Raw genomic sequence first — 489,993 nt, 5'->3', positions numbered from 1 at the left:
CCCCATCGCAACTTCAATATTCATATTCATATCAATATGCATATTTTTATTTTTTTTTAGAAAACCCCATTTGCAAACGTAACGTGGTCATAGATTGAATGATTGTGGCTCTTTTTTGGGGATGTAGATCCTTTTATATTTTCTTCATGTCAACAATGATGCCAAAAATGTATTTAGAGCAAACTGCATGAAAACACATGTTGATTTATTTTGTCCTTCAGAATTTTACTTAAGATAAGATGTACCCTCATATGCGTCGCACAATGGGGAAATTTGGCCATTACAGCAGCAAAGTGGACAGAATAATACAGAAAGAAATTTAAATCAGCAATAAGTATGTACAAAATATAAAAAGATAAATACTATGTAGAGAGCAGTAGCAAAAGTTACACACAAGTTTGATTCAAGAAGTCTTCAAGTGTCAACAAGTGCGATGCACATACAAGATATCTCTATTTTGAGCCCCAAATGAAATGTGCCTATCTTATCTTTTTTCCTCAGTTTGTGTCAAAGATACTGCAGGGGGTTCGTGTCATCCTCTGCCTGATCGATTAGGGTTTATTTTTTTGCTTGATTTGTAATAACCAAAATTAAATTGCTGGATATTGATTCATTTTAGTGAGTTTCCCTGTGATCAGAACAAGTGCACTTAGGATTCATTCTGTAGAAGTGATGGTGATGCTGATGCTGATGGTGAGTGCATATTCCGACAGCAGGATGGGGAAGAAAACAACTAACTTTATGTCACAGCCAGAATGTCTCTCCTTTAGAAGTTGCCTTTCAAAAATATCATGTAATATAGGCCTGCAAAGTTTCCTCGGATGTAACTTTCTCTTAAGAGCCATCTACAGCATCAATCTGATATTACCAGGACTAAACAACATTAAATAAGACAAAATGAAGGTGGATGAACACAGTTTACTGCTCAGAATCTCAGATAGGCAGAACGTAGAGGGGAAGGGAAAATGCCATTGGCAGCACAGGAGACATGCACCCCTATAAGGGCTTTAGGCTGTGTGTCTTTCATACTTGTCTGACGGTTAAAGATTTGGTTTCTAGAAAGACAAAACAATTATGGTCAAAACTGGCAGGTATACATTTGGGGTTTTTCAGCCCATTTATTTTGTCTCCCTTCTGCCACAGTGTAGTTCTTAACACTCCCACTAAATGGCGCCAAAGTAAGACAAATCGAAGTCTTGCACAATGGCTTCAAACAAGTTGTTTTTGTATAACCTTTGCAATTGGAAATGCTGGATCCAACCTCTGCCTCATACTTGTATGTGCATGAAAATGTTTATCTGTGGGTCCCACTACTTTGATCTGATATATTTTTACAAATCTGGTGTATTGTTCAAGGCGGGCCCTTCTAATTGATTAAAAAACAATTTGGGACACACGCCTTCTGTGTATAATGTGCAGACCTGACTGGAGACTGGGATGTGATACGCCTAATGCTTAACACTTTACACACAGATCCCTCCTCCTTGTATGCAGAAGTCCTCAAGTGAGCAGAACTGTGGGTCCAGCAGGTGGTTGGGTTTCAGTGTGATCATCATGTTTCGGATGTTGCTGGCAGGGCACGCAAGTGTGTCTGTATAGCAGAGGATTGGGACCACATGATAACTGAGAATAAACCTTTAGTCATTTTCATTCGGAACCATTTGGACCATGGTATTTTGGGATGCTATAATATGTGAATACTATACTCTTCCAATTACTCTTCTATATGTCCTCCTTTCTTTTTAATGTGCTATAACAACAGTGTAGGATGAGCAGCCACATCATTCTTAATAAATTGTGCACTGGATAAATTGAGGAGATAATGGGGATTTATCTTGTCAAATCAATTATATATTAGGATGTTGCCATTGTGTCAGGAATTCTAATCAATTTTAGATAAAGGAATTATTTTAATACCTAATTTAAAAGAGTTATTATGATTACGTTTATGATTATGATTATGATTATTAGTAATAATAGTACTGAACTGGTCACATGGAAACAAATGTGGTTACAATTAACCCAGGGTCACGTTCATTTAATTATAAACGGTGGTGCACTGAACACCCTGATGTGATACGCATGCGCACTGCCTTTTTAATACTAAACGTCTGCTGATTACCCCCCCCCCCCCCTTGAGTGAGCGAAGACCCGCCCCTACACTACTTCTAATTGGGTTACCCGAAAATTCTTACCATGACACTAACCAATCACCATTCATCAATAATATTTGTTGTCTTTTTTTGGTAGCTTTTATTTAGCTAGAACATGAACATTACGTACAGAAGTGTCTGGCAGGCATACACAGCAACACCAAAAATACCCACAAAAAAAAGCTGTGGAAATAATCGATAGTTACAATTCTAAAAAATAAAGTATCTTTATTGGTCTGTTAAAAAAAATATCAAACATGATTGGTTAGAAGAGTTTTCTTATTCTTAACGTGATACCAGATCTATGTACCAACCAGAAACAGCAGAAGTAACGTCCGTTCCATATTATAATTCGTGTAATCAATAAACCGTTTGCCATAGATTCGCAGTATAACGATCTCACATAATTAACCCAGTAGTTATTGTATGTGAGTGGTTTATTATGTGTGTACAAACATTACACACGCTTTCTAACAAGCTGTATTTGTTCATTCAAAAAGTACATCGTTTTCGCCCTATGTTTCTCGTCGGACATTTGAAGGGACGGAAACCAAACAGCCACGTAGTAAAAGGCGAAGCTCGCATAAAGGTGAGGATTTACTGTCTTTTGCATCATTTGCCGTCATTGTCATTTTTACAATTTACACGTGGGGGCTCAACGAACGAAGGCGACAGAGGGTGGTGCGTTGAATTATTTAAAAATATTTGAGAAAATCACTCCCTGCGCCGACACGGGCGATTCTGGCTAGCGAATTAGCAAATGTAGCTTGGCAGGTCCCGTCGTAAACACACCTAGCTAGCTGCCTCGCTAGCATCGCGAGCTCTATTTATTCACCCACCATACAAACGGTCATCCGTGTCCTTAGTTGGTGGCGTTTAAGTGAACACAGTCAGCACATAATGGTGATATAACAGCCCTAATAGTAACGATCGACAGTGACAGCCTCGTTCCCCTGAAGTGGCGAGTCCAGCGAGACGACGTTAAACGGTGCTGATCGGAAGGTAGCAAAGTATTGAGCTAATTAGCTTAGCGGGTAACTTAGCAACATTGCCGTGGAGTCAAAAGTAACAATTAAAAGCCTAAGAGACATAGGAGAATATTATAACTTGATTGTGCATCTGCAGTTGCATGGCTCCCTCTCAATGCCAGAGGAGCAATTGCCTGTTGACAGATGTGCAACATTTGTAAATATGGCTCACATTTAACAGAATTGTCAGAAACATTCTATCATCTCATCAAAAGCAAAAGGCTGATCTTCTCAACCACGATGTTCCACACAGTCTTCACCAAAGATTGATAGATAAGAGATTTACATTGAATGCCTGTTTGCTGATGGCTAAGGCCTGTGTCTGACTTATCAGCAAATTCTACAGATCCCCTCAAAGATTTTATTTAAAAGAAAACAGACTGAGCCTAAGCCAGGTTGTCAGTTTCGGTTTTTATATTTGTTGAGACAGTTTGTCTCATTTGTTTCTCTGTGTTAAAGGAAAGAAATTCAACGTCCTTTGCTAGATAATCTAAATTTAACACGACACAATCTACTTAACTACCAGCCAGCTTGTTAGCCCTTGACTCAAGCTTATATTTAAATTAAAGCACGTCGTGTGGTTACATAACCTTATTACTGTGTAAGCCAGATCCCTTGTGAGGAGCCACACTTTCATCTCTGATGTATATATTTATCTTTATTATGTGTCGTATTCTCCGTCAGTTGTTAGACTGAATGATTTCTCTCTTTTTAGTGCTGCCCATGTTGGATGTGCTCCCAGCTGGCCTGCCTCTGAAGATGGTTTTGTGAGACGTTCTTTCCGAAGGCGCACCAGCGGCACTGTGACTGTTCAGCTTCTCAATGGAAATGGAAACAAACCAATCAGGAGCAGTTCAAATGGAGGCCAGTGTTAATCACGAAGACCAAGTTATAAAAGCCAAAGAAGCTGAATCCTATGCAATAGGAGGAGAAACGCAATTGGGTCAACAAGAACAGGATAACAAGCTAAACACAAAAGGGAATATTTGTAATGGTGAGTCCTAAAGCTGTGTCGATGGGTTTCAATTAAGATTCAATACATTAGTGTTGTTTACTGACATTATATCTCAATGTGACACCACCCACTTCACTACCACTGAGTGGCAAATCCAACCAAAAGGTGTCAGGTCGCTGATTAATATCTTTTTTTTTAAAAAGGCTTGAATATGCAGTGTAATAATGAAATATGATTTGAGTTTATTACATGCTTTTTTTAAATTTCAAATGATAATAATAGCTCAATAATTTGAGTGAAAGGTTTAATCTCTGAAAAGTGTACCCACATTTCAGAATTTCTTAGTAGTAGATATACTATACAAAAAATATTTGGTTTATAGAGAACATGCACTTGTTCTCATGTTATCCCGGCATATCTTTCCAAAAACTTATTGTGAGGTGTCAGACTGCAAAGGCAATTGTCATCGATTGCCACCATAAAAAGTCCAATGGGGTTGGGGTCTAATGGGTGAGGAGAAAAGTCCATGACAGCCAGGACCACTTGGTCTGCAAGTAGTTCTTGCAAAGCTTTGGGTCTTTATCTTGCTGCAGTATGAATCCTGATGCACAAAGATGCAAACCAGAGCGTACCTGTGAAGAATGGAGCAGTACTTGGGGCGGCTGTTGCTCAGGAGGTAGAGTCAGTCGTCCTCTAACCCGTAGTTTGGCGGTTTCAATTACAGCGGTAAGATCCCAGCAGTAACTGCTACTCATCCTCTGAGGCCACTGCAAGACAACCTTCCTTTCAATTGTACGCTTGTTGGTTGATGTCTTGACTTCTTAATTTGGCAGATTCTGTGATGAAGTTGCCTCTCTATTTGTCAGATAACTGAACTTGTTGTATCGATCTCCTGGTGCTACGGTCACTTTTGGTCTGCCTGATTGTGCTTTGGATGCAATCGATCCAGTATTCTAATTGTCAACCGCTGACACTTTCACTTAGTTCTGATGCTGTTTTCCCACTGTTGTAATGCTACTGCAAGCCTCTAAGGAGTAGATTAAATCCACCCAGGTGCCACGTGGAAGCAGTGTTTTCAGTGTTTGTTTTTTCTCTGTGAATGCAAGACAGGTGCCGACCATCGGACGCCTGGCAAAGCGACTGCAGTGACCTCCACATAGACAGCCTTGCTGTGCATAGCCTAGATAAAGTATTATGGGCCTATTTTTAGAAGATATACTATATCCTATTGGAAAATAATATGTCTTAAATAAACTTGTCCTTGTGCTGTGCTGTACTAGTTTTCAACTCTGCTCCCCAATCTACATAGTTTTTCCCCTGAAGGCATACTACCTGGATCTCTTTTATCTAACACCATGCATGAACTGTTTTGTTGGCCACTGCAAAGGCCCGAGGCCCCTCAACTGCTCCATGTAACACGGCTCCTTGCACTAATGTGTGAAGTAGCTGAAGTGAATTCTAATGAATCATCATCAGAGGGTAATTGTGCTCAAGGTCTACAACAGCGAGAGGCCTTAAGAGAAAACGATCAAACTGAAAATGTATTTTTGAGCTTTAAATTCTTCAGTAAAGTTTGGGTGTCGCACAAGAGAAGAGTGAAGAAAAAGTGGTGAAAATCAGTGATGGAAATCCTGATGAGTGAAATAACTCAAGTTTGACAAAGCCACAAACAGAACTACAGAGACATGCTCAACAGTACTCCTCATTTTCGCAACCCCCTAAAGAGGGTTGCTTTGAAAGATTAGCCTGATGCTCCTTGATAAGAATTGGTGCAGCTCAATAGATGTGTCAGTAGCCACTTTTCTAGTACAACAAGCAAAGTTGTCCAGCCAGTTTGCCAAGAGCATCACATCCACCCAGTCTACTTCTCGATACCTTATCGCGACGTATTGTCACATTCCTCGCCTTCCTTCTGTTTCAGGTCCTGTGAGGTCAGAGGTGCTGCCAAACGGAGACGGACTGGCCGAGGGCTTTGGTGCTGCTAGGGACACCCGTTGGAATGGGTCCCTACCTCCGACAGCACCTCCGCAGAGCACCAGCTCCCCTGTCAACTCCCAAACCCAAGACCCCTCCCCAGGTGCTGCTGCTTATCCACCCATGATGCTAGAGAAGTCTGATGGGGCTAGTGCCGAGGTCACGGTACACACGGGTGATGCATTGCAGTCGCTCAGACTCAGTATGCCTATGCAGGAGACTGAATTGTGTAAGCATAAAAATAAGTGGAGTGTACCCCCCCCCCCCCCCCCCCCCCCCCCCCTTTATTTAATCCTCACTTTTCTGTGGGATGTTTTGCTTTTTTGGGGGGCTCATGTAGACATTTTAACTCCCTTGTGTGTTTTAGTTGTTTGAGTCTGCCTCCCTTCTGCATCTCCCACAGGCCTTCAATTGCTTCATTAGAATTCGGTGTGGGTGCTTCAATTGGAATGGCGTTTGAACTAATCTCTGCAATTTAGAACTAATCCCTCTGTTATGATATATTTTTGGTGCCATGTTAGAGGCATTGTTGCTATGTTAACAGTATGAAATGTAATATTTCTTCAGCTTCGCGCCATCTTGCTGTCATGACCCAGGTCAAGTTTTTTTTGTGCATAAACAGACCAACCAATACTGCCGTAGACAGTGATACTGTCTAGTTCACCCTTTACACATATGGGTGAAACATGAACTTAAACACACATACTGTGGCCTGCTCTTAAAATCTTCTATGGCTTTCCGGTTTATTGTTGAATCTGACAAGGGCAGTTTTTGTCTTACTAGTTAGTGTGTTCAAAGCAGCTTCATTCTTCACCATAAACAGCCAACATCATACAAGCATTTATATTGTAGCTATGCCTGACCAATGATGAGGCTCATTGTCAGGATTCCCCATTTACAATTATAGAAAAACATAACTTGTATTTTATATTATTTGCTGTGGTGTGCTTTGTAGTATGTGATGAACATGATTTTTTTGTTGGCCTACCACTAGCTCTAGCCAACCAGAAGCCGTCACTGGAGATGGAAAATGAGGAGAAGATTCGCCTGGAGGCTCGCCGGCGCCTGGAGGAGCAGCTCAAACAGTACAGAGTGCAGAGACATAAGGAGAGGGTGAGTTGCTCAAGTCGCTGTTAAGTTAAAAACAGAAATAATATTCATCTTTACTGTCAATGTAATTGGTAAATGTGAACCAGACCAGAAGATGGACAGTTTTTTAATGTTTTGAGAGACCACCGCTCCTCTGGAGAAATATTCTGCGTTGATGCAGCATTGGCTTCAATTTGTCACCATTGCATTTTGACTTCTTTTCTTTCTGCTTGCTAGTCTCACCGCACCACCACTAAGAACCGGCCATTCAGCACCCTGGATCCAGAGCTCATGCTGCATCCTGAGGCCCTGCCCCGGGCCAACACTGTCTCCATGACGACGGAGTATTCCTTCCTCAGGACCAGTGTCCCTCGTGGCCCCAAACTGGGTAGCCTGGGAATTCCCCCTTCCAAGGAGAGGAAGTCCAGGTCTCCCCGTCCCAGCAAGATCCACTCCTTGGCAGACTACAAGTCTCCTGAGAATGATGGTGGAGGAGGAGGAGTAAGGACAGCAGATAACACAATGAGCTCCCTCCAGTCCACCATTAGCTCAGTGTCCACACTGTCTGAGGTCAGTGTGATGTCAGAGGGCAGTACCTGTGAGACATACGCCCAGCCCAGTGCTCCATTCCAAGTCGGGGACAATGTCTCAGAAATTGACGGCAGCGAATCGGGAACAAGGCCAGGGAATGATGGCAACGACAGCGACAGCTCGTCCTACAGCAGTGTGTCAACCAGGGGCACATACGGCATGCTCTCTGCGGCAGTGGACAGGCAGCAGGGGGCTTACACAGTGGAGGGGAGGGAGATTGCCCCTGAGGCCATGGGTCAGTTCCCCTCCCTGCAGGAGGTGCTGCAGGCGGCCAGTGAAGAGCAGCACCTGCTGGAGTTGGAGCAGCAGAGAGAAGAGACAGCGGAGCCTCGGAGTCGCAGGGACAGTTTCTCCAGCAGGTATTTGTCGACTTCAGACTGGGATAGAATCAATTTAGCCGATTTCTTGCATTATTTGGTTGATGGAAAAACTTACAATGTCTGCTTAAATCGATTTTGTTATTTTGTCAACCAATGGATTAAGCATTTTAGCATTGACTTTTATATACATTTAAATTTGTTTCAGTGTTTCTCTGGAGAGTTCAGTGATGGGCCATGATGACATGCTCCAAGTGCTCAAAGAGAAAATGAGGCTTGAGGGCCAGCTGGAGTCCTTGTCATCTGAGGCCAATCAGGTTACGTAACTTACTGATTTGTATAATGGTGGTTTCCCATTTCCTCTGGACAAAGCAACTATTCATTTTTGGTTAAGTGCTAATTAGCCAATATTAGCATGCTAACACAAACTAAGATGTTGAACATCAATATGTCAGGGTTGTCATTTTGTGCATGTTGCCATGTTGGAACATGCGCAGGTTAGTAAAACCTCTCCGTACAAGTGGCATGGTTGATGACTCTTTTTGTCTCCCACTTTAGTTTGCCAAAAGGGCTGTCTATGTTTGAATAAATACAACGTGTATTCTATTAGTAACAATCATTTAACACCATAATAAATGTCTGTACTGCTAATGAATACCAGGTCATTTATCACAGTATCCAAAAAGATTACATTTAGCTTAGCGGCTGTTGACTTACCTGCGCAGGCCATCCAGCTACTAAAAACACTGATAATGAGATTTTGAAAGTGCTGACCATGTGTTTTCTGTCCTCCAGGCTCTCAAAGAGAAGACAGAGCTTCAGGCCCAGCTGGCTACAGTGAATGCTCAGCTGCGGGCTGAGAAGGAGGAGGCTCAGGTGAGCCAGGAGAAAAAGAGTGCCCTCACCACAGAGGTTGGCACACTGCGGAAGAACTGTGGCCAGCTGGAGAAGGCTATGGTGGAGCTTCAGGGAAGTCTGGAAAGCAAGAATGCCGGTCTCGCTTCCCTAAGCAATGACCTGAAGGTGGCCGAAGATCAATACAACAGGCTGATGGGGAAGGTGGAGGAGATGCAAATCACTGTGACCTCAAGAGATAATACAGGTGAGTGATGGCGACTCAAGAGAGCTGAGTGTAAGAAGATGTTGTCACCTTCCCCCTCTGTTGTTTAATTATATGTTTGGGTCTCGCACTCTTGCAGTTCAGGAGTTGCGTCAGCAGATGGGTGGTCTTCAGAACCAGCTTCAACAGGTGCAGCTGGAGCGCAGCACGCTGCAGAGCCGACTGAAGACCTCACAGGCTGAGATTGACTCACTCCAGCAGGTCAGACAGTGGTACCAGCAGCAGCTGGCTCTGGCCCAGGAGGCAAGAGTACGACTGCAGAGCGAAATGGCCAACATGCAGGTGAGGGGTTGATGCTGATGCCTTTGGTTTTGTAATCATGTCTTACAATGAACATGTCATGTCAAAGAAAAGACTTCCTCTGTGACCTGTTTCGTCTTGGGCTTGGTTATTTTTTCCTAGGCCGGACAGATGACTCAGATTGGTGTTATGGAACATCTGAAGCTGGAGAATGTGACGCTGTCTCACCAGCTGAATGAGACACAACATCGGTCCATAAAAGAAAAAGAGCGTATTGCTGTTCAGTTGCAGAGCATTGAGGTATGTTCTCCAACATCTATTTCTGACCTTTAGCCATTATCATTTTGTAAAGTTTATATTTCCACTAATGAAACAACCCGCACATATGTAATCAGGCTTTTCTAAAGGGACAGGAGTAGTTTTAATACTTCGCTCATAACTTTCTATAGTAAATATGTATTCATTTACCATATTATTGAATACCTTTTTACGCTCTGTGATGTAGGCTGACATGATGACCCAGGAATCGGCTTACAAGCAGATCCAGGATGCAAAGACCATGGTGGAAGATGACCTGCAGCACAAACTGGATGAGTTTGAGGAAGAGCGTGAGCACTTAATAAAACTGGCCAACACAGCCAGCACACTGGAAAGGGAACTAGAGCAGGTAATCATGCCAAATGGTACCTAAACTTGTTTCCCACCTTGTATCGTTGGTAAAATTCTTACTGTATTTGTCTCTAAACTGCCTGTAAAATCCTGTCTCTCTTAGGTGAGGTTGAGCCTTTCCCAGAAGGATGTGCAGCTGCAGTCACTCCAGAAAGAACATCTGGAGCTCATGCGCCAGCTGACAACCACTCAGGAGAACCTGCACACCAAAGAGCTGTCCATCAACCAGCTGGAGGCCCGCTACCTGGAGCTGGAGGCCCAGCTGGCCGAGCTGCAGACTGAGAGCAATGCCAAGGACGACAACATCCAGTACCTCCAGAACGAGAAGATTGTCCTGGAGGTGGCGCTGCAAGCAGCTCGGGCTGACAAGAGTCAACTTGACGAAGGCGCCGAGCGGCTCGGAGAGGATGTTCTGGTGGCCTCGGATGTCTTGGATCAGCTCAGACAGGAAGTCCAGGTCAAAGCCAGTCAGGTATGAGATTGGGAGGTGGAAAAATGAACGAAATACTACATTTCCATGAATGGAGAAATGATCTCACTCATGATCAAACCATTAGCAAATATTGACATACCCTTGTGGGCTTGGACATTGTTTTATTCGTTATTTATTCATTTTATATTGTCAGACATGGTGAGCAGTAGGGATCGACCGATATGGATTTTTTAGGGCCGATGCCGATACCGTTTTTTTTTTTTCATCAGCCTTAGCCGATGACCGATACGGACTGCCAATTTTCTTGAGCCGATATTTGGAGCCGATACTACTTTTGCTCCCTCAATTTACATCATAAAAATTACACAATGATGATAACAAATGTTACGAGTCTCAATTTAAAAAAAGGAACATTTATTGAACTTAAAAAAACAATATTTAACAAATAGTAAAAACAGGTGAGGTAGAACAAGGACACCTGTCTGTAAATAATGCCGGGAAAAACTATCGGCGAACGTAGCAGCCGCGTATCGGCATTGCGCAAACATCGGCCGATATTATCGGCTGGCCGATATATCAGTCGATCACTAGTGAGCAGAAATTGTTTTCGTAACAAAACGTTGTAGAAAATGATGATTTGCCAGTGACTTGGTCAGAATTTGACTTTTACTTTTCAGGCTTATTAATGTACACATGGACAAATGTGTTTCCCACGTTCCACAGTTCAGTTTTCACTGAAATTCAGTACATTTTTCTTTTTTGCATTTGATTTTTTCCCATTAAGGATTAAGTCTCCACCCCCATGTAGTGAATAATAGAGGGCTTTTCTTTGTTAAAGATTGAAACTCTCCAACAAGAAAACAGTGCTGTGAAGAAACAAGCTCAGAAGTTTAAGGAGCAGTTCCAACAACAGAAGGTAAGACATCTCTATTGTTCCTTACGTGAGAACATGTACATCTTGTTCTTATATATGTGCACTGTTAGTACACATAAACAGAAAGAAGTGTTGACTTGTGTATGCTTTACATACATTTCTAAAACACTTGTCAGAAATCTCCCAGCTGGCTGTCGTTTCTGAACAATGCCCTAAGTGCTGGTCGACACGCCTCAGTGGATTGAAGAATGGAAGAGCCTGCTCATTTTGCACTGAAGGCTTTTCTGAAGTGGGCGAAGTTAATTGACAGAATGACAGAAATGTCGTTCTTGAGTTTTCCTAGACCATGCATGAACACAATTCAGACTGAAATCTGAAATCTATTAAAAGTGAATCGCTGTACCTTTGGTGCTAAAGAAAAAAAAAGTCAATTTAATACATTTTCCTTTTTGTTTTGTGCAGCTGTACCTACATTCAATTGAATCCATTTTATCCATATATTAAATAGGTCTGAATTAACAAACAAGAACCATCACAACTTGCCTTTGGTGGTTTCCTGTAATATTTTGTAAAATGACTTTCGGCTTAAAAATACACCTGTAGATAGATAAAGTACTTGGTTTTTGGTTTAATGGTCAGACAATTTGATCTGGTTTTCATCCAAGTCAAGGCAAACACATTAATCTAATTAAACACAAACAATTCAAATTTTTTTGGTATGTTTGCAGTCATTAAACATGCATAGTGCCTTTGGAAAAAGTAAATAGATTTAATTACCTGATCAAACCTCCTTTGGCAGCAATAACTTCAAACATGCCCTTTTTGTGTCGCTGTGGATCACACCTTAAAAACATTCAAGAGGATGTTAGGAAAATTTCTCCACCATATTCTGAGGATATTTGGTGTGAACAGCTCTCTGAGGCCATTCCACAGAATCTCTGTTGGGATAAGGTCTGAACTTTGCCTGGGCCATGCCAAAAGGCAGATTTCATTAGTTTTGATTCATTAGATTTTACTTTGATGTTCAGGGTCATTGTGTTGCTGCATCAGCCAACTTCTACTGAGCTTCAGATGGCAGAAAGAAACCCCCGAAATTATCCTCTAAGATGCGTCCCCCCCGTCTGATGATGAAGATGGAGAGCTGTCCATCCCCAGAGACAGCAACGCAGCCCCAAATCATGATGCTCCCTCCACCCTACTTCCCCGCTGTAATGATGTTGTCATGTTTATATACACTGTACAGTCACAGTGCCCTTGTTGTGTCACGTGTAGTTGCATTCAATGCAATGTTTCATCAGCCCACAAAACATTGTTTCCCTGGAGTGTTGTAGTCGTGTCAAAGTGCTCTTGTTCTTGGGCACAGTGCTCCATGCAAACATGATGATTTGCATCTGTTAGACTCATGAATACAGACTTAAACCAGCTCCAATAATTCCTTTATATCATTTATTTGTTTCCCTGGTTGTTGTTGTTCTTTTTCCTTTTCTATTTTTTCCTCACTTAATATTCTGCTTTTGGAGAATGCATTGGGGGCCCACTTTCAGAGATATCAGCCACGGTGCTATATTGTCTCCATTAATTCCGATCTGGCCAAAAGATTGTGTGATGATCTTTTGAGAAAGAATCACAATCCCCGATCCGAATCACGATTTTTCGAACCCCCAAGTTATTATTATTACTTAGATAAAGACTACCAACACCTAAATGCAGGTAATACCCGAGGCTTCACTTTCTTCAGTGAAACATATCTCACTCAAGCCCAGAGATGAAGCAGTGTGTGATTCAAATCCTGCCACAGCACTCTCTCCTCCAGTATGCTGGGAAATTGCCTACTGCCTCAGTTGAGACCTACATGAGTGAGCCTACTCACACTGTGTGTGTTGTTTACGTGAACCCTTCATGAGACTCAGAACGGCGTTGACTTCACAGGTGATGGTGGAAGCTTACCGCCGGGACGCCAGCTCCAAAGACCAGTTGATCAGTGAGCTCAAGTCCACCAAAAAGCGTCTGTTGGCGGAGGTGAAGGACCTGAGGCAGGAGCTGCTGGGCGTCCAAGGGGAGAAGCAGAAGGCAGAGCTGGAACAGGTCCGGCTGCAGAAGGAGGTGGTGAGAGTCCAGGAGCAGCTGAGTAACATGGAAGCTCATCTGCAAACCATTCAGAAGGAAAGGGATCATCTGGAAAACCACATCCAGGTAGTGTCATTTTAAATCCCCCCACAAAATATGTTAAAAATAAAGTTATTTTTATACTGTAACGTTTAGTTTTCTGTTCTTCTCTCAACGTAGTCTCTGCAGTTTGATCAGAGCCAGCTTGCAGCAGTGACACAAGAGAACGAAAGCCTTAGGAAACAGGTGGAGCAAATGGAGGGTGAAGCCAAAAAGTGAGTCATCTGCTCTTACAGATTTGTGGAGCTTGAATGATTCCTACAGTAATGGATCATGATGCATATCTCTGTTGTCAAGTGCTATTTATACACAAATATGGGATTTGGATTACACAATTCATGACACACGTGAGTCAGTACACGTGGTTTGAAAAGTACACCACCCATCCACATAATTTTAAACTCTTTTTGTGTCATCTATATCTGAATATAGTAGATAGTATAGAGGTACAGTCATCACACCTACACCCTGAGTTCATATATGTAAGTGTGGTATGCTGCGAACCTAATTTCTGCATGGATGAATTTAAAGACCCCCTCCAGTCATGTTTTAAAGTATATAAAAATAATCTGCTATGCCTAATATTTTGTTTAACATCTTGACCCAAAAAAACAGTTAAAAAAAACCCCTCTGAAATGGGGCTGGAAACCATCCACTGTCTCTCCTTCGTTTAGGAATTCTGAGACTTTGAATATTCATGATATGCAAATAACACAGGCCGCGTGCCACGCTCACCACGGCTACTCGCGCTAGATTGAACGGTGGAAGAAGGTGCGCAACAAGATGGCTAGCAGCAACATCGGCGAGGTTCAGGCATAAAACTTTCAAGAACTGCTAATGCTAATGTTAACTGTCTGCTGACACACCTGCCGGATGCGCTTCCTCTGCTGCACTGGAAGTTTCCGGCTTCTTCGCCAGCATTTGCATATTCAACAGCGATTGGTTTTCTGTATTTGTGACGTACCAAATCTAGCTTGAACAGGATTTCTCTGCAATATGGATGAATTCCATATTGCAGAGAAGTGCACAGAAATCTTCTACTCCAGGAGAGGAATGTGAAAACACCTTTACAGTGACAACATGTGCTCAGATACAAGTCCCTATAGTCAGTGATAAGTTGCTCTTTAATGTCTTTTCATGGTGGTTGTCAAATATATTGTCTGTTGAATATTAGCTAAAACAGCTATAATCCGTGACCGTCCAAGAACATTATAACTAAGTAAAAGTATGTTAGTATTTTTAGCATTTTACAGACGGGGTTAACTGCTTGCTACTATGTTGTTATTCAAATGGGTGGCTTAATTTTTTATATGTATCAAATAGGGCAATCTCAGAGCAGAAGGTGCGCATGAAGCGGCTGGGGACAGATTTGACCAGTGCTCAGAAGGAGGTGAAGGCCAAACACAAGGCCTATGAGAACGCTGTGGGCATCCTGAGCAGGAGGCTGCAAGAGGCCCTGACTGACAAGGAGGCGACCGAGGCAGAGCTGGTCAAACTCAAGGCCCAGGTGTCGGACGGGGGAAACAGCCAGGCCTTGCAGGTACTGTATAAACCGACCAGACTTTTAGAGTTCCTTGAAAAAATGCATTGCTCCAACACAAGTATATCGGTTGTGATCAAATCAGGCATGTAATCTTTGACCTCTGGAACCGTTTTCTAACATGGACACTTTATCATGAGGATATTTGTAATTTCATTGTGAATAATCCTGAATAATTGTGCCCGTTTAGTTTCTGAAGCATAATGAAATACACTGGTTTTATTTTTTCAACCAGGTGAAGATTAAGGCTCTGCAAGAGGAGCTGCAGGCTGTATCCAAGAGCAAGACTATGCTGGAGAAGGAGCTGCAGGAGGTGATCAACCTTACCTCCACAGAGCTGGAGGAATACCAGGAGAAGGTCATGGAGCTGGAGGATGAGGTAACTTTGATAATTTTATCAATTTATATTACACTCTTCATATTTTTTGAACACAATTCTGCTCACTATGGCTAATGGGGAAAATATCATTTCATATGTCATGATACCGATCACAACCCTGTGCAAAGCTATATGTTGACACTTCTAGAATCGATCCATTCATTTACATTATTTTTGTATTAATGACATGAAATTGATTTCACAGCTTCAAGAGGCGCGGTGCTTCAAAAAGCGGATCAGAAAGTTAGAAGACGCCAACAAGAAGCTAGCACTTGAGCTGGAGCATGAAAAAGGGAAACTGGCTGGATTGGCACAGTCTCACAATTCACTGCGGGAGCATTCCAACATTTTGGAGTCTGCCCTTGCCAAGAGAGAAGCAGATCTTGTCCAACTCAACTTACAGGTGAAAATTTGTTCTGTTTGTATTTTTATACTGTTGTTATATTTATTTAACTGTAGAATTGATAAACACAAAAATAGAAAGTTTTAAAATTATAAACATTGTTTTTTTACATCATCTTTTATTAGGTTCAAGCTGTTCTAAAGCGTAAAGAGGAGGAGGACCAGCAAATGAAGCAGGTGGTACAGACTCTACAACTTGCCTTGGAAAAAGAGAAAACCAAAGTCAAGGACCTGAAGGAACAGGTAGGAGCTCTATGATATACATGTAGTGTTTTCTTGTCCTCTCTGAGTTGAAATGCCAACTGCACATCATTTTGCCTGTCAATTGATTCAAAAGAGGTCTATAATGTAAATATATTCAAATATTTGTTTTGAGGTAATTTTCTTTGCACAAGGCACAGTAAGAAGCTTCAATAACTTCTAAATACTAGAAAGCTCCATTGTTGTGTATAGGAAGTCGATAGTTTTTGTACCTCCGGGGGTTGTAATCACGTAATGTGTCCTTTAGGTGGCAGCAGCAAAGGCTGAGGCAGCTCACAACAAACGGCACTACAGGGCGGCCATGCTGGAGCTGACGGAGATCAAGAAAGACCTGCAGGCCAAAGAGGACCTGGTCAAAGCTCTGCACCTTGAAGCACACAAACTACAGTATGTACTGTATATTTTTCTGATAAAGGAATCAGGTGACTTTTTGAATATAATTTCTTCTTTTTTCTAATGTTTATCTTACCTATCATACCCTGCAGGGCTCGGGATGAGCAGCACGCTCTGGAGGTGTCCGGGTTCCAGGAGGAGCTGACCGAGGCTCACTCACAGCTCCAAATCCTCCAGAAACAACTGGATGAGGAACTGGCCAAGCAGCCCCTCACTCACCAAGAGGTAGGGATTCTGAACCGGGGCTGGCTGGAGTATGTGGCTGATGAGGAGCTTTATTTAAATAAGAGTTATAGACCTGTCGCCTGTTGTTAATGGAGAATAACTGATGACTTTGCGTTGACTGTTGGTTCAGGTTGAAGACCTGAAGTGGGAGGTGGAGCAGAGGCAGAGGGAGATTGAAGCTCAGAAGCAGCAGGTGGAGATGATGGAGCAGTGCCAACACAGGGAGCTTGACAACCTACAGACGGCTCTACAGGCAAGTATTCACTTGATTTTGAATAAGGACAGAAATTAAGAATTGCCGTATTTACGAATTCCCATAAAGTCTAGAGGGAAACAAAGGAAGAAGTGAGCTGTGTAGTTACTTCAGTATGGTACTTTTACCAACATTTGCCCTTTTTGCTTATAAATGCTTTATTACAAATGAAATGTTCTGTCTGGCGTAGAACATCAAGGTGGAGCTGGAGTCGGTGCAGGAGGAGCTGAGCGGCACCAGGAAGGACAAGTTTATGCTGCAGGCCAAAGTGGGTGAGCTGAGGAACAGCATGAAGACAGTTCTGCTGCAGAACCAGCAATTCAAACAGGACCTCAAAGGGAGCCGCCTGAGGAAGGTAACACACTCTGTCATCTCTGGGAAAAGTTGTTGTGTCCTGTGATTGTTAAATTTATTTTTAAATTGCTCTTTAATTGTCTTTTCATGGTGGTTTTCAAATATATTGTATGTTGAATATTAGTTCAAATTCTCAGCTATCATCTGTCACTGTCCAAGAACATTATAACTAAGTAAAGTATGTTAATATTTTGAGCACTTTACAGACAGGGTTAACCACTTGCTACTATGTTGTTATTCAAATGGGTGTAGCCCCATTAATTTCTACGGTATGAGTAATGCTTGCAAAGCCAGCACACTCTTTAGAGTGATTTAGAGGCCAGTGTTGTAAGTGCAAAGCTAGAATAAGAAATGGCTGCTGAAGAAACATGACTAAATACCCTCCTGTAATAATGTTGTTGGGGCAACAGCGCATGGAGTTAAAGAGTGAGGGGAACCCATCCAACCCGATGACACCAGTTAAGATCCCAGACTGCCCAGTGCCTGCGTCTCTACTGGATGAGTTGCTGAAACCATCAGCTTCTGTCAACAAGGAGCCCCTCAACAACCTGCACAACTGTCTCCGGCAGCTCAAGTAAGCCTGCTGTTGTGATTGAATGACTGTGTTAAACATTATCAACATTCCTACATGAAGCATTTTGTTACGTTTTTTTCAAATGCCAGAATACATGTGCTGTTCTTTTTCTTTTTTTCTGTTTTTGTCCTCAGGGAGGAGATGGACAGCCTCCAAAGGCAGATGGAGGAACACACAGTAACAGTACATGAGTCAGTGAGTTCATGGACAAACGCAGAACTGGGGCTTCAAAACAACAAATCCTCAACACCACTAAACAACATGGTGGTAGAAAATAACAATGAAGCAGAAGAGCAGGAATCCTAACAGAAGAACTTTTTTCAGGCCAATAGAGGGAGAGTGGAGTTTTATCCACAAAGGCCGTTTTTAGTCCCATAATCTCTTTCTCTTATCAAGTGCTGCCAACATTTGGCATTCTCCCATTGGCACAGAAGTGCGTTTCGCAGAGTAATACTTTATATACCATAGCTTTATTCTTTCCTCTTTTTTTTCGATGGATGTTAATATTTTTGTTTTGCTTTTGTCACATTTATTTATTTAGAGTTAAAGAATTACAACTCCTTCATTTGACTGCCTGCTCTAACAGGATCCCTCATCTACAGTTTTGTTATCATAGATACAAATATGGTCGACTTGTAAACTGATCCGTTTAGCCAGTTCTCCCTGTTGAAGTTTTACTCAATGAAAGGTATTTAGTCATCGTCCTTTTCATAAAATTAAAAATTGGCGGCTTTGATGCTGCTTAATTATGGCTGACATTATTTCAAATAGTGTTTTGGTGACAGAAACGACAGTTGAGTCTGCCACCAGACTGACAATAAACTGTTCTTCCATTTGTCTGTGCCTGTGTACAAGTGAAGTTGCCTATCTATGATTTAACTGACATGCTTACACTTCCACATTGTGTCTCAAGAGGCTCGTGATGAAACATCATCCCTCCTTTTAGGGAAGTTGAAAGTCATACATTTATGGTCAGTGTTTTTGTGTATGGCCTCATGTTAAAATGCAGTGTTTATCATGTTGGTTGTTACCATATCACCTTGGGTTCTTAAACTCTGAAAATACTAATCTCAGTTATCTGTGGAGATGTTTTGTCTAGCATGGACTGCAGTAATTCGCACGCAAAAAAGCCTTAAGCAACCTTTCATATGCTGTAAAGGACTAAGTCGGTTTGGATGAACGGATTTCTGCTGAGGTTGTGCGCAAGATGTAATATGCTGTATCGTTTTACGTGTTCAAATCCTTTTCTGAAGAATGGTGTTTTGTGAAATAAGTGGGTCACATCAACTGACATTGCATACAAGATGATTCCATCGTAATCTGACAGAGAGAGAAAGTCTTATGATGAAGCAGAAATGTTACTTCTATCAGCAGGTGCAATCTGATGTGTTCATTTTCTGTTGTTACATTTGGTACATACTGTATTTACAAAAAAAGTAACCCCGGAGTCACATGTTATATTTGTGTTATGGCTGTTTCTGGGGTAAGGGGATAAGTTAATTGTTTCCAGAGGTTAATATATAAATACACTTCTTTTTTTTTGTATGATTGTAACTTTATCATAATTGTTTAATAGTGTAAAGAAGATGAAATACAAAATATCAAATGAAAACCATAAAGCAAACTTCATAGTGATTATGGTACAGTTTGTAGAGGGCTCATTGGATGATATAGCATTCAGCATGCAACTGTGCGGCAGCTGCCGTGTTGGTGCACATTCCCACTCTAAATAATGAAATGCAGGAAACACCATATTATGTCTAGGAATTTCCAAAGGAACAATACATATTTTGAGAATGTTTGTTGAAGTTAATAACTGCAAAATGTTGATATATTGTGTTCTAAAAAAACAAAAAAAACAACAATTCCGAATTTCCTTTCTCTGTAATTTAAAGCAATATGTAATAACATTTGCTGGGGCACCTGAGCTGTATGCATAAACCTTTGCTGTATGTTTTTTTTTCTTTCTTTTTTTTCTTCTTTCAAATATTGGAATTGATTCATTCCTGTTTTAACATTTGTGCTGGGAGATGTGGTTGCTACGATCATAAAAATTGCACTATTCAACTGTCACCGCAGGTTGTGCTCGTTCGTTTTTCGCGTCTTTCGTGAATTCCACGTCGGGGGTCAGGCAGCTGTTTTTTTGTTCAGGCACCGCGTTGGACGACCGCGGGTCCTCGCGCTCTGCATTTTGAAACCGTCGCGGTGAGAAGACACCTAGCAACAGTAGCCGGGGCGAGTGGAGGAGGTGGGCATGGTTCTATTAAAACGAGAATGTTTTCGGTGGCCACATGTGACTTTGATACATGTTGACAGTAAGAACACAAGAGCGGTGTTCTCTACTGTACGTATTAACGCGTGCTATTGCTAACCGGTGCGCTTGAGTATTTAGCTTCCTGCCTCGCTAAGCGGCTAATGAGCGTTAGCATGCGTGTCAAACTCCGTTCCATGGAATGGGTCGTGAAGCCAATGTCATATTCATTTTCCTCTGCGTCCACCTTTTTGACAATGATCTATAAAGTGAATTGCTTGTGTAAATTTATTTATGCGCGTTATGTCTTTCTTTTGGTCTGCCTGACAAATGCCTGATCCGAGTTGTCTCGTTGGGGTAATTTTCCAATGTGGATATTCTTGAGCGCTGTGTTTATCCCAACATTACTTCTCCACAAAAATTCGTCATTTAAAAAATAAATAATAATTTTAAACTTTGAAATGTGCTGGGGAGCAGTGAAGCAAAGACAAGAGCTTGCTAGGTTCCGTGAGTTGGTCACGTCTGCTGTGGTGGAGCATGCGACATTCACACAACGGTTGAGAGTACGTTAATGATGTAGGGGAATCGAAGTGTAATCCATGCAGCTTCCCGATTTTGTTGATCCCGTACCAGCGACCAGAAAGTCGTCCTGACTGAGTGATGCTTTATAAAACGTTGTGAATGGCGAAAAATAAATGGCCACGACACTAAAAAAGCGTGCAGCGTAGCGGCAGCTCGGCGGTGGCGTTCTTCGGGTGTAGGGGCCACACGCCGATGTAATTCATCTTACGAATGATGCCGTTTTATTTCTGGTTAGTGTTTTACACAAGTGGCTTCGGTGTCCTGCGCCTGTCACCTTCGTGTCGCCCCGCGCTGATTTGTCCCACCGGTTCTGAAATGCAACGTGCGCCCTCCCTCGCGACTGCGCATGCGCAGAACACGTTGTAAACAATGAGCCCGTTCCAGACCGTCTCCAGCTTTGTGTCTGTCCGACAGTCATCTGTTCAAACTAACAGCGGCTTCGCCGTCGCGCAGTAAACAAGCATGTTCCTCGGTGAGTATAGGTCACGTCTCCGCGTTACATTTGTTGTTTTGTTTTCTAATCGGCGCCATCACCGCGAGGACGTATCGAATTTATTATCGCACCACCTCGAATGACACTAGGGCGTGACGGCGTGCGAACCAACCGACTCGTACTGTTAGGATTGATCATGATCCTATTATTTTTTCTTCCGATTGTCAATGTTCAAATCCAAACTGTCCGTAGTCCAACTTTACTCGTGTCAGTCAGATTTTCATCTGAGCAGTTTCCCACATGCTAGGACTTGTTGGTTAGCAGGCTAGCTAGCCGATGCTAGCCCCACATTAGTGCCCCCCCCCCATTAGATATTATAGATTAATATATAATATAGATATATGCGATATCGGTATGTGGAACACGAGTTACTCTTGATCACATTGGATTCATATTTGTAAATGTCGGGGCAGCTGTAGAGCAAACCCACGGTCCATGTAATGTGTTTTGTGTAGCCTCAGTGTTGTTGATGGAACCTGCTTAATATTTTTCAACGTGCAGCTGCTTGTTGCGGTTGCACGTTGCTTAAAGGAAAATAGAGGAAGGTAAAAAGAAAACACCGGAACTCACTGCATTTAATTTCGACTTTCACCAAGTTCTTGGTTAATGCAGAGATACACGTTTTTATAAATGAATAGGACGTTTGTTACTGGTGGTATTCTGTCAAAAGAAAGTATATATCTAGAACATTTTCGGACACTAATACGTATCATGATTGCTGAGGTGTGTTGTGTTGTGTTGTGTGTTGCAGGGAGCTGAAGCATGGAGGAGGTTCTGAGCAGGCTGAGGGGGCTAAGTGCCGATGAACTGCGCGAGGAGTTCGCCCGGGCGGACGTCAAGTGCGGCCCCATCACCGCCAGCACTCGAGCCACCTTCGAGAGGAAGTTAGCGCGGGTCCTGACCGGGTCAGAGAGCGGTGTCACTGAATCTGACAATGGCTCTTCTGCCGGCGTCACCTCCGCAGTTGCGCCCACCAATGCTGCAACGAGCAGCAGCAGCAGCAGCAGCCGCTCCGAGGCTGCCCGGGAAGAGTTGGACTTTGGCTATGGAGTTGGTCTCAACCCTCCAGAGGAAGAGGAGATCTCGGTGAAGACGACTGCCAACAGCTCTGCTGAGGGCAGCGACTGTCAGTCCAAAACGGAAACGCCTTCAAAGCTCGCACAAGTGTCCCCAACCTTTTATTTTGGAGTATGTCCACCGTGGGAGGATGTTTTGGCTAGAAATGGTAAGTGAGACCCAGCTTGTTAGTTTGTGTTGTGTCACACAGATATGATTGTTCCACATTGAGAGTCAGAAAAAGTTACAGCAGCGCTCAGGATTACTTGCCAGGTAAAGATGAGCAGGAAAACGTTTCTGTAAGGTTGATACTTTTGGAAGTCCAACGTCATTTGACAAAAAATGATTTTGACTTTGATCAAAGGATGTTTGAGTGATATTTTCTACCACAGTTCCTGTATAATATAGACAATTTAGATGAAAACAATGGCTTCAATTCTCAATATCAATTAATTGGCAAACTTCTTTCCTGGTTTGACCACTTTTGTCTATAAAATAGCCATTATTACTTCCCAAAACCAAACGTGACTTATTCCACTTGCTCGTTTAATCCAACCAACAGATCCAAACCCATATTCAGGTTTACTATATATGACAAAGCCACACATTTAAGAAACTGGACCCATCAAATGTTTTGCATCTCGATTCATTAACCCCAAAATCATTGATTCATTTTCCTCTCAGTACACTAATTGATTGACCAGCAAATTGTGTCAGCTCTACAAAAAAAAAAAATGAAATGAAAAATGCCAGGGATGTTGCCCCTTACATTTTTTTTTAAACACAAAACAACACAGCAATATTCATGCACAAACAAATTCTCTGCACTCTGGATCCCTGCACCAAATATAGTTTTACACAACAATAATATGGTACTGAGAGTAAAGAGTTCATGTCTTTAAATGATCATCACAGCTGTGATTGTTAACATTTTCCTCCGGTCAGTAACACATTGTATTCATGATTCTTCAAACAGCAGTTTCAAATGTCGTTTTTCTCTTTTAGTTAATTTTATATGAAGGTAAATATGTTGCAAAATGCAAGCGCTTGTAGACTGGATGTGTGAACCTGTAGAAAACAATGTGAGAACTTGTAGAAAAAATCTGTATGTTGAAATTTTCAAAAAAAACATTTTGCAAATGTGTAGATTGATATTTACATGAATATCATGGCAGCTCCGAACTTGTAATCTAACATTAACCGATTATTATTTTTTAACAGCCACAACTCACTCATTACAACCTCTCGAATCTGCAACTGCAACTTCACAAGTGACGAATCTGTGCCTTGACTTTTGCAACATTTCTTGCACTCAGCGTGTTGCAAAACTGATCTGCACTTGTAGCTGAGATGCGAGAGAGCAGAGCGCGGGGGGCTTGGGTATCATATCTACCGCGGCGAATATGGTTTTAAAAGTAAGCGCTCATTCACAGCCACATAGGAACAAATGCATTTAAGAAAATATCATTCTTGTAAAGTTGCATGAAGCTGGACTCTATCTCCCCACAGCAGAAGTCCTAAAACTGAAAGTCTCCGCTTATCGTTACCTGACCGACAGCGGCACATTAAGTGGGCGTGGCTCACGGTGATAAGCGGGAGCCACGCTTCATGCGATTTTACAAGAATTATATTTTCTTAAATAAATTTGTTCCTAGGTGGCTGTGAATGAGTGCTTTTTTAAAAACCATATTCGCCGCGGTAGATATGATACCCATGATTTTTTTGTGATTTCAAATTCAGAGCACAGGTGTGTTTTCTGTGAGTGCAAATTTCAACATACAGGTTCAAATTTTTTCTACAAGTTCTCACATTGTTTTCTTCAGGTTCACAAATCCAGTCTACAAAGCGCTTGCATTTTGCAACATATTTACCTACGTAATTTTATTCTGCTTTTCAAAGATCATCCCTGTGCTCATTTGTTTACCCTTTATATGTTCTGTGCTGTCTAGTTTCTGTGTTTGTTTGGGAGAACATGTTCTTGCCGTTGTTCTAGTCTAACAGCCACATTTATCTTTAAAGTGGATGAAAGCATTTGTTCCTGTTTCTTTGGTTGTGAGCAGCGATGCAGTCGAACTGCCTAACCTCTCTGGGAAAGAATATCGATCTAAATTAATCTTGAGCTACTACAAGAATCAATTCTGTTAATGTTAATATGTCAGGAGGGCTTTCATAGCAACTGCACTACGAAGAACCTCACGACAATATGACTTCACGGGCTAAATGAATGGAAAAGAATGCAAGAAAAATTCCTTCAACCTCCTTAGAAAGCCACACCGACCACTGTAATTTAATGTATGTAGTCGTCCTATGGAAAAAAATGAAAACAGAAGACAATGTCTAATTCTGCTTTTTAAAATGTCTTCTTTTCTATCAGAGCGAGCACATGTATACACGGACAAGAAAGACGCTCTTCAGGCTATGAAGATGATGAAGGGAGCCCGCTTCAAAGGCTTTCCCCACCGCGAGGACGCTGAGAAGTTTGCCATGGGGATCTGCGACTACCTCCCCTCTCCCAGCAAATCTGCCCCCTGTGTGTCTCCCGTCAAACCAGGCCTGGTCATCAGTAAAGGTACAGTGAGAAGACGCATGAGACTTTTGAATTCATTACAAAGTTTTTGGACTCCAGAAAGTGATAAAAATATGTTTTCCTAAAAAGTAAAATTTTATTTATTTACACAAGAAATAGTGTTGAACGCTGTAGATTACATATATTTTTAATGAACGCGAAGATTTGAAAATGTTCTTTGGAATTGAACTTTGAGCTATCTAGCCATTACTTTAATAGATTCATTTTCAGGTACTGATTTTTAGGTTTTGTCGACTATTGAGGAAATAAATAATCATGTAGAGCTACTATATATGTTAGACAGGTTTGAGCTGTGTTGATTGTCGTGTGATGTATTGTGTTGATTTTGTTTTGTTGTGAGTATGAATGTTCTGTTTGTTTTTGCTGTACTTTTCATATACTGTGAGTATGAATGTTATGGATGTATGTAATCCATTTTATGTAATATTCTTAATATTCATCATAGGTTTCATCAAGGTATGATACACTAATCTTTTGGGCTAGCAATAATGTTTCTTCTTTCGTTGAATCTTTTTGATTTAAGTGCCCTCTTTGAACAACTCATTGTAATTTTCAAACTGTCAGTACAGTGGTGAGATGCATCGTTTCATCAGAGTTTATCAAAGTCGGGTTCGACTAAGTTGAGATTTGTGACAGAAAGACGAAGCGAAATCTGTCACAGTCTGACCTCGGAGAACATCAACCTGTAACAATATTTGTGTTTGTGTTTAACAGCAGTGCCCATCTTTCACTCTCTTCTTCCCTCTCCATGCCAGACAATATGGAGGTTGATGCCATCAACCGGGAGCGGGCCAACAGTTTCAAGAGCCCGCGCACGCAGGACCTGACTGCCAAACTGAGGAAAGCCGTGGAGAGGGGCGACGAGGTCGCCTTCAGCGAGCTGGTCTGGAGCAACCCACGCTATCTCATTGGCTCGGGGGATAATCCCACCATTGTGCAGGTTAGGACATCAAGTTAATCTTGCTGCCAGTTTTCCTGAAAGAAAAAAGGTCGTTGGATTGAGACGCAGCATTGTTTGAGCTTGATAAAGTTATAAAGTTGTTGTAGGGCTGCAACTGACGATTATTTTAATTATCGATTAATCTGTTGACTATTTTCTCGATTAATCGATTAGTTGTTTGGTCCATAAAATTATGAAAATGTTTTATTTTGTCCACACATCAAAGATATTTAGTTTACTGTCATAGAGGAGCAAATAAACCAGAAAATATTCACATTTAAGAAGCCGATTCTGAGAATTTTGCCCTTTTTTTTTTCATCAAAACTACTTCAAGCAGTTAATCGGTTATCGAAATAGTTGCTGATTCATTTAGTCGATTACTAATCGATTAATCGATCAACTGTTGCTGCTCTAAACTGTTGTCGATTCCCAAACTCTGCAGAACCTCTAACCCTAACCCTTTGCTATTAATATAGTAGTAAATCCTAAATGAATGTTGTCATTTGTTCAGACATAAACGTCTTTTCCACATCAGTGCCAAGCTTCCAGTTAATGCTTGTTGGCTAAGATGGAGACAGAAATATGAGCTGTGTATGTAATGAGTTCATATAAAATGCATCCTCATTTTTCGAAGTGGAAGTGCTAAGCCCCTGCAGAATTTACAATAAAAACTATATTTTTGCCGTTAAGAAATAGAAAATCTTTTAATGTGCAGAAGAGGCGGGGAAGAAGTTCAAGGTACAATATAATGCTGGCTAATGATTCAAGCCTTTTTTTTTCTTCGTGTAAGTTTTCTAATCCTTTCAATTTATTGTTCTATCTTTAACTCCATTCAACTGGAAATAAAATTGGCTTTCATTTATTAAAATCAGTTTTGAAAAGTTTATAGTGGTGCATGAAAAAATCCATAACTCCAGCAGGTGAATTCAAGGTCAGGTGCTGCTTTTTTGTGTGTCCTTTCTTTGTTGTCGGGAGATTAAAGCGGATTATGTCCTGATCCATAAAGTTTGTTCAACTGTTTTGTGTGGTCAGGAGGGCTGTCGCTACAACGTCATGCACGTGGCGGCCAAGGAGAACCAGGCGGGAATCGCCCAGCTGCTGCTGGACACCTTGGAGAACCCGGAGTTCATGCGCCTCATGTACCCAGACGACCAGGAGGCCATGCTGCAGAAACGCGTCCGCTACATTGTAGACCTTTACCTCAACACTCCTGATAAGGCCGTAAGTGAATTTAACACGCCAGCCAAACCCCGATTAGATTAGATGCTTTCCAAAAGTGGTCATTTGGCTGTGTTCACATGGTATCTTATGTTGCAGGGGTTTGAAACACCACTTCACTTTGCCTGTAAGTTCGGGTGCCCAGATGTGGTCAATGTTCTGTGCTCGCACCCTGGCGTGGATAAGAACTGTCGGAACAAGGAGGGCCAAAAGCCTTGTGATGTAAGCAGCTATATTTCTAACAATTATTTAACACAATATGCACACTGTGTGACAAAACATTCACCATAACCTGGGTTATCGTCGCTGGGGATTAATACACACAAAGTATTCACGAATGTGCTTCCATACGCGTAAGAATCGGCGGCTACTCGGGCTTCGCACGTTACTCCTGAACAATGACTTCCTGCCAGTCGTTGCGGAGGGAGATACAGTTTTGCTCGCTCAGGTTTTTAAAGCTGTGACCTTTCAGCTTGCATTTCAAATCTTTTGGCAGCGGCCAGCGAGTGGCACATTGTAAGCTAAACTTAGGATGAGAGAATTCTTTCCTCAGTTGACTACCCAACAGCTGTACATGTATCATCAACTGTTTATATTTTTCCTTTCCACAGCTGATTTGTAGCAGAAAGAATAAAACCCAGGAAGTGAAGCAGAAGATAAGTGACTATTTGGAGGGTAAGGACGTTTACTATTACGATACAACGTTCTTTTTTTCTGTTCTGTGGATTTTTTTGGCTTGAAAACATAATTGGCACATTTTTGGTGCTTTGGGTTAGTGGTAGGGATGCACCGAAATGAAAATTGTTTGCAGAAACCAAAAATAATGAAACGCACGGAATAACCGAACACGTTGTTGTGGTTGCCTTAATGTGCTTCTTACTTTTTTTGGTCTTGATTTTCAAGGAAAAAAAATAAATCACAAAAGTTCAATTTATAAATATTTTAACGCTTTTTTGACATTCCTGCAGACATTAGACCAGCAAAAGAACAATAAAACGTATATTTTGATCTGCATAAATTATCACAAAATAAAATACTTTTTTAGTTTCCAGTTTCTCGATTGACACCCGCTGGTTTGCGGTGAATGTCTCAGGAAGATCAGAAGTCATTCTCTGACATTTTCAATGCTTCCACACTGCCGACATTTTCTTGCACCACGTTCCACGCTGGCAGCTTTTTGATCGCGTCATTAAAATCATTATTCGGGGAAAAATGATTTGGTCTTTTCACATATTGTGCCAAACAATCTCGGTGGCCGAACATTGGGTGCGTCCGTAGTTCGTGGCCGGCTGTGCACACTACTGATACGTTTGTATCGCAAGGCACTTCACATTTGTAGTTGTTTGATTTTTTTTTTTTTTGGGACACTTAAAGTATCCGGAGAATGAGTCAGTGTGGGTCGAGGAAAAAAGGGCAGAAGCTGGATAAATCTGACAATGGGCTACTCGCACAACCATGTCCGGGTTCTACTTAGTAGTGCTCAACTGTTTCCAGTCCGGTTCAACAATGGCGCTGTTTTCGTCAGCTGATCGGTTACGAAGTGTCTGCTGCTGCAGACCTTCGTGTGAGAGGTGACGCAGCCGTCGTCTTCTCAGGTCGGGATGGGTCAGAAACCCACAAAGTGAAACAACAAAGTGGGACGCAGCAGCGCTCTGAGTACTAATTCATCTGTTCTGAACACTTTATCTTTACCCAATGTGCCGTGCACAGACTGACGGCACCTCATGCAGCAGACATTCGACAACACACCAAATTAGAATTTGTTTTGAAGCAGACGGCCAGCTCGAGGTTTGATTCCGTGCGGTGTGGTGCCGGGAATTAAAGTCATGTCCGTCGGACTGCGTCACCTAGAATTTAAATTGTATCTGTTGTGTCACAGATCGCTGCTATATCCCTTTGTTGAGGGCAACCGATAACACCTCTCAGCCCATTATCGGTGCCCCGTGGTCGCCAGAGACCTCAGAAAGTCTCTCGCTGATCCAGCGGCACACGAGAAGCCCCATGGATCCAGTGATGACCGTCACGGCCTTCGCCGGCCCACTGAGCCCGTCTAAAGCAAGTCCTTCACCTGAACACCCGTCTCCTTCTTGTGTTTGTCAGCAAATCGCGTCATAAAAGATGTGATGTCTAGAGATCAAAACGGGTTTCGCTTGGCTCGAAAATATAAACCCTTCTCCTGCAGGCAGATGACTTTCGCCGTTCCTGGAAGACGCCACCCAGGGACAGAGCGGACCTTTTCCACCACATCCTCAAGTCCGATCCGGACCGCGGGGCAGAGAGAGTGGGCAGGTAAATTCAACATGGTGTTCTCACTACTTATATTCGTCTGCCTCTCCTGTAGTGAGGGGTACAGATTGTAAAGATATTATGACACTACTGACAGTTGAAAGTCTGATTGCAGAAGAAAATGAATGGGAGAAATCACTTTCTGCTCCCGGATGAATATGTCTTTGGGGATTATAGGAAGTTCGGCCAGTTCAAATAATATCCGTAAACATCCATAGTTCCATGTCATCTCCTTTCGGTGACTCTTAATTCTTTGTAATTTACACTGTATGCAAGTCAACACAAAATTGAATCTCAGAGAATAGAGAAAAGAGTTCTCATTAAGAAATGTTTTAAGTCCTTGAACGCATCAAATTAATCCTAGAAATAACTCAAGCAACTAAATTAGTTGTCCGGGTGTGTCTGCAGTATTAACAGTGTTAAAACGTGTGTGTAGCATAAGCAAATATTTGATATTAAATTTGATATCTGAAAAATAGTCTTCCGCTACTGTGACGGCAAGTTATCCTCAGACATAAATGTAGTCTATACATTTGCAGGTTAATTTAACCATATGCATACTTTATACTTTTAGTAATTTTAGTCAAAGATAGGTTCATTATTAAGCAACTATGGCAAAAACAAAAAAACAAAACAAAGTAATAGATCTTTATTTAAGAAAATAAACATTTTCTTGACCTAAAATGAAAAACATAAATGCACATTTAAAGGCTCATATTAGTGGGCCAATAATATCGGTAGGGCTCTAGAGAACACCATGTATTTTTGACTAATAAAAACAGAGATGTTGCGTCTTTGCATGTGCAATAATCTAAGTGAGGAGTGGTCTTGGTCGTCTCTCTGCAGGGACCTGGCTCGCGAGATGGGTCACCCGTGGGCCGAGTACTGGGACTTCCTGGACAGTTTTGTGGACCTGTCCTCGGCCGAGGGGCTCCGAAAGCTGGAAGAGTACCTGGGCAAGAAGGACTTCAGCCCGTGGGCTCACGAGAAGACGGGGGAGAATGAGACCAGCAACAGGTTCAAAAGCCCCTCACCAGGTACACTCACCTGCTCTGAAATTTGTCTCTGGACACAGATCGTCTTTTCTGAATGCGTTACCTGGCATGGTAGCGTAAATCCTCAGCTATCTTGTTACATAGCATGTTCTTCAGTCTTGAATAATTGTATGATTAAATTGAATTCCTACTCTCGTTTTTGGGGATCCATGCTCCCCGGTCGCAGGCAAGCCTAAGAAGTTCTGCAACTCCGTCTCAGTCGGGGCCTTCCTGGACGAGGGGGAGGACATCAGCCTCGAGGAAATGAAGAACCGGCAGAACGCAGCTCTCACCAGCATCACCGCCTCCGCGTCCAAGGACGGCCTGAAGGGAGCGGTGGGCGGCCGCGAGTTCCACATCCTGCCCATTCCACTCCACCACTGTGGCGCCGCCCCCGTGATAGAGACGGCGGCCGAGCAGGACTTGCTGTGCTGCTGCGACGATGGCCTCCTGTCGCCAGGCGTCGCCTGCCAAAACGGGGCATGCTCCTCCTCCAGAGACGGGACTCACAATGGAGACAAGGTGTCCCCTCGCACCTCCCCTTCCTCCTGCCTGCTGTCGCCCATCTCCAACCTCATGGAGGTTGAGCGCATGACACTGCAGGAGCCACTGGACAGCCACACCAGCTGCAGGGAGAGGAGGAGCAGTGGCGGCAGCCAGCACAGGGACGCCCGGGACTCCTCAGCCACAGACCTGAGCTCCGGGCTGAACCGCCTGTCTCTTGGCCACAGCGGTCAGGACGACGAGGCCCTGGAAGGTCCGAGCGGGAGGACAGAGGGAGGGGGTGCGGAGGAGAGGCGCAGCAGCGGCAGCTCGGAGGAGTACTTTGAAGCCGAGGAGAGCGTGGAGGCGCTTGGCAGGACTAGGGGGTCAGTGATGGGGGGGCGCAACTTCTGCGCCCGGTCCAAGTCATGGGACCACGGGGGCAGAGACCTGAGTAGCTCAGGGTCCTCTGGGTCTTCCTACAAGTCCTTGGATAACTCCCACGAGTTCCTACCCAGGACTCCACCGCACATAAGAAGAGGACTTTTCATCAATGGGTTAGTCACACAATTTCAGAAAATGATCTCTTGTTCTAATCGAGGCACATGCACCGGAAGACCAGCTGACTATAACTACCGTCGGTTATTCGGGAAATATCACAGAAGGACTATTCTGACCTGCACGTGTCATTTAAATGTCCCCATGTTTCCACAGGGATTCACCGAGCAAGCTGGACAGGGAGGTCATGTCAGCAATAGACGGCGTAGACGTCGACCCTCAGAAGTATCCCAGCATCATCAAGTGGAAGAGCACAATGACGTCGTACTCCGCATCGGACATGCAGAGGTTACTGAACGGAAAGCTAATATATCTGTGACAAATATTAGGGATCCATGATTTTAGATTTTTTTGCAGACATGTCGATATATTACAACTCATTTGGCCGATAACTGATATTGATACCGATATAAATATATACTCTTTTTTTCCCCACGCCTAATTGCAGCGATCATCAAGTCTCTTCTGTAGTGGAACTAACATATTATTGTGCATACTCTTATCGTGTAGGCAAATTTGGCCTATTTCACAAGTGACAAAGTGACTAAACATAACTTCTGTTCACGGGGAACATTGGAAAAGTGCATTGTACAACTTTACAGCACTTAAACCCAAACAAAATAACAGCGTACTTTCACAGTCAATGCGCCCAAATAAGTGGACTCCATGTGCTTATCAGACTCCAGCTTAACTGAAAACAGAAGCGCATTATGTGACTGTGCAATCTTTAAAATCATTATCGTAAGTCCGGGCTCAATCTGCATTACATTGAGATGTGCAAACAAAATCACAAAAATATAAGCAGCTTCATTCCCTACTAGGGATGCCCGATACAGGATTTTTTTAAAGTCAAAAGCGGCCGATACCGATAACGTGCTAATATTATCATTCATACCTAATAATAAATATCTATTGCGTTGGGAAGCATTTTATGTTTCAGGGATCATTTGGTCAGAGAAATGCAGGATCCTGACACTGGACTGTGTTATTGTTGATATAAACATTCAGTATATACCAATACTTCCGCACAGTCCGAAAGATACTGGCTTGTTAAATATTTCAAACAAACTTTCAAATATTCTCTGAAATGTTAATGCACTAATGTTCGTTAAAAGCCAGACAACAGGAATGAGACATGAGGGCGGAGCGACTACCCAATATAAAAAAATTCTGGAAAAGTGTCACTTATTATTGATATGTAATACTGTAAGTGACAGAAAGGAAGGTACAGAACAGAGGTGTCTGGTGCACTATACCCATATATCGGTTTGCCAATAATATCGTCCGATATTAGGCTTTCACAGACATATCGCTATTGACCGATATGTTTAGAGCCCGACGGATATTACCCAACAGATATTAGCCTTTAAATGTGCGTTTATGTTTACATTTTAGGTCAAATAAATGTTTTGGTTTTTTTTACAATTCAAGTTATTTGGTTGTATTTGTAATTTTAAAAAATGTATAGTTGTTTATGATAAAGTTTATGGATAAACTAAAATATCAAAATATTGTCAAAAAGGTTTGATAATGACATCTTCAGGGTTTTTTGTAAAAAAGCAGTACTGTTGTAAATAATAAACTGTGTGTGTGTGTGTGTGTGTGTGTGTGTGTGTGTGTGTGTGTGTGTGTGTGTGTGTGTGTGTGTGTGTGTGTGTGTGTGTGTGTGTGTGTGTGTGTGTGTGTGTGTGTGTGTGTGTGTGTGTGTGTGTGTGTGTGTGTGTGTGTGTGTGTGTGTGTGTGTGTGTGTGTGTCGGTCGTCCAGCTGGCCCAGCCCCGCGGTGGTGAAACCACGACTCAGGATGCCCCACCAGACCCCCGGCTCCCCGGTCAGCGACCTGATGTCCCCCGGCGGTCGCTTCAGCCCCGCCCGGCACGCTGCCTCGCCGGACTTCAGCCCCAGCCGCTACAGCCCTGCCAATGCTAGCTACATCCAGCGCATCCGCCTCAAGCACTTGAACGAGCCGCCGATCTACCCCCCCTACCACTAATGGCCATACCCCCGTTAGCCCCCCCCCCCCCCCCCCCCCCCAACAAACCCAGCTGCACCGAGGCGCGGCTACCCCAGAGCTCAGAAACCACATACCTAACAGAAATATGCACAAGTGTCTGAAAGATTTGTATTAACAATGTTATGGTACTACTACCATGTAACACAGGAATAATCTCATCACGTTGGGTTGTGATGTACACGCAAGACTTTAAAAAAGGAAAGAAAAAAAAAGAGAAATCATTTATGTACTGTACGGGCGCGTACCATGTCGAACTGACGGTGATGTTATTTGTGCAAAGTGTGACGCACCTGTAGTCAACTTTTTTTTGTGTGAATTTCGTTAATTCAAGCCGCACTCCCCCGAAGTTAGTTGGTCACTCGAACGTCGGTGTGGAAGCCTCAACGTGATCCCGTCACTGAGGATGTTCTTAAAGAAAAAAAAAGGTTTAATTGTCAATATTTCTATGTTGGTCAGTAGCACAAAATTTAAATGTTTTTATTAATGGTGTTAAAACCCGACTGCCATTTTTCCTATGTTTTGTCCTCAGTTCAGGAATTGCCTTAATTTTCTGAAGCGACTGACTCGGCTCTCCGACACTCTGCGTCCGTCACAGATGATTAAGGCAACAAACAAAAAAAACGTGGGGAAAGAAAGATGAGATCTTCCATGTTTTTATTTTGTTCCTCAATAAATGCATACATTTTCTATCTGTTCTCATTGATTCCTGGACATGTCTTGACTTTTCATTCCTACCAACTGCAAGTTTTATTGACACACACCCCCCTTTTAAATTTCGTTCAATCACACGCATCTCCCACAGTGCGAGTATGAGTGACAGCACACGCCCATCACTGAGGTACGTTTTTCAAATTTGTCATGTATGGGTTCAATCGTCAGTCTCCACCTTTCAGCTGTATTGTGATTTTATTTTTTAAACCACTGCCAGACACAAACAAATCCCCAAAAACTAATTAAACAGAAAAAAACAACAACTTCCATACGACGTACCTGATCTGCACTGAGCAGTACTCAAAACCTATGTCACGTCCAAAATAACAGCCTTATAGTTTCAATGGCCAAACTTAATTGTCACGAATCTAAAAATTGGCTACAGTTTAAACTGTGCACATGACAGGTTCCTGCAGTTCTCCATGTAAAATCCAAACTGGAATGTGAGTGAGTGTAAACATCTGCTGTATCCAAATTACAGGATTTTTTAAACTTGGGGATGAATTCAGTGCTGAGGGCTTAGCAGCTACGTCGATTACAAAAAGCCGATATTTATTCATTGGGAGAAAAGTGTTCTGAATGTTAAGAAAAAAAAGAAATTGTGAACTAAATCATTTATCCGAGAGCACAAACTACTTCACGGAGAAGATTGTATCGTCACCCTCTTGCTCTCAGGTGACGTCAGGATCGACTTCTGGTCGCTGAATGTTTTTATGAATGTGGAACTTTGCAAAAATGCACCTCAACGACTTAAAACACGCTTCTTGTGCTTTTAGCATTGTGTGCTTTATTAAAAAAAACAAAAAACAATGGTGAACTCTTTCTGTATGTCTACGTCTCATTTGCTTTCAGCTAACCAATAAATCAGTCACTCCTACTTTACTGCCAATGTGTCTTGCGTGCTTCTATCGGCGAGAGAGGATGCGTGAAAGAAACTGGAGGCGTTTGTGACGGTTTCTTTTATTCACCACAGCTGCACTGTACAACACAATCCCAACTACAGCAAACTGTAATAACGTGTACATCTAACGGCACAAACTGCTTTTTTAAAATTTTTACAACAGTTATACAAATACGACTTATTTTGGTTTAAAAATCAGCCACTCGTGTAAAAACCCTCGGTTTACATTCAGGAGGAGTGTCGAACGCAGCTGTTAACCACTTCTGGCTTCCTATGGCACGGAGGGAACCGCGACCACCGACGCCAGAGTCGCTCGTAAATACGATGGCAGTTCAAATACAAAAACGACGTCACAAGTTAACTTTCAAGACACTTAAGGAGAAATCTGAACTTTGACCCTGCAGCCGATCCCGAGTCCCAGAAACGTGTGTGTCTCTGTGTGTGTGTGTGTGTGAGTATATGTATGTGGTGTGTATGTGGTGTGTGTATGTGTGTGTGTGTGTGTGTGTGTGTGTGTGTGTGTGTGTGTGTGTGTGTGTGTGTTTCATCAGGTCCGCGTTAGTTTGTCCGGGGGCATGAATCCCGAGTCTCCCAGAGTTCTGAGGGCCACCCTGCCGCTGGGTCTGATGGTGAGCCACGTGATGCTGCCGTTGTTCAGGCCGATGCGTAACCAGCCCTCCGGAGGAAACTGCAGGGCCCTGGGACACCACAACACAAATATGAGCACTTATGACTTATAAGCAACTATATATATAAAATTCAGGGGCACTTATTTCCCTTTCGAAATTCCAGACATTTTCCGGACTCAAATTTCCAGATTCCTCTGTAGACTTTGAAGTCAAGTTGGACTTTGAGATTGCTTTTAGCAATGGAAAGTGCTCTATAAATTAAATTTATTATTATTACTTCTCAGATCATATTTGACATCCAAGTACAAACAGATGTTTTAGGTAAAAAAATATATATAAATGAATAGTTGTTAAGTCATTTTATATATTAATTCAATTAAATTCAATTCAATTTTATTTGTATATCGCCATATCACAACATACATTGTCTCAAGGCACTTAAAATAGTGAGGTCAATATTACAATAATACAGGGAAAACCCAACAAATCCCACAATGAGCAAAGCACTAGCATTATTATTTAAATAAATCATTTTAAAATCCGACTGTTTACATATTCCATTCTGACTGCGTAGTTATTAAGTTGCACTTCATACACACTTCACGGTTTCTCACGAAAGTTGATTGTGATGTGCATGTACGGGTTGATATTGAAATATTGATTGGAGCTGCAACAGTTAATCGATTAATCGATTAGTAATCGACTACTAAATTAATTGCCAACTATTTTTTGATAATCAGTTCAAGTGAGACAAAAAATTACATGATTTCAGCTCCCTTAAATGGAAATTTAATGTGAATATGTTGTGGTTTCTTTGGTCCTCTATGACAGTAAACATAATATCATTTCAGGGTTTGGAAAACACAATCAACCTTTTTCACCATCTTCTGACATTTTCTGGACCAAACAATTAATCGAGAAAATAATCCACAGATTAATCAATAATTGAACTAATTGTTTAGTTGCAGCCCTAATATTAATACATCCAATTCCGACATTACTTGTTCTAGGACTGATATTACTCATTTTTTAATAGTCATATTAAAAGATTGATATTTAAACTCAGTAATTTTTGGTAAATGTGTATTTTAGCCGTCACCAAGAAGTGCACATGGTCGAATGTAGCGGTTACAATATTGACATTAAACATATGATTTTGCCTTTAAGAGCACGTGACACAATTGTAACACATACTAAATCTTAAAATCTTAAAGCCGTGGCCACCACGGCCGTGTGACGGTCACAAACCTGCAGACGAAGTAACGGATGACGTTGGCGTGGCACACGATGATCTCATAGCTGTCCTCCTTCTGCCTGGGGTCGGCCCGGTGGATGTAGCGGCGGAAGGCTGCCTCGATGCGAGCGCCGTCTTCGTGGTACTGCTGGAGGAAGACAGAGAGGTTGAGGGGGCCGCCTACGTCACGCGAGGGGGAGGTTCTCGTCGAGAACCCGTCAAGTCAGTACAGAGTCAGTGTGCGAAGAGCTACATTCAAAAAACTGAGGCCAGCCGCAGAGAGAGATCACGGCTGAATCTTGTGAGGCAATGAGCTGCTGCCGCACAGCTGCTCTGTGGGAATTCACAATGGCTGCATTCACAACAGGAGCTGCAACAGTTCATCGATTAGTAATTGACTACTAAATTAATCGCCAACTATTTTGATGATCGATTAATGGGTTCAAGTAGTTTTTAAGAAAAGAAAGTCAAAATTCTCTGATTTCAGCTTCTTAACTGTGAATATTTTCTGGATTCTTTGCTCCTGTATTACAGTAAACTAACTATCTTCGGTGTTTGGGGACAAAACTAAACATTATCCTGGTGTTTGGGGAACACAATTGACATTTTTCACCGTTTTATGGACCGAACAACTAATCGATCAATCGAGAAAATAATCGACAGATTAATCAATAATGACAATAATCGGTAGTTGCAGCCCTAATTCACATTGTAAATTTGCCTGACATTGTGGGCAAGGGGCTATTGTTTTAACATGTTTACTGATGATGTTTTGTGGGATTGTTCTATTTATCATCGTGCCAAGAGGAATGGACGGTCTAATGTCTTTCTGTCGTCGGGGTTCCTGCACATTTTCCATTTCAATATTCCAGACTCAAATTTCCTTCTTCTCTGTAGATTTTTCAGACCGTATTTTGACATCCGAGTACAAATAGGTAGATGTTTATGAAGAAAAATATTATTATAGAAATTAATCATTTTAAAATCAAACTGTTAAGATGTTACATTCTGACTGTGTCTGGTATTATGTCGCACTTCATACACTGAACAAGTCACCGTTTCTCCAGAAAGTTCATTGTGACGGATTAATATTGAAATATTGATTCTTCCAATTAGACAGATTCATCAATAATTGAACTGATCATTTAGTTGCAGCCCTAGTATTGATACTTCCAATTCCGACATTACCTGTTCTACGACTGACATTACTCATATTTTAATACTCATAATAAAAGATTGATATTTAAACTCAGTAATTTTTGGTAAATGTGTATTTTATCATCAACAGGGGAAACAGCAGTGCTAAGTAACTGTTCATCACCAAGATAATCAAAATAATTCCCAGTTTATAGGAACTACTTATCCTTCCGCCGGTCATAGTCATATGTGAACTTTGGCTCTGTAGATACAGTAGTGGCAGGTACAGAGAGTGTGTTGCTATGGCGACGGTGGGAAAATGATTCACTAGACTAGAGAGATTAAGACGGATTGTTAGTATTCTAAAACCCTTTGATTCACGTCTGTTTAGACTTCAGTCTGGAAACAGAAATATTTTTCCATACTCTCTTTTCTTTTTTTACAGACCTGGAAATTAATAAAATCTAATTCTATACTTTGCCATACTGCGTAGGACCCCCATTGTCATGGTGATTCCACGTTTGAAGAACATCTGAGATGGAAGTTTTCGCAAAATAAAAACTCTGAAAATGAAACTTCTAGAAATGATATCCTGATTATTCTGAAACACCCACAAACCTCACTTCTGTTGAAGGTCGTGGGGGTCCATAGATTACCCAGGGTACTTGGGTAATAAATAACCTATGGATCAAATAATCAGAGCAATTGATAATCTAATAATGGAAAACCATTCTAATTAAGTAAATTTGATTGAAAAAAAGATGAATCCACAGCCAGAGTCCCTTTATCGTTGGCATTTTGGAAATGAATCAAATTTTCTCCATTTCTGTGTCACTCCACTAATGTGATGGCATGTTTTCACCGCTGTAAGCCTGAACAAGCACTTCGACGGGGCGCCTGCACAGACGCGTGGGCAGCATAAATTCACATAAACAAAGAAATACGAAATACATCAATAATGTGGCCTACATCCCGCTCCAGTGGCAGAGCGGGCGCAGCTTCGCTCACCACAGCGTCGGGCTTCCAGTGAGTGACGGGCGGGACCGGCTCGATGGGTGCGCCCTCCCTCAGTAAATCGCAGCTCACCAGCTCCACTCCTGGACCCGTACGACGTTCAGGGTCAAGGGGAGAAAAAATGTTACTCGTTATTTGTGACGATAAGCATTTCTGCACCAGCTGGAACTGAACATGGGTTGCTAAAAAAAAATTCAGAGACAGCAGCCAATTCTTACAGAATCTGTGAAACGAAAATATGAGTTTACGTATGTACATGTAGATTTTTTACCGTGAAAGGGTTTTAGCCAGTGGCTTTAAATTGACACCCGCCAGTTGAATAGGTTACAAGCCAATTTGGCTGGAGATGAATGAAGCAAATAACACTGCGTCTGTTTGAATCGGCAGGCTGCAGAAACGAAGCGACGTCAGTGTTGGCGGTGTCTGTGTTCCGCCAAGACATTTGGGCGGTTTTGTGTTCGGTTGTCTTGGACACATAATCTTCATCAGGCAACACTGCTTGTAGAACTAATCCTATACATTTCCCATGAACACTATGTCGTGACATGCCATACAACCATTGGCTACGTGCCTATAGCGTGCGTGGTATCGATTAAGAGAGAACGGAGAAGATTCAGGGAACGAATACGTCACGCTTAAATGACGTATTCAGTGGCATTCATAATCTGGTTTATTTTCCCTGGGAAAAATGTGGCTAGTGTCAAAATCTGATTAGCTGGTAACTTTAAAAATCCACTAGCCACGTTGGCTGGTGGTCAAAAAAGTTAATTTTAAGCCCTTGTATTAGCGGTACACCTACAAATGATCAAATTCACTGTCAACATTCCCCCCACTGTGTGTGAGCGGTTAGTGTCCCGTCCCCTCACTACCTGCGAGGTGTTTGTTGATGATGTTTGCCGTCTCCGTGGCCCTGGACATGCTGGAGTGGATGAAGACGTCGTACTTCAGTCCCAGTGCCGCCAACCTCTGGCCCGTTAACTCAGCCTGTTCGCGACCTGGAAGTTGAGACACAGATCTCGGTAAAGTTTCGGGCGGGGCAACGGGCAACGGGGGGGGGGGGGGGGGGGGGGGGGGTTTCCTCTACCGCACAGGAGACACAGGTCCCATCCAAGTTACACAATGAGGAGGAGAAGAAACCCGACCTAATGGAGTGAGGATCCTCTCCTTGTCGCTGTTCCCACTCAGGTTGTACTGGGAGTGTCTGATGAGGAGGATGTTGCGCGTGGCCTTGGGCTTGCCGTTGTCCTGCTCGGAGCCGGGGCCCTCGGTCGCGCTCTCTTTCTTGCTCTTCCCGTTGGACAGCAGGGACGGGTCTCTCCTGGACACAGAGAAGACGCAGTTATCGGGAGATCACAAGTGGCTTTTTGTCCCGCACCGTCAACAACTTGGGGCGTGGGACAATCCGGGGTTTGCACCCGGTCCTGCAACCAACGATTGTTTTCATAATCGATTAATCTGTCGACCATTTTCTCGATTTAATCGATTAGCTGTTTGGTCTATAATATGTCTTAAATGTCGATCGAGTTTCCCAAAACTCCAAGGCGATGTTTTGTCCTCACGGCAAAGATATTCGGTTCACTGTCACAGAGGAGCAACGAAACCAGCAAATATTCACACTGAAGGAGCTGGAATCAAATAACTCGGACTTCTTTTTCTTCATCCAAACTAGTTGAACCGATTAATCGATTATCAGAAGAGCGGGCGATTAATTTAGTCGTCGATTACTAATCGATTGATTGTTGCGGCTCTAGTTTGCGCCACTACGATTTACGACAATGATCAGTGTGACACTTGAGAAACATCGAGCATTTAAGAGACCGAGAGCAAAACTGTGTCCAAATACATATATATATGTATATATGTGTATACATATATACACACACACATATATATGTATATATGTGTATACATATATACACACATATATATATATATACACACACACACACACACACACATATATATATACACACACATACATATATACATGTGTGTATATATATATATATATATACACACACACACACACACACACACACACACATATATATATATACACACACATATGTATATATATATATATATATATACATATACACGCTGCTGCCTGTGTGTATGGCTTGTCAGCAACAGCGCAGTTCGAGGAACACGGATCAGGAACGTCTCCAATCCCCCTGATAATCCTTAAGACCCTGAACGCATCCAAAGCAACTAGTACTGGTGGTAGTCAGCGGATGAAGTGAGATTTGCCGCGGCGTTCCACCCACACCCAGGTGAAAGGTGGAGAGTGGAGGGGGTGTAACTGTGTAGGTCATACACCCGCCAGCTAGGTTCAGATCGTCCGCGGAGAAAAACACCTACTTGTCCCAGTTGAAGTCCCACGCGTGTCCGGTCGGGGCCGGCGTGTGGCTGGCTGGTGTCCACGCCGGCTGCGCAGCGCGGAGAACGGCGAAGCTCGACCACCGACCGGCCGCCGGCTCGCCGCTCCTCTGCTCGCCGAAGTATCCGCGGGAGTCGGCGGCGGCCGCGGCGAACACCAGCACGGCGGAGCCGCCGGCGAAGCCGCAGAGGAGTTTGAAAGTTTTCCTGTGCGCCATCCTGCGAACCGCTGCTAGCTTAATTAGCTCGTCGGATCGAGGTGGGGGGTGGGAGTGCTGTTAACGAGGTGTGGCGCTGTCGCCCCCCCCCGCCCTCGCAGTTGCGTGGCTTTGTTTCGCTAAATGGCGCTTGGCTGAAATTAGAATCTGAAAGTGAAACTACGAGCGCCTTTTTATGGCACAGATTTATTCTGTGCGACTCCTCTTAGCTTGAAACAAAAAGACGCACCGGGGCTAATCTGGTCCGTTTCCTCCAAACATTACGGTGGCCCGCCGGAGACAAAAGCGTTTGGCTTCCGCTTTTTTCCTCACGAGTTGTGCCACACGAGGGCGCTGTGCTCCCTAATTCTACAGTAACGACTGCAGCGGAGCAGCAGTGTCCTGTTTATTCTCCCACCATTCTGATGAACGAGCAATGGAAACTGTCACGTTCTGTGCGTGTTCAGGATTCACCGCAACATACAAACAAAGGGGGGGGGGGGGGCGGGGCGGACCTCGAGCCGGCTTTATCGCTGAACCGCATATTAATACGTCAAGTTATTTCCTCTCCACACAACACACAGAGCTTCCGCTCAAACAACTTCCTGTTTCTGACCTTTCAACATAATAGTATTCTGCAATGTATTGAACGCCACCACATCGTGTTATCAACATTAACATTTTACTCTCTTTCACAAGAACTCAACATAAAACGTGTTGAGGCAATTCATTTCAGTTTTTTTCTTCAATGTTTCACAAGTCCAATCTGTCTTGCATTAAAGTGCAAATTAACACTGGACCACTTCTGTGTTTTCATTCAAGATTAAAAACCATAGAAGCATAAAGGCTAATACAGTGGATAATGGTGATAGATTTACAGAAAGTGTGCGAACGATCAAGAATTGACAATAGTATTAGAGGCGGTGCCCCCCCCCCCCCCATCAAATTCTGCTTGAGGCCCCACATAGGCTAGGGCCGGCTCTGTCTGTCGCTTATTTTTCTCGATTAATGGATAAGTTGTTTTGGTCCATAAAATGTCATAAAGTGGTGAAAAATGTCGATCCTGTATCCCAAACCCCAAGATGACGTTTTGAGTTGTCCTCACACCAAAGATATTCAGTTTACTGTCGTAGAGGAGCAAAGAAAACAGAACATATTCACATTTAAGAAGCTGAAATCAGATACATTTGACTTAAGCATTTTTTTGAACTACTTGAACAGATATATCTATCATCAAAATAGTTAGTTGGAGATTAATTAAGCAATCGATTACTAGTCGATCATTCATTTATCATTTTTTAAACACTTTCGCGAAAATGAACGCTTCCCCCTCTGTTGTCGCACAGGCTCTTTGGTGACAGGAGGCGGGGGCGAGGTGAGTACTTTCATTTGAACAACCAGCTTTTCATTCCAATACGTTCCGTACTTCTTTTACAACGACCGCCCTGAAATCAAGAATTAAAGTAGGCTTTGGATTAAAAAAAATACCTATAATGTCTGCACTGGCCATGTGTGATCGCTGGGGGGCAAGTTGGTGAAGCCACAGGAAAAAGTGCCAGATTCTAAATGGACTTCGGTGTCGTTGCCCCAATCAAGAAAAGCTGCAAATTGACATTTACCCTAAACCCATTAAACACCTTTAATATTCAACCAACGTCCCGCTGGTTTGAATCCGCCTATGCGTTTAACTCGCGCGTTCACGTGACGGTGACATTTTGCCCTGCGTACAATGATCGCAGGTCGACCGCGGCGCTCCGACATCGCCCCCCCCCATGAATGTTTTGCACTTGCGGTCTCCTCTTGCAGCAGGCGCCGAGGCTCCACCTTTTCCACGCGGTCCAGTGACCTCACCGAAGTGGGCTGGATCGCGAGGGTGGGATTTCCAGGCGGTTTTTTCTCTCCTCCACACAGCTCCCGCGTATCCGTGTGTCCCTGCCTCTCTGCCTGCGAGGATCGACGCGGCTGCGGCGGTACCGAAACACGCTCTGGGCTTTTTCTCTTTTTTTTCCTTTTTTTTTTTCCTCACCATTTCATCGCCTCAGAAAAAAAGGGCCCTTGTACATCGGACGCTGGAGCCCCCCCCCTCCCACCACCACCCCCTTTTATTTTTTCTTCTTCTTCTTCTTCTTCTTCTTCTTCCTACACGCGACTCCAATCGGAATAATTAATTGAGGAATGTGGAAATCACAGAATGCCCGACAGCGCCGGAAAGAGATTTAAACCCACCAAATACATCCCAGTGTCCACCGCCGCCGCGCTCCTTGTGGGCTCGACCACTTTGTTCTTCGTGTTCACGTAAGTTTTTTTTTTGTGTTCTTATTCTGTGCACGCCGGTGGGTTGGGTTGGGGGGGGGGGGGTCCACACGCCTTGTGCCCCCCCCCCCCCCCCGGAGTGGGTTGCAAGTTCGGAAGATTGCATGGGTGGATTCAGTCACTGAGATGGAATAAAGTTTTTTTTTTGATTTTATTATAGGAGTATATGAAATCCAGTGGGGTGGGGGGGGATAAAGCCATGCAAGTTTAAAACCGCCATGGTCGTGCAGGAGACTTGGGCCGTATAGAGTCTCACTTTCCATTGAAAGAAATGTTTATGTGCGCGTGTGCGCGTGCGCGTGTGTTTGGGATGGCCCCGGCGTCACACTCAATCATCCAGGAGTTATTCTAGGGTCCTGCAAGGGGGCCCACAACTATATAGGCTTCATCGCCTGTCCCACCTTTGAGGGTGTGTAGACCCTCATGTGGGGTTTTCCTTTGGAGGGGGAGAATGTGCTCAGATCAGCAGAGGTCTACTACAGGGACCCCCCCCCCTCCCCTGACCAAGGGACAACAGGTCCCTTACTCTCTCTCTGGAGCGAGTAAGGGGCAACAAGCTGGTGACAGTGGTCCCATCATCACTGGCAGCAATCAGGATGATTACATGAGTCCCACAGTCACAATCACTGTCAGTGAACCCCCCCCCAGCCCCAGGTAGGAAGGCTTTCATCCCATGCCCCCTCCCTCTTCTGATAGATGAGGAGGATAATGCTGTGACGCTGTAGCAAGACAGAGAGTGATGTCTCTGGTCTGAATCATCATCATCCCCACTTTCATTTTCATCTTTGTGCTTGAACCCCCCCCCCCCCCCCCCCCCCCCCCCCCCCCCCCCCCCCCAGGTGTCATGCCCATTCTAATATTATCCATAAGGGAACTTGGAAATTGACGATGATTCGCCGCAATAGCGCCGTATTTGATGTCTATCATTTCGGATTCCTTTCAATTCTTCTTTAAATGGCTCTAGTTATTAGCTTTTGTGGATCTGATATATTACCAATGATCTTTACCTTTTTTGTAAGCAAGATTCAAAAAGTGCTAGATCTGGCCCATTCTGACATATGCGTGGCCTCGGTCTCAGGTCGGCGACCGAGACCGAACGAGACATATGTTGTTTTGTGGGATGTGCCAGTAGGATCCATTATCTTTGAAAATCCCAGCACTCCTTAGCGTGTACTTGTCTTGGGCTTTTGCATAAACAAATCGCCCGATTCAAAAGTCTTGTTGTGCACTGAAATTCGGCCACGTCAAATGATTAGTGCTTCTTCTTCTGCCGGGCGCTCAGTTGCACTCTACACTTTTAGGTTCATCCCCCAGCAGATGGTTGAAGGGTGTGGATTAAGACTTTACTCTGTCGCTCCTCCATTCCCCCAGTGAAAAAAAAAAAGGCCCAGACGATTGAACTGCGAGTAATGGAACCCCCCCCGGGCAGCAGTGCACGTCCGAACTAGGCCATGCCTCCTTTTACTCAAACACACACCCATTATCTTCAACCCAGTCCGGCCTCGTCCGTGGCCAGAGCTACACGTTTAAAAATACAAGCCGCAGAGAAAGCGTTTGTGCCTTTACCTTAAAGTCTCTTAAACCAGAATAAACATGAGGTGAAGTGCAACAGCAGGAAAATGTGACATTTTTTAAAAAATGTTGCCAGCCGTGAATGGAGTCACGCAGGGGTTAAAAGTAAAGCGGCTACGCCACTTCCTCATGTGCACTCGCACACAGCGGAGAGCCGGGGACGCAAATCTTTTTTTATTCCCAGGCTGCAGTGTGTTAAAGGTCTCAGTGTTGCCAACAGGCCACTTGGTGTCATATGGACAACGGAGGATTAGACCAAGGGTCAGCACACACACACACGCACACGCACACACACGCACACACACACACACACAGGGCTTGGCTTGCTGACGCCTGACAATTTTTTGTTTTCCCATAGAGATTGAATTAGAGCACATTAGGTAAAGAATTATTTATGTCCTCACCGCACGACCATATAAATTACCGAGGATAAGCTCTTAGCCGTGATTTAGCGATCACAATGACCCAGCCACAGATGGATCGATAACCTATGACCCCTGGGTATACGTCTAAATTTGTTCCAGTTCTGTATGGCTGCGCTGAATATGCTCCATTCCACCTCTTTAGGCAGAGGCAGTGCTCAGAATGGCTTAATCACCGCCCTTGACCATATGCCAATTGAATAACCTGCTCTGGAGAGCGGAACAGGCCATTCGCGTTTGTTGCCAAGCCCTAATAGTCCACACGTCAGGGTATACGCATGGCTAGATGTGCGGATCGATCCGCCGATCATCTGGACAAGACCTGCGCTCAGCAGTTTTGGCTGTGTGCGTGTGGGGGTGGGAGGGTGGGTGAATAATGAGAGTCAGTGAGTGGTGGCATTTGACCAGGCTCAGAGCGGCGCTGCGCCTGAGAAAGCGGGCCTTACAGGAATCTAATCTTCAGCTTCCACATCTGTTTCCTCCCTTTCACTGTGGATCCATTCACTCGGACTTCATTCAGATCCTGAGGCACGCATTGTTTTGCATTTGTGCTCCACTCAGAATTGTCCAGTGCACTGGTTCGTCCCACTGAGGTTGCAGCCCACTCGCCCGTACGCAGCATCACGTTTTTTTCCGAATGCTACCGCCCGAAGGTCTAAAAGATGTAATTGAAAGTTTGCTCATTGATCCTAATCTGCGTCGTGCGCGTGATTATGCACGCTGAGCCGCTGTCGTCTTTTTGTCAAGGGGTTCGGTTAACAAGCTCGCCGTCATTAATGCGGCGCTGCTCGGTATTAGTGTCCACCGGAGGCCCCGTTTTCCTTCCTCCTGTGCGACGTTCGTGGCTTCAAGGCGTCCTGCGTAACTTGTGCTGTTTATCCTCAGGTGAGGGGGGCCAAGCCGCCCCGCCTCGACTGCCTGTTTTAAATATTGCTCACATGACACTGGCGCTGATTTGGGTTTGAGTTTGTTAAGAGCCTTTTTTTCAGGAGGAGGAGATGACTGATATGTTATAAATTAGCCCTAATACACCATTGATTGTGTGCACTCATGAACAAGCAATCTCAGAATCTCAGCCCTCCTGAAGTGATACTCTGATGTGAAGTGACCGGGACTCTCTGACATGCTTGCAAAACTTAAATCTCCACGCTTGACATAAAAATAATCCGTGATTCCCACAAGAGTGGCAGACCACAACTCACCATAATTCATCTTCTGCACCGACTGTATTTAACCATCAGAGACATTCGCTGAAATATTATTATTCCGTTCCTCACACACTTTCACCGGATTAGGTTTCAGCCCCTCAGCTGAGGTGGATAAGGAGCCGTCCTGTCCCCGTGCCATGAAGAGGCCAAAAGTGGCTGATAGATGTACAAGCTCATCGGGGGTTAAAATATCCCCTTGGCCTGTTCACAAAACCCCCCGTGGTGCCGTCTGCTGGTTTGGTAGAGATATCAGCTCGCCGAGGATTAAAACCAGCAGCGGCTAGGTGCGCCGTTCCCAGTTTTGTCAGATTAGATAACGATGTCATTTCCTCCGTTGGCCCTCGCCCGTCAGCACCTCGGAGTGAGGGTCCGGAGACTGACAAATGGCAGTGCAGGGTTGTGGCACTCCTGCTGTCAGAGGGCACTTAAAGGGGGGCAAACAATAATGGGAGCAGAAGGAACCTTATTTCACTTTGAGGTAATTCAGAAGACAAGGCCAGAATTACATGTTGACCCAAAGCTATTGGGTGGTTTATGGTTTAGCACATTACTACACCAATTCTCTGCCCCTGTGGCGTCACCGCGTCAAAGCAAATAGAGCGGCTACATCGTGTGCGGGTGGTTAACTCGGAGCGACCGGCTCTATTGACCGTGAAGTATTTATACTCACAAGTAATCCCTCCCTGCGTTGTGTGCCCCCCCCCCCCCCCCGACCGGGGTGGTTGCCCGGTCGGAGCTGGTGCAGGAGGAAGCAGTGAAGAGACGAGAAGTGGTGGCGTTATTCCGGCGGGAACTCGATGTCTCAATCTAGAATTCATCACTCGTGTATTTTTAGCTGCTGACTGTTTGACCGTAACGGTAATCGAACGTGAGCTCCTGGCAAATGTTTGATCTGATCATGACGAGTGTGGTTCTTAAGGCAACACAGTGTTTTTGGTACCTTAAAATAATGGCTTCAAAAAATAATTTTGACGGTACTAACTGCCATTGCCACAGCGCTTCATTGGCAGCCATGATAAGAGCTGTTCGGATGCTCTAAAAAGGAGCTTCAATGCATCCTCCCTTAGCATAAGGTACACTGGACTTTCCTTTACGAAAGGAAAGGAGAAATAGACGCCCCACAATTCATTGCGCCAGCGACATTTAACGTGATGCGCCATGCACAGACGTAAACGATTAAATCAAGAATAGTAGGAGTAGAAGAAGAACGTCGAGAACATCCGACGTCGCATAACGACGTAGTGTAGTGAAAGTCGAGTCGGATTCTCTGAGCAGCGCTGTCGGCTTTTCCTAAGTCCTATGAATCCTCCTTTACACCTTTCCTTGACCTCATGACGTTTCCCAATGAGGTCAAGGAACAGTAGATGGGAAAAGACGATTGGAAGGACGATCCCAATCCACCCCCGATTGGGACTTGGTGGATGGAGGAACTGAAGGAAACCATTGCCAATACATCCTGAATATGAATACACACACGCATACACACCAACCAGTCCTGTCAGCCGGAGCAGGGAACTACCATATATCATTTTGTATGTCGAGGCATGGTATGTCCAGCTGCTGGGCCCTCTCAGTGTAAAGCTGTGGCGTAGTGTTTCTCACTTGGGGGTCAGGACTCCAGGTCCTTTAAAGATTCCAATGGGAACTGCAGAAAAGTGAAGTAGTTTCATTTCATTTGTCTGTTGTCGTTCTCTCAATTCAGTCCAATTCAATTCAAATAACTTTATTTATCCGTTAGGGAACCTCGTCTGTGTAAAAGCCTGCAAACAACATTCAACATATAACTCATCCAGAGATCAGTCAGCAGTGGTGTAAAGGTAAAATAAAAAGGACAATATAAAATAGTGTTAAAATGAGCAGTGTTTCAATAATCGGATTAGCCATCGATGAGTCTGATGGATGTGGGCACAAAGCTTGACATGGCTCTCCTTAGTCCTGGCCGTGAGTGATCTGTATCTGCATCCTGAGGGAACATCCCACTAATAGAATTACGTCTGTGGTCACTTGTGGGGAGAGTCGCCTCCCCCGCCCGCAGCCTCGTCAGCCTGTAGCGTAGTCGGTGGCTGTAGAGTCTAAAGACAAACTTCTGCTGAAGTGAGAGAATACGGAGCTTGTCTTTTATACATCATGGTTCAAGTGGGTGCCTGGGCAGAGTTTGCATACAGTCTCTCACAGTATTGATGAGCAAAAGGGGCCCAGAGATAAAGACCAGGTCGTCTAATCTCATCCCGTCCCGGGACTCCTGTCACTGCTCGACAAGTAGGTTAAGATAATGCCTCCAGATCCTCTTGCGTGGAACTCTACCACGCACCGTTGAACGGGGCGACCACATTTCGCACAAGCACAAACTGATGCCGAGTCAAAATTACATTACGCTTCGGGTCGAGGCGCGTGTCTCTGACTGCGATCAAGTAAAATGTCCGTGTGTATTAGAATCAACATGTTTCCTTTTTTTTGTGGAATGATGTAAATTGTTGTCATTTCAGGCGGGCTAGAAACCCAATTTGCATAAAACCACGTCGAAAACCAACAGGGTGAGAATATTGTTTGCATTGTAACGATGGCTCGTAAATGAATTAAAGCATGAACATCCGAATCTGCAACAGTCGGTGATAAGTAATCTTAATTGGGTGTCATGTTCTCGCAGGATTTTCCAGTACATGTATAGCTTTAATGGAAATCAGTGCTTCATAAAAGTAGCCTGCTCTGAGTTTTCTGTGTATATATATATTTCTCTATAAGAACAAGGAAGAAAGTCTTATATTTGTCCAGATGATTAGTTTGTACTGTACATCTATAGAACTAAGAGAAACATTTCTGTCTTTTCGTTTCTCACTGCAACTCGTGAATGTGCTCCTTTCTCCATGTCTATTTAAAAACCTTTTGGGTTTCTCTGAAGCAGTGAACTTCTGGAGCTCCGGTGCTGGCCAAAAAAAAGAAAAAGAGGAGTAAATTGTGCCCTGTGAGGCCATAGTTGAGCTAAATGGATCCATGTGGATGGAGTGCACAGCAGTGTGTGGGCGAAAAAAGTGCGGGAAAAAGTGCAGCGAGGTGCTGTCAAGAGTTGTGCTGTGCTCCACCGACCCTCCCACCGGCCCGTGCGAGGCTGAGGGCCGCCTGGAGAGCCTCCTCTTGGGGGGAACATGTGGGATTCATTTAGACTTCGGCCTCTCCCTCGATGGGTGTCTCCACCCTGTTTCCCCCCTCGTGTTGTTTTTGTCAGAGGGAGAGGGTGACTGGTAGTAAGTAGAAACAGAGCTCTCGGGCTCGAGACCTCCCCCCCGCAGCGCCGGCCAAAGGATTCCAGTGTTTACAAGAGTGTCGCTGTGTGTCCATCCCTGGACCGCGGAGGAAGACGGGCAGATAGGCTCTGTGATTATAAAGGGCAGGCCTTCCGCACTTTTTCAAATGGTTTCGGAAGTCTGCGGAGATGAGAGGGCCCGAAGACCACGACACATTTGTCTGTGGAGTGTGTATGTGGGTTCAACCACGGAGCTACTGGAGTCCTAAGAAAATGTCGAATTTTAATACATTTCTAGTAAAAATTTGACATTCCTGTCAGAAGGGGAGCAGACTGTGTGGCATGTTTTTTTGTTTGTTGTTTTTTTGGCCCCTGGGGTAATAAAAAGTCAGAAAGCTTCTAAGTGGACATGTTTGCTTTGCTGCATAAATAAGTCACAAAATAGTCGGCATGTTTCCGGCCATATCAATTTAAAAAGGTAATAATATTCAAGTTTAGTGTTTTTAGCTCGTGTTTGTTGACCCCTCGTGGCCAAATAATCATATTTATACATCATACCACGCTAATATTCTGTGTGTGTGTGTGTGTGTGTGTGTGTGTGTGTGTGTGTGTGTGTGTGTGTGTGTGTGTGTGTGTGTGTGTGTGTGTGTGTGTGTGTGTGTGTGTGTGTGTGTGTGTGTGTGTGTGTGTGTGTGTGTGTGTGTGTGTGTGTGTGTGTGTGTGTGTGTGTGTGTGTGTGTGTGTGTGTGTGTGTATATACAGAGGGCTCCAGCCAGGCTTGTCTCTGTCGGACTTTTTCCCCCCATTCTCTTTGTACTTCATGGCAGAGGTGACCTTTATACTGTCGAGTCTGGTCCGTCACACGATATTAGGTCACACCTCTCTGGACAGTTTATGAATAGGCTTTTCCATTTTCATATTAATATTTATCGCAGCTCGACCTCCCGGGCCAAGCATTTCCATACATAGCAATGTCCTTTTTTTGCAGACCTCGCGACGCTCAACTGTTTGGTATTTTTGCTCTGACCTTTGGGGAATTGTGCTTTTTATATATCTTTTTATATAAACCCAAAGGCATGCAAAACCTATTTTTATATATATATATATATATATATATATATATATATATATATATATATATATACATACACTTAATGGTTCATTGTGTTGTGCAGCAGCAGCAGCTGTTTGCCTTCCACCCAAGCCTCACACTTAGTTCTCACCCCCGTCTCGAAGCCTCCGCTCTCACATCGTATCTGAAGTGGTGAGTGAACTCCCCTGGCACTGAGGCAAATATGAACAGAATGGGCAAATACGGCGCTGCAATTTGTGCTTTATTTATGCTGGATTCGTCAGGTAGGTTTCGTCTGTTGACCGCCCGCCAGTTTGCTAAGCCACGGCCAGAGTGCAGAGACGGAAAGCAAAGCCCAGTGAAGCTCCACCACGGAACCCGTCGGTAGGCGGGCCGCTGCGCTCCAATCGCTCACAGAGTTATCTTTGTGTCGCCCCGTCAAAGTGTCTATTTAAAATAACGGTATCATGTTTGACAGCAGAGGATATTTTACACAAGGTTTATTTCCCAATGTGCAAATGTATTATTCAACCCTCAGGCATTCACCATTCTATCTATGGATTCCAGGTCCACTCGCTGCTAATATAGTGGCCTGACTGTCATATGCAGAGAAATGATTCCCCGAGTTTGGAACTGGAAGCCAGTTTTGAAAGGTCTGTGCAGAGTTTTCATTCTGAACGTGGACTTTAATTTTTGCTTGTGTTTTAGCACTTGGATTGACTTTGATTTTAGTCCCGAGGATTGTTTTATTCATCAATCTCTGCTTTCCAAAGCAGTGAAAGAGACACTTTGACAGCTGTGCTCTTTTCATTACACAATTTGACAGACAATGACAAATGCGTTTGTCTTGATTCAAGGGGAAGGAAGTCGTTGACCACATCTGTGACAGGGGACGGGACTCTGAACTTTCTGCTGGAGGGTCGCCAGCCACCCAGCCAGCCGAGAGCTGTGGACTTCCTGCGCTGCGCTGCTTTTCTTTGGCTCCGCGTTGTGCAAAGTTCCGCACAAAAGCCTGTGTGCAGCCAAATTACATCACGGTTGCTCATCGTTACTTTGTTACAGGAAGTTTGACATGAGAATTCTTCACTCATGCATGATCTTCAGTAGGGGTGCAACTTACGATTATTTTAGATTAATTGATTAATTAATCGGTTCATAAAATGTCATAAAATGGTGAAAAATGTCGATCGTGTTTCCCAAAAACCCCGAGATGATGTTTTGTTTTGTCAACACACCAACTGTCACAGAGGGGGAAAAAAGAAACCAGAAAATATTCACATTTAAGATGCTGAAATCAGAGAATTTAGACTTTTTAAAAAAAACTACCTGAACCGATTAATTGATTATCAAAAAAGTTGACGATTAATTTAGTTATTTGATTACTCATCGATTAATCGAATAACTGTTGCAGCTCTAATCTTCAGTGACACACATGCTAAATAGAAATCATCATAGAAATCAATAACAAAGCTTTCCCCCTGTTGTATTAATGTTAACTTTGTCACACGATGATGTGACGTGGCTCAGTCAAGCACTTCCAATTGTGCTGTCTGTTGTTTTTGTTGGGCCGTGTGGCTCAGCGGCTCTCAGGACGCCTCGGCCCTCTCAGTTTGCTTTGGCTTTCACGCTGCCTTATCTCTTCCAGGGCGAGGATGTTGACGGGTTTTTTTCGCCTCTCTCAACCCGTTGATTGTCAAATCGTTGCACGGCAGTAGGCACAGGAGGTCTGTCGAGCTTTAAGAATTCTCCACAAGAACAAGCGGTGTTCATGGGGCCGTGGAAAGGGTGATAATTTACATTTGAATGAGGATGGTCTTTATTTTTTTCAAGCCTTTCCAAAAACCAGAAAGGCGGTCAAAGGTGTGTTTACCCGCTCAAATGTAAGCTCATCATTAGTACGAAACGTCTGCAGCAGACATAAAAATGAACCTTCCTTCAAATGTTACTATTACTCTTTATTGCAACAGCTTAAAACAATTAGACAGTGAATTGTGGCGTGTGCAAAGGTCCGGGCTCCCCTTCTGCTTGTAAAACACTCGGGACTTTGTTATCTCATTAGGCCTTAATTGACTAGTTAGGCCCTTTAAGGCAGGTTAAGTCCTGTCATTATGGAACTGTCAGACGACGACGATTCCAGTGCTGGTAAATTCTCCGACTCTTCAACACCTAACTGATGGCCGTAAGGCAGGGGAGGCTGTGAGAAGGTATCTAAACAACCTCCCGCTTGAAATTCCACCGTTTGAAATGTCATTAAGGAGCGGCAGTCGAGTAGAACTGTGGAGGTCGGGGCTAAATCTGGAAGGCCAGACGAAGCAGCGTGTCTGCTGGGTTGAAAGGCAAAGCTCCATGTGAGCGGCAGGAAGGTTTAGCTGACACAGGAGTGGCGGTGCACCACCCCGCTGTGCCGCGGTGGTGCACAAACGGGGTCTACATGGAAGAGACATCAGAAGGAAACCTCACCTATGACCTTAACGTAAAAGTCAACTTCTGTCTGCAGCCCATAAGCCAGAGTGGGTTTTTTTGGAAGCCAATGCTGTGGACCGATGAACTTAAAATTGAGCTCTTTGGTCACAATCAACGAAGGCGTGGAGAAAAAGAACGCCTTTCTACTGTTTTGCATGGGGGTGGAAATATCCTGGCTTTGGGTTGTGTGGCTACCTGTTGCACAGGAAACCTGAGGAAAGAGTGGGTTCAACTAAACATTAGCAAAGTCCGCATGAAAGGGTCCTTCAGTCAGTCAGGAAAGTGAAACAGAAAGAGTCCCTTTTCTCAGGCCTCATTACTTCAATTTTTTTAAGTTTAAGCTACAGTGTGTAATATTTATGAGAAGTTGTTCACAGAAATTGAATATATTGTCCATGACTATGTGTTCATATATGTAGGATCACCTGCAACATAGAACCGGTGTAAAAATAATGAGTTGGACCCATGACCTCCGTGTGAGTCGCCATGTTTGTTACGTCGTGTTGAATACGGTTGTTGCACAAAGCGGTCCAGAATACGTCGCATCCGCGTAGAATTTTCAGCGCTGATGGAAACTGGAAAAGGAATGCCACCGTAAAGTGTCGCCTGTCGGGTGCTCAGTTGGTTGCGGTTTGCAACTTTACCACCAGATGCCGCCAGAAAAGTAAAAAAAATTACGCCCTGCGGCTTTAATGAAATAAAAAAAGGTAGCAGAACATTAACATTTGAAGAAAGCTTCTGTTACTCTTACCGCAGGGGTTGTTTACTTCTTTTCCCTTTTAGAAATCAACAAAATATGGAATTTGCCAAGGGACGCCCAAACATCGGCTTTCAGTGGTACACAAAAGTGCCCCCAACCCAGCGTTACTTTCATGGCCCAGGAGCACATCATTAGTTGTTGTTTGTTGTTGTCGTTATAGCTTATGTCAAAAATAATAAGTCCTGTTCACGACTGTCACATCACAGTTTAGGCAACAGGGACTTCAGAGCCTTGCATCCTCTATAACTAGGCACAGGTAAGCAGCTTTATCGTGCCTCTCTTTCACGGTGCAGATATTTTCTTCTGGTTGTTTTTCTGGGTTGTTTTTTTTACTGTATTTTGCTCTTGGGGACACTAAGTAGAATCATCCATCTTCAGGGATGGGCTTGAAACCCACAGCTTAAAGCAGGTATCGCAAACTGAGACTTGCACATTAACCATCTGCACTTAGTCTCGTGCCTAATGTGTGAAATGCCAACAGACCCGAGGCCAAGTGGGCGGAGAACTAAAGCGGCGCCTGTGGGTGCTGCTGCCGGGAGTTTCACAGCCTCACCGGTGCCACTTTACTCCAAATTAGTCGTCTGAGCTGCTTCTTAGCTGGACGGCTGGCTCTTAATCCGACTCGCACTCGGACGCGATCTAATTCACTGACCCGGTTGCACCCGGTTAGTTCAGCAGGCCTGAAAGCGTTTGATCGGAACTGACGTGAACAGCAGACTTTGTTGTTCTCGGAGTCCGTTGCCTCCAGCCCAACCGGCCAAGCCTCATCTGATCCCTCAAATTGTATTAATTGTGTTCCCTGTTGACAGCAGGGCTTACGGACACAGGGCAGCGAATGTCTGTCCATACTGACGCGTACTGCCCCTAATTTATATTCCTACGATATGTTTTCTCACAGTTTCCTAAAATAATGGGTCAAAATGGCAGCGGTGAGTGTACATCATGATGTATCGCCCGATCCATGGTTGAGCGATACACCTTGTTGCAACCGGGCAGTGTGCTGCTCCTGCTGTGTGTTGTGTTGTGTACCGCGTCTGTGAATGTGCAGCAAAAGCCGAGTCGTCTCCTCCCGTGGAGCATGTACTCGGGCCGTTTCCCCCTCTCTCGTTTCCCCGACTGCAGCTCGACTTCACTTACACACTCTGCCCACTGAAGTTTAATAATGCAGCGGTTGTAATGTACCGCTTTGCATTATTCCCACCAGCGCACGGGCTTTTGAGCGTCGCAGAATATATGACGGGTTAACATGCAAATATCAATTAGTCCGTTTTATCGATCACCACCCAAGGCCATGCCCAGCACTGTGCTCGCTGACCCTCCCTAAATCATTTCACATTCTGATCCTGCAACCCCCACTTCCGTGTGTTTTTTGTAAAAGATTTCGACTTGCATCGATTCACAGGTTTTCTCTCCGCTAGATTCACTCCTCTGGAAGTCTTAATCTGGCCAAGTTTTTCCAAAATGAAGAGCAGTGTGCTGCAGTTCGCTTGACGAGTGCCGCACCAGACACCTAAGATAAGATATATTCATATCTGTCAAACCCAGAGCATGAGGCCAAGATCGAGTCTCTGCATTCAGTTCCTGACAGGGCAAGTTGTGGACATGCGCATTTTTGCATCATCTCACCGTGGCAGGTGAGGAGGGCCCCTCAGATAGGTGCCCTGGGGGCTTTAGCCTGCCTTGCACCATCCCTCCTCCTCTGTATTAATGAAATCACTCAGGGTTGCAACGATTATCTGTGATGGGCCCCCGCGTTCCTTGTTCCTATGAGCATATTTCTGCATATAATGCAAGTGGAGCAGCAAATTGAGGAGCTCCCCTCTGACAAATGTGCACAGAATGTTATTGGTGTGTCTCAGCAAGTCTTCCCCGGAGATCTCGTTCACATTTTACATTCAGAAACAAAGTTTTGGAAATATTTCAAGCTGTTTTCTGGTTTGTTGAAGCACTCAGAAAGTTTGATTGCAAACAGTACTGTAGTGCAGTATGTCTTGACCTATGTCTTGGATATTGCTGTACCTCTGAATATTTTAAATGTTTGTTAACAATTAATCGATGAATCTATTTGTAATCGACTACCAAATTAACCGCCAACTATTTTGATAATCTATTAATCGTTTTAAGTTGTTTTTTCTGGGGAAGAAAAGTCGAAATTCTCTGATTTCAGCTTCTTAAATGTGAATATTGTCTGGTTTCTTCGCCCCTCTATGACAGTAAACCAAATATCTTTGGTGTGTGGACAAAACAAAACATCATCTTGGGGTTTTGGGAAACACGGTCGACATTTTGAACCAAACAACTGATCGATTAATCGAGAAAATAATAATAATGTGTGCAATAGTTAAGGGGTGCAGGCCACAGTGACTGACAGCTATAATCATTTTTTGATGGCATTTGAGGAGTCTTAGTGCAGGAACTGGAGAGACACATTAACGATGTCGGGAGGCCGATTTGATGGAAATCCCAAATTAGGATTTTCCTGGAGGAGAAGGAGCAGGAATCGCAAAGAAAGTGCCGAGCAGTCAGAAGCTACACCTGGCTCCGGGGCAGCGCCAGCACCATAAGCAATTGTTCAGGATGGTGCATATAAGCAGCAGTACAGCTGTCTCGGTCCCAGAGCTAAATGAAGACCTGCAGGAGGCCGTACGCGAGCGTAGCTCAAATGTCAAATTTGTGCTCGGGCCCTAGAAGAAACGTCAGCTCAGCTCTGGCGAGGGGTTGGCGTTGTTGTGTCTGGAGCAGCCGAAGAGAAAAAGGGCCCCGCGTCTGAGCAGGGGGTGACAACAGCTGCCCCGTGGAGCCCGCTTTCATGTTGCAAGGCTTGAGGTGTGGTGGCAGGTGGGACAGGAGAGCACTGGCAGAGCCGAGGCTAAAGAGGAGAAAACCGAACAAAAGGACAAACCCGTGCACCAGCCCCGCGCTCCTACTGCGTATTTCCCACAGAGTATTTTTAGACCGTTACTGATATAAATCGGAGCATCTGTCTTGCAATTTCAGGGGCCTGTCATACTGTTAGCCATGTCGACGTTCACAAATTTGCCTGTCGCCACTGTCCGCAGAGTGAACAGTCTCGGAAAATCTAATTTGTCACGGTAACAGGCTGGAAAGAAGATTTTTCACATGGGAAAAGACGGCAAATGATGTCTTATGTAAGCCGTGTGTGTAGGTGCACACGGATGGCGAACCATGTAGTAGATTATCCATTTAAAAAGTAACCGAAAGTTTTATTTAAGCACTGTGAAACATGTGGCAACCAGATCTGGAAGAAACTGTTCGGCTATGTGTAGTGAAATAAATGCGTAAGAATGTGAATATGTATATTCCTTACTGGTATCTTCAGGTTTGGTAGGATTTTGTATTGCCTTGCTGTATAAATTATGTTTAAATTTGACGGTTTTCATTTCAGAAAACCCCCTCAGCAATAAGTGCTCTCACAATAATTGTATTCTTGGCACAGGGTGGTAAAAGCTTTCCGAAATGGCCTTCGCACCACACTACAAACATCCTCTGTTAAAAAAAAAAAAAAGGACGGCAGCACATTTACACATACTTGTACCCGAGCAAAACCAGCACAACAAAATCAATTCAGATGGATAGATTCCCAGAGACTACGGGTGAATAATTGATAAACTATGCAAGATGTCTGTGCAGAGTCTCGTTCATCCAGGTCACAGTTATCTCATCCGCAAGGAGCAACTGGACTTGGTTGTGGTTTCTCCAAAAAGGCAGAATGATAAATCCTACTTGTGTCACATCAGTCTCATCAGACTTGATTGGACAATGTCCATTTTGCAATCAACGAACGACGAACTGGCCATCTGGACGTTCTGGAGAGGTCCAGTACGGCCGTCGGCGGTCGCCCGGCTGGTATTTGGAAGGGCGATTTATTCTTCCATGCTTTGTTTTGTTGTGCGAATGTAACGTGGTCTGTCAGTCGCGTGTTTTGCTGCTCAGTGTGTAAACTTCACTCAACGACATATTAGTAGCCATGCTATCCATAATTCTCATGGTGCTACGTGGTGTCAATCTGCGCAGTTCGTGGCGGTTGGGCCTATTTGGGGGGGAAAGTCAAGGGCCGTTTTTCAGTCCAAGTCCCGTCCCTGACCACAGAGGAACGTAAGCTCAGCCCGCAGCCTAGAGTACCACGTGAATCAGGCAACTGGACGTTAAATGTGAGCAGAGAAACGGGTCTGGGCTGTTAACGGACACTCTTGGTCAAACTCTGATCCTCCCATCAGCCTCCGGGTCTGGGATGACCTCACACCTTCATATACACACACATTTAGAAAGACAAAAAACTAAAATACATGGACTTTAAAAAGAAAAAATGATAGAATAACAGTTGAAAGGACATTGAGCATGGCTGCAGGAAAAGTGCAATACGCTGTGACCCTCTACACTGCTATCCATTTCATGAGTTTCATCACTGTATGATCACATCTCCGTTAACTCGCGGCGTCAAAATTCTATGCGACTGAGCCTGTGGGTTATTTAAAAGCTGCAAGACGCGCTGCCTGTGTCTGCGGTCCTCGAGAGCACTGTTGGCCAGAAGGCAGGCCGCCGGCGCTGCCGACACATTTTTCAAGCCCTGTCACAGCGAGGCCTCGCGCTGCACTTAATGAAGCGCCCACCGAATGAGTGAGGGTATCGATCGTCCCTCTAATGAGCCAGGCATGAAGCAAGAGCTAATTATTTTTATGATATAATGGCACGGCCGCGTTCAAGTCAGTAGCACGCACACTGTGAAGTTGAAGAGTGACCTTAATTTATAGTCTCTGATTAAATATTTAAGGTCTTGCGAGGCAATCAGTGACACGGCGTACAACGGCTTTATAGGAATGAACAAATATCTTAAAGCTGCACTAATTGATATATGTTATTTAATGTTTTCTGGATTAAGTGACTATGTATAATGTGAAAGGTATGACTCATAGTGCGATAGTAGAGATTAGCAGACAAAAAGGTTCAGAGTGATATTGGACTGCTAGTCATCTATAGGCAAGGAACCTGAAACAAAATCCATATTAATGCAGTGCCATATCCGCTGGACGTGTAAATAAACAGCTGAGTGCTCACACGGTTACTCGGTGTTGTGTTTACAGCTCGTCGCACTGCTCGTAATTGGACAAAAATCCAATAGCGCAGGTTTGTCAGAAAAGTTTGTAATGATACTACATATGTCTACACAACGGCCTCTAACGGAGTGTTCACTGAGTCACCGTAGAGCTGTGTGCGGCTCGCTGTCTCTCTCTCACTCTCACACTCTCACACTGACCGTCAGCAGCACCAGGAGAAATCTGCTTCAAAAGTGAGTCATCTGGAGATACCGTCCCAAACAATGTCCCTACCTAAGTTTGACGAAAATCTGTCCATGTGTTTATGAGTTATTCTGTCCAAACACACACACACACACACAAACCCTGCTATATCAGTGCCCAGGGTAATTGTAGTACATTTCAGTGGAATGTGTATTTCTGTCATTCAATTTTCAATATTTGAAGATAAATAAGGGACAAGATGCCCCCCCCGGGCCCCCCGGGGTCAGGCGACACATCAGCCTCGGCTTTCTGCCACAAGCCAGTCGATCTATAACCAGTTTTTGATCACTTCTGGGCGCTCAGCATCTGTCAAACAGAGCGTCGTGTCCTCAGCTGCTTAGCGTGTCTCCGAGTGAAGAGCTGAAGTAAAGCTTCAGGATGGGAGTGCAACAAAAATACTTTTTTTTTGTTGTTGCAGGCTGTGATTTCAGTTAATTGGCAAACCAGTGTAGTGGCATACCCCATATGACTTGGCGCCGTTTCTTCTCACACACTTGAGAGAACACAGAGGTGCCGTTGTCGTGATCCGCCACACGTACAGGCCCTCAATACGTAAGTGTGTTTACTGCTCAATCGTTAGCAGTGTGTGCCACTGCTTTACATTCAGTGTGTCTGTGTGTGTGTGTGTGTGTGTGTGTGTGTGTGTGTGTGTGTGTGTGTGTGTGTGTGAGCCAGCGACAAGGGCTGCCATTCAACCACTTCACTGTGCTCATTTACAATCTGCTCTCCATGTTGCCAGGCTAAGTGGTGACTGAGTGAGGACTATTTTTAACTCCCTCCCCCCTGTAACTGGAGCACAGTGCTCTCTCATCAAAATGGGTAATGGGGCTACCAGGCAGGTAGTTGTCAACCAGCAGCTATAATTGAGTAGTTGCGCATTATGTCCATTACCCATCTCAGGTTTTTCCTCCTTCTCCTATTCTTTCTACAAAGACAAACAGATCCAGAATACATTTTTTTTTAATTGAAATGAACGGCACGGTGGTTCCGGGATCTGCTCTTTACAATGAATGTTGCTGCCGCTGGGAGCAATTATGAGTCGACCCTGTCTGCGAGACTCTGAGTTACTTTCCGTTACTTACTGAGCTGGTCGCCAGCCAGCCCTTATCTTCAAACCATATCCAGAGGACATTTTTTTTTATCACTCTCCCATATGTACAAATTCAAGAGCTCCCGGCGCAGCCTGGACCGTTTGCTGAGCAATCCGCTCTAATGAACCCCTTTTAATCTACTTCCACGTGAATGTTTCATCCGAATACATCATCGGGTTATTTTGGCTGATCGTAGGAAAACACACTATCCTACATTTGAGGTTTTGAAAAGTTTTTTTTCCTCGCATACGGTCTGAGCGCCTGGTGATCATCACTCTCCTCGTAATGCCTGGCTGTAGCTGTGACCTGCCTCCGCTGGGTAGGAATGGAACAGATGGGCCTGTGGCTTAAGTGGGGAAGTGACTCTGCTGATGACACCTGTGCATCGCGAGTGCGCTTCATGCTCCCGGAGACACACACACACACACACACACACACACACACACACACACACACACACACACACAGACACGCAGATCGCACAATGTAAGCCGAGGTCAGATCAGTCTCAGGCAGATGGGCATAATTAGTTGACGCGACTGCATTAGACTGCAAGATTTTTCGCTCCAAACAGGAGTCAGAGAATTTGTCTCCTGTGCATATTCATCCTCTCGGTTTTCTCTATTTTTATCAAGGTCAGTGGCAGCGTATTAGCATAGTGATTTGATTTCTGTTTTGCATGCTGCTGCTGGCCTATTCAACTTCCACATTGTGTAAATACAAATAAGGCTGACACTATCGTTATGGACAAAAACGTCAGCTGAATGAATGTGATGTCTGGCAGGCCAGCAAATCCTATAGAAAGACACTTTGTCCCGAGCCCGGCGCTTTTCTGCTGAAGAGGGAAATCTTCAAAATCAGGCCACAGATGTATGTAGTTTCATTCATCAAGGGCTCAGTCATTTCCATAAACAGCTGGGATTTTGTAAGTTGCAGTGGCTGGTTATCATGAATAAACCTGTAAACCGGTGGCGGCGGGAGAAGCCGGACACTGCTTTGCTAAGCAGGGGGGGTTGAACTGTAAAATGCAGCAGGTTGGTGTAACATTTTGTCCCGTATACTCATCCCCATGAATAAATGAATAGTACCCCAAAGGCCACACTTCGCTCCTGCTACTAGGTATAACACAACAACCCTGACGTGACACAGTTTGAATCGGTCGGAGTATCTGCAGACTTCCTCATTAGCCCGTTGTGGAGAGTCGGCCTTCTGTTCTTCCTCGTACACCTGCTGCATTTCAGCGGAGAAATGGAGTGTCTCGGCGACACCCTGGGGCTCTGCCAATCCCTTCGATGCCAAGGCCCTAATGAGGCTCGATGAGGACCAATTTGGAGTGGACGTCACAGTCACGTCACAGTTGCAGTTGCGCTGGCAGAAATACAAATGTGAGAGCCCCCCAGAAAAGGGGGAAAAAGATGTTGTGCCTTTGGATATCAGAACAGGAAATGCAAATGAAGATGCCCCCCTTTTTTTTATAAAGAAAACTAATTTGGGCCAAGACGCAATTTGAAGCTTTACATAGACATAATGGTTGGAAGCCGTTGAATAGACTGGACTGATGAAACCTCCACTGTTTATCACAAACAAAAGCCTAAATCAATGAAATAGTTAAACAAGGAGGAATTGGTAACAGCGGCAACCACACTGTTCTGCTTTTTCATAATGGTGAACACCATTGACCAACATTAGCGACCGGAGGCAGAATGTAAACAAACCAAATAGCTTATTGACAGTTATGAAATGGTAAATTGACGATATTTAATTAACGTTTTTCTGGTCTTATTGACCACTCAAAGCACTTTGCAGCACATGTCACATTCACCCATTTACACACAAATTCATACAGCACTGCTATGGATGGAGCATTTTTCTATTACACAAATTGTTAAAATGCAGTCTGGAGGAGCCGCCGACCATGTGGTTAGTGGACGGCCCGCCGTCAATCCTGAGCCACAGCCGCTCAATTTTTAGTTCAGAGTTTCTGGAAAGACCAGACGTTGTTCCCATATCGTTCACTTATTTACTTATTCACATATTTTCTGCTGGTAAAACCGAAAAGAATCGAAGATCTCCGGATGATGTTTACAGACGAAAAAGAAAAAGGGTCTGGAAGATGCTGAGGCCTATCACCGGATACTGAATCAAGAGATGAGGATCAGTTTGGTTTTTTGCTGGAGGCTTGCTTTCCAAAGATCACTGTCCAGGCTGTTGCACCTAGTGTGCCAACACGTACCTGTCCTGCTATTTGAACAGCTCTATGAGCTATGATTTCACTATTTCAGAGCTTCAAATTGGGGGTACATTAGCATCATCACCACATATCCATCGCATGAAAACATTAACCCAACGAAAGCAGTACCCCCACCGATTAATCAAAAAAAGGGTCTTTTGTGCTGTTATTTGGTGGTGTATTATTGAAAGGTTGAAAAATATTGAAATGAAAATTAAGATTCACAGAAGTTGTGCGAACGATCGAGCATTGACAATAGCATTAGTGGCGGTGGGGGGGCAAATCAAATTCTGCTTACGGGCCCCATATAGGCTAGGGACGGCTCTGCCTACACGGGCAGCAGTGGCTGGTTATCATGAATAAACCTGTAAACCGGTGGCGGCGGGAGAAACTGGACACTGCTTTGCTAAGCAGGGGGGGTTGAACTGTAAAATGCAGCAGGTTGGTGTAACATTTTGTCCCGTTTACTCATCCCCATGAATAAATGAATATTACCCCCAAAGGCAACACTTCACTCCTGCTACTAGGTATAACACAGCAGTTCAAACCCATGGTCACGCAGAGGAAACGAGTCGCACGTTGGGAGTTTGAACAAAATGCTTAAACGAACGCGAAGAGATCACCTTGTTTTCTATGTAGAAAATTAAAACTTTTACAGCAGGCATTCGGATGGAATATATCCTTTGTTGCTGCGCTAATAGATTGTATTTCCAAAGCCCAATGCACAACCCATCTGAAATAATGATATTGGATGGGTTTCAAATAATTTGATTGGGTCTGAACGGAGGACACTTGTTAATCTAATACACCTTATTTGATAATGCAGAGAATTCACACGTTTGCTTTTATGGGTATGCAAAGAATTATTGTGCATATTTGGTACTGGCCTTGGACTCTCGCTGAATGAATGGCCTTTCCTTCATCGCTTTGGCAAGCGAACCTTCTCGGCACACAACCGTTCCGTCGGCGAAAACGGCAGCACCCCCTGGTATATGGTGCAGCCTGTGTGCGGTTGTGGTTGTTTCATGAGATTGACCCCACAGGGCCAAAAGGTGAGCTGAGAGGCAGGTAGAGAAGCAGAGTCAGCGTTAAGAAGCGGCGTTTGCTTTGTGCTAAACTCCAAATATAGGCATTTTTTTTAACACAGGGATGCACTGACACGTCTCCCGCCGCCAAACCCCAGGGCTTGAATAGACAGAACAAACACACACACACAGGAGTTTAAAAGACAAGCTGTTTGCACACAATGCCGAGGTGAGCCGAGGGCAAGGTGGTCAACAAGGCTTTAGTTGGTTGTGGGCTTTTTTTGGGCTGTGCAGCTGTGTGTCCGTGTGTGTGTCCGTGTGTGTGACAGAGAGAGGCCTGTGACCTGTCACAGCTAAAGAAAGGTGTGAAGTCATAGCAAGGTGACACCGACTGCTGACTAATGCCTGCAGGATGGGACGCCCGTCTCCACATAATCGGAGCATCACCGATTACTGCCCACTGTATCAGTGAATTCTGCTGCCCGGTCTATCATTATCTGCCATTTTAATGGACGCTTTTTATCCAGAGCACAACGCGCGGACACTCTCCCGGTGCCGCAATGCGCGGGTTATCCAAAGTCCCCTCGTTAGAGAGCGTGCATATTTAGTACGGGTGGCTTCGGGATTTAATGGAACCTCTGTGGCGGCATTAAAAAGAAGATGAACACATCCAAAGTTAGTCTGCAGCACTTCAAGTCCCGAGTCCAGTTTCACCTGATGACGCGCAGTCAGGGTGTATAGAGGTGTGTGTGTGTGAGTGTGCGGGAGTGTACATAAGTTACAAAGTGAGCGTTTACTAAGTGGATATTATGCATCAGTAAAGTAAATATGTAGCCGCACACCGGCCAGTTCTCATGTAGAGATTACTGAATATGATTAAAAACACCCACTAATTGCCAGGTGTACCTGTTGCATAACCAAATGACAAAACTGGCTTGTTCTATGATCCACAAAGACTGTGAGGAGTACTGTGGAATATAGTCGACATGCCTGACCGCTATTAAATAATTACAATACAATATTCCATGAATTTATGACACCGTACAAGCACATCCTATATAACTATACGTACTAGTCCTAGAGACCACACATCTCAATGGCTGCTCATATAAATCAAAATACAAAAGACTTTGCAGTTAATGCCTCGCGTGGTTGGATCTGGAAGGAGCTCATGACGGGAGATGGAGCAGTCGCAGACAGATGAAGGTAATCGGCTTAAGGATTCCTGCCATTTCAGTTAACTTTCCAATTCTGATAGTAAGGTTGTATAATCCCAGAATTGAAATACTATATTACTTTATACTATATACTTTATTGTGCGCTTGACACCAACTGTGTTCGGAATGTCTGACTGGAGATATCACACCTCTCATCGTGGGAACGGCAGCAGTGTTGTCGCTCCAACCGCACGAGACAGCGCGGTGTCATCTGTGTCTAATTAATTTCACCGCTATTGACCTGCTCCGTGAGTCACGGCAGCGGCATCGATCAATTCTCATCTGCGAGTGTCGCTGGACGTTGAATGCGATACCATGGGCCACAGGGCCGGTGCCGTCATCCTTGAACTGTGGCTCTGGTACAGTGCGTGATTAAAGGCATTCGAAGCATCTCGTTGCCGGTGTAGTCTGAAAGGGTCACGGCGCACATGCAGGCAACTGTGGCAATTTGTGCCAGTTACATTTTGCCAAATGGCACGTTAGCAGTCGGACTTGGACGGGGGCATGTTCCTTTTGCATTTTGCAACTATGAATATTTTATAGCCTTCAATGGAAAACTCTTTCTCGTCCTCGGTCTGCACGATTGAAACAAGACCAGGCTCTCCGTTAGATCGAGCAGTGGCTGCGATGAAGGCCTTAGACTTTTGGATGGGTTTTTCAAAAAAGAACAGTATATTGTCACATAGTGACATGTTTTTTTTCTCCGTTGTATTTTGTATTTGTAGTTTGGTAGTAAAAAAGACGAGCGAGTGGGGCATCCAGAGCCTGTAATTTTGCTTCCCCACTACCGCTGAAAAGTAATTTGTTCTGCTTGGACAGGAAAGAATGGGACGGTGTAGCTATTAGTGGGAGACGGATAGCTGTTGAAGATGCCACCCATTAAATTACACGCATCAGAAATTGTGCTGCTGGTTTTCACAGGCTCAGAGTTTCCGACAGCGGCTTGCTCTTCTCGTGAAAAAATGTTTATCATCAGATTATTGCCGTGGCCCTCCAGTCAATGTCCTGTCTGACCAAAGAAGCCATTTCAGTGTGGAGGAGGGAGACGCTCGAGGTGGCGTCCTCCTTGTTTAATAAATGCTGCGCAAATGTTCACTCACCCGTTGGCGTGAGCGCTTTTGAGGAGATGAGTGGGAGAAGCGGAGGGGGAGGAAGATGAGACGGAAGGCGAGACGCGGGTGTATTTTTCCGAGAAGCTGCCAGAAATCACGGCTCCCGCTTTCACCAGAGCACCGTCGCTGTTCATCACCAGCGCTTGTAGTCCCGATGAGCACTATGTTAGTACTTTCAATTGATTCGCTGGGTTGTGACACTGGATTCATAATAAAGTGAGCGGCCTGGAGCGGACAGAAAAAGCGCTTTTACCTTGAGAGCTCAGAATGCTCCAAGAATGTTCGTGAGCAACACATAGTCTCTCACGTCTGTCGGCCATGACAAAGCAAGAATGTATGACTTGATAATCATCTAATCCGTTTGTCCCGCAACTGCACTGTTTCGGTTCAGTCTCAGTGCTCTCATAGCTTCGTTTTCATCTGTAGCCGGAAGCTTTTTTCTGTAAAAAAAAAGAGAGACTACCAGAGCCAGGTTCCTCTGGTGCGATCGGGGGGTGACGTTTCTAGGGTGTTGAAAAAATGTTCCCACGTTAGGTCTTCATTTGTGCATGAGCCCAAACGGCAATCACAGCTGAACCCTTATTAACTTTGAGCCGTGAAGTCACCCCGGTTATAACCGTCTCTTAAACATCTAGCACATACAAATGGCTGTCTGTAGAAGTGGCAGCATCGGTGGTGGGACCCCGCACCCATGCCATCCCAGGAGCCTCTTGCTACTACCTGCTGCTGAGTCGTCATACTTTCCACTGTAGGTCGAGGCAGCAGACCGTCCAGGCTCAATAGAGCCTCCATTCATTCATTGCAGCGAGGGTGGGGGAGGCGGAGGCGGAGGCTGCACCCTGCAACGGCTGTTTTTCTCTGCTCCTCATGAATAGGTGTGGATGTAAAAGGTTGTGACTCGTGAACTGTTTCGTTTTATTCATGGTTCAGGAGAGGCCGGAGCTGGTTATAAATCCAGACTCCTGGGAGGTTATGCGGAATGAAACAGAGAGGCCGCATTGTTAGGCGGAGGGAGACAGACCTTTCCCTGTCCGTGGTCGTTTCTTAATGAGATCCTTCGTTCACGCACGTGTGTTTACTGTAAACCCGTTCCCCACTAGTTAGTCTGAAACCAACTGATGCACAGGATCTACAAGAAATGTAATATTACACCAGGGGAATTAAATTTAGCTTTATTCTTCTTATCAGATTCCTAGTGTTGCAAATTGCTTTCATGCATATGTGATTTTGGCCCTGCACCCTTTGCCTGCCTCTCACTTTATGATTAATGCTTCGGTGGATGAGACGAGTGCCTGTGGCTGACAGCGGAAGAATTAATACCGCACTGTTTTCTCTGCAGACAGAATGAGCCTGAGCCCCCGTCCCACCACCGCCACCAGCACTCAGCCCCCTTTATGACTGTCAGAACACTGCTGAATGCAACAATCGAGGGGCCGGTAAACAGGAGAAATAATCCTCTAATTGAATATTTTTTGGGGGCTGGAGAAGTGGAACACAAAAGTTATTTTAACAGCGTCCTATTTATAGTCCAGCCAGGTAGCAGAAACACATCAAGGAGGATTCTGTTTCAAAGGCTCACAATCAGGTGACATTTCCTCTCTCCTTCACAGAGAGTGTGACTTGTGAGGAGCCAGTAACACACCCAACACACACAGACCACCACTAGAGAAAGAGACACATTGTTAAGCCTCTGCTCCAGTTGGCTGACTGCCACCACCACACATTGAAGGAGAATAAAAATCTCACTGTTTTGTACATATTTATTTCTTTTTGCAACGCTAAAGAGTAATTAGAACATTGCCATTGGCATCCCACGCGTTTGCAGCTCTTGCAATAGACCACTGAGATGAAGCCAAAAGCTCAGCCCTCCTTTGGGAAGCAACATTTCCCTTCAAGGTGCATCCCCTTCGCTGATTCAATCTGATTTAATATGCCGTTGGAAAATGATTTTAATTCTTGCATGTCGTGCCAGCAGCGATGTGGTTGGAGTCAGATGAACTGTTTAGCTTAACAGTTGAGCATTCAAGGCAGCGAGTTGTTCCCAAGAAGAAGGGAAAAAATGAACGACCTCAACGGGTAGAAATACAAGAGGGAGACGGAGAGGATTTCAAGTGATAGAAGGTGCCATAAGGTATTCGCTGACAAGGTTCAAGAGTGATGATATTGAGACGACGCTCTCTGCTTTTTATGAAATGGGGGGGGGGGACAAGCAGGGTTGTGTCGCTGCAGGGGAAGAGAGATCTAGTTAAGTTGTGCAAGTAGCAGAGTACAGAGAGTGCAGAGTTGAATTTATTTTCCTTATGCCTGCGAGAGTAAGAAGGGCCGTGGAAACTTTGCACTAGAGAAGGGAGAATGATTCCTCTGAAGGAGGATCAGGAAATGCACCCTGCATCAAAATGGGCTGTGTTGAAATGGCTTCACACACTCTCTACTGGTCATCGATGGCGGAGAAACCTTTCTTTTACCCCCTAATATATGCCTTGCCTCCGGGCTATAAAACCGCCGCCCTCCCACGTCCCGCTGGTTCCTCCTCAGGTGACTGCTTTGCATCAGACATTCAGCCTTCTGATGGGGTGTCATGGGACAGACTGATGGTGTCTGGCCTGATGTGGTTGTCACAATGAGTTTGCTGTGCAATCCAAGGCCTGGTGGGCAGATTTGCATGGACCTGACTCACTGCATATTTCACTGAAAAAGAAGGGCAGTGCTCAAGTTTCATGGAGTAAAGTGTTGTCCCTGCAAGGCCCCCATCAGTTGAGTCTCAGATGCTAGAAACTGTCGGCATGAAGTTGTTGTTGTATTTGTGGGTAGGACAGTTTTGGAAATACGACTAATGTATCCCAGATTAGCTGCAGCTCATCTAGTCCTTTACGGCCTTGCCCTACTGTTATTAGATTATCACAGAAGGCTGACTCAGCAAACTAATGCTCTTGGATTTAATTGCCACTTGACAGCAAAAGCATGCAAAGAGATGGGCAAAAACAGGAAAACATTATGCAAAGGCACACTTATCCCCGTGGGCAGGGTGTCATCAGTATCTAATTTCTATTACTCTCATAATTTTTACTCATCCTGACTCACTGCTATTTGCATGTTTCAACCGCCAGCAGACTTACACTTCTGGAAATGTACCAAAAATGACAGTGTTCATTTTGGATTGCGCAGCATATTCATAGATGAGATTGTGTCATGACTCACGAGTCCACAATTTCACAGTGTTGACTCGATATTTATTTCTCAGCATATCGGGAAACTTCTGTTGTCACGGCTGCTGAATGCACAATGTTCACAAAACATTTGCAGTCCACACAGCGGACTGCGAATGCTGCAAACATTTTTGTTTGAAATGTTACATTCATTTTTTTTAAATCAGCATGGTTCTTTTGTGGAGCAATTTAAACTTTTGGCAAACAAGCTTATGTGAAATAAGAGGGTGAAAAAACAGCTTATGAACCGCACCGTGACAGCTTCCGCCATTTTGGACTCCATTCCTTATAAGGTCAGCGCTGTCGAGACTGTTAACTATTGGTCGACCGAACATCGAAATTCATCTAAGTTTAACTTGACGCAGAAGATTTGAATGATCGACCGATTTAATTGCAAAATTTTGAACACTTTTGTGGTCTAGCCTGAAGAGTGAAGAGATGTTCTTACAATTTAGACCTTTGTGGCTTTGACTTCTTGATTTTAGCTGTATTTCACATCACGAGTGCCTAAAGCCTGGCTTAGCTGATGGAGTTGTCATGCTTTTTAATAGAATTATATGGTATGTTAGTTCCCGTTTGTCTTTTGATGAATATGAGCTGTGTGCCACGAATGACTGCTGATCCTAACAGGTTCTTGTTCAATGGATTGGTGTATGCCATAGACTGTAATATAAAAATGGACATAGTCACCGTGTCTGAAAAATGAAGCCCACTGCACCCCGAAGCCTGACATCTGATGAAACAATGAAGACTTGTCCTTTTTTGTAAGCAAAAAAAAAGCATATCGAATATTAGGTTAGACCAGATATCAGGAGCTTCAGCACATAAAAACAGATTTGTCCAACTTCAAACTCCCACACCATTTCAATCCTAGTCTTCACTGTGTTGTGCTTTTGGTGAACTCATCAGGTCAGCCCACAGAGAGAAAAGCAGGGCTTTTAAGAAAGCCAGGAACACTTGGACACCCCCAGCCCTTTCCTTCTTTTTGTATGTTGCTGGGCCGACACAGCCCACGCATGACACATTGTGTCCAGAACAAAAGCCAAGACTGCAGAGGGCCGTACGAAATTCATATTTAGAGAGGTCGTGATTGTGCTTGTGTGAATAGCTGACTCCCCAGACTCGCCCCAGGGGCCTGTCAACCTTATTCCTCCTTTAACAGCATAACACATTTTGGACTGCGACAGTGGAATTGATGTCGGCTTGCTCCATGGCTTTCCAACCCACTTGCAGCAATAGGAGTTGAGGGATTACTCCTTCTACATTTTTCAAGGCCAAAATCGAGACCCGCTCTGGTTCTTAAAAGAAATTGTTTTCATTACAGCTTTTCAAACAGTGCCCGAGCCCTTCTGTTAGCGTGATAGAGGGTGGTATTGAAAACAAGACAAATTGGTTTCTGGCCCGGGGGGGAATCGGGGAAATTATAATTAGCAGAGCTCAAACTCTGCTGCTTTGACGAGAGCTGGGGTTTGCCACAATGTGCTTTTGCCATGACGATGCTGCACTCAAAGAGTGCAATCAAACCATCTCGGGGCCGCTGTCAAAGCCAGACTTGCACGATTGTCCAGTCACTCAGTCGCAGCCAGGTGTCGCGCTGCTTAATGGGCCTCTCCGTTTTTTCCAAAGGTCTTGAGGTCAAAAAAGTTAACCTTGTACCTTTTCACGCCGTCCACATCTACCCCCTTCTCCTTTCCCAACCCCTCTCTGTCGCCCATGTTGCTTCAGCACTCCGCATGAACTCTTCCAAGACGTTTCCTCAGTCTTTGATCAAGGAAATCTCCCCTCTCCGCTGACTGCATTGTTAATGACTCGACTCCGCGCAGTAGGAACAGAAGTGCAGATTGTGCCGATGGAGTTGATAACAACATTTCGGAAATATTCCGACAAGAACTTCTCCTTCATTATTTGCTCCACAGGGAATGGCGGGGGACACCGACTCCAAGCTGCTTATTAACAAGGCCAGGCTTTGTATGAGAGTTAAAAATGGCTCCTAGATTCTCTGTCCTTGTCAACGTCCTGGTCATGTAGTGTGAGTTGAGAATACTGATCCTAAGGTATGAAATGTTATAGATTCAAAATGTCAAAGCCTCTGCAGAGCTAGTCCACCCACACATGATTTTTGGTCATACCTCTTCTCAGGATTATGTGGGTGTGGACAAATTGAGATTGCCTGACGCCTCCACCGGTCATCATTGTTATTGATACTTAAAATCCCTCTATTATTCCACCCATTTGCAACCTGAACAGGTGTAATCACCCATTGCAGTTTATATGATATATATTAAAATATTGACAAGTGCAGCTTTCAATCACATCGCCACTGCTCTTCAGCTATTACATACAGTATAGTCGTGTTTCAAGACACATGTACGAGCCTGACTAGTTAATATTAGTCATCATCTTTGGGTTTAATGATTAACAATATAAAAAAGATAATAACAATTGGACGACAAGGACCAATTTGCCATCATACTTGAAACTAGTGCAGTCAAACAGTGACACTCTCTTAGACGGAAGGTTGGAGAGGGGTTTCTTAAATGTTTTTTCCCCATACAGATTTCCACACTTTCTGTAGCCCGGGCCCATCCAGCAATAATCCAGGGAAAGCACAAAGACAGTAAAAATTGTGAGGGGAAAAAAAAAATCACACACAGTAGACATTGGCAGAGGAGAAAGAGGGCCCGGATTCCAGGGGGTGGATTGAAGAGGATTTGGTCCCTCTAAATAGAAGCACCTGTTCATCTGGGATTAGTCAGAAGCAGAGCTCTATTCTGGTTGAGTGGCAATGTTTGCCATCACACCCTGGGTCCTAATGGCTGCCTGGGTGTGAATCAGAATCCTAGTGATTTAATTTGGGGTGTTGTGGTGTGCGAGAACTCGCTGGCTGGCTTGAAACCAGGACATGGCTGGTGCAGATGCCCGGACTAACTGGGCGAAGCTCTTCTCGCTCGTCTGCAAATGCCAGATAAGATGCCTTTTTCGTGAAACACATGCTGATCACCGACTAACAGTCAGCTCTCCGATGCAACTGTTTACAAAACTGTGATAAGATGCTGAAGAAGCATCTAGAATCATATGAATGTGTGTTGAATTAAGAGATGTGACCAGCCTTACGGGGGGCTGCTCCTCAGGCAAGGTGCTGGGGTGATGATGGAGGCTGACGGGCTCGGCAGGTGTTCACATCTCACAACAGGTGACAATGAGGTAGAAAGAATTGTAAATAGTGGAAAAGTGGAGTACAATTGTGCTTAAAGTCACACCCGTTCAGATGGATGAAGAGTTAGATTTGAAGATCAATACCACTCTCTCATCTAAACATTAAATATTAAAATGCGGTTCAACCAGCTGACAAAAACAAAATCTGATATTAAGTACAGAGTTAGACAGATGTGTTGGATGGTTTGGCCTTGGTGGAGTCATTCTGGTTTCTGTATAATTTGCAAAACCACTCACACTCAAGACTCTTTAACCTGTTGATATTTTTCTTCTTTTTTTTTCATGACACCCATGACTTTCATACTAATGCATTTCAATGAAGTGCTATATCAATTTAAGCCAGGCGGGCTGGATGAACAAATCACTGTCAGACCAGGTACTGGCTCTTCACATACAGAGTCCCGTCTAAGGCAAGGCTAGGAAACAAAAGCATTTGAGGTTGGGATTAGTGAAGGACCAGGATTTTGGTTGTATTAAAATAAATATCTGACATTACCGCACAGGACAGGTACATTACTTTGTAACTTTTCTGTCATAAATCAGACAGATTTACTGTTACAAAAAAATTCCTGTCCATGTACATGAATCTATACATTTCGTGACAATTGCCCAAACTCCTGCGAGACCGGGTAGTTGGAAAAGATGACAGCAAGTCTAGAGAAAAACCATGTCCAGGCTTTAAAATGACATGTGGACTCAGAAATGAGCTTAGGGATTCTTCGATATTGTCAGGATAGCATTTGGATTCACGTTACGTACACATCAAACAGTATATGGACGCATACAGTATGTGGACACTACATACATGCATGTAGTGCTGTGCACCTCACATTGAGTCATTTAAATTATTCTAGAACGACACAAGTTTAAAAGCATGTATCAATCAAAATCCTGTACAACAGCAATTTAAGTTTCTTTTGAGTGTATCCAGCTCAAATAGTTTTCAGAGTGCTGGTTAGCCCCACCCAGCCTACTCAAGGTTTTTTCTTCTTTTTTTGGGGTCTGGCTTCAAACAGACTAAATCACAGATGGCTATACTCCACCTATAATTGGTTTAGCCTGTGTATTTATAGACGGAATCCGTCTTTTCAAACACACTCGACACAAAACTGCAGCTTGGCGCGCTAAACGGCCTGATTTTTGCTCCTTAAGTAAAAACCAGCTATTACCAGTTTCTCTCGTTAGTGTCCCGTGAAACAACCAGTCAGCGCATCGCCCCGAATGAAACACTCGGATATTGGAGCTCGCGTAATGAAACAGCAGGAAGGAACAAAAGGAGTGCTGCTGGAAAAACAAATCATTATCCCTCACAGTAACTGGAGTTGATACAGTGAAAGAGCCAAAAAAATACATTCGTCTTAATCAAAGCCATCAGTCTTCATTCCAGCACGTTGCCAAACTCGCTGCTCGCCATCGCGGTGTCGGGCCATTCGGCAAAAGATATGCCCAGGAATCGCCTAACAATCGCGTAATGAAATCCCACACCATGTTGTTATTGCAGAGCCCAGCAGAGCAGCCCCGGAGTCCCCCTTATTGAATCAGCGGTGACCTGACATCAGTGTTTATCCCTGCATACGGCTCCGGCTAGGCTCCCGCTGCTCTGATTCCCCCGACTCTGTCCTAATGTGGCTGCGGGGAATAAGACCTCGACGGTCCCCTAAGCGGATCAGACCTTACATATTGCTCCACAATTTCATTAAGAGTCACAATTCGCAGGGCTGTCAGGGCCATAATAAACTCCCCAAATGCAGGCGGAGCAGATGGTGCCGCCCGAGTGTTGAGGGAGTAGGCATCCAGAGGAATCCCCTCAATCGGGGAAGTAGGCCAGCGGCGGGGCGCTTTGGAAGAAAAACTCCTGCATTTTTATGTGATATCCACATGATTCTTTGGTTTGTGTAAAAAAGAAACCTTGCATAAATGAAACTGTGCCAAATGGCAAATCTTTCAAATTCCCTTGGTCAAATTGCTGTAAATCTGTTTCTCTCTGCTCTTACTGACCTCTGATCTGACAATTTTTCATCTCAATGCACATTCAAAAAATGTCTTTGGACATGTTCCTGAAATGACACTGGCTGTGTCCGAAATCACCCACTCATTCACTACCCCCTACTCACTATAAAGGGAATTTGTTGTAGTGGGCGGTATAGTGCACTCACCAGCTACGATTTCGGACACTGCTTGAGTCGCAATGATAATTACGTTTTTGTTGCAGGATTATGACGTAATTACAACGACGCCGGCCGGTGGACGATCCTATTATATTTAAAATATTTATTTTACACTTGTATTAATACTTATTAGTAAAACACACGTTGTATGGTTTATTCAAAGAAAGGAACACATATATGCCTACGTTTCTGTTGTGGTGCGCTATATATTATATTATTTTAGCGCCACAAATCACATTTCTCCTTCCTGTTAAACAAAACAAAACCAAAAAAACTACAAAACTGCTCTAGCTTGTCTCGATAAAATGCCCGCAGATATCAACTTGTCCGTGTGTGTTTTCACCCTTATTCAGTGGTTTTTGGACAAAAAATTAGGCGAAATAGAGCAAGAAGAGAGAGACGGCTGAGACGTGTTGCTGCCGCGAGACGCGCTCGCGCTGCACCGCCGTCGTCTCGTCTCTTCCCTCCGCCGTTTATCGGCGCAATGCATCATGGTATATATTGCTCGGTTAGTGACCATCGGATGTCCACTACTTTTCACGATGCATTCTGGGATACAATCAGTGCACTATATAGGGTATATACAATTTCACTAAGAATTCGAACACCACTACAAAAAGGCGAAAGACACTATATAGTGCACTATATAGTAGCTAGGGGGTGATTTCAGACACAGCCGCTGTGATCGTACACTTTATCTGCAGATATTCTCGCAACCTAGCTCTAAGCGCCTTTGAAAAACACTGGTCCAAAATTTGTATGTTTTCAGCTTACTATTTTTAATACAAGAGCCATATGGAAAAAAGTTTTAAAACAGAAAAGGCGCCTATAAGCTGATATGACTGGATAGTTGTGGAATGGTGCATCAGTTATGTCTCAGGTTAAGGTTATGGTAGGTATTAGCTAGTAACCAAACTCTTGCCAACTTAAATTAGAGCTGACGTGTTTTTTGAAGTCCGTTCCTTTCCATTCCTTGAGAAAGCCTAAATTTGTCAGGCCTGCCATGCCTAGTTATGGTTATTACTGTATGCTATGATTGGTTGTTTAGTCCTCTGTTGGGTGAAATTTGGCTAAGATCTGGCAATTTACATTTTTGCTCCTCCACCTTTGAACTCTGACTCCCCCCCCCCAAAAAAAAAATCCCCTTCAGCATATGAATGATCCATTGTGTTACAATTCGTGCCCTCCTCGTCCAATTGCATGCCACCTCTGTGCCACCATACATTGTCACGGGGCAACGTTTTTAGCCCTGAGCTCTCCCAACTGCTGTCCGTTCCCCTCTAGTATTTCAGTCAGCGGGTTTATAAATTCTCCCTCGGAGAGAATGGATGCTCGAATGAGACTGCGTTACAGGAGGAGCCCTTTTTTTTCGGGCGGTGGAGCCTGGATGCCATAACTGTCCCTGGGTTTAACGTCAGTGCCCTATATTTACATCCGTCCACTGGCAACGAGTTTGCCAAGTAAGCAAGGGTCGCTGGGCAGTGGCATGTGAACTGGCACACGATGTGTAAGAACATATTGATGGTCTCCGTTAATGCTGACACTGCTGTAACATCAATTACGCAACGTTGGTGTGTGAATGTGCCCAGTCATGTATGTGCCATCGTGTTGTGCTGTGCTGTGACTTGCTGTATGCTGGGGCCGCAGAGCTTGCATTGAAGATGGGTCAGCCCAGTTTACCGACCCTCCCACCCTCAGTCTGTCCCTCTCTTTGTTTCCGAGTTCCCACAGAACACTGGTGGGATTCTTTCCAGTGCTGCCAGCCTCTGTCGCCGAAGGGAATCATTGTCTTGTCTTGTTGCAGCGCAGTGGATCAATGGGACTCTTTGTTCCCCCTCCACCATGCAGGACGCAGGGCCTCGGCCCGTGCGGGCATAACGCGATAGCGGCCTGCTGAGCGTAGATTTCAGCATGATCACATTTGTGTCTCCTATGCTTTTATAGAGGGAAGAAGGAGCAGATAGTCACATTTCTTCCCGGTCCCTGTAGCTTCTGAAACAGAGAAGAAACAGGGAATTGTAATATCACAGAGCTGCCATATAGTTACTCCCCAGGGGCCCCCCATCCTGCTTTCCAGCCCTATGCAGTGTTGTATATGTATTTATGTGATGCTGATGCATCAACGTGTATGCTTGTGTTCATGCTTAGCCTCCCTACAGTCCTCCAGCTAGGTCACCTCCCTCGCTGGATGAAGAAGAAAAAAATCCCCTTTTGACAACAATACACAATCAAGATTTCCTGTAGATGTGAAGGGGCCGCTGATGAGTTCCTTCAGCAGGAGAGAGAATAGAGGAATGGGAGGTGCGGAAGCAGAGATGGAGGAGGAGAAACGAGAAGGTTGGAGGGAGAGGAGGCGCGGGCGGTGGGGGGGGGGTGCCTTCGGGGATGTTTAGTGAAAGCACCTGCCTCAGCTCTGGAGCTCGTGATGGATGAAGAGGAACAACTGAGAAAGGGAAGAGAGGAGGGGGGGGGGGGGGGGGGGGGGGGGGGGGGTGTCTGGTTTGAGTGAAGGACATTTTGTCCTCTAGCAAATTCTTCACTTTAGCTTGTTCAGAACGCACATCAGTGCATCCCAAACAGAAAGACATTGGGGACGGGCTTGATTCATGTTCAATCCATGCAAATTCAGGAGGGAGTTTTTTTTCTCTAAATATCCCAAGATATGAAAAGCTCCACAAATCCAAAGATGCTCTAATTTAATTCTCTCCATAGTTCTCCTGTTTAAACGTTTGAATCTCCGTTATATGACTCAATTTACATTTTCAGTGGAGAGACTTTAACGTCGCTGCCTGTATTTCCACATCAGTAAATCCTCACCACGTTCATTTCGAGATGTAGTACATTCACCGCAAAGAATTCAGCAGATTGGCAGCCTCTTCGCAGTCTTAACTGGATTTTTTTATGCCGCCTGCCAGCTGGCTGCGGAGTTCTGGGGAAAATTTTGTTTTAATAGCTCAAAATGTTCATTAATGGTACAAAACATGTGGTCTTAATGAAGTAATTTGATATTTGAGGGAACTCAGTTCCATCCAAATGTCCATTTAGGCAGGAGCCTGTTAGCAGCAGCTAAGCCTAGAATAAAGACTGACACTCACGTAAATGGGTTAGCTCGGCTCTGTTCAAGGGTAAGACAAATAATGATAAACCCACCAAACACCATTAGGACATTAGGGTTTGTTTTTTTGGGCTGAATCTGTTTGGTCCGTCAGCGCCTTAATTTAGCCCTAAAATAGTCTCTGAAAATTGGGCCGTTTAGTCCATCTGATTTGGTCCAAATTTAGCTCAAAAATAGTCGCTGAAAATTGGGCTGTGTTGGGTAGAGACGTTAACAAGACGTCTTTCCAACGACTGGAAAATGACAACTATTCACATTTCACTTTTCAACCAAATCCACGTAGACATAGTTTCGACGTAGAAAAAATTTTTGCTGGGTGGGAATAGTCCCACATAAACCCAGAGCTTTCTTTTACATTTAAAGGGATAGTTCAGTGATTTTGAAGTGGGGTTGTATGAGTTACTTATGCATAGTTAATATGTTACCTGGTGGAGATGGTGATCAGCGATGTCATTTAACGGAGTTAGGAGGAGAAGTGGAAGTAGCGTGGCGAAAAACATCTTTTTCGCCACATTTTCTTTGCCCAGGTATTACTGCGCCAACTCGCTGCGGTAGCTTTCATGGCCGAAGCACGCTTGCAAAAAAAAAAAGTGCAAACATAAACAGCTTTCTGGCGGCAAACTAAAGCAATGAAAAAGAAATACGTCCTACCGTACAATTGAACAGTTATATTCTTTTTGAGGTAACGTTTACAAATGTGGCGGAGAAGACCTTTTTTCGGCGGTCCCCTCTGCAACAGTAGGACTCTACGCTACTTGCATTTACCCTCGAAACACCGTTAAATGACATCACCATCTCCATAAGGCAACATATTAACTATGCATTAGTAACTCATACAACCCCACTTCCAAAATCACTGAACTATCACTTTAAACAAATTAGGTAAATATATCTTATACAGAGTCAGGCTAACTGTTTCATTCTATTTTTAGTCTTTAGGCTCAGCTTAGCTAAGTTAATGCTCTCCTGGCTATGGCATCATAAACCACACAGATACAAGTGTCATCATAAGTATCTTATCCAACTCTTAGCAGGGGAGTTAATGGGTGTATTGTACCACATGTGGACATTGAAGCTTCAAGCATTTAGATTTTTACTTTATACCAAAGAGCTTGCATTTAATGACAGCATACTGTATATTGGCAACAACTATCACGTCTATAATTAAATACTCACATGCACTCCTATGTGGTAAGCACCAGGTCAAGACCATGGACTGGGGATGCACATCTGGGCATTAGCGGTGGGAGAAGAGGGTCTGGTCCCAAGCTCGGCCTGTCATAATACAGTACATACAGCCATATGGGCTGCTGAGGAGCTCGCCACAACACCACAAAAACCTCCCTTCACAGTTCAAAGCCATGCACTGCACATGGGACACATGCACCATACTCTAAATGAAAAAAAGAAAAGAATCATCTGCTACACTTTTAGAACACTGTGAGACCTCAGGATTCCATCTGTACAGCAAGTCTCTATATTAAGTTGTCTGTTGTTTAATTCAAAACAATGATGGATATTTTAAGCATTCACACTGTACACTGAGACATTTTCAAAGCGTTTCTAAGGGCAAGGTAAAACTATGTGTCAATTGTAATATAAAATGTTTTGTATTATTCTGAAAAATGGTCTGTCAGTACTCTGCAGCAGGTCTGCCCCAGCCTCTACCGCAGTGCACCATGCTATTATGTACTAAAAATATATATTTAGTCTGACTGTGGATTCAATCGCTTTCCACATCTGTCAGCAGCTGTATTGAATCGGAAAGTGCAGCATTATAAACTGCATATGGACAATCACTTAGGATTAAGAATTTCATATTCCAACTCTGGCTCCGAATATCCCATAATATTGTTTTTAGGGTAAGTCCAATAATGACTTTTTACCATGATGTCAAATCTGTTAAGAGGTAAGCAGAAGGCCACATCAGTCCAAATGAAATTGCCTGAGGTGTTAAGCCTGGAGATAGGTTTTGTGCGTGTGTGCGTGTGTGTGTGAGAAATGTTCTGACTTTTCTATTAACTCCATGTGTATTTGATTTACTGTCACAGATGGATTGAAAGAGCAGGTTAATGATAGTATCACAGTTTACTGTAAGGCTGGACTTGACAGCTCTTTAACGGACCAGTGTGTAGGATTTAGTGGCATCTAGCCGGGAGGTTGCAGATTTGCAAAATACTGAGCACCCCTCCCCTCACTCCCGTGGTCCTAAAGTAGTGGAGAGTTGTGCAAACCATCATCTCCAGCTCTAACGTGTTGTAGTTTTCTAAAACACTGACTCATGACACATTACCTGTAGCAGCTGACCAATTGTCAGGGATGAAGGTTTGATGGACCACCTTTAACTCCTGAGAGACCTTAGTTTTGACTAAACTGCTGTAGACCCTTACTCTTGGGGATCTCACCGCAGTGATTGACACACCACTTAATTCTGGGTGTTTCTCTTGACCGTTAGCCTTAGGACACATACTGTACCTGGGCAGGTATGCGCAAACCTTCTGAGAAAACAGTGTTAGGAGTGGTCTAGAAAATGTGGCCTCATCTTCACAGCTTCATTGACACCTTGTCATCATTCAGACTCATCATGCATTGTGTCCAAGGTTACATGGTCATGTGGGCTTTAATACATGCTTGCGCGCAAGAGAAGATCATATGTTCCCTTACTGTTGTGTTGACAATAATAACGTATATCCTATGATATATGCTATATCGCCAAGATGGCTGCCGAGTGGCGAGACTTGCCTTCAAGCACTTTGATTACGCCAGTAGAATATGAGTGGATGGTTACAAACCGTCAGTAAATTAAAACAAAACTTCCCAGGCCTGATTATTGAAAAAGTAAATTTCAGATATTATCTCCGCTTTAACTGATTCCGTATTTAAGAAGCCTGTATGTTCCATCGTCAATGAGCGGTCGTTGATCTCAGCTAAAAAGTATTATTCCATATGTGATTATTCTTTTTATTATCTTCAGTTATCTCTTTACAGGATTTTCAAATAAAGTGTAATGATATGTGCATTATGTATAATATTTATGAATATTTGCCCTCACATTCAAGGTCACAGTACAAAGTCACACTTATAACAGTTAGGCCTTCCGGTCAAATGAAAATCTAAACAAATTAGATCATAGCTTAAACATTTATTAAATAATACAATACTCTCATATAAAACTTAATTTACGTAAAACAGTAATAATTATTGTAATATTCATGCCATAAACATTATACATCTACAGAAACATAGTGTATTGAATGTCACAATGGTAAAAAAAAATGTCATTCACTCTACACTCTTTATTATTGAGCAAAGAGGTGGTGAAAACGTCTTTTGTGTGTGTGTGTGTGTGTGTGTGTGTGTGTGTGTGTGTGTGTGTGTGTGTGTGTGTGTGTGTGTGTGTGTGTGTGTGTGTGTGTGTGTGTGTGTGTGTGTGTGTGTGTGTGTGTGTGTGTGTGTGTGTGTGTGTGTGTGTGTGTGTGTGTGTGTGTGTGTGTCCGAAGAAGCACATAGTGAACATATAGATTGACTTGTCGGTTGATGACCACAGATACAGAACGGGTCTTGTCCTGACAGATTGTCTAAAAGTAATGAATCACTTTGGACCCTGTGATTCAGGAGATATTTTCTAATGTGCCCATTATGCAGTAACTTACGTGTATTTAGTAAAGCATTTTCATCTTCTAAATAAAAACATATCTTGATAATTGTTCATTTACTTCTGTATGTACACTAGTGTACCTGGTTTCTGTGACCTCTCTGGGGTGTGCCAATTTTATTCTTAGTAATTATTCCCTTTAATAGTAAATGCATAATATAATATTTTCATCCAAAGCACACACAGATGCCCAGGTTACTCACTCGCACCTACCCATAGAGTGCAAGCACGTGCGCAAGCAACAGGATGCCGGTGTCATTAAAGGTTTTCTGAATGTTACACGCAGAACCTTTGAATGTGTTTTCACCCAGTTTCCTGAATAGAGCATTTGTGGCTGCAAGAGGTGTCTGCTACATCACCCGAATGTCCTAATAGTAGCCGATAAACATACTGTACATCATTATGCTTTGGCTCTTTTCTGACTCTTTCACAGGAACATTTGATCACACGTTGACAGCATCTGGCAGTTGTCGCCTCCCCAGTTGTGTCTGTACTCGGGCCTCTTCGGGTTGAGTCCCAGAAAACTTTATTGGCTTCTAGTATTGACGTCTCCCCCTGTCATAGTACCAGCCAAGGCTTGTGCCATCCATCTCTGCCAACTTCTGTACCAGTCAGTGTGTGTGCGCGCGTGTGTGTGTATGTGTGTGCATTAAACTGATGAACAGTTCATTAGGCTGATGGGGCTCTTCAGGGCCCGACAAGCATCCAGCAACAAGGAGTGGATTTGACAAACAACCCAGAATTTGCTGTGGCTTGACACCAGCTGAGTCTGTGGTTCGCCGTGACTCTGCAGCCATTGTCATAGCTGTTCTGCTCTGGAGAATTTGTTGTGAATGCAAAAATACATTATTATTATTGGTCACCGGAGTACGTGAGGTTGGTTTGCACAGTTACTGCCATTGTGCTTCACATCTTTGTGGAGCGTGTGTCTGTATTAAGTGGATGAGCAGGGAGGACATGCTTGAGTTGTGAATATAATGGCGTTTAGCCTAACCCGTTTGATCAGCGGTGGGTGAGTGTTGTACAGTAAATATCACCAGGACCAGAAGGCGGGCCAGCGGCCAATCCACCGGTAACTGCCAATGCGGCCAGCAGAGATGCAACGTGACTGTGCAAAGCATGATGTGACCGTGTGTGTGTTTAACCTTCATTTGTCCGTGTGTTTTCTGACAGCACTCGGATGAATGCACACCACAGATCAGTTATCATCAGCTCCAGTCCCCATACATTGGTATGAGTTATGGCCCCCATGACACATCATGCTACTGCCTCTGTTTTGTCTGTCTTAAATTGAAAAACCAGTGTGACTGCCAACGAGTCTTCCGACCTAATTATACAAGTCGGTTGTTTCTACCCTGTCATACTGTACGACTTATAGGAGGCATACCAGACTTTTGTAGGCATAGTCACAATGATAAAGGCGTAGTCGCGGTTATGGACCTGTCAAAATTTGGTAAGATCACAAAAACTACTTGGATAGGTTTGAGAAAAGAGTGTAGTTGAAATAAGTATTTTGCTAAGAGGACCTTCGTCATCACGGTTTCAATAATAAAAGCACACGTTGGTTTGAAAAGGAAACCAAACAGCAGTCTGCCGCGGGAAAATGTTGTCGACCCATCCATCCAAGTCGATCTCCGAACAATGCGGACCTTGCTGCTCCTTAAATTACATCGCCTAACTTTCTCCTTTGCTTCCGTCATTACTGCTATGGCCATCAGAGGTCGCCTGGCCACAAAAACGTAACTACGGGTCGTGAAAACACTGCTTGCTCAAACAACCTAGGGTAGAGGCTTGTGACTGTGGATGTGTGTCCGACATCTCCACATGGCGTTTGCTGCACACTGAGAGGATTGCCCCGCTTTCTGGAAAGCAGCTTGTGTGTGTGTGTGTGTGTGTGTGTGTGTGTGTGTGTGTGTGTGTGTGTGTGTGTGTGTGTGTGTGTGTGTGTGTGTGTGTGTGTGTGTGTGTGTGTGTGTGTGTGTGTGTGTGTGTGTGCTTGTGTGTGTGTGCTTGTGTGTGTGTGTGTGTGTGTGTGTGTGTGTGTGTGTGCTTGTGTGTGTGCTTGTGTGTGTGTGTGCATGCGCATGGTTCCAGTCCTAGCTCCAACTTGGCTTCCTGCAGGAAGTGAGAATAGAATTGGACTGACCTCACTGGTGTGGATGGAGAAGGTTGCAGATGGCGCCTGCGGATAAAGACACATACCTAGTGTTGGACTGGGGGGCTAGATGATGAGGGGTCATTGGACATTACCCTATGGACATCAAGGACAGCAAATCGTCTCGCTTTTTAAAAGTCTAGAAGGAATGTATGGCCACCTGACTTTTAGATTCTGCCTCGATGTGCATGTATGGTGTGAGTGGTTGTATCTGTCTGTTTAATTGTCTGTGTGTCTCTCGACCATCTGCTGCATTTCTGGACAACCTCCTCAGGTTTCAGATCAGCCTTTTTCATTTACTCCTCCCCTCCTCTTCCTAGAAACTGCTGAGTTCTTGACCAGCCGGGTGCTGGTAAAGGGACTGGCCCTACCCTCCGCTTTGGCTGGGATTGAATCTACCTTTACCAAAAGTGCAATGAACGGCAAGATGTGTTGGAAAATAAGGAAAATGACGCAAATGTTTAGCATGCCACCAAAGCGACGAATTTCTAACTGCTTTCAGACTTGCGGCGCGGCTGTATGTGAAGACGCAAATGACGGCAAATCTGTATACAAAAACACTGCCTCTAACAGCAGAGTTATTGTCACGTCCTGCCGCCGGCTGCTCTACACCAGACGGCGCAGAACGTTACGGAAACGTTCCTGATGCTGTGAACGCCTCGGACAATCTGCTGCGTCGTTCGTCACATGTGAAAGGCATATTTTCAACATTAAAAAAAAGAAAGCTTCTCTGTCACAGACGGTTGCAGAAGGTTAACTCCTGCATTATAAACATTACAAAAAAAGTATGTTAAATTATTTGAATTAGATACAACCGATTCCATGTCAGCGACACCAATGTTCAACGCCAAACTGCCTGAAAATAGGCTGCCGAGACGGACTCCGCCTGCCGCCTCTTTGAGTCATAACTCTTGAGGGTTCTTGACAGGGGCGGCGGCGCTCGGGGGGCTTAGAATAAGAGTGGCTATAGGAATGAGACACGGGGCAGGCCAACTTCTGCAGGCATTCCTTTTCCTCCCTAGATACCAGCATGGCAACTATAGGCGAAGAGAGCACCCCCAGTGGTTGTTCAATGCAGGCACATCCATGTTGGCTAAATCCACCCCCCCCCGCCCCCCCCCCCCCCCCCCCCCCCCCCCCCCCCCCCCCCCCCAAAAGGCAATATCAAGATTGGGTTTTATAGAGATGCACATTTCAAACTGGCAGAGATTAATAGGCACACGCACGCACACACACACTGAGGCAAAATTTGCACGGACAGAGGTGACTGTCCTTGCCACACGGGTCTAAATACAAGTCGTTCTATCTATGTGGCCCCCCCATTTATTCCAGCTGACCTATGGCACTTTACTGGTTACCAGTTCCCCCCCGCAGGGAGCCTGGCAGGCTGGCAGCACATGTGTCATCACCCCCTCTGGGAGATTTTTGCTACACACCGGCACGCACTACACACACACACTGTGGTTGTGTGCGCAAGCACACGGTTGCGTGTGTTGCTTCCGGTTTAGTATCATATGCAAATGCAAACTGTTTTTCATCAAGAGAAGTGGTCAACATTTGTTTTATTGTATTATAAGAGCGCACAGTGTTGGATTGGTCCAAGAGTTTGGGTACATGGGATTTGCGCTTCCATGGATTCCTCTCGGCACGGGAAATAAAAGGAGAGATTAACAAACGCTCGTGGGTATACATGCAAAATCTACACAGACGGTGAGTGGAAGGATAAATGAAAGAAAGGTGATGTGAAAGAAAGGTTGATGCAAAACTCCTCCCCTTGACACACTCACATCTGCAGGCACACACACGACCTCATTCCTCTCCCGTATGGAAGTGTTTGTTTTATCACCGCGTGAGATCCAACCCGTGATACCGTCTCCCACAGAAACGCTCACCTGCATTAAGACGGAGCTCTGCGGGGGATTTGACCGAAGTCTTAGTAAGATCACCTTATTTTTCCCTCTGATAATGGATCTCGGTGTTACAACCTTGAATCCTCAGAAATCCGACTCGGTTTCATTCGGATGACTGTGCATTGTGCATTGTGCATTTCTGAAATTTAAATTTACATCTGTATTGAAGAGTGTTGAACTCAAAGGTACGTCGGGTACATTTTAAATGTAAATATAGATTCGGAATGAAACCGTTCTATTAAACATGAGCCTCATACATACTGAGGCAGGCAGCGTTTGTAATAGTATCGCTGCTCATTCTGCTTATTTATAGTGTGATGTCATTTACTGTGGTACGCTGGTGAAGCCACATTTGTGGCCGCGGAAATGAAAATGTTTTTCCTCGCGGGACAGCGTTTACTGCGTTCCTCTTACACCAGATGATACAAAAGGAGGCGATGAATATGCGAAATACAAAGGGCGGCATGTGGGGGCAAAGTATTTTTATTTGATATCAAATTGACCTATTAATCCATGATGAAAATGCAAATGACACTGAGCCCTGAGATGAAATGCAGCTGGAATATAGCCTGCTGTGCAGCTGCGCGGGTTCATCGCTGTTCCCTTGTCTACGGGGAAATCGACCCGTTCCTCGGCGACTTCACTCCGTTTCACAGTCTCTCAAAAATGTTGAATTGATTTGCGGGTCTGTTCATGCATTATGAAGCTCTGGGTCCCCCCTCTAATCAAAAATCTATTTTACCTATTGTTACTTCACTTGGATGTTCGACCTTCCGCGAGGCTGTTTTCACAGTTCTCCTGCTGAAGGTGGGAAAGTGTCTCTGTGCTCACCTTAAATGCGTCGTTAAGATGTGTACACACAAGTTGGATTTTGCGACACCACATTTAGTTTTGCTTGTGTATTAAGGTACGTTAATGCCTTTTGGACACTTTGTACTTCGACCCCACTACATTGCAGAGGGAAATGTGCTACGCCCCTACAATATATATGACAACGACCAGTTGTCATTTAACAAATTCACTTTTTACATTTGTCGAGTTTATAAGAATGCTTAATTATTGATTAAACTACCCAACAATATATGCTGTTCACCATGGGAGCTGAAACCATTAGTTGATTAGCCGATTTGGCATTTGGCAAAAACTATGTCCAGCATCATTTCCTCCAATGAGATGCATTTGTTGCTTTTTACTTATTTCTATTACTATAGATTGAACTAAACTTTCTGAGCTAATGGTTTGGATGAAACAGGCAATGTAGAAATGTCACTTTGGGCTCTGGGAACATGTGACGGCCATCAATTTACTATTTTCTGAAATGTTCTAGACTAAAGGCTGAAGACTAAAATCTAAATGTAGATATACAACCCAGCCTAAAAGAATCTGCGTTGCAGCACAGTCCACCATCCCGGAGAGATAACTTCAGGGCTGGAGGAACTGCATTTCATGATACTCAATCACTCTCGCCCGACCTGCCTTGAACTGCACCGCTCCGCACCTCCGGCAAACATCACCGCTGTCTCCACTGACAACAGGCCTGCACGCTGTGTGTGTGGAATACTGAATGTCACGAACGTGAATGCAGAGACCTCGTGGGGGGGGGGGGGGGGGGGGGGGGGGGGGGGGTTGTTTGGAGAGCGAGTGATGTCGCCATTCATGAATCCTACAAAGAGTAGACTTAAGTTTGTCCAAAAACTTTGTGAAATGTTACTTAGATCAAGAGTGAAATCCTCTAACTGAGCCCTCGCTCTCATTACCTTTATGGAATGCTGCTCCTACTTTTCTAATGATAATTCACTTGGCTGCGAGGTAAAATGACACCCGCGACAGATTGTGGATCGCTGGATGTCAGCGGGCAGTGTGCAGGAGAACAGACCTTGTTACGCGTGTCCCACCGGGTGCACCCTAATGAACTAATCAATGCGATGGCGTTCCCGCCCTGTGCTGAATACATCCCCGTGAGTGCTCCCGGTGGACTTGACGGCGTTGTCTCTCGGGTCACAGGTGTCGCTCAGTGGCACTGCGGCCTTGACGAGGCTTGATATCCGATGGACCTAAAGACAACGTCTATAGAAACATCTTCAACCTTGCACATTGTGAATGCCAAGGACCTATTTTTTGCAGAATAGTTATTAATTAAATAATCTACAGTCTCGTTATAATGTCGACCTTCTCGTTGGACTATAAGGAAAGTGTCTGCTCTCCGGATTGACTCAGTGTTCTCTTTGATCCCCTCCCCCCGCAAGCCCCCAGAGCTAGTAAAAGAACAGATAAGGGGAAACTTCAAAGAGGCGCCTGCTGTTTCTGCTCCGATCCAAAGGCGGGCGAATAAAGAACGGGAAGATTTGAGTAGTCAAATTGCTTTGGGATGTGAATAGTGTGTCGTGACCACGTACATTGCTTTTTAATGGTAGGTGTGATTGATTATCGCGGTTCTATTTAGAGACGCAACAGTGCCCAACAGATCAATCGTGCCCCCTTAAAAAGCTTTACGTTTCAAACACCTAATTACTTCAAGTCCGCAGTGATTTTTCCTCCCTCCATAGGTCTTCCACAGCGGTGGCATTAGAGGGTGTCCCTCCCAGATTTTGCCTAATTGACGGACTCGCGTCTTGGTTATTCAAAGTGGCCGACAATCAGCTCAGATTTCAAGATAGGATTTGTGTGATTTGGGGTCATCATCACCAGGAAGCCGGCGTGTTTTCCCTAATCTTGGTACTCAACCACAAGCGTCCACACTGCACCGACAGAGAATCCCAACAGATATTCAGGGCAAAGCTTCTGTCTCTCCGTCCCTGAGCTGACGCTTGACATGTGTATTATATGAATTCACTGTGTCTCATTGGGTGCATATCAGATGCAGCGTCATTGTTGTTCACAAATGAGATGAGTAATATGATATATGAAAGTGCTGCTTTACAACCTACAGTGAGTCAACGCTTGCAGCTCAGAAGAAACTGATCCTGGTTTGTGTTGATCACAGCTGAGGGGATCTATCATTAATATTGCAAAACAGATGTTTACTGTTTGACACTGGATCATAAATGTGTTTTATTTATTTCTATTTTGTATATTCCTTTCCTATTTTTTAGGCCAGTGAAACAAGCTATAAAGACACAAATAACATCATCATCATGTAAAGTTGATGATACGTCCTGCAGACATAGATCAACATTAATATATGTTTTGACTAATGTTCCCAATGAATAGAAAACCAAATATTCTCTTGGCTCAGTTTTGGTCTCTACCAACTACCAATATCGTCAGCTGCTGAATGATGGTGTACAACTGAACCAAAGACACAATTTTAACACAAATTCAACAATTATTCAAGCAACTCCTTTCACAATGCATGTAGTAATTTGCTCCATTCTTGATGTAAAATACTGGTTTGCATACAGTTCTGATGTATTCTGTCCAATATCAAATGCTAAAGCGGACAGTACATTGGGATATTATTGGTATTTTCTCATGTTTCAGTAAGTTGTGAACCTTGAATCAAATCTTGTGCACCACCTATCAACATCCAGCTCATTTCCACAGTAACGACACTAATGTACGGAGTGGAAAGTGAAAGCTGCTGAGTGGAAAGTTTGCCCGTATTGATCTGACCAAGGTTAGTAAGCAGATGCTGTGTTGCTCTGAGGAGCAAGCGGAGGGTTGTTTCTCTTTAATCCCTCGTTTCTTACTTTATTTTCCTCTTCGTCATAGACAGCAGATGATATGTGATGTTCACATTTTGTATGTATCCTCAGCATTAATGTTCTCTTTACACCTCAGTCGTAACAGTTAACCGGGCTTGTTCAGTGGCCCCATGAGCTGGCATTTTTTTAAATGCTGCTTGGCTGGATGGGTTTGTCGACTCACCAGCTCCTTTTGCATTCAGCATTTTTGCATTTTAATTACTGGTCTATCTTCCATTTTGGCCAGCTTCAGGACTTAAACTTAGACAGAACCAAACTCATTACATTACTGCACTTTTGGCAGCAAACACCCCTTCAACTTGATGAATTTGGTCCCAATTATTTCACAAGCCAAAAGGCTTTGCTACCCAAGTTGAAGTATCATGGTTACACAAGCAGTAAAAGTGACTTGTACACAGCGTCGATAATCGGCCTTTGGTAACCAACGTCTATAGCCTTACTGTAATCAGGCCTTTTCTCTCAGTCACTTTTTTCCTCCCACGCTGTCTACTCCCGGGCTCCTTAATGAAAATGGTTATTATTTTCCCTCATCTTCCACATTGTGGACCAAAACACATGATCCTTTGACAGGCGAGTAAATTGGGATTTTGTAAGACCCTGGAGCTGCATGCAATTTTTTTTCTTTGATCAATCATGTAAGCGTTTGTGCCTCGTCTGCTTGTTGCCAAAGCTGTAATGACACAGCACGGTACCACTCACTACTCTCACTACAGTTCCGCTGAACTGTACTTTTGAGGTTGTTTTTTCTTGCGAAAGTTGATATGTGTCATGAATAAGCTGCTAAAACTGTGTCAAGAGAACATGTTGCACCAAAACATAAATTACCAATCCAATGTGTAAGTGTGAAGCAGGCTATGGTTGTGGGAAGTATGTGGTTATTCTACGTAGATGGACAAATGAACATTTTGACCTGACGATTGAAATGAAAAGTCAGTGGGTCACTACAGTTGTGACAGTTTGTCCTGAGGGGGCACATGAATGTCGCCATCAAATTTTATGCCAATCCATCTCGAGGCATTTCACTCTAAACCACAAATGTCAATGTGGTGACACTAGAGAAAAACCTATGTAGGATATTATTTGGGAACCATGTCGGTGTCAAATTTGGACTCATCCATCTTGAAGATGTCCATATTTCAAAGGATGAGTGAAAACTTAAACCTGCTGGTGGCATTTAAGTAAAGTCAAGTCATTAAGATAAACTCATCTGGGCACAATATTTGTTAAGATATTCAAGTTTGGACCAAATTGGTGGAGCCACCTTTCATTTACAGTTCCTCAAGCGTTGCTTAGCTCATTCTATCCAATAAGTTTAAAATATGCTTGTAACACATAATTTGAGTTACATTTCCAATTGATGGAAAAAAAACAACTCAACCATAACTGGCCCCAGCGTTGCCCCGGTGTGTGTTACTTCCACATCTCGGAAGAATGAATCCAGAACACTCTTGCCCTCTGCAGCCACGGCTCTGGATAATTCAACAACACAAAGGAGGGACTGGTGGAGCGGGAGAAGAGATATGGATTGAAGAGGATCTCTTCCAGGAGGTTTTTGAGAAAGCTGTAGAAGCATCCTTGAATGTGTAAGTGTAGATCTGTGAAGTGTGCAAGCGGGTGTGGCTGTATTAGTCCTCTCATTGGAACCCAGAGTCTGTGACGTGCAGGTTCTGTTCAGTATGTCCAACCGTAGCAGTTAACACATCTTCATTCCGTTGCTGTTTCATCGCAAGGGAGGCGTCACAAGCAGTCAATTTCAATGACCGCCGCCGAAGGAAACACACAGTGTCTTGACGTTTGAGTCCAGGTGACTGAGCAGAGCTGCGGGTGTGACTCGGGCCTCCCCGCAGTTGGAATATATCACAGAGTTGACTGACTGAGTTATGACTTGCAGGCAGCGGAGAAGGTCAGTCTTGATGCAAAACGTTGATCAAATTGAAAGGCGGTGACTGACCAGACATGAAACTAAAGCTTATCCATGTTTGGATTGCTAAGACAGGAAGATGCATCCAACTGATTTTGGTGATCGTGTGATCGGTGATTGAGTGCGATGTCCCATTATTAGTCAAGAAATTTTTTAATCCAGGCTCTTCTACAGATTTTTATCTATAGCTGCCAACGTCTCACTCACTTGTGTAATAGTAGCTGGTGTCATGGGCTGCAGTTTGGTGTACCGCTTCTTTCTATCGCATCTGCATCGCTTCAGGCTCGGCCTACGCGGTCAGATGGGCTGTGACCAGATGCTATCCTCTCCTTCCTTCTTACTTCGTTTCAGTTAAGCGTTATGACGCACCAAGCATATTTCTTTTTTAAGCGGGTAATTCTAAATAAGCCTTTCAGGCAAAGGATTCAGCCCCTTCACGTCTTCGAGTTAAGTGATTTCACAGGAAGTCACGGTGTCCTGGTATTTCTGCAAAGCGGCATTATTAGAAAAACCTTGATTGAAACTGACTGTTGTTTGGTTTTCCGGTGGTCATCAGTACCCATGTGTCTATCCTGCTCTGTTCGCCCGGTGTAATCGTGTTTCTTATCATGAATACTGATCTCCTTTAGTTAAGGACCGAGGCTCAAAAGAACCCAAAGAACGGAGGGGGCCAGGGAATCATGTGCTCAGAACAGAAACACACTTATGATCAAAATGTGATGATGTTTTGCAACAGTTCACTCGCCAACTATTTTGATAATCGATTAATCGGTTCGAGTTGTTTTTTTAATGGGGAAGAAAAATTCAAAATGATTTGATTTCAGCTTCTTAAATGTGAATATTTGTATGGTTTCTCTGCTCCTCTGTGACCGTAAACTAGATACATTTTGTGTTTGGACAAAACAAAACATCATGTTCGGGTCTGGGAAACAGGATCGACAATTTTCACCATTTTATGGAGAAATAAAAACAACTGATCGAGAAAATAATCCACAGATTAATCGCAGGTGAAGATAATCGTTAGTTGCAGCCCTAATGTTTGAAACGGGCGCGACACATGATAGACGGAACCAATCCTAACCCGTTGCCTTCATTTGTGTCTCTAGGTGCCCCTGGCTGACCAAGGTGATCTCTCCCGCGGTGCCCCTCTACAATGGCCTGGTCTTCCTCTTCGTCTTGGCCAACTTCAGCTTGGCGACCTTCATGGACCCCGGCGTTTACCCCAGAGGTTCGTGCGAAAGAGGCGTTCCGGTGCCTGGTGACGGCGTCAAACGCAGTCTCCAGACCTGTGTTGATTGCAGCATTTAAATGCCGTCCACAAAATCCCCTCCCTGTTGAGTCCTCGTGCAGAGGATGCGGCTTTAACCCCCATTCATCACAGCGCCACCCTCCCCGGTGTTTCACTACCCCCTTATATTTCCGTCACAGCCTGTTGAGTCCTCGTGCTCCACATGCAGGACAGTGAAGGACGTTTTAATATACAAGCCTTCATATTGTGGGGGCGCATGGCGTATCTCTCCAGCAGCTCAGCCTGTCAAACAAGCAGCATTGGCTTACTTGTACGCTCCCCGATTGCAGACTCCGTGTCTTTTTTCAGCGCTATCTAGGCTAAGTAATGATGATTGAACGTGTCCCCCGGGGACGTTTGTAATGTGCTTGTAAATGATAAGCACCTGTCTTAAGGAAGCGCTTTTCTCTGCCCATGAAGGGGGGGGGGGGGGTAATAATCATTAGGGTTGTTTAAAGCTCAGGTTTTTCTGCCTCCCCAGCGGTGACGGTCGCCTTCCGCCCGCCTCGGCCCGGCTGCACTTTAATACACTACTGAGGGGATTATTTGTTTTTTTCTTAAGCTCTTGTGGTAATATCTCTGAGGCAACAGACCCAGCGGGGAAGTTCTGATTAGAAGTAGAGAACTGCCATTGGCCAATGAAATGACATCTGCTTAGAAAATCACTGTCATTACAAAAGTGTAAATGAAAGGTTGCTGTGATTTTTTTATATATATATATATACAGTGGTATATATCATTTTCATTTTTTTGGGAAACTGCTAAATTAACGGTTAAAAAACATTTTGCGAGAGATGACAATGGAATCACTACGTGACATTTTCAGTGAGAATAGTTCCCCTGACACAGGAGGTGTTTAGACACAATCCAGGATCTTCCTCTCAGAAGAACCACCCAAATGTTTTCCAATGACTGCGCGTATTTCTTTTTCACTTTCAGCATCTGAAGTGCAGTGTGACTCGGGCTCATTCGTTTTTTGTCAGCATATTGACTAGCAACCTGTGCTGACGATGTGAGCTTCATACTCATTCTCGCATTCATATCATTTGATCCGTCTACTTGATAGACGTGTGACTAAACGCGCTTATTTTGATCCCAGATGCTGGTACAAAAAAAAAAGTGTTGACTAATGTCTTTGTTGACCAATTTTCTTTTTTAATATCAGGGACAAAATGATTATTTGTTACAACTCCGCTGTTCTGCTCCACAGAGCATTTGGCCACGTCTCACGTCATTGGTTCCACCGCCCGCAGCTTCACTTAATGCTTTTGTTCAGTCTCTCATCAACCTCGTTTTTTTTTTGTTGTTTTTTTTCAGCTTTGGCGAGCAGCTATTTTTAGCAACACCCCCCCCCCCCCCCCCCCCCCCCCAAAAAAAAATAGCTCAGGATCCTGCCCAAGTATCGTCGAGGATCCTCACTCAGTGTGTGTGTGTGTGTGTGTGTGTGTCTGAACAGTAGCAAACTCTTGCGGAATTATTGCTGCGCTGAATGTCCCCAGGATGCTTCTCCGTGCGCATCGCATATTTTAATAAAGTGACTCATTGTTCGAAAACAAAATGGAGGGAAATGGCAAGAAATTATTTTTGGACTTCTTCGTTTGATGGTTACTGGAATTAAACATGAATGGCGATGACAGAATTGAGCCTAAAGTGTATTGATGAAGGTACGCTCATGACAACGCTGTGCACGTTCTATAGGCCTGGGTACAACACGGTGTAAGCACCTCACTGTGCAGCGCAACATCATGAGCATGAAGGACATAAGTGTTGAGGAGTTTTCGTCCTGTCCTTCCTGAGAAAACTCTTAAGACGAGTCTTCTCGGGCACCAGGCCGAAACCATCATTGAGCAGCTGACGTCTCACTCGAGGTGTGAGGCGAGGACCAATCCACGGCTTGCGTATTCCTGAGTCGGCATCCGCTCCATCATTTATTCCATTTCGATAAGCGCTAAAGAAGACCGAGGATTTCACTTAAAAGAGGCGAAAAAATATACGTTTTGCTCACGGTCAATTGGTTCCAGGCGAAGTCTGACTGGAACTGAACGGGTCGCAGTGCGAATGTCCAATGCCGACAGGAATGAGCCACTGCTTTGTCCGCTGTCAGCGGGGATGCAGGCACAGCTGCTGCTTGTTTGTGTCCGTCGGGCTTGGCGGGCGGTTTACCTCTCAAAGTCTATTTGAAGAGACTCGAGAGCCGTAATAACAGAGCAATCTCTCTCCGCTGTGAGACTGTTTATTTCTCGCGCTCTACCTTTTTTTTGTTGTTGTTGTTTTCTCCCCCTCGCTCTCTCCGCGGTTGTTATTGTACCGTTGAAATTATTCTTCTCAGGTGGGGGAGCGTGTGCCGTTTGATCGGCTGCTTGACATTTCATTTTTTCCACTGCAACGCCCCCCTGAACTAAATGTTCTCAGTCGCGGCCAAGTGCCACCAAAAAGCACAAAGCTTTTTACACGATGGTGAAGCAAGGCACTAACTCTGCCGGGGTCAGCGGTTGAATTCCATTCATGCATGAGTCACAGTGTGCTTGTTAATCAGTCCGAATGTTAAAGAATGAATAGGTCCACGTCTATAGAAATGTCCATTTCTCTCTGCGGACAGCTGACAGCAGGGACGAGCTCCATTCCAGGTTGCTCCCCTGTTGCCCCCCCCCCAAATGGTCAAAATGAATCAAAGCCATTTATTTTTGACTGCGTGTGTGTACTGTACTATACCGTGTGAGACTGTACGTGTGCACCTGCGTGTCATAAATCCTGTGTTCTCGCACCGCAGCCGACGAGGACGAGGACAAGGACGACGACTTCCGGGCGCCGCTCTACAAGAACGTGGAGATCAAGGGCATCCAGGTCCGGATGAAGTGGTGCGCCACCTGTCACTTCTACAGGCCGCCACGGTGCTCGCACTGCAGCGTCTGCGACAACTGTGTGGAGGTGTGTGAGTCAAAAGATTGCACGTGGTCAAACAGGGAGGCTGCGTGTATATTCAGTACACACGCAGGCGGAAAAATCTGAATATGCATAACGGTTAGACTGTCGCTTGATTCTATTTAGAGGCTTTTCTGTCTTTCTGAGACTAACACTGAATATAAATACATCACTCTTTTGTCTAATTTTGGGTTTTTTTTGGAGGGGGGGCAAGAAAATTGTCACCATAATTACTTGCAGCTATAATCTAAGAGCTACAGTGTGTAATATTTAGAAGAATTTATTCACAGAAATTGATTATATTGTCCATAACTATGTGTTCATATATGTATAATCAATTGCAACAAAGAACCAATGTTTTTTCTTGTCAACTGTGAATGAAGTTACATTAGGTGGACCCGACCTTACCACCAGATGCCGCCAGAAAAGTACAAAGATTACAGACTGGGGCTTTAAAGTATTGTTTTTTAATATTAGCTGTCAATTTTTCATTTAGGTCTTAACAATCTGCAATAAAGGTTGTAGAGTTATACAGGTTGTATTCCTGCTTCCTGTTTTTCTTTTATGTTTTTTCTTTTTTTTAAGTATGAATGTTCAACTATTAAAAAACAATTGATTATTAGTATTTACTAGGGCTGCTGTATTTACACATCCTTATTTTGCATGCAGTATTTAACATTTGATATTGGAGTTGTAGGTTGATTATGAGATGAATTATTGTGACATTTCTCCATCCCCTCACAACCACACAATCCAATTTAACCGAGAACATTTTGTTGACATCGATCAAGAGACTAAACTAGTGCCTTATCAAAAGATAAGGCATAGGTCAAAATGTATTAATTTGAATTGACCATCAAATTTAAAGGCCAAACCCAGACCAGTCTTTGGTCACATATTTTAATACCTCATGAATACCTCGGCCTCCCCTCCCTCAGGACTTTGACCACCACTGTCCCTGGGTGAACAACTGCATTGGACGAAGGAACTACCGCTACTTCTTCCTCTTCCTCCTCTCGCTGACCATCCACATGGTGGGAGTGTTCTCCTTCGGCCTCATCTTCGTCCTCCACCACCGAGAGAGGCTGGCAACGCTGCACACCACCGTCACGTATCCTTGCACCCGCCAAACCCACTCTCCTCTTTTTATGAACGGACAATTTGGTTTGGTCTGTTGGTATATCATTTCTTTCAGTAATAAATCACATCTGGGCATGTTCCTGTGACAAGAACCACTGTTGTTGTTGTTGTTGTTGTTATTGTTGTTGTCGTCCTTGACCTTTGTGCCCAGTCTGGTGGTGATGTGTATAGCGGGGCTTTTCTTCATTCCGGTCATGGGACTCACAGGTTTCCATATGGTGCTCGTGGCTCGAGGTCGAACAACCAATGAACAGGTGAGGACCCACGCCCCCCCTCTACCCATTCACAAAGATCCAAGCGTTCACACCCGGAGCTGCCTCCGTGTTCAATCAGTGTAAACATCTAATCACCACTGTGTATTTTACGGAGACTCCCGCTGCACATGCAGTGACCTAACACTGTTCAATTAGCCAGTGTGGATGGAAATTAATTCACCGTATTAAATATAGTAAACACATTCTGTAAAAGGAATAACACAAATGGTTACAAACAGCACAACTATCACACGTGCGGCCTTGTGCTCTCTTTGCTGCCTGCACTAAATAAGGCGTTGTCCTCCTCAGGTGACGGGAAAGTTTCGTGGAGGAGTAAATCCCTTCACCAGGGGTTGCTGTGGCAACGTGGAGTATGTCTTATGTAGTCCTCTGGCACCGAGGTAAGTGTGTGTGCGTGTGCGTGTGTTTGTGTGCGTGTTAATGCATATTTGTGTGTTTATGTGCAAGTACAGTTATGGCTCATCGGGGACCATGACATCCATGCCATAGCACTAGTGCAGCATCATCCGACTGCAGGGAGACTGTCTATCCATCCTGTTTGTGTGTGTGTGTGTGTGTGTGTGTGTGTGTGTGTGTGTGTGTGTGTGTGTGTGTGTGTGTGTGTGTGTGTGTGTGTGTGTGTGTGTGTGTGTGTGTGTGTGTGTGTGTGTGTGTGTGTGTGTGTGTGTGTGTGTGTGTGTGTGTGTGTGTGTGTGTGTGTGTGTGTGTGTGTGTGTGTGGGTATATTCATGTGCTTTGAGGTGGTTGTGGAGGTGTGGATCCAGTTCTGCCTGGAAGCATCCAGCAACCCAAGGGAAAGCCAGATGCCTGAGAGAATTGATTTAGTGTGTAGAACAAGACTTAATGGGAAACAGAGCGCAGAGCTAGTCTATGTGCTTTTACACACACACACACACACACACAAACACACGCGCACGCACACACGTACACACACCATGGCTGACTCTGATAACACCAGCTTTATATCCTATTGGGACAAGTCCCATCCCGTGAAAATCAGCAGTGTGACTGTAGAGGGACGACAGCAAGTGGGAGTGAAAGGCTGTGTTACCAGCATCTGCCTTCGAGTCGTCTCACTGTCGCCGACGGAAGGCTGTTTATTTACTGAGCCAGCGACTCGAAGGATGTTGGACTTGAATGATCTGTCTGTATGCTTTTTCGAATCTTACAGCCAATCACCAGAATTAACTTTTTTTTTAATGCACGGCTTGATTACTTGAAATATGTAGACTGGGTGGAGAAAATACTACACACATGTTACTCCCCGAGTTCCCACACTAACCATTAAACATTTAAAAAAAAAAATGATTATGAAAGAACCCTGTAGGACTCACTTAAATACCGTTTTCTCACAGGAAGTTGTGTCTGAAGTAGTACTCGTGTTGAATTGTGTAACAAACCAAATGGGAGCATGCTGTTACAAAATTCATAGCTAAATTCCTTCAGTGTTGTCAAAGGACCAACACGGGAGAATGGTGTTGTACAAAAGTTCGGTAATATGAAGTAAGACAGGAGAGAAATGACAGGACTAACGTTTGCTGTTTTTATATGAACATAATACATAAAATACATGTTTAACTCTGGATGTAAACACGTAGGCATCACATTACTAGTTAATTTCATATTGTAGGGGATAAAGTGTGATATATAATCTCACAGTGTAGAAAGTAAAGATAAAAAGATCAACATAGGGCTGCGGCGTGGCTAGATTGAGACGTTTTTTTCAAAGCATAATCAAATAAAAGTGAATTTCGGTGTTAGGTTATTGACAGAGCTTTTTCACGGAGACTAAATTCAGTGTTTTACTTTAGTCAGGAGGAAAATGCTGCTGTCCCCTTATTGGATCTGTGGCGTACGACGGAGTTTTAGGGCCACATTGAGGGGAAAAAAATAATAATGCTAATTTGACGTGAATGAAGTCGTAATTTACAAGAAAAAAGTCGCAATATTACGAGAATAAAGTCGTGATTTTACTAGAAAAACGTACATTTGATTTAATATTATATTACGGGAATAAACAACAACCCAGGAAACAGGCGTGAGCCCTTGCGACAGCTTTCTCTGGTGTGGTGCCACACTGACAACAGGTACGTTAATGTCATGTTATTCATGTTCAACGTTTATTAAACGCTGGAGTATTTATTAAATTATTTGCCCGACCGAGACCGGAGCTTCACAAAGTTTCTACACGTTCCTCATTTTAACGCACGGGACTGCTCTTCTGACATTTCTCCACTTAAATAACACAGAGACCAAATTTACAACTTAATATTTAATCTCATAATATTTCGACTTTATTCTCGTTAAAATTGCGACTTTATTGTCATAATATAACGACTTTAATCTCATAACATTTTGACTTTATTCTTGTAAAATTACACCTTTATTCTTGTGAAATAACAACTTTATTCTTATAATATTATGACCTTTTCCTTGCAACATTGTGACTTTTTTTTCCTTGTAATAGTACGGCTTTATTCTCATAAATTTACGACTTTATTCTCAAAGTCTCCTCCTGGTTGCTTCCAGTGCAGCGGCGTACACTTCCGATCTGATGTGCAATGTGGACTTCAACTGAGAAAAAAACCAAACTGAAACCCGCCCGTGTGGCGTGGACACAACAAAGAAAGAATCACGTTAAAGCGTGTTGTCCATTCACACAGGTACACGCTGGACCCCAGGAAAAAGCCTCACGTCAAAATTCAGCCCCCGTTCATCCAACCTGACCTCTCGGACCGGCAAATAACCATCAAGGTCAGCGACAACGGCATGCAAGGCATCATCAGCTCCAAGGTGAGTTGTACTACAGAGCTAGGAGTTTTTGTAGATGTCTCATAGTCTGGTGTCACACTCGTGTAACGTGGTGTATCCCACCGGTCCCGTTCGCAGTTTCCCATTTTAAGACGGTGCTCATGCCCGAGGCAGCAAAATGAGAGGGTGCGGTAGCTCCCTGAGGTCAGATATATTGGAGAAAGTAGACTATTATTAGATACCTGGCATCAAAGCCAAGTGACTCGCTGTGGTTGAGAATAGATCTATTAGTCTTAGACTCCGAAGGGATGTGCTCTGTAAATATATACGGGGGATTTTAAAGGCGAACGTTAAAAGAAAACACACGCAAAAAAACAATTTTAAAAGGTAGATGATTTCGGGAGCGATAGCAGTGGTTTTGTATTTATTTTTTATTTTTTAAACCTTAATCTTCATTTGGGGCTGCACGGTGGTGTAGTGGTTAGCACCTTCGCCTCACAGCAAGAAGGTTCTGGGTTCGAATCCCGGTTCAACCAGGGCCTTTCTGTGTGGAGTTTGCATGTTCTCCCCGTGTGTGCGTGGGTTCTCTCCGGGTTCTCTGGCTTCCTCCCACAGTCCAGAGACATGCAGAATGGGGTCAGGTTCATTGGAGACTCTAAATTGACCATAGGTGTGAATGGTTGTCCGTCTCTGTATGTATGTATGTATGTGGCCCTGTGATTGGCTGGCGACCTGTCCAAGGTGTACCCCGCCTCTCGCCCAATGTTAGCTGGGATTGGCTCCAGTGACCCCCCGCGACCCTTAAATGGATAAAGCGGTAGACGATGAATGAATGAATGAATCTTTATTTGGTTTTTGTGCACATAACCAAACATTTTGTTCAATCGAGATTCTAACAGTCATACAAAAGAAAACAATAACAAACCGTCATGGCAACGGGTTTCCAACATCACAGTGCAAATCCAGTATCTTGAAATCAGTTAGGTCATAAACTATTTCCGCTGCCATAACTCGTCCATTTCTTCCATTTATGAATGTAATTTTTCCCATAGTGTAAAATCTCCTCCCATAATTTCTAACCATTTTTTCATAGTAGTGGGTTCAGTCTTGTAATTGCTTTTTTTTTTTTACTTGTAATCAATATTATCTTGGCTAAAAATCTATCATAACCCCATGACACAATCATTTATATTTACGAGGTACACGACTTTACATTCCTTAGGTACTGCATATCCCATCCTTAACCGTAACAAATGTCAATTTTCCCAAAATGTGTGTAGTTTACTACTTCTGCTTCTCTCAGGTTTGTATTTTTAAAACATAAAAATTGTAGTTGATGGCAAATGGCACGTTAATGAACATTTTACAGTATGTTTTACAATATTTTTTTGGTTTACATTTTTAAAGCAGCCACTCGTTTCAATTTATGCCTTTTAGTTTTACAATCAACTTGCGATGTTGAGAGCAAATAAACTACAACCCTGAACCATCTTTTCTGTCTCTGGCTTGTAAAATACCCTCAGCTTATCAGCCTTGGAGCCCAAAGTGGGGCTGCAGTTCAGGAAACGCATCGCATCCTTTCAAGAGTCAACCCCATAGGTCAAACTATTTTCTGACGTGGAGTTCCGGCCGGGGAATGACTTTGACTAACGTGAAATGACTCCGCTGATTTCACACACCAGGGTCTGTTTCTCTCTCCGATCTCGGGGAGGACTGGTGCACGCGTGGAAAGAAATCTGTATGAAGCCCCCATTTTTTGGAGCGTGAAGGAACTGTGAGGGAGGGGTCTGATACAAATGCTTCTACGAGATTGCAAATAAAAAAAAAATGCTGGGCTCAAAGGGAGTGAGTTCACCAGGGCTCTGCGGTCGGCTCCCTGTCTGATGATGCTCCAGCTGCTTCCAGCATGAAACAGCAGAATCTCTCTGGTTGCATTGTTGGCAATGAAGTCGCTTGGTTTTCGACGAGGAGCAATAATATGTGAAATAAAAAAATTAAAAATCTGTGGTTCTGCTCCATCGATTTTCGTTTTTTTTAAATCGGTCTCGAGTGTGACGGTCGTATATGAAGTGCAAAGCTAAATCAGTGGAGCACGCCTTTAAGTGAATAAGAAATAATAAACCAATAAAAAAAGAATCAATTCAAGCTCAAGTGGAGCGGCTGCCTGATGAAGCTTTGCCACCCTGCTCGTCTCACCACCCCCCCCCCCCCCCCCCCCATTCGCTCCAGATGAGTTTTAACACCCAGCTCTCCTCCCCGTAGTCCAAATGCAGCCTGGACGGCCTGGACGACAAAGAAACCCAGCCGCCGCTGCCGCCCAAAGCCGACCGCTACAACCAGCTGAAAGGCCCGGTGACCTCCGGTGAAGGTAGGAAAACGAAGGAACCCAGCCTCCCTGTGTTCATCAACTCCCAATCGCCTTCTCCCTCTCTCTCCTGTCAGTCATCATCAATCCCATTTCTCTTTCCCGTCAAGGCTGCGCCAAATGGCAATTTCCCCCCAAACTCTCCCTGTAGATCACCAGTGCCACTCGGCGCTAGTCCGGCCTGATAAATGTCCCGGTGGCAGCTTGATGGCCTCTTTTTTTTTTTTTCACGCCAGTCCAGAGAGCGGCCGTGATTTGTGGCGAGCAGGAAAGATTTCCAGATTTGCGGTATGATGGAGATATTTCAGAGTGAATCCTTGTGACATGAATCACCACCATGTTTTTTGTTGTTGTGTGTGTGTAGAAGCAGGGCTCTGCCAAATGGAGGGATGGGAGAGGAGCATGGGCTCGAATCAGTGCTGTTACCAACAAAATATAGAATAGAAAATGAAATTAAAAAAATGACCCTGCCTCTGGGATGCATCTCGGTGAATGGGAAACCGTGAGGGATCCTCTTATGGTGGCGGTGTGGGGTGTTGGCCAGTGCCGACGGGGCCTTCATGTCGTTGCATTCAACAGTGTGAGGTGTTAAAGTAAAGCAGCAGCAGGTTCCCTCCAGAGGATCTCCGGTGCCATGGCGCATTGTGTCAGGGAGTGAACTGCGCCCCTGCATTTCACGGCGCGGCAGTGCTGCCTGCTGGTACTCCAAAGTACTGCGGGCGGTCTAAATCGATTTGCCTCGCCTTTATAAAATAAAAAGCAGTTGAGATGACTCATTATTTTGTGGAGGTGGAGAGTTCTTCGCACGCTGAGCTCCACCACAGCACAGGAGCAGCTACTCGCTGGAGAGATGCCTTTGGGGTTTTAGCGCTTTGCTCAAGTAATTTCTGTGGACAGCTGGACTCAAATGTGTGACATAGCGTTTACAGAATGGACTCTTGTTGTCTGGCTGCCCCCCCCCCCTCAACTCCAATTCATTTTCATTCAGTAGGAATAGTGATGGTGTGGGTTTTAACTGCTCGGTCCCCCAGCCTTATTATAGAATTAAAGGTGACTTATAATGCTCATATTCAGGTTAATACTTTTAATTTGGGTGACCACTGAAAAAGGTTTACATGCACTAAAGTTCTGAAAAGGCCTCAGTGTTCTCATACTGTCCATTCCTGCAGCTCCCTGTGTCTAAAACACCTGAATTTAATTTAGCCCCTCCTCCCAATAAACCCTAGTCTGCTCTGATTGGCCAGCTGGCCCAGTCTGTTGTGATTGTTCAACCAATTTCTAAATTGTAGGAAATGTCAGAGAAGTGGAGATTCTCAGATTGCAGGTGGGGATACCCCATATTTCACCTTTAAGCTCTGAGGCCTCGATAGTGTCATTTCTATTATCTGTACATTGTTAACTCTGTTTTTTTTCTCCATGTTTGTCTTGTAGACAGCTCCCTTTCGGGCAAAACCCACCCCTCCACACCAGCCATGTACAAATACAGGCCGTCCTTTGGCACCATTCCCAAAGTCCACTACCACGCTGCCGGAGAGAAGGTAAGCCATGATGTTTGGTACTGATGTATGAAGTACGTAATTCAGATGATTACTGTGTGGAGTAGCTCGACAGCCAGGGGCTCTGGTGCAACCTGTTTAGTAGGTAGCAGCTGATAAGGAGGAGGACTTAATTTACATTGTCATTAAGATTATTTATTAAAAGTTTATTCTGCTGTTTGCTCCTCAGATCGTCATGCCAGACGATCGGAAGACATCGGCCATCTTGGAAGAAGGTGTCCGCGGACACGACTACCGTTCTGAGCCGAACCTCGATCTGCCCGAGTACACCAACACTCCCCTCCACCGCAGCTTCCAGTCGTCCCCGCTCCAGCTGGACTCGGACCCCATCAACTCCCGCTCCCTCAGCCTGAAGCAGCAGGGCCACCGCCGGCCGGAGAAGGGCCAGCTCCCGGCCCTGCAGCCCCACGCGGTCACATCCACCCCCTACAAGAGCGTCTTCTCGCCCAACACGCTCTCCAACCGCAACGGCAGCCTGTCCTACGACAGCCTGCTCAACCCCAGCATCTCCCCGGCCACTGCCAACGAATGCATGGCCCACCGTGGTATGCACGCCACGGGCTTCCACTCGCCCTACCTGCCCACCAAAATGTGCCACATCCGGGAGCCTGAAATGCAGAGGCAACAGGTTGCCACTGCCTACAGTCCAGTAATGCCACCCAGAGGGATGGGCAGGCAATCCCCTCACCCGAGGGACAGGGACCCGTCCCCGGTGCGCTATGATAACCTCTCCCAGACCATCATGGCCTCCATCCAGGAGCGGAAGGAGATTGAGGAGAGGGAGAAGCGGCAGATGCTGCAGGGGCGCTCCCAGACTCACATCTATGCCCAGGACTCTGGTGTGTTCGACGGGGGCTACGTTTTATCCCACAATGCTTGCTATCCAGATGGGCCCCGCGGCCCCGTCTCCAGGGGCCCAACGCCCCCGGCCTATGGGGGTTCCAGGGACAACCTGATGGGGGTCGGTCTGGTGAGCTATGGCCAGCGCACCCCTGTGTTGCGCCACGCCGGCTCCACGCTGGGCCGCGCCCCCAGGACTTCGTCCACCTCCCTGCACAATGATCACAGCAGCACCAACAGCAGCCAGGGCAGGGCCGCCGCCCTCGAGGGCACCTACCGCTCCCCGGCCCACCAGCCCCACTCCCCAGCCATGCCGCGCTCTCCCTCCTACTCTCATCAGAAATTCTCCTACATCAGTGCCCTTGAGAGGACAGACTCACCTCGACTCGGGGGCCCAAGGTATGAATCCTAGCGTTCCCCCTGTGGGACTGCATGCACTGTAGAGAGCCAATGGGGCCTGGTGGGGGCATTTGAACGTATTCCCACTGGAAGCCCGACTCCTTCCGCTGCTACTCACTAGTTCTAACTGAAGCAATGTGTGTTCTATATGTTATGGTATATGGCATAAGTTCAACTGTTGTCCATTTCTTCATGAGATTAGTCTGGTGTGAATTCGTACGTGTACTACTCTGATTTGTGTTTGCCTTTTGTAGTATAATATCATTTTTTTTTTTGTATTATTACACGACTCCCAGATGAATAAAGTTGTGTGACTCCTCTCACTTCTTTTTCTTTTGCATGCTTCCTCCACCACCGGTCTAACAGTTGCACGCCTGTTGTTGCTTCACTAACAAGTAAACTTTCAAGTAATCCTTCATACTGCCTTTCTCTTTTTTTAAATTTTTTTTTTAGAACATTAATTCTGCATGTTGGTTTGTGTTGTATCCGTTTTGGCTCTTTGTGTTAAATCATTTTTTCCCCCCCTCTGTTCTCCTCTTTCCATTCAGAGAGGCCATGAAGGTTAACGGGCAGACGGACTGCCACCCGAGCACCCACCAGGGTGCCACCCACAGCCCCAGTCGCCATAGTAACGTCAAAAAGGTGACGGGCGTAGGAGGCACCACATATGAGATATCGGTGTGAGCAGGGACCCCGGCTTCCACCTCCACACGACGACAGCCACCCCCGTCACGAAGAGATTCTCCTCTCTTTTTCATTTTAGTGTTTTCGATAACGGCCGGTCGGGGGCCACGCAGCACATCCCCGGTTTCTGGACATATTGTCCAATCAGAGGACCTGTCTTGCTCTTGTGCAGGTCCGTCTCGCCAGACGCCCGTGCGTGCGTGCGTGTGTGTTTGTACCCGAGCGATTGGCTGTCAGTCGATGCTGCTGCAGTCTGTACAGTATGTGTGTGAGGAGTGTCTTGTCATCGCGTTTGTCACCTCGAGTGGACCGTCCAAACGAGGTCGTCAATGTGAGAACTGTTGTCTCTCAGGCGCGGTCACGGAAGCGCTCGTTGTTCCAAATGTCACGCGAACTTTGCGCCGAGAAGCGCTGAAGGCTAGAAGGAAAAAATAAAAACACTTGACGTCCTCGCTGCGAGAGGAGACTAATGTCAGTTCACCTCGCGAAGCCGAGGGCGCTTCCCACCAACCTGTACCGTTCAAACCATCTCCGCCATATGCGGCGCACTTCTACGGCTTTTGAGGGGCGACGGAGGACAGGTCAGTTAGATTTACCAAAAGTGGAAGGCAAACTCGAGCGAGATGAGAGGGTGGGAAATGGGATGTGGAAAGGGAATTTCAATCGGATGGCAGGTCTGGCGGTTGGGCTTCCAAATTCGTTGAGAAAGGTTTGCTTTGAGTTCAAAGTCGAAAACAAAAGGTAAATTCCGTCTTTTGTGCAAGATAACACTCTCAGGAATGAATGCAAGCAGCGAAGAGGGGGGTGTGGGGGGGACGATACGACGTTGCATTGAGCGAGACGAACTCACGAAGCACGAATGTCTTTTCGCTTCGTCTCAGTCGAGTGCAGAAATGTAGGGAGCAGCTTATCCCCCTTTAGGTGCACGCGCATCGTGGTTTGTTTCGAGGGACGTCAAGTTAAGGCGAGTTACACCAGGATGATATTCGGTGGGGTATGAACGACTGAGACCACTGTGGACCCCACTGTACGTACGTTCTGAACGATCGGAATACCTCATCCCTATACGGAGTTCGGAGCGAGTCCAGCCTGGCACCACCAAAACAACTTTTATGGCAACGTTTTGTGTAAAAAAAAACAATTTAAAAAAATTAAAAAATAAGAACAACCTAGTTACTTTAGTCTGTAAATTATGTTTGTGTTATATACCATAGGGTTTGGAAGGGTGAAGAAAAACAAGCCATCGCCCCGGGTGGCAAAACGAAGAAAATTGTTCACCCATTCATTATTTTGTAGGTTTTTCTTTTTAAAAAAATTGGTTTATTTCCTTTTTATACACACAACCTATCAAAAAAAAAACTATGTTTGATACATCTTTTTTATACAGATACATACGCCTGGAATGGATGTTTTATTTTGAGTGGGGTTGCTTGTTGATAAATTATATAAATACAGTAAATAAACAAGATCATGGGTACAAATCCATAAAATAAGAAATATATCTTGTTCTAACTTGCAGTGTTAAAAACAAAAAAAACAACTATATATGATGAAATGTAATTAGCTTGATATGTGATGTTGAGGAAGTGAAACGTCAAAGTCACAATCTTCGACGAAGTCCAGGATTTGGGGGCCTTTCGGAAGAAGAAAAAACGCGGCCCCCGAGAGTTCGCTCCCAAACGTGGCGACCCACCACGGCGAGATCTCAGAGACGGCAGACGGGGGGGCGTCCTCACTTTGTGCAAGCGGCTGTCTGGTACAGCTTCAGAGTCAACGTGGAACTTTTGATAATTAAAAACAGTCTCTTAACATTAATTTCTTTTGACCATGGATCGGGGATAAAAAAACATCTAAGTGGAGGGGTTATTTTATTTATATTTTTTGCATCAGTGGAACACATTGAAACATGTAAGAGCGGTAGATTTGGTCCGGCTGTGTTTGCATTAAGAATAAACCATCATTGCCTTATGAGAGGGAAAAGCTCTTTCATATCCGGTGAAAAGTGACACTATAACATCATTGGTGTTTTTGTATTGAGCAGCAAATGGCCGCGGGTGCCATTGTGACACAACTCAAGACTGGGTAAAGGTTAAAAACTTGGGACAGGAGAAAGTTTGGGGTCAAAACGCAATCTGGCTTAATTATGAAGCTTCCTTCTTCCCATGTCTTCGTCCGTTGACGGTTGCTCTGCAGAGATCCGCGTAGAGGCCCGGTAGCTGTGGCCGAGTCTTGGCTTTCTGACAAAGGTTGGATGTGACCGAAACTCGCCGTAGTTACAACCTTTTTCGACCCGTGGTGGTGGTCCCTTCTTTCAAGGTCTCACCCAGCTGCCTTACCGTGAACACAGTAACACACAATACTCTGTTTCAAGTCATGTCTTTAGAAATGATTGATGACTGATTTTGTTTTTGTTTTTTGGGCCACATATCAAAACCCTGTCGATGTCATTCCTCTTATAAGATGACTGCCATTGGTCCAATGTTCTTCTTTTTTTTGGGGGGGGGGGGGGGGGTGGACATAACTGCAGGTCAGGGACCCTTCCCGACGTGTCAAGCAGTGAATCTGTTCTGTCAGCCACGAGCTGATGTCTTCTGAAACTCAATAGAATGTTGAATATGTATTAAAATATAGAATATACTATAAATGTACATGCGTTCCTATTTTTGTGAAGAGGAAATATTTCCCAAATGACCTAAATAAAGGTTTCCATCTCTTGAGTGAATAAGATTGATTCTTGTTAATGAAAAATTGTTTGCAACTGCACACTTTCATCAGCTGCCAGAGGACGCAAGGGATTTTCTTAGATGTAAAGGAGGATTCATAGGACTTAGGAAAAGCCAGCAGCGGTGCTCAGACACTACGTCATTAAGCGATGGCGGATGTTATTCACGTGCGTCTGCCGTGGTGAAACTACAAATATCTGAAGATGAACTAAAAAAAACGCAGCGGCTCCATCCAACATTTTTATTGTTTTACCACCATATGACATCAGATGTAAAGGAGTCATATGCAGCAGTAACTTACATGATGACGTGCGTCTCTTCTGGCTCATATTAATACTCTTCTTCAACTTAGGATTTAATCCTTTACGTTCGTGCATGACTCGCCACGTTAAATATCGCTGCCTCAATGAACTGTGGGGCGTCTCATTTCTCCTCTCCTTTCCCTATGCTTAAAGGAAATTGGAAAGGAAGCATTGAACCTCCTTTCCTGTGCATTTAGAGAATCTGAACAGGTCTTATGGCTGCCGCTGAAATACTTCCAGAGATTTAGGGTACTTCCTGAGCAAACTTGACAATTCGACCGCACCCATGGTGTTTGACAGCTTTTATTCGAAGGTGGAGGAAACATTTCAAATCATTCGAGTGCAAATGAAAAGCAACATTTCATCCATATACACATGTATTTACAGATGCACTGGCACTTAGATGCACTTCAGAGGCAAGGTTAAGAACTGAATTAGTGGAAAGAAAAAGGAGAGGGTGGTGAGCACACAGGTCTGATAGGGGCACACTGTTACATATACTCTACATGCTTTAGGCTTTGGGAATGTTAGGACCTAAACAATACAGACTATTTTCTGGCGAGGAAGTCAGAGCACGGCTGCAGCGAACTCCGATGAAAACAGTTCACTTTTCGATATAATGGTTTAAAACAAAGAGAGAAAAAAAAGAAAATAAAAATGCTTAGCTAAGTGCATCTGATCTAATTTGTCAGTCGGCGCTCAGTGGACGCGGATCCGCAGCCCCTCAACTGTCCCTGGAGGTTGATTCCTCTTCTAGTCAGTTCCCCGGCAGGACTGGTGCGGGGATGGAACTGAGAACTATTTCTACAAGGCATTTGCTGAAAAAGTCTTCACCTTACTTGCGGTTGCTAACAGTGGAAGCGGGTACAGTGGACAGGGGATAGAAGGCCCACCAAGATGACCTCTGGGATTTTTTAAGATTCATAATGCACCTCCACCACACCTGGTTCCTGACCCTCTGCTGCTGACAAGCAGGCTACATTATCCTCTCCTCTTGCATACAAACTCTGCTTCAGAATAACAAAAAAAAAATACCCCAATGTGGGAATTATCACTATCACAAGCCTCTTTTCACAGTTTGTCAATTGTAACATTGGACTGTAGATGACAAGAATGGAAGGTGTGGCATTCCACGGTGCAAACGAGGGGAGGGGAGGGAACTGGTTTCTTTTTCTCCATAAATTCTCTATCTTGTTTTTTTTTCTTCTCCCCAGTGGCGTCAAGGACTTGTGATCTCGAGGCAAAACAGAATAATAAAAAAAATAAACTAATAATAAGCAAGTGTCCAAATTCAGTTCGTTTAGAGTCTATCGTAGAAAAAGAGGAAAAACCGATAAATTGAAGATCAGCAAAGCGACTTCTTGGTTCTCAATTCTTCTCCTCCGCCTTCACCTCCTTCTTGTCTTCTTTCTTCTCGGTCTGCTTTTTGTCCTCTGCCTTCTTTTCTTCTGATGCCTTGTCTTTTACCGAGAGCTCCTCCAGCTTCTCCGCCACCTTGTTTGTGCCGTCAGTGTCACCTGTGGCAGAAAAAAAGAAAGAAAAATATATATAAATAAAGCTATAATTTGTGAACACATGTCAGCTCCAGGTCTTCAGCTCCCCTGCAAGTGGCCATTGCTTTGTCTCACTTTGCATCTCGACTTCTGTAGAATGTTTCACCTCTGGTCAGATTAGAAAACAGAATTCTACCTGTGAATTAATATGAATGGTAATGTAGCAGAACAAACTGACACGGGCCTTTCAGAGAGCCAGTGAAGTGTTAAATTCTGCATGTTCATGTAGCAGACAGAAAAAGTTCCAGGCTGGAGAGAGCAGCAAAGAACAGAGTGAGTCTGCATGTTCAGGGAACTTGTTGACATGAATAGGACGCTGTTACAACATTGAAGCAAACCGATGCACTCTTTGCTGCAGAAGTGCAGACTACTATTTGTGAAAAGGCAGGACCATGTTTTAATATGTGAACACAAGAGTGACAACATTGAATGTCTTAAGCTGCTTTCAGACGTGCACGGGAGTCCTGACATTATCCTGAAATATGTGAGAATGCAAATGTCGGAAAAAATTCCCTCCACATATTTTCCTCAACTTGTCCTGCCAGGCCCACTTTATATGTAAAAGGCAAACTCCGGAAAATGTTCTGACCCGATTTTCTGGAGTTCATGCGTAAAAATGGCTCAAGTAACGTTCAACATAAGCAGGATATGTTTAAATATCCTGACAGCATATATTTGTGACTTCACGTAACATTGACAATCCTGGATAGCCTGTGCTACGAAGCTGGACATCAACTGTCTCCGTTAACCCTGGGTTTTCCTGTCCGGTTACGAGAGCGTTCATGTGGAGGAGGCAGAGTCCTTATAACAAGCGAAACCGTCAGAACCATAATTACGGTTTGTTCAAGATACGAAAAGAAACGCACAGGTCGATTTGGTTTAAGCGATATTCTATAGAGTGAAATTAAAATAATATGATAACACTAAATAGAAAAGAACCACTCAACATGTTTTTTCTTAATTTAAAGTCAGCCTATAAATATGATGTAAATAATCACAGGAATTTATCAAGTTTACGAATATACTACTAATATTTTTGCCCTTTTGTCTGACGATGATGAACTATTATGAAGGGAAGCTGAAGTGATGTCAGGAGAGATGAACCCTAACCCTAATGTGTGATGAGGGCAATCACACTGAACTGCTTATTCATGATCATGGAATATTGATCAGTGTGTTGATCATCATTCTGATAAAAGAGATAGTATTACGTTTTTATAACTATTAATTGTCAGACTCCTCTTGTTGTTCCAAGCTGCAGTGATAGAATATCAGAGATTCTGTCAGGAATCAAATCATCTTTATTTAAATTCAAATGAAGTTCTAATATTAATGAGTCTATGTATTTATTTATTCTGATAAACTCTCCCTCTGTTTATTGGAAAAATGTAAAAACCACTGTGGACATGAAAGTCTGGAACAGCAAGACCTCAACAGCACAAGGAAGTGAATTCATATTCTGAATCAACATTTTGACTATTAGCTATAATGTTGCAACCATCCAAGGTCGACTTACAAGCTATGAGGTTGTAAAACTATGGTATATGCACCCATAGAAGCCACAAGTCTGTATGAGATCAACCTTGTTTTAAGAAAAAAATAATAATTTGCGATATATCATCGAGAAGTAATATTTCCCATAATCCTACGGTGTAACACAGACGTCTCTAATTGGTTGGAAGTCGTTGGAAAGGCATTCACAGTGATTTATGGGATGAGTAGTTCAATTTTAAAATTAAGTCTTTGTATTTTCTATTAATATGTTTTCTGTCCTGGTTTATAGGCTTGGTTCCAAGCTTAAAACTCTTTATATATGGATTTTATGAAACGTCAATGTAATGAGGGAATGTGAAATTCACTTCCGGGACTGGCGCCGTTCTCAGAGTGGGCGGTCATTGTTGAGCTCAATATCTGCTGCGCTTTATTATTTGTCACGTTACGCTAAACTCTTTTGTCCCAGTCAGGATCCTGTAGAATGAGGACTCCAGTGGTCTGATTGGTCAGTAGTTGGCCTGGTGACTGGCTTTGATCTCTTATCTCGAAACTTAACCTGCTCCGGAGCAGGTTAGCCACTCAGCATAAGTTACCATGGAGATTTACCCCATTAAGAGAACCGTCTTTGTAGGACGGAAGACCCAGGGGTAGACCTGAAGTTACTTTGATAACCGCAAATCCTGCTTTGTAGTACAGCCCTCTGGTGACCGAAGGTCATAGCAGATGATCACACTTTCATGCGTACCTCAACAATGAAATCCTCTTTCATGCCACAGAACATCGCTAGATGTTAATTACTTTTGAACTGTACCGTGCACATGTGTGGAATCATCTGACTTTGTTATTTCTCCACTCATTTTTTCAGGGTTCTCCTTTAATCTGTCACCAGTCGGTGAATTCTATTAGGGAAGTTCCCGATGTCCAAGTTTGACTTACCTGTTCCGTCGAGACTTTTTCTGACCTCTTCCTTGCACTCATCAAACTTCCCCTTGAACTTCTGGGCATCTGTGAACAGGAACAGAGAGTAAGCGTATATTCACGACACCTAGCTGTTGCCAATGAGGTCGCTCAATCATTCAGCGCTGACTTATGGTATAAAACATGAAAACTAGTTTACATGCAGAAAACAAAAAGATTCAGTAATAAGGATCAGGACAGAATTTAACTTGATCACCACTTGGGCAACTTTCCATGTGTGGCATTGGACCAGATGTTTTCATACTTACTTTCTGCGTTTAAAAAGCGTATTGCCAGGAGTTCAGGTTTGGGGCATTCGTCAGCATAGTCTGCTAGTGTGTTCCACACCCATGCCCGGTCACTGCCAGCGTTGGGCTTCAGCTCCATCGCAGGCATAACTGTAGTACACAAGATGGAAAACACATATATAGTCATATACTGTAGGGGAAGCTTTACTTTGACACTTTGATTTTTTTAAAAGTTGCCTTTTGTATAATCAACACACTTTGATTGGATTGATTTCCATTCTTACCAGATACAATAATCAATCTTTATTACACTTTATTTCTAACGAAAATCTTGTTTGTCCCGATTTTAAGTAAACTAGTGGCATAACTAAAATAGTTTGAGTATTTGGAGTACAAAATACATACGCTCACTTCAGAAAACATGCTTTTCTATGGAAAGAAGCCTAGGACACAGATGTAAACACTAACTGTTATGATTTAAATACCCTAGTATGTACGACACTGTGACACAACACAGAGTGCAGTTTGTCAGACATTCATGTTATCATAGCTAAATTGTTAATATTTCATTCTTCCTTAATAAAAGGTTGCATCGTGGCATTAAATAATTCGATTCGCAAACTTGACACTCACTGTGATGATTGGCGCAGATCTTCAAGGTCCGGTCTCTCCTCATCAGGAGGCGGATTGTGCCCTTCTCTTTGTGTTTCAGCAGCTTGACGTCACCGGTTCCCCTCTCCTTCCACTCTGGAGGCTCGTTCTCGGAGGCGAAACGATAAAGCTTGGCCCGCCTGGGGAGACAGCAGCGCACGTCACTATCCGGTACAGCAGCTTCTCAAAAGGTCACATGCGGGCCGGCTACAAGTACATCAGATATGACACGTGCGAGACAAATTGCATGCGAGTGGACAAAACACGACGGGGTGAAAGCGGCGTACATTTTGAAGAGTTCCTCCTCGTCCTCCTCTAATGTTTTCACGTCCTGCTCGGGAAGGGACACGATGGGCTCAAAGTGGGGGTCGTGGTTGGTGTCCTCCGCATTGTCGGCAGTGGCTTCGTGCTCCTCCTGGTCCTGAAAGGGGGGGGGGGGGGGGGGGGGGGGGGGGGGGGAGAAAGCGGCGATGGGTTAACTCACGAGAGAATCAAACATTCAGGAGCATTCTTTTTTTAAGAGATAAGTAATAAGGCCGTGTCACATACGGTGGATCGGAGAGTTTCTTTAAAACACTCTGGACACAAAGTGACTTCTGCCAACGGGCCACGAATGCTTCAATAGAGGGATTTAAGAGCTCACTGGTTAAGTATAGCTTTTGTAGGTGGGGGGGGGCGATCCTTTTGTGAATGGATTCTGCCGAGCTAAGCATCTCTGATGCTAGTTGGTGTAACGTATTCTCCCGCTTCTGTGCCACACTGACTCATTAATATGGCAAGATCGTGCACATCCTCCATATAAAAACCAACAACAAAGAGGGCCACGGTGCATCCTTGTGAGCAAGAAGATGAACGTACAGCTGGACCTCGAGCGAGTTCCATTTTACTTCGGCAGCGTTGCACAAACTTGTGGGTCAACTTTGTTGTCTTCCAACTCATTGTTTAGTTGCCTTGCTCGTCGACGAGGCCTCTCGTTAGCATGCTAATGCAGAGCTAATGCTTTTTAGCTTCGCTTTGTGTTTCGCTGACTCATACGTTAGAACATGTTGACAGCATATATGTGTGGGAGGTGGGGGGCACGGTTTGTTTTTATTATGGGATGAGCTGGCGGAGCTCCGTTCAACGTGTATTCAAGTTGCCCCGAGAGTACAGAGTCACTGTGTCCCGGCGCCCTGCTAGCGAAGCTAACGCAGCTAGCATTAGCCAACTTAGCAACTTGTTGTGGCAGGCGGACAAAGGCGAGGCGACCCGGCGAGGCTCGTTGTTGCTCGTTCCGGCCCGTCGGTTCGGTGCACGTCGTGTACCTGCGACCGTTAAAAAAAACGACTGACTGACTTGGGGACACATCACGGATGGCGGCGTGCGTTCCGTTGCCTTCGCTCGGCTAACGACCAGAGAGGCTAATGTTAACACGCTGACTTGGCTGCACACGCCCGAGCCCGCTCACTCGGAGGAACCGTCCGAAAGAGTGTGAAAACAGCAGATCTCGGAACGTCCCGGAGGTTTCCACTTCACCCCGCCGCTTCGAACACGCGCAGATTGGCCGCTTTTCTAGCATCGTTGTCGGCATTTCCGTCTCGCAGCTTCCTCCGTTGGCAAACTTTGACGAATTACGATACGATCGAACACAACGCCCGGACACAAAATTCCCACTTCCGAGCCGACGCGACGCATCGGACGGTCCGAAATTCGCCGCCTCACCTTCGGGTCTGCCATATCGATGTAGATGTTGGTAGATTTGTGGAAGTAGTTCGCTAGATTCAAAATCCCGAGTTGGCCGCCGTTTCCCCTCAGCTGCTCTCGCACTTCCTGCTACAGCTTTCGCGCGCCGAATTTCCTACGTATGACGTCCGCGCCCACCGTATGACAAGGGCGCGCGCACGCACCTCCCTCTTCCGACTGAAGCTGCGTCACACTGAACACATGCTGTTTCTCCTTATATCATATATAAACACACACACATATATATATATAAACATATATATATATAACTTATATTAAGTGTATTACATATATATATAAGTTTCACTTCTATCCATAAAAAAACAATATGCCAGGACACACTCATGTCACAAAGAAAAAGATGTGTGTATTATGATAATAACAATGTATTATAATTTTTAATACTGAAATGAGTCGTGGGCCTCCATCCCAGCTTCTGTGCATCATGTTCTGTGTTTATTAGTTGTTCAATATTTAATTATGTGTCTAAATTTATACATAGCATAGAAATATTTGGCATTATTAATATATAATATATTTAACACTGAATCCTGGTTCCACTTGACTTAAATCGTTTTACTCAACTTTACCTTTGATCTAATTTAGTTGACTTACTTTGGTTTAAAAGAAAAGGCGAGGAAAGACATATGGCTATATTTATTACATTTCATGTATCTTTCTCAACTTTGTGTGTTTCCCCCTGGCTGCAAGGCACGCCCATGTGGGGACACATAACAAAAGCTTTAATAAGTATTGTTGCAGAGAGATTCGATTTTGTTTAATAATGTCACTCTGTACACAAGTATCTACGGAGTAACAAAACACAACACATGACAAAGGTGCAGCTGGAAGTAAATGTGATCATTGCAGCTGTTCGATTTTAATTTCCAACATCTAGATAACCAGATATCAAGTCGTTTAATTGTGGAAAGTCGTTAAAAACCCAAACAAAAGAGTGTCTGGTTACAGATCTGACAGATCTTTTTTATTTCCACATAGCTTTTTAGAATAGAAGCACAGTTTCAGTCTGTTAGCTGGATGGTTTTATGTTTGCACCCAGCAGAGTGATGATGGCAGATGTCGGTGGCAGCCCGCCGGCGAATGCACCACCCTCAAAGGAGGAGAAGCCCAGTGACGACCTCCCCGGGGACTCCTGCAATGATGATGTAAAGTCTGATGTGAACTGAGGCTGGCTCTGACCCCAGCATGTTCCCCTACATCAAAGAGGACCTCTTCACTTCCAACAGCTACAAAATGGAAATCAGGAACCTGCCCAAGTGCTTCGGCTTTACACGATCTGAAGAAGTTCCTGGCCAAGCAGGGTGTCAACCCACACATACTGTAATCAAGCTGTTCGGCAAGCATCTGTTCGCCTTCGTCGCCTTGGAGAACAAGGGTATAAAAAACAACAGAAATAAGATGGTAAATTTTCTTAATTAACCGATTGCGACAAAATATGTCTGATGAAACTGTGGAATGCTTAATAAAAGTTGTGTATTAAAAAATTAGCTCAGGTGAAATTGTGATTATTTAGGCACTAATTAGCAGGGGGCAGTGAACCAAAATACAAATCATAATAATTTATGTTTATACATCATTAATATACTTTCTGTCGTAATTAGTTTGCTATAACAAATCTACACAATAACATAACATATTACTCAGGTCGGCAGAGGGATGTTGAAGATGACAAACCCACAATCCCATCGTATTACCACTGTAGCCGGGATCCTGTCAGCACGGTGCATCCCTGAGCAACATCAGCCACACATGATGAAGATTTACAGATTAAAGTTGTTATTCAGATAGGAACTTTAGGGATCAATTTATCAGTTGAGTCTCGTAAAACAGCAACATCAAACCGTATATTTCTACCCCCCCCTCAATCGTTATTATTCACTTTAAAATGTTCCTAGGAATTATTACAGTGGTTATTGAATCATGGAAAGTTTGTATGTGATCTAATTACTGAGAGTAGTGCTGGTTGTAAAACCTTACTGTGTGTGTGTGTGTGTGTCTGTGGTCTATGCTCAAACTTTCTTCCAAGGGTCATTCTCTATTAAACCGTTCCAATATGGAATTGTATAGGGAATAATAACAATCTATTTTTGGAATAAAAGCAAAGTAACTGTATAGTCTGCCATCCGTGTCAAAGAGTTGGCTAACAAGTAAAATAGTATTCCTGAACCAGTTTTCAAAAAAATAAAGATTTGTTTTTGTAGAGAATGTCCTTATTATGCCAAAAGTAATATCTAAAAGAGACCAAGCCAAAAGCATCTGCCCAGAAAGTCGGAGTGACAAGACATAGAACGCGAATCAGAAGTGTGCGTGACGCTCGAGCGGCGAATTGACGACTACCACTTTAAATTTCCCTTGCGGCACGTGGCCGAATCAAGATGGCGGCGCCCTGCGCGTTTCAGTGAGGAGTCGCATCCGGACGTCGAAGTGAGGAGGTAAGAGGCACATGGAGAGACCGACACGCGGTCCTCCGTTCACTGTGGCCGTGGCTGATGTTTGGTGGGACGGAGAAGTGTAACCGTGAGAGATACTGAAATAGATCCTGACCAATGCGTTCTTCCTTTAAACGAGGACGTGAAAGTAAAATCTCAGCCTGCAGCCGACATCAGGCACCTGTGTGCAGGAATCGTTGTGACATCCAGGCGAAACGCACGAGTCACGACCCTAAAAGCAACGAACGCATGTCACAATGTACATATCTGGCCGCCAGAGCCGACCCTAGCCTATATGGGGCCCTAAGCAGACATTGATTTGCCCCCCCCCCCCCCCCAATACTGTTGTCAATCCTTGATCGTTCGCACACCTTCTGTAAATCGAACTAACCCATTGTCAACGTTATTAGTAGTGCCATACCAACGTCAGACTTTATCAGCTATAGTTGTTTATCTTGAAATCAGGCAGCTCACAATAGTTGTCTAGTGTTGAATTGCACTTTAAAATTCAGAGTACTACAGTAGTGAGTGGCGTACTGAACTTGGTGTGCTGAAAAGTATCAATCTGTTGGTTTAAAAAATTGACGACTATCAACTACGAATAATACCATCGGCAGACGGACACACAGACTGTCTGGTTGTATCGTGCCTATATCGTTACATTGCGCATGCATGAGCATGAACGTGACATCTGACAGAGGCAGTGGGAATTGATTAAACCAGGAATAGCTTGCCAGCCCGTTAACATAAGATTGCATTTTTTTGTACAATTGCCATTGAAATAAAATAACATGTATATAATAAAATCAATAAATTGCATGACTCTTGTGGGCCCCCTGGTGGACACGGGGGCCCTAAGCAGCCGCTTAGTTAGCTCATGCCTCGGGCCGGCCCTGCTGGCAGCTACTCGACTTTAATTTTCAACGTTACATCTAGATTGTGTGGTTACAGATCTGACAGATCTTTTTTATTTTCATATAGCTTTTTAGAATAGAAGCACAGTTTCAGTCCGTTAACTGGATTGTTTATGTTTGCACCCAGCAGAGTGATGATGGCAGATGTCAGTGGCAGCCCGCCGGCTGACGCACCACCCTCAAAGGAGGAGAAGCCCGGTGACGACCTCCCCGGGGACTCCTGCAATGATGATGTAAAGTCTGATGTGAACGCTGAAGATGGGAGCGAGGCCGCCTCCGACCCCAGCATGTACCGCTACATCAAGGAGGACCTCTTCACGTCCGAGATCTACAAAGTGGAGATCAGGAACCTGCCCAAGTTCGTCGGCTTCAACGACCTGAAGAAGTTCCTGGCCAAGCAGGGCCTCAACCCGCACAAGATCAAGCTGTTCGGCAAGCACCTGTTCGCCTTTGTCACCTTCAAGAATGGGGAGGAGCGCGACAAGGCCATGAAGATGGTGCACGGCATGCAGTGGAAGGGCCAGGTGCTGAGCGTCCGGCTTGCCAAACCCAAAGTGGACCCCATCCTGAAGAAGAGGAAGCAGGAGGAGGAGGATGGAGAGGGCGCGGGGGGGCAGCCCCCGTCCAAGCGGGCAGAGGCGGATCAAGAAGAGGAGCCGCTCAGTGTCCAGATAGCCAACGTGGTGACGCCCCTGTGGAACGTGCCTTATGAGGAGCAGCTGAGGAGGAAGGAGCAGGAGGTGGTGGGGGTTCTGCAGAGGCTGGCCAAGTAGGTGGTGTCATCGACACAGAGTCACAAATAAGATCTTTGTCTGTGTCATGGAAAATATCCACATCATGCAGTTTACACAAACGGTAAATGCCTCACTGTTTCCTTTTCAGAGAGATCGGAGACACCAACAAAGCCATGCTGCCGTGGCTGTTTGCACAGAAAGGGAAATACAACAGAATGTGTTGCCCGCTGGAAGCTATAAAACCATCTCCTACACAGGTAGGTAACTCAACTCTCATTTTACACAGAGGCACATATCATACACACCGCACAGCTTTAGGATTTTTAAGGTTGCAGCTATGTTCACATGTGGCGTGCATATCAGCTGGTATTAGCAAATTGCTTAGTATTAAATTATGAATTTCTACAGAGAATAAAAGATAAAAGGAGATATTAGTGATGTCCACAGCAGACATTTATCTAAATGTATATTAACCTGTAATTTCGTTCAAGATAACAGTCCATAATTGTTTCCCAGAGGATTTTTAAAGAGACTAAGGTGGCAGGACTTCAGACCCTGGAGGGGGGTCCGGGGGCATCAAAGTTAAATCCATCAATCTGGTGCACTTTGATATAAATTTATGCGGCTAGATATATGAGAACATACTATACTGTACTAGTAGACAATTTTGTGCTGTAGTAAAGAAAGGATTCATAAAGTGAGTAACGAGTACCGGTGCGTACCCCCCCCCCATTTCGAGCACTGACCGTCAAAAAAAGTCAAACAGCGTTAATTTATAATGATATAACTAGAGCTGCAACTAAATTAATCGCCAACTAGTCTGATAATCGGTTCAAGTAGTGTTTATGAATTCTTTTTCAATATTCTCTGATTTCAGCTTCTTAAATGTGAATATTTTCTGGTTTCCTTGCTCCTCTGTGACAGTAAACTAAAATAATCTTTGGTGTGTGGACAAAACAAAACATAACATAATTTTTTGGTTTTGGGAAACACAATCACCATTGAGTGACATTTTATGGACCAAACAACTAATCGATTAATCAAGAAAATAATCTACAGATTAATCGATTATTGAAAATAATCGTTAGTTGCAGCCCTAGATATAACAAAGACAAAAGCAGCAAATCATCCCATTTGAGAAGCTGGAACCAGAGAACGCTAGAATTTTTTTCTAGATATCAAACTTAAATGATTAATTTGTTGCTCATTTAACCAGCAAATTGATAAATTAGCAAATGTATTCATAAAATGCACATTCTTACCTCCCACGTTGTTAAAACATGGATCCAGTAATCAAATGTCTCACAAAGTCAAAGTTTTTTAAGTTCCCTCAGTGTATTTAATGTTTCATGATACTTTATCGTAGCAAATATGTGAGTCACCTTATGCCTTTAGACCTGCGACGGTGTCTAATAGCCGCCCATACTTCTGTGTCTCGGCAGACGGATTACAGAAACAAGTGTGAGTTCCTCATCTCGGTGGGGGCCGACGGCGAGGACAAGACCGTCGGTTTCCGCCTGGGCAAGTACAAAGGAGGCTCGTGCGCGGTGGTGGGGCCGGCCGAGACGCGCCACGTCTCAGTCGAGGCCAAGAGAGTGGTCAGCGAGTTTCAGAAGTTCATCAGGTATACGTACAGTATAGTATAGTATACGTCTTCACATATTGTTTTCCCGTGGTTGAATTCAACCTCACTGTCATTTTTCGCAAACAGGACAACACCGTACTCTGTGTACAGTCCCGAGACGTATGAGGGACACTGGAAGCAGCTGACCGTTCGGACGACGAGGACCAAACAAGCCATGGCCATGGTGTTCTTCAACCCGCAGGTGATGAAATCTTCCCAGTTACTTTTTTTTTTTTTTTTTTTAAATATAAGAATTTCCCGTTAAACGCATCTTGAGATTGACCTCGTTTACTTGTTCTCAATGGCTCGCAGCAACTGGAAGAAGACAAACTGGACGCTCTGAAGAGCTCCATGACGGAGTACTTTACAGAAGGAGAGGGGAAAGCCAGCGGCGTGACCTCCCTGTACTTTGTCAGAGAGGGTCAAAGGTGAAGAGGAGGGGAAAAAAAAACCGGCATATAACGAGTGACCGTCATCAGAATAATAGAATCCATTCAGCTGAACTCCTGTGTTTTTTGGCCGTGAAGGAAATCTCCGAACCCAGAGGACCTGCCCTGTGAGCTGGTGGCAGGAGACACCTGCATTCATGAAGAGCTGCTGGGTTTAAAATTCAGAATATCCCCTCATTCCTTCTTCCAGGTAAGGAAAGAGGCTTGATTCTAAGATTTCCACAACCGGACGCTCCTTTCTCACCCTTGCAAATTCCTATATGCGAGTTTTTTTTTGGACTTAGTGTAAATGATGCGTTCAGCTATTGGCTGAACTAAGCTGTTTAAGCCTCCACATCCAAAGTGCGCAGGAGTTAAGTGTGTGTGTGTGTGTGTGTGTGTGTGTGTGTGTGTGTGTGTGTGTGTGTGTGTGTGTGTGTGTGTGTGTGTGTGTGTGTGTGTGTGTGTGTGTGTGTGTGTGTGTGTGTGTGTGTGTGTGTGTGTGTGTGTGTGTGTGTGTGTGTGTGTGTGTGTGTGTGTGTGCGCGTGCGCGCGTGCGTGTGTGACCTGGCAGGTGAACACGGGAGCTGCAGAGGTGCTGTACTCGGCCGTGGGGGAATGGGCCCAGCTGGACCAGAACAGCACAGTGCTGGACGTGTGCTGTGGGACGGGGACCATCGGCATCTCTCTGGCTAAGGTAACGTTTGTGTCCGTGTTTTTTCTTCAGCCCTGTGTTCCATCAATCATGTGTTACCTCAGCCTTATGTTACCTTAGCCCTATGTTCCCTCAGCCCCGTGTTCCCTCTGCCCCGTGTTACCTTAGCCCTATGTCCCCCCAGCCCTGTGTTCCCTCATTTCTATGAAATTTCCCCCCTCATCAAAATTAGGCCCTATGTCCGTAACCCTACGCGACACCCTAACCCTAAGGAAAATCCTTGAGGGAACATGGGGCATAATTTGATAATTAATGAAAATTTCATAGAAATGAGGGAACACAGGGATGACCCCAATGTTTGACGTCCGAATCAGTCGCCTGAGAAAATGTTGCGATAACGGAAGCAGACAGACAGACAGACAGACAGAAAGACAGGCATGCAGCCCAATCTGTGTTTATTGTTTCTACGGCACATGTTGCGAAAGACATGCTCTGAATTTGAGACACTGGCAGATGAATGAGCCTTTGAATGTTTGGGAGTGAGTATACAGACCGTCTTACTTCTGCCTCCAGAGGGTAAAGAAGGTGATCGGGATCGAGCTGTGTCAGGAAGCAGTGGAGGATGCCAAAGTTAACGCGAAGCTCAACGGTAGGACGCCGGATGTATGATCGCACTGATGTTAAACGATATTGCATTGTGGAAATTTTATTCTTTGATGCATGGATGGGGACGGGATTGAACGTATTAATAGATTAAATTATGCATTGTGATTCTTTCTTTCAAAAACATAAAAGTCGTACTCACAGTGGTCAGCTGTGTAACCATTTAAACAGAAGACCATCTCTACAAAATCCTGAGAAAAAAATATTCTATAGTTGTTGTTTTCACGCAGTTTGTTCCTCCGTTTGTATTTTAAGGCCTAAGCAATGTTGAATTTCACCGTGGAAAAGCGGAGGACGTGTTCCCCAACATCCTCGGCGCTCTCGTGTCGCCCAATGTCACGGCCATCGTGGACCCACCGAGGGCGGGCCTCCGTGAGTAAACGACCTCCACTTGGATTTCACCCCTCTTCAAGTTTGTGTCGCTCGTTAAAAACCGTCTGTTTGAACCAAACACAGATTCCAAGGTGATACTTGCCATCAGGAGAGCAGAGCACCTGAAGAGGCTGGTGTACGTGGCGTGCAATGCAAAGGCGGCCATGAACAACTTCATTGAGTGAGTCATAAGGTCTTTTTTTTCATAGCGGATTTATGAAAATGATGTACAAGAAAACCAAAGCCAAAACCACTTTGTCATGGCATCACTTGGAAAGAAAGCGACCAGTTCTTTAAAATGAAAATCTTACGTTGGAATCTTTTCTAGTCTGTGCAGAGCGCCGTCCAACAGAGTTCGCGGAGCCCCGTTCCGCCCGGTGCGAGCCATGGCCGTGGACCTGTTCCCTCAGACCATGCACGTCGAGATGCTCCTGCTGCTGGAGAGAGTGGACTACGACGCCCAGAAGCAGCAGCAGCAGCAGCAGCCGACGACGACTAGCAGCAATCAGGAAGAGACCGCTTCTTAAGAGTAGAAACAAACCTTGTACAGTTACAAAGGTAGCATGGGCTTTCAACAACTAGAAATGTATTTCTGCTCTCAGTTCTTCAACGCACCTTTATAATCCTTCAAAGCCAATTTGAAGATTAGCTTCTGTCATTTGTTGAAATTTCTGCGCAAGTCTTCTCATGTCATAATTCAGAATTAATTTGTGTTTCAGATAAACTCTGAGTTTACTGACGGAAAGATTATACCGTACTTGCTTCACGGACTGTCTCTTTACCTGATTTGTATTTTGAGAATTTTAGTTGGCCGTCTTAAAACCATTAAGTTAGTTTTGAAATTAAAGTTGTTTTTTTAACTCTGTTACAACTCTTATCCAGGACTCTGCGCAGCACGGAGCCGGTTCTGTGGAATAAACGGCTTTACCTTTAGTAACATCCTCTTCCTTTATCGTTAACCGGACGAATAAATCAAAAGCCCTTTTAGTCATTAGTCAAGGTATTTTTTTATTATTATTTTTGCATAACAAATATCACTGAAGTCATGGAGCTCATGTTGCAATACATACTTCATTTTTCTAGGCAACGTCTTGAACATGTCATTGGTACAAACTCAACAGCAACACACAAAAGCAGTATTTATTTTTCTTTCTCCCGTCTTCTCACACCGACGTACACTTTTTGCGAGACTACGCACACGCATGGATGGGGTTAAGCGCAATCTACACTATCGAAGCAGCCGTGTGTTTCGACTGATGTCCTTGTATGTTTTGTAGGGAGTGAAAAAAAGAAGCAGCACAGACTGGATATTTTTGACAGAATGCACAGCAGTTTCTATTTTTTTTGTTTACGTGTCATCCCATGTTAGAAATGCTTCTAGTGTACAGTTTGCAGCAACATCAAGTTTTCTATAAAATGCATAAAAGACTGCATGTAAGCTTTGGTATACACAGTTTTCATCAGCTTGTGTTGGACTCGACGACCCGGTCGCATTTCGTTCGCGTTAGCGCACCGACAGTGTTTTTGCAAGGCCGCCCTTTTGAGAAACGTATTTCTACTCGTGGTCAATGAGTACGATCGGCTGTCGCGACGATGGCTGACGTACACAAACTAAATGCACAAACCATTAAAATGATTCTCAAAGAAATCTGCACATGCTGGAGGCAATTTTTCCCCTAGTTTTGTTTTATAGGCTGTCGTCTTTAGAAATACTAACTGTTGAAACGATAAATGCTTTTATCAAGTAAAGGGCAGGGCTTGGTCTTTCCACTCGCTGCTGAAGGGTATTTTAGGTCCAATGCACTGTATATACTTTGAGCCCTTCATGAAATGGATTAACTAAGGCAACATGTAGCCAACTGGATTTTTTTTCTTATGAAAAGCAACTGTAACAAGTTATATTGTGTCCATGGCATTAGTACTAGAAAAAAGCTAGTGACATCTGAGAGCGTAAAGAAAATATCTTTTTTACATTTCAATACTCTGTGGCCCTTGTGCTTGGGTTTGTACTGCAGCGTTAGCCTGGGGAGCAGGAAGTCAGTCTGTTGTACTGCCAATGCAAAAGAAGAAGAAGGCAACAAATGCGAGCAGTCATCCCAAAACATTCCAAACGCAGTTATTTCTGTACCAACAGCACGATCAGTCAACGAAAAAAATATCCGACAGGACTCGAGTGCATGACAAGAACTAAGTGATCACTTCACATGTTTGTTTTTTTTTAAATCGTGCAAACCAAGACAGCAACTGTCCATATTGAGGCTAAAAAAGAAGCATTTTGTTTTTTCATCCAACATATCCACAATATTTACTGTTAAAATACCGTATAAACAAGTGACTTGTTTCCCCGATTAAATGAATGAATATAAATACACTTGTATTAGTAGTCCCTTTCAAATACTTTGAAGCTCAAACAAAAACCAGTTAGGCGCTGGAACGATGAGATTTGTCGACTGTAAAAAAAAAAAAAATCCCCAAAAAAATCAACGACACTTCAAAAAGAAAACCGACAAAGTAGTGGTTCTTGCAGTCAAAGAAGCATGCGGTTTTATTCTCGTGGTTCAATGTGTTGAACGTCTCTGCACCCCTGGGTGATTTTTTTTCTTCTCTTCCTCCTACTGCCATAGTAAGGGTGCATCTAAAGAGGTAGATGATGTTTGCTCTACGGTCTGTTAGTGCATTTAAGTCCTACCCTTACATCTACCAGCGGACCCCGATAAAAACGTGAACGGAGGACGCGAAGCGGTTCAATTGGCCCGGTCTAAGTGTAACTATATTGCCATTAGTGATGCATGATTAAGTGACGGGTGTTGGTGGTGGTGTGTAAGAAGTCGGACAGAGGGTTTCAGTGCCGTGGTTCAGTCATTTTCTGAGACTCAAACGTCCACAGTGCAGAGAGGCTCGCTCCCTGGCTGGGCAGACTCCATTATAGTCATCTTGGGCTTCTTCCTCGTTTCCTCCTGGAATAATAATAAAAAAAAAAAAAATACAACAAAATAAACAGAGAGAGGGGAGAGGGAAAAAAAAGATCAGTTATTCTGAAATGTACAAATCTGGACGTGGCGATGTTATTTTAACGAGCAGAGACTGACAGCTTCACTAGTCAGGATGTTTGTCTGTCTTTTACGCCTTGGGCAACAAGTGAAGCTGCAATAGAGAGAATCCCACTAATTGAGACCCTTATGGATTTAACGTTTGCCCAGATGACGTTATAGTTTGGATTAAAACTACCACCTCCACTTTATATGTGAAGGCCAACACTCAAAAATAGATTCAACGTTCACACTTTAATTACTATACATAAAAAAAAAAACCTGTCAATTTTTTTGTTGCACTCTACACAGCGGAGAATTCAGCTCACCCTCTGCGTAGCCAGTTTCTTCATTTCTTCTTGCAGTTTGTTCAGGATATGAAGGTTTGGCTTGTTCTTTTTGGCGAACTGCTGGAGCTCGATCACACTCTTATCGGAGTTCTCCTGTAAGAGATGAAGTGGTTTGAAAGTCTGTTATCTGTTAGAAACAAACCGCCCTTAAATTGGCGACATCTAGTAGTTTAAAAAAAGATGCAAGTAGCTTAAAGTGAGAGGGTAAATGTTGAGAAGACATCTTGACAATTTGAGCTGGCGTTCACACCATCACCATCCTCTCAGGATCCAAATAAAACCAAACCTTTCCCATGACCCCCGAGGCTTTACAGTGAGCGCTGGGGACGGTACTGACCTTCTTCACCATCTTATTGCTCTCTCTGCCGTACATGCGCAGCAGTGAGCCCCAGTTCTTCACGTGGGGATGGAGCATCTGCAAGATCTTCTGAGACGCTAGTTGTTTGCCAACCCTCTTGTTCTTGCCTTTTGGAAGAAGATTATTAGTATGAAAAACGTGTCTTTGAAAGCTACATGTATGTTAGAACCAGGGCCGGCCCAAAGCATAAGCAAAGTAAAAGGCTGCCCTGGGCACCAGGGGGGGCCCCATGCCCAATGTAATTATAGGCATGATACAGCCATAGATAGTTGATGGAAAAGGCAGTAGCGTATGAAGTTAAAGGCAATGTCACAATGGACATGCATAACTAATTTCAGTGTTTTACCATACACATTCAGCCGTCAAACAAGCCTTCGCCAAATGAAATTCTGCTTAGGGCCCCATATAAGCTAGGGCCGGCTCTGGTTAGAACTGTGAAAGACCAAGGAAATTTAAATAAAAAGGCAATATGGGCGTCATAATGATTTGCTGCTTCTAGTTTGCACTTAACCCAAATGAACAGACTTGCATTATGAAATGAATGTCAAAAGAAAAAAACTTAAATTAAAAGGTGTACATTAAGCATCGGTTTGAATCAATTTAAGCTATTTAATCACGCATTGGCAATATAATGGTAACCATTTACACACTGCACAATTCAAGAAACATTTTGATTAATCACAACGCTCAGTGTGATGTGCAAGGTTTAGTTTTCAGTAATAGCACCCCCCCCCCCCCCTCCCATGTGGTCGGACGAAGGTAAGGGTCTACAGGTACTTACACCAGCCACGCACGGTGTGTTTCCCACACGTCATCACGTATTCACTCTTCTGGTTTTTCCCTGGGATCACCTCAAATTTAATGCTTGTGTCTCCCATTCCATGGTTTCTGCAAGAAAAAAACAACAACAATTACATTTTAAGTAAAATTGTGGCACCTAATAAAGTTAGGTGGCACCAAAAAATTTAAATTAATTAAAATTGTACTTTCAAGGCTTTATGTTCTACCTCTTACCTTTTAAGGCACTCATGAAGAATCTGATATGGCGAAAGTAGCCCTGCTTTGTTGGTCAGCTCATACACCCTTGAGTCTTCTATACTGATATGATTAAAATACTGTGGGACAGAGCACGTTGGACGTTACCATTGGTGTGTACATCATAATTTTTGGAAATATTGATCAACTTTCAGGGAAAACATTCTAATCTTACCGTCAAAATATTGACAGTATGCTTACAACTCTAGCTCAATATATTCCATTTCACTAAAAAAATGACGCTGGGTTTGAACATGAATTACTATGAAAACCAGGGAGAAAAAAAAAACAGGCACCTCCAGTTCATCCCCCTCTACGGGCTTCTCCTCCGAGGTCTGCTTCACAAAGTCAGGGATGAGGATTTCCAGTGTGGCTCGAGCTGCAGGTCACATCACATTACCAGTGAGAGCAGAACGATTACATATTACAACATGAAAGTTTACAGTGTAGCCATCAAACCACAAAGATAACTGGCTGTGAGAGGAGAGGAAAAATATAATACATCACGTATGTTTGATATAGATCACGTAGCTTAGTGCTGTAAATGAAAAAATAAATAATTACCAGCTTTATTCTTGGCAAGTTTTTTACTGCTTGCGGTTCCTGTGCCGTACGTCACTCCATCTATAATGACTGACGCTCCAAAGGGTTCACTTGGGTTCTCTGAAAATTCAGTTTCATTTGTTATTGATATCTTATAAAGTTCAAGAACAAACGTGCGACTTCAATTCACGAGAGGCAACAGAAATCCTTATGGGTGTATGTCATGTGCATACTGCAAGAGGGAGGTAATGTTAATGCAGAGGAACATGAGTAGGCCTATCACGATAATTACGTTATCAACTTATCGTACTAAATTGAATATGAACTCAATCATTTTAATTGACGTCAATAACAGCCATTGTGTCAACATGTATGCTTGTCAGCAAACGTCCAGCAAGTCTCGCTGCTTCTGTCCTCTTATCTGTTCTTGTCGTATGATTGATCAATTACTGGTTTAGTCTATAAAATGCCAGGAAATAATGATTTTAGTATTTTTCAAAAGGCACCATGTCTTCAGATTGCTTGTTTTGTCTAAACTTTGGATAACATTTCTCTCAGCAGCAGCACAAATCATGTAGGACTTGCATACGCAACGACCAATAGGCCGAAACTGCAAGTTCACATGATTCAGTTTCAAAAATGATCTTTAAATTACCATAATATATAATCATTTCTCTGACAATAATATTGTGCAAAAAAAAAGGAGTTATTGTGACAGGCCTAAACACGAGTAGACGTCATGATATTAGACTTACCACATTCAAAAAAGTTGTAAACAGGTCGAACCTTGAGGACACGTTGCATATATTCATGCAAGATGCAAACTTCAGACTTCCCATTGGGGTTGATGACAAATTCTGTCAGAGAAAATGAATTGAAAATTTGAAATTCACCCAAAAAACAATAGACTTAAGACACTTTCCACCCTTCTATGAAAAAAAGATATAATAGAGAGATGAACAATTCTTTTGTTAGTCTGTCTATCATCCTAGCCATGTTCATCACAAAGACTAAATATTAGGAGTGTAACGGTTCACAACATTCACTGTTCGGTTTGATATGACACAGTGGCGTCACGGTTCGGTACGTTTTTCGGTACAGCCAAAAAGTAGAAATGCCAGAGAAATCTCCTTGATTTTAAAATTTATTTAAACTAACATAATAATGTTAAATGTTTTTTGACTTGAACAGAATGGGGTGTCTTCTTAGCAACATACAAAACAAAAGTACAAAAGAAACATCTGGTTTTTTTTATGGAAAGATGATGGAAAGATGAGAATGTCCACATTTTCTGTACACAGCACATATCCGCTTCATGTGACAATGTCACCTGCAGTGGAAAATACCCTCTCACTAGGGACAGGCATTCACAGACAAGTAACGCTGTGTGGTAAGTTGATCTGCCGTTACTGTCAGGAAGCTTTGAGTAGCCCTTGACTTGCAGCCGTCTGCGGTCAGAGCAACAGCGGGTGCTTCGGACAGTTTGCTCTATTGTTTGGGCTTTTGTTTTATTATACAAAGCAGGAATCCGCAGCTATAAATGTACCAATCATCGCCGTTATTTGTTTTTCCCTGTTTGATTTAGTTGGATGGCTGCCGGAACACTGTCGGAATAGTTTGTAGCCTGTGTGTTGCATCGCGTTTTCGTCTAGTTCCACATATTGACGTGCTGGGGTGATGTCGCTGTAAATGAGTTTACACGTCTGAAGTAGTTGCACTGATGTAACCTCTCGTGTAGCAGATGCGACATACTGGTTTTTTTTAATGACATTACCAGCCATGTTGCAACAAGCTAACTTAGCGTAGCGTGCCGCCCAGCATGCCTTACTGGAAAGCAATGTTTTGCTTTCCTAAATGTAATAGGGTGACAACAAAACATTTGGTTTGTAATATTTGCCGAACCGAAAGTTTCGTACCCCACGGCTCAAAACAAATATGTTCATCGTTACACCCCTACAAAATATGTCACGCAATATGCAGTGTGGCTCTTTTGGAGTTGACCATGGAGCTCTATGGCACAGGCTCATTAGCCACACAGATCATTTAAGTGGTTAATAGTTATTAAAAAAACATGAACTGTGTGAACATGTACAAGTATGTAACGGTTACCTTTCTTAGTGGGCGCATCTTGGACAGACAATGTGATGAGTTTCTGGTTGGCGGGCAGGATGGGCCTCTCGGACTCTGCCTGCTTCCTCTTCATGTCTCTGTTGAACTGCCGTCGCTCAGCCCAGGTGCGGAACTTCTTCACGGTGACTTGTTCAAAGTCAAAGCATTTTTCGAGGTACAGGCGAAAATCTTCAAGTTCTGTGAGGAGGTTTCATCGAGTTAGAAATCGCTTGATAGCAAAAACATAAGTGACCTTTTAAAAGTAATTCACCACCAATGTGCTATGAGAAGCTCTTACCTACTGACTCGTCCTTGCACACCTCCACCTTGGCCCTGACTTGTCCTAAGGCTCCGTGTGCAATTTCACAAGGCTGGGGCACTTTGCCCTGCAGGCTGTTGTCAGTGGTACCTGCTCCATCTGGGCCATCGTCCATCAGGATGGAGGGAGGAACGTCTTCGTGCTCCTCGGCCGTAGCGTCAGACTTGCCTGCTCCCTCCTCCTCACCATTGGCCTCCTCTCTGGGCTTGACTGGAGACACCTGTGCCTTGGGTGTCATCTCCCCGTTCAGCTCCTTTTCCTCATGTTCCTTCATTTTCTTGTAATGTAGGCAAGGGATGCTGCTTGTGGGAGGGTCATGTTTCTGTATCCCAAAAAAAGGAAAAGACAATAAAGTTGAAAGTTGTTAACAGTTTGACTACATGCCTAACTTTATCCTGGCTTTCGAGAGCTAATGCTAATGCAATGCTTCCTTGACCTTAAAGAAAATTTGATTTATCCTAGTTGTAGTTTTCTTAAGATAAGGCCGTTTATTACCAATACATTTGTGAGAAAAAAATATTTTTCTTAAGTGTTCTATCTGAACCCCATTCTTTCCCAGAAGCCCTTTGCCACTGTTTTCACACAAGAACGATCCCCTTTGAATCTAAACTTTCACCTGACTGGAGAAACATGTACTCAAAGTAATGTTGCATGTATGTTGTCATGGACCTAGAAGGATTTTTTTCACCAGTTAAGGGTGTCATTTTGGAAAGAGTTGGACGGCGTCTATGAGAGTTGAAAAAAACCCAACCATATCCGGATAATTATTTTAACATCAGTCGATATCGATCACAATATAAATAAAATCACTATTTCTGTCAAGCTTAAAGGTTAATTTTTTACTCATAAGTGGGATGTGAAGATATAATTAGGTTAATTATGGTTTTAATATTATTTATCTTCTGTCAGAAGTTAAACACGACGTACTGTAGAACATTGTACGGTCTCTCTACACAGTGTATAACTGGGGAAGTGCCGTCTGAGAAAAATGTTTACAACCAGGGAGTTGGTAACGAGGGTCAATTACTTTAATCAGACGCTTAAATCCAACATTTTTGACCGTGCTTACTGGCATCATGTCTTTTGCTTTAAGTAAGCTATTGCATTTAATTTCTGTGGTGTCTTTTTTGTCGCGGGACAAAGAGGACACTATGGTCTGATGTTGTTGCGCAGGTATCATGCTGGTTGTTTTAGGGAGACCACCAGCACTTGCTAGGGTCTAGGACTGTAAAGTCTTGCATTGTGCTCTTGACACGGCTTCAGATTGTAAAAAAGATAAGTGGATTACCTGACCTTGTGGGAACATGCTTTAGACAGTCTGAAGTTCAAGCTACTAATCCGATTCTTGTCGGAATTTAAATAGCCAAAATATCTCCACACTATTCTTTGGTAACAAGGTCCCTTGTGTTATCATTTTCTGTCCTCATTTTCTCTCTTATCTTGTTCCACTCCTGACTTTCAGATGTGCTGGCTGCTTCTCCTGCGCTGTGCTGTCAACCTAACTCTATTCAAGCCAAATTAGTGGTTCGGCCCGGCGCTAATCTAATTATCATTGGCTGTTCGTGTTGTCTGTCAAAACATGGATGGAATGAGTTCTATCGACGTCGAGGACAAAGTTATTTCGCGATAATTATTGTTGTTTTATCGCCCAGCCCTACCTACAATTACATTTAGAGAGCTAATATAGATGGGAAACCAACCAATAATATGATGAAACCCCAGCACTGTTGGTGATAGTTATTAAGACACGAAGCTCGTGCTGCTTCTTACCCTAATACTGCCCGTCCCGAGAAAGTAGGGTCTGGACCAGGTGACCACTCGGGTTTCTCTATGCAGGTAGACTGGAATGCCTGAGTTATGGAATGTCATGATCCATCCATCAGGTAGAGGCTCAGTAGGTGGACGCCCCCGACCTGGCATATGCATAAAAGTAAAGGCAGACTTATTACAACACTGTTACTTCATGTGGTTATTTGATGCTTCTGGTTGAATTAAGGGCAGTCAATAGATTACCCTCAGGCTTGGAACAAATCATTTAAATAGTTGTCATGTGTGGAAGAGTTAGGTCCAAACATACACACAAAATGTTTCTGATTATCAACCTCTGTCACCCAAGAGTTGAATATTAACACAACTAAAGAACTTGGTTTCATATACATTCACAGCACCAACAGTTTGCAGGTTAAGGATTCACAGCAACATGTATTACTACTTTTATTCTTCTCCCGGCCAGCTGGGTTAAGAAAACTACGTCATGATGCTTTAAAGTACAGTTTAGATTCTCACCTCTTAAACAAGAGGATTTTAGAAAATTTGGGTCACTCATACTGACTGGTCAAACATCTCAACTGTGATACTATTACTGAGCACTACAGCACAGAGATGAGGCTTATCCACTTTGGTTGTGCAGATCTTACCACTAGGGGTACACCGATTATCGGTGCCGATATTCACCATTTCTATGGTTATTGGCCATTTTTAAGCCGATATGATAATTTCAGCATAAAATGCGCTACTTTGGCTCTGATGCAGCCGCTGTCACTACTCTCTGGACTTTAGCAATGTCCCGTCCATGTTTGGACAACAAAGTTTTGTGTTAAGAGTTTGTATTATTAAAAATGTTGACACTTTTTTTTACTGCAGACATATATCGGTTTCAAATATCGGTTACCAGCCTCGTAGATTTGTAATATCGGTATCGGCCCTGAAAAAGCCATATCGGTCGACCACTACTTACCATCTCTGATAACCAGTTTCCCTGACGAAACTTTGTGATGTAATCTCAATTGGAAATACGCACAACTGTGTAAAGCAATACTAAAACCAAAAACACAATGTTACCCTACTTGTTGTATGAATTCACATTCAAATACACTTAAGAAACAGACGTAGCACACACTGCGAGTAGCAGACACTAATAGAAAATGTTGTTTGGTCAATAAAAAAAACACATTCAACTTTAAGTTCCTTGATAACACCCAACCCTGAAACAGACGGATCCACCACTCACTCTTCAGGACAGTCTTAATTTTGGTCATCATAGGCTGAACCCCTCCTTCACCATCCGAGTGGTGATCGCTGTCCCCGCCATATTTGTCCTCAGACGGGCGCATCTTTTTCGGGACTGGCATGCCCTCCTCCAGCAGAGCGTCGACGTCATTGTCAAACTCCTCCTGGAAGAGTCAGTGGTTAAGGCCGGGGGGGAGAGGGATTGATCACAGGCTAAAGGGAATTTTAAAATGTTTCACTTTAGAGAAACCTGAATTGATGTGATTCATAAACTGTCCAGTTGGTGGAAGAAGAAATAAAACCACACTTCAACTACGTACAGTAAGAATCATCAGTTCCACTTTGGGGCCATAAAAGGTAAATTTAGAAACACATATTGTTCACTTATGAACTACAACAATTAATAGATACATTTAGCATAATCCCTTCATAAAAAAAAAAAAAAAATCACTGTTGATTAACTTTTTTTTTAAGGGAGAAATTAAAATTGGCACTAAACTCTTCCAGAATCTCACTTTTCTTTGTCATTAATAAATAAAGAAATTAATTAAAGTTTTGCAACATTAATTTTTCTTGGTGTTTTTAATTTTTTACTGACCTTTTAAACTAAACTTACTCAAAAATATAGGCTTCTTCCAGTTCATAATTACCCTGTTTTTGCCATTTTCCACTGTGGCCAACAGTGTAAATCTAATGAAAGTTAAACCCAGTCTGTATTTGCTGTGATGTTGCACACATTTAAAAAAACAAACTTTCATACTACTTGTATGAAAAAGTCACCAAAACGCTATTTTGCACTTGACGTTTGAAAATATTTGGCAGTTGAGCTTAGGCAGAATTTTTTTTCTTGTATGTGATTAAGCACGACAGTGAAATTTGTGTCTACAGTTACCGCAATGATTCCAGAAAGAGTTGAAGCTGTTGGATTATTTTCCAAATGTGATGCAATTGATGCTTTGAAGGCCTGAAATCTAATGCCACTCAGTCGGTGGCATAAAGCAGCACAGAAGCAACTTAAAGGGGCAGTAAGCGATTTTGGAGAGTTTGTCTCTCTCCTTGTTGTTGTGATTTTACTGCTATGACCGGGCCGCGAACCCAGGTCTTCGGGTATGGGAGTCACGACGCGCAAACCACTTGGCCAAATGCGGAATTGTGGTGCCACCTGCTAGCGCGTCTCTTCGACGAGTGATGTTTACAAACTGCACTCAGTGTTGTGCGGTGCGGTCCGCACCATTTTTTTTTGTTTTCGACTTACAGAGCCTGGGCTGAGCCGAAAACCTGATTTTTTTCGACGCACACACAACCGACAGCTAGGGGGCAGTGAGGAAAAATTTGCTGATTTTTCCAAAATGTATATATTGCTTTAGAAATGCTTACTGCCTCTTTAAACTATCAAATCACTCAAAATGAGATAGTTATCACAGCAGCAATCATTTTCTCCATAAACTAAAACAATAGGGAGGTAAGGAGCAAAAACGATGCTGTCCACTTACTCATGCATTTATCCGACTGGCCCATTTGGTGTCTTGTCGGAATGCTGCCAAAATGGACCTATGTACAATTTTTGCACAAGGCAACCTTTTGTTGCTGTGTGTAATAAAGCAGTGCTGCTTGTACTGTGTGAACTATATTGGGCCTGCAAAAGTTGTTTTGACAATGAGGTTCAAATTGGGCGTATATCCCACAACGACAAGGCGTACTGCAGACACAGGAACAGACGTACCTCATAGGAGAAAGCCACGGCCTCGTCGTCCGCTTGCTCCTGCTGCGCTATGACCTCGGACTTAAAGCCGCTGTGCTCGCCGTCGTCATGATCCAGGAAGTTGTCGTAGAAGTCGTCCAGTTCATCGAGGACGGCAAACTCGACCTTGTTTTCCAGGTCTACCTCAGCCTCCTCTGACCTCCTGCCTGCGTTCCCTGCTCCAGAGCCGCCCTCAGCTACGTCTTGCTCGCTAGTCGAGTCATGCAACTCACCATTCAGGCCGTCTAGGCCGCCATCTTCACTTCCTCCCTCCTGCCCTTCACCTGTATACAGCACCTTCCTGTCTTTACTGCTGCTGCTGGTGCTGGTGCTGCTTTCAGTGAAGCTTACCCTGATCTTAACATCTCTGAGCAGCTTGAGGTCTGGTAGAAACTTGGTGACCGGGGGAGCGTGGCGGGCTGTTCGTGGGCACGGCGGGATGGGACTGGCCTCATCCGAGGGCAGGCTACAGAAAGTGACTGAGCCCTTGCAGAGGGGCTGCGGCGGCTTGGCTTCCCCCTCCCCCGGGGTGTATGTGTATCCATCACCACCAGAGCTAACGTCCATTACCTCTGCGTCACTGGACGTTTGCAGGGGAGGTGGTGGAGGTGCTCTGTCCATATCTTGGTCAAAATTGTCAGGCGGCTCCAAGGGGAGAGGGGGTAGAACATCGTCTATCTCCATTTTCCTCCGCGTTAAACAACTACAACATATACAGACTGATACTCATATACAGACTGATTTATTTAAAATAATATCTGACCTATGGAGACACTTCCTTCTTATCTAAAGCCAGACTTCATGCAGGAGGCACATCCCTGTTTAGACCACGTACCAGGAGCAGAATATGCTAAGCTGACTACATTGTTCTTTTCATTAATGTAGACAGCTGTCAGAATCACTGTCTCAATTATTGGAAATCACAATGCATTCAGCTTAATACGGGATCTAGGCACCGATCCTCCTCCACTGGGGTCTTCTGGGAGCTGGAGGGGAAAAGGAGCCGCGAGAGGAAACGTCAGTTAGTACAACTTCACGACTGATCGCACGTTGTTTGACGCACTATTAATGATGTCACACAAGTGGGTCCCTTTGCCTAGTAACATGATTGACGAAATTGACCAAATCCGAAACAACAACGACAACTTCGCGGTGGAGCGAAATGAGGAGGGTCCTCGTTTTGGCGCATCTGCGGGCCCCTGCTCGCGTTCCCATCCATGATGATGACATGCTAGCGACCAACCGCTCGACATGTACGGAATACGATAAGGTCTGCCGGGCCAAAGTGTGTCGGGTGCGGGGGTTGAAGAGATACTCACCGGTGGATATGGCGCGGCTGTCCGCCACCGGGCGTCTTCACTACCTTTTTCTAAATTATTGTATTTTCGACGGGCCGCCATACGGACTCGCTAGCTGCGCCGCCATCTTGAAGAAAAAAAAACTACAGCGGAAAAGCGACTCAGAGCCCCGCCTCCGACTACCGGCGTTTTCACGACTGACGGGTCGGCGGGCCAATCACAACGGCTCCGCGCGGCGACCACTAAAACGACTCGACCAATCAATCAAGCGTTTGACATTTCTTTTGGTCGACAGGCAACACGTGAAGAAGAACAGAATATTCCAAGATTTCAGGGGAACATTCAAGATTTAAATGTTGTTGCAATTAACAAAACATTGCATCTCTAATTGTTATCCTTAAATAAAATTGAGACCTGATAAACAAGATAAAAATCATCTAATATGGAAGGTAACGCTACGAACCTTTCTCATGTTTGTTCACCGCTTGCTTTTTCCACTTAAAGTGCCATTGTCAAGCCTTAACACATGCATGAACTAATTTCCTCACCAGCCAGGTCTGTAGATGCTACTTAAAATCTTAATCGGAGTGAATTAAGAATCTTGGTTATGTGGGTTATTTAAAAAGTGTTAAGATTATGCGTCAACATCTTTTTATAGTAAATTATTCATGTTACCGGTATAAAAGAATACACTCACCCAATGGGCATTATTGTGAACAGGACCTGTTTCATAGTTTTTTTTGTTCCTGTTACCATCAGGAGGTTTATTAAAGTTAAGCGTTGAAATTTTAGAGTGTCACATTTAAATATATTGAATATGTGGCATAAACCTGAGGTGTGGAGGGGCAGATTTACTTGAGCATCATGTGAACCACAATATCTCAACTTGCCAGTTGGGGTCACTAACAGTAAGAGGTCTGGAATAAAGCACAGCAGCAGCGCCACTTTCATTTCTCTCCACTAATAGATCAGGGATAGTGGAGATGTTTTTGTTTTTTTTCCTCTGACAATAAAAAGATAAACGGTAATATTTGTAATTTTGTATATTAATTCATTAAAAAGTGACAGGCAGTTTCTCAGCAAACATTTGGACTTATAGTAGGAAATAGCACAGGTAATATGAATAACATCAACAAGCATCCAGAAACCAGAGTGGCTTAAAGGTATTCAGCCAAAACTAACCTGTATATCTTCTTATACCAACGATGATATGCCAAAATAAGTGGAAAAAAACTTTTTCTCAGCTTTTGTGGAGGACAAAGTCTGATGAAGGCTATTCCTTCTTATATTGACCGGGGTGGACACAGAGCACTTTAAAAGCTTCAAAAAGTGACACGAGATCAGAGAACACGTGAAAAAAATGTACGCACACAAGCCATATCAACTGTGGGTTCTGCAGAGTGAAGTTAACCCAGACGACTTCTGGTTAAGTGCATCCTCACTGAAACACTCCTTTACACGCAGGACAGAGGAACTAAAATGCCTATTCAAAACTTGTTTAGTCCAGTATGTACAGAAGACTGCTTGGGCTGGATATCACATCATATTTTCACACAGCCCTCTCTTGTTTGATGTCGTCAGGCTGGTGAGCAAGACTATTCCTGTTGAATTGGTGTCCGAACACCTATATGAGGAACGTGTTTGCGCAAGAAAAACAGGCAGCAGAAGTAAAATTATTTTTGTAAAATCGAGAAACCATGTGACAGGTGGATGAGCATGTGTTGTTGCTAAAAAGGTGTGTCTGTGTATTCTCAACATCATTATTATATGGCAAGCCAAATGTGAGTGTTTGGGTGGAGTGTTTTTATTGTCAAGAAGCTGAAAAATGTAAAATTATACCATGGAAGCAGTCAGAGATCAGGCGCCTGAATATATTTGCATTTAACACTGAAATAGCTGCTGTAACCAATACAGAGACTGCAGTTGTTCAGGGTTAAAGCAAAACAAATAACCTGCGATTCTAATCTATGAATCTTACTGTGATCTCAAAACAGATTACACTTTCTCTAGCAACCCTATGAATTTTCAGAGAGAATCATATGCATTATGCACATGTACATATTTAAAATTGTTGTAGCTAAAGGATGCTACCTTATATTACCGTAGTAAGAATGTGCATTGATGGGGCAGTGAGCAATTCTACAGCGATACATGTGTTGTAAAAATCACAGAATTTTTTCCTCACCGTCCGTTAGCTGTCACTTTTGTGTGTGCGGAGTTTGTAAACTTCACTCGTAGACACCTTAAGAGACTTGCCAGCGGGTGGAGCTGCAACTCAACTCCTACGAGAACTTACTGGATCATGACGACGGCGAGCACAGCGGCTTTAAGTCCGAGGTCATAGCGCAGAAGGAGCAAGCGGACGACGAGGTCGTGGCTTTCTCCTATGAGGTACGTCTGTTCCTGTGTCTGCAGTACGCCCTGTCGTTGTGGGATATACGCCCAATTTGAACCTCATTGTCAAAACAACTTTTGCAGGCCCAATATAGTTCATACAGTACAAGCAGCACTGCTTTATTACACACAGCAACAAAAGGTTGCCTTGTGCAAAAATTGTACATAGGTCCATTTTGGCAGCATTCCGACAAGACACCAAATGGGCCAGTCGGATAAATGCATGAGTAAGTGGACAGCATCGTTTTTGCTCTTTACCTCCCTATTGTTTTAGTTTATGGAGAAAATGATTGCTGCTGTGATAACTATCTCATTATGAGTGATTTGATAGTTTAAAGAGGCAGTAAGCATTTCTAAAGCAATATATACATTTTGGAAAAATCAGCAAATTTTTCCTCACTGCCCCCTAGCTGTCGGTTCTGTGTGCGTCGAAAAAAATCAGGTTTTCGGCTCAGCCCAGGCTCTGTAAGTCAAAAACAAAAAAAAAATGCTGCGGACCGCACCACACAACACTGAGTGCAGTTTGTAAACATCACTCGTCGAAGAGACGCGCTGGGAGGTGGCACCACAATTCTGGCCTAGTGGTTTGCGCGCGGGACTCCCATACCCGAGGTCGCAGATTCGCGGCCCCGCCAGAGAAGTAAAATCACAAAAACAACAAAGAGAGAATCTTGTCAACAAGAGTTTTGGTTGCAGTTTAAAGCGATCTGTAATAGAAATCCCGCCGACTTGAGATGTATTTATTTGTCCTTTACAAAATTCTAAATGTTCTTTGGCCATCTCTTAAATTCATACACATCCTTCAAAAGATGCATTTTAACTCAAACCAATAATACGAAATACATGTCAATGATGTTAATGAGGCAGCTACTGTCGATTAGCTGAAGAAAAAGTGCAAATGAGACTTCATTTTCACATAGTCTTTTGGATTTTGAATGTTTTCAATACAGCTGGAGGGGACCTGGCAGTGATGGAGGGAAAGGTAATGCAGAAAGGCACAGAGTGGTTTTCCTCCATCATGTCTTCATCCCTCCAGCTTGAACTGGAAGGAACTGGTGCTCCACTTGCTGGTATCACAGTTGAGCATGGTGCGCTCTGTGAAGGTCACGTTCCCTTCCGCGTCGATCAGGATTACTGTGTTGGTCCTAAACGACAAGGGCACATTGGATACCAGCAAGCAAACACATAAAATATGAAATTAATAAATTGAAAATGCTTTAAAAATAAATCATAGAAACAGGCAAACGCAGGGAGTAACACTGAGGACAACTATGATCATTTGACAGTCACATTTCACATTTTTTATGGCATTTGGCCAAACGCCCTTATCAAGAATGAGCAGGCAGTAGCAGGCCGGGCCCTGCGAAATGACACTTTGATGGCTCTGGAAAAGACTGACGTGCTGACCTTTTGGCTACAGGACAGTCTCTGAAGCCACTAATCCACTGTGGTATCACAGTGCAGACAATGTCCTTTTACTTCCTTGCTGTAAAGGATTGATTACACAGCAGGGTTTTGTGTACTACTAACAGTTCTCTGCTGTCTATGACCCTGCAGCCTAACACAGCCCTGTCGTGTTAAGAGAAACTTCAGGTGAGGAGAGATATGTGTAGAGCGTATATAGAGATTCTACACTGACCTTGTGCCATAATCAGGTCCGCGAACACACACCGCCGACAGAGCCCGGATCATGGGCTTGCTGTGGCCATCACCCTGGTTCTCCTGAGCAGGATCAGGTGCGTTCCTGTTAAACAAACACGTTAGTGCATCTTTGTTTACCGTACTGTCCATGCTGCATATTTGAGTCAGCAATCACTGCACAACGCATTGCGTTCCATTACTTCATGTATTTCCAATTCCCGTGTCTCAAACTTAAAAGAACGGGGTTGTTGGAAAACTTTCTCACATTTCACTACAACCCAACTTGATATGAAGAAAAACCCCTTTAGTAGCATTATACTACTATGCAGAGGATTTATGATTTAGTTTACATGCTTTGTCTTGATGTTTGAGACTGTCAAGAGCAACAAGACATGCTGCTTTCACCTCACGCCCTCTTACGCTTTTAGGTGCATAGGTTCCTTTCTACAACCTGGGTCGCAGTTCTGGCCACCATTCCCATCAATTATGAAAAAACAGGATACTCAATATTTCTTTGGTGAGATATGTGTATATCTCTAGTGTTGCAACAGAGTGCCAGCAGAAAACATAAACATTGTCATGGTACGGTAGGACTCAGACCTCTTGTGATCTCTTGTTAAGACTCTTGTGAACTGCATTGTTACTTGGTGGGCTATATTGGTTATGATTTATTTGATTATCCTTCCTTGTGTGTGTCTACATTTATGTTAAGTTACTTTGCTGTGATTCCTTGAATTTTGTTCATCATAGTTTGGTATTTCCCGTTTTATTTTGTAATTAATTTCCTGTGAGCCTGCGTATGGTTTCCGGTTACTTTACGTTTCTTGTGTTTCCCTGTGATTGTCTGTACCTGTTCCTAATGTATCTCACCTGTGTGTCATTACCTGTGCCCTCTTGTGTGTATATAGTATAAACTTATATACTTTGTTCTTGTTGGTTTGTCTGTTAAGCTCTGTTTAGTCATGTGTAGCCACGCTTTATTTGTGTGTCAACTCTGCCCTTGGTTCCCTTGTGTTTTGTGTCCACGTTTATGATTTATAGTTTCTGGATTTTCTGAGTTTCGGATTGTGTTTATGTTCTCCTTAAAAGACTGGAAGTCTGCTCAACCAAACTCTGACATACACATGCCAGAAAAATATCAGTGATCAGACAGATTTTATATATATCCCAAATCTAACATGGCCAAAAAAATAAACAACCTGTTGTTTTTGCAAAAATTAAAATAAAAAGGGGTAGACTGTGATTTTGGGGGCTTTAATGATGTTGGTAGGCAAAGTTTTGCTGTTATTGTTGTTGTTAATCTAAGCTAAACTAAAGTAATTGGCAGTAGCTTCAATAATGGTGGTAATACTTTTCTTCTCTAACTCTCAGTAAGAGAGGGATTAACTGTACTACCAAAAGTATTCCCTTGAAATGACATTTCCTAGTGAATTTAAATATACTCAGTGTGTGATCATAAAGTCCCTAAATCAAACAAAAACTTATTGTAAACCAAAAATGACTTATGCATAAATAAAAATTAAGGTGATGTGTTGTCATTGTGTGTGAATCTATTGCAAGGGAATGGGGAGGTCGGCGGTCATCACTCACAGTTCCTCATTATTGAGGACATTGAGCAGCTCTTGCACCAGCCCATCGCAGGACAGGGACTGGTCGTTGACAATGCTGGTGAAGTGGCGCTTGCCTTGCAGCATTTTCTTCCATGGAGTGTCCAGCAGTGAATTGCTCAAGCCATAGATTCCTGCTGGGGAGCACAAGAAAGATCCAGAGAGATGTCGATAGTATTACGCTTTCTTAAGTGACCTGGTTGCACGTCATCCAATAAATCTGAGAGGAATATCAACCTTTCGAAATGTCAGGCTGACATGAATGGGCAATGGGCGAAGAGGAGAGTTAAAATGTGAAATGAACGGTTACTACAGCAACCGCATTAAAAAACACAGACCTGGTTTTAGATGAACGGGTTCAGAGCTACCTCTGTTTCCATAGTAACACACAATGTCTTGTTTGGCTCTACACGGGACACAGACAGATAGACAGAAAATTAGAGATTGCATTTAGTGATGACTAAAACCTGTTCACATCCAATTATGAAGGCAAGTGGCAAGAGTCATAATGTTTCTATGCTCTCGAGAAACCCCCCACAAATACAGTAAAGATAATGTTCAAAGGGGCATGGTGTGAAATGAGTGCTCAGGGTGTCAGAGAATATCAACAGTGCACCAGACAGTTATCTTTAATGACGGCTTTTCTTTTGCAGTACTGGAAAATAGCAATTAAGGAGGTTGTTTCATTAGCAGATGTATTTCAAATGGGAAAATACCAAACACCATAGAAGTCCTTGCTGAAGGAGCAACTGGTTAACATTATGACTTTAAAATACAAATTAGCACTGCAAACACCTTTGACTACTGCAAAACCATTTAGTTACGGCGTTTTATCTCTTTGCAAAGTCCTCAGTCAGAGGGAATTTATTCCATCTGAAATCAAGGGCAACTGTGACGGCTCTGGTACAGGAGAGAGTGAATGATAAGTTATGACCAAATCCTTTGAGTAGTATGGGAATATATATTTTTTTCAGTTTTCTGACATAGCCATACCAGTAGCATCGGTCGATCTGAAATGTGGTGCAACACCACGTAAGCGTCGAACTTGGAAAGTTTCCCAGTCGATAGTTGGCAGGACATCGAGCAGAATACGCTGCTGCTCCGCAATAAAATTTAACTGGATACTTTTAAAAGCCAAAATACAAAATCAGGCAAACGGGAGTGGTGGCTCGTGTCTACACAGCATATATCAACACAAGAAAAGGATGATGGCAGTACAACCCCTTGAACAAAGAGCTTATATGTGATGTTAGGAGCAGAAACAAGTAGTTAGATTAACTGATAAACCGATGGAAATAATAATTATCAACTTTTTGAGCCAAATATTTAATCTTTCCAAAATATGAAGATTTTCTGCATTTCTCTGCCTTATATCAATGTAGATAGAATATTAGGTACTTATGATAAGCATTTTGTACCATTTTCTGATGTTTAACAGACCGAACTGAATTTTGATGCACAAGAAATAGGCACCACTTCCTGTAATATGCACCAAGGTTCTGGTGTCATGTGTTTATTTGCTTATCAAACAAGACCTAACTGTGGATCGTACAATAAAATGATTGTCCTCAATTTCCTCAGTCAAATGTCACAAAAGCAGTGAGGAACCTTATCGTTTGATCAAACCCACTTCATAGAAAGACTGATGTAAGAGGAGGTGTGATAAATATGCTTGAATGAAGCATTTTAACATGCTGGGTGTGACTGGACTAATTAAAATCACAGGATCTCATCTGAATAGTCAGTTTATTATCTTATTGGGGACACTATTATTTCTTTTTAACCTCAGCAAACTACCAAGTATGCAGCGGATGATGTGACACAGATGGACATGAACAAACCTCACACGCATTCTCACTTTCATACCTTGCGAATGATTAGAGATAAACAGGCTTTCCAGTTGCCTCTGTGTCATTCTCAACTGTTTGCACAAGAGCTCCTCCGTCTCGTGTAAATTTCCTGGGACAGAGTCATTTCTAAAGGTAGGACAATACGTGTCCAAGCAGCTGCGGGAGAATCTTTAAAGCTGTAAATTAAAGACTTTAATATCGTTGCCAAATTGTACCCAAAGCCAGCTGAAAAGTCTGCATAAAGTACGACTGTGTCTGTGCTCTTGTGGTTACTTTGAACACAGCAGTAGCCTCCAGTGTTGACTCAGGTGATAGCAGTCAACCTTCATATTTGCATGTACACAGTAGTGCGCTCAGTGGGAACCAAATGGCGCAATAACCGAAAAGGAAATGGAGGCATCTGTGAAGCCCCTACCTGGTGTCCTTTATACTGTGGGCAAACACAATGTCTGAAATATAATATTGATATTGTGCACCGGAGAAGGTTAATCTCTAGATAAGAGATCACAATCCAACTACTGACCAGTCAGATCATTGGAAACCATAGTCATCATTCTACGGGATCCTGACTGCGACAAAAGAGTTTAGAGAATAACGTGACCAATAATAATAAAGCGAAGTAGATATTTATGAATGAGTGGACTCATGTTGCTGTTCCAGACTTTTCATGTGTTCACTCTGGTTTTAAAACGTTTTTTAGACAGACGGAGAGTTTATCACGCCAAATAAATACATACTCATTAATACAGAGCTTCATTTGAATTCGATAAGATTATTTGATTCCACAATCTCTGATAGTGTTTCACTTTCTTATTCTGTCACTACAGCTCGGAACAACATCCTTTTATCAGAACAATGATCCACACACTGATCAATATTTCTCATGGTCCTGAATGAACAGTTCAGTGTGACTGACCTCGTCACGCATTAACTTCTCTCCGTCTGACATCTCTTCAGCTTCTCTTCATCATAGTTTGATCATCATCAGACAAAAGGGCAAAAATATTCACTCAATAGTAAACTTGATAAATTCCTGTGATTATTCATATTATATTTTAGGCTGACTTTAAATCAAAGAAAAATATTTCGAGTGTTTTTTTTCTACATAGTTATTTGATCATATTATTTACATTTCACTTCATAGAATGTCGCTTAAACCAAATTGATCTGCATGTATCAGCGTTTCATTTTGTATCATATTAAAAACTTTATTTATGGTCCTGGCGATGTCGCTGGTAATTAACGACTCTGCCTCCTCCACATGAACGTACTTGTAACTGGATAGAAAAACCCAGGGTTAAGTGAGTGATAACCAGCTTCGTAGTACAGGTTATCTTGACGGACAATGTTAGGTTAAGTCAGGCCAGATCACAAGAACATATCCTGGGTACGTTGAACTCGCTTCGTAGTACAGGCCCCTGGTGTCTTCCTATGCACAATCACTAGGAGGAGGACATCCAGAGAGATAGCTCTATTTCTTCCCTTTGAAAATGGCTACAATATCGAAAATTCCCATCAGGTGTGCTTCGGGTTGAGCTGAGATGAGATGAGGGAACAGCAGGAGGGTTAAGGCCAGTAGGCAGAGAGAGAACGAGGAGGGAAGAGTAGAAAACAGGCTTTTGCAGACCTCAGTCAGAAACATAATCAGTATGCTGCCTGGGAGACGTTTCTAATGAAGAGTCCTCTATGCTGAGGCCGCGAAGCCATTTCCCCTTCACCAGCTGTGGTGTAGTTGCCTGGAGATGGCTGGATGAGCTTTCGACATTATCAACTCAGAATGTAGATGGGCATGTTGGTGGGGGGCTCCTTGGTAACGACAATATGTTCTCTCGTACCCAATCACAATGGAACACACACACACACACACACACACACACACACACACACACACACACACACACACACACACACACACACACACACACACACACACACACACACACACACACACACACACACACACACACACACACACACACACACACACACACACACACATACACAGCTCAATTTGCAGGAAATATGATCACAATCTGCCCTTCCGTTCCTGAGTTATGATCTGACAGACAGATTATGGTCTTTTTTTAGAACATTATGTGACAGTGAAGTTGATATTTGACTGTTTGGATATAAAATGTCTTCTTTAACAATTGGGTTTTTAAGTTATGGTCAAAAACATGTTTTGGGAGGTGACAGTGATCTTTAATCTTTTAGCACCAAATTGTAATCAGTTCATCCGTAAGTGAAAGTTTGTGCCTAATTTGAGGAAAAAGGTGTGCCTGCGATGTCTTGTTCAAAAAATTGGATGGACAGATGTCGATCCGGCCACGGCTGTCGCTGGCGCGGAGTCATAACTTGATTTAATCGCTATAAATTATACTGACATCAAGGTGACTTCTGATTTAATAAATAGTCAGGACCATAATGTTCTTTTAGATTTTATGATGAAATCTTATCTCATCTGACCTTGACAAATTAGCCTTTACGAGATCGGACAGAATTAAATGGCAGAATAAATGTAGTTGGCTTTGGCTCACCTCTCTGATTAAAAAGTAGGACCTCCATGCTAACAGCTAGAAAAGCTAAAAATCAACAGTACTGATTTTTGGGGGCAATTTTAGTTCATCTGGATTCACTCATTGAACATTGAAGGGTAAATTAGAGTGTCTGTGAGTGTCTACTGACAATTCTATTCAGTAAAAATCATATTTTATTCTGCAGAAAGTGCACGTTTGCCCATAGGTAATCTTACAAGTGCTTGGAAAACTTAAATACTCGTAGTGGTTCCTTTTTAACTTGTTGGAAGTTCATCCACCACGGATACTCTGAGTATCTGAGTATCTGCAGCACTGCTGTTTATCTTTTTCAGCTCAAACAAGTTTGTGACAAGAATACAGCACACGGTTTAAAGCCGGAAGACTAAACCCCCTTTTTTTTTTTCAGCCAGAGTTGTTTTTTATAAAATAGCCACTCACTCCTTGACTGAAAATGCATTAAAGGAGGCATTTCTTTGTAGGCAAACATCAGAGGAGATATTCATTAAACTTGAGAATCTCTGGGCACTGACTTTGAAGCCAGAGTAACATAAAAAGGGATCAAAAAGCGACTCTATAGAAAGAAAAATGTGGGATATGGAGCCCTGAGAGCATCAAGCAGAAAGGCGTCAGATCAAAATATCAATATATAATGATAAAATATATCAAATATTAAATAAATATATAAATATATAAATATATGGCATTAGCTCCACTGAGGGGAATGCTCAGTGCGATGTTTTGGAAATGCAGAGCTGCCAATGACCAAACCATCCACATGGTTATAGATTATTAATCAAGGTGACATTAGTTTAACAAGAATCACATTAAAGACAAGCATTACATAAATCATGGCCCGACGAAAATATTAATATATAAGTTGTGTATTAAGTGTATAGTGTCTTATAAATCATTTCAATGTGGGTGATCACACACTCAAAAACTGTGTAGAAAGCATGCTACGAAAATGACAGCACCACAGCCACATCATTAATCATCGTCTCTGGCTACAGATAAATGAGAAATCCCCCCCAGGGACATTCAGCTTTAGTCTTTTAGATGTTTTAGTATGTTGCCAACAGGTCCATATTTAAGACCTTTTTTACAGGGTTATCATTTTACAACAAGTTGGAAACACTGAGAGTTTTATTATATAGGCTCTGTCAGTATGTGTGTTTCTGCTCTGGCCATATATTGAGTGCCCGTCTTCATACCACGCTCAGCCAGCCCATCCTGACAGCACGCTCTATCCCTGAGCTTATCAAGGAACGGATCCTCTGGACTCTGAACACTTGAGCATACCAGTGGTCAGCACTGATTGCTGGGAACAACTCAGTCTGCACAACCTTCTTGTCAGCAGCGATTTTGTAATAAAGGATATTTTGCTTTTATTTGTGCCTCTCTGCCTGGTTTCTGCACATTTGAGGCCAAATTCTCCTAAAACCTCAACATAAAGGACGGCTACAGACAGTAGTTTTCAACTAAGTCATGGAACTAAGTCGACGGGTACAAAGTAAACCTGTCTGAAGTCAAGGACACGGTGCTTCAATATACTACATCATATCCATCATTTTAGAGGAATGATTTATCATCGGACATCATAGTTTAAAAAAATCTTATCAAATGTGTGAACCTAATACAACAGAAAATCAGCATGTATCTATATCCTAATCGTGACGCTAAAACGTGTCGGAGAAGGGATACACGAGCATAAGTGAAACCCTTTGGAGAGGGGATCCTGCTTGAGGGAATGGTAACAGGATACACGGATCAGGACACTAAACTACACTGTGGATACCCTGATCTCCAGCAGGGATGCTCTTTGGTAGGGGCGTGCGTTGGAGCTGCAATGCCAACCTCTTTCTGGCAGAAACTGAGATCTGCTCCGATGCCTATTGTCTACAGGGGCCTCCACCATGACAGATTATTCAGTGTGCAATGATCCCACTTTGATTTTTTTCTCTCTCCTTACCCGGTCCCCAAATTCAGTTTAGTCTGGCCGGTGATGCAGAATAGGAAAATAAAAGAAACCAACTCATTATTTTTAATGATGAAGATTTCTTGAAATATGAACAGGTTTTTCCTGTTCCCGTCTGTGGTGTGTCGACTGTAAGAAGTCACCTACTGACAACCACACAGTGCAACAAAGAACTTTTCTTATCTGACAGTCATTGGCAGCCATGTTATGTGTTTCTCCTTACTCCCTGTCATAAATTTCAACTTGTGACATGCAAACAGGTTCGGCCCTGCTTTATCAGTGAAAGAACCATTCGATGAGACGGATTTCACGACACCGTTCACTCACTTGAAGTCTGCTGTGATGAGGTTGAAGCCATTGTACAGGTGGCCCTCTGTTGACACTTTCTTCAGGTAGGAGTAACTCTCTACATCCTTGTCCATGAGATAGTTAGATACTAGAGATCCTGCAGAACAGCAACAGTGAGAAGAAACAGGTTTTAATCAATACACTCAATTAACCAGCCTCGCTGTTAATAATATATACAAGCTAGATGCATCAAAACATTAAAGTAAGGGTTGGGTACTGAACTCTTTGAATGACATCTGTACTAATGAGTACATATTTCACTAAATCAAACGGTGCCAAATTACAGTATATGAGCGCTATACTGCCAGGAAGAAGAACCCTCGGTATGTTGTCTTGCTTGATAAAACCCGCATCAAACAGGCGGTCGTACTGACGTCCCAGTTGGTGATTTTGGATATTATGATGGCGTGCTTGAATCTGAGGCATGATGCGGCATTGGTGTCCTGTGCCGCCATGCTGGCTCTGCATTTTCCACAGACATTGATTCAGCAATGTGACCATCGCCACAGCCTGCAGCATGGCGGTAGAACAATTCCATGTTTGTACCCTTTATACAGAACTGTCGAAGCAGAAGAAAAGCGCTACATAACCCACTTTGAACAAGCTTTGTGAAACGGGCTAAAAAAAGAGAGCGAGACTAACATGAATACGTCACCCGCGCAGCTCGTTTAACTCACAGTTCTCACACAACTCACAGGTCATGGCAGGCAGAAAGGGGTTGGAAGTGTGGTTGCACTTTTCAAAAGTCGACGCAGATGATGCACTGCAATGTTTGTGATGCTAAAATAATTACAGAGAGAATAAAGTACGGTACCACGACCGTATTGGTTCAAATGTGAATGGTACCCACACCAACTTGCTTATGGGTGATAAATGGTGGATGACAATAAAAGTGACAATGGGAAGAAATTACATGAGTAGACTTAATAGATTAGGAACAGTTAATGTATCAAAAATATATGTTAGTGTAAGAGACTTGAGCTGTGTGAGCTAACACTAAGCATTCGTATGCTGGCTCACCTCGTCCCTGTGCATCAGGGTTGGGATGTCCTTCCAAGTAGTTGGTGATGGCAGCCAGTTTGCCCTTCTTGTTGATCCCCAGCCATGATCCTCCTTCCTTGCCATACTCCAGGTCCAGGCCTGTGTAACACAAAAAGTGGTACAATGTTTATAAAATGCAGCCCCAATTTTCCCACGGGCCTTCATCTGGAGGATTACTGTTTGTGGCCATTCAGGAAGTAATTATATTAATGAAAATAACATCACAATATATCGAAAGAAAAAGATCCTAATATCACTCTGAGGGGTAAATGGATGTTTCCTCCATATTTGGATGCTGTACAGTACGAACACAATTCCCACAGAATGTGATACCCCTGTCAGGATCCATTCAGTAAAGTGATTCCCCACATTTTGCAGATTTTCCAGTGGTTTAAGAAACATATAGTATGTTCATCACAGGTCATTCTCTTATGAATGACACAATTTCATGTTAACTGAAAAAAACAACAACCTAGATCATTTGGTGCTAATTATAGGGAAACCAAGGCAGTGTTCAATGGGTAGACTTTTAACTGATTAACTATATTGAATTACTTGCATTTTCATTCAAAACAGCAAAAATACATAAATGTGAAACAGGCAAGTGTACAAGTCAACATATGAAAAATAAGGTATCCAATAATGAAACAATAAATGATAATTATCTAACTGGGTTAAATGGAGATTTCCTGTTACTGGAATAATTAGTGCCAAATTACATCATTCTTTACTGGAAACGTTGCGGCAAACTGTTAAAAGCATTAACCCAACACTGACCCCAATCTCATGGGTTATTTTTTTTCTCCATTTGCTTCTTCATTGCCAAGGCCGCAGTGTGGCAAAATCTCAGTCAGCTCAGCTTCTCAGCAAAGTGTCTCCCCTCCAGATACAAAAGGCAGAAAGAAAATTGAACTAGCCTACATTAAGATACACTTTATTAAAAAAAGCTTTAAAAATGATGCCATCTTCCTGGAGTGTCACTGATATCAACGCATTAGAGCAAGTAATACAAGGGATATATCATTTAATTTGCCCTTTGATTGGAGTACCATCATGTATGGCGTTGGCAGTGTAATGAAATAAAACCAATCCATCGGCAAATCGGTCGTTTTCTTTCCACATTCGTCGCCTTCACTTGACACAGAAAAGGTGGGGCGCCGCTCGTCTACTGCACTTCCTGGCGATCAATAACGACAGGTCCACTTACACTGACAGTGGCCAAGAGAGCCAAATGCTTGTATTCCTCTGGGGGTTGGGGAGAAAGCTAGCCTGATTCCACTGGGAGCTGTTGCTTACTTCCCTTCTCGTTATGCTCTGTCCATCCCACCACCACCACCCACCCACCAACCAGCCCCAGATATAAGGCAGAGCCATTTATTCCTGTCACATCGCATAAAAGCAGCCATCAATTAGGGGTCTAGTACTAGAGTCCTGACCCCTCTGTTACAGAGCGGAGAGGAGACTGATGAACAACAAGGCTATCGCTGCGCTTCCTCCTTCAGCAGGAGAAAAAAAAGGATGATTGATTTCCCCTGCCTGGCTACAATGTGTATTGGACATCAATCAATTAAATATAGTTTACTGAGGGTGGAGATGTCCTGTGACGCAGCGGAGGAGTATTGGATTCCGAAGTGGAGGAGACAGTTCCGCCCCTTGATTGTTAAAAGTTATTTAGCCTTGAATAAAGTTGTATTTGAATGCTGCTAACAACCTCATATCCGCTGCTTTTTTCACATTATCGCAGAGACAAAAAGATTCATAATAATAATAATTCATGTATACATTTAACAGAAATCAATGAGGCCAAGCCAGGTCTCCCCAGCAAAAGGGCCTTCCAAACATAACGAGAACAAACGGGTTCAATAAATGTTAAATAGATACAAAGCCTCCACTTCAAAAACACAACTAACAGATCTAACATTCTTAACATTTACTCATCTCTTGTTACAGAAGACAAATAAAGAACTTATTCCTTCAGAGCTGTTTACCTCGCTATGGCGCGATGGCCTCAAACGTACTGACTTACCACTGAGGATCTCATTGCCGGTGCCCCAGAAGTCCGCAGCCTTGGATGGCCTGTTGTAAAACTCATCTCTGTTTGCAGCCAAAATTAGCCTGAGGAGAAGGAGAGACATTCATCATGAACACATACACCCCATCTCATTAGCTGTATCTTCCCTCTAAGCTTGCCATATTCAGGTTCAAACTTTTAATTTGGGTGACCACTTGAAAAGGTTCACATGCTCTAAAGTTCAGAAAAGGCATCAGTGTTCTCATACTGTCCATTCCTGCTCCTCTTCTTTTTTTTACCCTCTCTCGAAAACACCTGGATTTCTTTTAACCCCTTTATCCCGATAAACCCCAGTCTGCTCTGATTGGCCAGCTGGCCCAGTCGGTTGTGATTGGTCAGACGATTCCTTATGTGTAGGAAATGTCACGCCCCTTCACCAGAAAAGTGGAGATTCTCAGATTTGCAGGCGGGGTTACCCCAAAAGAGTCCAACTGTGACATCACAGTGGGAGAGAAAATCTCAACCAGTGGTTCAGAGCCAGGCTGTAGGAGTTTAGCTAGCCCACAAAAAATGACAGGGTGGTCTTTTTTCACAGTTTGTGGGTTGCCAGGCTCCACAGATACACACATATATGTGCTAAACGGAGATTTTTTTATAATATGTCTCCTTTAAAAAAAAAAGAAAAGATTTATTCATGGGTCTTGACATTATTCTTTCTCTTATATCTCTGGTGGCTATGACCCATGTAGACCTTTTTAATGGTGAGCAATCAAAGAATATGAGCTGATGCATCCTCTGTTGTCAGGTAAGCCCTTGAGTGTAATTTCCGAATGCAGAATAATTGGTTGTCCGTTCTAAAACCTTCCTCCTGACAGTAGGGCCATTATTTTACTGCTCCAGATTTACACAGGTGATCATTATACAAAAGAGCCGTTGGACTGTTTTGCCTCTGCCTCTGTTTCCTGGACATCGGGTTGTAAGGTTTTCCATTTTTCATAAGAGGCCGCAGGTGCCTTCAGGAAACTTCAGAAAGAGGATTTTATCTTACAAATGGACCAAGCAGGAGACACGAAGGGGGTCAAGATTAGAAGGAGGAGGGTGATGGCCAAATGAAAGAGGATGAAAAAGAAAAAGATGGAAGTAAAATGAAAAAGAACTTCCAGATCCAAGTGACTTAGACTGTACTACAATTATATGTCAATGGAATATAGCAGCTTGGAGTAATTACATTTTTTTATTTTGATGTTTTTTTTTGTTGCACAAATATTTTGAATTACTATGACCATTTTCCATAGTTCTAAGATACAAATTCAAACTATAGACAGGGGTGAGCATTTAAGGCAAAGTTAATGATATGATTGTAAATTCAGATTTGACCCACTGAATCATATATTCTTGTTTTCAAGAACTAAACCACAAAAAGTCCTCCAAATTTTTTTTGATACAATTTTAAACCTCACTGAATTTTGGGAAAATGCATATAAAATGATGGACACCAAATGTACAATACGTCCATCTGATAAAATGAGCAGCCATAAAAATTTTCTTTAATATTTCACTCAGAGTAAACATCCAGAGCTTCAACGAAGAGACCCTAAACCTACCTAATCTGAGAAAAAACACATTTGTATGAAAGATTAAACCATCGGAAATTGTTTTCTGAAATCTGTGACAGATTTAGGAGAATAAATTTATTTACATCTTTTGCAAGGCTGACCTTGTCTGCCTCGCAGCAGGTGTTTTATCTGACTAAAGGTAAATCACCTTGAATGTGATTCTGCAGTCTGACGCAGGCTGCCTGTCAGTTAGGCACGTGCACCACAATATGACCTGGATTCTCATTCAGGGTGTCACGGAAATAACTGTGCTTTTACACTGATGTGAATATAATGCAATGCATGTCTACGTGACTTTACATGCAAGGAAATGTGACATCACTTGGTGGCTTTACATCCTCCCTCAGCATCCATTACCCACTGTTCACTCAGTCTTCATCCAGCTATTCAGGTGTTATGAAACAGAAAAACCCAACTGTTCCCTTTTCTCAGAGGAAAAGATAACCTCTCACTATTGCAACATATGAAAATAAATTCACATTTTATTGCGGACGTATGTACCCAATGGTGTGTATGCATATAAAACTGATTCCCATTCATAGAATAAGGGTTAAAGGTCATCAAGGAGTGGTTTTAAACACTGCAGAGAGACACTGAAACAGATTTGCAGTATATTCCACAGCCCAGAATAAAAAAGGGGCAAATTCAATTTATTGACCTCCACAATAGCTGTATATTTCCTCTGAGCTTGGCAATGTTCCCGCTATCAATCTTTCAGGATGGGAGCGTGGATCCTGTGTGAGAGCGAAACCGATAAACTAAACTGACCTAATAGGGGTCGACCCCTGTGCATCAAAGGCTAATGGCATCCTGTTCCCGCGGCACAGCGAGAGCCACGACTGCTCCCGAAAACAAAGCTAACACTAATGATGCAGCACAAGCCGGAGCATCTGCTTTCGCATCCTGAGGGGGGAATCATGTACGCAGCTCGGATCACAGTGACAGTCGGCCAGCTGCAGAATGTAGGAGGGACGGTAACCAGCAGAGAGGTACCAAAGCTCTTCATGAATACTGAACTCTAGTTTTTTTTCTTTTTCTCATTTAACAAACACACAGTGGCTTGCGGACTTGGCAGCAGGCACAGTAGGTTTGTTTGTTATGCATCGTTCTTTATAATGTTGGTCAACTGTTGACCTTTCGTCTCGCACCAACATCAGGTTCAATTTCCACTTGATCGTCCAGCTGTTTCGAAAACATGGTATTTTTGGAAAATTGCCACAATTCTATGAAAATATATCTTCAGATTTTTACTGTCCCCAGAGGAAAAGGCTTTGGGCGACTTTTCCTCTGGACTAACCATTTCTACATGTTGGGAAACAGCATTGCACCAAATAAGTGGCAAACTAACTGCTTTCAGTACCACAGAAAAATGTCAGGGGGGTCACCAAAGTCACCCATATGTGTCCTCTGGGGAACATGAATGTTGAAACAAAAAATTAATGACTATCCAACCAGCTGAGATAGTTCAGTCTGGACAGAGGTGGAGGACCATCACCCACTGTGGATCCGTGGGACAAGAGTAACTAAAAATATTATCTGAATGGAAGGTCGCCACGAAATATGCTGAGCACATTCCTGCTGCCAGGAGGATCAATCCTTTACAATTTGGACATTCCATGAGCTTTCCTCTTGAGCCAGCGTCGGGCCAAAATTTCAACTTGCTCACAACATATATCATTATTTAACTGGCAAGTTTACTCCGACAGGGATAGAGCTTTTTATTCCAGACACTGCAAAAGCTTTAGAAAAAAAATATATCGAAATGTTGTTTAGATCATCAGTCTTCTTGTTGTCTGTGGAGTATATCTAAATGACATTGATTGGCCTTAAGGCTATGATTACAGGTAAACTCATATTACATTAGTGGCTGGTTGATTACAGCATGGCTCTGAACAGTGCAGACTAGAAACTTGAGTTTCATAATACAGAAATCTCAGCATGTGGGTAATCGCTGAGTCATTTGTGCTGAACATGTACCCATTTAACCCCTGAAGATAAACTCGTATCTTTTGCGCTTTGGGAGTGTAATAATTGCGCTTAATGGAACTTTAAATCTTGCCTTCAGCCCCATTTTGTCCCGAGTATCCTGCACATTTCTTTTGATTTAGACATCAACCCGGCACAATAAATCTAATTCTGCAACTAGTAGTCTATATATAGCACTGATGTAACCGCATTAGGACAAAGTACGTTTCACCTTTCCCCAGGTTCAGGTCTGAGTCACGACTCACAACACACTTCTGCTGTGATATCCTCAGGCAGGGTCAGACACCCAGAGGCAAGGACAGATGGGACTATGGCCAGGTTGAGTGCTCTCTCTCGAGTTATGGAGGATTATAGCAAACTGGACTTCACATCACACTGCAAGTCACTTTGACTGCTCGTATACGTGAGCTGGTCTGTGATGCACACTGAAAGAAGTTATCCTTTACAGCTACAGGAGCACATGGAGGCTGCAAAAAGATTCATTTAGCAATTTTTTAAAAAGTGCCTTATTTTCTCTAGCCATTGTAATGTCGACAGTAGTATGTGCCAGATACGAGTGATGGAGTTTTGCACAGGTATTTATGTCATTTCATCAGACATTGATGACACTGTCCAAAACTTAACTACATCACACCTAATTGGTTAAATAAAATCATGTAAATCAATTATCTTCATCTACTGAAAAGATGGAAAACTACTTTTCATATTTCTTTCCTCTAACTCCTTTGAAGTGGCACACTTGATATTCATGGAATAAGATAAAATAGGGAACATTCATTGTTCGAGATTGAGACGTCAAGATTTGACATGACTTGATACATCAGCCATACTGCTTTTCCCCCATATTTTTTTAACCTATCTAGATTTTCTGTAGCAGCACATCAGTTACATGTTCCAACACTTCATTGAAGCTATAAGAGTGAAATATTCAAACCCAGCATTGTCAAAGCCAACCTGATATTTTGAGAATTGATTTTTTTTAATAGTCCCAGTAAATTCGTCAAGATGAAAAGTGGGTACTTCAGGATTTTAAAGTTTAACATAAACTTACTGCGGCGCTTATATCACATGTGTACAGATGTTTACGATAGTTGACACTTATCTTGGTGTCTTTCCACTTGCTGCTTGAGTTCAGTTTGGTTTTAGCAGGTTGACCAAATTGTTATATTCAGCTGCTCTAACTACTCATAAGCAAGATATCTCTGCTAGCGCCATGTGTGCAGATCTCTGTGTGACTGTGCTCTCTAATTCTGGTAAGTCATTACATTTGTCAGAAGTTTGAAGGCAGCTCCGTTGTTTGTTCAAGAACTTGTGAAGATGTGTAAATGTTTCCACCTCAGCTGTAGCTAGAGTACTACGCTGTACTACACACAATGCACAAAATCTCATACATCTCCTGGTCTTTATGGAACATGATCGATGTTGTGACATTATATTTTTCCTTGCAAGAGCTTTCTTTCGCACATCCCCCCTTCTTCGACAGCATGGCCAACCTTTTAATGTAGCACAGTTACTGTCAATATGAAAATGAGAGGATTAATTGCCCTACCTGTAGGCATTTTTGGATGCAGGCCGAGGGTCAAACTTGAAGAAAATTATACACATCGATGCACTGGGGGATTGACGACAGGGTTTTCAGTCAGTCCGCATCTGCCTTTGAATCTTACTCACATCTGACAAAGAGGAGTAATCAGAAAAAAGAAAGGAGTAAGCACATGTGTTTAACGGAGCTGTTTGTACGTGGCAGTATGGTGAGACTGTGATATTTTATGACATTAACATTCGATTTACTCCAATAACGTGGATCCACATTACTTTCACAAGTCAACAGAATGATTGTGTACTGTACGGCTGTGCTGATTGACCAAATCGTGTGCCTCGATTATAGGCTTGTTTCTTCATATTGTACAAATCAATATGAGCTGCTAGCAGATGAGGAGCTGTTGCCAAAACTGGACTGGACTTCAGCCGTGCAGTAGTGGTTCGGCTATGCACAAGTCAGGTATTTCTCAAACCAAAGTCGCCTATAAACTTTATGGGCAACTGCCGTCAATAGGCGATACGACACGTCAAAGGGAAGCATGTGAAGGGGCAGGCCGAAAGCGCAACAAACCCTACCTGTCATCTCTGTGTATCATGAGGTCCCAAAACATAAACAGTCATTACTCTCTTGACACGTTAGAGCGGTCGAAAAAGTGTGACAAGCGACGCAAACTGTGGCTAGGCCTGAGGCTGTCACAGTCTATCTAGCTCTGGACATGGAGCCCTATCGTGCTATGTTGTGTAAGTCAATGGACTGGTTCAAGTTTGGAAATTCTCCACAATACATTTCAAAATTGGGAAGACGGATCGCGAATCAGATCATGGATCGTCACTGTGTTCAAATTGTTGTGATATTCATTTTTTGAAAAGATGGCTCACTACTAATTCAGAAAAGATACTGAGGAATGTTCCATGTGTTCAGGACGCACTCATCGGAGTACAGCTGTTATTTTACTGAACAGTAATTACTTAGTGGTGAGACTTATTCTGTACGACCATCAAACGGACCATGTTGTGTGTGCGCCTGTGTCCAGAATGTTAGATGAAGTATCAGACAGCGGATTGTATTATCTCTGTCATTCTAGGAACTGTGATGAGTGCAAAGGTAGAGATTGAGTAACGGCAGGGCCATAAATCACAGACTAGTAAACATTGACAGCACATGTTAACAGTTCAAATAATAGCGCGTAGCAAGCTATTAATAGTTCCTAGCCAAACAGAACAGACACTGTCTAGTTAGGTATGATGCCGGGAGATGGACCACACATTGGTTAAGTAGCGGTACTACTGTATAGGATGTGGCTAGTTCTACCTCGACCAGAAAAAAACTTGTTTCACACACAACTTGGTGACCTCAATAACTAGCTATAACGTTAGCATTGCTACAGTCGATAACTAAACGATGACAAAGAGACAGGGAAAGAAAAGTTAAAGTACCTACCTAGACTACCTCAGTTATGCGCGCCACATTAGACTTTCAAATGAAAAGTGTTGGGCTAAACGCTCAGCTGTTTTATGCTGTGGTGTCAGCTGACTGGACTTCCTGGGTCTTTACTCTTGTTGTTGACAAAGGAAGTGCTGCTCGCACAAGGGTGGCCTCGATTTGAGCCCCCAACTCGTCTCATAAACCTCGACGGCGGGTGTGAAAGTTGCCACATTGTCTACAACCCCGCCCACCCCGGCACTCCATATATTAAAACGAGTGCACTTCCAACGGGGCTCTGAGCTTCGCTGTGATTGGCCAGTGTAGAGCGTCCGGTTAATGGTTTTCTTTCAAAATAAAAGCATCGATAAATATTCGTTTGTAAACATTTTTAACTCAGGTTTTAAGCTTGGCTTCTTGAGACAAATGGAGCAAATTTCTTTTAAGAACCTAATTGTGTGCAAGAATCGTCATCTCAGTATCCAAATCAGAATCGCTTATGATAATGTGACCTCTGCCTTGGCACTTGACAGCCATTACGGTCACGTAGAGACTGAAGCACAACATTCGGTGCTGTATGATGACTCTACCTGGATAATTAAAACATTTGCCATCTGATTTCGTCTGGACAGAGAGTTAATTTTCTGTTGCACAGGTAATTCCTATTGCACTGTATGAATCTACTCGCGCTTGTGTCGCTCTGAATACCTTTACTTTGTAAAGATACTCACCCGACGTTTCCTGTAATTGCCCGTGCTGACTTGACAATGCACAGCGCCAGAAAAATTATTATAACACGATAATAACAGACATGAGTCAAATAGGAGGACGTCAATAAAATAAAAATAATGTCTATATCAATGTAACTAATTCATACGAATGATTATCATAGCCTAGCTTTGTGGCCTTTATTGGGATTTGAATCGTTTTTAAACAATTATGGAATTGAATGCTAAACACACGTGAACAATCGAGTAACGCTTTATTGCTAATTGTCCCGGGGGGGAAAAAAGAAGAAGCAAATAACCAATCAGTCACCAGTCTCCTCTGGTACTGTGGCGAGTGGTGATGGGGCGGAGACACTTGCCGTGACACCGGCAGCATCCTGCACTGTGTTGTGGATGAGAGGGATAAAGGCTGCCCTGCCTCCCACACAGCAGCGCGTCGCAGCCGCTAATTAGTGGCCACTAACGACTAACAACTTTTTTTTTTCTTCTTTTTTAAAAAAAATAATAATTTAGTGTAGCCTGCTTCGTTTCGCGCGTGGCTGAGAGAAAAAGCAGCGCGACACGCGACCCGAGACCCGGGGAGGGAGGGAGGGAGGTTGCAGCGGTGCAGAATCCCTGCGGCAGCCAAGTTGCCCGGTCGAGGCTCGGACTACCGCTCGTCACACCGAAGGAGTCTTCTCGTCCGCGGGAACAAGGACGGATGGGGAGAAACTGAGGTAATTAAAAAACAAGACAAACAAACAAACTGACAAACGAAAAAATCAGTGCACCTCCTTCCTTGGCTTTTCTGGCGCAATTATCGCGATTATCTCGCCGAGCCAAGTTTTAGCCTGTGCCGCTACAACTCAGGTGGAGGAGGAGGAGGAGGGTGTGACAATAATGTAATAGCCGACTAAATAATGTAGTACAATTGAAATCGCGGGCTCGCAGACGAGCGAGCAGCTGCTCGCGTCAGGCGTATTGATTGGGACACACGGAGCAGGTGTGTGACAGCCCTCTGTCTTTTTCTTTTTTTCGTTTTTTAAATCCAACGCTTTTGTTTAATAGTCGGTGTTTCAATTAACGGGGCACGACGGGGGTTGCATTTAACGCTGCTCGGTGGTTTTATATGCGCCAGGTGTACGTTGATGTAGCCAAATACGTGCTACGTACGTGCGTGCGGCACTGGTGTGTTGTTGCGAGCCCTCATCGCTAATGGATGCAGTCAAAGCAAAGGCGGAAGGGGGGGGGGGGGGCTGTCAATCATCCCATCCTCTACTACTCCATTGTTTTGCGCCTCCTGTTTGTGAGTGAGTTGCCATGGAGCGTCTTCCGGTCTCGCTCGTCCCACTACCATATTTGGAGAAAGGGCGTCTGGTGTAATAAGGCTGGCAGGAGTCTGTGCCTTCTTTTAAGTCACTTAAAAAAAAAAAAAAAAAAAAAAAAATATATATATATATTCTATAGACTTGATTTTGTTTGATGTCGTCTTTTTTTATTTGCTTTTTATATCATTTTTTTAAAAAATTCAGATATGTGAGCTGACAAGCGTATTATTGGTGGAATGCTGATTTTAATTGTCTGTGATTTGTATGTTTTTGTGGAAGCACTTATAAAAGGTGCTATATAAATACAATTCTTCTTCTTCTTCTTCTTATTATTATGGTGTGTCACAGTGGCAGGGACTCACGGCGTTGCCAGCGTTCACGTCCCACGCGGCCAGGCCGCCAGGATGACTGAACGCTTCAAAAACAGCGACCTGAGCTCAGGCCGCAAACAGGGGGTTTGTAGTTTCACCACGGCAGACGCACGTCAATAACATCCGCCATCTCGTGATGACGTAGTGTAGTGAAAGTCAGGTCGGATTCTCTAAGCAGCGCTGTCGGCTTTTCCTAAGTCCTATCAGTTCTCCTTTACACCTTTCTTTGACCTCATGGCGTTTTCCACTGAGGTCAAGGAATAGTAGATAGGAATAGTAGATAGGAAGGACAATTCGACCTCACCCCAGGCCTGATAATGACGTTCTCGGTGGACTTTTGATTGGTCCTGGTCAGCACTTTAACACCTAGCTGGCACCGTAATGGTCCCAGGACATGGCTGGATGCAATTCAAGCAATTAACCACACGAGCATGTGCAATTTGTTGTATATATGTTGTTGAATGTGGCTTTTTGGTTACAGGGCGATTCACTGTATGTTTCCACTGTGGCAAATGTACTTAAAGTGATGGAGTGGCAAGTCAATGAGATAATATAGTCTTATCATCAAAATATATATTTTTAGAGACCTGCATATAAGAAACCCAATAAACCGCACGCTGGTCTTGGGTCACTGTGTATCTGGGTTGGCCCAGAGTTGTTGCAGGATGCTTTGTATGGCAAATGGTGGGCTGAAAATAAAATTGAATGGTACTTCTGTATATTCACATGTTGTCATAACACTGCCCAAGGCTGTGCCGAGGTGGAAAATGGACATGCAAATGCCAAAATGTTCAAAATATATAAACAACACGTGTCTGTCAGTGGCTTAACATGTCTGTATGTGCAAGATGCTGTCAGGCAAGTTGTGAAGTACGGAACAAAGCAGCTAAGCAGAACAAGAAAAAAGGTTGCAGTTGCAAGAAAATACAGAGATCCACACTAGTCACAGGGGGCTACGTGGTAGTGAGTACTGAGGCCAGGCACTCCAGATTGTATCCACCAATTTGATCAGGGACCGCTATGATATATATGCATGATATAATTTGGTCATTTAAAGGGGCAGTAAGCGATTGTGGAGAAAGCTTGTCTCTCCCTTTGTTGTTGTTGTGAATTCACTACTCTGGCTGGGACCCAAGTCCAAGTGTGACGCACTAACCACTAGGCCAAAATCCGGGAGTTGCAGCGTCACCCGCCAGCACGTCTCTTAAGGTGTCTGCGAGTGATGTTTACCAACGGCGCTCGCAGTGTTGTGTGCTGCGGTCCGCACCATTTTTTTGTTTTCGATTTATGGAGCCTGGGCTGTGCCGAAAACCCGGATTTTATTCAGGGGCACACAAAAAAGCAACAGCTAATGGACAGTGAGGAAAAAAAATTTCAGTTCTGTCTCAGAGATCCCAAGATTTCTGCCAAGGATTTGCACTGACCACATGTGGACCTGAGAATTTATCTCATTCATAAACTTTAGACATTGTCAAACAGAACGAGAATCACAGAGAAACAGTGAATCCATATTAGTTTAGCGTTTTAATAATGGCCTTGGATGTTTTTTTTCTTTTAATAAGCGAATAGCTGCTTAAATGTTGTAAAATGTGTTGAATGTAAAAGCTGCTGCTTTCATTAAATTGCAAAAGTACAATTTTGCCCACCCGAGAGTCCAGTTGAGTTTGCATTGTTGTCGGCACAGCCAACACTTTAGAAAACACGATATTTACAACTCAAACACAGTGCACCTGTGACTGTGCTGAAAAATGAAAAATTGGGGGTAACTGGGGGTTAACAAGAAGACTTTCCAGTAGCATGAATGTTATTGGTTTGCTGCCCAAGTTATCACATTCATTCCTGCATGCTGTGTATCGGCCTGTCACGATAACTACTTTGTTGTTGCACGATATATTGTCCCAGCAATTATTGCGTTAAACAATATTATCGTCATTTTAAGACCATTTTTTTGATACCGAATCATGTGAGCTTGCAGTTAATTCAATTACAGTTAGTCCTACACGAATTGTGTTGCTGCTGAGAAAAATGTTATCCAAAGTTTAGACTTGTGTTTAGGCCTCAGACAAAACTAGCAATTTGAAGATATAGTGCCTTTAGAAAAATACTAGGAAATCCATATTTTCTTACATTTTATAGACCAATCCAGTAATTGAATAATCGTACGACCAGAACAGATGAGAGGACAGAAATGTGCAATGTTCTGACACATATACGATATATACCCTGTTCAGATTTCCACCAGAGCTGACAAAATAGAACTTTCTTGTGAACTTCTTTTCTGTATTCCGTTTTTCTTTAGTTAAATAGTACAGACGTTGGATTGCACTGCCATACTCCTTAGTGAACAAGATAACTTACTCTAACCCTTACATGGCTCACTGTGGCAAGCACATAACTATATGTTGTTTTTTTATTCTGGAGGATTTAGGATGTCTAACTAACCTCACTGGTGTTTCTACCTGGTTAATGGATAGTAAACCACCAGCAGATTTGGCTCTGGCTTTAAAATAGAACATATTATTGTACCACCACTTAAAGAACTAAACGGTTAAAATGTAATTTTTCTTAAGGACTTGACAAGGCCTGAGGTCATCTCTAATCTCAGGAGCAGTTCATGCTCTGATGCACTAATTTAGTAGGAAGTAAAATGTCTGAAGAAGATGTAGGACTCCTCCCTGTCAGCTCAGCAGCATGTTGGATTCAAACGTAGACGGTGGTTACTGTCAGATCCAGGGTTTGTCTCAAATGTGTAGGAACTAAATATCCATGGTACTGTTTTAATAAGTCTTTGGTTTGAACATCACATTTTCACTCCATCTGTCCATTTTTTAGACGGCTTATTCAGGTCTGCAGATATTGACTGGCCTGAAGTGATCGGTGGCAGTCCAAGATGGCGGTAAAGAGGGGTGCGCACCATAAAACAAGTGTAGAAAACAACATAAAGCAGCCAGCATGGAAGCCAGTGAGACGGCGATCAACGTTACCTTATGATATTGTACTTTTGTCACTCTTTTAAAGTATATCAACTCAGCGCAGACTGAACGATGTTCGAGGGCTGACTGAACGAAGACGAATGGAATTTGTGGCTGAGATGGCAAAGAGTCGCAGAAGTTACCGACGGAGGAGATGAGCATTCATTCCCTCCGTCATCGCGCAATTTGGATGTTCACCTGGGCGTGACATTCACCTCAATGCCGATTGGAGGTGAAACCGATGATTACCCGGATCTATTGCAGAGTCATTTGACCAGGGACTGAATGCCGATTAAACGTTTTCGAACTGCAGAAAATGGCGGGTGTTAGAGGGGTTAAACTGGTTTTTTGGCCAGTGTGAAAGGGACTACATGGACATGCAAGCCAAGCAAGACAGGAACTCCACTAGAATGATATCTTACTTGATGAGGGTTAAAAAGCCCCTAGATTTTTTCCACAGTGACGTGTCTGAAGGCTGATATCAATATTCCTGCATCAAAACAGCCAGTAACCATAATTTTGTGTTATTATTTACGTCAGAAGTCTTCATGGCACTTGGAAAAAAGTAGTGTAGTAAATAAGAGGAAAAAGTGCAGGCATTAATTGGGTTTGCAACACACTGCAATATTAGATGCAAGGTATTGCAACAGGGCGTTTTTTAGACGGCAACCTCTGAGAATTTAATATATTTCCAGACGATGAGCGTTCCTCACATTATTTCAGTCTCTACAGGGCGCATGATATATTTGTAATACGAGTTGCTTCTTACCACCAGGGCTGGCTGACGCTTCAGAGGGATTAACTCTAGCTGCTAACCTACATTTCATTTAGACACATGTTGGAAACAAAGTACAGATGTAGCACATTGATGTAGTGACCCAGCTCGTTTGGTGTTTCCTCTGTTTTATTTCCTCCCACTTGACGTCAGTTGGAATATTAATCACATTAATGACATTCTTTAAGAACAGCAACAGGGGAATGCTTTCTTAGCTTCAGCTGTCTGAGGCTCATCTCTTACTACTCTTATATATTATGTCTCTGCTCTAACTTAACAACCATTTAACTGTTTTGAAAAAAATAAAGAAATTGGATGGGATATTTTTTTCCATAAGTAAGTTTTAATACCTCAACTCTATGTTCATAACCTCTTGCAGTGTGTTAGGGCACAGGGTTTCATGTAAAAATAAAAAATAAAAATCGGTACAGTAATTGTTACACTTGTCCTTTTCCTGCAACCACATGTCTCCTGTGAAAATAGATAATATCTATACATTTTTGAAAATGGATAGATATGGATGGATTCCACACACACACACACGCGCGCACACACAGACACACACACACACATGCAGGTGTTAACACTTACTCTAGCTGATAATTTGGCGTGTAGTTACATACATGTTGGAATTACACAAGGTCACCAATCTTCACAAACATGCTAACCACTGCAAACCCTCACAGACCAGTAAGAATAATAATTTAAAAAAAAAACCTGCAAGAAATACAGCAAAACTAATCAGAGGGTGAGGGCAATTTCAATCAAGGACAGTGTGTACATGACTTCACAGTGTTCATGAGGGGTCTAATCAGCACAGTGAGAGAAAATTACTGTGTGAGTCGATCATGGGCAGAGACTTCAATAGGCCCATTTCACAAAGTAGCTGAATTTAAGAAAAGTAGACTTAAGATGTTAAAGCCCATTAAAGACATTTGACATTTTTGACCCTGTGCTTTCCCCCAGTTTAAAAAAATATATTTTTATAGTTTTGAACTAACGATAAAGAAGGTATTACATAGCAGCAGTGTTATATAGAAAGGGTATCATATGTTTGTCAGGTCAGCGCTACACACTCCTGAGTGCATAATGCAAAGTGGTTAGTAGTGTTCAAAATGTACACACATTTCCAAATATTCTTATGGAAACTGAAACGATTTTGACTAGAGCTGCAACAGTTAATCAATTAGTAATCAATTACTAAATGAATCGCCAACTATTTTGATAATAGATTAATCGGTACAAGCAGTTTTTATGGAGAAAAAAAGGCAATATTCTCAGATTTCAGATTCTTAAATGTGAATATTTTCTGGTTTCTTTGCTCCTCTTTGACAGTAAACTCAATATGGATAAAACAAAACATCATCTTAGGGGTTTGGGAAACATGATCGGCATTTTATGGACCATAATCGATTAATCGATTATGAAAATAATCGTTAGTTGCAGCCCTAATTGTGACTCAGTCCTTTTGCTGTGATGGGTCGTGCCTGAGCTGTGTTTTGTGGCTGCTGTGAGCGGACCGAAGCGGTCTCCAGCCAGTCCGGACCCTGAGTGAATGGTCCTTTGTGGGACAGACACCTGCAGAGCTCTGCCTCCTGCTCCTGAAGCGATTAACATGCACCTCCAACCTCCCCGGCCTTCTCGCCGCCCACTCCCTCGGCCACCCATCCTGCCACTGCTCTGTTGCCTTGGCACCTGTTCTACATCGGCCATCCTGCACAGGCTCTGAACTCTTGTGTAAGGATTGCACAGACCGCCTCTGTCAAGGGGTTACATTTTGAAAGTTTTGTGAAAGGTAGACCTCCTAGATTCTTATGTTTTTATATTTATTGGAATATATATTATCTGTTTCTTGTGGTTTTAGGACTAAGATACAGGTTAGCTTCTCCAGCAGGCTACATCGTCACCTGCATGTTACATAATGACAACCAGGACAATCTGGTTTCTAACCAAGAGTCGGCCTTCTCTCGTGGCCTTTCTTAGTTTCACGTTTGTACCTGTTCTTGTTCATGTTAATTGTTTGAACCATGATGACAAAGGGCATGGAATCTTACAACTTACTAACTTCATAACCGTACGTATTTGAACTAAAACAGTGTTCTTCCCTTAAATCTAAGCAAGTTGTTTCTGTGCCCTAAAGCTAACCAAACCTTAACCATAGCACTGTCACATCACAAAAGGGTCCGTTATTTATTTTTCAACCGTGCTGTCGCCTCCAGCTGTAGGGGCCACTCTTTCTGGAAGTTCTCCAATAGGTTGTGTCAGAGGGTTTTGTCGAATGACTCGTGGTCTGTGGTTGTTTAGTTTGTAGGACTGCAGGACTGACCTGAACATACTTTTACTTTTGTTGAATGAAGTTGTTTTTTAAGCCAGTTTTACTCGGCTGCGAATCAAGTCCTGTTTTTCTCAACTCCAGCCTATAATGTCACGCTCTGATCTTTATTCATGCTGTCTTTTTTTTTTTCAAAATGTTTTTTATTTGAACTGAGAGCTTAAATACTTATTTTCCTGTGGAGGGAGGTTGGATGCCTTTGGGAGATTCATTAATTTTAATAATACAGATACTGAGTGTGAGAATAGATTTTTTGTAGGATTTGACTTGTAGAATGTCACAGAATATGGCTGAAGTGTTTTACTGATGTCACAGGTTACATTACGGTTCAGTGATACATTTGTCAGTTGTGAGTGTAATGACGAGTGAATGCCTCTTCTTGGCCTAATATCTCAACCTTTATCATCCCAGCATCGATTACATCACATAATGAAAGAATTAACAATTAACAATATAATAATAATTTGGATATTGTCAATTACTAAATATCAATATACTAAACTATTTGTAATAAAAAAAAACATGTTAATTGAGAATCACACTAGAATTCTTTTTGTATTTCATCCCACTTTTTCTTTAGCACCAGCAGAGATGTTCTCAGTGGACAGAGATATCATTATGAGTCATAGCACTAAATTTTATTGTTTTCTGTCTGATGCTTTACTTTGTCCTTAAATGCCGGGGTCAGCACCGGTAGCTCTCTGCTGCTACACATGATGACGCACGTGTCAAAATTGGTTTTAAATCTGATTTTCCGTGGCACCACCTCTCTCTACCCAATTGTCGGGACCTCGGGTTGGCATTGTTATTGGAACATCAGCCGGCCTGTGCTTTTGTAGCGTGTTGACTCGCTCATAATCCACTTCCCTGTCTTACGCCCTCCCATGTGTCACGGGCTCTGCATTAACATAGAGCTCTGATTGAATTCCTCCTCTTGATTGTCGCTGAAACCTGGCTCCCTCCTTCTCCAACCTCTCCTCCTCCATCAGTGGATTGAAATGGCTGTTCATTTTTATCTTCCCTCTACAAAGCGCGCGCGCACACACACACACACACACACACACACAGACACACAGACACACTCACATACACACACACATGCTGAATAGTTGTGTAATGTGTTGTTTATCTGGTGTCAGTCAGTCAGCCACCAAACAGAACTGTGTCCGCCTGTTTATCTATACTCTGTAACCTGCACGGACACCCCCCCACCCTCACCCCTCCTCCCTGCCCCAATCCCAGACTTGGGTCTCGGTGCTAGAGGAGGATTAACCGCACCCGCCACATTCTGGCCTGCCTTGATTATGTCCAGGGATAAGAGCTGCTTAATCACTGGAGCTGTCCTGAGCAGCGTAAACACAGGAGTGTGGAGCAGCTCAGGCGAACGCACTGAAACACGATATACAGCAGAACACGGTGAAGCAACATTTACCCTACCAGCTGAAAAAAAATTAATTTCTGTCTCTGCAAATGAGGCCATGTTTTCAGTCTCAACTGTCTGTTTATCGGCAAATTTACACATTTAATCAATCAGTCAGTGACCAAACAGAACTGCGTCTGTCTGTGAGGTGTAAAATAAAAACAAGGATTTTCCTTATGTTGTTATCCATTTAGGCATAACACTGTCTGTGTGACATTAAGTGTCTTAGTTGTTAAGCGTTTATTAAAACCAACGTTAGATGACAACCAAAACAGAAAATATTCTTGCAAATTGTTATTGTGACGATTCCCTTTAAATAAATTGTTTTGCAAAACCTCAATTATCACAGGAAATTTCTTCTGAACTTGCACAAATAAAAACAATGATTTATAAGAATAGGAAGAACAGATTTTATCTGTTCTCAAGTCTCCATCAGTTTTCCAAAGAAAGATCACTGTTCATATCCTGTTTTTCACATTCTTACATTTATACACATTCCTACAAACAGTGCAACCGCAGTCTCTGCAGTAGTCAAGGGTTCAGTGCCTTGCCCATGAGCACGTCGGCAGGAGCTGTAGCAAGCTGAAAGCATTTAGATTTACTGGATTCTACTGAGCCAATGTCCCCTTGTGGCATCTGCTATTTGATCAGCTGATTTCTCAGTGACCGGAAATAATCTTAAGTAATCTCTTTTGAATATATTCGCATATTTTGTAATTGCAAATCTTCAAAATGCCAATTTGCCTGCAGCCTTTCTCACTGATAATTTGTGGTTTTGTTCCTTATTTGATGTTCGCAACGGAGCTTTAAAGTGTGAAATGAAGTTGCCACATCATTAGATAGTTTGGAGGGGGCTGCACCTGAGCAATGGCTGTAATTTGTTTGCTTTAGTAGGTAATTGCTTTTTAGGAAAAGGCTGGTGGAATTGATGAGATAATAAAACACTATTTGTCGTGAGATTTTTCATAACTTGGGGTCTGCATGCCAAGGTCGCCAACCCCCCCACAAGCTGCGAGACATGACACTGAGACATAACGTACTTTGTTGATCCCAAGCTGGGAAACTCCGGTGTTACAGCAATAGTTAAATCTATTTACCTTAGGAAATATACAATTTATACAAAAAAAAAGATTTATACGCGTTGCAAGAAATGAAAAACACAAAAAGGGCAATATAGAGATTAAAAAAGTGGTTCAAATGTGGTTTAACACCTGTCATTGTAGGTCATGGATCTACACTGTGGCAATCCAACCTAGTTTTCTCCCTCTTTAAGTTTAGCTGAACCTTGTCATAATGGTTTTTGTTAGTCAAGTGGAATCTCAGCTGGTGCTGGACTTTGCTGAAGCAGCTTGTGTGGGATTTACATGGTTAAAAGCTCTAACTTCGGCTAAGGGGGTGTAAAGTGTCAATTCCGGTGACCTCAGGATTGCGTCTCTGTTTTTCTTCCTGTTGGCTTCGTTGGACCAGATTAGCAGCAAAAAACAAATCATGGGGTAGGTGGTCCATATGAAATGCAGTGTGGGAAAACCCTGTCCTGTTGAACTTTCCACCGGGTGATGGCCCGATCCTCTGGAGAGTACAGCTTAATGTCTGCTCCAGCGACAAGGACATCTTTATGCCAAAAAAAGCCTCCAAGTGGAGATTGTGTAAGTAAATTGAGGAAACTCGGGTTAAAGGGACTGAAGCAGATCAGGTGGCCATCTGGCACTTCAGTCACGTCAGAGCTGAGGTCAAATCTCAGACGACCCGTCCTTGACGCAACAACAGCATCAGAGCCAATTACTGCCCCCTCAGAATCCCCCCCCTCGAATACGCTCAACCCCATTTTGCTCTAATAATGGAAGGAAGTTACAATGGCTTGAATATGATTTGTATACTGATAATGCTCTCGTTATCATCACCCAGTTATTAAAGTTCAACATTGTGGGAAATATACTGCATTTGCTTTATTGCCCAGAACTAAAAAATAAGTTTTTGTTTGTCAGTTTCCTCAAAGCAAATTTTTTTTTTAGATTAAGACTTTTATTGTATTTTTTCACATAGTAAATAGTTGACACTGTACCTCTTAACAAGGTTGCCTTTCCTAAAAGCTGATCCCATTCAGTGCATGAGGTGGATACTGCTCCTTCTTTACATATTTTACCTTAAGTAATAACACTTGCCAGAGTCGCGGCATTATAACAGTTGGACAGATCTTTAGCGACAATATGTTACCATTTCAACAACTTAAAAACCCATTTGGACTTTTGGACTCCTCCTTTTTAACATAGGCACAATTAGCATCTATTATAGATAAAAATGTACAGAACTAGAAGAGAAGATTGATACCACTCTCATATCAGTGCAGTAAATATGAAGCAACAGTTAGCTTAGCATAGAGCAGAACAGTGAGCCTGGCTCTGTCCAGATGTTAAGAAATGTATAAAAAAAAGAATTCTCACTAATTTACATCTTATTTCCTGTTTGTTTAATTTGTATGAAATCCAAATAGTAAAAAGCTAAGTTGTGGTTTTACAAGGTTGTGCACTAACATCTTGGAGTGAATACATTTTTGCACTTTGGATTAAACAAATTATATATATTTTCTCTTGTTAATAACTAATCATTAATCATGTACATTTGAAAAGAGTCACACTAGCTGTTTCTTTTTATTTCCAAACTAATAACTAAATTAATTTTAACGATAATTGCACCAGGTGAAACTCATTAAGGCGGGGCAGACAATCACAGAGGCGGGAAACGCAATGGTAGGAGGTGGAGAGAAAGTGGAAAGTGACTACAAAGTAAAACAGGAAACACACTACGCCAAAAGTAACAAGCATGAAGGGATAACAAGAGACAGGGGAACAGGAAATAAAATGAAACAGCAACCAACAATAAGGGATCAAGAAAGTAACTTAACACAAGGAATGGTAATCAAGTCATAAATAAACAAAGTCCACAAAGAAAAACAAAGTATTTTAACAGTTCAAGAGGTGTTGAAGAGTTTAAAGGGACAAAATCATAACAGCTTTTAATCATTCAAGTAAAATCCTAGCAACTAATTTCCTGTCAGTCTCTTTCAATGCAGTTTTAATGAGAAACGTAAGGCCATCTAACTTTAACCACTAGTTACATTTAATTGAGCTGTGAAGATGAACATTATAATATGGTCATTTGTAAAATGTACATGCACACAGCTCGCTGACAGCATGGGATTCTCCAAAGTGGATTTGAAAGGACACAGAGAAGCGGCCAGATACACTTTGAATCAAGGGGCGAGAGAGAATCCTTAGGGGTGTAAATGTATGCAGCTATGCCCAACGCTCATTAGAGATTTAGATGTAGTTCTTTGCTCCAACTGCATTGATGTTTGCTCTCCTGCTGCGCTGCTTAACTATTTAGTTTTCCTGAGCATTTACACGAGGCGTAATTGACGTGTGGAAGGTGAGAGAGGATTCATAATCAATTTAACTGAAAAAATCATAGCACACATACGCTTAGCAAGCACGGCTTTAGGGAAGCAATGAGTTCACTTTCGGAATCTCATTTTGAAACAAGTAACGAGTAATGTCATAGGCATGCCATTCCATAAAGACCCTTGTTTTCTCACTGATAATCTGAATGTTCACTTAATGATACCGTTTCTTTTGAATCATGTTCATGACAATTTTCATACACAGTGAAAGAAATCATTTGACATTACTTTTCCAAGAATTAGACCCCATCTTTGCCTTAATGGAAAAACCAGTGAAACATTCTTAATGTCCATCTCCATGTTTGGACTGTGGAGGTCATGTGAGATGGCCCCATGGAGAGGCTGTCATATAAAGACGGGAAAATGTTTTCCTCCCCTACTTACGAGCTGGCAGCCTATATAAAGGGACACTGTCACAACATGAATGTGGCGCGGAGAAGATGCCAGCGTATTCATCAATACCGGGCTTTATGCGCGAGTGAGTTTTTGATGCGCAGGGCAGTCTTCTGTGGAGGGTGAAAGCCAGGAGCTCTGCCCAGCTGGGACTGCATGATGGTGGACACAAGCTCCATTTCCTGCCACCTACAGCGGAATAGTTTGTTAGGACTAGGAGAGGAATGACTATATGTGAAGTAGCTGTATGCCATCCTGTAATGAGGAATTTGGGTGATTGGAATTGGCTCGTCTTAAGTCTGTGACTTATTGGGAACCTCTCCGAAGTATTGTTTTTTGGGTGCTGGCTCATTAATGAAGCATGTTTTCCCTCTTCCTGTCTCTTCCTGCATTTCTCAGATGCAGAGCTCTGTGCACCATGGAGGAACACTGCAAATGAGAGTCTCAATGCCACCCAATGCTGCGGTTGCGATGAAATCAATTCTGACTGCTTCGGAGCTTTGCGGCAGAGCGGGCAGGGCCGCAGTGTGTGTGAAGCTCCCTCAGCCATGGAGCAATACTATATGTGCTGCACTAATGCACATGCTACACACATACAAAGTAAAAGACAAAGCCTGTGAGGGTATAGGACAAATCAGGCTTACTCAGCACTCGGATCCAGATAATTGGCCTAAATGCAATGGCTGATAGTTCTCCAAGAGGAAGAGCTCAGCTAAGCTATTTTTGGTATCCTACTTTGACAAGTGTGGTGAAATAAGTTCAACCACTTCATATGTCGTCTGTTGTTGCCGCGGCGTCTGTGCAAACTTGTCACCCTCATATTTGCGGTAAACACAGTAATCCTCTACAATTCAGTCGAGCCCTGGCCGCGTTCCTGCTGCGTCAGCCTCTACTTGTGTCGAGGTGCGAGGCTCGCGCTACCTCCGCGCTTCAGCAAGTTCGCCGAAATCATCCCGCGGCAGCGCGACCACACAGCTCATCATCACGGGAGCCCGCAGGCAGCACCACGGCACGAAAATGATGTGGATCGATCAGCGCCTGTGTGGAAATCAGAGCCCAAGCAACTGAGCTGCTCCCACAGTCAGCCTCGTCTTACAATGTCAGCAGAGCTCTTTGATAGTGCTGCAGGCCGGCGGTGGCTGCTGTTACATGGGTGATGGGTGTTCACTGTGCAACTTCAAGCCAGCTGTATACAGACTCAGCGGGAGACCTCAGCTACGATAAGTCCATAGGGATGGAGGGAGAGAGGTAAAGAGTGGGGGATACAAGATTGGAGAGGAATAGAATATTTGGCGTCACTGCAGCTCTTATTGATTTAATCGTTCAGAGCATTCATTTTTGTGTGTGTGTGTGTGTGTGTGTGTGTGTGTCCGTGTCCTAAGCTAGTTTTTGGAAATATAGCTTCACTAACAACGATGAGAGAATCGGTCAGCAGTCTCGGCCTCCGTGGTGATGAAACCTCTAACCTTGGCGTACCCAGCGTAAATGACACCTATGCATGCCATGAATTTTCAAAGTCCAATGAGCAGTACATGCAAATGCAGTTTAATATAGAATTTCGGGGGAAACAAAATAAACTCTTGTTTTTAATGAAGAAGTTGTGCAATAATTAGCCCGTTTCCATCGTTCTGTAGCAACAATCTGCAGCATGAGTCTGCGAACATCAGGACACAGCATAAGGAGTTGTTACCTCGCTGAAAAGTCGTCTGCAGCTCTTCATCTAACGGCTCACTGTGGCTACTCCTTCTTGTTCCTTTACTCCCTGTATAATTGAACTGAAAATGACTATTGTCTTATTTCGTATAGATTTGTTTTTGATGAATGACTATTAAGTGCTTAATGACAGACACACTGCATTTTCTTTGGCTATTTCATAATTAAAGTGAACTTGTGTTTGTCATCAGTTAAATGCTTTTGCTGCAGCAGGAGGTAATGTTCAGTTTGCATTGGCAGAAACAGCTTTTAATATAGAAAAACAGCTTACTCCAGGAATGTCGTCACAGACACCCTGTTTGAAATACTGCAAATATTAAAATATTTCAGCTAGGGCTGTGGTCAACCAAATAAAATCTTAGCCAACTGAAATTGTACCTTCTATTCAACCAATTGTTAAAATTGCAGGTTTTCTCTAGATCACCTGAATGAATCACAAATAAACATTAAAAGATGGTATTTGTAGCATAGCATTGTTGAAATATGTCAATTCTGATATGTTGACTCCAAGTCATTGAACAGAAAAGTTGATGGAGCATCCTAACACGGATAAGTTCGTTCAAAATTCAAAGTTGTGAAACCGGTATAGGCTGGGGCCATGTCACGAAGCAATATTGGCGTTCATTTGAAATTGTGTTTCTGGAGAAATGATCAATGCAAACAGACCAAAGCATTATGTTGCCAGCCCACTGTCTCTACAAGAAGCCACCTTGACGTTTACAGTTAGGCATGTCAAGCAAAAATACTATTTGACAATCACTGCCAACACAGAAATTGCGAGACCAGGCTTTTAAATGAATTAGTTTCACAAAACTTTTGGGTTTACCTTTGGATGTTTCTATATCTTACAGTAGCATGTGATCTCACAGCGCCTCACACATTTTGCAGCAGCCTGTTAGTAACATATTCTTCTCATTTTAGTCCTCTGTTGTTTATTGGCGGTTGGCAAACAGCTTGTAGGTGCATCACTGCCAACTTCTGGCAGTATAATGCATTACTTAGTACCAGGCAACAGTATAAGACAAGACGCTAAGATATTGATTTTTATATTTTACAGCTATTTGAAAAGTTGTTAAAATAATTACCCATCACTAATACAAAGTTATGTGATCCATTGTTAAAGCAGAGGATTGATTGGTGCAGCTTTTAAGACATGGTTGATTAAAGTTTCTTATACCTTCCACAAAATCACGGCCTCCAGAACTGAGCATCGTGAATAAAGAAAACCCATCAAAGAGATTAAATGTCCAACTAAAACAAAATATTTCAGTACATGGTGTGCCACAGCCTCAACTTCTTTTAGGCTGTATGTAATAAACCAAGCCTAATAAGGAGATCTATTCCACGGCTCTTACGTACACATCCTCTATACACTCGTATCAATATACAATGTCTGCCACAAAAATCCTCACCACCCCAGCCCCCTTTTTCATCACCGAATCCCTTCAAACAGATGCATGCGCTATGGCGGTACAGTGAGTAAAGGAAAGAGTGGAGGCAGATGGTGGGGAAGGAATGGATGGAGGGGCTGATGGGATTGAACGCTAACTGATCCCTTGGTGTTGCTGGTATGGCATTGCTGAGGATGAAGCCATCTCTCACAGGGACCCGTTTTACCCAAAGCATTTATCACGGTGAATGATGTAATGGGCTTTATTAAAGGATTGAGTGTGTTGATTTATTTCTGAATGTACAGCATATGCCCGAGCCCCTTTCCTTTAGGATGTGAGATCACATCACCGCATGTGCCGCTGCCTCTGGCTGGATTAATAAAATATCTTGCAGTACTCTCACTCTCTCCATCTCTTGGCATTGCTTATCACATCATGAGCCAGCTCTGCATATCTGGCCTATGAGAAGTAATCAAAATCTGTTCAGACCTGTCACTTAAACCAAACCATCACGAAGTGGATGATAAGAGTTGTGTGTAACCTTGGCATTTACAACCTGTAAAGATTGCATTACACAGTGATGTCATATTCACTGACTTTAATGAGATTTCCCTCTGTGTTTGCATGTTTTAAGATTCACTAAAGTGAGAGGCATCTGTGGCGTAAGGAACCCCCCAAAAAGAGGTGTCTGAAACTCATAATTGTATTTTTTGGGCTTCAAAAATATAACAAATGTGTTCAACCCAAAGAGGGCGTCTCATGTGACATTAGTCTTAATAAGCTTCAGTTAATATTGTCAATATTTCTGAATTAACAGTGGTTCAAATGTGAAAGGTGCCACTTGTATGACAAATCCAGAGAGTTATCACACCAACTCTGAGAGTCCCCTCATCTCTATCTCTCCAAGTATTTTTCTCATCTTTAATCTCAATTCATCAGTTCAACAGAAACAGACACACACTCTGAATGAATTCTAATGTTGTCTAATGTCTACCCTGACTGCTGGATGTGTAGATTGTGAAGATGTAACCTTTACATGATGAGAGAGTTTTCAGACCTAAACATTTGAATGAAGTCAGACACACATTTTTAAATGAATGCCAATATTGTTCTTCATCTGCTATGTGTACGCTTTTTGCATACACATTAACCCTATCAACTTCTTCATATTGATACTGTATATGAGCCTTAATATGAGCCATTGTAGTGGTCAAAATAAAAAAATAGAAATTGATTTAGTAAGTCACTGACAGGAGAGGTGATCTACTCAGGGGATCTGGTTTGAATTGAGGCTACGATAAGACTACTATGCCTATGGTTTCATTTATCAAAAGTAGCATCATTTATTAAGAGTTATATCTTTGAGTGATTGACAACTAGTCTGTCCATCAAACCAGCGTGTGCTTTTCGATTTGCATGACACTTTCAAATCAAAGCTCTCTGTAACAATGTAAGTCAGAACAATTCTTCCAAACTTTAGACCACTCTTTACTCTGTGTCCCTAATGGAGTTAGCTTGACTGAGATATTTATTCTTGACTTTTTCAAAACTTTGCCAAGTGCAGAGATTACAGTAAAGGCAAGAATGTTTCACTTGAATGCACCCCTGATTGACCTTGGGGACCACATTGATTCAAACTCCGACTTCACTCCAAATGTAACAAGCCTTTATCCCATATGCTGAGATCATACCAACTTTTAGCACAAACATACACTTTAACCCATAACGATTAAAGCCCCAGATGTTTCCCTGCCAGCTGTGTTTAATATGCAGAAAGAATCTGAAAAATAATTGAACTCCCCGACAAGTGATATGACCTCAATTACCTCATTCTAACTGTGTTAGCAGTGTGGACACAAGTTCTGCATTGCACTGAGAAGTTTGAGCGCAGCAAAATTCAGGATCTTTGCAGAATCACAGCATGCTTTCTCTGTTTAGGAATATGCTTCTGGGCACACAAGGTGTAAACAGTTCATCAGACTACTACTTCTTGTGGAGCACTGCTGTGCAATTCAGTTTGTCCATGTTTTATTGCCCTGCAGAGATCTCTGCAGGGCAATAAAAGATGGTGTAGATTTAGTTAATTCTCTGAAATTACAGTGCAGTTAACTGTTCAAACAAGTTTCTAAATACAGAGTAATCCCTTAGACTGTGTCTGTGTAAAAATGTTTCAGGCAAGAATGGTCACAGCTTGAAGTGGCCTCAAATAATCTCCTGGACTAAATATAATGGTATATGCTAATCTGTTGTTTCCCATCCTCTCAGTCTTTATTAAACAGCTCGTAAATAAGCAACTCGGGTTGCCCTGGAGGGATTTGACAGCACTGTGGATCAATTGAATGTCTGCAGGCAACACAGATATCCAAGTTCAGTTTGACACCAATTCCAAATGCCATTCCATCTACTTCCCCTTCGTCTCTTCTCTTTTGTAACCATTCCCGCTGGGTTTGCATCGGCATACAGCTGTTTGGGACAGGATATGAATATTCTGAGCAGGCCTTTTGCATGCAGAGCACAGCACAGCAAAGCAAACCCCTCACCCAAAAAAAGATTCTTGTTAATCGTGGCATTTCCCTAAAAGATGCGGAGAGGCAGCCAGTTGTCAGAAAGCTCACTGTGCTGGGCCCATATTGTACACCCATGTCGCATCTCCCCCCAGGGCCCGGTGCATGTATGACAGCTTTCCCATGTTGCATATCTGTGTTGAAAAAAAAGACGCCCCTGTCGTCCTCCCCGTCATCTCCTCCTCCTTCCTGTTCCATCCTAATCTGCTCTTATGGGTCTCAGCCCGTGGCGTCTTAAACCCCTCCGTCTCCAACAGCTGCTGAGGACAGGGAGGTATAGAGAGATTAAATGAGTCTTTGCAGCCCCCTGAAGGACTCCCACATGCCTGTCTGCCTCCAGCCCCTGCTAGTGTCTTTGATCCACTGTGTTTTCCAACCCAGCCGAGTTCCACCGGTTACAAAGGGGGTTCCTACACATGCCAGCCTACATACAGACCTCTTTAGACTCTGTGGTGGCTGTTGCGCTTATCGATGTTGTTTAGTTCAAGGCAGATAAAAGGCTCAGCTGCTTTAAAACTCGTTCTGCTGGAGGAAACAAGTGCACTGAGAGTGTCTTGCTTGTGCTCCAAATGTAAGTAGAGTTTTGTCTCCCTTTCACTGTGGAAGCTTTGGACCACAGATTGAATCACATAGTCTTAGTCATCCGTGCAGCTTTGGATACCAGTGCGTGAGATCCAGACTAGTCTAGAATGGACCAGACAGGATTGACCAACCTCTGGGGAATACCAGCCACTTCCCATTAGCAATGAATGGCTGCGGTGATCCTGGATGATGCACAGCCAAATAAATGAGCGTGGCTGCCTTGTGTGACCTTGTCATCGGGAAGGGAAAACGATGAAGAAAGGGATCAGCCCTCTTAATTTCTGTTGCTTCCCTTCTGCCTTTCATCCAACCACTTTGTCAAAATAATGTCACTGTCATCTACACATGAATGCATAAACATCGAAAATACCTACCTTTCCATGTGAGCATTCAAATTAACTTCAGATCCAATAATGCAGAGCTATACTACTACATATGGGTCTCTTGACAACAGGATTTTAGCTTTAGCTAGCAGTTGATATACATTTATTGCATTCAATCCTTTTTGTGCAGAATCAATATTTAAATCGCGCTAGGCAACTAATGTCTCCTGCATATGCGCAGAGCAGAGGCTCACAATTGAAATTGAAGCCGTGCACGTGAAAAATCTCAGGGCTGCTGTAACCCTGGTAACGTTCAGATGGAATTTGGAGGACGGGTGATAGATTATTCTCAGTGAGCATCCACTAAGCTAATACAGTCTATCCCTCAAGTGTGTGCAATTTTCACATTTGGTCCCCGTACAAGCCTCCTGTGGCTTTTAATTTCAGGAGTGAAAGTGTGCCTGGAAAGATTTAGCAATTCAGCTGTCAGTGTGTTGCAAACTATTGCAGGGAAGGCCCTACTCTAGCATGCTAATAAACTTCCAACGTGTTCACCTCTTTCATCTCACGAGGCTCCTGCCTCCCTGACTACGTTTAATGTGTTGGATTTTGAATCTTTAGTTTATGAATAATGTTCATGTTGTAAGCACTTTTTTCATATTTAAAACTCTGTAGTCTTTTTGGTACTGCTCTCATATAGCACATTTTTCCAAGTACCTAGATGTACCTGTGAGCTGGAAAACGGTGCTCCTCCTTGTGTTGCGTGGGTTTACATGTGTAGCCACACTCACTTTACGGTTATACTCAGGGGAACAGTAAGGTAGTTGGCAGTGCTACCCATTTATTGCATGGGAGTTGCCTCTTTATATTTTCTTAATTGTCTTAACAATCACTTGGTGCCTCATGATGGCCTAAATGATGCTTTTTCATATGCAGGCAAAGAATGCTTCTAATTCTTTTTTGTGCATGAAAACTGGTCTCACTTACAGTAAGGCAAATACCATTTATTTACAGTACACGATGACCATAATATCTCTTGTTACATCCCTTAAAAAGTATAATAGATTCAACCTGGGCAGCAGTTTAGTGACAGCTGCATTTAGAGTTAGTCTTAATGATATTACACTCTTCGATTAATACAAATTATATTTTTCCACTCACTGTGATAGAGATTGAATGTTTAAACCTTTCTAAAACATGAAAATCCTTGTTTCTCTTGGCATATATGTGATCATTGGAAGGACTTGATTTTTTGTTTTACCCGTGTCATCGGCCAACCAGTAATGGCACCATTTTCTGAATTACTAAATTCAGCTATAAGGATTTTTAATCAATGCGTGAATCGTGATTAGTACATGTTGTGGAAAGTTTGAAAATACCACATAAGGAGCATTTCTTAAAAAAAGAAATGTCTTCTCTAGCGGATTAAATGAAGGTTAAGCTTCCATTTGTCCATCTGCACTCTCTTTGACACTTTCCTGCGTCATGCAAACCCCTGACCTCGGGGTGCTTTCCATTTTCTCCCTTCTCTTCCTACGCCTGCTTTCGGACAACAGAGTCCCATTCGCTTGAGCCCATCACCACCATCATTACATTGAGTGCAAAAACACATGAGCTCTTACTAGAAGGCTCTAAGCTCACACCCATCTGCTGCTAGCAGGGGATTAATTAAATGATTCTGCCAGACCTATTAACTCGTTATTCATGTGTCATTTTTATTTGCGAGGATGGCAAAATATCAGGCTCGTATCTGAATGTCAGTGTAGGTTGCATATAGCTCATTTAGCTTGAGCCTGAACAGATAAATGAATACGAGGAGCATAGGAAACCATTCCTGAAGGATGCAGCTTGCTTTATACGGCGCAGCCATTTATTACAATTTGCTGTTATGACAGAGACCTTATAGACGTCGGTAACAATCATGTATTATATATTTAAGTACATTACAAGCTCCATGTTGGCCAAGTGTGCTCTGTGCTTTGTTTAATCTCACAGTGAGGGGATACAATCAGTCATCATTATATGCACCAGCCATGTTCTGCCGATGCTGCAAGGTTGCATTATCCCAGCACCGGTGCTTGTTTACAGCTCGCTTGATTTTATTCAGCAAGTGTAACAAGTGCTTACTCCAAGGGTCGACACAGCATCATTACAAGCAAAGCGGGGCCTGTGAAGAAAAGGTCACGTTACAAATCAAGCGAGCTAGAACTTTAGTAGAGTTTTGGTAAAGACATTTAGGTCCGGACCTATTGATCACCTTATATCATTCTTAGCAGGGAAGTGAAAAAGCCCTTTAATAATAATAAGTTGACGTATTTACTGTATTTAATCTAAATCTGACGGACTTGGAACGAGACTTTGTGTTTCCCCTCGGTGAACATAAGAAACTTTTGGCTTTCACATATATACTTCTGTCTCCCTGTGCCCATCACATTGTATGGTATCATTATTTCAATCAGGAGAGAAAAGTGAATGAGAAATTATATTTATTACAGATTTAACTGTGATGAAAAAGTATTGATAAGAGTCGTTGGCACTAAGACTACATGGGGCGATATTGTAGTAGAGGGCATCGGTCCTGAGCGGCAGCAAAGTAAATCTCCCCCATGTAGTCCAAACACTGGTGATGATGGTGGTTGCTGACTTGTTAGGTTGATGGAGAGAAGAATCCAATGAGTCTGTGCAGACTGGCCGGTGATGGGGAGGTGGAGGGTGCGGCAGAACAGCAGCATGAAAGGACTAAGACAGGGAGAGAAATCATATTTAAACAGACAGCAGCGCGATGATCGGCTAACAAGGCAGGTGTGTTGCAATGCTATTGGATAGATGAGACCAGCTGATGAGGAGCTGATTGCTGAAATGGCGGCAACATAACTGAGAGTGCGCAAGCGTGAGTGGACGAAAGGCAGGATTAATGGGATTTAGACTACAACCGTAGCAAGCTGGAGAGGAGTTTTCCTCACTGAACTGACGCTAGAGCTACATATATAATGTAACGGCATCATTATTATCATTTGGTTTGACTACATTCTCACTCAATCAAATAAAATGCTCCAAAATGTGGTAGATGTTCGGCAATCAATCCCACTTCAGATATGTGGTGGACCCTTAAATAATATAGCATGATTACACATGATTAGATAGGCCGACTGTGAGGACATCTCTTGCGTAAGCTGCTTCAAACAGTGTGTACTCAATGAAGGGCTTCAACGTTAACCAGACGTGAGGCTGGAGGGATGAGACTTGACGGCTGACAGTGATCACACAGGAGAGAGGAGAGGAGTGAATTCCAGCTCGGAGCATGTGGGGAACATGGACGATATTCAAATGACTTTTACAGTACGGTGATAAGAGAACTTAAAGGCTTTCCAATTAGCAGCCTTTCTTTTTAAATTCTTGCGATCAGATAATTGCTCTTTGGGACTGCAGTCATTTGGTCAAAATGATAATGATTTCAGAGACAAGGCCCATATTACAGTAAATTTGCTGCACTCTCTGTGATTGTGGGTGTTCTAGTAGCAAAAGGGTTGAAAAGCGGATTGGCAGCCGTCCTGTAGAGCACAATGGATTTTATTTGGAACACATCATAACCTTTTCATATTAAATGACCGAGAAAACAGTCAGACCAAAGGGAAAGCATTACTCTTCTGGGGGAATGTGCTTTGAGGAGTGCCGAGCACAATTTTACAGTGATGGAGCTCAGTATTTAGATCCACTGCATGAGAATGCAAGCGTGCAATTCTAATTTGGACTTAATTTGATTTGCATTCATTTGGAAGTCCCACTTCTCCCCAGTGACCGTGTTACTGAGCTGCCATTTAGGAATAGGATGCTCCCTGCTCCTGTAGCCCTCAGAAGAACCATTCGCCTCTCAAGGAAAGTAATTGAATTATGGGCCGGCTGTTTCATTGATTGATTTTATGTCATGTATCTTGTTTAGATTGATCCAATGTTGAGTGCATTTTCTTTATAGCTTTTCTCCTAATGAAGGCCGCCCAGCATTATAGCAATTGCACACATTAGAAAATAATCCATTAGGTTTCTGTATACACATTCCCAACCCTGTCTTCCAATGGAAGGTGAAGTGGTGTATGTGACACATATTTATATGAGCACATCAAGAAGGACAGTACAGAAGCTTGGTTTAAAATTAAATCCTTTTATTCTATAGTGTAAGTAAATGTGGTTCAATATCACTCTATGCCTATACAATATGTGTGTGTGTGTGTGTGTGTGTGTGTGTGTGTGTGTGTGTGTGTGTGTGTGTGTGTGTGTGTGTGTGTGTGTGTGTGTGTGTGTGTGTGTGTGTGTGTGTGTGTGTGTGTGTGTGTGTGTGTGTGTGTGTGTGTGTGAGAAAGAGAGAGAAACAGTGATCTGAGCATTGAGTGCTAGTCCCAGTCTGCTATAATTAGCTCTCTCTTCATTAAACCAATTAATCTGTAACACTTGCAGCACACACACACACACACACACTCACACTCACACACCCCGGCTGATAAATATTGTACATGTACATACAGAGTAATTACATAACTGATTGGGCCCTGGAAGGATGTTTTAATGCCCTGCGGACTTACAATGTTGCGGTGTCACATTGAAACCTGTAACGCCCCTTTGTTTACTGGTAAAGTATAATTATATGTGCTGAGCATAGCGTACTCTGTTTAAACTCTCCCATTTAAAAGAAATTCAATTTCTGTTAACATCATAGCTGGCAGAGAAAGTGAACATGGAACCAAGGTGCTCGGCGACTCCAGTTTACACTTATTGAAATTAGAGTAATGTATTCCGTGTGGACTTCAGTTTAGTTCTTCAGGTCGGATATTGTTTGCTGATATCGTTATACCCCCTGGATGCCGTGTTGCCATATGTGCTGCTCCTCCACAGTTGGACTTTCGTTGCTTTTCGTTTTCGTGTCAAAACTAAAGTGTATTAAGCTCCTTCTTCCAAACACTTCTAAGAGTTGCTATTGCGGTAGTTCATTAAAAAATGTGGTGTACTGGAGAAATCACTTCCGATAGAGAATAAATGTTCAAAATTTGTATGGTAGTGTAGAAATTTCAGATACAAAGAATCACTGGGAGCCAGACTTAGTGTGTGCAAATATATCGTTTTTTTTCTTTTTTTCACAATGGGACCCATCTTTCTGCGTGACCTGTGTAATCCTAAAGCTGTTTAACAATCCCCAGCATGGCTTAAAAACCGCTTCCTCTCCCGGGCCCCTTGGTGACGAAGTCATTTAACAACTCTGACTCCGGCCACAGTCCCCTGTTTCCCCCAGCAGCCGTCAATGTAGCCTGTCTGGAAATATTGAGGTCAGACTAGGCCACTGTGCAGCGGTTTTCTAGGTTACGACACATATCGGAACTGCAGTAGAGTTGAAATCTGGCTCAAACAGTGGCTTGGGGGAGCTAAGGCAGGTATGTGCCCCAAATATGGACGTTGCCAACTCCTTCCATCCCACCCACTTCATCACAAAGGGCTCACCCTGGGTTCCCTCGAACGTGCCTGTGAGTTTGACGTGCACGAGCCTGCATGCAGTTCATGTGGGTAAATGGAGAAGCAGCACCGTGTGATTTAACTTTTCAGTACTTTTTGACAGCACCTATACGAGCGCATGGAAGTAAAAGCGAGCAGCCGGACTGGACCCTCTGCAGATCCACACATGGACAAGCCGTGGAGTATTTCTGAGAATTAGCCACTCAGACTGTTCGCCGATTAAAGCTCCTTATGTCATGGCCCACTTTTTTTTATCCTACGCTAAGATTGTGATTTTTAAATATCACTAAATCAGCTTATTTTTTCATTAGCAGGAGTTCCTACTCTGTCGGCCTTTTTATAGTAACAAAAAGTGTTATGTAACGGAGTTAACTACAGGGAAAAATGGGCTTTTTCCCACCTATCATTGCCATTTTTATGAGAAAATTCAATGGTTTGAAATGTTCCTCCCAGCCAAAGGTGAAAATGGAGAACACACATTGTAGGGTCCTCCCTCCACTCTCCTCTGACAGGCCTTAAGGGACGTCAGCTCACAGGTTGTTATCACCCTGTTAAAGGTTACAAATCAATGCTTGTCATTATAGCAAAGTGATTTTTTCCCCCCAAGCACAGTTCTGCTGTAAAATGAAAATCTTTAATCCCTCCCTCCTTCACAGTATCACCATAATAACATAATAATCTGACAGGGAGTCAGGGTGATTTTTTTTCCCCCCCTCTATGTGGATTTTTGAATTTGTGATTTATAACTCCACACCGGGTACAACATTCAGGACAATGACAAAGCAGATCCGTTGAGTTAACAGTGTCCGACAGTATTCAGGTGAGTGTACACGCTGCATTAGCATTCAGCACTGCATAAGATTAAGACAACAATAATTTAAGAAACTTATTTGATAGCTTTTAATCAGTGGACACAGCCAGAACTCTGATTATTGATTTTTCTTAGAGGGTTTTCTTTTCCTCCATCTCTTTTGCCGTCCACATCATTCTTTTTATGTATGCCAATTCCCTTCAGATTGTATTGGAGCTGCAGAAAAATTGTTTTAATTATCATTAAGTCATTTTGTTGTGATTAATTCCATCATTGATTAATTAAATCTATAAAGATAACGTTAAAAATGTCCATCACTGAAGCCCCAGGTTATCTTCACACATAGTATAAAAGAAAATGCAGCAAATTGGAGAAAAAAGTTAATCTGCCATTATTTCTTGAGTATGGCTTAAAAGATGCATCAATCATTAAAATCATGCTCTTCAACAATAATGAGAAAAGCTTTTAGAGTAATATCATTTCAGAGCATCATATGCATGTATATAGCTAAGTGCTAAAGCTGCTCAAATATTTTTTTTTCATGTTAAAGGGATTACCTGTAGCGAGGGTCATTCAACATTGCCGTTCCCCCAAAATTGAATTAGTACAATACTTACTCTCATGCCTCTCATGTCCTCTCCTCATACAGACACATGGATGCAATCATATAAGACCAAACAAAATGCTTATATAACATGGCAGAAATAAATCCCCTTTATTGGTACAACAGATAGTGCCACTATTCATAAACTTCAATATTTCAAAGGAAACAATCACAAAAAGCACAAAGAGTGCTATCAACAAAAAAATTGGCACAAGTGCTGACACTAGTTTAGTAGTAGTAAGTAATCCATTTCTAAGTTTATTGTTTGCACTATGGACTGTAATAACATTGCAGCTCATTTCGATATACTTTTAAATTGCACGTTGAACAACGATGACTCTAAAATCTTCCTCATTGTTGTGATTACTAAATTCCAACTTGAGAGCCGAGAGAATGACAACCAAAATGTACCTCTCTTTAGGGCACAAAGTCATATCTGGTCTTGTATCATAAAATCATATCATCATATCTCATAGTATTGTATCTTAATATATCACAGGATATGTTATTGTATGGCTTTATGTTGTACGCAGGTCTTTGTTGGTGTAACATATTGTTTATTATTTTATTGTACTCTGAACATATATGTGTACTGTACCTCCTCTGTACTGTGGTTTTTATCATATACTCTATAAATCTGCGTCTATCTGAATCTTTTTCAATAATTTCATGTTCACTTTAGAAACTAAACCGGAAATGAGAGTAGCTGCAGACTAATCATACTTTTCACTCAATCGCAAATATGCTGAAATTGCTCTTAAACTGCGCCAAGAGTGACGCTTTCCTGCCTCCTCTGTGCCTTTTATGTCTCACTTCTCTCTCCTATCGCCTTCATCTTGCTTTACCTTGCCCCCTCTTCTCTTAACCTTGTGTTGCCATAGCCACACTATTAACTGTGGGAGAGCTTTCATGCATACAGGGAGGGTGATCCCATTTAAAATTACATATCTGAGAGGAAATCTTGCTGTACAAGGATTTTCTTCTCGACACAGAGCATGGCCTTGCTTGCCTTTACAATAGATTCCATGATTGCCTTCACATTTCCTATTCCAGGTATAATTTTGATTTGCCGGACGGTGTTACTTCCTGGCTCAGCAGGTATCTTTGAGGCGCGATGATATGTTTTGATGAAAGGATTAACACTGAGCTGAGCTGGTTGCAAAAAGTAGAAATCAGATATATCCAAAACACGGACGAGGCATTCAAAGGTTTTAAAACGTGCTTGGGATATTTTGGACATCATTTACTTTGGCCAGTAGTTTCCAGCTTCATTTAATATTTAATCTTGAACATTCTCCTAAGTACTAGCCTTTCCTGTGGAAGTCTGATGATTAAAGTGTTGCTGCTCGGCAGAGAGCCCAGGCCAAACTGACAGGTGTGGGATTGTTAGGAGAGCCTTGGCTGAGTTAATTTGGATTAACTGCCTTGGCACAGAATAGGAGGCGTTTTCACAGTGGGCTTTATCTTCAATACAGTTATTCACGCAGGATTCAGATTCAGGCTTCCCTCGTGTATCTGAGAAAACCTCAGACATGGGAATCTCCTGTCTCGGAAGCTTCTTGCACCTCTGACACAAGTTGATTCTTGATGTTGTGCAGATGAGACAGTAATCACTGATGGGAAGCAGTCACACGTATCCATGGGCTTTGTGACGGACAGGCAAACATGGAGGACTGAGACCTCCTGAACTCGTCATTATGGAGTATATATGCAGTATACATGGTGCATACTTTGTACTCACACAATATTTGAACAAATGAACTTGCTTGTCAAAAAAATCTACAAAACCCCATACTCGTGTGACTGGATATAATTGAAGGTTTTTAATTTGTGCTTTTGCTTGCGTGGGACCAGGTAAAGCCTCTGCAGCTCTTTGGCCCTGAACCTCCACCCATCCATGGCTAATGAGGCAGAGGGAGAGAGGCTTGCAGCTGCATCTGACTCACTTCACTTGTATCCAGTCCCATGAAATGCCCACAGTTACTTCCACCTGCATTCCCGTTGGCTGCGTGCCTGTTTGAATATGGTGATGCATGAAGTTGTTTATGGGCTGCTATTTTAGGATGGCCCTCCCTGAATTCATCTTAATGGATCAGTGCGGTGCTTGGCTTCATGCAGTTTAAAATACCACTTTACGATCAGTTCAACGTGCGTTTATTTTTATGTTTTCTGGCCTCTTGGAGGAATGTCGCAAAATTTAAACTATTACCACACAAACTTGTCATGGAGCCTACAATGTTACCCTGCTAAAAAAAAATAAAGGGAACACTTAATCGTCAACACAACTTCAGGGATATCAATCTGTCCATTTAGGAAGCACAAATGATCGTGAATCAATTTCACCTGCATTGGTGCAAATGAAAGTGACAACAGGTGTAATGGAGAGGCAAAAGCAAGACAACCCCCTAAAAGGGAATGATTTTGCATGTGGTGGCTACAATTGCTCTCTCGTCAGCCTGCCTGACTGATTCTTTCATTTAGTGTTCTGCTAGTGTCCTTGTCACTACTGTTTACATGAGGCGGTACCAGCAGCCCAATCAGGTTCCACTGGTAGTCCAGGTCTTCCAGGATTGCACATTCATACGTGTGGTCGCGAGAAGGTCTGCTGCGTCTCGCAGCACAGTGTCAAGACCATGGAGGACACACCAGGAGACTGGCCGTTATACGAGGAGAGCTCGACAGGGTCGTAGAAGGGCAGCAGGACCTGTATCTGCTCCTTTGTGCGAGGAGGAACAGGAGGTGCAATGCCAGAGCCCTACAAAATGACCTCCAGCAGGCTACTGGTTTGTATGTTTCTGACCTGTGCTCACAGCCCAGCACCGTGCAGCTCGATTGGTATTCGTGAGAGAACACCAGAATTGGCAGTTTCGCCATCGGCGCCCCGTTCTCTTCACAGATGAGAGCAGGTTCACACTGACCGCATGTGACAGACGCGAAAGAGTCTGGAGACACCATGGTGAATGTTATGCAGCCTGTAACATCATCCAGCATGACAGGTTTGGCGGTGGGTCAGTGACGGTCTTGGGAGGCATATCCTTGGAGGGTCGCAAAGACCCCCACCTCATAGCCAACGCTACCCTGACTGCTGTTAGGTACCGGGATGAAATCCTCAGAGCGATTGTCAGATGTGGTGACGATGCTACAGTGGGCCCTGGGTTCCTCCTAGTGCAGGACAATGCCCGGCCCCGTGTGGCCAGAGTGTGTCGGCAGTTCCTTGATGACGGAGGCATTGATGACATTGACTGGCCCTCTTGTTCCCCTCACCTAAATCCGATTGAGCACCTACGTGACGTTATACAGTATATCATGCATCCGATGGCGACAAGTATCAGGGCTCCTGAATGCGCCTGACAATTCAATGGTCTGTCAGTGTGTAGCGTTATATATTTTTCCCCCGACCAGCATACAGAGAAGAAGAATACCACCTTCTGAGCCTATCAGAGGCAGGGAATTGGCTCTGACCCTGTAATTCTTCTTTGCTGTACACAACTGCCTGTCGCAGCTGTAAGTTAACGCCATTAAACCGAAACAATGAGCTGACAGATGTAAATCCTCCAGAGAGCATGCAGAATGAGGTGATATTTCTCTGTGGGTTCAATGCTACACGCAAAACCATGTTGCACATGGTCAATTCATCCATTGTTAGTTTAAAAATATTGATAGGTGCACAATTTAAGATTACAGGCTTTCTATGGACAAGAGTTACACCAATCAATTTACAGTCAGTATCAAAATACCAGGAGTGACAAGTAGGTTTAACATCTATTCCAAAGCTGCCCTTCACTTTAACTGCTTTATTGAAATGGTCACAAGTTTGAGGCCCAGACTGAGTGATTCAATTCCTATGACTCTTTCATTATTGAATCTAAAAGACAGCTGCTGATATTTGTTCTTTAATCCTCCAATCCGCCCTGCCCACCTGCTCCTGTGTACTCTGATAACCAGCGAGGCACTGCGATCCCACTCTACATGCTCAAGACATCCGGCAGCTCATCACGTTTAAACCCATGTCCACTGTGTACTGTGTGAAGCTTAATGGCCTTATTAGAAGTGATCCCGTCATGCTTTGTCACCAATATATTTTGTGAGATGAATTTTCTCTGCTATTAAATTGGGGGCAAGATGGTCTTGCCAATCATTCACCCAGCATTAGCATTGGAAAAATCATGATCTCTGCAATCTGGAGGACATTAGTCAGTAGCAAGGATCATCAATTGCAAATATATGATAGAGCAATATTGTAGTGCAGGTACATAACAGGTGTTCACTGGTGTTTTCTTTTCAGCAGCTAAACATAGAGAGAGGCAGAGGTAAGGCAGATTTGATATACACAGATAAGGGGATGGGAGAAGGTAAATAAGAAGAAAACCAAGGGCCAGGAAAGAAATCTGTACACAAATTATATTAAGTTCCTGATATATTTAGTTTTCTGTTGAAATAATTAAAGCTGTCATTGCTGACATAAAATTACTGAAAGAGGGATGAAAGATGATGAGACGATGCAAGGACACGCATTGAAACAAATCAATCTGCCAATCGGTCTTATTTGGAAATGTGTACAGTTAGTGAACAATACTGATTGAGATATTACAATGCTATCTAAGTATGGGTTCTTATTTCTCTGTGCCATTGAACTCAATTGCAAAAAAAACCAACACATTGTTGCTCTGTTGTCCTTTCAATGAAATGAACTTGGGCACTGCAGTCTGTTTTTGCTCTATCCTACTTAACAATTTGACTTTTTGATAAAATACAATGTTACATAGCTTTCATACTTTTGAGGTGAAATGTAGACTTTGTTGGTATGGGTTTCATAAGTTATGAAATATGAAAGTGTAAAAAAACAAAACTGTGGTTTTAGTGGTCAAGAAGGGTTGAAATATTTGCAGGATGACCGCTCTGACCCCTTCAAACCAGATATTCCAACTGTTGTTATAGCCACTGGTTTTCTCTGAGGGATACACTTTCGCTGTTGAACTTGGAGCAGGCCTCTGCATATTTCTGTAAGAAAAGTACAGTAAATTAGATGTAGATCTTTTTCTTGAAGTAATGCAGTGGAGGTCACTTTGCCGAACGCTGGGTTGTGTGGATTTTGCATTAAAGATACTGGCTGTAACGTTATGTTTACATTTAAAGGATTGGCTAGTGATTGAAAAAGCAATTCCGAATATAGTGTTTTTACATATAGAAAATGCATTATCCCCCGCTGTATTCTACTCTGGATGATGGTAATAAAGACAAGGCAGCAGTAAACATGTCATCAACCACCAGTGATGCGTTCAAAGCTGTTTTTCAAGCAAATAGGAAAAATGTGGGAATCGTGTGGCAAACACAGTCATAGACCTATAAATGTTCATACAAATAAATTTCCACTAAAATTCTATGATTTAGACATTTACCCTGATAGTACCCCCCCCCCCCCTCCAGTCAGTGTTTTTTTTGGAAAGACTGAGATGGTCTGATAGTACAAAATACAAAATGAAACATAAATAATCGTTGCATGGAAAATGGGATGTTCCTGCTGCAGTGGCAACAAGATACATAACAACATAGTTATGTTATAAGCACTATAGATATATATTAACTGTGGTGTAAACGTAACGCTGTGGAAAATCTTACAGTTCTTCAGTTTTCATCCAACTGGTCTTTTCAAAGTGTAATGTGCTGTGTTAGTTTCCCCCCTCTCTGCCTTAGTGGGCCACGTTCCCATCCATGAACTTGTCACTCAGGTTGATGAGTTGTATATTGCAACAGTGTGTCGCCAAGGGCTGAGGTAACCTGTATAAATAAGAGGCACTGAGGCCAGCACCGAAACTGCAACAAAAACAATAAATCAGTGCTCACATTGTATTTTAAAACAGATTAGTTTCTCTGTTCTTCACTTCCATCACTGCCTGTGCAGTGGCCGTCAACTTCCCCTTAAAGGATAACTGAATATTCTATATTTTCCTTGTCCCATGGAGACCGAAAGCAAATATTGATTTTGTAGCATACGTCTTATAGATGTTATTCCCCTGTGCCATGCTACTTAAAAAGTTAAAAACACATCGATGAGCCAGTTCATCCTAGTTAACAGAATAACAATGTACATGATAATCAGATAATAAAGAGACAGATGAAACATTGGTGGTTGTTATTGTTGTACGGGATTCCTTACCCTTTAACACTCACAACCACTTCTGTAAAATTACTATTAGTAGTAGTTTTGAACCTATATTTTAATGTAAGTTATACATTAAGTCTAACTACCATGATGGTTACCCGGAGCTAATAGCCCAATGAGTGTGGAGGTGATGAAACAGTTCATATGAGCAATATACAGGTTTACTTTGATGTGAAATAATGAGTATTTGTAGCCAATGTGCAATTACACCTGCTGTGATGTTTTTCTGGGTGTTTGGTTCTGTATTTTGGAAACCTATACAGGAAACCAGGACGTTGAGTGTGTGTTAACATGTATATATGTGTGTGTGTGTTTGTGGGCGAGTGCATGAGAGAATTGCTGTAAGAGTGCAAGACTGACTGAGCGAGGGCTTGTGAATGAGCAAATGAGCAAGCAAGCGAGACTTGGCTGAGCGTGTGGGTGAGCGACTGAGCAAACGAGCATTTGAATGAGTGTGCGAGGGAGTGATTCATTATTATTGATATACAGTGTGTTACTTTGAGTAGTGTTTGTTTTGCTGCAATGTGTTTAATGCTGTCTGGCAGCCAAAAGGTCTACAACTCAGTACAACAGAGCCTGTTGTTGCAGTAATGGTTGTATCAGTCGGAGTGGCTGCTCTGCCCACAGCTCTTAGCCTCGCTCCACGCTGCGGTGATCTCCGTTCACTCTCCTCCTCTCGCACGAGAACTGCTCGGCTCTTCTCTGGCATCTCTGGTAGATGTTTGCCAAGGATGACGGAGCGGCCAGGGGGAACAAACCCTGTTCCATTACCTGACTCCTTCAACTCTCATGGGGGAGAGTAATGCAGCCTTTCTCACACTGACAAAGAGAATGTGCTTCATCTTTGCTGTGTTCGATTTTTTGCAAAGTGGTCAAATGAAATGCCACAGTGCAAAGATGAAATGTTAAAGCTACAGTGTGTAATATTTTGCATTAAACTTTCAGCGCTGCCAGATACAGAATTAGCAGTGCGCCACCATAATGTGTCCCTGTCGGGTGCTCAGGTGGTTGCGGTTTGCAACTTTACCACCAGATGCCGCAAGAAAAGTACAAAAATGACGCACTGGGCCTTTAAAATATTCTTTCTCTCAAAAAGGAAAAAAAAATAAATAAATAAAAAACCCCAAACATGTTCACTTTACAGCTTCTAAATCGCTCTTTTCTTTTTCTTCGTTGATCAGGTTTGGACTGTTGCTTGAGACCATATCATCTTAATTGTCATATTGCCATGTCAAAATACTCTTCCATATGTCTAAATGAAAAAAGAATGACATTCTCTTCGGAAAACCACAACTTTTGGCTTTGACATGCTAATGAATGTTTTCGTAGATGGAGAACTTCTGTATATCACATTTCACAGTGGTTATGATGATGTTATCTTGAAGGCTCCGTCTGCGTGTGCCACTATATTAAATCTATTACCTGACCTGTCCTATGTGTTTCCACCTTGTTTTTTTTGTTTTCTTTCAATGGTTTGCATCCCCGCTGCACAGGGGCAGTGAGGACGAAGCTAAGACAAACACTGCGTTTCCTTTTGCTGTGCTGAACTTGGCATGCGATAGTACAGAATTTGAAACCAGAGATCTCACATTGTCCATTAGCACATAAGCTGAGGTGCACACGCATCAGATTTCTCGCGTGCTAAGCCGGCAAAATATGTTCCACTACAGTGAGAGATCCTTGTGTTTTTTTGTTCTCCACGCTGTCCGGATCGACGTCTGACGGCTCAGCATCGTTGTAGCGGGATAAGCCGACCAATTAGTGTTAAAAACCTGTGCTCCAACAAAAGCACCTCTCTGTGTCTTCCAGCCTAAATGAAGCAGCAGAAGAAATCAGAGCTGCCTCTCTGCCAGCGTGCGGGAATATTTTCCCACCCATAGAGGGCAGCTGTGCTCTCCACAAGTTCCTCCCTGACTAACAGACACGCACACGCACACACACACGCGCACACACACACACACACACACACACACACACACACACACACACACACACACTGTGGTCAGAGGTGAGAGTGAGAGAGATATAACACAAGTTATCCAAAAGAGGTGTTGGGCATTCCTGTGTGACTGCCCTGGCACAGTTTTCTGAAAAAGTCAGTTTCTTATGTGTGTGTGCACACAGTCCCTAATGATGTCAGGCATCTGCCAGAGACAAAACGAGGGCTTGTTTTGTTGCCGAGCGCTCCTGTACTTACTTTACATCTCCCTCCGTCTCCCCCTTTTCGAATCTCTCCAACTTAAAAGCTTGTTAAAAGCCGCTATCATGACCGAGATCTACAATGCAGAGAAGAGACACCGTTGATTGCCACCGCCTCAAATGACTGGAGGTAATGGATCGTAACACAGCGCATCGCGGTCGGTTCATCACAAAGGCGTTCAAAGCAGGCTGACACGAAGAATAGAAAAAAGGGAACACAGTAGCCCCTCGCAGAGCCTGGCTACAGTTGAGCTTTTGTTCCCTGGCAAAACATTCTTTGAGCAGCGGGGTTAGAGAAGGAGCGAGGGAGAGAGCGAGTGCTGCCATAATGTCAGCTCTCTGTAGTCAGTGTCCTGGCAGAAACGGGACTATAATAAACCCAACAATATCACATTAACACCGAAGGTCCGCAATTTATGGGGCTTTATGTGCGCACACTCACACACACACAAGTTTCCACCGTCTCTCCACTGACTATTTAATTCCGCTGCTGATAATTATAACCGTTATCTGTTGCCTCTGAAAAATTATTGAGCTTGTCAGTGCCCATTAATTTACTCCGTATCATAAATGAAGTGTTGCGGGGCTGCGTTTTATTGCCCTTCTCTCTGGAGTAAATGGAGGCAGTTTTTCCACAGGCCAAGTCTGCTTCACTGCGCCGTACGTCACACGTGACAGACTTTTTGTTCTGCCTCCACAGTTGTTTAAAAGCCTGGAGAAAATGAGTCGGCGATAAATTAGCCACAGTCGAGTGTGTGCCGCTCCAAACGGGAATGAGGACGTGTCATCTGAGCTGGAGGGGTGGGGTTTACATGCAAGCAAACAATTCACTTTGTAACCATACGCATACAGTGAGTACAGAGATAACTCCGGAGACTCAATATCTGGAGGTCAGCTTTACGATCTCTGTTCTGGAAAATGTCAGTTTATCCAAGTGTTCTAGCCTCTTTTTGCCAAGCGCTCATGCAGAAACATTGTCCAAAACCTGAGCTACAGGGGGCATTCAGCAACCAATTAAATACTGCTGTTTGCAATATGTCTAGCCTTTTGCTGCAACACGATTGGTGCACGGGCAAAAAACTACCTATGTACCTCAGACCAGCCAGTGCACAGGAGCCGAACCATGTGGCCACCAGCCGGGTAGAGAAAACACGACTTATTGTCCATCATTGTGTATTGAGTATTGTGCGTCCACTTCCGTCTCCTGGAGTCGTAGTTATTCAAAAATGCTATTGCTTACTTCCTGTAAAGGCAGAATGTCTCGAGTGGGGTGGGGTGGGCATAACAGTAGTAGCCTTTCTGAACCTCAAAATTCCGCAAATGGTACATGTGTGCACTTTACAAGAGAACGATCACATTTCAGGGAGGTTGTTAATTTCACAATGTTCCACATAAGGAAAGGCAGGTTAACGTTTCCTGAGACCTGTCAGAAGAGCCAACTTATGGAACTCTTAAGAATGCAGTGTCCCACTCAAAGACACGAACATGAACAAAGTGTATGGTTGTGTTAAGTTGATAGATGCGGTCTAATTGCCCTTCTAGCTCTCACATTGCCCTTTTATTCAAAATATATTATATATTGGCAGGGTGTGATTTGTGAAAAAAGCAGAGGTGGGGGGGGGGCTCTAGCATGTGTGGCTTTGAACCCCCGACCTCTGCACGGGAGATGGGCTCTCTACCATGGGAGCTAAATGTTGCATTAGCTGCCAGCATGTCTCTTGACGTGTCTTCGAGTCAGGTCTACACACATTTCACGCACTTGAGTGGCTGGGCCACTGTTACACACAACAAAACATGCAAGAATTAAATCCCCCTTCCAAATATTCGTGCTTGGTGACGTTCTGAAAAGCCGATCAAGGCTGATGGAACCAGGATCGTTATGTAAATCATCTATTGTCTCACGACAATAGACATCGGGTGGTCCGTTCTATTGCACTACAGACAGATATTGTTCACGTTACAGCGCTTTACTAAGTTTTCCATTTTTCCATTTTAGGTATTTTGTATGATCTATTGGTGAAGTAGCAATCAATCACTTTGACAGAGGAGGTCATTATAACAAACCTTTAAAACAGTTTTCCAACCATAAAACATCCTGCTCAGTACACATCATGGAATCCAGTCAGACTCTACTGGAGACCCAAAACATACTTAATGATGGTGCATCAACAGTTTGCCTGTTTCCTTAATATTCCGTGTCCACATTTGCTGAACTTTGACACAGCTAGTCATAAATTTGGGGAGTGATGACATCACAGCTGATGCACTGTACCCTTCCCTTTATCGATCCATCCATTTATAATTCAACATATATATCTATTGATCTCACCTTGTGTCACAGGTCACATTTGTTGAGAGGTGGGTGGCAACTTGGGCAGGTTGCCCGTCTCGCTCAGGGCAGATACATAGAAGCAGACAACAATCAATGCATGCAGAGGTGATTTGGGGTCTTTACATGACCAACTCAAACAGTAGGTTCCCTTTTAAAATATCATAAAAAACATCTTGATTGTGTACCAACATGTTTAGAAGAAGAATGCCACGTACCTTTTCCCATAAATAAGCGAATGGTAATATTTATAATAAATATTTGTCTTCCTTCAAACCACAACTGATGTGCTGATTGATTAAAATAAGTAACCACCGTAAATAATTTGTGCATTCAACTCACAATAACCCATCTAGCACCATAGTTGTTGAATATTTAACAGTACAATTGATTTCTTTTGACTATGTGCCTCGTTTGGATCGTCGGTGAAAGAGCAGTCCTGCAGGATGGATCTGGATGAGTCCATCCTGCAGGACTGAACACTGATGCTGTTTGACAGCAGTGCAGACAGACTGCCACAAAACGTCCTCATGAGAAAGAGAACCTTGAGATGTCGAAGTCCACCACTGCTCTTCATCCTTCATCCTTTTTTGGTTTCCTTTTTGACCTTCTTGCTCCTTTGTCCTGCCACCGGAGTCTCTTCGTGTCGTTCTCCTTTCTTTCATTTTGGATTCCCTCTCCTGGCAGATCGCAGATGCCAGTCAAATTAGATGTAGCCTGTGCGGCTGATGTGACGCCAACAAAAAGTGAAAGACGGGATATTTATTTCTGTGCCCGCGAATAGAAAAGAGTGTCACATTCTGGCGGTGGCAGGGAGATGTGGGGCTGTTTGCGCGCTGTCGGGAAATGGAATAAATGGGTCCTCTCGTGTGTGTCTGTGTGCCAGTGTGGAGCTTTTATTCAAACTTGTGAGGCTCATTATCTGAGCAGCGCTATGATTTCTTAAAGAAATGTCTGGCAGCTATTGCGGGACATCATCTACTACACATTACGCCGCAGTTTGATCTGTTTTGCCACCTCTGCGAAGGTTCCTGCTGAAAGACTAAAAACTTTACAACTCACTTTGAGCTGCTTGGCCCACTTTCTGTCTACCTCTGCCATTTTTCTGTTCGGCTCTTTCGCTGTCTTCTCTTTGTGCCTCCATCTCAACAGCTTTTGGCCTGTCCTCCACCACAAAAATAGTAATACTATTAAAAAACACATTATTATACCATTTGATGGGCCGAGCAGCCATTGTCCATTTATCCACCTGCTGCAGCACAGACCTGATATGACTTGGGCACAATGTGGTTTGATTACCTTTATGTAATAGTTTTTGGACTATTTTTTTTTTTTTGCAGCTTCAACTTCGGAGGCTGCCTCTCTGAATACCAAGCTGTTCTGTAGTGTTGCACTGCTGCTGCCTCTGCATGGGTATTTACCGCTCCTGGATGGGTTCCAGACTGAGATATATGGCTGAGGGCTTAAATAGATGTCAGAAAGGTCTGCACTTGCACTTTCTATTGGGAGAATTTAATATAGTGTAACTTTGCTGGGCGTGAAAGGAGAGGTGAGTTAGGTCCAGCGGTCTATAAATGGACTGAAATGCACTGAATGTGCAAAATATTTGCGACCTGATATTGAGTTACAGCCCCTCGTTGTGGAATTCAAAAATCTAACATGCCTGCTTCTAATTTGTGACCAAATATGGATTTCGCATGGGAATTCAGTTGAAGATAATGGCTTTTACCTGAATTCACCTCATCTTTGTACTAATATTATGCAATTTTTAAAAAATATCTGACTCAAACTGTATAAAATCCAATCATCGGGATGACAGGGCAGTTAAATATTGAATCTTAAATATAGGAGGCCAGGCACACTGACAGCAAAAGGAGGGGTGTGTGTGTGTGAAAACTTGGGGACAAATTGTTTGCATTTCTGAGTACTACAGATAGGGTGTCAGGGCGGGGAAGAGATTCCACAGTGCATTAAGTCCATCTGAATGCGTTTTTCACTCCGCCGTTGCACGCTTTGCTCCAGTTTTTCATAACGGCATCAAATCACCATTTCCATTTCTCTAATTCTTTCCATCTTTTGTTGCAGGCAGCAGACTTGGCAACTACTATGTGACACGTTGCTTGTGCCAGAGGAAGCTGTGTGTGTGTGTGTGTGTGTGTTGGGGGGGCTGCTGCGACTGGCTAATCCATAAGCCATAATAGGAGCCTGTTGCTTTTAATGCCATATCAAGCGGAAGTGTCTTTGCACATTTCTCTCTGGCAGAATCTGTTTTCAAACTATCAGAGGTGAGAGAGGAGGTTAGACCCTGTCAGGACTTTTCAATATGTTGCTTCAAAAAAGAAAAAATGCTTTATTTGACAGATTGAAAAATCATGTATTTGGGATTTTAAATCATGTGTTGGGCTTTTTGAGGCCCAGAATAGGAAAATCAATAAAAAACCTGCTAATATAAAAACAAAGAAAAAATGTAATTAGCGCCTTGAGGATTTTCTGCAACAGCAGCAATAACCTTCTTATTAATCCACGTACCCAAGATAGATGAATATGTTATGGATAAAGATGGAGCAAGAGACAATAGGTCATAAAGTCAAACGTCAACATACTTGTATTAAAATCTGTTCCATAGTTTGAAGATTGGATCTGGAGTCTGCAGAGAGTCATTTTTACACTAAAGGGAACTACGCCAGAAGCTTATTCACTTCAGAACCACTGAATCCATGCTTTAAAGCACTTCTTCACTAGTTTCCATTATGCCGTGGTTGATTTATTTTTGACGAAAATCCATTCTGTCAAGGTGAGCTTTGGAAAAGGTGCTGCAGTATTAACATTCATAAGAATATCAATCAGACCAGGCACTCGGAGTGAGTGAAAAGATGAAGGACCAAAAGTCCTAATGGTTTTCTTTCTCCCCAAAGGAGCTTTATTTTTGGTTGTTTCTTTTCACTGAAATCCAGTAAGACACCCCCACCACCACTCCTGCGCCCCCACTAGCCCTTGATCCCATTAACAGCGAACTCATGGGACCTCTGATCAGCCACACAAGGTCACGGAGCCATTGACAAAAGACACCGGTTAAAGTATTTGATTCCTGCTGGTAAATGTCCTGTAGCCTGTAGATAAATGATTGTGTGAATTTCAGGGCCTTATTTGTAGCAAATAAACTTTAAGGAATTGTTAGTTTTTTAAATGTTTGCCAAGATTTGGATGCAAATATGTGCTAAATAGGATGCAGCTTAGCTAAAAGACTGGAAACAAAGGGAAACGCCCATAGCGCCCTGACACCACAACTTAAACTTATAATAATAAATAATAATAATACAACCTTATTTCTAAAGCAATTGACTTATTTAAGCCTCTCGTTATACTCAAATTTACTGATATTGTTTATCCTTGGGTTCAATTTGAGCCAACTAAAGTACAGCCATCTAAACCTCCATAAAACTATTATAATCAAATCTTTTACCCAAGTTTATGTTTTAGGTAGTTCATGTTTCTTTGTTGACTGTCTAAATAGCCTTTGAAATAAAAACTAACCCGTGCCCACCCTCCCCTACAACCATCCATTCCACCAGAATGCCTATTATGTAGCTATGGAAAAATGCGGATATCACCTTAAAATCTCTTTAGATCTTTAGACACATGGTGGATGGAAACATTGCCCTTCCCTTACCTATAGACTTGTACACTCCTGCCAAAATGAGCAACGCAATGCAGAGTTTCAAGCTGATCAACTGTCCCCATACACGCGCCTCCCCTCCAATTTTGGAATCTCAACTACATTCTTCTCAGTGGATGGCGTTATGAAGTCCTCAAATGCTGATTTTCTGTCTTAGACATGACTAACAGTGTATATGGAGGGGCCTGGAACCATTTTGAAGACATCAGCGGCACTAAGTCTACCCTGTCATTCAAGTGGGGAGCAGGACCATAATAACTTTTGATTGTTCGAAGGTAACATGTCTGCTGGTGGTTGAGAGAAAACAGGAAGATCAGCACTAGGGCTCACATTCTCATAAGAGGAGGAAGCCTAATAATCAGGGTCAAAATTAGCTAAACCATTGGGCATTAAAAGGCTTTCCTTTGAAAATATGACATAACCATCAATTTAAAAACACGTAAAGTGCTGATGAGGTCTAATCTTATCAGAGCATAGGGGACCTGATGGCAAAAAGCCAAGTCACCAGTCTTGACTTAGAAACTACTAGCAATAGCTGGTTATATGATCTTAGCTCTTGGCATTGGGAGTTAACAGCTCCGGAATATTTCTTGGGGCCAGACTTTGAAGGTTATTAAAATAATCTCAAAAATCAATTCTAAATTTAACTGGCATCCAATGAAGGGAGGCCAGAATTGGGGCGCTATGGGCCCTACGGTAGGTGTTGGTTCCAATTGGAGCAGCAGCACTCTGCGCTAGTAGTTGTAGCCGAGACACTGAGGATTGACCGATACATGTAATAGTGCATTGCAGAAGTACAAGCGGGAAAAGACAAAAGCATGAATAAGGTTTTCAAGGTCAGGAAAAGACAGAGCTGATTTGATGTTGGTGATACTTCTTTGGTGCAAATAAATTGAAATAAGGTTATTGACATGAGCTTCAAAATTTAGTTGTGAATCAAACGTGATACCAAAGTTTCTGGCTGTGGATTTAATACTGCTTGCCAGTGGACACAGTTGTAGTTTGCCTGCTAGATGGTCAGGGCAAAAGATTATTACTTGATTCTTTTCTGAAATTAGCTGCAGAAACCTACAAGACATCATTTCTCATACTCGTAAAATTCCTCAGATGACTTAACATTATCTGGTTTAAAAGATAAGTAAATTTGAGTATCATCTGCGTAGCAGTGATAGTTACTTACAGTAGGAATTAAACAATCAAAGCTATAACGTGTTAATTAGAAAGTACAGTAGCACTTTATTGGTGCTGGTCGACAGGTTGTGCCTGTCAAGCTGTATCCCTCTGCATGCAGCCCCAAAGCTTAGCCAAGCCGAGTGACTTCTGGTTGTAGCTTCATATTTACCCATAAAGTCATGAGATTGATATCAATGTTCTTATCCAGCTCTTGGCAAGAAATAGAGTTTTCACACACCTCTAAATGTCTAACTATAGCTTTAATTCTGTCAGATCATCATTCAAATTATATAAGTAGGCTAATGTTAGCATGTTCTTAAAATGAATGATGGAATGTATGACTTTGTACTTTGCGCTGCAAATAATTCAAAAGTTCGTCTCAGTAATTTACAACTTTGGCATGGATCGAGTCATTATTCTTCTAACATTACATGTGGGAATAGGCCTTCTGGACTAAATCACATCTGTTGACTCCCTCCCCCCTTGTCTGTGTGTGTGTGTGTGTGTGTGTGTGTGTGTGTGTGAGTGTGAGTGTGTGTGCGTGCGTGTGTGTGTGTGTGCGTGCGTGCGTGCGAGCAAGAGGCTGCTGTCATTGATAAAGAAGCCAGAACTCCCCGCAAATGACTTCCACACTACGTCATCTGTCAGTATCAATTAACCTCCAGCCACTGAGTCAGAGGAGGTCTGAGGCCAAACTCTGCTGAAGCCAAGAGCTGCAGACAGTCAAGATAAGGAGGAAGTGTTGCTGAAAGGCTAAAAAAGTATTATGTCATATCTTGTGAATCAGGAGGATTAAAATACATCACCAGTTCTGTTGAGTAGCATAATAAGTTCAAATAAATGGGGTTTTTTTTGTATTCACAGTTTAAAAATAGTGCTTATACATGATGTAGCCAGGTTCAGGTGAAAAAAAATCATTAATTTATCCACTGAGCAGTATGTTTTGAGCTGTAAACTGCCTCCATCGCCTCTGTCACTTTCTATTTGTGTTCCTATGGTAACAGAGAGTCTACTCCATGGCACTTCAAAATACTGTTTTTATCTTAGCTCTGTCTGTGATATTTCTTTGGAACCCCTGCTGATGGACCTGGGTCGTTATCCGTTTTTACAACCATAGCTGTGAAATCAACGAATACTTAAATTTCTTCTGTAAGTTTGTCAAATGGTGTTTAAAACAATCACTTGATTGTCCAAAATCTTGTACCTCATTTTGTGTAGTTACAGTGACAGTAGGAAAAACACTTTACACATTTTCCAAAATGTACTCCCAGACAACCGGCCAAACTGTACGGCCTGGGCCTATGCGGTCCCACCTGCCTTCCCCTCCTCCCATTTCATCTTCACCACAGCCTCGGTGTGCAGCAGGTGTTCGGACTCACATGCAGCATGTTCAGGTCTGTGCACTTGACATAGTGTGTACAGGAATTCGTGGTATTGCTGTACTGGTGTCTAATGATACATGTAAAAAAGAATCAATCAATCAATTTTCTCTGGACTTAATAATTGATTGTGTTGTTGGAGGTGTGTTGGACGACCATTATATTTTCAGTACACACTTATAAAAAGTGAATTGGAAGTGGTTTCTTTGAATATCAGGGCAAGCTTTTCCCAAAATATCACAAGAAAAGTTTGAACACACTGAGGTGGGAAGGTTGATGGTGATTTGATAAGTAAAATGCAACTAAGTGGGCCACTTCCATTGGAGCCGCGCACGCCTGAGCAGTAACGGAATGACCGCCGTGTTTGACAGATGAGGTGGCGGCTATGAGTCATGACCTGCTAATTTTGGTCTTGACGCTTTCCTATTAGGGTTAATCATTATTTCACAGGAATCTACCGGTTTCTATTTGAGTGCAGCCTGGCCTTTATTTTGGGGGTTTGTAGGGAGTCCTCTGTTAAGACCATTAAAGTAAAGTTAAAACTTCCAATTTTGATAAACCAACTAACTTTTTTTTAAGCCTGATTGTTATCCTCTTCACTCAATCTCCACCTCAATCTAAGTGGTAACCCTCAGTCGTTTCTGATTTGTGGGTTTTTTTAGTGCAAGAAACTGCCCTAGAACCATTTAGTAGCCAAGTGTCCAGTTACTTTTTAACACCTGCGATTTGGGCACTGTGTTTAAGGGGCTATAAAAGTCTAACACAAGGACATAAGTTTTCAACAATAAAGAAATCAAATTGTAGGGCATAGTAGCTGCTGTATAGGCAGGTGTTAGTCCAGTGCACCTTGACAAGAGTAAACTGAATCAAATTCATGCCTTGTCTAAATTTGCAATGTGCCATGTTCTGTTCCTGTTTGTCCTAACCTGCCGTCATGCCTATATTTCAGCTAAGTCTAGATTTTCTGTCAGACCATAGCGGGGGCTGCCTGGATGTTTCTGCCTGGTCGCTCTCCAAGTGCCCAGCCGACTGTGACCACGGCTCGGTCTTGGGGGTGGCGGCTGGGTGCGTGCATGTGTTTGTTGGGGGCATCGGGTCTGGCAGCTATAGATGGAGGAGCAGGTGGGGCAGGCCAGCTCCTCCGACCCCTCAAAGATCCATCTGGACCGTGCGGGGGCTGTCATTTAGGAGTGCAGGGCCCAAGCGGTGGAGCAAATTGCTTTTTAATCATCTATCATATTCCCAGTAAAAGCCACTCCCAGCAGCCGCTTGTCTACTTTCCGTTCTATTTATGGACGTGTGTGTGTGTGTGTGTGTGTGTGTGTGTGTGTGTGTGTGTGTGTGTGTGTGTGTGTGTGTGTGTGTGTGTGTGTGTGTGTGTGTGTGTGTGTGTGTGTGTGTGTGTGTGTGTGTGTGTGTGTGTGTGTGTGTGTGTGTGTGTGTGTGCGTGCGTGCGTGTGTGCGCGCGGGAGCAAGAGAGAAAAGACACGGTAGCAGTTTTGTTGATCACTTCAAGTCAGTAAAAACAAGTGAAAGCTTTCATGTGGATGTGTTTCTGCTCATTAAAATCAGAGCAAGGACCAACAACAACAAGGACCTCGTAATACTCGTGTGGTTACAGATGACATGAAGCCTGATAACAAGCTGATTTGATTGCAAACTGTTCCTTTTGTATCTCCAGCAGGCAGTGATTCCAGAGCAATGAAACGTGAGCGTCAGACAGTGCTCCGCGGACAACAAAAAAGAAACCCCCTCCCCACCCACTAAACACCACACAGCTACACACAACACGTCATGGGCTTCTACAGAAGCCCAACAATGCTGTGACGTGATCGTTTTTCCCCATCTCCGATTTCTTGCAACTATTATGAGTCCCGGTGCCCAGCGTTGAGTCTCACACCAACAGGCGCTACTGTGCGGCGGGCACCAGTAGTGAATTATGACTCAGCCCAGCGCTGCCACAGATTTTTTCAATGTATTTTCTCAGATGCCTTTGTTTTCGAACTAATCTGACCCTCGGGCTGTTGAAAAGGAAGTTTAAGTCTGTCTTTGCTTGCTCTGTAGAACACATCTTTTTTGTTCTTTTCATAAAGCATTGAATCACCCCTTTTGTAAAAACAACAACACCCAAAGAAGAAAAAAATCCCCTTCAGCTGTTATGGTGTCACATAAAAGATCCTGCAGAATGAGCAATACCGGCGAATGTGGCCGCCTCTTGCAAGCTCTCCTGTCACTTTTCCTCTGCGGGCCTCCCAGGAAATGTGAATGTCGTCACATTCTCAGCGAGGCAAGGTTTCTTCCTTTTTGCCGAAAATGTGTTTTTGGGTGTGCTCTCCTTTCTCTGCGGTGCACCGGAAAATGCAGGGGTGTTTAATATGAAGTTGCAAAGACAGAACATGAATTAGTTAGAAAATCGCTGTCGTAATTGTTTGGAACCCCATCTGTTTCTTTAAAAGGTGACTCAGCGGCAAAACACAACCACGTGAAGAAAACATCTTCACCAAAGGAAAGATATACACGGATATAATTGAGTCAATGCAAGCCAAACAAGAGATGCAGTGTAATCAGGGTGTCTGCATGTGGTTGTGTTTTCTATATAGCTCCCACAGCCACAGCAGTCTTTTCTCATACTGTGGATATCAGCAACATTGGGCGTCCTCTCATACTTTGACCTTTCACATGTAGCGGCTCTGCTCAGCTAACACAGTTCCAGGAGAGGGAGACCGCGTGAATCAAAAAGCTCAAAGTGTGGAGAGCAGGCGGAAAGATGGAGAGGTGTGTCAGGTGCTCAGCTGGAGGTCCTGTACTCTCTCTGTCAGTATCTTGTCGCGGTCTCGCCCCCCTGACCAAACAGGACACGAGCCTGGCCATTTCTCTGTTGTTTACAGAGAAATGGTGTTGTGTTGTTATGTCACATACGTTCTATGGCAGCCTATTCAGACAAGTGGCAAACTGATGCAGTTGGTCTTAAAGGTTACATATTATGCAAAAATCACTTTTTCAGTGATTGTGCACATAAATGTGTGTATCTGTGGAGCCTGCCAGATCACAAACTGTGAAAAAAGACTGTCATTTTTTAGTGAGCTGGCTAAACCCTACAAGCCTGGCTCTGAACAATTTCTTTCCCACTGTGATGTCACAGTTGGACTCTTTTGGGGGTAACCCCGCCTGCAATCTGAGAATCTCCACTTCTCTGTTGAAGGGGCGTGACATTTCCTACATGTTTTGAAATCGGTCGACCAATCACAACAGTCTGGGACAGCTGGCCAATCAGAGCAGACTGGTGTTTATCGGGAGGGAGGGGCTAAAGGAAATCCAGGCGTTTTTAGACGGAGGATGAAAAGAGGAGCTGCAGGAGTGGACAGTATGAGAACCCTGATGCCTTTTCTGAACATTAGAGCACGTGAACCTTTTCAAGTGGTAACACAAATTAAAAGTATGAACATGAATATGAGCATCATATGTTACCTTTGAATCTGACTGTCTATACGGTCAAGCTCTGATATGCTGGAGCTTCTTTAAACTCGGCAACTCAATCTGGCGATGTTATCATTGACGTAGCATGTGTTGCCCTCTGGCCAACAAGTCCTCCAACTCAACCGACGAACAATGTCGAACATGTCAAACTCTATTTGCTTTGGGCATGGTTATTGAGCTTGTAAAGGCAAGGGCGATTGTTAGGGTTAGGGTGACATGGCAGAGATTCTGCATGATTACTTTACAGAATATAAGCAAATCCATTTAAATACACAATCTTGATGGACTTACCAGGTCCATCGTTGACCTAGCGGCCGTGTACATAACAACCGCTCACGGTCTTTAAAACGACCACATACGTCTTAATCTGCTGCTTCAAAAACGACCTACTGTATCTGGTTGTTTTTTTGGTGGAGGACAGTCTCCTGAGGCAGTTTCAGGATAAAGGTCTGTTAAATGTGCAGGGAAACCTTCCTCATCCTGCCTTATTTCTGGCTGGACGACAACAGGATGTCACTTACTGACTGACTGACTTTAAACGTATTTGTTGGCATCCAGAGTGTGGGGAGTTTCCCCATTTGGCTGTTGTTCTTTCAAAATGAATTTGGCACTAACAGTTTTTTTTAAATTTCATCAGGGGGGCGTTTACAGGCAGCGTTGCCGGCGCAGTGCCCTGTGTTGCTAAATTGATCAACTTTTCAGACCTCTGTTCTTTCTGGGGAAGAGAGTCACCAGCACAGGCCCGCACGGTGGGGCTTTCCCACAGGCACATGCCTCATTCAATTCAAGTGTTTAATTCAGTTGACTGAATGGAAGCTGACGTAGACGTGAATGGGCGTCCAACCTTTTTGTCTCAGTGCAAAGTGGTACAAAGTGCAAAGTACGACATCAGAACACAGCTGTTGTCTTTAACATGTGTGTACAGTGATTTTGTCTGATGTTGCTTGGATTTTAAAATCAGGATGTAAGCAGTGCAGAGCAGCAGCTTGTGTGAATGGTTTAGAATTGACCTGTAGTCATCAAATGATGGCTTTAGAATTGAGTGTTTTGGCCATGGGTTGTACATACAATAATGATGATTAATATATTGTTGGCCAACTTAGCTTAGCGTAAAGACAGGAAAAGCTAGACTGACTTGGTCCAAGGTTAATAAAATAAACCAACCAGTGATTTCCCCCTTTTTTTTTTCCTTAAACGTTTTAACATTTTCAATAGCTTATTGCTACTAAGCGTAAAGACACAAGTGATATCTAATGTCCGCAAACTCTTTGTGAGGAAGCACATGAGCCTATTTCCCCAAATGCCAAACTTGTAATTTAAAGCTTGTATTTTTTTTTTGACATTCTTACATGTCTTCCTCTGTTTTTCAGGTGTAGCGTCTCAAGTGTCTCTGGAGCCATAAATGTTAAACTGCCCTGATTTTTTTATGGGTCGTTCCCCTCAACCAAAGGTGAGTTCAGCCTCCTTTCAAACTGGTGTGTTGTGGTTTATTTTTACCACCGTCCCCCACTCATAAATGTGCTGTGTCTGGACTTTATTCTTTAATATTCAATACAATTTAATACATCTTATTAAAATATGCTGAAAATCCCCAAAAGCTGTTGTTTGCACGTGAAATAATCACAAAATCGTCAGAATGATGGATTTCAGACATGACGTGGTTTAATGATGGACGACGATGACATCAGTGTCATATTTTATTAGATTTTGTCCAAAATTATTTTCAAAACACTAGCAGGGATTATCACAGACCCTGATACCACTTTTGGTATCCAAAAGTGAAAGAAGTTAGAAACCATCTTCATCGTTGTATCCTGTTTTGGATTTCTCACACAAGCCCAAAGTAACTGCTGCACTGTATGTTCCAAAGATCTTTTACATGACTTTCTCGCGCTGCCCTTGCTATCGCGGTTTCCCAAAGCACTGATGCTCTCATTTCAAAAAGGCAGAATCATGTTTTGCTGCCACCTGACAAACAACTCAGGCCTTGATGTTTGGTTGCCCGGGAGCTGTAAACTGAAGTTGAACCAATCTGTGGAACCTCAGTTTCCAAAAAGAAAAGACAAAGTTCAGCAAAACGGTCAGCCCTTTCTTTCATTCACAAAGGGACTCTCTTAAGCCGTTGATTTACTAGAAGTTGCTACAGTATGTTGTTCCCTTTTCTTTTTCCCAACAAGAAAATCTTAATCCTGTTTCTGGCAGATAAAAGCGGTCATTTCGTAGTCTGGACGAAAGGGCCGATCCCGACTCCACGTCACGTTTTTTCCCCCCGTCTCGTACCTTTTGTTTAAAGGGATTGAGCTACGGCGCTGGCTGCATTTGAGGGAACACTACATCAGCAGAGTTGCCTCTGTGCAACTCCAACAGGAGTTAGGGCCTGGCCTCAGATGAGATATCCGTTCTGAGACTTGGCATTAGGTGGAACTTTAAAGACTGCTTAAAAAAAACAACCTTTTCGACTAAAAATGTTGAAGGCAGCCAAGATCTGACAAGCACCGGGATGGGAGATTAACTCACCTCCGCTGCCTCTACGGGCCATGATTCCTCCCCGGTCGGTGCATTCTCTGCTAGCGCCCTGAGAGGCCCTGGGGGATTCCTCACTATTATCTGCTGCTTCACCGTGTATTAGCATTCAAGAGAGGAGCTAAAAGAAAAAAATGTTGTTAGTTTGTTTTTATGATTTCATTTTTTTTTCTTGCTCTCCACAGTACAAGAAAGCATTCCTTTATGATTCATCAATGTTCAGAATAAGTAACCATCTGTTCGCAGTGTTTGGCTTTTTGGCAATTTGAATTCCCTTTCGGAGACCTGTTGAGATATAATTACAGGGAGAATTCACAGAAGCAAAGTAAGGCTGCGTTTGAAGAGCAAACTTATTTGAATAGGAGTGCAACTTTAACTCTCTGAAGATCAGGAAGAGCAATCACTTTCTCTTGTCCCTTTACATTTAGATTTCAGCATCATATTCACCTTAACTACTTAAGTTTATTTAGGATACACCACTTTTTATCGTTGTATAGCAACAGCAAACAAATGCAGTTCTCCTTGTGACCTTTAACCTCTTATTCCATTACTAGTAACGGACACATATCTGCTCTTTGTATTTGAGTATTGTTTGTGTGATCACAGCTGAATGGGACCGTATCCATGGAGATCTTTCTTTTTTAAATACGACGTTCAGTGTGGCCTTTCTCTGTTAAACTTCAGTTATATATATTACATATAAAAACCCTACAGTGTACCTGCAGAAATGTTCAGGGTTGAACCGGTTCAGCCTGTAACTCTCACTGTGTAAATGCTAGTCAGAGGAGGTTAAGTGCACCGATATGAAGACCGGGCAGTTATCCATCCGGGAGCTTCACCTCAAATCAAGGTCATATTATCCTTAAATCCTACTCCCTCCAAAAAGGCATTGCTTTGATTAACTCTCCGGAGCGTCACTTAGAGAGGGCATTTTAAATAGTGTGGAAATACGAAATCTACTGGTGAGGGGCGAAATCCGACTGTCACTGCCTGCGTGCATTGTGTGGACCAATATGACTTTTCCAGGCTGAAGCTCTGGGATTCTAATTCTCGTGGTCTTAAGGATGAAGATATTTCAGACATTTCAGTCCATTTATTTTGTAAATTAAGATTAATATCTATATAACATGGCAGCACAATCAAGCAGCATTTTGTGCTGCGATTAATTCAGAATTTATAGTTCTAACTTTAAAAAATTAGGACCGTGGGTTGTCCATGCGAAATTGACTTAATGGGGATTCATGGGCTGTAAAAGCTTGAACAGCAATGGAGGTTGCATGTGTCACAGAGTCTGTCTAGTGTGTGTAGTTTCCGAAACTAGCATTCATTAACACACCCGCATTAATAAACATAGGGCCCAGCTTGAAAAATATTATTGACAATGACAAACTATTTTGACAATGGAGTCGCTGATAGACAAAATAATAAATCAATTCATGCATTAAATGATTTGCGGATTAATCGATAAAACATTTTTTTGTTGCAGCCTTTCACATTGATATATCTTTTGTGTTGTGACGCAATTCACGGAACCAAAATAGGTCATACTATGTGAAGTAGTGAAAACATGCCGCTGGCTGGTTGTGGTGCGAAAAAGCCCTCTGCTGCGTGACCAGCCAACTGCATGACTGTCCAATCCATAGTGTATTCTGTACCACTCCATGCACGTGTTCGTGTTCAGTTGTATCGTTTTACTTTGTAACTCGGTCAGTTCAGGAGAGATACGCCCGAGTCAGTAAATAGCAGCGCGGTAATAGAAGCAGGCGCATCGTCCATCATTCCTCCACACAACACACAACAGTGCAAGTGTTGCCAATTGCAGTGGTGTCCGACCGAGTTCAGTTACATGGAGTCCATCTGGGGGCTGGAAAACGGTGACACTAACAGCAGGTAGCCGAGACCAACTGGTGTTACTTCCAGTTCACGCGGAGGTCACGCCGAGCGTCTGCTATTTCGGATGAAAGTGTTCACCAAATGGCACAAAATTATGAGTTTGCTCAGCACTGTCCTGCGCTACAGCTGAATTGAAATTACCTTTTTTTTTTTTTTTTTTACGTTTCTGGACAGTGGTGTTGAATGTGCAGAGGAGGAGTTCTAACAAGGCAAGCCTCAGCCAGGAGTGGCACTGTGTCTCTAAGGGCCAATAGGCCCATTTTCATGAACTCACAAGTTACCTCACTAATGCACTTTACCTTTTTTTCTCTCCATCGCTCTATTTCTCTCTCGCGCTGACGCCGCTGAGATGCCGGTGGTTTGTTTTCATTTGAAGGAAGAGGCACCGCTGGCCCACGGCCCGACGAACAGCAACAGCCGTGGCCTGTTTTCCAAAATTAAGATAGAAGTTAATCATACTTTTTTTTTATAGTGCGGATACACACTCATTCAATTTCATTTTTTGTGCCTTCCCTGCCTCTTTCATACTGCATCTTTTTTAAACATGATTAATAAGAACAATTCCACAGGAGAATTTCTACCCCGACTGACATTTAGGCCATGTCGCCTTCAAAATGATTTCTTGTCACCAAGTCCCTCAGCTTCGGGAAGTGTTCAAACACTGTTAATTACTCATTGTGATTCATTCAGTGCCAGAATGAGCCTGAGGCTGCTGTTTATCATTTTATGCACTGAGGGCATGTTAATGGGCCAGGGAAAACGACTTTAATAAGTTAATGTACACCAAGTGAGAGGAGCCTTTTTTAAAACAGTTTATGACTTGATCCAGCTCCATGAATTGGTTGAGACAGGGTGAAATGGGTTTGCAGCCATGCAGTCAAAAGTCAATTATGCATTATCTTTTTTGGAAATTGCAGGTTGTAATGATTGAGCCCTCAAGTTCTTCTTTTCTGCATTTACTACAGTAATGAATGTAACCGTGCTTGTCAACCTGCCATTTCCAACATTTCATGTGCGGCAAAAGGACTTGTGAAAAAAAAGAGCTTTTCAGCCCCTTACGAGATTACATGTTTGGCACCAGCAAATGAGAGTGTGGATCAGGAGGTGTGTACTGGTGTATAGCTCCAGACGTGAATGTAGTCGGGTTTAGTTGTTAAATCTGAACCAATGTATTTTTTTGTACAGTCAACTTGCCGCTGCCGCAACTCGACATACTCCCATTCTGTCACACTTAAATATGACTCAAGGAAGTCTTCGAGACCAGCTGCCCCACTTCCGTGGAATTGTTTGCGTGGCATTGAAGCATTCTGTGTGTTTGCAGCTTAACTCAGTAATAACGACATCGCCTTTAGCAGTGCACTTAGCTCCGGTAGGGCCTTGCATTGTGGGGGATGATTGTGGGTGTTTTATTAAATGGTCACAAATGATGGTGCCACCCCTTGGGGGGCTGCGGTCTTCAGTTTTGAGACTTGCCACACTTTCTTTTTTTTATGTGAGCTGCAGTGAAGAGTGGCAGCGTTCACCCTGGGCTGTTGCTCTGTCACATTGGTATGAAGAGGTTGGACTCTTGGTCTGGTGGCAGAAAAGGTCACCGTCCACCCTGACTGTGTTTCCAATTTTCTTGTCTCTTTAGGGGCTTGTTCCACAATCACTCCTGCCAATATAGTCTAGAGCCACTGCTGCAGGGACCATGTCCCTAACCTCAGTCTTGACCCATAGGAACGTACCAGTGGCAGGTGCGCCGGACCTTTGTCACCATGAGGAGAAAATACTGTATTGTGCAGAGCCATGGAAAGGTCATGGTGCATGGGAATTTTTCCACAGCCACTTTTGCATTGCAATACATTTTGCATCCCTCCATATCCAAACTGAGCTTTGACATGTTGAAATATATTGTATCAGTTACAGTCACTGGGACCACAGTGGCAGTTGGTGCACCCTCAGCTGTGGCTGGCTCTGTATCTTTGCAGCGAATAGTAGAGGCTGGTTGGTGTTGATTTCCTTCGGTCTATATTGATATTGGTAGAAGTATTGGGTCCAGATCATGACTTTCTGGCTTTACATTCATATCTTGGCTGGCATTGATATAGGATGCAGCGAATGGCCACAGTACAGCTACCAAACACAGCACCACCCACAGTCTTAAGAGTTTTTTAAAGGTGCAATTAGCAATAAATACATCACTGAAAGTGTCAGATCATATCTCCTTCTTTAGTATCTGCAGAGCATAGCACTGCTAGCGTGTTATAATTCTCTCGAGGAATGGCCCAATAACTCCATGCAAAACATATCGTGAAGTAATGCATAATGCAGTTGTTAAGGAAAAAAAATCTCACTGTGACCTTTAAGGGCCTCTGGAGTATAGGGTATTAAATAGTGTTGTAAAGTGATTCATTCTGAACTTATTTAGTCGGAATTTATTATAAGAAAACCCATAGAAGTGCCCATCAAAATAAAAACACATTTACCTGACCCAGCATGGCATCCTCCACATACTGCCAAGTGCTTCTTAAATGCTTCACACACATTGGTTGCTATGTTATGTTACAGTAATTAACTTCTACCACATGCTGTGGCCAAGCTTGTTGTTTGCGTGTGACGGTTAATGTGTGCGGCGTTGTCCTTGCTGTGGTGTTTCGAGACTGTATTCGGATGCATGGCGAAGATGCAGCAGAGGGTGGCAGCGGCGGAGAGAACCAGCGAGCATAACTAATCCAGGGATCTTCTGTGTGGTGTGTACCGCTGGCCGTCCTTCACGCCTCGCGCCTCATGCCTCACTGATGGGGGCCACACACACCCACTGCCTCACACACAGCTGGGGCGGGATATAGATATCAGTGCATTATCGCCACATACTGTGTAGTCTAGACTTTCCTTAAGGGGCCCAGCAGGTAGCATACAAAGTTTGAGGTTGTTCTGGATAGTAGTTGGCAGTAGCGGCCCGTGGTCATAAATTCTAGTGGTGCAGACACTGGCTCCAGGCACTCAATCGCTAGCCACGCCAACTTTTCATATCTTAATTTTAATAATTAATTATATTGCATACACTTATTAAAAGACATACATAAAATAATGCAGCAGTAGTCAATAAAATTCAGAGATAAAAGACTATAACCAGTGTGCATGACAAGAAAACCACCCACTCTAAACAAGGCTGAACAACACAGAAAATAATAAATATGACATGTTTTGGAGAGCTGTAACATATCAAGTGCATGAGCATATACAGAAGTAAATGAAATAGGCCTACTGCTGTCTGTCATGTGACAGTCTCATCCTGTCACCTGACCTGGAAGTTGGCACGCTGATTTTTCAGATGCGCAAATGTTTCGATCACAGCTTTATTGAAATTAAGGAATGTCACGTGTCAGTTGCTTTTCAATCAACAGCATTGTTAATGCATTTAATCTGTCCTGTGACATGGCACTTCATCGTATTAGACACAGCAGACGGCGTGTTGCTGAAAACAGTAGAGAGCTGAAGAGTAAAGCCGTGGGGACTCCTTCCTGCCCCAATGAGCCTCTATTGGCGCTGACTGCAGTTCCTATCTTTGACAACTACGCCATATGATAAATCTGCCAGCGACAGCGGGGCGCTGAGGTCCCAATATTGAGTGGCGCCCTAAATTGAGACTGAATCACTGAAATGACTATCTCAACTTTCAAAAATATTTCATATGCTTAACTATGTTTTGGGGGTAGGTGGTTGTAATTTTTGTTGTTGTATAATATGCCCGAAAGCCTAGCCTATGTCAAAGAAATAAAAACCGAACCCATGTTCCCCCTCGGGTATAGAGTGGGCTCATTGAGGTGAAGGTCTTTACTGCTTCAATTTCAACATCGTTTTAGATATATTTTGTAAGAATATGAGATGAACCCAAAGGCTGCAGTTATAAAACTGATGTTTTTGTGTGTCATCTTGTGGAGTCCCTAACTCCTTTAGACTGCATAGTCTCCAATTTATATGAATTCACTGTAAGAGCTACAGCCCTTCAGAGACCTTCTAATTCCCGTTTTAATATTGCAGTTTCATTTCGCCTGTCATTACAAAAATTACAAAAATGATAAATGAGGACACTGAACAAAGCCTCGCCCTCTTAACTGCCAAAGGGGAGAAATTGGGGATGTACATTGCCTTTGTAATAATAGGATTGCTATGTTCTTTTTCAGCCACAATGAGGGAAGCTCCCGACTTCTGATTGCCTCCCAAGTGGCTTGAGCTCCTCCATATTTTGCACCAGTGTGGGTCTCTACAAATATTCAGTATTCATTGGTTGTGTGAATCCAACTGTATCAGATCATTTCACAAAAACTGTTTTTGTTGCCAGAGACACTTTACAGTGCAAAGAGACACAACAGACAAGTAACAAAAAAACAAGACTCACTTAAAGGTGACATATTATGCAAAAATCACGTTTTCAGTGTTTGTGCACATAAGTCTGTGTATCTGTGGAGCCTGCTGGCCCACAAACTGTGAAGAAAGATCACCCTGTCGTTTTTTTTTGTGCGCTGGCTAAACCCTACAGCCTGGCTCTGAAAGACTGGTTCAGATATCTCTCCCACTGCGATGACAGAGTCGGACTCTTTTGGGGGTAACCCCGCCTGCAATCTGGGAATCTCCACTTTTGTGGTGAAGGGGCGTGACATTTTGTAATCGTTTGACTAGTCACAACAACTGGGCCAGCTGGCCAATCAGAGCAGAGGGGGTTTCATCAGTAGGTGGAGCTAAAATAAATCCAGGTGTTTTGGACAGAGGGTCAAAAGAGGAGCTGCAGGAATGGGCAGTTGGAGAACACTGATGCCTTTTCTGAACATTAGAGCATGTAAACCTTTTCAAGTGGTAACTTAAATTAAAAGTATGAACCTGAAAATGAGCATAATATGTCACCTTTAAAATCTATCATACAATTTAAATTGTACACGCTTGTAAACTAATGTGTCTGAATCATTTTGATCATACGATATTTTGTTAAAACACTGAACAAATTATAACCCTCAACCTTTAAACTTATTAATCTATGTCCTTCAGAATAAATACAATTTCTTATAAAGTAGCACTTCATATACATATTAAGGCCAGGTCTGAAATATAAAGTACATTTTTTATTAGTTACCACTCAGACAACCAGAGCAAATATTCAATCCAACATTTGTATCCATAATCCAAATTATCCATCAAACCTACATTAAAGCCCACGAACACAACACTGACATCACATTTTCATTTGATATGGCTTAATAGTTGTTTATTACATCCGCCAGACATAAATAAATATTAATAAACAGTATATATATAACCCTCACCCTGCTGGCATGAGATACTGTACTGACGAGAGTGGTGAGAATGAACAAAAACAGTTAAAAAACCCACGACAATGACCAAAAAGATGCTAACACGGGCCTTATAGCTGAGAGAGTTGAGTGATTATCATCTGTGTAATGTGAAGCATGAGAGGACTCACTCAAAGTTACAAACCCCATTTTAAACTGGAATATTGATTGTAACAGCTTTAAATATGAATACACATAACATTACACCAAAAGTGGATCAAACCGACTGTATTACAACACAAATAATTTAATGTAATGCCAATATGGTCATATGTGCCAGTCACCCACTTAACTCACTTTAGTGTGTGATGAATGTAGTGTACAGATTCTCAAAGTACGCGTGCAGATCTCTTTAGATCTTTTCTCTCGGCATGCCTCTTTTGTTCCAATAAGACCAGGGTCCATCTGTTTCTCTTTTTCACTTGTTTGTTCGCAGACAGATCGACCCAGTGAAGCCGGGCCAGAATAAACCTCTCAGTGCTGACTCTGCCCTCGCTGGCTCTAGATACAGCCTGCTACCTTCTCCCTTCTTCTATTCGACACCCAAGTGTCACTTTATTCTGAGAGCTGAGCACAATGTGCTTTCATCTCTCACAACACAGATTTTATGTTTGTGTGTGTGTGTGTTGTAAATCTACTTTTATCCTGGTATTTTGGTATCGGAATTATGTACATGTGAACTCAAGCATATATGCAGTGCATGTACTGCATGCGTGCGAACCACTGGGTACTTCATAATTATGCATGTTTGCATTTTTGAATGTGTGTTTGTGTGTGTGTGAGAGGAAGGAAGAGAGTCTCAGCCTCCAGATCTCAGGCTGCAAAAACACAGCACTGGAATGTTAATTGGCCTGAGTGGTCTGTCTCTCAGATAAGACACAAGGCCGCTTTTAATAAACCCAAGATCAGGATGTCCCGCTGTCTCGCCCCTCTGAAACGAGGAAGTGTGTGTGTGTGTGTGTGTGTGTGTGTGTGTGTGTGTGTGTGTGTGTGTGTGTGTGTGTGTGTGTGTGTGTGTGTGTGTGTGTGTGTGTGTGTGTGTGTGTGTGTGTGTGTGTGTGTGTGTGTGTGTGTGTGTGTGTGTGTGTGTGTGTGTGTGTGTGTGTGTGTGTGTGTGTGCGTGTATGTGCGTGTGTGTGTGTGTGAGGAGTTTGCTGGAATCCCTCCTTTTCCTGTCTTGCTTTCCGCCCCACTCGGCTCCACGTCCCGTTGCCTCATAACAAAATAGGGAAAAAAAGATATTACAGCGCGTGAGGTGATTCACCGGGAGACTCAAAGCACATTGTATTATTAAGACTGGAGCGGCGAGGTTTTGAAGTTATGCTAATGAGGAGCCCTTTGGTGTTACAAATCTAACCGTTATTTGAATAATTCCTCTACCTGCCCCCCCCCCCCCCCCCCCCCCCCCTCTTGCCAGTTCTTTCTCTTTAGCATCTTCTCTTCCCTCTGCTCTAGTCGTACGTTCAAGGACGCAGAGTTGGCATGACGCTGCGTTCATGCTGTTTGAGGGAGGTGATGATCGATTAGATAGCGGCTACAGAAAACTGTAGCCGCTATCTACAGGATTGCAGTCTTCTACTCCGCTGTGTAACCTATAATAAAGAGCTCATTTTATGTTAATCTCCTGCTTACTTATGTATTGTATATATATATAGAACACATTTAATATGACATATTAGGATAAATTGTATGCAGTGTGGATGTATGCATAAATGTGCAGAGCACGCACATCATCCCTTTGTACTTCAATAGAACAGAATCCCAGCATGTAATCATAACAATTCCAACCGTGAATATTACAGAAACATGACTTTTGATGAGTAAAAAAAGTAAGTTCAGTGGTTAGTCGTCGGTCAGCTCAGAACCCAACAAGTCGAAGTGCAGAGAGGCCCGGCTCAGTGAAACATCGCCTCGTCTCTTGTCTGTTCGTCTTGCTAATTAAAACCCTGGTGGATGAGTTTGAATAAGTTGCAGGCGGCTTAGAGCAAGGAGTGACAATAGTCCAGTTGACGGGCAAGCGAGGTGAATAATAGCTTCCAGGGTTTTTTGAGTCGAGAGAAACGGTTTGGTCTTTGTTTCTGAGACGCACTGAGCAGGACTGCACCACAGACGTCATGTGTTTGTCCATGCTGAGGGCCCAGGTAAAGATGATGTGGGGTCATGGAATGAGACCGTACACTAAGAGAATGTGAAACTGATATGCTGCTCTGTGGAACTTTGATCAGCGTCTCTGTCTCAACAAGTCCTTTAAGTCTTACAGCGAACTATGGCATAATTGGTAAAAACGACTTATCTGGTCTAGGGCTGCAACTAACGATTATTTTCATTATCCATTGATCTGTTGATTATTTTCTCGATTAATCGATTGGTCGTTCGGTCCATGAAATGGCGTAAAATGGTGAAAAATGTTGATTCGTGATTCCCAAACCCCCAAGATGATATTTTGTTTTGTCCACACACCTAAGATATTCAGTTAACTGTCATAGAGGAGCAAGAACCGAAAACACATTATGCACATTATGTTTGTGCATAAGGACTAAACAAGGCATGTGAATGGGAGAAAGGATTGGACCAAACACAGAGTGCTGCGGCGGCCTATACTGCATACCCACTGTGGCGTAGATTAGGATGAGGTGGGATTAGGATCATGATCAGTGATATCAAAGGTTGCTTTGTGTTTAGATCCAGAAGAACAAGGATGGAGTGAAGGTCATTCAAAGTCATTCATTCATAAAGGGGGAGCAGTCTCTGTAATATGTCTTCTCCTAAAACCAGATTGTTCTTTGAACATTTTCCATTGGAAAATCTACCAGTTGGTCTCTCACAAATAGATACATGAACATGTGAAGAACAGTCAACACATTGGTCCACCGGTCCTATGAGGGGGTTGATGTTGAGAATTTTGTCACTTTTAATCAGTATGCTGCATAATGTAAAGACTGTTTGTGTATGTGAGATTGATCACAGATCCCATAGTAACTGTTTATTTTTCAGTTCAGTTTTTGCAGGAAATGAATTCCGCCTGCAGGTTAGATTATGTTAAATCAAATCTTGCTTCTACAACACGCACGCATGCACACACACACTTCAATAGTAAGGCTGTAGTCTAGTCGTGGGGGTTCATATATCATTAGATTGTGTAATTCTTGTCTACACCCCGAGGTGGAATGCCATGGGTTGAAATAACAACAAATGGAGCCGTGTATGGACTCTGCAACCTACCAGTGCTTGCCGTGTCAATATGCCCTCCCACATTTAATTTGGTGAGCTCCACAAAGTCATTTTGGGGCACCTGCCCTCTGACTAGTGCTATTGACTTGTGTGAAAGAGGGCCAGGGATCATACTGCTGTAGAGGCGGCGTAAACTCGAGGCGGTGGACGAGGCGTGCCTTGATTGCAAGTAAAAACCGAAATGCTGAGAGGAACTGTTTTTGTGTGCACTGTGTTTATTCAGAGATCGAGGTACGCAACATTTAACGTCAGTTTGTTTGCAAATCTAAATGTAGAGAGTTTTACTGTCCTCAAATTTATAGCAGTCAGACAGATTATAAAATCCCTTGGAAAGTTGTTTTGAATATTGAGACCAAGTATGCAATTTAAATCCATGTGTTTTGACTCTTGTCAAGAAAGCGAAAAAAAGAAGCCTTGTTTTCCCCAAAATGTCTAACTAGTCCTTTAACAGAATTTCGGTTCAACTGTAAGAAAGTAAAAGTACATCATGCAACAAAAAACTTGTCACGATAATTACGTTATCAACTTATCGTACAATATATGAATATGAACTCAATCATTTTTTGACCGCAGTAACAAGTAGTTGACGCAAGAATGAATGTCAACAACAGTCTAGCAAGTCTCGCTGCTTCTGTCCTCTCATTTGCTCTCGTCATATGATTAATCAATTACTGGTTTGATCTATAAATGTCAGATAATATGGATTTCTAAGTATGTTTTCTAAAGTCTAAATGTCTACAAATTGCTTGTTTTGTCTAAACTTTGGATAACATTTCTCTCAGCAGCAACACATTTCTTGTAGGACTTGCACACGCAATGACCAATAGACCTATACTGCAAGCACGAAAGATTCAGTTTCAAAACAAAATAGTCTTAAAATGACAATACTATTGTTTATCGCAATAATTTCTGCGACATTATATCGTGCAACAAAAAGTAGTTATCGTGACAGGCCTGTATATACAGGTGTGTGTGTGTATTTGCACAAATGTCAAATCAAATTGGCAGCACTTTGCCACCCTCTCAGGGATGTAATGGCACAGAACAGGCTCAAGCACACGAGCCCTAATTTCCACAAGCTCACCGCCGAAGTAACCTGCAACTGAAGAGCACTCTGTTTGTGAAGGGCGCTCACTTGGGTCAAGAAGGACTCTATACTATGATGATGTATATCATGTGACTTACAGCGCGTTGAGTACGCGCCTGAAAATGTCAAATGTAGATGTAGTTATTCATCTAATGTAGTGCACTTTGTGTTTTCACGTCCTTATTCGCGATCATTTCACACCCAAGGACCTGGCCAGTGCAAGCGGTCTTTCACCAAGCAGCTCCGCGGGTACAGCTGGTGGGTTAAAGCGCAAAGATGCCGACTGCTGCCCGATCCATCACTCAAGTCTTAAGTCTTTTTTAAACCAGCGAGTTACTGACAGGGGAGAATCGAAACGCAACACTGTGAAGTTTTCCAGGCAGGAGGTTTGATTGCTGACGGGTGACGATTTTTTCCCTCCGCTGACTCCGAGCTAGGGGCCCCGCGGTGAGACCTCCGGCTCCCAGAGAGACCACACATGGAGGTGTAAAAGGGGGGGGGGGTCTCTGTCACTCAGCCATTGATCTCTCTCATCCTTTTCAGGTGGCTGTGTGTAGATTTCATCCCAGAGCACTTGTTCCTATAAGCGGTCACGTCAGACCACCAACAGAAGACTATTGCAGAAGTTTGGGGCTTGTGTGAAACTCTGACAGCGACAGAAATTCAGGAATACGTTTTTCATGAAAAGAAAAAGAACAATGAACAGACATTAATACACCATGAAATTATCCCAAAACTGCATGTCTATTGCAGCAAATGAACCACTTAAAAAAGAAAAGAAATGCAAGCAAAAAATAGGGGCACAAAAGGATGGCAGGAGCAGGCTTGTCATGATAACTACTTTTTGTTGCACGATATATCGTCCCAGAAATGATGCGCTAAACAACATTATCGTCATTTTAAAGGGATAGTTCGGTGACTTTGAAGTGGGGTTGTATGAGTTACTTATGCATAGTAAATATATTACCTCATGGAGATGGTGATCAGCGATGTCATTATACCGAGTTTGGAGGAGAAGTGGAAGTAGTGAAAGTTGGAGTCCCACTGTTGCGGACAGGACCACCGGAAAACGTCTTTTCCGTCACAATATTTAAACGTTACCTAAAAAAAAGAAATCCGTTCAATTGTACACTAAAGGATGTATTTTTTTCACTGCTTTAGTTTGTGCCACCAGACAGACATTTAAGTTTGCACTCTTTTTCCAAGCGTACTTCAGTCGACTTTCGCTCCTTCCACTTCTCCTCCAAACTCCGTAAAATGGCAGCGCTGATCACCATCTACATAAGCTAACATTAACTATGCATAAGTAACTCATACAACCCCACTTCAAAATCACCGAACTATCCCTTTAACACCCTTTTTTGATACCGAATCGTGTGAGCTTGCAGTACATGCATATTGTTCATTGCTGCTGAGAGAAATGTTATCCAGTTTTAGACTCGCGTTCAGGCCCAGGCAAAACGGGCAAATTGAAATGTGCCTTTTGACATTTTTCAAAATTTGTATTTTCAGGCATTTTACAGACGACACCAGTAATTGATTAATCAGGCGACGAGAACAGAAGAGAGGACAGAAGCATCGAGACTTGCTGGAATGTTGTTCATTATTATGTCAACAAACACACATGTAGACACTATGGCTGCTATGGAGGTCAATGAAAATGATGGAGTTCATAATCATGTGTTGTACGATAAGTCGACAGTATTTTCCCTTTTTCCTGTTTACATTGAAGCACTTCGATCCACAAGGTGTTCATCACCTAATGTGACCGTCCGACAGAGATTGCTGAGAAGTTTTTATTAGATCTTTCTCACACGCAGTGAACCTGCAAGATTGCTGTTATCGCACAAGACCATAGGAGCCTATCTGAGGAGTGTGAGTGTCTGAGTTAAGTTGAGTTAATCCTCAAATGATGAAAGTAGTACATGGTCATATTGTCTAGTGTCCAAGCAAGACATTGTAGTTCATCCAACCAGGATTGAGTGATTTTTTTGTTTTTGTTTTTTCGTTTATCTGCAGTTTCTACGTCGGTGAAAGTCATGACATTTCTCTACGTGTCTTTTTAAAGGGGTTCTCCGAGCGCCGAAAAATTTCGTTTCACAAGAGAGAGAAAAGTTTGTTGCAATCGTCTCCACATATTCCCTCTGTATGAGTCCTGCTCACATCTCTGCTTGTAACATAGCTTTTCTATAAAAATAAAAAAAGTCGAATGAAATATCAGCACAGATATCTTCTCAGACGCGACACGGCCTCCTGCAGAGCCGCTGAGGACGGTACACAGCTGTTTCCACAGGCTGAATAGTAACTGCCAGTAAGCAAATGGTTTTCAATCTGTAAATAATTGGTGGGGTGCCTCTTCTGATATTACCATTTCAAACGCAAAAGGGAGTTCCCAAAGACGGCCCATTGTGATGGTGCATTATATCCATTTAAGAGGTGGTGATATGCTATTTGTGAACAGGCCGACTGCTCTAATCTACTCCTGTTCTGCACAGCAAGATGTTTTTGGGAACAGTTTCGTTGCATGAATTTCTGCTCTGAGTAAAACGAAGTGAAGTCAGCCACTGCAGGTTCCCCGACTAAAAGACCCCCCCCCCCCCCCCCCCCCCCCCCCCCCCCCCCCCCCCTGAATGAGGGCAGCGAAGTCGGACCCGGATCGAACCACTCCCTCTTTTCTCCCTCACCTTCATTGTCCTCCCTTTATTCGGCCGCTGATAGCATCGGTGCTCACATCCCCACTTTCCCCACAGAGCCCGTGGAGCCACCGAACGGTCAAAAGGAAGAGGAGAACAAAGTCCGGAAGTGTTCGCGTTACTTCCCCTCATCTCCCGGGATACAGCCGGAGAATCAATAGTTTCTTATTAACCTGTCTTCCTCCCTGCATACGAGTAGGTCTTGCCTCGGGTGTGGGTAAATGCTCCAGCAGGACAATGGGGGATATCGCTCTCTCTCTAGCAATTTAACTTATGTTTATTGACATGTTGTTTGGGAAAAGAACTCCAGTATCAAACCAAACCTTTAAATATGATGCGCAATTTCAACATTTGCAACCGACATTTATGCGTTCCAACCGTACTGAGGTGATGAATTCCTGAATGAATACTTACGCGTTCATCATCAATTTCTTAAATAAGGGCTCGGCTTCAAAATTGGTTGGGACACTATGGGTTGGGTAACATTCAGCATGTCAACAAGGAGACTAAACTATGTGCGGACATAAATGGATTTGCATTGATTGCAGTTTTTTGAGGTATATCATTAGAAATCCCTCATTTTAGTCTGTTCTGCATGACGTACACTATGGTCAGAGAACAGCCTGACATGGTGTGTGTGTGTGTGTGTGTGTGTGTGTGTGTGTGTGTGTGTGTGTGTGTGTGTGTGTGTGTGTGTGTTTGTGTGTGTGTGTGTGTGTGTGTGTGTGTGTGTGTGTGTGTGTGTGTTTGTGTTTTGAGCCATCGCATAGGCTATTACTACTTTGTGTGTTGGTGTGCGTCCTTTGAGAGCTCTGTGTGGCTCACCCTCCTGAAACCCGAGCAGATGGTTGGTTCCGGTTAGGTAATGGCACAGTCACACCAAATTCCCTCCCCCCGGGGATAATTTACTCACGTAGCGTGCACAAAACCAGGAGGGGACGGGAAATGGCTTGGGCAGGGTTGTAAACATAAACTGTAAGCTAAGCGTGCCTTGCGTGCTTAAAAATAGCAGTCTGTCAAAGTTGTTGAAAAAAAAAAAAGGCATTTTATCAAACACTCAACTTAATTTGCATCCTGAAGCGACTTGGTGGTGGTGCTGTAATATTTATGAACTGCATCCTACAAGCTTTGAGACTTTACAATTCAGCACAAAAAAAGCACAGTGAAACAGAATCATGTGTATTAAACAACCTTAACAGCTTTCCTTTTACATTGAATCATAACAAGTTATTGTTCTAAAACCATTTGCTTGTTTTACAGATAGAAAAAGAGGAATTGACTTTCATAGTGAGTGATGGGGTGATGTTGAGCGACACTGTTCATGCGTAGTTCAGTAGCTACTCGACAATGAGCTGCATGAAAATCATAATAAGTATATTTATGTCCCCTCTGAAAATGATTTTTTTTTAAAAGTTATGTCACCTATGATAAAAATAGTAACTCAAACCATCAGTGTGTTGCCTTTCCTCCCGTCCGGATAGATCAGCTGTTTCTCTCACATCTCTGTACTGTATTTCAAACACAATGGAGGCAGTGTTGGGGACTGACCTTGTACAGTACCACTGTGCCTCCCCTCTGTAATAAATGAATCTCTTTTTTTTCCTTCGTGGGCTTGCACACGGTGTCCCGTGAGTGTCAAACACACGGTGATACTGTGCAGCTTCATATTCCCTGTTAATGTTGTTTGTTTCGCTCAAGGCTCTCTGAGGGACTGGAGGTAGTGGCACGTGTTGGAGAACAGCATCTGTCATACCTGAGTGCGGGGGAATTGGCGTGTTTTGTTCGCGAACACCTGCTGCAGTTGTTGCAGCCGGCATCGTTCAACAAGTGCTGCGGAGACTGAGTTCCAACAGAATGTTTTTAGGTTTTAAATCTGGGAATCCGTAACCAATATTGCTTTTACTGTCATATGTCTTAGTGTATGTAAGAATGTCCTCACTGATGCCATAGGTATGGTTCCCCTGTCGTATTCATAAATCCATACAACACTTCATTTCATGATGGGACGCTGAACGCGGAAGCGATGCAGTGGCTGGTGACTGACGAAATAATGAGCTCAAATTATCCAAGATGGAGATCTGATTGGGAGGAGGTGATTATCACAGCCATTGGAGGCTGAAATTGAGCAAATGATTAGCAATGAATGCATTATTAATGCTCATACAAGTGTGTGCGATACACAGAGCCATGCTGCTCGTGGCAGGGCGTTTGTCCCGGGCCAGAATTGCAAATGGCAACCGCAACAACGAGGGATCGTGCCACGACATGCAGCCTGTTGGACAGTGAGGCAAAGTGGATGGTGTGTCCAGCCTTCAAAATCGACCCAGAAAAACCCCTGTATTTTGCAAACCGACGAATTTTTAGACTAGAAAAGAACCTCCGATTCTGGTTGGTGACCTGCCAACGAGACTGATCAGGCAGACACATTTACTGACCACATCCAAAATTTAGCAGCAATTTGGCTGGTGGTCATTTGCTGCCCTGAAGGGGAGATGAAGGCACGACGACTACCGTGGCGTCGCCTGGATCCAGCTGGCAGCATGTTCCATAAGGCATTCAGCGACTCAAGCACAAACAAAGGCGACTATATGTAACCTTGCCAAGGCTTCGCCATTTCACTCCTTTCTCCGTCTGCCGTCGTCTTCTGCCAGTGGAGGGATGAACTATCACAGATACATTGTGCGCCCTTGATCTTACTTGTAGGGGCTTTTATTGAAAAATAAAATAACACATTGGCCAGAGCACATGTTTGATTTCAGTCAAATCACAAGCTTCCTTTATTTCTCACTGGTTGGAAACTGGGAAGTGTGTGTGTACAGAGGGGTTTGGCGCTGGTTTCAAAACCACATCTACTGCCCTGTGCTCCATCGCTCATCCACAATAGTGGTGATTTTGTAAAAATATGTTTCATGTTCACACGGTGGTTCGGTTTGGCTTGCATTTCTTTTTTTCGTCGGCTAGCCAAGGGCTGTGGTCTCAGATCAAAAACTGCTTCATTTTCTCACACGGAACACTTCAGAGAATTTCACAGTCACAGGCTTTCAGAGATCGACTGTGACCCATAGGGGCCAGTAGTCAAATTCTTCATGCATATTCGAAAATCTTTCAGTAAATTCCGGGCAATGCGCAATGCATAAAAGACTTTCTAAATATTCATGTGTTGTTTGTCACTTTGTAAGAACCTTATGATCGATCAAAGCCTGGTAGATTTATTTATATAATACTTCACGGAAAAGGCATTTCAAAGGGCCTTACATAACACATAAGAGGGCATTTGAGATGAAACAAAAGCCTGAAGTAGAGAAATTAAATAGCACAGAAGAAATACAGGCCAAATTGCAACCTAACATTGGCTGGCTTTTGGGCTGGTGTCAGACCCGCTCAGAGTTTCTTCCTGAATCACAGTAGGAAGACGCAGAAGAAGATGAAGAGCTGTTCAAAAGTAAAAGCAGTGACTTTTCACTCACAATCTTTCTTGCAAGACAACCAGTGAAGGAAAAAGCTTAATCGTGTTTATTCATATTTAAGAAGGTTCACTGGCTCATCTGATAATTTTAAATCTACTGTATCATCATGAAAGAGTCTGTTCATCTCTGACACCATGGTATTAGTTTTCTCATCTAACTCTCGGCAAGTAAACTGATTTGGCATATTTCTCAAACTTTACCTGCAAATGAAATATGGAATGGATGGACCGTATTTATGCAGGTATAGCACTATTCTTATCGACCACCCAAAGTGCTTTACATTACAAGTCACACACACGTTCACACAGCACCTTTTTCTATCACACATCATTCATGCGTTGCCGATCAAACCATCGACCTTCTGGTGAGTGGACAACTCTCTCCACCTTAAAGAATATGATATAAAAATTACAATCAAAAACTGATTATCCTTAAAGACCCAGTGTGTACTTTTCTGGCGGCAACTGGTAGTAAAGGTGCAAACCGCAACCAACTGAGCATCCGACAGGGGACACTTTATGGTGCCGCACTGCTGATTCAATGTCCGGTTTCCGGCAGCGTCTGAAAATTCAACGCGAATGCGACGTATTCTGGACTGTTATGGGCAACAACCGTGTTCCAAACGACGTAGGAAAAATGGCGACTCACACGGAGGTCGGGTCCACCTCATGAAACTATATTTAACTCATTCACAGTTGACGGAAAAACTTTTGGTTCTTTGTTGCAGGGGATCATACATATATGAACAATAGTTATGGACAATATATTCAATATCTGTGAATAAGTTCGTCTAAATATTACACACTGCAGCTTTAATTACAGTGATTAAAGTTACATTTTGAACCGTTTTACCTGATAGTAACAGCTTCAGAATCCTTTTATTGGTATACTGTCTAGCAAGACCTTGTGGCGGTACGAGGGGGTGGAGCAGTGGGACATCCTGGGAGATCACATGCTGCTACCTGAGAAATGAGTCCTATGTGAACCAGACTACACACCAAACTGACAAGGCTGAATCACGCCACCGCACCGCTCTGTGAACTGCTGTGCCCCGGCGGATGCCCCAAAAATAAGTTGCCTGATCGTGGAAAAAAAACCAAGCGAGGGCGTCGGCATGACTGCGACTTCTGAATGACAGGTTCAAGCTCGCGAGACTGATGCTTGGGAAGAAGCTGAGGGGGGAACCGCGACCCCTGTCATACTCGCTGTGATCTCAACGCAAATTTGGATTCCATTGTTTGGGATTTACGCAGACTATGAAGTGTGTTGCGGATTTGGCTGTCAGCACTTTGATCAAAGCGATTAAGAATGAGCGCAACCCCCCCCCCCCCCCCCCCCCCCCCCCCCCCCCCCCCGTCTCTCTCCCGTCCAAGACAACAAGCCTAATTTGTGTTTTTTTCTTTTTCTCGCCGAAACCCGACGGCTGCCTGCTCTGAACGAGCTGAAGAGCCTCGCAGTAACAGGCCATCCTCTCTCGGATGAGGATGCTGTACACGCATCATTTTCTAACTGGATGACCACGTCCTTACTTTGCCTTTACAGTTATTCCTACACTTTTGTCATTCCCAGTATTCTCTTTGATTCCTGTTACCCGGGCAGCCATGTGCTGTTGACTCCATGTCAAATATAAGTTTACTCATTTACTCTGCAAAACAAAGCAGTCCCATAATGCTGAGTGTATTGGCTGCCTGGTGCGAGAAGCATATCTGTCTTTGTCCTGATTTCATTGTGCAAATGTGATACAGTGATGAAAGCTGATGTCCATTTTAAAAATCTGTCAATGAATCTTATCTTTGTTATCAAAATCACAGTTGAGCTCCTGCGACTGGATTGGTCTTGAATGAAAGTGTTATCTCTGCCCTGTTAGACCAATTTCACTTCCACTTACCAATCAATACTGTACATTGTGTGCGAGTAATCGCGTGTTTCGTAAAACACGGAAAAAACGAACTTTCCAAATCCAAATGTGGCAAATGGATTTTGTCCGATCTCAAGTGTTCAGTGTAAATATTTGACTCTTAGCTTTTGTTCTGCTCTTTTGTTTTTCTGATTTGTCAGCTACGACGGCATATTAGGGCCATTGGAGGGGGGGAAAAAATACGGAGCCTATTGTTATGTGACCAAAAGTTTGGGTCTTTTCACTGAATATGCATATTCCTGACATCAAAAACTAAGTGAAGTTTAGAAAAAACTAAGAACGCGACCAAGGTCCAATGACTTCATTGCATAATAATTAGAGATGTGGATTTACCTTCGGTAGAGACGGGCTGGTTTGGCCAAATTCCAAGATTTGTGGCAAACTAAGAAAAACTATCAGACTACAAACAGACAGCTTTCGTTTGACCTTGCTTGTAACAATTCGCTATTTGCAGAGTAGCGCAATGTGGACAGAGCAGATTGAAATATCGCTTTTCTACAAAAAAAAGCGATGTAGTTCCTTGATAAACAAAACAGAATATTTTTTGCCTTTTTTTCTTGCACATTTGCTCCTTTTTTTCTAAGTAAATTGACGACTTTAATGTCAGAAATTATATGGTTTTTTTCGCGAAATATTACCCCCTTTCCCCCCAGCTCTATATTCTATTTTTTTTCCTACAATGGCCCTAATACGCCGTCGTAGTCAGCAGACCTTATCAGAGCAGTTTTTTTTCCCCCTCCACCGTCGTTGCTAGGATGCATTGCTCATTGTCATCTCGACAGATTGTCCACAAACACGTGACAGGTTATCCTTGTTTATGAATGAGGGCGGACAACACACACCGCCTCAATCAATGCCACTTAGGTCTCGGCTCATTTCTCTCGCCTCCGCCCCTCCTCGTCCTCCTCCCCCTCCTCCTCCTCATCGTCCTGAGGGCTTTCACCTCCGCCTCCTCCTGCACGTGCAGAACAACAGTAGCTTCGCAAACAGTCACACAAAGTAATCCTCCTACTGGCCGTACTTCAGGGGAGGTCTTATTTGGATTAAGCTGTTTACACATATCTTTGACACTGTGTGATTGAGTCTGACTGCTGCCATGAATAAACCAATTATTGTCGAGTATTGCCGTCCACTCCTCCTCCTCCTCTGACTGTGCAGTGGTTACCTGCACTACGTGGAAAATAAGTAATCATCTCTATCCTCTTGGAGACATGCACTGTAATCCACAAACGTCCAAGCAATTCCAGTTTTGGCTTCAATTCCTAGGTGGGTTTTTTTGGTATAGTTTTTTTTTTATCAGGTTGCCCCTCCACGGCATTTTGTAAACGGCCCCGAGCATGTCTAAACACAGCATCACTCTCAGTAAAGACACGCACAAGGTTATGACTCAGTATATATTTGTTTTATGTAATGTGTGATACTCAATCAACCGGAAGTAAAGCTTGGATTGAGGTCATTTTGAAGGATACACAAGCTGCTTAACGTAGCCAAAGAAAGGGCTTGGTGTAATGCTGCGATTAGCAACTCCGTCGCCGAGCAAATTATGTTTACATACAATTCATTTCTAGTGCCACCCAGATTACAAACGCTCATTTTCTTATTTGTCTTTCCTAAATGCGCTGTTGCTGCACAGCATCCACTCGTAGCAATTGATGCATGGAAGACATCAATGGATTTATGTTTCAGCACTCACTGCACTTGGTTAAGTATAGAGAAAGTTTGCAGTCTTGGTCTTTGGATTGTCCTTTGGTCACCTAACACAAACCACACACATACGACACTGCTGAGGTCTCAAACACTGTCCCCTGGTGCTGAGGTCCTTCACTTTGTGTGGCCACATCCCTACAACTTTCATACTGTGCAAGAACTAAACTTCACTACACACAAATAAAACGCGCTCCCACAAACCCTATTACATTTAGTTATAAAACAGATAACATTCGGTAAAACAAATGAAGGATAGGAGAATAGAGAAATTCTACACATCATCATCATAATGCAATTCATGATCACGTTTTTTCGCAATTTATTTCATTTAAATGAAAATAATGTAAGCAGTATTTTGTCAGGACACCTAAACAGCAGGTTTTGGAAATAAAGACTAAATGTATGCTTGAGTTAAAAATAAAAAGGGATTTCCATTTTATCTAGTCATGGCGTTAGTCGGATTTATTCAAATTCCTGGTAACTGGCATTAGACGACTACAGTTTGCATGTGTGTTAATGTGTTCACGTCAACGGTTTGGAGTCATAAAATGTCTCCTCTTGCTGTAGTGTGTATGTCTGTGTTTATATGTTTGTGTTTTCATGTGCATTTGTTGCCTGGGCTTTCGACGCAGTGCTGTTGAAAAGGACAGCGGTACATTTTATCCCAGGTGAGGGCGAACGCGCTGACCCCAGAGGGGAGTGCAGGCGGTGCAGGGTCAATGGAGATGTACCGCCTCAGCTGCACAATCTGACAGACCTAATGCAGCTATTTGTAATTCTCTCCCCTCAGCTCCGGCACTGTTATCAGTGGCCAAGCGAGCTCTCCGCAGCACGGCTGAGGTCAGCATCGCTCCACCCGTGTCTTTGGGGCGCTGAGCAAATGACTACATATGAGTGCACCGTGGCTGTGACGTAAAGGCCATTATTTACCACACCAAATGTATTATTTGAATTAAAACAACAACACAGCTGTCAGTGTTGTAATGAACACGTGCATTTTTGTTATTTCTCTTACAATAAAACATAAATACGTACATAAAATGGACCAAACGATACATACAGTTATGGCTAATAAATATATGTAAGCCTAATAATCATCAGTATATCAGACGAATATAAATTACCTTCTAACATGTATAGTAGTAGAATTTTCAGAAATTGCCTTGGTATATTATTAAACTTAATCTGACATGAGTTTCATGTTGAAGTAGAGGCAATCTTTTTTTTTTTTTAAAGAAATGGGATCAGTCCATAGTTTGAAATAACTCTTAAAGGTGACATATTGTGCAAAAATCACTTTTTCAGTGTTTGTGCCCATAAATGTGTGTATCTGTGGAGCCTGCCGGCCTACAAACTGGGAAAAAACACCACCCTGTTTTTTGTGAGCTGGCTAAAGCCTACAGCCTGGCTCTGAACGACTGGTTCAGATTCCTCTCCCACTGTGATGTCACAGATGGACTATTTTGGGTTAACCCCGCCTACAATCTGAGAACCTCCACTTTTCTGCTGGAAGGGCGCGACATTTCCTACATGTTTTGAATGTGGTTAAGCAATCAACAGACTGGGCCAGCTGGCCAATCAGAGCAGACTCAGGTTTATCAGGAGGGCGGGGCTAAAAGAAATCCAGATGTTTTAGACAGAGGGTGAAAAGCTGCAGCTGCAGGGATGGGCAGTATGAGAACACTGATGCCTTTTCTGAACATTAGAGCATGTAAACCTTTTCAAATGGTGACCCAAATTAAAAGTATGAACCCGAATATGAGCATAATATGTCACCTTTAATATTTCCTGCTTGTAAATAATCCATCGATGTAAATGTGATAGTGAAATTATTTTCTTGTGTTTCTTAGGATAGCACAAAAAATATTTGCGAGTGGATTCTGTTTCGTGCACTTGGGGACTGTGGAACAAACCGTACACACTGGCATACCTAATACTGCTGATGTGCCAATTGTGTACACACCCAGCCAACATGGAACAACATTAGGATTCATTTGGTGTCATTTTTCTGGCACCCGGGTGAATGCGAGTTCAGTACATACTCTTCTTTCCACCCGGTTTTGTTCTGCGTCTGTTCCTGGGGGAAATATCTGAGCCTTTAGCTATTAAATGCTTTTATTGTGTTCACCGGCTAACTGTGTCTGTCTGCTCTTTGGTGCGGGGTTCGAATAAAGTGGATATATCAGAGCGAATGGCCAACGCAGATGAAAGCAGTATATCTGCACCAAAAGTAGTAAAAGGTAGGGCCAGAAACAAAATGCAGAGAGAGCTGGACCAGTCATAACTCTCTTTGAATGCATCAGTATGGGCAACAACCTGTCACATTATATATTCATTTCATGAATTATTAATTCAAACATATTGAATTGAAAATCGTGCACTTGTTATACTAACCAAGTAGTCACCACTACCAGAGTTAAATCAAAAAAACTATTTGCTCTACAAGATATTTTATTTCCAAACAATATAGTTCGAAACAATATTCTTCAATTTTTTGAAGAGAAAGGGAAGTAAATCTCCCCCCCAGTAAGTCTTAGTAATGAGGAACCCCTCGCCCCCTGGCAGATAATACGACTTGTAAACACTTTTGTTGCAGCTAAAGAGTCTTTCACCCTCTCTTCCTGCAGCTCACTTCAAGTTCTGACATGAATTTGTACTGTCCTGCGCATATTCAAGTGATGGGACTGCAGGGGGTCGTTCCGAAAGCTTCAGCTTGTGTCTCTTGAAGTAGTTAACGGTGGATGTCCAGGTTCTGACTTGGATCACTGTCCTGTAGTAGAAGCAACCTTCTTCCTTTTCAGTCTCAGTTTCTCGACTGACTGGCGGAAAATTTGCGTCCAGACTTTGCCGCTATTTGGAGGAATCCATTCTTCCCTCCATCTGTGCAGTGTTTTCTTTGCCACTGGCTCCTTCTGTTTTTCAAGATCGTGGAATTGAATGTAACTCTACATGTCTGCAGTAGATGTTTCCTTTTACCACTTACTTTTCACTTCAACAATCAGCAACATCTGGAATTTGCACACAACTGTACTGACATCCCCCACACCTGCTAAGGCACTTTGTGATATACAAGTATGTCTGTGTATGATGGATGACTACAAGCCCGGGATCCAGTTCTTTTCCCCGCGAGGTCCGTGCCCACCCTCACAACACCCTGCTTATCTCTGAGATATGCAATTCAGCTCACAAACTGCCCTCCTGCTCCTCCCTATTGTAGCCAAGTAAGCACAGGTTAATCAGCCAGAGAGAGAGAGAGCGAGCTGTGAGATTCTTCCAGGCTTTTAAAAGATTAAGAGGTCATTAAATGAGGCAGAGAAAATGGTCTACGGGTTTTTTAAATACTCGCCGGAGATCCCCCCCAGTCTCATGGTCTTTTATTTTGGTAATTTCCCTACTGTCCATATTTATCCACAGAAAAGCCCTGCAGAAAGTGCGTACTTTCCTGAATTTCTCTCTCTCTCAGACACTTGTATAGGTCAGCTGCCCAGTATAGGTTACATGTGTCTTGGTCAAAGGATCAGCTGTCAGCAGTGATGGAGGCGGGACAAAAAAACAACAACCGTCGGAAAGCACCGCTCGTTGTAGCCAAGTATGTTGTTTTTGATCTCGCATTCTGACAAACTCCCTGAAACACGTCCTCTGACAATTTTTTTTTGTCATGTCGATTTGTTTTTGTTGACAACTGTTCAATTTATTATACGCTTCCGTCATGCTCTCACGCTCAAGTCTTTTTTTTTTTTTGTCAGAGCGCTCGGGGTAACTTCAGGTCTTTCCCATCAATGTCAGCGGGTGTTGGCAGCAGAAATGACTGCTGCCACCCCCAACCCTACCCCCCCCCCCCCCCTCTCTCTCTCACTATTACTGACTTCTCTTTGCATCTCGATCTCTCCTCTCTGTGATGGTCAGTTGTTTGTCACTGCTGATGCATGTTTGTCACACGATGCCTACCGCCAGTTTTCCACCCGGCGCGATAAAGCTGCGAGCATCAGCCAGGGAGCACAAACAAAGGGAGAATGCAACTCTTTACAAAGAGCATTTTCAGATTCATCACCCTGTGTCTGGTAAACACCACCGACAACGGCCTTTTTTTGTAAGCAAAATGGCCGGTAGTATAGCTTTACCAGTGTTTTTTTGTTTCCAGAATAGTTAATAATTCATTCGGGTAAACAGGGATTTAAATGTCTCTCAGTGTGCGAAGCCCTGACATTTGATGTTAAATTATAGCTATAAAACTCTGGGCAACGCTGGAGTGCACCTCAGTGCCCAGCTGGCGAAAGGACTGTGGGACCTGTTTAATTAAAGTCTGGACTGGACAGAGGTAAGGCGAGAAAAAATGGCCACATTGATTTCAGACATCGCAGAAGAAAAGAGCACACCGCTAATACTTGTTTTAATCCGTTCTGCTTAACTGGAGGTTGGTGGGTTTTCATCTGAGGACCCGGTTTGTACTGTACTCACTGCAAAGAGCGAAAAACCAACATCACCTTTGCTTGACAGCGCTGACATTTGGATCCGGCTGAATCGAGGCCTGATTGATCCAGAGGTATGACTCCGCAAGCACAAGGCAAAGGTAGAAAAGTGAGTAGATGCAGGGTTTTGGGGACGGAGACTCTTTCATCAATAATGAAGGAGCGGAGCGTGGCAGGGCAGGACTGCGCCGACGCGCCGGGAGTGATGGATCGAGGCTCCGCGCTCCTGCGGAGTGACGGCTCAGAGTCAGTGCGCGCAACCCCCTTCTGTCAGCCCCGCTCTTCTCCTCAGCCTTCCCGCTTCCTGCCACTGCATCAGCCTGCACATTGTGAAAGAACATCGATACAATATAAATGAGAAGTTTCGTCTCTGCCTCCATCACCTCGCACCCAGTCATCTCCATCGCTGTCTCTTAAGAAGCCTTTAGATAGAGCAGCTTTAAATTGTTCAATTGAATTGCTTCCTTTTACTCCTTTACTCCCATTCATGCTGCTATATTCTCCTTTTTAGTCCACTACATTAACTTGTCAACGCAAGTTACTAACCACTTCTTCGATTAATGTTACAGAAATAAAATACAATGTCAAATTGTTAAATCAATGGTTTCCAAAAACCTTTCTCTTTGGCAGTTCCTCCAAAAAGATATATTCCTCTCTCAACTTCCCAGATGATTCATTAGAGCTGATTCAGGCCCAAAGAGGTGAAACAAGAACTGAGAAAAGGCAAAGACGCGAGGAAAGTTTCAAAGAACGAATACAGATTTGTTTAGCAGAAATGTGTGTTGTGGTTCTTCTTCCATATTGAGTTAAAGAAGTAGTTTTGGGGGAAACACATTCATTCATTTTCTTGCCAATATCACTCTCCTATCTGTACAGTAAAAATGTGAAGCTACAGCCAGCAGCCTGTTGGCTTTGCTCACATCGAGCCTGACTCTGTCCAGACAATGTGGAACAAAACTGCCTGCGAATTCTCAACGTGATTTTGTTCACTTTGGGCTTCGTACAGATTGAACACATCCGTCTTATTTAGTTAACGCGATGAAATATGGTGCTCTGTGGCAGATTCTCTCTCTGGTGCAGCACCGCTGGATTAAACTCCTTGACTTTCTATATTGAGTTAAAACTATAGCTCCACGTTGACAACAGTAAAATGCTAAATGCACACATAGTAATATCTTATACAAATCATAATGTATTATGTCATGTAATGACGCTAATAACATTGCAATCTGAAGGGTCATTTTTCTGCATTGTTACTTTTTGTGGTCATCCCAATGTCCCCTCAGCCCTATGTTACCACATGTTACCCCCAAATTAGGCCCTATATTCCCTCATTTCTATTAATTTTCCCCCGCATCAAAATTAGGCCTTATAGGGTTAGGGTGAGGGAACATAGGGCTGAGGGATCATAGGGCTGAGGGAACATAGGGCTGAGGAAACATAGGACTGAGGGAACATAGGGCCTAGGGAACATAGGGCTGAGGGAACACAGGGCTGAGGGAACCTAGACACACTCCCCTTTCACTCTCATGACTTAGCAGTGACTAGGCTGCTGCTAATCTTGCTTTTTTAAACTTCTAATAATAGTTCGAGATTTGAGATTAATCAATACCACTCCTGTGCCTGTACAGTAAATATGACGCTACAGCCAGTAGCTGCTTAGCTTAGCTTTTGCACATAGACCGCCCTATCTGGTGTCTTTGTGTGTCTCTTTTTCTGTTGTACTCTTCCTTTAATTTTTTAAGAGTTTTTAAGAGAACATAAGATGATCCTGTATTACCCCCATGGAAAACTAGACATTCACATGTAAAGCTTTCGCGCCCCTAGCAGTTCCAGGTGGTACTATTGTTAGTTCACTGTCGTAGAGACGCTGCAGTGGCAAGACGCCGGCAAGGACGCAGGTACTTTTCTTCAGAGCTGCTGAGGAAGTTGTCATCACCACTTTGGGGCTGAGTTGTTTTTTTTTCATTCTGGCTGTTCCACAATCTGCCTTTTCCATCATTGGGGGTGGATACCAGAAGAAACACTATCCTCCTGCTTGTTTTTTGTCATGCAGTGGGTGATCCAGTTCCTATAAGCCGTAAATGGAGTCGCCATTTTCTCTGTGAAAACCACTTTGCCGTGGCCAAGAGAATAACATGGTGAAAGCAAGGCTCACAGAGGACCAATAGAAGCGTGGATGGTGTCGTTTGGCACTGTGCAATCAGTTTTCACATCATAATGGCAAACGTTTAAGCCAAAAAGTTGCTCTGGAAGTAGAAGTAGTCATTCTTTTACAACTGGCATGTTTATAGAAATGATTCAGTCGTGTCTGAAATGTCACTGTCTTGCAAGTTCTGCTCCGCAGCTGGTCTGGATACTGGACACCTCGCAGCATGCGGTAAATGTGGTCCCAACTACATGAAAATAACACAAAATGAATTCTGTTAAAGCTTCCATTTCCTTTTGAACTCGTCACTGTTGCAGCGAATTACTCCCTGACAATGAAAAGTGTGCAGAAGTTCGAAATAGCCGAATCCGAGGAGATGAGACGTGGACGTGTGCCTGGAATTCTGGTGTGTGGGTTTTTTCTATCTATGCAGGAATGAAAGGCCTGCGTCGGTTACCGGTGTAATCGTACGGGACTTAAAAAAGAGAAAAGAGCCAGTGGGGGATGCTGTAGCCGCTACTTTGGTGTGTTCTTCTAGTCTCCGGTGGCCAGTTTATGTCCAGTCGAGCCATCTTTCCCTGCCCGGGTCAAGAAATTGGCCTCATACTTTCTGCGTTTCTACAAATAGCAGCTTTATTCTACAAGAAATGTGGTGGCGGCCAATTACATTTGGCTGAATTCCCTTGCTGGGGGGGGGGGGGGGGGGGCAAACCATCACTCAGAGGATGTTAGAGGCTGTGACTGATTAGTAATTGCGTTCTCATTTCTGGGCTTTGTGAAGTTTGTCACATGTAGATGTTACACTTTGAGATGTAATTTCTTCATCCTTTTTTTCTGGACAGAACACCAAGTTAATTACCGAGGCTGACAGAAGATGTCACCGTCAGTGTCGATGCACCAGTGGTGACCTTCGTGCTGGAAGTCTATTACTCACACGCACACGCATGCACGCACACGCACAAGCACACACACACAGGCGCGAGCGCACGTAGGCAGTTTCTAGCCTCACTTTTCATGAATGGTTGACCTGTTGTTGTTGTTGTTGTTGTCTTTTTTCAGTTAACTGCAATCAGACTTAGGATTGTCAACAAGTAATCAGTCGTTCTCCCCTGGAGTTTTTCATCCTGCTTGCTACTGCTTACAATATGTCCTTCTTAATTACACAGTAATCGGCATAAGCAAAGTGTTTATTGTTGTTTAATGAACTGTGGCATATAGTGTGTGTGTGTGTGGGGGGGGCCGTGGGGGGCCTAAGGAAAGGAAGCAAAGAAGGAAGCAGCGTCGTCCAAATTTAGGCAGCCGTGTAGTGTTCCGTTTAAGCAAACCTTCAGTCATTTTCTTTTTTCTCTTTTTCATTCACAGAATATATTTAATCAAACATTTTAGACTGAGATTGAGAGTGAGATGTTTATAGCCATGAGTGTTTGCATATACAGTTTGATTTTAATTCGCATCAGTCAAGGTCTGATGAGGGAAGCGGCTGTGAAATGAAACGCTTTTCTGACAGTGCCTACATAATGATGAACATGTATGGTTTCATGAGCGTGACTGGCTTGGTGCGACGGTGCCTCTCCTCACCAGTGATGCAGACAGAGGCAGCTGATAGTATCCCAGGGCAATGTTTGATCTCGTCACGCGTTTGACGTCCCACGACACTCACGCCTGGCTCCTTCCCTGCCCGTCTCCCTCCTCCATCCCTCCCTCCCTCTCTCCCACTCCTCATTCTCTGATCCCCCAGAAAAAAGTCCCCTCCCGTCTTTCGCAGATACTGATGAGAGGCGATTATTTGTCAGGCTGCAGTGATACGCATTACATAATTGACGTGTGCAGGGTTGGGTTTTGGGTGGGGGTATAATGCGCAGGTCCTTTTTTTCGAAGCAGTAATGCGTTTTAAAAAAAACAACCCCTCCTTGTCAGGCTCTGTCGTTCCAATCAGGAATACTGATCCTCCATATTTTTCGTGCAATGCCGAGGGTGATGGGGTTGAATTCACAATCACGCTCCCTGGGCAGACCTGCACACACACACACACACACACACACGCACACACACACACGCACACACTAGCTCACTCACACCTAAAAGAGTTTGAAAAGAAATATATACTGTACTGTGATCAATCATCGCCTGAATATTATCTTTCAATCCTGCTAAAACCAACATTATCCGATATGTCAAAGGGTTAATCATTCAAGGCCTCCACGTTACTGTCCATTCCACAAACCGCACCAGGGTTTTGTTTTGGGTTTGTGCTATTTATCATTTTGAAGAAAAATGTGTCAGGGTTTTTGTTTCTTTTCACCAAGGGCGGATGACTTCATTTTTTTACTCTTTCAACAGCAGAATATTATGTTCTTAACGTGAAGAATTATGACGACTGATTTCCTGACTTCCTGACCGTAAATAGTGCAGAGAAGAAAAGCTGCAACTGAAGTATAACTATAGAGTCACTACCATTCTTACCTCCAACACCTCTAATAATAATAAATGGATGGACACCTAGAGTAAAGACAAAACTTTTAGATTTAGCTGGTAAATCTAATTCCGACTGTTAAAACGAGATGGGTGGACTCATGCAGCAAACGGAGATTGTTCAGGTGCGAACAGATTCCTCTCTGTGCCAGAGCTCTTATTATCCCCACTGCACCAACCAGGCCACCAGCACCTGCTGAAATGAGGGGCAGAGAGTCAGCTCTATATATGGTAGAGTAGGTTATTACTTTTTCAGCTTTGTCTTTGTGTATTTGCATCTGTCAGTTGAGATCGGTGAGGTGTTGATCAGCATGATCATAAAATGCCTTTTCATATGCAAAAAACAGAGGTTTTGATTGAGATACTGACATTACCCTTGGCAATATTTGTTAGTTTTTGGTTTAACTGGCATTATGCCTTCATACGTATCAGCATCATTGTACTGCGTTGGCCGATCCAACACGTGCAGCTACACATTCCTGGTACATTATACCTTGTAGCCATAACACCTGCCAATTAGGGCTGGGCGATATGGCCTATAAATAATATCGCAATATATTTTTGTTACGTTGCGATATATATGGTGTATTGTGATACAACCATTAAAAAAAATACTCCTCTAAAGCACTTCATAGATGCACAATTTAACCCTTTGATGCATACGATCAAACCAGTTTGATAATTCTAGTACTCCCTGCAACCCATGTCTGTATTAAAACATTCTTTAATCTTAATAATATTCATTAATGGTTTCCTTTGTGACAATTTTAAACTTCAAAGCAAGTCTTATGCCGGCGCCTTTTCAAAATTTGATGTGACAATTTGTAGTCGCTGTATTCGCGATCTAGTCATTTAATACATCTCATGTGCAACAAGCCGCGATACATCGAATATATTCGAGATACCGCCCACCTCTACTGCCAATGACTGGTGATTGTCACAACGTAGGGTAAAACAGCTGCTGCTCTGAAACATTTACGGAGTTGTGATTCCTGCTAACCGCCTGTGCTCCTGCTAATCTGTCAAACTCATGGATCCGTTACCCAAAGTGGCCTATCTGGGCCGTACTTCATCACATCAAAGATGTAATACGTCTCACGTATTGAGAAAACACTTCTGCAAGTCACTTACGAGCACGCACTCTTCTACGTGCTGGACATCATTCTTTGGGAAAAACAAATGACGATCAGCCTGTAGTTGTACTTTCACTTCTATGAAAAAACATCTGCATCCAATCTGTTCAGCTTCAATTGCAACAATTTAATGCGCTAATTTCTGCAGACATGTTCAATCCATTGTGGTTGGCTCAGTCAAGGGTTGCATTCACCACTGTGGCATATGATTGTACTCTGAGAGAGTACAGATATGGAGGTGTCCTTGTATTTGTACTTGTATATGTTTCCTGAAAGAAATGTTTTTTCTTTGGAGAATCTGTTATCAGCTTCAGTCACAAGGTCAAAGAGGACAGCTCACACACTGGTGGGTAAAGCAGGATGGGTTTTGTAATATATTGCGTAACTATTAGATGATGATACCGCAGGCTGTTGTTTGTGGCTCGCATTGCCCATCACAGTCATGAAAATTTGATTTTTCAAAGGAAGCTGGTGAAACTGGTGAAGAAGACCTACAACTGTGCCGGGTTCAGAGAACACACAGCCTAATCAATTTCTCCTCCCATTTCCATCCAAACTCCTCAGTGAGCTCTGCTACTTTATTTTGGCAGGACATCTTTCTCTCTTTGCCAGAGTTAAAAAAAATCCCCCCCTTTATTTACATCTTCATAGGCGGTAAGCTCGGATGAGAATCAGTATCGTTTCTTCCTGCCTTAAATTAAGCGAGCGTTGGCCAAGGTCAGCTATCCAGCATTAGTGCGCATGGGTTCTAAAAAAACCAAAGCGCTCTCCTTTTTCATATGACGCATGCCTGCCCTGTTTGTCTGGACTCATGATCAAGGCCTGCAATTTTCTTTCAGAATTCTTAACTCGTTGCCGCTCTCTGCAAACACGTCCCTCGCACACCAGACGCATCAAACTGGAAATGCCATTTTGTCAGTGGGTTCAGTCTGAGTGCTCTAATCCATCTGCAATATTTTTTCCTGTTTTATTAGACTTTATATTGTGGTAAAAATAGGAGAGAAGAACAACGCATTAGAAATGGATGACACAGTATATGAGTGACATGTAAACACGAGGCACAACAGTCCTCCTTCCCTTTGCTTTAGGTGCTGAGATGTGTCCACATATATCAAAGTCTCCTCCTCCTCCTGTGAGCAGAGAGATGCCTTCTGTGGAAATGTACCCAACCTCTGAATCCCTATCACCTCCTGGATTTTGCATATCCAGGTCAAAAAAAACAACACAAGAGAACCTTCCAGGCCTTTGGTCTAATTGTCCGTCATATCAACTCAAACACAACAAATAGTCTGGTGATCAGTGTTGGGCAGTATCTAATTACTCAGTAATATATAACTGTAATATTATAACTTTTCCAAAATAGTAATTATATTACAGTTACTGATCCAAGTAACGCTGCATTACTTTTGCTTTGCGAGAATGCAAATATATGAATTTTTTGTTAGGCAGGCTTTCTTGTATGATGACGGGTACGCACGGGCAGCTCACGGCCCGATGGGTTTATCATAGATAAGAGGTTTGAGAAGCTTCTGCTAGTGACATGCAATCATTGTTTCACTTCTGAACATTAGGACCTTGCTTTAATATGCCAGGGCAGAAATAACAGAACAAGAAGCTGGACACAATATCAGCTTGGGTTTTATGCAACGTTTAATGTTCTGTTAAACCATCAGATACACCCTGCTGCTCTTATGACTGAATATGCAGAACCCCCAAAGTAATATAATGAGTAACGTAACTAATTACTATTAAAACCAAGTAATAAGTAAGGTAGTATAATTACTTTTTGAAAGAGTAGAGTAATAAGTAACTTATCACCCTTCCTGAGTAACTTGCCCAACACTGCTGGTGATTGGGTATTAGGATTTATGGTATATTTGGCAGGTTTGGATTTTCACTACTTGAGTGTTTTCAACAGAGCTTGAAGAAAAGGCAGAAGTAGTGTGTCATTGAGGTACTTCGAAACCACTTTGAACTTAGGGAGGGTGGGTTGTTTGGCATTCCAAGCGTCCAACTATTATACTGTATCCCCCCCCCCCTTTTTATTTTACCATCATTCAATGCCGATTTCTTTAAAAAAGAACAGTTTGACATTTTGGGAAATACACTTATTTATTTTCTTGCACAGACTTAGATCAGAAAATCAATACCACTCTCTTGTCTGTGTCCTATGTAAAAACGGGAGGTGACTGCAATGTCACAATACTTCTGCCTTTTCTTCTTATTTCAGTACAAGGTACAAGGTTGTGTTGAAAAACTATCTTAAAATATATTTTTAAAAAGAAAAGCAAATCTGGCAAATATTTGTATCTTAGCATTAGCTTAGCTGTCACTATTTATTTTACTGCTGGTAACCAAGAAATAATTACAACACTGCACATTTTTACATTTTATGCAATGATTTAACAAACAACATGTCAGGATAATTACTGATTTTTGTAGGCATTGGTGGGCCGTTTTTTTTTTATTTTGGAGAAAAGCAGATTCGATCTTTGACCAAATTTTCTGTCTTTGTGCAGAGCTGAGATAATCATCCCAAATATCTCTCTTAACGCATAGCTCACAAACATCAGCGGGGTATTGATCCTCTCTTAAAACATCAAACATCATAAGTACATTACCGAAAAAAATATTGAACTGTCTCGGTCCATGCCAACAATCTTACTCTAGTTTAACTCAACTGAATCCAAGCCATAGAGGTTGATGATTATTTTTTCAAGTTTGTAGGGCGGCTTTTGAAGGCATCGACGCACGGTGGCATCCCCGATGATAGCGGCACAAGATCAAACACACTCCAGTGGCAGTTTTGTTTTGTCACTTTTGTTGTAGGACATGTTGGAGATTAACCCACATGCGCAGCTGTCTTACATAATTAATGTTCCCCCCTCACATTTTCTTTTTCACCTTCCCATTTTGCATTTCATTTCCATGGTACACACCGACCCACAGACAGACACTGTCTGCCTACCGGTGTGAGCGTGCAGAGGCACTGACAGCTGAGGGAAGGCCTTGATCAGTGGAGCATCCCCCGGGTCGTCAGCACTTCAGTCAGTCAGCCAGCCAGCTCGCTAACCCTCACTCTGCATTCATTATTAATCACAGAATTACACCGCCCCGCTCTCCACCGCCCCGCTTTGGATTCGAGGGGGGGGGGGGGGGGGGGGGGGGGGGGAGAATTGCGTCGTGTGAGAATTGCCCATTTACCAAAACCTCTTAAACCACAGGAACCCTTGACTGCCACCCAGAATAATCTAGTCTTCTTATATTGACCTCTGATCAGTCAGCTGGAGAGGACGAGTGCCACTACTTTTGGGAAGCTGGAGCATCACTCCTCCATCTATCATACTATCATTTCCCTCATTGTGAAACCACCTTGTGCTGCGGCCAGCAAGAGGCAAAAGTCACTTGCACGAACGTTGCATCATGTTAAGTCGAATCAAACGCATATTAATCAGCGCTACTGTGAGTTGTGACTCTGTGTGTGGAGGTAATCTCCATTCAGGAGGGATGTAAGGTCTCGTCCAGAATCCCGAGAGAGACGGAGAGAGATGAGGCGATAACTAATGCGACTGGGCTCAGCTTCACCTTTTGATGTTTGTGCCAGGAATCCATGCTCAGAGTCTATCTGTCCTTGAAATGAACAGACCCAGGAATCCCTGGAGAGGGAGAAATATTCTAATCCCAGAGCCAGCTCAAGCCCAAAGAGGAAAGTTGATTTTGTATTCTCCCACTGTGGGTGTCTTTTTGATCATTGTTAATAAAACATTGTGTGCGTACACTTCGTACTGACACATATATATAGCCTGGAATCAGAGCTGCATCTGGAAATACTTATCATGTGGAAAGCTGCCTGTACATAAAAGGTTAAAACCAGTCGTTCATATTTCTGATTTTAAGCATGACTTTATGCAGTTTCATCTCATGAAAGGTCAGCGGGGCAACGTTTGCTGTTCCAGGTTTTCACTGGGACCTTGTATCATATTCAGTATATGACAAACTGTGTTATAAATGCCCAAAAACAACCTTTTAAGTTCGGATGAAATTACGGATGCTGCCTCAAGAACAAGTTTTGATCTTTCAAATTTTTATCAACTTAATAGATAAAATAACTTGGGCAATTTTTTAAAGGCTGCATCTACACCAGCAAATACTGGAGACAAACTACTTATGAACTCAATTTGGGGATTGTTATTTTTTTTTGGTATGTTCCTCTTGAGGAAAGTATGAGGCAATTTTCTCGGAACCATTACATCCTATTAAACCCATATAGTCTTGAAATGAAATTTGGCCTGCGAGGAAGCGTGTGTAATGGCAGGTTTGATTTCATCATCACTGACATCTTCAAGGGTGTAGTTGATCCAGCAGTTTTCCTGCCAGGCTTTTTGTTTCCTCAGCCATCAGAAGGCAGCGTAACCTCTGGACAGGTTGGTGTGTATGGCAAGAATGATTCATCCTATGGTATCAAGCATCAAAACCAATTGCAGTATGCGACACCGCGCCCTGTGTGCCCGTCTATATTTCTGAGGCGGTGCGGTGTGAGGTCAAACTGGCGTATTGTTTGGTTGATAGTATCGAGTAATTGTTGCCTCATTATTCAGAATCAAATATAGTATCACAGATATATCCCAGATTTAGTGAAGAATTGATCAGGAGACTGGATATTTATTCTTTTTCTTGTGGCAGCAGTACAATCAGTTCTACAACTTGTTGCATATAATTGCATACTTATATAATTAATACCCTTGAAGAATGGTAGTGTGTGGAAGAATACTGATTCAATCAGCACGTACTCGTATCTAATGCCGCATCGAAACTCCTGAAGAAACATATCTAAAGAATGTGGACTTCTTTGACTTTTCTCCAGCAAGGAATTACAAATGGGAGCTTTCACAGCAAATCTTAGCAAATTTAGCCCTGAGTATTACTGGTCAAATTTGGAAATTGTGGTAGCTATGGTGATAAGATCATGCGACCTTAAATGTGTGCACTTCTGCACAAACCAAGAGTTATTTTTTCTTATGTGCTATAAAAAAATGAAGAAGAGAGAAGAAGAAAATGAAGAGATTCAGTAGTCCAAGGAGTTTACAAGTAAAAGTATGCATTACTTTTTCCAGATCAGCAGAGCATAGAATATGTCTAATCTTGCATGTTTTCTGTGGTTAGAGTCAATTAAGATCCCCATACTTGTAGCCTTACGTTAAACATATATTGACAGACAGCCAAGATTATCACAGGTACTGAATTTCCCGGTGGCAAATTCGTGAGCTGGGCCTTCAACTCAGGCCTTTGCCCTCTGTGCTGTCTGACTGACTGTCTGAAGTCACTGCAGTGGTAGGTAGCGCAACAAACAGGAAAAAAAGTGAACCAATGGAAAAAGCTCTGTATTTGAGCCAGGAGGGACTGGGGCTAGGATTTTGTGGCCACACCCTCTATAAATCAAAATATGATTGGTTTATTAACCTACCACTTTCCAAACATAAACATGGCTCTGGGGGCTTTCGGGCCATCTGTCCCAGTTATGAAATCCTAGCCACTGAGTGAGCCAGCTAACCTCTTCCCTTCCTACATTGCAAAAAAAAGAGAAGATTTTGGGCAGCAACACTTTGATTTCTGAGCCAACTTGATAATTAGGATAAAATTTGTATTAGAAGATTATTATTAAATGAGGGCGATTAAAATGGTGTTATGATAGTATAATAATAGGCCCTAATGTATTTACTCAACAAAAGTTAAATAAAAGTTATGGCTGGGGACGTGGTTGAAACAAACAAATAATGGATGCCTCAAAGTACGACCAGCTAAAAACAAGGGCGGATAAACTCCTGGTGCCTTTCCAACTGTACTGACGCTTTAGTTTTATCCCCCAGTTGCACGTTGGTTTTGGATGAAAGCACCTGCCAAATGAGTGAATGTGAATGTGAAAGCAAGGGGAGGAGCATTCCAGTTAATTTGATTGTTTAATAACATAGTCATGGTATTTTAAAGACTTCTGGATTGCTAATCTTAAATGTTTGACTCATTCATTATGATCCAATTTAGTTAAACAGTATTAGGCACTAACTTTAATGGGGCAATGGTAGTGGATCAAAATTAGGCCTCCTACTAAAATTCAACCAATTATACTTATCAAACAGAGGGAATTACTAATTAAGGCCTGCCTATAAAACAAGCATACCTCAAATAAATGCCTGTTATATTCTAAATTGGAAGTAAATGAACTTTTTGACAAGTGGGAGACAAAATGATTACTGTATACTCTGTTTATGCGCAGTTAGTGAGAGTGGCAATTCTGCTATTGTTTCAGGTGTTACGGGGGAATATGTAGCTTCAGGAAAATTCAAATGAACCCAAACAGTAACGGACCTGTAAAGGATCCTTGTGGCACGCCGAAAGTGAGACAAAGGGGAAGCATCACCGGACAACTTGATCAAGAATGTTCCATGGTGGGGAATAGAGCAGAGTGATAATACTGTTGCCACTGTACTGTACTGGGATTGTGTCTCTACATTACATAAGAGAGCCACATGTTAACCGTCTACTGTAAGTGGCTTTGCTGAATACTTATTTCCCACAGTCTTGTTTTTTTTTTTTTTCATCCCCAGATCTCTCCCGGCGAACTGAACAAACGAGTCGACTCTAGCAGGGCTGCTCCTGTCCTCAGTCTACTCCTGCTCCGTCTGACTGCACTCACCGACATCAAAGGTACACCCTGCCTCTCTGTACACCTCCAGCCTCCTTTAATCACTTTGTTCAGCTCATCATTGCCGTAATTACATTTCTACATTTCTGGCAGTTTTTTTTTTTTTTGGGGGGGGGGGGGGTGAAAACCAGAGACACAGCTTTTCCCTCTTATCTCTCCTTGAGGGAGCTTCACTTCCCTGCCGATGAGGTACCTTGTGCGATTTCTATTTCGGTGCATTCAAGAGCGTCTTCCTCCAGGAAATGTGCCTCATTTCAATAATTCACGCAGCAGCATCAGCCGAGGTAAATGCCATTTCGAAAAAAAGAAGCAGATTCAGTTCTTGAGAACGTTTTAGGGATGAATGGGAGACGACGTTTGTTCAGTCCAGTTTCCAAAGGCAGACTCAACTGTGTAATTGAGTGTTTGAAGTCCGTCACCTGAAGTTAGATACAACCTGAGGCGCATAATTGCAATTTGGACGTGATATGTTCTGCGAAAGTCTTGCGCTTTTTTTGCCCTGTCTCTCTTTAGGTTGTGAGACAGAGCATATTTGATACAATTGAAATATTTACTGATAAATGTCAAGCTTTTTTGACTTTAATTTCAAAATTGTATACGGTAGATGCTTCCTTGACTCTGGAATTGTACCTGCTTACTGTTGGCTCCGTATAATGTAAGGTCTGAAGCTTATTCTGGGGACCCTATTCAAAAATCTGAGAGAAACATCATCCAAGCAATTCAATTTAAACATTTGAAATGACAGAGAAAACATTTAAAACAGATTACTGATTTTAGAAGCTTCCCATAGGCGAGAATCACATTCTGCAGCGTGTTTCCGTTGCGATAAAAGTATGAATCTATGAGTCTTCATAAACTGCTGTATACCTTCAAAGAGACTAACAAAGACATGCATTTGCATTTAAAACAAGTGCTTTCTGTATGGAGTTTGTATTTGTCAGTATTTTCCAGCCTGAAATCCCCACACAGCCAGACGGTTTCAAAGAAAAAGGATCAAATGAAATATGGATGGTAAACAACAAATGCATTTCTTTCTGTCTCGCTGTGAAAGTGATCAGCTACAGACTGCACCTCACTAAGCTTTGCTTATCCTGGCATCACTCAGCAAAACCCCTCTGGGCATTTCTACTTACTTTAATGTTACTCAAAGCAACACTGACTGGCATCCTAAATTTGAGGGAGGATAATTTCTCCTCTTTTTTGGTGCTGATACATCTTTTTAAAACTTTACTGTGCATTGTTTTATTTACTTCATTTAAAGGCAACAAACGGATTAATGAAACATATGGCGTTCATTTAAAATACAGTGGAAGGCTTGACTTGGCAACAGGTACCGCTCTACAAACATTTAAAAACAATGGAAACCCGTCATTATGTGCAAATGCCATGTGTGGCATCCCGGGATGCAACAAACTAAAACCGTTGTTTTGTCTTGAAGCTATAGGACTAATTCACACTGACTTTCATACTCACGAGTAGTGCTTTTGCAGAGTCACAAAACACAACAGAAATTCCCAACACAGCAGATTGTCATTTTTGATGAACCACTTAACTGTCAGTCACTCTCCACAAGACCTAAGACATATTGGACAGCTTAGCTGAGGAGAAGAATTCTCTTTAGAGCCTGAAGTGCTCTGAAGTGACAGTTCAAGCATCAAATATCTGAAATTTGTATTATTACACACACACACGCACACACGCACGCAACCAAAGTAGGAGGAGCAGGTGGTTTTTAAGTAGCCAACTGTGCCACTGAGCGCTGCATCCTCAGATGGGCATCAGATGTGTTTAGACAAGGAATTAATCTGAGCCTGCAATTACAGCCTCTAGAAAGGGGCAAATTGGTCACGAGGGGGGAGGAGGGTCCCCACCACCCACCTAGTCCCTGATCAAGTAAATGTTTCTAACTTAATATCGGGCACTGACGGTCACACTCAATTATCTTCATCTTTTGCCTCTAAATCTGTTCCCCCATCCCCCTTAACAACCCCCAATCATACCCCTCAAGACACGCGCACCACATGCTGCTCTGGGCGGCAGGCCTCAGTAGCCACACATCTCATCCGTCTCGGTCTTGATTCCTGAAATAAGAATATATTCAAAGCAACAGTTAAACGCGACTAAATTGGAAGACAGGCACGTGAAAGGTTTAACAGCAAGTCTACCGTGGAAAAACAGGTCCTCAGATGCAGGGTGGCCTTTTGGCTCAAGCTACACTTGGCGACTTTCCACATTGGTGGTTTCAAATGGCAGCGAGAGGAAACAGCTGGAATACAATATCGCCAGCCATAAATCCTGTTGTATAATGCACACTCCTACCAACTGTCCCAGTTTGTGATGCTTTTCACCAGAGGATACCAAAGAAACAAGAGATGCAAACGATGAAATGCTGTGATTCCAGCTTGCTGTGGTCTGAGCTCGCTGTGCACGCTGCTCCAGGCAGAAACGTTTACATTCTCACAAAACAAGAATTTCCTCTTGGCAGTGAGGGAATCGCCAAGGTTTCAGTTCAGCCAGATATGATGTTTGTCTCCATTGAAACCCTGCTTTTGTGATTTGGTTGCAGTGTGATATCGTCAGATAACCCAGACGTCTAGCAGCTCGCTCATTTAAAGCTGTTCTTCAGAAAAACATCAGTAAAATGCCTTCTAGTTTACTACAGAGAGGGCTTTGATGGTAGAGGACCATGTCGTCGGATGATTTGTTTTAGGGGAGTCCAATGGACCAAATGAATAAGGTGCCAAGGATTTATTCCAGAAAGCCTTTGAAGTGAGTGACCGCTGCATCTCAACCGCGGTCCACAGTCTGAATTGTGGCTGCATGTGTGTGGATATATTTATCGCAGCACTATTTTTAGAACAGAGGGGTTTGTGCTGAAGTGCATTATCCTTGAGGAAAAAACCTTGCAACAGCACAACTGAGGCTTGAAGCGAGGCTCCACATCAACTCACACATGGACTATGAGCCTGTTTTCTCCCTTTTAATTAAAGATGTTTACGCCCCAAAGAATAGTCAAATCTAACACGCTTCCCTTTGTGGAATTAATTAAACCTTTTCCAGTTTTTTTAATCCCATCTCTTTGATTAGTCAAACTTCCATTTGTGGCATCCACAAATGACTTTCTGACCCTTGGATTTGTTCTTCGGTATATGTTTCCATTACATAAAGCCGGGACTAAGTCGGGCGTGTGTAATTGAGTATGGGGTTAAATGTGCAGACCTTGGCTGTGTTTTTATCCCCTCTGACCCAGGCCATTAGCACACATCTGCTGAACCAAAGCTTTAGAAGAAGAAAAAAAGCAGGGCTGTCATGGTGGCAGAGGGGAATTCTTCAGATGCCCCTCCCTGTGCATTCCGGGCTATTTTAAGTAGGCCCCAGAAGTCAGTGTTTTATGATAAGCTGTGGGGTGTAGCTGACATGCTTGCCATATTATTCCCTTTATGACTCAGGAAGCAACGGCTATGTCCCCACCATCCAACCTTTTAGGCATGTGAATCATTAGAGTCCATCATCAAGTATGTCCAATCAACATGGCTTATGGCGCCCTGTTGCTGTCAGTTATCTCAAGTAGTGGATAGCTTTGAAAATTGACAAGGATAGTATTTTTTTATACAGAGTCATTAGGCAGCACTGTTTCCATATCGAAACTAAATTATCAGCACGTGGTTGTTAACGCCACTGACGAATAATTTAGTGAAAAGAGTGTTTCATGACCAGTAGACACGGATTTCAAGTTTAACTTTGATAACACGGGCTTCTCGACGTGCATTGCTTTGTGAGGAAGAGCGAAGGAAGAGTTGTGTCAGACGAGACTCTCCACTCCGGATGAATAAATGATCAGCACGCAACAACCATCAAAGAGGGATTGTGCGCTTCAAAGGGAATAAGGGCATCAACCAGGTCCTACAGTGAGGAATGAATCCTGTTTATTTGCTAACTCACACAAAGACACAAAGTTTTTCGTTGCGTCTGCGCTGATCGTCCCCTGCTGAGCCAAACGCCCCTCCTCGATCTCTGTCTGTTTCGGTGGCAAGATCAGCTACAAAATACCAAAACATCTTCCACACGCTCTCTTTAACAGTACATCAAATTATGTTGTAGCCGCACACAAAATAACAAATTGCTCGTGCTGCAGCTGTGAAACACAAAAATTTGTGTTTCGTGAAGTAGACATGGTGGGACAAGGCCTGTATTTGGTGTTCCCCAGAGTTTTTTTTAGAATCCTCCAAAATCACCATGCGGTCTTGCACTAGGTTTGCAAAATGCGTCAATAATGCTGGAGCCGGAAAAACCACCATGTCAATCGAATGACCATTGCTCAACTGATAAGGAACTTGGGGATGTTAGGGTTTTTTTGGGATCAGAGCCCTGGGATAGCTGCCCACTATGGCGGGCTGATTATTCATCTTATAAAACATAAGTACATGTAATGAAGAAGATTTATAAAGGCATACTCCTTAAGGAAAATTTGAACAAACTTTGGATGATTCTTTTAAAATGTAGGTGATACTGTATCAATTATCACTTTTACTTCGTGCACCTGTTCCATATAATTTGGGTCAAACACAATTGGGGCAAAAGAAACATATGGTGTTTGTTGCTTTTCATATCCTCTTTTAACCTCTGTCTTTTCTCTTTTGTCTTCCCTTGGTTTTTTCCCCTTCTGCCCTCAGCTCTTCGTTGTTCCTGCTGTCTCAAACCTCTGTTTCTGTTAGAGTGGGGGATGTCTGTTTTCTAACACCTCCCAGCCTGCTTATCTATTCGGTCTGTATTGCAGTGGATTGGTATTTCCAACCCCATTTGTTATTGTGCCGTCAAACCCCCTGATATCACGCCACAATCAGTTATGGATATAAGGGTGTGTGTGTGTGTGTGTGTGTGTGTGTGAAACCAGGCCTGGGTGTCCATATGGGTGGCTGCGGAAAACTTGCATGTGTTGGATTTGTGCCTGCAACAGTGCTCGTGTGTCAGAATGCATTATGGCTCCGTGCATGAATATATCCGATGACAGCGCTATCCCTCCATGTTGAATTGTTCATTTGTAGGGCTGCAGTCATTCCTTCCAACCGTTTGGATGCGCAGAAACAAGACTCTTTGTTTTTGTGACTGTGCACTGTTCTGTTTCATTCACTTTGTTGTATTTGGAGTCAGTGGGTTATGTTTTCATCTTACAGTGCTGGTGTTCCGTCATTGAGTTCTATCTGTGGTGCCATGATTGTCTTTAGTACAACAAAGGCCCAAACTTCTGAAAGAAAAGAATTCTCTGAAAGATAAGACCTCTCCTTTGTGGGACAAGATTAAGGTGGTTCCCTCAGGGTATTGACTCAAGAAACTAAATCCAACAGATTTGATTGTAACAGATATACTCTCTAGTCACCCAATCAGCTACTCAAATTGTTCCATATCAGTGTGTCATTATGGTCTTTTGTTCATGATGACACGCTTTTGCTGTATGCCAAATCATCAATGTCAGACCTCGGCGAATAAATACGTCTTGTATTTGACTCTAAATTTGAGGCATGCCTGTTGGTGCTGCTCACCCAGCTTGTTGGGGTCTGGGTGTCTTTAATGACATGGTGCCCCCTCCCCACCCTTCTCTTCCCTCCCTTACCAACTCGGAAGATCTGTACAACTGCGACCAACACTGGACATGGAGGACTATGATGTTCGCTCGGCCGCCAGCATCCTGGCTTCAGTGAAAGAGCAGGAGGCGCGTTTTGAGCAGCTGACCCGAGCCCTTGAGGAGGAGCGACGCAACGTCACCCTGCAGCTAGATCGTGCCAACATGCCTCCCAACCCCACCGCCAGCCAACCGCTGGCATGGCAGCAGGTGGTGATGCAGGTAAATGACGCCAGCATGCTGGCCAACCACCCCTTGTCTTTTTCAACAACCAACATGGTAGGTCAACTACCATGTGTTTGCCTCCGTGCCTACCTCAGTGAAGTCAAACTCGCCTCTCCCGCTCCCTCCTTCCATCTGAGCAAGTTCATTCCATCATCACGTTTGCTCACGGTCATCGCTTTTCACCACTGGTGGAATCTCTCTGTTCACATTCCCTGTGATTTGGGACACACTTGTTCCCATTGTCTGGACCCCACTGTCCTGGATGCTGTGCAATAATCTTCTCTGTGGTGACTCATCTTTAAAAGGCAGCTGATGAGATTCAACCTCTCATTCATTCTTCCTTCACCTCCCTTCCCTCTACGCCACTGTCTGCCATCCAATCCCATCTCCTTTCGCCCACTGGTCTTTGATACCATCTTGTGGTGCTTCTGATTGGATGTGGCCTTTCGCTCCACTTTGGCAAATGTGTGTGGGATATTAGAATCCTGGCCAGGGCCCCTGTCAATGCTGGCTGACTCTGCAGGAGCAGGACATATGAGATGTGGAAATGAAACAGCTGTAATCTCCTTAAAAATGTCAACAGGCACAACAAACCTCTGATTTACGAATTTCAAACTGTTAGCTACTGAGGGAAAATGTTACAGTTAACGCCTTAGTAGCTCGAGGACAGGGAATGAGCTTCTTATTATTCAGGCTCTCTTCAGCCTTTGGAGAGCTGACTGATGCCTTTGTTTCTGTTTTGCTGATATTCTCATAGCAGTCTCCTGATCAGTTCTGTTAAGAATCTGTACACATGTTCTACTAACGAGAATTTGAAAGCACAGTTTGGTGACGCATCACCTTTTATCACAGTAAAGGAGGGATTCTAATGTTTTATTGATATAGCAAGAGCTGGCTATATTTGCCTGCGGTTGTATTTGCCTGGTGTCAGTGTTCATTTTTAAAAGGGGCCTGCTGCCAACTTGGCCCCCTGAAGTGAAAATGAAGAGGATGCAGGAAAAGTATGGTAAGGTAAAGTACTTGTGTGTGTGCCTTTCTATAGTTATGAGAAACAATTTCGGTTCATAACCATCGTTTTGAGGACATTTTAGCTGCGCTCACATTCTCAAAGTGCTGTTTGAGGGTAAAGACCAAAGACTGTATACAGAATGGTTGTAGTCCCAGAGTTCAGAAAATGAAGCCCATGCGAAAGTGCCTGGAGCCTGTATTCTCTGGAATTATCAGCAGAGGGCGACTCACTGGTTGCCAAAAGCCTATGAGGAAATTACTGTACTTCTCACTTTATTTCTTCACGTCAGTGAACATTTTCCTGAGGATTTTATGACCTCAATCTGTATAGTTTCAAGTCTTCTTCAAAACGGCATGATGATCATTTTGTAAATTGTGGTCCATTTAGAGTAAAATGGACGATAAAGTACAATAGCGTGGATACAGCTTGACTGGCAGCTGGTCCGTCCAATCGGTGCATGATTGCAGGTGTAGGTGGGCGTGCAGTGGATGAGCTCTCAGTCATACCCAATACCAATTCTATGTCCGGTTGCAAAAAAACCTCCAACAAGGCTTCAAAACGGCAGTTCCCAAACCAACAGGTAACATCACGGTTGGTTGCCACGGGGTCAAGATTTGATTTTAGGGTTAGAATGAGGGTTAGGGATTAATGGGTTAGGGTAAGGGTTTGAGTTAGGCATTTAGTTGTGATGGTTCAGGTTAGGGTAAGGGTTTAAGGAAGGCATTATGTTAATGAATGTCATCACAAATGTGGAAAGATGAGTGTGTGTGTGAGTGTGTGTGTGTGTGTGTGTGTGTAAGAGAGACAAATACCCTCTTCATAAACTTGTCGATGATTTACTAGACAGTGTTTAACATGACAGGCGCTGAATTAAGCTGTCAATTAAACTATCACTCACAGATTAAACTGACAGATAAGTTTGTGTGTGTGTGTGTGTCGGTGTGTCCTGCACCGTAGACCCACTCCTTTCACATAATGTGGTGGTATGAGCGATGAGGAATGCATCAGGTTGTTCCCTTTCTCTCAATCTGTGCTTTGTTTCTCCACCCACACACTCACATACAGTCCCCACTGTGCGCGATGAATTAAAATGAAGCATGGATCGGTATCTTAAGGCTCAGATTTATAAACTCAGGTCCAGACTCGGTGAAGCTGGGGTGGCAAAAAAAATAAAAAAATTGGGCCCAAACAGATGAATGAAATCATGCGCTGGTATAGACACCTAATAAAAGTGAAAATCTACTGATCTAGTTAATGCTCTGCTACACAATGCTCACCCTGGAACAGATTGGGTCTAATAATCAGACTGTCTTCATCTTTTGAGATTAGATGCGGGTTGCTCTACACACATCAGCAGAGCAGTGCACAAAGATGCTCAATGCTGCCCAACCCCAGTTTGTAGATTTTAACACAGCAGGCTCTTCTGACCAGTACAAGCCCGGATGTCGAGGCCCTGGACAGCAGCCAAATGGCTTGAATAAATAATACAGCGCTGGTTTGACAGAGTTATGTGGATCTATAGCAGTCATTTCTCTCCTAAGATGTAAAGTCAAGAAGATTTGTAGCTTTTCTCAATGTGTAGTTTGGTGACAAATCTTTTGGCTAATGTTCTTGTGCACATAAAAACATTTGCATAATCGGGGAGAGTTTTTGGCTCGAGGGGTGGCACTTGTTTGGTCAGTCCATCACTCCGTCCAGACAGAAACTGTTGTGTGAATTGCTGTGAGTTGTGCACATATGCATGGTCTCAAGAGGATGATATCTACTGATTTTGATGACCCCTTGATTTCCCCTATACCACCACCAACACAAGGTTGTCCTTTTTCTGTTTTAATGAAATATCTTGACAACCATTGGATGGACCGCAATGAAATTTGGTGCCCAAGTTACAAATGACTGATTTAGATGATCCTCTGACTTTCCCTATTTCTAAGCTGGTATTGAAATTCATATTTGAGAGAAAATTGTACAGCATCGGCCGATGTTGAGTTCCTCTGCACCAGCCATAACATAATACTTTTTAAAAAGGTTCCTTAAAACAGTTGTGACCAAGGAATGTATTAGGATCAACACTAACTGCTAAATCTCAGAATGTCATTGTGAGCATTTTAGCACCCTGATTTTATCATTTAAATAAAAGCAATTTCATGGAATCATTGGCATGACTGTAGTGTTTTGGCATTGTTTAACCAAAAAGAAATATTCAGAGTGAAGTTGAAACTTCTAAAGTACAGTATTATTAGTTTTATTAGTTTTGTTGGCTAAACACTGTAACACACTGCTCAACATTTCCAAAGATCTGTTATTAATACAAGTCACCAAACAAAACTGTAAATGACTAAATGGGATTAAAGAATATTGTGATTCAACATGTTTACATATTATTTAATGATATTGGTTTTGACCCTGCATGAGGTCAACACAGGGTATAAAGAGGTAGATCACCACAAGATGCGTTAACCATAGTATTGGAACTATGGCTGTGGGAGAGGTCGTTGTAAACAACACTGGCCTACTTTCCAAGACCTTACTAATTGATTTCTGATCCTCATACACTTCAATGTAACATTTTATGGATTGCTGCCAAGGAAGAGAATTAGTGTTTATGCTGCTCTATGAGCAAAATCAGAACAACGCTGTTGGGCACTCCATTAGCTTTCCTGATGAAATTATCCGTAGAGATTCAGTGACCGTGGGCTCCTTACAATCCGCATACACGGACAGCCCCAACATGGGACCACTTACACGCCAAGATGGTACCGTCTTCATTTGATATTGCTTTTCCCCTTCCGGTAATTGATTTGTGCCCGAAGGAGTATTATCACCAAGGCTCTGAAAGGTCAAGTGGTCCGTGGTGACAGTCCAGTGTGTGGAGAAAGGCAGACAGTACTCAGACAACCATGTCTGTCTGGAGCTGAGGGAGAAGATGACCTCATTTCATATACACCAGACGCCTAATCTATCTACCCACGGCCTCCGCCTGGCTCATGCATAGTTCCCATCTCGTAGCGCATACAATCACCGAGCTTTGAAAAGCCAGTGCTCCACATGAAAGTTTGTCCGCTTCTCCGTAGGGCAAGTGGAAAAGAGATTTACCAGTTACAAGTCGTAAACAGAAAAATCGACACATTTTGTGCCGCTGACTCATTACAGGGCTAAATAGTCAGATAAATTAATGTTGAATTCGGAATACAGATTTTTAAACTGATGCAATTTCCCATTAGTTTAAAATACGTCCAACGCAGAAAGCCTTAAGTGACCAATCAGCAGTTGATCCAAGTATACCGCCGCCGTTTAGGCAGCGATGTCCTTTCTCACTCCACAGCCTGGCCCAACACCAGGGACGGCAACAAGAAGAAGAAAGGTCACAACTGAACCATATGAATGAAGGAACAAAGATTTGTGAACAGTATCTGTACACACACACACACACACACACACAGACACATATAGGCATTGTTCAGCCTCCTGATTATGTTTTATCGATCTCCGTCATTGTGGAAACGGGCGCACGTGCACTAGCTTCATTACCACTCCCACAATTATACACAAAAGGATGTGGAAACGCTCTCGCAGTACATGCGGCCATTTTGCGCGGCTATTTATAGCACCTGTACCACTAATTTATCACACAAACCATTCCCATGGCAATATCTCAATCATCCTTATTAAACGTCAGAAGGATGATCAGTGATTAATGTATGAGGCTCGTATTGAAATGACGCAAATTCAGGATCAAATGAAAAGGTCATTAACAGGGAAGGAATGGCTTGGATGTAAGTAAAAATGAAGCAAATTCATCACTCAGAAATAATTAAAAAGTTTATACATATATCGCTGAGTGACATTTTTACATATTACAAGGTAGACTGTGAAGGAATAACAGTGTTGCATTGGCAAACAGTCTAAACAAACAATGTTTTACTATAGCAAATCTAGTTTAATTCATGAATTAAATCATTTGCTGCATACAGTGACACAGTTTGGATTCTTTTAACCGTTTGTTCTTTTGAATTCTGCAATTGTAAACAAAATTGAAGGAGTATATTATATTATATTAAAAATATATTTTATATTTTCTTTGGCCTTAGATAGAGAAAGTGGACAGAGACAGGAAATGTTGGGGAGAGAGGAGGGGGATGACATGCAGTTTGACCCGCAGTCCAACCGAGGACTTGCCGCTCGGGGCAATTGTTCCCATGTGGTATGCACCTTTACTGCTATCTGGTTGCCCCAACTAGTCACTTGTTATACCTGGACAAACGGAAAGTGAAATTGAAATGATTGCCCAGCCCTGAAAGGAACCTCTGTGTACTTTGTGTGGATATCATAAAATACTGGTATTTGATATTCAGATGCTCTCTTCGGCGGGGGGCTAGCATTGCAGAGGAATATACCATCCCTTGTGCAAATGTTGTGGGAAGTTTTTCAAAGGGCCTGTGAGCTTTAAAGAGAGGGAACAGTGCGTCCTTTGATCTGTGCCTCTGTCTGTGGTGAAGATGTACAGGCTCCGGCCCTGCAGTGGCACCACAGTACTCCACCAACAATCGCTGCAGCCGCCCTCCACCCACTTTCATCCCCACAGCCCCCCCACCCCCCCCAGCCCTGTCGAGGCACAATGGACACAAAGGGCTGAGGGTGCTATAGCGACAGAAGATCTATCCCTCCACTGGCAGGGCTCGGGAGCTCCTGTACCCTCATAAATCACCTGCCTAACAATGAGCCTTAGATTTGCCCTCTGTCTTCCATCGTCTTGATTTCCTCGCCCTGCCATCAGGAGCCTTCTCACCTCCCATAATCACCCTCATTACCTTGGCGTGAAAGTGCCTCCTTTGTTTATTTTTGTATATTGCACCGTGGTCCTCCCACACTTATTTCCTATCCTATAGTTATATGTTGCAGCCTGCAGAAAAGTCATATTTAAATTCTATGATAACATTGCTGTTTCCATATGCAACAGCTAATCATATCTCATTTCGGTTTTAAGGTAACTTGGTTGGCCGGATGTGACGGTCTTGAGCTTCCAACTCATGTTTTTAAATCATCTTTCGAGACGGATGCAAATGAGACAAAATCATGCAAAGTATGTCTTGCTTCAAAACAACTTGCCCTCTGCGGACAGATAAAGTTGGAAGTTGAAGCAGCACTGTTGAAGCAGTAGTTTTCAGAAGTTCCTAGTGTTTTTCAATCCACAAGAGGCCAATATCTCGGCGTGACCTTGACGTTTTAACCATCATGAAGGGCTGCTGTTGTTTAGAAGGGTTTAGGATCTAAAGGCTCCTAAAAAGCGATGTGATTCATTTACACATCTAATAAGTGTATTTTACATTTGGGTCAATGTAAAATAGAGCGTGTGTGCTATTTATGCTCCGGATCATCTTTTATTCATCCCTTTTTCAACATTATTTGTCACGTCCGAGGTGATGACCCATGAATCACGCTGCGTACTGCTCAGAGAGGGAGGCAAGTTCTTCTTGTGTCTCAGCTCAGGGGCTGACGTGCAGGGACAAGAGTTTTTACTCAAGATCGGGATTGTGCATATTCATCTTGAGAGAGAGAGAGGTTTAAAGGGAAAGCAGCGGAAACATCTTTTGTACCGTGGGCTATTTATGTTCCCCCGAGGCGGCTCAAACCTTCATCCCTCAAACCAGCCCTGGCATTGGTGAACTTAATGCCTGTCCTAGTGCACCTCCCTGCCATTTGATCAGAATCCATTAATCCATTAGGCTCACTAAAAGCACCAAGAGTGGTAATCTGAAAACTACTTCCATCTCCTTTACCACACATCCTCACTTTGTGCTCGCATTGGTGAACGGACGAACTAGATATCTTTTTGAGGATGCTACCTCAGCCTGAGGGTTTCTGGAAGTCTACGTTTATACTTGAGGATGACCATGGGTTTGCCTGTTAAGCTCACAGACTAAATTGTGTTTAGCCCATGTGTTTGAAATAAAGCCCTTCTCCTTTACGGGACGCCAATGCCACCAGAGGAATGTGACCTCACCCAGTGTCCAGCGGGATATCCAAACAAGGCTGACCCCCTTCAACTAAGAAAAAAACAAACCAAATTGAAAACAGTTTTTTAGTGGGGGCTGGAGGTGTTCTTCAAAGCCTTGATTTAATTATCCTCATGAGTTTAACATACTGGTGCGACATTTTTACGACATGACTTACAAGCATGTAAATAGTCATCAAATCCGGACCAGAAGCGGCACGGGGCCTTGTTTTGGGAGGTTTGCAGGAGTAAATTTGCACTTTATTGGACAAAGACTTCAGATGCCGTAATGGCAAACGAGACTAAACCCTGTCTTTTCCATTTCACCCCAGTGTGTTCTTTGAGAAAGGCTAATGTGGATATTTAGGTCTATGCCTTTCACTATATTGCTGCTCAGCAAATGCATGCACTTGTGTAAACTTGCCTTGGGATCTAATTTGAACATAAAAATTAAAAAGTGGACTTTCGTTAAAGGCATTCACTTTTCATGGAAAGTGGTTCAAATTATACAAACAAATTAACTAAAGAAGTCTGGATGCCGATGAATAAACCTTGAAGGGAGACTCTGAAACTCTCTGGCGGTCCGTTACCTTGAATTAGACTAAAATCGACATTCTATTTAGTGCTAACAGAGGCATCCTTTTCGCCAGTAGATCATCTCCTACTATAACTCCTATTATTCTATAGCAAAAGGGGGGTGTATGTGCTGAAACAATCATATAGCTCTTTACCTAGGCCTGTCAGGAACGATATATGTCCCAGAAATTATTGCGATAAGCGTTATTATCGTCATTTTAAGACCCGTTTTTGATACTGAATGATGGGGGCTCGCGGTGAAGGCCTATTGAAGGCCTGTTTTTGCTGCTGAGAGAAAAGTTATCCAGAGTATAGACATTGTGTTTAAACCAGCGATTTGAAGACATGGTGCCTTCAGAAAAAATATTAAGAAAGCGATATTTTCTGACATCTTATCGACCAAACCGGTCATTGATTAATCATGCGACGAGAACAGATGAGAGGATAGAAGCAGCAATACTGTTGTTGGCTTGCATTCTTATGTCAACAAATTTATTGAGTCCATATTCATGTATCATACGATAAGTGACAGGCTCGGGTATACCATCAGATTATTGCAAGAAAGTCAGAGAGACATATCTATTGACGTTGCACTCTGGCTGACTATGAGTTCTGGCATTGCGTCTGGGTGAGACACGCTACAGTACATAACTGGGCAGACTGTAAAAAGTCCTGACATCACCAAGTCTGGAATTTTTTCTAACCTCGCTGTGCAGTGTCACAGAAGTTGCACTCACATACACTTGGCGTACAAATCATGTAATTTGTCTGAAGGTGAAGCCAGGCCGTGGGGGCCCTCATTACACGTTGGGGGTATTTGAAAAGGGGCGAAGTGGAAGGAGGGTGGGCTCGGAATGTGAACCGTCTCTCACGCGGCGTGTCGGAGAGTGATGGCTGAAGTGGTGGAATGTGTGAATGTCTTCTCCAAGGGCCTCATTCGAGCCGATCATTCTGTGCTGAATAAGGGCATATACTGTATAGCCAGCACATGTATATTCATGTATAGAAAAAAAATCAAGCATTGAACTTTTAACGTTTAAATCAATCACGATTACAAATGCCGCTGACCTCCAGCACTACAGGAGCCGGTTAAAACCTGCCAAGAAGCTGTAAACCTATGAGAAATGGAATTATTATGGTGTGTTCATCTAAAACTAAGGTGATGGGGGAGGTTTGCTGCACGTCTGCCTCAAACTGGTTCAGATTCTCTTGTTTGTGCTCCATTCGGTGTCCCAGTTACACATGGCAAGATGGAAAACTAGGAAAAGCCCTAATCCTGTTATAGTTGTATTTCAGTCTTGCTGTGCAGCTGCAGAAAGTAGTAAAACCTTTTTGATCTGAAGTGATGTCATTTAGACGGAACTTTATTTCCCCAAAGTGACGGGAAAATTGCCTTCTTTTGCAAGACAAAAGTCCCAAATAGATTGGACTCTAATCCTCCGCATCGCAGAGTGGCCATTTTTCGAAGGGGGAGAATAAAACATGATAGTACAAGTCATTAGATAAGGGCCCTTTTTGCCATAGCCGTGCCATTGTTAGAATCGACAGCAGTCCGCCTGCAGCAGAGCAGATCATCTCGCCCCTGTACACTCACACAAACACGTTTCATATTTGTTATCAGGCCCAAACATTGTCCGGCGATTGTTACAAAGTACTTCGAGCCGCAAAGTCAGTATTGTCCTTTAGAATGTCATTTTAAATGCATTCGTTTTTGCAGACCTGGTTGTGAGATATTTGGCTAAACTTACCTAGTGTAGCGTAGTGTTTCCCAAGAGATGTATTCTTGGCAGAGTGGAAAAGTTTTGACGTTCATGTCAACAATTAGATATCATTAGTCTCCTTTGAAACTGGAGATCACATTAAAAGTTTTTTGTCAAATACCATATATATATATTCCCGGGTTGCTTCTCTTTAAGTCAACATTATGTCTTTCTCTGTCCCTTCTCTCTGCATCTGGTCTCTGGAATTGAAGCGAAAAAAAACAACCCTGATTTGAACAGATGCAGCTTCACCGGAGGTGCCTGGCTGTCAATGCGGCCTTGTTGCCGCACATTAACCTTTTCTACCATCTGTTTCACACTCTCGTCCTGACAGCGCGAGTCTGACTTCGGGAGGTTTTGATTACAACTCCTGGATTATTAATACACCGTGTACATGCACTTTACAAGGCCCAGGCACAGGTTGACTAGGCTCGAGGGAATAGAGCGTTCGTCTGACAGCATCCTGGAATCGGCGCGCACTGTAGCGATAACTTGGGATGTTGAAGACATTACAGCAATGATTTTGCAATGAAGCATTTACTTTTTTTTTTTTGATATTTATTATATACCTTCTCTTGTCAAATTTTACTGGTCGGTTTACGAAAAGCAACCTTTTTCTAGTTACAACATGATTTCTGGAATTGGACTTTTTTAACAATATAAAACCATGAAATTGGTTGAAACATTCATAGATCATCTATGACCCCTTCACTTTAAATTTGGACATCCATCATTTTTAACATTGTATGGTTTTTGGTAGTAGAGAATTTCAGTCAAGAGAGACAACAAGAGGAGGAAGTGATATAAATGAGTCTATTTGCCACTTAGATGTCATCATTATTGAAAGGGGGCGAAGGCTGTGCCAAGTGTAGGGTCTAGACACTGGTTGGGAGGGGATGTAAAGAATGCAGAGGATCTGAATGAGATGATGAGCGGATTCGACCGGGGCACTGGATATGGAGACTGGAGGTGATTCGGGGAGGAGGATGGTCACAGCAAACCGTAAAGATATCTTCCGGATTGGAGTCATGCTCAGCTTCTGCGTGCAGTGACATCAAACTCGGGGGGGGGGGGGGGGGGGGGGGGGGGGGGGGGGGGAGAACACAAGTTTACCTTCATTGCTGTTCCTGCAAGTCACTCTCGTGGTGTTTTTTTGACGCCCGCTATGACACAAGGTTGAGGCAGGGCCCTTGTGCAATTTGCAAAGTGAGCGTAAAGCGCAAAACAACTTGTACTGATTCAAAACGATCAACCACAAATCCTGCCTCCAAATGTGAACTGAAAAAACGCTCCATAAAACAATAAACACAACATTAAACTGAGAATTGGGACACGTGCGAAACGCGCATGCAGATTTGTACAGCAAACAAAGAGCAGCGCTCCTTTTTCTCCTCTGCCCCCACGAGTATTCCAGAGCACATTGTGGATTTTTCAAACAAGGTTATGAAACTCACTCAACTTTTAAATGGAATGTGATATTACACATCACACAAGAGAAAGAAAATGCAATGCAGCTGAAGCTAGAGATTCCTTTAACTGCTTGTTGAAGGTAGTGTTGGTTGGATGAATCCTTAATCATATTTTTTTTGAACATAAATAGGTCTGGATGTAATGGTGCATGGTGGGCCAGGTCTTTCATTAAGAGCAAATGGAGCAGAGACAACCAGGGAGACGAAATAGCCCTTCCAAGCATGTGGAATGCAAAACCTCAGCCATTTCCTCTCCGTTTGGGATTTCTCCTTTTTTTTTTTCTTCTGTTTTCTGTTTCTTTTTGTCAAGTCATCCTTTTCCGACTTTTCTCAAAGTTTTCCCCTCGTTGAGCTTCTTCTCTGCGTTATTAGATTAACATTCCTCTTCAGTCTTGGTCACAGCCGTAGATATTTGAATGTGAATTCTTTCACGTACGTCGTCCCACCCCTCCCTTGTGTCAAGTGCAAGTGAGAGGAGTGGGACAAAGGGTTGGAGAAAAAGGAGCTGTGTGTGCATGTGTGTGTGCGTATAGGGCGTAAAAACTTGCAGAGTATGGGGTGCCTTGGCTTGAGCAGGGGCACAACTTTTGTTTTGTGTGTGAGCGACGGTCCCCCCCCCCCCCCCCCCCCCCCCCCGTCCTGCTCCTTTTCCTCGTCTCTCTCGGTCTTTTTGCCAACAAAGAGGAGGGGGTTGATGGGTTGACGGACAGACGCAGCTGGAGTGCATACAGAGGGAGCTGGTCCCACCCCACTACGATGGCAGAGATAGAGCGAGAGACACTGACCCAATGAGAGAGAGAGAGAGAGAGAGAGAGAGAGAGAGAGAGCAGGAGGAGGAGGAGGAGGAGAAGGAGAGAGAGAGAGCCACACAGCTCCTGATGCCTGTCTGGGAACCCTCCTTTCTATGAACACACCTCCCCTGTCCCCCCCTTTCTCTCAGAACTGGAGGTTTTTGTTCTCTCTGGCTAACTTTTCTGTTGAGTGTGTGTGTGTGTGTGTGTGTGTGTGTGTGTGTTCAGCATTCCTTTTCTTGGATTCCTGCTTTCGTTGGAGAGAGAGAGGAAGGGAGGGGGCGCCCCAATCTCGCTCCATTCCATACACCCATACAGCATCCCTGCAAAGGACAGAGAGCAGGGTCCCAAATTTCAGCTGTGTCAAAGACACTCGAGTCAGCCACAATTACACTGGATGTGAAGTCGTTTTGCTTTCAAAATAAAAGCATTACTTACGTTTTCACAAACAACAACAAAAAAAAAACTGCTGTTGAGAGTCATCTGTGTTTATTATTCTGCTGTCATGCCCTATGGAAAGAAAGAAAAAGCCAGCCCTTCTGCCACTGGTTTGCTCATGAATCATATCTCATATTGTCTCAATACAATTTAAAATTTTGCCCTTTAAATATGACATGATCTTAAATATGGCCCTCAGAATGAGCATTATGTCACCGTTTTTGGGGGAAAGACCTGGACTTATTCCCTCAATGAAAGATAATGTGATTATGAAAATGTTATCCTTCTCGTTATCTTTCTCCCTAAAACGCTGTGTTTTTCGGCAGTGCATTAATCCTTTCTCTAAAAGTTTGACTGCTCAGTATTAAACATGCACGTTCAAAGTTCCAAGATGCAACAGGGAAGCTTTTATTGTCAGCAATATAATGTTTACGTCCATAAAATGCACCATTATCTACTACAACCGCTACAATATGTTTACCTTTTTATGTGCTGTCTTTGCTAGGGTATCTTGTGTAACAGGTGTTGTGGATTGGCCAACCCTCTTAATCTCAAGACATGAAAAAAATAAAAATAAAATGAAAAATATATGTAACCAATATACCCAATATAACCCTTATTGGAGAATTTTTCTCTCATAATCTCGACCTACAACTTGCTGGTGGTTTCGAATTTCAAAAGTAGTTGTCAATCGACACATCGTTAAAGGGATAGTTCAGTGATTTCGAAGTGAGGTTGTATGAGTTACTTATGCATAGTTATTACGTCACCTTATGGAGATGGTGATCAGCGATGGCATTTCATTTTGGAGGGGAAATGGAAGTAGCGCAAGTCACAGTCCACCGAAAAACGTCTTTTTCGCCACATTTTAAAACGTTACCTAAGAAAAGATATATCCGTTTAATGTACGGAGCAATACATGGCCAAAGTACGCTCGAAAAGATTAGTGCAAACTTAAACGGATGTCTGTCAGCAAACTGAAGAAGTGAAAAACTACGTCCTTCAGCGTAAAATTGAACAGATATTTCTAACATCTGTTCAATTCTGTTCAATCTGTTCAAAATTGAACTGATATTTTTATTTTTGGGTAACGTTTAAAAATGTGGCGAAAAAAGACGTCTTTCGGCGGTCCCCTCTGCAACAGTGCGACTCCGACTTACGCTACTTCCACTTCTCCTCCAAAACTCCGTTGAATGACATGGCTGATCACCGTCTCCACGAGGGGACATATTAACTTTGCACGAGTAACTCATACGACCCCACTTCAAAATCACCGAACTCTCCCTTTAAAGTGTTTCGCGAGCGCGCGCGCGCGCTTTTATTTTGAAAGGGGGCGCGCCCCCGCGCCGGCTCCGTTGCTCCGCGTAACTCCGTGCGGCTCGACACATCCGCGGAGAGGATGGCCGCCCGCGTCTGAGCCCGCTGCCTCTCTGCGCTCACACACCAGGACAACGTGCGGTGGAGGAGAGGAGGCGGACAGGAGAACTTTTTCCCGAGAGGCTGGAAATAGTTGTCGCGCATCTCCCCGGGAGCCTTTTCCTCTTTTTTCCTGGGAAACGAAGGGAGAGATTTTTGGACCATGCCTGCTGAAGTGAAGCAGGTTAGTGTTGCTGTGGCTCTGCCGGTCTCCCCCCCCCCCCCCCTCTCTGTCTCTCCTCTCACCGTATCTCCATCTCGTCTCTCTCCTCCTCCTCCTAATTGATTCCCCATTGTTTGGATTTCGGTGAAGGCTTTTCATTTTTTTAAATTTTTTATCCTCCTCCCCACACTCTTTGTTGCAATCTTACTGCAGATTGTTTCCCCGTCCATCCTTCAGGAGGATAGTGCGTGTCCCGTATGGCGGGTGCGCACGTATGGACGTATGGATGTGCAGTATGTGTGCGTGTGCGTGTGCGTGTTGAATGCATGCCCAGAAATCCGATACAATGAGGACCATGTATTTACAGTTCATGCTGAAATGGTCATGACCATGAGATGCGTTCACTGGTGGTCCTGGGTTTGTGTGTGTCTGTGTGTGTGTGTGTGTGTGTGTGTGTGTGCGTTTTGCAGCAAAGCAGGGCTGTAACTTATGAGTTGCTGGACACATCAATGGGCTCGGGACCAACCTATAGAACGATGAGGTGTGATCATGGGACAAGGCGGGCGAAGAATGCAAAGTTTGCCCCTGATCATCGCCTGCGAGGCTTTGAATGAGCCCCGGGACAGGATTTACAGCCGGAGCTGTGGTGCCAGTTGTGTGAGAGACATGGCATTAAACCCCCTTTGTCTTTGACTTGCACAGATACCGCAGGAATGTGCTTTTGTTAGCTCCTGCGAGCGTGATACTGTGTCTGTGTGTGTGTGCGTGCGTGTGTGTACCAAGGCATGGCGTGCGTACGTTACTGGAAGCGTTCCCTGTGTTTGAAGTGCATCCACAGGCAGCCTACACCATCACAGCGCTCTTTTCACCGCCAAGCTTGGCAGCACTCAGATGCACAAAAAAAGGGAAGACAGATATCCAAAACGAAAGAAGGAAAGTGGAAGGGGGGGGGGAGAAAAGAAAACTGATTGAATAAGGTCAACTCCTCATCAGCGTTGCTCTCCTCCACCAGGCGGAGAGGGGTGGAGTTACCAAACCCCTGTTTGGCAGACAGAAACATTCTGTCAGCTCTCCACCTTGCCCTGACAATAAAACATTAGCAATCACCGGCCTGGACGGGCGCCACCCGATAACTCGAGGAGCCTCCGCCAAAATGATGATAATGAGACACCCGTACGTCTCCCCCTCACACTCTCTCGTTCTTTCCATCTCTGGGTTTTGATAAGTTTGAAGGCTGCACTCCCGAGTGCGCGCTGACGGATCGAAAGCAGAGCAAATGTTGCCCCCGTCGGAATCTGTTGACTTGGATTAAGTGAACGCGATGAAACGCATGTCCACAACCTGAGAGCGTGTCCTCCCCCCAAAAAAATCCCGAAGTGGGTCAAAGACCGTATGTCTGAGATGGTTGGCATGCTTCGGGGCAGTGACCTTTTCAACCTCAGCATCCAACATTCCGCAGCTCGGAAGCACCTGCTCGGGCAGTGCTGAAGGAGACCAGGGGTCAACATGTGTCCAAGTCGCGCCTAAGCCGCAGATGGATCGATTTCAGAGTCCATGCTCTTGTTTTGCTTTTCATTCTCCTTGCTATCGGGCCTCCGAGAACATTACAGAGCAAGAGTTGAGTTGTCATTGGAAACTTTTACAGCTGCCGCTTTATGCAGTGATCCTCTGTACCATATAGGATATATGTGTGTCCCATAGCTTATCCAATCACTTTAAGTCCGTTTTTTTTTTTTTAAATGCTAAGAACGTAGAAAGCAAGAAGCAATGAGAGAGAGAGAGATGCTGCTCTGCCTTGACCCCATGTTAATGCTGCAGCAGAGCTTACTGTAAGTAAATGCAGATTACTGCATCCCTCAATTAGTGGGGGAACCAGACCACGTCTGAGTTAAATATAAACTGGCCTTTATTTTAAATCTTTACACCAGCGGGGGTTGTGCCCTAATCTCGTGAATTGAGTTGCAAGGGGCCGCGGCGTCTTCCGCTCATGCAAAATAGAAGAACGGATTTTTTGCATGGGAGAAAGGAAAACATTATGAATAATCCAGGAGTCATCATCTTGCCAAGGTCTATCAGAAACCTGACTTCACTTTTCCTCCTCGAGCTACAGAAGGACCCGTCTGATTAGCAAAAATAATTCATCGGCGATTCAGCCAAAGACTAAAGAAGGTCTCGTCTTCAGACTGCGGGGTTACTGCCAGATGCCTGACAGCGAGAAGGGCTTTTCAGCTGCTGCAACTGAGCTTTCTCCTTCTTCTGCGATGCCGTTTGATTCCCTTCTAAAATTAAAAAGCCGTCAAATTTCTCCCCATCTTTTTTTCTTCTTCTTCTTTCTGCTGGGTTGGTTTTTGTCTGACAACTCGACCGTGCGTGTGTGTATTCTTCCGAATTCCTTTCCTCAGGCTCCTCTCGTGTGACTGCGGAAGATGTGCAGATCAATATTTGAAGACATTTAGAGCATGAGGAGTCCCATTGTTTTTTGGGTGGTGGAGGTCATACAAGAATAATGCCAATGACCGGAAACATATGAGCGGTCAATAGCCGTGGAGAGTGCATCAGTGTATAGGGGCGGGGCGGGGGGGCGCGGGTAATGAGTGCGGATGTGTCTCGAAGGGGAGAGAGTCTTGGAAGAGGCATGATCATATGGTGGTACGAGCCTGGTGACTGGTGATACCAGATGGCCTTCCTATCACACAGCCTGTCCATCCTGGCCATTCTCCCCATGCTTCCCATACCGCTCTCATGGGTGCTCTCGACCCATGGCAAGACACCACATAGTAGTAGTACCAAACAGATGATGTATGTTGGCGAAAAAGCTTAGTTTTGCTTATTATTACTTGTCGTTTTCAATATCCAGTGTTTAGTTCTCTAGACATTCTCTAGACAAACAGTTTAGGGCTGCAGAATAGGATTTTATTTGTTATAATCAGTTTGTTAATTCAAACTGATTACTGACTTTTTTGGCAAACTTTCCTCAACTTTGAGTAAATTATTCATCAAATAATATTTTTCTTTCTGTTGGGTGATGGAGTTAGTGAATGTTGAAGCCTGAAGAAGAAGCGGTGAGTCTTTGGAATAGAGTCTTTGCTGCATGGCTCCTACTTCTTTGTCAGTATCTTTACTGGTTCGCTGACTGCTGTTAATTGGATGTCTTGTTCAGTTGAGAACACCTCTATACAGTTTGAGCAGGTCAGCTACAGAAGCGACTCATGAATTTTTACTTTATGGCGGCGCACCGCTGAGTCCAAAATTCCACGCGAATGCGTCATATTCTGGAGCGCTTTGCGCAACGACTGTATTCAACATGACGTAGCAAACACGGCGACTTACACGGAGGTCGGGTCCACCTCATGTAACTATACTTAAACATCAGCTCTTTGTTGCAGGTGATTATACATATATGAACACATATTTATGGACAATATATTCAATTTCTGAGAAAAAATTAATTGCAGAGGGTATGGCACTTTACTATACATAGGAGAGTGTATTGTATATTGTAAGTTTTTGGTGTTTGCTCTGTGGTTGTGTTCTGTGGAGCACCAACGATCTATGCCACTCAACTATTGGCACTACAGACCCACCACCCCCCGAACCTTGGCTCCCCACTTTCTTCTGTCCTAACCCATTTGGCTGGCAGGGAGAGTGTGACCGAGGCAGGCCCACATCTCTGACCACTGGAGAGGACCATAATGCTCTCTCAGCTTTCATCATCACGCTGATGGAATTTAAGAAAAAAGGTGAGTAGCAGTAAATTGGAAGGCTGGAGGGGGGTGCGGGAGATGGATGCTCTCATACTGCTATGTTTGGAAACAGCACTGGGGGAGACAAAGCTGCGCATTAATGAGATGGCAGCTTATTATCTTGCTGGAGCTGTTATGTTTTTGTTCTTTTTTTACCTATTCAGCTTTACAGCAGGCCTGCTATCGAGGGTGCAGGCTGCAGAGAGTATGAGGCCTGTATGCCTGCTTATTATTTAATGAACATCTTTGAAAAAAGCACATTGTGTTTCCCCCGGGTTACATTTTGTACTTTTAATGTACTTCAGAGGGCAAGTGTTTTCTGTTCCTCCTGCCGCCAAATACAGTAAATCCTCCAGAGGTGAGCTGTAGACACAGTATCAGTCCAACCCCCCCCCCCCCCCCCCCACGCACACAGACGCGCACACACACACACACGCTTAAGGCTACGCAGGAACATCAATTGGATCCCAGGCTTATTTGTTCACTTTTTGTCTTCAGGCCACAGACGTGGGGTAACCCTGTTTGTAAGGGAGTGGGATTCATGGTTTCCCCGTGTCCAATAAACACCTTCATATCTGCAGCTGGAAGCCAACAAGAAGCCTTGCTTGTGTTAAGAAAGACACTTTGCCTTAGACAAAGCAGAAGAATTTCCACATTTATCGTGAACGGAACATGAGTCTGTCAAGACTCAATGAAGACTGTGCAGCGAAGGTTTATGACACTGGTACCCTTCAGTCGGAGAGGGATCTAGTTCTGGGGTCTTTTTAAAAAGAACTGGTTATGCATCGTTCATCCAGGCTCCTCCTCCTCTGTCCTGCAGCTGAGGACCTCTTAGAGGGGCCCTCAGGGGGAAGGTCAAAGTCCTCATAAAGCTTCCCTCAACCAGAAACGCAGGAACAAACGCCTCCCTCCTTCTCTTTTTAACCCCCTCCAGTACCATCTACATTGTACTAGGCAGCGCACGCAGTGCAGCCGTGGGGGCTGGGGGGACTCAGGCCTCTCTTGCGTGTTTAGTCTGGAACTTTCTTTTGAGGGATTAGCCCACTTCCTGCCTCTGGGCCTGCCGCTGGATGCAGTCGGGATGCCGGCGGAGCGCATCGATCCTCCATCATCGTGCCATCTGTCTCATGCTGCCTTTTGGGATTAATGATCGCCCCTGACAGCTCTTTAGTAGGCCTCCATCAGTGCCGACTGACCGTTCAGATTACACTGACATGTGGCAGTGCGAGGAGTTCGCTTGACACATCGTGTTTATTTAGGCGTCGCCGCGAGGATTCGCCTCAGTCCCGAGGGCTTTGGAAAGCCAGCTTTTTTTCGTTACCAACTACAAAAATGAACGGTGACAATGATAAATGTCTAATCAAAGTGGAGAGGCATTGCTTCAGTAAAGCAACAATGCTGCTAGGTCTGATGTATCTAGGTCTTGACTTTGATTCTGTTGTCTGGCCTCTTTGTCATTAAAAAAAAAGGCTAATATTGGCTAATCAGCATGTATCTAATCGTAGTAGACCCATGTTTTGCTGACAGAGCTCAGTAACAAATGCCTGTAGGGAGTTTGAGGTGAGGACCGGCCGTTGCTGACCCACTGACGGTTGAAGTGCGCTGAAGAGGTCTGGCGCTTCATCAGAATGCTGGTCTGAACCCCGCAACGCATAATAGTTGCTGTAACTGCTGATGGCTTTGGTCCAGGGAGAAAAATAGAAGGGAATGATAGAAGAGGAAAGAGTGAGAGGGAAAGTCCAGACCACAGTAAGCTGACCGGCGCTGGCGCCACAACGGCCCTTGTTACACAGCTGGCCCAGCTCTGGCCTCAATCTTGCCTGCACACAAACATTATGGTAACCAGTGGCCAGAGTTCAGCCAAACCAGGAACACAACCTCTTAAAATTGGGAAAGTTAAACAAGTTCCTGGCATTCCCAGGATTGCTGCCAATTCTCCCCTCAGACAACAGTTTGTACAGTTCAATGGTTTCTACAACAGAGGCATCCAGACTCTGGGATGGCTGTCAAGTGCCATTACGTGTGACGGCACGGCATTGTTGCTCATCTCATCTCATCTTCTCTTAATATGCGTTCCCCCGTAGCCCATTCCCAGAGGAGCCACCAGGGAACAATGGAGTGATGCGCCTCCTCGCGCATTCCACACGGCTCTATTGAGTTGTCTAATGAACTTCTAACCGCATGCGTGGCCTGCGCTGGCTGCTGGGGCTCCACGAAAATACCACCTTGGCTCATCACACCCCCTCATATTTAATTTGCTCGGAATGTGTAATAGGCTGTGAAGTGGAGCGTGGTGCAGTGTCGATCTGTGCCAGCCAGGTCTGCGGATACGGAGGGACAGGTGCCAGCCATCGGAGAAAGGTGCTGTACTTAACACTGTACGCTGGGCCGGAGGGTGTACAGCCCCGTTGTTTAGGCCTTTTCAGAGCTGCCAGTGTCCCGCGGCTCCAGCCAAGCAAGCTTTTAGTTTGCTAATAGGACATCACAGCTTTTTTTCTGAAGAGGGGAAAACAGAAAGTTGGAGAGAATGGTGCCGTGTCATTGAGATCGAGTCGCTGGCCGGCACATGAAACACAGTTCAGATTAACTTTCTGTGTGTTCAGAGGGGAAATCACACTGGGATACGCAGAATGAGCACAGAGAAAGCAAAACCAAACAAACCAGTTTTCTCAAAAGTGCTCCCATTTCTTTTTTTTACAGCCATAGTACCCTGCTTTCAGAACAATTTTTTTTAAATAATATTTTGATGAAATGACATTTTTGCTTTATTAGGTAAAAATACACTCACCTGACGGTGAAGGGCTGTGTCTACTGTAGCTCCTGACTCACTATAATACCTATTTTTTCTCACATTATTTGTGCTTTGTGCACATAAGTCAGACGGTGACACAAATAGCTCCCGTCTCCGTACGTCTGCTGTTGTCAGTGGTTTTCATCTGTGAAGAAAGAAGAAGAAAGAAACATACAGCTCTGAAAATGGATGGCGACGAGTACATTGCCTCTATTACATACCCAGTGCTGAAGAATCAAAGCCTATCTTTTCCATAACTACACATTCGCCACCATAACCATGACACTCACATATCTCGCATATTTATTTCCCTATGGCTGTTCTTAGTTGCCGTTGGCAACCAAACTATTTCCCCCATGTCCTTCGAGATTCAGAGAAGTTCTCATTTCAACACACTGGTTGATCGGGAGCTACACTAAGGCATGTGTTATTTTCGTTTCTTTTTTACCTCCTCAGATTTAGGATGTGTGGAAAAGATTGCACTAAACCCTGCAAAGCAAACAAGGCCTGTTGACACAGACCTCCTTGAATTCCCAAATTCTTTCCATCATATTCTAGTACAGTTAAGAGAGGCTTAATCCAATAAAACCCACTCTCCGTCTGTTTTGTGCTCTGTCTCTCTTGAATCTGGCTGAGTGTCGTTTGTGTGGGGGGGGGGGGCAGTGTGTGGGGGTAAGTTCCTGTGAAGGACTGGCCAGCTGCAGCCTCCGTTGTTCAGGCCACAAGGGAGCACAGGGAGTGTTTTTGGGGTCATGGAGCAGCTACATTCCAGACGCGAATGCTCAAATGGGAGCGCTCATTCCTCACTCTGCTCCTATAGCCATAACCCGCCTCCACCGCTCGCCCCGCGTCACTTATCTGCGCTCCTTTAAGCCCCATGTCCCTGAAACACTGGTGTGAATTGAGGCAGCCGGAAAGTCACGGGCGGCCAGATTGAGTTGCACCTCCTTTCCTTGATCCGCCATGTTCTCATGCCACTCATGTTGTGCCTTTAACAAGGCCTTGTTGTGGTCGTGTACTGCTAATGGTGATGAATGTGAAGTGTGCTGAGTGCTTTTCTGCCTTCTGTAATTCCCTGCAGAAATGAGCTTTCTACAGAAAAACTGGAACTTTGAGTGTATCCTGACACAGATGTAATCGCACACCCTGGTGGGCAAAGGCCCATTTCAGTGACTATACACACAAAGGCACCTACATTTGCTAGCTGACAAGTTACAATACACCCTGAGAACTATACTTACATTAATGGCCTCATGTTATTCTTTTAGGCCAGTGGCCAACCAAGCTACACGGATGCCTGGTTTAACTCAAAAGCTGGTAATAGACTAATGAAATTTGAAAGTTGATGATTGCCATAATTAAAAATCTGATAAACCAATTTGACGACGGAAAATCCTTTTAATATTACCATTGCTTGTCACTTTGACTTTAATGTCCTATTACAGACAGGGATATAAAAGAGATAGATATTTCCAATTGGAAAAAGTAATGTAATTTCACAGTGTGCAATATATGTAGTATATATACTGTATGGCCCAACCCAACGGATTGTTATTACAGTATTATTTACAAGGGTTAAACAGCCTTAGCCCTGTCAATCAACTGGCTGCGACTTTCCAAAATTTATGTCAACAAATATGTCAGTTTCACCAATGATTTGATTCTGATTTTTTCAGCCCTAAGTAATTCATTACAAAATTTTAATGAATATGCAAATGTGCTCGTGTTCCCGCCATATTAGCAATGACAAATTGCCTTGCATTCTCCAAAGAGTCAAGAAATTATTCCAACCAATCTCTCTGAAATATGGCCATCGCAGCAAGGGGGCTGAGAGTTGAATACTAAACATGCGGGACGTTCTTCAGAGGAAAAGCTGTTGTGTCCCCTGCCACATTGTGGTGTGGAAATCACAGTGGGCACGTGCGCGTGAGGCCGATCTGAAATTACAGGCCTTCTGTCCACGCTCGGCAAGCGCAATCTGAGGCTCGCAGGCGGCAGGACTGGCTTGGTGTTCCCAGTCCTCCCACCCTGGATCCTCGGGGCCACACGCTGCTGCTGTACCCCGCTCTCTGTGGCGAACGAGACTCCTGTCTTCCCTCTCCAGCGCACACCAACAGACCCAATTAACTTTTCCTCTCGGCCCAACGCTCCTGCCTCTGCTCTGCCACAGCTGTACACTCTGAGAAGTCCTCACTACTTTGAATGTGCTTTCTTCCCTGAGTGCATGGATTCCCAAACCTTGGCTGTATTGTGCCACTTTATAGCACCTGATCTCTCAGGTTTTGTTTTTAAAGTCAAATGTAGACATACAGCTCAGGCTTTTGGGTTGAAGGGGCGCAGAGGTCTGCAGTGTCTCGAGCAGGTGGAAAACTTTTTCCCTTTTCACTGCAGGTAACCTCTCCAAGGAGCAGCCGAAGTCTGCAGAATGGAGTTTAAAAAAAACCAAAGTTTGTTCGCTATATATTTACAACACAGAGTCTGCGCGTTTCTCTGTTTGTGTGCAGTGTGGACGCCGAGTCACCGATGCTCCTGTGTGTGAATTCCTTGTACACTTGGCGGAGCTTGTCAACTTTGCTGGCTGCAGCGCTCGCAGTATTGTGCAGCGAGGATCTAAAGTGGGTCAGCCTCTCTGTGGTTCCTGAAAGCTCCTGTTCGCTCTCAGAGGAGCGTGCGAAATCTGCCACGGCCGGACTTCACCGCCTCTCTGACTAGACACATTCCTGTCCCCTGGGGATAAAAAAAAATAATATGTGTGTAGATATATATATATATATATATATATATATACATATATGATGCCTTCAGTCTGGATTAATCCACCTGTCTTCACCATGCATATTTACTATCTGTATCCTATGTCCCCTGCTCACTGGCAAACACCAGTATTATAAATGCTGCCCATGGATCTTCCCCCCCCCCCCCCCCCCATGGCAGGCAGAGCTGCCTTAATTATTGCATGCCTCTGGAACGTGCCTCGCTCATGGGGCTGTTGGAGTGCGAATCAGTCAGCGATGTGTTTTTTCGTTCTCTCAATATCTCTAGAGCCTGAATAAGCACACCCAAGAGTCTTGGCGATGCAACAAACTGCTTTTGGTTCGGTGACGGCCACTCGTAGGGCTGTGGCCCCAGAGGAATGATGTCTCTCTCAAGCCACTTTTTAGGCCCCTCGATGTCAAACGGGCATCCCGCAGTGATGATGCGTGTGTGGTGAAATTTTACAGCCATGCACTCAGACAGTTACACAGACTAATCCGTCAGACTGTGGCACCCTAATGCAAGGATGAATGTGAGGATGATCTATTTAGATGTTGTTTTCCGGAAAAATCTCAATGGTTTATCTTTTGTTTGTGTTTGTTAATGCCGTTACTGATGCTGCTACTGTACACCCAACTAAGGTAGATCAGTAAACACTCGACTTCGACATTGCTGAGCACACGTACAGGTGAAAATGTCCTGTATAGATTGCAGTGAAGGGTAGGTAGGGGTGGGGGGGGGGGGGGGCTTTTCCAGTAAAACCCAAGAGATTTGCATATTTTCTGAGCTTACTGCTTATTCCCTGGATTCACTGCGTGTTGGGCCGGGAACTCCAGCGTCCATTCATCGAAAGTGGCCAAAGGCTGACTCACTGTGTATTGTCTATAGAGGTAATTGGGTAAAACTGGGATGAGTCATGATCCGTGTGGTCTAATACCTTAAATGACTCATGATCCATGTGATCCATGACCCTTACCACCAGCCCCCCAAAACTCTCCCTCACCGCTTTGTTTCACTGCACACTGCTTGGCCTCCTCTTCACTCCCCCTCTGTTGCTTAATCTTTATTTTGGCGTCATAACAAGTGCCGGAACTCCTGGCAAGGAAAACAAACTTCGATCAGGGGGGAAGATGTGAGCACCTTGTCGCCATATGGAGCTCGGAATTCCGCGGAATTGCTTTCTAATCTCCGCAACATGTTAGGAATTTGAAGCCCTTGTCTCTTCGGGAGAGAATAGCAGTCCGCTCTCCACAGGGCTCCTCTTTTGGGTGTGCAGTGTAGAAGTGCCATTTGTCGCACCCCTGTAGCTGTTTGACCTTTGAAACGCACAAATACACACACACACAGGAGATCCACCATGTCCATGTTGTTGGTCATCGGACACTCCTCTTTGGGTTTGGGTGCTGGTAGGGTTTCAACTCATGGCCTTAACCTCTGAGTTTACCAACGCTGAGACAGGAAACTCTTGAGTTTTCTGTTCCAGAGCAACTGATCAGCGTTAGTCCGGTTGAGTCTGAGTTAAGTGTGTGTGATGTGAATGAAAAAAAAAAAGCCATCATCAATGGAGCTCTGAGGGCAGAGCCTCCATTTTAATCAAGCTGAGCTGGAAATATTTTTGTGCAACAATGGACATTTATCTTTGAAAAGCACGGCCGCTTGGGTAGCAGAAAAGAATCAATAACTTAACACTATTCCATTTTATTCAGTGCGCTCCACTCACTCATTGTTTAGCAGACTTTCATTTCTTTAATGGATGAAAAAGCTGGAATCCTACTGTTTGTTAGATTGAATTTATACATGTATTTATTCAGCTGTAGCCTGACGGGTACGAGGCGCCGGCTGCAGCAGAGGATGAAATCAAACGGCTAAGACATATGTTTACTTACAGACCTATAGGCTGTATGCCCAATGATTTTGTTGATTTGCAGTCAGAAAACATGTTCAGGTTAAAACTGACTGTAAAGTTTTTTTCCCTGTCTTTTTTAATGTTTAACGTATTAAATTCAAATATAGAAACAGCAGCATATGTTAAAAAATATTTTTTTCCCGTTCTAAAAACCTACGGTCTCATGAGCTGTACTACAGTTGTCCCCACTCAAACAGATCAGATTCTTGTGTCTAAGGCTTCTCACGGATGTTTTTATTCATTTTCAGGGATTATTACAGTAATGATGAATGTTTTAGGGTTAGGGAAACTGACAGTTGTTGCCTTAACGTCCACAGTCACAGTGTTATACAGGTAGTGTATAGATGTTATTTTGAGCTGATGATGAATCCATGACTTTTACAAGAACAGAGATCACCTACTCAGCTGACGTCCTCTGACCGGCTACATTATCATAATGAACCAACAGTATTTTTACACTTCTCAGTGCCCATACATTTGTGGCCACCATCACATATAGAACGCCACATATTGATTTTATATAAAAATATCTGCGGTTCTTGGTATGAATCCCGGTTGGAGTTAAGCAAGCAACCAAGCAACCAAGCAAGCAACCAACTAGGGCCGTTCTGTGTGGAGTTTGCATGTTCTCCATGTGTCTGCGTGGGTTTTCTCAGGCTACTCTGGCTTCCTCCTACAGTCCAGATTGGGGTTTGGTTACACAGGGCCAACAGGTATGGGCTGGCGACCTGTCCAAGGTGTACCCTGCCTTTTGTCCAATGTCAGCTGGGATTGGCTCCGAGCTGACTAAAAACAACATGAGTATGGAAGTGAGATCCAGTGAAGTGAGATCCAGTGGTCACACCTGCAGACAAACGTAGAGCTGTCCTCTTGTGATGGGATCTCTGAGAACGGACGCCAATGCCAGGTGTGAACAGGGCCAGACTTTCGCTCATCTCAGGGTTGACACACTCGGGGCTTCTCACCTGCTCTCTGCCCGTGCCAGATATCATTGTGTTGCTTCTGCGGTGTGATGGATTGCCAAGCAGCAAGGCGGTTAAAGCGGTCGTTCTGAGCGCTCCTTCCCCGACGATACTAAACACAGTAGCGGCTGGTGATTCAGCAGCGTCTGTTTCCCAGACTACCTGATGTCCTCATGTCTAGTTTGGCTTTCCGTTTCTCAGCTGTGGACTGTGTCTGAAATTTTAAGTGGCACGGAACAGGCCAGGGCGAACCATTGCATGGCTCACAAGTTCAAGTTCACGTGTTGATGATTCTATGTTTTCTGTTTTGCTGTACTCTTTATTTCACGTTGTAAGTATAGATTTTTCATTTGTTGGTTTCAAACTGTTGTTACAGTGAACATGAGTTTAGTTTGCTGTATTTAGATTGAAATCCGCAGTCTTTTAGCACTGTTTGCTCTCGTCTTCATTATCGAGTCGGTGACACGTTTGTTCTTTAATTAAAAGGTTGCTTTGACATGGAACAGTTTGGCCCGTGTTTGTATTACAGGCTGTAGCACAAACGACTGCTGTTGATGACACGGCGCAACTCTTCTGGTTAGACGTAAAGTTCGTGCAGGCATCAAATCTGGAAAGAATATCTTTGCGTGTTGTGTTTTTGTGGCTTTTGGAATGGGGGGGGGGGGGGGGGGGATTTTGTGCTTCTTATTACACGACACAGTGAGTAATGTGTAAACAGTGAGTCATCTTTTTCTGCCCATGTGTGGGTAGAATCATTCGCGGGGGGGGGGGTTTCATACAGTTCTCTTGTCGCATCCTCCGATCGTAATGTGGAACATGCCGTTCCCTGTCTGATACATTCCACAGGTTGAGCCGAGGTCTTCAGATATCATCCCTCTTCAGTCTTTGTTCACTACATCACTGGCCCGAAAGAGTTGTTTTCATCATTTTTGAAATATTGCCTGGTTCCTTCCCGAGGCCGGTGGACTAATGGGCTTTGGTCTGTGGAATCTGCTCCACTCGTTTTTCTCCCTCATCGGGCCGTTCGCTGAGGCCCCAGCGGGGCGGGCAACAATGGGCTTCATATGAAATATTCACCGTGACTGGGGCATTCCAGCGAGCCGTGGATCTGCGCACAGCAGTTCAGTGGTTGGATAAAAGTCTGCTCTGATTGAGGAGAAAAACACAACCTCAGTGCTTCCAGGGATTGAAAATACGATTGGGTGCTCATTTTGTTATTGGACGGTCCCAGTCTGCTATCTATATAAGCGCTCCCTGGCACGCAGTGCCCGTGGCCCTGTCTTGTCTCTCTTTGTCTCCGTCAGAATTTCAGCCTAATGAAATGAGCGGGCATGCGGCGTGCTGATTTAGACGTAAGACAATTGTTACACATCTTATTTATTTGCCGACATTGCCAAGGGCCTCGCACCCCTGCCAGTCTTTGCGAGAGGGCGATGCTCCGCCGTGCGCAGGTGGCCTCGGCCCCCGCACAGTGTGCAGATACTCCGAGTAATCGCAAGTGAAGTCTGGGGAGGTCTCAGGTAGAGGAGATGGTGTGAGGCCCTCTGGCATCAGGCTTGTCTCTTTCTCTCTCTCTCGCTCTCTCTCCGTGTTTCTAACTCAGCCGTCGAACGTGAACTTGTTCTGATTATCCGGAGCCGCCCGCCTGGCCGAGCTGATGCGGACTGGAGGAGTCAGGTGTTGAGCCAAAAGCTCGCCTGCCAGCTTTGTTGGCAAACCCTCTTACCCCTGTGGATGAGGAAGGGGTTTAGATGAGGATTGGCTTTTTTTTCAAATCTGCTCAGTGTAATGTCAAGATATATATGTTTGATTTGAAGGTTAAAAAAAAAAATCCAAGGCAAGAACTCAGAAACCATCTGAGCCTCTATCATATAGGTGGATTTTGAGAGAGAGGAAACTAACAGTCATTTCACTGGTTTACAGCTCGTTGCTTCACTTCTAATGACTGAAATTGTCCATATGTGAGCTTTTTCAATACATTTTGTCACAGCGACCAGCTTTTGTGTGTGTGAAGTTCACATTCCTGCTGAATGCATAAAGGAAGAGGACAAAACGCTAGAGGCACAAAAGCACAGGATGTAAGCCCGTTCGGGTCGTTGACGCTGCCGGTGTCGGTCCAGCCCTGGGAAGTCAGTTCCTACGCAGAGCTTTTGTAACCTCCGCGATCCTGTATTGAAAAAAGCTGACAAGGACCTTTAGAGAAACTTGCATATGTGGCTCCATTCTTGCAGTGTAAGAAGCTGACAAAAAGCCCCGTGGTGACATTCTGCTTTTTCCCAGAGAAAGATTTACTTGCGATTGTGTGCCGTACATCCCTTTCTTCTTAAGGATTTTTTGGAAAATTCTGTTACCGTCCAGTAGTTTACCTTTTGTCAATGCCTGATCGTTCGCACCACTTCTTTAAATCTAACACACCCATTATCAATTGAATTGGTTGATCCCAATGTTAGCCTTTATGCTTCTATGGTGTTTAATCTTAAAAGTTACAATAGTGGTCTAGTGTTAATTTGTTCTTTAATATTCACAGTGACACAGTACACTAGCTGTCGTTATATTTTCTTAGCTAATTCCAGTGTGGTTTTACTTAGCAGCTTGTGGAGTCTCAGTCTGTAAAAACCTACTGTGAAAGCTGCCTCACCCTGCTTTAAGGAGCTGCTGACACACCTCAAACAAGTTCAGGATTTATGCTGTATTAGTTTCTGACTATAAATGCTGTTTTGGACTATATATTCCAGTCAGTCCTCTTCTAAACATAGAGGACTTGAATGTATGCACCTTATATGTGTCTGGGTCCTGATTCGTCATCGCAGTGGGTTATTTCTGGGCTCTACAAACATGCCGCAGAACCCAGCGCGATAGTCGTCGAGTGCCTCTCCCCCCTCCTCCCGCCAAACCCAGCTACTGACGAAAGCTCTCCACTCCCTCACAGTCTGGCTGCAGTCATCTCACACCCTTTGCTCTATTTTGAGCTTCCAGACAGGGGCCCGCTCCCCCTTGAGCGGACCCCACTCTCTCTGTGTGGGCCAGAGCGTGGGCCTCTGCTAGCCCTACACTTCTACACACACACACACACACACACACACACACACACACACCAAGCAGCCCCTACCAGCCGGGTGCAGAGGCAATAGCAGAGGTAACCTCCCGGATGGTGCGGCCTCACTGAACCTCTGCCTGGGCTGCACACGGCGAGTCAGAGGAGGCTGCTCATTAAAGTTTGCTTTCTTACAGGAGAGAGGACGCGGTTGTCCCGGCGGGTCGGCACACAGCGCAGCACCGTGCCCTCGGGAGTTTTTCTCACTTTGCACAGTCCGTTGATTTGTACTGAAATAGGATCGAAATGTCAGCAGTTCTACCGTCGTGTTGTTTTGTTGCGATGGTAAATTCTTTTTCTGGCGTTCCTGGGTAATGAGCCATTGGGTTAATTGCAACCGTCAGTCGTTTTTCCCGAGACAATGGATTATCTCTTTGCATTGAAAAAAGCTGCCATTATTACAATAATGAGTGAGTGCAAGAGTTGTATATGTTCTGCAGAACTGCACCAGCCTCTCTTCAAGGATTCAGTTACCCAGGGTGGGGTTGGATTCCACCGTGGTCAGACAGCAGGAAAGTGACAACCACCCGTGTTTCCTTCCCGTCTATACGCTCAGTTCGCCAGCAGTGTCAGCAGTGCCCCGCTGACCATTCAAACAATATACCCACATACCTGAGGTGAAGGATATTGTCTTTCACCCACACGCTGGCCATAAGTGTGAGTTGTCATATCTTACTGACTTGGTAGAATAACAGTTTCACATTCGCAACTGCGTTTTATTGTAGTTCACTGTGCCTTTTAAATAGATAGATGATTTTAACTGAAAAGTACAAGTTCATACATACATCGAACCATAAGTACACTAGATTGATTAACACACTGAATCCCGGTCTCATGTTTTGCTTAAACAGCGTCTGAAAAACAACAACTCTGGAAAATATCTCAGTGTTTTGTCGTATTTCGTCAATGTATAGAGGGAGATGAGGCTAAACCGATTAAGAGTGGCGGCATTGGAATTGGGGGAAATCAGATGGCTGGCTCGCCGTGGACGTCCTCTGTCAGACTGAAACAGAAAACACACACACACACAGCTCCTCAGTGTTCTGACAATGACAGCTGTAGACAGGGAGGCGCAGTGGCCTCAATCTGCAGCTCGTTACAGCCACTCCTTCAGGTTATGGACCAGCCTGAAGCGTCACTCACCGAAGAAGTGTGCTATGATGACTGTTGTTCTTTGCATAATTAATATTTCCTTGGCCCCAGGGTTAAACTGGTAGAAAGGATCAGGGTGGGGGATCAAGGTCCTGGAGGAGCAAAATGATCCAGATTAGAGTCGATCGGAGGAAATTTAATTGGCAGCTATTTTGATTTCAATAAGTCATTTCAGTTATTTCTCAAGAAAAAAATGTCCGAACTTTTTCTGGTTCCAGCTTCTCAAATGTGACAATTAGCTTTTCTTAGTAAATTGAATATCTTACGGTTTTGGACTGGTTACTGTTTTTTCATGTTTTATAGACGAAAATTAAATTAAGTATAGATAATGAATGAGTTATTCAGGAAAACAATTGAAAAAGTAATCTACAGCTGAAACAGTTAATTGATTAATCGATTAGTAATCGACTACTAAAATTATCGCCAACTGTTTTGATAATTCATTAATCGGTTCAAGTAGTATTTATGACAAAAGAAGTCAAAATTCTCTAATTTCCGCCTATTAAATGTGAATATTTTGGGAAACACGATTGACATTTTTCACCATTTTATGGACCAAACAACTAATCGATTAATCAACCGTTAATGTTACTTGACCTAAAGTAATCAGATATAACGTTAATGGTCTTTGAAATGTGGATTTGACGAATTAATGTTATTTCAGAGGAGAAATTTTCAGAAAAAGGGGTTTTATCCCTTAAAGGATCAGTGTGGTTTATTACAACTTTTCATAGTTTTGGGCCATCGTTCTCACCAGAATAAAGTAATCTGGGGACCCAACAAGATTTTCTAAAGTCGTTATTTAAGGTTAAACTGCAATCCGAATAATCACAGCAACTATGGTCGGTCAAATAAATTGAACCAATAAGTTGGTGTGTAAACCATATAAGATTGCAATCATTTTGGCATTGCCGTTTGATTTTATTGTCAGCATGAGTTTGCATGATGGTCTGACTGTTTGTGTCTCCTGTTCTGCCAACCATCTCTTTATCAATGTTGAGTATAACATCTCAGTTGTAAAATGTAAATCCACAGCGTGAGTATAGGAAAGGTGATATCTAGCGGCTGAGTGAATGACTGATGTGGAGCTGTGTGGGTTAAGGATTAGAAACATCTCTGGCTGATGTCCCAGGGGACTGTGAAGCGGTTGGGCTGAGACTTCCTTCCTGCAGGGAGTCAGCGTGTCTTCACCCCGGTTTGGATGATATCTGTCACCTATCTCTCAACGGGACAGTTTGGGGTCTGCGGGTCGTCATTGTTCCTCTCTCAGCTAAACAGCCATTTTGGGTCAGGATTCTGTTTACTGGGTACTAACAGTAAATATTCAGAAGTCAGCATTTCCTGTTGTACTGAACAGCAGCTGATGAAGAACTGGGGGGGTGGATAGAGTTATGTGTGTGTGTGTGTGTGTGTGTGTGTGTGTGTGTGTGTGTGCGTGTGTGTGTGTGTGTGTGTGTGTGTGTGCGTGTGTGTGTTTGCTTGATTAAAGGCTGGGCGGGGGGTTTGCAGACAGATGCTAGGGCCTGCAGCTGGCTGGCTGAGTGGGAGGGGAGCTACATTGAAAAGCAGCGGTGCCAGCAAAGTGGGGCTTAGCCAGACACTGAGAGGAGATAATCCATATTTCATCTGCATCCTCCTCTTCCTCCTCACCACCTGCAGAGCAACACAACACAGACCCAGAGCATGAATAGTGCATGGCGGAGATGTAAAATTTAAGCAGCGCTAACACTTGACTTGAGAAAAGAGATGCCCTTTCATATCTAACACCTCGGGGAGCTTGGGAATTGCTCTATTAGACAGTGAGTAGACAGTGGGATTCAAAGTTGCCCCACCCACCGTAAAACAAACAAACAAACCCCCAAAAAATTCCACCCCCACCCGTCCGCCCATCCTCCTCATGCAGCAGTGCACCAGGCACCTTTCCATTTTGCACCCGGACCAAAAGGCTTTCTCTGCATACAAAACATATACAGTCTGGAGGCCCCTTCTGATCATTCAAAATGCAGTTTTTTTGATATTTTTTAATTAATCTGACGAATGTTTGGAATGAAAACCACACTTCATAGTGAATGAGCCACAGCTTCTAAGACGCTATTTATTTTTATACCCGGGCTCTTGCTGAAAACGTACTCTCTGCTAATTTAGAATGCAAAAAAAAAAAGGGGCACGGTACCAAAACTATATTTCAGATATCTGCCTAGATTTAAATATTCATGATCAGCTTGCAGCTTTGAAAGTGAGCTTAAAAGACTCGCTCTTGCTCGCTCAGCCTCACACACAGATCGGCGCGCAAACGGCACCAGCGGCACCAGTATATGGGGACGCATCTATTGTCTCTCTGTAGTTCCATCCCCTACTCAATATTCACAGGAAACCAGGTAGACCCGTCTCCATCAGCTTGCAAATTAGATGTTTTTTCCGCGGCACGATTAATCTTTGATCAAAAAACCTTAACTGCAACACAATGTCATCTGTAGCAAACCAATACAGATTCTGTTTCAGATCCAATTGAGCCCTGTTTAAGTCTTCAAGAGGCAGTGGAATACATAATGTGCAGCAATGGTGGCCTTGCCCCCTTTCTCTTATACTCATGTTTATCGCTATTAAGAGCCTCGTCATTAAAATGCTCTTTGTGCAGACTCCGACAGAAGGTTTTCCCCCTTGCAGCATTGCTGGATGAGAAGGAGCTCTGTCTTTGTTTTGGAGTGATGCGGAGGGCATGTTGTTCGTGTACTCTGGTTGACCCACAGATTTGATGTGTTGAACAGTCCGCCTCAGTTCTGGCTCCAACTCATGCCGGCCTTACACCTTACGACTTTCAAGCAATTCCACTGTCGTGGACACATTTTCCATTGTAGGGGACAGAGCAACCAGGCAGTTTCGAAACCGCATCGTTGGAGGCTTCACCCGAGTCTCCATGCGATGTTGCATCATCTACTCCCGTCGTATCCACATTCTGCTGCGTCTTCTCTTTTTCTTGTTGGCTTATATTTTCTGTGCAGACCATTGCACACACACTAGACACCTTGTGTTTTAAAGCTGCTGGTGGCTAGACTGCGACTAAAAACTCTTTGACTAATGACAAATTGTCTTTAGATGTGAGAGGATGTCAGACTGAAGTCTTTTAAAAGTCTTTTCAGTGTCTTCTCAAAGTCGTCTAGTGTATGGGAGGCATAACTCAGACTCTGAGGGACCGAGTGTGACAGCTCCAGGCCTCTGACCAGTCATTATCTAACGGATCTAGCTGTTTTGGGGGGGGGGTCAACCTTTTTTTTTAAAAAACATCCAGCTAATACAGTATTAATAAAATTATAATAGTGGTCATATTTTTACATTAGGATGTTAAGACAGTTATCACTGAGGAAACTGACACGGACTGGGAGCACAAAGCCTCAATACACAAAAAGTGGGCAGGGCAAATTGAACACAGGTGAGACACAGCAGGAACAGGTGCAGACCATCGCAGGGGCAGGAGACACTGGAAGAAAGTAAAGTGAACAGACGAGAGACAGGGAAACAGGAAGTGCAGACACCAGGAATCTAACTACGAAAAATAATTCAAGAGGTAAAAACTGAATAAACACAAACATGGGGATAACAAGAACCTAACAAAGGCAGAAACAGGAGGAAGACTACTGAATATAATCATAAAAGAAACAAAATAGTCCTGAACCATAATTCTCTATAGTTCAATATAGTGCCAAATACATCTTTTGATTTCAAATTAATTATAATTTAGATAGTCAGCATGGTCTAATTCAAAGTTAACCACATAGTAATCAATACTATAGTGACTGATTGGTGAGACTTATTCAGCGTATACTTCGAAAAAAGGTTTTTGTTTGTATCGACCTTCTGAATTCAATGTTGTATCAGCAGTGTTTAAAACAGAGCGGTTTACAGACTACACATGATTTAACAGCGGGTTGTTTTAAAGGGTTAAAAACATGCATTTGCCCCCTTGGAATAAATCAGTCACTTTGGAAAATATCCACTTGAAAATGTGTTTTGTCCACATGGAAGCACTCCGACAGAGAGGACTCTGCTGCCGACCTGATGTATGTATTTATGCACACGCGCTTAAGTACTCACAGACTTACACACACATGCAGTGCGAAAGTGAGCAGGGAAGGGCGGAGGAGATGTAATATCACATTTCGTTTCATCTGACGCGTGGGGGAATAATAAATAAAGTAACTGAGCCGTGGCTTAGGCCTCCTGATGGATTTATCCACCTGCACATTGGGTCCTCTATGAGGCACATATACATCCGGCTTCACCTTATATCGCATGCCGCTGAAGGTTAGCAGTAAATTGGCGCAGATTTCTACATTGCGCAGTTCGACCTGTCCTCCGCCTCCGGCTCTGACGCCATGCCATTGCCCGCAAAATGAGCCCAATCCTTTACCAAGCGGCTGGCACAAGGCCGTAAAAATGTCCTTACCTTGGGGGGTTAATCATATTTGAATGCGTACATTTTTGAAAAGCAGTCGCAGTTATTGTGATGAATGGCATTAGCTCTGCAAGGTTTTATCATTGTGTTCAAGGACTGTTTTTTCAGAGCAGACTTCTGGTGATGGCCAAGGTGTTTTTGGGTGCTGGGGCTCTTTAAGTAGGTTCGGGGTTCCTTGTCAAAATGAGGAGTAGTTTAGTTCAGCCCAAGTGTCCTAACTCCTAACTTTCAGTGAATGCAGTTATATTTTTCACTTCCCTTCTTTTACCTCTGCAGGGGTAGTGTAGACTTTTATACAGTTTGGTCATGGATCAGTAATAGCATAGATTATGCCAAACAAGTTCATCGGGTCAGTTTCAGAATTCTTGACATAACCCAGTGTGTGAACTCTGAGCTCATGCAAAGAAATATGGGCGTTTTGATGACATTTGCCCTCTTCTTGCTCGAGAATCCCCTAAACGCTCCTTTGTCCTAGTCCCAAAGGACGACATTTAGTATCTTTCCTCAGAGACTTTCCGGTTAGTATCCTCCATGGAGATGGAGACATGGAAGGCGGGGGGGGTAAATTCCTGCTAAATGGGAGACCCTGCGGCTACGCATGCAGACAGTTTTTTGAGAAAGGGTGTCAGGGGGAACAATAAGTGGTGGCCTGAAAGGAAGTGGGACATATGTTCCCTTTCCAACTCCGTAAATCTCCGGTAGACCTCACATGAACTGAGCTTCTGGCAAAGCCGGTCTCACAGCCTCCTCCGTGCACTTTAGCTATCCACCCCTCCGATCACCGTTCCTCTGACAGAGTCATGTTGACAGGGATATCCAGGGGCCGAGGGGAGGGGCACTGCAAACAACTTACCCTCCGGGAACCCTGAGTAACACCACCACGGTAAACTCACCCGCCCCGCACCCCGCCCACCACCCGTCGACCATGGCCAGCTACCGCTAATCTCCCTCTACACCTCTAAATTCTGTTTATACTCTCTCTCTTTCTCTCTCATGGCCGCACCCGCTGTCCAAATAATCAAACCCCAGCCATTAGACTGCCCCCTCCTCAAGCCTCATTGTTTTAGTCTTACTCTGCAGGCTCCAAGTGGTTTCTCCTCCTTTTGTTTTTTATTTATCCCCCCCACTCATGCTAAAAAAACCTGCATAACTTATTTATGTTCCTACTGCTCAAGTTGCTAAGTGCTGCCAGGACTTCAGTGTTGACAGTGACGATCTGCGTGCTTGACGGCCAAATCTGACTCTTGGGCCTTAAATTGCGAGGAAAACATTTGTGGCGTGTGACTCCATGTGTGTAAGCTTGTTTGTGTGTATAATTGACAGCATATGTAAGAAATTACCCGCTGTTTCAAAACATCTCCCGGCCAATTTGAATGGGAATAACAGTCTTTTCCTGAGGTCAAGGTGGTGTTGGGCGTTGCAGAGGGTCGACCTGGGGGTTTCCATCTGTCGCCGGATAGGCAGTCGCAGTGAGAAAATGTGGTCCCTGATGCCCTGTCGGGAAGCAATCAAGCTTTAGCTACAGGGTTTCTTTTGGCTGAGCAGTTTGTTGTGAGACTTGGAGGTGGCCGCCGTCTTTGAGGGTTTGAGCCTGTCAAGCGCGCACACTCACTCGAGTTTTGTCCCGTCTCTAGGCGCTGGTGCGAAGGAACAAAAGGGCCGTCAGGCGGAGGGTGGCGTAGGGGGTTGAGTAGACGGAGGCTTCTGGGAAGAGGCAGAAAAAAGCAGGACCAGGGTGGGAAATGATGGCGGCGGTCTGAAACAGGGAGGCCAAGCGTGAAAGAGATGATAGAGGGAGAGGAGCCCAGATTTGGTCTAGGATCAGTCACCAGAGACAAAGAGATTAAGGTCCCATCGTTCCAAGCTGCATCATCAGGGCTTGGGGCCTCTCCCCTACAGTTATTTGTGTGTGTGTGTTTGTGTGCGCTTTACCCCGTTCATACTGCTGACTAGAAGAATATTTAGAATGGAAGCTTGCACAAATAGACAAAGATCTCCACCACACTTCCCGGCACCAGGTCAGTTGGATTTCCAATGATTCAAGAGAGCTGGGACCTCTTCCCCGACTGTAACTGAGATGAGGCCTGCTGGGCTGGGCCGGCATTGGATGTGACTGAATACCCCCCATTCAACTTATTTAACCCTGGGAGAGCCTGCTGTTTTGGGCCTTTGCCATGCATTGTCAGCCTCTGTGGTTCCCCTTCCTGTACTTGACTTCCCCTTTGCCTCTGCCTCATCCCACAAGCAAGCCTTGTTTTGGCCGGATGTTTGGATCACACGGCCAAGGTTCACAGTCCTTTTTATGGGTCACACTAGTGCACTATACGCTCTCACGCGCTCACTCTTTTTTGAACTTGAATGATTCTGATTCTGTCAGGGCAGGTGGTAGAAACAGAAGGGGCTGATGGGAAATTGGACGACCCGTGGTTCGCCAGACGATCTTTGCTAGAGGATTAATTGTGCAAGAGCCATGTAATGATTGCTGGCATGTCTTCGCAGCGAAATCCTGTTAGTCACTGCACAGGGGTCAGGCCAAGACTGTGAGCATGTTGCGTATGTGTGTATGAGGAAGGAAGGTGACTCTGATGCGCGACCGGGTGGCTATCTGACAGGTCTCTGTTGTCCCAGCCTGAAAGTAACTAAAGGCTCCCACCCACTGTGTTCAGACTTAGACGTGCAGATTCATTTCTGCTCACTGAGGTTGAGTAGGAGTGAGACGCAAAGTTGTCCTCATGTAAACCTGCAAAAATTGACAAAAGGAAACTGTGTTCATGGAATCATTTGTTGCAAATGATTGGCTTTCTTGCTTGTATTGTCTCATTTGACTTTTAAAAGTCAAGCTGATTTTAAAATATCTTTGTTGTAATCAATAATATTTGCAACCCAGGTCCAAATTATTACTATACAATATATGAGGCTGGGTATTGAAGCTCAGCTTTATTTTTGCTACTAATTAAAAGGTGTGAACCTGGTTTCAAAACTGTATGTTCAGATTCCTATACTATACTTAAAGGTGGAGCTCATTGTGGGGCAAAAGAGTCAGCAAAGCACTGATAGCATCAAACCTTTGAGAAATATGACAACTTTTGTTCAATAGAAAAAAGCAGTTTGCAGAAGAACATGTTCATATTCCTCAAACTATTCCTCAAACTAAGGTGAAGAAATACACAATATAGAAATGTATATCGGAGCTGCTGCTGAAATAGGGATAACAGTAAGAAATGTTGCCAACAAAATATCAGCATTTTATTTACAATTTGTTTTGATACCTCAGTTTGATGATATATCTGGACTAATTAGATGCTAGTGACAGAGTATAGACATTAAAACAAGAAAGGGGCTGGACATCCACTTAAAGGTGACACATTATGCCACAATCACTTTTTCAGTGTTTGTGCACATAAATGTATGTATCTGTGGAGCCTGCCAGCCCACAAACTGTGAAAACGGAGCTGCAGGAATGGGCAATATGTGAAAGCTGATGCCGTTTCTGAACATTAGAGCATGTAAACCTTTTCAAGTGGTCACACAAATTAAAAGTATGAACCTGAATATGAGCATAATATGTCACCTTTAAGAATGTTATATGGAGTACATCTTAACCGCGAGGCTACCAGGGCGCACCACTCTTTTCAGTCATTTGACATTCTAGCTTTTATAACATTTAATTTACAACTTGTCTCAGTGTCAAGTTAAGGGCTTTTCCTGAATAAAATATAATGTAAAGTCCTACATCCTCTAAATTCCAATGGACGTTTTCTTTAGGGGTGTGAATCTTCACTCTTCTCACGATTCGATTCGATTACAATTATCCTGTCAACGAGTCAATGCATAACAATGCGTTGCCCTCTCAATTTTCTATTTTACTGAACATGGCAAAATTTTCATCAGTTAATACAAGCAGTCTGACTCTAAGCACGCCCTTTCTTCTTTTATTTTATCCAAGAAAGGACACTTCTTGAATGTGGAAAAAAACCCACACAGCAGACAACAGTAAATACTAAAATGGCATCAAACTGTTAGTTTATATAATGCACTTATTCATAAAAGAAAATATTTAAATGTTAAAATAAATGTCTTAACATTAGATTAAATTATAAATCAAAATAAATAGAATCTAAGCTTACCATCTTCATTATTAGTGTGAAAATGGTCATCAAAACAAAACATAAATCCTTATGTTTTGGAAAGGTGCAATAAATTACAGTCCTGCTGTAACCTGTATTCTACAAAACATCACAGCGCTGTAGTGTTTGACGGTGATAAATAAATTTGTTGTTGTTCCTTCTTGGATCACGCTGGTTAATACGACGGTCTCCGTGTCATTATTTTGTATAAATGATACAGTACAGGCGTAACAATAAAAGCTTGGTTACAGCATCAATTCTTGGCTGAGCTGGGTCCGCTATTTCCTTGACAGGCGCTACTACTACCAGGAAGTAATTTTGAACCCTAAAACTTGATTGTCCAGCCGCGGTCAGACAATCAACAAGTAACGGCAGTAATCTATAATCGATTATTGTCCGTCACGGCATCGATGCAGCATCGTCCACTTCCGCATCGTCCACTTCCGCATCGCGATGCATCTCAGAAACGATTAATTTCAACACCCCTGGTTTTCTTGTTGTGACTCTTTCCTTGGGCGGGATAGAGATGCCCATTATCTGCGTGCGCTCCCTCCGTCTCCATCATTTTCCTCTGTCGCTCCATCCTCGGACGACACTGAGCAGCGTATTGAACACAGACGATGAATGGTCGTGGATTGATGGGAGATAGCAGGCCACCGCTAATTGACAGTGCTCTGTCACTTCATCTCCCGCTTTTGTATTAAACTTCGTTCCCCTTCTCAACACTGCGATCCATCACAGTTGAGATTAGTCGCCATTAAGGAGCCGCGTGTCCCTGCGTGATCTACTTTGATGAAATATAATCTACAGGAGATTGCGTGAGGGCGCCTGTCAAGGGTATTGTTTGTCGGAGGCATTGATTGTGTTGGACATTGTTGAGTTATGGATGCTCAAGTGTCCTTTTGTTCTCGCTCCTTTTGTTTCCCTGATCCAGCTGATAGGAGAATTGTACTCTGCGGCCCTCAGATCATAAGCTCACCTATCCAGGATTCAGCTGGAGATATTCCACTATCCCACTGGCTAATTCAAACCGTTTCCACAAGATATCCATTTGCATACTGCCCCCCTCCCCTATCACATTCTGTCTTCTACCCCTCTGCCTCTTTATCATTCATCTCTCCGACATTAGCCGTTAACTCACTGTGCTCCACTTCCCCCTGCCCTTGACTAAAATGCATTCTTTCCTGAGCCTCCTCGACACTGAATCAGCCTCGCATTCCCCCGAGACCGCCAGACAGCCGTGCTAGCCCACGGCCAGACGGCTTTTAATCATTTATTTAGGGGCTGCAATGTCGAGTTCGACTCCACTCTCTCACTTGGTCGCGCGCAGGGGCACAGATGGAGAGAGCAGGGGCAAAGTGAGTGAGCGACACCACATTAAGTTTGGATCAAGAAGCTAGTTTGTCAGCAAGCCTCTGAGGATCCCTCCTTCCTCTCGGTAAAGTGCTTTGCCAAAGCACTGTGTGTTTTAAACACGTTCCCCCAGCATGGGGCTGCATGGTTATGGCCAAATTTTTTAGCACAATTATTTCTACAATTTTAGTTTTTTTAATCACACTTTCTCCTTTAAAATAAAAAGGTTAATGCTTTCACTTCCATGTTGTGCTACATTTTGTACAAAGCGTTGCATCAAAATAAGTCCTTCTTCACTGTACATCTCCTGGTAATAAAATATGAAAATGATTCTACTATAGGCAACTACAAATCAGCTCTCCGCTGCAGTGGCAAGACAGTTCCCCAATATTCGAAGCCAAAACATCTCGATCCAGCTCTGGTAGCTGGCAGTTAGTTTAGAAAGTGCTTGATTTGATATCGAGGAGAGATTTCTATCAGCGAAGCAAGCATTGCAAACATCAGTACAGCAAATAATCATGTTCATTTAATTATAGGAAGCAAAAAATGTTTGATTAATTGTACAGCGGTATTGTCGGATGGTGCTGGTATTGTTACATATTCCTTTTTCGACAGCGCGGCCCCTGGGTTCACCCTTTGAGCTTTCCAGAGGAACGCAGGTATTATCCATAGTTGTTTTCAGCGGTGGTCAATGAGTCACAAAGTTAATTCACAATTATAATTGAGCAGAACAAGGCGACTAGTCGCCACTGACATTTTCTGAATACCTTTCGAAAGGCCCTTCCAAGCAGTGTTTGTGTGTGTAGATCAATGTACCTAATTCTTTGCAGCAGATAGCCTTCCTAGTCATTAACCCCAATAACGGGCCCTCTCTCCATGTGTAATGACCTAACTCAGCTCAGTTCAGAGTGCTAATTGACTCCCAGTTAGTGGACAGAGTGGAGCAGGTAAACAGAGAAAGTTCTCATTTTCTCTTTGCTGCTGAAGGAGGTGAGGCATACGGGCCCAGGTCTTTTTCGCCGGTGGGGATGCGGAGAGCCTGCAAGAGCCTGCGGGATCAGGAGGAAAAGGTCCCCCAACACGAGAAGTGCAAACTTTTAACTGATCAGCAAGAAAGAGTTGAGATCAATGGGGATTGTGCGGGGCTTTGAAGCCCGAGATGAGCTGAGCAATCAATGGCGAACTGTTCACTTGTTTCGTGTCTTCAAAGACGTGAAGAAAAACAAGCAGGCTTTCCTCCGCGAGGCTTCGCTCGCTTGCAGTGTTTCATGAAAACACAGTGGAGAACAGCACTGAGACTTTTTTCTCTCCTGATCTCACCGTGGCTCGACTCGATCTCTCACCACAGCTTTCCTTCAGCTTGTTTTTTTAGGACTGTGAACTCAGATACTCACGCAAGTTAAGCGACACAAAAATTTGCGTCAAACAGCAACATACTTCGTCTTACCTTTAGTGTTATGTCACGATAAGATGTGTTTTGATCGATAAATCCGCTCCTGTTAGCACAGAGGCTACCTGTCACTACCCTACCGGCAGCTCTGACATCATTAAGCAGCACTACAAAGAGTGTTGGTAGAGAGAGATAAACACCCGTCTTTGTTATATAACAGCTGTATTTAGATGTATCTGTAACTTTGCTCTACTTCACTTTATCAGCATGAAATTTGGCAGATATAATGTTCAGATGTTGTGCTATGGATTTGGCCTCATCTGCATTATTACATACATACATAATATTTTCTTTTTTTAGGCGAAAAATAAAATCTTTCATTTACGTTGTGTTCCATCTTCATTTACTCACTTACCCATATATTTGATTCATTGATTTATTTATGATACCGGGAGGGATCACACTGCAGGATCTTATTTTTTGATCTTCAATTAAAAAAGTGCATCTTGAAGATAAATTAGACACTGTTTTGTGAAACATTTGAAAGTAACTATATTGTCACCTGGAAGTTGAAGATACGGGAAGTTTACACTGTTAAAGTTACATCAAACACCCTGGAAAAAATCTTTGAGGTCAGTTGTAGCTACCTGGACTATAAGTATTCAACCCCCTGCTCCTCCTTTTTTCCCCTTGAGTTTCCACTACACCGTCCAATTCCAGCTGTTTCCCTCTCCCCGCCCCTCTCCATTACTTCGGATTTCTTGTCCCTCTCTTGACTCCATGCTGTTTTAGTTATCAACGATTGCCTCCTGTGCTTTCCTTCCCTTCTCAGTTACGAGGGCTGTAATTTTGTCACACTCGCGCAGTTTTGCACATCCAACCACTGACTTCATATCATTTCACATCAGCAGGAAATGCAGCGAGAAGCACATTTTCTCTCACGCTTTCACACATGGTCAGGTGGGGAGGGAGGTGGAAGGGGGGTTGTATCTACACTCACTTTCATCCTTAGCCCATGGACATTTTTTCTTCAGATTCACGGCCTCCCAATGAAAAATGAATCAGAAGCAGTCCTCCAGCCTTTTGCTTGCCTTGAAAGAGGCTTTTACTCAATTTGAAGTCTCCAGAGGTGAAGAATTGCCAGCTACCCTGCATTGCAGTGTTTGGATATAATATTAGGGCCAAATAAATCATGAACTGTCAGGACTAACAACAAACTAGAAGAACTATATCTTCATAGCCTCCTCCTTTCTTCACGATATAGGCTTTGTCAAGAGTGTGTGTGTGCTTACAGATGCATTATTTTGGGTGCTAAGCCAGTTTTGCTCTGTGGAACCAGATGGGTTTGTATTGTTTCCCACTACGAGTCCAGAGAACCGTGTTTCTGTAACCATAGCCACGATTTTTTTCCCCTACCTCAACAAATTCTGTTCCTCGCCAAAATCTTAACCAAAGATATAAGTATAAAGCATGTGAACTTTGTTAAAGTAAATAATTTTAAGAACGTTCACAGTTAATTTTAAAAATATTGATATTTGATGTAGTCTGTTTTATTTAATTTTTAAATTTTTTTTCCAGAACTGTCTTTTGACTAGTTGGACATTGTGCATTCAATTATGCTTGACCTGCACACAATTAATATAAATATTGCACACGCAGTGACATCCGAATTTCCCCGTTGTCGGACGAATAAAGGAATATCTTATCTTATCTTTGACAAAGTTTGCATATCTTTGACAAAGTCAATCAATTTAAAAATGCAGGTGTATACAATTTTTAAATCACTTACGTTTCCTCATGTTAGATATTTTTGCACTGATTTTCATGCCTGTTTCTGTTTTATAAACACTTCATCCATCTCCCTGTCTCAGTATACGTTATTGCTGTTATTTTCCACATATTATTAATGTGCAGCGTTTCAGACTTTCCATCCCACTTGCCGATGCTCAAGTGTCTCAGTGCAAATTATGGATGGCATCACATTTGAGTCCCTTCATTTGCGCTGTTCTTATTCATGCTCTATTTTCCTCTGCTGTATTCAAATATCAATCTGTTGCTGCAGTGGCCCATTTAAAGTTTCATTATGTCGTATATCTGATGATATGAAAAAAAATCTAGCTGTGTTGTATAACTTCTCCTATTCTCCTTATTATCTGTGCAGGAGCAGAGCCCCAGTAACGCCACATCCCTGGCCATGATGCAGGAGCCGCAGGAGGTGGTGGAGGAGACGGTCACCATTGAGGAGGACCCTGGCACCCCCACCTCCCACGTCTCGGTGGTCACCTCTGACGATGGCACCACGCGGCGCACAGAAACCAAGGTAAAGCGCAATGGCGCACTCAGCAACTCGCAAGGGCATAGGCAGACTGATGAATGTGTTGAATAAATACTAGGAAAAAGACTCCATACATATTATATTTTACGGGTGTTGAGGGCACTGCAGAGTAGTAACATTGTGACACAGGGATTCGAAAAAAAAAACCTTGGCTGCAAGAACCCATACATTTGATCCATTTCAATGTCATTTCAAATTATGGTTATGGATCAAGCCACACAGTCCTGTACCTCCACCTCCCATCCTTAAGAACGCTAGATCTCATAATCCCACAGTCCGACGTGGTTTCATCCCCCTCTCATGGCTTTATTTATTTGATTATTGTGTTATCATGAGCCAGCTCCCCCAGTGCTGCGCTTCTTCAATACTCCTTTCGTTGATTTGTCCTCTACTATGTTCTGTCGTTTTTTTTCTTTCTGTAAGGATATGTCAGCTAACGTGGAGGTGAGTGGACTTTTATACCAGTATGGCTTTGCCCACCACGCCACCATTCTCTTGTGTGTCCATACAGGCTACGGCAGCAGTGTGCAACACAGTCTGCTTCATCACAAGCCACATAATACTCCAGTCTGTACTTTGTAAAGATCAAGTCACCGCTTGCTGCTTCCACCTCCTGGGATAAGACTCAATCTCTGTGTTCTTATTTCTTTTGCATGCTCTTTTTCTCTCCTGTCTCTTGTTTTATTTATTTCTCTCCCATGACTTTTATCTTTCATCATCCCTCAGTGACACCGTAGGAGGTACAAAATACAAAAAAGAACACTGCTTAGCACCAACAACACTGTGCGTACCCACTGGAGTATTATGATACGAGATAAAAAAGTGTTTCTTAATTGTGCTGTGATTTCACAATTTATTCATGAGGGCACATTTATTAATCCCTGTCACAGGAAATACAATTTCACTGTATTATTTGGCTTTATAATTTAAATAGTATCTAGAAACTTCATGGTCATCTTTAAAAATATAAATAGAATCAGCAACATTGGCTAACCTACGTGGTTTGCCAGTATCTTCAAGACCCGATTGCTGGTCTGACTCACCGGATGAGGACTGTGGTCTTGAGCCTGCAATCGATTGGAGGTGGCATTACCCTCCCTTTCTGCTTCAGGGCGGCCCTCAAGTCCCCTCAGCTAAAGAAAACAACAAACCTTTGAGCTTGCGACCTACACACTGAAAATGTTTGACTATTTGGATCGTGAACTCAAACATTCGACGCAAGTCTTTTACTGTCTTTGTGGGGAAAAAACCTCAATCTCAATGACAGCGGTAAATGTTAAAACAAGTTAGCACCTTCGCGGCATTCTGGGCTTGGTGCCGCGCAAAATGGCAAGATGACGATTGGCGAGAGAAATAAAAGGTTTCCAGTGTTTCATCCCCCATAGAAGAATGTTAACGCCTGCAGCCAGAGCACTATCTCACGCTGTGGAGATAAGTCTGGCAGTGCAAGACAACCCCAATACTGAGAATTGATGTCTTGTGATATCGCTAATCTGCACACTCATCGGAGCAGCGTGTGCCTGTTCATTGCATTTTTGGGACGCCGTCAGCATTTCACTGCTGAGTTTGAATCCATCGCGCTCTGTGCACAGGAGACAAATTCCGTCCAGAATCCACAACAGAAAAAAATCAACGACATCTTGGAAATGAGGGGGGGGGTGGGGGTTGGAAGCGCCGACTTTGCTCCTCTGCACTTGGAGACGTACCCCTCGAAGGTAATCAACGCTACAGTCAACTGCTGCCGTTGTAGGCTCACAGAGGAGTGGAGAGCTGTTGTGGAGCTCCTACTCTAGAGACTGTCAGACTGTAATTAAAAAGGCTGCTCTAATCCCCCATCAGGGAGGGCCCGTTGCCCTCCAGCCTGTTTACTGCAAGGGAAGTGGCCACACGCACACACAGACATGCTCACATTCATACGATTTTAAAAACTTGTTAGGAGTAACACACACATGCAGTAAAACCTCGCGCTACTCAAGGGCTTTGCTGCTGAGGAAGGGGAGAGGAAGGACACTCTTTTTCGAAAGGACCCGCCGTCCTGCTGTGAGGAGGCGCTGGGTGTTTTACTGAAGCCTCTTTAAGGAGAAAAGCAGATTAATGTGCTGAGGGTGAACTTCTGGAAGCCGACGTCTCTGTGTCGGCAAATGGTCCCCGACCCCGGCCCAAGGATTCGCACAGAGAGAACCCTTCCATGTCTCCTTCTCACTTTTCCTCTCTCCTCTCTGCATCATCTCCTCTCTCCGACTCACACCCCACACCCTTCGTCCTTCTCCTTTTCTATCTCTCTCATCATTTCGCACCAACTCACAGTTTTTTATTTATGTGCTTATCTATTCTTTAGAAGCAAACTTTTGGCATACTGTCTAATGCTAGCGCACTCCTTCCCCTTGATGGTTATCCCCTATCTGACTGCTGCAAGATGAAACACAGAGGCTTCTCCCATCTGCCTGATTTGCAGGCACACAAAAAAAGTTTTTGGGGTGGTAAACATGTTTCTTGCTGATTTAGTATCAGGAATATTACTAGTTAGAGTCCTGGGAAAGGATCAGTAAGATGGGGCTGCTGTATATGAGAGGATATCGGTGAAAAGAGAGGTGTGTGTGTGCGTAGGGGGGGTGGTCAAGGTTTTCCGATTACAAATTCGGATTAACTGCTGGTTCTATTTACATTTTTAGTCAATTCGTCACAAAGGGTATTGGCCCAGTTCACTGTGGTTGCCTGTGCGTGTGTGTGTTTGTATGGGTGAGTCTGAACACATGTACGCTCTCAATCGGATCCACGTCCATCCTCCGGCCCGAGCACGCTCCGCCGCCCTTTGGCGATCGTCCACTCCTCTTCTCCCGCTGGCAGACATGCTGAATGGAACGTCGGTCACGTCGGAGGACGAGCTCAACTGGGCCAATAAAAGCGGCATTCCGCACCCTTCGTCTGGATGTGAGCTAATGAGAGTTGAAGGGGACCGCGCAAAACAAATAAAAGAAGGCACTTTCGCAGCCCCGCTCACACCGGGGAGCCAACCCCTCGGCACGCAGGAGTTCTTTATTCACTTTTCAAGGAAAAAGGAAGGCAAAATGCCAAATGGTAGTTGGATCAGGTACAACTGTCATGAGTGTCACTGGTAAACAGAAAGGAATGAACAACATTATTCTCACGAGCACTTTTTGCAGGCTGATAGAAAGGAACCTTCTGCAGCAAAGCAAGAAATAAAACTACATACGTAGGTTACTAAAATCAATCGCCCGCTGCACCTACCACCCGGTGATGGTGATGACTGACAACTTGTCAGTGGAGTTCAGGCCGGCCACATTGACCCCCTCCCCCTACTTGTACCCAACTCTCGTCGTGGACAAAACTAAAGATTTCCACTGGTGTCATCATCGTTTATGGCGGGTTTCACAATCACAGGTTTTTTCTTAAAAAAACCCATAAAATCGCTCCCTCCTCCTTTCCCACTAACCTCAGGCCACTGTGTCCATTTATGCTCTCAATAAAGCGAATGCCACCGAGGTTGTGAAACCTCTCACGGTGCCGTAAAGAGGGCTGCTTGACGCCTGCCGCCTCCATTTTTAGCAGCCTGGTCAACAGTCCAGGCGACCCTGTGAATGATTTCCTGTGGTGGTTCTTTTTCCTGTCTGTACACTTTTAAGTACAATCCTGACTTGGCATGCATGCGCGCACACACACACTCACAGGCTCGCACTCTCCACCATCTTAGCGATTCTCTTTCAGCCCTGTTTACCCCCGCTTCAGCATATTTCAGAGGGTCCACCGAAACGCGCCCCCACCTACCCTCGCTTTTTCCCCCCGCTTGATGGTTTAATGCCTTGTGAACTTGAGCGCACATCAAAGAGTGTTTGAAACCTGCGTGATGGTTCCCTTTGCAGCCCTCGCAAATCGGCCTAAAAAAAAAAAGCTCTGTGAGTACAAGGCAGCCCGGCATACCAAGACTCGGAATGCTGTGGCATTCACCACGCTCTCCTCTCAGCTCGGGCAGGCCGGAGCTGAATAGGATATGTGAGGATGTAAGTACGATGATACTGTAAATAAAAGGTACGATAGCGATATGAATGAAAGCATTGTGACATGACTCTCCCTCTGGAATGCGGGGTTTCCCCCGTGGAGCTATAGTGCCCAGGCAAATCAATGCTCTGACACCCGGCCGTCGTCGGCCCCTTGAGGTCCAGAGTTAGCATCAGGGCCCACGATATGAACATAAGGACAGCCGCGTTCTGCGGCGGCGTACCACTGTGAATCAAGAGGGTGGAAGTGAGCTCGTTTTTCTCAGGTCATACAGTACACAGGCTTTATCTAATGTGAATCGAGCAAATGAGCCCTTTATTTTTAACCGTGCAAGGCCGTGGCGGAATGCCATCAGAAACAAATGTAAATTACTCAGTAATTACTCAGAACATGGAAATGAACCGTGGCGCTCCTGAAATAGGCTTTGTTGTGTAGCTCACAGTCAGAATGGGATCGAGAAACAAGGACGGTGATGATTTTCTTTTTGTTTCGAACACAATTAATGAGGATGCCGTGGTGGACATGTGGTTTGCGCTCTTGCTCTTGGCGCCCTCGTCTGTGGCGACGGTTGATGCGTTGTTGCGGTTTCTTGATATTGTTACACGCCTTTATTTGCTCCTGATTGAAATCGAAATGATGCCTTTGATGGGAAAATAAAGAAGGCATATTACAATTCAGAGGGCTGGTGTTGAAAATTAAACCCATCAGAATCGAGAATGAGTGGAATGATTTTTCTTTTTTAATTGTTCCACAAGAAATTCAGACTGTCGGTCTGTGCTCATCACGTGGGAATGAACCTCTCTTCAAGACCTTGTCAGGCACAGACCCGAAACTGCATCGGACCGGCACCCCCCATCAACCTCATTCATTTTGAAGATCAATTTATTGCCATGGACAAAATAGCCAAGTATCGGCCAGAGCAGAATTCACTGCACAGAAAAACTGGTTTCTCTAAGTGGCAAAGAGCCCAAAGAGGGGGGGGGGGGGGGGGGTTGTCTGTCTGCAACTCTCCAGTCAGACCAGCAGAGGAAGAGTTACTTAGCTATAGGATGAGGGGAGCGTGAAGGATAGAAACACGGTCATCACAGTCCTCCAGCTGCAGAGCGGGATGCTGCCCTGCGACGCTCTCTTGGGAGTAGAAATCAAGGTCCATGACCAAAACAGTTTGAGTTTAGAGGTGCCTTACAACAGCGTTGTCGTGTTGTAGCCAGAGCCAGTATATGTTTTTGTTTGTAGAATGAATAAATTTGGATTGATGATTGTATCACTTTACAGTGAAATGCAACACAAAAAAGAATGGATGAGTTTTTCTTTTACAGTAGGTTTGAAAAATGTGTTTTAGTTCTTGGACTTCTAACAAAGTCATGATTATACAGGTAGACAATCACACATCTTTGTGTATTGGACACCATGGTTTTCTGTGTGTATGCAGCCGGGATACAACACGTCTAAACAGGTTTGCTTTAATATCAATCTGTCATGCCACACTCTCTGACGGGTGCATCTGTTCCCCTCTACAGGTGACCAAGATGGTGAAGACGGTGACCACACGGACAGTGCGTCAGGTGCCCCTTGGCCCCGATGGCTTGCCCTTGCCTGAGGGCTCATCTCCACTGGGCAGCTACACCGACTCCATCGATAGGCGCTACTTGAAGAATGGAGGGGATCGCTTCATCACGCCTCAAGCGACCTCTACCCTGACGCGCTCCTACAACAACTCCTACAACGATTCCTACGGCGAGACGCCTGAGAGCCAGTACGTTCGCCACTATGGCCTGCACGACGGCTACGTGGATCTGACGGACAACTACGGCAGCCTGTCGCGCGGCGTCAACTTCCGGCCGCCACGCTACCCCTACTTGCCCAACAGCTACCGGCCGGAGAACAGCTACACGCTTCCTATTCGCAAGGATGACTACGGCCATGTCGCCCAGCCCCAGGTTCCTATGGGTAGTAGCACTGTGGATCTGAACCGCTCGCAGCCAGAGCGCTTCCAGGCCGAGCCTTATGGCCTGGAGGATGATCGTCGTAGCCTGGGCCCTGAGGAGGAGGAGCCGTACGAGCTAGAGCCCGACTACTCCACTGCCAACCGACGCACCCTGCAGGGGGCCAACCGGGGTCGCACCCACCGGGAACCCCTCCGTGATGGGCCCAGAGTCAGGTGAGAAAAAATGCAGAATGCAAGTAAAGGTTTTTCTTTACACTGTAATACACAGTCTGCTAATCTACCTCAAGGCAAAGGTATTACAGAGATACAGATACTTACAAACCTGACAGATTGTGTTAAGGCTGAAGGTTTTTGGCCAACTGGAGCGTGTAGGAGATGATCTGTTCGTGAAGGTGTGCAAGTGCATACGGAACACATTTTTTTCTTTTTTATGTTGGACAGAGTGTTCCTGTTCATATGCATGAGCGCAGACTTTGCCTCGACACCAGAGGAGATCAGGCCTGTTGACGATACTTGTCTTGTTCTTGCCATGAAAAAAGACTACATTACACCGTGCACAAGTAAACAGATGTCTCTCTCTCTCTCCTCGAGCAACTTGCTTGAGGTAAAAAAAACAAGTCTTCGAATGCTGTTTTGCTGCGGATGGATAGTGAACATGTGTTGTGTCAAAGGTAAAGAATGATCGGAGAGATGACAAGTGAGCGAGGGGACGACAGACGGAATGGAAGGAGAGTGGACGGGCTTTTGTCGGTTATCTCTCAACTGACTGTATCTCTCTTTAGGGTAGGATCACTCCTTGCCCCAGGAGGCAAAAACAGTTGCCAGCAAAAAGATCCCAAAGCTTCCAATCATTTCATTGATGCCCAAAGGGGGCCCCGGAACAAATGCCCACCCTCAAGTTAATTGAACTAGGGGTTGGGAGTTGAGTTGGTATGTCTACAAAGACTTCTTTTGAGCGGTGATCTGTATAGAAGATTGATATTTGCAAGTTCTCTGTACCTATTCGCCAATCTTAGGACAAAGTGTTAAGGCCCGAACACAGATCTAAAGGAACAGGGCTGTGGAGGTTGAGAGGCAGGAAGGAGGAAGACTGGGAAGAGTGTGTGTCCTAGTCTCTGAGCTTGTTTTTTATATCATGATCAAAGGTGATGCTGAATCCAGGTTTGCTGACATCTTGACAGTGCAGTAGTTTCGCTGTTGGAGTGCTCTTAATTAAGCTTGTGTACACACACACACACACACACACGCACACACACACACACACACACACACACACACACAGATGCATACACAGTCTGCTGGATTTAAAGGCCCCTCCACTGACATGTATGAGGCATGAAAGAGCAGATGCCTAATCAGACTGTGTCTTTACACACTTTTACATGCTCTGACACTTAAACACACGGTAGCTCTTTCTCACACACGCACGCACACACACACACACACACACACACACACGCACACGCACACAACGTCAATAGGAATCCACATCTTCATAGAATGAGTCACTCCCCCATCCGCCAAGTGAGAGGCACTTGCTGTGACAGGCAATTTGTAGCCTGCCTTACATGTGTCACAACACAGCCCCAACAGCCACATACACCCCGTCAGAAACACACACACACACACACACACACACACAGACAGACACACACACTCCCGTGCACCTGCTTGCAGATGCTCATGGGGATGCCCAACCGCAATCACGCGGGCTCAAAGCCACACATGACTGCAAACAATACAATATTTCTACTCTTGCTCTGGAGCTGGAACTGAAAACACCTCAACATCAGGCTCTCCCGTGCGCTCACACTGCAATTCGTGTATTCCTCCGAGAAGGAAGCGGTGGCTCCAAAGTGCTACAGCGTAATGAATTTGGGAATTAAAAGCGCCTTAATTACAGTTTATCGTTTGCATCGCAGGCCCTCAATTATCCGCCACAAAAAATGTAGATCTTCAGTACTGCAATGGATTCCTGCGTCGGCACCAAGATGTCTTTATTTTTTTTTACCGCTGTGGAATCCATCGTGTGTTAGCATATGCATGAGAATGATGATGATGTGTTCCTTCTCAAGGTTCTGAGGTTGGATGTGTGAGCATGGCTCACTCTCGGATTTCAGTGTTAATGTCCCTGTTATGTACTGTAGCTACTGAGGGAAGGACGGGCATCTCCATTCCCTTAATCCCTGCTCACGTTTCTGCAGATAAAGCACATTCTCTCTCCCTCTGTCTGGGTGTGTGAGTGCATCTTATTTCCTTTCTCCCCCCGTGTGTGTGTGTGTGCGTGTGTGTGTGTGTGTGTGTCCATGAGCACCTTTCTGGGCATGTGTGTCCTCACACCATTGTGATTAATAGCTGCTTTTGAACTCTGCTTGTCTACAGAGGCGTCTTAAGGCTTAATCTCTAATGGCTCATCTGTCCTTGGGTGACCCGCTCTGCTTCACCTGCCCACATGCATCCACCACACACACACACACACTCACACACGGACGTGTGAATACATGCATACGGTCACACAATCGCTTAATTGAGAGGGAGGGGGTTTCTTTCCAATCCAGTGGTGTCTTCAGGGAACGGCCCGTGGAAGTGGTGTGATACTCGCCAGCTCAGCCCCCCTCCGTCCTGCCAAGAGGCTTTCACCGAGAGCCAAATATTCTGTTTAATATTATACTTCCCCTCTGTCATGTCTGAGGTTTCTTAGAAGAGCCCCCTAAATTATAAACAATATTCTCCAACAAATGTCACTCAAGCAATGAAAACAAGCAGTGGTGGCGGTGAATGATGTTGCTAAAGCGGCCTGAGAAATTAGAAAGTGGCAAGACACATACACTCCAGCTTCACTTTCTTTCCCTGAGCTTTACTGTTTTTTTCCCCTCTTCTTTGTTCTCTGTCCCGCAAAGACTCTTGTGCATCATAAAACAATTATTGCCCATAATTCAGAATGAGAAGTGTGCTTGGCAGGGCCTGCCAGTGACGCGCTCATAAACTCTACGGAGAGGCGATGTGTACACATGAGATGCACAACATCTTCTTCCGAGTCTCTAATCCTTCTCAGTTTATCTTCATTCACGGGCCTCCCCGAGGAAGAGGGTCAGGCACCGCATGCCGAGATTGTAGGATGACGAGAGTAATTGACGGAAGAAGAAGGAGATGAAGAATAGTGAGGATGTGACAAAGTCCACATGAGTAATTGAATCTGTTTATCTTTCATTCTATTCTTTGTGTCTCAGAAACAAAACAAAGCACGCACCCACGCACCGTGAGACGAGCAGCACAGACACAGGAATATCCCGGACATTCAGCAGCTCAATTAAAATGAGAAGAGTGATCTGCTGTAATCACGCTCGGAGCATCGCGGCTGGCAGTGGAGGGCCCTTTCGCATCCCGTGAATACACCCCTCCCTGTACACACAATGGCGCCGATTTAAATGCAAATCCTGACATTCCCATCACTCAGCCTCGCGACGCCCGCTTTACCGAGAAGCCCGGTCGCATCGGCGCAGATCTGAATGAGTCACGATCCACACAGCTGTACGTCTCGTCCTTGTGTTGAAGTGTTGTGTGCGAGGAAGTGTCGCGACAAACACAGTGCGACAGATAACGAGGGAGAAAGCCAAAGAGAGACGGAGAGAGAGACCGGGTTTGGAAGAGGCGGTGTTCACATACTGTTTGCGGCAGTATAGGACGCAGACAGCGATGAGACGGCGATGGCGCCGAGATTGGGCACTGCCCTTTCTTTAGGAGGGTTATCCCTGCCTCCCGCTGCCTCGTCACGTCCACTGTCCCACAGCATTTGAAAGCTTCCGAGTTTGGGAGTGAGTGCTCGGATCGCAGTGTACGCAAGGAAGCATTTAGTAACCGCCGGCACGTGCACGCGTGCACAAATACTCGCAAGTTTCCCCTCTTTTTTCCATGGAGTCTGTCAGTGATTTTTTTTTTTTTTTGCCAGACCTCGGAGCAGCGGCCGTTTTCCAAATGATGTGCTGCGCTCGGGGCTCCCGGTGGGCCCCTTCTTCCATACTGCGGTCACAGGCTGTCCAACATGTTCTCCACAGAGCTGATGCTCCAGATCCTCAGTCAATGCAGTAAAATCATCGACAATAACAAAGAGAGAGAGACAAGCTTTCTCCAAAATCGCGGACTGCCCCTTTAATGTAGCTGCGTTCAAGTCAGTGTTTTTTTTTTTTTTACTTTTTGGTCTGGTGTGCCACGACACCTAATGGTTGGCCACACCCATCCACAGCATGTGGATGCAGGACCTCACTCCGTCTTTTTCAATGTTCTTTCCGTCCATCTTAAAAAAAAAGGGTATTTAGTTACTCATTACATTGCTCGAACGGATTTTTTTTCCCTCTTAGTTCATCTCTCATATCAGTTTGCCCCAGCATGCCTGGGAAGAACTGTTTGAATGCATAATTAACAGAAAAACTCATTAAAAATGAGTGTTGGATCTGGAAATCCCTGCCAACCGCCGGCTTTGGCCACACCGTTCTGTCGCACCACCATGCGTCAGAGATGGTGAGAGGGGACCAGCTGGATTTTGTAACGTGGGTAAACGGGTCTCACGCTGCGGGGAGGGTTGTGGGGGAATGGCTGGGCATAAGTACACAATCCTAATTCAGTTCCTCTCCCCGTGTCGTACCTCTTCCTACCAACCATTCTCCGATCCCGTCTAGACTGCTCAGTGGTGTGTGTTCAAAAAAGTTACGGTTAGTGGAGATTCCAAAATATTCGGAGCCCATTTTCTGACAGAGTAAAATGCGAGTCCCCTGACTCCGTCGTCTGAGTTGGCCCTCCGAGTGAAAAACTACTCCTGAGATTAAAGAGCTGTAAGTGATATAAGCACGGCTGCGCTCCAGCAACACATGATCTGTCACTGGAATTGAGCGACTACGTTTTCGCCCATGTTCCGATGGAGAATTGATGTGGCCGCCTTTGGAGTATAGAGCGTAGATCATGTACTCCGAGAGGCTTTGGGAAGTAGAGAAAGTTTTCTCATACCCAGTGGCCAAACATATTTCCGTCATCAAAAATGAGAGGAGCTCAACACTGTTTAAGCCCCCCAGCCCTAACAGTAATAATGACAATGATGCTGATACAAGCAGAGATGCCGGTGATCGTGATCCACATTTTAGCGACTGCGTCCTCGTGTTCGGCACCGCGAGCAAAGGGAGCCCCCGAGGCATCACAGGGGCTCAGAGTCGTCCCTGGAGGGACAGCACAGCTCTTTCCTCTGTCCCCTGAAGGAAAAGCCTTCAAATCCCATCTCCACTGAATATTGGGACTTCTTAAAAAAAAAAAAAAGACATCACAGGACTCTCCCTCAAAGATTTTTCTTCAGTGTTTACCTTTGTCTCTTTTTCTTTGTGAACTGCCTAGTGTTTTTTTCTTCCTGTCTCTCAACCACTCTCCCTGAGACTTTATGTGTGTTGAGGTCTGGCGTGTTTGTTGCCACCAGCCGGCCGGGAGGGATTAATAAGGAGGATGCTGCTCGCCGTGCCACCACATTCCTTTTGACACACCTCTTAAAAACAGGTCCCGACCACAAATCCCCACCTCTCCCCCTTCAACTCTTTGTCCTACACTCCTTCCTTTTTCTCCCCTCATCGCCCACATCGTTTCACCTCTCACTCACCCTCTCCTCTGCTTTCCCTTTCCCCCTCATTAGTCAGTGGCTCTCGCCTCCGTAAGTCTTTCCCGCGGCTAACTAATTCCTCTCTCAGACAAATCTGTCTGAGTCACCCACCATTTGCCTCGTCCATCTCCCCTGTCCTCACCGTCCTCTCTTCTCCTGTCTTCCAGAGGGTACCCAGACGACCCCATTGAGCCCGAGATGATCGATGAGCGCCACCCTTACATCCACGGCATGTATTCAGCGCCGCTGGCTCAGCCGGAGAGGGGGAGCATGGCCAGTCTGGACCGCATGGCTGGCCGGCGCTCACCCTCCATCGACAGCATCCGCAAGGACCCGCGCTGGCGCGACCCAGACCTCCCCGAGGTCATCGCCATGCTGGGTCACCCTATTGACCCGGTCAAGTCCAACGCCGCTGCCTACCTGCAGCACCTGTGTTACGAAAATGACAAGATCAAGAAGGATGTGCGTCAGCTGAAGGGGATTCCCGTGCTCGCGGGGCTTCTGGACCACCCCAAATCGGAAGTCCACCGCAAAGCATGCGGCGCCCTGCGCAACATCTCCTACGGCAAGGACAATGACAACAAGGTGGCCATCAAGAACTGCGACGGCATCCCAGCCCTCGTCCGCCTGCTGAGGAAGACCAATGACATGGAGGTCCGAGAGCTCATCACCGGTAAGAATAATCATTTTCGTATGACACACAGGATCATGTGATGGGACTGAAAAAGGACAACACACAGCAATTATTACTGATATCTGGTCATTGGGAAAATGGAGGGTTGCCATGTTGAGACAACCGTTCAAACTCACATACACACCTAGAGTCACCAGTTATAACCTGCATGTCTTTGGCCTGTGGGAGGAAACCAGAGCACTCAGAGGAAACCCACACGGGCACGGGGACGATTCGCAAACTTCACACAGACTCCAGCAGGCTGAGCGCTTGCAAAACCCGAACCCTCTCGCTGCGAGGGAACAGTGCTCAACACTGCACCACCGCGTTGCCAAGCAACAGCATTAAATTCATGTGTGATTGATTTTGTGAGATCAAGTTTAAAACATTCCAGGGGGTGATTGTTGTCAGAAAATCTTGTTAAGCCACTTTACTGCAATGTCACCAAATTAAAAAAGAAAAACATTTCCTGAATCTGCGAGGAACAAAATGTGTATGTTGGTGAGATGTTTCACTGGATATACGTATTACATAAATATATCAGAATCTCCAGGTTCACTCAACCTCCTCCCTGATCACTTTGCTCCTCAGCTCATTCTCCCACCTGCTGGCCAGTCATCCAACCCCACTCACCGCTTCAGCCTTCGCTCCCCGCTCTGCTCGTTCAGCTTTCTCTGGCTCCATCGTACACATCGCCAGTTCCCTCTTTGCCCTCAGCGTTCAACCTGCCAGGATCCTCACACCCCCCCCCCCCCCCCAATAAATCTTCACTTTATCACTTGAAGCCGTGTCCTGCATTTAGGGTCATCCATTCAAACATAACGTGACGTGTGTTCCGTGACGAAAACACTGTTTCTTTTCTTGTAAATTTACAATGCGGGTGTATTGCATTCCTAAAGTAAAACATCAATTGCAATTGTCCTTCCATAGGTAAAGGGTTCTTTTATTATTCCAAACCCACCTGCGTAGCACCATTGCAGCCAGGCATGCGGGCTTTCATCCCCACTAATTGGTCTCACAAGTCTATCTCGCATAGTAAGCATTAAAAGTGCTGCTTTTAAGCTCATATCATAGGGCCCTAATGTGCCAGTCTTTTCCAATCTCCGGCTTCGTACCTGCCATCACTTATATATGCCATCCAAGAACCTACTGACTTTGTTGTCATAATCCTATACACTGCATAGTAATGCAGGGCTGTGAATAATACTGGCTTATATTGAAACGATTTTTTTCTTTTTTGCATTTCTCACACATCGATATTATGACAGGCGGCAGTTTTCACAATTTTGCTTATGTGAAAGAAATTGATTAAATGCTATTAGCTTATCTACCATTTAATAAGTTTGTGTCCCCAGGTCTCCTATATGGAAAGATCCAGTGCTTGTCACTGTGTTACTGGTTATTCAAAGAGCAGCAAACGTCCATGAGATAATTATTTGGTCATGAAGTCGTTCCATTTAATGAAAAGGATCACATTAAAAAAATCAGACAGGGTTTGATGACTAAATCCTTATTACACAAAACTTTAATCAGAAAGAGACGAATAGAAAGAAGAGGGATTCTTCAGGGTAACCACTAATTCCGGGGAAAAAAAAAAAAAAGTAGTTAGCTGCCTTCAGTAATGAAATATATGTTCTTTAAGAGAAAGTATTGTAATTCATACACCATGAGAGGTAGGGGTATTAAGACGTGACGATATTTCTCATCTAGAGCCCGACCGATATGGATTTTTTGCGGCTGATGCCGATATTGATATTAGGGAGTACAAGATTCCCGATACCGCTACATCGGCCGATATGTATATATTATGTATATTTAAAGCTGTCGATGATTCCTAAGATGTCGATATCAAACCTTTATGACAAAGAAATGTAATTGAGTCTTGATATTTTAGTTTAATAATAAACTTTATCATAAATAACTATAAATTGATTTTTTTTTTTTAAAATACAACCGAACAAATAGAAGTTGTAATAAGAAAATAAATGTATTTAACCTAAAAAACATATCGGCCAATACCGATTTGTTTGTGAAAGGCTAATATTGGCCGATATTATCTGCCATCCAAAATATATGGGTCAGGCTCTATTCTCGTCGAGGTGTAAAGCTGTCTGACAGACGAGTATCCAGCTGCAGGTAGAATGGTGTCGGAGTCTGAAGGCGTAGAAGATGACCCCCGCCACGTTTAAATCTTCTTTGCGGCAGCGTTTTGGGTTCGCGGTGTAAATAATAAACGGCAACAGAGTGACAGACAAGACATGGGCAACATGTAAGCACTGTAAGAAAATGTTGCCATACAGCGCGGCTAACACAAGCACTACGCAAAGACACTGACAGAACCACCACGGCTCTCTGCTGCAAAATGCCTTTGCACCTCAACTTCCACAGTCAAGCGCTGGAGCCACGGCAATGACGAGAGACATTTGTGTTTTCATTGCAGCTGATACGACGCCGGTCACCGTAGTGGAAAATGACAGGGACATTCTATTACGAGATGATTAGTGAAAACATTCCTAAATGCACCTGCATTGTTTTGCATTTTGTGACTTTCTGTCAAATAAAAGACAGTCATGTTTTTTCCGTCATGGAAGTTTTCTTAAAAATAGTGTTAAAATCTCGTCCCGTCTGGTTCTCCTGGGCTGAGTGCATCGTCACACCCCTAATGATAGGGTTTCATCTACCTGACCCGCTAGATGTCATCTGGGGAATACAGTCGTGGGTGTGTGGGTCCATGGGTCTACTCCCCACACGACTCGTTTGACCTGATGCTCTTGGCCTTGCCACGTGCGAAAACACAAGAACGCCTTCCCAGTGATATGCGCCACCGCTTTGGAAGTTTTTCTGCACGTGCAAAACGCAGCACGTGCACCGCCCGAGACAGGACAGAGGGTACGTGTCAGGTGATTTTCGCGGGGAGAATTGTTTTTCAAGCTGTGCTTTTCGGCAGCTGCCAGTGGTTTCCAGCTGGGTGTCGTGCTATGAGGCTGTGGCACCTGAAAGGGCGGAGATCGGCACAAGACACTGGCCATTGACAACTTCAATTGAAAGGTATTGACATTGATACCGGCCCTTTAAAACCACGCCCTCGTTGAACTGTACTGCGCATGTAAACGTAAGTGCGTGTGTGTGTGTGTGTGTGTGTGTGTGCGTGCGTGTGCGTGTTTCCTTCTGCTGTGACAGAGACGTCACGGTGAGCGATGACTCTGCCACAGCAGGAATGATTGCCTTTACAGCGTCGTGTTGCTCCACATCATAGCTAAAAATAACCCTGCGCCACGAGACAAGAAGGACGGAGCAGAGAGGGAGGCTTCTTAATTTTTGGCCTCCTCTGTCCCTCTCTCACTCATTATCTACCCTCCTTCACTCAGTCGGTCAAATGCGTTTCTCTCTCCTTCATTCATTATCGGCCCTCTCGCTGTTTCTCCGCCCGTCCCGCCTCCGTCTCTCTCTCCGTCTCCAGCCTCGGGTTCCCATCGCCGGTGCTCCGGCCCCAGTGAAAACAGGCCCGTCACAACGCGAGCTCAGCTTACAGCCTCGGCCCGTGTGGCTGGAATTGGCCGTGTTTTACTACAATTAAATATAATTGGTGGGGTTTTAAATAGAGGCCCCTTTTTCATGAGTCCATGTGTTTAAAAGGGTTTGCTGTTGGAGTTTGCCCTGTCCCCGTGAAAACCGCAGCGAGCTCTGTTTTCTGCAGCGGGGGAAACGGGTGACGTGGAAGGAGCCGAGCGGTTTTATTTTCCAACACACAAGACAGACGGGCCAGTGGTTGATATTTTTAGAGCTTTGTAACCGTTCAGGGTGATTCTATTTTCCCTGTCGGTGGGCCCTGGGCCGTTTGTGCCCTCAAGCAGTTCCCTCTGTGGAAACGTAGATTATTAAGCGGAGATGTCTAAGTCTGGCCAGGTGTCGGTCAGGCAGGTGGACCCCGTTGTCGTATGGAAGAGAAATGCATATAGTTCACGTTGGCAGGCCCTGAAGAGTAAAGATGTCTGGAAACTTCTACGTCTGTTGCAAGGATTTTGTGGGTTTCTTTTTTTTTTTATGAGTTGCTGACAAACTGGCAAATAGTATTACAGACCTTTTTTTGACCACTAGGGGGCAGCACAATAAGATGTTAACACTGCATTGTCATATCATTACCAGGTAAATCGAATGCGTTAGCAATCAGTTGCCTATTTACACACGGAGCAGACGCTACGCCAGAATTAACCTGCAGCCGTGTTTATTGTCACCCACTGAACTTAATCCCAGTCTTCTCTCTGTGTTGAACTACCTTTGGGTCTATGTTTTTCATTTCCTATGAGAAAAGAAGCAGCTCTATCTTTTTGTCGCTCCTCTAAAGGCACTATGCCTGTTGACGAGAGCAGCGAGACTGAAGCAAAACAATAAATGTGGTATTAAAAAGAGCTGGGCAATAATCATCTTCGACCCCTCTCACATTAGTCATCGCGCCCATTGTTAATATTAATATATCGACGGGAGCAGCCTTAAATATGATTTATATTCGTGATATCAGACATTGGAACACTTAGAGTTGGGTTAAACCCCTTGACGCTGTTTTATTGTTGTAATTAGTGCATCTCAAACCCACTCTATTACCACTATAGGAACAAGACGATAGATATTTTTCACAGTCACACAGCCTTCACTTGTAAATCACCACTTGCCAGCCGCTTGGCAGTGTTTTCTCCAAGGGCATAGCAAGGACAGTGAAGGAGAGGGATTACTCTACTGTACTTAAATGGGTAATACAAATACCAATTGAATTAAAAATTTCCCTTCGCCGTTATAGTCTTATCATTGCCACTTAATCAAACGCACGCGGGCACGGCGGCGGCGTTCGAAAACGATGCAAATGAAAACCATAATCAAATGCGGCACTGATTAATGAGTTTTCAGTCAGTATGTGATCAAACAAAGTGCATCATATTCATCATATTCACGACGCCGACTGGAACCTAATGTGATTCTTTTTGAACAAACGGATCGCTCAGTGTTCAGGTCTCAGCTCGTTTTCAGCACATACAGTGTGTGTTGCTATAACCCACGTACACACACCGTAGGTGTGAGTCTTACTCCTGGACGTGGTCCTTATGATGTGATGCAGAATACAGTGACGTCATTTTTGAGGAGGGAAACTCGATGTGCCATGAGGCAACCCTGTTGAGTTCATCATTGGAATACTGTGTGTGTTTGTGTGTGTGTGTGTGTGTGTGTGTGTGTATTTTCTGTTATCCTTCCTCCTTAATTTCATGAACTGCTTTCTCCGCCTCCTGCCTTGTAGCTCCTCCCAAACACACACACACACCTTCCTTTTCTCTCACTAGACGGCGTTTGCAGTAGCAGCGAACAGAGTGGGTCCACTCGTCCCTCTCTTCCCTCTTTCATATCTCTCGAATGCACCATTTTCCCCCCCTAAACCGTCTCAGCCTTTGTCTTTAACACCGTGAGTGTGATGGATGGCATAAGGGGTGAGCAGGAGGAGGAGGAGGAGGAGGAGGAGGAGAACGGTAATGGGCAGAACTAAGTTAATAGCCGTGCTTGAAGAGCAACATGCCCGCCAGTGGTGCCTGGAAAATTTAATTAGCCGTAGCCACAGCTCCTGTCCCGTTCCCAGTCCCTGTCCCGCCAGCCCTCACATTAGGTATCGGAGAGAGAATGGAAAAGTAGTAAATAGAGAAACAGTATAGGTAAGATGTTATTCACACTTAGATCCCAGCGTGTCTCTTATGCCCCCATCATGTCATTTACTTTGACAAATACACACCCGGTTTCCATCTAAGCATTGTTGGGTAATATCTGACAACAGCTCTGACAAAAATCTGACAAATCATGACTGCGTGTTTGTGGCAGTAAATGATTGAAGAGGCAGCATTAATGTACGTTTTCTTACTGTCTCGCGGCTGGATCGGATTTAAGACCAAAAAAAAGGGAACAAATCACATATCTGATATCTGATGTAAATATCAGATCAAAATGTTTTCCTCGTAAGCCCTCTCAACGTGCACTCCTATTAATGGAAATTCATGGATAGAGGTCTTTAGAGATTATTTTTGTTATAGCTGAATGGGTTCCGTTCACAGGAATATATCACAATAGATTTCACAATTTGTTGCGCTGATTCATTTCATTTCTGGCTGCTCTTTAGATGGTTTCCTTCACGACCATTTCACGCAGACTGTTTACCCATTTAGAAAATTGTCTCAGCGGATAAACCACATTAATAAATCAGAGAGGGATAATGGAGACTATACTCAGTTATGGAATATCATGGTAAAGTCTTGGAATTGTGGTATTTATGGCCCATGAATTACAGATTTTCTGCTATTGTCTATATACCAGAATTAAGTACATTCCTAACCAACACTAAAGATTTCCATTCGGAAGGTAAAAAACAGTACCACAGCTATTCATGGATTCCTTGTATATATAAGTATTTTTGTATTTTCATCTGTATCAGTCAATATTTAGAGGTGTGGTGCAAATAGCTGCCGTTTATATGTTATTCTGCTTCGCTAACAGATCGGTGTAGTTCTAGACTTTTGAAGGGATAATTCAACATTTTGAGGAATACACTTTGAGCTTCGATGCCCAAACGTAGCTGAGAAGATTGATACCTCTCTCATGTCTGAATGGTGACGTTAGCTGGTGACGTTGAACTGGTCCTTTAAGCAAGCACACTATTGACGTCCCTTTTCCGAAAGGACAATAAAAAATAAACCCAAACTGGTAGGTCTGTGACATCACAGTTGCTCAGTATCAGCCTCAGTATCCCGTGGGACGGCGGGGCATCCCTAACCACGCCCGCCCCTGACAATCTTATAGAGGTCAACAAACGGACTAATGGAGTCGCTGCTCCGAAACACTGGCATGACGTGGGATCGGGACTGTCCCCTCCACCGCACTCTGTCATCCTTAATAACGTTCCGTCCGTGGGCTGCGTGTCGCGCTTGATGGATCGCAGCCGCGGCAAAGACACGTCCCTTTCCTCCCCTCTGGCAAAATGTGGTCGCTGTCGAGCTGAGTGATTCCACCAGCCTGAGCAGTGTTTCAGCCGGAGTACCGGAGGTAATGGTGGACACAGGCCGGGGGGGGGGGCCAGAAAAAGAGGGGCTTATTGTGTGACGGCCCAGGTATCTCGTACGTTACATTGGAGTGTTATTGGAAGTTTACATGCGGCCTTGTGCGTTTCTACAAAGTGTGTCTATGCTCATGCTTTGGCCAAGATGCTGGTACATTTTATGTTTTAATATACAGAAATTGGGGCTGAACGATTTTGGGAAAATATAAAAAAGTGATTATTCTGAAATATATTGCGATTCGATTTGAGATTATAATCAGGAGGGAATAGCCGTGGTGTTCGTGAACCATTTCACACGGAGTAACGGTGGCAAACGACTCCGATGTGGTGCTCTGTTTGCTAGATGGGGCGTCACCACTTTCCCTGACTTTCTGGCCGTACACTTGTCATGTAGCCGCCTGTGCCGCTGTTCCAAGCGCTGATATGAGTTGGTGGATGTCACCTCGGGATGTAGCAACTGAATGCGTTGCACAATGCCTTCTTTTGTTGCGCATCTGTCGTCTCAAACCCCAAACCCTCCCGTATCTAGGAGTCGCGGCTTTTCTTCGGGACTAAATGGCCCACGAGGCCGCTCCGCCAATGCAATGTTTTCTTTGGCATCACCCGTGAGTTGTTGGTGGTCGTATACGCAGTCGCCTTGGGCAACTTCTGATTAGTGAGAAGGACCAGTACATGAGGAGTGACAACAAAGTATAAACTCTGGGTCAGATGCGCTGCATTATAACGTATTCATAAATCTCAGCCGCGATTAGACAACGATTAGTCGTTCATCCCTGAGAGAAATACATATCCAGCCATGTTGAAGCTTTTGGACCTAACTTGAATGGTAAACTCTGTATCATACAACTGAATTAGAAGGAAAGATTTTTTTTGATGTATTAATGCATTGTTTCCTTTTTGCTCATGTGCAGAAAATTTGCAGCTCATGAATGCCCATTTATTAATTCCTATGTCCTCAATATTATGACAAAAAAGCATTTCATTCAGAAGTTTCCTTGATGCACTGCTCGTTTTTCTTTAAGCTCTCGTGGCCAACTTCCTCTGTGTGCTCGCTGCACATTTGGATGTTGCTTGACACGTCTAAAACTGATGCCAGTGACACGTCAGTGGGCGTAATCAAGCTGACAGCCTGGCCAGAGGAGGACACACACACACACACACACACACACACACACACACACACAGACACACACACACAAGAGCAAAATTATTAATGGGATTCATGATACTTACTCTCACACTCGCTCTCATGCATTTGATTGGAATGAATGACAAAATTGACCTTGTGGGGGGGGGAGCAAGGAGGAAATATGCACCGTAGATGAGGCGGATGATTGACTAAGAACTAAAGGGAGATCTATTAAACCATGGAAGAATCTGACAGACCAACATAAATTATTTTCAGATAGGGAGAAAAAAAGTAGCGAAAATATGTTTTTTAATTCTGATATTTTTGCTCTTTTCAACACATCCATCCATTGCTCATTCTTCGAGGCTTGCGGTGGAGAAGGAGCCAATCATAGCTGACATTGGGTGAGAGGTCGCCAGTCTATCACAGGGCCAACATACTTATCATTTTCAAACTCAAAGCACTTAAAATGTGCAAAAAGTAGGTAAGTAAAAAGGAGGAAACTATGAGGGGAACATGAAGGCAGCACAGGAAATATACCACATTACTACACATCTGTATTAAACCATAGGTAGGTCGGGTTAGATGTAAATAACACTGGTGTAATTTGTTCTAGTGGCATAACATTTCAGCATGTTTTAAAATGTTTGCAATTAAGAAATCAATTTGAATCTTTTTGAGGAAATTACATTAAACGCCTAAAGCACAAAATCAAAACCAGCCTTTATTCAACAATGTAATTACCTGATTATTGGTTGTCTTGGGCGTCGGGGACTCGCTGTGAAAGCATTCTGTCGGGCCGCGTTTACTCTCAGGACTTGTTCTGTATGCAGGATGTGATGTCATTGATGGTCGAACAAGACGCCTGAAACTTCAAGAAATACAAAAGTTTAACGAGCAGATTATCCACTGTCCAAAGTTTTAAAACTCTCCCTGCTCAAGAATATAAATATATAAAATCTGTTTGGCCTGAGGCTTTCTGTGTCCTTCAATATCCTGCAGCAAAGCTCGGATTTGTGCGTGAATGTGGCCCAGACACGGAGAGACACCCGTGAGATACGGGACGCCTGCTGTTCTCTGACACTCGGGGGGCTGGTCTGTGAGGTGTGGTGCTTCTGCTTAGTTTGATATAAGCTGCGACAGTTATTCGATTAGTAATCAATTACTAAATTAATCACCAACTCACCAACGATTCAAGTGGTTTTTATGAAGAAGAAAAAGTCCAAATTCTCTGATTTCAGCTTCTTAAATGTGAATATTTTCTGGTTTCTTTGCTCCTCCATGACCGTAAACTCAATATCTTTGGTGTGTGGACAAAACAAAACATCATGTTGGTGTTTGGGTAAACATGATTGACATTTTTCACCATTTTATAAATCGAGAAAATAGTCGACAGATGAAACGATAATGAAAACAACCGCCAGTTGCAGCCCTAGTTTGATTATTCAGTGACTTCATAGATGTGATGGAGTGAGGACATAAATTGCACCCAGACTTCAAATATAAAGAAGTTTATGGATTCGTCTTTTTTTTATTTTTAAGTGCTTGGTGTGTGAATCTAGTTTTCTCCAGGCACAAACAGACCAGAAGGACTGGAGTTATTTTTAGTGCAGGCCTCTCTGCTGGGACCTCTTTTTTTTGTCTGCGTGCAGAGAGCATGATTTAACAGAGGAAATATTGACCGTCTGGAAAATGCGCATAAAGACCATTTTTAAAGAACAGGGCGAGGAAGTGCGACAGTTTCCCTGCTCTGCTAATGGTCGTTTATTGATGGGCAAGGCTGAACCACAGACTGCGGGCGTCCGCGTGTGCCCAAGTGCGTTTCTATCATATGCACAGTGCATGTCTTTGAGTGCGTCGGAGTCTTGCCGGTTAATCTCCCTTCCCCTACAGCTGCTGGTAATTGTTATTTTGGACCAGGGGTCTTCAAATCGCACGTCTCCCGAGGGGAGCATGGGAGAGTTGAAGGGATGCGCTGGCGCTCTGCCCCTTTTTATCCTTTACGAAAACAACAAGCCCCCAATTACCACAACTTGTCTCCAAAAACCATACCCCTTGAGTCGCAACTTAAATCCGAGCACACCGACACGATACAGACATATTTTTGTTGTAAATCAGAGAGGCACTCTCCAACGATATAATCCACTCCGATGTTCACGAGGGAATGAACCGGTTTTTAAAGGAAGAAAAGTGCTTCTTATAAATCCGGGACAAAGTTTGAGAATCATCACATCTTAATGTTTTCTTCAGTATCAAAGTAATCCTGTGATGGTTGTCTTTACTTCCATTGTTACCATGAAAATGTGGCTCAGTTGGCAGACTGAGCTATAAATGGTGTCATTTTACCAAAATGTAAGCAAAACACCAAAAGAGAAGTGAGTGCCAAATGATTTTAGCATAAACTCTGAGGCTATCCTCCTTATCATGACGACCCAGAGGTCGTCTGTGCCGGCAGCTTGTTTGTACCCATATGTGAGGCAGGGCAACAGTCCACATCGGAGGGAGGTCGGGGGTCGGTGGATATGTCAAAACACAGGAGTGTGACTGCTGTTCATTTCCCGTGTGAGACTGGCCGTCCTTGTTGTTTCTTCAACCTTGTGTTTATTACTTTAACGATGATGACGAATGTCCTCAGACCTCCGGGAAGGAAAGAGTTTGAACCCAAACCTTTTCCAAAAACCTAGACAAACCTTACCAGGCCCGACCGAGCCGAGAGAGGCGCCTGTGGGACGGGTTCATAAAAAACTGATTGACAAGTGGGGTTTTTTTTTTTGTTTCTTTTTCAATGTGGCATCTTTCTCCCGTCGGAGCCTGCCTCGCTCCGCCGCTTGTGTGTGTGTCTCATCCTCTGAAGCTGATGCCTCGACACGGCGTTTCATTTTTGTTTGGGTTTTGTTGGCTGCCTGTCTATGCTGCCAAAAATGGCCCCCTCTCTGCTTTGTCTGCCTGCCTGCCTGCCTGCCCGCATCTTTTTTTGAAACTCCAGGATGCACATACACAGCTCAGTTTGGATTACCTTTTCCCCCCCAGCAGTATAAAATAGGCTGCCGTTATACAGATGTACAGGTAAATCGAAAATGTGATTTCTTCTGCTTGGATTGTTTGGGAGAGAAGAGAGTGCGTTGTTTATGTCAATAGACAAGCTGTAATAGTTACAGTTGCATCGATCTCACACATTGCATCTACAGAATATAAATCGAGTGTTACTGCGCCAGGTCAGAAATGACAAAGCATCATAAGATTATGCTCAGAGTCATATGGCTGATATAAAGTCCGTATTGATTAAAATATAGTGGTGCTCCCGTGAGAGGATAATAAAAGTATTACAATGATGTTCCACTTCCAATACAGTTCTCTGTGTCCATTTGATGTCATGATTGGCAAATCAACAACCATTTTGCTCTGATTTTTTTCTGTTTTAAATTTGGTTTCGTGCCAACTCAAATGGATTTTTATTGCGATGTTGAAGTCTGTGCTACAGTATTGTGTGGCAGCTGTACAGCTGTCAGTATATTTTTTCAATCTCCCTTCACATTCCATTCCAATTCCTTGCGATTCCCGCCTTTTTCTTTACTCTTATCACCATCACATGAACTCATCTCTTAACCTCTCTCGTCTTCTCCTTCGACCTGTGCTTCCCGACAGGGACCCTGTGGAATCTGTCGTCCTACGAACCCCTGAAGATGGTGATCATCAACCACGGCCTGCAGACCATGACCAACGAGGTCATTATCCCGCACTCGGGGTGGGAGTATGAGCCCAACGAGGACTCGAAGCCCCGCGACGCCGAGTGGACCACCGTCTTCAAGAACACCTCCGGCTGCCTCAGGTTGGTTTGGCCTACGGGCGGTTCAGACATCAGTCCTTCTCCGTGATGTGGATTCTTCACAAGGTTTGACTGAGTTTATTCATCACGCTGTATTGTTAACATGTGGAATCGTGGATGTTTGATAGATGGTTTACAGGCGGGGGAAGTTCAGACGTCAGATGGAGTCAATAGAGAAATGGAAAAATTTACAAGTGAATTATTTTACAGTAGAACAATATGAATGCACTGGATTTCAGTTCAAGTCTCCAGCAGATAAATTGGCTGTTTTTAGGATTTAAAGGGGCAGAAAGCGATTCTGGAGAAAGCTTGTATCTGTCCCTGCAGATTTTTACAAAACGTGTGTTGCTGTAGAATCGCTTACTGCCCCTTTAATAGTTTTTTGTCTTATGTGAAAAAAAATCATAAACTATAAACTATAGCTTTGGACCGATAGTTGGATAAAACAAACAATTACAAGATCTCACTTTGGGCTCTTGAAAAATACAATTTTTCATTATTCTCTGACATGGGCAACAGGCAAATTCATATTTTTTTTATATAAATAATACTGTAGGCAGTACCTTGAGATAATGTATGTTATGATTTGTTGCTTTATATAATCATAGGTTTGGCCTAGTAAATGATAACGAAAATGATAAATAGTCTGTCTATCTATCTATCTATCTATCTATCAAATGTGAGAAATGTTGTATCAAAAATAATTGACAGCATTTTTGAAATGGATGAAAGCCAAGAGTTTTCTTGGTTTTCGGACAGGGCTTATTTTAAATCAGGAATGACACAGATATGAGGATACACTGTGGAGACCGCTGGCAGATTTATTGAGGTTAAAGTAAATTCAGGTTTACAACATGTGGACAGGGATCATCCTGGAGTTGATAGTGGAGACCCTTAACGCGCCCCAATGCCTTTAAAGACTGTCTTCACTACGGTGCCAGTTGTAGTTGGGGACAGGTGGGACAGATACGAGACTGTGTACGTTGACCCCGAGCCAGGCTCGGAGATTCAGTTTCTTTGGGCACTCCGAGAATTTCTTACATGGCAGATGCTGTGTTCTGTCTGTATGTGAGGTGGGAGTGCTGGGTGCTTCTAGGAAAACATAAACCTATCTATGACATAGCCACTTGGCACCACGTTTGTACAGTGGGTTATCTATTATGACGACATTTTATCTACTGCAGTTTTGGGATTTGTACATGTTCAATTTCTCCTTTATCACATCGTCATTCTAATACTGGCTGTTAAACTTTGGGACCACTCCAACTTGGGGGCCAATTAGCAGCATTAGCAGCAAACTAAACAAGTCACAATTAAATAATCACGCAAATTAGTTTAGTCTTGAGCTTGTTGAGGCTGAGTGAATATTGAAGAGTCCTCAGAACAAATTATTACCTCGTGACAAGTCTGTGTATTTGTTTTATATATGTCTTTGGAGCGACTGATACTGAACCTGAAATGACTGAGTCACACTCCTCTGCTTTAACGACTGCATTCAAAACCTTGACTTCTTCTTCTTCTTCTTGAATGATTTCTCAATTACCACATCGACAAACCTCACTCACCCTTTCCGGTCCATTCGTTTTAAAAATGGAAGGGTCTGTTTCAGTCCTGAGGGACTCTCTTCTGAGATAATAGCTGGACTAGCCCGTCACCTTAACCCCGTGCCCACACATACTGTGAAAGAAGACAGTAGTGGTTCAGGCCTTGATGTTTTTTTGCAAAGCAGTCACACTGCACAGCACTTTTGTCTCTGGCCTAAAGCTGCAAGCCAGCAGGAAACTGCTGCCCTCAGTGGCCCAAACTCATCAGCATTTATTTGGTCCATCAGTTCATCAGTTTATCTCCATCATCACCAGTCGGGGGTGAATGAACAACTCACCTATTCCAAACCAGAAAAAATGTGTTCAAAGAAAATGTTTGAGACGGTAAAAAAAAAGGATAAAAGAAATCAAGATTAAGTTAAAATACAAACAACCGTTAAAGCTACAGTATGTGATATTTAGAAGAACTTATTGACAGAAATTGATTATATTGTCCATAACTATGTGTTCATATATGTATAATCACCTGCAACAAAGAACCAATGTTTTTCGTCAACTTTGAATGAGTTAAATATAGTTACATGAGGTGTGACCCGACCTCCGTGTGAGTCGCCATGTTTGAACACGGTTGTTGCACAAAACGATCCAAAATACGACGCATTCGCGTTGAATGTTCCGCGCTGCCGGAAATCGGAAATGGAATCAGCGGTGCGCCACCATTAGGTGTCCCCTGTCGGGTGCTCAGTTGGTTTGCAACTTTACCACTAGATGCCCCCGGAAAAGTAAAAAAAATTACACAATGGGCCTTTAAGCAATTAGGGTCACTTTGCAATGTCCTTGGTTTGATCGTTGTTGTGTGTTTTGTTAGAATGCATTACAGGATATATATATATATATATATATATATATATTACAACCTCGAGTGGACTGACAAATGACACTTAGGAAGCTGAAGCATCCATGCCTAATGTTAATGACGCTCCACCTTATTATTATTTTTTCTATCCATAAAACACGCAAACTTTGCATAATCAGCTTCACGGACATATCTTTGCAATAAGCAGTCAAAAGAGTTATGGCCTTTTCATGGTCCTGCTCTGTTGAACCATTGGCGCTTAACTGATCAGTGGATTGAAATGTGGAACTATTTACCTGACTAAACATTTAAGCAAAAAAAAGGAACAGTACTTGATTACAGGATTTCCTACTTTTGTCTGTCACACATAACAACATTTTGGGGCTTTTGTTAGCTCGAGGTTTAGGAAATCGTAAGGGGCATTTTTTGACATTTTATCAACCAAACTATTCGTTGATAAGTTCACGAAAAAAAATTCAAAGATTATCTTTTGGAAAAGAGCATCAGCCTTATACCTAACATGAGAATCAGAGGAGAGTTAAGTGTCAGGTAAAAATCAAGTGCACCTTTAAAACACTGCCAAGCCTCAGTCAAAACCTCCTCTCTGCCTCATTCTTCTAAACGCTGTCACCAGCTGAGGATGACAACTTGAGTGCTACGATCTTGAATTCCTGTTATTAACTTCCAAGTAGTTTTTCCCCCTCCAAGTAGCTCTTCACTTCTGCCTTCCTGGCTGAGTCTGTCATTTCGCCTTCAAATCAGAATGACAGAATGAACAAAGGGGTGAGACAGAATGAGTGTATGTGGGTCATCTCATTGTCTCCTCCCGGGCCAGACAAGCCTTTTCCGGACTGTAATCCGGGGAAGATCTTCTCGTCGCAGTAGACGTTGGTTGAGATCCAGATCAATGTTAAATTTTTAAATCCAGCTCACACAGAAAGTAGCGGAGCACATGTCACGCATCTTTTGCATCGCATTAGATCGTCTCCAGCTAGTTTCTTCACGGACTGTGGAAAGTGTGGAGATGTGCATGTAATTAGTTTTTTAACATTTTCTGCTGAGTTGAAGAGCAGCATTAACCAACCACGAGGGAATATATGAAGACGCTCTGACATAGCCGAGGAAAGTCAAAGAGAAGTCATGGAAATTCTTCATCAGGGCCACAGTGGGAAACCTGTTCTCTCTTTGCCTCTTCCTCTTTCTTGTTGTCTTTCTCACGCTGCCTTTCATTATCTGCCACAATCTTACTTTTGGTGTGTGTGTGTGTGTGTGTGTGTGTGTGTGTGTGTGTGTGTGTGTGTGTGTGTGTGTGTGTGTGTGTGTGTGTGTGTGTGTGTGTGTGTGTGTGTGTGTGTGTGTGTGTGTGTATATATATACTGTCATGTTTTCCTAACACTGTATCCAAACCTCATCACCTCTGGAGTCACATGAGCTATCTCAGTGCTGTCACACATCAACAAAATCTGCCCGTCGCTCTCATTCCCTCGACCCTTGATGCAGGCCCCGCTGATGAGAGTACGTCTCCATGGCAACTGTAACCAAGCCCGCTGTTGCTTAGACCCAGGGTTAGTGCGCTGGGGAGGAAAGCGCTGATGCCAGGGAGATTCTGTCGAGTTGTGCCAACAGAGACACGGCTCACACCTCAATAAAGCAGGGGATAGTGTAATGTTCTCCGCTGTCGATAGCAGCCAGCTTGCTTGCGGCGTTTACTCCGTGGGCTCAGTGTGTGTGTGTCTGTGTGTGTGTGGATGTAAACACCTGGGTTGGGTATCAAGAGCTAGAATTTGAATGAATGTGTCTTTTGATTCCACTCTTAACCGCTGGGTTTCCATGTGCATCAGTGCTTCCACGTGTACTGTCCATAGCGTGTCGGTTATGTCAGATCAGAGGTGGAGCATGGATCATTTGAACAAAAGACACAGATAATTCAGGGACTTGTAATCACCGCACAAAAATGATCAAACGTACTGCGAGAAGTCGTCCCCATTAAAATGTCCAGCTCATGTAAAAACTTATGCTGAACAGCAAACATTTGTAAGCATGTGCAGTGAAATATAATGTTTATGTTTTAGCGTCACTAGCAGTGTTGCCCTGGGGAAGGCGATGTTGATCATCCTGTCCATGGTATTTGGCACAAATATCCAGATTAGCGTGTGAGCCCCTGACTTCTCATGTAGCACCCGCAGAAGGTCAAATTTTTCCTTTATCCAGGGATACACACTGTATCTTCCTTATACACTCAGATAACATCAAGTGAGACAGTCTAAACAAGAATAAGAAAAGGAAGCGGAATCGATACCCACCCCCAGGGTACGCATATGGTCTTTCAGTGTTGCCGCCGACCTTCAGGAGCGATAGCAGAGGTCAGCCACATCTCCATCCATCTCCATCAGTCTCCGTCAACCCGGCTCCAGTCTATTCCTGCCAGCTGCTCTTTTGTCCTCGGCTGGCCACATGACTCTGCGTGACCTTCACGCCCACACTTCATCTGATAAAGCAGCCACACTATAGACACGTCCAGATCACAGTGACGGGCTGTCAGTGTCTGTGGAGATACAGACAGACCTCTGAATGCACACCCACTGATGCTCTTAGCCTCGAATAAGGCTAAGAGCATCAGCCTCACAGTCGTCATTTGTGCAGAAATAATGAGACAAGAAATGTTGTAATGCCACCCAAAATGGAAATGAAATGTCGAGTCAGGTTTTCTCTCTGCCGTTAGAGAGAAAAGCACAAATGGAGAATTGTCTAAAATTCTTTTTTCTTTTTTCAAAGATCTGAACTATTTCCTGATAAATAATAAAAGAACTTGTGCTTTCAAGGAGACATGCACCTCTTCCATTTCTGCACTGTGGTAACCACAGAAAATGTCTTAGAGCTGCAGTGTCATATATGTGGCGCAGGAGGTAGAGTCGATCGCCCACTAACCCGGAGGTTGGCGGTTTGACCCCGGCATCCCCCAGTCCGAAAGTCGTTGTGCCTTTGGGCAAGAAACTTAAAGGGGCAGTACGCTATTTTGGAGAAAGCTTGTTTTCTCTCTTTGTTGTTGTTGTGATTTTACTGTACTGCACGAGCTGGGACGCTAACCCACGCTAACCCTACGGGAGTCCGACGCACTAGCGACTAGGCCAAAACTGCGGAGTTGCAGCGCCACCCGCTTTCGGAGCACACACAAAAGCGACAACTAAAGGATGGTGAGGAAATATTTGTTGATTTTTAGAAAACATGTATTGCTTTAGAATTGCTTACTGACCCTTTAACCCTAACTTGCCTCATATATATCTCTAGATATATATGTATATAGATATATATTGTCATTATATTCTTTAATATCAGAGTATACATAATTTTGTCAGTGATGTCACAGGCTGAAAAATATATCTGCTGTTGAAGAGGAAGAAAGAAAAATGTCTAGTGATAAAAACATTTAAAATTGCTCAAAAGCTGAAAATGTTGGAGACAGTGAAATACACCAAAAGTGGTGATGTTAGCCTTAATTGGCATATCAGACCAATGACACTGAAGAGAATTTACTTTCTGCTTTAAGTGGAGAAACGCTAAATGGAAAACATAATCATTGCATGAGGTCCTGTGAGGTTGTTTGTCTTCACGAAAACAAAAGCAAAGTTTGTTTTAATACACCACGAAGCAATCAAATTAAAGGGGCAGTAAGTGATTTAAATCCAATATACCATCTGTAAAAATCTGCGAATGTTTCCTCGCGGTCTGCTAGCTCAGAAAAAGAATCCTAGTTTTTAAATCGAAAAACAAAAAAATGGTGCGGACCGCACCACACGACACTGTGTGTGCGGTTTGTAAACATCTATCCCCGACACCTTAGGAGACGTGCTAGCAAACAGCGCTACTGTACGAATGACTGTTTTTGGTCCAGTGCTCAGCGTGTCGGTCGCCCGTCTGGAGGCTGCGGGTTCGAGGATCGGTCAGTGTAGTAAATCATCAACAATAAAAAAGGGTTTAAGCGTTTCTCCAAACCCCTTAAAGGTGACGTATTATGGAAAAATCACTTTGTCACTGTTTGTGCACATAATGTGTGTGTATCTGTGGAGCCTACTGGCCCACAAACTGTGAATAAAGACCACCATGTCGTTTTTTCATGACCAGTCTAAACCCTCCAGTCTGGCTCTGAACCACTGGTTCAGATTTCTCTCCCAATGGGATGTCACAGTTGGACTCTTTTGGGGGGCAACCCCGCCTGCAATCTGAGAATCTCCACTTCTCCGGTTCAAGGGCGTGACAGTTCCTACACATTTTGAAATCGGTTGACCAATCACAACAGACTGGCCAATCAGAGCAGACTGGGGTTTCCCCCCTGGGGAGGGAGGGGCTAAAATAAATCCGGGTGTTTTACACAGACGGGGGAAAAGGGGAGCTGCAGGAATGGGCAGTATGAGAACATTGATGATTTTTCTGAACATTAGAGCATGTAAACCTTTTCAAGTGGAAACCCAAATTAAAAGTAAGAACTTGAATATGAGCAGAATATATCTCCTTTTAAAATCAATTTCCACGATTTTTTGCTCATTTGCATAACCACATAACCTAATACTGCTGACTTATTTTTCAAGGTCTTGAAGATGCATGCGATCCGACTTGATGTAATAAGCTTAAAAGCAAGGGCATGCAGCTGGGCTCCTGATGTTTGATAGCATTAGTAAGTTACTCAGCTGGAGAGGAGGTGCAGTATTACGACGACAGATGGTGCGCTGATGGCGCAGCGGTAGTCTTCAGTAAGTCAAAAACGGAATATTACACCATGAGATCACAAAGACAACAGCATCTTCCTAAAACTATCTGCACTGACAGACACGCCATCCATAAACCCTTCACCGAGACAACTGCTCCCTGGAAATCAAACAGCTGACAATAAAACACTTCTGTCTGTCTGCCCCCCGCCAAACACACCCCTGTCAAATAAATCCAAGGCGGACGCTCCTCCGGATCAGTTTAAAGGGAAGGTGGTGCCTGTTTCTAACAGCTGAAGACGGATGGGTTCGGTTTATGAGCAGGGGTCCAGATGTACGGTGCCTTCTGCACGGTCTCCACCGAAGTTGGAGTTTTAATCAGCACTAGTTGCTGGTCGGTTACGTGGGTCGCCACTCCATATAGACAAATGGCGGAAATACTCACCGGTACAGAAGATGACTATGGCAGGTGAATGGTTGGAGTTTTACTCATCGTTTGTCCCCTCTTACATGTAAATTAATAATGAGTGTGCAAAGAAGGGTCATTTTCCAAATCGTTCGGTCATAACACGTTACGGCTGTGCAGTCGTGCCCTGTGTTGTTAAAACGGTTGTTAAAACGAATCATCCACGTGTGTCGCGGTGTTGGATGTGATATGTGTCCGCACAGCACCGTAAGGCGCTCCAGCTCTGCTTACCTCTGCAAAGGCTGCCACTCTTCCACAGGACTAACTGGGGGTCGGCTAATGGGATTATGTGGGTTGGAAGCCCTCATAAATGAAGTCCCCGGTGAGGAGCGGGGAGCCCCAGCGATCCCTTAACCCTCTTTAAAGCCTTGCCTTTCACAGTCAGTCAGGCGGCCGCGCTAAGACGGCTCCGGCTCTGCCGCCACGCTTATAAGAGCGGTGCTCGGGGCGGCCGGCTCATGTATCGGCGATGGCATTTCCCTTCCGTACCAAAAAATGAAATTTATGTTCCTCATTTTCTTAAGATTATTTCTAAGGCAGTCAGGATTTCTTACATTGTGGTGTTGAGGTCAAACGGGAAGGTTGGAGACCAGCGGTAACATGCAAACCTCCAAAAAAATCACATGGTGGGCTAAGATGGATATCTAAATCTTCTTGGGAAATCACGAAACGTGAAATGATACTAATCGTGGGTTGTACACATGAAGGTAAAAATGAAGTTTTTTGTTATGTTTAATTGGTTTTATATCCTGTCCCTGATATTAAATTCCTATATTGTGGCAAATTTGTGGCAATATTGTGGCAAGTGGCCAATGGAGGATTACAGTGTACTACTTCCTGCTTCAGGGTTTAAGTGGGTTTATGTGCTAAAATTGTTTAAATTTGAGATTCTGTCTCAAATATTTACAAAGTGCAACTGCCTTTGAAAATATCACTGAAAGCCCCCAAAAAGTATATTTTACTTTATGGAACTATGGGATTCCATACCCACGGATATAAGAGATGCAAGCTCTCTGAACATTTTAAAATGGCAAGTGGAAACTTACTAATTTGACATTGCTTTTAACTGCCACTCTTCTGTTGTTTTATTCTTATATTTTACATATTTTATTGTTTTTATGCCCCACTTGTTTTGTTTTTTTTCAACATTTTTCTTGCTCTTCACATACCTTCTTCTTCTTTTGTTTGTTATTCATTTGATGCTTGGTATTGCCGTGCAGTATTTCCTCTTGTAACATGACGATTTTTGTCCTTTCCTTGTCCTAAAGAACTTTGCTCTACACCTCTTTGTATTGAAGGTGCCTTATAAATATAGTGTATTATTGTTATTATTTTGATTGTATACTTAAAACAACTTCCCTCACAGTCTTCCTAAACTTAGAACCGTTCTGCTTCAGAGCAGCTTCTGTGTCTCTGATGATCGGTTGATGCCGCTCATGCTCACAGACAGTGTGTGTGTGTGTGTGTGTGTGTGTGTGTGTGTGTGTGTGTGTGTGTGTGTGTGTGTGTGTGTGTGTGTGTCTCTCTCACCCTTTCCTGTAGAAACGTGAGCTCAGACGGAGCAGAGGCTCGGCGCCGACTGAGGGAATGCGAGGGATTGGTGGACGCCCTGCTTCACGCTCTCCAATCAGCTGTAGGGAAGAAAGACATGGACAATAAGGTAGGACAACCCACAATATTAGTTCATACAGTTTTTGTTTTTTTACATAGAAATTGCCTAGCTCGTATTGAAGTGCCACACAGATGCATTTTTATATGGCAACTTCACCGCGTCTCTTTTCTCCCAGTCCGTGGAGAACTGCGTTTGTATCATGAGGAACCTGTCCTACCACGTCCACAAAGAGGTGCCAGGCGCCGAGAGGTTCCTGGACCCGTCAGCACCACAGGCCCCCGGCTCAGCAGGTCCGCAGAGGAAGAAGAAGGATGATGCCGGCTGCTTCGGAGGCAAGAAGGCCAAAGGTGAGGATGAGGAAGCAGGGAGACGCAGAAAAAAAACGACTACCAGCACTAATCAGCATCAAACATTTACAGAACCCCGAAATTAGATTCACGCCTCTTCAATAAAACACGTAATCCTTTAGAAAATGCTGAAAAAAGTATGGTGATGGTAATTGCACAACAGGCAACTTAGGACCAATTAGAAATAAAACGTTAAAAAATGTAATTTTCTTTAATAGCATTTTGCTACAATGATTGGTAGCAGATTCAGGCAGTGTTTCCATAGTCCTCCTTCTCTTTAATCCCCTGTAAAAATATGATTGAAAAATGGAAAATAAATTAAAACAGCTGGACTGCATACATCATTCTTGCTTTTGTAGTGAAATGTGAATGGATGGATGCCACATAAAAAGTGTTGTCATGATCTTTTTCAGAGGAACCAGCAGTAGTTTAGACAGAAAAACAATACACTTTTACATTTTTGAATCATTCAACATCAGCTGTATTGTCCCAGGTGATACGTGGTTTGTCAACAGGATTTAAAGTAACATCACACGCTGAGACACCAACTCACCTCATCAAAGCCATCGGAACACTGGCATTTCAGTCGGTGAAAAAATAAATACTCACCGTAATTAAACATATTGAAATTGTGTATTTGTACGAGCTCCATCTTTGTCAGAGCTTGGTGAACTCAAACAGGTGGAAAGCCGCAACTCAGATTGTTTGGCGTGTGCCGACGTTGACGATGAGGCTGTAACCTCTTCCCCGCAATATGTTGTCAAATCACTTACATAATTGATGTCTATCGAGGCGCCGTCTGCTGCGTCGGGAGGTTTTGTCGTTTGCCACTCGGCTTAACAGATGCGCCGCGTACGTATGTGCTGTTGGCTGCGTCTTAATCAGCCATCTTTCCGGGCCGTTAAGCTAAACGACACAGTTATCTCCCCGCCGTAAAACAATAATGGCTGGCATTAATCAGTCAGCCAATGAGGTGTGACTGCCAGCCAGCGACCCCTGACTCCCAGCGTCTCACTGGAGAATCCTTTAGGTCCAGGGGTCAGGGACGACACAAGGGGCTTGCGCGTGTACAGATTTATAAAAGAACCCAATTAACACGTGCGCGCGCACTCTGGGCCATGAGGCGCGCTTGGCTGCCGCGCGCCCCTGAAGGTGCGCTCCGACGGAGGAAACATTAAATGCAGCTATAAAGGGGCGCGGAGGCGGGTGGTTAAGCGGCACTGTCGGCCATACGCCGGGGTAATTTGTTACCTCAAGTAGCCTCTGTTTGGTCTGCTCGTCAGTCGAATGTCACTCCCAGTGCAGGGCGCCACGTTATGATCAGCACGCGCCTCGCGCCATAAACAGTCTTGAGTCTCTTCGGCTGCTTTTTCACACGTCTTTGAGCACATCTCTTCCCACGCAGCACTTTTAATGACGCACTTACACAGAGGCTGGCAGCTTCTGTATGTATATGTCTCACTGTTACTCTCCGTCCTGCCCTTCGAGCTCCTTTTTCTCGTCCTTCCCTCATGTCCTCTTTTCCATTATTAGTCTCTCTCCCTTTCTAGCCACTCTTCATATTCTCTCTGACTATTTGACTGGTTCCTTCTCTAAAACTCCGTCCCCCTGATGCCGACTCTTTGAACAGAACTCCTATGGACTGTTTAGTGGCTTCCTTTCTTGCCTCTCTTCTATCTTAAAAGTGCCCCTTCATTTTTCTCTCTTCGCTCTCTCCGTCGACCTTTTCCTCCGTTCCCTTCACCCTTTCACCCCTCCATTCAGTAAAAGTTTGACTCCCCTTTGTTCGCGTATATTGCACAGCTTCTTCCGAGCGCGCACATCTTTTTTCACCATGCCTCTTCTCTGTTCTCCCCGCTTTGTGTTTCTTTTTTTTTGCATTGCTGCTGCTTCCTCGGCTAACTATAGAGGAATGGTTTAATCAAGGTGAGTGTACCTCCTTCAACCCTTCTCACTTCAGCATATTCCATCCCTTTGCTGTAGAATGTAGTTAGAAGTGGGTTTGGGTGTCCTCCAAAAACCCGACAAAACTTGCAAGAACTTCAGAAAATCAAAGAGTTTCACTCATTCCACATACATCCCCTCACCATACCTACCCAACGTACCGTAGCACCGAGTCTTATAGACCCCCCCATCCCAATCTTCACAGTCTATTAGTGTTAGCTTTTCCTCGGTCTTCTAAAATAAGTGAAGGGTAAAGGGAGTGCTCGGTGAAACAGGTAAGTGCCTTGGCTTTTGTCAGGACGTAAGTAGAGCTTGACTAATCAAACGAATCAAAGATGCAGTAATTGAATTGAAATTAAAAGCCAGAAATCGAAACCCCAAAGTGTCTTTTGTCTGTAGCTCTGTATGATTGAACTGGGCCTTTTAAACTCAAGATAAAACTAATCCCTAACAGTTACTGCAGAAAAACTGCTGCTGACTGTACCCAACTTGAGCCCTTCTTCTCTCATCCCTTGGTTTTTATTTGAGCAGAAATGTCAAGCTCTGCTGCAGGCCCTGTTTGTGTTTGTGTGTGTGTGTGTGTGTGTGTGTGTGTGTGTGTGTGTGTGTGTGTGTGTGTGTGTGTGTGTGTGTGTGTGTGTGTGTGTGTGTGTGTGTGTGTGTGTGTGTGTGTGTGTGTGTGTGTGTGTGTCTGAGGTCGTCACACCTCACTATCCTTGGAATTTGAAAGTTTCCCTGAAAAAGTTTAGTTTGTTCGTGCTTTACCCATGAAAAGTTCTTCACTTGTTGCAAAGAACCTTGATTAAAAAAAAACTTAAATGCTCTTATTCATGTTCCTGCTGGGAGTTGGATTGAAAAGATTCACGTCAGAGCCGGAAGTCAATTAGCTCGGCTTCTCTAAATACAGCTAAAACAAACTGCAGACGATGCATGTGATTATCTTACCTTTGGACAGAGTCAGTGGCGACATCTGCTTTCTGTCTGAAAGAACTTTTGAAAAATGTTAAATAAACATTAAAGGATCATTTGTGATTCAGATTGAGCTTCCCGTCATTAATGTAACATTGATCCATTATGTACCATTCCACCGGAGGACAGCTCTAACTAGCTGATGTCTCACTTCACATTAAAAGGCAAATCATTCTCCAACCTTGATTTCGGCAACTCGAGTGTATGAGCTCGTTTCCTGAAAGGGAAGCAGGGATTCGGCCCAGAGGGATGGTTCATAACTCCGACTCTAACTATGACTTCCTACCTTATCTTCAGTGGCCATAGATTTCACTTGGCCTTTCTGTCTCCGTATCTCTTTATTGTGCCGTGTGCACGTCCTTGTGCATGTGAGATGATCATCAGCTGACTGCCGCTGCAGTCAACCCACCAACACACCTATTCCATTCAGGCATTTTGGCTCTCATGCACATCAGAGAAGCATATCATGGAGAGAAAGTGTGTGTATTCATATGTATGTGTGTGGTCTTGCGCTCGTTTTTGTAATACATGCCCGATATTCATCCATGTGAACACACTGGTGTGTGAACAGCCAGGGCAGAAGATAGTGTGTGTTCTATTATGTGTGTTTGAACATACCATGCTTCTACCTTTTCTGTGTTGTTTGTACATGTAAACAGTTTTGCCTTATTGTTGATGCGTGTGTAGTATATTCCTGGATTAGACCGATATGTGAATTTCGTCATTTCCATCTATACCAGATATATAGAACCCATCTATATATTGTTTTTAATGGTGGTTTCAGTGCTTATTGAGATGACATTTTTCATTTACCGCAAAGGAAATACAGTTGTGATTCAAAGACAATAATGTCCGCCTTCCAAACTCATATCGGTCTAACTCTGGTATCCACCGCATTGCCCTTTACGATCCATGCTGTCTCGCGATGGGACACTGACGTCGTCCTCCCTCCTCTCTCCCTTACCCAGGCAGAAAAAATGGCGAAAACGACAAAAACTACGACACCCTGGATCTGCCCAAGCGCGCAGAGCCGTCGAAAGGTAGGAGCTCGTCCGGCAAAAGCGACACACATCCCCTCTGTTCACACTCTCACCGCCGCGGGAGAATGTTACAGAGGAGAGCGAGTCTGCAAGGGACTTACAGTTATCGTTATTTGCGCGGCGCCAAATCACAACACATATTATGTCAAGGCATTTTGCATAGTGAGGTCGAGACCTCACAATATCACAGAGAAACCCAACAGTTCCCACAATGAGCAGCACTTGGCGACTGTGGAGAAGAAAAACAACTCCCTTTTAACAGGAAGACATGTCTAGCAAAATGTTCTAACCGGACTCAGTTGTGGGCAAAACATCTGCTTCGATCGGTCGGGGTTACAGGTGGAGGCATGAGTGTGATGTGTTTGGTTGAATTACATTACATTACATTCATTTTGCTGACGCTTTTGTCCAAAGCGACACACAACCATCAACCATATCTGAGGTTGGGAAGTAGCATTAAGGGGTTCTTTCCCAAGGGCCCACACTGGATATTAGCCATGTCTTGGCGGGGAATCGGACCCTGACCTTCCGTACCAAAGACAGCGGTGTGACCCCCTGAGGAGTACCAGCTCCTGGTTGAAGGCCTGCCAGCCGTGTGGGTCCACCCGGGTGTGGCAGGGACAGAATATGAGGTCTGGTGATTTAGCCTTGTTTTTCTTTTTTAAAGTGATTCCACAAAACCAAAAATATGTTCGAGGGTGCCATCGTGAGCTGTATTAAATATTTCACAATGTTTTGACATTTTATGGACCAAATAGTTGAACAGTTAGTTGATCGTTCAAAAAAAAATAATTGACAGATTAAAGGAAAAGTACGATCTTTCGGTAAATATATGCTGTCTTGACAAAAGTTTGTGTGATGAGATTGATATCAATTCGTAATATCGAACAACAAACCTTGACTACAGAGAAAATGTGTTTTCGTAAACAAGTTATACATTTTATGTCATGCGATTATGAATAAATAATTTTGACAAATATACTGAAAACATTGTGTATAAGTAATCAAGTTACATTTTGAATTTTCTCTATTTCTACTATTGTATTATGTTGAAATAACTTCATTTCAATGTACTGAACTTAAAATGTTGCGTCCATTCTATTCACCATTTAAATCAATTTGGCTCAAAGAGATTATTTCTTATTTTATCCATTGCTTAAAATCTTACTGGCTGCCTTGAGTTTTGAGTAAAGCCAGTTTTATTACAGGTTCCCCTGCTCACAGTCCTTTCTGCCTCGAGCTTCAGTATCAATTTTCTCATCGAGCTGTTTTTATTCACAGCTCCAGTTGTGACATTGATATACATCCCAATGCCGTAAAGTTATATATATATACATATTATCTAGAAATGGATGTTTGTGTTCGGCAAATGAAGGAATTCTAACACATTGATTTAAAAAATAATAATAATAATAATCCTATAGTAACTGCTTATTGATTTTGGTTAGCCACCGTATAAAAGATTAGACATGGATACCTTGGAGTAAATGGCTTCTCATCTGCAGCATTGGTCATATTCTGGAACATTATGACAAAGCCCTCCCCTCGGCTTCTGCTTTTCTTGATTCAGCGATTTTATGTCTAAATACTCTATGAAATTTTGTGAGCGGTGATAAAATAAGTCGGCAAACTCAGCAGGTGGACGTTTGAAGAATGTGTGTGTGTGTGTGTGTGTGTGTGTGTGTGTGTGTGTGTGTGTGTGCGCATGTGCAGCTGTCCATCTCTCTGTCTCTCGGTGTCTTTGGAATGCGCCTGCACTTGTTACACTCCCTTATGGGGTATTTACACGTCAGCACCTTCATCAGTGTCTAGTGGCAGACACTCAAAGTCAATATCACTTCCTGCTTGCCTGTTAATTAGGCACATTTACACGGCAAAGTGGGCTGTCATTTAACTAGATCACAATTAATCGCTGCGCTTTTTTTCCAAGTTAAGCCGATTTTGCTTCTTTCTTTTCTTTTTTTTTGTATCATTCCTAAAGTGAAGGGAAGCAGATGAGCACCAAGGATGATAATTAATATTTTCCACTCACTAGGTTTTCATGGACGAAAGCCACGCTGGCATGCAGATCTATGGCGGTTGCAACTGTGGTGCGATTACGTTACACAATGTGCAAACAACACCCTTCGGAGTTTCGAATCCAGAGAAAGCAATTATTGTTATGGACCTAAATGTCACGCACAGTTGAAATGTGTGTGTGTGTGTGTGTGTGGGGGGGGGGGTTCACGCTGTAGAGAGCACTCTGCGTTTTCCCGCTCGCAGACTGACAAATCATATTCGACGTTTATTAGCCCGACACGCAGGCGGATAACAACAGTCAGATCGCATGGATAATGAGCTTAATCGCCAGAGCAAAAGCCACGTTGACTTTTTAAAAGCGCGGTCGTCGCCGTTTCCTCTTCACGACACATCAGAGTCATCTGGGTGCTGTTTGTTTGTCTATGAAAATGGATGTTTGTGTGGGTTTCCGGCACGTTCTCCACCTCTGCGCCGCCGCCGCCGCCGCCACATCCCCATCTCATCTGTGCAGAGTTTGCAGAGAGAGAGAGAGAGAGAGAGAGAGAGAGAGAGAGAGAGGAGCTCTCATTCGGTGGCGATGGCTAAGTGAGATAGGGAAGATTACATGTGTATCCTGGTCCTGATCTGATGTCAGACAGAGAGGTGAACACTGGGACCAGCCCGGACCTGGCAGTGGGCAGCGATTAATCTTACTGTGTGTGTGTGTGTGTGTGTGTGTGTGTGTGTGCGTGTGTGCGCGTGCGTGCGTGCAAGTGCATGAGAAATAGAAACAGCACCAGGGTATTTTTTTAGTTTCCCAACAGTTTTGTGCACACTCATATGCAAGATACACGTTTTGCCGGTTGACACTAGTATAGAGAGAGTGGAGTTTTGAATATCTTTACTGTTTTATCGTGGGTTTTTTTTTAGCCACATGGGGCCCAAAAAGTCGAGCAAGCTGTGAACACACAACGGTGACTCATCACTTAGAAGAAGCAAGCAGACACAGAGCTTCATTTTTTCCGGCCGCCTCAAAACATTCGGCTCATCCTTCAGTCTCCAACATCTCCTGAGAGCAATATGTGCCCGTTCAGCTGCTAAACGCTCCATTATGTTCAACAGCTATGGTTGCAAACTTCTGTCTTGTTTGCCACTTCTGAGGAGGGAAGTGCACAGTGGGTTTTCACTGGAGAGACAGCCGCCTGCTACGACTGGAAGTCAGGTAGATGACGGTGTGAATGAGAGTGAAGCAAGTTGCGGCTTGAAAGAACAAAGAGATGAGCTTTGAGGGGATCTCTTCACCCTACACATATAAATTCTTTTAAAGTTATTCATAGATCAGCACTAAAACTGTCCTTTGAAACCCAGACCAACATTTTGGAAATACACCTCTCTTTCTATAAGACTTCCATTTCCTGGTAAAAAAAAAATAAATCGATGGTCGCAAAACAATAAAATCGCTAGTCGCAAAGCAGCGTTATGCGTTATATTATTACCACATATGTCACGTTATCAACTAACGTGATGTGACGTTTCGTCGTTACAAGACCACGGTGTGTTTTCAGTGTGATCCACCTGTCCCGTCATGTCCAACATACTGTAATTAGCATGTTTGCTATTTGAATATTCTATGTACTGCATGTCACCATGGTAACTGCAGCAGCGTCTTAACAAGGATATCGGCGTCATTCCAGGCATGTTGAACCTCCGGTAAAAACACGACGCGTCTGCCTACGTGACGACGTATCGCGTTCGAAGGGCCGTCCCATTTCGTAGCGGTAGACTTTCAATGGCGTAGGGGTAAACATGAGAAATGGAATTGGGCCAATGTCCGGACCTGATTCCCTGGACGTTGTCCGGAGTTCACGTGTGAGAACAACTCTCTGTTATTACATAGGTGTGAAGAATTGTTGGTTTGACACCCCAGTCAAATTTGATTTTTAAGTACAGCCCCAGTATCAGTTTGACTGGAGGTTGAAGGCCAATATCTGGTCCTTATTAGCCAAATATCAACGTCTGTTCTTCTGCTCTTGATAAAAACTCTTGACTATTACTTTTTTTTTTTTAAACTACTGTACACATCAGTGATTTGATTCTTCCTGTGATTGATTATGTTTGTGAAGTTGCACTAGAAAGTGGACCTGTTGCAGGCACAGACATCATTCGTGAAACGGTCCAGAGTTACTGGCAGTGCATTATTCACGCCCGGAAGGGAAGCAGAGAAAAGAGAGCGGGGCGGCTGTATGCGGAAACAATTCAAAAGTGTGAAAAGATGCTGTTCATAGAAGATGAAACATCCCCGGCAGTTAATTGAAAACCCCGGCGCATAAAAACCTTCAGATTGGAGAAAGGTCAGGTGAGGGGAGGAAGGGGGTGGAGACAGATGTGTGGTGGGATGTGCGATGACTGAATGTGTGCTCCTTTTGTGGGAACAGAGGTCAAAAAACAAAACAACCCAGCATCGACAAAAAGTGAAAATAAGGAGGTTTTGTTTTTGCTGAAGTTCCCTCTAGCCTGAGGAGGACGATGGAGGAGGAGAGAGTTTTGGCTGTCCTGAGAATACCGCGGTAACTCAAATTAATTAGCCTCTACCTCCCCCCCCCCCCCCCCCCCCCCCCCCCAATTCATCTGCTCCGTCTCACACTCTCTCTGCTGCATTGTCGGAGAAGCGTTGAGATGCAGGGGAGTGAAAAGTGACTCACATCCTGCCTGAGCACCAAAGTAAACGATTACGAGTGCTCACTTCCCATCCCGTGACCTTGACAGGCGAGGAGGACGGACTCTGATCTGGATCGGTTTGGGTCTGACAGCGCAGCACTTGAAAGCAGTTTCAGATAAGTTAATTGTTGACTATAAAGCTTTAGACAGACTCCAGTTCTGTTCGCGTTGTCTGTCGAAACATGAATGGAATTCGTTCTCTCAAAGTCATATCGACCGAGTCTCACATTTCTATCGAGGAAAAGTTATTTTGCGATGATTATCTTTATCATTTTATTTTGTAGAAACGATTCATTTCAACACCCCTAATAAAGTCTTAGATGCGAGTCGGAATAAAGAAGGTTTCTTTTCTAGCCGTGGTAAATTCAAACTCTATATCAGCCTAACTTTTATGCGGCATGATGTTGCGGTTGATCTAAAGTATGTTCTGTATACTTTGTCAATTTGAAAAATCGACATCAGCTTAAACCCTGATTGCATTTAACTTTGACCGTATGGCGGAAAAACTTAATTGATTCCTTGGGATTCAGGTATTCTGGTATGAGGAAATTGCTTATGAGCACATTATTCCCACGTGATGAATCGTTTTCGTCAAACTGCTTGTAGTGCACGGTGAGCCTGACTGATCACAGCTCCATCAGGTAGGGCCAATTAGTCACACGTGACCCTGAGAGCAATCTGACGTAGCAGTACAGACCGCGGAAAGCCGCGGTGCTTTCCACGAGCTTGTCCTCTTCACTTCTCTTTCCACCCCGCTCACTGATTCTCTCTTCTCCCGTACCCTCCGCCACTCCAGTGCTCCCTCCAGCCCCAGGAGATTCACTGCGCTCCCCCCTTTCGCCTCGCAAACACACATCCAGGTATTGAGGAGAAAACAGCAGCGCTTACCGAGACGGCGACTGTGTCACACGTCTCGCCCGCTTTGTCTTGCAAGCCGGGCGGTTCATTTGTGGAGGGGACTTGGTGTTGACATACAACAACCGTGCAAGCTGTTACGTATTGCATTGTATAACCCTCTCTGATTTCTTCCCACTGGAGCTCTCTGTTTGTAGTATAATGAACACTGGCTGTTCTGCTGTCGGAGTCATCTCTGCCTGTGATGCCTCTGAGCTCTTGTAAAAGTCATAAGCTCGATTGAATGAAGGGAAAGAGATTCTCACGTCCAATGTTTGTCCCGGCTGCCGTCGCTGTGCACGGAGGAGAAATATTTCACTTAAAGGCTCGACGGCACATATCTGATTCTTTAAATCCTCCCCGTAATATCTCCTTGGCCCGCAAGCCGCAGCGAGAAAAAAAGCAATCTTTTCCCCCCAAAGGCGCGATAAACGTCCTGCCACAGTGAGCAAATATGTTCAAGCAAATCCATTTTTCAAGATGAAGCGGGGCTCTTTGCGTCATTAACTGCAGCCGAGTCTGCTTCGGAGTAGCACAATTCCGACGGGAGGGAAAAGTTTTGGCCAGTTCTGTGTCGACTGTACGCCCAAAGTTGAAGCAGAATAGCGTGAACAATTTGCTCTATATTGCAAATTCGGGGCGGCGGGTCTCATGTGGGCGCGCCGCGTTGTTGTTGCAGAGGAATTTAACACCCAGGTAGTGCGCGCCGGGTCTTCGCCCTTTGCTGATCTCTTTGCTGGCATGCGGTCTGCCGACCACTCGGGTGAATCAGACGCCCTTTTGTTCAGAATGGGCACACCTCTCTGACTTCCTGCTGTCATATTTCACGGCAGAGCGAGACCCCGAATGATGACCAATAGCAACCTAACGAACGTCCGCACTCAGACACGCAGACGCACACACACACACGCACGCACACTCATGAAATGTCCCATATCAAAGACATGCACGAGGCCGGGGCTGAAGTCACCCATCTTTGGCTGAGCTGGAAAATCGTACTTGTTTATGTTTTTTTTGCTGCCCTCAGCAGAGATGTACGGAAGAGGATTAGGGCCAAGCATGAATTCTTTTTTTTTGAGTTCTGACCTTAAACTCAGAACCCACTCACCTTTTGGTGTTCCGTTATTGAAATTGCTTCTTGGACCCCTCGAACATGCAAAAAAATCGCTCACGGACGACATCTTCGACCTGTGTTTCCCCCCTCCTGCATGGCAAAGCGACTCCCCCACCGAGGTCGAGTTTTCTGAGTTGAAGGTCAGAACTCAATACATTTCCCGCGTGGCCCTAATCCTCTTCCGTAGAGATGTGAACCAGGGTCATAAAAAAAAGATATCTTGGTACTGTTGATGTTGTGTGAGGACTCTAGGGGGGAGTCATTGAAGTTGTTGTGATAATTAACGACGGATGGTATAAATGTGTAACATTTTTGTACAACCATATTCAACACTGTGTCATATTTATCACATGACCCAGTGTTTCTGCTCCATAAGAGCATAAGATACAGGTCGTTGTATGAAAGAAGGTAACGTCAGCTTCTTTCCAAAAGGATGATGATGAACGAGATGAGGGAGGCGGCTAAGGGGAGAGACAGCTTTGGAGAGCTGGATTCAGACAACTAGTAGCAGGTGAACCATTATGAAATGTCAACCATTTCCTACATTATTGATTTAATGTGAAGTAGTTTTCTCAAAAGCGTCAATTTGAAAAAAAGCTTCGTTGAATCGAGGCTCCGTCAACATCACGTCCATTGGGAGAATTCAGCTGGCCACATTAAAGGGTTCAGTCGACTTTGTCTTTGCAGTGAGAGATGCGAGTTGATGAGTCTAAATAGTGAGAGAGAGCACGCCGGGCCCCGGGGGACAGACAGGTACATGTGAGGGCGGTAATGGTGTGAGAGAGCTTCAACGTTAAAGGACGGTGCCAGTAACAGTGGGAGAAAGACCAAGATATGTACAGTGGACAATGATTTATGTAACTGAGGCAGACGTCCCCCGTCACACTTGCAGAGCAACAAAAATAAACACATAACACTTGCGCAGACACATGCTCGCACACACTCGCACCCACTTTCTCACTCTCCGGCTCCTCCGCTGTCTTGTCACACAGGGCCGGATCCAGACTGTCTGGCACCTTATATCGCTCTCTAACTCTTTGTGGCCTCATTACGTTTCCCCCGGCAGCACACCTTCCTTATGCCAAATCCTCAGAGTGTCTCTTTGCCTGTACAGCCTTTTTTATACTGGATGCTGTCATGTCCGGGAAGTCGACGCTCCTCTAGGAAAAGGAGGCTAGTGTTTCACGAGGTGTGATGAGTGACTTAAATGGTTTTATAGTTGGGCTCCCTTTCAGCTGTGGCCTTCTAAACGGGGAACAAACCAGAACCAAAAAAAGAATGTATCTCAGGAGACATCCTAGTCAAATACAGGATGAATAAATATAAACGACAACCTAGAACGAAAGCATCAGATATAATCATGCTTCACTGGAGTTTCCACTTCAAACTTTAAATATATATGATTGATGGTCTTTATCACCTCATTTATACATTTAGCACTGTATGCATCTTGGATGTAGCGAATGCTGTATCAAATAAACCCATTGGAAAAGCAGCCAAGAAGCATTTTGAGAACAGATATAACTATAGATATAAGATATAAAATATAAAATAGATATATTTAATATTCTATATAATATAAAATCTAGTTTACACTAGACGATTTAAAGCCCCATTTTCCGCTCACCGTCAAGTACTTTGGAGACATTTCTCCTGGGGAAGGATCGTGTGTGTGAGGGCCCCCCCCCCCCCCCCCCCATGCCCCCATGTTAAAAGCTCACTCCAGATGTGACATGTTCCTCTAACCCCTCCCTCCATCCCGACCTCACCTGAGATTAAATCTAAATCTGCCGCACCAGCTGCTGGGAGCTGATGCTCCTCGCATACCTCCTCTTTTGTTGTTAATGAAACTAAGCACAACAAAGAGGAAAAAGGGACTAATTATGGGAATAGCCGGTTGCTTGTAGTTGACATTATAGTCACCGCAGCCCCCCAACTCCACCCCTCTCCTCTCGAGCGATACCACACAGACAGCGGTGAAAAGGAGTGATAAAAAGAAAAGCGAGGGGGAAAAAAGGAGGGGAGCGAGCCTTATTGTGGTGGGACCGCCTCGTGTTTTGTCGGAAGTACAAAGAGGTTTGCATGATAATGCTATTCCTACGAGGTCCCGTGGAGAGCGACTGTTCCACACATCATTGGCGGAATGAAGTCCTTGCAGATTAGATTGTGTGTACGCGCGCGTTGATGCATGGCGGCATTTATCCACCTGTGCTCGGCAAAGGATGGTGGGCTGTCTCTTATTCCCAGCACCTCCTCTGTGGCGCCGCATAAACTTAGCAGCACTTGTACCCGCTGCCACAGCAGTGATCAACTGTTTCTGAAGTTTTTCAAGTAAACTTTCTTTAACCCCCCCCCCTCCCCTAAAAAAGCCCACTGCCCTTGATCAGTGTTTCTCGTCCCACTAGGCTCGGTGGGATTCTCAATGAAAGAGCTGGGAATCCACATTAGCCGGCAGCATCGGGCTCTTCAGATGATTAGCCCCCCATCTCCTCCGCTTTGGAGGAAAGTGATAATTACAAGACAAGAGTGATTCCAGGGATGACGGACGAAGCGCAATGTGAGATTAACTTGCCCACTGGAGTCTTTGTTTGGCCCTGTTCGAGGCACGGGTGCGCTGCTTCCTGTTTCTGCGAGAGATGCTTTAATCTAATTAAAAGCAGATTAATGGTGTGCTGCATGGTGGCATTGAGCAACGACAGCGGCTCAGTATGTGTGTGTGTGTGTGTGTGTGTGTGTGTGGGGGGGGGGGATATAGTAAGTGAAATATTGCTCGTAAACAGTCTAGACCGTTGTAAACAGCAGCGCCTAAGTGCACCCCGAGGACGGCCGTCCTTGCATACGATCGAAGGAGAGGGTCAGGTGGGGCACAGGGGAGTCAGGCGCTGGCTGTTGTCCGGGCCAAACTGTCCCCTCCTCCGAGGTTTTACCCGGAGCATAAAATCAAGCAGAGCTACACTGTATGTGATGCCTTCGATTACATTTTTAGGTGTTTAAATGACACTTGTATCCTGTGCTACATAAAGTCTGCGCGCCGCTCGCTCGCGGGTAAGTAGGCAGAGGAGTAGAAAAAGAGCCAAGGTCTCAGTGCGACACCACACAATATCCCTGCGACTGTACAACGGCCATGAAAGAGATGCATTGAGGGAGGGGAATATAAAAAATCCAAGGAGAAGTGTTTTTCCGTCAGAGAGCGATTAAGATTAAGGCCCATGTGAAAAACCCTTTTTGGTGGTGAGTCTTTTTTTCCAGCGTCCACAGCCAATCTATTTGATTGGTCAATAGTGAGAAGTATTTAGGATTTTAATATGCATTTGATTAGACGATGGCTTCATGTTAGCCGACGGGGGCAGTTCATCTCATCCTCACTGCCTTTCATTTGACTCTTTTAAACACACGCGCGCACGCACGCACACAAATCCTAATTCATACTGCTGTCCATAAACAGTCTCTCTCTCTCTCTCTCTCTCTCTCTCTCTCTCTCTCTCTCTCTCTCTCTCTCTCTCTCTCTCTCTCTCTCTCTCTCTCTCTCTCACACACACACACACATACACACACATCTACAAGTGACGCACGATGCACTTGTACCTTTGACCAAGAGGGTGGTATCATGTGACTATTAGAGGTGGTGGTGTTGTTTGTCAGGGTGCTGTAGATAGAGAATATTACCCTGGAAAATTGAACACATCTCTGTGTGTGTGTGTGTGTGGGGGGGGGGGGGGGGGGGGGGGGGGGGGGGGGGGGGCGGTCTGTGGGTGCGTGCGTATACGGGGAGAAAAGCATAGACTTGTCATCCTCCAAGGCGAGAGTTAATCCGGAGTATCCATCACACTTCAGCGTGCCGTTTCCCAAAGGGGAGGGCCAGCGAGGGCCGGAGGAAGTGCTAAATGAGAGATGGGTGCTGACACCGACGCTGACACAGGAAATCCCTCGTTGTCGAACGCCATCACAGCCGACATCCTGCATTCCCGATGAAGAGTCTCGCCCGAGACGGAGGGCGCAAGGTCTCAGGCTATACTTACTTGAATTTGTCTGAATTAAAAGGTGGAAAAAGCGGCAACCAAAAAGTTCTTTGTATATTGTCTTATTTCATTGGGTTTATATCATGTAAACCAGCTCTCGGCATTTTACTAAATTTGTCACACAAAAGCGTGGAAGTGTTTTAGTATTGTTGCTGGATTGCAGAAGTTATTGCCTCATATTTTGATTGATAGTGTGAATTTTCACCTTCTGGACAAAAGGCTTTTAGGATCCGGAGGAACAGGTAAAGCTGTCTTCGGCGATGCCAGGCCCAGGCCCCATCACCCCATCACCCCACACCTCCTGTGACAAAATAGTCTTCAGTCTAAGGCCTTTATCTTCAGGCTTCATTCCAAAACACTGCCATATCTCTTTAACCCCTCCCCCGCCATACCCCCCCCCCTACACACACACACACACACACACACACACACACACACACCATCAGGCCACAGGATAATCCAGGCTTATTCCCGAAGCCTGCACACCTGAGGACGACCTCAAAACCCCCTCCCCGAACTACCGAGTGTATCATTCAGCTTGTGCTGCAGTGCATCAGTTTTTTCTCAGGGTTGATGTAGATGACTCCCCCCCCCTTTTCCCCCCTTCTCGTGTTCACTGTCTAGTTTTCCTGACATGATCCATGCATCTCCGTGGACTAATTACCAGACAGCGGTCCCATCCACCATGCACTGTATTATACTTACCTCCCTGCTCCCCGGATAATGTGCTTTCCTTCTACTCTTCTGTTACTCCTTCCTCTTCATTTTCCATCTCTCTCTCTCTCTCTGTCTCTCTCTCTCTCCTTTCCCTGTCAGATGTGGAGAGATGTTCCATTTTGGAAATTGACTGTTAGTTGGAATATGTGGGGGCCCGACACCACCCCTGACAACTTAAGCTTGTTTTTCAGCCTCTCGGGCTTATAGGTGAACAACTAAACTGCCAAACAGGAAATGGGAGACGTTGTCCGTGGTCCGCCGCAGCTTTTTCTCTCTCTGCCACCCTCCCCTCTTTAGCTTTCTCTCTGTCTCTCCTCTGCCTACTTCTGCACATCTATCTCTTGCTCTCTGGCAGCCTTGTGCTGTTGCCTGAGCTTCTGGTTTCGTTTGTGTCTGGATGAGGACGTGACTTGCCTGTGTAAACAGAGCAGGCACTCAAGGTGTTGCTGAAACACTCTCTCTCTCTCGCTCTCTCTCTATCACTCTCACTCACACATGCACACACGCGCACGCACACGCACACACACCTCTCCACTCTGAGTGTCTCAGGAAGCTGCAGCTAAACACAAACTTACACAGAGCACTCGCAGGGTTTGCCCACTAATTGCAGCCTTTTTGGCCGGCTGCTGTGGCATTATGGCAATAGTAGTTAGGGATAAAAAATTTAAAAAAGGTCTCTATTTACACACATTATCATCTAAATGAACAAGTTGAAGTGTTGTATGACGTGCAGATGGAAAAGCATTCTGCTCCCTCTCCTTGTTCGGCTGTCACTGGTCCAACAACATTGGACGAACTAGACGTGATGGAGAGTGGGTTTCCATAGCAACCCCTAGTACCACCATTGTGTGTACTTTTTCATCTCAGGATGTTGTCTACATTAGTAGGCAGATCAGTTTTGGTGGAGATATGGGAGGTCATGAGAGGGACAGAAGAAAGAGAGAAAGAAAGAAAGAAAGAGGTGAATAAATGTAATCAGTAGCCAAATTAGTAACAGACATGCTTCTGTAGGTGTGTGTGTGTGTGTGTGTGTGTGTGTGTGTGTGTGTGTGTGTGTGTGTGTGTGTGTGTGTGTGTGTGTGTGTGTGTGTGTGTGTGTGTGTGTGTGTGTGTGTGTGTGTGTGTGTGTGTGTGTGTTTGTGTGTGTGTGTGTGTGCGTGCAGCCTGGCAGATTCTTCTGCAGCCTCATGGCTGAGTGTGTGGACTGTTGACCAGTATGAAGTAGATTCCAAAGCTGCATTCACATCATTTGAGATGTGATAGATTTCCCATGCTTATGACTAGCGAGGGTTCAAATCACTGGGCAGCAGAAGTGGACGCCTGCCCGTCTCATGCACATTCCATGTGAGACAGTTTCCACTGGTTTATCTCTCCCTGAAGGCAGAGTTCCAGAGTGGATGATGTCACTCAGGGTTGCATGGGTTAAATAAGGAGTAGACGTAAAGACTAACCAAAGGGCTGCATGTGAACCCCCTGGACATGTAGTATGGAGCTGCAGAAATGTTCCATCCCGTCCACTATGACTTTAGGAATGCCATATATGGTAATGATGGGATACAGAGTATGTTCTGTAGTCTCGTCTCTGTGAAACCCAACACTATACTCGCGGAAGTCCCTCCCATTCCTCACTATTGCCAGTAGTCCATCCATCTCTTTGTCCAGTGAATTACGTTGCCCATAATGACAGAAGGGAGCTACGCTCAGCGTGATCGGCTGGTCCCAGGTGTAACACAACGCCATCATGGAGCTGTTGCACAACAGTAGTGTTGCTGACCGAACGCGTTCGAAAGGGGAAATAAGAAAATGAGTTGGAGCAACCGCAACAGGCTACACAAAAACACAAAAAAGGGTGCGTTTGAATGCGGGTGTCATGTAATGGGTGTTTTCTTTACTTTCCATGGATAAAGAAACACTCAGCCTCAAGTGGAGGGTGGTGTTTTAGCTATTTCCTTTTTTTGTCCCCCAGTGGTTGTTGGTGGTCATATGAACAATACTAGCGCCAAGCTGTCCAGCTAAGCCTCACTGTGGCTGTCCTTACACAGTTGGATTTAGAGGTGTAGGTCTGGTTACTTCAAGATCCCCTCCAGTCACGTTTTAAAGTATGTCACAATAACCTGCTATGCCAAATATGTTGTTTAACATTGTTGACCCCAAAAAACCCTCTGAAATGGGGTTGGAAATCATCCACTCTCTCTCCCTCCTTGAGGAATTCTGAGACTATGAATATGAATCATATGCAAATAACACGGGCCTCACATTTGCATATTCGACGAGCGATTGGTTTACTGTATTTGTGACCGTATTGTATTTGGACCTAAAACAGACCCCATTAGCTGTACGGCTGAAAAAGAAAGACAAAAAAACAAGCGTATATCAGAAGTAATCCAACAAATTACTCACCAACGAAACACAATTAATGGTTATAAATAACGAGGGTGATTTGATTGGAAATGCGTCTGGTCTCATTTTCTCGATCCGCGTTGGCTGATATCGTCATTCAGATTTGATTACACATGACTGCTCCGACAAAGTGGTAAATACAACATGGAAAATAGAATGTAAACCCCCAACCCCCCACCCCCGGATCCTCGATCCATGTTGTGGTTATTGTCGACTAAGAGAGTCCGGATTCATGACATGCAGCTTTTACCCTTGTCCGGTATGGAAGCAGCAGCAGCAGCAGCACCTCTGTTACAGAATCAACAGAGACAGCGCTTGTACATCACAAGTCCCCTGTGTGGCTGCATGTGCAGACGGAAGCTGTGTTCTGTCTGACAACTACGTCGCAAACATTAGGAGAACATTTATTTTGAGAGCCACTCGTTCAATAGCGGCAAATACGAGAGAGGCCCTTTCATACTCCAGACAACACGAAAAGTGACATATGTTGTCAATATGTTTTTCATCCGGAGGGAAATAATATCTTTCACCTGACAGAGATTCTAATATAAACTAGCACCGCCACCTCAGGCCCTGGAAGACTATAACATTAGCAGGAGGAACACTGGAAAACAAACCACACTGCAGCATTATCACCGGTGATCCACCGAGAGGCCGGATAGCTGCGAGGCACATTCTCGAGCAGGCCGCGGAAAAATGAATGCCACTATGGCTCAAGAGGGAGAGACCCGCAGGCTCTGTGTTTCCACAAAGTTCAGGGGTTGTTCAGGGGACTGGGATTTTTCAGCGCTTGGATGTTACTGACAATTTGGTGTCAGTTTGTCGGGCGTGTTTTTGCCAGGGTATTGATTTGTCCTGTCAGGACCATATGCCCACAGCAGGACCCTGCTGGATTGTCAGTTCGGGAAAGGGGAAGTACTCTCCCCCCGTCACTGCAGAGGCAGCTCGCTGAAAAGGGTCCTATTGTGCTAAATGGTAGGAAACAAGCTTTCTCTGGCCAGACTTTCGGTAGAGCAGGAGCAGGACCCCTGTCGCGAAATGGCAAAGATGGAAGGACGGGGGGGGGCACTGAAGCGTCTGTGCTGCACATTCCCTTTGTGCCCTCAGTGGTATTTTTCTTTCACCATCTCTGTCTCACCACACTGCATCCAGCTCATCACACCGGGACGTCAATGTGGCCCACAGCTGATGGGTGTACTGTCCAAGAAAAGGACGGGCCAGTCGCCACCTCCTGCCTCTGTCTGTCAACATCCAACAAACTATGGCCAATCCACCGTGAGGGTATGCTAATGCGTGCTGCCCCGGGGCGGCCCAAAGAGTTGCCACTCTGTGTGCAGGGGCCAGCCGAGTGTGAGAGGAGAAAAAAAAATGAAGCTTTGACTCCTGAACCCCGGCAGTGTGACGGGGTGAGTGTGGGGGAGTGGACAGCCTTTGCAGCCTGGCAGTGAACTCTGTTCCGTCTCTGCTCAGCTCCAAATCTCCCAGAAGGGCCGTGGAGAGAAAGGCGTAGCGAGCCTCCGTCACATGTTCATTCCCTACGACTTAGAAGGAGGACACTCACATTGTTTCAAAATCAACTAAACCAGACACGGGTCGGTTTGTATTGGCAAAAGCCTGTTTGTTTTTTTCGGCGTAACGGGGCCGTAGAGGGGCCGATTTTCACAGAGCGGCGGAAAGAGAATTTCAATTAAGTGTTATTTTCTGTGATTCATACCCAGCATTAACATGCAACTCATAACTGACCCTGACTCACACCTGACTTAGGATGCATCTCCAGCATACGAATGAAATTCAGACGTCTCTTTCCCGGTCCCTCCAGCCGTACTTACTCTTCGATGCGGACGGCACACATCATTTGCTTCCGACCTCAACGACATTTGCATGTGTTCGCTGATCCCTCAGCCAAATGTACATTCATTTGTTTCCCCAAAGGAGCGGAAACGCAACAGCGGCAGCCGTGTCATTTCTCCATCGATTTTGCAGCAATTTCAAAGACTAGTGGACAAACAAAGCCTGCAATCGAGCATTTACTCTTTGCCCTTCTGATTAGAAACATAATGTGACCCAGTGAGTTCCTCAGTTAGTGAACTGTATCCATCTGCTACTTTTCCAAGCGACATTAGTACACGCACACACACACAGACACACACACACACACACACAGACACACACAGACACACACAACACACACACACACACACACACAGACACACACACAACACGCACTCACACAAAAAGCCCCCTGCTAACCCCTGCCAATTTACTTGTGTTGTTTATGTCGCGCCATCGCTTACCTTTCACTTTTTTAATGAACCTGTAAGAGTAACGACCATTATTATACGGGTGGCTCGCTACTTTTAATGATGTGCTTTTTTAAGCCATCGCCCTGCTGTGGCTGTGCCCTGCAAAAAAAGTCTTCATTAGCACCGAATCGCTCTCCCATAGACACTCTTACATAAAAAAAAGGGGGGGCCTGGCAGGGTTCAATGTGCGTGAGTTTCAGATGTGGAATGAGACTCGGAGACTCCACGACTTCAGGCTTCCCCAAGTGAATGGTCTCATTTACTTTATTTATGCCTTGAGGGGAAAATGTGACCCTGCGGTCAGCGCTGTTCTGTAAGTGTTTCTTATCTCTCTCTTTCTGCGACACTATGGTAAAGTGGCAAACCGCAACCAACTGAGCAACCGGCGGGGCACACTTTATGGTGGGGCACCTCTAATTCCATTTCTGGTGAAAACTCAACGCTACTGCGATGTATTCTGGACCGTTCTAGGCAAAACGATGTAGCAAACATGGGGACTCACACGGAGGTCGGGTCCACCTCATGTCACTATATTTAACTCATTCAAAGTTGACGAAAAACATTGATTCTTTGTTGCAGGTGATTATACATATATGAAAAAATATTCAGTTTCTGTGAATAAGTTCTTCTAAATATTACACACTGTAGCTTTAAGTGAGACGCATGTGCTGTAAACATGTCCACAGAGTGCTCCGACAAGCTGGATAATATTGGCATATACATATAGAAATGTTACAATCGGAATAGGGCCAAATTATTAATATCCAAACGAAACATTGTGTGAGCGTGTGACGGTTACGTTTTAAAGTGTTCTGGACCAACTGAGGTGGAGATGTGCAAAATAGAGGTCTTGACGATGTATTTACAAAAGGGCGCGAAAAAAAAATAGAATGCCGATACAAAAGCAGAATAACCAGGTGACCAAGCACAAGAGATGGAAACGATAACTGTCGCACCACCGAACGAGACTGAATAATCCGGCGCAGAAGTGTTGAGTCATGACCAGGGGTGAGGTTGAATTGTCAAATATGCTGAGGAAGTTTCCTAAATCTTGATGTGACCCAGAAGTATTTCGTCAGCAGCACCATGATAAGAGCTGTTAGGATTCTCTAAATGCAAAGGAAAGGAGCTTCAATGCTTCAGTTCCTATCTCCTTTAGCATAGGGTACACTGGAGCTTCCTATGTGAGAGTAAGGAGATAGAGACGCCCCACAATGCATTGCGGCAGCGATATTTAACGTGACGCGCCAATGCACGGACGTAAACGATTCAATCCGAAGTAGAAGTAGAAGAAGTAGAAGAGTATGAATATGACCCAGAAGAGACGCACGTCATCATGTCAGTTACTGTCACATATGAATCATTTACATCTGATATCAGTCCTCCTTTACACCGTTCCTTGACCTCATGACGTTTTCCACTGAGGTCAAGGAATAGTAGACAGGAATAGGAGATAGGAAGGACAATTCGACCGCACCCCAGGCTTCTATGGAGACGATGATTCAGGTGATTGACGCCAGTTTTCTCATGGAGCAGAGAGAGAAACCAGACACACTCATACTGCGAAGAGGAGAGCACAAACAGGGAGGGGGGAGAAGAAGAGAAGAACAACATCACCTTCTGAATTTATCATTTTTACAGCTGTTATTTTTTTTTTTAAATCTACCTTAATCTGTATATCCCCCCCCCCCCCCCCCCCTCCCTTTCATCTCTCTCTCCAATCCTTCCATGGCTCTGTAATAGTCCCCTATGAGTTGTAGAAAGTGATCCCCCATCATGTTACCCTCGATTCGATGGGAGCGCGGTGTGATGTAAGAGTCCCCCGGAAATGCAGCCGGGAGTAAATGGAGCATAGTGCAACACTCGTGTAGCAGCAGGAAGAGACACCCTGTACGATGTGGGCATAGCCCGATCGATGAACATAACCTTTTGACGCGCCCGGGCGAGGGGCGAGGGGCGTGGCTCGTTTGTGAATTTGTGTGCGTGCGTCCAGAGGTTTTTTTCTCAGAAGTGGAAATCAAGCGCTGCTCGAATGCAACATACTATCCTAGAGTGAGGCTGAGAGGACCGAGTGTGTGTGTGTGTGTGTGTGTGTGTGTGTGTGTGTGTGTGTGTGTGCCCCCTCCTCGCGAATCAGCTAATCCATTATCATTCATCCGCCTTCCACGCTGCTACACATTGGCTTCAATTGCAGTCAATAGTGAAGCCGCTTAAAGCGTATTAATGCTATGGCTCTGTGCTGAGCGTTACTCCATCACGTCGACTTAACTTTGTTCCTAACCCAGTTTTTCCAATGCGCCGCAGCGCCACAAAGACACTTCTCTTTTGTGCGCGGGCACTAATTGAACTTCGCCTCGGAGGTGTCACCGTCGTCTCCTGCTTTGAAGAATAACCCGCAGCTCCTCCCCTCTCACCTCATTTAGGGATGAGCTTAGATCTCCAGAGCGTTTCGCGCATATGTTACCGTACGTGGCCATTTGTAATTGTGTGTGTGTGTGTGTGTGTGTGTGTGTGTGTGTGTGTGTGTGTGTGTGTGTCTACCCCTATGAGCGATGAAAGCAGCGCTCAGCAGGAGGCCACGGCTGTGTGTGACGTCTGCCACACCAACACTGAGCACAAGCAGGGGAAATAGTCGCACTGGGCTGAGATCATGTGGGAGTTGGTACTAATGTTAGTTACGCTTTCATGTATTGATTCATGGATTATATTTAGCTTTGTGTTTGAGGCGGTCGGAGGAGACGTTTTGCTGATTCATGTACATGTTTGTGACGGTGATGGAGCACAAACCTAGTACGATTGACTGAAATAGTATTCGTATTTGTACATTTTGGGGAACTATTTTTTCAACATTTTTTGATTTTGTTCAAGAGCACTGTACTATGTGTAAGTGTACTATGAAAAACATTATTAGATTATAAAATGCAAAATTACCGAATTGACCAATTTATAGTAATCCAGTATGAAAATATAGAATAATTTCACTGCTTTCATAAGTACTTTTCCTTTTGATTTTATGGCCACAAGCGGAAACAGGCTGTGGACAACAACGTCTGACACATAATCACCTTTTGAGTTGATGCGGCAAACCAGACTGTGTTTATCTCACTGTTAAAAACAACGCTGACGAGAGCAGAGACAGCGAACGAGCTTTAAGTCAATGCCACTAAGACGTTTTTCACAAAAGTAACATTTGGAATACAGGACTTTTACTCGTAACAATGGGGGTTTTTTGCATTTGGATATGTCAGCTTTGAAACACCACTGGTGTCTGAGACTCCGCCATACATGTGACTATAACTAGCAACGGTAGTTTTATTCTCTGTGAAAAAGAAGCTCAGCGGCCTACCCCCCACACAAACATCTGTCTTTACGCAATCTCATCATGTTTGCAGTCTGTCACAGAATGTGAGTCTGCCCTGAGAAAAAGCAGAGGCCATGTCACATTGACAGCTCGTCTCCCCCTCCCAACTGCCTAGCAACCTGAAAAACAACAACAACACCAACAACCACAATTCTTCGGTATACAGTTGTCTACGGAGCCCAGTGAATTTCCCTCCATTGTTGAGCAGTACACGCCTCTTTTTGTTGATGTCTGAAGCTCTTCATTTGTTACATGCCGAGTTGCCCGACCACAACCCAAGGAATTACAAGAGGAAAGAAACATGGCTTGGCGGGATATATTACATAACGAGAAATGCAAACCGGGCAACAAATGGGTCAACACGGCCGACGTTTTGCGCAGATCGAATTCGCCCCGGGAGATGAAGTGTCCGCCTGCAGGGTGGTCTCTCACGTGCACTTGGATCGCGGAGTGTTTCCTGCAAATCCACAGGCCCTGCAAAATGTTGCCTAGTGCCTGGATTGCAAACTCTCCCCTCTTGCGTCAGCCCTGGAACAAACCAGGCTTTTGCATCATGGCGACTGCCGCGTCTTTGAAAATAGACGATTTGTCAAGCAGCACCTACAGTCACATCCTCCCGACCTGGCAGTTTCGTCCCACGCACACTCTGGAGCAGGCTTGGCGCGATCTGGAGGGGAACCGCCACAGGGAGGAAGAGGCTTCCTTTTGGAGTGTTAACAACTACGCTGCTGTGCCCGAATCTGAGTTCGCCCCCCAGCTTCCCGCTCTCTGCACATGACGGGTGTGAGATGTGGCTTTGGACACACAACTGTCAGTTTGTGTGCGTCAAGTTTTATTTCTCGAGCACGAAAAATGCCACTCTTCTCTCTTCCGCTGTGCTTTGTTGTGTTTTGTTATTTTTTGCTGAAAAAAAGTCAGTGAATGAAAAATACCTCAGGATGCCCTCCTAGGGGGTTTTTACTTATACTTTTATATTCAGGCCCAAGCTGCACTCATATTAGAAAAAGGTTCTCTGTTTTTACGTCTCAAAAAATGCAGTCAGGGCCTTGTCAGCCCTTGCGCATCAATCAAATAGGATAACTATGTATCCCTCCCCACATAATACAGGGGTTTTCGAATAGAACCTCGGAAATACTGGCCTCAGAAGATATGGGAAGAAACAGTGGGGTTATATTTTCTTTAAATTGAGTCTAGATGGATAGGAAAAGGATTTAGAATTGCCTGGGACCTGTTGTAGAGGATAGGGGAGGAAGCTGCTGGTGAAATGGTATTTCTGCAGAAGACAGTTTTAGCCGCTAGTTTCAAAGCAAGTGCTTTATTGTAATCCAGACAGCACAAGTACTGTAAAGCCATATAGTGAGTAATGGAAGATAGTGCCCCTGTTGAAGCCTTTACTTTTGGCTTTGCTTCGATTACTTCACTACTTTACACATTCACAATGTCTGCAAGACGCATATGTCTTTGTGGCTACTACACAACAAGGGTTTGCACTCCTCCCGGAGGACTCCAAGCAGTCGAGAACAAAACTACACAAGGGAATAAAATTGAGGCCTTCTTCCCGAAGACATACACTTTACGCTTTTGCTCTCAATAATGCCTATCCCATAATACTTCTCAGCAGGGGTCGACCGCTTATCGCCCTGGCCGATTATCGGCGCCGATATTCATAATTTTTATGATTATCGGTGCCTTTGTCTCTCCAACTGCTGATCATGTCAGTACTTTTCTTAACAAAGGTTTTTTTATAGACTTTCTACAGTGTCCCGTATGCTGTGGAATTCTGTGATTTTCCACTGAAACTTAAGTGAAAATTGTGTGGCCTTAGTCGAGGCTGTCCACCGTTATCAGACCCAAGCTTCTTTACAGTTTCCTTGTCCTGAAGAACTCTCCCGACGGTCGGAGGAACCCTAGCACTGTTCTGCCCGTACCTTCACAGCGCATAATTGGCCCGTCTGTCCTGCAACGGAGTCCTGACCAGTGTGTGTGTGTGTGTGTGTGTTTCTCTGTATTTCCCTGCAGGCTTTGAGCTGCTGTATCAGCCGGAGGTGGTGAGGCTCTACCTGTCTCTGCTCACGGAGAGCCAGAACTACAACACCTTGGAGGCCGCTGCTGGCGCTCTGCAAAACCTCAGTGCTGGACAGTGGACCGTGAGTCCAGGGATGGGGAGGGTACAATACCAACACAATGTCTGTCTCTCTCTGTCTGTCTTGTAGGTTTTTTAAAATTCATATTACATTTTATTTGCATCTATCGTCATTGTTGTCCTTTGAATGGCATATATTTTGGCTGAATTGGAGCAAAAACATCCAGTTGGATTAAAAAGGAGAATAACGGCCTGCAAAGGTGCTTTAACCTCAGAGTGGTGTAAATCCACTGTATCTCTGCAAACCATATAGCAACTGTTTAGAAGTAAATCTTGAGATAGAGGCACAAATGAACCAGGCAGCAGGCCGTTCACACCGTAAAATCTATCAAAAATCGATTGCCGGGATGGTTGGGGACTGCAAACCAGAAAAAAACATTCTGCCAATGTTGACAGACCATAACAGCCAGATATCGTTGAGCATGTGAAAACAGAATAATGGAAAGAAAAATAGAATCTTAAAAAATATTTATAGATATATACGTATGGTAGATGCAGTCTGTTTTTCTTTAATACCTTTCTTGGTTGGGACCTTCCATCTAACAGTTGGTGGGATTCAGTAACTAGATAGGGGCTTGATAACCAATGTACGTCACACTCCTCATCTCTGGTGGACGTTTGCCTCCGATGACGGATGATATGAGAGCCACTGCAGCCAGGTTCGGACATTTATCCCCATTAGAGTGGCCGCGGAGCTGCTGCCTGTCTGGCTTGCAGGCGACAGCGAGTTATCAACAGGCCAAGTCCGTTTTTCAGAAGCGAGTTTACGCGCGGCACCTCAAGCAAGCAGTCACTTTATTTTTTTAAATTTTTTAATCAGGCGAGCTGTATTCAGCCCACGGCGGCATTATCGCTGCAACGCTTCTCTCAACACCCATGCGTTAGAGTGTAAACCCCTCGGTTCTCTGAATTCATCAGCAGCAGCCTTGCCTAGCTCCGGTGGAAAGTTGCATGGGTTACCATCCGGCCCCGGGTCTCACATTTAGTGTTCTGAATAATTCACGAGTAGTGATTTTGAGCTACGGTGAGCATTTTGAGGAGAAATCCTTCTTTCCTTTGGTGTTTTTTTTCTTTTTCTTGTTCTTCCCCCTTTTGAAGCAGATCAGAATTCTTGGCCAGGCTCAGGAACCTGCAGGGCCACTAAACCGCCACACTCTCACATGTGCTATCTGGACAAAAGCGTGTCCCTGCTCCTTGGGAGGATATGAGAGCTTCTTCTTTTAATCCTCCCTCATTCGTCTACCGCTGGATTTGACCTGTGTTTTTCTGAGGCTCACCGCTGCCACCTAGTGTTTCAGGCTGTGCCTGTCCTCTGCGTAATTACATCTCTGGGGGTGTCAGGTCTTGGAAGGGAGACGCTTTTATGTAAAACTTAATGTTTCATGTTACAAAAAAAATGAGATGTAAAATCTACTGATGTTTAAATCAAGACAAATTATATCACATGTCCATTCAGAGCCCCGCTGTGCAGTGTCGTGAATTAGTCAAGACCAAGGAGCAGCGCCGGGCTGTCTCGTAGTTGCTGAGTGAAGGATTCCAAAGTAAAAGATCCTCGACTGGAGGCGACCTGGACTCCCCCCAGATGTCGGACAGGATGTTATTCGTTCACCAGGCCTACCCTTGTGGTTGAAGGTTGACGTTGTACAAAATGGAGTCACAACATTCCCTCTGTCTGCCCTCCAGTGGTCCAATTACATCCGAGCCACGGTCCGTAAGGAGAAGGGCCTTCCCATCCTGGTGGAGCTGCTGCGCTCCGACTCCGACAAGGTGGTCCGAGCTGTGGCCATCGCGCTGCGCAACCTGTCCATCGACCGCCGCAACAAGGACCTGATCGGTACAAAAAACACAAGCCTTTAGATACCATACCACACGAACATCAGACAGCGTTTCATTTCAAACAAATATAGTGGACACCCTTATTTTTTTATTATTTTTTGCTTTGCCACTGCAATAACAATAAGAGTCAAAGGCCTATGACCAGTATAGTTTCTTAAAGCATAAGTTCAAAACTTCTTTCTTAAAACAATTCTCAAGGATGACTTATTGGCTGTAATTATGCCTACTGAAATATTGTCAGAAATCTTATTGCAAGAAATGGGGGACACAATCTACAATCCTTGCAAAGAAGCACTTAAATGTTCAGCCAAGCCCTGCCCTACACTGGAATTGTGTCGGAAATTAGAGAAATTTCTCATTGAACAATCAAGCGTATTAAACTGTATTTTTCTCAGAACTATCGCCTGCTTCCCCTTACAGGAAGCTATGCCATGCGGGACCTGGTGAGCAACCTGCCCAGCGGTCAGCAACGACCGGCCAAGAACCTGGAGGAGGACACCGTGGTCGCCATCCTCAACACAATCCACGAGATCGTCACCGAGAGCTCTGAGAACGCCCGCTCCCTCATCCAGGCCCAGGCCATCGAGAAGCTGGTCGCCATCAACAGGACCAGGTAAGACTTTGTGCGTCAAATGTCGCACGACTTAATGCAAGTTAGCATTAATGTTGCTTTATTTGGACTAAATTAGGGCGTAAATTTATTTAGTTATGTTTATGGATTGATTTTTCAACTCTTTTTTACACATGGATGAATCCAATTACACAATGGCAGAACCTTTTGGCTTTTTAATTACAAAATATGCTGCTGAACAAACACCCGCTTCACCCAAATACTCATTGCGTCAAGTAATGATTCCCATTTTCTTGTAGCCTGGCATCACCAGCAGGTCTCTCACCTCATTATTCATTTCAAAGTGGCGTTATCAATGATTTACTGAAGTGCATCGCGATAGTCAACTGGAAAGAATTGGAACCGATCAGGACAAGCAAACGTGTGCGATAGTGTATCAACAAATGCTGTAAATGCTTCCTGGTTCATGTGATACTCTTGCGATACCAGATTCGATCGACCTGTCCACATCAGCAGCAGCCATCTTGGTTGTTTAACGAATGACTGGGTGGATTGGGATAGGCCCTGCTATCGTCTTTTCCCATCTTCTATTCCTTGACCTCAGTGGAAAATGTCATGAGGTCAAGGAAAGGTGTAAAGGAGGACTCATCGGACTTTGGAACATCAGACAGCGGCGCTCATATAATCCGACTTCACTTACACTATACCACGTAATATTATGCGACGGCGGATGTTATTGATGTGCGTCTGCTATGGTGAAACTACAAATCCAGAAAACATCCAGCATTTTTCAGTGTGTATTACCACCGTGTGACATCATATGTAAATGCTTCATAGTTAACACTAACTTACATGATGACTTGTGTCCCTTCTGGGTCATATTCATACTCTCATTCTTCTTCTTCTGATTTAATCTACACGTTCATGCATGGCGCGTCACATTAAATATCGCTGCTGCAATGAATTGTGGGGCATCTATTTCTCCTTTCCTTTCGCATAGGAAAGTCCAGTGTACCCTATGCTAAAGGAGATAGGAAAGGAAGCATTTCAGCACCTTTTCCAAGCATTTAGAGAATCCGAACAGCTCTTATCATGGCCGCCAAATACTTCAGCAGCGCTCCTCTGTCAGTCACCATATCAAACCCGCCCCTTGTCAGATTAAGGGCTGTGGTTGGCCCCCTGGCCAGTTTCAGGACGGGTCAAAAATCGCTCTGAATGGGAGGGAGGACGGATCCACCTGGGAGAGTGAATGAACCGGATCTGACTGATTGGTCTGGTGTCTTCAGTCACATACTGTGGGTCCGACAGTTTGTATTTGTTCATATTCATGTAAACCATGGCGGCCAAGTGTAGCTATACTTTGGATACATTATACATGTAAAGTACAGATAATTACAGCGTGACCTTGAATGCAATTTGCATCATGAGCCTTCATATTAGTATTCATGCAGGATAATGTAATGTGTCTCTAATGGCCCGAGCTTGGCTACCACAACACTATACTCTAACAAGCCCGAGCCCACACACACACCACTACCCACCACACATTAATTAACAGGCTTTTAGAACTGGAGGGCATTGTTATACAGGGGCGCCTCTGAAGTGGCTGCTTATACAAGTAAGTGATTAGTCATTCCTCAAAGTTCTCCTCAACAACTTGATAATGAAAACTAACAGACATTATGGCCTGGTGTTTCGAGGCGGTGTCTCATATTATCATGATGTCAGCCGTTTCCAAAATGAAGTGAGTCTGCACAACACCTCATTTAGGATCAAGAGCACTTCTCAAAGGCTCGTCGCTTTGTCGTGAAGTATTGATCATACAGAGAGTCAGCCGAACTGGCGCGAATATACACAAGGACCGAATAGCTGTGATTCCTCTCACCCCCTGCGAGATCAGCTCTCTTTGAAGTGAGCCCCCACGCCCGTGTAATTAATACCGGTGGCTCAGATGAAGTTAATGAAGGGAAACGTGCGATCATCTGACTATGAATTAAAAAACGGCACCCCCGGAGCCACTCAGGGTACGCGGAGTCTTTGACTACAGAGACTGATAGACACAGAAGCGGCGTGCCACCATCGTTACGCCCAAGCCGTCAGTGTTTTGGGGTCAGGTGGTGTTTCTGATTTATTTTCTTGGTCAGGTAATTTCTCAATTCATTTCTACCGTCCTGTGCTCCTTTTAGCCAATCGGCGCGCGAAAATAAGGCGGCGTCCCACGTGCTGCAGACGGTGTGGAGTTATAAGGAGCTGAGGAACGCCTTGACCAAGGACGGCTGGAACAAGAGCCACTTCCAGGTACAGAACCATTCTTGTTGTGTTGTTTTCCTTGACCTATTTGTGGATATAGAGTATTTTTTTGATTGAGTTCCCACAAAGATTTGAGTATTTTTGACATACATGATTAGTTGCATCATTAGGTAAAATAATGAGAGATGAAATGTGTGTATACAGAATGTGTATGGAACAGGGTGGTACAGATATAACATTTAAACACAATCTTTATATTCTGATGTTACTAATCACACAACTACCTATCTTCATCTGCCAGCGTGTAAATAGTAAATAGTCAAATATATTTTCAATCTTTACCAGGCATTAACAGAGAAAATAAACCTCTTCCTTGCACATGCACTGTTTGAGCTGTATGATGTCATGTTAACGTGCTGCTCACTTCTAGCAGCCCACAGTGACAGCCACTCCTAAAGCAACCAAGAATGGCAAGCCAGGCTATGACGACACCACTCTACCCCTGATGGAGAAGAACCAAGGTCAGTAAAAGAGTGTGTCTTTGTCTGTGTCTGCGTCTTTGTGTCTGGGTCTGTGTTTTTGGCCCATTTAGAGGACAAGTTGGTGGGCTTTGGAACAAAATACAAACATACCCACAAGGACTCTCAGCAAAATGAGAAAAGATTCAATGTTGTCCAGTGACAAATTTTAATTTGTTATTGGAAACAAATCCCATGAAAACACCAAAACCCCCAAAATGTCTTGCAGTACAGTGCCCGTGTTCACTTTAATAATGGAACATGTCACCCGAGTGAAACAGATGTGTTTTCATGGTTTTTGGAAACAATGGAGCTCCACAGCAGAGACAAATGAAATATATTTTCGGCTTCAAACACACACACACACACACACACACACACACACACACACAGTACTTTTTAAATTGATTTTGATGTCCTTTTTGCTTTTGGGCCACTTCACAGGATTTATTGACAACTCAAAGAATATAACTATTCCTACCATTTAAGAAGCCCTGGAAATGCAGTTAACCACATAACATGACAGGATTGGGCTCAAGGAGCTCATGATTACATTGAAGCCCCCCTGCTTAGCACATTGTTACTCTCATCCCTGTGTGGGGGAGCTGTGGGGTGTTGTATGTGTCGGGGAGGGAGGGAGGGAGGGAGGCTGATTTGTGAAGTACATTGGCCCAACAACAAACATCTCTTCGTCAGAGGAGTCAAAAGCATATAGCAGCAAATTTCTGTCCTGACTTTTTGGCTGCTCTATTTTAAAAAAAAATTTTGCATCCATACATGCATGCGGCGCTCATGCCTGCCCGCTCTGAGTTTGCATTGTTCAATCTTTGGCCCGAGAACCATCACCCAGGAAAAGCAGCAGCAGTTTTGGCTCAGTGACTCAGTGTGTGTGTGTGTGTGTGTGTGTGTGCGTGCGTGTGCCGCTTTTGTACAAATGGCATATGAATGCTTTTCAGGCACCAGGAAATGTGGCAGTGGTGATATGATACCTATGGATGAGCTGGGTCCAGGTAAGAGCCAGACTCCATGACTGTCCTCAGCCAAAGACCAGTTAGCTCCCCCTCTAATCCGTCTCCAGCTGTGATTCCACATCTCCTCTGCAAGTTCTTAGAGCGTTGCCAAAATGATCTAATCAGATAAGTCAAACCGCTGAGCACACTAATCTTGGTATGATGGCTTTGGGCCGAGCTTCAGACAAGACACTCTTTGATGCTGTGTGCAAGACCCCTCTCTTGACAAGATGTTTGTACAAAGCTGGGCCTTCATTAGGAGCTCCGCACCAAACGATGTGGGTGGTTCTCCTCTTAATGCATAATGAATACACACCCAGTATGTCATAGGACTGATTTCCTCTGCTGTGCACACTTTGAAGTGCAAATTCTCACAGTCCCTCTTTTCTTACTTGAACAAAATCAGCAATCTTGTGACTCCTGGGGAAAGACAAAATAAGATAAAAGAAAAGTTGTTGCCACGAAGAAGTAACTTTTGAGGGTTACGTTTGGTTTTTCACCCTCAGAGCCTAAGTTACCCTCTCAGGGTGTATCACGTTGGTTTACCTCCACGCCTCTGGGCCTGTATTTATCAAGCGTCCTAAAACATAGAGACTCATTTCTGAAGCTTTTTACGATGACTTTTATGTCGTCCGATTTTTAAATGAGACCTTAGTGTTGGTGAGTGTAATCAAATAATGTAGGTAACGAATTTATTGAGGCTTTATGTCATTATCTTATAATGATATTTGTGAATAGCTATGACTATAAGTAAATACTTGGAGCAACTTGTGCAATGTATGTGATTAAGAATGAATACTGTACATTAGATTTGGGTGCATGACCTACAGCATCCTAGACATCCCCATCCAATCACATTGTTTAAACTGCATAGTTTACCTCCAAATATCTGCATTGCTCTGCTATCAGTAGTTTTAATGAATAAATGAATAAGTAAATACATCGCCCTATTTCTTTTTTGTATGAATGCACTTCATGCTGAGTGGTGGAAAAGTGATTGAATCTGTGCGGGAGCTGTGTGATTGATTTATATCTACTAAAACTGATGGTTTTGACGGAACCAAATATATCACTGTCTCACTCGTGGTTAATCAAAAATATTTTATGAACATTTTCGCGGTGTCTCATCATGACTTTGGTGCGTGTCTCTACGTAGACTCAGCTTTTTTGGGTTACTCCTAACAGGTTTGGACATCACCGGTCATGAGCTTTCCCAACGTTTTTGGCTTTGATAGAAGTCATCTTGTAGGGCTTAACTCAAATAAATATATTATGCATCCCTCTGAGAGGTTTTAACTGGATAGGGCAGATCTCAGCTCGATAAGTGGTGGCCCTGAGCCAGAATATGTGCGAGCTCATCTTTTAGACAGTTATGAGGTCAGGGTCGTGTATCATCAAGATAAGACGAGCGTAAACGTAAAAATGCGGAGGCATCTTTAAACAATTTTTTTGTGCCCAACAACTTTGGTAAATGTTCCAGAGCCGCAAACATTTCTGCCGTTCAACACGGGTTAAAAAATACAATGCTCCAACTCAAACAATGAACTTTGTCGTAACTGTGACGTTCACTGAAATAGCATCTTTACCGGTGACAGGAGGCAAGCCACGAATACTTTTCACCTCAGAGCATTGTGGGGCTATGTTTGCTTTAACAACGCATGTTTAATGAGCTTGTTAAGATAAGGTCCACTGCCAACCTCTAGCGGCTGTGTACATAACTGCCGCCAGAGGTCCGCCGTCTTTGAAAAAACGACCACATAGGTCGTAATGCGCTGCTTCAGAAACGACCCATCTGGCCGTATGGGTCGGAGGACGCTCTCCAATGGTCCTGTCCAGACCTGGTATTAACATCTATGTCAGGTGATCTGGTTCGCAAGGTGCGGCTGAGCCAATCAATGGGCTACGAGGAGCTTTGCAATGGAATCAAGGTTGTACTCATTTGAAATAGCGAAAAAATGAAATAGTTCAGTGTATGGGAAACACTGAGAAGTGTAAAAATACGTTGGGTTCATCAAGCATCTGCAGCGGGTCAGAGGACAACTCGTAGCCCAGGACACGTCTGTTGACCCCGCTGAGAGGATGTGGCCACATGCGTCTGAAGCCACCTCTAAATGTGTCCCCGCGCTGCTTGCTTTCGTTCACACCTGATCACTCGCGACCGTAGTTAACACCAGGCGTGAGCGGCGGGCTTTGTGAATTATCAGGGATTATTGCAAAGGAGTTAACTGACCATTGTTCCCTGGCCTCATAGATGGTTACACCACCATCGACCAGAGGGACAAGGAATGCAAATACCAGGCAGTCGACGGCTCAGTGGACCTGACGGAACGGGAGCCATTAAAGGTACAGAGAGGCCTCTTTTGATTTTTCCCGCGGGGGATCAGGGGGGATGCGATAACGATGTCTCATTGAAATATTGTCATGTCCTATATCCTTGTTGTATGCGTTGTATCTCTTTCCTCCTCTCTTCATGTTTTCAGCGGTGGTCCTCATTAGGGGCTATTAATACCCATAGATTCGTTAAATAGGCTGGTGGTTGTCGATCTCCGTTGGCGTCGCCCGCTGCAGCTCAGCGCTGTTGGCCAGCCTCAGATCTGTGGGCCACCAGTTAATTGAGTGTAAGCTTTTGGCATCTCTGAGGTAATTAATCGGGGACTGATTAAAAGAACCGCCAAACGAGCGCTCCTCGCGGAGACGACCTTTGCCTCGACGGTGGAGAGACTGCCGCATTGTCAGGTGGTTGTCCCCTGATTATACATCCGCGTCACGCAGCAGCCAAAGTTTGTTTGTTGTCGAGCTAATTGGCAATCGGCCCTCGATGACGAGCAGCGGGAGGACGTCCAACGTGTCCGCCGACTCCAAAGTGCTTCCTGTAGTTTTACGTTTGAGCCATGTGAGTGTTAGATGATGGGATCGTAAATTGACCACAGCAAAGAGTCCAATTAAAGGGGCAGTCAGCCATTTTGGAGAAAGATTGTTTACTGCCCCTTTAACGTTAGCTCGGCGTATGTCATGGAGCATGGTCATAAACTGTCATATACAGTATCTGCTTCTCCATGCAGGTTCAAACTAACTCTTAAAAAAAGTGTTTGGAATTTTTACAGCAACAAATATTTTTCCATTGGTAGGCAGTTATTCAAGTTTTACGAAAGAAACAGTTTGTGTAAAATTTTGTGAGAATTTAGTATTTTATTTTGGAGTTTTATTTTTAACCTATGATTTTTCTTTGTTTGCATTTTGTCAGTATCGCTGCCTGTGTTTAAGCAAAAACTTCAAAAGGAAACCAAAGGTTGCCTCAAATTCAGAGCAACGCAGGAAGTTTACTTTCCCAGAATTATAGCAACTGTTGAATGTACTTGAAATGCTCTTGAATTTAACTCTTCCTCATTTCGTTAATGATAACCTTTTACACTTCATTGATAAATGATCGGAGGCACTTTGTGGGCTAATCCGAGGAATCAGTAAGTGAAACCTGTGCAGTGACACAACCTGAACATATTCAATAGTGTAGTTTTCGGTGGCAAGTTCAAGTGTCACATGATGTCATGAAGCTGCTCAAGAGGCTTTTATACCATAACAGTTACAGAGTTTTGACAAATTAAAGATGCAATTAAGCAGCTGACAGAAGAAAAGTAGGAGCGTCAGTATTCCACCTCGTGACCTCAGGGTTTAATAATTGTTTTTATTTTACTCTTCATTTTCTTTAGCTTAACTACGAAACCATTCGGAGCTCAAGTTATACCGTCGCATCTTGAGAGGGCAAATACTTTTACCACCAGCGCCGGAAGTCGCAGGACTAATCCCAGCTTGTGTGTCTCCAGAGTGCACAGGCCGTATAAGAGCTACCCCACTGCCGTCGTCTAAAGTCTGCCGTCTGTACACCAGAGGTGTTCCGCCCCCTTTGAATGCAACTTGGCTGCGTAACCCGCTCTCTTCCTCCTTCATTTGCATGTTTTGCTCTGCTGTTTTGTAATCACTCTGACTTCTTCCCCAGCTCTCCTCAAGGCAGGGAACTAACAACGGTTTCTCTGATCCTGGATGCATGAGAGTGTGTGTGTGTGTGTGTGTGTGTGTGTGTGCGTGCGTGAGTGAGTGTATTCCTGAAATGTATTGACCTCTTTTTGTTTTGCTGTTTTTTTTGTTGTTTTTTTTAACCCGTCCTCCTGTGGCCACAGAATGACACAAATAGGAAACACTATATCAGGAGTAACAGGCCTGCGGTCAGTCTGGTGGACGCTTGTGATGTTAAGCCCCAGCCTGTTGACTCCTGGGTCTAAATGCATGCATGGTAGGTCTGCAAAATGAAAGCACAACAACAACAAAATAACAACCTTCACCTTTCGAGTTGGATCGTAGCACCCTCTCTCATTCCCGTTCCCTCCCCCCGCTTGTTCGTCGTTTCCTTTCATCCTCACACCGTGTCACGTAGACCTGCTGTCACCCTGCACCCAGAGCAGTCAGCTTTTTTATTATTTCATTTTATGTAGAATTTCGTGTTCGCGCTGTATTTGAACCCTCTATATTTGGACAGACTCTAACCCTTATTGTGATAGACGGCCGAAACACTCTGTGATCTCGGGGTCCACAACTGAGGACGTGTTCTGAAAAATGGGCTTTTAGCCGCCAATCAGAACTCAAATATCAGGCATGGACAACTTAGAATCTAAGAAGCACACCAAAAATCCGATGATTGGAATAGGACCAGAACCAAAGCAAACAAAACGACAACAAAAAAACTAAAATACAGTGATTAGAAACCAAATTGAACTGCACGTAATTGGAAAACTCAAAAGTGAAGATAACAAACAACAAAACAAATCAAAAGGGAATCGAATAACTACCAAAATCCAATCATTGGAACACCAAAACAACCGAAAACGACAAGCACAAACATACTTATGAGAAAGAAGACGTCACCGAAAGAAGAAAAAAACCAATCAAAACCAAAACCAGACCGAAACATAAAAACAGAAACTTAAAAAGTAAAGAGGACACATGGTACTGCCTGCATGGTGATATGACGAGAACAGAGAGTTGTGGTCGACGAGCGTCGGCCCGTGCACTGCCTTTGATTCTAGGGCTGGGCGATATGGCTGGAAACTGTACCGCGATATAAGTGTTTCATATCGGTCCATATCGATAATTATCGATCATTTTTATGACATAAGAAACACAAACACGAGCCAACGAGACGGCGCGACCAAATAGTGATACTGTTACATGATTGGCTATTAGGCGTGTCACTCCATACGTTGCTAGGTACCAGAGGACGAGTGCCGGCGTATCTAGCGGCCGGCGTAGCTAGACTCTTTGCTCCGGTTTCTTCCAACGAGGAAAAAAAAATGTATCGATACGTTCTATCGAACTCATTTTCTATTGATATTGGTTGCGTGTCAATCGCGATACATATCGTTATCGTTTTATCGCCCAGCCCTATTTGATTCCCCCGCTCCCACCAGAATCCCAACTGATTCAGGGTGGGGGGGTTTCATCGTGAAACTTTTCCCCACCTAACCCATGTTGCACATACTTGCATGTGTAGATTGAAGGAACGACGTTCCAAAAATTTGGATTACAAGATTGTTCATGACAGAGAAAACGTCTGAAATGCACCTGATGCTGGTGTTTCATGTAACAGAATGCCAGGGTGGTTTTTGATCAAATATGACGTATGTGTTGTAGTCTAATTGACCGTTAACTAGACTCCTCCCTCAAACAACCGTACGGCATAGAGGGCCTGTCAAGCTTGGGATTTTTTTCCTATTATTGAAGCAGTTTGCATTGAGCGACACGTTTCATTTCAAAGAGTGTGCTGCCTTTTTCTCAAGCTTTTCCAAAATTCCATACCACAAGAGCAAAAGTATGGAATCCAGAAGTGGAATAAACCTGCTCTAGCTTAAGATGCAGTCAAGGATATGCACATCTTCTTTTGCAGCGTTCATATGGAACTTGTGAGCTTGTGGTTATGACATGGGAAGTCCCATACTTGGTATGCTTGGCGACAGCAACACGGATGCGGAGAACGTAATACAAAGGCATAATGTCAGAAGGAGAGAAGCTGTTGTGTATATCGTCATTTCCCGCAGACGTATTATAAGATTACTAAATATCAATTTACCACCCAATGGAAAATGAACTACCCTGGCCTCTGCCATTTCTGAAAATGTTATCAAACATGTCACGACCTGTGAACATGTGAGTGAAATTCATGTGAGGTCCAAGGTCGTGAATACCATAAGAGGAGGGCGTTCATATCATATGGACTCTTCTCGTGACACAATAAACACATCACATCTTCTCTGTCCTGCAGCCACAACAAAACTCATCACCCCAAAATTGCATTGTTTGCAATTGCTTATAATATAGCTTACTAGGTACAATACAGAAATACGTCTTCTATGTGGATCATCAGTTGTTGAGGGTGCTGACTATTTCCTGGCACATGCATCTAACCTGTCTTTTATCAATTTGAAAACACAATGAAAATGTCACTAGATACAGTAGTTTAAGATACAGTTGATAACAAAATTCCCAGAGCAAAAGTTTTTCGTTTCAGCCAGAAGTCTAGAAATGAAAAACCTAAAATCGAAAAAAATGGTGGTAAAAATGGACCCGTTTTTTATTATAAGCTGCGTGTGTGCCTGTGCAAGAAGGGAAAGCTTAGACGGCATAGCAACAGTAGCTAAGGGTGGCTGGGGTTAGTGAAGAGTCAATGCACATCCAAATTATCAACATGCAATTGTAAAAAAAAAAGAAAAAGAACGTGACATCTCTCTCTCTGTAATACATGAAGAAAAAGCATCAGGCTTTGGTCGGTGTTTACAATTCAGCACCAGCTTTCTGATTAAAGCGTACACGCAGCTTCACTCACAGCTTCCCCCGGCAGCCTTTTGCTCAAACTGACTGCAAATGATGAAGGGGTATTATTCTTATTCTCCGACTCTGCGGATGCTGCAGAGACTCAGTCATCCCGTAATGAAAAGCAGTAGGGAGAAGGAAAAAGCATATGCACACACACGCACACATACTGTGTGCACATGTACATATATCTCCTCTCCTATCTACATTGTCGTAGACACCATTTCTTCATTTCCAGGGTCAGGGCAAGACTATCTCAGATTAATAATTCATGTAAGGTGACTGATGGAAGCCAACATATACCATATAACGCGAGCGCACACAAATCACACATTGAATGCAGAAGGCAGTGATGTAATCTGAGGCTGAGCGGACATGAATTCAATTTACATACATTTTGAGGTCGTTGATTTAAATATTTCATATTCGGATTCACGGTATAAATGATTACTAAGTGGTTCCTTATGTAACTTATGTTCCAGTTAAGTCATGGGGATAGAAAAGCTCAGGTGTCTTTCTCAGGAGACGGAACCAAGTGCAATTCAGCAAAAAGATCCGTTTCGGTGAATAGAGCTACAACTACAACCTCAACTTTCTGTTGAAACTGTTTTTAAGAGCATCCCTCTGCAACCTAAAGCAAATTATCTTTTATTATTTTTCCAATTTATCATGCTCACGCAGCCGTGCTGCAAAGCAACGGTGGCGGTCACAGCCCACCACCGGGTTAGAAATCTAAATCCCTAATGTCCTCATACCTGCAGGAATTTTCATCGCAGCTTCAAAAGTGACTGTTTGCCTTTTGGTGTCACTGACCCGCCATATTTTATTGTCCAACTTAATGACTTGGAAGGCTGCCAAATGATCTGGGTGAGCTTCAGTAGTCGTCATTGTTGTATCAGCAGCATTTCTATCACTTCCTGCCTCCTCCTCCTCCTCCTCCTCCTCACTGCTGTTGTCCTCTGCTGTGCCAGAGGCCTCCTGTCATCTTCCTCTCTCAGTCATCTTTGTCAGTGGCCATCTGTCCAGTTCTTTCATCTCCATACATTGCACTATCATAGGAAATACATCACAGGATGACTTTTTCGTATCCATCGTAATTTTGCCCACTTCAGTAAAAAAAGCCAGGTTCAGGTAATGGTGACGACGAAACCATCAGGTAAGTGATTTCCATTGAGCACATGCGGGATTTCATCTTGCACACTTCAGCATCTGTTTTGCTGTCTCATGCCTCCATTTGCCATCTGGCCTGTCATCTCATGTGTTGACGGTGACGAGACTCGTCAAGTGCTGCGCTATAATGCCAAGTGATTGTCTAGCTGTCTTGTCTTACATAAGCGGAATTAAACTGGAGAGTTTCATTCCAAATCCACTGATGATGAATGTCGTTCCGAAAATGACTTTTTCTGTTTGACGTTTCAAGGGAAAAGGGAAATCTTTCTTACTGTCAACAAATCTCATGAAAAGACCAAAACCCACATTGACAAGTCCAAGTATTGTCTGTGTAGCTGAAGTCTGATCCAACTTATTCCTCTGTGCCATAGAATTTCACTAACAAGCGTACCAGTTGTTTAAATGTGCAGTAAAACAAAAAAATGGTGCAACAAACCTTTAAAGTCCCCCTCCACTCAAAAAAGTGTTTTTCTTCTGTTTCTGTCCTCTAAAATGTCTCACATTGACTAAAGGGACTGGTATCTGAGCAAATGTTGTCACTGTAGAGGTGTTTTCTGTGCAGTTTTCTGCAATTTGAGGAACGATATTGCCGCCCGCCATCTTGTTGCGCGCGTTCTTCCACTGGCGCGAGCAGCGGTGGCGGGCGGGGCCTGTGGGTTTTTTTTGCATATCGTGAATTTTCATCGTCTCAGAATTCCTCGATGAGGGAGAGTGTGTGGATGGTTTCCAGACCCATTTCAGAGTGGTTTTTTTACAAAACTTTTTCAGGGGGGTAAACAATGTTAAACAAAATATTAGGCATAGCAGATTATTTTTGATATACTTTAAAACGTGACTGGGGGGGTTCTTTAAGACATTCTGTGAGCGAGGTGGAGTGTTGCATGGCTGGAGAGACTACAGTACAAATGTGGAGTATAGCTGCAGCACCCTCGGTAACTGTAGGGACGGCACAACAGGTTGTCTTAGCAAACAGTTGCCCATTTACACATCTACCAGACTAGGAGTAACATTCATTTGGAGTCCTGGGTTTTGGTCAACTTGCAAACGTAAAGTCAAAATTCACTGTTTACTATAGCTCTGTTTTTGGCCTTTACCAACTCATGGGGGAAATAGCCGGTTCTTTAGCTGCGAAGTGCTCCTTACAGTTGTTCCGTCAGAGTATTTTTGGGGGGGTTGGAAACAGCTCCCTACTTTGGATGTGGACATGGTCGATTAGAGGATTTACTCTTCTTGGGCGGGCCGGAAACCGAAACAAAGAGCTGAAAGGTGCTAAGACGCTCCCTAGAGCTACGGGCAGCGGAAGTTGGGTGCTTATTCTCTGTGTGTTTGTCCATATAGGCAAATTTTCGCAAAATACACATGTTTTTTTTCTCCCACTGTTATTATATAAATGTTGCAGCTTTAAAGCTTTGTGTTGTCAGACGGAACAAATAGGCCCTGAGGATGAATGCCACCGTAAGTTCTTGGAGGTTAGCTGTTGAGAGACAGACTGACACATTCATTTTGGTCTTTTCATGTAATTTGCAGACAATAACAAAAGTTTATAATATTGCCAGCTCTATCCTTTAACTCTCAATGCAGTGTTGAAGTTTCAATTTGTCATTTGGCATGTCAGTCTTATTCATCACGTAGCATTTTGGGCGGAAACTCTTCATTAATTGTTCTTGCAAACTCAAGAAGTGGTTCTTCTAATATTTTTCTCTCTTGTCCATGTGCTCTAGGCTTAGAATAAGAACAGAGCGCCACCCCAGCTAGAGGAGGACCTCTCATATCACCACTGCCATTTCACATGGAGCTTACCTCTGAAGTTGGACTTTGTACAGAGAAGAGGATTTCGAAAAAAAAGAAAGAAAAAAAAGATCACATCAGCGACTACCCAGCAGCAGCCAGCGTTCTCATGCTTTTCGGAGAAAATTTTCAAAAGGATAAAAAGTGACTACTCTTACTACTTTCCCATATCTACATTCCCACTGGACATCGTGTGATTTCTAAGTGTTGACTCTTGCTGAGCTCTGCGGTTGACAAGAAACAGACAAAGGGCCGGCGTCGAAGGTATGGAAATGTAGCAGGTCGGCGGCGTGAAACGAAGAAAGTGAATGGTAAAGCGTACGTGTGTTGGACGGAAACCTGTCGGAGAGGAAATGGAAAGTCGATGAGTTTGTTACATCTGAAAGGTGATTGTGTCTCAAATTCTGGAGGATTTTACTCGCAGTTTGTTGTCGAGCGTTTGATGTTTAGATGTGAAACAGGTTTGGGTTGGCGTGTTTGAAGGTCACTGAATGTTTGTTTTCAGAATGGTGGGATGGACGCGAGGAAAGGAAAAAGTCAAAAGGAGAGAAGCCGAGGCTGAGAAGAGATGCAGCATAGTGGGTGGAAATGTACGCCCAGCAGCCTGCTCTCATAGATTTACAATCCATTTGGTTCACTGTGGGTTTTTTTTCAAAAAGCAAATACGACAAAAAAAAAGTGCACTGAGATGCTTTGAAATCAAACATGGTTAACAGGTGATCGATTTCCATTTTAATAAAACAAAGAGTCTGCAAGTTGTGGTCTGGAGGAAGTGACAATGTGTGTATACAACTGACGGAGTAACACTTTTTGGTAACACTGCATTGCAAAAGTAAGACAAAATGGAGGGACTTTTCCGCTTCATTGTGGTCAACATGTATGAGCCAAGAGGCATGTTGACCTCCGGTCACAGAGCTGTGGTTACATGTGGAACTACTCCCGCTGTGAAGCAACGTGGTACACCGAGTTTCCTGGTTGGTTGCTCTTTGTCGATGATGTGTAGTAAAAAGGATATAAGGCATTTTTTTGTTTATATATGATTTGTGTTTTTGAAAAGAGAGAAAGACGATTGTTCTCTTGTTGAAAGGATAGATCTGAAAGATTTTTTGTTGGTTTTATACAAATGTATATTAGGGTCAAAACAAAACAAAAAAAAGGGAAAAATGAAGGAAAATAACACAAAAAACTACGGACTGCTTAGTTGTATATTAATAACACGTTGTTTGGAAAGCACATCTCATTTGACAAAGGCTCACCACGTTTGTAAGCGAGAAATAACCACGTAACTGAAATGTGTGTCAAATGTTGTCGAGTTATGCCGACGATCACTTATTTATATTTTGTATTTGTCCAAAAAAAAAAAAAAAAAAGGTTACAGAAATAACAAGTTTATCTGCAGTGTTCTTTTCTAAAGGCGATGGAAACATATGGTCTGGCAGCCCCTGTGTCTTCAAAGGGTCAGACAGAGGTAATGAGACAGACGAGAGATGGTGGTGTTAATAAAAGTCCCTTCAGTTTTCGTTTCCGATTCATTCAGACCACCGAACCCTGAATCCTCCTTCACAGGTGCATCTTAAAGAGAAATATTCAAGTCGTGAGCATGAAGAAAAATCTGTACAGATGTTTATATTTTGTTCTCTCCAAGTGCCAGTTTTTTTTGTGTGGTGTCATTTGGATATTATATTAATTCATTCATGTGCAGGGGAAGAGTAGAGATGGACGAGTGGAGCTGGATATTCAAGGCAAAATAAAATAGTTGCATCAGACTGTATAAATAAAAAAAAACATCAAGTTTGGTCATATAGTATATATTTTTACAACGTTATAGGGTGAGCAATCAAGATGTAGAAGGAAAGCAGATACGAAATCTTATTGCCTTTTTTCTCTTGCTCGATGAGACTACGTTCAAAATCAAGTTGTTACGTGTATGGTCTCCTTTTCCAGCCTCCTGTCTCCTGTTCCTGCTTGAACGGGGGACAGAAAGAGAGTCCAATCAGATTTGGTATCACTCATGCGTCATCGAGTTGAACGGCATGTGCCTGCATTGAAGTCTGATTTTTCTTTGTGGCGTATGTGACTTTATAAAAGCTTGCATAATTTTACACAGTGTTTACAAAAATGTACGTTGTGGTAAAAATCAATAAACTCCAAAAAAACAACAACAACTTACTGTATAGATTTTAATTCCTGAGGTTAATATAGTTAATATGATAATACCCAGCAAACCTTTTGTGTGTCCTCAGAAGTGTGTGCTCTCATCGGACGATGCCGAACCCTCACAACAACATAGACCCATATGACTTGTCTATTCCTGACTGCACTGTGCAGTACCACAACCAAAGGATCCGGAGGTGTATTTGCATGCACTCGTGAAAAAAAAGGGTTTTTTTGGTTTTGTGGATGTGCAGCACATTGTACATTTACAAAATAAAAAAGCCGAGCAACTGTGCTGTAAAATAAATGCAGGACGCGGACACACATCGAGTCAGGCAAACCTACCTGTGTAGATATAACTTGATTCAAGACCGTCAAAATAAAGTAACTGTACTACTCAGTAGCAGATGTGTTTGTACCTATCATGTGCCTTAACCTTTTCCATGGTATATAAAGATAAGTGTGTTTTATATAACCCCCCCCCTTTCATCTCTCCATCCCGTCCATTCACCTCTCTCCCCCGCTCCGACTGTGTCAAACCCCCCCGCCCCCTCCCTTTTTCCTCCACTCAAGTCACTCATTCATCATTTGTCCCGCACCCCCCAGCCCCGCCCCCCAATCCAAGTAGTTTTAGACTGTTGGTGGGTTTCTGCCTTGTATCACATTGTGTTATAAAACTTTTAAAAAGAGAGAGTCATTCGAAAGAAAATTGGTTTTGATTTCCTAGAGGAGTAAAGTTGTTAATGCTTTCGTAGCCAGCAGAAGCTATGCCACAGTGACAGAATGTATTATGTTGATTTTACTAATACCCAGAGGCAAATATTACGCTTGTTAAACATAACAGTAAAATACTGGTTTGTAGAGTATAAATTTGGTGTGTTTTCAATAAATCATGCCTGAAAAGAAACTTATCGCATTTCCCTGTGTCTTATTTTGTTATCAAGTTTCCTGTCATTATAGCAGCACCTAGAGTATAACAATTCTCATAACCCATCCCAGAGTTTTAAGGGGACAGTTCAACCCAAAATGACAAAAATGGAAACATGAATGCGTTTGCTCACAGTAAACAGTTAATATTGCAACAACTCTTTTTTTAACGTCTAAGCACTATGTGGAAAAACATGTAAATTTCAACAATGCAAAGTGGCAATTGTATGTTATACATGAATGATATGTACATAAATAATTTACATTAGGTATCAGTTTTCCAAGATACTTTGTATTGTATTAATTATATTAAATAACATACTGAACAATTATAGTTTTGAATGCATTGTCTATTGTCTATCTTTTTTACGCAAGTCTATTAACTGTAATTAATTGTTGATTTTACCTAATCGTTCTGTGCTGTTATTATTTTTATGCAAAGAATTACATTTTCAAAAGAAGCTACTTTCCCCCCTTTTTTTGTAGTTGTATGTGGGTGGGGGTCAGTGTCCATGCAACACATGTATAAATCGTAAGTCTACAGCACACAAATGTTTACAAGAGCATAAAGTTCTTATAGATCTAGCCTCATAAATTGCCATCAAAGTTCACCAGATGGATGGATTTAACTTTAAAATGTACACATTTCTTTTCTGGGGGGGCATGCCCCCGGACACCTCTAAAGGGTCTGACGTCCACGCCCATAGTCTCTCAAATCCTATGGGAAACACTGCTATGTGTTGATATAACAGCCAATGTGTAACGGTCTGTTTTTGTATCTTGATATTCCAATTTTTTTGTTTACAATCTTTGCTACTTTTTTTTAAAGGGACATTTTTTGACGACCCCATTTGTTTTCAGGCAACTTTGTAGCCACCACAGAGCCGTCCGGGGTCCTTATGCAATAACAACATGGCGGCCCTGTGCAGAGGCAAACACCGGTGGAGAAGGACTAACTGTTTGTATGTCTCGACGAGAAACCTGACAGGTAAATACAACAAGCGGCGTTGTTCTAATACTTTCTACTGATATGAAGAAACAAAACGGGCTCGTTTTTTTTTTTGTTTTTTTTTTATATTTGCAGGCGCTACAGTTAGCACGCGGCTAACTGTGACACCGACAGCTGCTGCTAGGTGAAGGTCTGCTGGGTTTTCCTTTTGACTTGTTCGTTCGTGTCATTTTCTTTTCCCCCTCCTGGGCCACGGACGTTGTCTTCAACTCTAATGAGCGACGACACTTGAAACGACGCCGTTGTTAGCTCTGCTCGGTTCAACTTCCATGCTAACCAGCAATGCTCTGGAGCTCGAAGAACAGCTGCTCTGATTGGAGGGACGAATCCGTTCGCTGCGGTGAAAATAACCCCTGCTCAAGTAATTCAGGATAAAGAGACGACGTCTTGTGACACTGCTCAAACATGCACTACACGACGTACACTCACCATGCACGTTATTGGGAACATCATCCCTTTGTCATACCCCATCATCATCATCATCATCCATTGGCTCTCAAGCATGGGCGTACAGAGGTCGTCAATGCTCACGTCCATTAGTATTGAGAGACCCAGACCCTTAAACCACCACCACCAGCAGCAGCAGCTGCCCGATCACCTGCAGCCTCTGCAGAAATCCATCCATCCATCCATCCATCCATCCATCCATCCATCTTTCAGACCGGAATATGTTTTTCCACATTTGAACTGGTCCAGTTTTGTTGAATCCGTATCCAAGGGCAGGCTCAGGATTCTGTTCTTCTGCCGCTGCGGCCCATCTGCATTGCGTTTCGTGCCACATAATATCTAGGGATGGGACGATACCACTTTCCCGCGTCCGATACCGGCCCTGCAACCTTGAGTATCTGACGATACTAATCTGATACAAGTTTTACCCCGACTCATAAAATAAAATATTAATAATGCATTGTTCATTATGCACTTTGCTTAACCAGGCCATCTCAACTGTGAAACAAATAATCAACTCCCCTAAGGGAAGACATACATACCCTGCAACATGACTGAGTTATGGAATACTGCTGTTTTATTTCTCACAGAACTTTTGGCAGAATGTTTTATGGTCAGCGCCGTTCAAACAAGCAAAAAACAACTGTAAATTGTGAATCAAATAATAATAAATTAACATAAAAATATGATGCTGGAATGTCGTTCAAGGCTTAGTAGATACGTAAATAGGCATTTATTTGGTATGTTTACTGTAATGTATTGGATCGGATTTTATTTCTTATTTCTTCCGATATCCGATCAAGTCGTTTTGGCCAATATTGCCCCGATACCGATATCGGATCGGGCCATCCCTAATATTATCCCTATTGAATTGGTGTGTGTGTCGGCAATATTGTCATATGATCAGTTAGACCAACAAACTAACCAAAGTTAAGCAAGAATAAGTGTGTGTGTGTGTCATGCCCAAGTTCAAATGAAATTGCCAGATGTTTGATTGGTGATAAGTGTGCCACTCCTCTCAAACTCATATGGAATGTAAACGCAGCAGTATTAGGCTAATCAGTTTTATCATTTATATAATTTCTATTTTGTCTCTTAACAACCACACAGGGAAGTATGACTATGACCTGGTTGTTATTGGTGGTGGTTCAGGAGGGCTTGCCTGCTCCAAAGAAGGTGAGATCTTTTTTAGACGCCTGTTATTTCTCCATGTTTTGGGCATCTGTGCTTCACTATATGCTTTACGTTCACAGCCGCACAGTTGGGACAAAAAGTTGCTGTTTTAGATTATGTGGAGCCGACCGTAAAAGGTAACATGTAATTTAATGTTGACAGTTGATTACAAAAAAATACAAATTGCAGTTTGAAGGATTAAACTGTTAAATCCTCTGTAAATGCTCTTTTTCTAAACAGGTACAAAGTGGGGTCTTGGTGGTACGTGTGTTAACGTTGGCTGCATTCCTAAGAAGCTCATGCACCAGGCTGCTCTGCTTGGCGCCGCAGTCAAGGATGCTAAGAAGTACGGCTGGCAGATCACAGGGCCCGTCTGCCACGACTGGTGGGTCCAACTCGAGCACAAGACGCTGCATCATAATGTATTTTATCAGCCGAGTGGGAGAAGTCGTCTAGCGATGCAGAGAATTAGTAGCTGAACGGCACCATCTAGTGATGGAATTGGAGTAAGACAGTGTCAAGGTTTATTGAGATAATATAAGTAGATAATAATCCTTTATTCATCCCACAATGGGGGAATTTGGGCATTACAGCAGCAAAGTGGATAGCAAAATATATAAAAAAGCAATAGGTATGTACAAAATATAAATACTATATACAGAGAAGGGCTGCAGCTAACAATTATATTCATTATCAATTAATCTGTTGATTATTTTCTCGATTAATTGATAAGTTTGGTCCATAAAATGTCATAAAATGTCATAAAATGTCATAAAATGACGATCGTGTTTCCTAAAATCCCAAGATGATGTTTGCTTTGTCCACAGACCAAAGATATTTCATTTACTGTCACAGGAGCAAAGAAACCAGAAAATATTCACATATAAGAAGCTGTAATCAGAGAATTTTGACTTTGTTTTCATAAAAACTACTTGAACTGATGAATCAATTATCATAAAAGTTGCCGATTAATTTAGTAGTCGATTGATTAATCGATTAACTGTTGCAGCTCTAATACTGAGCAGTAGCAATAATTGCATGGTGAAAAATATGATATAATATACTGCAAGTACAGTGTTTTTTACATTGTGGTCCATTCTGTTCTCATTGTTTCATTGGATTGGATGTTTTTAAAAGTCAATCCTAATAATAGTATAAACAAAATAATATTGGAACAAAGTGTGTTAATGGTTTGAGTGAGTCACTTTTGCCCAATTAATAAAAAATAACTTAGTCAATAATCTGTCTTAGCTAAGTCTTTTAGGGTTTTTATCCCAATGGTTTATATATGGTCGTCTTTTCTTTATCTGATGTCCCATTACTGAACTGTAAAGTAATAAAACGCATGTGAAGAGGTTCTACATGCACTATTAGTTTGTTCCTGGAGTGCATGTGTCCCGTCCTTTAACATTACTACCTGTGGCGTGTCTTCCAGGGCCACCATGGCAGAGGCTGTTCACAACCACGTCAGGTCCCTGAATTGGGGTCACAGAGTTCAGCTCCAGGACAAGTGAGTGAGACCAGATCTGCATGCTTTATTCATGTCTTGGTTAATTCAGTGATGGTGTTTCATTTAATTCATTCATTCATTTATTAATTTAAAGGTGTTAATAAAAAAAACACCTAAAAGTAAGTAATGCTCCTATTATTTTGTAGGTTGTTTCAGCTGGTCTAAAAGGGGCAGTAAGCGTTTTCAGAGAAAGCTTGTTTCTGTCTTTGTTGTTGTTGATGATTTAACTGCTCTGGCCGCGAACCCACAGCCCCAGGTATGGGAGACAGACGCACTAACCACTAGGCCAAACCCCCTGAGTCAATGGCCCAGTCCCAATCCTCTCCCCTTAACGAGAACACTTGCTACGAGTTCCCTCCACAGTAGAGTCCCCTCAAAGAGGGAAGTGAGAGTGAAGGTATTGCCCTATGAAATGGGACACCACTATCATTAATATAATGCAAATTAGCGTAGCGAACGTGCTCTCCTACGTCACATGCAGCATCGACGTGGCGATTGAACCCCAGTCTAGTAGATGGCGGTAATACACTTTGCCTGTAAACTGCCATCAAACCTTACAGAAGAAGAAGTAAAGGTACTATATTTTATTCCGTTTTAAAATGCCGATCCCAGCAGTTGTGCTGCCGTCTGCGTGGGCTATGTTGATTTATCTCCGTTTGATGAATCAACGGAGAAGAAATACACAAACCAGAAGAATCGTCGCTTGCTGAGTTCGCAAGGTATCCTGGGTAATTCATGATACTCCCTTGGCTGGAAGTCAGGTACCGAGCTGGCTAGCTGCTGAGGGATGATTTGAAGGGGAAATAGGCACTCCGTCTTGCTCCCAAAGTATTGGAACACCCTACCCCTCCTCGGGAACGCGCAAATTCTATGGCTAGGGCTCAAATCTAGGGGGAGGGGGCGTATTGGGACAGGGCCTAAGTGTCATTCACTAGCACGTCTCTTAGGGTGTCGGGGAATGATGTTTACAAACTGCACACGCAGTTTTTTGTTTTGGATTTACAGAGCCTGGCCTGAGCCGAAAACCCATTTTTCTTTTCTTTTTCCGGTGCAGACACAGAAGCGACATCTAAGCGGACGGTGAAGAAATTTTATACTGATTCTTTTGACAAAACGTGTATCGCTCATTGCCCCTCTAAGGGGTTCCAGGGGAGGGTTTTGCCCCATCACAGGCTTTGATGTTTAGTTTGTTTCACTGCTGTAGAAAAGATATGATGTATTATGCGTGCAACAGCTGAAGGACTCCTAGTAAGCGACTGCATGTTGATTGAGTGACTGCCTGGAAGGCAAACAGGTGTCTTCCTCTCCATGAATGTTCTCTTCTTTTTTTTTTTTTTTTTTACCTCAAATGTTTAAAGTCAGATGAGATCATTTGCCTCGATTCTGAATGTTAATAATGCTTTTAATATTTCCTTTTAAATGTCAGTTTCACCCTTAGGTGGTGTTTTCAGACCAGCATAGTTGGCACAGCGCAATTCAGTCACTTCACACAGTTGGATTAAATACAAATATAAAATGATAATAAATTAATAAAAGACATAAATGATAACATATAATCGTCATACTTTTATCAATAGTAATTAAGATTTTTCTGCAAGCAATAAAATCAGATTGTGTGAGTTGTACTTGACTGACTTAATCCTTTGTTCAAATCATGTTTTTTTGGTTTCATTTTGTAAGAGTGAACTTAATGTTAAGGACGAAGTGTAAAGAATATGTAGTGGGAATAATTAGGAAATACGTGAGTAGTGACTATGGTGGGGTGTTGTGAGTAAATATGCAACAGTTAGTGGTTTTCACATCCGTAGGTAAAATGCACCACTCGGTGCAACTTTTCTGTTTTGCAGGAAGGTGAAGTATCTGAACCTGAAAGGAAGTCTGGTGGATAAACACACTGTTAAAGGATTATCCAAAGCAGGAAAAGAGGTCAGCTGATAATTCACCTTTACTTTAATCAATCAATTTCTTTATACACTTAAAATTCTGCCATCACTTTGCATATGTTAAGCTTTTCTCTGTTAAAAATTTGCATTTAAATCAATTCTATGTTGTTGGTTTTTTTTCAAAGTCAATCTTTGGATCCTAACTTACTTCGTACAGACAACTCCATACCTGCTGATAGTGCCGTCTCTTGTTTGAGTGATTTCAGAGCGTTTCCATCGTCGCCTGAATGCACAACCCTGTGGAGACCACTTGCTGTCATTTGACATTTCCTTGTTGTTTTTTTTGAAGGATACGAACAAAGACAGTAACCTCTCATTTCCCTTCTCGTACAGACCATCCTCACTGCCAAGAACGTCGTAATCGCCTCAGGTGGACGGCCCAAGTGCCCTACAAATGTAAGTACCACTGTTATTATCATCTCTCTGAGATATTTTGTCTCTTTCTCTGCCAGTGCTTTGTTGTTCGGTTGGTTTGGATACCGGGTAGAACAAATGAGAGACAGAGAGAGGGGGGGGGATGACAACCTACAACAGCAGACAAAACAGCCTAAAGTGAGGTCCGGAAGCATTCCATCATGGGACATAGAGTACACAAGTCTCGACACACCGCAGATAGTAGGTTTTTAGAGAGCGATCAGTTCTTGATAGATATGCTGATGATGGCTGACTGATAGGTTGATGGTTATGCTCACTTCTTTTAACTGTTATCACAGGTCCCTGGAGCGATGGAGCATGGCATTACCAGCGATGACATATTCTGGCTGAAAAAGTCTCCCGGAAAAACGTGAGGACTCTTTTTTTGTTTTCTCAAACACCTTCGCACCTGCCTACACGCACACTCTTCTATCAAACTGGAGCTGGAGCCCTCCCTTTCTGTTGAGAAGCTATAATGGTAGTCAAGCAGCATTACACACACATATATATATATATATATATATATATTATTAGTTCACTTTGTGTAGGTTGTGTAGATTGTTGGCAGTATCCTCTTCACAAAGAGGCACAAGGGAAACAGCCTCTAACCTCTGCAGTATTAATGTCCCACTCTTCCCCGGGCGCCACCTTGCTCGCTGACACACCGTGTCCTACTGTCACGCACTGTAATCACTCATCAGTGACATGCCGTTTGTTTTTCTCCTTTCCTGTCAGCCTGTCCTCGCCTCATGATTCAGATTAGCGGCGTGCATCCTGACCTTTACAGAACAAGCCCTTTAATCCAACCATTTAGCTCCTGTCATCGCCCGGTTAATTGGTCTTTCCCCGACATTTCCTCTTGGCACGACGCGCAAGTCGGTGACTAGCGGTGGTGGCTGCGGTGTACCTGGTCCACGGCGGTTGTTTGTTTACTGGAGACAGATAAGCGGCAGTAATAACTTTGGATATTCAAGCTTCATGTGTATCTAGGCTGTCTACACCGCAGCTTGGCGGTTTTAATCATTTTTCATGATCAGTTATTTTTGAATGTAGATTTGAATCATTCTGATTGATAAGTAGAGTTTATACATTTTATTATTCAGTTGATAAGCAGCACTTTATCCCCTTTGTCTTGTTCAGGATCATTGGTTCATCCATAGTTGTTTTTCATACGTGGCGTGTGAATAATTTTTTTTCTGTGCTATTCTGCTTTTTAGCCACTTGGTGGCAACACAAAATCATTTATAGTCCACAAATCGATGTGAACCGTCCTTAAACAATTACCACTGTAGCGTTCACCCCTTCAATGAAACACTTTTGTATAGGAAGTGGAATTATCCACTCAGAGAGAACACTTGAGTGCAGGAAGTCCTTTCATGTAAGAGTGTGTGATGGTTAGTGGGGTCCTCGCCGTCCCTGCAGGCTTCAAGGGGTTAGCTATGGGTTAGCATTATCTTTGGCTATAAGGGGTTCTAAACCACACACACCAGCCAGAGCCGGAGATGTTGTTGTGCCGCAGAGCTGTCAGCCGTCGTGCAGGTGAGGTCCAAAGGGCTGTTTCTGCAGGTATGGCAGGTGTAAGAGGGGGGGGTGTCCAAGCGAGTGATGGGGGTCTAATGGGCCTCGGAACGCACACACAGCTAAATGACAGATTTGGCCCCAGGGCCAAAGTCCAGAGCGGCTGCCATCATAATGCTACTGGGAGAAAGCACGCAGCACGCGCCCACAGGACTCTTGATACTGGTCGAGGGACGGGACGGTACTTGTATGAGATAGAGGAGTATGTTGGTTCATGTTGTGGGTGAAGTGTATGGATTCTACAATGGCATATTGCATATTTATTCTCATGAAAATATGTCAAATAGACTTAAGCAGGAAATATACATAGGAAAATATAACACCTGAAGTGTTGAAGTGCAGCAGACAACTTAATTCTCTTTGCCAAAACCACATATGATTGAACATGTTAAACTGTTATCTGCTTTGTATAAATAATTGTATTTGTTGCAGATTGTTTAGTTTCAAAATGTATTTAGTGTATCAGTGATAAGTGTCAATGAAAAATACTGCCTGCCTATCATACCAGAAGCCCTTCTAAAATGTTTTTGCTGTACTTAATCATAAGTATTATTTTGGTCTCAGTGCCACTTCCGGAGTTTCATTACTCCGACAAAAATGGAGCTCATTGAAATTTATCTTGGAGTCTCTCATGGAGTATTTCATGTTAATATGCATCAAAGGGTCAGTAAGCGATTCGGAAAGCTATACACGTTTTGTAAAAATCAGCGAATATTTCCTCACCGCCCGTTAGCTGTCGCTTCTGTGTGTGCGCCGAAAAGAAATCCTGGTTTTCGGCTCAGCCCAGGCTTCGTAAATCGAAAACAAAAAAATGGTGCAGACTGCACAACACTGCGAGCGCAGTTTGTAAAAATCCCTCGTCGACACATTAAGAGACGTGCTGGCGGCCGACGCTGCAAACTCTGCGGTTTAGGCCTAGTGGTTAGTGCGTCGGTCTCCCATACAGGAGGACTCGGGTTTGCGGCCCCGGTCAGAGCAGTAAATTCACAATAACAACAGAGAGAGAAACAAGCTTTCTCCAGAATTTGCTTACTGCCCCTTTAACTTTGAATCAAAGTTTTCTCAAACTAAGCACTAAATTTGCTCATCTTTCATTGAATTAAGGATGGTTTTAATGGGTGAATCAATCCTTTTTCTCATGCCCATGAGACCGTCTGAACTAAAAAAAATCTTTCAGGAAGCGTACGCAACATTTAATAAAACTGTCAAAACTTAACTCGTATCAGACCTCTGCTTGCAACAAAATCTACGTTTGTAGACAGACACACAGAGGAGAATCCAAATCTTTATTTTGAGTATCACTGTTGAGGCTTCTGAGGCCCCGTCCAAGGTTATAACAAGCAGCCACAGACAATCAGTAGAAAACCTCCTCTCACAGAACTTGTGGAATGACCTTGGCCCAAGCTCCTTCTCCACCAACAGTGCCGAGCCTCAAGAGTTTTATAGCGTTTCTGCTTGTTGTGCGGCTCCTTGTCCAGTTTCTAAGGCCAGCGTTATATTAGACATTAGCCCCATGTGTGGATGAGACGGCCGCCACTTTTTTCTCACTTTGGCAGCGTCACATTTGTTTCATTAAACACATTAGCAGTTTTGACTGTTTGATGTCTGTGATATTTTCCTTAATCTAGCATGGCAGTTTGTCTCAAACATAGATAACAATCTAAGTGGGGAGCGGGAAACCAGATTCATGTTACTAAACTTTTATGCAGCTGGCCACATGACAATATGTTGGAACAGCCCTCCCTACACATTTAAAATCAAACTGCTAAGGTCCGTCAGGCTAGATTTCCCCTTGGTCACCATAAGAGTCTATTTATTTTAAACTGTTTTTATTCATGTGTGGAAATAGTATTTATACACTCAAATGTTTTTGACTACATGTAAAAAACTTGTATGCATTTTATAACTTGAGTTCTTCTTATTTGTCCTTGGTCTTCACTAGATTTGACTTGGGCTGCAACTAACTTATTATTTTCATTATCGATTAATCTGTCCATTATTTTCTCGAGTAATCAATTAGTTGTTTGGTCTCCGACATGATATAATGCTTTGTCCACACAGCAAAGATATTTAGTTTACTGTCATAGAGAAGGAAAGAAACCAGAGAATATTTTCACGTTTCAGAAGTTTAAAAAAGAGAGAATCTTTCCTTCTTTTTTTTCATAAAAACTACTTAATCGATTAGAAAAATATTTGGCGATTAAGTTAGTAGTCGGTTACTTATCAATTCATCAATTAACTGCTGCAGCTCTAGATTTGACCCATGTTCTCTTATATGGCTGAGCAGTCCTTAAATGCATAGAAATTGCAAAGACAACATTTTATTAAGATTCTCTGTATTAAGATAGTTAGCAATCATCACCTCTGTTTCTCAAATGTGCCTCCATATACATCATCATTGTAGAAAAGAATTGTTAAGATTCTAATCAGCTGGATCTTTTAGTTGAGATATTTGGTGCACCTGTACAGCAGGGTTGGGGGGGAAAGGACACCGTTTCTCAGTGATGAAAGTGTAGACAGAATCAAGCTAAAGCTTTTTGCCTAATCTGCTTTAAGCCACCTCTCAATGCGTGCTAAGCACGGCTGTGCATTACACCGACATGGGGGCTAAATGGGCACGGGGGGTGGGGGGCTTTTAGTGGTTAGCGTCCGCATTGGACAGGGGCAGGAAGTGCTGCAGGCACCCAGAGCTGTCAGGTGTAGCCGAGCTGAAGGGAGGCAGGTCTGAGCTGAAGTGGAAAAAACAAGGGGAGCGAGGGGCCTCATCACCCATGCGGGTGACTGGCTTCACTCAGCGGCCCGATGTGCGGACTTGAGCCCTGAACATGGCGCACCCCATCCGCAGGGATTAGCCTAAATGCTAGCAATTAGCCCTCCTCAGCGCAGATGTCAGTGCTGGATTAGACTTGTGATTCACCTGGACCACACACACACATTCGTTGACACACAAAGCTTGTGCTTGTCCCCTTTTTCTGTACATTCTCTTCACACCTCTTGGCTTCGCTCTCAGGTTATAACGTTTTTGTAATTCATCGCCTCTCTTAATTCCAGGATTTAAAGTAAACATTTTCAACTTTGGACTTGCTTTGTTTGATTTGGCCAAAGTGTGCCGAACAAATGATGAAATGTATTTCTATCGTATCATTGGCTCAGCTGAGAGCTTCTCTTCCCTTTGTTTTTTACGCAGACTTGTGGTTGGAGCCAGCTGTATCCTTTTGTCTGACAGAGAGCCTTGTGAACGGAGCCAAGGCCTAAGTCCCCCTGGTAATCATTTGAGAAAGTGTGGAGTTATTGACTCAATAAAGCGTAACATCAGTGTCAGATCAGTTTGGAATTGTATTTCTGTATATCTTATTATTAGTGCTACCTCGAGACCAGTCAGAAAGGTTTCCAGTGGAAGATGCATTGCTATGTGTACATATTATTTGGCAAATTATGACATCATTCCAAAATTAAGTTTAACCGTTGTCTTGTTAAGGTGCTGTGTGACTGTGATTTCACCTCCTTTTTTAGGCGACTTGTTGTGCAAGACTATCAGTCTTTGTGTTTATTCGCCTTCTGTACATGCAAATCAAGCACTTGAATCCTTAACCTGCTGCTGCTCAGATGTGGCTCTGGAGTGTGCAGGGTTCCTCACAGGCGTCGGCATGGACACCACCGTGATGGTTCGCAGCATCGCCCTCCGGGGGTTTGATCAGGTAACTGCTGCCTGTGCGCCAGCCTGGGTGATCCGAACGTCACGATTGTGATTTCCGTCACGTTTGAAGCTGGGTTTTCTCGTTTCCTCATGCAGCAAATTGCAGGTCTGGTGACAGACTACATGAAGACCTACGGCACCAAGTTTGCATGGAAGTGTGTCCCGAAGAGAGTGGACAAGCTCTCCTCCGGAGCCTTGCAGGTGACCTGGACTGACACCCAGACAGGCAACGATCACAAGGACACGTTCGACTCAGTCTTATGGGCAGTTGGTGAGTCTGTTCGTAACCAAATGTTGTGCATGTGTCTGTGTGTGTCTCACTTCTTAGGGACAGTTAATTTAATTTGGAAACAACACCCCCTTCACATGGAGGTCAAAGGGTTGTTCAAATAAATCCCTAAAGGAGTCGTGGCTCATTGTGTTGGCAATAGAAAACGGGAAATGTCAGAGCTGCAGGCTTGAGACAAGGACACGAGCGAGTCTAATGTTACAAGAATTAATCAATTACTCTATTGGTCTATAAAAATGTCCGAAAATATGGATTTCTTGGTATTTTTCTAAAGGCACCATGTCTTCAAATTGCTTGTTTGACTGTGAATGGGCCTAAACGCAAGTCGAAACTTTTGATAACATTTCTCTCAGGAGCAATGCAAATCGTGTAGGTCCAATATACTGTGAGCTCACATGATTCAGTATCAAAAAATGATCTTCAAATGAACTCGAAAAGAGACTGATTTGAGACGTGACATCGACTCGAACTTGAATTAGTCTGGTACGGTCCTTTTAATAATGGAGCCTCCTTTTTTTTTTTAGAAATGCATTAACACACCTGATGTTGGAAATTTTTTGAGTTTATAGTGAATGCAGTTCCGAGTACAGCACGGTAATTAACCTCTCTCGTGTCCACATGTAAGTCACCACCCGTATTGTTTCCCGCTGAGGTCACAATATATCCCTGAAATAAAGCACTGCTGTGACTGTGTTCTCCCTGCCACCATCTATTTCATTGTCATCCTCAATAGAGTGCAGTGTCAGCAGATAGCAAAAGAAATCAGGGATGAAAACAAAGTAATAAAGCCTGAGTGATGGGAAAGGCCAGGGGAAGTGTTAATCACCCACCGCTGGTTCTCTGGCTCTCTGGTAGGAGAGGGGCAGGATGGAGCAGGATGCACCCAGGCACAGGGTCACCAAATTCCCCTCTTTGTTCTCCGTCTTTCTGCCTTCCTGCCCATGCCAGCCCTGCGGAAACAAACCCTGCATCTGTCACTGCCATCCCTGCCCACAGGCCTCTGACTGCAATTACCACCAGCTCTCTGCCTCCTCTCTCTCTCCCTCTCATCTATACATTCGCTGTTCCATCATTTCACTTCTACCTTTCCACCAGCGGGTAACAATGGAGGGAACATCCTGTCAGAGCCACGGCCGTCGGTTTATTTGTGTTGAGTGCTCTGAAAGACGACGCCGCGCTTCCGAAAATCTGACTTCCAGGTTTTTTTGCTTTATGAGCGTGTATGTGTGTGTGTGTGTGCGAGGGAAATCGGGTCCTTTCGCTCTATGCGTGTGACAGTGACAAGGATGTGCGTGACCCTGCAGCTGAAATGACGCTCGTCCCTCTCACCCGTGGCTGAATTCCCACATCGTCTTTGACATGAGGCTGCTGGTGAGAATGATATTTGCATTGAGTGCATGTGTCAGGAGGTATTTGTCATGACGTGCGTGAGATGCTGAAGGGAGTGAGAGTTCTCACCCACACTCTGTCCAGCACTTTTGAAACTCAAATTATTTTTTTTATATTTGTCCCATTTCACAGTGCACAAAACTCTCAAGGCCTTATGGTCAAGTTTTTAGCCTCGTCCACGTCACAGCTTATATCATCAGCAGCAAAATTTTCATCACTGCAACTTTAACTTCCAGTCTTGCTGATCAAAAGGAAATTGTTCCGAAAAATGTCAAAATACCAGCAGCAGTTTCCTCTCTTGGTGCTACTACACTACACGTACTGTATATCCATGACGGCTTTTGTTCCCATACAGTTCAGTGAGAACCAGTAACGGTGTGGCCTCTGCTATTTGATGTGTGCAAGCAGGAGTTATGAGTACAAGGCCACTTCCCTTTACGGCGACCTTACACTAGGGGCCGGGCAGTGACCCAGGCCTCTGCGGAGTTATTAAAGGCCAGAGGGGACCGGGGGGACAGTATCGCCAGCGTCTGCTACATCCTTCTCCGCGGCCCTGCCCGCCTCCACCTTTCCCCTGCTCCTTCCTGGCCTCATGGCCGCTCCCCTGTCCAGGTGTGCCCCACAGAAACATACCGGAAAACAGAACATTTCCACACTTCCTGTCTGCATGCGGACAGTGGACACGTCAGTCCCCCATCTCAATTTGCTCTACAGTACTCAAGGATGTCACGTAAAAAACATTTCCTAGTTTTTAAAAGCCATTTGCCTTTCGCAGTTCAAGTTACTGATGTTATGTTGCTCTTCTGTCTCTGAATCTTTCTGCATCATCCTTTGGGTTTGCAAAAACCTAACTGGACGTGATCAAAATTATACTGAGTGTGTTTCAATATTATGGGACCACTTTCCCAAGTAGGAACTGTATATGTTTTTCATTATTAAATCATATTACAGAAATGTTTTTTGGGCAAGAGTGATTAATGTGAGTCACTGAATATCAGCTCTGACTAAAGATAACAGCAGCAGCTTTCAAAACCCAGTACTGGCTGAACAGAATTAATGCGAAACTGTGCAGCTACAAATAACTACAACACAAGTCTTTTTACTGTCAAATTAAGTTGTGGCTCTCAATTATAAGAAATTATTAGAATCTTGAATCTTTACAGAGAAAAGGAAATCGACCAGGTTTCCTTTAAAGTTGCATGAATTTACACCTTAAAAACACACTTTACACTTGTATGTTTAAAGCTCTGTGGTGACCTAGCCGAGTCTTGTACTAAAAGCTAATTCTAACAGCGAGGCTGAAAAGTCCCTGTAAATTTGCTTTTTAAAACTTTAAAGCTACAATGTATAATATTTAGAAGAACATATTCACAGAAATTTAATATATTGTCCACAGCTATGTGTTCATATATGTATAATCACACAGAATCAATGTTTCTTCGTCAACTTTGAATGAGTTAAATATAATAACATTACGGGGACCCGACCTCCGTGTAAATCGCCATGTCGTGTTGTGCTGCGTTTCGGCGTCCGAGTTCCGAGATATAACAGAACGCAGCATTAAATACGGTTGCAGAAAACGGTCCAGAATACGTCGCATTCGCGTTGAATTTCTAGCGCTGCGGGACACCAGAAATGGAATTAGAGGGGTGCCACCATAAAGTGTCCCTTGTCGGATGCTCAGTTGGTTGCGGTTTGCAACGTTACCACCAGATGCCGCCAGAAAAATACAAATATTACACACTGGGGCTTAAAGTGTTTCTCAAAGTCGTTAGATATTCATCTATAAATAAGCAACAGTCAAATCATTAAAGCGGATCTGGGAAAAAATACTTGAGCGTTTCATAGTAAAAACAAACCTCAGCTAATGTGCTTCACGTAGACTGTGTGGGTGATCTGACAGCTCTGACAAAACCCTTTTACCATCAAAGAGAAACACAAATACAGAAATCTCTCCTATGAAATAACCAAACTTAAGTTGAAATAATGTGTTTTTGTTGTTACATCAGTCTGTGGAAATAAGTTGATTAAGAAAATCAGTTTTCAGTGTATTTTAATTCTGCAATGTTAGTATTAATAAAGGCTAAGAAAGTTCTTCTGAGTTAAACGAACATGGTTGTGGGATATGATCAACAAGCTGAAAGCAAAAGTTACAAATGTTGGTTGTAACTTTGTAAGTTAATTTCTAGGCTGCACACATCTCATTTTTGTGGACACCAAACACACCATATACTGTAAAATAAATCCAATGTAATTAGTCTTTTGTGACATTTCCCATTCTCTTGACACTTTTTATTATCCACAGACATTAAGAACTTTTTTTCTTCTTCAGCTAGTTACCCCTTTATGGATTTTCATCACTAAATAAAAACCTTCTCGGCCTTTGATAGCACCGCCCAATCAATTTTTTGGCGTCCCGCTCAATCTATTCTCCCAAGAATAACAGTCTCCCCCGCACTTTGCTCTGCCTTTTGTCTTTGTTCATTTGATTGATCAGATAAGTGTCCAGCTCTCGTTTCAGCTCGTGGTGGTTTGTTGTGGCTAATTAGCCTAGCGGTCTTGGAGGCTTCCTCTTAATGTCACAACAGGCTTTGTTCAGATTGGCCTGTGTGTTGGACCACAGTCTGTGTGTGTGTCCAGGCTCCTACCAAGTCCCCTTATCAGCCAGCTCACTGTTGTTGTGTAGTCACCGTACAATGGGGCCGTGGTCACTGCCACAGTTCAGCACAGACAGGAACGCCTGATATGTACAGGGAAAGTTTATACTTACCAGTCAGATTCGACCGATACAGATCTCTCTCTCGGCCCACACTGACACTTTTGTAGTAACCGATGCTGAAATATGATATTTTTTAAAGGAGAAAAACTATCAAGTATTTAGTGTTTCAGCTGCAGCAGCTGTCAAGGAGGTAAACCCTCGACAGGATGTGAAACCATTATGGACACGAATCCCCCACGCTCTGAGTATTTAGAGGTTCTTATGTATAAACGTGTGCGTTTATATGTTAACTCTTGGATTTCAGACCAATCGGTGAGTGGTGGAGTTGCATTGAGAGGTATATTAGTTTCCAGGAGGAGAAAAAAAACAGTAACTTTCCATCATGAGTGAAGCAGAACGAAGCAAAACCTCCCTGCAAAAAACTCAAGACCCACTCCGTTCTTTCTCATGGTCTTCATCTGCAGATAGAGACAAAGTATCTAAAAAATTTACTATTATATGCTGTTCTATGATCAACTGATTTACACACTAGTTACAGATGTGTCACAGGAGGAAGTTACAATGTTTGACAAACACCTTAGTGAACATGCTAATCTGCTTCTTACTACATTATTGTATTGAAAAATAAAATCATAATAAATCATTTACATACTTCCCTTAAATAGAAATGGGCGATTGAAGAGTATCTTCAATGTAGAAATGTAAATGAGGAAATCTGATGTGATTGCGATCACAGAAAACTGTATAATATTAGACATCACACCAACTAGAGAATACAGACTATTCCAGCAATAAAAGGCGAAAAAAAAACAAGTCCTGCTTTTGGGAAATGGTCTTGACTGCCTGACTTCCCCTCTTTCCTCCTCCTCTGTGCTCTCTATCCGATTCCACCACCCATGTTGTGGAGCACTAGACAGGTCCCTGTAGCCCCCCTGGTCTGAGAAGAGGGGGAGCGCGTTGTTCTTCGGCTCCAGTCAGGAAAAAGGGTCTCAGGGGTTTGTTATTTTTGCTGTGCGATAGCATCTACATGGGTACCTCAGGGCTGGGTGTTTATTATGCTACCCAGGCAGGTTATAAGGAGCAATGGAGAGGACGGAGGAGCGAGCGGTTCATGCTCCATCGCCATGGAGACTCTGTGTCGACAGCATCAGTCAACCGTCTCCCAGGAAGTGTCAGAAATCGCACCTTGGTGTGTCCCACGGGATCGATTGGATAGGGCGCTCCCTATTAGCTGGCCAGATGTTATTGTTTCCCAACTTAAGAATTCTAAATCAGAGCTGGACCTTTATTTGTTTTTAAGTGTCAACATTAATACTGACGTTTCATTTAACTGCTTGTTTTGTCCAACTTGCAGTCAGTCTAGAACCCAGCGAGATTTACAATGATGCAAATCTGAGAAAAGCAGGAAATCCTCACATTTGCTCACAACCAGTACATTATTTTTACATTTTTATCCAAGCTGGCAGCAGGTAACCAGGATTACCAACATATGTATTATTATGCAAAGCATCAGCAATTTAGCATTGTCATTGCAGCTATGACGATATGGATTTTTGGGGGCCGATATCGATATTAGGGAATACAAGATACCGATACATCGGTATATATATTAAAATCTGTCAATGAGTCCTAAGATGTCTTTAACAAACTTCTATGACAAAGAAATGTAATTGAGGCTTGATATTTTAGTTTAACCATAAACTTTATCATACATAACAAATACAAGCAAATGTATACAACTTGGATGAAGAAAAGAAACATTTATTTACATAAAATGTAAATGAAAACAATAATTTTTTAATTATATTATTAGCAACTAATCATTTTTAGCAGTTATGTCTTTTTTTCTAATTTCTGTCATCATTTCTGAGGGTTAGGCTTCATGGAAGACCATTGTCACTCCCTCTCGGTGAATCCGAGACAAAACTGCCATCCTATTAGTTTTAGACAACGATATAGTTTTAGTAAGCGCTTGTCTCTCTCATACTGTGGTTGGTGTTATGAACACTGATAACCTCCCTCTCTCTAGTACCTAGGTTTTTGATAACTACTGTAATTATCTGTGTAGGGCATTAGCAGGACTGAAGATCCGAGCAGAGTTTGTTATGAACACTGTATATAATGTAATATTCTCCTTGTGTTTTCCTCCCACGGACCTCAGGTAGAGCCCCTGAAACCAAAGCCCTGGGCCTCGACAAGCTTGGCGTGCAACTCAACAAGGAGACGGGGAAAATCGTTCTGGGTGCTGACGAATCCACCTCGGTGCCAAACATCTATGCGTTTGGTGACATTGGTGAGGTAGGCTTTGTTAACACATGTTACATCTCACGGAAGAAACGTCCCTCACAACATTCTTCAATGGGAAAGCACTCTTAATTTAGAGTATGGAAGTCAACACAGTGCCAGAGTTACTGGAAGTCCACGCCCACCGCGATTACTGTTTGTCCAGAGCTCCGTCGCATCTGGGAAGAGGAATCAGGAATAATACACCTACCGATAACAGCTGTAGGAAATACTGAAACCTCATTCTTTTGTGATTTTCACATGAATACTTGATTGGAATTAATTGTGGTTGTAAACTAATACTAATATATTATTCAAATATAAACAGAAAGTGCACTCAGATACGAGCAGAGTCCAAAATTTGTTTATTTTCTATACCTTTAACATCATACTACGTTTTCTCATAGAATTATGCATCAGTCAATTGGAAGCACAGACTGATGCATATTGTGAGACTTCATAACACCAATGTCCACTGATGTTTGTAAATCCATTTGGAAATCATAAAACAAAGGTGCTCCTCAAAACTTCAGATCTTGGTCATGTTGTATGTACAGTATGAACAAGAACTGCTCGTCGCGAAAGCTGTTTTCCCGCTGCTAAAAAAACTCCCAATGTATTTCCATGACTCATTTCCACCCAGACAGTAAAATTTTCTCAGCTTTTATTTAGACTCAGTTTAGTTTTACTATATATGTGTGTGTGTTTTTATGTATTTGTATATATGTATATGAATATATATATTCACACACACACATATACACACACACACACACACACACATAATCTTGTGAAGAGCTCAATTCACAGAAACAAATGACATTTTTGACATATTCAATTTCTAACAGCCCCAGGTGTGTGCCCACAAATCCACCTACAGGTATTTTTTTGTGAAATTAAGAGATGCAAATAGTAGCTTAAAAACAGTTTGTAACTACCATATATAGGCCCACACTATAAATGAACAATAATAAGACTTCTAGTATGTCTGATGTCGAAGTGGACATCAAATAAGTGTTTAGGTATGAACTTAATAACAAAACACTGTCAAAATTAAGTTATCTTAAAACAAAAGATAATTTTTCAAATATGCAGGATCATTATCTCACAGCTAGAACATTTCTTTGCCAAAATACATCAAACAAAAACAGATTCTACACCAGTGAGTCCTTGTCAGGAGGCTGAATACTAAATGAACATAACCACTGGCACCGTGTGTTCAAAGCTGAACCAGCCATGTTAATACTAGTTAGACCTGCTGAAAGTAATGGAAGTGTTGTTTTTTCATCACGACCAGCTGTGAGCTTCCTTCCTGCCTCCCAGGCCTCTTGACACACACACACACACTTGCGGAACATCCTTTTGATTGACAGCAGGCTTTGATGAGTTGTGATTCACCTCAATCTGTCTGTCAGCTTTTCACAGCAGCAGGGAGGCTCATTTTTTTTCTTCTTTTTTTTTTACAAGATGGTTTATATAGCTCTCAATTTGTCCAGTGTTGTTTTTATTTTTCTTCATCTCAGGAAAGAGTGCCAAGAAATGCATTATAATGACGCATGCTGTCTGGTTGTGTACACAGTTACTAAAACACCAGAGTGCACATCCATATCCATGCCGAGGTGCAAGGGATGTTTTGGACAACAGGATGTGCGCTGGTGATTTAACAGGTTGAAGTCATGCCTTTAGAATTGCCCCGCAGCCCTACTGTTTCCTGTACCATTCAGTTTTGTGTGTGTGTGTGTGTGTGTGTGTGTGTGTGTGTGTGTGTGTGTGTGTGTGTGTGTGTGTGTGTGTGTGTGTGTGTGTGTGTGTGTGTGTGTGTGTGTGTGTGTGTGTGTGTGTGTGTGTGTGTGTGTGTGTGTGTGTGTGTGTGTGTGTGTGTGTGTGTGTGTGTGTGTGTATTTTCTTGACTGTGTGTTTGTCTGTTTTGGCATCCAAAGCTATAAAGTCAAAAACACAGAAGTAGCGTGTTTTTTTTTTGTGTGTGTTAGAGTGTTAGATAGTTTAAATGTTTAACACTCACCACTTATGTCAGTCCACTGACTGACGGTTTATCCATTGATTGTATTTACACTATTTCTGCACCCAGTGATTAAAAAAGGAATGTGCTCAGGCAAATATTTCTGAAATGAAACCTAATGGTTTAGACCTCCGGTAAACAGAGCTTGTTAAAAAAAATGATTCAAAAACATTTGCGTTATCAAACGCCAGCCAAGATATTATGTGTTTACAGATGTACCAAAATAAATCAGATTGTCTCCTGTTTCAGGGTCGCCCGGAATTAACCCCGACAGCCATAAAAGCAGGAAAGCTTCTCGCCCAAAGATTGGCTGGTCAGACCACTGAGCTCATGAACTACGACAGTGTAAGACACATACACACACACAGCACACTAGTTTTATGGTGCCTTAGAGGTAAATAACTGGATTTAAATAAATATACCAGCATGCTCCAATATATCATCATCCTTCATCGTCTCATATACACTGAAATTCATCCTTCCACAAGTCTTAACAGGCGTTATCATATATTGTTTAGTTTCCCTAGAAAAGAAAGCTGGGGGATTTTTGGACTGATATACTGACGAACTGTTCAATATAGTTTTCAGGTCAAATAAACAAGTTTAAAAAATGTAATTATGGTGGATATGTTAATATTCATATATGTATTCCTCCCTTTAACAGACTCAAAGTGTTCGACCTAAATAAGGTCCAGAACAGGTTTCAGTTAATGTTTCCTTGTGTGTATTTGTGTGGCAGGTGGCGACCACAGTATTCACCCCTCTCGAGTACGGCTGTGTAGGTCTCTCTGAGGAGGAGGCTGAGAAGAGGCATGGAAAAGACGGCATAGAGGTAACGAGTCATTATAATACTCTCATAAGCAGTTCATTTCCAACTGTAAATATTTCCATTATGCATTTGTAGTATTTTGGACACGTTTACACATTACACAACTTTAATCCATAATTCTTTGGTGTTGACGAATTTTCGTTTATCCTCCCTGAGAAACTGTTAAGACGAGTCTTCTCAGGCACCAAGCAAGGTCATCTCATCTATGGCAAGTCGAAACAATCATTGAGCAGCTGAAGTCTCTCTCGGGGTGTCATAGTCGAGGGGAGATGACGACATTACTCTAAAACTAAATACACTTCAGCGACCAGGGATGGGCAGGCTTTCTTTGGACGCCGAACACTGTGATTCTGTTGATCTGTGTAGCGAACCGGAAGTCTCCACAATATTGAGCTCTTAAAATAAATACTTCTGCTTAAGACAACCACGGTTTCCGTCTTCCTGAATCGGCATCCGCTCCATCAATTATTCCATTTTAGCTGAGTCTGGCAAACAGGATTCCAAATTATTGCATTTCATTTGGTAGTTTGGCATAGTGACTTCTTCAAATTTGAAAAAAAAAATATATAATTTAACATTTCCCATTATAGTATGTGCATGATTTTCAATTATACACCAGGAATAGATGCCTAAGTGAACGTGGCAGTGTTAGCTTTATGCAGCAACACAATGTGCCCACAATTCTGTGACACGCCACATCAAATATAACTATATTTTATCAACTCATATGTTTTTACTTTGGTTGATTATGTAAACAGCACTGTTCAGATGAATATTTGAATATGGTTAAAATTTGTATCGCATTTTTTTGTGCAAAGTTTTTGATTTGCAGCTACATTTTACATTGTAAAGTTTACTAATCTGATTCGTAAGAAATGGATTCTGTTTCGAATGCAGAAATGTACACTGCACTATTTTTAATATAACAACATTGTTTCTGTTTCTTAGTTTTTCCTATCACCAATAAATATATGAATGGCCACATACCGCGCAGGCCTCAACTTCCATCAACATGCATAAAAAATAAAAGTAACCATACGCTCCTTAAACACACACTGACACACTCGCATACACAATGCAAAAGCGAGCCACTCTGTGCTCTACCTGCCTGTGTACGTGCACAGTGTGCCAGATGCTAGCCAACACCTGCACGAGGCTGCAGATAAGCGGTTTCGCTGGCGAGGTGGGGCTCGCTGCCGTGACTGACAGGCGAGCAGGAGGCCTGATTGAGGTGTGTATGGGGTGATGACAGGCGCGCGGAGATCTGACGGGGAGCTGCAGCGCCAGTCCCCCCCTCGACAGCTGCACGGCCCTCACAACTTGTGTCGGCACGTTCGCCCCGTGGAATAAAACACACGAGACGCACGGCTCAGTAAGGACTTTTGGAAATCTCTCGGCAACGTGACGTAGGCACTGACATTTTGATTAAGCGTAAACACAGTTTGTAACTGTGCAATAATCAGTGCTTACAGGGATCTGCAACTGTCCGACCATCCTGGTTAAAAAAAATAGCCACTGAGGCTATGACCTGATATCAAATTCAATGGATACTTTTTTTCTGATTCTATTGTAAATTTGTCATCATTTCTAAAAGTAAGAAGCTACTCATTTGATGTTAATTCATTACAGTGCTCATTAACTCAAGTGCCACCATTTTCATAATTACTTTACGCTCCTTTTACTCTGTTCACTGTTAATAAAAAAAGAAAATGGCTCACTGTTAAAAATACACACAAGGAGAGACAGAAACTCCCTCAGTGATTTTGTTCGCACATTATTGAACTCTGCTGGTTTACGTGACTATTTAAATACCAGTGACGCACTGATTGGTTGTAGGCCGAACACAAAATAAATCAATAACAACATGCTGTATCGTTACACATCTGTTTATACGACTTGTCCTTTGTGTTCACGTCTGTGCAGGTCTACCATGCTTTCTACAAGCCGCTGGAATTCACTGTGGCCGAGCGTGATGCCAGCCAGTGTTACATAAAGGTAAGGTCGACCTGCTGTGAGTTTTTGATATGGTATTTTGAACCAGATTTTCTAGACATTTTTATATTTTATATATCACATAATGGTATATTATATAGATAGATATATATATATATATATATATATATATATATATATATATATATATATATATATATATATATATATAAAACTTTTTTTTTTTGTGTGTGTGATATGTTTCTGTGAGACATTTTAAGAGGGATCAGCTCATCGCCTAACTATATGATAATCTCACCAACCTTTGACTTAACCAGTGGCCAAAAAGATGAAAATTATCTGAAAATGCAAATTACCATTAACCAACAACACCTTGTTTACCTCAGCTTCGTATCTTGGATTTGTGTTTTTACTTTCTTCAGGTGGTGTGCGAGCGAGCTGGAGATCAGAAAATCCTGGGTCTACACTTCACTGGTCCAAACGCTGGAGAAGTCACACAGGGCTTTGCGATGGGCTTCCAGTAAGTGTGATAAATTCTAGAATGTATATTTTAGGTCGATTTCGTGATTGTACTGCATTTCTGTCCCACAGAACCACATTTCAAACACGTATGACGTATGTGTTTTATTCTCAGATGCAGCAAGATACTCTGGACTATTTTTTTTGGCTTGATTTGATTTCAATTTGGCCGTGCTCAATATATAAACCCACATTTAACACATATGCATTTAGGTAGTTATACATTTCAGTGAATCAAAATGTCACATTAATATTAGAGAAAGAACGTATTGTTTTTTCAGAAGATGTCAGATCTAAAAATGACTGTTTGCAGGATTTTATTTGAAAATAATAATGCATTGTATGATTTAGCACATCTGACCTATGGTATTTTGGTATGGTGATGCTTATCAGTTCATTGATAGTCATTTTTTCCGAAAATGAATACCTGACTTACAAGAAATATAAACGACCGACTGTCTCAATGAAACTCAAACACACACCGCTGATAAAATTCATAGCTGGGTCCTTTCTGAGGTCCTTAGCAGACACAAGCTTTCGTTACAGAATAAGTTACGCACCATACGGAGGATGAACACGTTCTTACGAAATGACTGATGGCACAAAATTGCAGGACTTATTAAAGCACAGTCGATTTACACAGGTGTCAGTCGTGAGCCAGTGTGAGTAACAGCTACTTGAATGAACCCTCTGTGTGTTTGTGTGTCTCAGGTGTGGGGCAACGTATTCCCACCTGTTGCAGACGGTAGGCATCCATCCAACCTGCGCAGAGGAGGTGGTCAAGGTCAACATCACCAAGCGCTCGGGCCTGGATGCCACTGTCACCGGCTGCTGAGGTTAAGCGCCTCGGTCTCTGAACACAAGTGAGCACACAGGGTCCCTCTGTAAGGGTAAAGGGAAGGAGGCCTGGGTTTATTGCACTCTTTCTCCTTGTCCCTCTCTCTCTCTCTCTCTCCAAAATGGCCCCCCAATTTCACCGCGCTCTCTCAGATTTGATGATTGCACCTCCTGTGCAGTAGGGTTTCATCTCAGGCTATTCATGGCTGCCAAGGTTAGGGTCTCTGATACATCATCTGATCACCAACACTATGCTTAATCCCACATACATACATGTTGTGTGTATGCTCTAAAAGTGCACAGTTACAGACCAGGTTAGCGAGAGCCGAGGGCCGCAGAGTGAGCTTCTTTTAAATAAACAGGCTCATCAATCAGGATTAAGGCCTGCGCGCAGGGTTGTGTTGAAACCATCGGAGAAACGTAGACCTAACGTTTTTTCTCAATATATATTCTGCAAATATTGTTGTTCCTCCGCCTGTACTTCCTGTCCATTAGTCTTGGAAGTGACACATACCACACACCCCCCGCCCCCCCGTGACACTGATGGATGGCCCCAGAGCCGTCGCCGCAGCGACACCGCCCCATTTCCCATGGACACACACAAACAGTCGGCAGGCCGCCTGTCCGTCAGCTAGCGAGGACCTGGCCCGTGGAGCCCTGGCTTGTTTAGGGCCCAGCAGAGTCCAGCAGACCCCCAGGACTATTTCTCTTCCTCCCATGACCTCCTCCAACCCAATTTATGATTTGGAATGTAGATGGACCACAAATATGTGCCGTCAAAAGCTACGTGGACGCCACAGCCAAGGCACAGAGCAACCCTATCTATTGATTTCATATCTGCGAGAGCTCTGTTACTGCTGTACTACTCAGACACACCTAAAGGTGGCACTATTGCCCTCCAATTCTCCCTGTTTCTTCTGAGCCCAGACGGGAAGGCAGGATAGAGTAGTCACTGGATTAAATATAAGCCTGAATACATTCGGGTTGCACATTTAATCCCTTTAATCCCTATAAAAAATGTGTGTTTTGGGTGCAGCTGGAAAGCAGACTGGCTTTATTGGTGCCAAACTGATTAGGGTTATCTGTTGTGTATTTACATGGGTGACAGGTTAGGCCTCAAGAGTCATCGCTATCGAAGATAAGGCGAGTTGTTTGTGTCAATAAAGCAGTAATAGACCCCACAGTTTGCCAAAGTGCCCAAATGTTCAACCAGCTGCCTGTGCTGGACATCGTGGCTCTATTAAGTAGAGGTGGAGGAGGACTGTCAATAAAGGTTTCTGCAACAGAATCCGGGGCTGCTAAGAGTGGGTCGGTGGTTGTAATTTATTTTTATTTGAAGTCTAATCTGCCCAGTCTGATTAATGATTTCGATGAGGGGAGTGACAGCGTGCCAGGAGATGGAGAAGGCAAAAAGAGAGAGAGAGAGAGAGAGAGAGAGAGCTGGCTACCAGGTTTATTTGGACCGGGGCTACAGGAGAGAGAGAGCCGAGTTTCAGGCCTGGTTGGGGAGGGAAGGGGGATTCCTGTGTGCTCTATTCAGGGCCGAGGTGCTGACTGAAGGACCCTGACCTGCGCTCAGCGGGAACAGCTTGACTCTATCACTCGGAGCACAGAGGTCTCACATGCTGCAGTGCTGCGCAGCAGGGGCCAGGGGGGGGGGGTAGGATGGCCAGGGGACAGACAGAACCAACCAGCCAACCAACACAACACCGAGCGGTACGAGGGTGTTTGCCCGGGGTAATTGAGTCGATGTTCCCGAGCTTAACGAGCCACTTCAGAGACCCCAGGGTGGGCCCAAGGCAACGTGAGGGAAGTCATCGAGGCAGTTGGTGGAACTGTAATGTCTGTTTTCTTTTTTACCCTCCACTTCCCTCCTGCTTTGTCTCATCTGCTCTGTTATTTTATACACACCGCTCGCCCGCACGATAATGAAATGGTACAAATCTCTAACATTTCTTGATTTGTTTGTCCATCAGTTCCTCCAGGCCCAGAGACTTATACACCAGTTAACCTCACACGTGTAACCCCTAACCCCGCGGGGGGGGGGGGGGGGGGTCAGGGTTCAACTTTCAGGTCGGCCAGCTAATGATGGCCTGCGCTAAAACCCAAAACTGGGGAGTGCAGGCCTGATGTCTACTGGCTGCCAACTTCAGTAGTTGTAAATAGAGATGTGTCATTTTCCCAGTAAAGCTTTGTAATACATAATTTATATGTAAAGTAATAAGACATTGGAATGCACAGTCGCCATTAAAGTAATGACGCCCACTGATTGAGTTGCCGCACGGTTACTTGTCATCTGTATTGTGAATTAATTTTGAATGAATGACTACACGTACACTTGGGCATATAGTACATGTGTTTGATCATTGGGTTGTTCTTTTTAGAAAAAAAACAAAAGATGAAACTAGCAGCTGTGTCACAGACAGAAGGAAAGAAGAGCGGTATGCAGCACAATTTTAGGAAATACAGCATCGTTGCTTTCCTGCTGAGTTAGATTTTAAGATTGATATCGCTCTCGTCTGTATAGTAAATATGAACAGCCTGCAGCCAGTTAGCTTAGCACACACAATAGAAAAAAGGGGGATGCAGCAAGCCTGGGGTAATGTTCAGAACTGCTTTTTGCACAGGTTCAGTCAATCATTAAGTTCCAAAGGGAAAAATCCAGGCAGCCCCCTGATGGTGTCGACATAAAAATCCATCTTTGTGCATATGTACAAGTTTGACTTGAACTACGCTGCATCTTAATATTGAGCAGTGTCACAAGGGGTGATCACATGTTGACCCCGAGTCGTCTCTGCTGACAGGCAGCTCTGCTATGTGGCCCCTGTCACTCAACCCTCCGCACCAACAATGGCAGAAATTCCACCGTGTTTGTTTGGTTAAGGACAGAGCTCTCTGAAACCCCTGAACCTCCTCGGGATCCACGGCAGCCTCGCTCACCCTGAGAGTGAAGTCGGTGTGTCAAGTCCCAGCCCAGACAGTGGGAGTAAAGTTCACCCGCCGCCCTCAAGAATAGTCGGCCCCATTTAGCAATTGTGTTCCTGCCGTCCCTCCACAATGGAGCAAACAGGCTAAATCCACCTTGAAATGCACTTAGTAGAACATGTCAACATGTCAGGGTGCGCTCGGGTTCTACGTTCAGCCTTAATCCGGCCCATTGAACGCTGACAGTTGTCTGTGAGTCAGACATTCACGAGGCCTTTGTCACTTCAGGTCTTGAGCTCTCGCAGCCGCGCAGTAAAAAAAAGGAAGAGCAGAGCCCTCAGACGCACGTTAAAACACATGTCCTGGGTACACAGCCCCTCGGCCCTGAGCGAAAGCCCCGGGAGGAGGAGAAACCGATATATATATACCTTGTGTAAACAGTAGTGAAAAAAAATGACACTAGGAACAGAAAAAGGCTCAACCTTGGCGAGGATTATCCCCCGTGAAATGAATGGGGCCAATTATGACTGCTCTGTTGTACTGCCAGTGTCTGGCTCAAGAGCTGTCAGCCCGAGGTGCCTGCGGGGCATGGGATGGGATGGGATGGGGTGCGGTGGCTGGGGAGGAGATCCGCTGGAGGCTTGATGTTGCGGGGGCCCTCCGACTGATAAGCCGAGGCGAGTTTCAAAACGGCTCTGAGAGATTTTAGTGCCCCCCCCCCCCCCCCCCCTCATCTGGCCTCCCATGTTCAAGACACTTGGGTCAAAAGTGCCCACAGAAGCCACGTATCGGGCCAGATGGTAGTCTCTTAAAAAAAAAAAACCCACACATTTGCTACAATGACGGTGAGACAAAGCTGTATACTTTCACTATCTAGTTCCGACAGCTGTCTCTCCTGCAGGGTGTCATCAGACCAAAGGCATTTTAATATTCAGTCTAGAATGAGAGTGAGTTTTGCAGTCCGAAAACTCCCCCGTCGGCAATGTCAAGGTTGTGGTGTTTGTTTCGCGGATCTAAGGGGCTCCTTTTTTTGATTTTGCTGCAACTGTAACTTGTGGAAAGATTCCGCCGGAGCCGCCGACGTCCTTGACTCCTCATTCAACCGCAAACCGCCGAGGGGAAGAGGAGCTGAGGTTAGCTGCTGTCAGACTGGGGTGCCGTTGGTAGCGCCTGCAAAGGTGAGGGCCTGTGAAACGAGCTTATCTGACCCCTGATAAGAACAGGATACCCCCAGGAACGGTCGAAATTCAATACACATGGCTGCCGCGGGCGGCTGCCTTTATCTGACAGGATGTGGGTGTTTGCAAAGGAGCGAGATGTAGCACTGCGGCCGGGGATTGTCCCATCCGGGTCGGTCCAGCAGACCACAGCCTCACGCAGAATTCTAGCTTTCGCCTGCGGGCGAAAGCAGTAAAAAAAAGGGTGTGCTCCTCTGTCATAGTTTGCGGTTCAGATCGCGAGACACCTCTAAGAGAGCAATTACGATCAGCGGCCTCGCGGAAGCTGAGATTTACCGAGCTGGTGTTTGATGCCGCCACACAACAAAGCGACGGTGTTCGCGTGCGTCGTGTATACGCAGTACATGCCAAAAGCACGTCGATCGGGACGCAACACAACTCGTGTTTTGATCCAGAGCCTCTCTCATCCACAGTGTTTTCAAATTGTGACGTGTTATACAGTTTGGTAAATGTTAAACTTTCAAAAGCTCCAGCTAGTTGATTAATGATGAAACTGTGGGGAGCCACCTTATGGTAAAAAAAATATGAAATATCAACTGTTGGTGGCTAAACTTGAAGACATGAACTTTCAAACACTGGTGTCAAAGGAGATAATCAACCTACTAACATCCCCCTGAACAGAATACAACAAGCTACTTCATATGAAGATCTTTCCCCAAACATTTGCAGAACCCGAGAAAGAGAGAGCAACTTGACAGCTTCTTTTTCTGGAGGTGTCTGCTCCGGGGCCTCTGGTGTTATCAGTACAGGTCACGTGGCGTAAATCAAAAAGTAACTTCCAGGGCCGCGATGGCTTCCCACTCTGCAGCATGCTCGTCCGACGGGAGAGCTAAGGGGGCTCCGCGCCAACCCTGACAATATACCGAATCTGGCACCGGTTGCGACGGACCTGTCCATGAACACGCATACAGTGACCACACAGGCTGAGCTGTGATGTGGGCTTCACCCTGCGGCAGCTGTCGATGCTCTTTCCTGTTCAGCCAATAACAGCTCCGTCTGGTAGGATGAGCAGGTTGTGAGTGACACACACACACACACACACACTAACCGACCTAACGGCCGAAAACACACTGTGATCTTCCACAACTGAAGGTGTGTTCTGAAAAATAGTCCCTTAAGCTGCCAATCAGAACTCAAATATCAGACATGGACGACTAAGAATCGAAGAAGCACACCAGAAATCCAATGATTGGAATAGGACAAGAACCAGGACAACAGAAACTAAAATACAGCAATTTGAACCAAATTGAAGATGACAAACGACAACAAAACAAATCAAAAGAAACTCAAATAACTACCAAGATCCAAGCGTTGGAACAAAAATCAACCGAAGGCGACAAACACAAACACCAATTATGGGAAACAAAAAGATTTTATAATTAAAAGTAAAAGGAGGCGTCACTAGAAAGAAGAAAAAAAAATACAAATTGAAAACAATAACCGAATCAAAACATAAAATCTGAAATTTGAAAAAACAAAAACAATACTCAAAAGTGAAGAGGACACGTGGTACTGCCTGCATGGGGATATGACGAGAATAGAGCGCTGCGGTCGACGAACGCCTTTCGATTCCCCCGCTTCCACCCGAACCCGAAAAGATTCACCACTCCGTCAGAACCGATGGATGTGGGGTGGAAGCAAACCGGCCAATCTCAGATGAAACCGGGAGGTGAGTGGGGGGGGGGGGGTCACCGTGATACATTTCTCCGCCTAACTCTCACGACTAAATGAACCTCACCCTAAAACACTAACCTGAACCTTCAAATCAAGTCTGAACCCTCTAACAGCCTTTTGAGGGTGTGCCATGTCAAATCTGTTGACCTCGCCCCTGGAGCTCACAGCTATGCCTGCCGGTGTTTATGTGTCGGTCACTGGTCTGTTGAGAGATGGCTTGCATGGTGTGTTTTGTGTGCATGTGTGTGTGTGTGTGTGTGTGTGTGTGTGTGTGTGTTGGTGGATTGGTGGGTTGGTTGTTGGGTGGGGGGGGGGGGCTATGTGGGAGTGTCAGCAACATGAGCTCTCTCGTGTATGACCTGTATTTGAGTGTCCACGATCAGCTGCATGTACGGCGAGGGAGTGGGCGTACAGTACAGTAGGACCACGTCCGGCACACGTGAACGTTTTCTCTAAAAATAACGCCGAGGGGGAGCGACAGTGCACCCTCTCTCGCTCTGTGTTGTCCAAAACAGGTTACACACTTTCAGACGCTTCGATACAAGGGGGCGTCGCTGTCCCAGCCAAAAGCACGGTATACAACACATGCACCATGAGACCGTCGTGTATATATAACCCGCTCAGTAATTAGCCTTCCCAGAGTAACCTTTAGCCTTGATGTCATCCTGCAAAGACAAATGAAGCGGCGGCGGCGGCAGCAGCAGCAGCGACATGAAGAGCGGTCATTACTGTGCGTTGAGGCGTCTACTGGAAGAGGACACATGGCGTGCGTCTCCACTCACTGATCCGGGTTCAGTCCAACCAAAGGCATTTTTAGACCTTCGTCATCTTTGTTCTTTTTTCGCTTTCCGTTGGGACGAAGATGGCCCGCGTCTTTGGATCATAATGACAAACTTCATGGGTAGAAGGGGCACAACTAAAATAACCTGATCCTTAACAGATGTATACTCTTTTTATAGAATATTTGTTCCATAGAAACGGTAAAGACTAGAGCCCGACTGATATGGATTTATGGGGGCCGATATTTGGAAGTACAAGATTCCCGATACCGATGCATTGGCCCATATATATATAAAATCTGTCAATTATTCCTAAGCTGTCGTTATCAATGTTATTGAGGCTTGGTATTTTAGTTTAACCATAAATAACTATAAATTGAGAACACAAATACATACAACTTATAACAAACATTTATTTTACATAAAATGTAATACATAAATGCACATCTAATGGCTCAAACGAGTTGGCCGATTATATTGGTCAGGCTCTTAAAATATCGCCCGATACCGATTTATGTCTGTGAAAGGACAATATGGGACGATATTATCGGCCAACTGATATATAAAAATTTGATTTGTGCAATATCATGTGACATCAAATTGTCCACGGATTGCCTTTGAGCATAGCTCAGTGTCATTAATAAAAAATTCTACAACCATGGATCTGTTTTAGAGAAGATATGCAATTAAACAAGGTGCAACGTGATATTGGCTTGTGTATTATGCATTTTAGAATAACTGTGTGTAGAAATGATAGTCAATGTTAAGTTTTATAACATGAGTGCAATATCAAGGTTCGGGGAGAACAATTTCCCTTTGCCGACTGTTCTGGATGTGACCATGAGAAACAGCTTCTTCCTTAAAGAGGAGTTTCAAAAAGAACTGATAAGAATATTACATTAAGAGACCGGGTGCCTCCCCTTCTTCACCATTCCAAGGGAGGACGGTTCAGCGGTGCAGATAGTGCCTGCGTGCATCGGCCCTCTCCGTCCCGCTGCGTGCCGATTCATTAAAAGCTGTGTTTTGTTCCTATTCCTCAAAGTGACAGGCGCTCCGGTCACTCCTCGCCCTCCCTGAGATCTCTCCGTTCACACCTGCTCAGATGCCCAAGGAAAACACGAGCGAGGGAGGCCTCATCACATTTTATGATACCTGCACATCCAGCACACACTCCCATAAACGCTGTATCTTCTCCCCCCTGTTCTGATAACTTAGTGCATACTCATCCACTGACATGTTGAAAAATTAGAGAAACACACACACAAGAATACTTGTGTGCAGGCGGGAGTAAAAAGGCCAGTTCATTGCTGTTATATGTTCTAATTTCTACAAGGTAACTTGTTAATAGATTTTCATTTATTAGAAACATAATCATTTCACTTTTTTGCTGTAATCCATAGGGATAGCATATACAAATTGTCTGCACCTATTACAATAAGCCTCTGTCTCTTCAAAATGTCAAAACCTATTTTGATGTAACTGCAGCTTGTGGTGCGTTTGTGGCTATTCTGACGACAGTTTGTTGACATGTCTATATAGTTCTTTCCACCAAGCGGGAGCCACACTCAGGGTTTCTTGTATCTCTGACTTGGAATTACAACTCGGAGACTGGTGGGAATGGTATTTTCCAACTGGGCTGCTTGCTACTGTTTCAACAATATGATATGATGACACGTGTGCACTGTAAGTGTGACAGTAAGTTACCACAACTGAGAACCAGAGTTTTCTTCCCGTAAAAAGGGACGTTTTTTCTCTCTCAACAGTCGCCAAGTGCTTGCTCATTGTGAGAACTGTTGGGATTCTCTAATATTGTGAGGTCGCGACCTTAATAGTGAAAGTGCCTTGAGATAACATATGTAACGATTTGGCGCTGTGAAATTGGACTGTATTGATTTGAACGTGTTATCCTTGTGAACCCCTTTGTGACTTGTGTCTGTGAAAGTTGCTGTAGATAAATTGAATTAATCTATCATTTTTTCTGTTATTTCACATTTTTATATTTTACATGTTAAAATGTCTTTAAAATGTCAAGTGTTTTAGGTCAATGAAAAACAACTAAACAATTCATCATTACTCCATTTGAGCATCCAGTGATCAACATACAATTTCCTGTAATAATGATAATAATAATAATAATTAACTTTATTTACCCTGTTTTACAGTAAAAGTGCTTCTCAATAAGCAAGGTACTTCTATTGGAGCCAATAATTTAAATTAAAGTGAAGCGACGATAGGCTTTCTGGTAGAGATGAGTTTTAAGAAGGGTCTTGGAGGACGTCAATGACTCGTTGACTTGTTCCAGAGCTTCAGGTGCCCGACTGCGAAGGCTCTGTCCTCTGTAATTTACCATTCAATCCTTTTCTGCACTTCCTTAAAAGGACTTAATGAAAATCATCTTTCCTCCAAACGTTCAAAGCGATGGAGCACTCTGCCCCCGAAAGACATTATCTCACTCCACAATGACACTGGCCTCACGGAACCTGCCGCCGTTTGCCTTGACTTGTCTCTGGTTTTTGTGCAGATTTTAACAAATAAGTGCTCAGTAAGCTTGAGTGAAACTAGTAGGAATGTTTTCTTTATCTCGTTTCCACCCGCTTCCAGTCTCTTTGTGAGTAGTTTCACGTTTAAAAACCAAAAAAGAAAAGTACCTTCCTCATGCTTATCAGTCTCTGGGTACAGTCTGCCTCTGTGTCTATGTATCCTATGGTCTAGTGGGGAGAGTCTTCTGTTCGTGCCGGGACTTTTGCCCTCCAAAGTGAGCACAATGAAGTCCTCTACTACTCCACGACGGGAGAGGTGAGCTTTGGTGAATGAGCGTCAGCAGCACTGCGTCGTAAGCAAACCCCCGTCTAATTTCGACCGCTCTGCGGTCGCGGCCGCTGCTCACGTCTGACCCGCGGCCTTCCTTAATTTGGTGATGAGCTGTAAAGTGACCCGGCTGGCCCCCACGCAGTTGGGCGGCTGCAGCGGGAGTGGGGTTCCAGGGATTTCCTTACCGGGCGGCCTCTCGGGGGTTGGACGGACGACGGCGCACACCCACCCCGGCCGCGTCGCACGCCTCCATCGCCCTGCTCTCGGGGACCCACGGGAAGAGCAGGGTGCCAGCTCTCAGGTGCCCCCGCCGCCCCCCCCGGCATTGTCCCTCACACCGCCTCTGCCCCTGGGTAAGATGAGATGCCAGGAATAATTGATGACGATGTAGGGCCGTGGTATCTGTCCGTGGTATCTGTGCACACTCTCACCCACCTCCCACTGAGGGCACCGTCCCGCCACCTCCATTTGCACTAATTGGTTGGAGCTGACCGTGTTAAGGCAAGTGCTTTTATATTTGATCTATTTCATTAGTGGATTAAAGACACCGATAATCCTCTGCCACTCACCTCCTAGTGTTTTTTTCAAGGTGTTTCAAACATATATGCTATGACTGAGTTGCCCAACAAAATTCTGATGCATTGAGATTTTCCCTCCTTGTTCATTTTTGCTGTGCCCCCTTCTCCCACTGAGCCACCTGTACTCCGTATTGTTTCATTTCTGAGTGCAGGGGGACTGTCTGACTCTAATCCACGGCCACAGAGGAGGTTTAAAACACTCTGGTTTCATCTAATCTTCCAGCTCAGGCCCAGCCGAGCTTGAAACCCGCTTTCTCCATGGTAGGAATGGGCAAATAAAGGTTTCTCCCAGCGCTCCCATGAAAGGGGTCTGTGTGCTCTGTGGATTAAGGCCCCCGTGTTTTTCTGTCTCTTTTTTCTCAATTAGACTGAAAAGGCCGAAGGGAAAAAATAAAGACACTTCTGTTCATGCGGTATCATAAGACTTTGCAAATTCTATACTTACAGCTCACTTGCGATGGTTTTCAGGCAGTCAGAATGTTTAGTAGCCCATTGTAGAAATTGTAGAAATTTAAAGAGCAAAATATGTCAGATATTAGTGTCCTCAAAGTTTTTGTGAACATCAATCATCCAATTCATCTGCCCTCTTCTGCTCTATTGAATAGATAATAGTCATTTTAAATGAAAATCTATCGCTAGCTATCTTAATTATGTTTCAATTGTAACTCAGAGGGTTGTTTTTTTCACTTCAAGTGATTTGATTGTGTAATTTAAATATTTTAAAAAAACCCTGCCTGAACTGGGCCTTGCTAGTAAATATGAAGAAATCCAATATCATATTAAGGATATCATGTTAGAAAAACAAATCGGGAAGTTCCATACTGGGAGAGAATGTACTAAAAGAAGGAGCTCTCTCTGAAAAATGCATAACTTCTAAACTCCAATTGAGATCTGGCTTAAAAGGATTTGATGGGGTTTTCCTGCTCACTGTGATGTATGGTAGAAAGTATGGGGCCCGCAGTCATCATAGCTTCACCTGATGGGATAACAGAATCTCTACATGCAGAATTCTGCGGATACGCTTTACATGGACAAAGGAAAAAATAATCAACAAATGCCCGTTGAGCAGAATATCGTTGGTAATAACCAATAATTTACAATCAAAATGAAAGAACCTTAATTCTAGCTCCCTATGCCGTTTGTTGCTGAGACTACTAACTGACCCCTCTCAAACACACTGACCTGTCTCACAACATCACTGCTTACCCAATCAGAGTAAACCCCATTATAACACAATGTAAAGAAACCTATTTGAAGCACTGGAAAGAAGAGACTAAAAAGCCAACATAGATTAGAGTCCTCTGTCCCTCAACATAGAATATATGAATTGGCAGAATACGTCTTCGCTGTGAGAGAAAGAAAGCAGCAGCTCCTGACCAGGTACAAGCTCAGTGACCACAGACTGGCATTCGAACAAAGTCAGACGCAGCAAAGAATCATGGCAAAAAAAAGAAAACAGAAGATGTGCTTTTGGTCTCGACAGGTGAGATTGAGAGATCGTCACTTCAGGGACATTCACCTTAACCGATACAATTCTGTCATTCCAAATCTCAGTGAGCAAAAATGACATCTCAAATCCCGCCAGTGACAGGCGGGCCAGGCACTCCTCGCCCTCCCTGGGATCCCTCCGCTCACACCTGCTCAGATGCCCGAGGAAAACACGAGCCAGGGAGGCCCTCGCCAACGCATGTTATGATACCTGCACATCCAGCACACACTCCCTTATGCTGTATCTTCTCCCCCTGTTCTGATAACTTAATGCATACTCATCCACTTTTCTACATACAGGTCACACACACACACACGCACGCATGCACATGCACGGGGGTAGCCCTGGGGGGGCCAACGATATTCTGCTCAACAGGCTTTCCAAGGGTGGGGCCCCCCCTGGAAAGCCTGGAATTAAAAGGTTTTTTGTAGTCTTAGTGTTTTCTAAGTGCTTAGTGTCATAACATGAATTCAAAATTGCCTGAATACATTGGTTAATGTATAAGGCCCAGAATTTGGTGCTACACCCCGGCACACACGTACAGAAAAAACTATATATATATATATATATATATATATATATATATATATAGTTTTTCTGTGTGTGTATATATATATATATATATATATATATATATATATATATATCCCTCTTGATGTTTATCATTTGCTATTGTTTGTTTTTATCTGTTATTGTTTACTTATTGAACTATTTCAAACGTTCGCTCCAATAAAGCACCTTTGTATTCAATCGACTCAATCAAGAGAGAGAGAGAGAGATTTTTTTTGATTTTTAAAACACAATGTTTATTAAGATTTACAAGAGAACATCACGGTTCTCTACAAATGAAATGGAGAAAAAAACCACACACAGCAACAAAATAACTGAAAAAACAGAATAAATCAGGTCATAAAAACAGAGTGAAAGATGAGCTCTCCCTCCTTCACTGAACACACAGCCGTGGTGAAACACCACTGGGTTAAAAACTCTTGTATGTCGTTCATCAGAGAGTGGAACCTGAAATCCACTCTCACTCTGGCCCTCACCAGAGACACGTACATTTTTGTCAGCTCGTGTCCGGACACATTTCCTATCTTGTCTTTCCTGCTTTTATAAATCGACAGTTTGGCCTGACCAACCACAAAATTCAGCAACTGCCACTTTTTCGCATCTTGAGAGAGAGAGAGAGAGAGAGAGAGAGAGAGAGAGAGAGAGAGATGTAAAATGTAAAACATTCAGTGAAGCACGGAACATTTATTTTAGCAAGTTCAACTCTGTAATGTCAGATTTCAAAGAGCTGAATGACTTTCAAAATTCAAAATACTGGCAGAAGGAGACAGAGACAGAGCAGACACCTAACCCTAACTTCTTTTAAGTCACTTTTAAAAACACATCTCTATGGACTTGCTTTTATGTGATGTCATCTTTTTATATAGTCTTTTTATATCTTTTTTTTAATACAGATATGTGACCTGAAAACCATATTATTGTTGGAATAACATTTTCTGTGATTTTTATGTTTTTGTGAAAGCACTTTGTGAAGCTACTTCTGAAAGGTGCTATATAAATAAAAGTATTATTATTATTATATCTTGCTGCCCAATATGTACAAACATGCCACGACCTGAGGGACACTGAATGACCGACAAACACACACACACACACACACACACACACACACACACATATATCTATATATCTATATAGATATATAGATATATAATTAATATAAATTAATCTTAATGTTGTGTTAATGTTCGTATTACTGTATTTTGTATTCTGTCCGAATATTCGTACAATTTGTATTTTGATGCTTTGGCAACATTGTTATTGAAACGTTCATACCAATAAAGCCCTTTGAATCGAAAATGGAATTGAATTGAGAGAGAGAGAGAGAGAGAGAGAGAGAGAGTGTGGGGAGAGAAGAGAGAGGGAGGTGGGAGAGAGAGTGAGAGAGGGAGGGGGGCGAGAGAGAAAGGGGGGGGGGGGGAGCGATATATATATATATGTATATGACCATTCTGTACAGGCACTGTCATGGGCAGCTCATCGGTTGTAAACAGAGGTCCTTCCGGTCCCGGGCGCACGTTTCGATTCCTCCTGATGGCGCAGAGCTGCCGAGCCTCTCTGACGACTGTGACCGCTCCGCTCCGGCGTCACACTGAAATGGTATTTCATCAGGTCTCGTTCAAGCTCGTGTGACTGTAGTGACTTTGTATTTACGCCGCGTTGACACGCGGAACATGTTAGCACACAGGAGAGTCACGTGTGCTGTTGCGTTAGGCTAGTCGCTAGCTTGTTGCTAACCCTTCTTGTTGTTTACAACTCACAGACCAGACTCCATTCAGGATCAGGCCCATTTAACGTAAAACCGTCCTGCTCATCCTCAGTGAACGCGTACCCCGCCTCCTCCCTCTCTCCCGTTGTTCCGTCTCATGTTTGCATGTAGATCGGCTGCGTTTCAATCATAAGTCATAAAAAAAACAACTAAAAAATATTTAAAAATCAATATTTGATCGCAGTATCACTTTAAGAATTGCATGCGACGCCACTTTAAAAAAGTTAAGCTTCTTGTTGATTATTAATGAGGAAATCCCATTATCCATTTTTGTAATTGAGCCCCGCCCACAAACCCTCTGTTGTATCACAGATGGTTCCCAGATATTTCATGGAATCATCTACCAGCAGTCACACCAAACTTCATACATGCACAAGATGTGTGTGCAAAGATGTGGACACGCCCCTGGGCTAATATCATCATTTGTTGATTTTTGAAGTAAACAAAGTAAAATCAAACCCCCACGAAAATGAAGCTTCAGATGTCACTTCACTGCAACGTCATATTCCATTTATAAAAATAAAAGTATATAAAACATTAAACTGGCTCTGGCACCCCACTGAGTCAGTATTTAGGCTTTCAGCTTGTCTTTCTTGAAGTAGTTCATGGTGGATTTAGATTTTTGCTTTGGACGATTGTACTGTTGTAGAGGTCCGCCTCTTCTCGCGTTCAGTCAGTCAGTCAGGAATCTGATAAGTCAGCTACATTTTCAGATCCTCAGTCTGTTGCTCAAATGATTCCTGGGGTTGTTGAGTGTTACAACAACGTTCTCTGAAGACTCAGAGAAATTACTGTTAACATCAGCTGCTGGTTCCTAATGACGATTCTTAACCTAATGAATCAATAAAGACCCTGAAGAGTTGATGAAGTTCTGAGCGTTATAAAAGTAGACAGGTGCCCCAACTTTTTGGCACACAAGCTGCGAAATCTTTCAATGGAGTCTGGTGTGACTGTCCAAGGATAAGCTCATAAAAAGTATTGAGGAATGGGCTATGCAAGAACAGCAAATTACAGTAAATTAAACACATATTTAATGAATTTCTCAACATTAGATAAAGCAAGATTAAGCATTACAAGATTTTGTCCCTCTGCACAAGGAGAACGCTGGTACAAGTGTCCTAGGATTGTCTAGATGCAAATTTTAAAGTTCAACATATTTTCTATTGTATTCATTCATATTATTATAACTATTGTTAACTGTGGGCTCACAATGACATGCTAATTGAACTTACTCTTAAGTTGTGAGATTGATCATTGAGCTCCTATATCACTGTTTCTGCACAACTTGGATTCATGCTAGTTTTGTGTCTGCTTATTGGAGCATTTTATTCTGTGTTATGGACAGTTTGGACTGATCACTAGAAGCTGTCCACCACGTAGAAATAGTTACACTCTGTCGATCCTTCTACGGTTCCTTGCTCAGTCTGCATTAAGTTGCTCGAAAACACCCCTAAAGAAGGCTGACAGTTTGAACAATGGAGCCTGTGCTTTTTTGATAAACTGTAACCTTTGTTTTCCTTGTTCCATATTGTTGCATGTTGTCTTTTTTGGGATTACACAGCAACATTGACTTGCTTTCTTGCCTTCGCTGTGTGGACAGCGAAAATCCCCCCACAGGTCCCAAAAAGGCATCACACCCAAAATGTGTGGAGATGTGTGATGACACTCGAGCTGTCGACCCTCTTGTGTTCCTTTATCCTCTAGTGTCCAGGCAAATGACCTCATGGAGGAAATGGGTGATAATGCAAACAGATAAGGCTCCTGGTACCTGTTGACCACAGTCGGGACCCCCTAAATCAGGGCCCTCTGACACAGTGCTCCATCAGTGCCTGCCTCAATGACACCCACAAGGCATTGAGCCCTTATCTGCAGTGGCCCCTGCTTAGCATTCACGCCATTCACGCGAACAATGCCACCCCTTCCCGCTCATTGGGTCTGTGACTGACAGTGGGTGTTGGTGCACTTGTGTCCGACTTCGGCCTCTATCAGAAACCGAACTGTTTATCCAGTCCAGATACCCCCTCCAAGACACAATAAAGGGCGTGTGTCTTCCTCGCCACTTCCCGTGTTGTTTGTCTAACTGGACTTTTATAATGGACCTCGCTCTCTATTTGGCACGTTGGTTTCCTCCTCTGGGGGGGATCGGCGGTTTGGGCAGAAGGCCTGACTAATGGTTGCAGGGCCAGCTCACCGCCCACCCTCCGACCAGCATGCGAGTTGGAAGTGCCTCCTTGGCGAGACGGTGAAAAGCAGGGAAGCCGCAGATAAGACCACAGCCTGTGATAAACCGCAGAATGACTAATAGCTGAGGTATGATGTAGCAGAAATGGACGGATTTGGCGTCTTTCTCTTCCGAGTTCAAGTTTACTGGAAAAGATGGTACAGAAAAAATACTATTGGCCTAATAGGTTATCAATATGGCTTCACCCGGAGAGCTATCTAGAGTGCAGCTCTTGAGCTGTGTGTAATCTACTTTTGGTTTTCATCACGCAGCTCAGATCTCATATTTGACGAGGCTGGTATCAGCGGGGGATCGTGGGATCCCATGCCTCCATAATGGCTCCTGTGAAGCTGGAGCTTTATAGAGCTTCTATAATAAACCCCTGTGATCAGCATACCCCCCCCCCCCCCCCCCCCCCCCCCTGCTCTTATTTATGAATGGACGAATTTGACAAGGGGACAGCTCAGGTGGGTAGCTGCCGATCACATGATACCAAAAAGCTAAGAGAGGAATGTGGGCAGGACTGTCCCTCTCACATCTCGAAAAAAAAAACACCAAAAAAACTTTGATGCCCCATATCATAACGAATACCCTGTCTGACCCCTCCCTCCTCATGTGTGCAGCGATGCCGAGAAGGGGAACGGGTGCCGCAGTGGAAGAGGGTGGTGTGTCGGCGGGGGGGGGGGGGTCGCAGATAGTGGCTGCGTTTGATCTGAAGGTCGCCAGCCCCTTGCTGGTGTTGAGAGATCCTTGGCGGACGAGGCTGGCTCTTATTTAATAACATGAAGGGGAAGCGGACCTTTCTCTAATAATTAGGCCTAATTACCCAGTAGGTGTGGACAGACGGCCCAAGAAGAGACAAACTGCCTTTATCCACGGACTTAGAGTCAGATTACCTGTCTTATCTGTTACGGGGCCAGCGGGAGCCTCCGTCCTCCTCTCTTGCCTCTTCCCACTGGCTCCCACGTCCAGCCCGAGGTACATTAATCAGTCACAGTGATTTATTATGCCCCATCCAGGACACGCAGGTTTAATTGGGCCTAGCTTGTTACCGTCATGCCGTAATAGCTGAGATTTTTGTCGGGAACATGATTAACAAGAAAGTTAACTGACCTGATCTGCTGCCCACTCACTTTTGTGATCAGGTTCATTAAACTGCAGGAGAACAATCCTGGAGGATCTTTGAACAAAGGGACCACGGCTACACACTGTCGCTTCCCCAGCGAGGTGTCTTTGCATTGGCTTAAGATGTGTGTATGTGTCAAATGTACATGGCTGACAAGTGACTGGCTCGATTGTTTGTCTGGCCGCCTCTCTCTGTAAGCAGAGAACAATTTAAGGGCCCTCGCAAACAGGTTTGAGTGACATCCTGCCACCGTGTTGTTTGTTTACAGTATCTGTCTCCCCCTTCCTGAGCCGCCTGCATGCTTGTATTTGAGTTGGAGCCACCACAACTGATCCATTGTTGGAGGCAATCCAGCGCCTGGAAATTCTGACGCCGAGAAAAAAACAAGGAACGGTTCGCCGAGGAAGTGGCGGCAGGGGGAGAGTGGCCGTTGTTACTCATCTTTCAGATGCAGGTTTGGTTCGGCCGTCCCCCGAGTCCTGTGAAGTGACATCTCTGTCACGGTCCCCCGAGTATTGTCTTTGAGTGACAGCCAGCTGTGATAGCCAGTGGAAACTGTAACAGCCCCTGTTATTGTGGCGATGACAATACAGCCAGTTTCGGGTCTGCTGTGTCCGTGACTCACAGCCCCAACGCCAGACCCGCTTGCTAGAGGACAATAAGCAGTGCCTAATCCACCTGTTGTCAGGGTGAGCTTCCCCCTGTCAGACGCTCGCACAAGGCGCAGGACTCCGGAATGCAGCCTTACCCACCCACTCACAGGAGGAGCAGCTTAACTGATGGACCCTCACAAAAACACTGTTGATGGTTTTTGCCATTTTCTCCATACCCCACAAAAACACGTTTGTAGAGTTGTTGGTTGAAGGGCTTCCTGACGGTTTGGTTCAGAGGTTCGTGTGGAGTTCATTGGCCAAAACCAAATGTTCTTTTGTCATTTTATATATTTTGGGCATTATTAGTACTATATTTTCTATAGTGAGCATGGAAAACTGCCTTATTGTGCTCCTGTAAGCACACAGTGTCCTCCGATTGTAAAACTGATGGGTTGACTGTGTCCATTTGAGTCACACTGGCTGCGGTGTTGTGTCCTTAATTTGGCAGGCCGGTCAGGGGTCCGTCTCTCCGCTTCACAGGTTCACATGGACAATTTAACCACTAACCTCCTGAAATGAGCAGCTCCCGAATGCCTCGGGGCTCCAGTTTCAGTTTCTGCTGATTGCGGGGAGCAAGGGGTTATGATAAGTAAAAGTAGAGGTCGGTGGGGAGGGGGCGAGGAGGTGCTTAGTAGCCTTTGCCTAGGAGATATCTATTCTGTGCTTAAGTCTTTATGATGGACTTTCTTGTTTAAAGTCAGTGTTTCTCACCAGAGTTCACTGTGTATCTTTAAGGTCTAGAAATCACTCTGCATGTATTTCTTTGTAGAGCATTTTTTTCTTTTTTTAAAAAGTCTAAAATCTTACAATCGTTTCATCGTCTTCTTTGATCAGGGCCTGCAACCAACGATTATTTTCATTATCAATTAATCTGCCGATTATTTTCTTGATTAATCGGTTAGTTTGTTTGGTCTTTAAAATGACAATCGTGTTTCTCAAACCCCGACGTGATGTTTTGTTTTGTCCACACATCAAAGTTTTTTAGTTAACTGTCACAGAGGAGCGAAGAAACCAGAAAATATTCACATTTAAGAAGCTGAAATCAGAGAATTTCGACTCTTTATTTCATAAAAACTACTTGAACCGATTAATCAATTATCAAAATAAATGACAGTTGATTTAGAAGTCGATTACTAATCGATTAACTGTTGCAGCTCTAATTTAGATAAATGCTAACATCAGCATGCAAACATGAAACCATCATTCCATATTCCAGTATCCTATATTTGTGTGCCAGCATGGGATGTTTCTAAAGGAAAACTCAGGTTCACCCAAGTGTGAGATATAAGATATTTCAGCGTGGATCGACAGATTGACCAACATTGCCGTCTCTTAAAAAACGTTGCTCCATGTGGCCACTAGTGCTCAGAGACTCCGCAGGGTACCTGCGAGGTAAAGTTGGCGCAATTTTAGTCTCGTGGTCCAACAGTGTTGTGGTGAGGCTGACGTTGGTCTTTTTGAAAAAAAAGGATTTGTTCTTGCGTCGAGATGGCGAACATGTCATTGCAGATAACTTGGAAGAGAAATGTATTCGGTGTGCCAAGGGAGGAATCTACTCGCTAGCCTCGGGGATGTCAGACGGTAAAACCAACAAGCCTCTATGAAAAATTGAGAGTAATTGTTGACATTTATGTGAATGGATTGTTATTTTAAAAAGTCATTGCCGGTCCATTGTTTCCCATTACAGTGACTACACTGCGATGCGTTTTCCTGAGTTCCTTTTTTCTTTTGGGTATTAAAAATGTTCCAATTTGAATATTTAGCAAACCTCACGTGGCGTGGAACAGGCTAAGGACTTTTAGAAAGTGCATGACAAGATGGATATTAGCGATCTGAAAGCCAGACACTTTGCATGCGATTATACCGCAATTCAACGTTGACGAATTATTTCCTTGCTGCATACCTGTGGTCGGTTGGGTTTCCGCAGCTGCCCGGCCTACAAACGACATTAAAGCCTGAGCTCTTTACCTCTGCCTTTGGGACAACGGCTGTTGATCACAGGAGGAGTGAGGTGCTTGAATATCCGTCTGTTTGCTGTAATTAAGCTGTCAGAGGTCGTGATTTATGACGTATTGAGTAAGAGAGGTGTTATCATGTAGGTTGGGGAGAGAAAGACGGGGAGAGAGAGAGAGAGAGAGAGAGAGAGAGAGCGAGAGAGAGCCACAGGGTTTGTAGCTACTAACAATAGAGAAAATAGAGACAGTGCATGAAACACAACTGTCTGCTGTGTGGCAGAGAAAGGCTTCAAGGCAAAATGTAGCTGCTTCTCTGACTGTCTGTGCTTAATGTCTGTGCAAAGAAAAAAAAACCCGGTTTCTGCGGATATGGGTTGCCAGGCTTTCACTTAACTTTCATCATATTCTATTATTCCCAAAAAGACAAATTAACTGGATTGTGGTGCAACCTTTTTTCATTCCCGTTAGCCGTTTTTTTTGGCGGGGCAATTCGGACTTGACCTCACACTGTGTTTTACCGCTTTTCCACCTCTTCGTATCAGTCAAAGAAGTAACTGGTATCTTTACTCACTTTGCCTGTTGTCTGTTTCCAGTAGCCGCAACGGCGTCGGAGCATCCACACATTGATTGCATGAACCGGGGATGTCTCGTCCCGCTCCGTCCCCCATCTACACCCTGAGGGGGGCTGGTGGGCCCCTCAACACCCTGCACTTTAGCTGCTTCGGAGGGGACACGCCCCTCCTATTTTCCGGGTGAGTCATTTATCTCAATATTCCTATTTCGACTCTTCCTCAAACAGTAAAGATTGGTTTTCCTCTTTTTGTTGTGTATATTGATGAACAAGTCCATCATAATAGACACATGCATGTCAACATGTTTGTTTTATTAGTAGATACCAAGCCAACAATAAGGATTCACAGATTTCGTCCTTACAGCCAAAAATCTTGATGTTATTTTAATATTTGTTAATTTGGATCAGAGCAAATCTGACCACTTTGGTATTTTCTATGTATCGGTGTGGGTGCGAGCAATGTAAACATCCTTCATAAAGCATCCTGTTGGGCCCTGCAGGTCGGGGAAGGGTGCCATCCACATCTGGAACCTGAACAGCAGGAGGGCTGAGAAGATTTTAGAAGGTCATTCTGGTAACTCGGTCATCTGGGTCGACACACTGGAGTCGACAGGCGCCCTCATCAGGTCAGGATGACTGGGGTTTCTTGGTCGTAGCTTTCGGATAAGGTTCCTCACTTATATCAAATTCCTGTTCTTTTTTCTTCTGTTGGTGGAGTAGCCAGGGACGGGACACGCGTGTCTGGCTGTGGGACCTCAGAGAAGGTCGTAGTGAGGTGGTGGACTCTGTGTGGACCGGCAGCGTTGGATTCTGTCAGAGCTCTCTGCTGGAGTCGAGCCCCGGGATCTACCTGCTGGCCTTCGCCGGACAACAGACGGAGGAGGTTAGACACCACCGTGGCTGTAAATTCTGTCTATGGAGTGTGAATGTGTCTGTGTGCTTTTGCCCACTTAAGAAACCATTTTGTACCCTGCTTCTCACCCCAGTGCATGATTGGATGTGGACATTAACGGCTTAATATATGCAAACTAGAATGGCGCTCAGTAGAGCGCTTACCTCCGCCAAGGCCAAGCAGTCCCCTTATAGCCGCACCAAACTGCACACACTAAAAGGTATCAGTCCCCTAAATATGCCAGATTTCATTTCCATCAGGATCCACTCATTATTTCCCAGGAAATCAGTGAAAATGTATAAAAAAAACCACCCTCTCCCGTCCCCCATTATTTATCCAGATCCACACCAAAATTCAGTTTGGTTTTTCAAGTTTTGTGGAAATACATCAGTAGTTTTTGTGTAATCCTGCGGACAGACAAACAGACAAACAAATCAACAAGCAGACGGGGACCAAATGTGTACTTCTGCCAAAATGTTGTATGTTGTTCATTTGAGGGCTTTCTTTAGGCAACTAGTATAAAACAGATTCTACAAAAATTTGTGTAAATGTCTCAGTTTTTAAGATGTTGCTGTTTGTTAACCTTTAACCATTTATTGAGAAATTAATTGGGTGACCAATTAAGAGCAAAGTATCCACTGACACATGTTGCTCTGTGTTCAGCAGGGGGTACCGTCTGAATCTTTAGGCATGTGAGAGGTTGGATTGTGAATTGGTTAATCGGTCTGGCATGACTATAAAAAACACTAACCTGTACGAACCTGACAAGACTTGCTGTTGCCAGTTTACTTGTTTGACACACGCATGCAAACACACATTGCAAAAGACTTTTTGTATTGTTTAGTATGTTGGTTAGTCGCGCAGAAGACTGCTGTGATGCTTTTGGATGAGATCTGATCCATAAATGTGATTTACATTTGAATCCAGTCAGGCGTTCAACATGATATTCTTAGCCTATCGTCGGTGAATGTGTCATGAGTCAGATGTGACATGTAAGTGTTCAGTTTGAAGCCAGAAGCTGTCACACAGCATCATTAACAAACCAGCATGCTCAATGCAAGGATAGTGGCTCAGTGAATGCTTTTGTCCAAAGCAGGTCTGTGAATGTGTAAGAAAAAAAGTGCTTTCTAGAAAGTAATTAATAAGGATGCTCCTACTTTGAAAATGATTCTAACTGATGGAATGGTCAACGTAGCTTTGTTACTCTTTTAATCTCTGACTGTAGATGTACAGAGAGAATTCCCAGGCTTGATCAGATTGCACTGGAATGACATCACGTTCGGCCCGCCTCGCGGTTAATGTTCGACAAGTCTGTGTAGCTTTGTATGGAGCCAGTGTGTGAACGGTGCGGCGGGATGGGGCGAGGGTCGGCCAGCGATTCAGCCATCTTTTATTGCCTCCAGATTCATGTTACTTGTTCCACTGCAGAGGAGCCACACTTGAAAGGGACAGAGTGGTCACCTGATCCAGCCAAACGTGCCTCCGCTAACCCCAGTCCGGCAAGCCAGGCATCAGGGCGCCTGTGACTCCCAGCACCTCAATAATGCCATTGTCCCAACAGACACAGACAGACAGAAACACACACACACCCATAAAAGGTCGACGAAAACAGGCCACAGCCGATTTTGTCATTTTCTCTCCCCGCCCCATTCCACAGACATAACTGGCCAAGACAGATGCTTATCTTGTGTCTGCAAATCAAACGCCCACATAATTGAATTCCCCGGAGAAACAATTCAAATGCACTTGCCACAAAACCTTCACAATGGCATAAACAGCGTGCATGTAGGTCAATATTTAGACATGTAACCAAGAAAACACACAACGGTTTCCTCCTGAGATATATCAGGTGGTTTTGCTGTTTACTGCTCACAGTGAGATCCCTGCCAGCAGATTGCTGGCGTGGCAGGAACATTAATTAATAGTGTGGGTGTTTTATTTTTGGCCAGTGTGATGCCACACAAGAACAGCGATCACCTGAGGCACAGAGAAGTCCTTAAAGGCCCTCTTTGTGAGGCATGCAGGGGTAAACATGCAGGACAGATGTGGCCAAGCGCTAAAGTACAGATCACTCCCTTAAAGGGGCTGTTTAATCTGAAGTCTAATGAGGATGAATATGCGGATCCTCAGCGTAGAGGAAGTTGAGGGAATGAGTTTTGGTAGTGATGTGGGCGCACGCGCACACACACACACACACACACACACACGTGTACACTTCTCTGGGTTCATTAGGCTGTGTATTTTATCAAAATCAATGCCAATGTGTACAGGAAAACACCATTCATGTCGCAGGGTCAGACTTTAGCAGGATTTATTATAGACAGCGGGGCGGCTGTTTTGCACTAATGGATTGTGCTGCACTGCTGCTCGGAGGTGCTCTGATCTGCAGTCGTCCCGAATATTCAGAGGACACGGAAATCATGACTTTGCAGACGGATTGTAGACAAGACTGTATATACGAACAACTGCAGTTTGTGTGTGTTTCGAACCAGGTCTCAATAATGAAAACGGATACACCCTGAGATATAATGGGTAAAAGTGTAATAACATTTTCATGAAAGTGCGCCAGCTTACGCAGTAGGGGTCGACAAATTATCGGCCTGGGCGATTATTGGAGCCACTATTAATTTTTTTTTATGATTTTAATTTTTTTTTGTGATTTGCAGACAAGATCATTTCATTTTAAAATGTGCTAATTTGGCTCTGATGCAGCCGCAGTCACGACTCTCTGTCTCTATGTCCCATCCATGTTTCCATAAAAATGCTGTAGATAGTTCTCTAGATAGATAGACTCCCCCAGATTTCCTTAAATACATTTCAAACGTAAAATACAATTTTTTCTAGGGCTTGGCTGAATACTTAAAGGGCTAGTTAGCGATTTTGGAAAGAGTTTGTCTCTCTCTTTATTGATTTTACTGCTCTGGCCGGGCCACGAACCCACGACCTCAGGAATGGGATCCAAACGCGCTAACCACTAGGCCAAAACTGAGAGTTGCAGTATCGCCCGATAGCAGTTCCCTTGAGGTGTCGACGATATTTACAGATAGATCTACAGAGCCAGGGCTGAGTCGAAAACCCCGATTTTTTTTCAGGGCACAGGCAGAAGCGACAGCTAGCAGGCCGTGGGGAAATATTCTCGGACTTTTACAAAACGTGTATTGCTTTAGAATCGCTTACTACCCCTTTAATGGTTATTACGTACTGAGAGATGCGCAACCATATTGCCCTGCAGTATGCCCCCCCCCGTAAAATACAGTTTTATTTAAATATTTGATCAGTCAATCTCAATCAATAGCTTTCCATCCTGCATTAGTCCCTTTTAAAATTGTGTATTCCTCACTGATTGCTCCTTGAAGTGAATGTGAGCGCATGTTTATGCATGACGCCGTTATTTTTTCCATGCTGCAATTTATAAACACGTTGCCCGACGGTTTATTGCTGACATCAGCCTTGGAGAGGAGAGAACACACGATTACCTGACTGCTGTTCCTGCAGTTCACTCTCGTGGATTTTCTTTTTTCTGCTCTTCTCATGCCCAGAAGGATAGTTCCGTTTCTTCCTCTCATTAAATTGTCAATATTGACAAACTTGCTTTGACATGACGGTGGAGGCGGGGCCCTACACAACGTGCGTAGTGAGCGTATAGGGAGGTCTGGCTCTGAGCTCATGTCTTTAGGGAGATCGCTCCCGAGCTGTGTGGGTGGGATGCAATGCAATTTTATATAGAAATCCATGGTTCATGAAGCCATGGTTCATCGCGTTCATCTAGTAAAACAAAACAAGAACAAAAAATAAGTACATAATGAGTAAAACATTTTAATATCTCTACATCTACTTTATTGACAGGCATATTCTTTTTGTTTACGGTCATCAACGTGGCCACTTGCTCGCTGTGAATTCTCCAGAGATTTTTCCTGCTGTGTTCTCACTGTGTTCTAAAACTGAAATTCTCTGGAGATTTTACTAGGTGGCTGTTCCGGAAAATGTCTGGAGCAAAATGTGCGGACATTTGCGCCCTCGCATGCGGCCCCTCTCGATTCCGGTAAAATGCCTGGACATCAGTGCATGTCTGGAAGCGGCTCTAGTGCAAAGAGCAGCTGGCATAGATGTAAAAAAAAAAGTGTACAGGTTCTGCTGTTTCTCTTGAGTTTTAATTGTCATGTGTTCTCTGCAGATCAAGATCATTGAGCTGCCCAGTAAGACTCCAGTCTGCACCCTGGTACCAGACACCAAGCTGGGGATGGTGATGTGTATCAAACTGTGGCAGGTAAGCACCAGGCATTCGCCTAGACAGCAGCATTGTGTATCCCTCTGTAACTACATGTCAAGTTCATAGATTTCACTCTGGCAGTCACTGTACAGAACAGCAGGTTCTCCACCTCTTGTTTCCTCTTTGTTTTATTGTTCTTTTTCTACACTTACCTGCTTTATTCTTATTGGCCGGCAGCCCATGACAAGACGCAATAATAGAAGAGTCAACAGAAATGCGCATGTGAGACGTGGCACATGATTTACAGCCCAACAACTCGTCCCGATTCCATTTTTCCAAGCGTTTCTTCTCGGCTGGCAGCAAGTCCCAACACTGTAATTAGAGCATTTGGAAGGGCCGTGGGTTCACAGCCATATATCAGCCTGCAGCTGTACATCCAATCGGATCCCCCCCCCCCCACAAAAAAAGGTTTGCGCTCTGTTTTGTAAACTCTTTCCAGAGTTTTATTTTCCAGCTATTAACGAGACCCTATAATTATTTTCACGCTTAATTATTAACTCTTTGCGTTTGCGGCTTTGGGGAGGGGCAGATCATGGTTTTCAGACTTATGCAAGACTGTGGCGGGTTCAAATGAATTTTACGGGCTGTGCAGTTTACAGGCAACTGAAATCAAAACACAACTCATCATTTGAAAGCCTGAGTGAGTCAAGCGGCTGGGCCTAAACACATTCAGTCCTGTACTCCTGTAATACTAATTAGATATACTTTAATAAGTCAAATATAAAAGCCATAAAGATGTCATAGTGTTTGTGATATTATTATAGAGACATGTAGACAAGTCAAAGTCTCCCTGTGCCTGTTGACAGGGTGTTTGTGTTTTTCCTTCCTTTGCCTTTGATTTCACTGTTAACACCCACCTTTCATCATCTGATTTATGAACCAATGCTGCTCCAGTGTTGAGTGCCAGAAAAAATAATGATCAATTATATCATTATAAATTATATAATATCATTGTAATACAGCGCAGGCAGCTGTCTGACTTCAAAGCCGAATGGCCCAGGTGATTCTAAATCATTTCAGGCCGATTCCTTTCATGGCCGAGGCGCGTTCATCTGTTACACTGACTGAGCAACATCAGACTTCACCGAGACATCCAGGCAGTGTGAAGGGACTGAAAACCCAGTCTGCAAACCCTCTCACACACACAGACCCACACAGAGGCAATTTGGAAGCACATTCTGTCAGTCAGTCATAAGAGAAACAAAAGAGACTCATCCTGTCTTTCATATGAAATGCTCATATGCTTCCCACTGTTTCCTTAACCTCACACAGCAGGAGGCAACATCTGACACAGTCATCCCCTCTCTCTCTCTCTCTCTGTCACACACACTCCAGGAAGAAGCTACTAACAATTAACTCCTCTCCCTGTCTTTCCTCTCACCATCCCTCCCTCTCTTCTTCCCGCCGCCGAGACCAGGAGAGATTGTTTTCCAAGATGGACTCACCAACAGATTTATTGTCGGCCTGTGAGCCCTGTCTGATGGATTTTATGGAACAGATTATATGCAGTGTTAAACTTCACTTTCTTCTCAATTCCGGAAAGATCCCACACGGCTTTTAGTTCAACCGCCGAGCTATATGTCCCACGAGGTGACGGAGCTCGCGTCTGATGTTAAAGTGGAGAAACGATACGGCGGGACGTGGAGAGGCAGAAAGTACCTCCACATGTGGGTTTGCCTTGTGCGGGGATGCAGGGCCCTGGCTAGGGGGACAGTATTGATGTATGATGTGCAAGGCTTTTAATGTGAACAGAGGCTGGCGGGGAAAAGGAAATGTTCCTATACAGATATCCATCACTCTCAGCTCATCACCTCGCAGCCTCGTGGCCATGACATCATGGCGGAACGGGACAAAAAACCCGAGGAAACGATTGGTTCCTTATGTTGAAGCGGTGCCGGCCTGCGGCGGCCACATCAGCTAATATAACTGTTGGTCTCTTGGTTGCTCAGTATGTCACACACATATTTCTTTCTAATTACATTTAGATTGTACATATTTGTTCTTGATTGTATTGGTTTATTTGACAGGGGGAAAAAAATGATAATTAGTCACCTTGAATCCTAATAGTCAGCTGTTGTTCTTCGGATGTTAAAATGCCCCATACAAATAATCAGATATTTCCTTTAGATTAATATCTACAATGAGATATATACAAAATAGCACAGCACACCTATATATAATGTCACAGCACAACTAATGGCAGTCGGTTCCATAACACAGAAAATGTGTTTACATATAATGATTTGTAATGTAATTACACAAACAGAATAAGAACAAATTTGGCTTTCAGAGTTAAGGTGCATGTCATCCGAATTATAGTAATAAGAGTGGGGTCAGTTATGTTGGAAAAAGTCCCAACGTTCATACGTATTGAGTCAATGCTGCAGGCTAAAGGAGGTGCAGAAAAGTGTATGTAGTCTAGAAAGTTTTATACTTAGTGGCCAGGATCTGTTCATGGGATCATAAGTAGTGACATGAGGAAACATTGGTTAAGTATCTAGAAATGGAAGTATATTATGATTGATCAACTAAAAAAATTATTGGCCATTATTTTTGATAGTTTACACTTTATTAAGTGCTAAAGTTATATTCAAGGGGAAATGCTGAAAATGGCCCAGTTCTAACTTCTGACTGTTATTTGCTGCTTTTTATTTTTTTTGACTTATGGATGGATTTGGACTAGAGCTGCAACAGTTGATCGATTAATTGATCATTAATCGACTACTAAATTAAATTGCCAACTACTTTAATAATCGATTAATCGGTTCAAGTAGTTTTCATGAAAAAAAAAAAGTCAAAATTATCTGATTTCACCTAATTAAATCTGAATATTCCCTGGTTTCTTTGCTCCTCTATGACAGTAAACTAAATATCTTTGGTGTGTGGACAAAACAAAACATCAAAAAACACGGTCGTCATTATTCACCATTTTATGACATTTTTAGGACCTAACAAATAATCAAGAAAATAATCGATGATGAAAATAATCGTTAGTTGCATCCCTAATTTGTTTAGTTTTTTATGGTAAAATGGATTGCTTGTATAAAGCACCTTTCTAGTCTTCAATTTTTCAATCGCATGCTGTTGGCACAGCCGTCAGAGGCAATTTGGCGTTCAGAGTCTTGGCCAAGGACACTTCATCATGTGCAGTGGATGAGACGGGAATTGAACCGCTGACCCCCTGATTAGTGGACAACCCGCTCCACCTCCCGAGCCACACAGTGAAGGATGACATTTTATATATCAAACAATTCATGGAATAACTGAAAAATAAAACGTTGGTCGGAACCCTGGCAAAACTGGCTGTGTTGTGGAAATGTCTTTTGTTGGAAAGTCAGGGGGAATAAAATATAATTAGGATCTAATGGTTCAGCAGTTTTTATTATTATGTCTCTATTTGTTAGAGGCTGCAGTTTACCTCTGGAACTATGGTTGAGGCTGTGTTCTTGGGCCACAACCAGCTAAGAGATCACAACGTGATTGGTTTTACACTCTTCTTCGTAGTTGGCAACCAGCGTAATTGGCGCATTATCAGCACTTTCTGCTCCGGAGTTTTCCCCTTGTCCTTTGACAGTGGCAAATATTTAAATGTGGCGTAAATGCGGTAGATGTAGTGAATGTTTTAAAATTGTAGTGCTTATTTGTATTTAAAACCAATATATTGGTCGTTTGATGTTAAATGTAGTCTACAACGATAACGAACCCTAACCGAATTCAACGCTGCATTTAAATGCTTCAAAAGTTTAAAATCAAAGCAAATACTTTAGATGTTGCGTCGTTGCCCGCCATCTTTTGAATTCGGGGAGACGTGGCAACACGCATGCACTGGCAGTGGACCAATGAACAAGCTCATTCTCATCTGGTCCTTGGAACCGTGTTCTCCGTCGCGGACATACCTCTGCGCATCTTATTGTTGCTTCAGCAACGAAGTGGGAAGCAGCTCCCTTAACAATGATACTGATGTTTACTGCCGCAAACTCTTCACGATACATTTTAACACACGTTGTGTGCACAGTCCTCCCATTGCACTTCATTGTGGTCCATTAATACAGCTGTGAAAAAACGGCAGGGGTCACATGACTGCTAACAGCCGTGCTCGAGAAGACCTGGCTTCGCTGCTCTGGCCTCCACCAACCAGCTCCCATCCATCTGTCTTTCCAGCTGCTCTGTGGTGATGAATCTGCTCCCGGAGCCCAGGCCCCACTCCAGCAGAGAGCCCTCTTGTAGAAAGACCTGTGGAGGATATAATGAATTAGGTGTCTACCCAGGGTTCCCTGACCTCCGACCCGTGACATCATCAATCAAGGAGGTCCTCCACTTAAGTGAAACGGTGGGCCCCAAGCCTGGAACGCTTCTCCCGGGCCCTGCTGGCGAGCTGGGGCCGCTGATTTTCGGTTTGTTTTTATTTGTTTTCATAATCCCCTTCGTGTTCGTCCTTCGCTGGTGTGTTTGGAAGGAATACATAACCCTGTCTATAATTTGTTTAAAGCCCAAAGAAGAGAAATATGGTGCGTTAAGTGAGAAGAGGACTTAAAGATGGATGAATAACTGGACAGACATGGCCCCCTCACACATATGGAAAACATTTCTTTCCCCTTCTTACTTCTGCAGGGCACCGTGCTTTCGCTGGCGGCATGACGAGCGAAGGCACGGTTCACCACAAAGTGCCCTGTGTGTTTTTGGCCTGAATTCATAGGTCTTATGAAATTGTTAAACCTGGAAAAGTTGAAAACCATTGTTTGTAAGACCTTGGTATGTGCATAGGGTCAGAGGTGCGTTCAAGGTAGCAAAAGGTTCGCAGGAGAGTGGATGGGAGGTTAGATGAAACAGTTGTCCCTCCCTCCTGCTTCTTCCTTCCTTTCCCTATGTCCTTCATTCCTTCCTTTCTTCCCTCTAGCTGTGTAAAGATAAATGAAGCGTCTTTTTTTTTTTTCATCAGTTCACCTCTGTTCTTCGCTGAGGTGATTTACGCGCTCGCTGAATGCCTCCACGCAACTTCTCTGCCCATCTGATCACACACACTCGTTCGGAAGAAGCTAGCAGCCACTGAGCGGTTAACTGAGAAGGCCCTACGTGATCATTCCTTTTTTATGCATATATCTACACTAGTGCTTGACACGTTTTGTCTGTGTTTATCGTTAACACGGGGAAAAAAAACGGGGTTTAGTTTGTGCCGGATTTCATTTCAGGTGCTTTACTCTGGACCTTCAGTATTCCGGGGTTAAATGAAGAAGAATCAGGACTGTTGTGTGTTTTTGTGTGTAAGTTTGTGTTAGTATTGGAACATGTATGTGGTCAACCAAAAATGCAATTTGAACATGCAATGTTAACTATAAAATGACAATACAACTATTTAATAATTAAAAGAAATAATTGATGATGAAAACAATTGCCACAGCCTTAATGGTGCTTGTGAGGCAATGTTCTTTCTATTTTTACTCTGTGGTAGACAATGTTGTAGTTTTTCTTTTTGCTAAGATAAAATACCTGTGCTGAAATTTGCAGCAGCAATATTTTAGGAAAATAAGTCTTAACATGTAAAATGTAGCAAATGTTCGCTTCAAAAATGTCTTAATAATAATAGAGGCAGAATATTAAAATGTTTAAGAAGAAGAGGTTAAAAAAAGAAAACAATATATGAGACGCGCACAAAAGAAACCCTCTACTTGAGGAGAAACGGTGTATTTGCACTATTTCCCCTCCACTCTGTTTATTGGAGCCGGCAGCGAGGTCTGTGGCTGGGTAATACAGATGAGGAGCAAAGTGAGGAGTAGTGTAATGGAGTGCCGGAAAGACAGAGCTGACGAATGGAGCCCACAGCGTCTCTCCGAGTGTCAGCGGGAGCTTCCAGGATGATAACCTCTGCTCCACTCAGCTTCCAGCATCACGCAGCGGTTTCTGTGGTTTTGACTACGGCTGCTCTCAATCTCACGTCGTGCCTCGCGCCGCTCTTTGTGCTCTTCTTTCCCCACCTCGCGGTTCCCGCCTCCTCTCTCTTATCGTTCTCCCTTTTTTTTTTTTTCTTCCTGCAGCCAGACTCGGGCCCCGGACCTCTCCTGTTGGCGGGATACGAGGACGGCTCCCTGTTGCTGTGGGACGTTACCCAGAGGTCCAAGCTGAGCCAGGCCAAAGCCCACCCTGAGCCGGTGATGTGCCTGACCTTTGACACCGAGCGTCTGAGGGGCATATCGGGCTCCTCTGAGAAGAAGCTCTCCCCCTGGATGCTGGACAGACAGAACAACTTGCAGGTCAGCCGAACACAGGCTTAGAGAGTTTGTCTCGGGATCCCCCACAGCCCTGTCAGAGGAACTGAAGCACCTCCTCATCTGCACCACCAATCATATTCCATGTTCATTTGAGGAGATATTAAATTGGTTACAGTAATCGGTGGTTAGTGTCACATCAAGCTTTTCAAACCAATACGATTGTCAGTGTTTAGGTCGGCTTGAGTGACTGAAGCTGAACATTTCAACCATTGATTAATTTCTTTCAGGTTCTTCTTCAACCATTTATCTATCACTAAAGTTTAATACTCTAAAACTTTTTTTTTTTTTTATCTTTTAACAGTTTATCCTTTAGATATAATTTCAAATATAATTTTTCTCACTTTTAGCAAGCTTTCTATTTACTTTTATCAATATGTTTTTTTTTATCAATTACTGTTAACTAACTGTTTAAACCCACAAATCCATTACTTCAGATATCTTTTTGTACTTTGCTTGCTTCCTACCACAATGTGTAGTTTTCAGACATTACAGATAACTTGTGTATATTTTTTTCAAAATCAAATCATAATAGCTTTTTTCCCAAATTAACTGTAAATTATTGTAGTTTTAAAAATTCCTCTGCATCTGCAGAAGTACTCCCTAGGGCACAAGTGGCACTACTGGCTGGTCATGATAATGTCCACGTGGTCTATTGAAAATGTCAGTGGTTAAAGACCTGAACCCCCAACCTGATAACTCACAGGTTTGCAAGAGATTCTGCTAAATACCATAATATATCTATATTTTTAAAGTAACGGTGGAGATGTGAGGAGACGAGTGTTGCCTTTCTCTGGGCTCTTTCGGAAAACATTAGGGGCCAAAGAGGAAGCGGCTCTGCGGGGCCATAAATCAGCTGCTGGTTACACAGTGTTGGCAGGGCCAGGGGCCAAGGGCCGGGCCGGGGCTGTCACTCCGGAGTCTAGCCATCCTTATACACACTTAGTCACACATTAGGTCAGGATGGTATCTATGAAAAAACGACATCACAATATCAAATGTTACTTAATATTGTATGATAATAAATAGGAAATGTGTCCGCGTACACTGATTTTATTTAGCAGTTAAAAAAGAGCAACTAATCCAACTTTCCTTTTGACCAGGATACTGACAAAACACAGAAGTTCATGGGAGTGGTCTAAACTTTCTTCTGCCGCAGCAAAAGAGATCACATCGGCTTTGTACCATAATTCATTCTACATAACAGCCAAGGCTTCAGAGACTTAACGCCTCATTTCAAGCTATATTTTCTCTTGATTTCATGAGCTGAAGGGAATGGTCCTATTTTTCAGCCAAGCCCCATGAATCAGAGCCGAAGGGGAACCTGAAGCTGATATAGGACACTCCTGCACAGTGAAGGGGGTATTATTCTTTCCAGGGCTTTTTACAAATGAATGCTTGAATTAGAAATATTTGCAAAGCCATTTTTTTTTTCCCACCCTGAAAATGCGTCTAGAAACGGCGTTGATTCAATATACCAAAAAGAGGAGGAGAGCGGTTATTCGGTTTATTTTGCTCGAGCAACAAAATATTGATTCAGCATGCAAACCAGGATGAGGACGACAGGAAAAAGGCACAAGGAGAAGGAAAGGATCCAACAGGGGCTTTTAAATTATCCTGAAGTGCAGCTCAGTGTGACGTCCAGACAGCTATCCTCAGCTCTTCCCACAAAAGTATTTTTGTGTGGCAGGAGTAAAGGGGGGGAGGGGCGGGGGGGAGATGCCGGGTGGCAGACCCGGGCCCCGGGTCCTGACGGACGACCCGTGAGAGGTAATAAAAATATCAAAACCTCGGAGGCCCCTTAACCAAACAAAAAACACATCTGCTGTAAAGGGAACAGTAGTTCACAGTGGGAGGCTGCAATAAAGGCTGAGGAGGCTATAAGTGCCACGGCATCCCACTTCCCACAAAACTGCCCCTGCGATGCAGTCCAGTGCAGTGGAACCAGCTGGCGGGGCAGATAGATGCTTTTTGGAGAAAATGGAGGGGGAAACTGAATGTGACACAACACAGCGCAGTTATGATTTAGTGGAGCTGAAGGGCTGTGAAGTGAGCTTATCAAGGCCAGATAAAGACAGATAGCTTCAGGAATGGGGGTTAATGTATTACACATGGCTCCCGGAGGCCTTTATCTGCCGGTTTGACCCGGGCCGGCCTGATATCTTTTCGCAGTAGTGAGGCATCGTCCTCAGCCCTTTCTTCCGCTTTTCCTTCTACAAGCGTGCATTTTTGGAAAGGTGTCAGGGCGCGACTTTGAGGGCGTGGGTGTCGGGGCTTTACAAGCTGTTAAGCCAGATGGACATATATTCAGGCGGCCACACGAATGTATTGACATGTGCAGTGACAGGCTTGCACCAGGAGACAGAACGAGACAAAGGGGTCAGAGGCAGGAAGAAGAGAAAGCAGGTAAAGACAGAGGAAGATTGGCAGCGCAAATCAAGCATGGCTGACAGCGAGCTATTTCTGAGGCTGATGACAGCTCTCTGCTGGTGAAACTCATATTCAGTACCATATGAAAATATCCCCTCTGCCTCCCTTCAATATTTCCCTTCGTGGGTATCTTCTGTGAGTTCTGGTACCTGTCAACCAGGGCCTGATGTGACCTGACCCATCAGTCAGGGTCACATCATGCCCAAACTATAGTCCCACTATTGGACTAATGTATGTCCAAGCTGGCTGTCATAAGAATTATTGCTCCATTTATTGAGTGATCCCACCCCCATCTTTTTCTGAATGGGACCGCTCACCTGTTTGACACATCCATCTCCTGTCAGCCGGAGCCAGGCTCCGACTAGCAAGGTGACAAAAGGCTGTAATCTCCCCGCTGCCGAGTGTGTTTCTGGGACAGGGTGTGTCAGAAAATACCTGCGTAAAGCCTCCCAGCTGCTCGGCTCGAGTAAGTGAGCGATGATGGGACGTTTCAGTAGATCAGCGCGAACGCCGAGATCGGTGCCAAGACGGGGCGGGAAAGGACGGGGGAGAAAAAAGCGAAGGCAAAGGCTTGAGCGAGATCTGCCAGGCGGACGCTCCTTCCTTGAACGTCTCCTCTTGTCGGCGAGACGCTACAAGAGAGAGGATCCTGAAGTGTGAGGTTGTGTTGGATCCGTCACAGAACCTCAGCGAGTCTGGCGGGCCCAGCTGCGGAGCAGAGCTGGGTAGCCTCCTGACAGCTGAGAAAGCAACAAAAAGCATGAGCGATGAAGCCCTGAGACGGATCCTGTCTGTGATGAGATAGTGAGAAGGCAGATGGAAGAGAAATGGGGTCGTCCGGTAAAACGAACCAAGGCTCTCCCCTTGTTAGAACGAGTGGATTTCATTACAGACCGGGACCTTGTCTGAAGCCAGCAGTGTTGTCTCGGTGTTCGTGCAGATTAATCGACTACTAAATGAATCGCCGGCTATTTTGATGATCGATTAATCCGTTCAAGGCGTTTTTATGAGGGGGAAATTATCGACATTTTCTGATTTCAGCTTTTTAAATGTGAATGTTTTCTGATTGCTTTGGTCCTTTATGGCAGTAAACTGAATATCTTTGGTTTGTGGCCAAAAAAACAAAAGTCCGGGTTTTGGGAAAACACAATCAGCATTTTTCAGCATTTTATGACATTTTATGGACCAAACAACCAATCGATTAATCAAGAAAATAATCAACAGATTAATAGATAATGAAAAAATTCATTAATTGCAGCCCTGAATTAATGACATTATATCATTTTGACCATTTTCCTTTTCATGATTAGGAGAAATTACACCTTCAGAGGCTATAACTAAATGTTATGCTTATTATCCATCAATCTGCCAAGTATTTTCTCAATTAATACATTAATACGCTTTAGTCACTAAAATGACATAAAAAGTAAAATGGCATATTTCCCCCCGAGCCTAAGGTCACGACTTGTGATCACTTGTTTTGTCTGACCAACAAAATGATCAATAAAAATGTTGAAAACAATATATTGTTTAACAATAATAACTATTTTGGGGGTCCTTTTAAAAAAATTTTTTTTTAAGAAATTCTATCAATCAGCTAGTTGATTAATTATCCAATCATTTCACTACTGTTTTTGATATTATACTTTATCCAACCAAAGCTTTCAGGAAGAGGATTCAGGCAGAGATATTATGTGTCAAAAATATATCTATGTATGTATATGTAGGTATGAAGATAGGACATAGGCTACATGTTGTATATATAGTTGATGCTGTATTTTTATTTTAGTCTAGTTTTCAAGAAATGACGATACAAGACTTTATCAAAAAACATTTTATTAAATATCAGAATTGCTGATGATTATCGATTATAAATCAAATAATCAATCTAGTATCAACTAATTGTTTCAGCACCACTGTCACACGAAATCTCAGCTTGAGCTCTGGTCACTGGCAGTCAACATCATTCCTTTCAAATTAACAGAACAACGTTTTTTTCCCCATCGCCTCCTCTATCCGCTTTCTCAAACTGCGGAAAAAGTAAAAGAAACAACAACAATTCTTTGACCATTACTACATCATTAGCCGTCCGCTGCTTACATCTGACCCTTAAATGAAACAAATGCCTTTTTCCTGACACAAACTATGGGAAGCAAAAACAAACAAAAACAGACACTTAAACCCATCATTATCAGGCCTCTAATGCAAACCAGATGGGGCGAGGCATGGGGCATACCAGATTCTTGAGGTAATAACAAAGCTCCAAACAATCTCTCACCCCCCCCCCCCCCCCCCGGGTTTCTTTGTATCAGTGTATCTGGCTTGTTTGGTATAACCAATCACTCTGATTCATACCAGTGATACAAGCAGGTTATTTTTTTTTTTTAAGAAAGAAAGAAATCACATCATTGCGTGTTCTGAACTCTGCTTTGTTGCTCTGTTTTGATCAATGACATTCCTCCCAGCTCTCTCTCTCTCTCTCTCTCTCTCTCTCCCCCTCTCCCTTGCATTCCACTTTATCCACTCGGGCTACGAGTACCTGGCTTATATTTTCCACATGCATGCTTGTGGACGGTTCCTGCCCAGAACAGGAGCACGCAGATAAATTCTCCCGTGTCTCCCCCCGTCCAAGGCCATTAGTCTCCCCAGACACAACTTATGAAGGCAATTTTTACGCTGTCCAGTTTTGATTTCGGCTCCCCCATCCAGATGTTTGCGTCCCGTCTGGCGATCCGAGCGGGGGGATCCCTGCCCTGCGGGAAGAGCACGTTCGCGCCGCAGGAATGCCCCTCGCAGCGGGCCCTTCAGATAGGGATCTTGGCCGCCATTCATTACGGTGTGTCAGAGAGTTGCCCCTTTTAGAGAGATTGATACAGTCCTTGGGACACTGTAGATCACAGGGAGAGTGGAGCCGTGGCTAATCTTTAGCAGGCAGATGTTACAACAGTGTATTTATCGGGTCTCTTCTCCCGCTGACCGGACCTTTCAGTGCGAATGTAATTCATCAGAGGCGCTTAAAGCAACAAGGCCTCTGCAAACAAGTGTTTCAGCGAGACGGTCCATCTCTCTCTTTCAAACTGTGACAAAGGTAACTCAAAGCCTCCCCCCCGACAGGTCTCCAGAACAGATCTCCCTAACTCCAAACCAAATAGTGGGACGCAGAGAGATTTGCTCGTGGCCCTCGTGCCGTAATGCTTCGTGGCCGATGATTGAGTCCCAGGCGTTCCACGGCCAGGTTCGACAGACATCCTCAGCCTCACACTCGGACCTCAGTCATCGGATCAGCTGATAAGTCTCTCCCGGTCCGTGTTGATGTTGGCTGCAGTTTCTTGGATGGCAGTGATTAATCGACCCACCGACCTATTTGCCACGTCTGATCATTTCTTTTTTGGTTTCAGATTTTTTTTCTGATTCCACGAAGAAATCTGCTATGCAGCATCCTTGGCCTGTGCAGAGTAGAAATCGCGGCAGAGCCTAGAATACCCGCGGAGGTGTTTTAAGATTCTAACGCCTGATAATATCTTTCCATCCCTCTCTCTTTTACAGCTCCAGGACTGTGTGCCGCTGGTCAACCCCGGTGTTTCCCACCTGTGCATCAGGCAGGACGGTAAGCTTCTGGCGTCGGCGGGCTGGGACCATCGGGTGCGGGTCTTCGGTTGGAAGAGGCTGCGACCGCTGGCAGCGCTTCAGTACCACACGGACATGGTGCTGAGCGTCGCCTTCTCAGACCACCAGGACCCCAGACGAAGGCTGCTGGCTGCTGGATCCAAGGACCACAGGGTGAGCCTGTGGTCAATATACAGCAGCAACGACGGCGACAACGACGGCTGAACCTCTGACATTTGGGAGGACTCACACTTTCACCCGAGCATTCGCGACCGTCGTCCGTGCTGAGGCAATGTGATGCAACTGCTGCTGGATGCTTCCAACGTTCTTGTCTGCTGCATGGTTTAAAAAAAAAAACTGTTTCGCCAAGTAGCACCATAGAGAGGCTTTTCTGGTATTTACAAATATAGAAACACTTTGCAACAGCACCACAAACTACACCCTGCAGAATGATTGAACTGCTCTTTAAATGCAGCTTTATAAAAATAAAACTTCTTGAAGCTAAGACTAATCTCAGGTCTTTATTTGACTGTACTAGCCTTTGCCAGGTGTACCTAATAAACTGGCTACTCTCTGGGTTTTTTGAGAGAGTGAAAATGAAGACTGCATTCCACATCAAGGCCTCGTGGTTTGAATTTACTTCTTGCATTCAAATGTAACCTGTCGGAGCTGTTTCTTTTGCTATTCCAAATTGGAATAGCTGCCATCTTTCAAATAGTTAATTAGGCACCGGCAAAGTTTTTAAGACCGCTGTTGTTGCTTTTTAAAAAAAAAAAAAATTCTTAAACCCGATGCGATGCCCTGTAGCAGCTAAGTGATTGTGTTGACTGGTCTGATGGGCGATTTGCTCCAGCGGACTTGAATTTGAGGCGTACAACGCACCTGAGCGGCTCTGTAATCCCGCGTTGTTATTCCTGCAGGTCTTGGCTTAACGCACAGGCGCTCCGGTCTGACCCGAGCGCGGGGTTTGTCAAACAATGTTAATCGCAGCAAGGGCGAGAGAGAATAGAGGGATGTTGGTTTAGCAAAGGTGCTGGTCTGCCGTTGGCTCTCCCGGGTCAGCATTATCTGCGTATGAGCTGATTTCTTTTTTCTCTCAGTCTTCTTTTTTACGACAGCTTTTTTAAATGAAAAGAATCTGCGTTTTAACATATTTTATGATATAATAGAATAGGTCTTTATTGTCAACAGAGGTGACGACTTTTGGGAAGAAGACGTTTTTTTCAGTCTGTTAATTCTGCATCTTCTGTATAGTCAGACTATCAATAACTTACACATTAATACAGTTGAATACATATAATGCTTGATAGAGATTTCCTTTTCAGAAGCTGACGTTTGTCAAGAGGGTGGCCACGGGTCTTGTTCTCGAAGTCCCAGAGAAAATAGAGGTGTTGTTTTTCTGTCCACCGTCTCTAATTATATCTCCCTGTGAGTCGACGAGCAGCACGGGAGCTCATGTGTTACGACGCTGCGGCGAGAGGAGGGCCGGGAGGCCGGGGGGCTTCAAAAGGCTCGACGTTCTGCTCCATGAAGGCTTTCGTCTCCTGGGACGACCCACCAAAATTGAGAAGCCCATCGCGCTGTACAGGAAAAGCCTGAGAAATCAAAGAGCCATGCAGGGCCCGGCGTAATGGCCACGAATCATTAGCGAACAGAGGAAAGACGAGGTCATCCGCCAGACGAGCCGCCTCGACTGTGACGCTGCTGTCATGGAAAAAAAAAGGGTGCAACTGCGGCTTTGGGCTTTTTCTGGCTTGAATTCAGTGTTGCGTCCTGAAGGATTTGTGTTTCGTATTCGGAAACTGTTGAAAACCCTTCATCATTTGAAAAAAGGCCTTTTTTTCCCCACTTCCTTTTCTTTTTTCTCTCTCCCCCAAGTGCCTGGTTTTAATGACATGTTTTCCTTGTTCCCCCGCGGAGCTCCGTCTATACCTTTTGTGTCTGACCCCTCCGGTGACATCTCGCATCCATAATAGCTTCCTAACTCTCCTGTTGGCTTTGAACAAACACTGGAGGTGGCGCGGGCCAGCTTCCGTCCATTCTCTGATAAATCAAATGCCGCGTCCACTGGTGCAGATGTCCGCTGAATGGGGCAGACGAGCCACCCACCGGCCTCAGAAGTGACTGGTGGACCTCGTAAATCACTTCATAATGGATCATTTAGGAAGTCAATAAATGGACAGAGAAGCTGTCAGCACAACAGGCCCTGTGCCTCACTTATCACCGAATGTGTGTCTTCCTTGGTCTCAAAGGTCAGAGGTCAGCCTGGCTTTTGGGATAGGACATGATCTGCTGGATTGCGTCTGTGAGGAAATGTGCGTGTGTGTGTGGTGTTAATGCTGGCAATCCCTGACCTTTCTAGTGTACTCGTGGATTACATTACCCGCTAAGACGTCACACCGAAGCTGATTATTTTACAAAACGTAAACGATTAAAAAAAAATGGAATGATTATTAAGTAAAATAATCCCTCTCGCTGTACAGTCGACGTTTCACCTCACGGTGAAGTTCGGTTTTTTATTTATTTTTCCAAATGTGAATTAATACAAACGCATTCAAGACTCTCGCCCGGTGACGGTGATGTGTTTTGATGGGCCGCATAAAATGTCCGTCAGCGGCCCCGTGCGCTCCATAAACTGTTAGCGCCTTGTGTATTAGTGGAGAGGCCGGGGGGGTGAAACATGTGTTCTGTTGTTTAGGTGGATGTCTGGTTGCTTTACCTGTCTTGTTTTTAAATAACTGTCCACGTGAGGCTTTTCAGCAGAACTGTACGGAGGTGGAGCGAACGCATATCGAGACGCCGCTTACGGCCTGTCGTGACAGATGTTCCAGATGCGGCCGAGTGTCAGATGATGCCTCGGGTCCCATTATCATCCATCCTCCGCCTCCTCATACGTCAGTGGCAAGTCCCTGGCACCCAAGTCTCCTGGAGAGCAGAGAGCTGCACGGGCATAGAAACCGTGCAAGTGGGCCCTAAGAAAGTGGGATGTTCTCCTCTGTGAGAAATGAACGATACAATGAAACAAAATATTGGGCTTGAAAATGGCCTAAACCCGTCGGAAAGAATGCCAGAGCCTGTTTAGGCGCATGTGTAGAAATGTAATGGCCCCATGCTGGTGAGATTGATTGTTATTGAGGTGCAATTCATCATCATTCCTCCAGTAGGCGCAATTTCCCTGATATGCCACAGTTTGCGCCAAAAAAAATGATTAAGTTATTGCAAGGATTCCAAATAATCTATAATGTCAGGCTATTAAACTATATATCTTTGTACCTCAATATAATCTCATGTCTTCCATATTGCTTTTTTCTATAAAGCTTTTCATGTGCCTTCAGTCTGCAGGGTCAGGCCTAACCAGGCAGCAGAGAAGAGATTCTGAGAACATATAACCAGCGTTTTCATGTCTGGATATGTGGAGAAAACAATTTAATGAATTTCTTTTTTCGCAGCGGAGGAAAGTTTCTGAGTGTATTGATTCAAGCACTGTACCAAAAATACAAATCTGAGCTATTCAATGCTTTATTAGTTCAGAGGGTAATTGGTTGCATCTCGCTCCACCAGACAACTTGAGTCATTTTCCATCACCATGATCATGATTTGTTAAAGGTTATATGCTGATGTAATGGATCAACTACGATGGTAAAATTCTATCAGGAAGAATAATTGATTTATGTAGAGACATTTTAAATTTTTTTAATTTTTTATTTGTAATGAATTGTTTTCCCTATTTTCTCATAAATATAGTTTTTATTCAAATAAGACATTGCATAGTTCTATATAGTCAACTTTCTCCATTTTAGGTCCTAACTGTAAATGAATATGATATACATTAGAGGAACCTCAGGGGTGCAAGTGAATGTAATGAAGGACTCAAACTGTTTAGGCGTAGTTTATCATTGCAGCGGAGTATATAGGCCTTATACCACGTTTTGTCCATTTTTTTTTAATCTTCGTCAAATTAATGATAATTCAAACTATTAATAAGGTGAACTTTACTCATGAAATGACTTTACCCCCTGAAAATAGAAGATATAGGTGTCAGTTCTCCTCATAGAGACTGGCTCCACCAAATGTGCGTGCATCCCGCATGTTGTGGAAAAACCTATAATTAGTCCGAATATCACCTTTTGACCTTGTCACCACATGTTGACTCTCCCTCCACGGGTCCCTGCGGTGTCGGTGCTTCTCAGCTTCCAAGCGGCTGATTCTCAGCACCTGCAGGCCGCCGCCGGTTCGCACCAGGCGGCTTCCCAAGTCTCCTCCAGACCTTCCCTTCCCGTCCAGACTGTACACAGGAACTTGAATATGTTTTTTCCACACGAGAAAAAAAAAAGGCTAAAGATAGGCTCGTAGAGATAGGGCTGTGATTTAAAATATCCAAAATTACAGAAATGTAGCAATTGGGCAGTTTGTAAAAATGAAAAGCTTTCTCTCTGAACTACAGATGATGGATTTTTAAAATGCCAAAACAAGAGGTTATTAATAAGGGAAATACCGACTGAATTTGGAAGATTTATTGTCAAACTATCAGCCAACTTTGTTTCATAAGGCTAAGCGGGAGCTGACGAAAACCTTGCAGCCTTAAAAAAAAATGTTTTTAATTAGATGACATTGTCCATATTTGGCTTCATAAAAAAAAAAAAGGTTCCAATATGAAGTAAAAGGTGCCAGAGCTTTGGTCGCAGCCACAAACCTACAATCAAACAAGCAAACAAACAAAAAATGACAGAGCCAATTAGTCTGCGTTTAAATGCGTGGAAACATTATTTAACCCTTGTCACCTTTACAAGCCATTAAACGGTCAGAGGTCAGGCGGCCCCCTCAGGCGGCCCTTTCCCCCACTGCTCTCTCTAACCCAATGGCAGCTGGGTTCGAGGAGGGGGGAAGAAAACAAATATATACATTATTGAAATGAATCGTTACGTTTTCCTTTGTGTCGTGACAGGCACAGATCCCAAAGTAGACCCCCCCCCCTCTCCCCCCTCCCCAAACTAGATTAACCTTGACAACAAAGCATTCCTCATAGGACTTCAAATGGGAGATGGAAATGGCTGCGCGGACAGGAGGGGGGGATGACATTCTTAAAATATCAGCCAACTGTCCCATTAAATATGAGCAATGATATCCTTTCGGGGAGAGGGGAAATGTAAGTGCTGTCTTTTTTCTTTTCTTTTTTCCACATTGGGTGTGTGTGTGTCATGAAATGTTATTACTACTCTCTGGAAAAACGAGTGCCCGGAAGCAGAAATTTCAGAATCTTTGTTTTATCAAATGATTTTTTGCACAAAATCTTAGTTTTTTTTGAATTTGTTCAAAGCTATTTTCATCACTTTAAGGTATCAAGTGTTTATTTAAATGTGTTTAAAGTATTTCACTGCAATAATTCAGTTTTAACTGTGTCTTATAATCAGTAGTGAAAGTGAAAAGTCCACCAGTGTGGCTGCACATGCAGTTCATTAAAAGTGTGTATGGAAGTAGGAAGAATGGTTAGTGACAATTTTTTGTGTGAGTGTGTGCTTCTTTTCTTTTTTTGGGTTAAAACCAGATGCAGATTTCAACATTTGAACTACAGTGCAGTCTAATGTTTATACAGCTTCAAGATCCCGACTCCAAATGACTGCAGGAGCAGCGGACACGTCAACCTATTCCAACAGGGGCAAATCCGGACAGAGAAAAACTGAACAGTAATATCAGTGAGGTAAGCTTTTTTTTTTTTACCCTCCCCTTTTCACAGCACTGCAACAAGCAGCAGACTCTGAACGGAAGATCGGCACAAAGAACGTTCCTCTTTTTTTCTTATGAATTACAAGAATTTAATGTTTATTTTACAGATACAGAACAGTCATTCTGGTTCATTCATTTACTTTGTATTGCTGCGAGTCAGTGCCATGGTGCAAGCTCCTCCGAGCGGCTCGAACGGTTCAGAACGTTTTTTCTAAATCAAATCTTGTATCTTCTTCTTCTTTTTTTTTTTTTTTCCTCAAACAAAAACATTTTGCGTGTTTCGACATCCCCTCTGATGAGCTCAACATGCAGACATCTCTGCTACCCCTAGAAGGTTGATGGACTATATGACATATGGCTTTTTTGAAAGCGATAAAAACAAAAGGCAAAATCAAAAAGTGCATCCAACACAAAAAAAAAAGGAAGAAAAAAACCCCAGTTCCAGTCTGCGATCAACGGTATTGTCTGGTATTCAGGAGCGGTCCCTCCTGTCTCCTTTGTTTTTGCTGGCTCAATGTCCGCACCGCTCGGCCAAGAGGTGACCTGGTGTAGAGCTGTTGTCATTGGGGTTCAAAGGTCAAATCGGACCTCTTCTATGGGGCTCAGAGCAGGTGCCCGTGTTTACCCCCAAAGATGCATTTCCTTTTAATAAATACGGCAGGGTTTATCCAGCAGAAAGGAGTTTCAGCCTGTAAACGCAGCCAAGGCTGCGCAAGGCACTCATAGACAGAACTGTGACGCCTTCCCTGCCTTTTTTTTTTTTTTTCCCATTCCCACAGTGCTGTGTGCTGTTAGCGCCCGGTGGACAGCAGCCATTATCTGGGCCCATAGTCGTAGTTAGAGGGGCCACTGGTGGCTGAGTACATATTAGCTGTCGCTGGGTTCATGTGGTGATGGTATGTGTGTCCTCTGATACCGGGCAAAGGGTAGGGCGACGGCCTGGTCTTGGCCCCCAGGTAGTGTTCATAGGTGGTGGGGTACTTGTACGGGTGGTGGTGGTGCAGGGTGTCCGGGGCAATGGGGTGGGCGTCGGGCCGGAGGTCATGAGGAGGGCTGGGCCGACCGCCGGTGAGCGGGACGGCGTGGAGGCCTCCCGGGACGGGCAGGGCGGGGCTGAGGACCCGGGACATCAGCTGGTGAGCCGGGTCGGCGTGTATGGGCGTGCCGCTGGGGTCTCGCTCGTATTCCCGCCTACCGTCCTCTGCGGAAGGGAATGAGACGCGAGGACAGGTCAGAGACAAGCCAACATGTGAACACCGAGTCCCGGCAGGGTGTGTACATTGTCCTAGACAGTGAGTGTGTTCAGCTGCAGTATGTTGTGACATGTACAGGGTTTTTTTTTTTAAAGAATTGTACTGACACCAGTGTTTGCGGGTGGAAGCCGGGAACAGTTTACACTGTGTGCTGATTCGCAATAAAACCTCATCTCACTTATTGTTATTCACATGGTGAAAGCATTGCCGACATCACTATAATAGTAAAAGGTTGATCTGAAACTCGAATTATCTGTTAGACTCAGACACATTTTGCATCCGAATAGATAATAAATAGAAACCATTATTAAAAATGTCTTCATACATATAAGAAGCTTTTTCACAGCCAAGGTGTAACCCCTCATTTTAACCTCCAATTTACCAGGTAATGATTATTGAACTGATAAATAAAATCAGAACAAATTCAAAGCAGGTTTTACTTTATAGTGAAATTATATAAATGATATAAAATATTATATAAGAGCATGTCAGCAGTTGATGACAGTGACCTGCTTGATACTTGATGTTTAATTAAAAAGACAGCATTCTCCTGATGCTGCAAATGCACCGCTGTGCTTATATTATGGATAAGAAGAATTAAAAAGAATGAGCGAATGAGTTAAATAAACCAGCGATAGAATGAAAAGCATATCTCTTTCTATGCCTAACAACCTGAGATGACTTGTAAACTGTTTGATAGCAGGCATATGCGTTTGAAACGAAAACACGGCGCGAGCGAGCAAGCAGACCTTTCTCTGTGCCGTTCTGCTGAGGCGGAGATGACATTGGGTTTCTTGTTCTGGCAAAGGCACTCATTATTGGCAGAGAGCCTGGCCTGTGATTCCTGGGCCTGGAGCGGAGAGAATGGATTCGGTTACACACTTATTTAACGAATGTCACGGGGCACATTTTCTTCGTTATATATGAGAAATGATGAATGCACATTTTAAAGGGGGTTTACGCTGATGCATGTAATGAGCATTTACACCTAGACGTTTCGGCTAATTTGCAGTGACTGAAACTCAAAGGGACTCGGATTGGTCTGTTTTAATATAAAATAATCAAAAAATTCCCGTAAACTTAAGCACCATGGCTTCAGTAAATGCTCTAAAAAAGAGGGGAAAAAGACATTTGAAGATCTGGATGAACAGCATTTGTGTAAGAAAAAGTTTTTTTGTTTGTTTGTTTCATCGGCCGGATTATCCCGGGTGGGTGGGTCTTGTCTGGTAATTTGTCAATGACAGAAAAGCTTGGATGGTTGACCTTCAAACAACATCCAGCGACCATGAAACATCAGGGGCACTCCTCGTGTAAATGCTCTCTGGTCCGGGGGCGGCTCTGATGTAAATTATTACATCATGTGGAATTAAGTTTTTTTTTTGAAAAATGATCATTGTAAACACTCACCAGTCCTCTGGGTCACAGTCCCTGAAGCCCTTTGCGAAGGGGTTGCTGGCTATCTTCAGCTGTGTGATCTGAAATCCGGAGCACATCACCAGATAAACCTCTGCACGTTACACACAATGGCATTTCCATTCATGACAGTCATTGTATTTGATTTCTATTAATATGGACAGTAGTGGCATATGGGATAACATGATGGTCTGAAAAGTTTAGGTGGAAAAGCTGCTCTGTCATTGGAAAAAGAGAGGACAGCGCTTTCTTTAATGAACCATGTGCAGTTACATGTTCAGAATCATGTTCAGTGTTATTTAAAAACCAAGTGCATTTACAGTTGACACAGATTTCATCTTAGTATTGATTTCTGAACTCCCTGTAATACTGACAGCTGCACGGCGTCACATTTGTTTCACACGTGGCACAGCATGGTCCGATCTGAACGTATTCGTATAATCATATTTGAATAGATTTGACATCGTCGTCATTTTACGATTACTCGAATTGAATTCTGCTGATTTGTACTATTTTGTCACGAGCCGTCGCTAATTTACCGGCCGTGACTGAAACTGTATATATAGCCTGCAAGGGGTAAACGTGATGAACACACCCTGACATTTAATATGAAACAGCGCAGGAATTTCATTTACGCCGTAAGGGGAAATATTGGCGACCCTAACCCACTCTTCGCCATCACTCGTAAAAAAAAACGCCGATAGGAGCTGAACTCCTGCATCTTATATTTCAATCGCCACGAATGCGCTGGTGTGTGTGAATCTTATCAGACGCACCATGGACTGATGGAAAACAGAGCCGGAGGGGGTGTACGGCGCAGAGGAGCGAACCGCAGTTGCGCGCAAAGAGCAGCACGCTCCATTTACGCACGGAGAGCGCGCGCAGTGAAAGCTATAAAGGCTGATAAATGATAAATAATCACGACATTTTTTACAATGTGACATTATCAATAGTGTCAAAAAAGGTCATTGGTTTATTTTTGCCATATTGTTCTAATGAAATGAAATATCGTAAATCTCATAATATCGTTCATATTGTTAATCGTATATCTTAATGCTTTCTCGATGCGCATTTTCAGCGGGGGACCCGCTTCACATTCTATATATAAATTATTTATAACTCTGCGCATCTCGCCGCGTGAGTCTCATTCGGGGGGTTTATAGGGGGGTAAAAAAAAACCAAAAAACTACAAGCGTCTTACCCGGTGGTTCTGATACGCAGTGACTGCCGTGAAGCGGGTCTCCTCGAACACGAAGGTCTTGTAATTCTCCTCCGCGTATTTCTCGCTGTCCTTGCGGGGGTCCACGTAGACCACGTGGAACCGGGGCTGGTAGCGGTGCATGGAGTTCAGAATGATCTGTGAAATGAAACACACACACGAAGGGTGGATCAGCACTCTTATGGAACACTATACACGAAAGGTTTGTAAGTGCCAAAACTCCGGAGGTCGACTGGATTTAGCAAATTAATACAACTTGATAAAATAACACAATTTACGTTGAAATGCTATTTAAAGGCCTAAACAAGAAAACAACTGTGGTGGCTTCCCATTTCCAATAAGCAACTTGAAGATATAAAAACATGTTTGGCACAAATAACCTGACGCTTCTGTGAAATGTGCAGAAGCATTTCTCCTCTGAATACATAAATGCTGCCTGGTAAGATTATATTTTAGAAGTATTTTCATTTAAAAGCCCGAACATGGAGCAGGAGTGACGGTCCAGAACTTAGCACGTCAGGCCCTCGACATATCCTCATTTCCTCGCTGCAGTCCTGTGCGTATATGTCACCAAACTTTCTTTCCTTTTTAACCAGTATTGGCTAAAATATCCACCGACATCACACGAGCAGTTCCCTTTTTCTTTTCTGATTTCAATCACTAACTAATGAACCGACGCACGGAGAACCTCGGCCAAGGGGCTGAAATCATTCCCAGCGGTGAAATGTTCCACTTCATTGCCGTCACTTAATTTGCAGTTAAGCCTGATTGTGAGGGGTGTCATTTCTGTGAACTGAATCGGCTTTTGACAACATCTGACTATAAATCCAAATATCATGGTTTAATTATATTGTATCAATCAGTCTGGGGGGCGAATAAAAAAAATGCAACCTTATAATAATCTTCCTGCTGGGGCTTTCTTTAGTAAACATTTGATGAAATGTAATAATCTTCCACAGTGCTGATGAATAATGCCGCTCTTATCTGGACTGTCAGTCAAATCGCTGCGTCTCGTATTTTTGCAAAATTGTTTTCGTAGTGATCTTTGGAGCTGATGCCAATATATGCTGTTTTACACGGAAGCGTAATGAAGCGCCGGGGCCTGTACACGCTGCGCTGTGCGTTTTTGTGTGGTCAAAAGGACAATCGGTAATACTCACATGTCCGTTGTCATCCAGCAGGTTGTTGGTGAGCTTGAGCTTGTCGAAGGAGACGATCTGCTTCATCCACTGCGCGCCCTTGGCCGGAGAGTCCGGGTGGTAGTGGACCCTGCCCGGTGTGGCGGGGTCGGCTTTGCCCGCCACCAACCACGACGAGCTGTGGAAAGCATACCTGCCAAATCGAAAAGAAAAAAAAAAAACAGTTTGTAAGACCCGAGGCTACCACAAATAGTCATAAAAATGAAACGCCTGGGGCTGAAATATCTGATATATAAAAAAATACAATAAGCTAAGTGAAAAAATGACAGACTCTACCGCAAATAGTTCTGACACAGATTGGTATTTACACATGTTATAATTTGAATATAGGTAAAACATGTAGGCTACATTCATACACAAATTAATCCATGCATTTATCTATTTGACCAGAGCTGCAACTTTTTATCATTAGTAATTTACTACTACAATAATCGCCAACTATTTTGATAATCGATTTATCGCTTCAAGTAGCTTTTATGACAAAAAACAAGTCAAAATGATTTGATTTCAGCTTCTTAAATGTGAATATTTTCTGGTTTCTTTGCTCCGCTGTGACAGTAAACTGAATATCTTTGGTGCGTTGGGAAAACAAAACATCATCTTGGGGTTTTGGGAAACACGATCGAGATTTTTCACCATCTTATGACATTTTATGGACCGAACAACTAATCGATTAATCGAGAAAATTATTGACGGATTAACCGATAATGAAAATAATTGTTAGTTGCACCCCAAATTTGATGTGTATTGATATATATATATATATTTTGCTCTGGAAATTGTATCTAACAGTTACTGCAAAAATGTGGATGTGTGCGCATCAGTTAAAAAAAACCAACGAGCTGGTGCAGTGTCTCAGATGTGCAGAGATGTCCACTGAAGGTATACCTGTAGCGTTTGTCGTCCACGGGCAGGAAGTCCATCAAGAGCATGTAGTCCGCCATGGGATCCATCCCAAATATTTTCACTTGGAAAGTTGGAAACATTCTCCTGGCGAGGGAAGAAGAAGAAGAAAAAAACATGGGGCGACTGTTACAGCTTGGGCTTTAAATGGTCGTTACTGCTGCGGAGGACACATTCAAATGACTTTGCCAAAGTATTTTCTGTGATTATTATCATTCTTCTTACTATTTCAAGACAGTGTGTTTGCACTGCGCTGCCCCCGGGCCAACCGGAGCTCGGGTTCGGCCTGAGCTGGAGGCTACGAGAAAGACGGAGGCTTCGAACTATTGGAGATGACATTCTGAGCCCGTGCGTAAAACTCCCCTGTGATGCAAGTGGAGCTTTCGCTGCGTTGTCGTTTAACTTCTCCTTCTCCTTCTTCTTCTTTTTCTTCTGCTTCTCTGATGAATGCCAGACACACCGACCGAGGCCTACACGCATGTAATGGAAATAACACGCGCACATGGACATTTTTTTTTTTTTTAATTTTGCTTAATATGCGAGGAACTGCACTCAGGGTCAGGGTCAAAAGCGGGGATTATATTTGCTAAGAATAAACGCTTTAGTCTTCTCTGCGTGCCGATATATCGTTGCCCCTCGTTGTGGTTATTAACAATTAATCATCTGCTTCTTTTTTATGTTTTATCTGCTGTTGAACCAGTCTCCTTTAGAGGTTTTGAGTCTCTATCAATGGCCACGCACACTAAAATGTTTGGTTTTTTTCTCCCCCCCTCTCCCCTCCATCTCCAGCTCGTCTATAGGTTAAGGTTACTGTGTGTAAGGGGGCTAGATCCGTATATCCCCCCCAACAACATCAGCTGAAAGTTGAGTAATCCGCCGAGTCAGTGAAAGGGAATCCAAAAAAAAAAAAAAAAAAAATCAACGCTCAATTAACGTCAGTGTTGTGGCTAGGTGAGGCTGAAGGAGCCTTTAAAGTGCCCCCCCGCCCCCCCCCCCTGCAGGTTCTGCGCTTTCTCATTGTCACCGTGCGCGCGTTCAACCACTGCAGGCTCGCGCACGATTTAATCAATAATGATCTGCACGTCTCTTTTTATTATTACAGTACAGGAAAAACTCAGACACCCACACAGTCAGTGTGCAGTGTGTTGAAAGATTATACCTCCACAGAGGGTCAGAGGTCAACGCTGGTCAGAACTTTGGGCGACACAAGTGTAAATTCTGAAGTAAAAAAACATTTCTTCTAAAATGTGGATATAAAAAGACACAATCAGCTCTCTTTAAATTACCATATTCTATTTTTTTTTATTATTATTAATAACCGAAATCAAAACCAGTCTTTGTGTGAGACTGAAGAAATAGCGAGCGGGACGCAGACGTGTGTAATTATGAAATAAACTGGGGGTGAAATAGGTAAACACGTGTCGAGGCTCGAGTAAAAACCAAAGAGTCTATAACGCTAATCATCTTGCACTCGAGAGGATCTTTGTCCACACGCGTTAAGCCTCTCAGGTTAAAAGGCCGCAGTGTTGCATTGTAACGGAGGTGGACATCATTTATAAAACACACACACACACACACACACACACACACGTTTGACCTCCTGTTTTACGTGACTTTTCATAATCGTCCCTGCAGCAGGCCTGAACATATTCCCCTGCATCTTTACATAAAATATATTTAATAACTGATGCTCGCGCCACTGTTCGTCCATGTAATCAAGTCGGGTTTCGTCTTTTTTTATTTTTAGTCTTATTTTGAATGTCTGGTTTTTTTTTTGAAGATCAACATGAAGTTGCATAGTCAAACAAAGTCTGTGCGTTATTAACTCAAGAAGAAAAAGAAAATAAACAATGTATTTTTTTTATGAAACTCCTAATTTGATTTGCAATGAAGGCATGTATGCGTTTCCAAATTAAAAGACAGGTAAACTTAATCGAAATATAAGCCTTTATCCCGCATGTGTGATAAAGGCACATTATCTTTTTTTCATTATCAGCAAGATGATAGAGGGACTGGAATTAGAAACATAGAAATGTCAGTATTATGATGCCACTGTTCTTCCTATAAAGGCAGGATATGGAGCAATGCTAGTTGACATCTTTGTGTCCAGCTCACCTGCCGGCCTTGGTGACGATCATCTCCGTGCCCAGCTGATTAAATTCGTCCCACAGAGCCTTCATCTCCAGCTGCACGTTAATGTTGGCCACCTTGGGGTTCTTCTTCACGATGGATTTGCTGTTCGGCGTGGAGCTGGAGGACGACGAGGAGCAGTTGGGAGTCCCGCCGTCGCTCGGCGGGGCCTGGCCCGGGTTAGACCCCGGGTAGTTGTAGCTGTGCTGGGCGGCCGGGCACGGCTCGAAGTGGGACTCATGCTGGCTATAGGGGTCCCCGGGGGACGGGGAGAGGTGGTAGCCCCCCGGCGTGTTGAGGCTGCTCAGGCTGCTCGTCGTGAAGGCTGCAACATCGCAAAAATGGGACAGCTGCGTCAGCCACGGACTGGATATGGCTGAAATCATCCCAAAAGAAACCTGGATTTACTCAATGCGCCTCGCGCCCGAGAGTCGGTCACAACACAGATCAGTGAAAAAAAAAGCAGACGCAGGATTCAGTTGCTCTCCAAAAACGAGGGTGTCAGGCACAAACGCAGCCCCACTCTCGGCTTGAAAAGTTTCCGTCTCGGCTGCTGATTAATCCCCGAGGTTGCATCCACGGCGGGCGGTGCAGTCTGCCGCATTTAACGCACGAAGCGTCCCGAGTGCCTCCGAAGCCGTAGAATCTCCGAAACGAGCTTTGGAGTGCGCGTGATTTAGTTTTAGCCTCGGGTCGATTGAGCTCCGAGCGGCCTCTGTTGTGCTGCTGCTGCGGCAGTTGTGTGTGCGCGCGTGTGTGTGTGTGTGTGTTACACCGCAACCCCGTCCCCGCTCTTATCTGTCACAGAGGGCCTCCCCTTTGCGATAAAACTGGTTCTTATTTCTATTTAGATAAGGAGCTGCAGGTAATGTGCCTTTTCCTCGCCTTGGGACGAGATTGATTGACAGAGAAGTGCGCCCCTTTTTTTTTTTTCTTCTTTTTTTTTAAATGGGCTTTCCGGCACCCATTTAACTTACGGGATAAGGGTCTCGCCCACTTCAGCCCCGTTAACAAACAATAGAGGGACCCGACCGGCGGGAGCGGGGGTGGAAACGGTTTACAAGGTAAACACGCGCCGATTTGCATGAACAAACAAACGGGCAGGCAGGTGACTGTTGCTTTGTCGTTATTGGACAAATGGATGTAGGTCTATTGAGCGGATACATACCCTCCTCCGCGCTCGATGCGCTTATTATGGTCTCTTTTTTTTTACCATTAACACACAGGGTGCCAGGTTAAACCCTCCTCCCGCTGGCTTCGTTGTCAACGTCTGTGATCCCGTCCACGAAATTGAACTTCACTCGTTGTGCAGCGCTTTGGGTTTTTGGAATGTTTTTTTTTCCACCCACTCTGATTTCTTTTTACGCAGACTTCTCATTGGTGGATATAACTAGGGCTGGATCTCCATTACTTTTTTTAATAATAAGCCAACTTTGTCAGAATTCAATTTTTAACACACATTTCATTCATGCACCCACAGTAACGCGCCGTGTCTGTGGCTTTGCGCATTAAACAGATGTCGATTAACCGAGCAGATGCGAGGAGGCTGAAACTGTGTGGTTTCGGGTGCGATGTGTACATGCTACAGAGCAGCTCTGTGGGCATCAACAAACAGTTTTACCTTCCATTTCCCGGGTCACAGTGCTGTAGTGCATTTTAAAGGAACTGTGGTTATGCAGGTCTGGCTTGTTTAGGCCGGTTCCCTGTTTGTCAAACGCCGCGTTTCCTGCTCGCTCTGCGGCCGAAATCAGAGAGGCAATACTGAACGCATTCGCCTTTGGAGAGAGGGGACCGCCGTCGTCCATAGGCGAGGGATCGAGTCGGGGAAAGCCGTCCCTCCTCCTCCTTCTCCTCTTCCCCCTCCGCTTTCCAGCCGCGCAGAAAGCAGGAGAAGGCAGCGCACAATGGAGAGGAACATGCGCCAAAAATGAGGTTTTCACATTCCGCCACCGGCGCTCGGCGGGTGCAAGAGTCTGGGGGGGAAGGGGGTGGACTGTTCTCAAAGTATTCCCACGGCCACTTGCGAAGCTTCCCGGTGTCGTCTAATTCATTGGTGAACCTCTAAACACGTCCCGGTGTCAAAACATAGTTCATCCGCGGCGAAGACACGCGCTCACACTCACACACAGAGAGAGAGAGAGAGAGAAAGAGGGCGAGAGAGAGTTGTTTCTCCTCCGATCGGTGGCGGGGTGGTGTCATCTGAGTCCTGCCTCGAGGAGAAGCTACTGCTGCTACGAGTATGTCAAAAGTGAGCGAGATCCACGCCTCCCCTGCACCACTAGGAAGAAAGAAAAAAAAAAAGTGTCTGCGCTCTGCACTGGATGTTTTATTTCAATAAGACCTCGTCAGTCATTTGAATTCCAACTCCAACGTCACTGCCATGTCCGGCTTCAAAGTGCGACACTTTTCCAGTAAATTACGCGACTGTATATGTTTGCGCATATGTGCATATTTTAGGTGCCAAAGCCCGGATTGAGCGGCCCCCGTCCCAGGGTTGGTGTGGAGCATCAATGAGGGCTGCCACGCAAACAAATATCCACGTTTATGAGTCTTTTACGCGCAAAGCTCGGTGTGTTTTCAACAGGTTCCACATACAGAAATATGAATGCTGATTTTAATTCCAGGAGAAAAGATACGTTTAGAAACTTGCAGAGGTGGATGTAATTGAGAGGTGACAGATATTTAACTTTTACGTGCCAATGTTTTAGATGGAGTTGTTTTTTGCGCATCCACACCAACCATCCCGTGCGCCCATCTGTCTCCATCTGGCTCCACTGTCCCCCAAAGGGCGAACAAACACACGTGGCATGAGGCGCGAGGCCGGAGCTGGACTTGACCTCTCCGCGTCGCGCCACGACGGCTCTCGGCTTATCGAGGGGATTCAAGCTTTAACGATGCGTGTTGTTGGCGGAGACGCACCGCGCGCGATCGAGACCGGATCGAGTCTTAATTTTCACCGGAGTCCAGTGGAGAGAGTGTGAAGGCAGCGGCGGGGTTCTAATGGGATAAAGCAGTTAGAGGGTTTAGCCCTGTTTGTTTTGGATGTTCCCTCCGCGGGAGGGGAGGGAGGGAGCACAAATAAACCACTGCAGCGTGTTGTGTTGGGCAAATATTTAGATGGAGGGATAGATAGATAGACGTTTCCCTGCAGTCTTTTTTAAAAAACCTGATATGATGCCATCGATTGCGTCTCACTTCAATCATTGCCAAGTCGGAAGCTCTCCTTTGTAAATACTCACGTGATAACAGACAAAATGCACGGGCAGATCAAAAATGGGAAGAGACTGTGCTTGGAATTCGCTTGCAAGGGGCCTCGGGAGTGGTAGTCCAAAGCTCTCATAGCGGCACCTGAAACGCGACAGACTCTACTAAAAGGTGACATTTCAGCAGGATTTAAAAAAAAAAGATTTATTTTACGCACGGAAAAAAACGCTCTCTAAATGCTCAATTAGAAAGATCGCCAGAGCAGAACTTTGAGGGAAAAAAAACTCGAGGCCTTGTCAATACAATAAAGCACGCTTTTAAAAGCCCATGTACAGTATGATTCGGTTGTGATTACAGTTGTGGAGTCCGGCGCACATCCTCGACTTTACTTGTGATAAAATGCGTAGACCGCGTCCTGGAGGAATTTGACAACAACTAGATGAAGTGGGCAAAGTGTGCAAGGAGCCCTGCCCGAGCCGAGGATGCACGTTTCTCTCACCGACTGTTGGACAGAGAGGAGCGTGGACGCGCTGCACAGTCACATCTCTCTGCAGCTGCCGCTCTCGCGTCAGAGAACCCGCGACCGCTGCATGATTATTGGCTTTATTTGCCTGAACTGTTTTGATATCAGAAATGATATATTTAGCTAGATTAATCCCACTTATTCCACACTGACCTTAATTGCAACAAAAATACGTAGTAAGTCGTTCAATGATTTGGAAATTGCAGGCCATCGTGTCGTCCCATGCAGAGGGAAAGCCTTTAGGGATTCCTTTGTGATTCATTTCAGCATTTTGGTTAAAAAAAAAAGAACATCGTCGATCAAAAAAAATGGCAACACTCGGGATATTTGAATTGTCCGACTGCTGGATAAATATCCATCAGGACATTTCATTTATTTGTTTCATATTGCGCATCCTCAAATTCAATTAGCGGTGGTTCGCCTGGAGTGCGCTGCGACAGGCTACCTCTAATATATATTACCTTAAAAAAATAGGCGAAATTTGGATACACTATCAACTTTACCGATCCTGGCTTATATAATATATAATTTTCAATGATAATAATATTTATTTATTATTAGAATTCTCTTTGAAACTTCCTTTTATGATTTTGCCCCCCCCCCCCCCCCCCCACATAGTTATTTTACCCTTGAACCAGTTGCACAAAGGTGACAGGAGGCATCAGAAGGTAAACCTGGCGACCGCCCGAGCCATTTGGTGCGCGCTTTTACGCTGTAAAATTAAAACACTACTCATAATAATAATAATAACAAAAATTATAATAATGATAATAATAAATCAAAAAATATAGCATGAACTCTTTTCCAAAAGATTACTGCTGACACGTCGGTCTGAATGTAGTTTTTGTCTTTATAGTACCAGTGGTTTGACACGTTTTTAACACACACACACACACACACACACACACACACTCTCTCTCTGTCTGTTGTATTTTACAGGATAATCGGAGGCCTCTGTTCCTCGGACCAATGAGGCCCGTAGGGTCCCGTGTGTCCTGTTGTGGTTACATGACAAATCACTAAACACCCTTTAGCCCTCCGCAAAAAAACCCAGAAGAAATCTAGAAATCTTAAAAACTCCCACCCACATGGCGCACGGATCTCGTAAAATGCTATTTTGTGTTGTTATTAAGTCGAAATGCAATTGTGTCATCGGTTTATCAGGAAGGACCTGTTGGGTCTGCGCTCCGTTCCTCCTCTCTCCTTCTCTTTCTACCACCGACAAATTCTCACACACACACACACACACACAATAAAAAAACAACATGAAATCTCCTTTGATGTTTTCACGCACAGTCTTTTAATTTAACGACACTGTCTGTGCCACAATCAGGCAAATTAAGAAAAAAAACATTGACGTCACATTAACATCATTTAACAGATGATAAATCACAACTCATAAAACCAATTCTTTTCCACGTCTACGTTGCGCTTCCCGAAGCCATGCGCGGGAAACCGAGGAGGCGCACTCCGAGCGTAAAACCTTATCCTGTCTAAATATTGGTCTAAATCCCCGAGTATGAGGGAGAGGAAGTGAGCAGTTGACCGCTGACAGCGGAGGGCCCGGGGTGTCCCCTCTCTCCGCGGGGGCTTGGGGAAACACACAGAGAGATGCAGGTATGCGAGAGGAAATAGACAAAAAAATAGAAGTTTGCCTCAGATATCTGCAGGACCTCCGGCCGGTGGCCACCACGAGGGAGAAAAGAAAAGAAAATACATAAACAAATTTAACTCTTTATTGAGAGAAAAGTTGAGAAAAACCGCTCAATTAGTCACCACTTTATTTGGAATTAAAGGAGGAGGAAAAAACTATTAGATTTCTCTTTTCTTAGCATTATTTAATTATGTATTTATCGACCCGACCAATGATAAAACGACGAGAATAACTGTGGTGGTCAGTTATGAACTCATTAGTGCTTTGAAGCAATTCATAAATGAATAAATTGTTGTTCTGCTGTCGCTGCAGTTCATGTGGGTATATAGTTTCAGGTTTGCTGTCGTTTCGCCGGTTCTGATTGTTTATTTCCTAATAATTCAATCATTGGACGAGCATAGTCGAGGATGCGATGAACTAGATTTTGGTGCAGACTTTAAATCTTTTGAGAAGTGTCTTGCAGGTGTAAGCAGTCTGCTGTCGTATTCATTTCGGTCGGTCAAATCTGTGTATGCCTATTAAAAAAAAAAGAGAGAAGAAAACAAAATAAAACAAATAAGAAAATGAGAGGTCCACATCAGCGCAAATACCAATTTGTGTTCTTCATAATAAAAACGTCCAAACATTTCCACCGCGTGATGGATGTCTTTCATTATTTATTTTCCCCCTTATTTGTAATTTCATTTCTACCATCTGTCATTGGGTGGTTATAGTTGGATATTTGGAGGATATTTTTTACCCCGTGGCTTTGCTTGGTTGCTATATGATTATTATTTTTTTGGAAGCTGTATAAAAATTCTCATTAGTCAACGTGCGTGTGTCCGTGTTTGCAGCAGCACTGCAAATGCCACCGGGAGTTTTCTGCTCACATTGTGTCACAGGTGTTTGCGGATCTATACACGATCCTTCAACAGGTCTCCAGTCATGCGTAAAGGTAATCCTATAGTCAATTTCCAGCAGATACAGTAACCTCATAATACAAATATCATTTAAAAAAATATATATTGTAAATGGGAGATTTAATCTATTCATGTGTTGGTCTACTACAGCATTTAAGGATGAATTAACATCTTCTAGATAAAACAGGGAATTCTTCCTTCCCCCCCCCCCCCCCCCCCCAAAAAAAACATCATAGGAAAAAAAAAGGAAAAGGCAAAAATGAGTCAAAACACATTTCCTTGTTGGCATGTAAATGCTGTTTTTCCTGTTCAGCCCAGTTCTCTTTGTATTTTGGGGGTCATCATAAAAAGGACATGTGCATAAAAAAACACAATGGCCGTGAACACAATGGCTGACCAAAGGTGAAAATCACGATTCCCATGGTGTCTGTCCCAGTGAAATTCCACATTCATAAAACGCGGGAAAACAGGGTGTTTGTCTAAGTTGAGCTCCAAATATTACTCATTTAAAAAAAAAAACAACCCCTGCAGGATGAAGGTTAATGTTTCAGAAACAACCCTGCTGTATCCCCCATAATGGAATCATTTGTTTATACATCATATGAAAATTTATAAGATTTTCCCCTTTTGTAAGTTTTATCTTTGTTGAGCTTCACTCGGTCGTTTGCATGCAGAGGTATTTAAGAGATAAAAAAGAAGAGAAAGGAGGTCATTTTCACTTTCTCCCCTGCCCCTTTGCTTGTTGTCCGGGAAGACGTGTGCCACCACGGTTTGTTGATTTTGGGACTGTAGGAAGGCTCCTCTCTCCACACGTCTCCTCGGTGTTACCGAATGGGCCCGACAGCTGCCCTCCGTGCCCTTCAGCAGTGCTCCGAGCAGCCCGGTCGATGCAGGCCGGGCCTCAAACCCGCTGCTCCCTGCACCTGGAGCAACACTGTGGAGGGGAAACGGGCGAACACAGTCAATGATCATCCCACTGCCAGGAGGTTACTGTAAAAAACAGTGGTAGCGCACAGGAAAAATACCAAAAATGTTCATTTCATCAGGAGAGAAAAACTGCATGTGTAGTCACATGATGGTCAGAGTTGTTATCAGTTGAATTTCTCATGGAGAAGACGGAGACAGAGGAAAAGAAGGTATGGAATGTCTGTGCAGCACATAGGACGGTTGGGGGGGGGTCGGAGGTTGCCTGGAGTCAGATCCCTTTTCAAAAATCACTTCTTCTCTTTCCCTACCCGTCTTTGTTTTAAAACTGGGAAGCTTTTAGCTTTTGAAAAGTATCCTTTTCCTATCTGCCGCGCGGCCGCCCCAGTCGTCATCACCTCGCCTCTCCCCGCAGGCCCCATTGGAGCGCCGGTAAATAGCTGGCATTCCTGCCACAAAGAACCGATGATGTGGGCCGTGGGGCCTCCGTGATCTCCCTAAATTAATTAAGGGCCTTTCTTCTCCCCCCCCCGAGCAGGATCCGTGGCCTTTGTCTCTCTAATGCGTCTTGATCCTGGTATTAAATGCGATGGCAGGGTCTCCGCTCATTATAAATCTGTCACTGCCTGCTTTGCTCATCTCGGGCCCAGGCCCGTGATCCTAAATGGGCCTCAGTGTAGCAGAGAAGCCATCCTCCAGTCTGGCCCTCGCCCCCTTCCTCCTCCTTATCTGCCGCCCCTCCCTGCTCCCCACTGGCTTGGTATTTATTTGAATATGAGAAGGCCTGCTTGTTGTTTCTGGCAGAGGGGGCTCAAGACTTGAGACCCCCTTCCCACCACCGCCACCACCACCACCACCACCCCATGCCCCTCAAACCCCCCCCCCCCCAAACTTCTTCCATCCCTCCATCCCCAGATCACTCTCCATCTGTCCTTCCTCAGCCCCCCCCACCCCCTGGATTGTTCACTCTTCCCTGGCCTCCGCTGCTTTCGTGAACTTAAACCGCAGACCTCTGGTCAAAGGGCCCTCACAAACAGGTCCACTGTGGCACGTGTGTTCGAGTTCATCTGTGCATGTCCCATTAACTTCTCTTCCTCCCTATAGGTAAAAATTAATAACTGTGTTAACTCAGCGTGAGTGAACGTTTCCTTTAAAGTCGCCCCATGTCAGTAAATGCACCTTTCAGGGGCCGATCCTGTTTCTTTGCGTGGTCGTCCCTCCGGCCCGTCTGAGGGGAAAGGCTCCGACCTCAGGGGTCGGTAAGATGATGAGTCCTCCAGTACGTCTCCGATTCGAAACGCCGAAGGCGTTTAGTGGGGTTTTAACGTGGCAATTCGTTCTGTGACAGCGGGATCAAGATGGCCTCTTCTACCAGCAGCAGGAAGTGGATAACATGTCCATTAGAGCCGCCCCCCCCCTCCCGTCTTCCTCCTCACACCAGCTCCAGACAGTGAAATTAGGGGATCAGAGGCGTGCAGAGATTTGACCTTGAGGAATGCCAATGCCACACCCCCCCAAACCCGGTTGGAAATGCTCGGCGGAGGACACAGGAAAATGAGCTACAATGTGGCTTTTTGTTTGGGCGAACAGGAGATTTGGGTCGAGGGGGGGGGGAACATATTGGGCCTTCCTGTGCTCCTCTTCCAAGATGAAGAAGCAGGAAGTCACACAGGCGGTAAACAATGCCCAGAATGGAGCCGATACCGAGGCCTGGAATTCAGTCGATAATGGACACGGCGCCCACGTTTCAAATATTTCCTCACCTTAGAAAAATGTCAAATTCACCCCGTGGCTCGGCGTGAAATCGACCTGCCGACTTGCCTTGATGGTGGTTTTGCTCCAATCTGCCACGTCTCAGGTCACAGATCTCGCCCCTTGTGAGTCGTGTCACTCAGTCGCCCGGAGAGAGCAGCCTCTGCCAATCAGAGCAGGGGCTGAGCCCATCCGAGGCTGATTACAGTGATTCATCATGTCAGGCGCTCCCTGCCACCACATGTTTGTTTTGATCTCTTCCCCCTTCCAGCAGGGTGACAGTGAAAGATGAGGGACCATGTGGCCGGGGCCGCACTGCGCAGCCCTGGGTCCCTTGCTCGGAGCTCTGCGCACTGGCCACGGCCCCCAGCCCGGAGCTCGGGAAAGAGCGAGCTCAGTAGGGCGTGGGGTTGGATTTGGCCCGCTGGCTAATTGCAGACCCAAAAGTGTAACTTTAGGTGATGGTGGTGGGGGGGGGGGGGGGGGGGGGGGGGGGGGGATTAAGGCATGTTGACTTGTGTTCACTAGGGGGCTAAACTGACACCCAGCTCCCTCAGAGCGGACGGTTCTCGAAACCCACTGGAGTTGGCTGGGGGGTCTGGGTCACATTAAGGGGGTACTGTGTGGCCTGCTAGGGCAGACCACATGACCAGCTCCTCTAAAACAAGCACTGCTGTGTCCGTAATGTCAAACACTTCCTCCATCTGCATCCATTAGGCAGCTCAGGAGGTGGCGAGGAACATTTGAGAGCCAAACGAAAACAAAGGGGCCAGAGATTACATGGCCCCTTGTATAATGAAAAAGTTCCCTCACCTATTGTACCGAGGCAGGAACAAAGTTGACTGAAGGAGCCCGTTCATTTTGGACATATTGATAAGGCTCTCTGTCTGTATGAATTAGTATTTTTTTCATAGTTTCAAATTAGATTATTTGATTATATAATAATTGCTTAAATTGATCAACTCCAATCAGAAGTGTTTGTTTTAATCACATAATGTTTCTAGCATTTCTGGCTTTATTTTAAGTACACTAATATACACTCTTATTTTTTAATGGGAATTCTTGAAAATGTTAACTCACATATCCTTTCAAAAGTGAATTAATCCAAAAAAAAAAATCATAATTTGTAAAACTTCATGTAGAATAGTACCGCAAATGTAACTTTTTAAACTTTATCTTTAACTTTATACAGTACTTTATTGTTATACATTATATACTTATAATTGCAAATCTAAGTTGATTGACATATTTTTTTCTCTAAAAAATATTTTTGAAAAATGTTATGTCTAAAAATGTTGTACGAATTATTCCTATAAAGTACAATAGATAAAAAAAATTAGGTCATGTCAGGAAAGAATTTGTTTGTTGGTCATAAGCAAATCAAATTATCATACATCCAGTTAAAATTCTTGCCTGGATTATTTAAAAATTCATCTTTACTATTCTTATAAATTTGGTAGTCATGAATTACCTTTGTTAAAACATGTATAAATAAATAGAAAATGAAATAAATATACTGTACAATCATGTAACTAAATCTCCATTATTTATTTAAATAAATACTTTTATTTATGCAGCCTGCACCAATTAAGGACATAATGCTGATAATTTAACAATGCAAAGGGGCCGTGGAAAAATAATCAATAACAATGAGCAAAAAACATAGAGGGTTTTATTATCCAATTTTCGTATGAATTAAATTCAGTTATTCCATTCAAGAGACTTCCTGTTCCACAATAAAACTCTAAGTAAGTACAGTATATTCACTGGCCCATATTTGCAGCTTGTTCAAATACCTTTATTTACCCTGATATTACACTGCTGTAACCCTCCTTTCATACAGGTATCCCACGGGCCCCCTATAGTCCTGTCCCGCACCGTGAAAAATATGGATGGAGCCTCTGACAGATGAACCAAGCGACACAGATGAGCAGAAACGCTTCGTGTTGTAGCAACCTCCCATGCGGCTCGCGTTGAGAGGACCTGGACGCCAGGGTGAGCCGGCTGAAGAGAGAAGTAGCCCTTGTGTTTGGGTGTGATTTCTCAGATCATTAATCTTGACTCTAGCCCTACTGGCACATTTTCAGCCAGCCTGAATGTAATGATATTATTACGAACATGTCCTCGCTTGCTGCATGTCTCTTACCGTATCTGACATCACTGTCCTAGTTACTGAGTTGTGTTTGTGTATGACTAAGAGGAAGAGAGTTGGACGCAAGTATTTTTCACTTTGTAACCCCCCCCCCCTTTGAAAACACATTTTTTTCTTTTTAACTTTTTTATCTTGTTGATACCTTTTAACCAAGATGTCTCAAAAAGCAACGTTATAATAAACAACTAAAAATACATATAGCAAAATCTAAATTCTTGATATGAACAAGCTTCCCCTCTTACCACACAAATCACTGTACTACACTGTAGAAAAATGAATTGAACCTTTTTAGTTCTGCCGAAACCTTAAAATCGTCCGACCTGCCCGTGAAAGAAACACGAGATCACACTTTTCTTAAAGGGGCTGTTTGAAAGGCACAGCTTCTCCTACGCTCATGAGTAAAAACACAACCAAAAATTCCGAAATGAAATCATCGGTTGGGACAAAATCCAAAATATTTGAGGACTAGCTCGAAATGTCAACCCGGCATTCACGTATCTAAGTTTTCTGTATTTTGATTGATAGATCAGTTGCAGACAGTAACTTATCAGCGATCATTTGTTGTTTGGGAAGCCAACACCTATGTTGTCACAGGTTAGATTATCATAACTAACACACAGCAGAACAAATAATAATTAAAAAAACAACAACTTTAGACGCGTTATTAAATCTTCCTCTTCTGGCTGCAAAGAGAAATCACGGCCTTTCTGTTCGAGCTCATGCTGCTGAGGTTGAGGCCTGTGCTGCAGGTTGACTGAAGGGAATGTTTGGCTGGAGAGACAGAATGAGCTCTCTCTCTCTCTCTCTCTCTCTCTCTCTCTCTGTGTATGTGTGTGTTTCTCTATTACAGACCTTGGAAAAAGCAGTAGCTCCCCTGTGTGGTCTGCTGCTGTAAGAGCACCTGGCACCGCAGGGGGATAGGGTGGGCATTCGGGTACCAGGACATACCTGGCACGGCTGGAGCTGGCACAGCCGCAGGTAAGACTTTGACCCCTGCAGTGGCACTGACAATAACAAATGCGACGCCTCTCCGACTGCGACTGTACCTGGATGGAAGCAGCCACCGAACTGGAAGTGAAGCATCCCCGGTATTCTTAAGAGTCTAGTCTCCCGCAAATGAGTTGGCGCCATGCTATTACTTCCATTTTTCCTTCTCCGTGCGCAAACCCCTCAGCCTGCCGTCTCGTTGTTGAAAACAGACCTAGGACAGACTCTGTCATCGCCCGTCTCTCCAAGTGACATGTGACAACAACCCTCCACAACACACACACACACACACACACACACACACGCACGCGCGCGTGCACAGGCCTGCATGCATACACATCCACACAGGTACGACGAGAGCTGAAAAACGATTACTCAACTTTTCTGCTGCGGACGAGCCTCCGCCGTCCGTCAAAGTTCTCTGATTTTGTTTTAGCCAACTGGATGTGCGAAGTTGAGAATATGCGCATGCACATTAAGCCGCTTGCTCATATACTGCATCATATATACCACACACACACACACACACACACACACACACACACACACACACACAAACAGTCACACAGAGTCGTTTGGCTGGGGGCCCTTGTTTGGGGTGAGCCATGACGTTGCTTGGCTTCAGAGGCGGCCTACAGCGGGATCAGGTGTCTCTGTCCGTATCAGATGCCTGAGTGGAGTGGATGGATAACTTCAGATGGCATGTGCCCTCTCTGGACGCTGGACACTTCATCGCGCCCCCCCCCCCCCCCTCTCCCCTCCCCTCCAAATATTTACCTGACATGTCTCCATGGATGGCGGCCCATCTAAAGAAACATGTATACACACATTCACATTGATGGATGCTTTAAGCGTACAGATGTACACACAGGGGGTTCGTGTTATGAAAGCCGATATAGATGCTGTTTGGACTCAACCTGTTTTCTGTTTTTGTTTCTTTCAGATGATATTGAGATTTTTTGGGGGTTTTTTTTACTTTTAATTGCTGACGCATCGGAAAACAAGATTACCATATACGTTTGCGAACACAGGTAGCCAGTGGAGGAGAGTCAGGAAGGTGTCCCATACACACACTGGTAGATAAATGGACACACACACACACACACCTGCACAGACGCTTGAACGCGAGTCCCATTCCCGCGTCAGGCCTCATTGGCGTCGACACTTTGATGTCGTCGGATGCTTGTTTACCGATGCAAATTAGCAGGCCGGCGGCCTTCAGAGGAGCAGAGAGCGTGGCAGCCGTCGTGGGTGGTGGGCCCTTCTTCTCGCGCCGCACCCCAAACTCATCTTCTTCCATCCACTCCCCGCCACGTCAGTGCAGGAATGCTTTCAGCCGGACTCACCTGGTCGAAGAGCCCGGGTCAGGCCGGAGTGACTGGGCCTGAAAAACGTGTTGTCACAATGCTAAAAAACATGGGGAAGGTTAAAAAAAAAAAACTGAAAAAAAGGTGGATGTTTAAGAGATACATGTGTTTAACAGGGCTGCAATGAAAAACATATTCATCCTTATCCATCCTTAGCCATATTAAATGGCTACAATAGACTTGTGGTGACCGAATGTAAAGTGGAGACCCAAGAATAGTTTAGAATTTTACATATATTCACATTTTTGAATCATTTTTTTAAACCTCCAATTCACTGAAAACATCACCATGAAAAAGCAAACATTTATTTCCATACTTTTGTATCAAACTACTACTGTCAGAGGTCTACTGAGGATTTACAATTGCGGAACACAAAAGAGGCATAGAGGCTTAAAAAAAACAGAAGATAGCCCAAACTATGACCATTTTTTTTCCCATTACATTGGAATTACTACATTATCAGTTTCCAAAGAGGCAATTGCACGGATCCCATTTCACGCACTGGGGTTTAGTGGTCGTGCCGAGGCCGAAACAGGAAATGGGAATTGCCTCAATACAGAGAAAGAGAGAGAGAGAGAGAGAGAGAGAGAGAGAGAGAGAGAGAGAACCCTCAGCTTGACCAAATGAGAGTGAGCGTCAGTGAGTCCACTGGGATCCCTGCTGCCGCTGCTTTCAATGGTGAGAACGCCACACTTCACCTCTTCCCACTTGCCGACCCAGACACACTGCCCTGCCATGTACGGTTACTTGCATTGTGTGTGTGTGTGTGTGTGTGAGTGAGTGTTTGATGAATGCAGTATAATATGTGAGTTGTGTGTTTATTTGTCTGCTGGGTGGAAAAAAAAGTCCATTATTTTGCGCGTGTGTTTGTGCACGTGCAGCTATGTTGTGCAGAAAGGCCGATGACGAGTGACGATCAGATGACTGTCACCGCAAGGGAAATAAAACTTGCACCTCAGTAACACACTTTGTGAATACACAATCAATGGCATACTGTACATGTGACAGTGTGGGATTTAAAAAGAAAATGGCATACCACCCCCTTTAGGCCGGTGGGTGTAGCGTTGGAAAAGGTTTAAATGGCTCCTCGAGTTGTGTCTAAGTCTCATCAGCGACATGCAGGAAACTGCTCTGCCCGCGTGTGAGTGACGGTCGGATTGTCTGATTTCAAACTGTACGACAGTTTGAAATCTGTAGGAGTATCTCCGCATCTGTAGGAGTGTGTGTGTGTGTGTGTGTGTGGTTTGTCACAGCCGTCAGTGTCAGTCACTTTGTGCGGTGTGCGTGTGCGTGTGCGTGTGCGTGCGTGCGTGCGTGTGTGTATGTGTGTAGGATTGTTTGCATTAGGGGTTGGGCTGAGTAAACAGGGCTCGGGTTGCATCCGGAGGCCTTTTCCATATCATCCATTCCTATTTAAAATTGGACAAATATCCCGTGGAGGGGGGGATATTACATCCCGTGGGGGGGGGGGGACATTGCTCGGTAGCACCATATCACATGTGTCTTCAAGTACAACAAGGGGTCCGATCACACGTTTGCATGTGATGAAGCTCCCGCTGCGTCCGTGGATGAAGGTCAACGTGTCAACATCTTTTTTAACCCATTTTTCCACTTGAATTGTGTTTTTATGCAGTCTATTTTCTAACCTCACGTGTGTGTGTGTGTGTGTGTGTGTGTGTGTGTGTGTGTGTGTGTGTGAAACTCTGACTTATTTTAAATTTGTTTTCTCTGCCAGTTTATCTTAGCTGTTGAGTCAAGACTCACATTATAATAACAACAGCTATTTTAAAGCATCACTTTTTTTTTTCATTGGTTTCCTCTATGTCTGAGCTCTGTCGGCTCTGTGATCATCACCAAGACACTTGTGAGTGACACACACACACACACACACACACACACACGCACGAACACACGCTAAGAGCCTGTGAGATCCCCCCTGGCCATATAATGTGCTTCCTTTCTGTCTGTCGGGACATTCCTGCTGCAGCTGGAGTCATCGGGTTTGTGTCTATATGTGAGTGTGTTGAATACAGTAAGAAGACACAGATCAACAAAGACCTCAGGCCACTTTGTGCTCACAACAACCACATCAATGCCAAAGCCAGATATTAAACCCAAGTTGCGTGATCATATTTCTTTAATTAGTTCTATATTTTTTCTAAATGATACAGGAGTTGACAAATTGAGCACAGCGCTAGTTCAGGCAAGCCACGAGGTCGAGTTCAGCCACCACACAGATCTCACATCAGCTGACAGCTCAGCTGATGCTCCTCCTTGCATTCTATTTGCATCACTTTATAACTGCGCGGTATATTTACGCTGCATTTGCCTGCTACGCTTCCTGCTTTCACGGCAAGCTCCCTTTGCAACCCGCCTCCGACCCAGCACCTCCTTTTGCATTTACTTACTGTTATTATTTATTTATTTAATCTCTCTTTTTGCTGTATCCGACCTAATCAATGTCACGGGGTCACCATTGTATAATTAGTTGCTGCACTCCCTGCCTCAATTTCCATGAAGGCTCACGGAAGGATAGGGAGGTGTGCTCTCCCTACCCCAGGCTTTCCACGTGTGCGCGTGGAAGGGAAGGGAGGCCCCAGAAAAGAGCCCTACTGCCAAACATAATTATATCGCAAATATCAAATAAATAAGACGTATTTTGCCTAAAGTTAGTATGAGCTCAGGTTCATGTGTCATTGTTTTGGGGAATTTGCATTAATGTATTACAACACTGTTTGCGTGGTGCACACGGTGGAATAGTCCTGAATATTGGTGAATTTTTTGCCCTGTCTCCCCTCGACCACGTAAGTCACCAATGCTCATGGTCTAAGTCCAGAGGCCATTGTGATACAACTGCACAACTCATCATCTCATGTTCTCATTTCTTTTCTCTGGTGTCTCTGACTTCTCTCCTCCCCTTTTCCTTGTCTCTCTATCTGTCTCCCACCCTCCCACCCACCACCTCTCTCCCCCTCTTTCCGTCTCTCTCCCCCGGTCGGTTGATTTATCCCCGGCTCTGTTTTCCCTGGACCACATGGCCCGGCAGTTTGCCCTAGCTCCACTCATCCAGAACCAATGTCATTCAGATCCAGTTAAATAAATGGCCCTATAAATTTCCTCCAATAATAAGCGGCGGCGCTGCTGGAATGCGCGGCTGCTTGTTGGGGACAGGACGGGTTTCGGGGTGGGGGGTGGGTTTCGCTGGGGTAGCTCGGGCCAGTGTGAGAAAGCACGGGTGCTGTGGGGATGGAGAGAAATCTGGGTTGAGAAAGTGTGTGTGTGTGTGTGTATATGAAGAGTGGAAGAGTGAGGGGAGCGGGAGGAGTAGGTGGGGGATTCCAGGCCCCCGTCTGTCTTCCTACCTGGAATGGGACCTCAGGGACACTTTAAATCAGCCCACCCAACGACAGAGACACCAATTTAGGCCTCTGCCAGACGTGGCTAAATCTAGTCAAGTCAAGTGCACTAGTGTGTGCAAATGTGCACGTGTGTTTTATATGTACTCGTGTGCCTAAAAATGTACGAAAGCGACTGCAGCTAACTCGTCTGCATGCCTGCATTTACAGTCATCACAACACAGGCACTCCTTGCAACTAAACTAGTGTGGGAAAACAAATTGTGTCCATGCACACATGGTTTAGCGGCAAATGTTTGTGGTGGGACATGTCCCCATCAAAGAGCAGCGAGAGGAACTGGACCTTTACACTGCAGAAACAATGCTTCTCTTGTCATTCCAGTTATAGTGTTTTTTCTCCTTGGATTAAAACTTGAAGTTGCTCGCGACTGAATGTTATGTAACTTCCAATTATGGATTCTCATGAATCGTTTCTTGTCCGTCTGACAATAGCATACTTAATGCTGATGGACAATTTTGGAGTTTCTTTGCAAGATTGTTCCTCCGGAGAACCCGCCCCACTTTTGTTGGTCTTGCTGAATGGTCACTGAGTGGAGCTTCTTCTCGAATAATGGATCTTTGGCAGACTGCAGACACATGTTTGCAGAGAGCAGATTAAATCGGAAAATAGCTGAAAAGTCTTCTTTCCTATATGACAGAAAGGCCATTCAGCTGCAACTGATATTATCAAATGATGTTGGGGATTTTCATTTTATCTAATTAAAAAACAAAAAAGAAGCCTGCTACCTGTTTAAAAACAGAGAAAAATAGAAAACAGGCTGAGTCTGGCACCATATCCAAAATGGATCCAGCTATTGGATCCCAACCCTGGTTATTCCCATAAAATTATATTGATCAATAATTATGATGTCATCATCAAGTTTGACCTTATATCCAATCCACACACCACTTCATTCAGGGTGAATTCTGTTGTCTTCTGTCCTTCTTTTTCACTCGGTCACAGTCTGTCCGTTTACCTTCGGCTGACTTATTGGCAAGTGGTAAATGGACTGTATTTATATAGCGCTTTTCTAGTCATATAGACCACTCAAAGCGCTTTACAGGAAAGTCACATTCACCCATTCCTACACTGTTGGAAGAGCCGTCAGAGGCAAGTTAGGGTTAAGTGGCTTGCCCTGGGACACAACGTCATGTGGACTGGCGGAAGCCTTCGGGTTGGTGGACGAACGACCGTCCCACTGCTGCGAGTCTCTATGGGAAACAGGGAAACCAACAACGGAGGGATGCGCTTAACACACGGGCGCGTGGCAGGTTTATGTGCTCTACATGTTCATTTCACACCACCGCAGCGGAGGCAGAGTAAGAAAAAAAAAATGTGCATAATGAAGCATCAAAGTGGTCCAACACACCTCCTCCAGTGTCATTTACAGTATGTGTTGGGCCGAGCGCGGCCCGCCCCTCCATGCACCACAGTGCAAACAACCCGCGCCTGGCACTGTAAAACAAACACACCCGGCCTGGCTTTGAACTGAAGGAACTTTAATTTAAAGAGGGCACGGGGCTACCATTTGCCACTGGCCTACAGGCTCTGGAGGGGAGTGGAGGCCAGCGGTGCGGGCGGGAGTAGGTGGAGGTTGACCATCTATCACCCCCGTCCCCGCACTCCACACTGCCTGACTCCATCCTGTTCCCTCTACCTTGTCCAGTTACGGAGCTGAGTGACTGGCCCACTGTGCGATGCCAGTGACCCGAAACCCGTTTACTGCCTTAAATCGCTGCCCTCCTCTCCGTCACCTACAAAGGTTGACAAATCATCGGCTGCTCCTTAAATGGGACTGAGACCCCGTGTGTCCCCTTGGCCCCCTTCCCTATACAGCCTGCCGTGTCTGCTTAGAGAGGGGATTCCTCACCCGGGAATGAGGCCCCCCCCCCCCGCCCATGAAAGCTCAAGCTTATATCTTTGTGTTTATCAAATCTACATGGAGAAAACAAACACTGTTTGAGCGTGATGTTGACAGATGGCCTGCAAATTTGAACGTCAGCCGTGGAGGAAAGAAGTGGGCATTTATCACCAGGAGAATGGATACTGATTCAAATGTGTACGTGTGTGTGTGTGTGTGTGTGTGTTACATCACTGCTGCACTGACATGATCCATCTGAGAGTGTGTGTGTGTGTGTGTGTGTGTGTGTGGCTTTGCATGTCTGTTTCTGTGTAGTTCATGTTTGCATACCTGCATGAACGTGCGTGCGTGCGTGCGTGCGTGTGTGTGTGTGTGTGTGTGAGCTCACTACATCACTGTCTGGCTCCCATGTGAGGCAGTAAATCTATCATTCCTGCCGCGTTTACCTACCACTTCACAGAGCTGTATGTCCAGTGTAAACAACGTTTATCACTTCATGCAAATGAGCCCGTAAAGCCGCAGATCTCCACAAAGACTCCATTCACTCCTGGCGCAGTGCTTCACCAGTACACTGAATCCGATACCGCGGATTACACGCCTGTTCCCCTGCACCGTGCGCTGCGTTACTGTCACTCACTCGTAGCAATCGCTTCCATTCCCGAACGTCGTTTCGCAAATGCCCTGCATTTTCCGGAGCCATTAGTGGAGTTACGACCAATACCAGTCCACATAAATGTCAGGTCTGAGCCGTGACAGGCCTGCTGTGAACACAAGAGACAAGATTTATCTCCTTTTCATCCTGCTCTCTTCCTTTTTTCGAATTATGTTTCCTCTTCTTGTATATCCCCCGTATGTTTTGCACTTCTTCCTCAAGGACGCGGTGGCATGCGCTGATTATGGTCATTTTGCCGGTGCAGTGCAATGTGCTCTTCTGCACTCGTGGAAACAGCAGCAAAGTTTAGATTAATATATATCAATATGTCTGTTGAGGCTGATGAGGCCAATATATATATATATAAACCCTATCTGATCCAGTTGATGTTATTCATCTCCAATGTGATGAAAACTAGAGATCGATGAATGGAGCAAACATTAACATATTCAGTAGAGCGATATGGCCACTAAACTTGTTTTAGTGTCCCATGATGGTCTCATCATTCTTGGCATAAGGTTTAAGTTGGCTTCCAGAAGCCATCAGCCCTCAGAAACACACACTGGCTGAAGCCCGAACATCAGCAGCACGTGTTGCTGTAAATTACGACTTCGGGCCCCCACTGGGAGGTGGAAAAGATTTATGGGCCACTAATAAGCACTATCTCCTCTGCAGATCACGATGCGAGACACACACACACACACGCACCCATGCACGCACACACACACACGCGCACACACACACAGATGAACGAAGACATGTGTGAGATTGTGGTTTAAAATAGTGTAATATAATATTTCACATGTGGAGACTGCAATGTGGAACTGTACAATGACAACCTACAGAAAGAAAAACTGGAATGTGGACTACAGATGATGATTGGACATAAGTACTAACACAAATACCCGATAAAGGAATGAAACAAATGCAAATAAATGAATGACAAATCAGACAAAAAAAATATAGGCAATGCATTATGAAGGTGCACAGTGTAAAAGCAGCAGGGAATAATGAGATTAAGAAAATGAATGACAGTTGTTACTCTTTTATTAATATTTTTTCACTGTCTATATATGAGTAACTATATAAAAATGGTAAATGTATACATTTACTGTTGAAAAATTAAGTTTTTAAGTTAGATACCATGAGGTAATTGACTGACTGGCAGCTGAGATGGTTGTATTGTGCTTAGGGATGCGACGATACCACTTTTCATGTCCGATCTGATACCGATTCTGCAACCTTGAGCATCTGCCGATACCGATCCGATACTAATCTGATACAATCTTTTCCCCACTCATTAAATAAAATATTAATAATGCATTGTTCAGGATGCACTTTGATTAACCAAGCCATGTAAAGACCTCATACTCAACTGTAAGACAAATAATCAACTCCCCTAAAGGAAGACATACATAGCCAGCAACATGGAATGGAGTTATGGAATACTGCTGATTTATTTTTCACAGAACTTTTGGCAGAGTGTTGTTTAGTCAGGACGGTTCAAACAAGCACAAAACAAATTGAACTGTTAACTGTTAATTTGATAATAATAAATGAACATAAAAATATGTTGCCGGAAGCTTAATAGATATGTAAATAGGCATTTATTTGGTATGTTTACTGTAATGTATCGGATCAGATTTTACTTGTTATTTATTCCGATATCCGATCCAGTGATTTTGGCGAATATTGCCCCGATACCGATTTGGAATATTGGATCGGGACATCCCTAATTGTGCTATCCCCTATAACAAATGGTCATCCATATTTAAGACCATAGATACTACAGTAAATATTGTAATGTCATATATTCTGATTTGAATGTATCCGATGTACCCGTTGGTAATGTTGTTAAGATTATTTCGACAGAGGACACTTGTTCCACAATGGTCCTGATAAAGAAGCTGCAGCCAAAATGCTTCCATGTTCGCCCTGGCTGTGTGTATGTGTGTGTGTGTGTATACACACCCGTGTGAGCCTTGTCTGACGTTTAGACATGTTCCCTCTCCGCACATCTTTTGGTTTTAGAAAGCGCTGCCTCCTTTTAAGAGCTCCCTTTGACAGAGCAACAATGGCATCAACTCTGACTGAAGAAAAAAGTGTCACAGTAAGAGAGAAAGAGGGCTAATATGTTGATGTTGTGAGTGAGTGTGTGTGTGTGTGTCTGCGTGTGTAAAGGCGCACATAATCGCCTATTTGCCCTCATTTGTTGTGCGGGTGTCCCTGTCAATCTGTGTGTGTTCACCTGTGACCGGAGCTATTCATTTAGGCAGAGATGAGCTCACGAGGGTGGGTCCGACAGGGGGATTGCTGAGTGTATGGGCCTGCTGCCCGTTTCAAATCCAAGGTTAATCCCGGCCTTTCACACCGGTGGGTCTGGTTAGCAGAGAGCGTGGTGGGTGGGTAGGGAATAAGGTGACAGGAGGATGAAGTCTTATTGGATACTACATGTTTGAAACCACTTAAGGTTTAAGGAGATGCACTTTTCGTTTGTGTTGGAAAATGAGCTGCTGGTTCCAGAAGCATTTATCCCCAATGGGAAGGTTTCCTATTAATGCTGCTCTTAATGCTCCACAGCAAACTCATTTGTAATCGCTAGGTATAAGTGATGACCATCATTTTAAATATTTTGATTTCATATCTGGGAAATACATTTCTCTTAGTTTGGTGTGGCACATTCAGAATGCTCTGCTGTTGCACACAGGGACAAAACCCAGTAGTATGTGAATATGAAAGTGTTAAAACGTTTGACTTTCAGCCACTTGGCACCGCACAAAGACGTATTATAAAGATAATATGGCAAATGTGTTGGTTCTCCATGGGAACTGCTTGTCAGATGAGCGAATAGCATCAGAAACTCAATCCCCACGCACCCTCTCTGACATTTGAATTAGGGAGGCTGCATCTGACCATCTGTGTAAGCTTCTGAGACCGAGCTGAGCGATTGGCCAGATGTATGGAGGTGAGAAAGTGGACAGGGTTTGAATCCTTGCTACATCACTTGCTACACATCTACACTTCTGCCTTTTCAGCGCCCAAAAACGTACTACAACCTGCTCTTTTTGAGCGCAATCCGGCACCGACGCATCCACCAGTCATGGAACAGAATTAGCATTCATTTAGCTGTTATTTTTCGCTCTGTTTTGGTCTCTACCAAACCCCTGTTGAGCTGAAATGAAATGCAGGATTGGGAGACAATTCGGTCCTGTTTTGTCAAGGAGTGGCTTGGAATAACAACATTGTTGAAGATCTATTGAATCTACTTATTTTTGAGATCAGTTTTTTTTTACTGTTGATTTCATGTTTCATGCTTCCTTTTTACGCCTCAGAAGTGCCTCAGCAGTCAGTCATCTAACAGGCATCTATGGAGAAGATTAACAGGGATTTTACCTCTGGAACCTTAGGACACCCGGAACACGTCCTCCTGGTCTGCAACTCTTTTGAACTTAAAGAGGGTAAGTAGGTGTGAAGAAAGTGGGACGGATGGTAGATAGTCACTGTGCATGTGTTTGTAACTGTAACTGTAACTTTACACTTTTTTATGCACATGCAGTCTCAGGTCCAGTGCCACCATACAGACAGACAGACACACACACACACACACACACACACACACACACACAGATGTCGTGCCACTTTCCCGAAACCCTCCCTTTCAGGATTCATGTGTGCTTCTTGGCAACAGCTGCAGCCCTTTATGCTGTGGAGTTAGCAGTTCATGATTCACTGTACATATACGACATGTACGTGTGTGTGTGTGTGTGTTAGTGTGTGTGTGTGTTCTTTCCCACTGCCACAGCTGACACCGCATTAAAGCTCTCTGAGCAGCATGTAGCCACTGGCATGTAGCCGGCGGGGGATTTAGAGGGCAGACAAAGTCACTATGTTTTTCCTCTTGGTTGCCCCACACACACTTTCTTTCTTTAATATGGGTGTCACTCCCTTTACTATTCTCCAACATGTGCGCACACACACACTCTAAAAAAAGGTGTAAATCCATTGTGAATGATGAAATTCATCCTTTGAGGTTTACTTTCGTGCTTCCCAGATTTATTCTCTCTCTCCCGCCTGATGGATTGTTTCGCCCTGTTTTCGTCAACAGAGAATTCCACAGGAAACAAGTGTAATTAAGAAATATTGATGCTGGATACATCTATTTGCTTTTCCAAAATGATCATTAGCAAAATTCGGCTACAGTCGTTCATCACTGTACAGAGGCACTTGGCATCGGACACACACGCTCGCTGCGGGCCTATCCCAGCATTTCTCTTGGCGATGACTTCATTAGAGCTTGATTTGGTGTCCTGTAAACATGTGTCTCAGAGGGAGATATGATATAATGACTGGACTAACTCTTCATCCGTCTTCCATACACATGGTAAAGCATAACACCCCTAAACGAAACAAGGCGGTGGACAAAATGTCGGAGATTACCGCGACAACTTTGAATGCTGGTAAGTTTTCTGTTTGCCTTGAATCTGAAGTGATGATATGCTTTCAGAGAAATACGAAGTAATTATGAAGCTCCTAAGAGTCTCAACATTAAGCAAAGTATCTGTCACATAAAGTGAGTAAAGCCTGGGAAATAATTACACACTGAAACAGCAACGAGGATCACTAGTTGAGGCACCCATTCAAGAAATACAAAATCCCTTCAGGATAATCACAGCACATCACCTCAAACATACATTTAAATTATGTAAACTAGAAAAGGATATCTAAACAATAATATTGCAGCTATTGTGCACAAGGATAAAACTGTTTTTATACACAACTGTGGAACTGTGCTTCAAGCTACTGGGTGGGTGTCGCCCATGTTTTACGTCTGACAATTCTGTCAGATGCGCCATCAACTTCTGGGGTGGCCCAACGACTGCAAACGAAGATGGAAGACGTATCTCGACTACATCATGGGAAAAATGTATTTGGTGTGCATTTAGTTTTTTGTAGTTTGGTCCATGTCCCACCATGAGGGGGTTTAAGCCAGTCATGTCATCCATCATGAGTGCAGTTTATTGGTGTGTCTTAGACAGGAGGTCATCGCCCTTTATACCCTACCAACATTCATCAACATTGATACAAGACTTCCCCCGCCATTTTTCAAGCCCACATGCTATACTTTTAGCTATGTTTTGTTACTGATTAAATACATTTGTCACTTTACAACATGTAGCATTTGTGAGGACGCATTATGCTCTTCAATTTGTTTCAATTTCAGTTGGAAAATCGAAAGCTAGCAAACTAGGCTAAGTAGTTTTGTGGAAGCAAGTTATTATAGCTTGCTAGCATTAGCACTACTTCCCACTCCTTTTTCCATGAATGCTATTTCAACACACGCCCAGTCGCACTCAGTAGTGCTTATTAAAGAGTAGACCTGTGACCTCAATAATCTGTATGTCACTTTCAATTCATGAATAAAAGCAGGAGTCATATACAGTAGAGAGTTAAAGAAACAAAGGGCGCTCAAGTCCCAACAGTATTATCCGTTTGGTGATTATCCAGGATTTTTCCAAGTGTGATTGCTGACAACTTTGGTGCGCTCTAGGTATGTATGTATATAATGGGTCTCAAATGCTACCTTAACTGCTTCTGCTCAGACTTCGTTGTGGCAATGTTGACATGTTCCAAGGTCTCAGCAGTTACTTTGGCGAGTACAATGTTATCATTACAGAGTGAACTTGTGATAAAAAATATATCCATACAAACCCAAATAGTTTCCCTTATAGTATGGTCTAGAACAGGGGTCCCAAAGTGGCCCGGGACCCACAACTGATAGATCATTGAGAATTATTAAATGTTGATGGAGCGTTTCCATTTTACTGGTGGAGCGTTAGCTGTCACTACATTGATGATCATCTTTTCCTGCTTGGCGTCCAGACCGTAGATGGGAAGCAGGGGGGACATATTCATTTTCTCCAGGGCCGAAGTGCCGTCTTTTTCCTGGACCAACCCTCTTACTTTCCCTAAAAGCATGACTAAGGACACACCATAACTTCTCTTTTAACTTGAGGCGCTGCAACATTATTTTTGTCAGTCATGTTCAAAACAGATGCTATCCAAGGCCGCACAGAAGCCTAATCACTCTGGTGGAGCTCAACCCTGGAAAACATGATGAGGTCTTATGTATTTTTTGTGCATCCAGACAGGTTTGCATGTAGAAGAAAACAAAGGAAGCCTTCAAACACAAAATATCTGTTGCCAACCATTGAAACACTGTTGATCCGTAACGATGTGGCAGACATCCACTGGGACTCACGAGGTCTAACGATTGCTCGACAGGTATGAGCAGTCATGTACTACAGCCAAAGACCGTAGCAGGTGATCTCTGGCTATCGTGTTGTTATTCGAATCACCTGACCAAAACTTAAAACAGATAAAATAACCACGAGGAGTTCATCGAAATCAGCAATATCTAGCAAACGTTTTTGACGATTTCTACACATATGAAATTATGCTTGAGTAAAAAGTTATAGTACTATAAATACAATGCAGCACAATAGCAGGGATCTGTGAGTACACCATATCCACACATGACAACAGTATCAAAACAGACGCAAACAGACAAAGAACCAGATAAACAAACATAACCAGCCTGACAAACTTACTGTTGTCGGAATATAACAATGGTGAAAGATTTAACAACCTGAGCTGCAGTGGTGGCGTTAGTTGTTATCTGTATTGATTTATATCCACCTCACACACACACACACACACACACACACTCACACACACACCCTCGGTTGGCTGAAGTGTGAGAATGGTGGGTGTGGACTTGATCAGTGAAGGTCCCAGAGAGTGTTTCCTGAGGGTTTGATTAATCCGGAGTTCAGCTCTTGAACTAATTCACAGCCAAAGTTTCTCTCATCGATATACAACCACACGCGCCCACAAGCCACCATACTTTGCTGCTGTTTAGCGCTGACCTCTGACCTGACAACACAGCAGGACCCCCCTCATAAATTACCCATCATTTGAAGTGAAGGGAGCCCATCTCTTGTGTGTGTCTTCGTGTGAACAGCTGTGGTCAAACCCTCTGTGCACACCAAATGGTGAAAGAGTGATTTGTGATGGGCTGCGGGATAATTTCCAAGAGTTTCCAAAGTTTCTTATATTCACTTTCTCTTCGAGATGCTTTTGAAACCAGTGTCCACACCAAGAAATGTTACTGAAACATGTTTAAGACCCTATAGTATAAGGTAGTATAGCATAGCATCGCAATAGTATTGCGGAAGAATGAAAGTGTAAAAAAAGGACAGAAATAGAGGATAGAGGGGAGCAAAGACCCTGTAGCCTGACCAGCCTCAATGTGCCTGTTTTCTAGCTGACCCCGACCTCTGCTCTCCCAGGAGGGATGGAAGACGGCCGGTTCCACATGAACAAAGTAAACCATTTAGAGGTTCACATATTTCACCATGGATGAAACCAGGTTGCAGACAGCAGTGGACGAGCTGCCGTTACTGCAGTGGCACCATATCTGTAAACATCCGTACGACAAGTCTTTTCAGGCGTTCCAAAAGAATTACTCATACTTTGAAAATATTTCAAAAATTCAAATTTCAAACTGCACAACATGAAGTTTTAGGCAAAATGTACCATGGGCCTTCGCTCAAGGAAATACATTTTTTTCTTCCATTTACTTCCCTTTTGATTGATTCAATCGCATAAAGAGTGGCTTGCCAACAAAAGGAGTGACTGGAGACCACTGAAGACCAAGAGAAAGTGAGTTACCCATGTTTTTCTGTCACTATCTTGGCACAGAAGTTTACTGGCTAAAGCTCCACTTCATTATTATCACATGTTCCCCATTTTAATTAAATGTTGTACTTTCAGTATTATTATGGTAAAAATCTTGATAAAAATTGATAAAACCTCTGTAACCTTTGCTGAACTGACCACAAGTGACAATTACGTAACGTAGCCCTGAATGCACCATAAGCTATACGGCGGCCCTGAGAGCTCAAGGCACTGCAACTTAAGAAAGCACATGCAAAAAGACAAAACACAAGCAAATTAAGAAATCATCTTCATGCGCAGCATTTAGAAAAATCGCTGCAAAGGCCGCAAAACAACACATTAAGAAAAAGCGCTGCAAATAGGCCGCAACGAAACGGAAGTGTTTCCAGAGGACACTTAAATGTGAAACACACTTCTGGACACGCTTTTCGAAATGTATTATTAAATCAAAAACACTTCCTTTTTATCTCATTTTCCTACACCACTGACGGGAAGAGAACCTTAATCGCGCTGAGTCAAAATCTGCGGCAGCAACAAGCGTGTCCGGACGTGTGCATCACTTTTTGCGTAGCGTTTTCCAAACTGTACGTGTTTTCTTAAGTTGCAGCGCTGTGAGCTCTCAGGGCCACCGTCATAAGCATCTGGTCATAACAGAACAGGTTAAGTTCACCGGAGGTTTTATTGCTTTTGATTTGAACTTTTCTTTTGTAAGGAATGGATTGTTAACTCATTCGTCACAAGTTACTTATTGTGCTATGAAGCATTAAAACTGCATAAAAAAAGGAATATTTTAATGGAAGTCTACTCTGATTAACTTACTTGCATTAAAAAAAATCACTTGTCTATCAAGTGTCTACCACAGGAGGTTTTATCTACAAATATCCCTTGAAGTAACAGTGATGCCTTGGCACACCGAGTTAACCCTGGAAGTTGTGTTGACTTGCCACCGGGGATGTGTTGATCATTTAGTTTTCTTAATTTATAGCATGTTCTCTTTGTGTTGCTGAATCACCTCCTCCCCGAGCAACAGACACGAGAGAAAAGGAGAGAGAGCGAGAGCACTGGCACTTGTTGCAACTCGCAGCATCCAGTGAAAGGAAGACAGCTTGTTTTCTAGAGAAAACCCACAGAATACGTTGCTCCAGTGGTTTCCATGCCAACAATAAAAACACCAAATTGAATATTATAGCAATATATATTCAAATATTTTATATGAACAATATTATTTTATAAGGAGGATGAACATGTCCTAACTATCTTCACTAATTAAACACTTAAAAACTTTAAATACTGTGTTTTCATCATGGAGACACACTGTATTGGAGGATCTCTAAATCTCTAATTAAATAGACACATACTTCAGTTTCATGCCAATAACATAACTTAAATATATAACACACCGTAAATCTGAAATGTCCAACTTGACCAATGTGAAGCGTTGAGTGAAAGCTGAGATTAGCGGATCGATTCATACATATGTTAATCATTTCTTTTCTTTGAAACATAAAGCATCAGAGATAATAAATTTTAAAAAGTGTAACTTCATGTTGATTAAAGAAGACCCATATGATATATCTAAGTTGTTCCAAGCTGATTTCCTCTTTGAATAATTCTGCATGGTTAGCCTTCGGAGGATACACAAGTTTCCAGAGGTCAACCCGATGTCCTGTGTGGCCCCAAAGGATTCAGGGAAGGTCTCTTGGAACGGGGTTCTCGCTGTGTGTTTTAGACCCCACTTCCCCCCTCCAACATCTCAGGAGGTCCGGCCAGGCCTGGCAGCCCCTCAAAGACGCCCTTCTTTTGCCCTGTGCCCCTTGGGAGGGCAGCCCCCCGACCCCCAACATTTATGCAAAAAGTCAACAAGCCCTAATTGTAGGATCGGCTTACAAGCTAAATTCTTCTTGAGCCCATTAACAACTGCAGTTAATTATGAGTCAAGCATAGGGGTGTTTCAGTGAGTGACAGCGAGGAGAGGTGATATAGAAACACGGCGGAGAGGGGGGAAAAAAAGCCTGGAAACATTTCAAGTGACATCACAGATACATTACACACTTGCAAACACACACACGCATGTACACAGGCATATTAGCCTTTTTAGGCAGACCTCCCACACTTCACCAAATCTCTCCTTCATTGGTCTTTAGGGCAGGGATTTGCTCTAATGAAGGAGAGGATCAGGGCAGTGACTCACACATTGTCAAAGTCACAATTAGACCAATTTCCCCGCAGGTTCAATGTGTCAGCCTGACAGTGGGATCTATCTGCCGTCTAATTACACTCTTGGACAGCTGAGTGCACAGTAAGCTCAAAATAAGACTCTGGTAAGAGGAAGTGAGCCATCAGACTGGCAAAAACAGGTTCAATGGGTAAAAGCAGGCAGGTTGGAATGGTACATCTTGCTCTCTCTGGTACAAGATATGCACAATAATAATAATAATAATAATAATGAAAGGATTATTACTGCTATGGTTGTATGTATATATTTTTCTATGTATGCATTCAGTTCGGTGTGTTTATACTGCGTGTATGGGTATAGAAACTGCTCAAGAGACGGCTGTTGCAACATGTAAACTTCCTGTCTGTCCTTAGAAATCCAACCCATAAAAAAATCTCCATTGACAAGCAAGTGTATAATTTGATGGTTTTACATTTGCTTTTTATGATCTTATCTTAACTCGGGCCCTAGAGACAGATTCTGATTTTATTAAACACAGCGAGACAAGCTGTTCGCCAATTTTCCTTCAACCTTTTTCACTGCACAAGTCAGGGCATGGACAGGCCCCGCGGCCTCGCTCCCCCATTGATAAACCCGCTGTGGTTCATCCGATGTAAACACGATTGTTCAACTTCGATGCTGCCAAGAGCCCCGACCGCCTCAATCTTCCAAATGACATATCAAACGCTTGCTTGAGATTGAATTCCCAACTGCGTGGAAACAAAGAGGAGGAGGAGGAAGACCGCGACAGTGGGGTGAACGGAGGCACCGTCGGGCCTCGTGGCTCTAAGCCTGCTTTATTGAATTCTCTGTTGTCTTTATGAAGGCCAGGCTAAGACGGGGCCAACAGGTGCCAGTCTCAAGTGGGACGAGCATTAGGATGTTCCCTTTGACCCCGGAGGGAGATTGGACAGCTGCAGTGTCTGGGTGTTGGGGGAAGGGTGAGGAACGACTGTATTGACAGAGTTCACTAGGTTACAGGCAGGCTGTTTCCAGGTCAAGGCCAAAGACAAGTCCAACACAGACAGACAGACAGACAGATAGATACTGTATTTGAATGTTGCAAAAACAATTGTGCAACTGAGTCTCTGCTTCACAGAATTCATGGTGTCACAGTCCTTTGTACATATAAACAGCGGCTCATGTAGTTGTGTAAAAACGTATCAGTTGCATAAAGTTACCGACATTTTTGTGTGTTTTTTCCTTCTAAGCATAGAGACGCCGTGTCGGTTGCAAGATAAGTTAACTTGACCCGATTAGGGAGCACTGAGATTCAGTGGCACTGATCATTCAAGTTGTTTTGCTGACAGGTTGAAGGGGGTGTTATACTCGAACCGACCGCGCCAGAGTATGACTGAGCATGTTGGACCACGCGAGAAATCAACCGTTTTCATGAATGTCCGGAATCAAAGGCAGAGTAAGAAACCGTTGTTCATAGCAAGGGGACTGACGTGACATTGTTTTAATTCCGCCGACCACACAGGAGGTATGTCAGAGATAATGTCACGAAACAGTGTCACAAAGGACTGTTGCAAAATAAAGCAACAGCCCTTTCATGATGGCACGTTGGTGTGGCAAAAGCTTTGGTATAAATGTAGGCACAAAAACAATGTGGCTAAGGGAAAGATCATGGGTTGGATTGAAAAATGTAGGACATGAGCAACTGTTTCATATGTCGACGGCCGGCCTCCTTCCGACGCAGACTTTATCGCTCCGTAACAGCATCACAACGTCATCCTTTGCCCATGTTGCGACTGCATTTGTGTTGCACACGGACCTTTGAGGGGTCAGTGTCATTCAACAAGAACTTTTCATCCTCACTCACTTCTAATGGAGTTCATAAAAGCATTGAATACAGTCGCTTCATGTGCAGTTAATGTAGAGCACATGCACAGAATAATATAAAGTGTATTAACAGTAAAAACAACACTGCAAGCTAGGCTGACCTTGCCAAAAGGGTATTTAAATTTTTTTTTTTTTATAGCTGTTGACATTGATTTCCTTAGAAAGCTGAGTAAGATATACTATACATATAAAAAAAAGGTGCAAAAACAAGAGTCTGGTTGTCTTAACCTCCACTCTGGGCCTTGACTTGGTCAGCCTGGCAAAAACGGAGGGAAGAGAAGGGGGGAACCCGGCGAGATTATGGATGTGTTTATTAAGGGTCCCGAGGCAACAGCAGAGCAAATTGCTGGCACCGTGATCGGTCCGCATCTCTCTCTGTCTCTGTCGCTCTCGTTAACTTACCCTTCTACAGCACATTTCTCCTCCTGTGTCTCTGTCTGTCCTTTCAGCTGCAGACAAGGAAAGCCCCTAACCAGTTGGCCAGCGAAAACCCGTCAGCCAGTCACTCGGCCAGTCGCCTCTGCAGAGGGCCCTGCCAATCATCATCCGCCTCTTCGCATGCTGTTCTGCAGGAGTCTTTCCATTACACAAGTACCATGATCAACCTGCTGGGGTTGCACCAAGTCACATGCATTGAAGGCCCAAACCATTTCCAGTAGCTCTTCTTAGTCGTTTACTGCTTGCAAATGCATCAATAAGGAAAGCAATTTTTTCTTGTAGTTCAAGGAACTATTAAACTGAGCTTTTTTGCTCTAACAATAGGAATACGCCACATGTTTCTAGCTGTTTTGGCTGACGTGTTCTCTGGAAAATGGGTGTGGACATTTTCCGGAGGGCTGGCGTCCACATACTCGGCAGGTGATTGTCCAAGTCACAACAGCAAGACCATTTCCTGACAAGATTCAGGAGAGGGGCGAACGCCTGGCTGGATCGCCCACTCGCTCGCCTTGAATCTTCACAGGGAGTTCCGCTGTATTCTCAAGTGGGTTATTGGTTCCTAGGGGGCTGGCAGGAAAAGTTCCCGGAAATGTCCGCAGCAACATTTGCATTCTCACATACGGCCCCTCTGGAAGATTTCAGGAAAATAACTGGACTTCAGTGCATGTCTATAAGCAGCTAAGGTGAAATTGTCAAAAATGGTGTTGGTCACTGGTGTTGTTGTTTTGATAAAATTATAATAACACAATGTGGTCTTGATGTGTTCAATATGACTTTTTTGTATAATTCTGTTAGATATGATGAGAGTGATAGAACCTTATTCGTTACTAATAATCGGCCTCCGTGTGTTCCTGGCCAGCACAGACTTTGGCGTTTCAACTGCTCCCTGACTGGGGTGAGCTAACACTATTGCTCGTGCCAACTTCTGCTGTGGCTGACTGTCGAATGCCAAGTGCTGTGGGTTCGTAGCTGGCAGTTGTTTTCTTGCACAAAACTCCCAAACAGAAACGCGATGATGACTAATGATGTTTCACGGTGTCAAGTGTTATTCAAACAACTCAGATTGCAGTCGAAATAAGCCATGTGACTTCCGTGGGCTGTGAATGGCAATAGGATGACTGTGCTGTTAACCACTTCCTGATCACATGTCTCGAAGGGTGTGTTTGATTTATTGCTCCCATCCTTGCAGCAATTGTGGACTGGTTCCATTGTTTATGCTTTTGTTTGCCTCAGACAATTAAAGATATACAAACAAAAAATGTAATGATGATGATGATTATGACATCCAACGATGTACTTATTGTACTCTCTTATAGTGTAAATTTATCTAATATCTCATAGTGAAAGAGAATGATTGACAAGTTTTACTATAAGTGTATGGAGCACTTACTATTATTAAAAATATGGAGAGAAAAAGATATTTTCATTATTTTGGCTGCCAGGCCAGTGAGAATATACAAGGGGCCAGTAAAACGATATGCCGGAGGCTAGTACTGCTCATAGACCAAATGTCAGTTATTAACATGATTATACCCATCAGACCCCATAACAAACCTTTGCAGGTAGATTTCCATAAGGTCGGTGGGTGTTGGACGTCTCCCTGAGCAGAACACAGGTTGTCAAGTTCAACAATAGCTTTTAGATCTACAGGTGCTTCTCAGGGGTGTGTCGTCTCACCTCTGCTCCACTCGTTGTATGCCAACGACTGTGTCTTTCACTTCGGCTCGGTAAATGTGTGTTTTGGCAATTCTACAGCCCACTAGGAAAAAGGGAAAGATCATGGGTTAGATTGAACCCAAGTAGAGCTGCCGGACACGCAGTCAAACGCACAAAAAGAGTCGACTGGAAACTTGCCACCATCTCTGTATATGCCACATCCGCATCCAGGGGAAAGGTTCGATGATTTTAAAGGAGGTCTGTCTGTATATATTGGCATGTGCACTTAATCTGGCACTTAATCTGGCACTTTTAACCCATATGGTTGCACTAACTGCATTTATTGTATTGTAATTGTGACTTTTGTGGTCACTTCTTGTGTTAAGTGTGATTCTACAATTCTGTTGTTGAGCACACTGAAACAAATTCCAGTCAGCTGTCAGCCTGAACAGTGTGTGCACACATTGACTGTGTCCAGCACATCTGTCTGTTTCTATACTTATTCATGTTTTGACCCTTTATCCATGAAAAGGAGAAGGTTTGCTTAGAACACATGTTCCACGTTAGGTCCCGTGAAATAATCAAAGTTACACTTGGTGCCACTCATTGATATTGCCAAGCGAGGGGGGGATATCACAGATTCCCTTCCCTGCTTTTTCCAAAGACTTGTGTGTCACTAATTCATGTGTCTGCAGCTGTCACTGCTGTGTCAACTAGGTTGTGTGTGATAACATCTTGATATTACCAAGAGGCTCCAGGCACCAGTCCCACATTTTGGCATTTCATGCAAATGTCATGCAGCCAATCTCAACAGAAACACGAACGGGAAATTTAAGAAATGGAGAGGGCGGCACAGCACGGAGAGTCACCTGTTAGACTATGTAGTTTAAATTGAGTTAAGTCTGTCGACCAAGCTGAACGAATTACAGTAAAACGGTAAAAATATTAAAAGAAAAAAAACCAAGATTGGGTTCTTGTAGCCAGTATGATCCAATTCCTCGTTGACCGAATACTCTTTCATAAAATACTCTAGCAGCAATGCTGACAAATTTCTTCTTGAACAATTTATCTCTCCTCCTTATTTTGAATATATTGTGAAAAACATGTTGAGAGCGCGCAGGTAAACATTAGCAGGCTTGTCGTTTGTAGGTTGCGCCAAGGACAAACCGCCTACCTCTACATGTTTGAGTGATGCAGAGGGGCAATAGGGCAAAGAGTCTGACCCCACTGGTGCATCAGCCCACTTGGCAGCCCTCCAGGACTTTATCCCAATAATCATGATGGCCAGTCTGACTACAGTGGAGAGACCTCAGAGAATTGAAAGGGATGAAGACGGATGGCAAGGTTGCTCTGATCAGCAGGGTAAAATTAACTTTGTTATGTTCCACTGAGCCAGCACATCTGTATTGTTTTTGACATTTTGCTAATGTTCATGATGGTTAATCGTTAGTTCATTGTAATGAATGTAATGTAGCTAGCAAACAGGTACCGGTGTCATACTTGTGTGTCAGGTGTTGCTAATGTAAGCATTGCAGCAGCAACAGTTTCTCTTGTTGCTCTACGACAGGGATGGGCAACTGGCGGCCCGCGTCGTCACTTAGTGCGGCCCGCAAGTCGATTTCCACATAACAATACATTGTTGGTTGCACAGGCGTTAGGAAGCAAGCGGCCCATTTGACCACTTTCGAAACCGGATCCTCGAAATGCAAGAGGCTAATTGCCAAGCAACTGCGTTCTCGTCTGGTCCTGCCCGTCATTGCCAACGACATACAAACAAAGAGAGACATGAAAAAAGAAAACTTGCCCGAGAGAATCGTCACCAGGCAGAAATAGTTGGAAGGATGATTTAATTCTTGCATGTTTTGTTTTGTTGTGCACCTGTAACGGTGGTCAGAGCTCTAGTCGAGTCCTCATTCTAGTCGAGTCCTCATTTGGCGACACGTACGTCAGTCATTACTGCCCGTGGGTGTAGCGTCCCTGCTGGCGCGTCTGTTTCACACACCCGAGGTCGTGAGTACGAGGCCAACCTGTGACACATTCAGTCAGCTTCCACCAGCTCCAACCGGTGGAAGTGTCACAATCTGGCCCAATGTGGTAGTGAGGATAACATTTTTGTGGCCCTCTCTTTCATCAAAGTTGCCCATTCCTGCTCTATAACATGGTATTTATTTGGACATCGTGTGAAGGGTTTTATAGCCACGAAGACCCTGAAAACACGAGTTTGCTAGCACAGTGCATCTGTTTGGTTGGATGTGTAATTCAGAATGCTTTGCCATGGTGCTCTCTTATGTCTCTGTAGTTTGGTGAAAACAATTTTATTATTGCTATTACTATTATTACAATTACTAACTCTCTAGATTTTTTGTGTTTGCGCACATTTTTGGTTTGATGGCGTTTTATATCATAAGGTTTATTTTGAGAGTATGGCCACTTCCACCCTGAATAAGACACACTGTATTCCGCTATTGTGTCATCGCCTTGAAAATGCGTGTCCATGAATTTGGGGGCGGAGCTTCTGAAGGAGCACTGAAGGGAGGGTGTATTTTTTTTGCTGTTGAGTTCAAATATCAAGTCTTTTTCGACAATTGCCTACTTTAATTTCAAACTATTATTTGGCCAAGAAACGGTGCAATCTAAAAATGTCGACCATATTGAGCACCATGATTCTTAAAGAATGCACCATATGTAATTGGTGTGTAATTGTGGAATGAAAAATATCCCAAATTCCAAGAGTCAACACTGACGACATGACCTCTGTGTCCTCAATAGCTAGAGCTCTGTGCCAGGGACAGGTGCGAGGCATGTGGAGGGAATTCCACGAATGCGCATAAGCATCCATCATTCCTTTCAATCCAGATTACAGTAAAGATGAATGTAGTGTAAAGAAATGCTGTTGCTGGTTTCACTGAATGTGACTAAGTCGAAATAACACCAATAAAAATGTGTTCATCAAGAGATACAAGGCATTTAGTCACAAATGTCTTGCTGTGGAGGCTAAATATTCAGATATTTACCAAATTTTTCTCAAAAGGACACATCCAAATTAATTATTAATTCAGGCTTCTGAAAATGACATGAATTAGATGAGAGTTTTCTTAACACAATAGCTTGCACAGCCTATACATTTTCCACAGCTGTACCATTTACTGTCCCATCAGAGGAGATGACCAATCACTAGATTCCATCACAGACATGATTTTAGTTTTTTTTGACTGGTGAAAACATTCTATATAGGATTCCCCGATGGCTCCCTGCTCCAGGCTCTGTAGAGGCCTCCTTGCCTCTCAATAACTGGAACATCCGCGACTAATTTTGGATTGTACAGGCAGACAGAAAAAAGCACGAAGACGTGCAAGTAAGTAGAAGGCATAAACATGACCGTTCCAAAGTTAGCACATTAATTGATCTCCGTTAATACAGACACCAGGCTTTGTGAGAACACAGCTAAAATGTTTTCGCCTCCTTCATTTGATAATCCTTTGTGCCTGAGTCAACAATGTTGGATCAAACTGCCTCGTGTGCTGTGGGGTGAGTGAGAGTAATGCTCAGCCGAACTGAAGGAGATGGTGCCTCCGGCGCATCAAAGAGGGCATGGTGGCGGAGACTTGGCGGATCAGTGCGCAGGTGAAACAATTCCTGCATTGTCAGCATTGTCCACAGTCTTAATGTAACTGTTGTAAATGTTCTAAATGTCTGTTTGTGCCGACTAGACGCTGTGTGTTTTGGCGTGACAGTTGGGGAGCATGACACGGCTGTTTGATAAGCATTTAAAATGTGCCCTTTGTAGTCACGCGGCACACACACGAATGTTCACATTGAAAAACAAAGTAAAGGAGACAGCCAAGGGTTTGTGAACAGATAATTAGCTGTGTAAATGTTGATTATGAAACCCTGCTGGAAAGAGGAGGCACACCTGAGTGCAATTTCATATACATGCACACATCAGATATCATCCAGCGTCAGGGATCACCACTCCACAGTGTAGAGCAATGTGTGTTCATACAGAGCAATCCCCCCAAAAATGTTGGCTGTGTCTCTGAAACCACCGGCAAAGTGGTTCATGAAACATAAGCCACAAGACAAAGATGCCCTCAGGAAAGTAGCATGTGTTATACAATGATACCGGTCTGACTGCCCGATGGTTCTGCGCGCGTTGTGACAGATGTGTGAGGTAACACTCGTGGACATGAATTGCCGCACGTGTAACCTCACTCACTGTGACAGAATGGTAACTGATCCCCGGCGCAAACCACTGGAGGCTGACGACCGAAGAGGGAGAAAAATATGCAGATTTGGCTTCTTAAAATCCGACCAGACCCTCGGCCTTATCCTTTCTCAGGTAAACAGCGCACAAAGCAACATGAATATTGTATTTGTCTGACCTTTTGTGTCACATGCAATGCTCAACTGATTAATCATCTCATGGTTAGCTCATTTTGAAATCTGTTTTTGAATCTATGATATCAGCCTTTTGTTCCTATGATTTCTCCACACAGATCAACAGCGTCATCTCAACCATTGTATAAAGTGGTTTGCATTTAGAAATGAATCTTACTCACCTTAACATGCATGGAACTACAACAACATTTTCCTTATGACTCCTTGTTTGAACACTAAACTGTGCTCTGGAGCCTCAACACTTTCTGTATTATTCATGATCTAATGTATATAGTGTAGTTCTGGTTCAAAAACCAAGTAGTGTTTTGCCCTGACCATGGCAGCCCCTTCCTT

General features: G+C 43.7%; 12 protein-coding genes, 1 long non-coding RNA gene and 1 other non-coding gene across 48 annotated transcripts; 8 read left to right on the top strand and 6 right to left on the bottom strand.

Annotated features, from left to right (window-relative positions):
- The first annotated feature begins 2,612 nt into the window (after positions 1-2,612).
- golga3 (golgin A3) lies at positions 2,613-20,063 on the top strand. Of its 2 annotated transcripts, none has more exons than XM_047331157.1 (24): positions 2,613-2,742; positions 3,897-4,175; positions 6,058-6,213; positions 7,105-7,223; positions 7,437-8,149; positions 8,316-8,424; positions 8,903-9,209; positions 9,307-9,509; positions 9,630-9,767; positions 9,973-10,134; positions 10,240-10,608; positions 11,408-11,485; positions 13,373-13,636; positions 13,730-13,824; positions 14,933-15,149; positions 15,385-15,528; positions 15,734-15,931; positions 16,057-16,173; positions 16,439-16,578; positions 16,677-16,809; positions 16,940-17,062; positions 17,253-17,417; positions 17,827-17,990; positions 18,125-20,063. In XM_047331157.1, exons 2-24 carry the CDS (start codon positions 4,004-4,006, stop codon positions 18,294-18,296), a joined length of 4,458 nt encoding a protein of 1,485 aa, XP_047187113.1. In that variant the 5' UTR covers positions 2,613-2,742; positions 3,897-4,003; the 3' UTR covers positions 18,297-20,063. The 2 variants fall into 2 exon arrangements, with proteins under 2 accessions (XP_047187113.1, XP_035496714.2); XM_035640821.2 differs by having other exon boundaries at positions 6,058-6,339.
- A 56-nt stretch (positions 20,064-20,119) lies between these two features.
- On the top strand, positions 20,120-33,496 carry ankle2 (ankyrin repeat and LEM domain containing 2). Of its 2 annotated transcripts, none has more exons than XM_035640824.2 (13): positions 20,120-20,238; positions 22,068-22,541; positions 24,747-24,941; positions 25,715-25,899; positions 26,932-27,120; positions 27,217-27,339; positions 27,729-27,792; positions 28,997-29,172; positions 29,300-29,406; positions 30,250-30,440; positions 30,625-31,477; positions 31,635-31,766; positions 33,244-33,496. In XM_035640824.2, exons 2-13 carry the CDS (start codon positions 22,079-22,081, stop codon positions 33,467-33,469), a joined length of 2,904 nt encoding a protein of 967 aa, XP_035496717.2. In that variant the 5' UTR covers positions 20,120-20,238; positions 22,068-22,078; the 3' UTR covers positions 33,470-33,496. The 2 variants fall into 2 exon arrangements, with proteins under 2 accessions (XP_035496717.2, XP_035496715.2); XM_035640822.2 differs by lacking the exon at positions 20,120-20,238 and adding an exon at positions 21,147-21,295.
- Positions 33,497-35,145: 1,649 nt separating this feature from the next.
- On the bottom strand, positions 35,146-42,094 carry pgam5 (PGAM family member 5, serine/threonine protein phosphatase, mitochondrial). Of its 6 annotated transcripts, none has more exons than XM_035640828.2 (6): positions 41,478-42,094; positions 40,259-40,434; positions 39,986-40,111; positions 39,111-39,223; positions 36,980-37,113; positions 35,146-35,800 (listed from the first exon to the last, which is right to left on the bottom strand). In XM_035640828.2, the coding sequence occupies exons 1-6, from the start codon at positions 41,711-41,713 to the stop codon at positions 35,650-35,652; spliced, it is 936 nt and encodes a 311-aa protein (XP_035496721.1). In that variant the 5' UTR covers positions 41,714-42,094; the 3' UTR covers positions 35,146-35,649. The 6 variants fall into 6 exon arrangements, with proteins under 6 accessions (XP_035496721.1, XP_035496722.1, XP_035496723.1 ...); XM_035640829.2 differs by having other exon boundaries at positions 36,980-37,110; positions 41,478-42,093; XM_035640830.2 differs by having other exon boundaries at positions 39,111-39,205; positions 41,478-42,091.
- Positions 42,095-43,525: 1,431 nt separating this feature from the next.
- On the top strand, positions 43,526-108,721 carry zdhhc8b (zinc finger DHHC-type palmitoyltransferase 8b). 3 transcript variants are annotated; one of them, XM_035640827.2, is made up of 12 exons: positions 43,526-43,987; positions 92,893-93,014; positions 95,845-96,002; positions 96,935-97,107; positions 97,288-97,390; positions 97,700-97,791; positions 100,075-100,204; positions 102,425-102,530; positions 103,959-104,065; positions 104,253-105,322; positions 105,689-105,717; positions 105,871-106,014. In XM_035640827.2, exons 1-12 carry the CDS (start codon positions 43,884-43,886, stop codon positions 105,879-105,881), a joined length of 2,205 nt encoding a protein of 734 aa, XP_035496720.2. In that variant the 5' UTR covers positions 43,526-43,883; the 3' UTR covers positions 105,882-106,014. The 3 variants fall into 3 exon arrangements, with proteins under 3 accessions (XP_035496720.2, XP_035496719.2, XP_035496718.2); XM_035640826.2 differs by having other exon boundaries at positions 105,689-105,729; XM_035640825.2 differs by lacking the exon at positions 105,689-105,717 and having other exon boundaries at positions 43,528-43,987; positions 105,871-108,721.
- A 597-nt stretch (positions 108,722-109,318) lies between these two features.
- Positions 109,319-115,792, bottom strand: ranbp1 (RAN binding protein 1). The gene is made up of 6 exons (XM_035640835.2): positions 115,636-115,792; positions 114,222-114,355; positions 113,917-114,074; positions 113,305-113,433; positions 113,015-113,083; positions 109,319-110,548 (listed from the first exon to the last, which is right to left on the bottom strand). Exons 1-6 carry the CDS (start codon positions 115,648-115,650, stop codon positions 110,400-110,402), a joined length of 654 nt encoding a protein of 217 aa, XP_035496728.1. The 5' UTR covers positions 115,651-115,792; the 3' UTR covers positions 109,319-110,399.
- Positions 110,739-110,867, bottom strand: LOC118314651. The gene has a single exon (XR_004794694.1). It is a non-coding gene; the product is annotated as a small nucleolar RNA SNORA77 (small nucleolar RNA).
- On the top strand, positions 112,651-117,164 carry LOC118314398. 3 transcript variants are annotated; one of them, XR_004794642.2, is made up of 4 exons: positions 112,651-112,791; positions 112,944-113,102; positions 113,996-114,105; positions 116,720-117,164. It is a non-coding gene; the product is annotated as an uncharacterized LOC118314398 (long non-coding RNA). The 3 variants fall into 3 exon arrangements; XR_004794640.2 differs by having other exon boundaries at positions 113,963-114,105; XR_004794641.2 differs by having other exon boundaries at positions 113,963-114,105; positions 116,717-117,164.
- An 850-nt stretch (positions 117,165-118,014) lies between these two features.
- trmt2a (tRNA methyltransferase 2 homolog A) lies at positions 118,015-124,429 on the top strand. Of its 4 annotated transcripts, none has more exons than XM_047330964.1 (12): positions 118,015-118,109; positions 119,148-119,789; positions 119,903-120,011; positions 121,197-121,378; positions 121,466-121,580; positions 121,691-121,806; positions 121,906-122,017; positions 122,381-122,503; positions 123,035-123,110; positions 123,380-123,496; positions 123,581-123,677; positions 123,825-124,429. In XM_047330964.1, the coding sequence occupies exons 2-12, from the start codon at positions 119,155-119,157 to the stop codon at positions 124,021-124,023; spliced, it is 1,881 nt and encodes a 626-aa protein (XP_047186920.1). In that variant the 5' UTR covers positions 118,015-118,109; positions 119,148-119,154; the 3' UTR covers positions 124,024-124,429. The 4 variants fall into 4 exon arrangements, with proteins under 4 accessions (XP_047186920.1, XP_035494907.2, XP_047186919.1 ...); XM_035639014.2 differs by having other exon boundaries at positions 118,024-118,109; positions 119,151-119,789; XM_047330963.1 differs by lacking the exon at positions 118,015-118,109 and adding an exon at positions 118,112-118,188 and having other exon boundaries at positions 119,151-119,789.
- A 55-nt stretch (positions 124,430-124,484) lies between these two features.
- dgcr8 (DGCR8 microprocessor complex subunit) lies at positions 124,485-137,446 on the bottom strand. Its single transcript, XM_035639013.2, has 14 exons — positions 137,309-137,446; positions 135,972-136,975; positions 134,250-134,412; positions 133,010-133,152; positions 131,219-131,561; positions 130,921-131,118; positions 129,567-129,668; positions 128,833-128,931; positions 128,565-128,647; positions 128,248-128,348; positions 128,015-128,121; positions 127,213-127,340; positions 126,855-126,968; positions 124,485-126,453 (listed from the first exon to the last, which is right to left on the bottom strand). Exons 2-14 carry the CDS (start codon positions 136,671-136,673, stop codon positions 126,370-126,372), a joined length of 2,367 nt encoding a protein of 788 aa, XP_035494906.2. The 5' UTR covers positions 136,674-136,975; positions 137,309-137,446; the 3' UTR covers positions 124,485-126,369.
- A 2,959-nt stretch (positions 137,447-140,405) lies between these two features.
- tango2 (transport and golgi organization 2 homolog (Drosophila)) lies at positions 140,406-159,434 on the bottom strand. 3 transcript variants are annotated; one of them, XM_035639015.2, is made up of 9 exons: positions 159,277-159,434; positions 157,843-157,966; positions 152,707-152,795; positions 150,660-150,779; positions 149,619-149,736; positions 143,268-143,335; positions 142,913-143,066; positions 141,321-141,425; positions 140,406-140,826 (listed from the first exon to the last, which is right to left on the bottom strand). In XM_035639015.2, exons 2-9 carry the CDS (start codon positions 157,896-157,898, stop codon positions 140,706-140,708), a joined length of 831 nt encoding a protein of 276 aa, XP_035494908.1. In that variant the 5' UTR covers positions 157,899-157,966; positions 159,277-159,434; the 3' UTR covers positions 140,406-140,705. The 3 variants fall into 3 exon arrangements, with proteins under 3 accessions (XP_035494908.1, XP_035494911.1, XP_035494909.1); XM_035639018.2 differs by having other exon boundaries at positions 142,913-143,063; XM_035639016.2 differs by having other exon boundaries at positions 159,286-159,434.
- Positions 159,435-160,376: 942 nt separating this feature from the next.
- arvcfb (ARVCF delta catenin family member b) lies at positions 160,377-375,712 on the top strand. Of its 16 annotated transcripts, none has more exons than XM_035639699.2 (24): positions 160,377-160,702; positions 208,267-208,346; positions 247,571-247,670; positions 252,342-252,432; positions 253,291-253,510; positions 297,017-297,175; positions 297,614-297,634; positions 301,072-301,209; positions 302,728-303,368; positions 308,958-309,463; positions 321,322-321,505; positions 330,614-330,731; positions 330,859-331,030; positions 332,939-332,956; positions 334,912-334,983; positions 356,527-356,654; positions 358,334-358,484; positions 358,907-359,099; positions 361,244-361,355; positions 361,741-361,828; positions 362,782-362,835; positions 365,087-365,178; positions 367,011-367,123; positions 372,585-375,712. In XM_035639699.2, exons 5-23 carry the CDS (start codon positions 253,319-253,321, stop codon positions 367,110-367,112), a joined length of 3,141 nt encoding a protein of 1,046 aa, XP_035495592.2. In that variant the 5' UTR covers positions 160,377-160,702; positions 208,267-208,346; positions 247,571-247,670; positions 252,342-252,432; positions 253,291-253,318; the 3' UTR covers positions 367,113-367,123; positions 372,585-375,712. The 16 variants fall into 16 exon arrangements, with proteins under 16 accessions (XP_035495592.2, XP_035495590.2, XP_035495591.2 ...); XM_035639697.2 differs by having other exon boundaries at positions 160,378-160,702; positions 361,738-361,828; XM_035639698.2 differs by lacking the exon at positions 252,342-252,432 and having other exon boundaries at positions 160,378-160,702; positions 361,738-361,828.
- A 912-nt stretch (positions 375,713-376,624) lies between these two features.
- Positions 376,625-402,610, top strand: txnrd2.2 (thioredoxin reductase 2, tandem duplicate 2). The gene is made up of 17 exons (XM_035640386.2): positions 376,625-376,720; positions 378,299-378,364; positions 378,442-378,498; positions 378,602-378,746; positions 379,797-379,871; positions 381,719-381,797; positions 382,148-382,210; positions 382,528-382,598; positions 386,994-387,013; positions 387,413-387,504; positions 387,600-387,774; positions 394,062-394,198; positions 396,453-396,548; positions 396,943-397,035; positions 398,956-399,027; positions 399,408-399,505; positions 400,216-402,610. The coding sequence occupies exons 1-17, from the start codon at positions 376,645-376,647 to the stop codon at positions 400,337-400,339; spliced, it is 1,539 nt and encodes a 512-aa protein (XP_035496279.1). The 5' UTR covers positions 376,625-376,644; the 3' UTR covers positions 400,340-402,610.
- An 11,269-nt stretch (positions 402,611-413,879) lies between these two features.
- Positions 413,880-438,665, top strand: gnb1l (guanine nucleotide binding protein (G protein), beta polypeptide 1-like). The gene is made up of 7 exons (XM_035640780.2): positions 413,880-414,004; positions 420,722-420,880; positions 421,200-421,325; positions 421,420-421,582; positions 425,766-425,858; positions 431,894-432,109; positions 438,101-438,665. The coding sequence occupies exons 2-7, from the start codon at positions 420,771-420,773 to the stop codon at positions 438,383-438,385; spliced, it is 993 nt and encodes a 330-aa protein (XP_035496673.2). The 5' UTR covers positions 413,880-414,004; positions 420,722-420,770; the 3' UTR covers positions 438,386-438,665.
- Positions 438,666-443,948: 5,283 nt separating this feature from the next.
- On the bottom strand, positions 443,949-454,273 carry tbx1 (T-box transcription factor 1). 4 transcript variants are annotated; one of them, XM_035640765.2, is made up of 8 exons: positions 453,623-454,273; positions 451,987-452,377; positions 449,857-449,958; positions 448,930-449,101; positions 447,752-447,907; positions 446,545-446,612; positions 445,887-445,987; positions 443,949-445,085 (listed from the first exon to the last, which is right to left on the bottom strand). In XM_035640765.2, exons 1-8 carry the CDS (start codon positions 453,804-453,806, stop codon positions 444,700-444,702), a joined length of 1,560 nt encoding a protein of 519 aa, XP_035496658.1. In that variant the 5' UTR covers positions 453,807-454,273; the 3' UTR covers positions 443,949-444,699. The 4 variants fall into 4 exon arrangements, with proteins under 4 accessions (XP_035496658.1, XP_035496659.1, XP_035496660.1 ...); XM_035640766.2 differs by having other exon boundaries at positions 451,987-452,326; XM_035640767.2 differs by having other exon boundaries at positions 454,125-454,262.
- Positions 454,274-489,993: the final 35,720 nt, after the last annotated feature.

This window comes from Scophthalmus maximus, chromosome 3, assembly GCF_022379125.1.
Source record: "Scophthalmus maximus strain ysfricsl-2021 chromosome 3, ASM2237912v1, whole genome shotgun sequence".
Lineage (NCBI taxonomy): Eukaryota > Metazoa > Chordata > Actinopteri > Pleuronectiformes > Scophthalmidae > Scophthalmus > Scophthalmus maximus.
The sequence above is the reverse complement of the archived record's forward strand: the minus strand, read 5'-3'. Positions and strand labels throughout refer to the sequence as shown.

Excerpts from the sequence above, each read along its gene's own strand:
- golga3 (XM_035640821.2), top strand. The coding sequence starts at position 4,004 with ATGGAAATGGAAACAAACCAATCAGGAGCAGTTCAAATGGAGGCCAGT. Across the intron at positions 6,340-7,104 it reads TATGCAGGAGACTGAATTGT|CTCTAGCCAACCAGAAGCCG; the intron begins GTAAGCATAAAA and ends GCCTACCACTAG. Across the intron at positions 15,150-15,384 it reads GAAACAGCCAGGCCTTGCAG|GTGAAGATTAAGGCTCTGCA; the intron begins GTACTGTATAAA and ends TTTTTCAACCAG.
- ankle2 (XM_035640824.2), top strand. The coding sequence starts at position 22,079 with ATGGAGGAGGTTCTGAGCAGGCTGAGGGGGCTAAGTGCCGATGAACTG. Across the intron at positions 30,441-30,624 it reads GTTCAAAAGCCCCTCACCAG|GCAAGCCTAAGAAGTTCTGC; the intron begins GTACACTCACCT and ends CCCCGGTCGCAG. Across the intron at positions 31,767-33,243 it reads TCCGCATCGGACATGCAGAG|CTGGCCCAGCCCCGCGGTGG; the intron begins GTTACTGAACGG and ends TCGGTCGTCCAG.
- zdhhc8b (XM_035640825.2), top strand. The coding sequence starts at position 43,884 with ATGCCCGACAGCGCCGGAAAGAGATTTAAACCCACCAAATACATCCCA. Across the intron at positions 97,792-100,074 it reads TGTAGTCCTCTGGCACCGAG|GTACACGCTGGACCCCAGGA; the intron begins GTAAGTGTGTGT and ends CCATTCACACAG. Across the intron at positions 104,066-104,252 it reads ACCACGCTGCCGGAGAGAAG|ATCGTCATGCCAGACGATCG; the intron begins GTAAGCCATGAT and ends TTTGCTCCTCAG.
- pgam5 (XM_035640828.2), bottom strand. The coding sequence starts at position 41,713 with ATGGCGCACAGGAAAACTTTCAAACTCCTCTGCGGCTTCGCCGGCGGC. Across the intron at positions 40,435-41,477 it reads TGGGACTTCAACTGGGACAA|GAGAGACCCGTCCCTGCTGT; the intron begins GTAGGTGTTTTT and ends CTCTGTGTCCAG. Across the intron at positions 35,801-36,979 it reads ATCCGTTACTTCGTCTGCAG|GGCCCTGCAGTTTCCTCCGG; the intron begins GTTTGTGACCGT and ends GTGGTGTCCCAG.
- trmt2a (XM_047330963.1), top strand. The coding sequence starts at position 118,121 with ATGGAGAGACCGACACGCGGTCCTCCGTTCACTGTGGCCGTGGCTGAT. Across the intron at positions 119,790-119,902 it reads GTTCTGCAGAGGCTGGCCAA|AGAGATCGGAGACACCAACA; the intron begins GTAGGTGGTGTC and ends TTTCCTTTTCAG. Across the intron at positions 121,379-121,465 it reads GAGTTTCAGAAGTTCATCAG|GACAACACCGTACTCTGTGT; the intron begins GTATACGTACAG and ends TTTCGCAAACAG.
- txnrd2.2 (XM_035640386.2), top strand. The coding sequence starts at position 376,645 with ATGGCGGCCCTGTGCAGAGGCAAACACCGGTGGAGAAGGACTAACTGT. Across the intron at positions 382,211-382,527 it reads GGCCCAAGTGCCCTACAAAT|GTCCCTGGAGCGATGGAGCA; the intron begins GTAAGTACCACT and ends CTGTTATCACAG. Across the intron at positions 394,199-396,452 it reads CGTTTGGTGACATTGGTGAG|GGTCGCCCGGAATTAACCCC; the intron begins GTAGGCTTTGTT and ends CTCCTGTTTCAG.
- tango2 (XM_035639015.2), bottom strand. The coding sequence starts at position 157,898 with ATGTGTATAATTTTCTTCAAGTTTGACCCTCGGCCTGCATCCAAAAAT. Across the intron at positions 149,737-150,659 it reads CCCTGATGCACAGGGACGAG|GATCTCTAGTATCTAACTAT; the intron begins GTGAGCCAGCAT and ends GCTGTTCTGCAG. Across the intron at positions 143,067-143,267 it reads ACCCGTTCATCTAAAACCAG|CAGGAATCTATGGCTTGAGC; the intron begins GTCTGTGTTTTT and ends TGTGCTCCCCAG.
- ranbp1 (XM_035640835.2), bottom strand. Across the intron at positions 114,075-114,221 it reads GAGGAGGAACTCTTCAAAAT|GCGGGCCAAGCTTTATCGTT; the intron begins GTACGCCGCTTT and ends CTGTCTCCCCAG. Across the intron at positions 113,434-113,916 it reads GATCTGCGCCAATCATCACA|TTATGCCTGCGATGGAGCTG; the intron begins GTGAGTGTCAAG and ends TGTGTACTACAG.
- gnb1l (XM_035640780.2), top strand. The coding sequence starts at position 420,771 with ATGTCTCGTCCCGCTCCGTCCCCCATCTACACCCTGAGGGGGGCTGGT. Across the intron at positions 420,881-421,199 it reads ACGCCCCTCCTATTTTCCGG|GTCGGGGAAGGGTGCCATCC; the intron begins GTGAGTCATTTA and ends TGGGCCCTGCAG. Across the intron at positions 421,326-421,419 it reads TCGACAGGCGCCCTCATCAG|CCAGGGACGGGACACGCGTG; the intron begins GTCAGGATGACT and ends TTGGTGGAGTAG.
- arvcfb (XM_035639698.2), top strand. The coding sequence starts at position 253,319 with ATGGAGGACTATGATGTTCGCTCGGCCGCCAGCATCCTGGCTTCAGTG. Across the intron at positions 297,176-297,613 it reads CGCGGCGCACAGAAACCAAG|GATATGTCAGCTAACGTGGA; the intron begins GTAAAGCGCAAT and ends TCTTTCTGTAAG. Across the intron at positions 303,369-308,957 it reads CGTGATGGGCCCAGAGTCAG|AGGGTACCCAGACGACCCCA; the intron begins GTGAGAAAAAAT and ends CCTGTCTTCCAG.
- tbx1 (XM_035640765.2), bottom strand. The coding sequence starts at position 453,806 with ATGGACGACGGCGGTCCCCTCTCTCCAAAGGCGAATGCGTTCAGTATT. Across the intron at positions 446,613-447,751 it reads CTGCGTATCAGAACCACCGG|ATCACACAGCTGAAGATAGC; the intron begins GTAAGACGCTTG and ends TCCGGATTTCAG. Across the intron at positions 445,988-446,544 it reads GACTGTGACCCAGAGGACTG|GCCCAGGAATCACAGGCCAG; the intron begins GTGAGTGTTTAC and ends TCTCCGCTCCAG.
- dgcr8 (XM_035639013.2), bottom strand. The coding sequence starts at position 136,673 with ATGGAGATAGACGATGTTCTACCCCCTCTCCCCTTGGAGCCGCCTGAC. Across the intron at positions 131,562-133,009 it reads TCGGGACGGGCAGTATTAGG|AAACATGACCCTCCCACAAG; the intron begins GTAAGAAGCAGC and ends TTTGGGATACAG. Across the intron at positions 128,648-128,832 it reads ACTTGCCAAGAATAAAGCTG|CTCGAGCCACACTGGAAATC; the intron begins GTAATTATTTAT and ends TGTGACCTGCAG.